Consider the following 576,716-nt stretch of genomic DNA (forward strand, 5'->3'; position numbering starts at 1 on the left):
AGAGCCTGTTGTTGAGAACAGTGCTGCCTGTGGAGGTGTAGACTTGAAGTGTCAGGTCTGAAAGAGCAGGAACAGGTAGACTCCTGGGAGTCACAAGCCAGATAGCCTAACCTATTGGTAATTTCCAAGCAGTGAGATGGCCTAGATAGATTACATCTGAAGAACAATATCTGGCTTTCATGTACACACATACACACAACTATACCCCTTGCACACACATGAACATGTGCACATACCATACATATATACCTACATACGTACATACATACATACATACATACATACATACATACATACATACATACAATGACCTTTGAGCTCATTCTATATTCTTTATTCTTGAGCATCCCTGTAGCTCTTGCAGACAATATCTAAACAATATTTGAAGAAGCCTCTGTTTTAGGATTCATTATAAGTGAACAATGGCCAGATTTTCTAAAATGACAGCTTTCCCCATGTTTTCCTATTCCCTCTTACCCTCACACTTCAAAGCAGAGACTGAAGCCACACTTGCTCATTTCTCATTTTGTGCGCCTTCTCCAGCTCTTCCCCAGTGAGGTTTCTTTACTTCCTTATATTCCTAATACTGACATTTCTTTTCAGACTAAAACTTCCTTAAGTCACGTGGGAATTGTGTAATCATGGACTTGAGTTGAACAGAATGAATTGCTGCAAAAACCTGACAAAATAATCTCAGCAAAGTAGCTCAAGGGACTGTCAACACCTAAGGGAAGGGAGGTGCAAGCTTGATATTCTGGGAAGCCTGCCTTAGCTCCTTAGCTCCTTTTGGAGGACATCTTTCATTATTATTAAACTTCATCTCAGGGAGTGCAAGGACTCTATTGATGATTGCCAGTCAAAATCTATAAAATAGTTGGAGTATAGAATACCTTAGAACAGAGGATCTTATATTGAACACCAGTAAACAGTCAATGTGTACTTGGTGACATGGCTATCAAGCTAAACAGCATTCAGCTGGAATAGTACCAGGTTGTAACTTAATTTATTCATAACAAATGGTATTGCTTTGGTGGTTTTTGCACTCATTCTCACAAGATTTTCTCAGCTACACTGTTGGATTGCTATCACCAAACTGTTAAAGCACATATCCAAAAAAGCACAGGGGTATGGAGGGTTGTAGCTCAGAGGCAGAGCACAGGCTTAAGGTGTGATCCAGATCCTGGACCAAACCACAACATTTGCCCTCAAAAAGCAGACCATCCAGAATCTGTGTCTTGTCCAATGGGATTGATATAAAATGTTAAGCAAAAGTGAGAATTTCTTTTTTCCTTTATGGAAAACAGATTTTATTTTCATATAATACATCCTGATTATACCTCTACTCAAAGTCCTCCCATACTTCCCCTCCCATCCAGATACATCCCTGGGGTAGTTCCAATGTAATTGGTCCCCATAATCTCATAAGGAGTGGCACTATTATGAAGTGTGGCTTTCTTGGATTGGGTGTTGCCTTATTGAAAGAAATGTGTCACTGTGGAGGTTGGTTTTGAGGTTTCCTATGCTCAGGGTGCTGTACAGTGTCTTGGCTGACTTCCTGTTGTCTGCAAGATGTTGCACTCTCAGTTGTGACTCCAGCACCAAGTCTACCTGCACATTGCCATGCCCCCACCATGGTGACAATGGACTGAACCACTGAAACTGTGAGCAATCCCCCTCAATTAAATCTTTCTTTATAAGAGTTGTCATGATCATGGTGTCTTTGCACAGCAATACAAACCCTAATTAAGACAACCCTGTTTCTACCTCTCATTGGAAAACAAAAAGGCTTTAAGAGGGAAAATAAGATTAAAGAGCAAATACATAGCAATAGGACAAAACAAACACAAGTAAGATCCCAAGAAAAGGCTCATGAAACACATGCAGATGCAGACTCCCTCTCTCACAGAGCCTGTGCATGTGCCTCAGTCTGAGTTCATAAGTGTGTCAGTCCTGTGCATGCTGTCTCAGTCTGTGAGTTCATGTGTGTGTCAGTCCTGAGCACACTGTCTCAGTCTGTGAGTTCATGTGTGTGTCAATCCTGTGAGTTCATATGTGTCTCAGTCTGTGAGTTCATGTGTGTGTCAGTCCTGTGCACGCTGTCTCAGTCTGTGAGTTCATATGTGTGTCAGTCCTGTTATGTTTAGAAGGCATTGTTTGCTTGGTGTCCCAAACCCCTCTGGCTCTTACACTCTTCCTACCTGTTCTTTCTTCCAGAGGCTTCCCTGAGGTCTGTGGAGGGATTTGATGAAGACATTCCAGTTAGGATTGAGTGTTACAAGGCCTCTCATTCTCTGCATATTGTCCGCATGTAGGTCTTTGTACTGCATCCCTGATGTGGGAGGAAGCTTTTCTGATGGTGGCTCAGCAAGGTTTTTATCTATGAGTATAGAAAAACGTCATTAGTAGTCATTTTATGACTATGTTCCTTTAGTAGAATAGTAGTATTTGGTTTTATTTTATGTCTCTGGACTGTCTAGTCTCAGGTTCTTGGTCACTCAAGCAGTATCAGGTATGGGCTCCATCTTGTGATCCAATCATATATTGATTGGTTACTTCCACAAACTTTGTGCCTCCTTTGTATAACCGTATCTTACAAGCAGGACATTATTGTTGATCTGAGGGACTGTGGCTGTGTTGGTGTTTATGTTTCTCCTTTGGGCATGTGCAGAGTACCTTCTATCAAGAACACAAGCCCTGGGGGTGATGCTTTACATAGTCACCAGCTCAACACTGTGTTCAATGACTTGTGTAGGTGTTGTCTTCAACAATAGGCCTTTGCTATCAGTTTGTGGATTGCAAGCTATAGCCATGGCAACATCTTGGATTGTTTTGGGGGGGTTCCAGTGGGACCCATTTGGGCAAAAACTTAACTAGATAAAACCCATTCTCAGTATTGGAAACTTCATTTGTTAACAAGATATGTCCAGTTGGAGTTCTGTTGTAGGATATTTGATCACACTGTGAGAAGATGTGTCTCTGTCCCTTTTGATTGCCTAAAGAACCTTCTAATTGGCTTAATAAAGAATTGAATGGCCAATATCTAGGCAAGAGAGGATAGGTGGGACTCCCAGGCAGAAATCTGAACTCTGGGAGGAATCAGAGGCATGGGGGATTCTTTAGCCAGACCTGGAGGAAGGTTGGATAAAAGGTACTGAGGAGAGGTAAGGAGCCTCATGGCAGAACATAGATTCATTTAATGGGTTAATTTAAGTTTTAAGAACTGGTTGGGAACAAGCCTAAGCTAAGTAAATCTTTCTTACTTAATAAAAAGTCTTGATGTCATTATTCGGGCACTGATGGTCCAAAGAAAGACTGGCTACAGAGCTCCATCTCCCCATTATTTGGCAATTCCATTTAGATCACCTTCATATATATATATAAAATTTAGGTGCTTCTACTGTTTTAGGTTTCCATATTTCTTCTCAAATGGCCTTAGCTGTCTCCCCCATATTCCCTCCTTCTGTCCCTCTTACTTCCCCATTTCCTACTATTCTCCTATACCAGTCCCGCCCATCCACCTCTAACTATTCTCTTTTGCTGTCCTAGGGAGATCTATTTGCTCCTTCAGGGTACTCTATACCTAACTACTGTCTTTCTACGGATTGTCGTTACCAATGATGTAATAACTAATATCAAGCCATTGCTTGTGTTATTGATCATAGCCATTCTGACAACTGTAAGATGAAATCTCAAAGTAATTTTGATTTGCATTTCCCTGATGGCTAAGGATACTGAACATTTCTTTGTGTCTCAGCCATTTGAGTTTCTTCTTTTGAGAATTCTATTTAGATCTATACCCCATATTTAATTAGGTTATTTATTTTCTTGATATACAGTTTCTTTTAGCTCTTTATATATTTTGGATATTAGTCCTCTATCAGATGTGTAGTTTGTAAAAATGTTTCCCCATTACATAGGCTACTGCTTTGTTTGAATTTTGGTGTCCTTTGCTGTGCTCATCAGTTTCATGAGGTTCCATTTATTGGTTGTTTGTCTTAGTGTCTGTGTTACTAGTGTTCTGTTCACAAAGTCTGTGCCAACAAGCTCAAGGCTATTCCCCACTTACTTTTCCATTAGTTTCAGGGAATGTGGTTTTATCTTGAGGTCGTTATTCATTTGTAGTTGAGTTTTGTGTAGGGTGCTGAATATGCATCTATTTGGATTCTTCTACATTCATTCATCAAGTTTGACCAGCATCATTGTTGAAGATTCAGTAGTGAGTTGTTCAGTTTCTGTGAGTTTGTAAGTTTTCTGTTGTTTCTGTTGCTGATATCCATCTTTAATTTGTGATGGTCAGATAGAATGCAAAATGTTGTTACAATTTTCTTGTATCTGTTGAGACTTGCTCTGTGTTCAAGTGTGTGGTCAATTTTGGAGAAAGTTTCATGTGGTGCTGAGAAGGCATATTCTTTTGTGCTTGGGTGAAATGTTCTGTACATATCTGTTAGATCCATTTAGTTTATAACTTCCATTAGCTCCAGTATTTCCCTGTCTAGATGTCCTATCTATTGGCAAGAGAGGAGTTTTAGAATTACCGCTATCAGTGTGTGAGGGTCAAAATGTGATTTAAGCTGTTGTAGTCTTTCTTATATGCACTTGGGGGCCCTTGCATGTGGAGCATAGATGTTAAGAATTGCAACGTCATCTTTTTGGAAATTTCCTTTGATGAATATGTAGTGTCCTCCAACTTTTCTGATTAGCTTTGATTTGAAGTTTATGTTTTCTGATATTAAATGGTACACCAGCCTGATTCTTAGGTCCATTTGCTTGGAATATCTTTTTTCATCCTTTTAATATGAAGTGATGTCTATCCTTGACCACTGATGTTGAAAGGTATCAATAAGCAGTGTTTGTTGACTCCTGTTCTTTGTTTTTGTGGGTTGTATGTTTTTCTCACCTCTCTTGACTTGCTGGGATTATTTATTCCTTGTGTTTTCTTGAGTATTGTTAACCTTTACATATAGTGGGAAATTACCAATACAGAGTCAGGTAGAAATATAAGGGTATTTAATAGGGAAAAGCCTTACTTACAGTGCGACCTAGCCAGCCGGTGTGGCAGCAGCCTGTACGGCAAGTACCAAAGTGAAAGTGAAAGAGCAAACGCAGTCACCCTACGTCCCCCTGACCACGCCCTCGCAAGCTTGTGAGGGTGTGGTCAGGCACACCTGTAGCCAGCCCCTAAGTAGGTGTGGCTACTGCTTCCCCTACAATTCCCCTTTTAGTCTAAAAGAGAATTAAAACTTAACAGTTTAAAGTATCCAAAATTAACAATCATAAAGGTAAAATATACGAAGATACAACAATCTACTTATGTCACATCCTAACTATCTATTTTAACTAAACCCTAAAGTCATCATGCCCTCATTTACAGACTCAAGTTTTTATTCTACTGCCTTCTGAAGAGCTGGAGTCATAGATGTGTATGGTTTATCATGGTATGTCTTTTTTTCTCCATCTATTGTGATTCAAAGTCTTGATGCATGTATAATGCTCTGGGATGGCATCCGTGGTCTCTTATAGTCTATAGAACACCTGTCCTGGCCTTTCTGGCTTTTAGAGGCTCTATTGAGAAGTCAGATGCAATTCTAATAGGCCTGCCTTTATATGTTACTTAAACCTTTTCCCTTTAAGCATTTAATATTTTTTCTTTGTTCTATGTGTTTTTATTACTATATGCTGAGGGGAGTTTCTTTTCTGATCTAGTCTATTTGGTGTTCTGTAAGCTTCTTGAGCCTTGATAGGCATGTTCTTTAGGTTAGAAAAATTTTTTATGATTTTGTTAAAAATATTTTCTGAACCTTTGAGCTGTGTTCCTTCATGTTATTAATAAATTTGTTTTTTCATAGTTGTGATAACTTGCTTATACAAATTAAGCCTGTCTGAAAATCAGAGAATAGAGCTTGCCACTAGCTAACCATAGAGGCCTAGCGTATCTGACAGACATCATTGTGAAGCAGGATATTCTGAAGGACTGAACCGCCTTGTCTTGGCAAGGTTTGCAGTTACTCTTTTTGGTGCTCTATGGTTAGCTAGTGGCAAGCTCCATTCTCTGATCTTCAGACAGACTTTATTTGTACAAGCAAGATATTGCTACACATAGTGTTCCAGGTTTTCTGGATGTTTTAGATCTAACATTTATTCACTTTTTCTATCTTATCTTCAATGCCTAAGATTCTCTCTTCTATCTCTTATATTCTGTTGGTGAGGCCTCAGAAGTTTCTATCCAAGTTCCTAAATTTTTTATTTTCAGGTTTTGAATTTTCTATATTGAATCAAGTCTTGAACTTTTTTATTCATTCCCTTCCACTGTTTGTGTTTTCATTAAGTGATTTATTCATTTCTACTTTAAGGACCTCTATCATATTCATAAAGACTTTTTACTGTCTTTATCCTGTGCTTAAGCTATGCTGTGTACCATATAGTAGGGCTGTTGGGCTCTAGTGGAGACATATTGTTCTGCTTTTTATTGATTGTGGTTTTATGCTGGTGTCTAAGCATCTTGGTTTGGGATTGTTGTAGTGCTAGGTACTGATAACTGTTCTTGTCTTTGTCGGTTATCTGTTTTTTTCATTGGCTTCAATCCTGTCAAAAACAACCAGTTCTTGTCATATCTTCAGTAATGTGACCTATGTTTTGCCACGCCAATGGAAATACATTTTAAATAAATGCAAGAAAAATAATTTTCTGTCTAATAGACCCTAAGCAAGGAGTTGTGTGCAACCATGCTGCTGGCTGCCACGGTAACCCAAAAACTTTTGTTCTATGAGATAATACATTTTATTATTGCTTAAGTCAGGTTGATAACATCCTAATTGATATTAGTAAGGAAATAAGTGGAAATAATGAATTTATAAGATCTTTCCTAGTTCAAGGGCATTGTATAGATATACATTATTGGAAAGAATACTTACTAGGAAAATTGTCTCAGTGTATCTATAAAAGCGTGTACAATGTTCCTATTTGGGGTTCAAGTTTTTGCTGGTTAGGTTTTTTTTTTTCCCCAATTTGACACAAGCTAGAGTCATATGAGATGAGGGAATCTAAATTATGAAAATGGTTCTATCTGGTTGCCTATAGGTAATCTATAGTACATTTTATTGATTCAAGATTTTTGTAGGAGGGCCCAGCCCACTGCATGAGATACCACCCCTGGGCTTGGAATCCTGAGTCACTTAAAAAAAAGAAAGCAAACCAAGAAATTCATGGGGAACAAGCCAGTAAGCAATGTCTCTCCATGTTCTCTGCTTTAGGTCCTGCCTTGAGGCACTCCCCTAATTTCCCTTCATGATGACTATGTAAATCAAACAAACTCTTTGTTCCCCAAGTTGACTTCGGTCAGTGTTATCAAAGAAACAGAAACTTAACTAAGCCAAATTTCTTAGGCTTGATTGAAGGGCCTTGTAGCAGATATAAAATTTCTGAATTGGGTAGTTGATATCTTTCAATTGACTTCCACAAACACCTGTCCTTAAAACTTTACTTCCCCTTGATTAGAACTATACTTTTAACCAGGGGCTCAGTGCAGCTCAGTGGTAGAGTACTTTCCTAGCATACCCAAGCAAGGCTTTGGATTTGATCCCCCACCACAAAAACAAGTCAGCAAAGGTTATTAAGTAAAACTGTGACAGAAAACTGTTAATAAAACCAGATCAAGATCACTTTCATTTAATGTCCATTGGTGTGGAATTATATTCTCAAGGATCTCTGTTTATTTCTGCAGAAGAGTTGCAAGCCTATTAGTTTAATTCCATATTGTGATCTTTATGTTACCTTCCGCCATGAAATAACTGAATTAGAATGTGAAGACTGATGATAATTGATCAACTTACACTTCAAATTGATAATATTGTAAAGTTTTCAGAAAGGAGGTAAGAGGTGTCCAGAAAAGAAAATTTGGTATTTATTCACAAAAGTACACTCCCCCCCCCCACACAAGACAGGGTTTCTCTGTACAACTTTGGCTGTCCTGGAACTCCAGGCTGGCCTCAAACTCATAGAGATCTGCCTGCCTCTGTCTCCTGAGTACTGGGATTAAAGGAATGTGCCACCACTACCCGGATTGCATTTGATTTTAAATGACATTCTAGAACAAATTAATAAAAGCACACTTTGGATCATTTGCATCTTATAATTAAAACTGGATCACAGCTCCACAGCCTGAGTTGTGTTCCTGCTTCCAATAGAGTTGATACCAAGAGATACTTCTTGAGTTGCTGCCAGGCAATGAGAAAAGAACACTGGTAGGCGTGACACACTAAGGACTTCTTACCAAGGAAGGCCAAATGTCCTCTCACCAGGCTCTGTGAACTGGGTGTCCCAATAGTCTAAATAGGGAAAACGAAAAGATAATTGAGTCATCAAGTTGTATCATTCCAAACTCAATCAGTTCCATATTGATGTTGCATATGAGACTTAATTTTTTTTTAATTTTGCTATCATTTCTTTTTTTTCTCTTTATTATTATTATTATTATTATTATTATTATTATTAATTCAAGTTATGGAACAGGCTTGTTTCACATGTAATTCCCCTCTCCCTCTCCCTCCCCTCACCCCCATTCCTTCTCCCCCACCTCCAACCTACCCCCCACCCCATCCACCCACCACTCCCCAGGCAGGGTAGGGCCCCCAACCAGGGCTCCACCAAGTCCACCAAATCTTCCTGTGCTGGGCCTAGGTCCCTCCCTATGTGTTCAGAGACAGAGTGCATCCCTTCAAGTGGGCTGGGCTCTCAAAGTCCCCCCACACACACCAGGGCAAAACGCCAGTCCACCTCCGGAGGCTCCCAGGAGTGCAGAGGCCTCCCATTGACATCCATGATCAGGGGGCTGCATTAGTCCCATACTGGCCTCCCAAAGAGCGTCTGGGGTTGATATGCTTTCCCTTTTTCAGGCCAACTGTTTCTGTGGGTTTCTCCAACCTGGTACCGACCCCTTCGTTATTCATTCCTCCCTCTCTTCAACTAGGTTCCAGATTTCAGCTCAGTGTATTTCTGTGGATGTCTGTCTCTGCTTCCATCAGCCACTGGATGAGGACTCTAGGATAGCATAGAGAGTAGTCATCAATCTCATTCTAGGGGAAGGGCTTCTAGGCCATCCTCTCCTCCACTGCCCAGACTGTCAGATCGTGTCATCCTTGTAGGTCTCTGGAGATCTTCCTAGTTCCAGATCTCTTCTCGGACCTATAGTGGCTCCCTCTGATATGGTATCTCTCATCCTGCTCTCTCTCCTCTATTCTTCCCCCAACTCAATATATCTGCTCCTCCATTTCTTCTCCTCTACTCTTCATCTTGTGCTCTTATTGTGGCAGCACCCATTCCCCTACCCTCATGCTCTCAATTAGCTCGGGAGTTCATGCCACTTCCCATTCCTGGGGTCCATTTATCCTTTAGAGTCATTCATGATTTCTAGTTTCTTTGGGGAAGAGGATTATAGGCTGGTAAACCTTTGCTCTATGTCTAAAAATCATATATGAATGACTACATACCATGTTTGTCTTTTTGTGATTGGGTTACCTCACACAGGATGGTTTCTTCTAGTTCCACCCATTTGCCTGCGAATTTCAAGATTCCATTGCGTTTTTCTTCTGAGTAGTACTCCATTGTATAAATGTACCACGTTTTCTCTTTCCATTCTTCAGTTGAGGGGCATCTAGGTTGCTTCCAGGTTCTGGCTATTACAAACAATGCTGCTATGAACATGGTTGAACATATGTCCTTGTTGTATGGACATGCAGTATTTGGGTATATACCCAAGAGAGGAATGGCTGGATCTTGAGGTAGATTGATTCCCATTTTTCTGAGCAACCGCCATACTAATTTCCAAAGTGGTCTTACAAGTTCACACTCCCAGCAATGGAGGAGTGTTCCTTCTTCTCCGAAACCTCTCCATCATAGGTTGTCATTGGTATTTTTGATTTTAGCCATTCTGACAGGTGTGAGGTGGTATCTCAGAGTTGTTTTGAGTTGCATTTCTCTGATGGCCAAGGATTTTGAGCATTTTCTTAAGTGTCTTTTAGCCATTTCAGATTCCTCTGTTGAAAAATCTGTTTAGTTCTGCACCCCACTTTTTAATTTCATTGTATGGTGTTTTGGTGGCTAGCTTCTTGAGCTCCTTGTATGTTTTGGAAATCAGTCCTCTGTCAGATGTGGGGCTGGTGAAGATCTTTTCCCATTCTGTGGGTGGTCGTTTTGTCTTACTGACTGTGTCCTTTGCCTTACAGAAGCTTCTCAGTTTCAGGAGGTCCCATTTATTGATTGCAGACCTCAGTGTCTGTGCTTCTGACGTGATGTTCAGGAATCGTTCTCCTGTGCCAATTTGTTCAAGGGTTATTCCCACTTTCTCTTCTAGAAGATTCAGTGTGGCTGGATTTATGGAGAGATCTTTGATCCATTTGCACTTAAGTTTCATGCATGGTGACAGGTATGGATCAATCTGCAATTTTCTGCATGTCCGAATCCAATTGTGCCAGCACCATTTGTTGAAGATGCTATCTTTTTTCCATTGTATGGATTTAGCACCTTTGTCAAAAATAAGGTGTTCGTAGGTGCGTGGGTTAATATCTGGGTCTTCAATTCGATTCCATTGGTCTATCTGTCTATTCTTGTGCCAATACCAAGCTGTTTTCAGAACTATGGCTCTATAGTAGAGCTTGAAGTCAGGGATGGTGATGCCTCCAGAAGATCTTTTATTGTAAAGAGTTGTTTTGGCTATCCTGGGTTTTTTATTTTTCCATATAAAGTTGAGTATTGTTCTTTCAATGTCTGTGAAAAACTGTGTTGGGATTTTGATGGGGATTGCGTTGAATCTGTAGATTGCTTTTGGTAGGATTGCCATTTTTACTATGTTAATTCTGCCTATCCAAGAGCATGGGAGATCTTTCCATTTTCTGGTATCTTCTTTAATTTCTTTCTTTAAAGTCTCAAAGTTCTTATTGTACAGGTCTTTCACTTTTTTGGTTAGTGTTACCCCCAGATATTTTATGTTGCTTGTGGATATTGTGAAAGGTGATGTTTCCATGATTTCTTTCTCATTGAGTTTATCATCTGTATACAGTAGGGCTACAGATTTTTTTGAGTTAATTTTGTATCCTGCTACCTTGCTGAAGGTGTTTATCAGCTGTAGGAGTTTCCTGGTAGAGTTTTTCGGGTCACTTATGTAGACTATCATGTCATCTGCAAATAGTGAAAGTTTGACTTCGTCCTTTCCAATTTGTATCCCTTTGATCCCCTGTTCTTGTCTTATTGCTCTAGCTAGAACTTCAAGTACAATATTGAAGAGGTATGGAGAGAGTGGACATCCTTGTCTTGTTCCTGATTTTAGAGGAAAAGCTTCGAGTTTCTCTCCATTTAGTTTGATGTTGGCTATTGGTTTGGTGTATATTGTGTTTATCATGTTTAGATATGTTCCTGTTATTCCTGTTCTCTCCAAGATCTTTATCATGAAGGGATGTTGGATTTTGTCAAAGGCTTTTTCAGCATCTAGTGAGATGATCATGTGGTTTTTCTTTTTCAGTTTGTTTATATGGTGGATTACATTGATGGTTTTTCGTATGTTGAACCATCCTTGCATCCCTGGGATGAAGCCTACTTGATCATGGTGGATGATTTTTCTGATATGTTCTTGGATTCGATTAGCCAATATTTTATTGAGTATTTTAGCATCGATGTTCATGAGGGATATCGGTCTGTAGTTCTCTTTCTTAGTCTTATCTTTGTGTGGCTTGGGTATCAAAGTGATTGTAGCCTCTAGAAAGAGTTTGGCAATATCCCATCTGCTTCTATTGTGCGGAACAGTTTGAGGAGTACTGGTATCAGCTCTTGTTTGAATTTCTGGTAGAATTCTGCAGTGAAGCCATCTGGTCCTGGGCTTTTTTTGGTTGGGAGGCTTTTGATGACTGCTTCTATTTCATTAGGGGTTATGGGTCGATTTAAACTGTTTATCTGATCTTGATTTAATTTTGGTAAGTGATATTTATCCAGGAAACTGTCCATTCCAGGTTTTGGAATTTTGTGGAGTACAGATTTTCAAAGTATGACCTAAAGATTCTCTGGATTTCCACAGTGTCTGTTGTTATATCCCCCTTTTCGTTTCTGATTTTGTTAATTAGTGTGCTCTCTCTCTGCCTTTTGGTTAGTTTGGCTAGAGGTTTGTCTATCTTGTTGATCTTCTCAAAGAACCAACTCTTTGTTTCATTGATTCTTTGTAATGTTTTCCTAGTTTCTACTTTATTGATTTCAGCTCTCAGGTTGATTATTTCCTGGTGTCTACTCCTCCTTGGTGAGTTTGCTTCTTTTTGCTCTAGTGCTTTCAGTTGTTCTGTCAGTTCTCTAATGTGACTTTTCTCTAGTTTCTTCAAGTGCGCACTTAGTGCTATGAACTTCCCTCTTAGCACTGCTTTCAGAGTGTTCCATAAGTTTGGTTATGTTGTGTCTGCATTCTCATTAGATTCTAGGAAGTCTTTAATTTGTTTTTTTTTTTTATTTCTTCCTCAACCCAGGAATGGTGCAATTGGGTGTTATTCATTTTCCAAAAGTTTGCAGGTTTTCTGTCATTTGTATTGTTGCTGAATTCTAGCTTTAATGCATGGTGGTCTGATGAGATACAAGGGGGTATTTCAATTCTTTTGTATCTATGGAGGTTTGCTTTGTTGCCTACTATGTGGTCAATTTTAGAGAAGGTGCCATGTGGTGCTGAGAAGAAGGTATATTCTTTTGAGTTTGGATGGAATGCTCTATAGATATCTGTTAACCCCAGTTGGGTCATAACTTCTTTCAGGTCCTTTGTTTCTTTGTTAAGTTTCTGTCTGGTGGTCCTGTCTAGTGGCATAAGGGGGGTGTTGAAGTCTCCTACTATAAGTGTGTGTGGTTTTATGTGTGGTTTGAGCCTTAGTAATGTTTCTTTCACAAATGTGGGTGCCTTCGTATTTGGAGCATAGATGTTCAGGATTGAGATTTCATCTTGATGGACTTTTCCTGTGATGAGTATGAAATGCCCTTCTTCATCTCTTAAGTCCAATTTGTTAGATATTAGGATTGCTACACCGGCTTGTTTCTTGAGGCCATTTGATTGGAAAATCTTTTCCCATCCTTTTACTCTGAGGTATCGCCTGTCTTTGAAGTTGAGGTGTGTTTCTTGTAAACAGCAGAAGGATGGATTCTGTCTTCGTATCCATTCTGTTAGCCTATATCTTTTTATGGGTAAGTTAAGACCATTGACATTTGGGGATATTAATGTCCATTGTTCGTTGGTTCTTGTTTGTTTTGCATTTATTGTTGGTTGTGTCATTGTGTATGGATTTTGTCCTCCTGCTTCTTTTTGTGTTTGGCAAAATTAGATTATCTATTGCCTGTGTTTTTGTGCATGTAGTTATTATGTTCCTTGGGTTGGAGTTTTCCTTCCAGGACCTTCTGTAGTGCTGGATTTGTGGATATGTATTGTTTAAATCTGTTTTTGTCATGGAATATCTTGTTTTCTCCATCTATAGTGATTGAAAGTTTTGCTGGGTACAGTAGTCTGGGTTGACATCCATGCTCCCTTAGTGCTTGTAGGGTATCTATCCAAGACCTTCTGGCTTTCAGAGTTTCCATTGAGAAGTCAGGTGTGATTCTAATTGGTTTGCCTTTATATGTTACTTGGCCTTTTTCCTTTGCAGCTCTTAATATTTTCTCTTTATTCTGTAGATTTGGAGTTTTGATTATTATGTGTCGGGGGGACTTCTTTTTGTGGTCCAGTCTGTTTGGTGTCCTATAAGCTTCTTGTACTTTCATAGGCATATCTTTCTGTAGGTTGGGGAAGTTTTCTTCTATGATTTTGTTGAATATGTTTTCTGTACCTTTGAGCAGTGTTTCTTCACCTTCTTCTACACCTATTATTCTTAGGTTTGGTCTTTTCACGGTGTCCCATATTTCCTGGATATTTTGTGTTAGGGATTTGTTGGACTTGAGGTTTTCTTTGGTTGATGAATGTATATCCTCTAGCGAGTCTTCAATAGCTGAGATTCTCTCTTCTGTCTCTTGGATTCTATTAGTTATACTCACGTCTTTAGATCCTGATCGTTTATCCAGTCTTTCCATTTCCAGCATCGCCTCATTCTGTGTTTTCTTTATTGTGTCTAATTCAGCTTTCATGCTTTGAACTGTTTCAAGAGCTTCCTTCACTTGTTTGGTTGTTTTATCTTGGGTTTCTTTAGCTTCTTTAAGAGATTTGTTTATTTCTTGAATTCTTTGGTTTGTCTTTTCCTCCATTTCGTGTAATTTTTTGCTTGCTTTTTCTTCTATTTCTTTAAGGGATTTTCTTGTTTCCTCTTTGAAGGTCTCTATCATCTTGCTGAGATAATTTTTGAGGTCCATCTCTTCTTCATGCACTATGTTGGGCTTTTCAGGTCTTGCTGGAGTGGAGTCCCTAGATTTTGGTGGTGTCATATTGGTCTTTCTGTTATTGAGCGAGTTCTTATTCTGTCTTCTTCCCATATCTTTTTCCAGTGAGTGCAGGTAGGATCTCTCTATCTGAGTGCAGGTAGGATCTCTCTATCTGAGACTTAATTTTAAACAACACAATTCATTGTATAAAATTAGGGCATCAGCTTGGCTTGTTTTTGCAGCTTTGTTTATGCTTAATACAATATACTCATCTGAAATAGATGAATATATAAAAGATTTACACATCTTAGTATTTATTTATTTAAGTATACATTTAATAACATCTCAGCTTTATTCATCACCAGCAACAAGTTACATGTCTCTTTGTTCCCTGGTTTCTAAATTAAAGGAAATAATCATGTTATGAGCTTCAGTAGACATTGTGATGATTAAATAATTTAATGTATGGAGTACACTCAGAAAAGCCCTCAGAATTATAGTAAGTACCCAGGATTATATCTACTTCTATACTTTTACTAGTTTTATAAATAAAGTTTAGGTCAACCTTCAAGGTTCATGGGGATGTTTTTCCTTTGAAGGGTACAGTAGTGCTGGATGTAGTTCTTGAGCCTCTCAAAATCAAGGGTCCAGGTATTATAAGGAGTCTTTTGGGGCTTACTTTTGTCATTACTATGCCCTTAAACCACATTTTTCTTTCTTCTTTGTTCGTACCCTTAACTTAAAATTTTTTGTTCAATTTTATGTGTTTTTATTACTACCCCAAGTCCATTTGGGAACAGAGGAATTATACATAAAAATCAACCAAAGTACATGCTCCATTTTGGTCTGTATGAAAGCAAGGCATTTAAAAGACAACAAGGCTGATTGGGCATGTTACCACACATGGGGGAATCTCAGAACTCATTTCCTGGACCACAGTATATTCTCTCAGGGATAGAAGTGTAATATCATTGATGACAGCTAGTTCTGCCAATTTTAGAAATACTGTAGCGTTTGCTTAAGTTCTGTTAAACAAAATCATCACCACAGTGTAGTACTTTCAGTAATGTGAATGTTTCTGGTCTGGCTATGCCCTGCTGCTGCTTCAGCCCCCAAATAACAGATGACACACTATATTAATTACATATTTGTTGGCTGTTGACTAGGGCTTCTCATTGTGTAGCTCTGTATAAATTATGAACCCATTTCTAATAATGTAAGTATTTCCACATGATCTTCTCTTACCGGAGAAAGGGTCCAGACCTGTTACTCCTCTTACATCCTACATGGTGACTGACTGTGCCTACGTTTCCCAGAATCCTCCACCTCTCCTAGTCCCACCTATCTTGCTTCCCTATTGGCCAACAGTGCTTTATTCATCAACCAATAAGACAAACATATACACAGAAGAACATACCCCATCAACTTTCTTCATGTTTCAAAAAATCAATTGGATAACTAATTCATTTATCAGACATGATATTTGTCTCTTTTAATTTTAAATTTCAAAGTTTCTGACAGTTTACTTTTCAACAGAAGAAGGGGCATGGAAAAGAGTTCTGTTATCCTTGTTCAGAGAACTGAATAATATTTGTGATGAAAACTACATAATTTCTGTTTCCTGCTCCATTTTCTGGGCCAGGTTTCTACCTCAAGCATTTTATGCCAAGAGAAATGAATTCTCTGCAGGAGAGTTGCTGCTGCCTATTAGGATCTGTTAAGTGAGATGAGAAATAGCATGATTCATCAGGTGTTGAAATTTTCTACTTATAGTCCCTGGAAAAATACCTATCTGTGTATTCAGAATTCTTACTTTTAAAGCAATTAGCACTTCACATTAGAGGTTGAGATGAGAGAGAGAAAGGAAGTGATAACTCCACCTACAGCCTCATCCATATCCATAAGAATCATTAATCTCCAATTATAATTTCCTATCAACCAGACCTTCAACTTACATCAATTTTTTCCCTACCAGCTGTATTTCTTTAATGTACACTTATTAAGAGAAAAATAGGACCTCCCTATAATTACTTTTATTTTTACTGGTTCATAGTTATAATTTCTATTTTAGTTTTTAAAATTTTACTTTAAATTGTAATTATACCATTCCCCTTCTATGCCCTCCCCCACCCTCCCTTATACCCCCAGCACACTTTTAATTATGTATCGTGTGTGCATGTGGACGCACTTGTCCAGGAGAATGCTGAGAGTGAGAGAAGAAGCCTTCTACAGGGAAGAGCACCACCCGTTGGCTATCCAATACCACATGGTCAGCCTTTCTATCATACACATTCAAATAGCATTATGCAGACCAAGCAGATCATATCTGCATGATAACTTACATTGTTATGGCTTTGACAGGGTCTTTAACTAGTTATCTGCCTCACTCCACATCTGTAGGGAGCCGTCCCTGCATTCTCCATTACAAGATGGCGCCTGCATCCGGCAGGCACCAAATGTAAACAAGTTATTGCGCAGGCGCTGGGTAACTTTCCATTCCTTGATCTCTGCCTCTTCCGTGGCGTCATATGGTCCGATGAGCTACAGCCAATCATGGGGTAACACGTCCGAGGCGGCGGTTGCCAGCCTTTATTAGGGGACGGGACTCTTGGCTCGGGGTCTCCGCTTTTGTAAGCTTATGCTCTCTCTCTCAAGACACATTAAAGCTTTACTACAGAAGGATCCGAGTGTCCTGTGTTGTTCTTGCTGGCAAGACGATCGTGCGGGACACACATCCCCTACTGAAATGACATGCCTGCCTTACAGGTGTTTCTTGTGCTCTTACCCATCCAGGCAGTTCAGATATTATAGCATTGGCTTTTTATAAGTGAATGATTTCTCCTTTTATTAATTTTTGGGATCTCTACCTGCTGATTTGGCTATCATCTATCAGTGTAGCATTTATCCTTATCATCCTAGCGTGTGTGGCTTTGTGTGACCAAGGTCTACCTTCCGCATTAGTGTACAGTTAGATGGGTACAAACAGCTTTTCACAGTACAGTACTTTTCCAAGACACTTACTAACACTAAATTTCTTGGAGACTGGCATATAATAATTTTGGCATATCAAAATTTGAACTGGGGGCTGGGACAATGACTCCATAATTAATGAGAACTTGGGGAGGCCTCAGAAATCTATGGGGCCTCTTGTAGTAGATCAGTACTTATCCCTAACATAGGAATGGACTTTGGGAGCCCATTTCACATAGAGAAATACTCCCTCAGCCTAGACACATAGGGGAGGGCCTAGGCCCTATCCCAAAGGATATGACAGACTCTAAAGACCCCCCCAAGGAAGACCTCACTCTCCCTGGGGTGCAGAATTGGTATGGGATAGGTAGGATGGTAGTGGGGGGCAGGGGAGGAGGGGAGGGAGATGGAACTGGGATTGACATGTAAAAGAATCTTGTTTCCAATATAAATTTAAAAAATGGAGAAAAAAATTAATGAGCACTTGCAGTTCTGGCAGAGGACCTAGGCTTTGTTTCCAACATCCACATGGTAGCTTACAGCAGTCCTTAACTCCAGTCCTAGGGGATCCAGTGCCCTCTTATGGCCTCTACAGGCACCAGACACACACTCAATTAACACACATACAATAGGCACTGTCTTAGTTAGGGTGTCTATTGCTGTGAAGAGACAATATGACCATGGCAACTCTTATAAAGGAAAATATTTATTTGGGGTGGCTCACTTACTGTTCAGAGGTACGGGCACACATGCAGTGCACATCACACAGGCACACACACAGTGCATATGCATACATACAGGCACACATGCATACACATATTTAAAAAGTCTTTATAAACAAGTCTTTGTTGGCCAGATGAGATGGTGAAGGCATTTACCACCAAGCCTTATGGCCTGTTTTGGTTTCTCCACACTCACATGGTAGAGGGAAAGGACTTATTCCCACAATTTGCCCTCTCACTCCCATGTGCCTGGGGCACACTTGCACACACACATTTCCCCCATCCTTGAATCTCCCTAATATAAAATGCCATGTACTGAGTTGACCCAGATAATATTAATAGAGGTATCTGATGTGTTTTCTAACATCTTCCCTCCATTATTTGCTAGATTAATATCCCCGTACCACATATGCCGTTGGAAGCAAAGCTTTTAAATCCAGAACTGAAATTCTCTAAGAGAGATAGATAGCATTTGAAAAGCATGAGGCAGGCAGACCAAGTTAACAGGGCCATGTGGCTTCTTTTGAGAAGACTCTCTTTCTACCCAGATAATGTGTTTTAAAAAGATTGGCTCTTCCCAGAAAAGTGCAGAATCATTCACCAGAGCTTATTTTTTTCTCCTTAAAATGTGACACAAAGCTTTAAAGCACTAGACTAAGTTTTTCCAGATTTAAAATCCATATCCTGTTCAAAAAACATTGCAAGCCCAGCACTCAGGAAGCAGAGGCAGGTAGATCTTTGTGAGTTCAAGGCCAGCATGGTCTACAGAGTGAGTTCTAGGACAGGCAGAGCTGTATAGAGAAATTCTGCCTCTGAGCTTCCCTCTTCCCAGGTGGCTCTGGTTTGGCAAGTTGTGAGGAGTTGGCAAAGCCTTTGCCTATATTTTCATACCATCCCCTAAGATGTTTAAACCCTTACATAAAACAGATATTGCATATTTTGACCACTGATATTGTATATTGGGATTTACATAATCACAAATTATTTAGTTAATATACACTCTCCTAAAATGCAAAAAAAAATGAAAAAATTCAAAGCAGAACAAAATAAAGGGATATAAAAATTTTTCCTTCTGCCCTTACTCAATATCCTTTATATATTTGGGGGATTACGTATCTCCCAAAAATGTTCTTTGCATGCAAACATTTACTTGCAGTTCAATGTTTTCAGACAGGATACTCTATGTCTGTCTATCTGCCTATAGCCAGGTAGGCAGGACAGGTCTTTCCCAATATCCAACCCTGCTTTATTTCATTTCCAGAGTAAACCAATATCAATCAATATTAATAGCCTTTCAATGTTCTAATTAAGACAAAACTATCTTTTCCTGAATTTTTAAAATGGGAGGAGATCCTATGCTTTTATTCTTTTCTACACAATATATGGACCTCTCAAAAATGCAAACTATGAATCTTACTCTTTTTTTTCTTCTGAACAACTAATTATTACACTGAATAGATATAATAATAATAATAATAATAATAATAATAATAATAATAATAATAATATAATAATTTCTACTAAAGTAACATATTATTTCTTGCAATATTGTGACAAATACTCTTGGCGTAAAATTTACATTTCTGTAGTTTTACTTTAAGAGCTTGTAAAAGATGGTGTACTCTTTGCTCTCTGAATTTCCTAACATCAGACTGTTAGACAAAAGGGTACATGCCTGTTATATCTTCAGCAAGATGACTAACGCATCTGCAGATTGCCTCTAGTGGCATGTAAATGTAGTAATTTCACATGTCTTTGAAAACAATCAAATTTGGCATTGATTGTAATTTTTGTGCTGCTTTTATTTGTACTTTCCTAGCAAGGTAAACTTTTGGTTATGAGTATTGGCTCTAACAATCATTGCTGGATTTCATCTCCTGGGAATCAGCTGTCTGTATCATCTCTTGATGTTTAATTGGCTGCTTGTCTTTTATTGCTCAATTATTGCCAATAGTCTATACGAGCACTGCATCTTGGTGGCCATAATTGTTATGTATACATTTTCATACTCAATGGATTATCTGAGTAGTGATTTGGTTTAATGGCCAGTTGTGGATCAGACCGTCTAGATTCCAATTCCAAGTTTATTTATTTGTGTGTAATCTTGGGCTGTATACTCATCATGTGAAATAGGTTGAAAACAATACCTATCTCATACGACAGGATGGACATATAAGTCATGAGGAATATCATTTATCACAGAACAAGCCTATATTTTTATTTGATATCATTATGTTTGTAATATATTTTGCTGCAAAAGTCTTTCAAATTGTTATATAGAATCTGCTTATTAGTTTACTTAATGGCTTCTAAAGATTGCCTCTATTTGTGATTATGCAAACAAATGGATTTTTAAATTAAATCATATTTATTTCCGCATATTTATTGAAGAAATGAAGTTCATAGTTTTCTCTCTGTGGCTAGCTTGCTGTACTTGTATTGCATATATTAAATAAATGCTGCCATCATCTACCATCTACCAGACTACTTGGTTTTCATTTCACTCTCTGTGTAATTCCATTACTTTCTTGCCTATTCTTATTGTTTAACGTTTGATAGGCTAGTCCCATATCAAGATTCCTTAATCAATAAGGTCTTGTTAGTAGTTCTCAAATACTTCAAATTATCCTTTCAAATGTTATTCAGCATATATCACTAAATTATGTTTACCACTAATTTGTTCATAAATATTTTATGCACTTGAATGTGTGTCTATATGCATGTGTGTGCAGGTGTGTAAGGGTAAGTGTGTGTGCATGCCTGTGTATGTATATTTGTGTGTGAGCATGTGGAAACCAGAAGACATAAATATCTTTAATAACAACCATAATGCTAAGAATATTAATATTGATATTGGGTGACCTCCTCAGTAATGTCATCCACCTCCTTTCAGACAGAGAGATAAATTGCCTGGTCAGAGAGCCCTGAGTATCCTCATGTCATCACATCTGTAGTCTGTAGTCCTGGCATTGATTACAAGGGCAGACGAGCATAGTTGACTTTTTCTTTGCATGGGTTCTGAAGATTGAACCCAGGTCTTCATGTATAATGTCACGATCTTTTCCAACAGAGCAGTCTCCCAGCCATTTCTCAATAATATCTATGTTCCCTTCCATATGTGTGGCCAGGTATTGCTTTTTTAGAACATCATATTTGACTTTTTTTTTTTTTTTTACTTTAATTAGGCTTCTTCCTCTTCTTCATTTCTCTTCTCCTTCGTCATCTTTTTATTCAGAACAGCTTGTTTCTGGTAGCTTTTCTGGTAGACATGTACACAGGTGAAAAGGTGAGGTACAGAGGGAAAGGCTGGCTTGCTTTTATCCCGCCTCACAGTTTGTCCATGCTTAATACTTCAGGGTTTAGATAAAGTCAGTTGTTTTCTAGCTAACATCACCAAGGGCATGCTGGCACAGTGCTAGAATGCTAAGACTACATGCCAGTTCTCATAGATGGAAGCTGTTGCCTGTTTCTCTTTGTTAAGATTCTGAAAACAACATTTTTTTGACAGTAGATTTAATTATTAGATTTGAGTTCAGTTTTGGCTGTTATTTACTAGCTGTCTCTGGCACATCCTAGGCGCTCAACTAGTAATTACTCAAATGAACCTCTATTGAGTCCTTTTTAAGTTCACTGAGCCTGACCATCTGTATCTATAGAATGGAACAGTAATAACGGCTCTGTGCATTTACTGTGAAGAAGAAAGGAAATGAGTGCCTTTGCATACAAATGTTTTCTCAGAAACAGAATTCTACAACAATGTAGAGTATAACATGAAACTAAAAATTTGACCACTGAACTGCAAAGCAATCTATTGAACACTCAGTGTGCTTCTGTTTCCCTGGCTTTTGTTTCTCTGTTTTGTTTCCTTCTTTAATAGTTTAATATTAAATACTCACTGGGTGAGAGATGTCATTCACTGGGCTTTGGGCAGCACATGGGATTTGTCTGAACACAGTGAAATATGGCCTCAGGGTTTCCTCGGTCCTCCAACGTCAATTTTGTATATACATTTCCTAACTTAGTGGTCAGGTCAAGTACCATATCTGGCCATAAGATTATGTTTGAAATCTTAAAGTTTCATCAGCAATCAGGGTGCTGTGGTACTGTTACACCTAGCTCAAGATGTGCCCCAGGGAAGGAGAGACACAGCATTTATGAGTTCCAAAGCTTTTAATGATCCACCACATAAGTGGATCACTGATAAGCAGGGCTGCAGGACAAAGACTCAGGAGCCTATTCCTCCTAACTGCCCCAAGCAGGGGCAGAAGTAGGGTTTAACAGTAAACATTTATTGCCAAGTTACAGTTAAAATTTTCACCAATCAGGATTTAGAGATTAGGGGCCTCTTTGAGTGTTCCATCATGGTCAACCAATATACAATGCAAACCTTTCAGTCCAACAAATTAGATTCATTTGTTCTTTCTGTTGTTAGGAACAGCCACAATGTTTCTAGAGAACTAAAGATGCAGAAAGACTATTTCCATGGTTTATGGAGGAGGTTGGTCAGCCATTGGAAGGTTCCCAGCTGCCCCAGGGTCCGGGAAACTGAACTTCGTTTCACCCTACAAGTAAAATGGAGTCTGAAGTCAAAATGGGGATACTTAGGACACTGTGCTTTTGCCTGCTCCCTTCTGTGCACATGGGAAGCAGAACGGGTGCATTTCTATGAGTTTGAGGCCAGCCTGGTCTAGACAGTGAGCTCCAAGCCAGTCAGTCTACATAGTGAAAACTATCTTAGAGAATCATTTGCTAGGTTAGTAATGGCTATTCTGATTATTAGATCTTCAAAATATGATTTTCTTCTCCCTTAAGTTCAAATTTTCTTGTTTATAACTAAGTTGACCAAGACTAGACCCTAACATTTTGTCTTTAAGCTCCTCAAACTGCCAGCAAATGATGTCAAAAATACCTGCACTATACCTTAAATGCCCTCTCCTAATAGTGAGATTGATGACTAATTCATATGCCATTCTATAGCCTTCATCCAGCAGCTGGTGGAAGTAGAAGCCGACACCCACAGCTAAACCTTGAACTGAACTTAAATCCAGTTGCAGAGAAGGAGGACTGATGAGCAAAGGGGTCCAGACCAGGCTGGTGAAACCCACAGCTGACCTGAACAAGGGAGAGTTCTTGGTCCCCAGACTGATAGCTAGGAAACCAGCATGGGAGTGAACCAGATCCCCTGAATGTGGGTGTCAGTGAGGCGACCTTGGAAATCTCTGGGGCCTCTTGTAGTGGATCAGTACTTATCTCTAACATAGGAATAGACTTTGGGAGCCCATCCCACATGGAGGGATGCTCACTGAGCCTAGACACAAGGGGGTTGGCCTAGGCCCTATCCCAAAGGCTATGACAGACTCTGAAGACCCACCTATGGAAGGCCTCACCCTCACTGGGGACCAGAAAGGGTATGGAATAGGTAGGATGTTAGTTGGGGGGGCAGGGGAGGAGGGAAGGGAGAGGGACCTGGGATTGACTTGTAAAATATTTTTTTCTAATTAAAATAAACTAAATAAATTGTAACAGATCAACAAATCCTGTCTGTTATAATCAGTAGTAAATATAAGATGATGCAATCACTAAGCCACAGTCTTCACTATATTTCAGGGTTTATATTTGAGTTACTATCTTAAAGAATATGCCTTATATGTGCTCTTTAACTCTCTGTGAACAAATTGTGAGGTATCTATCTATCTATCTATCTATCTATCTATCCATCCATTCAGAGAGAACACATATATGCATAGAAAGAGATTAGGACAATTACTTGTTGCAATAAAATGCATATTTATATAAAATATTAACAAAACTCAAAATATGGTGGAAAAGGGTAGCAGATATGTTAGACGAGAAAGTATAGAGATCTAACATAAAACATAAGGACTACAGGCAATAAGAATGTTGTACATGCTGTATGGGATTCATACTAGTATATATAGTTTTCAACCCTCCACCCCTGCCTTCTCAAACAAAACATAATGGATAACTGCACAGGCTGAAATATACTTTAACCTGCCTCACTATGGCAACCTTTAATATCTATATGCATCCCACAATAGCATATTGTATACCTAAACAACAGTTATTTTTTTAATAACGATACAACTTACTTGGTGAAAGACAAAGCTCCATATTACTTTTCCTGTTTGATTTTGGGGTTGGGAGTGTGGCTCAGTGAAGAGAATGCTTGTCTGTCATACCTGAAGTCCTGGGTTTGAACACCAGCTCCTTATAAAGTGAGCATAGTGGTGCATATCTGGAGCGCAAACATCCAGAGAATCAGAGAATTCAACGTTAGTCTCAGCTATATAGAGAGTTGGAGGCCATCTTGGAATGGAATACATGACATCCTAATGAGAGAGAGAGAGAGAGAGAGAGAGAGAGAGAGAGAGAGAGAGAGACAGAGACAGAGAGAGACAGAGACAGAGACAGAGACAGAGACAGACTTAAGCCTACGCTTAGTTTATCCTTCAGCTGGAGCAATAGTGTACTGAAGGTCACTTTGAGGTCAGTAACATTTTTCAGTGTTGACACCTTTCACAGCCCTTCCTTCTGTTGGCAGTTGTCATTTCCTCTTCTTTCTTTCCTTTTCCTTTGACCTGGAAATCACAGGGCAGGCCATGGTGCCACACCTTTATCAGTGCCCCACTGGTGACTCACTCTGAAATTCAGTGAGAAATGTTGTCACACAAGCCCAGTACTCACTTCCCAGAAAGCACTGCTTAGTGACATACAAAATTTAGGGTTTGTCTCGAAAGCAAAGCTCCTGCCCCTACATAATCCACTACCCTGTCAGTCATGGATCAACTTGTCCACCCAGGTCAAAGGGCTGGATCACTGGATAGAGGGGTGTGGTTCCTTCACTGGGAAATTTTGGTCCCTAAGCCTTCTAACTGGGAAGCATTTCTCACTTCATGTGGAGTTCAAACTGTAATCCTCTCCATGGTGCCTGCATGGCTCCTAAAGGAACTGCAGTTCACCTACCAAGGGCTTCTGTGAAAGATGCTGAGTGGCTAGACTATGTTCTCATGAAGAGAAAACAAGTAGACACCCTTTTTATGAGATGGACATTTAACTGTAAGAGTATTTCTGAGTACTATTTGAGAACTATGTATTAGAAGACCATGAAACATGTAGTCCCTTTGCCAGCTTTCATAACTTTCATAACTTATGACAACTCAAAGGCCTAAGATTACTCACACTGAGCAGAAAACTACTATAAATACCTTTAACTTGAATTCCACATTTGCTAAAAAGATAAGCAGTTAACAATTTACATCACTGTGTATGTGTTAAATTATATATTATGTTTTAAATGAAAGGGTTTTTTTGTGATTGGCAGTATTTCAGAAACCCTATTGAGTAAGGCTGTGTAGACTCAATATTCCCAGTTGAATTAGTAAATTGTGAAGAACTTGCAGGCAGTAGCTGTGTGAATTAAATTAGGGAATTTCCCAGAAAGGAGAAGCAATGCCATAAATAACTGTGAGTTTCATTAGAAATGAATTTAATGTAAAAGTCCATTGACAAAAATCTAGATGGTACTTGAGAAAGTTGATGCTTTAATGGTTGCAAAACTGGTCTCAGCAAGGACAGAGTTTTATGCTTTTGCTGTTTATGTCACATGTTCTTGTGAAAAGTAGTAATAGTGACAATTTTAAAGGCTTCAATTTATCAGAACTACCATTTGTATAATTCATAAAGTTAGTACTAGTGTTCATCGTATTTTCAAATAAATTATAACTGTTATTTCCTATAATTAACTTACATTTGTTAGATTCATGAATTGTGTTAAGACCATATTATTGAATTTTGCACTTATGAATTCTCATGAAACAAAACTCCAAAGTGCTTTAAGTAGTCTGAACCAATGAGGGCTAACTCTGCATGCAGAGACCTGGGTTTTAATAGAAGGTTGGATACAATGCAAAACCTGGATGCCATACGCAAACCATTTGTACCACTTAATTATTTATAAAACCACCTGGCTTTCAACACATTCAACCACAGACTCAAGTTCATTTACATAGCTTCATACTGAAGTTCTAGTATTAGCAATATTAATAGCCTTCTTTAGCATTTTGACGTTAAACTTGATATATTTAGCATATTCCTATGAGTTATATTAATTGGCTAACTTGAAGCTTTAAAAATTACTTCTTGAAATAGTCCCTGTGATGTTGGCAGGAAATGTTTAGCTTTGTGTGTTAATAGTGACCAGTTTTATAGAAGGATCAATGTTATATTTCTCTTGATTTTTAGGTAAACTTTGTAAATGGCCTTTTGCATATTAAATTCTTTAATGTTAATGAATTTCTCATCAATCGATTTGGAAAAAAAGAAATATGATACCAGATCATGTAATTCTAGAAGCTTGTCTTTGATAGGACTGTCATATTTGCCCATGATTTCCAGTCATGTCCATATTATTAACTAAAAAATAAAGACAAAAATGTACCATTGTATCTACTATGTGAAAAAACAAAATCTCGTAATATCGTAGGCATGGAAGTTGCTTATTATTTCACATTTGGTACTTTGTTTGAAACTGACCCATGACCCTTTTAAGATCAAAGTTCATGCAACTGGCAAGTAATGGTGGCTTTATTGTGTGTCTCTGACGTGTGAAATGCACAAAAACGGAATTCATAGAGATAAATTGTTTGGAATGAAATAGTTCCCTCTAATCCTTAAAGACGTTCTCAAATTCAAATGAAGACAAAGAATGAGAAAAATAAATTACTAGAGGTAGCCAATTTTATGCCACCCCACTAAAAAAGGGCACAAATTCCCAGTTTTGAACAGTTTTATGCCTTTCAGGGTGAGTTTCATGGTCTAAGACCCACACATTCACTAAATGTGACAGACTTTTATCAGTGTGCTAAATAGGCCTCTATGGCCAGGCTTAAACCTTAACTATGATATGCTGTATTTGGAAGAAAGGGCAGTAATTCATAATCAGAAAGCAACATTTCCTGCAAACTTGCATAGGTAAATCACTTCCATGCACACCTGTGTACCACATATAGGTCAAACCTGTGATGAGGGCAGCAAGTCGGATGCTTTACAATATGAACTCAAAAGGGAAGCTCACGTTGGAAAAAGAAAAGCCATTTATCTACACACATTTCCTTATCTCTTTCCTTTCCAGGGTAGGGGATGAAACAGGCAGACAGGACAGAAGTTTTCTTCTCTCTTCAGTACTTCTCCCCAGAAGAAGAAAGAATTTCTTCACATGACCTCCAGGAGCCAAGGGAGAGCTGCCCAGGCCTTTTGTTGTTGGAATCAGCATGGTTAGGAAGATTGAATGTATAGGTTATTTACTTAGTAGGGACCTTGGAAAAGTTGCCTGTGTAAGGGTTTTGAGTTGTATTGGAACACAGCCACACACATGTACCTATTCCAGCCTCTGGGACAGTTGCAATGAAAGCTGTGTCAGGTGGTTGCTGGGCTTTGAAAGTTTTTGCCCCTCCATGTTCATGTTGTCAATAGTTTCATCTCCAGTGCAACTGTGTTCAGGTGGGACCTAACAGAGAGTTTAGGTCATAAGGGCAGAGAGCCCAGGAATGGATCAGTGACCTTATAAATAAATGGGATTGTGGGAATGGGTTTGCCATCTCCACTCTCTGCTGTGTGAGGAACATATTCCATGTCCACAGGGCACAGCATTCAAGGCACAATCTAGGGAGTGAAAACCAGGACCTCCCAAGCACCACAAACCAGTGCTTTGAGCTTGAATTTGTCAGTCCACATAGACACCTGTTATTAATTATATGGTTATATAAAGTCTTTGTATAGTTATATAAATCAGATTAAATTGGTAAAACCCAAAATACCATCTGGCCCTTTATAAGGAAAGTTTCCTGGGTCCTAACCTAATGTCTAGCCTACAGCCATCTCAAGGAAAATAACCTACTAGACTGTTTTGAGACAAAATTCACTGTAATTTCATGAATAAAACCTCAGTGAATATGTGACATAATTTCTCTGTAGGCACTTTCCCCAGGTGTGCGAGAGCTTCCGGCATCTTTAGCTGTAACGCCTCATTGATGTAAGCTTGTTTTAGTTGGCTGGACACCCTGCTTGCAGAGTCCTCTCTTTATGAGGGTTTGGTTGTCCTTTCCTCCCCTACTCTACTCTCATGTCCCTGTGGGAGTCCTCCCATTGAGACAGCCCAAGTCTCCTCTCAGACATTTCTTACTCACTGAGATGTTTCCTAGCATCACTGTCACTGCATCTGACCATGTTTTCCAGTTCATGCTCCTCCCAGTGCCACAATACATGACATTCATGTCGTCAAGGTATTTATCACACCAAAGTCACATGTTTCTTCTACTCAGTTATAACTCGATCATTTTGAATCACCATGACTTGGTGTGATACTTGGCCTACTATAGCTGAACTATATTTAATGAATTAATTACATTCAGCGTAACTGATCATAAGCAGAACTCAGAACACCTATTCAATCAGATGAAATTTTATAAGGAAATATCTCAGAAGATTTCTTTTGACAAAGTGGGCAGATCTCTCCAATTCTCTCTCTCTCTCTCTCTCTCTCTCTCTCTCTCTCTCTCTCTCTCTCCCTCCTTCTCTCCCTCTCTCTCTCCCTCCCTCTCTCCCTTTCTCTTTCTCTCTCTCCCTTCCTCCCTCTCTCCCTTTCTCTTTCTCTCTCTCTCTTTCTGTGTTACAGAAAACTTACTTTCTAAGCACTACTAATCAGCAATTGGATTCCAAAATAATTCATTTGTAGTGAAAAGTCAGCAACTAGGTTATGGGTGCTGAGAGTGTCTATCGTGTTTTCTATAATCTCAGGTGTAGTAAGACATTGATAATGTGGGTAATATTTCCTCAGAGAGAAATGGTACTGAATAATTTTCCCATTATATCAGTATACACAGCATTGAGTCCAACAATATTAAACAAATCCTTCTTTTTTATTTAACTATACTAGAAAGCTTTTGGTAAAATATATTCTTCATATATAATTTCATTATGGAAGTAGCAAGATGAGGATCCAGACAGAAAACACTATTAATGCTGTTTTAGAGGGCATGAAAATCCTGCCTTCTGCTTTACGGTGGTCCAGACCTTTTATTAAATGAAATTAAAATTCATTAGGCTGAGTATATTGTTCAGGGACAGAGTGCCTGTTTATAATTTACCCTGGGTTTGTTCACCACCAAATAATAATAGTAATAACCAAAAGCATATTAAAATTTACCTTGCCTCGAATGTCGTTTGTGAAAATAAGCCTTTCTCAGCACTCACCAGTGCTGCCAGATGTTGGCAGATACACTGTGTTAACGAGATGACACGGCATAGCATGAATTTCTAGCGGGAGTCCAGGGAAGGACATGTGCACCCTCAGTTGACAACATGGGCATTTGCTTCTCATTGCCACCTTTCTTTTGGTACACTTCCCTCATGAGGCCACCTTCCTCCTTCCTGATTCAGATACATCCATCTCTGCACTGGGCTCTAAGGGAAATGCCCCAGACCGGGACAACCACACTTCATCACAGCAGCTGGTTTGAGGCTTGACATGTGACTCCTGGTCAGCCCAATCTGATTCAATCCTCTAATGATAAAACAAGCCTGGACTAGCCAGGGGCTACCATGTTCCCAGGGTCCACCCAAGACCTATGTCATTCTAGGAAAGAAAATTAAAAAGCAGGGATGAGAGTCCAGCTGCATTATTTCAGCCATGTACATGGCTAAAACTTGCCCTGAGCTTATCAGTATTCATAATCAGTAAACTGCCTTTTGATTAAACTAAACTGAGTTAAGGTCTGTGTAGTTATAACCAAAAGGTTTTGTGAGTTCTAAAATACTGTACAGAATTTTTAAAAATTACCTGGAAACATTGTCTGTGAAAATTCCAAATGAGCTTAAGTTGATAGAAAAGTTAAAGAAAACATAAAGAGAATTAATTTAGAGATATTGAATATCTCTAAAAGGATTTGAAGGCAGGTTTAAAATTTAACCAAACCACCATGGGAAAATTTAACTTATTTAAGATATGAGAGATGACATCATATTTCTCTTTCTACTTTTAATTCCACAATTTGACTATTGTATAGTATTGCAGACATGTTCATTAACATTTTGAATATATATTTGACACTTAAATGGGAATATTTTTCATTACACAATTTAAGAGTTAGTTCATTATGGTAATTTCTTATGAAACAGTATATATGTATGGAAATGTGTTAGAAACATTGCATGTATAATACAATACATAAAACAACATACAACAGCAAACACCAGTGGACCTACCCATCTAACCAATAAAACATGTAGTGATACAATATATATTTAAATTTCCTGTACCTTTCCTTAAAATGTCTCTTTCTCTTTCCTACCTGTAATTCTCATTCTGAGTTTGTTATCCGCATACATTTCCCTACTCCACTGTGAGTACCTAAATAACAAGTAGTATTATTTGGTGTCAATCTAAGCTTGATGCAGGAGTACACTTTCTTATGTTTTAGTTATAGGTGCAGCCTTTTAAGGATGAGCCATCTCTTCAGCCCAATAGGGATATATTTTCTTATACTGAGCTTGCTTTTTGGGCTAAATGCTAAGTTTGTGAGAATAGTTCATTTGAACAGCTCTTCACTCACATTCACTACAGCAGAATGTTCTATTTCAAGTTCTTCACATTTGTTTCTGTTTCGAATGAGGACATCATTAGTATATCACAGCATTTTAACATGTTGACAATATCCACATTTCAATATTTCTTTCCCTTGAATCTTAAATATTTTTTAAAAGTCATTAAATATATCTAAGGATTAACCTAAGAAGAGCCCCATGGACCTCATCAGTCTGCCAAGGAAGCTCCATGGACGTATTCCCGGCAGCGTCACTCATCATCACAGGGACACGGATGATAAAGGGTGCATTAGGATACCGCTTTAGCAACGAAGGAAACCTGATCTTCAGATGTGGTTCGGTGCTCAAAAACTTGCATACTCTTGCATACATGTGTGAGGCCATGTGTTTTATCTTTAGCATCCCAAAACATGCAAACTAAAACCCCCAAATTAACTACTGACACACTCTACAACATGAATGAATGTCAAAAATTGTGCTAAGCAAAAGAAGATACATATAAACCTAAACTGTTAAACTGTTATGATTCTGTTTATATGAAATGTTCAGAAAAGTCATTGCTCCCCGTCATATAAAATGTCGTGAAATGATGCCCAATAATGGTGTGTCTATTGTCCTACCAATGGATATGTTGAGAAATTTGTCACCTGAATTTTTCCTTTAATTTTTATTACATTGTTAGCAATCTTGTGAGCCATTTTGTCTGGACCTCTCGGGCACTCATAACAATGTGTGTCACAGCACAGTGTGTGTGACTCAGGAGTTCAGGGTCATGAAACAGGAGGCTTCACTGTATTAACTGATAACAGTGAGAATACAGTTTTGTGACTTCATTTTATTATACAAGCAATTCTGCTTGAGTTAAATTACATATATTTTAGGTCACATATATACCAGTAACTTAAAAACCCATTATTTCCTTTATTTCTCACAGAAGAGAACTAACATCTTGAAATACTTCTGCTGTTGTTACTGGTTTTTGACAATTGCCATGATTCCTATGTCCTGGAACTCTCTATGTGGCTGAGGCTGTCCTGGATCCTACTATGTTATCCTCTGAGATAGCTAGAGTTATGGGAATTTGTCACAATGTTCAACTGAATGACATTTGGAAGTCTACAGGAAGATACATGTGATGGAGGAATCATGAAAAATAGAAAGGGTAGTATTATCAAAATGTCCGAATTATTTTTCCAATTTTCTAAAGCCTATTACCATGTGACTGATTTCTAGGTTCTGAGATCCTTGGAAGAGGCTTATGAATGTAGGTCTGTGGGAAGATATGGTCTCATTTTACTGTTTTATGTAGTTAAACACTAGTCTCAGAACATGTATTGAAAAGGCCACTATTCTCTTCTTTTTATCTGCAGGGCTGACTGCCATGTACTGACTTCCCACATGTTTGGGAAGTCCCTGTGTATACTGTTCTGGCTTTCCCTCACGTGGTTCCAATAAATACTTCAGTGACTTAAAAGGAACTGATTTCCTACACTCAGACGCAGACCTGCATATTTTGCACACGATATTGCAAAGTATGCATCCAGGAGTTTCCTAATCTCTCGGTGATTTCCTTTACTTTCTTTAAATATCCCTACAAATTTACATTTTAGGCTGGATCTATGTGAAAAGATAGTAGCCCATCCTATCAGAGGCAAATGTCTGTTATGATGCTTTTTCACTTTGAGAATACCTGGTCATTCCTGATGGTCCCTTTTTCTTAGTTACGTTTTTGAAATGTTATTTTTTTCTAACTTATTTTCTTATATCGATAGTTGATAATTCCAATACCAGAGGCCTTTGTGGACATGATTCAGGTCATCTGTTGCATCTCTCACTGGGTTCTGCTCTCCCCAGTGTTGGTGGTTTTCCATGTAAACAGTGTTTCATGACTGGTGGAACTTTTTGAAGCCTGACTTGGAGTTTCTGCTCCTTTCCCTTCTTAGAGACACTTCAGACTCATTTCTGCTAAGTGTGTAGGGACACTTCAAACAGAGGACACACAGTCTTGGCTTGAGATCTTTCAAGTGAAATGAAAGTGTGAATTGGCAACAGAATTTCTCAAACCATAGTTTGAGATGGTTCCCTTGAGCTCACTACCCCCTACTGAGGTTAAAACCAACATGAAAGACTTTGTTTTCCAGTTCACTCTTCCACCCAGAGTCTGGAGATTTGGGGATGGGCCAGAGCTTTGGGCATGCATCCCCTATGGTGCCTTGTCAGCCTTTTGTACCATCATAGTCAGACGCTCCATAAAGTACAAACACAGAGCACCACTTGGGAGTTATGTGAGTTTCTAATACCTCATTTCTGTCCATATCTCCGGGCCAGCACTGGACTGTGTGGGCTGATCTGCAAGGCCACTTTGAGTAGCAAAGACCTATCATTCTCTCCACCTGGGGCCTGAGCTTTATCTCTTGTCCCATGCCCTACACGGCCACCAAAGAGGAAGTCCAAGGACTGCTGAAATGGGCAGATGTATCTAAGAGCTGGGTGGGCTGCATACTTGGTTATCTATGGACTCTGGATTTTTTACTTTACATTTGACATGCAAGAACTTCTCTTTAGTTTTTACAGGTTCTGCTGAACTAGCATTTTGAAATAGGTTCCTTCAGCAATAGTCCATCTCTCCCTCTCTTATCTGGAATGGGTATTATGTTTCACCAAAAGATATATGGAAGAGTATTTTAAATCTCAGTGTTTATAGTTGAACAATAGTGAAAACTTAAATATATTTCGCAGATGAAAATAACTCAAAATCCTATTAATGGTGAGTGGTGATTTTGTTTGTGAAATATATTCATAAAAGTGAATAATCTTTTGTCACATGCACCAACACAGATATTCTCACAACCATGATTTTTGAGCCAGAGGAGCCAGATAAAAAATCAATCATAATATATGCCATTTATATAAAATTTAAAAACAGGCAAAAGAAAAAAAATCATCCTGAACACCCTGCTGGAAGTCCACTCCATGCCTCGGGAAAGAGTAATTGTTCAAAGGGTCAAGGAGACTTTTGCCTAATGCTGTGTGGATTTGTTTACCCAGAATATTCCATGACACTGTGTTCTGCACTTAAAAATAATTATTTATTCATATGTATGGACGTCTTTATCTGTGTTTATGTACTATGTGCATTCCTGGGACCTGAAAGACTTGAGTTAAGCCAGATATGAAGATCGTGTAGGTGCTGGGAACTGAGCTCTAGTCCTCTGGAAGAGCAGCTAGGGCTCTTAGGCACTGAGCTTCTCTCCAGGTTGAATGAGCTGGTCACATTTATACTTATGATTCCTTTACACTTTATTAATATGTTTACTTTTCTCTTTATTCACTTAAATAAAAAAGAAAGACTTAAAAAATAGCTTCCCTTTGGCCGGGCGTTGGTGGCGCATGCCTTTAATCCCAGCACTTGGGAGGCAGAGGCAGGCAGATCTCTGTGAGTTCGAGGCCAGCCTGGTCTCCAGAGTGAGTGCCAGGATTGGCTCCAAAGCTACACAGAGAAACCCTGTCTCAGAAAACAAACAAATAAACAAAATCAAACAAACAAAAAATAGCTTCCCTAACTGCCACAATTTGCCAAGGGGTAAAAGCCTGACTATTATCAGTGATCACTAACTTATCTGTACCTGTTATTTGTCTCCAATCCATCACCCAATCTGTTCTCTGCGAATGGTGGACTTTCTCACTCTGGTTACAGTCTAGTCTCTCCTTGGCATCTGCTGTATGATGAGGATGATCTGTTAGGTGCTTACATATGATGCAATAGGTACTGCCAGGCCATTGTTTGAGGATAGAGACCACAACCTTCAGTGAGCCATGGCTACTGCAGCCCCACCTGATACTTGTCCGCCAGGAGCTCATGTTTTCCCTTCCATCAGGGTTTTTTTCTGGTACAAAAGATGCTTTGGCCTGAGAGATATTTTCTTCTTTCTGAAGTCAGCTCCTTATAGATCCTAGTGTTAACCCCTTCCTCAGTTAAGTCAATGCTGCCCTCTTTCTTCCTATCACTTTTTACTTCCCAATCAATTTTTGTGACTCCATAATTGATCAGAGTAATTGGTATATGTCTTTCCCACTGAAACACGGGGCAGGAACCTCATTTCCCCTAAGCCTAACAGAAGGCTTTGTATACCATAGTTTTCAATTATGTGTTGAACTAATGAATGAGTCAATGTACTTTTATTTTATGTTAGAAATGGTTTTTTAAATTAGAGCGAAGCATTTACTTCTAAAAACTGGTGAGAAGCCAGAAACCTTTCTAACTCTTTGGCATTCAGCATTCTGTCCTTCACTGGTTATGATCACATGACCCCTGGCCCTGAGTCCCCAGCACTAGATGCTCTGATCTGCTGCTTCAGCCCTCACCATCCTTCCTGTTTCTTGCTGTTTTTCCTGAGCCTCCACTCTCCAAGCACAGTGCTGCTTCAGGGCCTTTGGACTCTGGTTTCCTGGCCTTACCGTTCTTCCCACATGTTCACACGGTCCTTCCACAGGCAAAGGTTCCACCAACCCTTCACACGTTCAGAGAAGTTTCTCTGTTTCCTTTTGCCTGACACTTAATCCTGTCAGAAGTAACTTTGTCCACGGCTCTAATTTACTCTCTCTCCCAATCCTAGATTGAGAGTTCCATGTGGTCTGGCTCCTAACTTTGCTGCTCCGAGCATGGCGTCCAGCGCTTTGGTAAACATTTGGCAAACATAATTGAATGACTGGACTGAACATTCGCTTTTCTCTTTCAGATATGACAGTCCACAAGTATGCTCTAATTCAATGCGTGCTAGCCACGTGCAGCTGTGGGTTACTTAAAATGTGCTTAATATGACTGAAGAATTCAAAATTTAATTTAGGCAGCTACTGTAAAATCAACCATAATGGCAGCTGCAGCTTTAGCGACAGAATCTGGGTTGGAGGAACAGGAAGTTCTCTTACAGACCTGGCCTTGCTTTCCTCTCCAGCGAAGGCTGTAGACAGTTGCAGGCCAGGAGCCCTTGGGGTCAGCTTTCCCCTGATTTGGGACAAACTATGAACAATTCTGATTTCTCCCTTATGAAATGGAGCCAACTTTGCTTTTTCCAGTGGTGGGGCGATGGTGGTAGGACTACGTTAGGGTAAAGAGCTACAGCCTGTAGCCTGCATGGCACAGAGTTCCAGTCTAGTAAGTATTATTAGTTGTGTGTGTGTGTGTGTGTGTGTGTGTGTGTGTGTGTGTGTGTGTGTGTGTGTGTGTGTGTGTGTGTGTGTGTGTGACACAGCTGTTGAACATCAGGGGATTTGAAGTAATGGAGACCAACAGGCAGTTAGACCTATGTGCTTGCATATGAGGAAGATAAAACATCCTTCTGACACCCCTCTCCCAAACTCAGGCTTGACTGCCCTTTCGGACATTACAGTTTCCAGCTTTCTGTCCAAGCAGGCTGGCTTATCCCGGCTTGGTGGCGAGCCCGGGGACGGTGGGCAATGCATTATAACCTGGCAGCTCCGTTCTCGCGTTTCTGGATGCCGCAGGGCTCCTGCCAGCCGTGCTTCGTTAAAAACGGGCTTCTGGATGATTTCACTTCTCTGCAGTCCTGCGTGCGACAGACAGCTCATTACCACCGGCTCCATCGCTGCTGCCAGCCGCTCCTCCGCAAGCTTTCCCCTCCCCCACCCTAGGGACAGCGGTCACACAAGACAAGTAAAGACACAAACTCGGACTTAAAATTTACTACCCCCAGCGCCGCCCTCAGAGCCCAGTAGCAAAGCATAACCACGGACTCTGGCGAAGCGCGCCTGTCGGGTCCCCACGGCCGAACACCCCAACAATGTGGCCCCGCACCGCTCCAGGTGGCAATGCCACTGTCACCCGGCCTCCCTTTCTGTCTGGCTGCAGATGCGGACCCGGGCGGGGGCAGCGGCTGGGCTTCGAGGCCTCGCTGGGAAGGGCGCGCGGGGCACCGTGGCGGGCGGTTCTGGGCCACTGGCGGGCGGGCCACCGGGACAAGCGCTGGCCGCCGAGGCTGCGTGGCGGGGGCCTCGAGGGGCGCGGGGAGCAAGCAGCGCAGACAAAGAACGGCGCGGTGCCCGCGGCCCTCGGCTTCCCCGCGCATCCTCGCAGAAGGGGCAGCCGCGGGCCCCCGGCTTCGCCTCCCCGGTCAGCCTGTGCGTCCGTGGTGGCCGGTCGGTTTGCGGCGACAGGGCAGCCCTGTCCTTCCGGGCCGAGCGGGAGGGACGTGGGAAGGGGACGCGTGTGCTTCGGGCGCTGCCCGAGGTGCGAGCCGAGCCGGAGGGGCGGGGACGGGGACGGGCGAGCGGGCGGGAGCGGGCGGGGGCGCGGCTGGGACACGTGTGGCGGCGACGGGGGAGGGGGCGGCGCCCGGGGCTTTAGAAGGTGTGGGGCGGGCGCGTTCCCAGGCCCGGCCGAGGGGCGTTGCGCACACACAGGCGGCGGCGCTCGGGGGGCGGACGGCAAGCTCACGGCGCTCGCCCGCACTCCCGCACGCCCGCCCGCGGCTCCGGCCCCGCGCTCTCGCTCCCGCCGCCCAAAGTAACTTCGGGAGCCGCGGTCTCCCGCCAACTTCCCCGCAGGCTCGGGAGCTCGGAGCCGCTCGGCTCGAGCCCGCGGCCGGCTCGCCCTCCCTGCGCGTGGCTCTTCCGTGCGGGTGGCTCCAAAACTGAATGAGCGAGCGAGCGGCGGCCAGGAGCGCGGCGGCATGGAGCGCGGCTGCTGGACGCCGCGGACTCTGGTCCTGGCCGTGCTGCTGGTGGCGACGCTGAGGGCTCGCGCGGCCACCGGCTACTACCCGCGCTTCTCGCCCTTCTTTTTCCTGTGCACCCACCACGGGGAGCTGGAAGGGGACGGGGAGCAGGGCGAGGTGCTCATTTCCCTGCACGTTGCGGGCAACCCCACCTACTACGTACCGGGACAGGAATACCATGGTAGGTACCACAGCATCCCTACGCGCCACCGTGGCCCGCGAACGCATCTTTCTATTCTATCCCTTCTTCCCAGGGGCCAGCCAGCCGGGGACCGGGCAAGCCCCTTCCACAACGGGGTGCGCTGCGCGGGGAGAGAGAACGAAGTTAGTGGAGAATGGAGTCCTGACTCGGGATTTCAACAGTCCCCTAACACATCCCAGAATGGACTGGCGCTTGTGTGACAGTCCAGACAAACCCTGGGCATCGCTGCCTTCCCTCACTCCCAGTTCCTGCAGCTGCCGAACCCGCGCATCTTGTTTTCTTAACTCCAGTGCTTGGATAGGAGACTTTTGTCCCGTTCTGGGTCCCCGCTCGTGGGTCCCCAGGTGGAGCTGGGGTTGTCATTGGGCTTTTCAGGCCAGCTGTCCACAGATTGGAGCTCTCTGGTCGATGGCTGCCCATGCTCCCCAATAGCCCAAAAGTTCCCGCTGATCTGCAGCCAGGAGTCCCTAGCGATCCACTGAGTGTCAGGCAGTCCTCCAGAAACACAGCAACTGTTTTCAGCCCTTTATTCTTTTAAAGGGTCGTTTAAAATACTAGAAACTGATAATTTCCCCCATTCCCTCCCTGCCTTTAGCTTTGGTGCTTGCTGTGTTGTTAGCATTGTCTGGGTGATGCTTACTAAGACTGGTGTCTGCACAGCTTTAACCCCCTGGTAGGAGCTGCATGCCACTCACCAAAAGCAGGTCCCTCTCCAAAGGGATCGTTATGCAGTCCTTCATCGAGGTTAAACATTATTCAAAAATAAAATTTAGCTACAAGAAGAGTAATTTGATGTAGTGCATATATTTTTTAAATCAAGTGGAGTGTGTGGGGAAAATATGGGCTACTTTCAGTATTCATAGTGGGACTTCTTAAATAATGATAGAAACTATTAAATTGGAAGATTTCCACAAAATATTTATACTTAATGAATAGTAACTATTGTTGAGTGAACACATGTCATGCATAGATGCTGTCTCTAATGGGCTACAGGTGTTGACATAGCCGAAGGTGATCTCCAGGCAGCTGGCATTTCACATAGATCTGCATGTGAGAAATTGTAAGAATATGCCAGAATTTTTTGTTTCAACGAAACCTTCTTATCTGCCCCCTAAACACTTAGTCTGAGTAAGTTCACCCTAGATATTTAAAACAGTGCTTTCACAACTTTCCTGTGGTGTGGTGGCAGCCTTGACTGTGGAATTTTATGATTAACTTTAGAAAATTAATTTCTGTAACTAGTCTCTTTAATAAATGGGCTCTCCCTTCTGAAAATGTCTGGTGAATTTTCCGAGATCGTGGAAATCTTTGAAGGAGAAGGAACAGCCAATAGGATAACAACCCAGACCTGACCCACAGACTGATTGAGACTGTTGTCACTGGGTGTGACCCTCAGCAGAGGTGATAGCTAAGACAGTGGTAGGTCAGCGAAGGAAGGCTGGCAGAAAAGGTGCCTCTGTCAAGCTGTGATGGGAGCCTCCGATGACAAAGCAGTATTATCTTGCGCTACACAGATCCTTTGTACAGTACCAGTCAAGAAAGCATAAATAAAAATAAGAATATGCCATCTATAGCCTTTTGCTAACAAGTTAGCAGATGAACCTGAGCTTGACTGTGATCACATCACGAACCCTGGAAAGGGGTGAATGTAGGGAACAGGTCCCCAATACCTTTTCTATAACACCAAAAAAGGTGGAGAGATTTTATTATATAACTTGAAAGGTCAAATCACTATAGAGAATAATGTCATTTTACATTCCCATTAAATATTGTATCAAAGTTTTAGATTTGGGCTCCAGGCCTTCTAAGCATCTTTCCTATAAAATGCTCTACAGGTAGGAGAAATGCTTAAAACTGAAGTAATACTTATATATGTCTTTTCAATTTTAAACTTTTGGAAATGAAAAAAATTATAGCACCTGAAAGATGTGACTCACCGTAAGAAAGCATAATACGTTTGTGGTTGACTCATTTTGATGCATGTTGAAAACAGAAGGTCATTTGGCCAAAATGCCGCCTTCTGTGAAGAAATCTGTAAAATACTGGCTTGAGAATTTCTTTCTAGTCTTCTAAATCTTTTAAATGCAGCACTTACATCAGGAAAAAAATGAGTTTGTTATGGGTTTCCACTGAGATCAGCAATTTGGATGAATGGCATTTGGAGGGAGAGCTGGTAGTTGTGAGGTTTTTCCCCTAAAGACTTCATTAGGACAGAGCTGATGTGTAGAGCAGTACCCATCACACACCATTAATGGAGATTTCAGCTGTACTCTGAGACTTGTACTGTGTGACAGTGTACAATACAAGTGGCCCACAATGATACATTCTTGTATGAAGTATATTTATTTAAAGATTCTGTTGAAAATTTTTGATGAGACAAGGCAGTGATACAGTGCTGGAGAAGTTGAAGCCTGTAGCAGGCTTTACTGTAGCAGGCTCTAACACTAAGTAGTAAACATGTCTGTCTGTTTGAAGTAATGGCAGCTTAGTTCTTGAGTTTCCATCTCATAACACACAGGTGGCATTCAGAATCTCCTTTCTCATCTTCCTATATATTTTTAAATTCTGTTGTCTGAGACTCTTGATGGCATTGTTAGTCATGGTGAATTATGATGTCTTCTCATGAATATGCCACAATGGTTTAGCAAAAAGGCAGCACCATGGACTTCATGTTGGATTAGAAAGCTCTCAGAATTAGAATGCTTTTGTTTTCTAGAATTTATTTTTTGGGAGAGTACAAGTTGCAAAATATGGCCAGTTTCCCAATGGGATTTCCAGACTTCAAAATCTGTGATTTTTTTTTTTTCTGTAGAAATCTGCAAGCAAATAGAAAAGGAAATGGGAACCTAGGTGGTCTAGTTACATCACCTCTTCTGTTCCCTGCCACGCCCAGTGATGCTCTGTTTCTTTTAGGGAGCAGCTCAGTTCTGTGAGGTGTGTGAAGGCTGAGTTGAATTCTGAACCCTTCTCCCACTTGGTAATACCTCTTCCTCACAAACACCCTTAGGCGCATAGTTACCATGTGTCGGTAACACCTCTCCCTACTGTCCAGTCAGTTAATAGAGAACTGTAAATGTTAAATTCTCCCAGTTTTACTTAAGGCGTCAGAAAGCTAGTTTCTTTCTTTTTGTTTGGGACAACTAATATCTCTGGAAAATAGAAAATATGCTTCAGGAGAGAAAGCCTTTTAGACACATGTGAATTGATGTCAAACAAGAACCTGCCCACCATATAACTGATATTACTCAACCACCATTGGGAAGAGGCCAGGCATTTTATAACAACATTGCATAGCAAAGGCAAGCATAAGTAAAGGCCATTCCAGAAGGCCATTTACCAGGATATGCAAATAGACTAGAATCCCTGCTATTTCGGTAGCATAGAGCAGAGGAAGTATTTCATCATCCCTGGGAAATAGGCTCAGAAATACAGACGGAAGGGAAAACAACAATGAGAACTTACCTACAGTAGAATCAAATTGGTGATGTGGCTGGTGGTGAAATGGAAAGGGAGAATTATATTGCATTTTCTTGGCCCAGAAACACTATCAGTAGATTTGTGATTCCATATTTTTACTCCATCATTTTTCACAAGTGATATTGTGGGGAAGGCAGCAGAATCAATTTCCTAATGCCCAACCCAAGCGTTCCCTTTAGAAGGTCTAATCAGGATGAAGTGTTAAGGATACTTTGTTGTTATAATTACAGTTACTCCTCTTGTGGATATATGTGCTCTGCAATCAACTGGTTGCTATTTAAAAATTTCCCTTCAAAGAAAGCATAATGTAGTGATCTTTCAAATACAGACATATATGTTGAAAACACACCCCAGTCTTAATTCTTTTTAAGGGAATGATTTTATTATGTGAATGGAAGCAGTTGTGGTTGCTAATGTAACTGCTATTGATCGATGTATTTTTCTTGGCGTGTTTTAACTGTTAAGCTCATTCATCACGTGCAGTTTCTAGGTGAAATACACCTGTGTCCTGTGCACAGACGTCTGAAACTTGGGCATTTTAGAGCATTCTCCTCCGCCTGTCACATATTTTATCTTATTCGCCACAATTTATTCCACACCTTTTATTGCTATAATTCAGATTTTTAAATGAAATTGTGTAAATCTTACTTTGTGAAATTATATACTAATGTATTTTGATTCCAATCTTAAAATTAAAAAAAAAACAGGTGTTTGGAATGCTAATCTAAAAACATCCCATTTGGGCAGAACTCTAATTTGTTCATAACACCAGAGTACTAGAAATTATTAGAATAATTCCCTTTATTTTTGTGAATGTTTATTTTGAATGACTATTTCATTTAGATGTTAAAAATAAAATTTGGTTCAACTGCCTCACTCCAATAAAATTTTTCTTTTTAAAAATATGGTTTATATTAACAGGTATCTAAAGCAACTATGAGTGGATTCCAAAGTTTTCATTGATTGATTCAGTTAAAAGAAAACATTTAAAAGTGATTTTTATATTCTTTTCACACTCTTGAGTTGACTTCATAGGATAGTCTGTGAGCCTCATTAGTTATGTAGGAAAGATTACACATTAGGCTATAATTTTATTCTGATAATTTATAATGCTACTTTGAGCAATTATTAATTATAATCAATTGTATTCATTGTGTCTTCAGTCTTTCCAAGTACAACTCTTTCCTTCAGAGAAGCGTCACATCTGAAATTCATGACCCAAGCAGCCTGTACTTTGTGAACATTTAATTTAAAACATTTGTACAGCCCCTCATGTCTTGTAGAAGCAGAGCAATTGGCCTTCTGTATACTCAGGAGAAGAATGAGGTGTGCACCGGCTGGATATGGTAAGGCCACTTTGAGCAGAGAGAAAAGGCTTAGGCTTATGCCACAATACTGATATAGAGCATACTAAAAAGAGGAATAAATGTATCTAAATTTTAATTTAAATGGAAACATTAATCCATCGTCACCTGATTTTAGAGTCATTAATGAAGTAACCAAACCAAAATATAATTTCAGTCTCATCCACTTTAAGAAAAAATTGTAGAACACTTTTTCAGAAATTGGGGTTGAATTTTAAATTCCAAAGTCCTGCTCAGAAGTTAAGTGCAGACTGCTCTTGCAAAGAACCTGTGTTCAGTTCTCAGCACCCACATCTGGGGGCTCACAACCTCCAGGAACTCCAGCTCTGGGGCCCTTGACATCCCTGGTGTCTGGAAGCACCTGTATACACTCACACAGAGACACATAATTTAAAATAAAATACTTTTAAAAACAAAGATCCTGCATGATTAAAGAAAATCTACTTGTCAAACATTCCCCATGAAGTCATCTGTCTTTGGGAAACAGCTTGGGGAATAGTCTTTTACTCTAGGTACCCACCGTGCCTAGATCATTGAAGATGTTGACTGCTATCAATACTGGTTGATTATTCTTTAAAATTTGTGCTTCTTGTAAACTGCATACATAATTTTTCCTTTAAGATCAAAATCTGGTAGGATTCAACCCTAGAAAATAGCTTGAGGGTTATATGCATTAAAAGTACAGCTGGGCGGTGGTGGCTGGTGGTGCACACCTTTAATCCCAACACTTGGGAGGCAGAGGCAGGCAGAACTCTGTGAGTTCGAGGACAGCCTGGTCTCCAGAGCGAGTGCCAGGATAGGCTCCAAAGCTATAGAAAAACCCCCTCTGGAAAAACCAAAAGAATTGTTGTTCTGATATACAAAGTTCAGCATAGAGAACATTTAAAACTTTAGTGCAAATCAGCTTTCTAAACAAACAAGGCTTTATTTGAACAAAAATCCTGTTGATTAAAGCACTGTTTTTAATCTGCTAAGATGACAGAGATTTGAAGTATCACTGATCATCGATGGAGACTGATGTCCACAGGTTGAAGGACCTGGAGTCACACAACTTGTGGATAAGTGCCCTGTCCTCTGTCCTATCTGGCTCTGGTTAGCCTCCCCCTGGTTTCTCTTCACAGCTGTCACTTGCTGTTCTCTTTCCCCTTCTATACCCTCCTGCTTTCCCTTTCTTCCTTCTTTTTTCTCCTTCATAATGTTTTTAAAACTCTCTTTGTCTTTTGCCCCTTCAAATTTCCCGTTATGACTGCTCCTTTTGCATGCTCTAAGTATGATGTGAAAGATGTCATGACATTTACATCATATGTTGTAGTCCCTGACTATTTGCGATAACTGAATTGGGTATGTAGCTTTATATAATGCTACATTAGAATGTCACGTTTATATTTTCATGACATTCACTTGCCCATTATGACACAATGTTTTAAACTGTAGGTTATTTATTCCCAGGAGAAAAGTAACTCTCTCTCTCTCTCTCTCTCTCTCTCTCTCTCTCTCTCTCTCTCACGACAAAAATCTCTCTGAGTTTGCAAGCCTATAGTTAGGTAATTCTGCGTTCCTGCTCTCCTCACTCTGGTCAACCTGCGGAATCAAAAGGGAAGGCAGACACCCTAGTACTGACTTACACCCCAGCCCTACCATGCTTCTCATCTAGGAGTAAGCCTAGTCATACCAGAATGGCAGTCATTTTAATAAAGGTGTAGCAAGACTCTGACACAAGGTAGGTATAACTGACAGCAGTTTTGTCATCGACATGATTCCCTTACATGAGATAAGGACAACATATGTTAATAGGTTGTTCACCCATGCCTGTCCAATTTTGTTTTGCCAGTGTGTGGTACCCCTTAAAGGAAATTCTGGATTGAGCATATTGAGGGTAGTCACAAAAGTCAAAAGGAAATCTACTCTTCACCAAATATATATGATGGGAAAGTGCTTCCTGTCCCAGAGTAATACATGACTTCCCTATGACTATAAGGAAACTAATAGTGTAGCTGTGATCCAACCAGAACTTTTTGTTGGTTTAGCCAGTTCCTAACTAAAACCTTACTATTCCTGAATTACCTTTGTTATTAGTTATAGTAACACTCCAAAAATGTATATGTTGCTTTGTGGTAGTCTAGGAAAGATGATAGCATAAATACATCAGTTTAATGTGTTTTTATCAAATTCTGTTTTATAACATTGTATAAAATAATTAAAAAATGTTTCTGCTGAATTGGAATGGAAAGATACTGATTTTGATAGTGGATCCAGAGTTGTTAGGTCAAAGACTGACTGGAGAAACAAGTTCACCGAGGTCTGGAGGTAAATTGGATGTTTACAGTTAAGAAAATATACTATTCAGGGAGGCATCGGCTCTTCAGTGTATTCTAACTTCACTGCAGCAAGCCTGACTTGGATAACAAGTGACTATTGGGTGGTAGGGAAGTATGGGGTTAGGCGGTCTCAGTGGCAGATTACATAATTTACCAGTCTCTTAACCCAGATCCTGTCAGGAGCTCTAGGTGATATCGACATCTCTGGACTGTATTGGAGGAAGGGAGCCCTGATCTTAGATGCTGTAGCCCTCATTTGGTGATACACAGTTATTGTTTTTCTAGAACTCCCTTTCATGTTGTTCAGGTGAACTTTGTGTCCAGTCAAATTTGTTTTCCAAGCCTCTCTGTAGCATCGTCTAGTTCACTGATATGAAACAGAAGTGCTTGATAGAGCTGGTGAAGGAAGTCTTTAACATGACTCAACCTGTTTCTCCTATCTTGCATGACAGCCCTGAAGTAATGTTTAGATTTCTCGTGTTGTAGAGATTCTTCTTCTTTTATGTGAGCTGGGCTTCTTGAATGGCCTGATCCTCCCTTCCAATTACTTTCAGTAACTTAATGGAACAACATGCTTTCAGAATATCCCCTAAACTACGCTATTTCTGCGGGTTTCAAAGACTACATTATATATATAATAGTCACTTATATTTTGGGAAAGTAACCTCTGCTTGACCCCCAACTTCTGAAATTTCTTATATGCCAACACTTTATGTTGTTAGTTTCTTTCACTAGTCTGTTTCCTGACATTCCTATCTCCCTAAAGTGCAGTGTCACCATGTGTAAATCCTGTTGACATTTAAAACACTAGAGGTATGACATGGGTTGTAAATGTGAGTTCTGCCCCAACTTTAACCTTGTTTGTTATGGCTGACTCGGCCTCTAGGACCGAATCCAAGCCTGTCATTTCTCTAGCTTGTTCCATATTGACAGAGGAAACAGAAACGCCTGCCCTACCTTCAGGAACACGCAGTCTCCCATTTGGTTCAGGCACCTTTGTAGTGTGTGCTGACATGTCCTACAATCAGATTCAGTTCTTTTTACACTTCCTTTTCCTGCATAAACACTTCCTGCATTTTCATCCTGCAAAACATGATCTATGTTGTGTCCCCTAGCTGTGTTGGGAACTATAAGGAAACTAGTTGGTTCTCAGTTCCTAGAAACAATAAAACAGGATTGTGGGGCTGAAGAGATGGCTCAGCAATGAAGAGCACTGTGCTCACAGCAGATAGGAGTTCAGCTTTCATCACTTACATCTTAACTGCTCAAAACTGAATGTGATCCAGGCTCCAGGGGACAGCACACTTCTGGTCTCTGTGGTCACACATACTCTTAACTTGTGTACATATACCCACACAAGAAACACTTAACACATATACACAATTAAAAATAAAATCAATATTTAAAACAGAAAAGTGATTTCTGTTCCTATTCCAGGCACTGATACTTTCTGGAAAAACAACAACAACAAAAAAGAACTCAAACTTTTGAATAATTAACAACACTAATAATAACAGAACTTGTAATAACAACATTAATAATATAATATAATATAATATAATATAATAGTTCTTAGTATATTCTGCCATAGAACCTACACCTTTATGCATTTAATCTTAGAAGTGGTGTTTATTTTATGAAAAGAAAAATAACATAAGTGATTAAAATCATTTCAAGAAAGAGAAAACAAAGAATTGGAAACAAAGTTTGTTACTTTGAAGTTAATGAATAAAGATTGCAAAATTAAAGCAGGAAACTGATGTCCTTGTTAAACAGGCTGCAAAGAAATTTATCTTCCAGGACAGCACAAGGAAAGATGCCGCTGGTCCATGTGACCCAAAGAGTTAACAGGCCTGCAAAATGTACTGATTCAGGTTTTGTTTAAAGTTATTTTTAACACTTTGGAAATGTAACTTTTAGTGAGACTTTTAATAAGTAAGATTCTTTCTTTTTTTTTTTTTTTGCTTTACTAATAGGATCTAAAAATCTAAAGAATATTAAAAATCTAGATAGAGACAGACATTTAAGGGATTTTGGTTGAAATTTATCTGTGGTATAGTCCTTTCTTTAGGAAACTGTGTTATGTGTTTCTACCTGTAACGGACTGAGTGGCATGCCATGCATTGGAGTCCTGGTTCTACAGTGACAGCCTTTCATTCAAAGTCCAGATCACAGAGAGACAGAAAAAGCAGTGACATTTGTTTTGTACTTAACTTTGTAGTTATTTCTCATACACAAATCTCTTTATCCTTGCCTCTAAAAGTTTCCCCTCCTGACATGAAGGCAGAGTTCAACCCCAGACTTGGGAGTTGGGACAGGGGAGGGGGGACCACAAGGCTGTCTGTCTGGTGACCAGAATCTGCCCCCTGTCTCAGACTTCTATTAGTATGCAAATGACCTGCTTACCATTGCTAGCAGCTTCTCTCAAGGTTTGACATCAGACTTGGGCTGGGTCAAAGGGTGGAGCCTTGGTTCTGTCCCTGGATTCCTCTTGTGGAACACAAAGGTTGTCAGAGGGCCTGGGGTCCATTCCTGTGTTCCCCAGGAGAGAAAAAATTACCTCATTCAACTTCAACACCTCTGTAATAGCCTTTATTAAAATGCCATAAAACATGGAAATGTTCTATGTATAGGTGTTTTTTCTCAAGCCTGACAAATTAGTTATGTCTCCTTCTGGCATTTTCTGATGACTCTCTCTGAGCTGCAGCTCAGTAAGTCAGTCTATTGGCTTCCTGGTAGGAGAGGAAGGAAGTTCCAGCAAGGCTTCAAATAAGATTGGCTTATTCCAGACTGTTGACACATTCTCAGACAGACACTTTGTTGTGAAATGAGCTACAGGAGATGAAACATTCAAAATTGGTATCACTAATGAGTACCCAGAGGGTTAGCTACCTGTATTTGTGGAAACAAAATACCAATACAGCTGACAGCAAACTCCTCACAATGGTTAAAATACTCAGTGCCCCTAGAATTGATCTGCCCAACTTAGTTTTGCTCTCCTCTGCTCATTCTACCCCAGCCAACCAGTCATTCCCAACTGTTTCTACAGCATGATGAGCAGCATGGAAGCCCTGCCAACATGTGGGAGCAGGAAATGTTGAATAAGGTGCAGGATCTGTTGGCAACTTGTAGAAACAACCAGCAATGGAAAATTATCTAGTTGTTTATAATGTTAGAAGCCCTGGAGGACATTATGCTAATTGGAACAAACTGGGGGACAAATGTGGGATTCAAAATGCAAAACCCAGAAGTAGAATGTCACTGGGGTTACCCGAGGCTGGGGCGTGGCTCAGCTGACATAGGAATAAGTTCAGGAGATCTGCTTATATCGACAGGCAAGATGACACACACCTGTAATCTGGTGGTGGGGAACTGGGCACAAAACAGAGGGAGGAGGGTTGAATGTTGAAAATCACCATGGGCTACATAGTAAGACCATATTCAAAAGAAATAAACAAGATTTACTGCACACATAATTACCATAGCCATGTAGTACACAGTCCATGGAGTTTAAAACATGTCAACGGCTGAGACTGTAGCTTGGTGAGTGCACTTGCCACAGATGTGTAGGCCCTGAGCTTGGTTGCCGACCTGCACAACAAACAGCCTTCACAAAAAAAGTCCCAGAAAGGGCCTTCATTATTTAGGCTAATTTGAGATAAATAACTGTTTTCAGTAAGCAAAAAGAACCTGAAAGAGTTACCACAAGAATGCACAGGCTTTGGTATTCAGCATTTTTTTTTTGCCAATATGATAATGTATCTAAACTTTTCTTGTGAAACTAGCCTAACTTAAAAACTTTGTGACTTTTATCAGCTACCACAGGGAGGAAAGGATGCCAGACTGGTCTGCCAGAAGCAGAGATCAACTATGGCTAATGTGAACTAAAATTAACAAACAGGTGGTAGACGGTGTTTGGAAGGAAAACAAATGCCAGACTTGCAAATCATGAAGTTGTCTCAGATCAGGTAGGGAGCACTGCTGAAGGCCTCCCTCTGACGGGACAGCAGTGAGCAGGGCAGACTTCACAGTTGATATGAATCTTTTCCACCCTTTCATCTGCCATTGAATTTTACATTCAGATTCCTCGGATCACAAATCATAGTGGCTTCCCTGGGGCAGGGCTGAGGTGTCCTCTTGTCATACCTATGGATCTAGCCTAAAGGTAATTTAGCTGCCCACAGGATCCTGGCTTCCTTCTGCTGACTGGTTTTCACTAGACCACCAGGGGTCTTGCTCTCATGTTCCCCCGGGAGTATAAAAGCATGTGAGAATGCACATGTCTCTGCCTTCAGCATCACAATCAACATCACCTGCATTCACTTGGAAACGTCAAAAGGCTTCTTTCAGGACCAAACTAGTCATCAGCAGAACTAGTCATCGTGCCCCCCGCCCCCACTTTCTCAAATGGATTTCTGAGATGACATAGGCTCTAACTTTCTTCCCGCCTACCTGACTGTAGTGTCAGGGACCAGGATTCTCTCTTCTGCTTTCTCTTTTTATCAACCCATTCTCCCCAGGGATGTCATCATCTGCCCTTGTGCAATAAGTGCCATCCACACACTGTTAACTCCAAACAAGTCCTCTGCCTACTGTTTGTTAACTTGGACTTAATGTCTGCACTTGGCTGTCTGCCAGAGCTTCCTGCACCTCTCTGCTGTGACGTGACATCCCTTCACAGGATCCTTCTGGAGTCTCCCCAACTCTCCAGATGTCAGCTTGCTCTCTGGAAATTCTCAGACCCCCCAATCATTGTCTAATGCCCCACATCTGACCCCTCCCCCAAGGCCATCCAGCTGTATATTGCAACCCTCTGAGTCTGCCCTTACTCTGCGGCCTCACTGGGCCACCACAGCCAGCTTCTTCTCACCCTCCTTGCCTCTGGCCTGTGCTTAACTGGGCATCTAGCTAGCACCAGGCTGTGCTGTTCTCTGCTGTATACTGTCTACCAGTTTGCCTCTGACAGCCCTATGCCTTGCCCTCTTACCCAGCATCCCACTCTGTCATTTTCACTAGCAAAATTGCCAGAATTTGAATAATAAATTGTAAGGTAATTTTATGTGTGTCTTTTGTTCCTCCTGTCTCCTAGAGAATAAGATAAGAAGTCCTCTCCATGACATGAACTACAGGACTCCCAGTTCTGTTTACCGTGCACATCCCAGGATAACCTCATGTCTGTTCTTTGTAATTCCAGTCTAGTCAGCTATCACCCTGGTGAGACCTCCCCTGACCGCACTACTTAAAGCTGGAGTCCCCTTCTTCCCAGTACCCATGTTCCCACTGGCAGCTTTATTTTTCCTTGTATAGTGCCAGACATGTTGGTGAACAAAAGTCACATGTGGGTTTCCTTTAAGAGCTATAATCGCCAGTGATAATTCCAACAAAGTAATTTAAAAGATGTCTTGCGAAGATGGACTTGGATGTCCAGTTTCTGATTTGGCTGTCTGAAGGGGCGGTAACAATGTTTAACACATTTGAAAAGCTCATTTCCACTTTCCCACCCTCCGTACTAGGAAGTTCTCATGACTTCCGTGAAACTATGCAAGGCTATTTATAGTAGGTTTTGGATTGGCTTCACTTTAACTATATGTTATCATATCCCAAAAGTTCTCATAGCAATTAGTATCTATAATTATTAATAGAAACTATAATGGATTTTAAGTCCCTGTTCCCAGAAGCTTCTCAGAACTGTGCCATAAATAAATCTGAAGCGATCTTGATGAATGGGTAGATAGTTTTTATTTAAATTTTCATCTGAATGGGAATAAATAATGGGAAGCAGACTGAAATAGTTTCAACAGATATGCAGCAACCTTATATAAAACTCAAAAAATAACAACCTGGAAGTTGTACCAAAGACTCATCTTCTAAGAAAAATCTTCTTGACTAGAGATAATTGACTAGAGTGAAGCAGCTGAGACGGGTGTGCTCTGTGCTTTTGTGTCAATGAATTAACGCCTTAGTCCCTAAGCTATGTGGCTTTGGGCCAGTGACCTTTGCTGTATCTATTAAATCCTTTGCTTGTTTTTCATTTTAAGAAATTGTTTGACAGTTTCATACATTTCCATGATGAATTTTAGCTGATTTCACCTCTCTCTTTTTCCATTCTACTCCCATGAAACCTTTCTATCTAACAGGTCTCCCTCCAGCTTTGATCTCCCCTATTGTGTGTGTATGTATGTGTGAGAGAGACAGAGGTAGATAGAGACAGACAGAGACACACATGCACATGGAGACAGACAGACATACACAGAGGGAGACAGACAGAGAGAGATAAAGACAGAGACAGAGTCACTGAGCTTAGTTTCTTGCTCTAATGTGGGTGGGAGGTTATTTTCTGGAAAATGTCACCCCTCCCCCAGCAGTCATTATTATCTGCTTCAGGGATGGGGATGAGGCCTTACGAGCTTCTCTTCCACCATACTTTTAAGTATTGATTTTAATAACTTGCTGGTAATATTAATAATCCTTTTGTAATGTATTCTGTATTTCTCCAGTTTTCCTATATGGATTTATTTTTATATAATAAAGGAACATGGATTTGTCTTATATATGTTGCTGCTTAGACAGGATAATAGATGTCTATTGTTGATTCATAAATCTTGGACTCATAGTCAAAGGCACAGTGACTCAGCCCGAATGTGCTGTCTCTGTAATGTATCACTGCCTTGCTGTTCTTAGAACACAGCACTGTCTTAGGAGGCCAATTACACATTGAAATCATCAAAGAGTCCCCCAGGAGAAAAGTGGTAACAAACAGATTGTGAAAAGGATACTTGTTTACTGTTTTATAATCTTTACAACATTGATGGCAGAATCCTTCTGTTTACTGTGTTGGAAATGAATGTTCTGTGTATTGCACAAAGAAGCACCTAAACAAAACAAAAGGCAACACAGTCGCCCTCTGCAAAAAGGGTGTGCTGCTGCCCACACATAGCTAGCAGGCACCCTGGGGCAGGAAGTTCACTTAGGTTTTCTTCTAACCCAGGTGGTGGTTGGATCTCCCACTGATGGGAGTTGGACCTCAGTCTCTCATTTGGCTACCTAGTAATTGCTGTGAAGGAAATAAAGGAAAGGGAAGGGGCCTGGCCATCCAATTTGGGGAATGCAGCAGGACCTTTGAATAAACAAAGCTTTACCAAGTTTGAGGGGGAGGAGCTGAAAGACTTAAGTGTCTTTACATAAAAGTTTTTTAAGGTAGGGGAGATAATGGAATATTGGCCCTCGGCAGGCCAGCCACCTTTGGTAGATAAAAGCCTAGGAGAATGAGAAGGGGAGAAGAGGAGGGGTGAGGAGGACATGAGGGAGCTGAAAGGTTGAGTTGGGGAAGAATAGAAAAAAACAAGGTAAGAGAAACCATAATAGAGGGAGACATTTTAGGTTTAAAGAGAAATCAGGCACTAGGGAAATGTCTGGAGATCTACAAAGATGACACCAACTAACAATCTAAGCAACAGAGGAGAGGCTATCTTAAATGCCCTCCCCTGATAATGAGATTGATGACTGTCTTATATGCCACCCTAGAGCCTTCATCCAGCAACTGGCGGAAGTAGAAACAGACACCCATAGCTAAACACTGTACTGAACTGGAATCCCGTTGCAGAGAAGGAGGAGTGATGAGCAAAGTGGACAAGACCAGGCTGGTGAAACCCACAGAAACAGCTGACCTGAACAGTTCGGAGCTCTTGGTTCCCAGACTGATAGCTGGGAAACCAGCATGGGATTGATCCAGACCCCAGGAACGCAGGTGTCAGTGAGGAGACCTTGGAAATCCATGGGGCCTCTTGTAGTGGATCAGTACTTATCACTAGCATAGGAATAGACTTTGGGAGCCCAATCCACATAGAGGGATACTCCTTGAGTTTAGACACAAGGGGGTTGGCCTAGGCCCTATCCCAAAAGATATGACAGACTTTGAAGACCCCCTATGGAAGGCCTCTCCCTCCCTGGGGAGCAGAAAGGGCATGAACTAGGTAGGGTGTTAGTTGGAGGGGCAAGGGAGGAGAGGAGGGAGAGGAAACTGGGATTGACATGTAAAACAATCTTATTTCTAATTCAAATCAAAAAAATGGAAAAGAAAAAAAGGAAGAGGCAGCTTTATTTGACCTCAGTTGGGAATGTATGTGTTGGGACCCCAACTTCATTTTGCTCACAGATGACTTAAAAAGGACCATGGGATTTGATCTTGGAATTTTAAGCAAATTTACAAACTAGGAGATTGTTCATAAGAATGGACTCTACATACCATTGGGGAAATTACATAGCCCTTCATTTCAAGTGACAACCTCTCCTAGTCCTCCTCCTTTATATGTGAAGTGTTACGGTGAGATAGTGACAAATGAGGTCATGTGGAAAAAGGAGTTTTTAATTGGTCCAAATAATAACCCCGAGTCAGATATAGAGGAAAATGCGGAGAGATCAGAGAGAAGAAGGAGCTAGCTAGCTACAGCCACACCTTACCTCCTTAGCATCTCAGCAGACAAGAGAGCGGGTTCCTGTTTCTTCCCGCTTATCTCCTCTCTACCCAGCCACCTCACTTTCTATCTGTGCCCAGCCAGATCACTTCCTGTCTGTCTGTACAGACCTCCAGGCCTCTATGGTTAGCTAGTGGCAAGCTCCATTCTCTGATCTTCAGGTAGGCTTTATTTGTACAAATAAGATTATTACTATAGTCATGTGTATTGTAGTGACTTCATTTTGGTCTTGTGTTACTGACTTCAGTTTTATGAAGACTACCAAAAGGTTCTCATATCCTTTCTCCTAATTTTCAGAGGCCCTAACTTAGTAGCATATAAATATAAAAATTTTTAAAACCAATAAAATAGAATAAATATATTTTATTAACATGAATTATACATATAAAGGGGTTCTTTGTAGTTTCATACATGTATATAATGGGTAATGTGTTTGGACCTTAGTTACCTTTTCTTGTCCCCTTCTCTCCCACTGATCTTTGTTCTCCCAATTAGTCCTTCTTTTATTTTCATGTGTATGGTCTTTTGAGACAGGATTTCGGTATGTAACACCCTGGCTGTCCTGGAACTCACTCTGCTCCCTCTGTGGAACAGGCTGACCTAGAACTCACAGAAATCCACCTGCCTCTGCTTCCCAAGTGCTGGGATTAAAGGCATGAGCCACCACTGCCTGGATGGCTCTTACATTCTTTTGTAAAATTCATTTGTTTTCATATGTATGGGTGTTTTGTGAATGTATGAGCACCACTTGCCTGCAGTGCTCATGGTGGCCAGAAGAGGACTTCAGAGCTCCTAGGCCTGGAATTACAGATGGTTGTGAGCCTGGGAATTGAATATGGGTCATTGGCTGAGCATCCAGTGCTGTTAACCACTGAGCCTTCTCTCCAGCACCTGGTTCTTACAGTCTTTCTGTCTATGATGTCCTTGAGTAACGAGGGTTGGTATAGGTGTCCATTAGGGATGAGTGCGCATCAGTCACACAGTCAACACCGAGCACTGCACACTACAGGGCAGGCTTCTCTGACCAGAGCTGAAAGCAGTTCTAATCCACACAGAAAATAAATTCCCAGAAGGCAGTTTGAGGGCACACATCTGTCTAGCCAAACAACAGTAGTAGCTCCTCACTAAGTCTTCATGCTGTGAGTAGCAGGAGCCACTGACAGTCTGTTTGCTGGAGAACTGTTTCCTGAAAAACCTGTTTTTAGTTTCTCACTGAAGAAAAGTCCTGGTCCATCTTAGGAGGCTGATGGGTAAAGCGAGTAGAATTGCCTTAGAAGGTTCAGGGAAGTGGAAGCTTGCATCTCTACATAATGCCTCCCTCGGGTTCCATGGGAAGGGACTACTCTATACGGGTGCCCTGGGGTGATGAGACCTAAAGAAAAAGAGCAGAACCTAGAGTACTACTCACAGCATGGGAGGTGGCTGTTTAAGAGAAGGCTTTGCACTTGGTCCAGATGTGCTGGGATTCTGCTCTTTCACACTGTGCCTGTCTATCTGTGAGCAGCGACATCTCTTACCACGAGTGGAGGATTTCATTTTGCATGTACCTGCTCAATAAATGGGAACTGTTACCAGAACACTGCCAACAAGATAGCCTTGACACTGCCGGACACGACATTGATTTGGGTTTGGTTTCTTAGGTGTGGGGATAGATAAGACTCCAGGTAGAAGTAGTGGCACTTTAGAGGAACAACAGTTGTAGAAACACATGAAGGTTCCCGCGTGGGAAGGTTTTGGTTTCATTGCTGTATTATTTTCCTGGGGGAAAGATGTGTAAGTTGCCATAGGACAACCAGTTAAAATGGGTGGCTTCTTTTGTTCACTTAATGCCTGCGTTTAGGAAATAAAGGATGCTGAGGAACCTGGACATTTACAGTTGCCAGTACTTTTCCAGTACATTTGCCTCTAATCCTGGCTAATTGGCTTGGTAGTATAAAACACAACCATGACATCCTAGCCATTCATCTGGGTGGTACAAAACAACCGCTGTACCCTAGCCATTCAGCATAAAGCACCATAGTGCCTTCTTAAAGTATATTTTATATCCTTGATGTTATAGTCTGTGCAAAGATTAGTTTTTCTTCATAAGTTCTCAGTGTAAGACTTTAAGGTGATGGAAATAATTCAAATTCTAAGACTAGGAAAAGAACAAAGAATTTGGCTTGGCTAAGTTCTTACTACACCCTTATTTAAACAGTTTAGAATTTTAATTTAGGGGTATAAAATAAAATCTTTTCCAAATACAAAACACTGTTGACACAAATGCTCTAGATTTCCAGATTTAATTGAAACAAAAGACTTTACTGACTCGGGGATTGCAATGATCCAAGTAGCTAATCATGGAAACACATAAATAAATTGGTTATCACTATTGATATTGACATTAGTTTTCTGTGCCCAATGGCCTTCTTAGAATAGTCTCTTAGCTTCTAAGATACAAAGGTTCCAAGGACTCAAATGCATCACACACATTAAAAATACAAAAATGATGGTTTTATTATACTGTTTCCCTTGGAAAACCCTGGTTTTATGAGTGTGATGCTATAACATCCTGACTTATTTATTCAAATTGTCACTTTAAAAGGCCACACAGTAATGTATTTTCTACCATGTATGTTGATGAAATTGCTCAGGGCAACCATTTCCTTCTTGAGGACAAAGGCACTTCATTTGTTTTGATTCTGAGTTAAGATGTATTAATGCAGTCCCTTTCTTTGGTGTGCTTGTTCTATGGATGGATTATGAGCACCACTTTTTAAAATCTGTATTATTTTGATTTAAAAATACATGTCATAATGTTTGAAAAATCTTGGCTCCAAGGTATATAAAAGAAACAAAGGTTCTCTAGCCCCAAGTTTATTTAGCACAATGAATTCCCATGAAAATGTGTTTGGAGCAACACTTCTTTATATAATATGGTGTCATGTAGTTTTAAAGTATTGTTTTATAGAAATTATTTTATTTGTTATTCATGAATGTATAAGATAGCAATAATACCTGTGCACCTATGTATACGTGAGGTGTGTGTGTGTGTGGTGTTTGTGTCTCTGTGTGTGGTGTGTGTGTGTGTGTGGTGTGTGTGTGTGTCTGTGTGTGATGTATGACTGTGTGTATGTTCTTGTGTGTGGTTATGTAGGTGGAAGCCAGAGAACATTGGGTGTCTTCCTTTATTGCTCTCCTCCTTACATCTTGAGATAGGTTCTCTTACTAAACTGGGAGGATGAGCCTAAGACTTACAGATTTCACTAGATTGTCTGAGGATCCTGTCTCTATTCTCATGGCACCAAGATCATGGGCTCTCACCACTGATCCTGCATGAGTTCTGGGGATGCAAATTCAGGTTCTCTTCCATGAGTAGCAAACATTAACCCACTGAACCATCTCCTTTGTCCCAAGATGATACTCTAATATAGATATTATATGCAGAACACAGTGTGAAGAAGTGACTCTCCCAAGGTCACGGTGCTAAGCAAAACTCAAAGCAGAGGAGCCTCAGTTACGGTGATGTGATGCTGAATTATGGTGGTGTGTTAGCCTCAAACAAGCAAACAAAGAATGTGTCAGCAGCAGCATATCATGTTTATATTTCTTTGCCTTTGAGCTTCTGAGACTGCGTGAGTCATCCGGTGAACCATGCCTTTTCTTTTCTTTTTGGCATTTTCTTACCAATTTCTTTTTGTTTATTAGCTGCCACAATAAATAAATAATTGAAAATGGGGTCAGAGGACCTGAGTCCATCAGCCTTTTGATTTCTATGCTCCGAGTTAGTTGCTCCACATATAAAGCGGAAACAGATCAGCTTCTCTCTGGGATGGTCAGTGGCCAACCAAAACCTAAAAATTGGTTTTGAGTTTCTTAAACTTTAAAGCTTGCAAAAAAAGAGATAGAGTTTGAGGAGAAAAGCTTATTTTCATTAGGACCTTAAAAAACAATTGTGCTGTTTTTTTTTTTTCTCTCGGTTGTCATTGCTTACTGAAGCCTAAGAGGGGTTCATTTTCTGACTTGGGTTTTAAACCCCTGTTCATTAGCACTCACTGAACACATTATCTATAGCCTTAGAGGAATAGCATGGTCTTTGTGCCGATTTCAGAGTTCTGTGAGTCCAAGAGGTCAGACTGGTGTAGTGGAGCAGAATTGTCGTTTACTGCAGGGACAAACTGCCAGGAAAAAGGGTGTAAAAGGGCAATCAGGACATATACTAAAAATCCTGCCTGTAACTCTTATTCAATCCTGGGCCAAACCTTCAAAAGATTCGTAAAGTCTTAGCACAGAAGTTGGTGACCTGGAAGCTGGAGCGTGCTCTGACCTGGGAGTCTCTCAGGTGACTGCATCCTGGGATAAGAGAACACGGGGTGAATGTGAGTGCACTATGGACCTTTAGTATGTACCATTGTGCCTTAGTGGATACTGTGTGAGCACTGCAATGGGGACAGCGTTGCCAAGACCCTCAGCCCCTTAGGCTTTGTCGATAGGGTGCCAGAGTGAGGAGTTGGTCATCAGCAGCTCTTCAGAGCCTCATACTCAAGTTCATCCTATGAACACATGTATTCCTAGTGTAGAGGTGATGGGAGGCAGATTCGGGAGAGGCAGGCTCACATCCAGTAGTCTGAAGTCTCTGGTTGACTCTGGAGGACGCCGCCCTCCTGCTTCTAGTACTCAGGGATGACAGTGCCTTGTGTTACCATCCTCCAGGCCACCACTAATGCTTTTTGAAATCTTCTATTAAGGTATTTATTGTGCTCTTATGAGGATTTTCTGTAGATTTAATGTGTTTCCTGTGTCACATACACAGACATGTGACCATTATTTAGCCAACAATCCATGAAGATTTGAATTCTAAAAATACCCATCTGAAAATGTCCAAATACACATAGTAGAGAGGCTACCTTAAGTGCCCTCCCCTGATAATGAGATTGATGACTAACTTATATGCCATCCTAGAGCCTTCATCCAGCAGCTGGTGGAAGTAGAAGCAGACACCCACAGCTAAACACTGAACTGAACTGGAATCCCGTTGCAGAGAAGGAGGAGTGATGAGCAAAGTGGACAAGACCAGGCTGGTGAAACCCACAGAAACAGCTGACCTGAACAAGGGGAGCTCTTGGTCCCCAGACTGATAGCTGGGAAACCAGCATGGGACTGATCCAGACCCCATGAATGTGGGTGTCAGTGAGGAGGCCTCGGAAATCTATGGGGCCTCTTGTAGTGGATCAGTACTTATCCCTAGCATAGGAATGGACTTTGGGAGCCCATTTCACATAAAGGGATACTCCCTTATTCTAGACACAAGGGGGTGGGCCTAGGCCCTATCCCAAAAGATATGACAGACTCTGAAGACCTCCCATGAAAGGCCTCACCCTCCCTGGGGAGCAGAAATGGTATGGGATGGTAGGGTGTTAGTGGAGGACAAGGGAGGAGAAGAGGGAGAGGGAACTGGGATTGACGTGTAAAACAATCTTGTTTCTAATTTAAATAAAAAAGAATTGTACTACAAATACATATAAACCTAATACAGGTGTGTATGCATGTGTGTGGTGGGGGCAGTCAAAGGCATTTGGAGGACTGGGGACTGGACACCCCAAATGGAGATATGCAGAAGTCACTGCCAGGTCCTGCTGTCTGTGTGTGTGTGTGTGTGTGTGTGTGTGTGTGTGTGTGTGTGTGTGTGTGTGTGTGCGCGCGCGCGCGCGCTCATGCATGTGTGTGAGAGATTGAGATTCAGTTCAGACAGACAGACTCCATCAAGTAATTTGAGCTCCCTGCAAGTATCCCTGCTTTCATTTATTACAGTCATGCAATGCACCTTAATTAGACACACAATGGTATTTTATGATTGGTACATATTAGTTAATAAAACAAAACCTTCTTACTGTGATTGAGCTAGCCCATTAGAATTAGTTAACACTTTATTGTAGTTAAAAATCAGAGAGCATACTTTAGCTTCAACCCCATGGGTAAGTGTTATGACACCAGACATTTTTGTTCAGCAAACTGTATCTCAAAAGAGTAACTTGTCCATGAGCTCCCACTTGCTCAGGTCAGCTGTTTCTGTGGGTTTCCCCAGCATGGTCTTGACCCCTTTGCTCATCACTCCTCCCTCTCTACAACTAGACTCCAGGAGTTCAGCTCAGTGCTTAGCTGTGGATCTCTGCTGCCTAACTTTCCCTGGAGAGTGGGTGGGGAGTTCGAGGGGGTTCATGGGGGGCATGGGAGGATTGGGGGGAGAGGGAACTGGGATTGTTTCTAAATTAAACAATACAAAAGAATAGCTTGTCTTCCTTCACAGGTTCTTTCTTTCCTGGAGTTTGAGACAAGTAGGACAGTCTTCTCTGACTGGAGACAGACTTCAGCTGTAGTTTTATGAAGTTTGTTTTCAGCTGTGGTGTAGTGAGCACGAGCAGCAAGCACTCAGCTCACAGTGTGGCAGCACCTGCCCTTTGTCCTTCCTGTATCGCCTCCATGTTCCTCTGCCTCATGGTGACAGTTTCCTGTGCGGGTATATTATTTATGATTTCTTAAAGCCTGCCTGAGGATTCAGAAAGCAAAGTCAGCCACAGGCTATAGAAGCCAGAAGCTAGGAGTTGGTGGCACACACCCTTAGCCCTTGGATTAAGAGGTAGATGGATCTCTCCGAGTTCAAGGCCACTCAAGGATGCAGGAGATTGAATCTGTTGAAAGGAGTAACACACCACAGGCCTTTGATCCCAGCAGGGTCTTTAGTAGAGTAGGAGGCATTCATTCTCCAGCCACACTGAAGAGAGGAGACAGCCCTTTCAGCCTGAAGTAGTGGTAAGAGCTAGTGGCCGGCTACTTTCCCTTCCGAATCCTCAGGCAAGCTTTAGTACATCATAAATAATATATCAGCACAGTTTCCTCTTACCCAGGCCCATACTTCTGATTCCAAATATGAAAGGATAATTTTTGTTTGGCTTAGAGAATCCCAAGACACCAAAGCACCCTTTCAGACCCAACCTTCCTCTTGTTTTCTCCGACTGTCATTTTAAGCACACGTTGTGGAATTGCCAGCATGTTCTTTGTACCATTCCAATGGCTCCATTCTTCATCTTTCTGGGACAACAGACATCTTTAACCTGGCCACCTTCTTTTCCAGGCTGCATTGAGATCCTAGCACCCCTAAAGCCTTTATAAACCAGTGCTAACAGCCCCTTAGGGGAGAAGACATAAGCATGGATTTTTTTTAAGTTATAATGTACTTTCATATCATAACTATACTTCTATCCAAAGATCATAGTTTGTCAGTGTGATTCCTAATTTAAAAGCTTGATCCACTCTCTCTCTGTCTCTCTCTCTCTGTCTCTCTCTGTCTCTCTGTCTCTCTCTCTGTCTCTCTGTCTCTCTGTCTCTCTCTCTCTCTCTGTCTCTCTCTCTCTCTCTCTCTCTCTCTCTCTCTCGATCTTGTAAATGAGCCCTTCTGTGTCACAGTGACTGGAACACCTATTTTTCTGGTCAGATTATTTTTAAAAAAATTGTATTTTCTTTTTTATGCTTTTCTCATACATCACATCCTGTTATCAGTTTCCTTTCCCTCCATCCTCCCAGTCCTCCCCCTCCTGTCTCACCCAGATCCAATCCTCTTCCATTTCTCTTAAAAACAAAAGGGATATTCGCCGAACTTGGCATAACAGAATATAGTATGACCAAGCACAGACTCTCCTATTAAGTGTGGACAAGGCAACCCAGTAGGAGGAAAAGAGTCCCAAGCTTAGGCAAACAAATCAGAGATACGCCCACTCCCACTGATAGGAGCCCCCAAGAACACCCAGTTACACAACCATAGGTCTATGCAGAGGATGTAGCTTGGACCCATGCAGGCTCCATGGTTGCTGCTTCAGTCTCTGTGAGCTCCATGAGCCCTGTTACATGATTCTATGGGCTGTGTTTATTTGGTGTCCTCTACCCCACTGGATCCTACAATCCGTCCTCCCCTTCTTCTGCAGGGTTCCCCTGGCTCTGGCTAGTGTTTGGCTGTGGGTCTCTGCATCTGTTTCCATCTGTTGTTGGGTAATGCCTCTCTGATGACAATTGGGATGACAATTGGGCTAAGCACCTATGTATTAGTATAGCAGAATATCAATAGGAATCATTTCATTGACTTTTTTTTTTTTTTTTTTTTTGCCGGTAATGTTTGGTTCTATTTTGAGTCTCTGTGCTATCCAGCCTCCCATCCAGATAGTATCACAGGTGAGTTCCCTGTCATGGCATGGGCCTCAGGTTGGACCAGTCATGGGTTGGCCACTCCCACAAGTTCTGTGCTAGCACAGCCCCAGCACATGTTGGTGGCAGTACACATTGTAGGCAGAAGGTTTTGTGTCTGGGTTTGTGTCCCAGCCCCACTGCTGGAAGCATTTCCTAGTTATAGAAGATGTAGAGTTTGGGCTCCATATCCCCCACTGGGGAGACTTCATTAGGGTCCCTCTCATAGATTCCAGAGAGTTTCCACTGCACTACGTTTCTACGTCATCCCCAAATTGCACCCACCCTTTCATTCCAGTTGTCTCTCACTGTACATTCTTCCATCCATCCATCCACCTGGGTCTGCACCCTCCTGTCCCATCCCCACCCACCTCTAGTCTGCCAGCAAAATCAATTCCATTTCCCCTCCCCAGGGAGATCCTTGAGTGCTCCCTTTCTCTTAGAGCCATTATTTTTACTTAGCCTTGCTATTGAGTCTATGTATTGTAGCATGATTATCCTTTACTTAAAGTTAATGTCCACATATAAGTGAATACATATCATGTTTGTGTTTCTGGGTCTGGGTTACTTCAGTCAGGATGACTTTTTTCTAGTTCCACCTACTTGCCTGAAATTTTCATAATGTCATTTTTTAATAGCTGAGTGATACTTCATTGTGTAAATGTTCCACGTTTTCTTTATCCATTTTCAGTTGGGTGACATCTAGGTTGTTTCCAGTTTCTGGCTATTATGAATAAAGCCTCAACGAACATGGGTGAGCAAGTGTCCTTGTGGTATATGCCTTTGGGTATATGCCCAGGAGTGGGGTAGTTGGGTCTTGAGATAGAGTCCCAATTTTCTGAGAAACCATCATGTTGATTTCCAATGTCACTGTATGAGTTGGCACTCCCACCAGCAATGGAGTGGTCCCCTTACCTCACATCCTCTCCAGCATAAACTGTCATTGGTGTTCTTGATCTTAGTCATTCTGACAGGTGATCTCAGTGTCATTTTTATTTACATTTCCCTGATAGCTAAAGATGTTGAACATTTCATTAAGTAATTTTCAGCCACTTAAAATTCCTCTGTTGAAAATTCTGTTTAGATTCGCACTCCGTTTTTAAATTGGATTATTTGGCTTGTTGATATCTAGTTTCTTGAGTTCTTATATATTTTGGAGATCAGCTCTCTGTTGGATGTGGGGTTGGTGAAGATAGTTTCCCATTCTGTAGGATGCTGTTTTGTCTTATTGACAGTGTCCTTTGCTTTTCAGTCTGTGCTATTGGTGTCTGTTCAGGAAGTTGTCTACTTTGCCAATGTGTTCAAGGCTGTTCTCCACGTTGTTTTCTATCATCTTCAGTGTATCAGGTTTTATGTTGGGGTCTATGATCCACTTGGACTTGAGTTTTGTGCAGGCTGAAAGATATGGATCTATTTGTATTCTACATGCTGACTTCCAGTTAGACCAGCATTATTTGTTAAAGATGCCTTCTTTTTTGCATTGTATATTTCTGGCTTCTTTATAAAAACAGGTGTCCATAGATGTGTGAATTTATGTCTGGTTCTCAGATTTAATTCCATTGGTCAACCGATCTGTTTTTATGGCAATATCATGTTGTTTTTATTACATGTAGTTTAGCTTGAAATCAGGGATGGTGAACCCCTGAATGATTTTTTAATTGCATGGGATTTTTTAAATTATTTTTTAAATTTAAATTAAAAACAATCTTATTTCACCAAATCCCAGTTCCCTCTCCATACTGTCCTCCAACTCCCCCCGTCATCTCCCCATCCCACCCTCTATCCACTTCCCATGGAGAGGGGGCCTCCCATGGGGAATCATCAAAGTCTGTCACATCATTTGGGGCAGGACCTAGGCCCTCCCCCATGTATCTAGGCTGAGAGAGTATCCCTCCACAGGGAATGGGCTCCCAAAGCTCATCCATGCACTAGGGATTAATACTGGTTCCACTGCCAGAGGCCCCAATGGACTTCCCAAACCACCCAACTGACACACACATTCAGGGGGCCTAGTTTGGTAGTATGTAGGTTCCCCAGCTGTCAGTCTGGAGTCAGTGAACTTTCACTTGTTCAGGTCAGCTGTTTCTGTGGGTTTCCCCAACATGGTCATGAACCCTTTGCTCATCACTCCTCCCTCTACTGTGCAGGATTGTTTTGCTGTCTGGAGTTTTTTGCTTTTCCATATAAAGTTGAGTATTGTCCTTTCAAAGTCTGTGAAGAATTATGCTGTGATTTTGATGGGGATTGTGTTAAATCTGTAGATTGTGTTTGGTAAGATTATCATTTTTACTATATCAATCCTATAGATCCATTAGCATGGAAGATCTTTCCATCTTCTTTAATCTTTTGCTTTCAAAGACTTCAATTTCTTGTCATATAGGTCTTTGAATTGCTTTGTTAGAGTTATCTCAAGATATTTTATATTATTAATGGCTACTGAAGGGTGTTGTTCCCCTGATTTCTTTCTCAGCCAGTTTGTCATTTGTGTATAGGAGGGCTACTGATTTTTTTTAAATTAATCTTGTGTCTAGCCACCTGAATAATGGTGTTTATCTGCTGGAGGAGTTCCTGGTAGAATTTTTGGGGTTGCTTATGTATGCTAGCCTATCATCTGCAAATAAAGGTACTTTGACTTCTCCCTTTACAATTTGTATCTTGATCTCCCCCAGTTGTCTTACTGCTGCAGCTAGAACTTCAATTAGTGTATTGAATAGGTATGGAGAGAGTGGACAATCTTGTCTTGTTCCTTATTTTAGTGGAATTTCTTTGAGTTTCTCTTCATTTAATTTGATGTTTGCTATCAGCTTGTTGAAAGTTGCTTTCATTGTGTTTAGGTATGTCCCTTGTATGCCTGTTCTCTCTACTTTTATCCTAAAGGGGTGTTGAATTTTGTCAAAGGCTTTTTCATCTTCTAATGAGATGATCATGTGGGTTTTCTTTCAATTTGTTTATATGATGGATTATATTGTCAGATTTTCATATATTGAACTATCTTGCATCCCTGGGATGAAGTCTACTTGATCAGGGTGGATAATCTTTTGATGTGTTCTTGGATTCAGTTTTTGAGTGTTTTTGCATCTATGTTCATGAGGGAAATTGGTCTGTAATTCTCTTTCTTTGTGTAGTTTGGGTATCAGGGTTACTGTAGTCTCATAAAATAAATTTGGCAATGTTCCTTCTGTTTCATTGGTCTTAGCTTTTCTTTGAAAGTCTAGTAGACTTCTGACATAAAACCATCTGCCCTTAGTTTTTGTTATTTTTTTTTTGAGTGTGGAGGGGGACTTTTAATGACTGCTTCTATTTCCTTAAGGGTTATAGGTCTATTTAAATTGTTTATCTCATTTTGATTTATTTTTGGTAATTGATATCTATTGAGAAAATTACCCATTTCTTTTAGATTTCCTAATTTTGTAGTTTACGGGTTTTTAAAGTATTACATAATGATTCTTTGGATTTCCTCAGTGTCTGTTGTTACATTTCCTTTTTGTTTCTGATTTTGTTAATTTGGATATTCAATCTGTGTCTTTTAGGTAGTTTGGATAAGGGTCTATCTTGTTTCTTTTGTTGATTTTCTCAAAGAACCAAGGCTGTGTTTCATTGATTCTTTGTTTTATTCCTTTTGTTTCAATTTTATTTTATTTCAGCCTTAAGTTTGATTTGTCCTGTTGCCTACTCCTCTTGGGTGACCTTGCTTCTTTTTGTTCCAGAGCTTTCAGGTGTCCTGTTGCTCGTAAGAGATCTCTACAATTTCTTTAAGTGCTATGAACTTAAAGTACCACTTTCATTGTGTCCCACTTTCATTGTTGAATCCATGGTGATCGGATAGGATACAGGGGGTTATTTCACTTTTTTTTGTATGTTGAGACTTGCTTTATGACCAAGTACTTGGTCATTTTTGGAGAAGGTTCCATGAGCTGATGAGAAGGTATATTCTTTTCTATTTGGGTGGAATGTTCTATAGATACATATTAGATCTGTTTGGTTTATAATGTCTGTTAGCTCCAGTATTTCTCTGTTTAGGTTTTGTATGGATGACCTGTTCATTGGTGAGAATGGGCTATTAAAGTCTCCCACTATCAATGTGTGAGCATTGATGTGTGACATAAGCTTTAGTAGTGTTTCCTTTACAAACATGGGTGCCCTGGTGTTTGGGGCATTGGTGTTAAGAATTCAAAATTTGTCTTGGTGGATTTTTCATTTGTTGAGTATTAAATGTTCTTCCCCATTTTGTTTTTTTTTATTTTGGTTTGAAGTCTATTTTGATAGATATTAGGATGTATACAGCAGCTAGTTTCTTAGGTTCGTTTACTTGGGAATTTTTTTCCTAACCATTTACTCTGAGGTAATATCTATCTTTGATGTTTAGGTATGCAGCAGAAGGATGGATCTGTTTTTTGCATCCATTCTGTTAGCCTGTGTCTTTTTATTGGGGAATTGGGTCTATTGATAATTGATTTCTGCTATTTTGTTGGTTGTGGTAGTGCGTTTGTGTGTCCCTTCTTTTTGGTTTTGCTGGTGTGAGATTATTTCCTGTGTTTTCATGTGTATATTTGACCTCTTTAGGTTGGATTTTTCCTTCTAGTAACTTCTGTAGGGATGGGTTTTTGTATAGATATTGTTCAAATTTGACTTTATCATGGAATAATATGGTGTTTGAAAGTTTTGCTGGGTATTAGGCTGGCATCTGTGGTCTCTCAGAGTCTGCAGCACATCTGTCCGGGTCCTTCTGGTTTTTAGAATCTCCATGGAGAAGTTGGATGTAATTCTTCTTCTTTTTTTAATTTAACATAATTTCTTCATTGAATCTTTGAGAGTGTCACATCATGCACTGACCACCTCCCAGTCTCTCTGTATCTCCCCCTATTCCTGATTTTAAAATAATCAAAACAAAATAAGCAAACAAAAACAAAAGAAAACAAACAATAATGAAACAAAACAAAACAACCTTTTCACTCCCCCATCTTTCCTGCCTCTCTAACACCTCCTCACTCATCCTGGTGGCATTGGGAGCTGCAGTGCATCACACAGTGTACCCCTTTATCCAATCAGCTTTGCTAGCAAATGTTCATTACACTAAGTCACTCATTGATCTGGTTCAAGGCCTCTAGTTTGTGGTACACCATTATCACCGAATCCTTGCCAAAACCCCTCTCAGATATCCTGCAGCCACCCTGACTCAAGGAGATCCTTTGGATATAGTTCTATAGGACCAGTCCCTTCACCAGCTGGGTGTTGTCGGCATCTGCTTTTAATCCCAGCCCTTGAGAGGCAGAAATGCTATCATCTCTGAGTTTGAGGACAACCTGGTCTAAAGAATGAGTTCCAGGGAAGAGAGAAGCCCTTGTCTCAAAAAAACAAACAGAAAAAAATGGGCCAGATGTAATTATAGTATGTCAGCTTGTGTATGTTACTTGGCTTTTTCCTTGCAGCTTTTAATAGTCTCTCCTTCTTCTGTACGTTTAGGCTTTTGATTATTGTATGGCAAGAGGACTTTCTTTTATGGTCCAATCTATTTGGTGTTCTGTGAACTTCTTGTACCTTTATAGGCATGTCCTTCTTTAGGCTGAGGAAATTTTCTTCTATAATTTTGTTGAAAATATTTTTCTGAGCCTTTGAGCTGGGTTTCTTCTCCTTCCTCTATTCCTATTATTCTTAGGTTTGGTCTTTCCATATTGTCCCAGATTTCTTGCATGTTTTGTGTCAGGATTTTTTTTAGATGTAAGGTTTTCTTTGACTGATGAATCTACTTCTAGAGTATCTTCAACACCTGAGATTCTTTCTTCCAAAGATGTTTGAGCCTGTAGTTCAGAATTCCCTCCATTTGTGTTTTCTTTATTGCTTCTATTTTTGTTTTCAGGTCTTGAGCAGTTTTATTCATTTCCTTTAACTTTGTTTGGGGGGGCTTTCCTTTAGGCGTATATTTATTACCTCAATTTTTTTTGTTTGTTTTTTCCTTGATTTCTTTAAGGGATTTATTCATTTCCTCTTTAAGGACCTCTATCATCTTCATAAAGTTGGTTTCAAGGTTGTTTTCTTGGATTCCAGCTGCTTTGGGAATATTCAGGGCTCTCTGTTGTAGGATTGCTGGGCTCTGGCCTTGACCCTGCTAAATAGACCTTGCTGTAATTGATTGTATTCTCTTCCTGGAGTTTAGGCATCTGGGTTTGGAGTGATTATAGGCCTAGGTGCTGATTTCTAAGTTTGTCTTTGTTGTTTGGGTGTTTTGGTTTTTGGTTTTTGTTTCCTCCCTTATCTTCTGGCCCAAGAGACCTGTGGTTAAGAAGAGGGTCTCCATCCGAGTTGGTGGATCGAGTTGATGTGTCAGGGAGGGTTGGGGTGAATGGGGGCAGGCTGGGTGGGCAGTGAGTGAGGACAGTATTCAGAGGGCAGTTTTGGTGGCCAGTGTGACCGCTGGTCAAGCAGGGGGCATCAATCAGAGCTGGGGGACAGACTATGAAGAAGGAGGAGAGGGGCAGTTAGGAGTAGAGTGGGTGAGAACTGAGAACATGGGGGCAGTTCACCTCTGGGAGGCCTACTTGGAGTTATGTTGTATGCTGGAGTGGGGGCTGCTGGGATATGGTGATGAGGAGGGGAGTGCAGGTTAAGGGTGGTCTTCTGACAGAGGTGAGGATTACCTTGGGTTCTGGCTGTGGGTATGGCCTCTGGTGGAGTGGTGAGCCTCTGAGCAGATTTTTTTTTTTTTTTTTTGGTTTTTCAAGACAGGGTTTCTCTGTGTAGCTTTGGAGCCTATCCTGGCACTCGCTCTGGAGACCTCACAGAGATCCGCCTGCCTCTGCCTCCTGAGTGCTGGGATTAAAAGGGTTCGCCACCAACCCCTGACTTCCTCAGTTGGTTTTTATCATGGCTTTTTCTTTCTCCTATGGGAGATCAGTTCAGCAACATTGTTACTTTATTTTCCTCAAACACGTTTTACATTTAAATCAGTTTCACTTTGGGGTAGCTGTGTTTGACAGTGTGTTTTCTACAACACAGGCAAACTCTGATGATTGATACAGGCTCAAAGAGTAGAGCTGACATTGCAAGTGTATATTGGTATGTGCCTGAATGATCACACACAAAGTAGTACTTTGTGGTCCTTGAGGAATGTAGATGGTAGGTAGTAAGCAGTGGATGAACTAACCTGATCAAACCCTGAACCAACCCCAAACATATCACAGGATAAACTTTGTACAAAATAGCCTAAAAAGTGAATAGTTGAACTAAAAAAAATGAATTAAAGGAAATCTTTAGGAGAGAGGAGAGAGGAGAGAGAGAGAGAGAGAGAGAGAGAGAGAGAGAGAGAGAGAGAGAGAGAGAGAGAGAGAGAGAGGCAGAGAGAGACAGAGAGAAAGAGAGAGAGGGGGGAAGGGTAGCACAAAGCTTGCAGCAGCATAGGGGCTTTCTTGTCTCTGCATGAGAAACTGAAAGTCTCTACTTTTCAAATTTGCTTGCCATATGAAAATATGGATATTCTTTTCTTTGTTCTTAGACTGGAAAAATACCTGAGAGACAGAGGCTACATTGTTACGTGTAGGGATTTGATATCATTGCCAGGGCTACATTGTTACATTCAGGAGCGTGAGGAAGCCTTGCTCATCATCACCACCACCAGCAATGACAGACCCTGCATTGACCTGGAGTCCCAGAAGAAAGAGAGTAGTGACTAGGCCAAATTAAACCTCCTTTCCTTAGGTTTCCATGGCCAGGTACGTTATTAAAGCATCGAGGACAGGAATTAATACAGTATGGACTCACCATGAGCCATCAAGGCAAGTCCATTCTTCTGCTGCTGGAGAAAATAGTTCTGAGTTAGAAATTGATTTGATTAGTTTGCTTATTTTAGCTTTCTAGAGAACAAAATCTAATAAGTGCTCATAGTGCCGTATTAAGATGTCTCATGGAGGTGCCACAGGGTCATGAGAGGCTTCAAGCTAGTAAACATTTTGTATCTCCATTGAACCTTCCCGGTTACAATTAATTAAAATGAAGCTTAGAAAATTGGTTATGTTACTCAGTGTCTCATCTAGGAATATATAAGATCGGTATCCAGGCTTCTTGCCAAATAGTTATTTAACACTGAATTAAATAATAAGCTACTCAAAAAGTGTAAGCAGCTTATTCCATCTGAATCTACTTCTGTGACTTTCCAAATGCCAGGTCGGAACTTCCTTTTCTGTTTTCCATGAGAAGGTGATGTGACATGGCTAAGCTCTTGGCATTATCTTTAATTGGGGAAACTTTAAATACATTGTATTACTCTTATTGTATTTCTGATGTTCCCTGAATTACATTTCTTTTAAAAACTGGGTATACATTGTTTATAGTAGTTCAAGCCTGGAATCTCTGATACTCAGAAGGATTGCAAGTTCCAGCCTCCCCTGACCTGAAACATATTGAAACTATCTCCAAATCCATGTAAAAAGAGGATATACAGCTCTGTCGTAGTCTTTACCTAGCATGTACAAGACCTCCTATTGAACCCCTAATACCACGCGCGCACACACACACACACACACACACACACACACACACACACACACACACACACACACTCGAGATACAGGGGAAACATTTACTTTTTTCCATGTGTTTACAATTTTGAAATTAACCTGTACCGAGATTGGTAATTTCCTGTTTTATTGCCCATAACACAAAAGCTATTATCAAGACTTAGTCACTTTGATAATGCAACGATAAAACCAGTGTTCAATGTTTTAATTTTATGTCCAAAGTTCATCTAATAAACTCCATGGTAGAGCACGGTGTCATTAGTATTGGTCATTTTTATTTTTCATGTGTATTTTTCTGCAGCAATATCACTAAGGTCTCATTTGGAGGGTCAACAATGGAAGGATGGCTAGAAAGGACATCTGAGGAGAAGCCCTGAAGTTATTTTCCAATAATGAAAGATGGGAGTAAATTCTCTCCCCTCCCCCTTTCCTTCTCACAGGCTCTCATGCTACTCCCTTCCAAAGGGTTCGGTCTTGTCCCCATAGCATAGCTGCCAGCTGTATTTAACCAGTAGAGAAGGTGGGGCAGGTATGAAGTAAAGCTGGTGAGTTTTGATGGTTTGTTTTAGCCAAACATTCCACCACAAACTGCTAGCTGAGATTACATTCCCACTTGGGATCTAGATTGGCATATTTAATATTCTTTGTATAAAAGTGCATGTGTGTATTTCCCATAACAGTTTCCTCAAAACTTTTTAAGAGCACACCTGACTGTTTTTAGTGACTCCATGGAGAAAAATTAAGTTTGCAAGTAACTGAATTACATTTTCTAAAGTTGCTCTAGTCCTCTTGTACTAGAGTGCAGTGTGTTGATGGCATGGATCGTAGTTATTATGAAGAGTTGTAGATGGGGCAATATGTTAGCCTTTTCAATAAACTGTTTAGGATCCAATCAAGAATTTGTCTCCAGAAACATATTTTTGGCATTATGTTCATCCCAGTTGGTTCCAGTATCGGAACAAACCCCTTTCTAATCAGCAGGAGTCTTGGAACTTGGAGCATCCCACAAGACAGGAAAAAAGGGGAGAGTCTGGCATGGATAATTGTCCTCACCAGGCAGCAATGGGAGTGAAGGCAATGGCAGCTCTGACACCAACTTCACCATAAAGGGCTATGGTTCTGTAGCAGAACAAACCAAAAACAAACCTTGTGATAATATCAGAGATCATTAATATGTCAAATACTATTTATCCAGTTGATGGAATTAAGAACAAAATGCAAGAAGCATGTTATTAGAATATCCCTTCTATCCTTCTACATCAGAGATACAGAGGGGAGTAGTTGGCTCTTCATGTTTAAACACTCTAATGACGTAACGATCAACAGAAGAGGTTGCCAAACTTCTGACGATGCACAGCTGCCACAGTGCTTCAGTGCCTGTCTCCCTTTTGCTTTTGATGGGCAACGCTGAGATACTAGCTCTTCAAACCTACACTGATTTCTAATGCGCTTGAAAAGAAATTCTAGTGGCATATTCCAACTTCCCTATAGTGTCAAGTTTCTAAGGAGAGAGACAGAGATGAGAATTTGTATGAATACATCAATAGAAATACATTTTAGTTGAAAACTGGAAATTAACATCATTAGTTCATGATTAAGTACCAGAGACAGTAACATTTAAAAATTAATTTAAGTACATTTATTTGAAACTATCATACAGTACATCTTCACATCTCCAAATTAACAATTACAGGGAGGTCTAGGAGTAGTGCCACATGCTGATGGCCTATAGTCTGCAATTCCAGAGCATATGAGGCCAAGGCAGCAAAATAACTGGAGTTCAAGCCAGCTGGGACCTTATAGTAAGACCTGGTCTCAATAAACAACAAGGCCACCAAACCAAAACAAAAAGAACCAGAATTGCTGATATACGTCATTTTCCTGTTTAACATCCTGAAAGGTGATACTAAGGGTAAGACGTAAGGTGCTCACTGATTCTTTTCTATTTGTTTTTCTGAAGCAGGATCTTATTCTGTAGCCCAGGATGGCTCAGAATGCACCATGGGTACTCCTGTCTCAGTGTCTTAGTTTCACTTCAGTTGCCGTGATAAAGTACTCTGGCAAAAACAAGTTAGGGGAGAAGGGGTTGATTTGAGCTCAGAGTCCAGATTACAGCCTGTCATTTCGGGGAAGTCAACAGGGACTTGAAACAGCCCCTATCACGTCCACACTAAGAGCAAAGGTAGTGACTGAACTGAACTCATGCTCATGCCCAGATTACTGTTCCCACTCTGATATAGTTCAGGAGTTTTTTGGCCAAGGTAATGATACCACCCACAGTGGGAAAGTCTTTCCACCGTAACTCAGTTAATCAGTATGCCCTCACAGACATGCCTATGTGCCATCTTGATCTAGACAGTTCTCCCTTCAGACTGTCTTCCCAGATGACTCTAGATTGTCGAGTTGGCAATTAAAGCAGTCACACCCAAGTACTGTGATTATGGACTTGGATAAGCTCACCTTCCCCTCACTGGTTGTTGCAGTTTTCTTCCTTAAATTTCATCAGATAATGTAAAAACAACAACAACAAAAAAGATCAAAACAAAATCACTGGTATTGAACAAGCCCTAAAAAGCAATAAATATCAACAGCATTCAACAAAATTACTGTGCTGAGAATTAACTTGACGAAAGTCACAATGAAAACATCGATTGCTCATATCAAAACTATCTGGATATGTGGATATAAGTCCCTTAGACTTTAAAAATATGATTTATTAATTCTTTGAGAATTTCATATATGTATATAATTTATCTTGACCATGTTTATCCCCACCCCTTAATCATCCCAGATCCATTCTTTGATTCCCCATCTACCCCCAACTTCATATCCTCTTTTACAAAAAGAATTCACTGACTTCTATATTCATGGGTATGGGGCCACACACTGGAGCAAGCTTGACCTACCAGAGGACATAACACCTGACTGTCTCTCCCCCAGAAGCCATAAGTTGTCAGTAGCTCTGAAGTTATAGATGGAGACTCAAGGACCCTTCCAGGCTCGAATGTTGACTGGTTTGATGTACCAGTCTTGTGCAGACAGCCACAGGTGCTATAGTGACTCCTGAGTCCTTCTGCTTTGGAAGCTTATATATATATATATATATATATATATATATATATATATATATTACATATAAAATATATCTTTAAGTCAGGGGCTTTGAAGTCAAGAAGGCCTCAAAATAGAAACTTCTGAGAGTTGAATCATATAAACAAAAATGTAGTAAGGACTATGTTTACATATCAAAGGGTTTGATTTAATAAGAGAAGAATTAATAAAAATTTGGGGCACCAAATGTCAGTGTGTGGGAGAAGGAGCTGCTCAGCAGGCTCCTGTAGGAGAGTTGGGGGTAACTTGACCATTTAGCCAAGTACTTCTCAGTAAGGCTGTGATTTATAGATGCTTGTAATATCTGATGTTATCATTTCATAAAGACAAGAGAATTACAAGATTTAAAATGAACACAGCACTTGTTTTCCTTCAGAAACATGTTTACTTTCTAAACTATTATTCCTAATCTGTAATTTTACTTAGGATTTAACATCAATATACTAATATTTATGCCATTGGATTACAGTTAAAGATGGCTGCTTTTCGTTATATCAGTAGAATCCAGTGGTGTAAGTGATGGGGGATGTCCTTCTGTATGTATGTTTCTCTTATTGGTTGATGAATAAAACACTGTTTGGCCAATAGCCAATAGAGGCAGGAAGATCGGCGGGACTAGGAGACAAGAAGAATTATGGGAGATGTAGGCAGAGAGAGCCCTCAGAAAGATGACATGTAGGGACAGGGAGGACAAGATGCACCAGACGGTTTTTTTTTTTTTTTTTTTTGGTAAGATAAGGCCATGTAGAAATACATAGATTAGTAGTTATGGGTTAATAATTAAGACAGAGCTAACCAATAAGAAGCCCTAGCCATTGGCCAACAGTTTAATAATTAATATAAGTCTTTGTGTGCTTATTTGGGGCTGAGAAGGGTGGTGGGACCTAGTGGGACAAGAAAGTAACTACCACAACATGTAAATAGATTGCTGCTGCTGAACTTCAAAGACAATTGAGGAATCCGTTAATTAAAAAATAACAACAAAACAGCTATAGTTACATTGATAATCTTCTTGTGATATTATTTTGATATATGTACACTGAGTATTTTTAGTGACATTTTTGTATTCTTTTTGCTATAGGAAGGAGACTAGATTATAATATAGTATACATTACCACAAAGTCAGTGTTTCATCACAGAGAATCTTGAGCTGGCTGTGGTAGAGCACAGATGTATCTCATCACTTAGGAACTTATGGCAGGATCAGAAGTCCTGGGTGTGGCTGCATAGCTGAACCCTGTGTCAGCAAAACAAACTCCTCCAAATAAGTTTTTAAAAGACTCAGAAGATGCAGGTTTTTTTTTTTTTTTTTTTTGCTATCAGGAAATATTAGGAAACATCGTAGTTGGATCTGGTAGCAACTGCTAGTAATCCCATAATAGGAAGGCAGAGGTAGGAAGATGTTGGGAGCTTGCTGGCTAACCAGTTTAGCCAATTAGAGATTTCCAAGTTAAAAAAGAGAATCTGTTGCAAAGAATAAGATGGAGAGTGATTTAGGAAGATACCCTATGCAAACCTCTTGTCTATACACACACACACACACACACACACACACACACACACACACACACCACCAACAACAACCACTAGCACCAACACCAACACCACTCCATCCTACCTCCACCTCTACCCCCACATCCTAAAATGAAAAGAAAAAACAACCTCTAATCAGTGAATGTGATCTTTGGAGGTGAACCTCAGGGATTAGGCCAGAAAGGGAGGACCCACCTGAATGAGGCCATTATCTACTGTCCTTTAAAAAGAGACTAGCAGTGTCATTTTCTTCTATTTTACTCCTCAGCAGAGATTGTGACACCTTCTGGAGACTTCTAAGTCTCCAGAACTAAAAGAATAAAGCATTTAAGTTATATAGACTGATGATTTGTTCTAACTCACTAAAATGATCAGACACCATTCACATATGAGGAAGAAGAATAAGAATGACCTGGAAGATAACCCTCCCGTTATTAGTGCACAGAATAAATGGTTTGATATGTTCCTAACATACATTCAAAGGCATTTCAATTTCCTGCTCTGTACTTCTCACACACCCTGTGTTTAGTGTTTAGCTCTACATTGCATGGCTGATGCCCAGAACTTTGCATTTGTATGTTGGTGCCACAGTACCGAACATAGCAACTTCTTATGACTCTCTGAGCTCATATGCTTTAGGGAAACCCACATCCACCCAGACAGCTGCAGAACACCATAAGCAAATACAAACAGCAGAAAACCACCCTACAGTTGTGAAGACTGTGACTCGTAAGAGCAGACTCACTGTCTGGGAAGTGCCCCAGATGGTGTCTCCTCATTGCATGTGCACATGGTGGAAGCTAGCTGGCCAAGGTTTCTTTCATATGGGCAATAATCCTGCTCATGAGAGCTGAGAGAAAAAGCATATAGAACAGTAAATCTATGAATGTTGTATAAAATGGCCTCAGAGAATTCATCCATATTTATGCAAATGCTTAAGCTTTTAAAATAAATGCTAAACACTTTTAGGCACCAGGCAAATGTGTGATTTTTACCATCCCCTCTATCAAGTTATCCAAAGGTATTTCCCAACACTTCCAACTACCAGGAGAGAATTATAGAACGTATGAAATGTGGTACTATCAATATTCTTGCAAAGCACTGCATTAAATATTAAACATTTAAATGAAGAAACACTGATTAATTCATAGTATTCTGAGTAGCTTATAAATGTTTAATACTCATATTTTGCCTTGATTGGATATTATTTAACTGAAACCATGGTCACTGTAAAACTATTCTGTTATTATTTATAATTACAAGCTGACTTTATAAAAAGATTTTATGGTGGACATTGTTCTAAACCTCATGCTGCCTTTGGTTAATTATTTCCTATGCTAGAGCAAAATGAAAAATTATCAACAATGTCCATGAAGCATTTTGAACCCTTGTCTCAGTAGTTGAGGGTTAAGTTTGCATAACCTCAGCAAAGTGAAAGTGCCTTCGTGTTGAGTTGGTCCTGTTTTTAGTTTTGGGTGGTCTGTTATTTATTCAGTAGAGACTGTTTAGCATCAATTATGTACATGGCCCTGAAGAAACAGTAATAGCAAACAAGGGATTAGAGTCACTGTCCCACAGTGTTCTGAAGGCCTATCGGATTTAGAGGTTGAATAAATCTAAGTTATTTTTCTCATTTATGATCAGTGCTAAGCAGGGGTGCAAGTTTCAGATATCCAGTGACCTTTATTTTGACATGGTTGAGGAGTGGGAAGGAAAATGTCCCAAGAAAAGGATGTTATGGTGTGTCTTACAGACTGAGTGACTATAGGCCAGAAACAGGAAGTACATTCTGGGCAGAAAGGACTGCACTAGGCTTTGAGGCCTGTCAATCCAAAAGGTTTGAAGTCAAAATGACATTCCAGATGAGAGGTGGTGTTCACGCTACAGTTGGATTAGCCCTTGGCAAGTGTCCCAGAATCCCAGAATGGTATAACCTCACTATAAAAACAGACTAAGGAATTTCACACTTTGTGTAAAGATTTCCATGCCATGTGGCTGCTTTCCTACCATGTGGCTGACTTCCACACTGGCTTAACTCAAAGGTCAGGGCCCTCCTAAGCTCCCACCTGTGAATCAATAATAAACTTATTTTGAAAACAAAACAAAACAAACCAACCACTCAAAACAAACAAACCAAAAAAAACTGTAGCAGAAAAGGACACTTCTGATAAAGTATTTTAGGGTGCTTTTTTATTTTTTTAAAGATTTCTTTTTCAGTTTCCCATGTCTATTTTGTTTGGAGGGGTGGAAGGATTTCATTCCATGAGGCACACCTAGAGGTCAGAGGACAACTGGGTAGAGTTGGTTTTCTTTCACTATGTTATTTTTGGGGATCAAACACTGAAAAAGCCCAACAGCAGAGAAAATACACTTAGGTTCTGGTCCACATGGGAAACAAAACCACAGAAGAGAAGAAAAGGCAAGAGATATGTTTTTCTGCATCAGGATACAGTATGGTGGGCATCTAGTAGGGACTAAACTATGGGGGAGGGGCTCTGGGAAGGAAAACTACACTATTAATAAGAGATAATTATTCCTTCTGCTTCTTCATCTTGGCTTTTCTGAGAGAGGAACTCCCTTGCCCTGGTGATTTACTGGCCCAACCAGATTAACTCTTAAGGGAGTAGACACTGTCAGGTCTCTCTAACTAGAGTTCTAACTACAATTCTCCAATGAATCTCAAAGGGTCTCTTCTGTAAGTGCTACTCTCGTCAATAGGTACACTGTGGGTGTCCTACCGCCTCTGTAATCTCTGAAAAGTGTCTGGTGAGCAGGCTGTAAGTACAAAAACTTCTAATTTCCTAAACATCAATGATCTTGATTGTTATTTAATTTCATCTGGCTTTTTACTTTATTTTACATACCAATCCCAGTTCCCTCTCCCTCCCAACCTCCCACTCCCCCCACTAAACCCCCTGCTAGGAGGAGTGGGAAGGAGGGGGTCCATGTATGTCCTCCTCTTTCCTAGCTTCTCTGGTGTTGTGGACTGCAGTCTGGTTATCCTTTGCTCTATGTCTAATATCCACTTATGAGTGAGTACATACCATGTTTTTCTTTCTGTGTCTGGGTTACCTCATTCAGCCTGGTTTCTTCTAGTTCCAGCCATTTGCCTTCACATTTCAAGACGTTATTGTTTTTTTGTTTTTTGTTTTTTTGTCTTCTGATGAGTAGTACTCCATTGTGTAAATAAATGTACCACATTTTCTTTATCTATTGTTTGGTTGAGGGGCAACTAGGCTGCTTCCAGGTTCTGGCTATTACAAATAATGCTGCTATGAACATAGTTGAACAGATGTTCTTGTTGTATGAATGTGCATTCTTTGGGTATATGCCTGATTTTGTTAATTGGCATATTCTCTCTCTGCCTTTTGGTTAGTTTGGACAAAGTTTTGTCTATCTGGTTGATTTTCTCGAAGAATCAACTCTTTGTTTTATTGATTCTTTATGTTATTTTCTTCTTTTCTGCTTTATTGATTTCAGCCCTCAATTTGATTATTTGCTGGTGTCTACTTCTCCTGGGTGAGCTTGCTTCTTTTTGTTCTAGAGATTTCAGGTGTGTTGTTAAGTCTCTAGTGTGACTATTCTTCATTTCTTTATTTAGGCAATTAGTGCTATGAAATTTCCTCTTAGCACTGCTTTCAAAGTGTCCCATAGGTTTGGGTATGTTGTGCCTTCATTTTTGTTGAATTCTAGGAAGTGTTTAATTTCTTTCTTTATTTCTTCCTTGACCCAGGAGTGATGCCACTGAGCATTATTCAACTTCCATGAGTTCATAGGATTTCTGCAATTTGTGTTGTTGTTGAATTCTAACTTTAAACTCTGGTGATCCGATAAGATACAGGGGGTTATTCCATTTGTTTGTATATGTTGAAGTTTGCTTTGTTGCCAAGTATGTGGTTGGTTTTAGAGAAGGTTCCATGTGGTGCTGAGAAGAAGGTATATTCTTTTGTGTTTGGATGGAATTTCTGTTAGACCCAATTGAGTTATAGCATCTGTTAGTTCCTTTATTTCTTTGTTAAGTTTCTGTCTGGTAGTCCTGTCCAGAGGTGAGAGTGGGGTGTTGAAGTTTCCCACTATAAGTGTGTGGGATTTAATGTTTCCTTTTTGAATGTGGGTTCCTTTATATTTGTGGCATAAATGTTCAGAATTGAGACTTCATCTTGATGGGCTTTTCCTGTGATAAAATGACCTTCTTCATCTCTTCTGATTAATTTTAGTTTTAAGTCTAATATTTTAGATATTAGGATAGCTACACCAGCTTGTTTCTTAGATCCATTTAATTGGAAAATGTGTTTCTTGTATGCAGCAGAAGGATGGATTCTGTCTTCATATCCATTCTGTAAGCCTGTGTCTTTTTATAGGCAAATTAATACCATTAAGGATATTAATGACCATTAATTGTTGGTTCTTGTTAGTTTTGGATTTTTTATTGTTGTTGGTATTGTGTGTCCCCCCCCTTTTTTTTTGCTTTTGGTAATGTGAGATTATCTATTGCCTATGTGAGTATAACTAACTACCTTGGGTTGGAGTTTTCCTCCCATTACTTTTTGTAGGGCTGGATTTGTAGATATATATTGTTTAAATTTTGTTTTCTCATGGAATATCTTGTTTTCTCCATCTATAGTGATTTGCTGGCTATAGTAGTCTGGGCTGGCATCTGTGATCTCTTAGTGTTTGTAGAACGTCTATCTAGGACCTTCTGGTTTTCAGAGTTCCCATCAAGAAGTTGGTATAATTCTGATAGGCCAGCCTTTATATGTTACTTGGCCTTTTTCCTTCGCAGCTCTTAATATTCTTTCTTTATTCTGTATGTTTGGTGTTTTGATTATTATGTGGAGAGGGGACTTTTTTTTGGTTCAGTCTATTTGTTGTTCAGGAAGCTTCTTGTACTTTCATAAGCATGCCTTTCTTTAGTTTGGGAAAGTTTTCTTCTATGATTTTATTGAATATATTTTCTGCATCTTTGAGCTGGGCTTTTTCTTCTTTTTCTATACTTATTATTCTTAGATTTGGTCTTTTCATGGTGTCCCATATTTCCTGGATATTTTGTGTTAAGGATTTATTGGACTTAACATTTTCTTTGGTGGATGAATCTATTTCCTCTAGTTTATCTTCCGTGTCCGAGATTCTGTCTTCCATCTCTTGTATTCTGTTGGTTATGCTTGCATCTGTGGTTCCTGATTGTTTACTCAGCTTTTCTACTTCCAGCATTCCCTCAGTTTGTGTTTTCTTTATTGCCTCTATTTCAGTTTTCAAGTCTTGAACTGTTTGAATTGTTTCCTTCTCCTATTTGATTGTTTTTTCCTTGGCTTTCCTTGCTTTCTTTAAGAGATTTGTTGATTTCTTGCTTTTTTTTTGGTTAGTCTTTTCCTACATTTCTTCCATTTGCTTAATGGAGTTTCTCATTTCCTCTTTAAGGGCCTCTATCATCTTCATAAAGTTATTTTTAAGGTCATTCTCTTCTGCTTCATCTGCTTTGGGGTGTTCAGGTCGTGCTGGTGTAGAACTCCTAGTCTCTGGTAGTCATATTAATCTTTATGTTGTTGAATGTGTTCTTATACTATCATCTACCTGTCTCTTCCTCCAGTGGGTGCAGGTGAAGCCTGTGATTCAGGGGATTTCTTTTTCTCCAATTGGTGTAAGTGGGGCCTGTGGCTTAGGTGGTTGATCTTCCTTTCCCAGTGGAAGTGGGGCCAAGGCTCCAGTGATACTACCTGCAGTGCTGGATGGTTTGGGGTGTGAGGAGGGTGCCCCAATATCTCTGGACTTTCCCTCCTGGTTGGGGCATGGTGAAAGCTCCAGTGATGGCAGTGCTGGAGTGTTTAGGCTGCCCTCAGGTCTCTCCTTTTTATTTTATTTTTTGCAACTTCTTTCAATAGGGGAAAATTAGGTTAGAATTGATGGGGTGTTTTCAAGAGATTTGTTTGTTTGTTTGTTTGTTTGTTTTTTGAGACAAGATTTTACTGTCTGGTCAAGACAGACCTGGAGCCACTGTTTAGTCCATGCTGGCTGGAATTTATGAACTCCTTCCTTCCGTGTCCCAAAAGCTGGGGTTACAGGCATGTGCCACCCATGCCTGGCTTTGGTCTTCTCACTCTGTCATATATTACATATCATAATCTCTTTAGAAGAAAGTCATTGTGACCAATGAGTATATTAAGGGTACATTTACTGCCACTCCATCTGCACCATGAAACTAAAAGTAGAAGTGTGTTTGGTCTTTGAGTCTTCAAGTAATTGCCTTTGCATTTCTGTAAATGAAGACACCAAGTAGTGGTTCTCCAACACGGATTATTCGGAACTCCTGTTAAACGTTCTGATTTCATGGATCTGCTTTCCTGACACTCCCACTTCTTGCCTTCAAATTCTCTTTTCTTAGAGGGGTGGTAATGTTGGAAACCCATAGTCTCTAAATGTCCTGGTGGTTCCTGTGAACTAGACTTTGAAGGTCATGGGTTTAGGAGATGTGGCTTTCATTATACTAAGTGAAACATTCCAGACATGGGAAGATGAATATCACTGAATCTTACTCATGGGTGACAAATCCCAGGGCCAGTGGGAGATACTGGACAAAGAGTGCAGAGTCACTTCAAGAGTCACTGCCTTCCTGGTGGCGGTCTGGGACATTATTAACACACTGCTTTGAGTCTAGCATTTTAGATTTAAGAGATTATGTACTCTCCTTTTTAATGTTAATATATCTGTAGCAATTTTTCAAACGTGTTTTGATTATGCTCTTTCCTTCCCCCCAAGCCATCCTACCTCCCTGTACATCCATGTTTTTCTGTTTCTCTCAACAAAAGAAGAAAAATGAAAATAAAAAAGCTTTAAAAAAATAAGACAAAAATAATACAACAAAGGTGAACAAAAAACAGAGTCCATTTTGTGTTAGCCAACTACTCCTCAACATGGGGTGTGCCCTAAGTATACGTCATATACCCAGTGACACTCAACTGGAGACAACTGATTTTCCCTTTCCTAAAAGGTATTGATTGCTGTAGGGTCTTTGTTTACCAGGGAAGTTGTAGATGAACATCTTACGCATATGCCTTAAACAAAATGTTGAGTGTGGGGATTATGGATGATGCTATTTCAGATATTTTAATCTTTTTGTTAAAAAAGATTAGTTGAATGAAAAGGTACCACATTTATAATTGAAATTTCTAATTTAGTTTCAATGAGAACTAATTTTTATATGGCTAGGTAATGTTAGAGATTCAGACTGAATGAAATGAATAACATGAAATCTAAATATGTAGATACACTATAGAGAAAGAAATAGCTCTAGAGAGAAGTTAGGCATTTGAATGAAGGGTGGAAGGTACCCAGCTTCTTTTTAAAGGAAAGAAAGCTCTGCCTTTGGACAGATGAATGGCCGGCCTGTGTGTCTTAGTCACTGTTCTGTTGCTGTGAGGACACCACTGACAATGGCAACTCTTATAAAGGAAAACATTTAATTGGGGCTTGCTTGCAGTTTCAGAAGCTTAGCCCATTATCATCATGGATGTATGGGGTTGGGGAGCAGCACAGCATGCAGGCAGATGCTGGAGTAATAGCTGAGAGCTAAGTCTTATCAGTAGGCAGCAGAAAGAAAGACTCTGCCCCCAGTGACACACTTCCTCCAATAAGGCCACACTTTCTTTTTTTATTTTAAGAAAATTTTTTATTAGTTCAAATGAGAAACAAGCCTGCTTCACATGTCAATCCCTTCTCCCTCTCCCTCCCCTACATCCCCACCCCATCCCTTCTCTGCTCCCCAGGGAGGGTAAGGCCCTCCATAGGGGATCCCTAAAGTCTGTCATATCATCCTGGGCAGGGCCTAGGCCCTCCCCGATGTGTCCAGGCTGAGAGAGCATTCCTCCATGTGGAATGGACCCCCAGCATCCTTTCTTACACCAGGGATAAATACTGATCCACTACCAGAGGCCCCAAAGAGGGCAGAGGCCTCCGCACTGACATCCACATTGAGGGGTCTGGATCAGTCCCATGCTGGCCTCCCAGACATCAGTCTGGGGTCCATGTGCTCCCCCTTGTTCAGAGCAGCTGTTTCTGTGGGTTTCACCAGTCTGGTCTTGCTCATCACTCCTCCCTCTCTGTAACTAGATTCCAGAGTTCAGTTCAGTGTATAGCTGTGAGTGTCTGCCTCTGCTTCCATCAACTACTGGATGAAGGTTCTAGGATGGCATATAAGGTAGTCATCAGTCTCATTATAGGGAAAGATAGGGTAGCCTCTCCACTTTCTAATCCCTCTAATACTTTCAAACAGTTCCACTCCCTGGTGACTAAGCACTCAAATATATGAGCCTATGGGGGATAGAATTCTTATTCAAATCACCACCCTCCTTCCGTCCCTCCCACCGTCCCTCCCTCCCTTCTTCCCTTCCTATTTCCTTTTTTTGGTTTTCAAGATAGGGTTTCTCTGTGTAGCCTTGACTGGAACTGGCTCTGTAGACTAGGCTAGCCTCAAGCTCAAGAGATTGCCTGTTCTGCCTCCCGAGAAATAGGATTAAGGGCATGTGGCACTACTGCCCGGTCCCACCACACTATCTTAACAAGTTAGAGTTTATGTAAATTGCTTTTGTTACCGTTTAGAGGAAAGGAGGGCTGGAATTTTTAGCCATAAGAAATCAGTATCTTTTCTTTAGTTTCTTTAGTGACATGGAAGTTCTCCTAAGGTAAAAGTTGTCTCTTCTGAGGGAATGGTATGCGTTTAAAAAAATTCCATCAATGTACTTTGGGGCTGATAACATCAGGGCAGGATATCAAGAAAAGTGGCCAAGGGGCCCGTGTTATCCATTAAGGAAGAATGGGCCCACTAATGCTTATTGAGTAGAAGCCAACTCAGTTCTTCCTTGGCATTTTGAAAAAGGAGGTTATTATTCAATTAAAAGTTTCTTTCCCTAGATTGAATCGAGAGTGTTCTTCCTGTGTTAGATAATAGGTAGAGTTCATTGTTAACAAAAGTGCCCACAACTGAAATCCTAGACACTGACTTCAGTAACAAAACCAACTAGAAATTCCCTGTTTCAGAACTTGTTTCTGATTCATTCATCAGTTTCTCCCTCCAGTTAGCAGAAGATATACTCTGCTGAGTCTGGAAGCAGTTGTTTTAAGGAACAATTTTGTTATCAAAGGGCAAGATTTGGTTATCTTCTCAGAAATCGGAGTTCATTTCATAAGAGATGTCTAGACTAACCCTCAAACTCCGTAGAATGCTATGAGGAATGAGAGATTAGGGCCCACATCAAGACAGAAATGTGGAAATTAGAGCTGGTGAATAAATACTGGTAATTAGGGCTCAGAGAAGGTACACTAGTATTCTATTCTCAAATTTGTTCTTTTGTTGATGGTTCCTAACAACCTCACTTTAAGTAAGAATTGAAGTCCTCTCCATTGGTAACTTTAAAATTTGATAACAGATTGAACATAAAACACACACCAGAAGATAATCTGAAATAATGTATGCATTTTTAAAATTTTATCTAATTGCTAAATCATTATATCCTTTGCCAAGGAGGGGAATAAAATTCAAAGAGTTTGTGGCATTCTAAATGGCATATCCAGTAGAGAGTAGTGGGTCTTGAAGCATGGCATTCTAGATGACACAGCCAATGGAGAGCTGCTGGGCCTTGAAGCATTCTTGCCTTCTATATAGTCTCTCCTCTGCTTTAGTAATTTATGAGATAATTTCTTTTGAGTGGGTTTCTACACAATTGACCCTTAAATGTTTAATTTATGTAGTCCATATACATGAAAATCATATAAATATACAGTTTGCTGAGTGATCACAAACTGAACACATCTGTGTAACAATAAATACACCTTTTAAGTTTTTGATTCAATTGCTAGCTATGAAGAGTTTTCTTCTTGCTCTTCTCATTTAACATCATTGTCAAGTGTTGCTCATGTTTATATATATACTCCTCAAAAATGCTTTTCAATGACTGCCTGATAGATCCTCAAGTGGGTATGCAATAACCTGTGTAAATTTTCACTGGACATTCAACATTTAGGGTTTTATAGTTTCTCATTTTTATAAATAGTATGGAGGTTATAGTATGGGGCATAATCTCTGGCTGTGTTTTGTTTCCTTAGGATACATTTCTGAATGGTTCAAAAAACATGAATATTTTAAAGCTTTTAACACAGATTAACAAATTATTCTAGACAGTTCTATCATCCACCAGTGTCCTTGAGTCTGTATATCCCTATGCTGGAGCTTCATGGCCGAGACACACACATACACACACACACACACACACACAGAGACAGAGAGAGAGAGAGAGAGAGAGAGAGAGAGAGAGAGAGAGAGAGAGAGAGAGAGGGAGAGAGAGAGAGAGAGAGAGAGAAAGAGAGAGAGAGAGAGGGGAGAGAGACAGAGGTGTCTTTTCAACTTCTATGGGGTTACCTACTGTTTTTGTCTTAAATTATTAGCAAGGTTGACATTCTTCATGTTTATTGGGCATGCTAATGTATTTTTCTATTTTATATATAAATTAATATAGAACCACAAAATTATTCACTATTTTCTCAGGAAGATAAAACTTCATGAAGATGTCATTTTAGCTCAGAAAAATTGTAGATAGTTATACATAATCTTTCCCTTCACAGTTACCTTTTCAAAGTGTTTGTGGTTGACAAGGATGTGTTCCATTTCCTCAGCACTGCTTAGGAAGAGTGAGATGATATTCGAGTCTTGACATGCTTCTTTATGAACACATTCCAAGTGACTGTCTCAGAGCTCTCTGAGGTCCTATGCAAACACTTACTTCTGGAAAAGTCTTGTACTACTTTTATTGCATATAAAAACCATTATGTTGGAAGATGGTATTTAAATAGTTGAAACAACACATCCGTATTGCCTGATTATGACTAGGAGTTCTTACAGTTTCTTTATACAGAATAAAACTAGACTACCTTTTGAAGAGTTTTCACTTTTTGAGAAATAAAAAATGTGAAATTTAAGGAGGATTACACATAAAATTAAAAATTTTATATTCCAAAACATTTACAATTGGCTTTCAGTTCATGGAGAAGTTTTGATGTTAGGGATAACTTTAAGGTTTTAAAGATTTATTGCATTTTTGCAAGTATGAGAGAAATAAACTATAAGAGGTTTTAAGAACTTTAGGAGCTACTTTTTCTTCCTTAAGTAGCTTTTGTTTGAAGGTGGTGAATTTTAATATGATAACAAAGAATTCATTCACAGAACCGGGGGCCTGTGGGATGGAGTGGGAGTTCTGTAGCTTCGAGCCAAATGTCTCTCCATGAGCCTCCATCCTGAACCTGGTTGCCCAGCAGCAGCTGGAGGACTGGCAGATTGTCCTGGGTTTCATATAATGTGGACAAATAACCTACAGTTCTGAGTCTATTGGGACTAGAGCATTTTAACATATTTATTTTAATCCCTAAGATAGGATTCTGATCTCCAGCTGTTATAAGCATTAAGTGATTCTTTCCTCTTTGGGAAATAAATTTACCAGAATAGTCCCTGTAGCTTAGAGTCTTAGATCCAAACTTGGAGATTTAGCTGTTCTTAGTCTTTGCTCTACATTATGATGTCTCCTAAATCCAGTTCTTACTAGTTATTTCTTATGAATAACTATTTCCCATGAAGTAAAGCCATGAATGAGTCTTACAGTTGAAAAGAACCTTGGAGATATGTAGCCTTCAATTCCTCCTAATCAAGTGCCAGCAATACCAATGCCAAGTGCCTGGGACAAATGGTAGAAGTGTTAGGGGACACACAGACTGGAGGGATAAGCCCCACCTAAAGGCGTGTGTTTAAAAATTCACCCAGCAAACACTGTGCTGGGCTAATGAAGCATATTTTTAGGCCATATATGACTGGTAGGCCTATTTATGATCTCTTTTATATTAAAAATAAATTGACCTTCTGGGCAAAGTTAGTAGGATAAAAGATCAAGTTTTCTGACTTCCAATTAATTTATTAACTACTTATTGAGTGCTTATTTCCATTTCACATTTTTCTTCTTTTGAGATAGTTTTTTCCATATAATATATACTGATGATGGTTCTTCTACTTCTAACCCCCCCAGTTCCTCTCCACTTCCCCTCCTGTCAAGATCCACTCCCCTTTTGCTTTTCAAAAAAAGGAGACTTCTAAGGAGTAATAATAAAATAAAGTATAAGAGGTGAAAACAAAACCAAGCACATCAGAATGGGATAGAACAACAAGGAAAAAAACCCAAGAAAAGGCACAGACACAGATGCAGAGACCCCTTGCTCACATATTAAGGAATCCCATAAAAACACAAAACTGGAAGACATGAAGCATACACAACAGACTTGTGGGGTAAACAAGGAGAGAAACAATAAATAAATGAATAAAGAATAATTATAAAATTAGGAACCTCCAAATATGCCATTACACTTCCTTTCTGTTGGCCGTCTACTGAGGAGCAGGCAGCCTACCCTTAAGTGTTGTTTGTTTACCCAGTGAGACACCTTTGGAGAGAACTAAGTTCTCATTTGCCAGTGGTTATAAACTGGAGACAGCTTCTGAGTTAGGGATGGAGGCAGTGCCCACTTCTCCTTTCAGCTCTAGGACCCCCATCTGGTCTAGGAACAAACAAGCCCTGGGTATGCTGCCCCAGTCTCTGTGAGTTCACATGTGTGTTGATTCTGTTGCTTTTAGAAGTTCTTGGTGTGCTCCATTCCTTCTAGCTATTACACTCTTTCTGCCTCCCCTCTCTTAGGGTTCCCTGAGCCCTGAGGGGAGGGACTTGATGGAGACTAAGTATTCCAAGGTCTCTCACTCTCTGCCTATTGACTGTCTGTGGGTCTCTGTATTTATTCCTATCTTCTGCAGGAGGATGCTTCTCTGATGATGGGTGAGCAACACACTGACCTATAAGTCCAGCAGAATATCATCAGAAGTCATTTTCTTGCTATGTTCCTAAGTCCCTGGACTATCTACTCATAGGTTCTAGGTCACCTAAGCAGTGTCAGGTGTGAGCTCCATCACATGGAATAGCTTATCTTGCAGGCAGGTCACCATTTTAGATCAAAACGTTTCCAGATGGATTGGTGTTTATGTTTCTCCTTTGGTAGCAGAGTACCTTCCTATAGCAACAATGCTAAAATGCAGGGGTGAAAGCTTTATGTAGGCACCCACTCAACTTCTGTATACATATTGAATTGTATGACATATGAATTGTATGAATTGTATGACATATGAATTGTATACATATTGTCTTCAACAGTGGGGCCTTGCTGTCAGTTTATGGAGAGCAATCTACAGTCTTGACAACAGCCTGGGTTGTCTGGAGAGTCCTCATGTGACCACTTTGGCTCAATTAGATGTAACCCTTTTCCGGTACTGGAAGCTTCATTTGGTTACAAGAGATGTTCAATTGGGGATCTGTCTCCCCCATTATTTTGTGATTTCATTTAGATTGCCTTAATATATGTATATTTTAGGACACTTCTACTCTATTAGGTTCCCATGCTACCCTTCAAATTGCCATTAATTGTAGCTGTTTCTCCCTGTATTTCCCCCTTGTCCCCTTCTTTCCTCTCCCTCCCCACTTGATCCTGCCATTCCAGTAACCCCTCCCATCTATAACTGTTGATTCTATCTCCTTTCCTAGTGAGATATCTCTACTGATCCCCAACCCCAAGTCCCTTACTCTGTACCTAACCTCTGTGTTTCTGTAGATCATAGCTTGGTTATCAGCTTAACAGAAAATGTCCATATGTAAGCAAATATATAATATATTTGTCTTTCTGGGTCTGGGTTACCTCTCTCAAGATGATGTTTCTAGTTCCACCCATTCACCTGCAAATTTCATTCTTTTAATGGCTGAGTGATACTCCATTGTGTACATGTACCACATTTTCTTTATTCATTCATCTGTTGAGGAACATCTAGGTTGTTTTGAATAAGCGGAAATGAACATGATTGAGCAAGTGTCTCTGTGGTAGGATGAAGCATCCTTTGGGTATGTAGCCAAGAGTGATATAGCTGGATATTGAGTTAGATTGATTCCCATCTTCCCCAGGAACCACCACACTGATTTTCAGTAGAAGTTTGCATTCCCACCAACCATGGATGAGTGTTTCCCTTACTCTACATCCTTGATAGCATGAGCTGACATTTGTGTTATTGAGCTTATTGATCTGGCAACTGTAAGATGAAATTTCAAAGTAGTTTTGATTCACATGTCCCTGATCGCTAAGGATGTAGAACATTTCTTTAAGTGTTTCTCAGTCATTTGAGTTTCCTGCCTTGAGAATTCTGTTTAGATCTGCACCCCATTTTAAAATTGTGTTGTTCTCTTGACATGCAGGTTTTTGAGTTCTTTATATACTTTGCCTATTGGTCCTCTGTTGGATGTGTAGTTGATAAAAAACTTTTTCCATTCTGTAGATGTAGACTTCTTTGTCCTAATGACAGTGTCCTTTGCTGTGCAGAAGGTTTTCAGCTTCCTAAAGTGCCATTAATTAATTGTTGATCTTAGTGCCTGTATGAACAGTGTTCTGTTGGGAAAGACTTTCCCTATGCCACTGATTTCAAGGCCATTCCCCACTTTTTCTTCTATCAGGTTCAGTGTATCTGGTTTTATGGTAAGGTCTTTGGTCCATTTGTAGTTCAGTTTTTGCAGAGAGATAGGTATGGATCTATTTGCATTCTACATGCAGCTATCCAGTTCTACCAGCACCATTTGTTGAAGATGCTGTCCATTTTTTGGTGTGTATATCTGGCTTCTTTATCAAAAATCAGGTGTCCATACTAGTATGGGTCTTGAATTTTATCCCACTGATCAAACTGTTCACATTTTTAGATTGCTTTTATTATGTGTATGCCATCTCTTTGCAAAGGTAGGTTATGTCTAAAGGCAACAAATACATATAAAGATATGTCCATAAGGAAGATAAAATAATAAAGATGAAATCGATGTAGGAAACCACAATATAAAATGAAAAAATCTTATAAGCAGCTTGTGATAGAGCATAGAGCATAGGAGTCAAATTATTAAAAATTGAAATGTAAGATTGTTAAAGACTGAAGTAACTGATTAGTTAGCAGCCATTTTTGTAATTTAAAGCAAGAATATAGTTATAAACAGAATGAACAGAGACTTAGAGAAACCTATGTGAGAATTTTATTAGGAAGAGGTAAGGTAGGTGTGTGGTATGTTTGTGTGTGTGTGTGTGTGTGTGTGTGTGTGTGTGAGAGAGAGAGAGAGAGAGAGAGAGAGAGAGAGAGAGAGAGAGACAGACAGACAGACAGACAGACAGACAGACAGACAGACAGAGACAGACAGAGATAAAGGCAGTGACAGAGAGACAGAGGAGAGGGAGGAAGGGAGGGAGAGTGTGAGAATGTTCTCAGTAATTGAGACCTCTATTTAGCTGGTCTCAATTCTGTGATGGGAAGAAAATAATGTTTGGTCAGATCAGACATTGAGGCAATGTGTTGCTCAAAGATAGGGTAAACAGAGGTCTAGAGTTTGGGGCCATTTTTTGTAATTTTTCTGTATCCCAATAATAAAGAGAAGTAATAAGAGATTTTTCAATTGAGTGGAGAGGGAATATAGTGAAAGAGAGTGCTGATCAATGCATGGGGAGACAGAGGAGAGTGAATGCTTAGAGACCAGTTACAAAAATGTAGAAGCAATTCATGGGAGGGAGATAGTAGGAGAAAGACACAGATTTGAGGTATGGGAAGAATTTATGTCTACTTAAGAGAAAAAAATGGCAATGTTGGGGATGGATATGGCAGAAGGAAAAGGACAGTGAGAGAAGAGAAATGTTCTTGTCTAGTTCTAAGAACTAGAACTAGAGTTCTAAGACCTAGTTCTAAGAATCTAGTTCTGAGAATTTTTACCTGTTTGTTGGCTACACCATTTGGGGATAGGGGAAATAACATTGAGAAAGTATCATATTATAAATGGGATAATAGAGTTTTTTATGCTCCATGAAGTCATAGGAAGTCTCATACATTTTTTCAATCTGGCACATTGTAGGAACTCAGAAATAATTGTTCTAGAAATAAATTGTTATTTACTTTTTAAAAGTGTGTTTGGATGTCTTTGAGATATTCACACAGTCAAGTAGAACTTTAGAAGAGAAACATTGGGGATCAATATATGTGTAGTTAATTCAAGACGTTGGAATTGCCAGGTAGCAATAGTAAAGAAGTACATGTATTTATTGTATGCATGTAAGAAAATGTCATAATAAATATATGCCAATTAAAAATCCCCAAGTACTAAAGGCCTAGGACAGAGCCTTAACTGAATAAGAGATTGTGGAGGGGTTGTCCAAAAAGGATGAGAAGGCATTTTTCATTATGTAGGAGAAAACAAAAGCTGAGTCTCAGAGATACAGGCTAAAGGAAGGGGGATTAGAGTGATACATGAGAGCCAGTAAGATTACATAAGGAAGCAACAATGGATTTGAAAGCTAAGTTCCTCATGAATTTAGTGAGAATTGTACTGTGGACTTGTCTAAGCTAGAAACTATATTATATTGACTTGGATAGTGGAGAAGAAGTGAAGAAAGAAAGAAAATGATTGACCTAGAAGCAAATGCTGTGTACAGTTAGACTAACCAAAAGTGCAAAAAATTCAGGAAACCAAAGCATACTTTAGCATAACAAAGTAAGATGCAGAGGAAATTCAGTGGCTTATTTCAGGTGTTTACAAAACACATTTTAATGCTAAAGAAGTAACATCTAGATGGCTTTTAATGTATGCAATCACTGATCAAAGACATCTGCAGCTCTGCATTTGAGCTACAGACTGCTGAATATGTTAAAAACTTAAGTCAATATATAGATGTAACTTCTGTTCCATGTTGGGTCCTTCCCAGTGTAGTTGCTTCTTTAGAGACTGTTGTCCTGTCTAGGAGCAGATAAGGGGAACATGGTTTTTTCACAGCTACCTGGAGAATGTACACTTTGATTAATGGACTTCCTAAATCACTGGTGTGTACTTTTTCTGCTTCTTTTGGTTATCCTGAATCCAGAGCCACCGTATATGCGCTGCCTCCACCACCAAGTGGAATAATAGGAGCAAAAACTACCCATAATTGCTGTTGCCTAGCAACAGGGGGATGCTGATTATCTGTCAAGTTTTGGCTACAGTGTAGTATAGCTTCCAGGGGCTTGAGCATAGTGGCTCCATGGACGTTTGCCATCATCAGTGATCAGTTTGATTGTGAGGTTGTGGGTCTGGATGTCATTTGGAAGACAGACTTTGAAGAGAAGAGGTAGGATATAGGATATGATCATCTGGATACCTGGATAAGGATTGAAAAAGATGGGATTTGAGGTTTTGGCTACACCTTAAGCTTCAAGAATAATGGGCTTCTGGCAAAGGATAAAGGACAAAATAGATCCCATGAAGACAAGAAGTAATTGCTTGGAAGAAATGTGGTACCAAGAAGATGAGGAAGTGGGGGACAAATGCCAGATAATCTTCAGAAGGAAAGATTAGGCAGAGAACACACTGTGTGAAGTATATAAGGAACCACAGAGGGAAAGATACAAGGATAAACATGGAATTTTAATATAAGACAAAATTTTATTTCCTAGCTCCTACGGATACTTGAAGGTGTTGTGCAAGGTAAATCAGGCTATGATTGTCAACTGTCCTAGATGATTTAAGACAAATTCTGCAATGTCATGGGATGGGTAAACTAACAGGTGACATTAGAAATGCTTAGAGATCAAGAAACAATGTAGGTTTTTAGGGTCTCTCATCATCCCCACAGAGAAGTGGGCAGGGACCAGGCTGTAGAGCCTTAGGTGTGAGTCTTAGCTCCCTTGTGGGGCCATCTTCTCCCCTGCAGTTCTCTCTCTCCACAGAGCAAGTAGGAAAGACAACCCAGTGTCAATAAGTAGGGAAACAATGCAGCTAAGTTGGGACTGGTTGTCAGAAAGTGGGGCTCATGGTCACCCCCATTGGAAAAGGAATACTCTTCGACTCCGGGAAGCAGAACTTAGGTGCACCTCCTGCTGCAAGGAGGAGGGTCTACTTTGAGCCAGCTCCAGGCAAACTCAGCTCATGGGGAATTGTGTTTGTCTCAGAGGTAGGATAGCCTGTGGTTGAAGGAGGGTGTTTTGGCTACATTAGAGCGTCCCCATATTCAGTCTGCCCATTACAGTTTCAGGAACTTTGCAAACCAGTTGTTTAAAAGTGAGTATTAAAATTTAAAGCATGAAAATTCATATTAAATTATGTTAAAAACAAAGGTAATACATGCAAATGGCTCCTAAGTTGCTAGTTTTTTTCTCTAGTTCATATTGCTTATGCTTTCTGTGTGGTAGGAGGACTACTCCAGGGTGGGTTAATGGGGCTGCTGTGCTTCTTCCTAGGGGAGTGTCCAGTGAGGTGACGGTCAGAAGCTTGAGATCAGCCACAGTAGGAGTTGGTAGTGTTTATAAATACCACAAACCAGAGTCTTGTGCCCAGAAAGGCAGCTGTTACACAAAACCAGTGTGCCCCTGCCCAGGCCCCAACAGCCTTGCCTTTTTATTGTGCTCCAACCTGCTTTCCTCTGCCAGTGTCTGCATCTCTGTGCCAGGGGACATTTCCTGGGAAGCCACTCTATTGCTCCTGCTTTCTGCAAACTTGAATTAGCCTCTTCTAGGAGCTTCCTCAAGCAGGGAGGTGGATATGTATGCCCCAGATTTCTTGATTGTTGAGTGGGATGGTTGTGTTTTACACCTTTTTCTTGATGTTTGTTCACGAGGTGGCACTTCTGCCTGCCTGCCTGCCTGCCATGATGTCCCTTGATGGCTGTCCTTCATTGTTTCACTTTCTCTGCTTCTAGAGAGTTGTGTAAATGGCCACAGAGCTGTGAGATCGATGACCTGTTTTGTTTCAGCCTTCAGGTGAATCATTGTCTTTTTCTAAGCTTAGAGTGACACATTTTCACATTTTTGTGCTTTTCCGTGACTTCTCGTGTACAAATGGCCATCAGATGTAGTGTCAAAGGCTGTGGTGTACATTGTGAAGAATGCACAGTTGCTAGATGGTTATGTTCAGGCATTGGCTGTGGTGTTTTTATTCTGTTTTCAGTGTTAGTGAGCCGCCATATGGTAAATCATGTCTTTAAACTGAAATCTGTATAAACCAAGGTTCTGTGCTGACAAATGAATGAGAGTATCACCTGAAGCCAGCTCGAAACAAATCCCAGATGTCAGTCAGACACTTAGGTGGCCATAGCAGAATTCTCCAGAAAGCAAGGGAGCAAACATTTACAATGCTTCAGCGTCAAAAGATTCATTCCATCATGATGGGGAGGCTGTGGTCCAGTAGGTGAAGAAAGTTCTATAGGATCTGCCAGTGATCTGTGCCCTGCTGTCTTTTACCATCCTCCATCAGGGCCAGGCCTAGGCCCTTCCCCATGTATCCAGGTCAAGAGAGCATCCCTTCACAAGGGATGGGCTCTCAAAATCCCTTCTTTTTTTTAAAGACCTTACATATTTAATACAGTGCATTACCCCTGTACAAATGGAAAAAATTAAGTTCAACATTTCTAGAACAATATGGCTGTTAATTTTTGTACAATGCCAACTCAACACGGTAAACACGGGATACTTTTTTCCAAAGTTGACAGCACAACTAAAGTTTCCAAAAATTCCAATTTATATGTATATATATATTTATATTTATATAAAAAGACCAATAATGGCAGTATGTTATGCATCAATAGCAGCAACAGCTTTTCCAGGTTCTGCAGTCATTTGAACAAAATTATAGAGACATCCAGCACTCTCCATTTAAAAACAAAGTAAAAAACAAAATCCCAGATAAACAGCATACTTCTGTTACTCTTGTGGTACTTGGCACCATTTTTTTTTTTTAAATTAGATTCTCAATCATCATCTGGAAGGAAACCACCCTGAGCAACATCATTAAAAACATCTCTGATAAAGCACGGTCACTACTTTGTATCATAAAGCAGGTCCACATATGAATGAGTACATACCATGTTTGTCTTTTTGTGATTGGGTTATCTTGCTCAGAATGGTTTCTTCTAGAGCCATCCATTTTCCTGCAAATTTCAAGATTCCATTGTTTTTTTCTGCCGAGTAGTACTCCATTGTATAAATGTACCACATTTTCTCCATCCATTCTTCAGTTACTCAACTTTATTATAGAAAAATGTGTAAATAAAAACACCAGGCACTAAAGCTAAGCAGATCCAAAGTCCATATATATCTCAGTGAACTACTATAGTTTATTTGCATGCTTTTATAGTAAAGTTGATATGAAAAATAAGCAACAACAAAAGAGAAAGTTGTTTGAGGTGAGACATGCAGTGAGTACAATGTGGAGAGAAGTAAACTCCGCTGTGTGCTGCATCCTCCTGCCGTGGTGCTGCAGTGTTTACTGTTCCTGGAGCATAAAGGCCCCATTTCACAGGTAACACATGTGTTATGAGAAAGCTTCCCAGTAATTACACGCTAATTTGTTTTGTTTTTAAGATAAAGTCTTATACAAACCTAGGCTACTTCAAACTTGAATTCCTGATCTTTCTGCCTCTGCTTCCCAAATGCTGGGATTCCAGGGATGTAATCCTCCACACCTGCTACCATAGACTGTTTCATTTGATGTTCTAATAGTAAGCCCTAGAAATTCGAGAGATCCACTAGTCAACAGAAAAGAGAGCTACAGCTGGCATTTCGGCAAGAAAGCTCCACATGACACGCTAACTTAGCTTCATTTTTTCATTTTTGTTACACAGCACAGAGTAGTTTTCTTCATGGTGTACCAGATTCAGGAAATATTTAGCTCTTTTTTATGTTAGTAATTTCAAGACGTACAGTTATCTCCTGTAGGAAGGACGTCACCACAGGGCTCTGTCATTGCCCTGGAGTGTTCATCCCCAAATCCTTTGCAACGGTGGCTTCTCTCCCTCATTCTGAATTTGTTCAGTCCTGTCAGTCAGAGAAGGCATATGAGAGGGCTCTTAAGAACAGGCATCCCGTTACATCCTCATCTTCTTAAGGGTTCTTGTGTAGTTTGCACTAGAATGCAACTGCAATATAATAAAAGGGAAGGTGGCATTTTACTGGAACAAATTTCTTAATTTAGCTTCAGTTCAATCCTGTTATGACTTCTAGTCCCATAGATAGTTGGCATTAGAAATTGTTTCCCATGAGCTGTCATTCCAGCCTTTTCAGATCTCTGTAACTGCTCTACCCGAGACCACCTGCCTGACTCTTGTCTGGATGCACATTGTTGAAACATGCAGATTCCTTGGTCTTATTCCAATTATACAGAATCCTGGGGGAGTGGAATTGTGATCATCAGGCTTCTCAATTAATGGGAGGTTTGAGTTATGAAAGTAAGTTTGTCTTTGGAAGACTTTAGCTTTCGAATGTTTTTTTTTCTTTCTTTTTTTCTTTTTTCTTTTCCAAATTCTCATTGTTTGGCTACAAAATGTTTTCATTTGTCAGGTTGGCAAATATCGAATAAGTCCATCTTATAGTTAAACCATATTTACAAAGATATTTAGAACTCCATTTTAAGCCTTTATGTTTACAAATAGTTATAATCAATGCATCTATATGTAAAATTGTATTTTCTACATTGGTGTGCCTTTCATCTAACTCTGATTTTCTATGCTAAGTCTTTAACTCAAAATTTAGGTCAGTTTTTTTCAAGAAAAATTAAAAGTTAAAACCAAATATGTGCTGAGGCTAGATTGGATTTCCTTAGAAATCCCGCACCAGAACCAAGGTTAACCACATTTTGAGGAGCCATCTTCCAGTCCTTGGCACAGATCTTTGCTTTAGTCAGTCTTTGATAATGGATCACTTTCCACCTTCCTAGACTCCTCAGCCCAAAACATTTCTGGATTATTCACACTTGGAATTTTTCTTTACTCTTATCCTTGAAAAAAATAGATCATAGCTATATTGAAGATGCAAATTGGTATCTAGCTGCAAGAGATTTGTTGTTTTTTAAGAGAGATTTTAAAGACTCATCAGACTAAGTGATGTGTCGTAACACACAAAGTACAGCGTTTTTCATTTTACCCATGTTATGTGTAATTACAGTTTAATGTTATACAAATTTATCTGTGCATTTATTTCTACTTCTGAAAATTACTAAATAACTCTCAGAGGCTGTCTATCAATGTGTCATGTAAATGATTTTTAATTTAAAAATTTTGAAAAGCATTTACTTGTAGTTATTAAAAGTGCAACTAGCCATGTACTAATATTGAAACATTCTCTTTTATATCATTTGTTTAACATTATTCTGTTAATTTCAGCATTAGCAAATATAAATTTGGGATTTTACTAAGTGAGTTTTGAAACATGGAAATAGGGATTCTACTAACAATGGGATAGAGAATGACTTAGATGTGTCTTTTGGAAATGTGCAGGTGGCTATTTGCACCCTGCTGCCAAGAGTGTCACTTTACAAATATTTGTTTAACGAATGAGTTGAGCAACACACACAATCTGATTATAAAGTAAGTGGGATGCTTTTAAAATTTGCCTTATACAACAAATCAGTCACGGTTCCGAGTTCTAGAATAAATTTAATTTTCTGTATGTCACATGCATTATTTACTTAGTAAATAGTAAACGCCTTCCTTGGTCTTTAGTTCATAATTAGCTCAAGTACATTAAATAAACCAAGAAAGAATATTAGAGAAAAACCTTTAATAAAACTTTGTAATAGTTTCTAGCTACATTCATTTGAATTATGAATTATATCAATCATTGGTTATTAATACCACTCAGTCATTTTATGCTGTAATTAGTGTGGGGAACACACTGCAGAACCAGCAGTATCACTTCACATATTCTTGAGTAAGTGCACAGTTGTTGCAAACATGAAAAGACCTTAACTATTAGAAGTGGTGCAAACATATGTTGAGCGAGAATGAAAAGCTAATGTATGTTTTGAGTACATTGCAGTAACAGGAATGGCTTTGTGAGTTTTAATTCTCTTCAGTTATCTTTGTTCAAAACCACATTCAGAGGGATAGAAGAGATGCTTCGTATTAAAAGAACATTTCCTAAGAAAACAGAGTGAAAATGAATAGTTACCCCTTTAGACTGTTGGCAGAGCTTTAAACATCTGGTCATAGAAAAATATCGGATTTGGAAAACTACAGTAACACATGTATTTGTTCTCTATTGGTACAACCTCTACACTTACCTGCACATTGCTTAAGAGATTGCTGGATTTATTTTTCTCAGCCTGGAACAGCTTGATTGACATCAGTGACTCAAAAGAAATACATGCCTAGAACTTCTATTGGGAGACTGGGGGCAGTAAATCTCCCCCAATGTTTTCCTTTAAGGCAAAATCTTTGCTTAAATTTACTAAGTCATGATGCGTTAAAGACAAGAATTTCTTTGCCTTAAAAAAAAGCAAGAACAAAAGGATAAAAAATGCTGAAAACCTGAATGCCACATTCCTATTCACAAGACTTTAATAATTTATTGAGTGCAGGGCCAACAATATGAAATTTTCATGTATGAGCATCAACCATGAAAAATAAGGTCAGAGATAAATCACAAATACCAGTGATTCTTAGCTACATTTTTTTTTAAATTATAGGTAAAAGTGTTATTTATAAAGCAAAAGTACTTTTATTTCTAGAAACTAAACAATGTTATCATTGTTTTTAGAATTTAAAAAAATTTTAAAAATAAAAATTGTAAAAGCCAAATATAAATATCAACCATAAAATCATTTCTGCTCTGCTTTAGGTACATGTAATAGACATATTTCTTCTTTATATTTGAGGTCTAGTGATCTCAAATCTAGTGATTAAGGAATTAGGGTTTAGGATAGACTGCATAATCTGTAGATTTCAAAAATACTGTTTGGGTAGACAGTGCATGTCCTTCATTCCGGAGTCTATCTCCCTGTCTGCATGTGGAATCTCATTGGAGTAACTTACCCCAAGGTTAAGTTACTGTTTTGAGAAAGTGTGTGTGTGTGTGTGTGTGTGTGTGTGTGTGTGTGTGTGTGTGTGTGTGTGTGTGTGTGTGTAGGACGGGAGGGGGGAGTAGGAGGATTTCCAGACACATTTGACTGTACCCCCTTTTCAGCTTCTAGAAACAACTTAAAGGAGGGGAAAATCTTTCTTATTGGTAGTCCTAGAAGACGAGATACTCAGAGAACACATAGTTCAGGTGAATCACTGGGTCTGAAATAAATGCATCACACTAGGCCTCCCAGAGATGCTGGCTCCCTTTTCCAGCCTGTAAAGGTCAAGCCCCTTGCCCTACAAAGCATTTTGATTTGTCATTAAGTGTTGCAGATGACAGGTCTTATCACCTGCCACAATTCCTGGCTCATGTCTGCCTTACCTTCTTTCTGGTGGAGACATACACGCGCGCGAGCGCGCACAGGGCTTTTGCCAAGGCATTGTTCCTCTCCAGGTTGGAAGCACACTGCTCCAGAGCTCTTTGACTTTATTGCTTTGGTCCTCAGTGTAACCCTCCATCTTGCTGCACTTACTGCTCCCCAAGGGCATTCCTTTGTTCCCCAAGGAACAGTACAGATCTATCTGAAATGAAAACCAGGAGTCATAATAGTAATAACAGATGGCCATAATAACTATAACTGGTGTAGCAGGTATGGGGGGAAGTGCATTCTGAGGACCAGCTTTTTGGGCATACTGTTGGATATGCACTCGTGTGCTCGGGGTCTGGGAGCACTGCTGCCCTGCCTTCTAAGGAAGATCAAGTCAGTCACATGGGAAATGGGCTGCTGTGTTTATCTTCAAAGAAGGGAGGCGTGGCTTCCACTTCTGAAAGATTCCTCTCCTATGACAGCTAAAGCATTCTCCTCAGCTCACTCACCCACTCACTCCATGTCAGCTCTCTCATTGGTAAAATAATAGTACATATCTCAAGGGACATTGAGATTTTGCTTAGAATCGTACTTAGCATACAAGTCTACAAATACAATTTAGCTGTTGTTATTATTAAGGAAGTAACTACCAAATGTGAATACAATCCCACCTTAAGAGATGGCCTAGGTTATCGGTGTGTTAGACAATGGAAGGAGGAAATAGTGGGTGTGGCACACTTTAGCGGTGCTTCTCCAAGGAGGGACAGAGAAGAGGTTGCTCTAGATAGTCCGTCTATCTTCACTGCGCCCCTTTCATTGGTGTTGGAATTAGTGGGTCAGACAGGACTCATTTCACTCTGTTTTTCACATAAGCTGACCAGAGATCATTTCCTCTTGGTTCATTATTTAGTTTTTGAATTGATTTTTAAAAGATGTGTATAGGTGTTTTTTCCTGCGTGTATGTCTGTGTACCACATGCATACCTGGTGTCTCAGGAGCCCAGTGGAGGGCATCAGTTCCTTTGGAACTGGAGTTAACAGCTGGTTGTGCCCCACCCTTGAGTGACAAAGAGCAATCCAGGTCCTCTGGAATAAAAGCCAGTGCTTTTAACTGTTGAGCCACGTCTTCAGCCCCTGGTTCCTTACTCAGGATCCCTGTGTCCAGTTCATTCCTGTGAATTCCCAGCTTCCCTCAGTGAACTAGTTTACTGCTATTGTTAATTTATGCAATTTTGTAGTATATTACTGTTTAATGCTGTTAGGTTGGAAATGCTATTGAAACGACTGACTTAATGGGAGGAAGCTTTGTGAAAAAATGGAATTATAGGAAGCAGTTCCAGGGTCATGTTCTTACAGAGCTTTCAAATGGTAGTTACATTTGATCTTAGATGTCCTGATGCCCAGGTCTGGTGTCACTTTAAAGAGAAATCAGTCATTGAACACAAAATATTGATGATGTTTTGCAGCAAATAAACTCAGTTCATTTCATTTTCAGAGAAATATGTTTGTTCCCCAGGCTACTTAATCTGTTCTGTATTCAAAAGGCAAACAAGGCTCTGTTCCTAGACAAAATGCTGCAGTGATAATTTTTAATATTGACAATATTGCATTCTGCTGGTGTTTTCTGGCTTTGAAATATAAAAAAATCTAAAATAAAATAAGAACTCTTAGTCATCAGTGCATCACTGCTAATTTTTAAATATTAATTTCAACATTTTTGCAATTTTCATCCTTTGATGTTTGCCATCTTGAAAAAAAGCAAAAACATCACCACAAATATTGTATGCTTCTTTACTGCCCACATTAAAGGTCTTTTGTATAGTGTGGTAATGGAGTATGCTTGAAATGATCAGGGTTTAATGAACTATAGAACATTTGTGGCCCAGAAGCTTTGGTATAACATGCAAACTACGGGCTTTATCTGAATTTATGGTCTTGAAGACCTCCATCTCACAGTGATTTTTCTGCAAGAATGGTATTAGGTTCTCATTAGGAATATTTAATAGAAGCTATAATAGATAATAACTGACTCTATAATTAGTCATTTTGAGACAGAGCCTCTGAGCCGCTGATAAGGACTGAATTGTGTCGATACATCGTGTTTTCATTTTCCTGCCACAGCTCAGCATCCACATTCATAGTCTCCTGGCGCTAAGCTCATTGGCAGTGTGACACAGATGTGGACGAGGTGCATAGAACCTCCTGAGGCTTTGGATCCTGTCTGATTTTCATCTGAGGAAACAGCACGAAAGCTTCAGGTTGAAGGAAATGGTATAAGATACCTTAGAGACAAAATTATCACAAGATTAGTGTGGCACGTACATAAAATAGGTAACTATGTTCACATACAAGGTACTTGTGAAATAAGAAATACTCCCCATGATTAATGTTAACTTCTACTGAAATTTTCTCAGATACTTTTGAGTATTGTGATTAATTGCTAAATTATGTTTTTCATGAAAAAACCCTTTAAGCCTTGATATTTCATATATTTATATGAATAATACTCCTTTTTTCCCAAAGAAGTTAGATTTTCAATTCCAGTTACTCCTGCTACATTTTTCCTTTATTCTGCCAATGTATTTTCTGTTGTGACATATGTCTCTTTATGAATCCAGCAAAACTGTGTTGACGCTCCCTTTTGGCCTGGCCTCTGGGCAGCATGGAGCATAGATCACCTGGTTTGTAGTTTCTGGGATCTCAAGGTCCCCAGGGAGGCAGAGAAAGCTTTCCCCAGGAAATCAGGCAAACTTTCTGAGGCAGATGGCTTCTGAGCTCACACCTAAAGAATGAATGTGGTTTGAACAAAAGGCTACAGGAAAATCAGTCTAGGTGAGAGTGCCCTTTGGTAATATTAAAGACAGTGAGTGCAGAGCCCATTCTGGTGAGATTGAATCCAAGGGTGATTCCACTGAAGTAGAGAAATTTCCCTGGTGGTACTGGTTATGGCGGTCACCTGGAGGTCACAGTTCAAATATAGGGTTCTAATTCTGGATAACAGGAAGCTCACGGTGTGGAACCAAGGGCAATGCCATCTAAGGTGTGTTTGCTTTCTGATTATGGATGATAATACACACATTATTTCAACCTTAAAAATACTAACAAGTTTAAAATTCTACCTAAAATCCATAGTATGGTTAAATTCACAATGTCTCAATGCTATAAAAAATACAAACATTGGCTGCAAGGAGATAAATATTTCCTAGGAAACAATTTCCCAATTTTTATCATGAAAATCTGTAAGGCTGCAAGTAGCAAGAGGTCCTGTGGCAAAGTGCATTAAGCAGGTAGGTACTTAAAGCCATGAATTGTTACTGAAGCTTTTTTTTTTTATCAACTCTAATGTCTGAAATGGATAATGGGCAGTGTCCTATCTCGTAGTGTGTTTAGTTAGGTATCCATTAGATATTTGTAGTCTGACAATTGTTTATTGTAAATATAATCCAGATATTGTGGTAGAATCTTTCCCTATATTAATGTGCCCTAAGTTGTATCTCGGAATTATTACATCTACTTATACAAAGATGTTTCATTATAAATAATTTTAAAGAAAAGATTTTGAAATAATAATGCTCATGGAACATTTTAAACTTTGTAACTTGGGATGATAACATTCTAAATCAGTATCAGGAAATTAGCAAAATTTCTCTACTGGTTATTGTCTTTTGTTTTCTGAAACTGGATTATCTGTATCTACACAGCATACATACACTCGAATTGATTCATGCATAGTTTTTTATTCATTTACTGTTTTTTAAAACAGTAAATATTTATTTCTACCTTGTGTTAATCATCTTCATCAGTGGGTCAAGTATTATGGGATATATGACTACTATAAATTTTTGTGTTAGCTCACAGAGACTGAGATAGATTTTCATTCACAAATGGTAGCCTCCATTTTTTCTCTCACAAGCCATAGCAACACTCCATATTGTTTCACTTGTTTAGTTAGTGGCAGGTGTGGCTGTAGATGATGAGCAAAGACTAAAGAAATGAAAATCCATCATGAGGGCATCATCCCAGAAAATTCAGACAGAGTAAAGTCCAGTGAGAGTGTGTATGGAAGCAAGAATATGATTTAAACAGAGCAGAGCCAGCAGGATTGGCTGGAGGACTGTTGAGGGTCTGGGAGAAGCCTGATGCCCAAGGGCCTGAGATGTTTTAGGTCTGAATAACGAGAGGCCCCATGTTGCTGACAACTGAGTAGTGGGGAGAGGTAGGTGTTGAATGTTGGTTAATGGAGGGTGAGGCCTTGAGCTGCCTCTTGGATATCCAAGTAGGGATCCCAAGAAGCAGCTTGTTGGGTATCTAGAGCTGAGAAAGAGGCCTTAACTGGGCATAGAAATTTGGCAGTAGTCAGCTTATCGATGGAATTTAAAACCAAAGGACAGGACCTTCTGTTTCTCAATAACTCCATTTCATTCGCTTGGTTTTTATAAGTGATTTCTTCAATTCAAAGACACCTAGAAGTGCAAAATAGTGGGTATTTGCCAGATCCCAGCATGGATAGGGACTTGGACCTTGACTGCGTTGGTAAAGGGATGAAGAAAAAGATAGCAAAGTGGATGAGGCAGCCACTGTACCCTGGAAGCTCAGCGTGTTTATTATGTACAGCTGACCAGGGAGGCTATACTATTGTGTACAGTTGGACATGGAGGTGGGGTAATCACATACAGATAGATAAGGAAGGAGAACAGGTTCACGGTGTGCAGCTGGATCAAGGAGCTGGGCTTAGCTAACCTATGTAGGAGCAGCCTGTAAGGGAGCAGTCCCCAGGCTGTAAACATGCTGGGGAAGAATGCTATGGAGGACCTTGTCTGCAAACACTAGGAATATTTGCACCTGGTTCCTGGAGGAATGCATTGTTATCCCTTTGAGCTTTGCATGAGGACGGTGTTTTCCCATGGGCCCTTGGCAAGACCTTATCCATGTGAACAACTCAGGACTCCACTCACTCGGGGCTCCTTCCACTCTCCCTACAGGTATCCTCCACATCTCTACCAGAAAAATAAGACAAATGAATCCCAAACTGTCCAGGCAGGTCAAAGATGCTGTAAAGGACTATGCAATATATGAAGCTGTCAATGCATTGAATTCATTGCCTGCCACCATGGGCAGGGGGTTTTGTTTTTCTGGATGGACACATCCATTTGGGACCAGTGCTAAATTTCTGAGGACAAGAGAGGAAAGAACTGTCACTTGTGGTTCTTGTGCTCAGCCTTTCTCCGGGAGCGTTTTCACGTTTGTGTTCCACCAGCACTGAGTAGAGAGTGAAAGACTCATGGAGGAGCCGGGCATTGGTGGCACACGTCTTTAATCCCAGCACTGGGAAGGCAGAGGCAGAGGCAGGTGGATCTCTGTGAGTTCAAGGCCAGCCTGGTCTCCAGAGAGAGTGCCAGGATAGGCTCCAAAGCTACACAGAGAAACCCTGCCTCGCAAAAGCAAAAAAAAAAAAGAAAGACTCATGGAGGGAAGGCAGACATTTAAGCAGGAGATGCTGTTTGCCTCGAGTTCACTAGCTCACAGCCCTGACTCGGTGGGAATGTCCAGAGATGGAGCAGTGGTGGGAGGGAGACAGAGGGTCCTTCTGGGCCATGGGACATTGATGTGGACTATGGATGTTTGTGGGCTTTGGGAAATGTAGATGCCCAGGAGTGTTGTGCAGGATTCTGTTTTTATTGAGGAAGAGTAAGTCCGTGTTCAGGGCTTGGCAGAGGGAAGGGGAAATGAACCAATATGTGACTATCAATGTATGCAAAGAATTGTGTTTAGAAGATAGAGCTCCATAGTAGATACAGTAGCTTTGAATTCTTCCAGCATACTTCACAGTGTCTTCCCTTTCATAAATGAGGAGTCAAAGACACCCCACTCCAGTCACTTACTTACAGTGTGATGAGAGCTGAAGTTCAAATTCAGGTTTGCCTGCAGTAGCGAGCAAACACCCTCATAGTTTCAGTGTCTTGGATATAGCAATCGGAGCTGACGTGTAACACAGCAGAGAAGAGCACACAGCAGCCAGGTGGTGACACATTAGCACTTCACTACTGCCTCCCTCTCTACCCAGTGCAGTGAAGTGCAGTGCGGGCAATGGGCAAATAAGGGTCCTAGGAGTCATTGCACGCTAGGTGTCATTTGCTGTGAAGGAGGGCTTAGGACACAATGGTAAAAGCTGATGGGGAATAAGGACATCTTAACAGGAAGGAACCCCCCCCCCCACCTCATAAAGCCAGGGGACATAGAAGCAATTGAAAAAAGTTAATCTTAGTCAAGACAGCCGAGTCTATAATCTCAGCTCTGGGAAGGTGAGGGAGCATCACAAGTTCATGGACAGTCTGGGAACCTTAATGCGATTCTGTGTCAGAATGTAAACAGAAGGCTGGGACACAGATTGGTGCTTTGAAGAGTACACACCTAACATGCTGGAGGACCCAGTTTCAGCCTCCAGACTGTGTCTGTCTGTCTCTGTCTCTGTCTCTGTCTCTGTCTCTGTCTCTGTCTCTGTCTCTGTGTCTGTCCTTTTCTGTCTCGATCCCTGTCTCTGTCTCTGTATCTGTCTGTGTCTCTCTCTGTCTCAATTTCTGTCTGTGTCTGTGTGTCTGTCTCCATCTCTGTCTCAATCTCTGTTTCTTTCTCTGTCTCTGTCTCTCTCTTTCTCTGTCTTCCCCTCTCCCCCTTGCTGAGTTCACTGATACAGAGGAAATCGGCTTTAGCAGAGTCAACCCTGGGGTTAGGAGATTATTCTGCAGATGAGGAAATTCAGACACAGAGAGATGAAGTGGGCCTCCTAAGCCCATTCAGGCATCTGGTAGCAGAGGGCTGCATACCCAGGCCTCATCCTGGATACCTGGGCTTCATCCCTTACCTCCCTTTGCCCCTCTGTAGCCTTCTGCTCTTTCAATAACAACAGTGCCGCTTGACTGCTGAGGATTTTGCTTTATTTTTCTGGTCAGTGTGCCACTTTGGGATCTGAAGGAAACAAACAAACAAAAAAGGAGAGAAACCAAATAAATAGTGCTGTGTTAATTTCCACTCTCAACACAACCTAGAATTGTGTGGGAAGAAATATCTCAATTGAAGAATGGTTGTCTTGATAGTGGATCTAATCCATTGTGTGGTGCCCTGAATTGTACAAGATTGAAGAAAGCTAGGTGGACAGGGGCACAGACAGGCAGGTAACATGGATACATTTCCATCTTAGCTCCCACTTGTGGGTGTGATGTGACCAACTACTTGAGTTCCTGTCTTGCCTACCCCAAAATGATGGGTTGTAACTTGCCAGATGTAGTCTTGGTTTTCCCATGTTGCTTCTTTTCAGGATATCCTGTCCCAGCGATAGAAGTATAAGTAGATTAAGAATCAGAAACATTTGGGTGCTAGCTTCATCTATTGCTCACTTTTATGCTGGGATAATAATAGCCCCCCCTCACATACATGCTTTGACAGTTAAATGAGATGCATGTAGATTGCCAAGCTCGGAGCCCAGATGACTGATTTATATTCCAGCACTGAAGCATACTATTATTTTTTATTAGGAGATGGAAAGGTGATGTATTGAACACCCAGTGCCATTTGGGAGATGGCGTGATGTGAGGCAATTTTATTATCCACGTGTCTTGTTTGATGCTGTATGATATGAAATGTTTCAGACCATTTAGTTCTGCTCACTGGATGTCCTGGAGTTTCATTTAAACCACCTCATCAGAGTTAATGTGACTGACCATTCTCCTTATTGCCATCCAGTGGAATGACAGCCTTGATCTGTGCACTACCAAAATAATGTCATTTCTTTCCTCTGCTGCTTCCTCCAAATGGCATCATCTTTATCTTACCACAGCCAGGCAAGAAAGCGCTGTCATAGCAAGGAGGAGGTCATGATCTGTTTCTAGGCTGGGCAATAAGACACCATTTTAAGAGGCCTAACACAGAGATTGTGGCAAACAGACTTTTTAATCTGGCCTTGGGAGGAATGCTCAGCTTTGTGGCCATGAAACCATGTGGATCCCTCTTGAAGACTTTGCTCTGAAACATAAAGCACACAGTAGTCCCTTTCTTGGTCACAAGAGGAACAGGCTGACTCCCTCGGATTAGTGTGCATTGTTGAGAAACTCCAGGGGCCCACGACAAGCAGCATAGTATAGTGCATTTCTCTGCTCTTCATTCAGCCAACAAGAGATCGTTCCCCGCAGTATGGAGTAATGTTTTTAAAAAGTGTTTTTGTCATAATGCCAGAACTCCAGCCATGCTTTGAAAGCCTTCAGGGGTGTGAATGGAGATGGGGGAGGAGGTCTATTAGATGGTAAATTATTTTCAGATTTTTAATGTGGCTAGGAAATATGCTAACAAATGCAAAAGGTAGACTATGTACTAAATTTAGTACCAGCAATTATAAAATTATAAACATTGAAGTTCTGAAGTTTTTGTTTCCTCTGCAATGTGTGTGTGTGTGTGTGTGTGTGTGCGTGCATGCACATATGTACTTATACACTACAGATAGAGCAAAAATAACTGGTTAATCGGCCAATGGCTGCACTGAAGACTCCAGAGTGTATCTGATCACCCTCAGAGTACTAACTGAAGTTTCCTTCCCCTCCTGTGTTTCAGTTACGATTTCAACAAGCACCTTCTTCGACGGCTTGCTGGTGACAGGACTCTATACCTCTACAAGTGTCCAGTCTTCTCAGAGCGTTGGAGGCTCCAGCGCCTTTGGATTTGGTAAGCTATCCTGCTAGAAGGAACCAGTAACTGTCAAGATTTTTTACAGTATGTTGTCTTTGTTGTATCAGTTTTAAAAGTACTCAGCGCACGAGCGCATGTGTGTGCGTGCGCGCGCGCGCGCGCGCGCGTGTGTGTGTGTGTGTGTGTGTGTGTGTGTGTGTGTGTGTTTGAAATCAGATGTGTCAAACTGTTGTGTACATACTCAGCTAACCATGGTCTTGGTTGAGAGTCTCCCTCCCTCTCCCTCCCTCCCTCCCTCCCTCCCTCCCTCCCTTCCTCCCTCCCCCTCCCCCCTCCCTCTCTCCCTCCCTCCCTTCCTCCCTCCCTCCCTCTCTTGCATACATGGCTTCTTCATGTGTGTTTATTATACTTTATTCTCCTCCATCATTGTTCTTCCTTGTGCCCCTCTGGTCTTCTAGTATGTTCCTCTTCTTCTCATCCATTTAGTTCTCCCTTCTGATTTCTTATTGTACATTGCATTATTGTCTATTTCCAACTTCCCTTACACCTCATGATCTACTTTCTAGTTTCATGGCCTATAAATCAACACACAATTTTAAATCTAGGTTCTGCATATTTGAGCAAACATACTGTTATTTTTTTTAAACCTGACTTGTTTCACTAAACATAATGCCTTTTAGTTGCATCCATTTTCCTAGATAGGTCATGATTTCATTTTATGACTGAGTAAAATGGCACTGTGTGTGTGTATTACCCTTTATGTTTTCATTCAGCTATTAATGGGCATCTAGACTGGTTCTGTTTCCTGTGTTGTGAATAGTACAGCCATCACCATGGATGCACACGTTTCTCTGTGGTGTGCTGACCCAGAGCTGTTCTGGGATCTACCCAAGTGAATATATAACAACCCTGTTTCAGGGTCTCTAGGGACCTCCATGCTAATTTCTATAGTGTCTTCATATGCTTCCATCCCTGCTAGCATCAAATGATGGTTACCATTTCCTAACATCCTCACCAGGGAATGGCAGCCTGTCTGTCCCCCTCTCTATCTTCTACCATCATTCTTGGTCCTGTGGGGTTTGTGTACATTTTTGAGTTTTCCATTCAGTTTGATGGAATTTACTTTGATACCCATGCACTGTACAGTTTTCATACACCTGTTTTCACACATAGCTAATCCAATCTGGTGGTAAGTGAAAAGTTCCACACTGTTTAGTAAGGAAACATTGCATAAATTGAACTCAGCAGTATTTGTTAAAATAACTTAATCCTATGGGTATTTATAAGAGAATGTCACTTAATACTTAAATTACTTGTGGTAAGGCAGAAGGCCACAGGAGGGTCACTAATCACAGAGGATTCTCAATTTGGGAATCTTAGATTTGCCCTATGCTGCTGTCATGTCAACCTGGGATTAAATAGACTCTACAAGGCATCAAAATTGCACATGGGATTAAATAGACTCTACAAGGCATCAAAAATGCACATGGGATATCTGTTTATGTAAGACCAAAAGTCATTGATCTTATGCTAAAACTGTAAAGCTGTAAAGTGCTTCCTCCACTGGTGTGGCAAAGGTAGAGCTGCATTATCAGAAGCCACCGAGTGCTCACATTATCTGTTACATGAACACTTTCCCCTGCAGAAGCTCATGTTCAGAGCTCCACAGCTAGGGCTCCATCGATGGTTTGCCTGCCCAAGATAAGGTCTTTGCCTTGGAGTTAAAGAACCAGAAGGCACTTCACTGTCATGCTAGGTTGTTTGACATTGGGATTGATCCCATGGGAAAATTTAATCTGCTGATATCTACTTCTAAGTCTAAAGCTTGGGAGGAAACATTCCTCTTAGGTATAAATAGTCCACTTATTTGGCCCTACCCTTGTAGGAGATGAAGGGTCTAGCTACAGTCAAATCTATATTTGTGCCTAAATGTTACTGTTTTATTATAGCAGAACTGAAACATGTGGCTGCCAAATTTAGCCAATAAATATTTAAGACATCCAGTTCAATGCAGAATTTTAGATTAATTTTAAAGTATGCAGTGTTTCTTTTCTAGGCTCTACCACAATACTGTCATTTTCAAGGCTCTGGAGTTATGGTCTTGTAATTTTTAAAGCTCCTTAAATGGTTCTTATTATATTTCAAATTAATTAATGAAAATGTTTTTGTAGTCCCAGTTAGCTTTCTTAGTTGTCCTGTCGCTGTGATAAAATACCCTCACAAAGGCAACTCAAGGGAGAAAGGGTTGATTCTGGCTTATAAGTGAAGGGTTCAGTCCATCATGGAGGAAGTTCTAGTGGCAGGAGCCTGAGGTACCTGGACATTGCATCAATATTAAGGAACAAAGAATGAGGAAGTGTGTGTGCTCAGCTAGCACTCTCCTTTCAATGTAGCCTAAGACCCTACCCCAGGAATGTGCTGCCCACTTCAGGGTGGCCCTTCTGACTCCGTTTTCCTAATCAGGATGGTGCCTCACAGCTGTGTCCATCCAGAGGCTTGTTTCTGAGGATGCTGAGTTCCATCAAGTTGATAAAATTAAGCATCACAGTCACCCTGGTTGCTTTTGAGTCCTGACAGTGCTCCTGTCTCAGCTTCCCAAGTGCCGGGAGTGCAGTGTGAGTCACTAAGCTGGCCTCTTGTGACTTTATCCAGGACTGAGACACTGCTGGATCTTCTGCTATTCAGCGTAAGCGTCACCTACATCTGCACAGTTCTAGGATAGCTCCAGATAGGGTGACTCAGACAATGGGGTGGAGATGGACAGGAGAACCCAGTAGTCATTTTAAAAAACAAATGCTCTGGGTGACTTGATGACTGTTGCCACCAGTGCCATGGAAATATAGACAGTGGTTAAATGGCTTTATATAAATGTAACAGCACGTAGAAGAAACTGATAGAATATGAAATTTAAGAGAATTTCTGCTTTAGAGTAATTTAGTGGTTATGATGGGATGAGGCCAGAGTGACACGGTTCATTCTTTGATGCAGAACAAAAGACTTACTGAATACATAATTTGTCATTAGTCTCTGGCTGTTTTGATGGAATGTTAAGCATGGTTTGCTTGGCATCTCCAATGTATATATAGGATTAGCCTGTGATATGTTTAACTGGCTGTGACAAATGAGGCAAACGAAAGCATACAGTTGAGTTTAAATCAATTTTGAACATTCCTTTTCCTACTTAGAGTTAATTTTAATTGTATAAATTACACTAAAGTTGCAGCTACTCTCCTGAATATCAGATGCATGTAAGAACAACCCAAGTAAAGCCATAATTATTATTCAGATACCGCTGTAAAAACATAATTCTACTAACAGAACTATAGCCTTTTTATGCAAAACCAGAATTCCTTAAATAAAATGCATGCCTTGCTGACCAAAAATAGACAAATGCCTAATAGCCAGAAATACATTAAAACAATAGCTCTGCAAAGATGGCATTGTGCACAGCGATGCCTGGTTTGAAATGCCTCATTTTGCTTGTCAGTGTAAGAAAACACTCTGCCCTGAGGAAGTGTGATGCTTAATTATGGATTTCTCTTTGTGTATCCCAGGGAAAAAAAATAAGAAAAGTGCCTTCCCCTTGTCTTTGGCTTTGAATTTTATCTAGCTCAATCATGTAAATCTTCAAGGCTTATTGAGGTTGCTCAATGAAGGGGGATTTGAATATCCTTTCATATAAAATTGTTCCTTTGCCAGAGCTGAAATTCATTTGACTCAATATTTAATATTCTGGCTCTAAAAGCTAGAGATTCTACTCCATTTGATATTCTGGCTCTTGGATCTGAGACTCAGGGTGCCAGCTGATGCATAGTGACTACACTTGCAGTTAAGCCCCCTATAAACTTATCTGATCTGATGCACTAGCAGTTGTTTGAGCAAATGTTTAGAGTCCCTTTCATTCCTCTTTTTTTTGGGGGGGGAGTACTAATTAGACATCTAGTCATTTAAGTTATAAACTTTTAAAATGGTAAGATTTGATGAAATCCAACTGTGGGGGCTTTACTGAACAGATCCCGAAGTATGTTCTTTTCAGTTTTTTTCTCTTAAGTATTCTTCGAATCATACTTTAATGGGCTATCAATAGGTGGTTATATATTAGCTACAATACTACCTTTAAAATAGTAACATTAAAAGATTTTAGCTGCATTGTTGGGTTTTTGTAAATATTATTTGACACCAAGGCATATTTACAAGACAAAATACCTGTTTTAAGACAGACTTTGGGTATATTAATGTATGGGTCTCTGGTTCAAAAAAATACGTGTTTTATCAGTAGATTTAGATTTCATGCCAAGGTTTCATTACTGTGATGCAAATTTTGTTACTGCTTTGTTTTATTGACACTAAAAATAAAGACATAAGGGCCTGTTAAGTCATATTTTGGTTATGCTTCATAATAGGACTAAGTAGAACTGTTACAACTTTGCAAATTTTCACTTGGAAGCTCTTGTTCCCCCAACCCTTTGATGAAGTCAGTCAGTCAGTCAGTCCTAGCTGTTCAGTCTGGGTCTGTGAGCCATACATGTTGTGGCTATAGACACATATTTAGGGCTTATTAGACACATATTTAGTACTATAAAAACAAAACAGCCACTAGCAATCTCATTAGGTAGGTCCCCATGTGGTGGGCAACTCATTTGCTAGCCTCAATTAAGGTAATATTTTATATCAAAAGATCTGGTTAAATTTATTTTGTCTGTGTTTTTATAAAGCAATGTGAAATAAGTATAATATAAACATCATTGTATAATTCAAAGCATGACCTTTCATTGGATATGGTAAATGATCTGTAATTAACAAGAAAATTCTAAGTTAATTAAACAAATTACTCTAGTCAGTGGGACAAGGCGCGGAACTGACAAGAGATGGTTCCATCATTAATTTTTCCTTCTTGCTGGGTATTAATCCAAGCATGGCTTTATTTATTACATTTGGGTATGCTAGTGGCTATTACCATCATCAAGAAAAATCTTATCTGGTTAGTATTTAACATATTACAAAGAATTCAGAGATACTTCATGATTCCTAAGTAACTTGAAAATTACTTGCTATAGAGCAGGTGTGATAAGTTTAAAGTGGAGCAATTCATCAATGAATTGCCAGTGTAAATGAGTAAGGTCGTGAGGACTTATTAGTGGCCCTTCAGTCCCCAGAGATTAAAATTAATTAGCATGTCTGAAGACTGACCTGAAAACAATTAAACTTACAAGACTTGTTTATCATCTGCCCTGCCCTCCTCCCATTTGTTAGGCTATTGTAGTATGTTTCCACCTGAGCCCTGTGGCCTCAGTGCGCACGAGGGATACACAAGCCAGGCTGGGCTAATCAACCTTATCATCACAGGGATTTGAACCTGAGATCATTGCACAGTGCAGCTCTTCATGAGCTGGATACAAGTGGCATGCTCACTGGATGAATACCCTTCCTCTCCTCTGACTTCTATTGTTGCCTCCAACAGTACCTAGGGTTTCCTTATGTAAAACTGACTGGGGCTTGGGACCTGGTGCAGTCAGTACAATGCTTACCTTGTAAACACGAGGACCCCAGTTCCATCTCCAGAACCCAAATTAAAAAGCTAGGTGCGGTGGTACAAGATTGTCACCCCAGTGCTGGGGAGCTGGAGATGGCAGGATCATTGGGTCTTGCTGGTCAGCCCGGCTAGCCCACTTGGCAAACTGAAGGACAGCAGGAGACCCATCTCAAAAAATAAAGTCAACAGTTCCTGGGGAACAATACCCAAAGTTGTCTCCTGGCTACCTTGCACACATGAGTCAGCACAGCTTTCAGGAGTCAAGGAGATGCTCTAGTCACGAGTAAATATGCAGAGGCATGCAGGATGGAGAGGGAGGGAAGTCACTGTCTTTAAGTTTCAGAGATTTCTAATTCTGCATAGAAACATATGTGTACATGGGTGTGCACACAGCTACAACTACACAGGTATGTAACTCATCACCTGCCCGGCTGCCGCTGTACCCTTTCCCTCTCTACCCTAGAGATGGCGGGCAGCAGCGCTTTCAGGTCCAATGGGTGGTTGTCATTGTAGAAGGAAAAGGATACAATGAACTTCCTGAGACCTTCAGTCCAGCCTCATCTCTTGGGATAGGCCAGATCAGTGTTGCATTGCACTTAAATCCTCACTTCATCCCTTATCGTCTTTCGAGAAATGACAACTCTGTGGTTCTTTTGAAATCTATTCTAAATATTTTAAATTGTGTGTACATGTATGTGGGTTTGATGTGTGCAATGTGTATGGGTGTAGGCCACAGTGCAGGCATGGAGGGCAGGGGACATCCTAGGGTGTTGGCCCTTGGTTTCCACCTTTTTTGAGGCAGGGTCTCTTTGTTGTTTGCTGCTGTGCATACCAGGCCAGAGCGTGCCTTGGGGTCTCTTGACTCTGCCTTCCATATCCCTCTAGTTCACTGGGATTACAGTCCTGCATCTTCACACTTATCTCCCTAGGGACACTGGGATTACAGTCCTGAATTATCATGTTGTAGAGTCTAGGGGTTAAACCTCAGATTCTCGTGCCCAACAAGCACTTTAACTACCAAGCCATCTCCACAGCCTCTTATTCTAAGATTAAAATAAGTGGGGTGACAAAGGAACATTTTTCATATAAAGGTACAGTTCCTGGCTTTAACTTCAGCACCTTTCCCATGTCTTGGCTCATATAGTTGATACTGCAAATGTTAACAAGTAAGACACTTCTTTTAGGCAAAACGTTGTGGATTTATCTATTTACTGATTATTAATGGTTTGGATATTTTATTGTTATTCATATCTATTAATTCCTATAGACTCTTACAATCACTGGAGGAATGTTAAAATGTAGCCCTGTATACGGGCTGGTTTTGTGTGTCAACTTGACACAAGCTAGAGTCATCAGAGAGGAAGGAGCCTCAGCTGAGGACATGCCTCCATGAGATCCAGATGTAAGGAATTTCTCAATTAGTATTAATGGGAGTAGGCCCAGCCCATGGTGGGTGATGCCATCCCTGGGTTGCTGGTCCTGAGTTCTGTAAGAAAGTAGGCTGAGGAAGCCATGGAAGCAAGCCAGTAAGCAGCTCCCCTCCATGGCCTCTGCATCAGCTCCTGCCTCTAGGATCCTGCCCTGTTTGAGTTCCTTTCTTGACTTCCTTCAGTGATAAGCAGCATTGTGGAAGTGTAAAGCCAATTAAACCCTTTCCTTCCCAACTTGCTTTGTGGTCATGGCGTTTCAACACAGCATTAGAAACCTTCACTAAGATACCCTGAGATGAATAACTCTTCTAGGTCTTTATTTCTGCTCAAATAAATATGCTCAGTATTGGAGTGAATTGATTTCTTATGAATAGAACCAAGAAATATACATTTTACAGTAGGTTAAGGTAGAAGTTGCCACTATGTAAGTTATGATTTTTATATTTTAATTGTGTCTACTAGTGTTAAAATTTTGTGAATTATGTCTTTCTCTTGGCATGTTAATCCCTGGTTTCTGTTAAAAACCCCACTTTCTTTTTCTTTTTAAATCATTTTTTTATTTGAATTAGAAACAAGATTGTTTAACATGACAATCCCAGTTCCCTTCTCCCTTCCTTCCTCCCCTACCACCCCCTCCCCCAACTAAAACCCTACCTATCACATATCCTTTCTTCTATTCTTCCCCTGACTCAACCTTTCTGCTCCCTGATGACCTCTGCATCATTTCTCTTCTTCCCTTCTCATTCTCGTAGCTCCCTCCCGCTCTTCCCATGCTCTCAATTTGCTCAGGGGATCTTGACCCTTTCCCGTTCTCCAGGGGACCATGCATGTCTCTCTTAGTGTCCTCCTTGTCTACTAGCTTCTCTGGCAGTGTGGATTGTAGGTTGGTAATTCCTTACTCTATGTCTAAAATCCACATATGAGTGAGTACATACCATGTTTGTCTTTTTGTGATTGGGTTACCTCACTCAGAATGGTTTCTTCTAGTTCCATCCATTTGCCTGCAAATTTCAAGATTTCGTTGTTTTTTCTTTTTTTTTCCCACTGAGTAGTACTCCATTGTGTAAATGTACCACATTTTCTCTATCCATTCTTCAGTCGAGGGGCATCTAGGCTGCTTCCAATTTCTGGCTATTACAAATAGTGCTGCTATGAACAATGTTGAACAGATGTCCTTGTTGTATGAATGTGCTTCTTTTGGGTATATGCCTAAGAGTGGAATTGCTAGATCTTGTGGTAGACTGATTCCCATTTTCTTGAGGAGTCACCATACTGATTTCCAAAGTGGCTGTACAAGTTGGCACTCGCACCAGCAATGGAGGAGTGTTCTCCACATCCTTTCCATCATAAACTATCATTGGTGTTTTTGATTTTGGCCATTCTGACAGGAGTAAGATAGTATCTCAGAGTTGTTTTGATTTGCATTTCCCTGATGGCTAAGGATGTTGAACACTTTCTTATGTGTCTTTCAGCCATTTTAGATTCCTCTATTGAGAATTGTCTATTTAGTTCTGTACCCCACTTTTTAATTGGATTGTTTGGTGTTTTGGAGACTAGCTTCTTGAGTTCTTTGTATATTTTGGAGATAAGCTCTCTGTCTGATTTGGGGTTGGTGAATATGTTTTTCCCAGTCTGATGTGGGGCTGCTGAAAAACCCCACTTTCAAGGCCCCTTGATGATACAGGACAGACAAGAGAAGGACAGTGTCCTGGGGTGCCTCCTCATGTGCAAACATTTTTAAGAAGAATTATGAAAAGTAAATTTCAGGAAAATTAAATATTATTCCTCATATGAAAGGAAAATTGATATATTTTTTTCTGAAATAATAATTAGTTAAAACACCAAAGGATCTTGGTATTTGATAATAAAAGCAGCTTATTTCCACAGAAGTGTGCCAAACTGTCATTCTGATGGAAGACAGGCTCTAAGTATGAACTTCAGGGGACAGACTGAAAGGGCTGACTTGCTGCCATGTCTCACCTGTAATGTAGCATTTGCTCTTCAAATTACCTCCTCCCTGGTAAATGGGTTTGTGTTCTTTGTTAACAGTAAATTGTTAACTGCTCCAGTTGATGGTGAAACCTGTGTGAATGGAGCCTAAAAATGAGGCAGACTAAAGTTTCATGCAATAGCCAACTTTATTCAGAGCATCAGACAATTTATACTCTGAGGGTTAAGAATCACGTGAGTAAGGTGTTCAATCACAAGCACAAGCCGCATATGGCACACACATGCTTTTCCACCGAGGCACACAAACACTTAATTGAATCCATTACACCTGTGAGGAGCACAAAACCACATTCCAATAATAATTCTGTGTTTTGAAGAAACTGATGTCACCAGACTTTTGTGTTGTTTTCTTGACGTTTTCTCATTATATGACACTAGGAATTCTCCTCTTAAGAGTTCTCTTGGATAAATTTGACTGCGTCTTTCCTGGCAGTTAAGTCTAAGAAAAGTAGAAGATTTTACAATGCTATTAATTCCTATAAATAATTCTAGAACTGTCTTTGAAATAAATATGGGGGTGTATTAAAGTAAAACCCTGGCATCAACCAGGGAATATTTCTGGATGCGATCAAAATGGACAGAGGTGTAATAAAGTCACCCCTCCATATGAGGTGCTCCCTGCCCTCTCTCCTGTGGGAGTTTTGTATTCATCTCTTCTGTCCTGTATCTTGCATTTAGCCAAACAGAATAGACATGTAGGCTGTTCTCTGAGGAGAACACACAGCTAAATTACTGTTTTCGGGACTTGGAGTGTCTAAGTGGAAAGATGCTTGTTAATGTGGGAGTTGCCATTTTGGAAAACAGAATAGCAGAGATTGTTAATGTCTTGGTTAAAGTTCAGATGGTGCTGCCCTGCCTCCTCGTCTTCCTACATGTTTTCATACATCAGAGTCATGTTGTTGCTATTATCTTGTTAGTTGTGCTATTTCTGGTTTTCTTGCAGCAAGGTTTCTCTCCATATAAACTCTGGTAAATAGCAAATTAAAGGTGAAATAAATATGCCTATCGGAGATGGCATCCAGAAAGGTGTTTCTTTGATCCTTTGCTATCTTCATTATAAAATAATTATTTGCATGATGAGAAGAATCTTTTTAATTCTGAATGACCCACTGGCATTTCTAACAGTAACAACAAAGGTAGAAAAATTTGTTACTAATAAAAGAAGAATTCATCTGGGTCTTTGGTTTTCTCTCTGGAGAAAAGGGCTAGTGGCCGGGTCTAGAAAAAATGTGAGACTGATGAAGTTGACCCCATGCCTGGCCCTGTTCCTTTTCTTCTTGCCTCCTCTTCAATAAGACACTGATGTCTGCCAGATCTTAGGATGGACTTTAAACTGTTGCATAAACAGTAGCTTTTCCCATGTGGTGCTTCTTTCAACATCGATGTCTTGTTATATATTCATAGGTCCTATGTGGAAGAAAGGTAATTACTGATCTTAAATGCCTGGGATATTCTAGTTTAATAACTTAAGCAGTATTCCTTTAATGTGTTTTTGTCTTGAGAAATAATCTCATAAAGTGAAATTCACTGTTCTGTATCCAACTGACTGATTCTCGACATAGTCATCGCTATGCAATCATCACCACACATTTAGAAATATTACAGTCACTCTAGAAGAAGTCCTATGTCCACTAAGAGATAATTCTTCAGAGCCACAGTCTCCAGTCCTTGGAAACCATTAATCTACTTTCTGTGTCTGAACTTGCTTAATCTAGACAGTCATGTAAATTCTTGCAGATGTGATTTCCAAGGATCATCTACATTGACCCTTATTTAGATGCTTCTTTTTTACTTATGACTGAATGACACTCCATTCCCAGGTATTCCATATTTATCTACCCAGTTTGTTAATGGATAATTTAGCTTTTATGGATAATATTCCCGTGAACCTTCATGCACAAGTATTTGCTATGTGAACATACATTTTGAATTTTCTTGGATATATGGCTGGGATTGAACTGCTGGGTCATAAGGTAATTCTGGTTTATTTTAAAGAACTTTACAGCAGTTTTTTATATTAACTACATCTTGCTTATTTTTTTAAAAAAGGAAATGTCCCATTGTTGTCTATAGCAACTGCATCTCCTTACATTTCCACCAGCAGTGTGTGCGTGCAAGTTGCAGCTTGCTCACATCCTTGCAAGCACTTGCTATTTTCTGAGTTGTGTTTGACTTATGTTTTACTGACTACTGTCTTTGTAGGTATGAGATATTTGTTGTGGGGAGTACTCTTGAATGAGTTGGCACAGGAGACCACTTCCTGAACATAACATCAGTAGCACAGACAGAGATTGACAATTAATAAATGGGACCTCCTGAAACTGAGAAGTTTCTGTAAGGCAAAGGACGCAGTCAACAAGACAAATCCCACAGGATAGGAAAAGATCTTCACTAACCCCACATCTGACAGAGGGCTGATCTCCAAAATATACAAAGAACTCAAGAAGCTAGTCACCAAAACACCAAATAATCCAATTTAAAAATGGAGTACAGATCTAAATAGAGAATTCTCAATAGAGGTACCTCAAATGGCTGAAAGGCACTTAAGAAATGGCTCAACATCCTTAGACATCAGGGAAATGCAAATTTCCTAGATACCATCTTACACCTGTCAGTATGACTAAAATCAAAAACACCAATGATAGTTTATGCTGGAGACTACTCCTCCATTGCTGGTGGGAATGCAAACTTGTACAGCCACTTTGGAAATCAGTATGGCAATTCCTCAGGAAAAATGGGAATCAGCCTACCACAAGATCCAGCAATTCCAATCTTAGGCATATATCCAAAAGATGCACATTCATACAACAAGGACATCTGTTCAACTATGTTCATAGCAGCATTATTTGTAATAGCCAGAACCTGGAAGCTACCTAGATGCCCCTCAACTGAAGAATGGATAGAGAAAATGTGGTACATTTACACAATGGAGTACTACTCAACAGAAAAAACAAAAAACAAAAAACAATGAAATCTTGAAATTTGCAGGCAAATGGATGGAACTAGAAGAAACCATCCTCAGTGAGGTAACCCAGTCACAGAAAGAAAAACATGGTATGTACTCTCTCATAAGTAGATATTATATGTAGAGCAAAGGATAACCAAGTTATAATCTACAACTCCAGAGAAGCTAGGAAACAAGGAGGAACCTAAGAGAGACATACATTACCCCCCCCCACACACACACTGATGAGAAGGGGAAAGGGACAAGACCTCCTGAGTAAATTGGGAGCATGGGGGAGGAGGGAGGGAGGAAAGAGAAAGAGGAGGGAGAAAGGTATGGGGAGGAGAACATGAGGGATCAGGAAGGTCCAGTTGGGGGAAGAACAGAGAAAGGAGATACCTTAATAGAGGGAGTCATTGTGGACTTAACAAGAAATCTAGCACTAGGGAAATATCCAGAAATCTGCAAGGATGACCCCAACTAAGAATCTAAGCTATAGTGGAGAGGGTGCCTTAAAATGCCCTTCCCCATAATGAGATTGATGACAACCTTAAAATGCCATCATAGAGCCTTCATCCAGTAGCTGATGGAAGCAGAAGCAGAGATTCACAGCTAAGCCCTGAGTGGAACTCCTGGAATCCAGTTGTAGAGAGGGAGGAGTGATGAACAAGGGTCAAGACCATGCTGGGGAAACCCACAGAAACAGATGACCTGAGCAAGTGGGAACTCAGGGACCCCAAACTGACAGCTGGGGTCAGCATAAGACTGAACCAGGCCCCCTGAATGTGAGTGTCTGTTTGGGGGGCCTGGGAAGTCTATGGGGGCCTCCAGCAGTGGAATCAGTATTCATTCCCAGTGCACAAATAGGCTTTGGGAGCCCATTCCATATGGAGAGATACCCTCTTGGTCTAGACACAGGGGGAGGGCCTGCGCCCTGCCCCAAATGATGTCACAGACTTTGATGGTCCCCCAGGGCATCCCTCACCCTCCCTGAGGAGTGGATGGGGATGGGATGGGGTATTGGTGGGGGCATGGGAGGATGGGAGGAAGAGGGAACTGGGATTGATATTTAACATAAGATTGCTTTTTAAATTTAAATAAAAATTAATTTTTAAAAAGAGGAAAAAAGAAAAGAAGCCATTAGACTTTTACTCTAAAATAGCTGTATCTGTCTACATTCACTAACATTGTGTGAGAATTGTGCTTGTTCTGAGTTTGGTATTGCTAGTGTTTTAAACTTGGTCACTTTGGCAGGCAGATGTTGGTAGTGAGAATTCCTTCCTGTCAGAGAAACAGCTGCCTTCTCCATTCAAGGCCACAACAACAAACCCACAATCCCACAAAGCCTAACTTGGGGAACCAGTGAGTTTTTAGGATTTACTTACAGAAGTTGGGTGAGAGGCTACTTATAGGGACATGTGAGGGCCTAAAGCAGCATCACCAGAGTCTTTACCCAGCATGGGTGATGGACTTCCCACTGCCACATAGATGATACTTTCTTCACTTTTCCTCCCTAACCTGCATACTGTGTACACACGAGCACTGCTTGAGCCTACATGCAGTAGGGGAAGCATTGGAAAAACATGGCTTCAGGAGCATCTGGAATCTCAACTGAGAGTCTGATGAACCCATTCACTCCTTGTCTGAGGGAAAATCAACAGCCAACAGGTTCATATTTGCCCCCCTGCCCTCTTGTGATGGGCCCCTCCTCTTCCCAAATAGTCTTCCTTCTACTTCCATGGATTTTTTTTTTTTAAAGATTTAGATTCCACATAAGAAAGAAAACATGGTGTTTTTCTTACTGGGTCTATTATACTTAAAATGGTGATGTCCAAATTCACCCATGTTCCTGCAAACTATAAAGTGGAATTTTGCTTTATGCCTACATAATTCTCCATTTTATTTACCCATTCATCCGTGATTACCACTAAGTTCTAGTTTAAAAAATATGTAGTGCTTTTGACCATTGAGTTTCAGTATTTTTAGTATACCCTGGTGTCCTGGTTGGCTTCAGCTGTCAAATGACACAAATCTGGAGTCACCTGGAAAGAGGACTCTTAAATAGAAGAATTGCTGCAACCAGATTGGCCTGTGGTCATGTCTGTGAGGCATTTTCTTAATTGCTAATTGATGTAGGAGGACCTAGGCTTCTGTGAGTGGTGCCATCCTGGTAGATGGGCCTGGGTTGTATAAGAAAGGAGTGGCTGAACATATGCCAGCAACCAGCATCTTTTTCTATCATTTCTGCTTCAGCTTACTGCCTTGAGTTCCTGCTGGGGCTTCCCTGGATTATGAACTGTAACCTGTAAAGTGAAAGAAATCCCTCCTCTGTAAATTGATTTTTATTTTGGTGTTTAACATGGTAACAGAAACCAAACTAGAGCAATTGGGTACTGGTCTAGTATGTGCTCCGTTTCAATGCATTTTCCTACTTATGTTTGCCTATCCTTTGTCTCAACAGTGTCTTAAGATTCGTAGATGTTTTACTATTTTCAAGTTCTAACCTCCCAGTTTCTTTCATAGTTATTGCTGTGTGTGTCCTGCCCATGAAACCATTGCCTATCTCAGTGTAAATCATTTTTGTTATCAGCACATGCCCTGGATGGTGTGGCCTGACTGCTGCAATGTAGTTAACTTCAGATATCACAAATTTGGGGTGAGGAAAAAAAAAAACAGGAACCAGGACTCACATGTAGTATTGCTATAGGTTTTCCTTTAAGCATGCCTGTTTTTTTTTTTAATATGCAATCCATCGCCCTTATCATTCTATGGCATTAGGTGTTTACATTTCAAAGTTTTTCGCCCCACATGTCAAAGCTTCTAACTTCAGTGCCACTTTATAAACTGAAATTGCTTCAGACCCCAGGACTACTCTGTGGTGAGCCAAATGGGCTTCAGGACACTTGCTTCACACCAGAGCCACATGCCAGAAGCCAAACAGATGGTGAACTAGGCAGAGATGACCCTCAGCACGCTCATTAGAGCAGTTGGGGAGATTTTAATGGGCCCCCATTTGCCTTGTGCTGTATTTGATACCCGTTGAACTGCCATTCCCCTCCCCGGCCCATTACAAGTCAACAGCCACCATGTATATCTGAATAGGGATTATCAAACACAATTTGCCCAGAAGATGTACAGCCCTCTAATGCTAATTAGCCAAGTTTAAATAATTACAGAGTCCTGCTATAATTGGAAAGAAACACTGTTTTCCTTGCCAGTGCATAATCACTAATTAACAAGAAGATAAAATATCCATGCAGTAGTCATATCTAGAAGGCTCTGTTAACAGTTAATTAACGGATGAGCTGGTGCCAAGTTGATACTGGTCAGGAAGTTCACAGATGAAGTTCTGTTACATAAATATATAAATATGCACACTTTGTGAAGATGATGCTGTTGATCCAGAGCAGAGCATGGGTGGGGTCAGCCTTCGTGGTTTTGGCTTAGCCTTCCTATGGTTAAGGCCATGGTCATTATATTAAAGAAACAGTACTTATTTGCTTCTCTGTACTTCAGACAACTGCTGGTTGCTGCACTGTTGTTTACATACAAGATTTGAAGCTTCCTTAATTTGCTTTTCTCTTGATCCTAATAATTGTCTGGGCTTTCTTAGCCTTAAACTTTCCCCCATGATATTGGGCTGTGCCCTCTGCATTTTTCTGTTTATTATAATCTGGCTCGAGTGCATAAAATGGACTCAGGAAGCCATAGAGGAGAATGGGAAAACCTGGTTTTTTTTTGTTTGTTTGTTTTGTTTTTCCAAAAAAGCATACATTAAGCCCTTGTTTCTAAAACAACGAGTCTCACATAGCCCAGGCTGGCCTCAACCCTGCTGTGATGCTGAAGATTTCCTCACACCTCTGATTCTTTGGCTTCCACCACTCAAGTGATGGGATAACAAATCTGTACCACCACAGCCTGTACAAGACATTTTAAAAAGTTAATATTGTAACTAAAATCTCTTTAACTTTCTACTTATGCTAATGGATGAATTCACATTATTATATACTGTTTGAACATATGAGACTTTTAGAGTTGCCTTGGTTAAGGAGTCTTTTAGTTGCTAAGCAAAAACTAAAACTTCAATGATTTCTATACTGTTTATTTGTTCAAGATGTGTACTGTAGTGAATAATACTTTACAGGTCTAAACTGTTGTGGATTTCAAAGCTTTAGAATAGTACACTGCTGAGCTGCTTAGGAGAGAAGATGAAGAATACATGGAAGACTGTAGTTTTGTTGACTGGTTTAGGAGTGAACATGCTTATCAATTTCTTTTGAAATAAAGGACAATGCACAAGGAAAAGGTTGTAGATGGAATACTTTGATAATTATAAACACATTTAGCACATGGATAGTTCCAGAAGAATTATTGAGCAATGGTGTTAGTAAATCATAATGTATTCTTTTATAATCAGTTCTCAATGGTGTCTGAAGGTAGTTTTTTGTTTTGTTAATTATAAGATGGTCAGGGGACAACAATAGGATGTTGGTTCCCCACTTCTACCAGATGGGTTCAGGGGGATTGAACTCAGGCAGTCAGGCTTAGCAGAAAGTGCCTCCCCCCTCCCCCCCCCAGCCATCTCACAAGACCCTGCATATAGTTTCTTGGTTTTAGAGGACAGTGTATTTTCTGTCATCACTGCTTAAACACATCAGGCATTGTTTCATGAACTTTGTGGCTTATGTGAGTGTGTTTTTGTGGGCCCTGCTCTGCACACTGACATTAAAAGTCCTTTTGTCATCAGATCCTTCTAACAGTGAGTATTTGTGTACACTGGAGTGCATTCATGTTCAGATATCTGTGTGTATCAGATCTTGGTCATATGAGATTTTGCCTTCCTCTAGAACAAGTCATGCATTAATTTATTTGGCTGCAGCACAGATCGCACTAAAGCACAGTTCTAGCTCCATGTCCTAGAACAGCTTTGCGTTCACTAGCTGATCCAATGCAGCTAGGGGGTATGAGCACTAAGAAGGGTAGCTCACTGGCTAAATGGTAGACCTGGAGAAGGACACAAAAGGGTGAAGCACCTCAGACTGGATGCCCAGATTCCCGGAATTCTAACCCTCTGGGTTCAGCTTAGGCGTTCTGTATCTTTTCGGGATCCCACAGCAGGTTCTGGCTGCATGTTGCATCCGTATAGTCCATCTTCCTGTAGGGGAATAGAAAGCAGACACCTTAATTTCTTTCTCTGTTCCCCTGGTGGTATCTTTTTCTCCTTTCTTTGTCCATGAATGGGTTGTACCCTGAGTTCCTTCTGATGTGTCTTCCCCCACCACCCCAACTCCTGTGTATGACTGACCAGTCACAGAAGCCTGTCCCCAGCTGTCTCTTCTCTTCCAAAGTTCTTGTTGGGTTCTGAACTAAAGATGCCTTTGCCCAAGCCTCACATCCTTGTTATCTGTCTAAATACAGGTTTCTGACTGCTCACAAGGCTGCTCTGAAATGCATTATTTCCTATGAGCCTACACTTCTAGAAGTGGCAGTGCCATAGGACGATGCAGTCATTTAATTTTAAACTAGATGCCACCTAGTTTATATGCCTGTTCATGAAAAACAACACAAGCGAAACAAATTATGAAAATTTGGGGGTTCTGACATTTTATTTTGCTTGAAACAAGGTCTCACTTTGTACCTGTGCTGGCCTTGATCTGAGATTCTTCTACCTTAACCTACCAAATGCTGGCCCTGAACTAGTCCTGAGCAGCTGTGGTTTGAAACGATCTGATCAAGTTTTTTTGTGTTTATTATTTGTTATTATTAATGATTGTGTGTGTCTGCACATGTACCATGGAGTTTGTGTAGAGGCCACAGGAAAGTGTGGGGGTTGCATTTCTCTATCTGCATGGCATTGTGATTAAGCTCAGATCATCAGGCTTGACTGGCAGCAAGTGACTTTACCTGCTGAGCCATCTTGCTAACTTCTTGAAATAATTTTTGAAAATAATAATATGTAATCTAACCTAACTTTTAAAAAGTTTGGTTCCAGACGGGCGTTGGTGGCGCACACCTTTAATTGAAGCACTTGGGAGGCAGAGGCAGGTGGATCTCTGTGAGTTTGAAGCCAGCCTGGTCTACAGAGTGAGATCCAGGACAGGTTCCAAAGCAATACAGAGAAACCCTGTCTGGAAAAACAAAAAAAACAACCAAACAAAAAAAGAAAAAAATTGGTTCCAGAAATCTAAAAAACTTCTAATAATAAATTCCATCATGAATAACAGAAATATGTTAATGCAATTTTAGTATAGGAAAAAAGATTATTTCTGAGGTGGAAATACTTCTCCCCAGAGTCTGAGCATTAGGCAACTTCTTAGAATGGAAGGAGACACTGGTCAGCAAGGAGGAACTGGTGTAAGTGGTTCTCTGTTCACAGGGAAGTTAGAGGGGTATTTGCAGAGTCCTTATGGAGATGAATTTCCTGTCTCATGTGGAACATCTGTAACATATGTAATCAAAAAAAAAGGAAGGCATCAGCTTGACAGTGGGAGCATAGACAGGGGCTGGGGAATGGGAGGAAAGGGAAGGGGAGTGATATAATTCTATTTCAATAAAAAACAGTAAGAAATAAAAATTTAAAAGTATAAATAAAAAAACCCTCAAATAACCCTAGCAGGAGTTGGTTTGATCCTCTCAGCGTTAGTTATTCTGTTGTCCTCAGACACATCTGGAAAACTGGACTTATTGATCCAGATGCACAGATGGGGAGATACCACCTGCTAAGGGTACACGGGCAGAGGGGAGGCGTTTATTGTCAGCACCCACTGCATGCTGGGTACTTTATCCTCCATGATTCACCCAGTTATCATAGGCCTCCGGTGCAGCAGAGGGATCCAAGAGCCAGTGGACCACACAAGAAGTCAGAAGACAAGAAGGAGGGGCAGACAGTGAGGGCTCAAAGAATAGGACCACGTGGTCAGTGTTGGGAAGGAGAAGCCAGTGCTTCAGGGTGTGAACTCTAGGTGAAGAGCTGGCCACCCTCTCCTCTGAAGGATTGAGAAGGAGCTGAGGAAAACGTAGCAGAAGCACTATCATCTAGCTGTGACACGCACTTACATATGATTTGAGTTGGATGAGCCAAGGTGGAGTCTGTGCACCTACTGGAGATTGAGGAGCATGAAGTACCGCCATCAGCTTGGGAGACAAGGACCGCATCCTAACCAGCACAGTTGTGTGATGCGCTAGAATTCCACTTCATGCAAGCTGTACAGTATCTAAATGGCACACGGTCTTGTTTTCAAGCCAAGTGGGTATGTGTTCCAGCTCAAGTGTAATGGCTGAGGAAGACTCTAGGAGACAAGTAGATGCTTTCATTAGATATTGGCTATAACTTTCTTCTTTAGCAAATTGACTTGGAAGAATTCTATGTGCAATTGCAACTATCTGCTTTTTGACTCAAAAACAATGGGGCACAAGAGTCATATTGTGTTTTATATTGTTCAGTTCCCTAAATATAGGCGTTGATTGTTCAAATGCTGCAAGGGCCTTGGTGTCTCCCTGTGATAGCCTAGCAGGATATAGAACATACCAAGGACAGCCATTTTCTGTTTGATAGACACATTGTTTTAGAAGTAGAGTGGAAAACAGCAGTCTTACTTAACTCGATAGAGCAGTTAACATAGTTGTCAGAGTTGGAGAGATGGCTCAGTGGTTAAGAGCACTGTTTGCCCTTGCAGAGGATGCTGGTTTAATTCCCAGCATCCACATGGTGGCTCACAACCATCTGTAATACAATTTTGGGGGGGGGGGATCCTAAGCCCTCTTCTGACTCGTGCAGACACCAGGCACGAATGTAGTACACATACATATTGCAGGCAACACACTAATGTACATAAAGTAAAAATGAAACAGTTCTCGGTACTTGAGCAGAGCCACAACACAGGTGTACTACAATACTGACAGAGACCTGAGGTACATGAGCAACAGAGTGTGGAATCCTTTGTTCCACAAGAAGGACGGAAGTTAGAGAAACATTACAGAGCAGAGGAATGACAAATTGTCACAGAGCTGAAGAAAGAATTGCACTAGCAGAGACTGTTTGGCCAGAACTCAGTCTAAACTCCAGCTAACTTAGCACTGGACTACCCTATTTTTAGACAGCTCAAACTATACTGTGCTACCTGCTTGGAGGAGACTGGGGAGATGTTTGTAGTACCCTCCTGCAGACTAGGTTTACCAGGGTTGCGTGTTTCTCTCTAAAATGAAGTGTGTGGGTCTTTGTAATTAGCCACAGGATGCCTGCCATGTGACAGAATCCTTGCTATTCTCATTGGTAGTTTCATTCCCTTCTCCCCTTCCCTTCTTTTTTTTTCTTTTGGTTTTTTTCGAGACAGGGTTTCTCTGTGGCTTTGGCGGCTGTCCTGGAACTAGCTCTTGTAGACCAGACTGGTCTCGAACTCACAGAGATCCATCTGCCTCTGTCTCCAGAGTGCTGGGATTAAAGGCGTGCGCCACCAACGCCCAGCTTCCCGTTCCCTTCTTAATGGAAAGAATAATACACAAAGCTTGAGAGGCTGTTCTGCCTCCACCTGTGCCTGGCTCCATCAGCAGTGACAGACATAAGCAGCATCTCTCTAGTACTGCAATAGCCTTTCCTCACTAAACCCTCTGGACCTTGGATGTGTGACATTTTACAGAGCCTTTTAAACACTTCCTAGGAGTCTTGTACTTTACCTCTCAGCTCCACATTATGTCCATGATAGCATGCTCAGGTGAGGGTAGCAGAGTTGCAGTCTTCTGCTGGTGTTCTATGGGTTGACCTGGCTCTTCTAGCTATGACCATTCCATGCGCTGAAGTGTGGCTGGCCAAGCTGATCTCCTAAAGGTGTTAGATCAGAGAGGGTTTTACATGTTTGAGTTTGGATTGTTTACCTTCTAAAGCACTGTGGGACTGTAATCTGAGGACAGTTTAAAGATAGTGGGAACTTCCCAGGCCCTGACTTTAGCACCCAGGATAAAGAGAAACTTGTATAATTGGCCGGTTCAGCCTCTGTCTTTTCTCTTGAAGGAGACAGAGCTGGATGATAAGATGTCTTGGCAAGGGCCCATAGCTCCCTCATACTTGGTATGCTAGGGTTATAGATTAAAGGTCTATGGCCAGTAGGAAAATGGGGTGTCAGGACACTCCCAGGATCTGAGGAAGCCAGGATGAGGATGGTGGGTCAATAGGACAACTTACAGCTACGCAGACTGGACTTACACAAAGCCTCTGCTGGAATGAGGTCCTGTCTACCCTCCTGCCTCTGTGCTTTTGTGCAGGACTGTTTGCTGGGAGATTTCAGGGATTTCCCAGCTATAGGGCTGTAGGACTTCATCATTCCTGAGTATAGTGGGCTCAACAGAAGCCAACAATAGACTGATAGGCTGGTGGCTCTAAGGATATCCTTTTTTTTTTCTTTCAAGAAGTTGACTACACTTTGAAGCCATCTACTTAGCAAGATGTTAAATAAATTGTCAAATCATGTTCAAAAACATGTTAAATACCTGGATGGAATTAGGTAATGCTAAAGGTTATTTTAAGTATTTGACCGTCAAGGAAATGGAAAGGCTAAGATAGTTGTGTTTCAGCTTTGGGGGTTTTCTGTGGTTTTCAGTAGCCAGGCTCAGGTTCTTGGTCTCAGCGCCATCAATAGGTAGAGACTGATGAAAATGTCTGGGCAGGCAAGAGCCCTTGACACCTGTCTATCTTTAATTCATGCGTGTGTGCATGTGTGTATGTGTGTGTGTGCATGTATGCATATGTGTGTGTATGTGTGTTGTGTATGTATGCATATGTGTGTATGTGTGTGTGTGCACGTATGTCAGGGTATGTGCACATATGCATGTACATCTGGAGGGTAACATAGAGAGTCTTCCTCAATTGCTCTTCATTGTATTTTAAAAACATATTTTACCCTTATTTATTTATTGTTGTGAGTATGAGTTTTGTGGTGCACACATGGAGGTCAGAGGATAACTTGCAGGAGTCAGTTCTTTCTTCCTCCATGTGGGTCCCATGGCTTGAACTCTTGTTCCCAGGCTTGGCAGCAAGTGTTCTACTGGCTCAACCATCTCTCTGGCCCTGTTATATTTTCTTTTGTTTTGTTGGGGCAGGATCTCTCAACCATCTCACTGGCCCTGTTATATTTTTTGTTTGGTTGGGGCAGGATCTCTCACTGAATCTGGAGCATGAAGATTTGGCAAGGCTAGCTGGCCAATTGACCCCAGCACTGTGGTTACACTACAAACTGTTTGTGGTTTTACCAAGTCTCTAGGTGTTCACACTCAGGTGCTTATGCTTGTACAGCAAGAGAGCACTTTACCAATGGAGCAGCATCTCAGCTTGTGTGTGTATTCTTCAGTGATTGGGTAGTCCACGTGCCAGTTGCATAGTTTGGGGAAAGAACGGGTAGTAGAACTGACACGATGTCCCGGATACCTGGATGCAGTAGAGGACCCAAGGAACAGGAGAAGAATACTGAAAATCTTGGCTGTTAATGACTAGTGACTGTTTCCTGATAACCTTTGGGGCATAAAAATAATTGATACATGCCCTGCCGAGTTTTTCCTAGAGCCATTGGGCTAGTTAACTTCTACTTATTCTTCCATTTGTGTGTAATGAAAGTGAGCATAGTTTTCCTAGAATGCTGCTGAAGATATCAAAGGTGAAGAGCTAGATGAGCCTTCATAGTTCTTCATGGTTCTCCTCTTCATACTTGTCAGTAAATCTAGCCACCCACTTCCCTTCCCACCAAAGACATGACAACATATTCTAATTAAAGCAAGCATAGACTACCTCTTCCTGACTGACACTCCTTGGATGTCCTTGTCTAGACTGTGTTGCTCTTATGTCTGACCACAGAGTCCCTTATTCAGCCAACATCCAGCTCTTTGTGTTCCATCCTTCTGCCCATCCCATCTTTCCAGCCAGAGTAGACCACAAAGCCTGACTGGCCACACCCACCATTCATTTCCCTTTTCACTTTCTGTTGCACAGGAGCCTCAGTTTTCTCGTAGCATTTTGGATGGTCATTATGTATAATTTCTCTTCTGCATTTCTCCTTTGGATTTGATATTGTGCATTGTACCAGGAACATGCTCTGTTCTCTACCCTTTAGATTGTCTTAGTCTGTTTTGGTTGCCCAACAACTACCTGGTTTGGAGATTGACAAGGAAGGAGGTTAGTTCATTAGTTCTGGAGACTGGAAAACCCAAGGGCAGCTGCTGACATCCTTTTGACTCTTGGAAGGGGTCTCATGATTGTTCAGTTCAGAGCAGAAAGCTGAAGAGCTAGGGGCAGATAATAAGAGAGGGCTGCGACACGGCATTACCAGAGGTGGCTGACTGCAAAGGAATCAGTTTCCTCTTGGTTGTTTCTTGCCCACTTATCTCATGTTGATCTTGACACAGCATGCTAGCCCTCCAGGATACCTTTATAACAGAGTGTTCTCACAGGAACCAGTGAAGACCAGCAGGAAAGAGAGCTTACTTCCTCTCTGAGTTCCATCACATCTCAGATTTGACAGTGGAAACCGAATCTTAATATGCTGTTTGGTTCTGAGAAACCATATTCAAACTTTAGCATAGCTGTGATGTCCAGGCAGATGGTGTCTGTTGCCCTAGGTGAGTCAGCACAGGCTAGCCCACCAATCCCTACTCCTTAGGACTTGTGTAAAGGGCCAGGCATGGGGTGCCAAGTGCTGAAGGTGAAAGGAAGTGGATCCTCAATTCCTTTGGCTTCATCCCAGCTCTTCAGCAGCTGCCTGGTATTGGTGGCCTGCTTTCTCTTTAACACCAAATTGCTAACTTTGACCCAGGAATGTGAATAGCTCCAGAGGTTCTGGAGCAGCCATTCTCTACATTATTAAAGACTCCTAGGCAGTACTCTGGATCTATTTGAACAAAGTGGAAAACCACCCTGGGCTGGTCCCTGTATTTCCTTCTGGATGTTTTGCGTTTATTCGTGTATTTTATTTGTATTCAGTTTCATGAGTTTATTGGTTCCTATATCCAATTCCCCTGTCCACTTTATATTTCCAGTAGATTGCTAGCAAACAAGTTCAAAGGTTGGAGCTGCCTAACATTATAGTCTCCATAGTACCTAATATGGAGGCAGACATATGGTGGGTGTAGGATTATCAGTGGTATACATACATCCTTACACAGGCTGAAAAATTATGATGTTTCATTAGGGACTGGTGAGTCTTTGGTGACCTTAATTGTTATCACAATTGTTAGTTCACAAACAGCTATGCTTATCTCATAGCTGTTTCCTAGATAAGATTGTAACATTATGGGATTTGCCTAATTAGAATTACTTTTTCTGGTCTGAATATCAAAATGACTTTCATGTTTCACAAAACAAATAAGTCACCACAGCTTAAAAATCAAGATGTGCATTAATTTGTACATGAAAGATAATCCCCCAATTGAAAAAGGCTAATTGGGGTTAGCTTCTGTTAGCATAGAATCATGAATGGCTTTGATAGATTTTTTAGCATATGGATAAATCCTTTTTTCAAACTTCCCATGATGGAGACTGTCTGTAGCCGATATCCTTTCAAGAATTTGACAAATAGCAGAGAAATTTTATCAGGCCTAAATGTTTGTTCATTTCCTTATGATATGGATAATGAGTTTCCTTGTCCATTAGAGAAGGTGGAATGCATGCAGACCACAGAAGCAGTTTGGACTTACTGTTTCTTCCCTTCTTTCCCCTTCCCCTCTTATTTCTTATAGGTTTTAAGAGTACACAAAGAGAAACTGCTTTCTACTTGCAGTCATCATCTTCCACCTTTTCTTTTAGTGCTGCGCATGAATAAAACTCACCAAGTAACAGGCTCTAATATTTAGGCACTTCCCAGAATTCATTTTAACATTTATCTCCTTTCACCTTTAGAAATACAGTTTCTTTATTGAAAAGAACAATGACCATTGAAACAATCAGTCTTTTCTTTTTGTTTAAAGGCCTGGTTAGTATGACATTGCGTCTTTTATTGAAAAAACCCTCAGCGGAGTTTGAGTTGAATGAATTATAATGTGGGTATGTAACTATATGGTTCTCAAAGTAACATATTAATCTAAGACATTTAGAAAGCTGTTATAATAATACAGAAACATGAGTAACAAAACCTGGAATTAAGATGAAGACAGGAACAGTTTAAAGAAGCGAATTCAGAAACAATCATCAAACCAGTCAGGGGGAGCCAGAGAAGATGGGGAAGAGGGATAACAGAGATTGAAAATGACCAGTAATGTTAACAGAGTAATCATATCAGGGCTTGACTCAGAGTAAATGTGCAATGAGGGGTAATAGAAGTGGGCACATTTAAAAGAAAACACTGTGGTAGGTTGGAAAGGCAAAGGCTGTGGACAGACACAGATCAGAAGTAAAGATTTAGGTTGAGAGGCCCTCAGGGTCATTGCCAACAGATAAGGCCTTTTAAATATGTTTCCCTTAATTCCATTTTTGGAGTTCTCTGTTGTGGGATATTTGTACGCTGTGTGAAAATGTATTGCTGTGATTGGTGTAATAGAAAGCTGGCTGGCCAATAGCCAGGCAGGAGAGAGAACTCCAGGAGAAGGCAGTACGGAGAAATGAGGTAAGGAACCATGTGACAGATAAAGATTAGTAGAAATGGATTGATTTAAGTTATAAGAGCTAGTGGGGAAAGCCCAAGCAATAGTCCAGCTTTTATAATTAATAATAAATCTCTGTGTCATTATTTGGGAGCTAGCTGTCAGGACAGAGAAAGACTTGTTATAGTTCTCTGTTTCCGTTCATAGGAAAGTATTTAGTTAAAATAAAGCAAAGAGTTTATTTAGAGATCCATTGTTGATGAACTGGATGATTGGATGGTTCATTGATTTATTCACTAATTTATTTGTGAGATCATCACAAAAAAGGGAATGTGTTGCTTTAAATCCAATATTCTGTAACATGGTTATGTCTTTATAAGTTCAACATCCTGATGTGAGAATTTACAAAAGTCTTTATTACGGGGATTCAACAGGAAACACAGACTTACGAATATAGGTCAAGGTGGAAGCCACTGAAGATCCAGGTGTCGGGTCCTGTCATTCTGCCTGGGGGAGTTTTGAACAACTGCAAGGCTTGCTTCTTCTCCAAACTCCCAAGAGATTGAGCAAGACTCCTACTCTTCCTTATAACAGATCACATCCACATACAGAAGTCTCTCCCAGGGCCAGTACCCCCCAAACTACTGACAGAATGAATTCCCACAATACTTCCCCTTTTGTCTAAAGAAGAAGGTTCTAAATCTAGTACAAACTATATATAATAAGAACAAATATCATATATTGTCCAAGAGGAAGAAAATCTGTAGCTTTTCCTTATATCCTGCTTGTCCTGTTTGGACAATGTGCATACTGTCAGCAAGGGCAAGGGCAGTTCTTTGCCCCAAAAGCTAGTTATGCCAAGAAGAAAACAAGCATCCACAAAGAAAGAAGTACAACCAACAGGAACATCAAGCAAGAGAAACAAACATGTACTAAATGTTCAGGCTATAGGTAATTGGCAAATAACAGAGATTATTCCAATAGCTGTCCTATCCTGAAGAGTCTAAGTCTTGAACTTAAAATGTCTTAACTAAGATATGAGGGGATAGTAATCATGACTATCTAGTCTTCAATCCCATCAAAGACCGGAGAAGGAAAATAATATTATTTGAGCAAGCAGGAAGTACAGGCAAGTGACTTCCAAAAGGAGCAAGAAATGACAGAAACAACTGGTTACCTGGACAGTCACCCAAAGTCTCTTAGCAACACTGGGGCAACCAACTTTATCTATAGGCCTAAAATATCTGAGAGACCATTTTCAGAAGCAGGAAAATTTGAAAAGACTGGCTTACGCTGTCTTGGCAAGGTTCAGCAGTAGCTTTTCCTTGTATCCTGCTTGTCCTGTTTGGACAATGTGCATACTGTCAGCAAGGGCAGTTCTTTGCCCCAAAAGCTAGTTATGCCAAGAAGAAAGCAAGCTCCATATGGAGTGTCTTCAGTGCCCAACGTCTTCTCAGGAATGGATTAGTGCTGCCAGGAGCAGATATATACAAAATATCTAAAGCAGATATAGAAACATACATACAGAATGACAAAAATAATTTTACATTTGTGTTAACAGAACACTGTAAACAGAAAAGGGACATACACTGAATGACAAATATAATTTTGAATTTGTATCAATATACAAATTATACAGGAATACAAAAATAATTTTAAATGTGTATGAATATGTCTATAGCAATGTAAATTGTCTATAATTAATAGTTGCTAAATAGTTTTCAAGTAGATACAGTATCTACCTTATTATCCTAGCCAATCTATTCCCCATTTTTCTATATCAAATGAGATTCCTAAGTCTATTATTTTTATGCCCCCAACCCTATAATAAATTATAACCAACCCTGATAAAAACCAAAAACCATGCATCTCAACTGTCGGAAGAAGGGGCACCATTTTCTTAGAATTACTTATAGCTGTCCTGGGGGGGGGTGATGGTATCTCTATGGGATCCTGAAAAAAAAAAACAACAACAAACTTAAAACAAACTTAAAACAATGGTTAAGTTTCAAGAGGACTAGCTGGAACATTTGTAGCTGGTCTCTGAGTAGCTGGGAAGGCTTATCTGAAGTTCTTATCTGAAGTTCTGACTAGAGTGTGGACCATCTCAGCTAGCCAATTTGGAATTGTATTGAGCAGTTTTAGTCCAATTCCAATCCTTGAGTGGTATTTATTGCCTGGATGGCATTATTATGAACCAGGTGTAATTGTTGTTGTCGGGCCCCATCTTCGTTCTGGAGACTTCAGGGATTGCTGTTAGGAAAATTTATTGTTCACTGTGGAAAACTTAAACATTATTAATATCAAAACAGAAAGGTTAAATTTTGATAGATATGCATTCAAAGAAAGGTACCATAGAGATGAAAATAAGTATGGAGAAGAGTAGATTTTTGGGGAGATAGCAGAGTTTTGAAAAAATAGTCCCTAAATTTTTGGTTTTCTTCTGTCCCACACCAGGTGGCTCTTCTGATATGAGACAGAATCTCTGAATTTTTCTTTTAACAACATACTTGGTTTTAGAGAAGGAGAGAGCCATGTTCCAACTCCAAAGCCAGCTTTGATTATTAAATGAATCAGGGCTACCACTAGCTGAAAATTAAAGAGATATACATATTCAGATAGTGAGACTTTACCCTACAGAGAATATTGGTACCATAGGTCAGTTTTCTCTTTGTTTGGTGATTGTTTCTGGGTTTCTTTCTTTTCTTTTTTAGGTGTCTACATCTTCAAGGCCTTTTGATTTCTTTGATATGGGTACTTTTATTCTCCTGTAAAGACAAAAACAGAACCCTGCCTTGACCCTCTTCTAATAAAGTATTAATTAATTTTGATGGTATCCATAGCTTTTCTTCTACTGTGGAAACAAAAACCAAACACACATTCCCCAATGTAGCACATATCCTGGCTTTCATTCTGAGGTCAACAAATCTTTGACGTACACAGGTTGATTTAACTCAGAAGGTTTTTCTATTGTCAAATATCTCTCTGCAGCTAATGTTCCTTTCTCATTAGTACTAAGAAAATTCAAGGTTAATAGGGCATTATGCAATAAATCTCTTGGGGTCTTTTTTTCTCCCCAACTGTTTATTAAGCATATCTTTTAGAGTGTGATTAGATCTCTCAACAACAGTTTGTCCTGTAGGATTGTGTGGTATACCTATAATATGTTTCATCTTACTAGAGACATATTTTAATTTGTTCTGGTATACCCATGATGGCCATAACTCAAAGCAGTTGTCCATTGAAATCCTGAAAACCTGTCTATTATATGGTGTGCATATTTTAATTTTTCAAATTCTGCAGAATGAAACACACTCATTTGCCAAATTTCATTTCTTTGCATACCTTTTAGAATTATTTCCTGAAAGAAAAGGAATTTGGTTATAGAAGGAACAAGTAGGACATTTTTTTTTTTTTTACAATTTCCTTGGCTTGTTGCCAAGTGATGGAAAAAATCCTTTTTTAAACCTTTGCTATTGAGCTGGTGTTTCTTTGTTTTGTTTTCTTTTATGAAATTTTGAGGCCTCCAGCACATTTCTTATTAATGACCAATCAATTTCATCATTGCCTTGTGCTAGAGGACCTGGAAGACCTGTATGGGATCTGATGTGTGAATATATATATATATATATATATATATATATATATATATATTCCTAATTATTTACTCCAATTGTATAAATAATGAAGTTAATTCTGGCTGGGCGTTGGTGGTGCACGCCTTTAATCCCAGCATTCGGGAGGCAGAGGGCAGCCTGGTCTCCAGAGCGAATGGCAGGATAGGTTCCAAAGCTACACAGAGAAACCCTGTCTTAAAAACAAAAAAAAAAAAAAAGAAGAAGTTAATTCTGTATCATCAGGAATATATTCAGCAGTTTCAATGTGTAAAACAACACTGCATATTGAGAGTCGGTAACTATATTGAGAGGCTCTTTCTGTAAGATCCATTAGTACCATGAGAAAGCCATACATTTCTGACTTTTGCACAAAGTTATAAGGGCTTTGAACCACTTTACTTAAATTTTTTTGCATCAGTGTAGAACACAGGAGATTGGTCTTTTCCTTACAATGTGTGCGAGGACCAAAATGGTACTTTTTATGAATTTAATTCTCTCACTTTTGGGATAATTGTTGCTAATCTTTCAAAAAAAAAAGTACTGCAAGCTCTTTGCCAATATTTGTTTTCTTCCCATAAAGAGAAAATTTCCTCATTAGACAAAGGTACTATAATTTCTGCTTGGTCCATTCCTGTCAATTGGAAAAGTCTTAATTTTCCTTGTAAAATCAAATCAGAAATCTTTTCCACACATGTCTTTAATTTCTTATTCTGTTTATGTGGTAGAAATATCCATTCCAATATAAGATCTTCCCTATTCAGTAGGTCATGGGACTCTTAATCTCATGGTCATGAATTTGTGTCCCACATTGTAAGCCAGGTGATGTGAGAATTTACAAAAGTCTGTATTACAGGGATTCAATGGGAAACACAGACTCACAAACATAGGACAAGGTAGAATCTACCGTGGATCAGCTGCCATGTCCTGCCATTCTGTCCAGGGGAGATGTAAACAACTGCAAGCCTTGCTTCTGCTCTGACCTCCCAAGAGAGTGAGGGAGACCCTTCCCCTTCCTTGTAAGAGATCATGTCCACACATAAAAGCATGTGCCCCCCAAACTGGCAGAATGAATTCCTACAACAATATCCAGTACATCAGAGAATGCCAGCATATCTGTTGCTGTCTAACAAACCACTGAAAAGTTGAATAAAACAGTATTGATTATTTAAGTGACCATGCTCTATAATTTGCCATGGTTTCATGAGAAAGCTTATCTCTATTCGATGATGCATTTGCTAAGGAGAAATATCAAGAGGACTTATTTACTCATATGCCTCTGCTGGGATAGCTGGTGCCTAGCTGATGCTTGAACTGAATTCTGAAGGACAAAACAGATGACAAGTAGGTGGGGGGGAGAAGGAACAGAGAAGAGTGTCCCCAGAAGGCTAAGACACAGGATATGACATGACATATTTCAGGGATATGGAGTATGTCAGTGGCATTCTGAGTCAAGGAGGAGAGGGACAGAAGTAGAAGTATGTGATTAGAAGCATGTGACTAATTGCAGGAATGATGTTTATTGAAAGAATTAGGATCCAGGGCACAAAGGGTCATGTTTACTGATTCAGAAAGTACCCGAAGCCCCCCTGCCTTTTGAATTAGTTTTTCACAGCTAAGGATGTTGAGAAGGAAAGTTTATAAGAAATGAGAAGATCAGATATTGGAAAAACAAAAATCAGGAGATAGGGTTACCACAGCAATCAAAGGTCTGGAGCTAGTTCTAAGTAGTGCAAGAGCAACAGGGCTCAATAGTTTTGAGGTGAGGAAAGAAAGTGGTCTGTTAGGTTTGCTGTGAGGATTGATAAGTAATAACCTTGGTAAGACCAGTGTAAATAAAAGCAGGGACCAATTGATCGTGAATTGAACACGATAAGAAATGACACATTAGGAGAAAGAAAGGGGAACTGTTGGTAGGATATTGAGGCAAACTTGTTGATTTGTTCATGGTGGAGTTAAAATAGCCAGTAGACAGAAGTCCATATGTTCTCAATACTAAGGAATAATAAGTTTCTGAAATGACAGATATTCCAATTACTCTGATATGGTCATTACATGTATTGGAATGCCACATTGTCATCCATAAATATATAAAGCTACTGTGTATTACAAATTAGAATAGAAGCCAAGACTAACACATGCAAGCCTGATAACCTATAATCTCAGCATTTGTGGGGTAGAAACTGGAGGATTAGAAGTTCAGGGTCATCGTTGGCTAAGAGGTGAGTGTAAGGCCAGCCAGGGACATATGGAATAAATATAAATAAAGAAATAATACATTTTAAAAATAAATGATAAATAATTAGCAAAGCATGTTCACCATTGTAGTGGTTTAAAATAAAATGACTCCCAAATGGAGTGGCACTATTAGGATGTGTGGCTTTGTTAGAGTAGGTATCACCTCATTGGAGGACACAGTGTGTCACTGTGGGGGTCAGCTTTGAGGTCTCTTGTATGCTCAAGTCATGCCTAGTGTCTCAGACCACTTCCTGTTGCCTGTGATTCAAGACGTAAGAAATCTCAGCTCCTTCTTGGCACCATGTCTGTCTGCACGCCGCCCTGCTTCCTGCCACGATGATAACAGACTGAACATCTGAACTGTAAGCCAGCCCCCCCCAATTCAATGTTTTCCTTTATAAGAGTTGCCATGGTCATGGTGTCTCTACACAGCAATAACAGCCCTAAGACAACCATGTATTATATTCCAGGGTGGATAGATGGAAGCCTAGGAAGTTAGTGTCTTGTCTCAGGTCATAAGTTTAAGGAACAAAGCCTTAAACTTAGGGCCACATCAGCCAGAACTCATGCTCTCTCTTGAACACTGTGTGGGCTGCTAATGATAACTATAACAATCAAGAGAATTTTCCTTAATGAAGTGGATACTAGGTGTACATAGCCTATAATTACCACTGCCCTGCTTTTAGTACATTTTATATCAATTGCATTGTGGGAGTGAGTCATAATATCTATCACAGATTAGCTTAAAAAGGCATAGCTAAAAATAGTTTTACAAATATCTAAGTTACTCTTCAGGTTTAAAAGTCTAGTCTGTGTTTTAGCCCTTTTACAAGTCTAATGGTTACAGATTACACTTAAAGGTGCAACTTTTCCTACCAGAACATGTTATCCCACCTTTATGGTGTGAGGACAGATGTTAAAGCCACCTATTTATTTTTAAGTCAGCGGTCTGTCTAGCAGAAGCACAGATGAAGACAAATGGTCTCAGCCTTGGTTATCATTAGGAAAAAATATCTTTACGTTTCTGTAGCTTTTCCTTGCAGCAAAGTGGGATAGGGATGTCTCATTTAAACACACCATAGTATTAGATTCAGCCATGGAAAAGTGCTTACAAAGTGATTTTATGTTCTTTTTCTTTCCTTTTTTATCCTCCTAAACATTGCAATAATATGTAGGTGAGAAAAATGGCTCAGGAGAAAGGGAATTAATGCCTAGGATGGAGCCACCAGTGTGATTAAATGTGGAGAGGGTAGGTTTTTAGAAAGATGTTTCATTTTTCTACCCATGTCAAATACTGAACATTAGAAACACATCCAAAATAAAACTGGCCCATGGGAAAGACAGCAGTCAAGACAGCAGTCAAGGTTATCAAAACATCAGAAAATAGTGAGTTATCCTGCCCAGGCTCAGCACCTATGAGAAGCTGTAAAATGATGAAAAAGCCCATGTTGCCAGCTAGGCCATCTGTTCAAGCTGTTGCCAGCCTGGTCAGTGTTGGGAAGAGAGACACCTGTTATATGAATTCATGTGTTACAGGGAGCATAGTTGTTGGTGTTTGGCAGGTCATACACTTCTCAAAATCAAAATAAGACAAGTGTTTTGGCACTGGATGGAACTTTTAGGGGATAGTAGCAGTGTGCTTGGGTTCTGTCACTGTGGTGGACAGTCTCAGTGACACTCGATGAACACATCAGAGCATAAAGAACTAAGATGCTTTCCTCACCTTTACTAACTGCAGTTGCCCCTGCCTAGTGTGTAAAATTTAAGTGAAAGCAATAGTAACAATATCACTGGAGGCAGCGAACACTGATATTTACCTGTTTTAAGGTACTTGTGCGTGTTGTCTATATCCTATAAAACATATGTCCAAAAGAAATACCTTCATTTCTATGGAAATTAAAATGGATTATTTGAGTGACTTACCCCACATCTCACAGGCAGTTTTTCATCTCATCATCCCAAGAGAGCCATCTTCACTTCCGAGAAGATGTTGTTTGATAGTGTTTTGTAGATTCCTTAAGTTCAAGGTTATTTAGACATCATTACCTGCATTCCTAGTGAACATTTAGATCACCGCCTCAGGTGTATTTTGTCAGTAAAAGCCTGCATTTTGTCTGGATTTCAAATCTAATGTCTGGAATTTAAACTAAAATAGAAACAACCCCTGGACCATGTGTCTGTTTGCTGGTAAAGAGAAATAATAGAAAATCAATCTTGAATTGATCTGCAGTCAGAAGCATACATTATGTTAGGAGACAAAAATTGACATATTTTTAAAAAGGACTTTGGGGATTTACTGTACTTGAAGACAGGAAAACAAATTTGATCATATTTATCTGTTGAATGCTAGTGTTTAAATACCTCATTTGTATCCTGAGCACAAATGACTGCATTCTTTTGATATATGTATTAGAACTGAGTTTTTCTTCTTTTGAGGTTGGGGGTGGAATTGAGATAGATTTTGCTATGTAGCCCAGGCTGGCATCAAACAGGTAAACTTCTACTCCAGCCTCCCAGCTGCTGGGATTATAGATTTATCACAACACCCAAAGAACCAACATTTTAAAGCAAGACATGGCATTTAGTCTATGAGTTTGCCAAAGCCTGCAGTGGGAGGTGCCCCTTACACCTACTTCTAGGCAACACCTTAGCTGGGGATCTTGGGTAGAAGCCACTTAATCAGTGACTGTTATATTACTGGGTATCACTTCTCAGGAACAAGTATGGGGTATGTGTACCTGGAAGCTGGGAGAAGGATTCAATACCAATAATTGACATGTACCTAAAAGTTATTAAATTTATCAAAGTAGACACCAAAGACACAATATTGAAGAAATACAAAGGACACTTATGAGCGGGGTGGAGTTTGTGAGCTAAGGCAGGAAAGATGCTGATTTGTAGTGGTGAAATTTGGAGTCCAGAAAAGACGGTTCCTTCAGAGAGGAACCAGCATGTGGCAGGGCTATAGGCAGAGGATGGTGTGATGTATTTCAGTAAACAAAAGAAGTTTAACATATCTAGAGAAGAGACCAAATATGGGATCCTAAAAAGAGGGCTGGGATCAGCTCTTAGAGGTTTCCCATGCTGTGATGGGAGTTGCGGTTTGAGATCATTTTAACTGGGAAGTCACATAATCAAACTACAATTATAACTACCCTTCTGGGGTTATTCCCTCAGAATATAGGGAAAGAAGGAGGTTTGAATAGAGGAGATCAGGAATGGAAGAGGACTAGACAAGAATCTAGGGAGAAATACCAAAGGTACCAAGGTAATGATTGAGAGACTAGAGAGAACTGCATATTTGAAACATCAAATTTACAAGTTGTCAGTTGTAGTCCAGGGAAGATGATTGCTGAAAGATGTAGGTTTCAGCCCCGAGTGTAAGATCCTCACACTGACAGGGAGGACCTTGGGAATAATAATCAAGTTAGGATCCTCACATGGACATGTCTGGTGTGCAACAGGACGTATTTCAGAAGATTTGTGGCTTGAGACACATCTAGGAATGAGCTGTTGAAGCCTGGGAGTTAATGAGATCACCCTGCAGGGAAAAGGAGAAGAGAAGCTTACTGATACCCAGGGGAGCAGACGGATTTGCAAATGACTCTGAGAAGAGGCAAGGGAAAGAGAGGGGGCCCTGTGTGAATGGGCATCCCAGAGCAAGGGAAGAAGACATCTCTGAAAGGGCAGTTAGCAAGTTGAAGAGGTGGGGAGATTGGAACAAATGAACTCTGAAAAGTGCTTCTAGGATTTAGCAACCTGAATCTTGTTGATATCCTAGTTAGATAATCCACCTAGAAAACAATAAGTGGAACTAACTAATTTTTAAATTAAAATTTAAAGCCTGAAATAATACATTTTAACTAAAAATATAGCCTGAGTTCTAATATGTGATTTATTTTTCAGATTTTGAGTAAATTTTCAAAAAGCATTAGCATCATATGGTTCGAATTTGAAAATGGCTTATAGTTGAACATTTCAGATGAAGATTAGTAGGTCCATATTCATATAGTGAAAATAAAACCAGCCATGCATCAGGCTGTATCCTATTAGCACTCCATGCAATTATAATATGAAGGATTACTAATGTCAATAGAAGGTACAAAAGGAGTAAGACCTTAATGATTGCAATAACTTATATTTGATAGCATTTTCTACTTCTATGTACATTCAAAGATGAACAAAACCATACAATTTGATAAATACTTTTGGAGGGAAAGGTAGTAACAGTGACTACTAGGGAAGAGATTGCTGTATGTACTTGGTGTTCAGAGTTTTAAAAACATAGTAAATCCTAAGTAACAGTGTGTCTCTATCCTCTGAGTTTTCCATTGTGTAGAGCTTTTCACACCCCACACATACCTTGGTTGTTTTGTTTGTTTGCTTGTTTGTTTGTTAGGGTAAAGCAAATATATTTGGAAGTTTAAAATGGCATAACAACTTAAAATCCATTTGACTGATGAAATGCATTTCTTCCCTTATTTCTGTATGTTAGTCCTAGAGATTCCAGTAATGGTCAGTTGCCAGGCAAAGCGATGAAGAAGAGCCATCAGTCCCCTAGGAGTCCATACTCAGAGAGCAGCATGACCACTGCGGGGATTCATTTGCTGTTTTCTTTTGAATGCTGCCTCAAGGATATGTGCTAGAAAGTGGCTTTTATGTGATATTGCATTGACTCTTGCGGCTTGTCTCTCCTATGTACTTAAAATATGAATTATGCCCCAAGTCTCTTGAATCTCTTTGGAATCATCCTACTCCAAGGAAATTTCATTTAGCAAGTCCTGGAGTGATTTTGTTCATCAATTATGGAAGAGATATTCAGGGTTTTAAGTTTTAACTGGTTGCAATTTTTGACATTTCCAGACTATGAGTGGAAGAAATCCCAAGTCTTCTCTATATTCTTTTCAGAGATGGTCAGTTAGTGAGTCAATCTTGGGTTTATAGCTGTTCTGTAGCTTTATCAAGGCATTTTAAGTTTGCTTAGGTTCTGATTTACAGCTAGCATCTTTTTGGTGTGATAACATGAAATCTTTGTACTAACCCATATTCAGTGCTGCAACAGTATTTCAAATGCAGTCTGCTGAGACACTTAGAATTTGTTGTTAAAATGTATTTACTTACCACAGTCAGAGCATCAGTGATGGTGTGAGTAATCAGTATTACCTGTTATTAGTCTAAATTTCTAATAATAGAAAAAGGGCTGAATATACCATTTCCTTCTCAAAAGGAAATGGAGCTATATTGTTCATGATAGTAAGTGCCAATATGTTTACTTTTCCCATTGTCTTCTCAGTCACATTAATTCTGAGATTGGTTTGTTCATGATTAGGAGATGATTCCAGTGTCCTAAAATTACTTGCATATCCAACTAAGATATCAAGAAATCCAGAAAGACTTTACCTTGAGAAGAAACACCTAGCTTTGAAGGTCTTTGATAGAATAGGATGGTAGTTTGGATGTTGAATCTGGCCCTAGTCTACTCTATTGGCTTTGTACAGATATGTTTTAAAAACATCTTTTAAGACAAATGTTATAGAAGTTTAAGGTGATCAGTCAGTAGTTGAATTGCCTGGAAGGCAGAAAATAATCAAAATGCTTCAGAGGAAGTAAAACAATGCAGATCCTGCATTTTATAGTCAAGATGACAAATACAATGTAACGGAACCTATGGTCAAAAAGTTGTCAATAGAAACCCATTGGAAATGGCCCAGGCACTGGATTTAACAACGATATTAAAGCATCTGCTATGAATACACACACAGATCCAAAGAAAAATCTGTTCAAAGCATTAAATTAAAATACTATCAAGAGAGTTTAATACAGGGAGCTATAATAACAGAGGCAGGACCAAGGAGAAAGCATGGTCCTGCCCAGCGCGATGACGACTGATTGCTACCCAGAGCCATGGTGATGTCTAGGCCTGGGCTTCTGCTGGGCCCATGTCTGGGTTCCCGGCCCTGACGCAGCTGCATCTGTATTGACGTCTGCAACTCCTGAAAAGGCCAAGAGGATAAGGCTGTACAGAGTTAGCTCAGCCTCTTCACCAGCTGCAACACTAGGCAGAATGGCCCTGACTCTCACTGAAGCACTCAGGAGAGAGGATCCTACGCCTCAGCTGGGAAGCACAACAGAGCTGACCCTGTTTGCAGCAACATGAGCGAGCTGGCCATGAGGGCCTGATACTGGGAGAGCAAGTAGAGCCTGCCATGTGGTGTAAGGGAAACCTGCCTCCCCTTGCCCCTTGTCACTTTCAGCATGTGGGGGACCTGACCCAGCCTCTCAGGAGAACAGGCTCCTGAGGGTGTGAGAAGGGCATAAATGGTGCCAGACCCTTCATCCGGTGTGTAGTGGTGGAGCTAAGGGAAAGATGTTCTCTGCTCTTGTCCCTACCATCTCCAGTCAATGAGGGAGCTGAGCCTGTTGACCTGTTGACAGAGTGGGGGTGAGCCAGCCTGAGAACATGAGCATGAGAGATCTGGTCCTACCCCTCATCTACCATATGGTGGTGTTTGGGGGGAGCAGGAAGATGCCCTTCCGCCTCGCTGCCTGTGGCAGGTGGGAGAGCTGGCCCTGAGGTTATAAGAGAGGGAGAGCTGGTCCTGCTCCTCACCAGCTGCAGCACTCAGGAGAGTGGCCCCTACTGTCACCTGGGCAGCTCAATAGAGCTGGCCCTGATGGTGTAGGTGTGGGAAAGCAGACCCTGAGGGCACCGCCACTTGTTCATTGCAGTAAGGGCTGAACTAGCTGTGACAATGCAGGAGAGCTCACCCTGGTGGGGAGGACAGGGGCAGCTGGCATGCTGACCAACCCTGCAACTACCCAAGTCCAGAACTAGGGCATGAGTTGGCCCACCTTCATCCACACCATCTGTGATCTACAGGAGCACGTGAAGGGGCCAGTCCTGTAGACCCAAAGCTTCAGGATGTCCAAGAGGAGTCCCATGAGGGCCCAGCATCGATAGTGTAGCAGAAACCAGAGGCCTTGAACCAGACCAATGACTCTTTGCAATGAACACTTACAAGTAAAGATAAAAGGGTTTACTGTGAAACGCACTGTGACACGCTACAGCGTCCATGATGAGATTTTTCCTTTTTTTCTTTTATTCTCTTAAATTTTATTATATTTGGGAGGGGGTGTTTGCAAGGGCAGATACGAAGGGATGGGGAAATGAATGGAACTGAGATGCATGATGTGAAAGAATAAATAAATAAAAAGAAAGTTAAAAACTAAATAAAGGAGGCAGATGGAATTCCACAGCCAAAATGTGTGACAGCTGATGGGAATGTTTCACTGGGAACTATCCTAGAAACAACATAAGAAATCACCAGTAAACTTTAGGACAGAAAAAAATAAGAGTTATATAATTTGCAGACTAAATAGCACATAGTTTGAGGAAAATCTTAAGTGGTCTGAGGGAAAATGGTGGATGACAAGAAAAGATAAAGAGTTAGACATAAATTTCTTTTTAAAAAAAAAATAATGGGCATGGTGGTACTTTAATCTCAGCACTCAGGAGGAAGAGGCAGACAGATCTGAGTTTGAAGCCAGCCTTATCTACAGAGCAAGTTCTAGGACAGCCAGGGCTACACAGAGAAACCCCATCTTGAAAAGCCATAATAATAATAATAATAATAATAATAATAATAATAATAATAATAATAATAGACCCTAAATTCCCCCAATTTAATGCAAATCATTAATTTGTTAACCCAAAAAGCTTAGCAGATGGCAAGCTAAGGACGTTTACACATAGACATACTGTGCTTGTCTAGGAACCAAAGGCAAAGTAGATCCTCAAAGTGGCTAGCAGGAAACGCATCCATGTAAAATACAGCTGTATCTTTCTTGTCAGAAACAATGGAGGACAGTAGAGCCCATGATGTCTCTAAAAAGGGGGGAACTTTTGCAAGCAGCATCTACATCCAGAATAATTGGCTTCAAAATGTAATTTGGAAGATACTTTTAGATAAAAGATAGCTGAAACCAATGATCATTGTTACACCTGTATTCCAGGGGGTTCTGAGCTGGAAATCTTGGCCTATATGAGGAAGGTCTAAGGAAACACACAGGGGCGGCTGGAGCTCAGTGGCAGTGCTTGGCATGGAAAAAGAAACCTGGAAGTTCAGTAGTCTGTGTTGGAGGTGGGCAGCAGAGAAGAAAAGGAAGGGAGAAAGGGAAGGAGGTGGCAAAAAAATCATGAATATGCTATAAAAGCAAATGAATGTAAAATTTGGTCCTGGGTTGCAAGAAAACCTTATGCACATACAGTTAATTCACCATGCAGTTATAGGATATATAGATAAAATTTTAAATAAATAAATGTTAGTGCCCTGATCAAAGTTCACCACATAACAAACTAGATATGTCTATTGATATGTATGTATAAAGAAGAAAACAAAAATATATAATATAAGCTTAAATTATTTATTGTGCCACATTGTACCTAGCTGTTCACACTTCTTGATTTACAACTTGAAGGTCTATACTCTACACATCTCAAAATATATAGTGCTATTAGTACTTCCAAACCTCTCTACATAGAAAGGGCAAGTAAAAAGTAGTTAACTTAAACCCAACTGTATAAAAATCACATTAAATATAAATACTTTAACTACTCACATTAAAAAGGCAGAGATTAAGCCGGGTAGTAGTGGCGCATGCCTTTAATCCCAGCACTCAGGAGGCAGAGGCAGGTGGATTTCTGTGAGTTTGAGACCAGTATGGTCTACAGATCGAGTTCCAGGACAGCCTCCAAAGCCACAGAGAAACCCTGTCTCAAAAAACCACAAAAAGGTAGAGATTATTAGGATAATCTAAAAATCAAGACCTAAATATATTCTGTCACAAGAGGTACAATTACACAAAGGAAAAGAGGCTGTAAGTACAGGATGAGAAAAGGCATACCATGTAAGTAACATGCATAAGAAGCTAACGAGAGTATATTAATATGACAAAATGTCAAGGCAAAGATAATGACGGTAGATAGACAGGAAAGCTGAATGAGCAGGACATGAGCAAATCAGAAGTATTGATCACAGGAACATTATGGACTACTCTGCAGAACCTCAAAATTCATAGAGAAAAACCTACAACAAAAGACTCAAAAACCTCAGCAAGGAATTTTGAGTGTAACTGAGTTCCATCATCCATCAGACAAATGTGGAACCGTTGTTAATGCTCTGTGTTTTCAGGGTAAGGCAGTCAGGCTTTTTCTGAAAATATAAGGACAGTGATTTAGAAACAGGCTTTGGTCTGGTTTCTGTACATTTTTAGTTACAAATTTAGTGCAATCTGTTTGGTTCATTTTGATGTGAAGGTAGGTTTAGGATAGAATTATGTTGTCTTTTGCATATACTCAACTGGTTTGTGAATTATAAAAATAGCAACATGGACCTTAAACCTTTCTGTGGATAGCCAATGATTCCACCAAGGATATAGTTTGACCGGTTTGAGGGTGACTTTTCAATTGTTGACTGATTTCTACTTTGCTGATTAGAAAGAGCTTCATGTGCTTCAGGCTTCAGATGCAGGCGGTGTCTCCCTGCTCCCTATGTTGTAGGCTCTGCTCCTTGTTTGTGTCCCCCGTGGGGCTCCATCCACTTATGCGTAAAGGTGGCCTCAGGGTGCCTTTGGGGAGGGCCTTTTTTTTTTTTTTTCTCAAAACAGAGCTTTGAATTCTGTCCGGCACTTGGACAGAGCGGGAGGGCACTTGGCGCCAGGAGGAAAAAAGGCTTTGAAAGGGGAGGAGGGGGAACATAGCAGATGGATTTGGCTGACTTCACAGTTTTGCCCAGGGTTGACTCTGGTTTAGAATATGAATTAGGCAGCTGGTGATTGGCATACATTTGGGTAGATAGTTTCCCCCTTTTCTCACTTCTCTGTGAAATCAAATCACAAGTGTATCCACTTCTTTGTTGTTAAATATACATTGTAGCTGCCTCATGCCAAGGGGGACACTGAATTCCAGGATGACACAGAGGGACATATCCCAACTCAGGAACACCGCGAAGAGTGGCTTTATATATAACATTAACAGGTAAGAAATTGTAAGCTGCAAAGTTACCTGAGTGTTTCAATTGAAGAAATAATGATATCCCTTATAGGGTTTTGGGGGTATTCCTAGTTAAATTTTTATTCTTTCCTTATTTAATTATAGTAGTTGCATAGTCAGCTCAGAACATGGATCTAGCACATTTTAAATGGCTTATAATATATATTCAAAAACAAAAAGTAGCACAGAGTCTTCATATTTTCTCACCCAGAGGACACATAACAAACCTGTGTGTGAGTTTGTTCTTTTTCAGCAAGGCAATATAATGAACAAATCTTTCTCTTAAGGGCTGACATTTTGGGGGGACTATTACCAAACTGGGAAATAGAAACTCTCTGACTTACTGAGTTTCTCTTTTTAAATGAAGGCAATGCCTCACCGTTTAAACCACTGTGTGCCATACTGAGAGCACATAAATAACATTTATTTCCTAACAAGATCCACATCACCTGCTCTGTGAAGCTGCTTCAGGTGAACATCGGCTGCCATGTCTTCAGCTGCTGGCGCTGTTTAGTAACACCTATTCAGTCCGGGTCCTCAGTCTGACGCAGTTTCATGTTGTCCTTATAGGGTCCCATTGTTCTATACACTTTGTTTTAAGCCAGTATATCTTATGTATCTCCTAGTTTTACTTGACTCAGGACATTGACATACTAGGGCAAATTAGGCCCTGCTAAGAATTCCCTCTCTAGATAATTAGAAGCATCCTCTGGTTCTTTGCTCAGGAGGATGTGTTGGGGGTTGGATGAGTCCATATAGACATCACAGGAAGCAGACAAAATGATCCATAGGAATTATATAAGTCCTGTCCTTCCAAGACTGCCTTATTTTGCTCAGCTTAATGTCTTCCAGGTAGGTATACCTGTATTGTAGCAGGAGATGGGGGACACATAAAACAGTGTGACTCTATTCACTCCCACACTTCACATAATAATTGGATGGCTACACATTGTAATTAAATAAAAGCTTAAGTACCTTGAGTCCTTAGGGAGCACAGTGTAGAAGTATTAATGTATTTGCTTTTCACAGAATGCATGATGGGATGAATATTAAGTGTTTTGCAAGTTTAGTATAAAGTGATTGGGAGGGTTTTTCTAGTTTTGTCATCATTAATTGCCTACTGCTATTGCTAGAAACATCTGGAGAATATTAAATTTTCCACTTATAGTTATGATATAATGAATGACATATGCCCGATTCAGTTTGTCACAGCTAGGCATGCATATTGAAAGCCAATAAAACAAGTGATTGCACGAATGCCTTTGGAGGATGGAGTTTAATAGTTTATTTATGTAGATTTGGTATTTTGTTCATGGGAATTTGAGGAATGTTTACTGCCATCATTATACACATTTAAAAACTTCAAGTACTCTCAGCCTCTTTGCTGGTATCCAGCCCTCAGTGTGATACCTCTATAATCTGTCTTTATTGTGTGAGCTAACAATCCCTGAAACCTCTGCCACTGTGCCTCTGACACTTTGAGAAGTGTCCTACATATTTGATAGAATAGCAATGTTATGAATATTGCTCTAGGTTTTATGAACAGTTTACATTACTTCATTGTGGGACATGGAAAGTGAATGGGTGCCATTTGTTTAAACAAATATATAGTCAACCTGAATTATAATCATGTGATCAAATGTGACATGTATGGAGATTCCATATGAGCAGAGCAAACTCGTGAAGAAACTGACCCCAGTCCTGCAGTGTGCAAAGTGTGCATCATTTACTCATGAAAGCAACAATTTAATATAGGTAATCTTCTCTACTTAAAAAACAGTTTTAAATGGAACAAGAATTTCCTGCATTTTCAATGCCTGTCCAACAATCATGAAAAGTTGAAAATATCAAAAGGAAGTACTTTGCCTCTCGTCACTTTTCTGTATCCTCTGAGGAAGCCTGTGTTCAGCTTCCTCAATATACTTCCTCAATATACTTCATTGTATATAATAGAAAGTATAAAGCTCCTCTCCATCTGGGGCTGTCATTCATTGCTAAGGCCAGTTAGCTACCACACCATTATTTATTAGTAAACAAGTTGTTCAACCCATTACCATGATCTGCTGTGATAAAGCATAATAGCTACCAGGGTACTGTTGCCCTAGTGTCTCATATATTCCAGTGGCTTATAGCCATAGTGATTAAACAAGGTGTACTGCCAATGGCTCTGATGCAGGGGAAGGCAAGACCTACTATGCCAATTATATATATGTATACATATATAATGACAAGCTGTTATCACATGCATATATACATATATATAGACAAGCCAGTCATCATATGCCAATGATATGTATGACAAGCCAGTCATCACTTATCAATATTATATATATTTATAGTGACATGTGATGCTATATGATCTATATCATTATACATGTAATGATATATGTATATAATGATATATATAATGAAAAACCAGTAATATTCCAATATTATATATATATATATATTATGAGAAGCCCCATCATCATATGCCAATTTTATATATATATATAAGTACTGATCTACTACAAAAGGCCCCATAGATTTCATTGGTCTCTCTCTCTATATATATATATAGAGAGAGAGAGAGAGAGAGAGAGAAGCCAGTCATCATATGCCAATACTAGATAGATAGATAGATAGATAGATAGATAGATAGATAGATAGATAGATAGAGATAAGAGATACCATAATGCAGGGGGTCATTATAGGTTTACAGAGAAATCAAGCAGTAGGGAAATGTCTGTCGATCTACAAGAATGACACTGAATAACAATCTAAGCAACAGAGGAAAGGCTACCTTAAATGCCCTCCCCTGATAATGAGATTGATGACTGACTTATATGCCATCCTATAGCCTTCACCCAGTAGCTGGTGGAAGTGTAAGCAGACACCCACAACTAAACACTGTACTGAACTGGAATCCAGTTGCAGAGAAGGAGGAGTGATGAGCAAAGGGGTCCAGACCAGTCTGGTGAAATCACAGAAACAGCTGACCTGAACAATGGGGAGCTCTTGGTTCCCAGACTGATAGCTGGGAAACCAGTATGGGACTGATCCAGACCCCATGAACATGGTATCAGTGAGGAGACCAATGAAATCTATGGGGCCTTTTGTAGTAGATCAGTACTTATCCCTAGCATAGGAATGGACTTTGGGAGCCCATTGCACATAGGAGGATACTCCCTGAACCTAGACACAAGGGGGTGGGCCTAGGCCCTATCCCAAAGGATATGACAGACTGTGAAGACCCCCCTATGGAAGACCTCACCCTCCCTGGGGAGCAGAAAGGGCATGGGATAGGTAGGGTGTTAGTTGTGGGGGGCAGGGGAGAGGGGGAGGCAGAGAGAACTGGATTGACATGTAAAACAATCTTGTTTCTAATTTAAGTAAAAAAATAGAGAGAAAAAGATAGATAGATAGATAGATAGATAGATAGATAGATAGATAGATAGATAGATAGGTAGGTAGGTAGGTAGGTAGGTAGGTAGATAGATAGATAGATAGATAGATAGACAGATAGATCAAAGCCAATTATCATATGCTATATTACTGATGCTTGGGATTTGTGACTAAACAGTTTGAACTCCTCACCAAAGCAAACTTTCCAATACCCCTGTGAAAATGTTGCAGGTCTAGAGAATCTAAATACCCATGCCAAGGTCACTCAGCCATGAAAAGAGTCAGAGACAGAGACTACCAAGGTCCCAGTCCAGTTGTGCACTCTATAGACGATATTGAAAACCAACCAGGCACATACATAATGCATATTATCACAAGTTAATGATGGGTGTCATGGAAGGGTGTTCGAGGAGTTGCAAAAAGACCACTGACAATAGCAGTCAGGTCAAGTGTTACTTCATTGTCAGTATGTTACAAATGTCACTGGAGTTGTTGCTAGAGATAAATGTAAACCATTAAATAAAGAGCTCAGGGAAGCCCTAAAGAAGTTGCTTTCCTCTCTTTGTCCCCTGGTGCCTGGCTAAAGCAGAACAAATGGCTATTATATCTTCTTCCTCTTGGTACTTCAACGCCTGTTTTCCACCTCTGGATCTGCCTGATGGGTGTGCTGTTTAGTGTTCTGCTTGTGGGCTCTCTAAAGAGCTCTGACACCAGTCATAAATCATCCACTCAGTGTTCTGGCAGTGTGGCCATACCTCCTACCTGTGCATATGGATACATGCATGTGGGAAGTGTGCCTGTCTGTCCATATGCTACCCAGAATCAACCTTAGGTGACATTTCTCAGGCACTATCTACCTTGTCTTTTGTACTTCCTTCAAAACATGTCTCCAAATTTGTACAATAGTTTATTAAACTCATAAAATAGTTTGTACTTCTTTCATGATGCTTACAGTTGCATGCTTTGGCCTCTTTATTATCTCTGTGTTAACTAGCCTCCCATTGTCTTAAAAGACATCATTAATTCTTGTTGGCAGAAATCCAGCACCCCATCCAGCCAGACCAACCTGTAACTCACTTGGCCAGTTTCAGACACCTCCTGGCACTTTCTCTGACCCGCCCTGGAAAGGTATAGTGGAGAACTCTGGTCAGAGCCTTTAGTCTCTTACTTTCCATCATTGTTATCCTTTCTATCTCCTTATTGACCCTGGAGGATAAACGGAGGACCTGACAGTTCTGTCATGAAATCTCTTAATCCCTTAATTCATCTCTAGCCTGCTGAAGACCTTCAGGTAGCTGTGGCCACACATTTTCCTTAACTGTGTTCCTCTGTTAGTAACATTTCTTCTCAGGGAGCTTAGCAGGTTCTATTTATTTTTATTTTTTTGTTTGCTTGTGATGCTTGTAAAATTATGTTTTATTTTGTCTTTCTAAACTGACTGATAAAGCTAAATGTATTAGAGTTTCTGATCATGTACATTTCTCTTTAGGAAATACTTGGATACTGTGGGTCTGCAAAATGTGAAAACACTGAAAAATGAATGAAGTACATTTTTAAATCAAGCTTCATTCATTGTTATTGATTTCTCGCTCAGTTCTAGGATTGAACCCAGGGCTGTCTGTCGATGCTAGACAAGTGTTCAGCCATGACCTGTATCCCCAGCCCTGCTAACACATTCTTCTGGTACATAATCTGCTACAATGGTGTATAATTCTAGGTACCTACAGTAAACTTTATTATAATACACATTTTAAACTATACTTCTTAGTTTTATATATGATCTAATCTAATATTCTTTAATTTATCTGTAATTCTATATGAAAATAAAGATAAGGTACTAAATGAAGTGCTTTCATCAGAAAAAAAATGATTTCCTAGGTCATTAGGAAATTGATAGGAATATTGGTTCCTGAAAATAATGTTAATGCTGTAATAGTCATCCAACATTTATGTAACATTTTTTTCTTCTTTTTCTTATTTTGTTTTTTGAGACAGGGTTCCTCTGTATTGCTTTGGAGGCTGTTCTGGAACTCCCTCTGTAGACCAGGCTGGCCTCAAACTCACAGAAATCTACCTGCCTTTGTCTCCCAAGTGCTGGTATTAAAGGCGTGTGCCACCAATGCCTGGCTTTATGTAGCATTTACTGCATACTAGGCATTGTTCTAAACACTTTATGCATGCTAACTTTGTACCCAATTAAGCAGGTAATGTTGCTTTACATACTTTACATGCAAATTTCCTGAAACACATAATTACTATACATTTTAGCAAAGACACAGTGTATAAAAAAGAGAAATGCAATCATGGATGTTCGGCTTTAGAATCTTGTAACTGATTAGTTCTGTGCATTTTATCCTTATTTCCATTCCCCTTTGACTGCTCTAAAGTAGATGGGTCTTTCTGTGAACACGTAACACAATGAAGAAAACAAAAACAGACTACAAAAAGTTTGGTAATTCACTTACCAAATAATGAACGACTGGTGGTGTTCAAAATCATTTCTCTTAAAAACCAACATAGCAAGGGACTTAACTGTGGTAGAATTTGTATTTGAAAGATGCTATAGCCAGATATATCTGATTTTGCTGTTGTAGCAAATGAGCCTGAATCTCATCTTGGCTTGAATGTCATGTGAACCAGATGATACTAGGTGAGGTTGTTTCCAGCTGTGGCCATCCTTGTCTCAGCATTGTCATGAAAACCAAAGAAGAAAGGAATATAGAAGTCACTCATCTTCTGCTCCTTGCTTTATCTAGGAAGTAGTGCACTGCAGTTGTGCTCAGATTCTGTTGATGAATGGTTGCACCTGCAAAGAGATAGAACATGTGGAGAGCATATTAGATGAGCTGTAATGCCTGGAACAAAGGCATGCACAGTTAATTGGAGCAGAATGAGAGTTGGGAGAGCATTGTTTCAGAGCCCACATGAAAACTGACTAAATATGAAAGTTTTGATGATTCTTCTGTAATGTAGACCTTTCTCATCAGGTTCTGCGTACCCAGCAGGAAAGAGTTTCAGTACCATGGAGAGTTACTATTGTCATATTGCCTTGACATCATGTGATATAAGTTCTAATAGTCTTTCAGAAGTGACTTATCTCATAAATATGCTATGCACTTACAATAGATTTTGTGGGCAGAGGAATTCAGAATACATAATCAGTGAGGGAAAACAGTTACATGTAATATGAAGAGTAGATTCCAAAGGAAGTCCTGAAGAAAGCCTCTTGGACATGATTTATGGTCTAATATGTATAGTGAGTGATAATGGCTTAGCCACACCTAAGGAAGAAAGTAAAATTTTGGCCAGGGATGGGACAACTTTGTCAAACAGTAAATATTTTAGGTTTCTCAAAATGTGTACATCTCCTTTCTTTGGTCTTCTTCCAAGAAACTCTCTTGACTCTTCCCCTCAGCTTAGAGATTTCAAGAAATCAAATATAGTCCAGATTTAATGTTGAAGTTGTATCTTGCCAACCTCTTATCCAATCAGAGAGAACAAGAAATAAGGCAGTCATGCAGAAGGTAGGAACGAAAAAAGGATAGTTGTAAAACATCTTGAAGGACTTGATGACTGATTAACTGGGTAGTCAATAGTTAATAAAGATGACTGCCTGTAATACAGGGCCCCATACAAAAGTACCACTTTTCCAAAGTTTAACCCCATTCTTCCTTCCTTTCTAAGGTGGAGACATGTAACCTTGTTTCCCTCTCTCAGACTCTCCTCATGAGAACTGGATAGTGAAGTATGCAGTATGAGGGAGACCTGGGGCGTGGGTGTCAATATGCTTTAAACACAGCAGTAAGAGATCCTCATTCTGGGTAAGAGCTGGTGGAGGTTCTGCTACTTACATGTTTGGGCAGCCACTGGTGTTGATTTTACATTGACTCTTTCCAGTGGTTTGTTGCATCATTTTGTCTCTCCTACATTGTATTCAAGTTTATCTGGCCCTTCTAGAGTTATCCAGCCCTTTTGAAGTAGCTGTATCCTGTTTATAGGATTTCTTCAATTAGATTGAGTTCTGTGGTTCATAATTGAGAGTGTCAGTAAAATGTACACAGGGCTTTGTTTAGATAACATATTTTATACAAAATTTCATAGGAATACTCAGAAAAGAATGTTTTTAAAAGCTTCTTGATTGCTTCACAGCCTTTTGGCTAAAATCAAGTGTAAAAAGCTTCTTGAGGGACTGAACTTACACAAAGGAGGACAAAGTGTGAAGGACACAGCACACTTCGTAGGCATTGCAGTGGCAACATGCTGGTCACAACAGGAGAAGAGAGAAGGAGTTGGACATTTAACGATGGATTGCCGTCACCATGGGGTTATTTGCTTTAACAAAGATAAAATGTTTGATAAAACAGTTTGTTGTAGAGCTGTTCCTATGTGGCAGCAGTTAAAGGTTATTTAGCATTAGCCTTGCTAGGGACACTTTTAGGCCTGCCTGTCTGAAGGCACAGTTAAGATAACCAAATCCTGTTTCCACATGGGGAGTCTTTCTGGGTCCAACAATGGTTACGCTGCCTCTTATTTACCATCTTGGCTCAGGAATCATGCTTAGCTTGAGTGACCTGCAGCTTATTTAAAGGGCGTTTTATGTGAGTCTAATGGAAAGGAAGACTGACATACGGTTTTGTAATAAAGTTTCAACCCTTCTTGAACACTAGCCTAATGACTTTATACGTAACTTGGCATATAAAAATGAGAATTGTTTCATGTAATCATGTCTATATTTCACTGATAAGATCTTATTATGCATTTATGTAACTTGCTTAAGGTCATTCCACCAAAAGGTGACAGGGCAAAAGTCAATCAAACAGTGAACCGATGTGAATGGGAACAAAGATAGCATTCTCAGGGCTTCCCATGAACAAATGAGGTAGGCTTTGTAAAAAGAGTGGAAGGGAAGAACTTTGTATCCTTAAGAATTAAGCAAGTGTTAACTGCTACTGTTTTTCAGATGATCCCACCTTTTCCTCATTGAAGGACTTGATGACTGATTAAGTTGGTAGGGTCAATAGTTAATAAAGATGACTGCCGGAGATACAGGGCCGCATACAAAAGTACCACTTTGAAATTAGGAAGTGCCGAGATATGAGCATGTCAGATAGTAGGTGTTGTATTGCTGAAAGCTCCCCATGGACCAAATGGGGACTCCCTTAGTAGTGAAGAGGGCAGACTTGAGATGGTTGAAAGAGGCTCCTTGGACTTGGTGTTGCTCCAACATGGCAGCACTCTTGAGTTTGTTGCTCTGTTTTAAAAAAAGAAAGCCTCTGGAAGCTCTTTCCAGCCTTCAATCTAGTTTGGGTTTATAGCTCAGAACACCTCATCTTTTTTATTTCTCTGGCCTATACTATCAAACATAACTCTCTTTACTTATGTAAAATGCAACTTCTTTTTTAAATTAATTTTATTTAAATTAAAAACAATATTATTTTGCATACTAATCCTTGTTCCTTCTCCCTTCCATCCTCCTATTTCCCCCACCATTTCCTCATCCCACATCCCATCCACTCTCCAGGGAGAGTGAGGCCTCCCATGGGGACTCAAAGTCTGTCATCATTTGGGGCCAGACCTAGGCCCTCCTCCATGTATCTAGGCTGAGAGAGTATCCCTCTATAGGGAATGGGCTCCCACAGTCCATTCGTACACTAGGGATAAGTACTGGTTCCACTGCCAGAGGCCCCATAGACTTCCCAAGCCCCGCAACTGACACCCACATTCCAGGGGCCTGGTTTGATCCTGTGCTGGTTCCCCTGCTGGTTATGTTGTAAATCAAACAGAAATAACATGAGATCCGAGGGTTAAGGCACCGAGCATGAGGCACCGGGTAGTAAGATTAAGCATTATTCTGGACAGGTAGCTAGTGTACTGTGGTTAGAGTAATGCCTTCTGGGCAGGCAGCACATTCTAGCTGTCTGCCAGCATGCAGCTGCTCAGGAAACAGCCCGTTTGGTATCAGGAAAGAAGGCAGCAGAGACCCGTGTTGGTCCAGTAAAGATGGTGCACACTCCACAGCTCTTTGGAAAGGATGCTGATCTGTAAACTCAGTAGCTTTAAACATCTGAGTGTAACTCATTGGCTCTGCTCCACAGGGGAGCAACTGTGACTTAAAGCTGTCACAGACTGGGATCTGTGACGAGGCACTACCATATAAGCATGTAGAAAGGAAGCCAACAGACAATGTAAGAAGGAAGCTGAACCCATCCATATTCAGGTGCCCTTTACTAGCTCTGCCGTTCTTGACAAGTCACTTAGGCTCACTGTGTCGTGGCTGCTGAGTCTCTAAGATGGAAATTATAGTAACAGCTAGCATACATAGCAGTATGAGCCAGCCAGTCATCTCACCTGCACAGCCATCCTGTTATTCTTCTCCCCATTTTCTTGATGAAGAACAAAGAGACCGAATGACCCTCCCAAGAGTCCCTGGTTCCTCGGTAGTGGAGCACAGGTCTGTATAGGAGCAGTTGCCTCCAGGATCTGTGTACTCATCTTGACTTTTTATCCACTTAGTGTAATAATATGTGTTGAAAGACACAGTGAAGACAGTAGCTGGTGGTGCTGGGAGGAGCAGAGACTCAACTTAGTGACCCTGATGAATGAGGAAAAGACCAAAGAGACTGAAATAATTGACAAATGGTGTGGGACAGGTGTCTGGGACAGGTTTATCGTCAGACAACTCCAGCGTGATCTTATAATTTATAACTTTGTTTCCTTGGGCTGAAATGTGAAAGCAAAAGCCTTCACTGCTTTAGAAAATGAACAGAGTGCACATGTGTGAGTGCACGTGTGTACTGCTCACCCCCTTCCAACCTGCTGATTCACACATAAAAAATTGGCAGCAAAGATTTCAAACAAGTCAAAGTCTGTAAGCGACCAGCATTGAGTCTCGGGCTAATGGGTGATAAAATGACTGGAGGGAACTCCATAACTCATTTTCTCTTTCCTTTCAAGAGAGGACTAACTTCCCAAACAAGGTTTTCAGAGCACTATTTCATTAGGTGATGAAACCTACAGAATGAACACAGGATGCAAACAAAGGGGAAATAGAAATGATCAACTTACATATTCAGACAGTCTAGCCTTGGAGTTCTTAAGTGGTTGTAGGACAATAACTCTACTGAACTTTCTGACAAAACATTCTAACAAGTGTTCGTAAAGTCTTAGAAATAGCAAAAATAACACTTTCAGTATTTTATCAGTTTGATTGGCAGCTAAATTTTCATATATGATTCTGGAACTTTAATACATTTGCCCTTTGTTTCATGATTCCCATGTACAGAAGTTCTCATTTGAAATGCACAAAAAGTGAACCAGGACATGTCCCTGGCTCTTGATGCTTACCATGGAAACTAAACAGACTTGAGCAACCCATATTTTTAATCCATGAAGCCTAACATGAGTTTAATTTTTCTCACAAGATTGCTATTTTGGGTACTAAAATCTCCAGTGTGGTTTTTGGAAGGGAATAAGCTGTATCTTATGAAACTATGCACATTTGATTTTAGACATGGGGGCTCATAGAACTCCTAGTTACAGTTTTGAGGACCCCACAGTATGCACACTAAAAGATAGAAAAGTGTTCCTCGGGGAAAATGGGTTCATACAAGGTTTAGTCACAAACTTAAAATAACTGAAGACATGTCAGGGAAAATGACATCCCGGAAGGCAGAGAAATGTGTGTCAGTGTCTTAAAAGGGATCATGGAGGAAAGCTTAGAATAATTAAAGACATAATGAGATGATCCTTGCAAAGGTATGATATGGATAAAGAAAACGATTATGGTTACTTGCCTACTACAACTGTCACAAGAAGACAAATACTGGTGAATAATAAACTAGCAATCTAATGGTTTGTCTGAAAATGAACTGAAACACCCACAATCCATAAAAGTTCTATTGGTTGCTGATATAAAAATTATAAATAGTCTGTAAATATTCTGTTTTCCAGATATGTGTACAAAACATCTGAAAATAAAGGGTTTTAATGTCATAGAGAAGTCAAGAATTTTAGAACTTGTAAACTAGTGTCCTTGTACCATGTCAAATCAGGAGACACACATGTTTACTTTTGCTAAGAATGAGTTCTCATCAGAGTATTTACTCAACGGGAGAAATTCTATGTGAAATATTTTGTATGACAGTTTCTATAAAACTGCAACAATGAGTATAAGAATCACTTATTAAATACATGACACACATTTGTGCTTTATTTTCTCCCATTTCCTTAAGAAAGACAGCATAATTAGATCCTTCTATTTTAGATCTTTTCCCTTTACAAGTATGATTAAAAACTCAACATGCCATGTTTTCCTGCATGTAGCAGGGGGAAAACTGTAAATTTAGATATATTACCATATTCAGATTTCAGATATCTCAAGAATAAGATTGCAACTTATATACATGAATTATGTCAATTGTGACTCAGAGGCATTGATGAGATCATGGTCCATACAGTGAACTGTTTTGTGGTACAATGAAGCCATTCTGATTGCTGTCATTCCCTTCTTGTCATTTTCTAGGTGCACCCTGATCATTAGGTCTTTGTGCAAAATCTTCTTATCTTTCTATTCATTCAAGTTTGCTGGGAACAATCTGGAGCCAAAGGTGGTCTCAGTGCTCAGGACCAGCCTTTCACAGATGTCAGAATGAAGCTGGCCAGGGGGCACACCTGGCAATGGCCTCACATCTGTGTATACAAAGCTGATAGACTCTTTTGTATCCTTAAAGCTTATGTAAGAAAGGGAAATTGCAGCTTTCCCCTCAAGACTCAGAAATACTGTCTCTGAGTGGGCAGCAAATGCTCTGGTTGGATTCCAGACTCCTCTGCTTATTGTCCTATGGCCATGAACAAGTTTTCTCAGTATCCTAACTGGTAAAATAGTATGTCAGTATCTTGGTCCCAGGTCATAGGAAGTATTTCTGCAGACATACATTTTCACTACTGTATTTGCAAGTATGAATTACATTTATAATTTGAATTTGAATTTGAATATTTATTAGTACCATCCTGTTAGCATATACTTATTTTCTAGATGGTTCAGTCATAATGTTAGTCCCTCAACTCATTTCATGATAGAGTCACTTTCATTTATTTTACTTTTTATGGTTTAACACACATACACAGACACCAGGGTCCAGAAAATATGTGTGGGATCACTGTAGGAGTAGTGTACCAGAATATAGGATACTTTACATCACTACAAGGCCATTTTGTAAGACTCTATTGAAAATTTGATGATTTGAATAGTTTTAACCCTAAGCTTAGAATTCTAGATTATATTGACAGCAATAATATTAATATTATAATTATTGTATGTAATTATGTTTACCAATATTATAATTTGTGACGATATATAATTATAGCATACTATAATTACTGAATAATACTTAATAATGTTAATAATAACTTTCAGTACAAGTTATTGACTACAAATAATAATTGATAGGTGAGCTTTTAAAAATCCCTGTACTCAGGTTAGAGGTAACACTGAGTAGTCAGGTTGGAGGACTACTGTCCTGGACAGCTGGATTGTGAGAACATCACTCTGTAGAATCTTCACCTAGGACAGCCAGCTTGTTAACTTCAGCCAAGCAGTATGCAATCTAGACACTGACTCACTGTCTAAGAGCTTGGAGGAATGAGGAGACACTTGACCATGAATCCTATTACCAAGGCTTTCAACTCTCAGCCATTCCATTCATTTCCTCTCCCACAAGATTATAGCTGAAACTCTTATTTTACTCTGTGGCCAGACTGACTCTTGCAGATGTGTCTTTTCCTCACATTGGGTTCCTGCTTCATGCCTGACTGGGAGTGGAGTGGCAATTCCTGAGTCATGGATGGCTCTGGGACTCCCATCTCCCTGGGAGTCTCATATTCTCTCTAACCTTGTGGTTTCTCTGGCTTGATGAATTTTGTCCAAGATTCACCTTTAAACAATTGAAATGAGAAAAGAACATCATTTTTATATTGCAAAACTTGCCTGATTCTTCTATTTCTTAGATCAATTGTAACCTATTCTGATCAGCTGTCTACTGAGAAGATTGTTTCACTTGTTAAAGAAATGCATGTTGGGCTGGAGAGACGGCTTAGCTATTAAAGCCTAGGCTTACAACCAAAAATGCATGATATGCCTTCTACAGTCTTCCATGGTGAAGTTATTTGAATATTTAAACAGAAAATACTTCTTGAATATCTGCAGTGACCAGATACTGTACTTGGATACAAAGATTAAGATGGAGTCTCTCAATGGACTATGTGGGGAGAAAGTCACTTGCTATGGTGTAAGAACAGGTGGATTTGTGTATCATGTAATAAAGGCACCTACCCAAACATGGGGCCGGATCAGTGTGTGAAGAGGGAAGTCTTCAAGGTCGAGGGTGGTTGATGCATCATTAAGTCTTCCATGCTGACTTCTCTTCTAGTGTTAAGCTGGATAGACCTCTCCCTTGAAGAGGACATAGGAAGGAGAATGTGTCCTTCTATGTGTGGTGACCGTCATTCAGAGCTCAGACCGAGTGGACACTTCAGGGATAGTGAGAGGCTGGATTGTGCTGAACTCAAAACAGATGCTGAGAAACTCAATTTCTCTGGAGTCTGATAGGAGACTGAAAGGAAAGTGAGCAGGAGATTGACACAATCAGGTGTACCTTTCTGAGAACTCATTTGGTAGAATAGGGAACGAGATGGGGCAGAAGAACCTGTAAGGAGCTGTTGTGGACTCCCAGGAAGAAACAGTGACACCTAGAACAATTTAGCAATGAGCACATCACACAAGAAAATAAAGCATAGAATCTGTAATTGGGAAGATGAATTAATAGGAAGAAATGTGTATTTGTTTTTAATCTCAAGAGTTGAGAAACTTTTTAAAGCATGACCAAAGTAAAATAAATAAAAGATTTAATGGAAGAATATGGATTAGTAGATCTGATTTTTTTTAAGGAATGGAAGATGTAGTGAAGGATAAGAAGCAGAACATTCCAGATGCCTTGTAGTATGCTGGGATTGCGTCAAAGGCTCTGCAGAAACCTGCAGAGGAACACTCTGGGTTTTCTTGAAGATGAAAAGGCTACTACATCCTGATGTAGGATTTGCGAGGTGACAGAGAACAGTTGGATATGGTTATTAGAGGGCATAGTTTGTGTTAACACACTGGAGGCAACCACTTGATATTTGAGGTATGCAACCTGAAAAGGGATGAGGAAGACTTAGAGACTGGCAGTGCTGAAGGTGAACTTGAGAGAGAAACAGAGGGGGCAGAGAGGGAGGAAGAAGGAAGGGAGGGAGGGAGGGAGGGAGGGAGGAGGGAGGAGGGAGGGAGGGAGGGAGGGAGGGAGGGAGGGAGGGAGGACAGGTTGATCCAAAGGAGCTGAATTTTGTCCTGTGCATCAGCCTTGTTAGCACTTGTAACACAATTAGTTCAACTGGAGAACTGACTTCTTTATTTTATCTACTTTTAATTAAGTTACATTAATAAGCCACTTTAGATGGCACAGGTATAGACAATGTGGATAGAATGAGATCCTTGTGGGGAAATACCTAGAACTTTATTTATGAAGTTACTCTGGTAGGCAGGAAGAAAATGGGTATTTACCATGAGCACGTCAGCTAGCTGCAGCATGAGGCATTGTCTTACATGTTGCTTGTTGTGAGAATTAAACACTTCATGTTTTACATATGAAATCTAAACTTTTATGTCCAGTTACGTCCATGGATTGTGAGCTCCCCAATCCTGGATTCTTGGCTATATTTACAGCATCACATATGTTTCCTCCTGTCTCATAACAAATTTAGAGAATTTATTATATAGGGGCCAGAATTTCCTTCTTTTAAAATTTGATTTGAGAGATTTGCTCAAATACACAAATCCAATAAATAAGAGAGTTTCCTAGTCTTAGCAATGTTTTAGTTTTTCAGTTAATATGTATTATTTTAGGCAAATTTAAATTCATAGGAAAATTGAATTTAAAAATACTCATATAGTCCTTGCCTCCACATGTGACAAAACCCTCTATTGCTGACATCCTGCCCCACAGTGGTACATTTGTCAGAATCAATGACCCGGCACTTGACACATCATTATCACCCAGAGTCCATGGCTTTTATTAGGCTGTACTCTGAGTATTTTATGTCCTATGAGTTTTGAGCATTTACATAACAACGTGGGTCCATTATTGAAGCACTATGTAGAGTTGACCCCCGGTTCTGCCTTCTTCTTCCTTATTCAGGCCCTGGCGAGCACTAACCTTTGAACTGTTTCTGTAGTTTGCCTTTTTCTAATGTGGTGTCCAGCTGGAATCAAATCACCTTTTGAGATTATACTATTCATATTTCAGTTTTCTTATATACTTGCATAGCGTATTCATTGTTTTCCCATTTTTTGCTGAATCAGGCTAGTGCCTGGACAGATCATAGTTAATTTACTCACCCATCTCTTGAAAGACCTTCTACTTATTTCTGAGAGTTAGAAGTTATTAACACAACTGCGTTAAATGTGTTTTGTGTGTGCGTGCGTGCGTGCGTGTGTGTGTGTGTGTGTGTGTGTGTGTGTGTGTGTGTGTGTGTGAATGCAAGTTTTCATTTCACGTGGGTGAGTGACAAGAAAAACCATTGCTATGTGTTGTGGTAATAGCATTTTCAGGTCTATAGGAAAATTGTCCTCTAAAGGGGCTGAAGAGTTCTGTGTCCGCACTATCAACAGGAGAAATCAGTGCATATCTGCTCCAGCTGGTGGTAATGTCCATGTTTGGGATTCAGGCTGTTCTGACAACAGATAGTAGCTGTGTTGTTGTTTTGATTTGCAATTTGCAGTGGTGTATGGTGTTGAACATTTTTGTATGTTAATTGCCATATGTATTTTCTTTGGTACAGAATCTTTTCAGGTATTTTGTCTATTTTCTAAATAAGTTGTTTCCATGTTTTTTAGTTTTTCATCAATTTTTTTAATCTGTGATAAAATAATTGTTTTATTAAGAACCAAAGGCAAGCCCTGCTATCTCAGGTAGGTGACATGCTTGCAGATATGCCACAGTGTTCTTGTAGTGAACATAAGCAAGTTCACAGACCCATCCGAGTGATAGTCACTCTGGGTAGTCCTGACACACATACAAGCTGGCTCACGATACATACTACAAACTGACTAGTGCTTCTTTCTGTTATGCCAATCATTAACTTGGCCCCACTCTGTCCTCATACCACCAACATGAAATTAAGATAATAATAAGTTTGTAAGAGCTCTATTCTAAAAGTCAAACCATCTTTCCCTGAGATTGCACTAGGCCTGTGGTCGTATTCCCCAGATTGCAAGCTTTCCAGTTCGAAAATGATGGCATTGCCAGACAAATGTGGTCACTTCAGAAACAGCCTAATAGAAGCCCAGATACTGTCTGTACCATCTGAGCTTCTCCCTGCTGAGACTTCCAGTGCACTATGCTACATGATCCAAGAAACCCAGACTCATTGGTGCATGTTGGTCCTGATGGGATTTGATGATCAGTAGATAAACCAACAAAAGCAAAGCACATTTCTTTAGTGATGTTTTTTGTGGGTCATTTAATGATAATGTGTTTTAAAGGATTAATTTACCTCTGTCAAGAAAAAGAGAAAATTGCACAACTTACAACTTAGTTTAACAAACCTTAATATAAAATGAAAATGCTCATAAAATGTCATTATGCCTTGGTGTGTTAGGAAGGACTATTTCATTTTGTTTTCTTTGTAACATCTCTCCCTTTCTGTTTCACAGGGATCATGTCTGACCACCAATTTGGAAACCAGTTTATGTGCAGTGTGGTGGCCTCTCATGTAAGTCACCTGCCTACAACCAACCTCAGCTTTGTCTGGATTGCTCCACCAGCTGGCACGGGCTGTGTGAATTTCATGTGAGTACCTAAGGTGTATGTGACGAATATGGGAGGCAAATGCTGCCTTTAATGGGATTATACAGAGGAACTATTTCGTTATATCATGGCAGTTGCTTTGCCTTTAACTAAAATCATTAATTGTAGTGTTTAAGGAAGCTATAGATGGTTTTTAAAGTAGTCAATTTTCAATTTAATTTTTTCCTTTGTTTTTGATTTTGGAGGCAAGGTTTCTCTGTGTAATAGCTCTGTCTGTCCTGGAACTTACTTTGTAGATCAGGCTGGCCTTGAACTCACAGAGATCTGCCTGTCTGTGCCTCCCAACTGCTGGGATTAAAGGCGTGTGCTACCAACACCCAGCATTTCAACTAAAATTTGATTTTGCATATTTATTTATAAGCTCCATATTTATTCAATTCCAGATGGCAACAATGCTTAAAAAACCAGAGGTAAATGATCAGATAGGAAGTGAGTTTATGATCTGACAAAGTTTGCCTGAAGATCAGAGTGCAAAGCTAGCCACAACCCTAGAGGCCAGGCAGTGGTGATATATACCTTTAATCCTAGCAGGCACACTAGTTGGCCATAGAGAGCAGGCAGTGGTGGTGCACGACTTTAATCCCAGCACTGGAGAGGGATATAAAGCGGGGGACAGGAGCTGAGAGTCTGAGGTTTGGTGAAGAGCTGTGGAGTCTAAGGTTCGGTGGATCGCCTCTTTGGTCTGAGCATTGGTAGAGGTGAGAACTCTCCAGTGGCTGGCCACTTTGCTTCTCTAACCTTCCAAATATCCATCCCTGGGTTCTTATTATTAACACAAATTAGAATTAGTGCTCCAAGGAAGAGGAGGGGAATCGGGAGGAATTATGAAATGGCGCGAGTGCTGCTGCATGGTGCAGGGTTGCAGCAGTGTGAGAAGCTTCGCTAATGTGCTTCCTGTGGTCCCAAGGAGTGCAGCTCAATGAGAGACTGTACAGCTTGTCGTGGGGGGTGGAGTAAGGGAGACTCTGGGAGCTAACGAGAATATGAGAATGAATGAATGTCCTTCAAGTCATGCCCGTAACCCACTTTCTTTAGCTAGCTTCTACCTCCTAAAGTTCGTACAACCTTCCTACATAGTGCCGCCTTCTGGGGACCATGTCTTCAACACATCAGCCCATATGAGACATTTTAAATGAAAATCACAACTTTAAGACACTATGTCTTAAATACTGTCATTATTAAACATAAGTGTATGGACTGGGTATGGTGTTACATGCCTTATCTCTATGAGCCTGATGTCAGGTAGTCTACATAGTGACTTCCACGACAGCTGGAGCTATGTAGAGAGACCCTGCATATATATATATATATATATATATATATATATATATATATATATATATATATATATCACCATTTAGTCATTCTATATCATAAAACATAGCAAAACCAAGTTGCACCCCAATATACATACAGTTACTATTTGCCAATCTAGAAGCAAAAATAAAGGACGAGTGATGCCCCTGCACTGTAGGTGCAGGAATTGTGCTGTAGATGCATCTTTTGGGGATGGTACCCCATGATGGATTGATCTCTGCATTTTGACCAGTTGTAGTTTCATGTAGTAGTTTCCATCTATTGCTAAGAGAAGCACCTTCAATGAGAGAATAACTACACTCTTTGCGGGTATAAGGGTCATTTTAAGGTGTGTTTTGGAGTTAATGATAGCTTCGTAAAGTGGTAGTAGTATGATTTCCTGTATGATCCATGGCCTCATTAGCCCTGTTCCTAGTAGTATGGTTTCCTGTATGATCTGTGCCTCATTGGCCCTGTTAGTTTCCTGGGCTTATAGTACCAGGCATGACTTCCTTCCTGCTGAGTGGGCTTAAAGTCCACTTTGACAGCTGTTGGTTGAAGCCAAGATATGCATGCCACTATTGCACCTTTAGGCATATCTTGCCATGTTGATCACTGTTGTGGTTCCTAAACATCACAGTTAGATAGGACTATTGATTGATTCCTTCCCTTAGAAGTTTACACAAGTCTAGATGGGGTGGAAAGATTGTAAGAGCCAGAGGAACAGGAAGTGTGTTGTGAGATTGTTTCTCCTAGAAATGACAGGGAAACTTAACCCCATGATACCTCAATAGTGTGGCTGTGTAGATAAGATCTGAACAATGACAATATGAATAGATACGCTAAAATGGAAAAGTAAAAACACCACAGGTCCCTGCACATAGACAACATCTAAGCAATAGGAAAGGGGGTGCTAGAAAATAAAATGAAAGCAGATATAAAAAATTTCTTTCAGAAACAGCTGACCTGAGCAAATGGGAACTCAAGGACCCTAGTTTGACAGCTGAGGAACCAGCATAGGACCAAATCAGGCCCCCTGAACTTGGGTGTCATTTGGGAGGCCTGGGAAGTCTATGGGGTGTCTTGACCGTGGAACCAGTATTTTATCCCTAGTTCATGAATGGGCTTTGGGAACCCAATCCCTATGAAGGGATACTCTGTCAGCCTGGATACATGGGGGAGGGCCTAGGCCCTGCCCCAAATGATGTGACAGACTTTGATGATTCCCCCATGGGAGGCCTCACCCTCCCTGAAGAGTGGATAAGGGATGGGATGGGGGTTGGTGGGGACATGGGAGGTTGGGAGAGAGAGGGAACTGGGATTGGTATGAAGATTTTCAGAGAGGAAGGAGAAAATGTGACCAGTAGGTGATTTGTGGCAGTGGTGGCTCGGGTACACCTTTGGACCTAAGATTTTCTCATGGGCTTTCACTAAGAGGAGACTGGGAGACAGAGTGAATGTTCTTGACAACAGGACACACACCACACTGTACCCTTTGACATCTCTCAACATGGACTGTGCCTCCTCCCCTACCCAGCAGCCACCATTCCTCATCCTTCCTATCTGGTTTTTACTCATGTCCCTCGTTACATTTTGTTTTTATTTCTAACTTATGTTCTTGTTCATTTAATAATCCTTTTACCACTAAAATTCAAGTTCCTTGGAGGCAAGAATCTTTGTTTTTTTAGTCATCTGCTTCAACAGTCCAGGATAGTTCTTGGCACACAGTAGTCACTCACTGAATTTTTGGCAAATGTAACTCAGAAACAGAAACAGCTGTTCACTAAGCATTCAGGCAAAACAGAGGTAAAAGAAATCCTTAATGTTTCTACTGTAACCTCATGCTCAGGCCAAAAAAAAAAAATCCTAAAACTAATTCTTTTCACCCAACAGCATTCAGGTCAGTGTCAGGGTCTCCTGTGGTCACCCCAGCACTGGCTACTACACACTCTGCCTGCTACTCTGTTCTGTGTGACCCAGATGACAATGCCACAATATCGAATAGAGTTGGTTGACATTTAATCCCATTGCCTTCTTCCTTGGGAAGCTTTTGTATTTGATCCTTTTTCTGCAGTACCTCCTCAGATCACTGCTGGAGTTTCATGCCTGGTCACCCACTTCTACCCACTCCATCCTACACAGAGGTGTCTAGCCACTCTGAGGCATGGTGATAACTCTTTCAGGGTTTGGAGAAGCCTGCATTGCTCTTCTGAAGCCAGGCCTTTGGCAAGGCAGGGACCTGCAGCCCTGTCTCAGGTTTGCTTTTGCTGTCTTCTTCCTGGACTCTAGATGAGCACAGAGTAGGAGAGCATCCTAAGCATTCTGATTTTCTTCCTGCTTTTCTCTCCCTGGGATGCTTTCCCCCAAGTCTAATTGCCTCACATTCTTCAAGACTTGATCAAAAACGTTTGATCAAGCGGGGGGGGGGGGTGGGATGAGGGGGTGTTGTTATTTTGTTGTTTACATCTGTGTATATGGTAGTTGGTACAGTGTCTCAGTTATGTGATCTCAAGGTATATGTTCTCCAGTGTCACAGTTTATCTCAGTAACGATCCCTGCCTCTTGCATCATGCATATATATAACTTCCTACCTCAAAATAAGAAATCCTTTATAAAAAGGCAAGTCATACAGTAATAGAAACAGTGTAAAGCTGTCTACTTCAAACCAACTTAGGTTTTCTTCTTTTATTTTTTTTCATAGTGAGGCTTGAACCTCACTCAGTCTTGACCATGCTATCCAGTTCTCTACTATGAGTTATAATAAATCCCAATTTAAGTTTTAATTGAATCTAATAAATACATTAAAATATGATTTTTGAATGTTTTGTCACTGTGACCAAATACTTGACACAAAAGGAATGTATGCCAGAAAGATTTATTTTGGCTCAAAACATAGAGAGTAGTGCCATCATGGCATAGAATGCCCATCATGGTGAGGATGTACCAGTCATGGAAGGGAAGGGTTGGTAAAGTGCATGGCATCAGGAACTGGCTGAATCAGGAACCAGAGAAAGGGAATGTAAGTGCTCACTGGCATAGCCCCTTTCCGTTTTCATCCATCCCAGCCATGCCATGGTATGGAAATTCTCCAGAAACTCTCTCAAAGACTTGCCAAAATGTGGCTCCTATGTGATTCCAACTCCAGCCAGTTTGGCATTGAAGATTGTACATCACAAATGTTTTATGATCTCACTGTTTCTAGAATGAATGAATGAATGAATCCTGTTTCTTCTGAGTGTTTTCAGTCTTATCTCTGGTGTGTTCTTAGCGGTCAGTCAGAAAAATTCCATTTGTTCAGAATAAATTTTTTGACTGAAAGGAAATGCAATCACTCTCAATTTTTTTATAGTTTCAAGTAAAATTTGATTATATAGTTTGCACTTTCTAGAATTCTTTTTCTTTCCTCGTCCTCCTCCTCCTCCTCCTCCTCCTCCTCTTCTTCTTCTTCTTCTTCTTCTTCTTCTTCTTCGTTTTTTGAGACAGGCTTTCTCTGTGTAGCTTTGGAGCCTAGCCTGGCACTCGCTCTGTAGACCAGGCTGGTCTCAAACTCACAGAGATCCGTCTGCCTCTGCCTCTGGAGTTCTTGGATTAAAGGCGTGAGACACCAATGCCAGGCACTTTCTAGGATTCTTGATAAGCAGTTATGTCATATAATATCTGTCCTTTGTGGGTAAGATTCTTTCATTGATCTCTTTCCCTATTACTTGTGAGAAACACAGGAGAGGGAGACTGAACATGGACTACTGAAGCAATCTATTGGCACTTTCCTACCTATATTCTACAGTATCTATATATGCATCAATATATGCATCAATATTATGCATCAATAATTAGTAGCCTTCCAGCAGTACTTGAAGATTGTTAATATTAAATATTGACAATATTTGATATTTTGAGTATCAAACAACACTAAAATAGTACAATAACCTACAGTATTTGAAGGGTAGTGCACTCTATTCTCTTTTCCAGTTAGCCTTGAAATTAGAGCTTTGATTGTGAGCGTGGGAGAGTTCTTTTTCTGCTTTTTACTTCTTAGTTGATATACAATGTCAATACTTCTTTGTAGGATGCAGTTATAATTCAGTTACATGTATATAAATGTAAAGATCAAACCAAAGTAGTTAACAACTGTATCCTCCAAGATTTCTTTTCTCCTGTTTTCGTATTTTGCCTATTCCTGACTTCTTGTGTCTATCTAAACCTATACGTAAAAGTGTGTGTGTGTGTGTGTGTGTGTGTGTGTGTGTGTGTGTGTGTGTGTGTGTGTTGTATATGAGGAAGCCAACCTCCAGTTTCATTCACTATGTCCACATTGTTTTGTGAGACATTGTGTTCACTGGAACCTGAGACTCATCATTTAGTCCAGGCTAGCTAATGGATAAGCCCCAAGGAACTACCTGTATTTGCCTTCCCAGGGTTGGGATTTCAAACCAGCATAACCATGCCTTAGTTTTTACAACTTTTCAAACCTTGGTCCTGGTACTCGTGTGGTAAGCACTTCCACAACAGCCATGTCACCATGCCTGACTTCTTTTAAATACATTTTATTAGTCACCTATATATCATTGCTATGTCAGTTTGAGGGTTTTTAAAAATATCTGTTTAAAAATTATATTTATGCATTGGCAGGAGCAGTGGGGGCATGCTCAGGCCACACCCCATGTGTGGAGTCAGAGAATAATTTGTAGTTGTACTCTGCTTCCACTATGTGGGTTCTGGGCTTGGAACTCAGATCATCATGCTGGGTGTCAAGCATCTTTGCTCACTAAGCCATCTTGCCAGCCCTAAATATGTTTTCAGATATTTAAAGTCCTAGGTCCCCATTCTACTTTCTTCCTTTTGTGATCTTATAACAGAAGGAATGCTGGCTTTGAAGACGTTCAGTGACTAGTATCTAACTTAGCATGTGTGTGGTCTTTGTAGACTGTGTGAGTTGATAGTACACTCAATTTTTAATCTCAGCACAGCACTCTGAGGATAAGGGGTCAGCTGTACTGATGCATAGAGACATAAAGGGCTACCGTTAGTATTACTGTTTGTCACCTCTTGATGACACTGTATAAGTGATGTTACCTCATATTTTCCTCATATTCATGTGTTATGACTGCACTGTTTACCTCTAATTTTATACTGAATTATAGTCTTCAGTGAATAGCAAGCCTCAAGTAAAAAGAGAGAGCAAGAGAGGGAGGAGAAGAGAGGGCTAAAACAGGTAGAGACAGAAAGGAAAGGTGCAAGGACTAAGAGAGAAAGCCAAGGAGGGAGGGAAGAGGCAAAGAAGAAACCTTCAAGCCATTTAACCTTAGAGATATTGAAAAAGACACCAGGGAAGTAATGATGTTTAATTTACCTTACGCATGCCATTCATCTAAGTGGTTTTTATATTTTAATCCAGTAATTCTCATAACAATAGAGCCCACTTTAGAGAATTACTGTCTCAATTTATAGATGAGAACACTGAAGTACGGAAATGTTGAATAACTAGCCTTAAGTAACTCCGTGAGCAAAATAGTCTGAGATAAAAGTGATTTTCCCACTTTTCATGCATTTGAAATGATCACTTTTCTATTTTATTGTAGACAAAAATTATACTTACACCATTGAAGTCAGATAGAGTTTTCGGCATAGCAACATCATCTTCCCCACATGGCCAGCAGGTGTTTCCCACTCTGAAATGTGTGCTGATAAGATGAGCAGCACAATCCCCCAGTTCATCCAAATACCAAGAAACACAAAAACTGAAAACAAAATGAACCAGATATTTTCTATTTAAGATAAACTTGGGTCAGCAAAGAGGGACCTGGGAGGGACCATACGTGAACATTGATTTCCAAAGAAATAACTTCTAGAGGGGTTGCTTTTAAAGTACTCTAAGAAAAAAGCAGAAAGCTCATTTGAAAAATTGAAGACACTGGCAGTTTCTGAATGCCTGTCAGGATTCAGGTAGAATGGACGCAGAGGTCTGGAGGGCTGCCTTGAATGGAGCCCTGATGCTTTTAATTTTTGATGGGAGCCATTCCAGCCTGCCTGCAGAATCCCATGAGAAAAGCAGTAGTAGTTGGTTGTCCATTTATTTCCACCCATCAAAAGGAAATCCCACAATTATTTGCTTTGTTACTTAAACACCTGAAATAAGACAAGGACCCTGCATTTCTTTGTTTGTGCCACAAACAAGATTGTCAGCAGTTTCTACATACATATTCTACTTAAATCTCAAGACTGCATACCGTTTGGTGCAAAAATAAATTACTTCTCCTGTAAGTTGGAAATGATTGTATCCCTATTGTGAAATAAATCTAGATATGTTGTTTTCTGAATAAGGAATTTCATCTGTAAATCACAATTCTCTTTTTCCCTCCGATGGTCTGATTTTCTTTTGTTTTTTATACATATCCTTCAATTTGATACAATTATTTTAGTGCTACTCAAAAATGTACTGTGAATGACAGGATAAAAGTATATTATTCATCCGTGGAGGGAAATGTTGGAAGCCTGGCTATAGTTCGCACCTCCCGCCAGCCCCTGCTTTTTATCAGATTTACACAGCCAATTAGGCTGGAGGAGGTGACAGTCTGACATGCTCTCAGAGGTCAGGGTGCTTCTTGGGGATTTAATTTTTAATTGAGAGGAGTATGGCTGAGATAAAATATATACATCAAACTCCAAGAAGGATTGAAGAAACCAATTGTTAGACTAATTATGTGCCATATTTTTGAAGTTTAACAAATACTTAAAAGTGAAAACAACTGTCTTCACTTTTCTGTCCTTTGTTTCTTCTTACTTCCTTAAAAAATTCTCAAGCCTTGTTGATTCTATTAGGATAATCTCCCGGGATCTCCTCAGGGCCACCTTCTCTGCATCACTCGTAAGACCACCAGAGAAGTAGCGCTGCCTCTCATTGTGGGAGACGGACTATTGCTGTGAATTTTACCCCAGGCTGAATGGCTGTGCTAGAGAATTTGTTCCTTCCTGAAAACACCTGCTTTTCAGACAGCTGGGGAAACCAATGGCAAAGCAGCATCTTCCCCTTGCTTGGTTTCACTTGTTGGGGTGAGGATGTTGAGAGCATTTAGAAGGGCTTAGGATTTGGAGCCAGAGATGCCCCTCTCTTCAGGCCCTATGGCTAAGGTGGGACACCCGAACTTGACACATGTTACTTAGAACCACATGGAATGTTTGTGAAAGACCTAAGTCTACAGTCTTCCCACGTTACAGTGAGACATGCATCTGATTCTGCTGGAAATGCCTGCCTTATGGGATGTTTGTGGGGAGGCTTGGTTATTTCTCTATTTGGAATTTATTTAACCAGTTTTAGAAAGCCCTAGTGAGTTTTCACCCCAGATTTTAACACATTTAAAATTAACAATGACAGTGATGTTGGAGAAACAGGTAAATGAACTTTCCCCATGGCACCAGCTACTCATGACTTGTCAGTGTCAGGATATGGGTAATATTGGCAAGCACCAGAGTCACTTTTGAAGTCTACTTTTAGTCCAATATCAGAATATTAAGTCATGGGTGCAAATGGCAAATAAAAATTTTAATCCTTTCAAATAAAAATTGAAACAGTTGATTTTGTCTGGCATAACTTACTTGCATATGTACATATTAGTATATGTTTATAATACACACACAACCGTATGTACATACATATATTCTAAGACTTGTTTGGAATTGTAGTTTCTAGCAAGTAACTACAAGCCATGTGCAACTGTTTGAATTAGATTAATTAAAATTGAATACAATTTAAGTTGTAGTTCCAGCGACATGTCAAGTCTTCACCATTTTAGCCCTTGAAGAAAGTTCCCCTGTCTGTAACAGGGTTACAGAGTTTGCCCGGTTATCCTCCCCTCTGGTATGACCTTGACGTTTTCTGAAAGTAACCATGCATGTCAAAGCAAGGTAAGAGAATGGCTCAGCCTGTGCTTACGAGGTGTGAACTAGGCAATCAAGTGAACTGCATCAGGTTCACTCTTGTGAACTTGACTTGCCATGGGTTTGAACCTCACTGATCGGGATGTTTTTTCCTGAGAATCTCGTTAACCTGACTGTTCATTTTAGATTCATTTGCCGGGTGCAGCACTCTCCATGGTCTTAAACATAACTGTGTCAGGTAGCTGTGTGTGATGGGTGAGCATTGCCTTGGGTTACCCTACTCCTCTTACATCTTTCTTACCCCTGCTCCCATCCTGCCAATCCTGTCCTACCTCTGCCATATGTTCTATGCTCTACACTTTCTAGAATGTGGAAACTTGTTCTCATGGGCCCATTGTTTAAAATTAGCTCATCTAGTAGGCTAATCATTGTGAATACTGGGGTTTAGCATGCCATTTGATGCTGATGCTTGTGAAGACAGCAGTGGTATTGTATTAACAGTAAAACTCCATCTTCCATGTGCTGGCATGTGCTTGCCAGGCATCCTAAGCTCCCCCATGCTTTCCAAGCAGGATTTCCTAAAGGGACTGCACAATAAATTTGGCTCAAATTTTGACCTTTCACCTACCATCATATGCTACCATCCTATGGCACATTGAAAATGGGATTCATGAAGACAGCACAGTAACCGGGGAGATGCTTGGAATGCAGAGTGAAGAAAGCCTAGAGAAATGTGTTGCTGTGATTAATTTCCAACACATTACAGTTGTCTGGCATCATGGAAGACCAAACTGACCCAGGCAGAATTTTCCTGCTAAAATCATGTAGAAATTGGAGCTAAGACAGCAAGCTTTAAGATCTGTGAGTATGACAACAGCAGGTTCGAGGAGAAAGGAGAAATGGCTAGGTTGACTTAAGAGGCAGAAGCTGAAGCTGTCATGTCCTACAGACATTGAAAACCAGACCAAGGCCCCAAGTTTGGCTTTCTGACCTGTGTAGACTGGAATGGTGAGAGACCCTTCACAAATAGTAGAAGGTGAGAAAGAGGGGAGGGCTGCGAGTAGGCCCACTATATAAAGCATCCATTTTCTGGAAACACAAAAATGTTTGTTATCTGCCTGGAGTCATCCATAAATATAAGTTACTTATATTTATTTATACTCAACATGTGAAGAGTTGCTCTGGCCATCCCCAACAATGACATGGAGACTTATTAATTATGAAAGCTCAGTCAGTAGCTTAGGCTTTTTTCTAACTAGTTCTGACAACTAAATTAACCCATTCCTTTTTATCTGTGTGCTGCCACATGGCTCATGGATTTTACCTCTTCTCCTGAATGTATGTTCCCCCTGAGTCAGGCAGGCAACTCTGCCTTTCTTCTTCCCAGAGTCCCCTGTACCTGGAAATCCTGCCTAGCTATTGGCATTTTGGCTTTTTATTAAACCAATTGGAGTGACACATCTTCACCGTGCACAAAAATATTATTCCACAACAAATTGCTTTAATTTCAAAGCAATGCAAAATCAAACTAAAATGCAATATAGTCTTCGAATTTGAAGAAGGAAGAAAATAAAGTATTTTAATACCCTCAAATTAGCTTGCAAAATTATAGCCTTAGTTAAATAGTTAAAGTTAAAAATGGATATGAAATTAGAACTTTCACAGCAGGAAGGAGATTGGGAAAGGATTAAACATCATTTAAAAATCATGGAAGTATAAAATGTAGTGGACTCCTGAACGAGTCTAAGCCTGTCAATAACTACAACAACCATAAACAGGTGAAAATTTCCATTTGAAAATAACTTTCAGAATGTCATTTCAAAATTGCAGAAATATGTAGCTTCTGAAAGTCAAACCTATGCACAAGCTACAAAAACAGAGATAAAAGAGGCATACTGGGCAAGTGCTATACAAAAGCAATTAAGCTTTGCTACATTAACCAGAGAATTGTAAAAAGGTGTTATTAAGGCTAAAGATAACTGCTTAAGAACAAGATGGTTTTCAGGTGAACAGAGCTGAAGCCAACATTTAAAACTGAAAATTACCTTTTATGTGGCAGAATGCTGAGTACATGTTTCCAATATTTAAATTGCAAAAAGCATTATAAAATTATTTGGAACATGCTTGTTGAAAAGATGAAAGATAAAAAGTGTTGGAGAAGACACAGACAAAAGGGAAGTCTTATAAATGCCTGATGGGAATTTAATTACCAACTATTGTGGAAAATATATTGGAGATTCCTTAAAAACACTAAGAGGAGAACTAGCATAAGCCTCAGCAGACTTGTGTTTGCATAGTCACAGGTAATAAAATCAATATGTTAAAGCAATGTCTGCGTGCTCATGTTTATTATAGCATTATTCACAATTTCCAAGATGTGGAAATAATTTATATCCACCAACAGATTAAACCATGTGTACCCATGCACATTGGACTGCTATCCGGTCTCACAGGGGGGTCTGTCATTTGTGACCTGGGTGGATATGGAGGAAAACATTCTAAATGCAGCAAGTCAGGCTCAGACACAGGCATCATGTGATCTCACTTCTGTGTGGAGTCTAAAAGGTTGAACTCTGAATCGCTGAGGATGTACAGATTGCTACCAGACAGCGGAGGTGGGCTTGATGGGGAGGGAAGAGAGCTTTTGATCAACGCACCAAAAATTTCAGATAAAAGGAATAGGTTCTGTGATCTATTGTACAGCAAGGCGGATAAACACAGATAATAATATCATACACTTCAGGATAACTGAATTTCCATTGCTTCACCATAGAACCTAATTATTGACTCAGTTGATTGAATCATGCAGCATCGTATGCATACATCAAAACATCACACTATGTCACACAAGTGAATATAATGTAGTTTATCAATCCAATGGAATATTAATTGGAGATTAATAAATATTCATTGAATGGGTGTGTGAATGCATTGTATATCAGAAGATGATGCCAAAGAATTAGAGTCTGTACTCAAGGTTTTCCCTCCAGACATATACTGGTAACAGCAGGCTATCTAATATGTTAACTGTTTGGGGAAATATCAATTTGGTCATCTAATAAAAATCTTTCAGCAGTTTAAATTTTCTGGTCTATGGTTTTTCTCTAACAATTCCAGGGACATTACATAAATTATTCTAATTATTAATTCTGATATTTAAACATTCTAGAATATGACTATTGTTTGGTAAACTGAACTATATTTGAATGCTACTTAGACTAATGCAAAATTTAAACATTAATATTATTGACTGTATTTTTAAATTGAACAGTCCAAGTCCATGGAAAGGATTATTACAGAATTGTATTGCTTATTGCTTTATTGGAGACTTATTTTTGAAAATTTTGGGGAACTATATATGTAAAACACAATGTTTAAACATATTTAAACTATTATTAAGTCAGTGTATGTTTAAAGTCCTTTTATTTATGAAGTAAACATCAAACAAAAACCACCTCATAATACTAATGTGGTTTTAGTCACTGAAGCTTGTAAGTTCTAAGCTGGAGTCAAGTGCAAGGGAGAACATCCCCATTAGTGTTTATGGATGGGATTGTGAGGAATGCATTCATTTTCTGGGCTGCGTATTCTAAAGAACAACATTCCATTCCGAGTTTCGTAGGAAAGACAGATGGTGAAAAGGCTTCTAATTAAAAACGTACCCTGTAGTTGCAAGGTAGCTAAAATGGTCGTCCCTTAATCAGACCCTTGTTTTAACTTAGGCAAATATGTTGAAAGTGTCTTTAAAGCTAAGCCACATAAGCCCTTCTTCTAAATCCGCCTGCAGGCGCTAATGCTCAGATTGGAGAAGGCATCCTATTTGCTAAGTGCAGAGATGGTTATAAAAGAGCTTTTCTCACTCTAAGGATAAAAGCCAGAGTATACTTTAATTTTGGTGACTGGCTGGCTCATCTCAGCACCATAATAGTGATTTGGCTCAAACCCAAAAAGTAGCAAGTCAGTACTTACATGTCTATGGATCAAAATTAGATGAAAAATTGCTGTTTCTCATCTCCAAAGCTATTTGCTGCACATTTTATAACCCTCAAGATGCCTTTTGTAATATGTGATAACAGAGCCAACCACAGCATCTGCCTAGAAAGAGATTACTTTAATTATGGACTCAATGTCCTATTTTCTGCAAGTGATCCCTAGAGACAGGCTTCCCGCCGAAGGAGAGGTGCAAGGGTACACATTAAAGCCTCACGTCAGCCCCGAAGACTTGGCTAACATGCGACAAGGGCACCCATAAACTGCCTTCATTTCCTAGTCTGCACTGCGATAGAGGAGTCCAGAGTGATAGGTTTTTAATTATTCTAGCATCTGCTGCTTTGACTCCGCATAGTAAAGGCAAGGTGAGCTTATCAGGGAACAAAACCTCACAGGGGTCTGCACAGGAAATGGACTATATTAAACAGCGTTGGCAAAAAAGCACTCTTATTTTTATGTGATTTTTTCTTAACAAAGAAACAAAGCACTTTAATTTCCAATAATTCTTAAATTAAAAAGTTGGATAGAACATACTATCCTTTCATGTTTTCTTTCCAAGCTGAAAAATATTTATTTTATTAGGTAAGTGGATTGCCTGTCAGTCCAGTTCTGGTTAACATATTAAATGCCTTGTTGTGGAGACTTCTTTGCCATCCAGAATAATGAGTTTTATGTAGAATCAATATGGATAGCTAGTGTCTGTCCATGAAAATTCTTAATAACATTCACTGACTCAACATTATGAATGGTAGCTAAAAGAAAATTGTTGCCTTATTTTTTCTTCCCAAAGGAACATGTTCCTGGGTGCATGTTCCTCATGGAGTCTTCAAAAGTGGAGTCCACACAACACACATGCAGCTTCCATGGGATCCCATCTGACTTCTCAAAAAGTATAACTGAAAAAGTGTGTATTTGACATTTTCTAAAGCTTGAAGGTTATAGAGGACTGACTATGGGAATTAAGTTTAAACCTAAAAAAAAAAGCATTTGACATGGAATAATTTTGTGGATTTTGTGTGTAGGAGAGAAATCCACCCCCCCCCCAAAAAAAAACTGTACCGACAATCACCTTAGGTAAAAACATCTAATCTTTAAAGATGTTTTATGGTGACATTATTTTCTGGTTTAGAAATGAGATACTATTTGTATTTTATACTTCAATAAGGAAAGTGAAATCAATATAAGGGAACTTTAAATGTAGTCTAAAGCACTGAAATAAATATTTGTACTTTTCTTTTCTAGAATATATGCTCCATATACAGGAGAACGATGTTGAACAGATAGTTAGACATAATTTTTGTACTGCATAAACTTTGTAGATGGACAATTGGATCTGCATTATCTATATGTCAGTGCTTCTAAGGAGGAGAAAGACTCAACATCCATTTCCGTTTAGCTCATGTGTGTTAGGAATGAAAGTAGTGCAGATCTATTGGAGACAACCGCCAGCGTCATCAGCCACAGTAAAATAACCCAGAATTCTTTCATGTTATTGCTGGCTTTGAAAATATATATTTCTCTACTTTGTGTGGCAGACCCCAGATTTGCTGTGCAGTAAGTACTCCACACTAAATGGGGGACTGCAGCATGAAGCTTTCACTCCTTAAGGAGCAAAGGAAAACATTGTCTCTGAGTGTTTAATTCTATACTACTCTCGGTAGCTTCCAATTAAACTTTTAAATTAAGTTTTTAACAGTTATATTTGGAATATAGACTCTGCTGTTTTCAGACATTGTGTCTGAGTCTTTTAAACTATTAAGTTATTATTACTTTTTGACTTTCTGTCATTTTTGAGTTGAATAAAAAAATACCTTGAGTTTTAATTAAAAAGAATAGAAATGAGCAAATATTTTTCAAAACACAGATTTTTTTTCATATTTATGCTTGACAATAAATATTACCTCCTTAAAACATTTTAAGATATTTTCTGATTATGAAAACAATCCTTGCATATGTTAAAATATTACTTGGTCAGTCCCTCCATGTATACAGACACACATTTCTACTGTCTCAGAAATTAGAACAGTGCCTCAGGGTGTACTTCTCCAGATACACATATGTGCTCAATTGTAGTTTTAGCAAATTTGGAGTTCTTCCATCCATTTTATTTTCTAATCTAGATTTTTTTAGGAGAAAGAAAATGTTTACATTATGAATGTTTTCACGATAACCATCCATCCCATCCAGATAGCATCCCGTTAGTCATCTACACGGAACTGTGTTTAGTCACCTCTCATCTGTCTACATTGTACGTGCTTCTGATGGGTTATTCTCAATGTAATTTTGTGATGGACCACCTTGTAGCTAATATTTTTGCATACTTCTAATTGAAAATATATTATTCTTATATTAAAGTTAACTATGAATTCATTCTGATAAAACAAAAAACTAAGACATGTATAAACCTGCATTTTCATTGTTAGCTGAGGCACACAAAGATAGCATTAATAATTATTTCCAAGATAAATGTCACTGTCCTAATTATTGTTGTAATGCTCTAGTCACCACTTCAACAACATTTAATCATTGTGTAGTGTTTTCTGTTCCTTTATTGAATTTCAATAAACATTTATGTTTGCTTTCATCTGAAGGCAAACATTCTGTTTCCAAAGCCCCAGGGAATGCACAACAATTTAGTTGACATGCCAATAGAATGAGATGCTTAATCTGACACACACACACACACACACACACACACACACACACACACACACACACACACACTCATTATGTGTACATATATACACAGGTTTAAATATGTTTGTTACTTTATTGTTTTATAAGATAGCCCTTTATATAATAAATTATAAACCCATTAGTAAATGGGATTTTGCTTTATTACATTATACAAATATTGAACTGTACATAATTCATCCCCAAGTAATTGTAAGCTCCTGTTAGGACCTTTAAAAATATCACTAATTTATTAATACTTCTATGACAACATTATTTTCATCTTTCTTTACTTCCATATCCTGTTTTTTCTTCCCTTTCTTTTTTATTTTTCTTGAGACAGAGTTTCTAGGTGTAAAAGCTCTGGCCATCCTAGAATTCACTTTGTAGACCAGGCTGGCCTTGAACTCAAAGAGACCCACATGCCTCTGACTCCTGATTGGTGGGTTAAAGGTGTGCACCACTACTCCCAGCTTCAAAGTAAATTCTTTTATTTTTTGGAGATTTTTTTATTTGAATTAGAAACAAGATTGTTTTACATGTCAATCCCAGTTCCCTCCTCCTCCCCCCTCCCCTACCACCCCCCAACTAAAACCCTACATATCACATAACCTTTCTGCTCCCCCTGGATGGTGAGGCCTTCCATGGGGGGGGGGGGTTCAATCAGAGTCTATCATATCCTTTGGGATAGAGCCTAGGCCCACCCCCGTGTGTCTTGGCTCATGGAGTATTCCTCTATGTGGAATGGGCTCCCAAAGTCTACATCTATGCTAGGGATAAGTACTGATCTACTACAGGAGGTCCCATGGAATTCCAAGGTCTCCTCACTGACACCCATGTTCCTGGGGTCTGGATCAGTCCCATGCTAGTTTCCCAGCTATCACTCTGGGGACCAAGAGTTCCCCAATGTTCAGGTCAGCTGTTTCTGTGGGTTTCACCAGCCTGGTCTGGACCCCTTTACTCATCACTCATTCTTCTCTGCAAATGGATTCCAGTTCAGGTCAGTGATTAGCTGTGGGTGTCTGCTTCTATTTCCACCAGCTGCTGAATGAAGGTTCTAGGATGGCATATAAGTGAGTCATCAATCTCATTATCAAGGAGGGCATTTAAGGTAGACTCTCCTCTGTTGCTTAGATTGTTAGTTGGTGTCATCTTTGTAGATCTCCAGACATTTCCCTAGTGCCTGATTTCTCTTTAAACCTAAAATGTCTCCCTCTATTATGGTATCTCCTTTCTTGTTTTCTTCTATTCTTCCCCTGACTCAACCTTTCTGCTCCCTCATGTCCTCCTCACCCCTCCTCTTCTCTTCTCATTATCCTAGCTCCCTCCTCTCTCCTCCCATGCTCCCAATTTGCTCAGGAGATCTTGTCCCTTTCCCCTTCTCCAGGGGACCATGTATGTCTCTCTTAGGGTCCTCCTTGTTTACCAGCCTCTCCTGCAGCCTGGACTGCAGGCTGGCAATCCTTTACTCTATGTCTAAAGTCCACATATGAATGAGTATATACAATGCCTGTCTTTTTGTGACTGAGTTACCTCCCTCAGAATGTTTTCTTCTAGTTCCATCCATTTGCCTGCAAATTTCAAGATTCCATTGCCTTTTTTCCCGCTGAGTAGTACTCCATTTTGTAAATGTACCACATTTTCTCTATCCATTCTTCAGTTGAGGGGCATCTAGGTTGCTTCCAGGTTCTGGCTATTACAAATAGTGCTGCTATAAACATCTATAAACATTGTTGAACAGATGTCCTTGTTGTATGAATGTGCTTCTTTTGGGTATATTCCTAAGAGTGGAATTGCTGGATCTTGTGGTAGACTGATTCTCATTTTCCTGAGGAGTCGCCATACTGATTTCCAAAGTGGCTGTACAAGTTGGCACTCCCACGAGCAGTGGAGGAGTGTTCCACTTTCTCCACATCCTCTCCAGCCTAAAATGTCACTGGTGTTTTTGATTTTAGCCATTCTGACAGGAGTAAGATTGTATCTCAGAGTTGTTTTGATTTGCATTTCCCTGATGACTAAAGATGTTGAACACTTTCTTATGTGTCTTTCAGCCATTTTAGATTCCTCTATTGAGAATTGTCTATTTAGTTCTGTACCCCACTTTTTAATTGGATTGTTTGGTGTTTTGGAGACTAGCTTCTTGAGTTCTTTGTATATTTTTATATTTTGGAAATCAGCCCTCTGTCAGATGTGAGGTTGGTGAATATCTTTTCCCAGTCTTGCTGACTGTGTCCTTTGGGAAAAGATATTCACCAACCCCACATCTGACAGAGGGCTGAATTCCAGCAAGTCAAAGTAAATTCTTAATATTGACATCTTTAAGCTTTTTCCCAAAAGAAATCCTACAATTGTATTCTGGGACATTATAGTTATGAAAACACAAACATGGCCATAGTTAATACCAACCATTTTTTTCTGTTTCTAAGAATATTTACACTAAACTTTCTCATCCATGTAGTAATGGTTTCCATTTTGTTGAATTTAAAGCATAATATTCCCAGAGAGGAGAAGAAAGCTGTTGGTGTGCTTGCATCTCTGATTATCTAGCTGCCCTTGCTCTCAGCTTGCTGGTCCATAAATCTCCCAGAAGCAAGAATCCACAGTGAAATATTCAATTTCATTAGTTCCTTTAGACTTTCCTAGAAGTAAAATGCTAACTTGCTGTGAATACACAGATCAACCGTAGATATCAGTGTCAACAAGAAAATAAAACAATGTAAGCAAGGGAAATCTGAGCTGTATCCCACAGTGATGCTCTCTGTCACTGCACCAACAGCAGGATTGGTGGTGAAGGATTGATCTCCAAGAATACTCAGTGCTCCGTTCTCAACAGCTCTTTAAAGGCCGCTAAACAGAGAGTGGTGGCTTCACCGGCAGCTGTCATGGAATTAGGGATAGTATTAGCTAAAATAATTTCATTGGTAAAGAAAACCTTTGAAAGTGTGTTGTGCGGGGGTGGGCCTAGGCCCTATCCCAAAGGATATGATAGACTCTGATGACACCCTATGGAAGGCCTCACCATCCAGGGGGAGCAGAAAGGATATGTGATAGGTAGGGTTTTAGTTGGGGGATGGTAGGGGAGGACAGGAGGGAGAAGGGAACTGGGATTGTCATGTAAATCAATCTTGTTTCTAATTCAAATAAAAAAAATTGAAAAAACAAAACAAACAAACAAAAAACTGGGGCCATATTGTAGTGGCTATGGCCCAGAAACACAAAATTAAAAAAAAAAAAGAGTGTGTGTGTGTGTGTGTGTGTGTGTGTGTGTGTGTGTGTGTGTGAGTGTGTGTGTGGCCAGAGAAAGACAGCTAGTGCAATCCACTGTAAAGTGTGACATAGCTTTGGGGACATAGCTTTCTGTATTTTGAACTTTTCACAATTTATGCAAATTAAAAGGTGATTCTTTTTAAATGTAAGGAACCTTAACACTATCCTACCTTTCTGCTGAATCTACATAGAGAAAATGAAATTTCTGGAATACACTAAAGTGTGTTTTCCCTAGTTTCAAAAACCACTTAGCAGCTTAACTTAAGACTTCTGGAACTGAAAGTGTAAGTGCTTTTATGGAAGAGTTAACGGGAGGGTTTAAATATCAACTACCTTTGAAATTTGTTTTTGTTGTTTTGTGCCCATTTTTACAGAACTTTCTAGAATGGAAGTGGTGAGGACAGATTAGCCTTGAATAATTAATTTGTGTAAGAAGTTGCTAAACTGGTAGTTCACACCTAAACTTCGGAAACAGAAGGACTACTGTGGGTTCAAGGCCAGCCAATGATACCTCAGAGAATAAAAGCAAAAGACCAAAAGGAATTTTAAAATGCTTCTCATGGAGATTTTCAAAGTAACATACTCCAGTAGGCACCCATTTAAATGTTTGAATATAAACATTTGACTTTTAGCCTTTGGCGTAACTGCCAGTCTTCAGGAATGACTTTCCACAATCCATTTTGCTCAAATACACACTTTGTTTTTCAAAATAAGATTGTCATAATAGCCAATAATAGCATTGAATGAAAAAGCAGTGCCTGTGAATCACTAGAAACTTAAAGCTTAAGCTAGCAATGCTGTGGGACACACAGTACTGGTAACATTTACATCGTCATAGGTAACTTACTCTCTGCTTGGTATGTCGAGCCACATTTAGGACCCTACCTTAAATATGAGGAAATCATATCCTAAGGTCGTTCACCCAACTGCCCACCTTAGAAGCCACAACACATGAAAATTTAATTTTATTTTTCTAGAAAGAATAAAACTATTATCTGTCATTATGTGTAAAATATTACAAGGACAAGTATCAGCGAAAATACACTTACACAGCTGAGAGCTGAGAATTTCTCAAATATATGAAAATGGGGAAAAATCATAACCAAACTGATAGATTGTTTTGTAACTTTTATTAGCCATCTCCATGTCTGTAAATTTGGTCATTTTCATGAGCAAACACTTTCGGTATATAAAGTTGTTCCAATGACAGCTTAACAATTGAAAGTTAACAATGGAACTCATTCAGTAGAACATCCCGCTGCCTCTGAATCACCTTGGGGATTGGTTATTTCTTCATATATTTTCCCATCCCTAGTTGCAAATTAAAGATGTCTAACTTGGAAAACGCTACTGATTTAGGACCATCGTCGATTCAGTTTATTGATGTGAGCCAAGTTGGCCTATCCCGTTGTTGGGCTTATGTGATAAACAGAAAGGCCTAACATGAAAACAAAGAAACTGACTCTAGAGAGGAGAGCTCAGCATCATGAGCTCCATGGCAACCCTTCCAAGCACAGCTCAGGCCTCTCTTTTCTTGCTCACCACCCTGGCCTCTGCTCCCCAGGTTCTTACTATTTCTGGGCAGCAGGCTGAACCCATATGTTAGAAACAATCAAAACCACATTGTCACTGACTGATACCAGATAACTGATTAAGACAGTGGCGTTTCACTTGGATTTTTTTACTGTACCGTGACCTTGTACTCTGGGTTTTCTGCAACAAATTCAAATTGAAGTAACTGTATTTTCCTGTTAGGGTATTACTTGTACATTATGTTTGTGATTTCTTTCTGTGCCGATAGGTAAACTTTGGTTTTTCTGTACTCATCTAGAAAATTGACTCATCTAGAAAATCCCAGTAAGGAAGCACTATCGTACATAACCATACTGACTTTAAAAATAGTAAGTATCCCTCCCTCAAAGTCAGGTGATGCAGAAATGGTCTCCCCGAGGTTGACTCGCTCTGCCTCTTCTCGTCTGAAGATACAGCTGCTTTTATCTAACCTTTTTGTTAAGTACACTCCTGGATGTATTTTCTCAATTCTCATTCAATTTATTACAAGACTTCAAATTGGCAAGATTGTGGGTATTATTGGCTAATAGGGATGAAAGATTGCCTGAGGATCACAAGAGAAAATGCACTGTTTGTAGTAGAAGCATTTCCAGTCGCCTTCCAGGAAAACCACTGTCACATACATTCATGTCTTCATCACTGACCTGAAGCAGAGGGAAGAACACATTAATTGATTTCTCAGGAGATGTTAAATGGAAAGATGTGTGTTACACAGTATTAATGAGGAATCACACACAATTCAAAGGGTCCCTGGAGACTGTTAGAAGGGATAGGAAATAAAAATGTAAGCAAATGTGAGATGAAGCAATTTGAAACAGTGATATTAGATAAGCTGGAGTTAGAGAGCAATAACAGTAAAGGAGGTATAAGGTGATAGATAGTAAGAAGGACATTGGATATACGCTTGAAATGTAATAGAGTTCAAACACTACTGTATGTAGGACCTTTGTATTCGGGTCCCATAGAAGGAATAAGATAAACAGCTTGCTGAAAAAAAAAAAAAAACTCATTTGTAGTTCCTTGATTACATATCAGTTTAGACAGGGCAAATCCTAATAAAGCAAATGGAAAGAAAAAGAAAAGATTATCCTTTGTCATATGTATGCAAATATCATACACCCCAGGAATCAGGCACCAGCTATCTCCAACCTTCAGTAAAGGCCAGTTCCCATCATCTCGTCTCCCTGGCCTGTCTGAAGCAGAGCTTTTGAGTTTAGTCACTTCTCTAATGGTTCATTGGTCCTCCAAGGGGAAAGGGGAGGGATAAGTGGCATGGGACCTGGGCAGTGTCAAAAGAACACAAAGGGGACAGGTGATGACATCCTGGGCCACATTAAGGGCCTCTGTCCCAAGGGCCCCTACATAAAATTGTTTGGGACTGCTGACTTGGAAGGGGAAGCAAGTGAAAGTCACGTGAAGGAAACTGTCCTCTTAGTCATGGAAGAAAGCAACTTAAATGTGGTACCCTTTCTGTATATCCTGTGACTACAACCAGGCAAAACCATTTGAATACCCAGCTCCATTTCTAACAGTGTATTCTTCACAAAAGTGCCATTAGCCTTTTCAAGAGCTTTATGGCAGGCCATTATCTTGCTTTTTTGGTTGGATTCATAAGTTGGACACTAAAAAAAAAGGTCCATATCATTTTCTACCTGGTATGTGTTTTACTCTGAAAGAAGTTTTGTGGGTACATTAATCAAAGTCTATGTTAGTTTATACTTGCCGAGGGAAATCCATAATGAATTAATTCAGCTCAATGAAATTTTGTTCTTATAAAGTGTTTCAGAACCAAATGTTGCCTGTTTCAAATACTTTAGCAGGGATGTTTATTTACAATCTGGTACATACGTAGTTTGAGCTTCTTAGCATAAGTTACAGGGAATTAATGACTTGTTATTTATTGCTCAGCCACTCAGCAGAAGTGATTTATAGGTCTGTGCTATGCACTGGTGGTTACTCTGCATCTCGATGCAGGCTGTCTCATCAATATCATTAAATGAATTCGCCGTGACACAGCTCTGCTACTGTAGTTTTTGATATGAGGGATAACCGAACATAAATCAGGACTTATGTTTAATTCATAAGATGTACCAATCTCTCTTGGAGGCGTGAGTTAGGTGGGAGATGTCACAAATGTGTTTTACAGTACCTCTATGATTACACCCAGGCCCTCCTGTGTGACTTCATCCACCAGGTAAAAATAATAGGTCACGTTGCACTTGGCCACTTTTCAGATAAATGCATTTTCTTTTTCTTTATGGATGGTTGGATACTATTATTGTCCCACAAAAAGGACATATTTGGCAAATAACAGAAATACAATGGAAACCAGCTACCTCAAGTTCACAACTTTCATAACTTCTTTAAGTAAATATGGCTAATAATGACTTTCTAAAAAATCTTGTTTGTGTATGATTTTAAAAACTAGAACAATTGGATACTAACACTGAGTCAAAAAGAGTTGTTATTTTTGAGCTTAAAATTTAAGCGATAACTTTTTTTAATGCTCCAGTTACCTATTGGAGAATGGACCTGCTATTTCTCCTTGCCAGGTCAATCTATGAAGCAAAATATTATAGCTAAAACATGCCAACAGAATGAGTTTCTTGCTTGTTTGGAAGTAAACAATTATAAAAGGATGGGAATTAAGATTCACTTATACACTGGCTTCTCAAGAAAAGGGCAGGAAAATAAAGTCTTCTGGAGAGGAACCTCACTGGCATTGTTATCAGTACTGCAGTAACCAGGATTTATTCTTCCAACTAAACACTGCCTGAATAGTCTGTAATCCATGCAGAAGAGGTGATTTTTCCTGGAGGGAGGGATAATCTGCCTCCAGCAGAGCTGCCACAAGGGATGTTGGGATAATAGTGAGATTGCCAGGTTGTCGGGCCTCCTCACTGGCCCACTGCATAGTCCTGTGATCTGATCTGCTGACTGTCACAAAAAGGACTGTGACATGTTATTGCCATAGAAAGTAATTCTAGCATATGAAGAAACTGACAAATGTCTTTTCCTCCTTCCTCTGGTTCCAGTTGATTAGAGCAAGCTTAGGGTGGTGATGGTTTTAAGACCCAGTTATTCAGGCCTTGCAAGGAAAGGAAGATGGATGAGCTATTGCTTTCATGGCTGGAGTGACAAAGAGATGAGAGGAAATGACATTACTTAGTGGTGTAATAAGTAATTGATTTCATAACGCTTGGGGCAGAGGGCACAGTGAATGTGTGTGAGAGAAAGCAGAGCCCCCCTCCCCAGGCATGTCAGCAGAAGGAGGGAGACCGGGAAATGATTGTTGCGGGAATAGGGTGCCTTGAAGGGGAAAATTACTGAGAAGGATGATAGTCACAGCATGACTGAAGGAGTTCCTTTTCATAAAATTGTGAGCTTAACTAGAAGTAGGTAATATATTAAAAATAGAGGCATTCCATTGATAAACTTATCATTCAAAAACATGCTTCCTGGAATTTGTATCTAGAAGATTCTACAACATGAAAGATGAAAACCTGACTTTTAGTGTCTTAGAAAAGTAAAAGCCTGTCTTTGTTCACCTGGGAGTCAGAGATGTCCATGTTCCCTATTGCGTGTGTTTCTGACTCACCCAGACACAACAGGGCTCCTCTTTGAGCTCACTGATTCAGAATTTTCTTCCCTACTCTAAAGAATGATGGTGAAATTCTTGGGTTTTCTAGTTTAGGTATCATTTGATGTTCAACATACAAACAAAAGACAATTGAAAGTTTCTTCTGCAGTTTTGGTTGGATCCAGGTTAATGGTCTGCCGTGTCCATTGTGTAAGTGCCATTCTCAGCACGTCACTGCTTGCCCTACAGTTTCTTTGTCTCCCACCTCCAGGTTTTGTTTTCCCTGGAATTGTTAGTTCCTATTCCTTCCATTTGCTCTGTTTACAAAGAATTTCTCTCCTTTCTCTCAACTCGTTCATGTCCCTTAGGTTCTCAAGTGTTTAAGCCTTGAGGTGAACCCCACTAAAGGATTTGGTTGGTTTCTCCTGCTTCCCCTGCTCTCCAGACTGGCAGGAGGTTTCTGCTTTGGCATCCTATTTCTGTGGTTTGAGATTTTTCTCTTTCTTGATGTACTTCCTACTCCTCCCTATTTTGCAATCACTGCTTGGAAGAGAACATCCTACAGGACCTCTTGAGTAGACAGAAAAGTTGTGATGCTCCATTTGTATGCAAATACAATTCTTGGCCTTGAATGATAAATTGGATATTTACAGAATTCAGATTTGTGGTCAGCCCTGAATTTATATACATACAGTATTATTATACATGATAAGCAAATCATCATATCTATACATTTAGGACACTACAGTTTTCTCACCTCGTGTCAAGGTGCTGTTTTCCAAGCTGGGTGAAAAGTATTGTTTTGAATCTTCGATTTCCTTTTAGGAGCTTAAACCCCACAGATTGCTTCCTTTAACCACAGTGAGTTAGTATTTGTCCCAATGAATTGCCTTGTAGGGAAGGCCCCCAGTGGTTCTAGCTTCTTAGTTCTTACCTAGCATTTGTCAAGACATCACTGTGACCAAATTCCAAATGAACCTTAAGGAAAAGCCAGCCTTTGGACCTTACTTATATTTAATTTTAGATTGACTGTGTGACCAATTAAAGCACAGTTCAGTTTTCGTTTTTCTTCAGATATAGTATTTCACTGTGTAACCCAAGTGAGCCTCTTTTTTATATGTAATTTCAATTTTTATTGAAAATAGTCTTTTTCATAGAATGTATTCTGATCAAGGTTTTCCCTCTCAACTCCTCCCAGATCTTCCTCACTTCTGTCCACCCAAAGCCACACCCTTTCTTTCCTCTCAAATTAAAAACAGATAGGCAACTGGAAACATAGAAACTGGAAGGGGACAAAACAAACAGAAGAAAAAGAGCCAAAGAAAAAGCTAAGAAACACATCTAGATGCAGAAACATACATAGAGAAATTCTTTTGAAATAACAACATGAAGCAGAAACAATTATATATGTAGGCAAAGGGGGGCCTGTAAGATAAAAGTAAATAAATAAAAAACCCCAACAAAGCATTTTGAAGGAAAGAACTTCAAAAATTCCATTTTTGTTTTGTATTGCCAAATATCAATCTATTGCTGGGCATGGGGCCTGGCCTTATGAGTGGTTTATATACCCAGTGCAACTTCATTGGAACAAAGTTTCCCTTTTGAGTAGTTCTCAATTGGAGATGGCTTGTGGGTTAGGGATGGGGACTCAGTTTTGAAACTCCATCTGGCTTAGAACTGTGCATGTACTGTGCATGCTGCTATAGTCTCTGTGAGTTCGTATGCTTGCCAACCCTGTTGTGCTGGGAAACCCTGTTTCCTTGGTGTCCTCCATCTCCCTGGCTCTTAGAATCTTTCCAGCTCTTCTTCTGCAAAGTTCCCTGGTCTCTGAGGGGAGGGATTTGATGGAGATGGAGGCATCCCATTTGGGATTAAGTGTTGCAGGGTCTCTGGCTCTATGAACATTGTCCAGTTATGGGTCTCTGTTTCCATCTACTGCTTATCTTATTGGAATATAAGTGTACAATACCATGCGTGATATCGGGAAAACAGTAAAAGTCTTCCATACCTGCAAGTGACGACTGGGCCAAAGGGTAATATAGCAGAAGAACCCTTTGATTAAATCCCAAGTAGCTGGAATTTGGCTGGACTATTCAAAAATATTTTGGAACAAACTCATGCCTTTTTAAATACACACTCTAGTACACTGTTTCAAATATTCAGACTAGAGGATAATAATGTGGAAAATTGGAATGGAGTTCAAGTACTCACTATTGCTGATTATTCAGCTCTAGAAGTTAGCAACACATGTAGTTGTCATTTGGATGCTTTTATGCATGTGTCCTCCTGTACCACGTACAACCAGATGCCTAAAGACGGTTACAAGAGTTCTGGAGAAATTACATATTAATTCTTTACACACTTCTTTTTCTATTTATAAAGGACTTTTGTATCTGTTGTCATATTTGCTGCTCTTTATAGAAACCTGTGAAGTAGGAAAACCAGCTATTGTCCAACTTCATTTATTCCAGTTTGTTGATGGAAAAAGAGATTGCTCTAAGTTTACTTTCACTTGATCCGGCCATTTTCATATAATCTGAAGGGGAAAGTGACTGTCTGTTCATATAATATATCAAATTTGGGTTAGATATTTAAATATGTCATGAAAAGCAATTCCTAGTAGACCTCCTGATCAAATTAAAGATCATTCACTCACGATTAATGTGTCCACTCCTTCCTATATATTGTGATGTTCAGTAAAAGAATATAGAGAAAAATGCATCACAAAAAGCTAACTCAAACTTGACACCAGACAAATTGTTTTCCAATTCACTTTTTGCAGCTCATACTTAAGATTTAGGAGTTTAATTTGTTACCAGCAAATAACCTATTGCTGTCTTCTGCCCAATTTCTTGTGAAGACATACATTAGTGCATTAGATCTGTCTAAAGGACCTTGCTTCCTAGTTCTTAGACGTAATTTGTGGAAGCCTATATGATGCAGAAACAGGCTCAATGTTACTACACATTATTTATTCCCATATTAAGAACATATTCCAACCTGGAAGCTGTGTAGTTTTCACATTTACATAGCTAATGTATGCATTGTCGCTGGTATGTGGAGTGAATTGCTTACCTGACAGCCTGTGACCCGCACAGTGTAACAGGCATTATTTCTAATTTGTCAAGCATTCAGAGCATAAATGATAGGTTTCTTTTCAGACCACTATTTAGTGTCATTCTATTTGAAACAGGAAAGCTTTCCAGCAACTTCAGACAAAATTTCAGATTTCTGCTCATTAATATTTTGGCTTTGTTATCAATCACCCAGGCAAGTTAGACATAATTCACAGAATTCTTGTATCTCTTAACCTCAAACTGAGTCAACTTTTAAATTTTAGTCACTAAATACAACTCCCAAAGATAAGGATATGAATAATTAAGCAATGCCAATGATAAGAAGTTCCCCCTCTATAAGATGTGGAAATAAAAGGATCTGATCGGGGCTGCATCTCCATGAGATCATGAAGGTTAAGCTAATTATGCAAAGGAGATCTTCCAATTACACAGCGTTTGGGGATCTTAAACATAGAACTTGAAGATTTCTTGGTGGTTTTCATAACCTTGAGATATTTTTGGGTATAATTTTCACCCTTTATAAAATTTTCCACCTTTTAAGATAGCTGGCGAACCCCACTTTCTGAAGCTTTCCCTGTAATTGCGTCTGTTGCTAGGAGAAGAGCAAATGGCAGCATCCTGAGATCTGTCACCCTGCTGATTCCTGTTGTTCTGGGAATGTCGTCGTCAAGGTTGTCACCCAGGCTCATAATGATCTTCACCCATTATAATTTGCAGGAGTGCCTGGAAAATTCTGTAAGCCTTTAACTTCCCTGTAGCCTTGGATGCTGGACACCTTCTGCAGTCTCTAAGCAATTTGATAACAGGGTTCAGGTACCTGTCCCCCACTGAGCTTAGCATAAAGCCTTATACTTAGAAGGTGTCAAAGAGCACATGTTGAATCAATCATTGGAGCAGTAGGCAGAGTCATGGAGTTAGTGTCAGAATTTTCAATTATTATCACTCCTGTCAGATGTCTTTTAGCCAATATTATGTTAATCACCTGGTTACTGACTGCTATGAGTTTATTATATATGCAAAGAACACTGAGTGTATTGAAGACATTAAACATATATAGGATGACAGCGGTGAACTGAGAAGTTAAAATGCATTAAAAGCCCTAGATATGTTAAGACATTTTAATCATTTGCATTGTGATTACATTAATGTGAGTGCCTGAAGAGCATTCATAGGTAGAAAGTAATTGTAAACAATAGTATGTTCATTCATTGGTGCTTGCATGACAATAGAGATGGACTGTTTTAGCATTGTGACTACAAAGCTGATAAGGCTTTTCAAAGAGAAGTGAGATTATTCTTGGCCCCAAACAAAAGGCTTACTATATATACATTTCATATGGAAGGTGTATATCCCACAGCCTGCTTGAGCATTCCGGCTTCCATTGTGAGCCTATTCCTGAAACCACTTTGAATTAAACTGGTCTTCTGACTGTGTAAGAAGGTGTGCAGGTCTTCTGCTTCAGATGTCCAGTTTATTTTCTCGGGGATTAAATGCACAATGCTGATATTACACTTTGATACTAAAGAAAACCCTTGTGAAATTTCCACACATAGGTGTCTTGGGTATATATGACTCCCACAGCACTGTTCTCTTTAGAGCAATTCAGTGGTCTTTTCAGTGTATAAAAACACAAGTTCATAGAAAAAGACCCACTAGAGTTGTGATTTTATTTACTTTTATTTATTTAAATTAGAAACAACCTTGTTTTACATGTCAATCCCAGTTCCATCTACCTCCCCTCCTCCCTGCCCCCCCACCCCCCGCCCACTAACTCACTATCCCATCCCCTTTCTGCTCCCCAGGGAGGGTGAGGCCTTCCATGGGGATCTTCAAAGTCTGTCATATCATTTGGGTCAGGGCCTAGGCCCTCCCCCCTATGTCTAGGCTGAGAGAGTATCTCTCTATGTAGAATGGGCTCCCAAAGTCCATTCTTTAGCTAGGGATAAATACTGATCTACTACCAGAGACCCCATAGATTGCCGAGGCCTCCTCACTGACACCCATGTTCAGGGGTTCTAGATCAGCCCTACCCTGGTTTTCCAGCTCTCAGTCTGGGGTCCATAAGCTCCCTCTTGTTCAGGTCAGCTGTTTCTGTGAGTTTAACCAGCCTGGTCTTTACCCTTTACTCATCACTCCTCCCTCTCTGAAACTGGGTTCCAGGACTTCAGTTCAGTATTTAGCTGTGGTTGTCTACTTCTGCTTCCATCAGCTACTGGATGCACGCTCTAGGATGGCATATAAGGTAGTCATCAATTTCATTATTGGGGAAGGGCATTTAAAGTAGCCTCTACACTATTGCTTAGATTCTTAGTTGGGGTCATCCTTATAGATCTCTAGACATTTCCCTATTGCCAGATTTATCTTTAAACCTATAATGTCTCCCTCTATTATGGTATCTATATTCTTCCCCTGATTCAACCTTCCTGCTCCCTCATGTCCTCCTCTCCCCCCTTCTTCTCCCCTTTTCCTTCTCCTAGCTCCCTCTTCCCTCCCCCATGCTCCCAATTTGCTCAGGAGATCTTGTCTCTTTCCTCTTCTCTGGGATACCATGTATGTCTCTCTTAAGGTCCTCCTTATTTCCTAGATTCTCTGGCAGTGTGAATTGTAGGCTGGTAATCCTTTTCTCTAGGTCTAAAATCCATATATGAGTGAGTACATATCATGTTTTTCTTTTTGTGATTGGGTTACCTCACTCAGGATAGTTTCTTCTAGTGCCATCCATTTGCCTGCAAATTTCAAGATTCCATTGTTTTGTTTTGTTTTTTTCTGCCGAGTAGTACTCCATTGTGTAAATGTACCACATGCTCCATTCTTCAGTTGAGGGGCATCTAGGTTGCTTCCAGGTTCTGGATATTACAAATAATGCTTCTATGAACATAGTTGAACAGATGTCTTTGTTGTATGAATGTGCATCTTTTGGGTATATGCCTAAGAGTAGAATTTCTCTCACTCCTCCCTCTCTGAAACTGGGTTCCAGGACTTTTGGAATCTTGAGGTAGATTGATTCCCATTTTCCTGAGGAATCTCCATACTGATTTTCAAAGTGGCTTTACAAGTTGACACCCCCACCAGCAGTGGAGGAGTGTTTCCCTTTCTCCACATCCTCTCTAGCATAAGCTGTCATTGATATTTTTTATCTTAGCCATACTGATTGGTGTACAGTGGAATCTCAGAGTGGTTTTGAGTTGCATTTCTCTGATGACTAAGGATGTTGAGCACTTTCTTAAGTGTCTATCAGCCATTTTAGATTCCTCTATTGAGAATTCTTTATTAGTTCTATACCCCACTTTTTAATTGGATTATTTGTTGTTTTGGAGATTAGTTTCTTGAGTTCTTTGTAAATTTTGGCGATCAGCCCTCTATCAGATGTGGGGTTAGTGAATATCTTTTCCCATTCTGTGGGCTGCCATTTTGCCTTGTTGACTGTGTCCTTTGTCTTACAGAAGCTTCTCAGTTTCAGGAGGTCCCATTTATTAATTGTCAATCTCAGCATCTGTGCTACTGGTGTTATGTTCAGGAAGTGATCTCCTGCACCTATGTTTTCAAATGTATTTCCCACTTTCTCTTCTATGAGGTTCAGTGTGGCTGGATTTATGTTGAGGTCTTTGACTTAAGTTTTTAGACTTAAGTTTTGTGCATGGAAATGGATATGGATCTATCTGCAGTCTTCTCCACACCAGCATCCAGTTATGCCAGCACCATTTGTTGCAGATTCTTTTTTCCATTTTATAACTTGAGCTTCTTTGTCAAAAATCAGGTGTTCATAGGTGTGTGGGTTAATATCAGGGTTTTCAATTTGAATCCATTGGTCTAGCTGTCATTTTTGTGTCAATACCAAGCTGTTTTCAGAACTATGGCTCTGTAATAGAGCTTGAAGTATAGGATGGTGATGCCTCCAGAAGTTCCTTTATTGTACAAGGTTGTTTTGGCTATCCTGAGTCTTTTGTTTTTTCATATAAAGTAGATTATTGTTCTTTCAAGGTATGTGAAGAATTGTGCTGGGATTTTGATGGGGATTGCATTGAATCTGTAGATTGCTTTTGGCAAGATTGCCATTTTTATTATGTTGATCCTACCTATCCAAGAGCATAGGAGATCTTTCCATTTTCTGGTATCTTCTTTAATTTCTTTCTTTAAAGACTCAAAGTTCTTGCTATACAGGTCTTTCACTTGTTTTGTTAGTGTTACCCCAAGATATTTTATGTTGTTTGTGGCTATTGTAAAGGGTGAAGTTTCTCTGATTTCTTTCTCAGCCCATTTATTTTCTGTATATAGTAGGGCTACTGATTTTTTTAATTAATCTTATATGCTACCACTTTGCTGAAAGTATTTACCAGCTGTAGTAGTTCTCTGGTAGAATTTTTCAGGTCACTTATGTAAACTATCATTTCATCTGCAAATAGTGAAAGTTTGACTTCTTCCTTTCCAATTTGTATCTCCTTGATTTCCCTTTGTTGTTTTATTGCTTTAGCTAGAACTTCAAGTACAATATTGAAGAGATATGAAGAGAGTGGACAGCCTTGTCTTGTTCCTGATTTTAGAGGAATCGCTTTGAGTTTCTCTCCATTTAGTTTGATGTTGGCTGTTGGTTTACTGTATACTGCCTAGAATTCAAGGAGAATGAAGATACAACATACCTGAACTTATGGGACACTCTGAAAGCAGTGCTAAGAGGAAAGTTCATAGCACTAGGTGCACGCATGAAAAAACTGGAGAATAGTCACACTAGAGAATTAACAGCACAACTGAAAGCTCTAGAACAAAAAAAGCAAACTCACCCCTGAGGAGTAGATGCCAGGAAATAATCAAATCAATGGTTGAAATCAATAAAGTAGAAACAAAGGAAACAATACAAAGAATCAATGAAACAAAGAGATGGTTCTTTGAGAAAAGAACAAGATAGACAAACCTTTATCCAAACTAACCAAAAGGCAGAGAGAGAGAGCATGCTAATTAACAAAATCAGAAATGAAAAGGGGGACATAACAACGGACACTGAGGAAATCCAGAGAAACACCCACAAAATTTGAAAATTTAAAGGAAATGAACAATTTTCTGGATAGATATCACTTACCAAAATTAAATCAAGGACAAATAAGCAACTTAAACAGACCTATAACCTCTAAGGAAATAGAATCAGTCATCAAAAGTCTCCCAACCAAAAAAAAACAAACAAAAAAAGAACCCAGGGCTAGATGGTTTCAGTGCAGAATTCTACCAAAAATTCAAAGAAGAGCTAATACCAGTACTCCTCAAACTGTTCCACACAATAGAAACAGAAGGATCATTGGCATACTCTTTTTACAAGGCTACAATTACCTTGGTACCCAAGCCACACACAGACACAACTAAGAAAGAGAACTATAGACCAATATCCTTCATGAACATTGATACAAAAATATTCAGTAAAATACTGGCAAATAGAATCCAAATAGAATCAGAGAAATCATCTACCATGATCAAGTAGGCTTCATTTCAGGGATGCAGGGATGATTCATGAAAATCCATCATTGAAATCCACCATATAAACAAACTGCAAAAGAAAACCACATGATCATCTCACTAGATCCTGAAAAAGCCTTTGACAAAATCCAACACCCCTTCATGATAAAGGTCCTAGAGAGACCAGGGATAACAGGAACATACCTGGACATAATGGAGTTGTGATTTTAAATAGTCATTCTTTTAATTCCCACTCATCATTTGTTTAGCCACCAGTACTCCTACTGACTATCTTAATTCCCTAAAATACTTTTTTGTGAGTATGTACAGTATGTTGAATGAGGCAAATGTCTATTTTTACCCAGGTCTTTGGGTGCCAAATTTAAGTTATATTTTGTTACTAAAAATAATGTTTAGCACTTGAAAATGCTTGATTCTTTTTAAAGAGTTTTTCAAGAACATGTAGCAAGATTTTGGGTCTTTATAATGTTACCACATTTTCTACCTGAATGATGAAAAGTTTCCATGTTTCATGTTTTCTTGCCTTTGTTTTCTTCACTCTATGGGTGAACATGACTCTCTCACCTGAACAGGAAACCTGAACTGACAGGAACCCTAATTTGTATTTGTTTTCTTCTTTGTTGATTAAGGAAATACTTTCTGATCATGTGGCATGGGTAATGCCAACCCTAGAAATTCAAGAATTAATTGATCATTCCTACATTACTCTTATTGTGGCTGACAGTTGCTGAGCAGCAGTCTCTGCATGCCAGGATAAGTACTTTATGTGGAGTTATTTTAAGCCTTGACTATAACCCTGTGAGGTGGGGGTAACAGTTGGGGAGGATAGAGAAGTGTATCATTTATTCATGTGCTTTATCACAAGAAACACCCACATCAGACTCAGGCTCTAAGGTCCCAGAGCCTGTGCTTTAGACAGCTCAACTCTGCCTTACACAAGTGAAAAACTCATCACAATAGTGATAGACTATCTCTTAGTCAGGGTTTCTATTGCTGTGAAGAGACACCATGACCACAGAAACTCTTACAAAGGAAACATTTAATTAGGGCTGGCTTACAGTTCTGGGGTTTAGTACATTATCATCATGGCAGGAAGCATGGCAGCATGCAGGCAGACATGGTGCTGGAGAAAGAACCAAGATTTCTACATCTGAATCTGCAGGCAGTGGGAAGAGACAGTGACACACTGGCCTGGCCTGAGCATCTGAGACCTCAATGTTCATCGCCAGTGACACACTTCTCCGACAATGCCACACCTACTCCAGTAAGGCCACACTTCCTAATGTTGCCATTCTCTATGGGCCTATGAAGTCCATTTTTATTCAAATCACAACAGACTTCGTGAAGAAAAAGTTAAAAAAATATTTGATGATGATAATAAGGAATTGGATTTAGTGTAGGAGAGAAAAGGGGCCTCTTTGGAAAAGACATAATAGATGAACCCCAGGGTTACTTGGAGTTGGCCTGGGAGAAGGATTGGATTTGCCTGAAGATAATTGTTTAGTGCAAGTCAGTGTTCTGAGGTAGGAAGTCTTTAGGTACTTAGGAACTGAGTCACTACACTGTGACTATGAGGAGACAGAGGAATGAGGAGAGCAGGCAGGGAAGGAACAGTTCATTGGACAGTGTAACTTTGCCATGATTTTAATAAAAGGGAAATCTGCTTAGCTACTATCTATCTAAACTGCAGATTACTTAGTACTGTGGATAACAGATAGCTTGAAACTAACCAGCCCATTTTTTATGGAGTGGAAGGTGTTTGCACAGACTCTCAAAAGTAGACAAGGTTCGGAATATATGCCTGTGGGGTGCTCAGCCATAAATGGGTTGTCTGTGTCACACCCTCACTGCTCCACAAGGTTCAGAGACTACAATGAAAAAGGAGATGTTGTAGGTGGACTTTTCTTTCCTACCTGTCAGTTTCCAAATAATCAGCACACATACTTAATAGTAATTATAAATGCTCAGTTGATAGCTCAGGCTTATTACTAACTAGCTCTCACAACTTAAATTAACCCATTTCTATTAATCTATGTGCTGCCTGCCACATGACTCATAGCTTTACCTGTCCTGCATCATGTCTTTCTCCCTCTGTGTCTCTTGGTGACTCCCTGACTCTGCCCTCCTTCCAAGAATTCTCCTTGTCTGGCTCTCCTGCCCAATCTCTTCCTGCCCAGCTATAGACCAGTCAACTCTTTATTAACCAATGAGAGTAATTGAGAGTAATACATATTTACAGTGTACAAAGATTATTCCACAGCAAGGTGTAAAGGTCATAAGAACCAGAGCTTGGGGAGCATCAGAGCCAAACAGTTTCTTCTCTCCATGGCAGAACCGCTGTACTCATGGACTCAACAGCAGCTGTGGGTGCTTGCACAAGAGTTGGACAAGGTCAATCCTTGATCTTGTCAGTATCTGCACTGAAGGTAGGGGGATCATGAGTCCCCATCCCTAGCTACGGAGCTATTGGTGACAGCTGATGGGTTCTAGGGGAGTGAGAGTCAGTTTTAAGTGTGTGGCCCCTGGTTGGTTGACCACACTCCAGTGTATGGTTCCATATGCATGAACATCACAAATTGGATTCAGTGGGTTAGCCACATGTTTAAAAATAGAGGATATGAAATGAGGAAGGATGGGAGATGGAAGTGGATCTGGAAGAGATGGGGGAGGAGACAGCCAGGATGAAAATACACCGTATACATATATGAAGTTTTCAAAGAATTAATAAATATGTATTTTAAAACTAGCTATAACAGCAAGCCAAAGATGTACAGACATAAACTATTTGATCCCACAAGCCCATTTTTTTCCTGATGCTTCTTTTTAATCAGAAGGTCTCAGTGTCATCCAGGCTGGTCTGAAGTTTGCTGCCCTCCTACTTCAGCTCCAGGAGTGGTGGGGTTTTAAGTGTGTGCTATTGTGCTAAAATAGTTAATGTGTTTTAGCATTTCAACTTCTTATTAACATGAAGGCTGGAGCTCCATGAATGTTTTATTGTGGTTGCACATTGTCGAACTCTTATTAGATAAGGGTAATCATGGGAAGCGTGAAGATGGCCCCCTAGATCCCACACTAGAGAAGGCTGGCAAATGCTGAACCCTCCCAGATGCCAGGGTTGAAGAACTTCTCTTCCTCCTTGTATTTGGGGTTGCTTTGTGTTGGCCTTTCTGTGCCATCCATACCTGTATCAAGCATATTGTCACAAGAATCCATTCATCTAGTCTTTACAGAAATAAGTAAACCCCATCTACAAGGAACAAAGTGAAGCTTGAAAGCAGCATTTGCTTGTCTAAGATCATGATCTAAAATGCACAACTGTGCTTTTTATTGCATTTTATGTTTTTCACTGTAGTACTTAGAGATCCCAAAATTTCATTACAGGCTGCAGTCATGGTTTAGCAGTTAGAATTTCTTCCTGCTGTGACAGAGGGACTGGGTTTGGTTCCCAGCACTCATATGGCAGTTTACAGTTGTCTATAACTCCAGTTCTAGGGGATCCAATGCCCTCTTCTGATCTCGGAGGGCACCAGGTACACATTGGATAGTATGCATACATTTTACATAAATAAATCTAAACAACAGAAAACAGTAATGCCCTTGTTACTGTCAGATCAAGAGCAGCTAAGGAGGAGGAATACCAGAAGGCATAACTGTTCCAGATTTGCTCAGCACTGGCTGGACCTTGTGTCCAGGGCTGCAAAATCAGAGATGCCATCACAGGCCATTACTCTCACAAGTGAACTGTGAAGAGTGCACAAGCAGAACATTGGCTGACCCAGGGCAAGAATCACAGTGCATGTAGGACCAGTATACAAAGATTTTAATCCATGACTTATTAGCATAATTAATGACTTGTTGTTTTCTCTCAAATGAAAACAGGTTTGTCAGATGTAGTAATTAAGGGAGCTAATTACACGTAGTGGCAAAGGCCTGCCCCAGGCAGAACTGGGCATCTTTGGGCTTTGCTTTGCAGTCTCCTTTCTTGGCAGCACTTCCATCCCTTTATAACCCCCATCTAGACCCCCACATGCCCAGATTTTCATGCTGCCCTTATCATTCCCTTGCAGAAGAAAAAAGATCAATGTATGAATGAGTTCACAGTAGGGCTGGTTGGTGATTTAATAAATTTCATGGCCTGGAAATTTTTGCATTTACAAAAGGGATTTCACTAACTATGATGTGGTACCCTGGACTGGAACTGAGGAGGAGGGGCATCATCAGAAAGGCTGGCAATATTGGATGATGATTCTTGGTGTTAAATGAACCGTGGTTATGTTCGTGGTTATATTAGAGTCTGAATGAATGGAATATGAGACTCTCTAGTCCAGTCTTGGTAACTTTTCTATACATCTAAAAAAACTAAAATAAAACAATGTGTAGTATGGTTCTTAAAGATGCCAAGTAATGTTCAGAAACAAATTATGAAATTTGAGACATAGAAATCATACTACAGAAGGTAAGGCCATTTCTACAGGCTTTTTACCTATTTACTTGCTAAAAACTTTTTACGGAATAGCAATGTGGTGGGCCATCAGTATTCTTTCTTGGACACGATTTAAAGGGATAAGTGCTTGGGCATGCATATTCAGCCCAACAACCATAAGAATTTCCTGTATATAACTCCAAGGATGTTAAAATTAGGTGAGTATTGAAAAGTCACAATTTTCCTCTAGGAATAGATTAGCCAGTTAGCATCTTGTCAGATAAGACTTAATAGAAGCTTGTTCTATTATTTATATGAATTGATTGGCTTGGCAGTTACTACAGCAATGAGCCACAATGAACTACAGGAAATGAATGTGATTCTTTTAACATTAGACAAAAGAAATAGGATATTTACAGGAAGGCAAAGAGTAACATTACAAGAGCTCAAGTTGTATCATGCAGTCTTCCTTGTAGAAAGTAGTTGAAATAGTATGTGTTCACTGGGACACAATTAATGTCAGGTCTTTATTTTCTTACTAGCTGTCCCCAGCTGGAGCTCATAATAATAAAAGAATTTAAAATAAAATTTTCTACTCCTTAACTTTTGTGTGTATGTATGTGTTATGTATTATGTACTTGCTCATGTGTGCATGGGTATATTGGCATGTACAGCAAAGTGCTCCAGTGTGTGTGTGGAGAGACCAACTTTGTGTGTCTTCCTCATTCTCTTCATCATCACTATCATCATTGTTTATGTTGCTTTCATTTGAGACAGGGTCTTTCAGTGAACCTGGAATTCACCTTTTGAGACAGACTAGCTGGCCAGTGAGCTCCAGGGATCTTCTTGTGTCTGCCTCCCAGTGCTGGGATTACAGGTGTGCACCAGCACTCCTGGCTTTTTCCATAACTGCTGGGCATCTGAACGCAGCCCATCTTGCTCGTACAGCCATTTGAGCCGTCTTCCAGCTCCTGCATCTTTCCATTGGACCATATTGCCACCTGCTTTTGTTTATAGTGAAGGACTGGTTTTGACTAAGGAGAAAGATTCCTGACAGCAGGTGACTAGGTGTTTGTTGGAACAGCGTCCAGAAATGGAGTTGTACAAGGGAATTCTGAGTGAGAGGAGAAAACATGAGTCTCGTGACCTTACTTTCTTCAAAACCATGGAACTGTTCTTGGAATGTGCTGTTGGCCCCCCTCCCAGGGGTAGCAGATAGAAGTGAGTTTAGTTTATTCAGTAAAACTGGCTATCATTATTTGTTTATATGCTCCTATGAAAATCATAGTTTTGGGATTTTGTTGTTGTTTTGGTTTTGTTTGTTCGTTTGTTTTGCCATGTGTGGCTTGTCCTTGTGTCACTCATGTGACTCTTCTTACCCTCAGAGAATAAACCGTTTAAGGCTCTGAATCAAGTTAGCTACTGCATGGGACTTTAGTTCACCTCATTTTTAGGCTCCATTCTCCCTGGTTCTGCTGCTTTTAGAGTGGCAAACAGGTATTCATACCTTCCTGCAAAAGGGAAACCTTCAGTGGTTATGGACCTTTAGTCTTCATTTTCTGATCAGTTGACTCTCTCTTTAGACTGTGGCTTTGATTTGAGGTTCGGCAGCTTACCTTCCATCTCTGCCAACTCCCATTTAGTCACACTAGGCTTTCTTTAATAATATTCTGTTCCATTCCAAGAAAGACCCTTCAAATGGAAAATACTATATACTTCAACTTCCACTACCCCAACAGCTATGTTAGCCACACAGAAGAAATATTCACAGAACGTGTTGTTCTGACAAACTTCTCCAAAGCTGAGACTTTAGAGCAGTGAGAGCAGTTATACATGACTCAAACCATGCTTGTCCTCTTTGCCCAAAGCAATTAGGAAGCTGTGTTTAAAATAAGTATTCTTTAGGAATTCTCAGCTTTTTGGCTTAAGATCAGGTATATAAGTTGATTTCATTAGTAAAGCTAATTGGCCTTATGTGGTATTATTTATAATTAAGTGTTTAGACATGAACTAAAATTGAAATATTTCTTAATAGTAGAAATGTCAAAATGTTTAGTACTCAGTTTTATAACTAGTAGGTTCAATCTCAGTGCTATAGTTTTGGTATGGGATGAGTCATATATCTATATATTTGTGGCTTTTAACCTCAGGAATTTGATGCTGTCTGGACCAGTTTTTGTTAGCATACCTGGTATGTAGTAGTAAAAGACAAGAGAACTACTTAGTGGCCATGGGTGGCCAGGGAGAGCGTCCTACAGCAAGAGATTAGCTCAATCATTGTCAGTAGCGCTAATGTTGAGAAGTTGCTTCTATACCAGCCTGTAATAAATGTCTCTCCCAAGGACTCTTTGAAAAAATGTACTTCAGGTACTCTTATGTAGGTGAACTTTTCTGTTCTGCCGTCCAGTTCCCAAATAACCATGCAGAGACTTATCATTAATTATAAATGCTCAGCCACTAGTTTCAGGTGTGTTACTAGCTACCTCTTCTAATTTAAATTCTTGTCTATCCTGTGCCACTTGATAGCACCTTTTCAACACGGCACATTCATCTTGCTTCTTTCTGTGTCTTTCTCAAGACTCCCCTGACCCCTCCCTTTTTCTTCCCAGCATCCTATGTGTCTGGCTGTCCTGCCTGTACCTCCTGCCTAACTAATGGCTATTTACTGTTTAGCTTTTTATTTAACCAATCAGAAGGTGCCTTGTCAAAGACACATCTCCACAGTGTACAAAAAGATTATTCCACAACATTCTTAGACTTTCCAAAGAATCCCACTTCCTTAAAAAGCTGTTCTTGAGCTGGTTAGGTGGCTCAGCTGGTAGAGGCACTTGTGCCAAGCCTAGCAACCTAAATTCAGTCCCCAAAACTCACATGGCGGATTGCAGCAAATTTTCTTCTGACTTCCACATACCTTACAACATCCATTTTCCTTTCTGCCCCTCCCCCACTACACATGCCAATAGATAAATGTAAAACATGTTAAACTATATATACCTAAAAGTCACATATACCAAAAAAAAAAGTGAAAATTTGAAGTAAATGGGCCCACGGAGATCTGTTTTACCCTTTGGTGAGGGAAATGATAAAATTATTAGGGATTGGCATTAATGATTGCTTCAAGAACTTAGGATGTTACTGAAGGGACAACAGTATACTTCTGGCTTGGAATAATTACAGTAGTTGACTTCTTAGGGTACAGATGGCAAATGTATAGCACTTAACTTTGAAAATAGTATGTTCAGTGTAGGTACTGTAGTTTTGGTATGGGTTGAGTTCTTAACAAAACACTAGTTTTCTAGCCATGCTATAAGGATTATCAAGTACACCATATCTCAATGAGGGTGGGCTTGTTTGTTTATCTCTACATTTAAATAGATTTCCATTTCTGGGATTACTAGTCTAGTTTATTTAGTCTTAAGATATGCTATTAAACATGAAAAACTACTTCTGTCTAGCAACTGTTGACTTACGTCACCGCAGTGACCATCCTCACTCTTACTGGCCCTTCCAACCTCCAGTGCTCAAAGCTTTCCCTGCAATGCATGTGGCCTGGAATGGCCCTTAAGGAATTTCATATTTTCTCCCAGGAGCAACTCTCTGTTTTGCATTAGGTTATGTTCTTAGTGTTTCTATTGCTGTGATGAAACTCCATGACCAAAAAGCAAGTTGGAGGGAAAAAGTTTGTTTGGCTTACACTTACGTATTGCTGTTCATCACTGAAAGAAGACAGGACAGTAACTCAAACAGGGCAGGAAGCAGGAGGCAGGAGCATATGCAGAGACCATGAAGGGGTGCTGCTTACTGGATTACCTCACATGGCTTGCTCAGCCTGCTTTCTTATAGAAGCCAGGATCACCAGCCCAGAGATGGCACTACTAACCATGGACTGGCCCTGCCCAGTGAACATTTAAATGAAAAAATATCTTACAGCTGGATCTCATGGAGGAATTTCCTCAACTGAGGCTCCTTCCTCTTTGATGATTCTAGCTGGTGTCAAGTTGACCCAAACCAGCCAGTACCAGTCTTGTGCTGACACTTGGATTGTTCCAAATCAGGCTGTCCAAGAGTGGAGCCAGTGATGTCGTTTCCACATTCTACCCATATGGCAGCCCTGTGGCTTGCTTGAAGCAGTGAGAAGCCTGAGTTTGTTCTGTTTCTGTGTAGACCTAAGTAAGAGTATTTGTGGGAGAAAAACAGACAAAAAAAGTCGGCCTTCGTCCAGAAACACATCTTAAGCATTCCTCTTGGTTAATTCAGTGTTATAATTTATGAAAAACAGTACATCCAACTGCTCTCGGGTATACTTGGAAGAGTTGTAATCTTGCCTGAGCAGGGCTAAAGTTCTTCTCTTCTATGCTGGCTAATTTAAGGGGACTTTCAATTCATCATTACTTCAATAATTTAACATGTTTTGTTTCATCTAAATGTGTCCTGAGGCAGGTACAAGACAACTCATACATTTTAAGAAGAAAGAGTTCTTTCTTCCAGTGCTCAAAGTTGCATACGATCTGCAGAAATTAAACTTTAGTTTAATTGAAATTTGGTTGTAATTTGAGGCTTTATAGCTTCCTTGGGCCACCTGCTGCAAATTTTAATGAACCAATGAAGGATTACAGCATTTACAAATTACCAAGTTAGCTCTGTTCTCTGAGGCTGCAAACATCAACACTTCTTTTTGTTTAATGTTGACCTCACAAAGTTGTAGACACATTCCCCCAGACATACCTGTCCATCTTCCGGAATGTTTGTACTCTGATGTTTTTTATTTGTTAATGTTTATATGTACACACTGGAGAGGCATGGTGCACTTGGTGATGTATGAGCACAAAGGCCAGAGGAGGATGGAGCCTGGGGTTAGGCTGGTGGCCATCAATCTCTGGTGATCCTCCCGTGGCCACCCTCCCCTCCCAGGCTGCGTTTTAGGCTTGTGTGCAGCCATACCTGGCTGTTTCCCATAGGTGCTGGGATGTGTACTCAGGCTTTTGTTTTTAATAACAACTTTATTTAGATATAATAAACATACCACAATGCCAGCCTTTTAACAAATGATTAAGCTGTTTTTACTATAACCATAAAGTTATGTAGTCTTTATTAAAAATTTCAAAATACCTTTCTCACCCCCAAAAGATGCCTTGTATACATTAGCAGTCACATTCCATTCTCTGTCTCCAAATTTGCTGGCCTCCTGTCTGTGCCTATTCTGTACATTTCATATAAATGACATCACACAATATTTAGCCTTTAATAACTAACTTTCTCCATTCAGCATATGTTCATGGTCCCTCAAATTATAACATGAAAACTAAGTGCTTCATTCCTATTTATGTTTGAATAATATTCCACTTTATGGATATGCCACATTTCATTTAGCCATTCATCTGTTAGTGGACATTTGTTCCTACATTTGTCAATTGTTTGTGATGCTCCTCAGAATATTTATGTACAAACTTTTTTGTCTGAACATAACAGTTTTCAGTTGTTATGTGTGTGTGTGTCCCAAAACATGTGTTTATATGTGCTCATGGAGGCTAGAGGTTAATGATAGGTAGCACCATTTATCCCTGTCTACCTTATTTTTTAAGACAGAATCCACGTGGAGCTAAAAAGAAGGTATATTCTTTTGTGTTCGATAGAAAGTTCTATAGATGTCTGTTAATCCCAATTGGTTCATAACTTCTGTTAGTTCCTATGTCTCTTTGTTAAGTTTCTGTCTGGTGGTCCTGTCCAGTGGTGAGAATTGGGTGTTGAAGTCTCCCACTATAACTGTGTGAGGTCTTATTTGTGATCTGAGTTTTAATAATATTTCTTTGACGAATGTTGATGTCTTTGTATTTAGGGCATAAATGTTTAGAATTGAGACTTCTTCCTGATGGACTTTTTCTGTGGTGAATATGAAATGACCTTCTTTATCTCTTTTGATTGATTTTTGTTTGAAGTTTAACTTGTTAGATACTAGGATAGCTACCAGAGCTCATTTCTTGGGTCCATTTGATTGGAATATCTTATCCCAACCCTTTGCTCTGAGTTAATGTCTGTCTTTGAATTAGAGGTGTGTTTCTTGTATGCAGCAGAAGGATGGATTCTGTCTCATATCCAGTCTGTTAGCCTGTGTCTTTTTATAGGCTAGTTAAGACCATTAATATTGAGGGAAATTAAGGTCCAATGAGTGTTTATTCTTGTTTGTTTTTGATTTGTTGTTGGTGCTGGTATTGTATGTGGATTTACCCTGCCTTTTATTTTGTGTTTTTGTAGAGTGGAATTATCTATTGCTTATGTTTATGTGAGTATAGTTAATTTCCTTAGGTTGGAGTTTTCCTTCCAGTAATTTCTGTAGGGCTGGATTAGTGGTTACATATTGTTTAAATCTGGTTTTGTTGTGGAATATCTTGTTTTCTCCATTTATAGTGATTGAAAGCTTTTCTGGGTATAATCCGTGTTCTCTCAGAGTTGGTAGAATATCTATCCAGGTCCTTCTGACTTTCAGAGTTTCCACGGAGAAGTCTGGTGTAATTCTGATAGGTTTGCCTTTATATGATACTTGGCCTTTTTCCTTTGCTGCTCTTAATATTTTTTCTTTATTCTGTACATTTGGTGTTTTAATTATTATGTGATGAGGGGACTTTCTTTTGTGGCCCACTCTATTTAGTGTTCTGTAGGCTTCTTGTACTTTCATTGGCATGTCTTTCTTTAGGTTGGGAAAGTTTTCTTCTATGATTTTGTTGAATATGTTTTCTGCACCTTTGAGTTGGGTTTCTTCACCTTCTTCTATACCTATTATCCTTAGGTTTGGTCTTTTCACGGTGTCCCAAATTTCCTGGATTTTTGTGTTAAGGATTTGTTGGACTTCAGATTTTCTTTGCTTGATGAGTTTATTTCCTCTAGTTTGTCTTCAGCGTCTGAGATTCTGTCTTCCATCTCTTGTATTCTATTGGTTATGCTTGCATCTGTGGTTCCTGATTGTTTACTCAGCTTTTCCACTTCCAGCATTCCCTCAGTTTGTGTTTTCTTTTATTGTATCTAATTCAGTTTTCAGGTCCTGAACTGTTTCCTTCAGCTGTTTAATTATATTTTCTTGGCTTTTTTGGCTTTCCTTGATTTCTTGCATCTTTTGGTTTGTCTTTTCTTCCATTTCTCTGAAGGATTTTCTGATTTCTTCTCTTAGGTTCTCTATCATCTGCATGAAGTTGTTTTTAAGGTTGCTCTCTTCTGCTTCTTCTGTGTTGGGATGTTCATGTCTTGTTAGTGTAGAGTCCCTAGACTCTGGTGGTATCATATTGGTTTTCCTGTTGTTGGATGTGTTCTTATATTGTCGTCTTCCCATTTCTTCTTCCAGTGGGTACAGGTGGTGTCTCTTCCTTCCTGATGTGTATGGGTCCCATGTTCTCTTCAGGTGGGTGCAATTGGCTCTGATACTCTGATGCGTCTCAAGTTGGGTGCAGGCAGGTCTGAGGTGGCTCTCCAGGTGGGTGAGAGCAGGACTGGCACAGTGATGTCAGCAGACTCTGGGTTGCTTGGTCCTCAGGGGTCCAGTCGCCCTGTCTGCAGACCCTTGGGCAGGAGTTCCCAGAGTGGACAGGCAGAAGTTGGGCTCAAGGCAGGGGCTGAAGCAGCTCACCTCTGCACTCTCTGCATTCTGTGGGGACCGGAATAGCCCAGCAATCTCAGCAGAGTCAGGGTCCCAGGATCCTCAGGGACCGATTCTGTTTGCCTGCAGACCCCGAGACGGGATTTCCCAGGGTGGGCAGGTGGAAGTTGGGCCGGAATAGCCCATCGATCTTAGCAGAGACAGGGTCCCAGCTCTTTTGTTTTGTTTTTGGTTTACAGTTTGAGAGCATAATCCTTTGTGGTAGAGAAGGCATAGTGGCAGGAACATGGGCTAGCAGGACTATGATGCAGTCCTGAAGAAAGCTACAGGCATGGGTGGATCCACTCTGAAAGGGGCTATGTGTGCTACCAGTGGCAGAGCCCAATGAGCCATGTAAACAATTTGGAATCCAGATAAATCCATCACAAGTCCTAGATCCCAAACATGTTATTGTAGGATTTGCTGTTTACTCTGCTGGGCTACAGTCTTGCTTTGCTTTTATTTTTATGCCCTCATTCCTTCCTTTGGGAATGGGAATGTTTATTCTATGATTTTTATAGAGACTCACTGTCAAAGAGATTGTCCTGAGTCGAAGAAATGTCTTTAGACCTTTTACCATTGTCCAGGCTGGTAAAGACCATAGGGACTTCCAAGATAGACTAATGAATTTTACATTATGAGCTGGAAATGAGGCCTTAGGGGAAAGGAGGGTGATGTTATAATTTAAAGTGATGTGTTTGAGTGTCAAGTTGACTTGTAATTTGACTGAATTTGGAATCACCATGGAAAGACACCTCTTGGCATGTCTGTGAGAACATTTCTAAAATAAATGTTTAACTGAAGAGGGAGAACCCATGTATTATGGCAGGGTTTCTGTCCAAGAATCCAATGTTCTAATTTGTTATGATTAACAAGGCTAGAACTTGCAGTCTTTATTAGAACTTCCATTGGCTTTGGCCTTGTCATAAGACATTTAACAGTCTTCCCTTTTTACCCTTTTAATATCCAAAATAGATTTGCTGTGTTGAGTATGTTTTTTTTAATTCTCTTTCAACTTAGTACCACTGTTTTCTGAAATAACCAGTTAGAATATCATTACCATAATTCCTTATATTTTTACTGACATTTTCACAGGGTTGATCCCCCCTGAAGAATAAGCGATATGTGCTTTTCACACTTGTATCACAAAACAAACACTTGAGTAAGATCAACACAACCCTTTACCCATGGCACAAATCCCTGTCTTCTTGTTACAAATCTGCTGTTTAAAATTTAGAAACTATCCAGCTTGGGCTGGAGGTGCAGCTCAAGTGGAGTATGTGCTCTCCTAGTGTTAACATAGCCTGCATTCCATCCCAGCACTGCCTGAAGAATGGTGGCAGTGCCTGTTACCTCAGTGGTTTCCAGGTACAGACTGGAGGACAAGAATTTCAAATCCATCCTCACTACTGAGTTTAATTCCAGGACAAGATCCTGTCCATTTATTTTGTAGATTAAGAAAAGGAGATCAGCCAGGCTGTGATGGTGTATACCTTTAATCCCAGCACAGGCAGGTGGATTTCTGTGAGTTCAAGGCCAGCCTGGTCTACAGAAAGAATTCTAGGACAGCCAGGGATACAGAGAAACCCTGTTTATAAAAACAAGCAAACAAAAAAACAAACTAAAAGGAGACAAACAGAAGCTAAGTGGCAGGACCTGGATCATGAAAATAATGAACAGGAGACCTAGAATAAAATCTGTGCTTCCTGTGTGAAGCTGATACTCTTTCTCTTTATTATGCTTGGAGGAGAGAACGCAATACTTGGAATGGCTGTTTCAACACAAATTATCTTTTGTTTTATGTACTTAAATTAGCAATAATTTAATTATTAAAATATCTATATTTAGTATGTACTTGAATTATTCATTCTTTATCTTGCTAACAAAATTATATCCTAACGAAAACAGGACATGTGGTAATCTGTAAGGGTGGACAGACACTGTGATCACATAATAATTGTGAGGGTCCTTGAGGTGTCATATAGGGAAATGAACCCTGATATGGGATGGGAATGAAAACCAGGTTCAGATAGATCATTGCTTATATAAGTGACCCTAAAAACTCCACCAGGAAATTCTCTTTAAATTTTTCATTAATTTATTTTTTACATTTCAATACCAGTTTCCCCTCTCATTCCCTCCACTCCTCCTCCTCCCATCTGCTCCACAGAGAGGGTGAGGCCTCTCCTAGGAAGCCTAAGTCTCCCCCATCATCTCACTGAGGCAGGACCAAAGCACCTCCCCACACCCACACCTGTGTCTAGGCTGAGCAAGGTATCTCTCCACATAGAATGGACTCCGCTAAGTCAGTTTGTGCATTAGTGTTAGATCTTGGACCCACTGTCAGTGGCCTCATATATTGTCCCAGTTACACCATTGTCACCTATGTTAAGGAAGCCTAGTTTGGTCTTATGCAGGTTCCCCATTTGTCAGATTGGAGTCACTGATCTCTCACTAGCTCTGGTCATCTGATTCTGTGGGTTTCCCCATAATGGTCTTGACTCCTTTGTTCATAATATTGATTCTCCCTCACTTCGATTGTACTCTGGGAGCTTGGCCCATTGGTTAGTTGTGGATTTCTGCATCTGCTTCCATCTGTTTCTGAAGAGGGTTCTAGTCTTCTCTGGGGTTATGGATTGTAGGCTGGATCTTTTGCTTTATGTCTGGTATCCACTTATGAGTGAGTATGTTTATCTTTCTGGGTTTGGGTTACTGCACTCAGGATGTTTTTGTTTTTTTCTAGTTCTGCAAATTTGCCTGCAAATTTTAGGATGTCATTGTTTCTCACCACTGAATAGTACTCCATTATGTAAATGTACCACATTTTCTAAATCCATTCTTCAGTTGAGGAGCATCTAGGTTGTTTCCAAGATCTGGCTATTACAAACAATGTTGCTATGAACATCATTGAGCAGATGTCCTTGTGGTGTGAATGTGCCTCCTCCAGGTATATGCCCAACAGTGGTATTGCAAGCCTTCAGGTAGGTTGGTCCCTAATTTTATGAGAAATATCCATGCTGATTTCTACAGCAGCTGTACAAGTTTGTATTCCCACCAACCATGGAGGAGTGTTCCCCTTTCTCCACATCCTCTCTAGCATAAGCTGTCATTGCTGTTTTTGATCTTAGCCATTCTAATCAGTGTAAGATGGAATCTCAGAGTGGTTTTGATTTGCATTTCCCTGATGACTAAGGACGTTGAGCATTTCCTTAGGTGTCCTTTGGCCATTTGAGATTGTTCTGTTAAGAATTCTGTTTAAATCTGTACCCCATTTTTTATTTGGATTAATTGGTAGTATGATTTCTAGTTTCTTGAGTTCTTGGTATATTTTGGAGATCAGCCCTCTGTCAGATGTGAGGTTGGTGAAGGTCTTTTCCCATTCTGTAGGGAACCGTTTTGTCTTGTTGACTGTGTTCTTTGCTTTACGGAAGCTTCTCAGTTTCAAGAAGTCCCATTTATTAATTGTTGGTTTTAGTGTCTGTTCTTCTGGTGTTCTATTTAGAAAGTGATCTCCTTGCGTATGTGTTCAAATGTATTTCCCACTTTCTCTTCTATGAAGTTCAGTGTGGCTGGATTTATATTGAGGTCTTTGATCCATTTGGACTTAAGTTTTGTGCATGCCTATAGATAAGGATCTATACTGCAGCCATCTACTTGTTGGCAGCCAGTTATACCAGCACCATTTGTTGAAGATGCTTTCTTTTTTCCACTTTATAATTTTAAGCTCTTTATCAAAAATCAAGTGTTCATAGGTGTGTGGGTTGATATCAGGGTCTTCTATTTGATTCCATTGGTCCACCTGTCTGTTTTTATGCCAATACCAAGCTTTTTTCATTACTATGGCTCTGTAGTAGAGCTTGAAGTCAGAGAGATGGTGATGCCCCAGATGATCCTTTATTGTACAGGGTTGTTTTGGCTATCCTGGGATTTTTGTTTTTCCAAATGAAGTTGAGTATCGTTCTTTCAAGGTCTGTGATGAATTGTGCTGGGATTTTGATGGAGATTGGATTGAATCTGTAGATTACTTTTGGTAGGATTGCCATATTTACTATGTTGATCCTACCTATGCAAGAGCATGGGAGATCTTTCCATTTCATAATATCTTCTTTAATTTCTTTCTTTAAAGAGTTGAAGTTCTTGTCATACAGGTCTTTCACTTGTTTGGTTAGAGTTACCCCCAAGATATTTTTTTGTTATTTGTGGCTATTGTGAAAGGTGATGTTTCTCTGATTTCCTTCTCAGCCCATTTGTCATCTGTATATAGGAGGGCTACTGATGTTTTCTTAGTTAATCTTGTATCCAATTGTAGGAGTTCTCTGATAGAATTTTTGAGGTCACTTGTGTGTATTATCGTATACATAATACTCAAATATCATATACATCATCAGCAAATAACAAGAGTTTGACTTCTTTTCCAATTTGTATCCCTTTGATCTTCCTTTGTTGTCTTATTGCTCCAGCTAGAACTTCAAGTACTATGTTGCATAGATATGGAGAGTGTGGACAGCCTTGTCTTGTTCCGGATTTCAGTGGGATTTCTCTTGAGTTTCTCTCCATTTAGCTTAATGTTGGCTCTTGGGTTACTGTGTGTTGTTTTTATTATGTTTCCGTATGTTCCTTGTATCCCTATTCTCTGCAAGACCTTTATCATGAAGGGGTGTTGAATTTTGTTGAAGGCTTTTTCAGCATTTAGTGGGATAATCATGTGGTTTTTTTTTTTTCAGTATGTTTATATGGTGGATTACATTGATGGATTTTTGTATGTTGAACCACCCCTGCATCTCTGGGATAAATCTTACTTGGTCGTGGTGAATGATTTTTTTGATATGTTCTTGAATTCGGTTTGCTAGTATTTTATTGAGTATTTTGCATTTATGTTCATGATGGAACTTGGTCAGTAGTTCTCTTTCTTGGTTGTTTTTTTTTTAATGTAACTTGGGTATCAGGGTAACTGAAGCCTCATAAAAAGAGTTTGTCAATGTTCCTCTGTTTCTATTGTGTGGAATAATTTGAGGAGTATTGTTATTAGATCTTCTTTGAACATCTGGTAGAAATCTGCACTGAATCCACTTAGGCCTGGGGGTTTTTTGTTGTTGTTGTTGTTGTTTTGGTTGGGAGACCATTGATAACTGTTTCTATTTCCTTGGGGGTTATAGGTATATTTAAGTTATTTATCTATTCTTGATTTAATTTTGGTATGTGAAACTTACCTAGAAAATTGTTCATCTACTTAAAGTTTTCCAATTTTGTGGAGTACAGATTTTTGAAGTAAGACCTGATGATTCTTTGGATTTCCTCAGTGTCTGTTGTTATTTTCATTTCTGATTTTGTTAATTTGGATATTCTTTCTCTGACTTTGGTTAGTTTGCATAAAGGTTTGTCTATTTTGTTGAATTTCTCAAAGAACCAACTCTTTGACTCATTGATTCTTTGCTTTGTTTTCTTTGTTTCTATTTTATTGATCTCAGCCCTCAAGTTTACTATTTCTTGCCGTCTGCTCCTTCTGGGTGAGTTTGCTTCTTTTTATTCTAGAGCTTTCAGTTCTAGTGTGGTATTATTCCAGCTTCTTTATGTAGGTATTTAGTGCTATGAACTTTCCTCTCAGCACTGCTAGTTTAGGTATGTTTTACAGTTATTTTCATTAAATTTTAGGAAGTCTTTTATTTCTTTCTTTATTTCTTTCTTGACCCAGTGGTGGTTCAGTTGAACATTGTTCAATTTCCATGTGTTTTTAGGCTTTCTGAAATTAATATTGCTGTTGAATTTTAACTTTAGGTTGTGCTGATGTGATAGGGTACAGGAGTTTATTCCAATTTTTTGTATCTGTTGAGGTTTGCTTTGTTACTGAATATGTGGTCGATTTTTGAGAAGGTTCCATGAGGTGCTGAAAAGAAAGTATATTCTTTTGTGCTTGGATGGAATTTTCTATAGATGTCTGTTAAGTCCATTTGAGTTATAACCTCTGTTAGTTCCCTTATTTCTCTGTTAAGCTTTTGTATGGCATACCTGTGCAGTGGTGAGAGTGGGGTGTTGAAGTCTCCCACTATTAGTGTGTGGGGCTTGGTTTGTGATTTAAGTTTTAGTAATGTTTCTTTTACAAATTCAGGAGCCTTTGTGTTTGGGCCATAGATGTTCAGAATTGAGATTTCCTCTTATTGGATTTTTTCTATGATGAATATGAAATGCCATTCTTTATCTTTTTTGGTTGATTTTAGTTTGAAGTCTATTTTTTCAAATATTAGGCTAGCTACACCAGCTTGTTTCTTAGGTCCATTTGATTGGAAATTTTTTTTCCATTGTGAGTTTGAGTTGTGTTTCTCCTTTGCAGCAGAAGGATGGATTCTGTTTTCATATCCAATCTGTTAGCCTGTGTCTTTTTATAGGTGAATTGATAGGGATGGGTTTGTGGATAGGTATTGTTTAAATTTGGTTTTATCATGGAATATCTTGTTTTCTCCATCTGTGGTTATTGAAAGTTTTGCTGGATAAAGTAGTCTGGGATGGTATCTGTTGTCCCTTAGTGTCTGCATAACCTCTGACCAGGACCTTCTGGATTTGTTTCTTTTGAGAAGTTAGGTGTAATTCTGATAGGTCTGCTTTTATATGTTATCTGGCCTTTCTCCTTTTCAGCTCTTAATATTCTTTCTTTATCCTATATGTTTATTGTATTGATTATTATGTGGACAGAGAACATTTTTTGGTCCAGTCTATTTGGTGTTCTGTAAGCCTCTTGTATTTTCATAGGTATGCCCTTCTTTAGGTTGGGAAAGTTTTCTTCTATGATTTTGTTGAATGTATTTTCTCTTACTTTGAGTTGGACTTCTTCTTCTATCCCTATTATTCTTAGGTTTGGTCTTTTCAGGGTGTCCCAGATTTCCTGCATGTTTTGTGTTAAGGATTTGTTGGGTTTAAAATTTTCTTTGACCAATGAATCTATTTCCTCCAAATTATCTTCAATGCCTGAAATTCTCTCTTCCATCTCTTGTATTCTGTTGTTTATGCTGGCATTTGTGGTTCCTGATCATTTACACAGATTTTCCATTTCCAGAATTCCCTCAGTTTGTGTTTTCTTTACTGCCTCTATTTCAGATTTCATGTCTTAAATTATCTCCTTCATTTGTTTGATTGCTTTTTCTTGGTTTTCTTTCAGAGATTTGCTGATATCTTCCAATTTTTTGTTTGTCTTTTCCTCCGTTTCTTTAAGAGAATTTTTTATTTCCTCTTTAAGGGCCTCAATCATCCTCATTAAGTTATTTTTAGGTCATTTTCTTCAACTTCATCTGTGTCCAGATGTTTAGGTCTTGCTGTTGTAGCACTACTATTTTCTAATGGTGCTGTATTGCTCTTTATATTGTTGAGTGTTTTCTTACCTTGTTGTTTACCATATCTTTCTCTAGTTGGTGTAGGTGGAGCTTGTGCTTCAGGGGTTCTCTCTTTCTCCAACTGGTATAATTGGGGGACTGTGACTCTGTTGACTGCTCCTTCAGGCACAAGTAGAGCAGAGCTTCCGGCGAATGATCCTCCTGGTAGAAGTGGACCCAGTGTTCATGTGGTCACTCCTTTGAGTACAGGTGGGGCTACAGCTCCAGTGGATGCTCCTCCAGTTGGAGGTGTAGATGGGGCTGAGTCCATATAGTAGCGGGGTACCTCCCACCGAGAAATGGCAGTTTATGCTGGCTGGGACACAGGTGATCTTTCCCAGAGAACTTTTTGCAATATTTTCTGGAAGCTACTGCTAGAAATTGCTGCTGTTTCTTTACCCGGTGATCACTCCTTCCTCCTGGGCCTGCAGCTAAGGCCTCCCTCTGATGCTGCTCCCTGGTCTGAGGCTCTTGGCTCCCTTGATGCTGTTCTGGGCCTAAAAGCTCTGGTCTTCCACTAATGCTGCTTCTAGGCTGGGATTCTGGCCTTTCCTGAAACTGCTCCAGGCCTGAAGCTCCAGCCTCTGTCTCTGAAGTAGCTCTTATTGTTCTTCATGTTCATGTGTGCAAGTTGGTTCATTTCATATATAAACAATCATATGTAAGTATGACTTATTTCACAAACCATATTAAATCTCCTTTGCATTCCTTCCTTGGTAATTGTTGGATGGTAATAATGTATATAGAAAGCTAATTTTGAACTGAAATATAGTTTTGACTTCTTCTATGTTCAAGTCATTGTGACTGGCTTCTGGGGGAGTGTATTTTTTTTTTTTAGTTAGTGATTCCCCTGTTCCAGAAACTAGAACTCTATTGAGAGACTGAAGTATCTAAAAAGTGAATATTAATATCTTTAAGTGGCAGTAGTTATTTCAAGTTATCTCTCTCTTCACACAGGGAGTATGAGAGCTAGAACACTTAAAGAAGTTGCCCAGCATCTGCTATCACATACTTGGCAGCATGTGGGGTTTAACTAGTCCTTCTTGATGCAGACAGAGTCTCAGCCCTGGACCACAGCAAAATGCACACAGTTAATACTCAAGTGTCTTGGCCAGCAGCTACTCTAGGCGTTCAGTTAGGATGATAGTATCTCAAATAACTGCACAAGCTATTTTTAAAAACTGAATGTGGTGATTATAATGAACTTCATTTGGAGGATCTATAGAATTTGTCAAATGATAAAACTGAACAGCCAAACATGATTTTAAATTGCTTATTTAATAATGACTCTTGTTGGCAGGCTTGCTTTACAGATCTGTGTGTCTTGTGAGAATGTAAGTACTCATTAGAAACATTTTGAGAAAATTGGTCTACACTCTAGAACACTGAACAAGAAGGATATTTTCTGATCTCTTCTGAAAAAGAATTACTGCTAATTATAGAAAATTAAGTGCAAATAGTACCAACATAGTTATTAGCACCAAAGATTTGATGAGCTTTCCTCCAAAAGGAACTATAAATTATATAAAATAACAATTATGATAATGAATAAGGCTTGTCACTGTATCCCATGGGTATCTACTCTTAAAATATGGGGTATATATTCCTAAAAATATATTGTGGGTTAAAAATTGGAGATCTGTGTAGGCAAGTGTTAATGTTAGTGTCGGTTTTTTGTTGTTGTTGTTTCTGAGGCAAGCTCTCACTGTGTAGCCCAGGTTAGCCTCCAACTCCCTGTGTAACTCAGGGTTGCCTGGTTCTTGCCACATTCACATGCTTTGGCTTTCTGAGTGCTAGGACCACAAGTATATGATGCCACACACAGAACTGGTGTTTTAAATGATAGTATTGTTCTGTTGTTGCTGGTTTTGTGGCCAAGATTCTAACTAGTACCAGAATGTAAGTTGGTTAATCCAGAAGATTAAATTGAAGGTCCTAAAGGGTTGAAGTACAGCCCAAGCTGGAGCAGATATGACTTCAGGTTAGTCTCTGAAAGCTGCTTCCACAGCAAGAGATGGAAAGCTATCATGTTGTCATTTGAGTCAGGTTGGTGAAAATGTAATACAGTTCTTGAAAGAGGGGCTCACTGCTCATACAGCCTGGGCTTGAATTCTGACATCGTCTCCAGTTTTGTGACATTTGCAATCACACACTGGTTCCATGTCTCAGGAAAATGAGAAGGATGGTACAGTCTTCACAGAATTCTTGTCAGGATTGAGGTGATTGATGTAGAGCCCAACAACAGTGCTTAGCAGGCTGCAAATTGTTATTGGATGTGACAACAATGACCATGGTCTTGAGAGCTACACAATTATTGCTATGGCTGTTGCTTTCCTAAGTAAAGAATGTAGGATAATTTCATGACACATATGGCATGCAGTGCTCCTCAAGGCAGTTTCTAATTACTGAGTCATTTCCTCAGACAATGACTACTGAGAACATACTCAGTCCAAGTACCAGCAGAACCGAGAGCACTTCCTGCTGCCTCTCCCCACTGTGGCTCCCAGGGAGAGCCTAGAACGGGCTGTGTGACCTGTAGTAGGCCTTCAGGTTCCTTATTTATGTGCTGTTGAGAGCTAGAATAGCCCAGTGGCTTTCCAGATGCTTCAAGAAGACAGGGAATGGACTATGCAGGGCACATGGAATGAGGGCTAATTCCTCAAAATTAGGACTTCAAGTTTTCTATCTTGGAATTCCATATGCATGTGATAAAGGAGAACCAATGCTAAATAAATTTTGGCTTCTTGGGGGGTAAATACCCAGGAGATATAGCTGGGTCATGTGTCTGCTTTTAGTTGTTTTGAGAAATATCTACACAAGTAGGGTATACACCATACTGTCTACAACCTCATCAGATTTATCATCCTGTGTCCTGGCCTGCAGGACATCAACCTGGGGCAAGAGAGTCAGGGATAGGGAATGGGGACAAGAGATGCAAAAAGAACGACCACAAGACAGGATTCTGATCAAGTGGCAAACTTTGCTTTTCTCGGGACAGCTTATATAGTCAGGATATGGGGAGGGGCAAAATGGGTTGTTTGTGCACCAGGTGTTAGTATAGGCAGGATATTAGGAAGCCACAAGGAGGATGTTTGGCAGGGTAAAGAGTTCATGAGTAAGAGGTCCAGGAAGGGGTTGTTTAGGTGACTGAGCCTGTGGGTAGAGGACTGGATCAGGTTGTTTCTTTTCTTGAGCTGAGGTTCTAAGGAGCTGCTATGTAAAGGTTAACTATGTGGCCTGCCAAGCATGGTCTAGAATCTCATGCCAAGCCCTGAGATTCGGCTCCCAACAATCCTGGACTGGGTTTAGATGGAATCACAGTATAGTTTTCACTTGCATTTCTCTGGCCAGGGGTACTGAATGCTTTTTTTATATTTCTTGGTTATTTGTATTTTTAAGAGCTGTCCATCCATTTCATTGGGCTGTCTGTTGCCTGACTTAAGTCATTGAGGGAGGTGCTTATGTATGTTCTTTATATCACAGAGACCCTGTAATTGAGGGGGTGCTTGTGTGTTCTTTATATCACAGAGACTCTGTAATTGAGAGGGGTGCTTGGGGCTTCTTTATATCACAGAGATCCTTGCAGATCAATGTTTTATTCACAGTTTCATTCATGAGGCACTATTCACAGTCGCTAAGCTATGAAACCAACTTAGGTGTCCATCAACAGAGGAACGGCTATGGAAGATACCATTTATAAACACAATGGAATTCTTCCCACACATAGAAAAGAGTGACATTATGAAAAGCAGACATGATATCCACACTAAATGAACTAAGTCTCAGAAAATAAAAAAAAAAATTACTTCATCTTTTCTCTTAATTTTGGGTCGTAGACTGTGGACAAATGAAACCATATATGTGCAGAGTACATTGGAGCAGAAGCAAAAGTGTCTGGTGGGAAAGAGGAGACCAGTGGGGGCGGGGCCAAGGAAGAGGAGGGCAGAGGGTCTAGGAGGAACATGCCTAAAACACCTTATATTCTTGCAGGGAAATTGCCTTGGTAAACAATGTTTTGTTTTGTTTTGTTTTTTATATCCTGGCTGTGGTTTAACAAGCCTTTTAAAGGTACATTATGTTCTTTAAAAAAATAGAAGTTTTGCCTAGATGAACTCAAGGGTTCCCTCAACTGCAGTTACTCCATATGTACTGAGATGTTTCATTCAGAAATAAACCTGTGGATAACGACATGAAATTCCAGGCCTGAGGATGGTGGGTAGCTGGAAGGAGAGTGTGGAGTAGCAGGGCACTGTGCGTTTCCATACTTGAAACAGAGATAAGGTGCCTCCCTTACAGGCATCTCGTCTCAGTGCTTTGACGCATCCGTTTATGGAGAGCACAAATGGCCTGATGCTGACTAACTCTGTAGACAAGAAGCACGTTGCCTGCTCACATAACAGTTCTCACAAGCACTGTCTGCTATAGCTTTTCTCTTGCTGGTTAGTGGTTTCTGCAAATATCCTTCTCAAATTAATTGTTTACTATTAGGATGCAGTGTTAGAAGTAGATGGGAAATTGACCTCGGAAGCACGTGTTTCAAATGATTTGAAGAATGGGTGAGGTGAAGAAAGGCACCAGTTTCTTTCTGGATGGAAAACCTGTACTGATTAAAGAATGAATCTATAGGATATGTTTATAACTTAGAATAACCTATTGTTTAGGCCTCATTCCAACTTTCTGAAAACAAAGAAAACATGTATGTTTATAAAAACAAATACATACACAAATACCCAGAGAAGAGTGACGTCTCCTAATATGTTTTGATAATGATTAATATATAACGAGAGCTTGCCTCCTTTTGTCAGCTTCACATGCCCTGTGAGTTGAAGACTCCCCATGAGTTTCCTCATCGTGGCTGCCTCCTGTGTGTTAATTAAGGCACACCTTACATAGTTGCCCTGCTGTAGTACGTTAGCATGGAGCCATATCACCTATTAACACTCCAGCATGGACTATTTCCATCATTATTTTCAGATAGTTGGAACTTGATTAGTGACATTAGGGCACAGGAAAAATTCCACAGGGAACATAAATGAGACGGGCCGACAGCATGAAGTGAAGAGGTTCATCCACATGGAGCCAAAGTGGGGAGTGTCAGGAACCAGGCGGTCCTATTGAATCCAGCATAGATTGAGATATTGACCAAAGGGTGTCCTATGGAGGGGTAATGAGAAGACCAGGGTTTGCCCTCTCAGGAGCTACCCAGTGTGTTGTCTGTAATCCATGTGAGGCAGATGTCGGCAGAATCAAATTACTTTTGTCTTAGGGTGATTTTGGCCAATAATAAAGATTTAATGTTAATATGGTTTTAGATAGATAGTAAATGTATTTTGTATGGCTTATTTTCTAAAATCAAGTTGTTCAAGGAAAAATGATTTTCCATTCTAATTTCATTTAAATAATATATTTCACTTCAAAATAATTCTTTTGAAGGGAAAACAGTTCACATATAGAGAACAAGTAATTGTTCCTTTAATAAGACATTTCCAATTATAGCCCTGGAATAACAAATCTGCTTTGAGAATCCTGGCTTTTTCAGAGTTCCATATGTATAACTCTGATTAGGAGGGGTAGATGCATATCTCCTACAAATGGTGAATTACACCCAGTGGGTGGGGGAAAGGTGTATTTTATTCTGACAGCTTTTTTTTTTAAATTATAAAAGCTCTGAATAGCCCTCATTTTGGGAAAACATTCTTTTAAAAATAATTTTTGCATTAATTCTCCCTTCTACAATGATGTGATCATTATCTCAAAAATATAAAATTACTTTAAGAGAATCTAACTCCCACACTGATACAAAACATTTTGCATCAATGTCTGGAGAACTTAATAAGCATCCTTCCCATACTTCCGCCCCATTCTGCTCACACCTGCTGTTTCCAAACTAAGCCTGCAGGTATTATAATGTCTTCATAAAGTAAAACCTGCAGATAGCAGTTGGCCCAGGGGACTTGGTTTACACCTTCATCCTGTTGTTTACTTGCACTTTTAGTTTCAAAGTTATATCTGAAGATTTCAACTTATTTTTTAAGAATACTTCAATAGCAAATATATTACAGTATTGAAATTAACCTTTTCCTACTCAATTTCTAGGGCGACTGCGACACACAGGGGCCAGGTGATTTTCAAGGATGCGTTAGCCCAGCAGCTGTGTGAACAAGGAGGTAAGAGCACACCTGCCTTGTTTATGTTAGTGGTGTCTACATTATTCATGGCAGGTCCTATGTCTTCTGCTCGAAGCTGCCTTTTCATTGATGTTACTTTACTATGATGTTTGAAAATTGAATTGTTGACCACTTCATATCCCTGCTAATTATTTGTTAACTAGATATTGGTAAAGATTGCCTTCTGAAAGTATTTACTGCCACCAAGTAAAAGAAAATTTATCCTGTTTTCATAATATTTTCTCCAGAGTCATTTGTAGTTGTCCTAAAAGTGACAAATTTTAAGAGTAATTGCAAAATAGTACAAAAATTCATCCCCTTAACTTGGCACTAAGTTTCTAGTCAAATGTGTTTCTTACACTCTAATATCTAACACCTATGACCTTGATTCAATTGGTCTTATCATGAGTTGCTCATTATATTGTATCATAGAAATATATTTTGATAGACATAATCAGTTTGATTTTACCTAAGTAATGTGATGTTTGATAAATTGTTACTGTCAAACTTATAATTATTTGCTTACAAATTCTTCACTTAGAAAACTCCCCTCCATAATTTCAAAACCCTGTTGTCAGTATTGTTTGGTCAGAAATTGACTTTTCTTCTATGACTTTCAAGAATGAAGACATTAAAAACATGCCTTAATAGGCAAACTCAAGAATTCTATTATAATGTAAATATTTTCCCATATTATGAAAATATTTATGGAAACAGAATACCATAAATCAGGGAATATTAACATTGTGAAAAATATATAATGTTTAAAAAGGTAAGTCCAATTCACATTTACCAGCCCCTAAAGATTAAATTATCTTAAGCTGTACAAGTTTAAATCTGTTATATTATCATTGGGCTGAACTATTTAAAATAAAATAAAAAGCTAAGTAAATTAATGGGAAAAAGTCTCAATGAACGAGGGCAAACTCATCTTATATCACAGTACTATACATGTGTTGTTGAAAACAGAGCTCAGGACCAGAAGGACAGCACAGAAATTGCATTGGTGTAATCAGCATAGGGCAAGAGCCTAAGGAGAGTGAGGCTTCCTGCACTCAGGAAAATAGCTGGTGCTGTAAACCAAGTATTTATTTTGGTTCTTTCTACTTTTAATCAAAACATTATTTCCTCAAATAAAAATAACATAATTTTACATGTAATGATTTTCTATGCATTACACAAAGAATGCCTAATATATTTATGAAAGGAAAAAATACCTTTCCCTATATACCCCAGCACAGGGCCTTTCATCTATGATGTATTTTAGTTTGTTGGTCCTAATTAAATTAAGCAATTCAAACAAAGCAAATTTTTGTTTTGTGGAGCTTGGGACCAGGAACATTTTAAGATCATATTGTGAGCTTGAAATATTGAGAAAGTAGAAGTATCTAATAACAGGATGGCAGGCAGCTTAGCAGCCTTGGTCCCTTTCCTTGGAAGACTGTCCTGCTAATGCAGTCCCAGAAGCAGCCCCAGGGCTCCCTGGGCTTACAGTCCCTTAGTTTGCATCCCTACCTACCTCACTTACCCTCCTCAGTCTTACCTTAAAACCACCTGAAGGAGCCTCACTCTATAAGCCCTTTCTCCTTGCCTGAATTAACCTTTTATGTCTTTTTTCCTGGCTGACTCAGGCTTTCAGATACACATGAAAAACCAAAACAAAACAAAAGGAAAAAAGAAAACATTATGAGTTGGCAGTAACAGAGTTGTGGTGTTTCTATTTCCATCCATTGTGGTCACAGACTGACCTTGTGTGAAGCTGATGCCTGTAAGGTTGTTTATGCTGCACAAGGGAACACCAAGGCCTGGCTGTGAGGGCTAGACCAGCTGCTAGACATCAGTGCTGTGCTCTCTCAAGGCTGGGGAGAGAAAGTGAGCGAGCAATCATTTACTTATGGGTTTTGGGCTCTATACATCTTTTGCAATCAGGGAGGTGTGGTTGGAACTATGCCACAGAGCCACTGTGACCTTCCTCTTTTGGGGAGGCCCTTGCTGCAGCCAAGGCTGAAGCAAGGTCAGCAGACAAGATAACAAGCAGGAGCTATTGTAAGGTGGAAGGGGAGTGACCCTTTTCTTCTGAAGCTTGTCTGTGTTTTCTAAAATCCTACAATAAAATTATGTTATCTGAGTTATAAGAAAATAGCACAAATTCTGTCTACCCTCAGATTCAAAGATGAGGTTTCCCCTTTGAAGAGGGAAGGGCACTTCTGCTGAGCAAGAGAACTAAATTATTTCTCAAGAACTGAAGAGAAATACAGAATGCCCGTGTCACTCCTGTAAGATGGCTGCCCTGACTCTTAATAAGGCCTGTCCCCATGTGTCCTAATTACCTGAGAGTTCATTTCCCCCACCTGGAAGCCTTTGGAAAGAGGACTCATGCCTTGGTTTCTTTTCCTTTAATACATAATATGCTGTCTTAAGGCACACACTTAATAAATGGTGAAGGCCTCTCCTGACAAGCCTTTCCTGTCAAGCACTGTGGGGCAGGCTGGCTATCACAAAACAGTGCTTCTTACACCGTTGCAAAATGTAGGATCTGTCTATTAGAAATCTGTAAGTTGGGACTGTGAGTCAGTAATGTGCCTGCCCCGTAAGCATGTGGACCTGAGTTCAGATCCCAGCACTCAGAAAATAAAGCAGGCATGGCATGCACCTGCAACTCCAGCACTGGGCCACAGAGGACAGACAGGTAACCTCTAGAGTTAACTGGCCAGCCAGCCTAGCAAATCAGTCAGCCTCAAGTTCAGAGAGAAACCCTGCCTCAAAAACAAGGTGGAGTGTGATTCAAAACAACAACAACAACGCCTGACATTGGCTTCTGGCCACTATTCCCATGTATACACATGTGCATGCATGCCCATGTACATGTATGTTCACAGGCATGTGCACATACTCACATGAACACACACATGTACATATATATATATAACACACTCATCATACGTACAAATAAATCTGAAAATTGTTCGCACATTTTCATTTCAACTCCAATGAATTGCCTTAGATCACACCGTAGTATTTTTATATCATCTTAAATTCTAAAGTTCTAGAAGAAACAGTAAACACTCTGCAGATGGGTTCTTCTGACAATCATGGTCCAGAGAACAGGCTAGAGTATCCTCATCTTTACCCTGGAGATGCTGTTGTGCTGTCACTGCTGTCTGGGGTGGGGGAGTGGTGTGTGTGTGTGTGTGTGTGTGTGTGTGTGTGTGTGTGTGTGTGTGTGTGTGTGTGTTTTAAAGTAGAAGGTGCCATGTTCATTCACTAGCAATAAAAAAGAACAGAAATGTCTAACAGTCCTCTCCAAGGATTATTGGATGGCTACCATGGGTGCCAGCTTTGCTAGGTTAGGTCATGAGGTGTGTCAAGGAACAGAACATAGCTGCGTAGGAGGCAAGGGAAAGGGTGACTCCAGATTTACAGGGGTGGCTCCAGATCAGGAGGGTCTCATGAGAAGGTAGTACCCAAGCAGGAAGAAAGGAGTTAGCATGTGCCTTTCCCAGAGACTACCCGAAATGTCACCAAGGCTTTAAAGACAAAAATGGTGGTGAAGTACTCAAAGTAAAGCAGAAACTTCAGAATGAGCTAAAAAAAAAAAGTGGAAGGAAGTGGAGGAGACCAGTCCTCCACACAAATTATTATTGGACAGTTGAGAAAGGGATGGAATCATAAAATATTGTGAATCACATAAAATTCCCACTTGCCTAGGGTATCCTTAAGCTTGCCCGATCCCCCTGCTTTCACCATCCAAGTGTGTCTACAGGCTTATGCCACTACATCTAGTTTCAAGAAGATTTTGATTTAAAAAAATTAAATCTTGAAAATTCACATGAATTACATGAGCCTCAATAAAAAAAAATCACCATTGCCAAAATCCTCTGAAAACTCAAGGAAAAATTCCTATTCTTTAGAGGCTTGTAAATCAAGTGTCCAGCCTAAAACTGGAGTGAGTAGGTCAGCATGGCTGTCGCTGGACCAGTCACGCACACAAACCATGGCCAAGGATGGACCAGGGAGAATAACAGTGTGTGTGGGGGTCCACTGGCCTCTGGGCTTTTTGGCATACCTTCTTCAAACACATTGAATTTTTAGCAAGGCCAGATGTCAGGGTTAGCAGTCTGACCACAGTCATGCCCTGTAGTGCCCCCAAAGTGGGTATGCCATTTATATACATGCTGGGATCCTCCCTCTGTAATTGGCTTGATTGCAGTGGCTAAAACTGAACATGCTTACAGCTGATGCAGAGAAACTCCAGCAGCCCTGCTTTCCAGGGCCCTCAAAACTGGGTGGTAGACTGTGTGGAGGTGCATTGAGGATTGTGAAAATGGAAACTGAGACAGAAAGAATATAGAAGTTGAATAATCAAACCCGTAAAGTAAGTGGGGGCATTAAATTTAGGTGTTTTTTCTTAAAAACTTCAGATGTACCTGTTGGGATGGGTTGTTTCTTAGTGGTAGCACTAATTATGATGGCCAGTATATTTCACTGGTTCAGTTCAGGCATCAATGCACCAGTCAGTCAGTGATAGTTTCAATATCATTTGTAGGTCATATCTACCAGGATACCCTTGTTATTCAAGAGCTTAAGTTAAAAAGCTTTTTTTCCAATAACCTAAAATGCAAATCTTTATTAAACCAGTCTTCTTTCACATCATTAGAATTGTCTTTCACCCTACCTCCTTTCACCATTGAAAGGAAAACTTGAATGTTCCGAGGTTAAAGATTTGCTTGTCAAAGACATCTATCTTGTTTCCCCATGGCTGTTATGCAGCTTGAATTTCACCTTAGCAGCTACAACTTCTGTTCCTGGCATCCCCAGGCTTATGATTTACACACAAAGAGAGCTGCATAGGAGGCTGGGGAAGCCATCCAGAAGCAGCAGTCTTGCTTCAAGGTCTGAGAAAGGTCCAATAGAGGAAAGAACTGAGGCCCTCCTGGGGCTCTGACAGATACAGTGTCCCTGAGTGATCCAAGACTGGCAAGATTAAGAGGAATGGCAGAGCTGGCTCATATGGTCACAGTAAAACTTCTTGCTAGTGTCCCTGGGTGGGTCCAGCTACTTTTTATGTTCCCTAGAAAGGGATATTTTAGACAGATGCTATTTTTTTCAAGGTGATTGAACAAGGGTGTAAACAGCCTTTTTTGCAATTCTGGGGGCTGTATCCATCCCCACTTGACAGCTTTATCTGGTCTAAAGTCAAAACACCAAGATTTATGTTTGAAAGGAACTTGACATTGGTTGCCTCTGAATGCCCATAGAGCCGGCTTTCTGCTCAGAGTGCTATATAATCTACTTGACTTCCTCATATTTTAAAGGACAGAACCTAGATTTGAGCACATATAATTACTTGGGAGTAAAATTTCTGTCAACATACATCAATCATAGTTTCATTTTTCCATTTGAAATATTATTTCATACAGCTTGTTAACTCATTCTTGTTTTGATGTATGTATAAAAATGCACTTTCGCCATATAACAAATTAATATAGGTTTCCATAGGTTTTTAAGCATTGGAATGTATTTACGTTAATTAGCATATAATTGTGCTCTATCCTCAGTAAGCATGTGCACCACACCCAAGGGAGCTGTGTGGCAAGATGAAACAGTCATACCCTGTTCTTAAATGGTTTGTAATATATATACTTATATATATTACAAAAGGTTTATATATATAAACAATCAGTGGAATGCTGTCCCCCAGTCTCCTTGAGGCCATTGCTTAACTGTTCGGCTTTCTTACAGCTTCCATGTCTCGATTTTCAAGAGTTCCCTCCTTGGTGGTATTTAGAATACCGAGTCTGTCGTTATGTGGGACAGGAATTTCATCTTTTCGTTCATGCCTCTGACAGTGTTTCTCCCTCACACTTCAGCTTCCTGAAAGAATGCTATGTGTCCTCAGCATCCACTCCTGTCCCTAGTTTCTTCATGATTTCTCCAGTGCATAGTGTTCGTGCTGGGGTGGCAGGGGGTCCCATTCCTGAACTTACCACACTTGGCGTGACCTCACACCTCTGATTTTCATATCTGGAACATGGCATATTTGTTCAGGGCTGACTCAGAGCCCATAAGACAAGGTGGTTGAGAGCGTGGACTGTGCATTGCTCTCTGCGTTTGAATTACTATTAGCTACTGTGTAACTAGGGAACTTTTCTGAGTCCCGATGCCTTTGTCAGTTAAGTGGGAAGAATGATAGTACTGTTTTCCAGGCCATCCCGTCTCACCCCTGGTCTTCTGGGTTTTATTCAAAAGGAATAGGGTGAAGGGGTTTAAATGCCATTGAGGTCTGTATGGCGGCATAATGGCTGGCATCTTAGTGAGTGTTAGTTGTCATAAGCATGTTTTAGTCACTTTTCTTGTTACTGTAACAAAAGAGCTGACAAAAGAATCTTAGGGAAGAAGGTCCTTAGTTTTGCTCACAGTTTGAGGTTATAGACCATTGTGCTGGGGAAAGGACAGCAGCAGGGATATGAAGCAGCTGTTCACATTATATCCACAATAGAAAAGCAGAGAGAGATGAATGCCCAGTGCCCAGCTCACTTTCACTTTTATGTAGTCTAGGGACTATAGCCTATGGGCCTGTGCTGCCTGCAGTAAGCATTTTCTCACTTACACTAATCCAGTTGACAAGCTCCTTCACAGAGGTACCCAGAAATGAAGAGTCCATGGATTCTGTCTCATCGAGCTGACAGTCACCAAGAGCCGTCATACAGGATGGACATTTAGATGCCATTTTAGAACCTTCAGCTCGGTTCTAACCCAGACTTTACTTTCTTGGACTCTGCAGTCTGTGTTTTAGTAATCACTGCAGACACTAAACAGAAGCCTAGGGAACATCTTTTACTCACTCCTGTCTGTCTTCCATGCTTTTACCACTGTGTTTGAGGTCAACTTATCCAATCTTAGTATTTCTTAAAGCAGCCTTTGTTGTCTTGTAACTACCACCACATTTTTGATTCATTTATTCCTTGACACAAACTGTGTTTGTCATGTAAGTGACCCCAGTTGCCCAGCTTAGTCTGGCTTTCCAGACCCTCTGCACATTGCCCCGCCTCTCTACCCCCCCTTCCTGCAGCCTCCTTCCCCTCCACTCCCTCCCATTCTTGCTGGCTTTCTCCTGGTTGTTCCAATCTAAGAATGGTTTAAATCCTGATCACATGTTCTCAGCTTTAGGCTAACTTACTACTGATTTTTTTCTGTTCCGGGAATGGACTGTATTTTTTGAGTTTTCAAAGGACTAGATTTTTTTTTTCAAATTACACAATATTTTTATATAATTTACCAGCAACTCCTATGGCATATTACTTTATATTCTTATTTGTAAATCAAAAATTTATTCATGTCATGACCAATTTTTTGAAGACTATATGACTGCTTTTCCACAAATATGTGTGCATGAGCATGGTAGAGCGGACAATGACTCACAGGGTTTAGCCACTGAGGCCCTGTTATTGATAGCTCATGAAAGAATCCGTTTTACCTGAAAGAGTTCCCTAAGTCATAGAGATATGTTTTTGGTCTGATCCTATTCAATTTATTTTAGGATGTGAACGAGGATGAACTGCTGTGACACACAAATCAAATTGAAGTGGGGGGTGAGAGAGGGAAGGAAGAGAAAAATAATTGCTAATACTGCTGGATTTTGTGTATAATTTAGCTGCTTTAAATATTAAGTAATCTTTTATATTGACCATAACTATTTCCTGAATACAGGGAGAACTATTTTCATTCTAAATTTATAACATTTTTGGAAGTTTAATTATCATACTTGAAGGTCAAATGGCGCTTTATTGCAATAAAATACAAAAAGTAATAAAGAAATTATTCCTGGGGAGATGAAAGTCTCAGATCATAGCTCATTAAATACTAACTTCACAGACCATGTCTAATTTGTCATATTTAGCTTTGGAAATTTAATACATTAGACTTTCAAATTAGGTGAAAAGATACATGAGACAAAACTACCTAGGGCCTTTGAATTCCAAAATGATTTAGGAGGTAAAGTTCTGGTAGCCTAATGCCTATATTTGTGTGAATTACCTGTGTGTGTGTGTGTGTGTGTGTGTGTGTGTGTGTGTGTGTTTGTGTGTGTGTGTGTGTGTGTGTGTGTGTAAATGTATATTGCCTATCTGATTCAAAGATGGTCTTAAGCACTCAGTAATAGTAACAGACAGCCCAATTTCAGATACCCTTTTTTTCTTTTCAAAGAATCGAAGTCTTCATTGTATTGAGTACTTTGCTCAGTAAATTGGCTGAAATTTATTTGTGCTACAGTCTTTTGGGTCACATGTTGACTTAATAGCTTTCTTCTAAAACAAGCCATTGAAAGGGAACAGAGTTTTCAAGAGATTAAATATAATCTCATTTTCCCTAATATGCCTCGGCTGCTGTGATTGTGTGAGGTTAAGGTAGGCCCATGCTTTGAAAGAGTATGAACACACATCAATTCTTGATTTTCACTCTGCATCAAGTGGCTCGGTTTCCTTTCCCACCTTTTGAAGGGCAATAATTCCCTAATAGATACCTAGGACCGTCCTAACTCTAATTCAGCCTTATCCAATGAAAATATAATGTGAGTCCTATGTGTACTTTTAAATCTACAGTGGCCACATGTAAGAAATAAAAATAACTTAGTTAATTTACCTATTTAACAGACTATGTAATATATTAAACATTTCAATATAATAGACTATATAAAATTGTAAGACATTTTACCTTATTTTTTCTTGTGTTAAGACTTGAAAATATGGTATATATTACATATGCAGAGTGCATTTAAGTATTAGAATATCTAACTTGTTTAAGATTTTATAAATTTGCAGTTAGAGGTAGCATCAAATGCCTATCTGTCCTTAGCCTCTTAAAAGTCTTCAAAAACTGAATTGAGTATCCAAAAAGCTTATTTTCTTTATATTCACATATTGACAAAATGTGCTCAATTTTTAGGAGAGTTTGTGTAATGTTAATGCAAAGCATGTGTATATGCGAAAACTATATGCAAATAAACCAACCCAAGTATTGTTAACATGCAGCTTACAAGGATGCAGCAGAAGAGGAAAAGCAACTGTAGTATTATGTAATGTAACAGGAAGAAGCTATGATTGATATCTAAGGTTTTGCAGACAGTTTAGATAACACTGGGACTTACAAGGCCAAATATAACATTACTCACATAAGGAAATGTATGACATCAATACATTTCTAGTTTACTTTTGTGCATGCCTGGTGGTGTTTTCATGGATGAGGAGGTCAGACACTCACTATGGTGGTCTTGCTTCATCACTCTTCACTCTTCAAACTCGCTCTTCACTCTTCACTCTTCACTCTTCAAACTCGCTGTTTGAGTGCAGTGAGGACCAGGGGTCTGCCCATCTCTGTCTTCTAGTGCTGGGAGTACAGATGTCCACCACAACTTTTGCCTTTATATATGGTGCCAGGGAGCCTAACTCAGATCCCCAGGCTTGTTCAGCAAGCACTTGACCCACTGAGCCATCTTCCTAGGCCTCTACATTTCTAGTTTTGAAGTTCTAAGTCAAGCCTGTTACCATAGCCCATACCTGTAACCCCAGCATTTGATCACTGTATGTTTGAGGCCAGAGAGGATTCTGTAGTGAGCTCCAGGCCACCTGGGACTCTAGACCACCAGAAATCAATTCAGTTTCAACTCAGATTCTTTCACTTCTCTAGCCAGCTTGCAAATCAGCTCTCCCTTACCTGGAAGCCTCCTGTTCGGCTTATTCAGTTGCAGTGTGACAGGAGGACATGAGTCACTGTGCCATAGCTGTCTTTCATCTGTGGATGTTTGGCAAAATTTACTTTTGTTTGAAGAAAACCTTCATTAAGAGTTAATAATTCAGCCGGGCGTTGGTGGCGCACACCTTTAATCCCAGCACTCGTCTACAAGAGCTAGTTCCAGGACACCCTCCAAAGCCACAGAGAAACCCTGTCTTGAAAAACCAAAAAAAAAAAAAAAAAAAAAAAAAAAAGAGTTAATAATTCAGTGAGCCACCGTGGAACATCTACAACTTGATCAATAAGTATCAACACAAAACACAAAACCTTTAAATGTATTATCTTCCGTTTTGTAAGAGTTCCACAAATGGCTTTAATAAACTTAATCATGGCACTCTTCATAGAATCTGGTGTGTGGGTGTGTGGGTGTGTGTGTGTGGGTGTGTGTGCTCTGTGTGTGTGTATGTGTGTGTGTGTGTGCTCTGTGTGTGTATATGTGTTTGTGTTTATGTGTGTGTGTGTGTGTATGTGTCTGCTCTGTGTGTGTTTGTGTGTGTGTGTAATTTTTCAGGACAGGGTGTCACTGTGTAGCCCTGACTGTCCTGGAACTTGCTTTGTAGGCCAGGCTGACCTCGAGCTCACAGAGATCTGCCTGCCTCTGCCTCCCAGTGCTGGGATTAAAGGGTGTGTCACCATGCCCGGCTTAGAATCTACTCAATAAAAACCCCCACAAATATCTTCAGAGTACCTTAAATGTTAAGCTGAAACAATATGACACACACCAGTCTCATTTCAAAATACTGTTAAGTCTGAATTCTTAGTCTGGCATAACTGAGCTACTGCCCATTATGGGAGAAATCAGTTTTTCATATCTAGTTTCTTTGAAAGCTAGAAAAGACTTTCAAGTGTTTGTGTCATGAACTCTCACATTTAGATAATGAACTGACATTTCCTTAAATTTGGAGATCATTGTGGGACAGGGTGGAAATGACTGTCAGCAATGTGAACTGGGTGGGGTCCTACGAGACAGGGTTTCTTTGTGTAGCCTTGGCTGTCTGTCCTGGCACTCGATCTGTAGACCAGGCTGGCCTCAAACTCACAGAGATCCTCCTTCTCTGCCTCCCGGTGCTGGAATTAAAGGTGAGGGCCACCATACCTGGATTAGCATTTTTTTCTTCATCCTGCAGAGTAAACGTCCCTAGCTGTGGGATGTATTTCATGTGAACTAAGTTCTGCGTTTGTCATTGCTTCCATCACAAATTAGTGATCATTCTCTGTTCTTCTTTCGTTCCAGCTCCCACAGAAGCCAGTGCTCAGTCTCACCTTGGTAAGTGTGTAAGACTCTGGTGCCATTTATCTTAGGACTTGCTCATCTTCCCACCCAACCCTTCTGGTTCTGTGGGCACATGCTGTGGAGTGGAAGTCCAGCTCTCTGGTTCCCTGACCTTCACTGGAGCAGGGCCTCCTGGGAAGCTGCCCCTCAAGAACTTCCATAAGTCAGCACCCTCACTCTTAGAGTCCTGTTCAGTCCCGTCTTATGGCTGAGTGTCTAAAGGGCAAGTTTCTTCAGAGCCCTTCCCATCAGAGTGCAGAGGCCAAGCCGTGGGTGTGAACAAACTGAGCTCATTTTAAATGTACGATTTCTGCTCGAATTCTTAAGGTCAGTCTTTGTTTCTGACATTACAGAAATCTGTTAAGTGATTATTTACTTTAAAAAAGGTACCCATGATTTCCTAACAGTGCCATATATTCTGAGGCCCCAACTCTTCAAGGCAAGGCAGTGAGTTAGTTAAAAGCACGAATTCTGGAGCCAAATGCTCATCTTGTCTTCACCCTTTGCTATAAGTTGTGACATCAATCAAGTAACCTGTCTGTCTGTGCCCACATGTAAAATAGAATCAATAACAGTATCTACCTCACTGAGTTGGTATGTAGATTAAGTGAAATTTCAAATTATATAGTAAAAGGCATTATATTATCCAGTGATAAATAAATATAAAATGTGTTTATTCAGTGAAGCTAACCTAGAGGGTTGTCTCTAGAAACAAGTAACCATTAAGAGTTAAATTTGTCATGTTGTGTCAGTGAAGACTTATTTTAAAAAGCAATTTCCTCCCTTTGTAATTTCATAAGAGTGAAAGGAGACATTTTAGCTGGTCCCAATCCTTCCAGGGGTCTCTTACTATGGGGCCTCAGATAGGTCCATTATTTGTCTCTTGGGCTTTTTCTTTCAACCTACAAACCCAATTAATTTATTTTTCTCTTTGGAAAATTTGCCTTGAGACACTCTGCTTTTATGTATGGCTACAGCTTGGGGCTCCTCTTGGCAGCTGAACCTAACTGCTGAGAAGCATACCTTCTGGCAGCCACGACAGGCTGGTGACCCGCAGTGGTGCAGTGGAGTCTTGGCCAAGCTGTGACCTGAGAGAGCTGTACCCTGTAGGCACATCAGATACTGTATCCAAGAGCTCAGAGGGGTCGTTAACCCACCCCCATGCTCACAGCCCATCACTGAGTTCTCTCCAGTGTATAGCCACTTCTCCCTGTTCTCACGCCTCAGGCTTCGAGGAAGAACAGCCAGTATTCCTAAGTACATGCTGATTTGCTGGTTTCCATGGCTTCATTATATGCTTGCCTGCTGGCATACCTGGTATTCTGGGGGTACGGACTGCCATAGGTAGGATGTCACCAAAGAGAATTTGAAATTATCTTCCCGGATATTTGGAAGAGATTTTAATTACCCAGTGAGTTCAGAGAACTCTGTGACTGAGCCCCTAAAAGCAGAAAATATCAACTTTGAAAAATATAAAAATTGTTGGGGTCTCTGTTAGTCATGTGCTATGATTTTAATTTTTCTGAAAATTAACTAGAGCAAATAAATTTGTAAGGAAAAGATCCAGAGGAAGTTACCCAAAACTTCCTGCACACACCCTGAAAATCTGATAGGAACATTGTTAAAGCAGTAATTAATTTCTGCTTTTGCACTCTGAGCACACTTTACATCGTAGCTGGCCATGAAATCGTTTTTTTTGTGTTTGCCCACCCTGTTTTCAGAGCTAGCAGGCTTGCTACAGTGTATGAAGATGTTTTCCAGCATGCCCCAAATCCTAATGCTTAAAAATAGGTGTTGAATACAGCTGTAAGGTAGTGGCTACTATATTTACTGCCATGGCTGGCATCCTAGCACTCTCCCTGATTTTTAAACTGACTCTATAGATAGAGATTGTTATATTATAGATAAAATTTTTCTGTGCAATTCTTGTGGTTAGTAATTCAGCTGTTAGCAGTTCAGAACTAAATGGGTAATGAGTGAATGAGGAATTTTAAAGATTAAGCCAGGGCAGGTGGGTTGATTGGATGGCCAAGAACAAATGGGTCAGGGGACTAAACGGTAGCTATTTTGGCTGCAGAAAATAGCCAAAATACTCCATCCCATTCTTCCCTGCCTTAGAGGGCAGAGACAGGTTTGCCCAGGCTGTGTCTTAGCAGACATGATATGGGTCAGGAATGAGTGACAAGTCCTGTGTAGCCTCGTTCATGTTGGCCTGCTTGCCAGAGTGGCCTGCCTGCCACTCAGTAGTTTCTTTTGGGGACCCTGGGTTTCAGACTTGAAGAATGCTAAACAGAAAACCCTTCACCTTCAGCATTTACAGACAGAGCAATTGCAACAAACTGCTTATTTAAAAGTCAGTTAACTTAAAATATGACTATTCTTCATAAATGCAGCATGTTAACACTTACAGCTAAGTCCCCCTCTACAGTGTAATTCTCTAAATACTTTCTTCCTTTCTTAGCTGAAATACACAGTGACAGTGTGATCCTACGGGATGACTTTGACTCCTACCACCAACTGGAATTAAATCCCAATATATGGTAAGTTACAGAATGTGTTGCAATTTGAATTATGAAATGATGCTAAATTTCTTTAATGAAAAAGTTTTCTCCCTGAAGGATCAATTACTGAAGATTCAACTCTTCTTGAGTACTAATGTTTTGATGAGAATGGTTAATGATGGAATATCCTTGTATACCAGCTGTTTCTTCTTCAAAATTGAATGTAGGTGTTCTTCAAATCCCTGAGTGTGATTGGATATATATTTAGTTTTATAAGATTTTCATATTTTATTCTAGTTTACTTTTCTGTTGCAGTGATAAACACCATGATCAAAAGCAAGTTGGAGGAAGAGTTTATTTAAGCTTACACTTCCAGGTTCATCATTGAGGGAACTCAGGTCAGGAACCTGGAGGTGGGACCTGAAGCAGAAACCATGCAGGAATACTACTTATAGGCTTGATTCCATGTTCATGTTCAGCTGCCTTATATAGTGAGGCCACCTGTCAGCCCAACAGTGGCCTAGGCTCTTGTACATCAGTTAGTAATCAAAAATGCCCACAGGTCATTCTTCAGCTAAAGTTCCCTCTTTCCAGCTGTGTCAAGTTGACAAGACTGGCCATCACATATCTAAAATATCATGCTAGAATGCAACTAATAATTATTCTGAGTGGGAGAAGGGAAATGTCTTACCTGAAATGACAAACGGCTTCATCATAAATTAAAATCATTTCTCCTGTTAGCTCCCCTCATTATCTACACTCCAGACTTTCTTTAAAAGGCGTTTAAGTATAAATTCCATGGAGTTTTTGAGGACAACAAAATAATGAACTCACATTGAGTCTTTAGAAACTTTTGTAGATAGCTTGAAATCTAAACATGTTGGCAGTGTGTTGCATTTTTGCTGACCCTAGAATAGGTCTGTGAACCCAGACCTTTTTGGAAGACTATCTGAATTTTGGGCTTTTTGTAATATTGTATATGGTTGTGCAGATAAAGTCAAGTTCAAAAGATGCCTACCTTTGAACCTGAAAACTCAAGCAATGGCAGTACTCAAGATTAGAAATTGAATGACCCTGTTACCCCTGAATGTCAGCATATGACTTTTTTTTTTTACTATTTTAATAAATATTTTAAACTTCAGTGGCACAATCACTTAGCATATTGTACTCACACAGATATTTAGTAGCGATTGTTTTTGGTGAGATTATTTTAGAAATTGTGTTTCTCTCCAGTAGTTAGTAGTTTGGTGGTGATGTGGAGACACGTCATTGAGAAGTTGGGAATATTGGACAGAGATCCTTAAATGTAATAGTATGGGACCCAAAAGAAGAATGAGGCCCCCAGTAGGATTTTCTTGGAGAAAGCAGCCCTTGGACTGAAAGTTGAAGATGACAAATAGACAGTGTTGGGGCTTCAATAGTAGCGAGGAGTCTTTTATGTCTTCTCTAGAAAGTTAATGATTCTGAATTATGTCAGAATAAAATTTACTAACCCAGACAAACTCACAGTGGCTCATAACTTACATGATATTTAAGAAACAATGAAACACAGGACAATTCTTCTCTGGGAAAAAAATCCAAATATAAATGTCTTGAAATAAATTGAAATTTGTTTTAAGGAAAGGCCAAAAAATTTAAGTACTATGTCTGACCAAGAAAAACTCTTCCTTTTCTCTCGACATTTATCTCTCTGCATTCCATTAATATAGATGTTAGCAGATGATTTGTTTATTTCAAGGAAAGTTCATCTCTGTCAAGTTAACTCATCATCTTCAGTTTTCTTGACAAATACAAAATGTGACTTTTATGTGATTCAAAATCTGTTGGTTTTTTTTTTTTTTTTGAATCAATGAAATGTGATTGATTTTACTTCAACCATTTTCATGATTGATTGGGTATGATTGTTCCTGGCCAAAATTATGGATTTTATGTCTCTTTTACTCATGCTATCATTTTTCCACTCTTTTTGACACTTCCCTCTTTTTTAACCCTGCAGAACCAGCACCTCTACCAAAAGAGGTTACTTCTGCTTGCTATTGCAACCCTTTCACTTAGCTCTTTAAGACTACTTCCTTTTTTCTTTTTTTAAAGAAATCAGAGGCTATGACACTCATATTTACAAAGGCATTTTGTTACACTAGAAATGACACAGTCTCTGAGATCAAGCCAATCTGATTTAACTTCTGAGCATGTAGCTTGCTAACTGGACACCCTGAGGAAAATGAAGAGCTCCCTTCTTTCCATGACCCTCATTTCTTGCAGCAAAAATGAAGCATTGAGAAGTGAGTGAGTGTTGCTACCACACCTAGGCATGACAGGTGCTCATAAAGTTCCATTCCTCTCCCAATTCATGTCCCTCTCCTCTTTCTTCTTCTTCTCCTCGCTTTCCTCCTCCATCTGTCTCCCTCCCCACCACACTCCTTCCTCTCTTTCTGTGGTAGTCTTTATACAATGGGATATATTTCTTCTTACCCAGACAGAGTTTTTAAAATGATCTTAATCCATTTGCCTTCGTCTTTCAGTCTTCTGTATCACATTTGCATAAAAACAAACATCAAATTAAAATAATGTAAATGCAATGAAGACAGAGTGGGATATGCAGAATCACCGGGAAGGACAAAGAGCATTGTCAGGCAGCTGGAACCCTCAACATAAACAAAAGCTCCATAAGCTTGGAACCAACACCCAGTAAATCCAGATATTCCAGCCAGTTTCTGTGTGTACGTGTGTGTGTGTGAGTGTGTGTGTGAGTGTGTGTGTGTGTGTGTGTGTGTGTGTGTGTGTAATGAGAGTGTGTATGTGTGTGAAGGTCAGGACAACCTTGGATGTTGGTGTTATTCTTTTGTTTAAAAAGAAGAAAAGAGAAATGCTGAGACATGAGACATGTTGACTATAAGTTTATTATAAGGCCTGGCAGAGTAGGGAGACTAAGAGAAGAGGAACAGGGATAATGGCTGACCGCCATGGCTGGTCGCTATAGAGAGACAGAGCGAGCGCATAGGTGAGAGAGAGAGTAGAGAGGAAGCAGAGAGGAAACAGAGAGCGTAAATGGGCAGGGACCTGTCTTTTAAAGGGGTCCTCTGCACCTGTGTGCAGACTTAGTTCCCATGGAACCGTGGGCTGACCAGGGTACTGCCTGTTCTACCAGGTAACAGGGGCAGGCCAGCATAATGCCTGAACCTTTCAGTTGGTACTCGCTTTCTGTCTTGAGACAGGGTCTCTGTTGTTTTCTGAGGAGTGTGCCAGCATATCTAGCTTGTGAGCTTTAGCAGGCCCTGCTGTTTGCTCAGACCTTGCTGTAAACATACTAGTTGCAGATATGCACCACTGTGCCCTGCTTTAGATGGGTTCTGGGGATTTGAACTCCGGTCCTCATGCTTGCTGGACAAGTGCTTTACCCGCTGAGTCACCTCACCAGTGCTCCCAGTTTAGTTATTTTTAAGAATATGGCAAAGCCTCACCTAGATTGAAAACTTCTTGATAGTTTTCACTCTCCTGAAATCTGTTTTCTCGGCACACATCTGTCATGATTTTGTCCTTTATAATACTGTCTTTGAGTCTCTGTGTGTGTCACAAAAGTAATCAAAAGGATCGTCTCTCGTGTACCTCTGTGTCTCTGTGCCCATGCCACATACCACCAGAGAGGAGTAAAGCGCAGGTCATGGTACTTAGGACCACATTCCCACAACTAAACACCTCACCAAATAATCCTCCAAAAAAGAAAGATGTGATACTTTCAGTAAGATATGTCAGTGTGGCCCCCAATCATTCTAGAAGCTTCATGAACGTTGTTCAGTTTGTAATTCCTATGGACAATCATAGCAATTCAGAAAAAATCAGAAATAAACTATAGTTTTAGCTACATAATTTGTATGGACATTCAAAAAAGAAGAAACAAAGAAATCACATTTATCCATTTTAAAGTTCAATCATTCACTTATTTGCTTCTATTAATTTCTTCTAATGTCCATTTTTAATTCTGCTTCATGCAGTTTTTACTGTCTTTGTTGTCTTATTATAGATAACTTCAGATGAAACACAAGCAGCATCCCTATTGTCACAAATAAAGGAACAGTGATGTGGTCTGCCAAGGCTTTGACGGCAATAGTGTGGATTCAGGAAACTTTTGTATGTGGACATCATAGTGAATGAACTCCACACTGAGCAGTTTAAAGATTTCACTTAAGAAGTGGTCATTTTCTTTGGTGAAAGGATCAATGAATAAAAGAATATAAACAATAGTAAGGCCTTTCCTTCTCTATTAGAATTATAGTCTTTCCCTGGAGGTGCTGACTGTGGTTGTAGTTTCTCTGTTCTTTCTAGAAATTATTTATGAAAACACTTGTGTAGATTTGAATTTCATTCACAAACTTAGATATCAGGAAGGCAGTTTTCTTTGTTTTCTGTAGCCCACTTAATTATTTTTTTAACCCATTAAACCTTAATTTCATTCAGTTCTGGTTTGCCCTCTCCCATTTGTCTAGATTTTAGCTGAGTTTCAGGAGTTATATTAGTGAGATGGCATGTGATGAGTAGGGATGCCCCTGGTGCCCAAACGTGTTTCTGTAGATGTCCCCCAATCCTCCGTGATCAGCTCTAATCCTTGAAGACTCCACACCCACAGAGAGCTTTTGTTCCTGCCCGAAAGGCTCCTACAGGGCAGTTGCTGCTTTTGTTTCTGCATAAGGCTTGAGAACTGCTCCTTGCTTCTAGACTAGGGAAGAGGAGGCAATGTACCTCCGGGATACCCTCCTGCACTCAGATCTGCTGATATGTAGCTGTTGTCCTTCTGCCCCCCTGGGGTGCATTGCTTCTTTTTTTTTTTTTCTGTCCCTTGACTTTTTCTTGGTCCTTTATCTTTCCCCTTCCTATGCACTTCTGGTTGCTTTGTTTGAGAGTTAAGTTAGGAACAAAGAGAGTAAACAGGCCAATAGCTCAGACTTCAGAGATTCCCACTAGCTTGGCCTGGATGGTGGGCCACATGCAGGCCTACTTCTGAAGGACAGCAAATGTCCTCAGCAATTCTCAGTCACCGAACCTGAATGAATGACAGGCAATGCTGATGGAGCAACAGGACTCCATGAATGCTGCTGACAGTCTCCAGTCAGCAAGTGTGCTCAGTATAGCTGGTGATAGAGGGATCCACAATGCCCTCATGGGGCAGAAGCAACCCTCTGAACCCCACAAGGGTGGGAATTTCATATGACTAAATATAAACTTAGAGGGAGATTAGAAACCACAAATCCGAGGGGCTGTGGAGTAGCACTTACTTAGCATGCACAAGGGTATAAATTTGAATCCCAGGATCCCCAGAAACCAGAGTGTGCTTCATCTCATTAGCACTTAACTTGGGTAACTAAGACTTTACATTGGTACGTGTAGAGTTCTTTTTGGATGAATTAAACTAATGTAACATCATTGTTATGAAGCAATGATGATCTTGAGAAAGTGTATGTGGCAGCGATGTGCATATTTGTTAAATAGAGATATATGCATTTCAGTTGTATAAGTTATCCCAATGTAAAAAAAATCGTCAAGCTTTGACAAGATGGCTCAGCAGGTAACAGTGACTGCCATGCAAGCCTGGCAACCTGCATCTTCTCCCTGGGACCCATAAGGGTGGAAGAGAATGACTGCAGACTTGTTTCTATACTTGACTGTGGCATGGACACCTAAACATGATAATAATAAAATAAGAACAGAAGACAGCAAAGGAAAAGTAATAAATAAAGTATATTTCTAATTTACAGTGAGAAAGAACAGAGGGAGAGAAACAAAAATAAATGAATTTTTAAAAATGGTTAAGTTAGAAATGCCTTTTTCCCCAGACAATTTTAAGTCAAGGAGGGAGTTTTGTTTTGATAAAGGTATCCCTTTAATGCTTGTTTTCTAAAGATTGCAGAAGGCATCTGGGCTGCAATACCCTGATGCTCTGGTGGGAAGTACAGGGCTGCTAAAGAACACGATGATAGATTGCGGCCAGAGGACAGCAGATGTTTCCCCTCCAGCACAGCGACAGAACAATAATACCAAAACGTGTCCTGCAGCCCAGATAGAATCAAAAGCCACTCCTCCAAAGAAGCCTCTCTGATGATTGTGTTGTGACACCCACAGGCATGTGGGGCATTTAGAAGAAAGATAGAAGGTTCTCTCAAACCCTACCATGTGATAAGGCCTCTGTCAGCTGTTATGATTCAGAAAATCCCAAAATGTACAGCTAAAAGATCCCAGACTCTGCTGTGTCTGCCTTCTCTTAAACTTGCTAATTTGTCAAAACAATTAATATCAAGTAGAACAAAAATGGTAATTTGGCATAGGATTGTATTTTTCCACTGAGAAAGCTGTTGTCATGATAAAGACTATAAAAACACCGATCTTAGAATGAGACGAGCCCTTCTAGTGGGAGCTGTGTCAGAAGGCACTTAGGCACATGGGCACACCACTGTTTAGTAGGAGACCCAATCACTCCAGAAAAACAAAATGACAAGTCTCTGCCAATCAATGAGCAGTATGAGATCTGCAATACAAGTGGAGTTGAAAGATAATCAGAAAAAAGGGGTGTGTGTGTGACATTATCTTATTCAGGTTTGCTTGACAGAATTTGCTCTAGCATCTAGCAGTCCCAATGGCAATGAGGTCAGAAGACAGTGGGGCTTGTGGGGGAGAATAAACCCTATCCATAGCTTTTACAGAAAGTTGACTCACAGATTGTGAACAGAAGAGAAACAGGCAGAAAGTATATTCTACATTGACACACCCTCACCAGAACCTCTGTTGTCCTTTAATGTTGAAGAATTATAATTTTATTTTTTGGCACTAAATGTACAATATTTCTGCTCTTATATGAATCTCTTGAGCTTTTCCTGTTATTTCCTCTCTTGATTTCTTCTTACTGTTGTTGTCAGTTTCCATTTTTTCATGAATAACCTTTTCTTTTATTATAAAACTTCTCTGTGTCTTTTCTTGCGGTTAATCCCTTCCCCTTATTTTTACTGTGACATAATTGCTCAGGACAGTCTTTATCTACAGTAGGAAGGTGAACCAGAAGGAACCCACTAATGCAATAAGGTATAAATCTGGAGACTCTTATTTCCCTCTTTAATCTGTATTTGAGTTGACAGAAACAAGAGCTCACTCAATGGAATTAAATGTCAAGTACATGCGAAGAAAGTGAGAAAATATTTCTTCAAGCGGTATGTCGTAGAATTCACCATAGTAGGAAATGAGAACACTGTGTGCCATAGTAGGATTCTAGAGAGCTATTTTTAACCTATTTGTCACTGTGCCTGTTAATGAAGAAGAGATCAGATTTTTCAACTCCCTGGTGAAATCAGAAGACTTCTCTTACCTTCCATAGTGAGAAGTAATGAGAAAGAATGAGCTATAAATGGAGTTTGTCATTTTCACATTTGAGGCATGTTAGCTCCTTAGAAAAAAAGGCATGACATACTTGAAGGTGAGATTATTCTTAGAGAATGAATGTCCCTTTCTGTTTTTCTAAAACCATTCTACATTCTCAAAGAAAATTGAATTTTTTTTGAAACTTAAAAATTTTGATTTTTAATTACTTCAAAAATGGTTGCATAAATAACTCCCCCCAAAAATGGCCATACTCTCTTCAGTACAAAACATCGCTTTGTTACAAAATAAAGTTTCATGTGGTGGCATATGCCTGTAATTAATTCAAGCACTTGGGAGGGAGGTTGAGGTAAAAGGATTGCCATAAGTTCAAGCCCAGTCCAGCCTGAGCTACGTAGTGAGTACAAGGCCCATGAGAGATACAAAGCAAGACCCTGTCTCAAGTAAAACAAAACAAATAAAGAAATGAAATACAACAAAATAAAATATGGCCAAAGGCTGTGTAGGCTTGTGGGGAAGGCCCAGGAGCACTGGATCTGATGAGCTCAGCTGATTGCTTAGCAGCAGCAGGCCGCCCGCAGAATTTCATTTTCTCTTGTTTGTTTAAGGCCCTTGATTTGAGAAATCACACATCAGCTTCTCTCAGCACAGTGTGATCTACACTGGGGCAGAGATGAATTATCTTTAGGTCAAAGGGTTATAAGAGTAATTTTCTTTTCCAGTTTTAAAGAACTTTATGAACAAGACATATATTAAAATTATTTTAACATCTCTGTACAAAAATGCTGGCAAATAAACAATTCTGGCCCATTGAATTCTGGCACACTACTTCCTGTGGGGAGAGTGTAGGATTGACCTCTTCAGAAGTAATACATTATGGACAGATAATTCGATGTCCTAGGTCTTAGGGACCAAGGCCATGTATCTCAAATGAGAATCTGACAATAAGTGATTGTCACTGAGTTTCCAGGTGACTAACTCGTTTCAGAAGAATACTGACTAAAGGCTGGTTGATTTCACCCTGACCCAATAGAGGAATGAGTCATGTCATTTGACAACTCAAGGAAATAATATTTCAATTATTTATTTATTGTTATCGGGATGATGTCACCACCCACCATTCATAAATCTGCAATTGTGAAAAGAACTCATTAATCCTCCCCCTCTTTCCTGTGTCCCAAGGGCCTGCAAGTCACTGCAGTCTGTGAGTCTCTGTCTCCAGAGCCACATGGCACTCCTGATTCTCCGGGCCTGCTGCCCGAGTGGCTGGGTGTGTTGTCATGCCTAATAATTTTAAAATCAGAATAAATGGCATGACATACCTTTAGAAGTGTGGCCTCCACTCAAATGCACACCATATGAAATTCTTTGTTTTAAGATAAAAACATAAACATCTAAAATGATAGAGAATAGCAAGCTTAGATGCCACAGGGTTGATTACAGTGAAAGAAAACCCCAGCCAAGAACTTTCTCACCTTTCATCGTCATGGTTTGAGCCTACATAGTTTAGTTTAAAAGCCTTCATAGTTACTGATTGTTAGAAGGGAGAGGAGGGAGAAGGACATGAAAATATAAACATAAAGTATGTTTTCATTAGTTATTCAAGGGTATCCAGCAGCCAAAGCTCATTGAACTAAATTCTTACCTACACCAGTCCTGTGAATTCACTCAGGGTTTCTCCATGAAATCCATTTCCTTGTGTTATTGTTGTAGGATTTTATCAGGAAATCAGATCTCTTTATCTTGTAAATAAAAAATAATTTTAAGAACAGTCATTACAGAATTTCAAAGCAAGCTATGGCAGTAAAAAATATATGACAAGCATTCTTTAGGGTCGACAGTGGCAACATGGATTCTGGTCCTGTTTTATTGTTTATCAAATGCAGGGGTAATGAGATGCAGTGATGTTGCAGGTCCCTCAAAAGTGATGATCTGTGAACTCCAGTAATAGAAGAGGCTCATGTGGAACCTAAGCATGTAATAAATAGGCCCAGAGAGGGTTTAATAAATTCCAGTCTCACATGATCGTTGAAAATTGCATGTATTTCCATTAAAATGTGTTTTAGTCATATTGTTCATGATGGGTATATTTTGATGTGAACAGTTCATATAATGCCCCACAGTGTCAGTTCAATTCTTATGTACAGCTTTTTCAAACTGGACAAATAGGAAAAAGGAGAAAGTGTCTCTTGAATTAGAGAAATATTCCATAGTTTTGCCATTAGAGAGAATTTATTTCTAATCCTTAGCCCGGGAGGTCACATTCCTTCTTAAATTGAGAAACAAAAGCCTGTTTAACTGGGATTATGTAAAACTTCCTCCTTCCCACACATGTGGGAGACTGTGCTGCCTAACTCTACAAAGCCCGATTTTCCTCAGAAAGAGCTCAGAGGAAGAAACCAGTTATGAGGCCATAGATTCAAACGTCACACAACAGCACCTTTTATTTCCCTCTATGAACCTCAATGAAGTTAAACCACTCATCACCAAACTTAAACCCCAGTTCTTGGAAACTGGCTGAACTATTCCACAAAAGAAGAAAATTCCAGGCATCCAGAAGTTTTTATACTTTTGAGAAAAGGGGCTAGAAGGAAGGGACACATATCACTCAGGAATTATTTTGAAATCCTTAGTTAGCCAGGAGTTATTTACCTCTGTAGAGTTTTAAAACCCACCTTGTCCCTGAGACATGGATCACAGTTATCTTCTGAGAAAGTCTGAAGTTTGCTTTGTTCTCTTCTGTCTGGTTTCCCTCAGAATTGTTCCCTGGTCTTGAACTGGTGGCTTTTCTTGCCCTTTGTGGTAACAGGCTAACTATGTGGAGCTGTTCAATGTTTAATCTTCGTGATAGAAAAGACATGTTAGAAAGGTTATATGATACCTTCTCTATCAGGAATTTCACACTGACTGGCTACATGGGGGTAGTTAGGACCAATTAGGGAAAGAAACCCCACTGCCAAAAAACACAGAAATTTTAAGGAGTTAGGCTTGAGGGAAGTTATGCTGTTGTGCCCAGATTCTGAACCCCCCCAAACCACCACAAGACCAGATCCGATACAAAAACAAAGAGTCTTTATAATTAACAAGTTAGCTGGAATTAACTCAGGTCGTCCCCGGTCCTCCGTTGTCCGTCTGACACAGTGGGTAGAACAAGAGGGATTTCGAGCAGCTGTGGGGCAGGGAATATATTGGGGTAGAGCAAGGGGAGTGTCTGGGGGTCCACTAGTTGCATAGCAACAGTCTCAGGATTGGTGCATCTCCCAGCTTGGGCAACCTGTCCTGTGTTGATTGGTCAGCTGCAGCTGCAGGAAGGTTGCTACACCTAGGGGCCCTCCCAGGGCAGTTGCTACACTCTGCATTCCACTGTTATAGGTAGAACTCAGCCAGAGCCCTCCAGCCAACTTCTATCAGATTGGTTCCTTGCCACATGGAGGGTGTCTGGTGGTTGCTTCCTAGTGATTAGGGCAAGGTCGGCTCAGCACATGTTGCTGAGTCAGGGGCCTATATCTCCCTCGGTCTTTTCTGTAGCCTGTCATGGCTGCCAAAGCAGGGAGCTGGATGAGGACTGGGCCCTTCAATGCTGAAGGGCACAACCAGACTTGGGATAACTGAAGTGCTCCCCAGGGATACAGTTTCAGACCTCCTCTTCCTTGTGTGTATACCCTTCCTAGACCTCCTACCCCTAAAAATATATACATATGACTTCATCCAGATCCTAAGCTGTCATTTCTGGAAGTCTGGCTTGTCATCTTCAATTGTCACAGCAGCAGAGAACATTAGGTTCCAGTGTAGTCAGTCCCTCCGTGTGTGCTGTTCAATCAGAGAGGCAGTAGTCACACAGCATTTGAAATATGGCTAGTCTGAATTAAGATATAAATTACAACTTGAGAGCTATTATGAAAAAAAGACTATTAGCTGTGCCATTAATAATTTCTATGTTAATTACATGTGAAAATATAATTTGAATATACTAAGTCAAATAAAACATCATGAAAATTAATTTCTTTGTTTCTTTAATTTGGGCCTTTCTTCTTGTTTGTTTTCTGGTTTTTTCCAAGCTGGGAATTGCATCTAGGACCTTGAACTTTCCAGGCAAATTCCCAGATACCAAGCTACCCTCCATGCCCTATTGCTTTAGTTTGTAATGTAGCTATTATGAAGTTGAAAATTGTGTTCATTTTTTTATGAGGGTAGAAAGCATACTGAGGCATACATGTGGAGTAAAGGACAAGTTACATGAGCAGGTCCTCTCCTTCCATCATGTGGACCCCAGAGATCACACCTCGGCTTGGTGGCAGGAGCCTTTCCCATCTTTGCCCTTGGCCCACAAGCTGGAAGTCCGTAATATGGCTCCTGCATCTTGAGATACATTAGCAGACCTAGTCATTTGGGCCTCTACTCCATAGTCTGTACAGTGATTTTCCTGAAAGTTGGATTTTCCTCTTGGCTTTGACTTTGTAAACAGAATAGTGAGTGTCTGAACATAGCTCTGTAAATTACTAGTTATGTTACCTTGGACAACAGTGTCTCTAAACTCCAGACTTAGCACCTCTAAATAAGAATAGAAAAATTAGAAGAAAATAGTTTTATGTGAATGAGGGTTTGTTTATAGACTCCCTAGAACAGTGCCTGTCAGTCACCCAGGGAAGGAAGGATTTTGTGAAACCCTTTACTTTCTAAACCTGTGATTTGCAATCTTTCTGAGTGTGCCAGAATGATTCCAGCCACACTAACCCTCTGAACTAAAAAGTGCACTTTATGGATCATAAGTTCTGCACCTTCTAGTCCCTTTCTTGCTTGCTTAATTTGTAGTTCTCACTTGCTCAGTTTTGAAGTGGCCCTACCACAGGCAGTGTATTTTAAGGACAGAGTAACAGTGGAAAATGTTGAGATCCTTTGGTCGAGATTGCAACTTTCAACTTGATAGCTGTATAAACTTGAAAGAATGTTCTTTCCTCTCTGAATGTCATTGTTCTTATTAGTAAAAATGGAGACAACAACCTGCAACCTCCAAGAGAGTGTCTTCGTCTACTTCCATCTGCTGCTGGATGAAATTTCTAGGATGGCATATAAGTCAGTCATCAATCTCATTATCAGGGGAGGGCATTTAAGGTAGCCTCTCCACTGTCACTTAGATGGCTAGTTGGTGTCATCCTTGTAGATCTCTGGACATTTCCCTAGTGCCTGATTCTTCTTTAAACCTATACTGGCTCCCTCTCTGATGGTATCTCTTATTCTCCTCAATTCTTCTCCCTACACAAACTTCCTGCTCCCTTATGTCCTCCTCACCCCTCCTCTTCTCCCCTTCTCATTCTCCTAGCTCCTTCTCCCCTCCCCCCATGCTCCCAATTCGCTCTGGAGATCTTGTCCCTTTTTCCTTTGACAGGGGACCATGTATGTCTCTCTTAGGTCCTCCTTGTTGCCTAACTTCTCTGGAGGTGTGGATTATAGGCTGGTAATCCTTTACTCTATGTTTAAAATCCATATGTGAGTGAGTACATACCATGTTTGTAGGACACTAGACCACATGAAACAATGCAACAACTAGCTACCGTTGCATGGATACCCTCTATTGGAACTGTTTGTTTCCTTTTCTGCCTTTCCATCTACAGTGAAAACTGCTGGAAGAAGTAATATTGTGTTAGTCAGCCACTGTACTGCTAAAGCTAAGCACAGTGTGTTAAGCTAAGAACCATAAGTCCTGTGTATGGTGGTATTAAACAGAAGAATGCTGTAATAAATGATAAAAGAATAAACACCACTTGCAGCTGAGAGAAGGGTTAGAACTGACCACCTAGAGGAATAGGCATTCAGGGTAAATTAAAATAAATTATGTTGACAAACGCAGTCAGATTGTGAGAAAATCAAGCAAAGGACATTTAAAAGACTGGCAGGAAGCCCACTGATTTATCCCATCAGTCCTTGGGGAAACCTTTGTTCCTTCAGGTAGCAACACTGTGAGTGGCAGCTGGCACTTGGAAATCTTCAAGCATCTAAACAGGGTAGCACGCCTGCCTTTAATATATTTTTTGAGTTCTGGAGATATGGAACACAGTGTTGGACAGGACAGCTCAGAAGAGCAGTGAGCTGTTCGGGGAGAAGGGCGGCTCCTTGACGGTTCCTCTTGTCCTGTGCTCGTTTTATTACTCTATAAAGTAGAACTGGTCCTCCAGAGGCTTCACACCTCCTGTTTTTCTAACTCCAGACTGTCAGGCTGTCTGCATCGGCATTGCCTTTGAACAGTATACTGCTGTGCAGATTCTGCCCAATACCTACTTAATCACACATAGAGGAGGAGGCCTATAATGCATGCTGTATTCAGATATTATCTTCTTTATATATGGTTGATTAGGAAGTCCTGGTGAACACATAGAGCTAAAATAGTCACTACAGAAATTCAATTAGCCAACCTCAGATTCATATAAATAAGGATATCTTTAGTGTTGGTACTAGAGCAGGGATTCTCAACCTGTGGGTCTCGACCCCTCTGGGGAATCAAATAACCCTTTCACAGGAGTCACCTAAGACCATCAGAGGTATCCGTTGTTTACATCACAATTCATAACAGTAGCAAAATTATGATTACAAAATAGCCAAAAAGGAACTATACTAAAGGGTCCCAGCATTAGAAAGGTTGAGAACCATTGCCTTAGAGCTGATGGCAGATAGCTATTATAAGTTTTGAATATTCTCTTATTTTTTTCTCTGTAAAGTTTGATGTTTCTCTCAAGCTATTTCATAATATTGAATATTAAATAATCCTCATCTGTCACTAATATAAGAAGTCTATTAATTCCATATCAATGAAAATATATTAATATAACTTTTTAATTATATATATTATAATATATATATATACATATATATATATATATATATATATATATATATATAAAATGAATGCTTTGTCTGATGTTGTCTGTGCACCACATGTGTTCCAGGTGACCACGGACATCAAAGACAATGTCAGATCCCTTGGTACTGCAACTAAGGATGACCATGACGTTCGTGTGTGTGTGTGTGTGTGTGTGTGTGTGTGTGTGTGTGTGTGCTCTTAACTGATGAGTCATCTTTCCAGCCCCTCCTCCAATCTAGTTTTTATGCTACATCTTTTAATTAGAAAAACAACAGGAAGAAATTCATATGACATACCCTGTACCAGGGAGAAGGGAATCAGATATACCAGTTTTGTAGCAAACAAAAAGGGTAGAAATTCACAAGAAATTAGTAGTAGTAATAATTTCATTACTATTAATAAGGTTACCTCATGCATGGTATGTGCCTAACAGTATTATGAGGTTTTGTTCTTAGGACTTCTGACCTTAAGAATAATTCTGTTTATGAAATTGTATTACACTCAGTTATTCATTCAACCAAGATTTATTAGTACTACATACAATAAATGAACATGCCGAAAATGAACACAAGTTTGGTTCTTTGCCAAAGCTATCGTCTTCCTTCTACTGTCAAGGACATTTTATTTGACTCTTGTAGCACAGTAATCAAGAAATGATTCCAACTTCCTGCTAAGATTTATGATACAATGAACTACACTGTAAATCCGTATCAGAAATTCTTTGAAAAACATTTAAAGATAATTGGCATTGCTGATCTTCTAGTGTGAGCACAGGTGGAAAGGTTGGTGTAGCAGACATTTGCTCTAGACAACAAAATGAGTAAGAAGCACGAAGGTCCATTTGCCAACTTTATACAGTGCTCCTACCTCACACCCTCAGGGGCTGCCAGGTCTCTCTTCACTGTGTCTTCTATCTTCTGTCTGGATGGGAGTTGCTGCCCCCTCCCTGAATGCATAAACAATAGAATGGTCCACCAAGCAAAGAGCACAATGCCCTTTGCACAGAATTTGACACCTGGAATGTGACGGCCTTTGAAAATACTCTTTCTTCATCAAATAAAGCTGCCATGTGTTTTGAGGTCCAGACGGGAAATCTAGATCTTTCTTCCTACATGTTAGATGTGTAATGATTGTAGATGGAAATGTCACAGTGAAGAGCAGTATGGATGTAACTGAACATACCCCCAGTCAAATACATTCAGTTTACTAGAGAGACATGAAAAATGTACTTTGATCCTGTCTTACATTTTTATTAAGCACCTCAGTTTGTAGAAATAAAATAGAAGATCAAATTCTTTTCAAGGTTAACATAAGTCAGTATCCGAAACTTAGCTCTATTAGAACCTGTGTATAATATCCCTTAGTCATATATAGATTGCATTTGATTTCATCATTTTTAGCATTGTGGAATGGAAAATGTAAGTTTGCTTGAGAATAGTAATTTGAAACATTTATATTGCCCACAATGCAAACTGTGTGTTTGGGAGACACAATTCCATTTTAGAGATGTAGATTTTTAGTTGATTATGTAAGTGAATGTTTAACACTTGAAACTGTTCTTGTATTGGGTCTATTGGGTTTCAATATCTTATATGTAATTATTTGTAATGTCATTATCTTATATGTAATTATTTGTAATGTCATATTCCATTATTAAGGCCTGCTATGGGACTGCTTCTGCCCTATCAGTTTCTAGATACTATCTCATTTAATTGTCACATGGCTAGTTGAGACTTGGGTCAGTATTGTCATCCTCATTTTACTGATGAAGAAATTGAAACTTTGGGAGATTTAAGAGATTTCTCACCACTACAAGTTACTGAAAGAACTAAAATTTACTCTCAGCTCTTTCTGGCTTTGTGTCGTCCGAGCTTGTCGGAAGCCAGTGTACCATGACTGCCTGTGCAGTGGCCATCGGAGCCAAGTAACAAGTATCCCGCATTTCCTTATCGGAGCAAGAAACTGACTTGTACTGCTTAGTTCTCAGACTGAGAATGTGCTCTGTGTCCCTACAGGGCTGAGTGTAGCAACTGTGAGACAGGAGAGCAGTGCGGTACCATCATGCATGGCAATGCGGTCACCTTCTGTGAACCATATGGCCCTCGAGAGTTGGTAAGTCGGTGCTACTGAAGAACGGTCACTTCATTACAGTGATTATCCTGCTTTGTCAACAGAAGTTTCTCTTATGCAGTAGGAGTTCAGATGACAATTTCAAGTGTGATTTGTACTACTAGTGATGTCTCAAAATCGGGAGAGGTAGTTTTATGATCATTTTCAAATGTAAAAATGAGGGTTTCTGTGGTAAAACTGGCAGCATTGGTGTCTCTTATTAAACATTCATCTCTAAAATAGATTGAAATACAGATATGATATGCATGTCACATGTACACAATACATCTAATATTTAAACAAAGTGTGACTAAGCTCTCATATAAAGCCTTCTCTTATCATTATTAGTTTCTCTTTGCAAGTCAACCCTTTAAAACTTTAGTTCCTAACAACAGATGAACTTCGATGGATTTCTTTTTTATTTTTTTGTTTTGTTTTTGTTTTGTTTTGTTTTGTTTTTGAGACAGGGTTTCTCTGTGGCTTTGGAGGCTGTCCTGGAACTAGCTCTTGTAAACCAGGCTGGTCTCGAACTCACAGAGATCTGCCTGCCTCTGCCTCCCAAGTGCTGGAACTAAAGGCATGCACCATCACCACCACTGGATTTCTTTTTTAAAGAATGTACTGAATAACTGGGTTCCTTTTTAATGTCATCCACGCCAAACAACTCCTGAGTCAGTTACTCTCATTTAGTTCCAGAGTTAGCCATTGCTTGAGAAGGTAAATCTGGGATTATATGTGCAATGAGCATTCTAAATTAAAAACAGTGCAACCACTGATCATCAGCATATGGCTAGTGGGCCTTTTATTTTGACTGGGTCTTCCTTTCGGACATGATGACTGCATTCAGTTTGCATCCCTGAAAAGGGTATCATGACATTGTTACATTAGGTCCTGGCTGGGCCACTCTGCCAATGACATGTTCCTTGTGCTACCTGGTGCCTGGCTTTTCTGCTCCCCAACAGCCCCTCTTCCTTTTCCTCCCATGGCTTCCTTTCCACTCTCTGTCACACATTGTGTTTCAAAGTCATTAACTTGAGAAGTTGCCAAAAAGATTAGATTCCATAGTAAAGAGGGAGAGAAACCCTATGAATATAAGCAACTAAAAGGCGCAGTTATCAAGATGTGGAAGCCGATTGACTTTGCAATGTGTTCTCACTTTCTTCTGCTTGAATGCCCTTTGTGTGGTAATAGACATATTTAGCCTATTAAGGATGTGAGTTTCAGAACATTGACAAATTGAGTTTTCAATTCAAACTAGATAACAAACAGAATTAATTAGATGCAAATTAAAATAATAGGTGCTTATAATTCAAGTCTCACAAGATGTTATAGTACCTGCAGACAAGTGTGACTCTGGTAAGTGAAATTCTCTCTGAAAAATAAAACAAATTTGCTAGTGCACTTTAAATAATATATCATGATTGCATTAATTAGCCATAAACCTTAAAATAAAATTAGTTTTATTATAGTTAATTAGAGCTGAGAATAAATGCCTATTTGAGGAGATGGTCCATCCTGTAATATTTCTGAAAACATTGGCATTGGGAAATAAAAGTATCTTGCCATATTATGCCAGAATTCCATTTCTGCAAATTCCTATATTCAGTGAAAACTGAAATATCTAGTTTATTTGCTCACACATGAATTTAATCCTGATTGTTTCTCTGTGGTCCACTGTGCTTATTATTAGATGTTACATCCTGGTTGGTCAGTTTTGAGTTGCATATGGGAGATTAATCTTAACTCACCTATCAACCTTGTGATCTCAGCACAAGGAAGACAGGCAGCGGGATGGTGAGCTCGAGGCCAGCCTATTTCAAAATGTCTAAATAATAACAATCTTATAAGATATAGGAGTGGCATACAGTTTTGTATTCCCATCATAAGTATTTCTTGAAAATGAACATGTTCTGTAGGTCCAAAGAAATAGAAATTACAGTAACAACTTCTATGTTTTCAGTAAGTTTTATACTGCATTAGTCTCCTAGAGGCCCAAGTAGTGTCCGTGTGGTGCTTATGGAGCACAGTCCAATCAAATGAAAAGTGACAGATGCAGTTGTCAGTTAATACTGTATTTACTAAAATCTGCACATTTCTTGGAACTCTGAAACTGAATCCAGTAGGAGCTGCAGTACATGAGAACGGGTAAACTATGTGAGCCCTGAAACACTGCTTATTAAACACCAAGCCTGCTCATTTTTCATAATCCAGTTCCTATGGATGTGTGAAATGAAGAGCCACAAGCCAAGAGTCTTGATCAGTTAAGGCTTTCACTTTGAATCTACTAAAAGAGACACCTGTGTTCTGGAAGTCCTAGTCTGGGGTCTGGATCTGAGGTTCCGGGACTGGGTCAGGCTGCCCTACCCAAGGAGGAACCCAGCATCGGAACACAGGTGGTGGAGAGTCAGGGAAGGCATTTGCTTCAACACCTCTAATACAGGCAAGATGTCTAGTGCCCTAAGAACTGCTTTTGGGGCTGGCAATTGCTCCAGGATCCTAAAGGAGATTACAGCAGAGTGTAGCTGATAGCCTTAGGCATCTGTAATGTGGGTCATCTTGATCTCAGGTGTGGGGGTATGGGTTCCACTGGCACTGAGGGAACTGTAATGTCTTCCCTCAAAGCCATTTTGATCCTGTTAAAAATGATTGCCTGCAAAGTTCCTTGCTCCTGGTATTTGAGATAGAAAAAAAAATTTTTAATGGAACAAACAAAAACAACCCAAAGGAGCAAAATCGAGTTCCTTAGGACAGTAAGTAGGGCTCCTTCAAGAGGCTGAAAGGAGAGAGCAAAAGACAGTCCTTTGACCTGCTCTTAAACTTATATTCTTTAGACTTAAATCGTTATTTCATGTCACTGGGAAATGGTGTCTGTGCTCATCTCTGCATTCAGAGAGCTTCTGTCTCCATCACTAAGTTCTATGGGGTCCTCAGACATTTTGTTAGCTTCTGTCTCCATCACTAAGTTCATGGGGTCCTCAGACATTTTGTTACCTATTAAAGTCTCTAGATTTTAGGTGGCAATGTTGAACTTCATTTATTTTGCCAATATAAATGACGATAAAGAGAAATATATTCTCAGAACTTGAAATGAGTTATGTTACTCAGTTTTTAAGAGATTTTATTTACTTGAAGTGCTGTAGGATCAGAAGCAGGGCCTCCCACATGCTGGGCATAACTCTAGTGAGTTACAGGTCCATTCCTATTGCTTCTTTGAAAAAAGAATTCTTCTCATACAATTGAAGATGTGTTTTAGTAACAATGGTAAGCTGAACAAAAAGACAATGAAATTCAGTAAAATGCAAGGGTGGAGGGCCTAATAAACAGCCCTAGCCTACAGTGAATTATCAAGGTTTATTTAAATTGTCATTCTGTTTGTTACAGTTTGAACCTTGCTTGATTGTTTAAGGTCACTGAGACAAAACAATTCTTATAAGACATTCATAATTACTATATTATTTATCTATGAGAGGCCCTTTTGTTTCTGTAATGTTGGTAGATTTAAAGGCTTAATAATGGAAAAATTATGCATTTGAAATCACTATTAATATCTTACAAAACCCAATTACAAATATAGATGAGTGGGTTTTGTATCTAGTTTTCTTGTCTTCATCGTCTTACGGTTTTGTGTTCTGTAGTGTTTGTGTATGCACACATACATGTGAGCGCTCACACACATGTGTGTATGTATGTGTCTGTGAAGGCCAGAAGTCAGTTTGGGTCATCTTCCTCAATTGTTCTCCACCTTATTTTTTGAGACATGGTGTCTCACTGATCCGGGAGCTCACAATGCACGTAAATGGGCTGGCTGGTGAGCTCTAGGAATCTACTTGACTCTGCCCTGCCCCCTCCACCCCCTGCATGCAGGTTCTTTTAAATGGTCCTGGGGATCTGAACTTGGATTCTCATGCCTGTACAGCAAATGCTTATTAACCTTGCTTATCTCCAAGGCCCTCCTATTATTTTGGGGGCTGACAGTTTTACTAATATTATGAGGTAGAGTAATGAAACAAGCATCAAATATCACAGGAATCCTCAGTCTCCCTTGTGAAGGAAAGATAGAATCAATGACTAATCAAAAGCTAGGGTCACCTCATTAGCCCTTGAAACTTAGCAGTGTTGCCTGCAGTAACTTGCTACTTGGTACAAAGGTCACAGCTGTGTGACTTGGACAGACAGGTGACCCAGCATCGTTTTTGGTGTCACCAGGAAAAGTGTTGTGGATTCTCTAGGATGCTCTGTGCACCAGCAGCAGCAATGACCATCGTGCTTTTCATTTACATAAAATCACTATTTCAAAGAGGCGGCTTCGTGACTCACCTGGGAATCTACTCAGTTACATCAAATCATTCAATTTTTATGTGGAATTAAAAGAAAATTTCTCTGTTGGTAGTATGCCTCTTTAGATTTTCATATGAAATTATCTGGGTGGAAACCCATGAGGGCAGATAGTTAAACTTATTTTAAAAGCTATAGGGGAAAAGCAGATTTCTTTTCAAAGTATTTTATTGTTCATATTTCTCTGATATCTCTGCTGGGAGGAAGCCAACAGGAGCCAGAGGTCTGCACGTGATAGGTGTGCTCACATTAAAGACAGCTAGAATTCCCTTTGTCAGTGGTTTGTGTTTGGCATAAAGTAGGACTCCTACTGACTAGTGGCTGACGCCATTATGAAGTATCCCTTGCCATTCCCTCTCACCTTTGCTGCCTGCCCACAGGATTTGACAGTCACATGTTTAATGGGGTGTTTAAAGGTATCAGGTCTTAAAAGAAGCAGAAGTAAGACCACATGCTTCCTGAGCCTGCTGTACTGAGCATGCACTCACACACTTGCTGTTTCAGGGAGTAGAGGCTTGTGAGGCATCCAAACCTCCGTGCATGGTGCTCAGGAGCCCAGCACAGTGAGAGCTTAGATTTCATCTCATTAGAGCTGTATGCCTACTCCAAAGAATGAATAAATAACTTTGTACACAATCATGTTCATGTCATTCCTCTTTCCAAAGTGGAGAAGCTTGTTAGTAAGATCTCTGTGACACTAAAATTTTAATGGAATGTGGGGAGGCTCTTCCCAGGCCTTTATTCATAGCATTTCCCCCTCTCCCTCCCTCTCTCCCTCCCTCTCTCCCTCCCTCCCTCCCTCCCTCCCTCCTCCCTCCCTCTCTCCCTCCCTCCCTCCCTCCTTCTCCCTTCCCCTCTTCCCTCTACCTCACCCCTCCTGCTCTCATTTTAAGAAATAGCCATAGGTTCTGCAATTCTTTTACAAAGTTGTAGTCAGTTTTAGAATATCTTATCCCCCTCCCCAAGATTATGGCATTTAAATTAGCTATTTTAGTTCTATTGACTTAAAAAAAACACACTTATGATTACATGTGTTTGCTTTGTGTGTATAGGGATAGAGTATAGGGGTGCCACAGCATACACACGAAGCCAATGGACAACTTGCTAGAATTGTTTCTCATGCTTCCATCAACAAGGTCCCTACGCTTGAACTCAGGCTCAGGTTACCAAGTGTCTTTAACCACTGAGATGTATCACTGCCCCTCTATTTACTTCAAAAACTAATCTCTTGTAGCCCTTTAATTTATCTCCTAGTTTTTGTTTGATCGTCTTTTTACAAACTCTGGCTCCCAGGCCAGTGGGGAGGTAGTGGGAAGTGATAGGTTACATGCAGTTCTATCAAAACCCTTTGCAGGGTGGCCTGTAAAGTTGTTTTGGTAGACTCTGAGGATCTTCCCACCCAAGCACAAGCCAGGGTGTCACACAGTTTGCTCTCCAGTGAGGAAGAAGGAATGTGTCAATGCTCCCAGCACAGTGCTGAGAGGACAGCTAGGAAAGTGCAACCTTTGTGGATGATCTTTCTTGCTCCCAAAGCTTTCTCCCCTCAAGCTTGTCTTCCTCTCATATTCCTTGTCTGATTTTTTTTTGTATTTTCTTTCTAGACCACCACATGCCTAAACACAACAACAGCGTCTGTCCTCCAGTTTTCCATTGGTGAGTGTGTCTTAGCAATTGTAGCAATTTTACTTAGAAATGCTTGTTTTTAATCAGAGTATACACTGTGCCAGATGCTTTTAGGATTGGGAAAGAGTAAGTCTCTGTAGCAAACAATTTAAAAAGTGAAATTAAATATTTCACAATATGACACTTCATTCCCACTCATTGCCAGTAATGAGTGGTATTAAAGGTGCTACGGATAATCTGTTACATTTCAAAGCCTTTTTTTTAATTACATCGCATTTATTTATGGTGTGTGTGTGTGTGTGTGTGTGTGTGTGTGTGTGTGTGTGTAAACATATACACGTGTGTGTGCTTCATGGCTTCATGTGGAGGTCAGAGGACAACTTGATGACGTTGATTTTCTTTTTTCACCATGTGGATTTTGGGAATCCAACTCAATTTTTAGGATTTGACAGTATCACCTTTACCCCTGAATGAATTTCACAGCCCTGAAATATTTTTATAAGAGATTTACATATGAATTTTGAATGCATTGGGTTACTCTATTGTGTCAGAAATGCCTTCCTAGTTATGTTTGCTTATATCAAGATAGAAATGTGGTCAATTTTCTGAGCTCTGATGGGTAGTGGAAAAGATGATTATTAGTGGCTAAAAACTAAGATTTTATGTTTGTCATAGGTAACCTATGTTTAATTTTGACGTAGCTAATGAAAAAGATACTGTGTCTGAAAATATTTCTTCTAAGGGCTTCTGTATGAAAAGTGAAAGTTCTACCCAAATTTTCAGTAACATTCTGCCTTTGAATAAAATGGTAGCTGTTTTGCTATCTATTCCATTATTTTTAAAATTTTATAAGTATGTATATATGTGTGTATCAATAAGCAACTTGAATACATCTCCAAAAAGACTATTCTAGAGAATGAGTCTGTCTTCTAAATGAGACCTAGGTTTATCTTGGAGCTGCTGCAGAGCTTGGTGACATCTGGTAGCCATGCCCTAGGCAGTGTTCTCTAGTCTCCCCCATCTGGACTGTCCACCTTTGGAGATCAACCACAGGTAAAAGACCCTCTTCCTCAGCAGCTGTCATTCCACAGTGCATTGCAGTGTCAAGAGCCGGGAGCCCTCTGCTTTTCTAGTGTGGTTTTCTAGTCATATACGTGTTACTCTTTCATCAGCAAGCCTCATCTCACCTTGTGTAGGTGTGTAAAACTGCCTGGTTATAGTTTGGGTGAATTCTCACATTAACAGTATAAGCCACAGCATGTTATCGACAAATGAAAAGTGCATATTTATTAAGAAAAGTGCTAGCAAAGAGAAGGAATGATGAATTTTTAAATGGTTTTTTCAATCTCTTAGCATGCCCATCTTAACTTTCATTATCAGGATGAAATATAGTTCTTTTTATGTGTGTAGTGAACAATAACAAATTTTTTAAATTATAGCCTGACAGGCAACTTCCTGGATCTTAACTAGAATTAATGTGTTCTATTTATTAAACCACTGAAAATTCAAAATAAAGAGAAATAACGGTTTCTAGTTTATCTATATTGGGGGTATATTAGTTAGGGTTCTCTGGAGTCACATAATTTATAAAATTATATTATATATATATATATATATATATATATATATATATATATATATGGAGAATTTATTGAAATGACTTACAGGTTTCAGCCCAGCTCACCCCAAAAAGGCTAGCTGTGAATGAAAGTTCACAACTTCTAGTAGTTACTCAGTCCCACTAGTCTGGTGTCTTAGCTGGTCTTCTGTATATGCTGGAGAACCCCAAAGAAGTGGGCTCTATGCCAGTGAAGGGGTGGATTGCCAGCAAGGTGAGGGCGAGCAGGTGAAAAAGGAACCCTCCTCCTTCCATTGTCCTTATATGGCTTCCCACAGAAGGTGTGGCCTTTCCACCTCAAACTCTGGGTCAAAGTTGTGTGTCTTTCAGCTCTAAGGCCCAGATCAAAGGCATAATATCTACGTCTTCCCACCTCAAAGGCCTATACTAGAGATGGATTTACCCACTTCAAACCAAGAAGAAAATCTCCCAGGTGTGCTCTCCATTTCTGGATTGTCATTCATTCCAGATTTAGTCAAGCTAACAACCAAAAATAGCCATCACATGGGGTATTCTTTTTGTTAAAAATAAACGTTATTTTGAAATATTGTATTTAGACAATGAAGAACCATATTTGAATTCATAATTCCAGTAGACATTTCACTTTAATCAAGGGAGAATTGATCTAGCATCAATTCATTTATTCTTTATTATAGGAAGGAAAAAAGTTTACTTTGTGAATTACAAATATGATGTCAATTCTCTGTTTCCTTACCTTTTCAGTCAGACCAATTGCAGTATCCATTTAGTAGAACTGATGAAAAGGGACCAAGAGCTAGGGAGTTGGCTAGAGAATGCAAATAACTTCCAGGCCAAGGTCTTTGGGTAGACCTAGTATCTGACTTAGCTCAAACTTTTATTTTCCTACATGTTTACAGACAAGCTTGTATAATTTAGAGCACAAATTTGAATCCTGGCTCCTGTATTAAAGGATACAAAGAGTAACAGAACCAGAGAGAAATGTGACCAGAGAGAAAGAAAGAGATACAGACTCATTAAAGTTTACAACCTACAGTACGTTTTTAAAATCTTTCTGGGTGACAGTTTTAAAATAAAAAATGAAACTGTAATGTAGCGCTAGGACCCATATATCTAGTTAGAGAAATTTTAGGGTTTTTTTGCCTAGAAACTTCATTGGGAAATTTATTTACTACATTTTGAGACTAGAAGTTTTCAGGTATACAAAAAGGGTTAAAACAATGCAATAATAGACCATTACCTACATGTATATGATGTTGTATGGTGAAAACAAACATTATAGTTGGAATGATTTCCAGAAATGGTTTTATGTTTCTCATGGCCATTCACTTTTGTGGATGTTTATGCAGTAGAAGGCAGTGACACTTTTCTGTTGACAGGGCTGGTGTGAGGGCTGCATCTAAGCGTGCACATGAATCCTAAGTGTGTCATAAGTGGTTTCATCTCTGACTTTAAAGCCCGTAGTAATGAAATAGCAAAATAGCAACTGCAATTTGGTAACTATTTCATCTAACACACATACACACACAAAATAAAAGATCTATTTCATCTATGTATACCTCAAAAGTTATGCAGAATCAGTTGTGTGTTGTGAGCCCAGCATTTGCATTTCTTTATATGCCTCTCCAAATCCATACTATTAATGTGATTATTGTCAGTTTCAGTAGCATGTTCGGTGTTTATTATATAGAATAGTTCAGATGATATGTAGATACTTTCTAAAGAATTTCATTATTATTTATGAGCTCAATAGTGAATTATATTCATAATTAGCAATATTTTCATATTGTCCTTGTAAACATTTCCAGTTATGCTACAAATATAATCCAAAGGAGTCCCAGGTACCTCAGAGATCTGTGTACAGAAATTGCTTCTATTACTAAGGAGTGTCTTAAAGTTCCTTCAAATGTGTAATGTGGACAAATATTACATGCATCCTTAAAGTAGAATATGTATATCTGCATATAAATAAATATGTACATAGATGAAGAGAAATGCTCTCTTACACAGGAGATTCTGAAGGCCAAGTTTTGCAAGCTGCAATTTGTCAGGCTATCAATAGCTCAGCCATCTTAAAAGGTGTCCTGAAGTAGTCTAAGAACTTTTCATTTTGCCATTCTAGTGAAAGATCTTGTTCCCATTTCTGTGCCGGGGCTTCGATTTGCTGCCGTGCTTACTTGATTTAATAGATTCACCTTGTGGAATTTATGGTCATAGCCTTAGGGCATTTCATTTAGATTTCCTCTGGGACGGGAAGAAAAATTCAAGCTGGTGCCCCTTGCGAACCATTCTCTTACAGATATCTTCAAACTATTTTCCCAGACAGAATTCTGCTTCCAAGGGAAACACTGGTGGCTCTTTGTATCTGTTATTCATTTAATAGAGTTTTCCTGAATATTTGCCCCTCATTGTCTTGAGCTAACTTTAGCTATAGTAAGAGAAAAAGTGAGAAGACAATATTTTTTTACAGGAGTCAACAAGTAGGAGGCACTTGATTTGCAACAAGAACTCTCTAATGCTAAGTTGTTGCATTAGTGGGTGACAATGCCAGGCTGTTGCATTAGTGAGTCTCACAATTTCAGGTTATTACAGTAGTTGGTGACGATGCCAGGTTGTCACAGTAGTGAGTATGTATAGTTCTCAGGGTGTCAGGGCCCAGTCGGTCCTGATGATGGCATAATTAATTAAAAGGCAGGGAGTGTGGGGAGCTTCCTAACTAGAAATGTCTTGAGATCTGACAACCAGTGTTCCTTACCAGGCCAGAATGAGGCTTTGCAGAATCAGTGATGAAATAAACACAAGCAGGGCGAGAAACAAGAATGCCTCCAAAACTAGGACTGGCCTGGGCAGATATGAGCAATGTCAGGTGAATTTGGGTATATCCAAAGAGCTAGTACATATAGGCTGCACATCTCAGTATTTATTAGAGGGCTAGATGAGAATTTTTGTGTGTGTGTATGAGTGTGTGTGTGTGTGTGTGTGTGTGTGTGTGTGTTTTCATTTGAATTAGAAACAAGATTGTTTTACATGACAATCCCAGTTCCATTGTCCCTCCTGTCCTCCCCTACTACCCCCCACTCAAATAAAACCCTACCTATCACATATCCTTTCTGCTTCCCCTGGGTGGTGAGGCCTTCCATAGGGTGTCATCAGAGTCTATCATATCCTTTGAGATAGGGCCTAGGCCCACCCCCGTGTGTCTTGGCTCAGGGAGTATTCCTCTATGTGGAATGGGCACCCAAAGTCCACACCTGTGCTAGGAATAAGTACTGAACAACTACAGGAGGTCTCATAGATTTCCGAGGTTTCCTCACTGAAATCCATGTTCCTGGGGTCTGGATCAGCTCCATGCTGGTATCCCAGCTATCAGTCTGGGGAGCAAAAGTTCCTCGATGTTCAGGTCAGCTGTTTCTGTGGGTTTCACCAGGCTGGTCTGGACTCGTTTGCTCTTCACTCGTCCTTCTCTGCATCAGGATTTCAGTTCAGTTCAGTGATTAGTTATAGGTGTCTGCTTCTACTTCCACTGCTGGATGAGGGCTAGCTAAATGAGAATTTTAATCAGTTAATTGAATTTATTTAAAATGGCATAATTCCAGCACTTGGGAAGCTAAAGCATGAGGATCGAGAGTTTAGGCAGGCTAGCACATAGAACAATCCAAGGCCAGCCTGTGCCACATAGCCAGACCCTATCTCAATGAAAACAATTAATTTTTCTAATGGCATAGTTTTAACAGAGGTCTACAAAAGGACCTCTTAAACAATAAAATATAATTGTTCTGGTTAGCTTCAGCTGTCAACTTGACACAACCCTGGGTCATCTGAGGGAGTCTCAATTTGGGGATTGCCCCACTAAGATTTGCTTATGGTATGCCTGTGGGTCGTTTTCTTGATTTGGGTTCTGTAGGAAAATTTGTAGTTCTGTGGGCTGTACCATCATCCCTTGATGGTACCTAGGCTGTCTAAGAAACTAGCTGAGCAGAACCCAGAGAGCAAGTGCTTTGGTGAGCAGAGCAGCTTCTCCCCGGCTCCTGCTGCATTTCCCACCTGACCTCCTCACTGATGGATTGTGACCCCGAAGTGGAAGCCAAATAAACCCTTTCCTCCCCACATGACATCTGGCCATGATAATTATCACAACAGAAATCGAACAAGGACAATATTGAAGCTAGTTCTTTAAGAAATTTGTTTTTATATTTGTATGAAGACTGAATGTAGCACTTGGCTTAATAGAAACTTGCATTGAGCCCCTCTCTAAGAATGTGCTTATTCACTTTTACCCAGCTATTTCTTTATATGAAGAGGAATCATTTGCCAAATAAGGACTGAAGGTGACAGACACCCTAAAGAACAACTAGTGTGGGCTGGGAAGGTAGCTGGCTCAGTGGTAATTGGCTCACTTGCCATCTAAGTGTAAGGACCAGGCTTGTATTTAAAAAGCTGAACAGCATGGCAGCCACTTGTAATCCCAATACTCAGAGGCAGAGGTAGGTGATCCCCATGGCTAGCTGGCCACCTAGACTTGCAGGAATCAGTGCACTCCAGGTCCATAAATACAGTGAAAAGCAAACATGGAAGACACTGGGCATCAACTTCAAGTCTCCACATATGCATTCACCTTCATATATGTGAACACACACACACACACCCATACACATACCCATACATACACACACACATATACACACACACATACACACACACACACATACACACACATACATACACACACACACACACACACACACACACACACACACACACACACACACACACACACACACGTACATGTGTGCACACATACACCAGAAAACAAAAGCAAAAAACAAACAAAAAAACAAAACTGATGGTGGGACTCGGGCAAATCTGTCATAGCACTGTGACATTTTTAGTTCCAGAGCAAAGACTAACAAATAGAGACTTAACCCCAGAGTGACAAGTAATTATTCCAGTGACATCAAGGTAAGGGCTAAATAGGTGTGATGTGTACTTTCATGACCAAAGTGGTTTCAGAGAAATGATCTGAGGATGTCAATCAATGGAGATGATCCTGAAGAAAACTAAGACTCATCAATAAATTTTGCTTCTAGTAACAGATATAGGCAGAAATGTATACTCATGTGCTTAGCAGAATGGAATTATTGAGCTCTTTTAGAATATATTGTTTGTTGATTACTAATAAAATTATTACCTTTTTGAATTTGGCTTTATTTATAGATGTATGGGACTTTTGTTTGTTTTTATTGGATATTTGTGTGTCTGTAGGTTATTTTTTTTTATATTGGAGAATTGTGCATGTGTTTCATATTAGGAGTATTGTGTGTGTGTGTGTATGTGTGTGTGTGTTTATATTAGGGGGTTATTTGTATGTTTGTGTTTTGTATACTGGAGGGATGTGAGTCTCAGTGTTTTTATTGCTTTTTTGTTCGCTTTTTTAATAATATCAAAGCAGTGGAGAATCATTAGATCATATATGCTTTATATTTAAATATTAAGATATGAAAAATTGAGCTTGAATTTATTTCTTTCTGTACTATACATGCCAAATGGTCTTTGAGATAAGCCAGAACTTCCTGCTTTGTGTGAACATACTTTGAAAACTAGCTACTGGAATAATCCAAAGTTTGAGGTACTCTTAGCTGAATTGGAATTTTATGAAAAAGAAAAGAGATGTGGCTTCATTTTTTTATTAAATAAAGACATAAAATGCCACTTATGTGAGATTATAGTTCATGTGGCATAGAGAAGCTGTTCATGTTTCCCTCGTGCCCAATTCATAAACATCTTAATTACTCAGAACTTGATTCAGTGGCTAAATTTTCTCAGTTCTTTCAGAGAAGATAATTCAGAGGGAAGAGAAATAGAGCCCTCCATACTTCTGTATGAATTACTGCTCATTTCCTCCATGAACTTACTGAAATTATATACTATATTTAAAACTAGAATCTTGTGCTTGCAAGAATTGCTCTCCTTGCTAAGTAAGACCTTCAAGAAGTTATTATTGAATAGTAAAACCTCATCTGAAACCAAAAATCTATGTCATAACAAAAAAAAATCTCTGGTGACATAAGCTCAAAACAAATATAAATGAATTGTGGAATTTTAGAAAATTCTAATGGCAAAATTAATTTAATGCTCAATACATGTTTTGTTTGATTATAAAATTCTTGGGTATAAAATATTTTAAAATTACATTTGGGAGTTGATTTTCATGCCTCCAAAGATCTATGTAAATATGTATATAGAATGTGTCTATAACTGAATCAATAACTGCGTGAAGCTGATTTTGACCCAGGATATCCTACCCTTCATCTCAGGAGTGGCCTGTGCCTCTGTAGGGCATAAATGTCTCAAAAGTCAATTGAAGTTAAAAACAGACATGGTTTATTTTGAAGTATACTAACATTTTTTAATCCTTTTCACACCTAAGAATTAAAAGCTGATTTTAAAAGAAACTGTTTTATCAGTTTAAATACGGCAGTAAAATTACACTAAGCATAAGTTTCTGGAAATATTTTTAGATTAATTTTTAATTACTAAAGCCAGTAACTAAATAAAAGATGAACTTCATATAAATTAAAATACACTGCTGCAAAGTAAAGATGTGTTCTTTATCTTGAAATACTCACTTTGTCACTCCCCAGTACCACACTGAAAACTCATTCTGCTGCCCCAGCCTCATGGCTCTGCACCTTCAAGTCCTCTAAGTTTCGTTGGTGGTATCTGCTTCACTCTGCTTTGACTGGCCATTTCTGGACATCTGCTCTAACCCTCGCTTAGATCATCACAAAGGACTAGGGAATGCACAGTCTTTAGATACACATGAACTAGATTGAGCTTAATTCATAGCTGTGGAAAGTGACTTAGTGGAGTTCCACATTTGTGCTTAGTATTGTACACAATCCCAACATCTGTGGCAATGGAAGAGGCTGAGGGAAATCCATGAACAATTCAGATTTTGATGTGAACCAGCAATTTCCAGTTATTTATTCAAGGGTACTCACAGAGGGAGGCTTCTCAGGAAGTTTGCTGTCTATGATATACGACACCTGAAATCACCTGGGAAATGCAAAACCTGTGATAAATAAGAAAATTATCAAATCAAATATATGATTCAAACCATCCCATACTACCCCTTAAATATGTATAGCTATGTTAGCAAAACAGAAAACTTTTTAAAAAGTTGACTACCAAATAGTTTGGGCAAGGAGTTTCTTTGTGAAAAGAAAATGAGTTGGACAGTAGACCCAATAATGGTGAAACGGCTTGGAGCTGAAGAAAGTTAAAGAGGCCTGCCTGGCAGGAAGTCTTGGCAAACCTGACCCATTTTGTCCAAACTCTTGTCCATGAGTTTCCTCAACACTGTCTCTGGCAAACACTCTCTTCTCTTCTCCGGGCATAGAAGGGAACTGGGAAAGAGTTGGTACCTGGAAGAAGTCACATCATTTGTCACATATACAAATTGCAAGAGGATCAGTGTGTCTCTTTTTTATGATAGGTGTGGCAGTGGCAATGAGGAAACTAAGGATAGGGCTGAAAGGGAGAAAGGCACAAAAGGGGAGGACAGCTGTTCACTGTGTGTCCTGTGGTCACTGTCCATCTGCTGTAAACTGGAAGGGGTCCCCTAATGAGACTTCAGCCAGAAAGATGGCAAAGGATAGAGAGATGAGTAAGTCAGGCACTGACACGTTTCTTTGCGGAGTCCACAGATCCTGTTCACTGGTAGATTCAACCCCAAGCAGAAATCATTGCTCTGTGGAGCCCTCATTTAAAAAATAAACAGATCCACGGTATTCCCACACTTGGGGCTGAAGGAAGCATGCTTTAACGCCTACAGAGTGTTTTTCAGGTGTCACTAATTTAAACATTTCACTTTGATTTCCCCTAATCGCTAATATTTGTTTGAGTAAATGCTTAAAATGAATCTTATTGTATATACTGATCCTTCCTGCAATATTATGTTTCCTCAATTATAAATATAACTGCTATAAATTATAAATATGCCATTTCCCCCAGGTGTATTTTTAGTGAGCAAATCATAATGTGGACATTAAACCCTAGATTCTCATGCTTAAATAATTATTAATTGATAAGGCAGTGCTCACCAAATATTGTGGACACATTCATTTCTCTAAATTGACAACTTCCATTAATAAAATAATGTTTTATCAAATTTACTAATTTTGGCTGTCCTATTTTACCAGAACTGAGTTCATTTGCTCTTGACAGGTCCAAGAGTAAATTCCAGGGTTTGCCTCTGTATGGAATGGAACAATCTTTAATTAAAGTGATTATCCGTGGGGTCCTTTCAGCCACGATTCCCATCTATGTCATTTGGAACCTAGAAGCCCCAGGACACTTCCTGCCTGGGCTGCCACAAAGCATTATCTGATAGAGTAAGCATTCTTCCCTGCTCAGATGCTGCCACTGTGGCCCCAGCCCCTGAACCTAAGCTGCCAACTTTTCACTCAGGCACAGCGTGAGGAGAGCAGGGCTGCAGTCCTGCATTTGAGTGTGTGTAACCCCATCACACGTGTGATCTGCAGCTAAGACCATGCCTACTGGAAACTAGGTAGACTCCAGCTCAGTAAGGGTCATCCTCCTCCTTTGCATAGATTTAAACTCATGATCTGAGAATCTGGTAAAATGATGTGCTTAAGACAAAACTCTCATCTTTCCTGGTAGGTTTTCCTACTTGCCTGAAACATTGCATTCATTCTGTGGTAGCTGATATGCAGTAAGATAATAAGAATAATAAAAAACAATTCACTTTGATATCAGACAAGAAGCCAGATTGCTACGAGAAAAGCTAATTATATCTTTATTTAATTTATAAGTGATGTAAATTGTATCAATATGTAACATTATAATAGTATAGGTTTTATGTAGTAAGAGAGGAAAAAAATAACATGAAAACTAAGAAATATTAAACTGACCTGAAAATGACAATATTTTATGTTTAAAACTGTAGGTTAATACTTCTAGACTTGATATTAAGATATCACTTCTGTAGTAATAGTAGCTTAGTTTGATATGCTAACAAATGAACATGTGCTCCTAGAACATTTCTCAAAGCCTCTGTGAAGATGAAAATAAAACTTTAGTATAAGATAGTCATTTTTATACTATTATTGTTAAAGGATAAATAAGCATGCACAGCTGCCTCCAATGAAATAGCTAAACAGACATTCATGGCATTATCAAAAAAATGGATCTTGTACCTAATGGTAGTCTTGATTGGGCAGAATTATCTTAAAGAAAAAATCATGAAGTAGCAAATAAGCTCTTACTATTTTCTTTGATACCTTGGGAGTACCATGATAGTATTGCCCCACAGTGAATCATTAAGAAAACTCACTCATAGCAAAGAAAAAAAAAGAAAAAACATAAAACTGATAATTACCGTTGTAATTATTTTACCAATAGGTTTATGTTGTCCATCACATTGACCAATTTCAGTTTAGAGTGAGGTAAGTCTATTTCTTAACCGCTGCAGCACAGGGAAGTAGGTGACTCCTAGAGGTGGCGCTGTCTAGCCTTTTAAAAGCTTTCGTCCAAGTTGCTCATTCATCTCGTTCTCCTCATCCTCAAGCTAATGGTCTTGTCCTCCATTTACCCTTCTTGAAAGATAAAGGGCATGTTGATCCTGCTAAGATTTACACTAATCATAGCAAGGAGCCCTAAACAGCCAGACTGCACGCGTTCCATAGCTTTATGATGTTTTTATATCTAATGTTGTTATTTACATGCAGCGCCTAGAGCCTGCTCGTCTCAGAGGCTGAGGTATGAGTGATGGCAGCAGTAGTGCTTGTGCCACAAGAGTCTTCCACAGGGCCCTGTTCAGACACTCATCGAGCCTGCCGTATTTATGGCCCCTCTGTTATCCACCGGCATGATTTCTGCCAGTGTTCTTCCCATCTATCAAGTCTGTGAGATGGGTCCTCTCCTCCTTCTGAGGCTCTATGCTGCATTTTAAAAGGCAGATTGTTTTTAAAGTAGAACTTTGGCGGGCAGGAGGCTGCTCTTTGCAACCACTACCAGTCCCCAAGAGGACAATAGCTCCTTCTATTGTGTTCTGCTCTGATCTGATTTTCTTTGGAAAGTCCTGGGATTAGTGGGAAAGGACATAACCATGTAAAAAAAAAAAAAAAAAACTACCCAGGCCTTGAGAGACGGAATGCAATTGATTTATCCGGTTACTATAAAAGGGAAAAGAAATAGAGAGAGCTGCCAGAGATACAAGCTCACAATCCCTAATCTACAATTTCACATTATGAAAAAAGAAAATGACAGCAAAAACGCAAGCCAGGTTTGTTTTTTAATATATGTGGTGGCAAACCTGGTATGACCTGAATTCATTTACCAGCAAGACTTGACTTGAGTGATTGAAAGCTATTTATAGCCTTTATCTCCACTGCTTAAGTGAATACTCACACATTTCACTGCAGAAATATTAATGTACTTGATTATAAAATATTGCATCAACTTTACTTGGGGTGTGGCTTACTATATGGTATATGTACCATATTTCCTTTCTGACAACTGTAAATTTAATAAATACACTATTTGAAATCTTTTTTCTACTAAACCTTGTAGGATTAAGAACCTATATAGCTATATTTCCAGGGAAGGAGTAACACATCAATGTTCACCAGAGGTTACTAACAGTTCTGTCTTTAGATGGCCTTGATGTTATGCCAAAAGCTTATAAAAGTTGTTTCTTTTATGTCAGCTGCCAAGACAGAAAGAAATGAAAGTTTTTTATTAATAGTTTATTAATATTTTTAATTATATATATTATATAATTTTTATTAATATTTTGTTAATAGTTCCTGGCCACAGGAGATATTTACAGTCTTCACGTGTATACAGAATGGTAAATAAGCTACTGCACAGTGAGCAAGCCTGTGACATGCTTCAGATGGGCTTTACTTGACTCACACTTATACTTGCTATTTGTTCATGTGCTAGTGTAGTCTTGGGAATATCAACTCTCTAGTAGCTCTATGGAGTCCCCAGTGGATCAGATGGCACAGAAGCACTCCAGTGAGCAGATCCTGGGAACTGCTGGTCCTCTTCAGCTTGTCTTGAACTTCTGGGGCTCATGAGAATTTATTGAGGTTCAACTCCAAAACCGAATATTTCTCATGTAAGCAAACAACTGCTTTAGAGTAATTTCTTTAATCACAACCCAGTGGTAATGGGATCCATCTCCTTACCAGAATATTTTAATTCAGTAATAGAGGAAAGAATTTCAGAAATTCTAAGTTATTTTTCATTCTTCAAAACATTTTATATGCTTATTTATTTTAATATGCATTTGCTATATATAACATATTGTTTTGAAGTATCTACACAGCAGGCATAGTAGTACACACCTTAATCCCAACACTTGGTAGACAGAGGCAAATGGATCTCAGTGAGTTCTAGGACATCCAGAACTACTGCTCCCCTGCCCCCCAAAAATCAAACAAACAAAATATCCACAGTGCAGATTCTTCACATTCCAGCATAATTCTCTTCCTGTTGTTAAAATAAAGGCTTCACTGGACTGCACCATGCTCAGAAAAGTAGAAGATAAAGTTGGGGATGTTGATTGCTCTTCTCTGGTATTAGGGCTCTTGGATACACATGAAACTCAGGAATAAACATGCTGTGTTTGTTCTCTGCAGATGTGGTTCACAGTTTGTACATGGCCAAGAGTTTCTCTAAGGAAAAAATATAAAATTGTAGAATTAAAATCTGGTACAAATACAATTATTTATTTAAAATGAAAAATTACAACCACTTTTATAATTTTAGAAACTGACAATTCTACAGACATTACAAAATCAAGAACTAAAACCTCTTGAATAATTTTTTTGGTGACTCTATAATGTTGACTCATGTTCTTAAGATATTTTATTATATAACAAACATTTTTGCAGTACTTTCTATCAAGAGCCCATAGAGGTAATCTTGTCTCTAGCTTTTGATGTTTAATATTTTATCATACCTATTGCTTTCTAATAATGCCATTTAAACTTGGGAATAACTATTAAACAGGAAAAAGTGTCATTTAGACTTCAGGACATTTTTAACTTTCTCTGTGCAGTGACTAATCTTAAACTAACATTTGAATTGACGTCATTCATTAACTAATGTGTCATCATTGTCTTTGAGTCATGGTGCTTTGTGCGTCAGCACAGTGGGATGGAGAAGTTCCTGGTAGCTCTTTTCATACTGGGAATAACTATATTCTAAAATAGATGCAAGCTACAGAAGGACGTCAGAGCAACCCACGATAAATGTCTCTTCAAATCTGTTTTTCCTTACGTAAATTCCCAATGCAACCATGGTTGCTGTCACCACTGGCTGCTGTGAGGGTACTAGGAGAGAGTAGCAAGACTGGAGACAGCAAGTACTTTAAAACATTGTCATGCAGCACATTGCTCGAGCCCCCAGAAGGGCCTTGGAAGGTGCCAGTACTTGCATTAAGTCAGCTTAATGGTAAATGCATTTCTGTCCATACTAAACATGTTAGAATTAAGTACTGTACTTCTATATGTTGCATTAACTCATGTGTCTATGTTTGCATTTTGAGAAACCATTTCACTTCCTTTTACTTTCCTGCCAGTTGCCTCTGTTTTCCTTTTTAGTTTCCTTTGCATTTCAAGACACTTCTTTCTATTCTATTGCTTTCGCCTATATCACAGTCATCTACAGGAACCGTGAAGATCTCCATATCCTGCTGCATTTTGTAATCTGATTCCTAATAACTGGTACACATTAATGTAGGTTTTGAAGCCAAGGTTCTATTTTGTACATTCAGAGTATTTCACAGCATGATACTTTATAACACAGAGAAACCCTGTCTCGAAAATCCAAAAAAAAAAAAAAATGTAGAATTCTGAGTTCACACATAGTCCTGACATTAGTGCTTGCTTTTTATAGTTTGTTGAGTGACTGAGTGATTTGAGTGAAGGATTGTTTATACTTGTGGCCTGGCTTCCAAATGGAAGGCAGAATGGCAGAAAATTATGTGTCCATTTCTTCTAAATTATAATAGGGACAATACTGTTTATACAGGACCAGGGCTCACAATGAATTTTAGTTACAACTTTAACTGAGTAAAGTAATTTAGACCAAGTTTACTATAAAATGGTTTTTCTTAGAATTACAGTGATATGGAGTTGGAGTGTAGCTCAGTGATAGACTTTCACCATTAGAATTCATTCATTAGACTACAAGTACCATTAACCTAAAATCTGACATCTAAGTTTGAGTCAGTATCATACCCAGTTATTATCTTTTTAAAGTTATTTCTTTCAGTTTTGACAATATTATTATATCATTTCCCCTCCCTTTTCTCCCTCCAAACCCTCCCATATTCCCTCCTTGCTCTTTTTCAAATTCATGGCCCATTTTTCCATCAATTGTTGTTACTTGGGAGGGGGCAGTATTCCTAAATACATAAGGACAACCTGCTCAGTGTGTATAATGATACCTGTATGTATTTTTGAGGACTGACCACTTGGTATTGGATAAATAATTGGTGTGCTCTCTCTGAGGAAGACTGTTTCTCCTGTTCTCAGCATTCATTCGATGCCTACAGTTCTTTGTATGGAGTGAGACAGCACGGGCTTTTCTCCATCTACATTAGCATGTCTATTGCTGTTGTCCTTGTCTGGCTCACTTTTCCCATAATTAAATGATCTAAGTTGGGAGCTGGGGAGATTGCTCGGTGGAGAAAGTGCTCGCCAAGTTCTTATACAATTTCTAGCCATGGAGTATACCTGGGGCACACCTACCGTTCCCTGAGATGGCGAAGGCACTTGAAGCTTCAAGATGAAGGTATAGCCCAAGTTAACGCAAACCAAAGGAACTGTTTCCAATACTGGGAAACAAGCTACGACCATGTTAGTCCTCACCTACAAGCATTCAGAACTGTCCCAGTGTCAACCTATATGGGACAAGCCTTGTGTTTCAGTTTCCATCATCTCCAGCTGTGGTACCAGCCTTAGTGCATCCCTGAACTGGTACAAACCTCTAGTTGTGAGACTTGAGAGTGACTAGTCAGTGACCAAGGATCTGTCTTCATTAGCCCCAACACTGGACAGCATGGAGTGGCGCATGACTATTCCTTGGGAGTAGGGATGGACAGGCAGAGGAAGAGTTTGCTCTAGAACACAGTTTCTGGATGATGAGATTTAACATTGAACCAGTTTCTATTATCAAGTTAAATTGTTATCATTTCAAAACAACTTGTTACAATCAAAATTTGTTCTTTGCCAGCTTCACAGTCAACACAAAGCAAAGATTCCTATTAGCCTAACATAATAAGCAAGAAATCAAAGCAGCCTCCAGAGTAATTCACCCAACCACAGGAAACTGTACAAGCCAGAGGCAGAAACTGTAGGGGGAATGAACTATGATTCTTTTATAAAATGTAACTAAATTTAATTTTTATCTCAGGAACAGATATGATTAGGTATTTGTTCCTTTTCCTAGAATAAATGAATTTTTGAAATGGAGTCTTAAGATACTGAATTACTGATTCAGAACTCAAGTACTGTAGACTGAGAATAGCTTCCTGGATGCCCGTGAGCTACCTCCTCAGCCTTCACAGCAGTTCTGTGAAATGGGTTGCCATTATTTCTCCCAGTTTTCAAAAATGGAAACCAGGACACAGAGGTATCAAGTGTCTTGCCTGAGGTCACACAGCAGGGAGGTGTGAAAGTAGAGATTATAAACGTGACAACCTGACTCAACCACCTGCTCTCCTAACCCTACACATGACAACTTGCAGAAGATCCATCAGAGGCAATTTCACTTTAAAAAAGTGGAAAACCAATGCTTCTTTTTTGATCTACTAAATATTAGATGTCTGCTGGAGATGGCTAGTAGCCCCTGGATCTCTTAAGTACAAATCTCTTGGGAGACATAAAGCTAGATATAGGAGTCATTTTTCTCATTGCTATAAAAATAATACCTGACAAAAGCAGTTTAGGGCAGAGTTTGCTCTGCCTTATGGTCTGAAAGAGCATGGTGGCAGGAGTGTGAAGCCGCTGCTTATGGCGTGCCCACCTCAGGGCCAGAGAGGCCCCCTCACCCACTTCCTCTTGTTTATTCAGTCAGCAGCCTCCACTCATGCAATGGTGTCACCACTTTACTTAACCCAATCTAGAAACCCTCCCAGATGTGCCCAGAGGTCTGCCTCCTGGTGATTCTAGATCCTGCCTGTCCAAGTGACAGAGCATTAACCATCGCCCTGGGTCCTTATGTTATAGATTTGAATAAAGGCCTGCAAAGTAGGTAATAGAAGCAAATGTAGAGAAGAGAAAGGGTTAAAGCAGTTTGGGTCTACTAGGAAATTGAACGGCCGTCACCAAATCACCAAACCTGAGTGGGAGGACGGTGGGCAAGGTAAAGAAAGACGCTAAGCAAAGGGTACAGTTTCAGTTTAAAAAAAAATAGCACATGACAACAGGAGAAATGCAGAAAATATGAATACATAAGACAACGTGGAATATAGACTTGTGTGGGGAAAAGAAGACATTGCCATACACATTTTCTGTTTGTCTCAATGTATTTCCTTCGTTGTTATCAACATGATCTGAGGACAGGATTTAAAATTTAAATACTGAGAAGTTGTAAAGACAACCCAGTGTTCTTGTACATAGCTTGAGGGTTTTTTTTTTTTTTTAATAGCACAGATTCAAAGACACAATTTGATGGCACACCTCAGGCATCTAGATGAAGAGTAAAGGGCTGCTTCTTGCTGGACAGGTTCAAGGTGGTATCTGGCACTTTTAGCACAAAGAAGAGATGACTTGTATTATGCTGCAGTGCAATGTGTCCTCAGTCAGAAGTGAAGTACTGTAAGATGTCTGTCATTATACACTACACTTGTGAGTACTCACTAATAGTGTAATCGACAGTTGCTGTCTGTCTTTACCACCTATTATCTTACCAATTTCAAATTAACAACTAGGCAGCTAGGCAGAGGATTAGCAAAGTCTCTTTACATAAAATATGTGGTCCTCCCTCCAACAGTGGGCTTGGAGATCATCTACAGCACTGTGTGGTAGCCAAATTTCTTGGGTTCTGTGTGGCATCCTCAGTAAATGTGAGAAGTTCATTCATTTTGTTTATTGACTCTAAACATCATCACTTTGTAACGTTGAGCTTTAAAAGGAAAGTAACAGACTTCTTTTCATAGGCTGGCAGGAACCAGAGAACATGCTTGAAGTTGTTGTTTCTGAGACAAGGTCTCTCTCTATGTGGCCCTGGCCCTGGCAATCCTAGAGCTCTCCATATAGACCAAGGTAGCCTCTGTCTCTGCTTTCTGAGTGCTAGGATTAAGGGCATGTGCCTGCCTAGTCTTTGAACTTTAGACCCATTTTAAGTACAGTATTGTCTCTTACACCATAGTTGTTATCACGGTTTTCAGCAGTCTTCCTCCCACTACCCCATTGTTAAGTTCTTACACTTTGCTATTTTAGAGTGATCGAATTAAGAGTGGTCTGCTTAGGAGAGATGGATCTGCAAATGAGGAGATTTTGCTGTATTTGACACCTACTGTCTGGTCTCAGAGTGTCAGTTTGATGTCTTTGATGTGAGAGGGAAATAAAGGGGGTACCTGTTTCAGGTACCTGAGCCCTGAGCTTTGCAGAAACAATCACTCTGCATATCACTTTGGGTACAGAAAGTAGGAAGTAGCATTAGGCACCAGAGTATGCAAGAATGCAGTGAAGTGTTACCAACTCCTCTTCTCCCACACCAGGGCTAAGCCACTCTCTTGAGTCTGGAAAAAAACAAATCTCCCAATACTGACTGTAATGTATGTGATAAGGGGAAGGAACTTCAGTCTCAAGGTGGTTTATGTGAAGAATGGGTTTTATCCAGGTAGCAGCTTCACTCTGATTGGGTGTGGGACCTGATTCCTCCACTGGACTGGTGCCACTTGGAAGGGTGACTCAGGAATAGCTTCTGAGTAGGGCAGATCTCCAAAGATGAACAATTTTCCAGAAGGTGCTCCCAACAGTTGCCATCTCAGTTCCCTATCAAGCCATTGTCATGGTCTCCCAGGTGTCCATCCTCCATTAGAGCCCTCTGCAATCGCCCTGGTGCAATTCTTCTCTTCGGAGTACCCATTTGGTTTCTTGACTTGGCTGAAGATGTGCTGAAAGGGCTGGGGAGTTAGTGAATATTGTAAACCAGGGCATAGGAGAACCCATTCACTTACAGAAAGAATTCTAGTGCAGATGAGGGCAGGTGAGGCTGGAGGTGGGACGGTGAGCTAATCACAACTACAGAAACCTGGAGAGAGCTACTGAGGACCCCTTGACAGTGGTGACATGGGAATGCATTAAAGAACTCATTTTAGAGAGCAGAGAATTTCAGGATCCAGTGGCTGAGGGAAAGTGAGCTACCTGCCATAGTCAAAAGTCAAGTGTCTCTGTTTCATTGGCATGCCATAAGTTTAATCTCAAAACATTGAAATGGTAGTGCAAAAAAACTGATAGAAATAATGATTGCTATCAGGCTGCCTGCCTGGCATGTCTATGTGGCAACATTCTTTCTATGCTTGCTTTATGAACAGTTTGCAAGACTTTGTGTTCTGAGTGTAACTTTTGTGTTATTATCCTGTCCCCTCGAGGATCCACCCCACTCATTGATGCTGAAGCAGTAGGGCAGGCACAGCACAAAGGAAGCCTGAAGATAGAATCTAAATCGTCAGGCTAGTCTGCACTTCTCCCGAGTACCATTCTCTGCCAGACCTCATTCCTGTTTGTGCTAAAGTTGGTCCCACGAGTTCTGGCACCTTCCATTTCCAGCTGAACAGTATGATATTTATTTTAATCAGCTGCTCATGAAAGGTAGAATTTAGCAACAATTACAATGACATAAGGCAGATTTCCGAGGAGATCAGAGCCATCGGGTGGCTTTCTTTTATCTGTCTTCACCTACATTTCAGCTGTGAGAATAAATCTAAGAAAACTGCTGTTTGGCCTTTTAGCACATTGCCAGCTTTGGCAATTGCAAACTAACTGGTTTTGTACTAAACACCACGAAATGAAATAAATTGGTCTGACGAAAGCTTGGCACCCCTGACTACTACAAATATAAAACCACCAGCAGATGCTATTTGCTGAGATGGAGGCTCTTCTAACAGATGGATGAAAGTTAAACACAAATTGCACTGTTTCTTTCCTTTTGGTTCATTTGTTTTTATTGCAATATAAAAAAATCTGCTATATTAGTTACAGTAAACTTGTAGCAAATGCTTCATGACTGTTTTGGGTTTCCTGAGAACTTTGAAATTACACTCAGACCAGTCTTCATTATGTGAACTCATTGAGAATGGAGAATCAAATTCTTTGTCAATTCTAAAACTTCCTTTGGTATTCATGATCCAGTGTTGAAAATAATGAGAAGTAAGCACCAAATATTCACAGTAGGATGTTATGTCTCTGTCATAGATATCAAGTGCTTGACCATAATCCAGTAACACCCAGCACATCTCCAATAGTCACTACACATTTAGAACTAGAAAGTTTTTACAGTATTTTATTTCCTTATACACTGTTTCATCGTCGAGATAGCCTGTAAACAAAGAGAGTTGTGACTCTGTTCCCCAATTCAATGACTCATATACCATTTAAAGTGATCACTCTCAATTGCTATTAACTTTCAAAAGCAATAATGGCATTATTAATCACTCTATAATTTAAATATTTCTTGCGACAGAACTATTTGTTTTAATCTAAATTAAATAGTTAATATTCTATAGAGTAATCTGAAATTTATCATTTGTACCTTCTTCCTCGTTCCAAAGATTATTTATTAAATCACATTTTTGATAATAGAACACAAGAAATTTCAACATAGTAGGAAAAGTGGAATAAACAAAAATATTTTTAAGGAATGAAAATAAAGGGAAGGATCATCTATAATTACATTGTTTTTAAATCTTCAGGTTAATTATTATTCTTATTTACAGGGTCAGGATCGTGCCGATTTAGTTATTCTGACCCCAGCATCATTGTGTCATACACCAAGAACAACACTGCCGACTGGATACAGCTTGAGAAAATTAGGTTTGTTACCATTTAAAGTATTTTCATCCAGTATGTTGTGAGTAGACACTATTTCCCTATTTCCTTCACTCTACCCTGACCTTTTCTTCATGGTGAAAGTGCTTTGGTTATTCATTACTCAAGTCATGAGAACACATATTATGTCTGGTCCTACTTGAGGGACATGTTGCTAGAAATGCCATTTTCCCATTCTTAACTTCCTACTGTCAAGACTTCTTATACCAAACAGTTTTGGATTACAGCACATTTGGGATTATAACTGTTGAGAGAGAATCCTTTGCCATATAGTGTTGCCAACTGTGGCAGGTAGGAAGTGAGCTGACTTTAGCCTGTGATACAGACCTGAGAGTATGACCAGTCACTGACTGCCTGCATCTATTCCTGTCCACGGTGTTAGGGTTCACAGGCCTCCTGCATCTCATCTGCAATTCTGTCACTTAACCTCTGATGCCCCTCAAGCCCATCTCCACATCTGTATTTTCCTTACTTCAAGAGTTCCCCAATAAGAAAATGAGGTGGAAGGAACGTTCTGATGTTGGAAAGATTTGATGGTGTTAGAAGGTCCCAAATCATGTTTACCACCGCTGCAGAGTTTAAACCATGGAATAAACTTCAAGGCAGATGATTAATTACAGGAATAATATGCAAAGGAAAACTACGAGACTGACACACTACCTGTTGCGCTCAGGGCCATAGCTCCACACTGGTTTTTAAGTGGTTATGATGACTAGAGAGTTCTTAAATTGGAAAAAAAAAAAGAAGTAGAATATTTTCCATCAGTTTTGAGATATTTGTTTTCCAAAAGCTCTTTTTTTATATTAAAAGGACAATGATCTGTTTAGGGAGTCAAAAGAAATAATAGGTTGATAATCTAATACTAACCAATTTGTACAAGGCTTCTACAAGTATATTTAAAAAACAAAACTCATAAAACTAAGTTCTAGTCTAACAAAAAACGAGGAAGGTAATTCTGTAAGGATTTTAATAAATTATTTCCTCTATGACTGAATAAAATGTAATTTTGGGCAGTTACTGCATACTGAGTTCTATCATGCTGTGTCAACTTTCTGATAACATTTGCTATCCTTTCCAATTTGTAGAATTTTTGAAAATGTATTCATGTTGGATACTTAGGCATCTAAATGAATGTAAGCAACATACATATAGAAATTTCACCTCTATCCCTACAATTTTCCTTCTACTGCATTATATCAAGACATAAGTAAGTTGTAATGTATGTTTGTTGCTTCTGAAGTGATAAATTGAAGCTACACATTTGATTGCACATATAAAGATCACATTCATCTGAGTACCTTAAATTGTTTTCATGAAGCAGCACTTTCAGTTTTGGACTGTGTCTCAAAAAACCATACTCCAGAATGCAAATCCCCCTTTCCATTTGTGAGCAGCATGAAAGTTTTTCCTAAACACTATCTGAAACGGAAGTATATTCTCTTCATGAGTTTAAATTATTTGAAGCTTAAAAAATACTTACCATGAAATATTGTAAAAGAGAAGGAAATGTATTACCCCCAAAGGTGAGATCCACCATCTATAACCCACTGACAATTCTGAAGATACCTATGTGCTCCACTGGTGACTGAAAAATATGGCTTTTCCTCCAGCCCTTCCCAAACTGATTTATAGCAAGTCCAGCCTACCACTAGTTTGCATTTTAGCACCATTTTTAATCTCAGCTAAAAATGACCATTTTTACAGCAGCAGATTTTTACTTGGTAGAATATGATGACTAGTAAAACTTTTATTATAAAGCAGAAAGAGCTAGATTCTAATAGATGTGATATAAAAAGCATATTGGATTGTCCTTTTCAAAGATTGATCTGAATACAATGGTAAATAATTATAAGTGAATATAGTCATCAGATATTAAAAAATATATCTGATGACTCAAAAATAAATATTATGTAAAGACTAATCTCCTGTATATATGTATATATATTTAAACATATCATATACAGTGACCTCTAATCAATGCATGATTTCAAAGAATCAATATTAATTTCTATTTTTTCTTATCAGGTGAGTGATTTTAAATAGAATGTCTACCACGTTCCAAAACTCTTCTACATACAATTTGCCTCTTTTTGTAAAATCATAGCAGCTGTTGCCACTTTCACTTCCATTGTTTCCTGGCTTATTTGAACACACTTCGTACCTGCTTTGTGTCAAATACAAAGTCCCCAAAGACCTTAACTATATCATCCATTGTCACCCAATAGGAAGGGCATAACAAGCAGCAGATGCTTAAGGTTGGACCATGGGCTTGTATTTAATCTACGACGAGCATTGCGTGTTCGAAGTGAGGCTGGGATCTTAACTATGTGCTCGACCTCCCCTTCTCACCACATTCTCCAGAGCCCCTTCCAATGTCAGCACGATTATCCACATCCTGTACCTTCCTGAGGACGCCAAAGGGGAGAGCGTGCAGTTCCAGTGGAAGCAAGAGAGCCTGCGTGTAGGAGAGGTGTATGAAGCCTGCTGGGCCCTGGATAACATCCTGGTCATCAATTCAGCTCACAGACAAGTCATTCTGGAAGACAATCTCGACCCAGTGGACACAGGCAACTGGCTCTTCTTCCCTGGAGCAACAGTCAAGGTTTGAGCTCTTCCATTCCCTCTTTCTCTCAAAACCAAGGCTCACTGAACTGGTCATTTCAAGATAACTTTTCCCAAGACAACTCTGGGTATTAATCAACATTCTTCGATCCCATTTATTATCATTTAAGGGTATGATATCACTGTTTTAAAAATCATTTGTTTACTGATTCATTTAGCAATTGTTTCAGAACTCAGATTGAGCTGAACCCTGAGAACATAATTGTGAAAAGGCAACTATATTTCTTCCCTTTTTTGTGGCTGTTAATTTAGTAGAAGCAGACAGACACATAGCTGTGCAAATACAGAACAGCCCAGTTGTCATTTTCTGGGAAATGACAGTATCAAATCTAGGCGTGGGGCTCTAGAAAAGCTATCTGGAAAATGGGGAGTATGAGCAGATACTGAAGGGTGGTTGGAAGGTGGTCAGGTTGGAGGACACCTGGAATTCTAGGAATTGGAGATCTCATATGTAGAGGTTTGAACTGTTTTTGTCTTCCATATTCATGTGTTACAATAATATCATATTGGGCTAGAAAGTAGAGCCTTTGTGAGGTCATTCTCTAATAAGAATTAAACCAGCAATAAAAGAATGTATAGGAACTTATGAAGTCTTCCAGAGCTTTGATCATAGACTCTGACTCCAAAAACTAATTTTCCAGACTACAATGTTCTCTAGCAGCAGCACCAAACTAAGACAGAGTCTAGATCAGTGGTTTTCAATCTGTGGGTCACAACCCCGTTGGAGGTCTCATATCAGATATCCTGCATATCAGTTACTTATATTAGGATTCATAACAATAATGAATAATAAAAAATAACAGTTATGAAGTAGCTCAAAATAATTTTCTGGTTGGGGGTCACCACAACATGAGGAACTGTATTAAAAGGTTGCAGCATTAGGAAGGTTGAGAACCACTGTGTAGGTGGTGATGCATAAAGCAAACACCCTTAAATGGAGTTCGAAATAGTTCTCCAGTATTTTTGAGACATGTGGTAAGTAATTCTGGTGTATGGCAAGTGAGAATACCTTGAAGGTCTGCTAGCTACTATAGTATTGGAACTCTATCTGAAGGTTTTGTCCACTGGAGTCCTTTACATCAGAGCCAATCCCATTTGGGACTTGAAATTGCTCTTCTAAGAGACAACACTCAATGAAAGGAACACAAGGAGAGCCCCAAGAGGCTGCCTACAAGTGGTTCAATGAGAGCTCTTGTTAGGCAGGATAAGAGGGGATAGGATGGAGAAATGTGGGCATATCACAGATTTTGTAGCAAGGGAATAGAGGATGTTAGAACTGATAAAGAGAATAAAGGATGCTAGGCGTGAAGGGCAGGTTTGGGCAGCTAGATTGCCAAGGGTGCTATTCACTGAAACAGGTCTAGGAGGAGGAACAGGTTCACAGGAAGGTGAAAGGTGGCTTTACTTCGGACACATAACTCTTGATGTTTTTAGGGACAAGCAGTGAGTGGTTGGCAAGAGATCAGAGGCATGGGTCCAAAGTTAGGAAGATGCAGTTTTTGGCAGTTGTCACCGGTGAGTGAGGATAGCAATTATGAGCTTGCCTGATGAGGGACTGTGATAAATTCTACTAGGCCTTAAGCTGGATCTCTGTGTGTCTCTAGTATGTGGAAATAAATTGCAAATTGAGTTTACAGATTTTTTTTTTAACGATCACTTACTGATGCAAAACAATCCTGTGCTACATAGGTGTGAGATCACAAGAAGAGAAACTAAGAAAATACAAAGATTTAAAAGATTCTACTTTTTTGTGTACATAATATGGGAAATTAACCTAGGACCTTATACATGTTAGGCAAGCATTCTACCACTAAGCTACATCCAAACCCCATTCTCACTATTCGGGGTCGGGGTGCAAGGTCTCACCAAGAGGCCCAGGTTGGCCTTGAACTTACCATATAGTCCTTATAGGTCTCAAACTTATGGTGCCAGTGCCTTCTGCCCTCTGCCCTCTGCCTCTTCGGGATCTAGAATTAGATGCCTGTGTCACAAGTACAGCTTGCTTGCCGACTTTTAATAATTTATTTCAGGTAACTGAGCCTCAGTCTTTTGCCTTAGACCGCCCTGCCTGATATTTATTTCAGTGGAACAATACACTGAGTATTGAAATAGTCATAAGCTGACTGTTTTGTCAGTTTTTTAAAATATTCTTGTTATGGCTTTTAAGGCATAGAAACCAAATAGCACCATTATTTGATAATTACCATATTTGAAACACGAGTCATTCTTTGTAGAAGCATTTGTTTTTAAGCATCTACCCAAAGGAATCTGACCTCAATGAATAAATATTCACTATCAAAAATTTTTAAAAAATAGCTTATTTCAGTACTGTACAAGAAAAAGGATTACAAATTATTTAGTGAAGTCCCAACACAGAACTTATAGTCATTGTGGCTCAAGGTACTGAGGTTACAGCTGGTCTTGGAAGCAGGCATCCCCTCTGCTCAGTTCAGGAAAGCATCCCACAAGACCTCTTAATAAAAAATTCCTAACACAGTCCAAAGCTGTGGCTCCCTTAGAAAGAGTCTTCAGAGTCCTTCTGCACAGACAGCCTTTGTCATTATACTTCATGTGATGTCTTCTTGCCACTGTACTGAAGAGGGCTCTCTGCTGTCTTTCTCTGTACTAACAAGCAGGTACGGAACCCTTTTCCAGATCATTATTATATCTGACTCTCATACTCTCTACTACATAGATGTGCATTTCTGCCTCGTATTACAAGCTACTACACTAATCTAATTAGCTTCTTGCCTTCTTAATACCATACTTTGCTTCCAACATGATAGAAATGCATGAAGTCTGCTTCTGCTTCATTAAAAACACTTTTAACTAAATTAAAACTTTGGGTATAAAATAAAAGCTTTTTTTCTTTTTTGGTTTTTTGTCCCACTCATAAGCTTAGTAACTACACAACTGAGAATTTCCAAGAAGCCTTGGTCTACTAAGAAAAAAATGTCACCATGGTAATGATTTATTACATTGTCTTTAAGTCACCTGCAGACAGAAGCTCTTCTTGATGTCTCTTTTGAAACTTGGAGTAAATGTCATAGTCAAATCTAATATTTGTCCTTTTAACTTATTTGAATGACCATTCTTTTTATTTTTGTTTGAAATATCTCAAAATGAAAACTTTTTCATTGGCCAGGTAATCCAGAATTCTAAAATAAAGGTTTTTTTAACTATATAAAATTTATTTGTCAAGTATTAATTCTCTCCTTAGTGGCCTCTGCGATGAATGCTGAATCCAACACAACTACTTAGAAAACATCTCCTGTCCCTGTGGGTTAAATGTTTTAAAGTTTTAATTTTTTGTTTTAAATGTTTGTTGTTTAATTTTAATGTTTGAAATGCTGCTTTATTTTGGACTTTAATTGTAGGGATTACATGTGTTTGCTCGACCTACTTTGTCTTTTTATGTTTATTAAATGTTACATGTTAACTAAGTCCAAAAGAGAAACCGTCCATGGTCAAAGAGAGAGAGAGAGAGAGAGAGAGAGAGAGAGAGAGAGAGAGAGAGAGAGAGGAGAAAGGGTGTGTGTGTGTGTGTGTGTGTGTGTGTGTGTGTGTGTGTGTGTGGATTGAACCTGTGTGTGAGGCAAGCAGGCACTCTACTACTGAGCTGCATCCCCAACTTTTTGTTGTAGTTTTGATTTGGTAAACTGAAGAAAGTGATAAGAGGTTTCCAGGTAGCAATAAATGTTGTCTTCCATCCTTCTGTGCCCACAGCCCTGCCTGCCTCATCTCCCAGGTTTTTCCAGAAAACATTCCCACATTAAAGGAAAGGTGTGCCCTGTTCTATTGTGCTTCTAATTACCATCATTACTTTTCATTCCCCACAACTCCGGATGCAGCCCTTTGCTCACTACCGAGTGTGTGCAGCTTTAAATGCCTGTAAATACACAGGTACATGGGCTAATGCCCCTCTGAGGGCCACCTCCTTAGCAACCCCAGTGCAACAACAGATCATGCACTAAGCACTGGGAGAACCTGAAAGCCATTCATTGTTAAATCACCTGTTTCATCTGCTGGCATCGGTGACTCTGCCTTTCTTCACAGCGTGAGACTTTCAACTTCTAGAAGCGTAGTAAGTTAGCATCAGTTTATATTATTTTAAAGTGGGTTCATCAATGCAATTGTTAGGATGGGCCTCTGTCTGGCAGCTGTGGTTGGTCAAGTGAGGCATACAAGCGTCAGAGACACCACCTTCCCACCCGGTGAGGGAGAATGAGTAATCTCCAGGCAACTCCTGTGCACCAGCTGTGAGTGAGTTTGGTTTAATCAAGGATTAGGGGGTATCAGCAGAATATTTTGGCTCTTCCCATTTAAGACTTCCCATCAAGTTCCAGCATTTCATGCTGGGTAAGGTTCTCACACTCAGGAATGATTCTTGCAGTCTCGTGAAAACTGCATGGATCTGACAATAATGGATGAAAATAACAATGGCAGCAAAGATGTAGCTATGATAAATAATTACAATCGGTAGCATTGCAGGAAGGCTTGTAACTACAGGCGCTGTGAAGAAGACCTGGCCATCAGCTTTGCACCAGTGCTAGTCCCTGGGAGACTGAAAGCATTGACAGCTGTGTTCAGTTTTGGTTACCCATTCCTGAAATGTCTCAGCAAATTCATCAGGCTCATCTACTTCTACTTTTCACATATGCATCTTGCAATTGGAGAAGATTCTAAATTTCTGGCTCAAAGGAAGAGTCTTGTAAGTCTGGAAGCTGGACCAGGGCTGCTGCAGTCACCTGCTTTCTGTCATTGTGCCATCAAAGAGGAGGGTTGTAAGTGTCAGTCAATTGCTCCTGGGAGAACCAGGGATAAATGAGCTAGGAAGAGCTATGTCCCAGCCAGAAATTTTTTCCATTCTCCCTCATTCTTTAATAGAACCCCATGAAGTAGAATCCTGAATGAATCATCAATATGCCATGGACATGTATTGGTCAAGCCTCTGTTTCACTTTATCTGTTTATCACACCTTTGATGACAGGCACAACTTTTATCTTGAAAGTATAAATCATCCATGACTCCTTGCTGTCTCCTGTTTTTGCGTGTGTGCGTGCGTGCATGTGTGTGTGTGTAAAAGACAAGTAGAAAGAACTCACTATCCATTATGAGTGTTTCTCTCTGCTCAGTGAGCCTGGCTCCCCTGAGCTTCCAAGGGCATAAATCACTGGTTTCTGTCAATGCTAGAACTGACCTACAGATTAAAAGCAGGCCCTGTGACATAGGTGCTGTTCCATGTGCCTCTCATGTTTAGAAACCTTCCCATTCTGATTGCCCTACCTGCTTATCTTTTTCTATTTATTACCCAGTTGCCTAGAGTTCTAGATCAGCCCTTGTACGTGTTTATGCCAAGTTGTGTTGAGAAGTAAATCAGGCCTAACTGCCACTGCAGTTTTAGAAGGATTGCCCTTGGGGATAGCTAGGATTTGAACATGTGTCCTTGAGAAGAAACTCTTTTAAGAAGCAGTTTATTGGAATTTGCGAGTTCATACCAAGGATTTGGAGTCGTTGAGTTGCAAGCTTTGGAAGGACTTGTCATTGTCTCTTCTGTCATTTGACTTCCCTTGCTTCTTTGCCACTCACCTTTGATAATAAGGCAATGGGGACTGTTGTATTAGTACAGCAAACACCAAAAGGCCCTAATGAAGACAAAAGCTATTAGGTAAGTCAACAGACCATTGAAGGAAACCATTAAATCAGAACAAGAGAGTTATTCATTTTCTTACTGCTCTTATACATAGTGAATCTAACAAACTTGTTTGTTGCTCCATTGGACAGAACACAAGTCTCAAGCCCCAAATCAGAATTGTAGCTTCATTCCCAGTTTCTGCCATCACCCTTCTACTGCTGATAATTGTCACAAATAGCTGAATCATCAGTGGAGAAGAAAAAACATATTCAAATTAAGAAAAAATGTAAATGAATTTGGCTGAAAATTTTTAAATCTTAAATGAGGCATGTGAAAAAAATTAAGTCTTTGACAGTGATGAAAGGGAAAATCAAGGAGGAGCCAAATCATTTTTGACCCTGCCTTTTGGGAGTAACCACCTGAAGAGCAAGGCCTGCAGGATTAGGGCCTGATGCAGGTTCCCAGTTTGTCTTCCATGTAATGTTCACTCAGTACCCTGGAAGAAGTGCACAACAGCTCACTTCACAATTCTGTTTTCTTACAAAGTAAAAGGACAAATAGGGAGCAATCGGATTCACTTGGCAAAAATATACTTTGCAGGTCGCTGCACTTCAAACTGTCAGACATGGGGGCTGTGGGACTTGTGTACCACGTTTCTAATGAGGACAAACCTGAGTGCAGTAAGACTCATGGCCAGCCATGTTCCCATGTCTTCTTCCATTAGGCGTCTGAATGATAACTGTGATTTCCTGGCTAGATTCCAGCTTGGCTAATTGCATGCTGTCTACTCAGATTCCCTCTGCTTGGGGTATGTTTCATCTGGATTGTTCTGCTCTTATTATTGTGTTTTCCCCAAGAGGTGGGTGCATATTACAAAATGCGCCAGAATATAATTTGTTAAGCTAATAAGAGTACTTTGGGGATGAAGGGTTAAATGTGGAAGTGTGCTTTTCACAATCTCCCCCCAGTGAGGTCTATTTGTATAGTAATTAACATGGAATAGCATCAGTGAAATATGGACATGAGCCAGGTCACTATTAACAAAACTGACAATAACATAGGAACAACTAATTTTGATAAATTCTACAGAAGATAAACATTCAGACAAATCCCCAGAGCCCAAAGTACCTTTTGGTTTTGTCTTTGATTGAAACTGATAATCTTAACCTCTGATTAAGTTAGCACAGTATTCAGTAAGTAAAATTTATTTTTTTCTGTGTGGTAACATTTCCATCATCTTTGTGAGTGTTACAGCTCCTAACAAAATAGCTTGCATGGTAGCATTCTTCAAAGTGAGGTTTCTTAAGCAAATGATTAAAGATATGGAACAAAAATAAAGGGAAGAGTAGCCATTTCTGGACTCCTTTTATTGCTATCTTTACACATATTTCCCGTGGCCTCTTGTCTATTCCTCACCCCCATTTCAAAGACAGAAAGCAGAGGCTGCAACCTGTCAAAAGGCTTTCCATTTTGAAGCCGAATCTGTTTTATTGTGAAACTTGCCTCTTCCATGCCAAGCTATGCTGTACCTGTCCGTGTTATGCCTAGCATATTTGGCCTTAATTTGAGAAGGCAAGTATGAAAACCTAACCCTGAAAAGCAAGTTGATCACCAAGATCAAGGCTAACAACTGTCCTATGGAGTTTCACGTTGTGATTCCTGCTCTCGTTGCTCCAGTTCCAATCTGTCACTATTTCCATTTCAGAGCTGATACAATTGTGAAGTAATTATACACTTGTCACAAAACATACCATAAATTGGGATCTTTGTAAATCGAACTACAGTGGGGTTCAAATGTGAATGTTTAATAATCCCAGAAAATAATGAGAAAACCCCACTCTTTGGGCTCCTTAAAATCCACTCACCATGGTTGAATCTATTGTGTTGATTACAGAAAATTCACAGCAGCCCTCCTGCACCTGGCCTGCATTCACAGCCAAGTTTTCAGGTTTGGCCCTGGCATTAAATTACCTAGAAATTGAATGTGCAGAAAATAATAGAAATTTATTTTGTCTCAAGAGAAAACTGTTCTCTTCCTATTAGGGGGTTTCTTTTTATTTTTATAGGAGGATGTCTGTACCTTTCCAGACCACAGCACCGGATGTGGGAAATCTGTGACAAGAGACCTAGCATATCCACTGTATGCGGGCTAGCGGCCACCACTTCCAGCCGCTACCCAGCACATCTTACTTTCTTGGGAAGTTCACATGCCAATATATTTTATTTCCAGCCAGCACTGGCTAATTTATGGCTCTGCCAACAATGCCATTTTAATTAATTTTATTCATCTTACTTCTCTTTCCTCTGCTCCTCATATCTCATCTGTTTGCATTGCCTAAATTTTAATTAAAAATCTTCTCCTCTCTAAGGAGTAATCTGAAGTGGCAAAAATAATCACTTAAAATATTACAGTCATTAAAAAGTTGGCTGTGGTGGAAGCCATGCATTTTCAATTTTCCTACAAATGATGTTTTAGCTTCCTTTTAAAGTGCACTTTGTATCTGAATTGTCTGCCACCAGCCAGCTTGGCTATCAAAAGTGGTCTTCCAGCTGGGTGGGCTGAGTGACAACTCCTTAATGGAAGAAATGGATGACTCTCAGCTCACGTGGAGGGAACAGTACACTGGGCAGATTTCTTTCCATCTGCCACTAGCCTTCTACAAGCTGGCATTGCCCAAATGCCCAGTGTACACCTTTCAGCAAAAACGCTATCATCAAGAAGTAGATTGTGAGGCTGTAGAGCCTTAAAAGAACCATCAGGGTCGCAAGGCCCTAGAGAGATAAAGAGTCTCTCTGCGCTCCTCTTTCTGAAAGCCTAATTAAACAGTGGTAAAGGTGATGTAAGTGCTTTTTACAAGTACAGAGGTGAAGTCATTAACATTCACAGCAGAGTAGAGGGAGCAAGCTTAGCAATGCTAGCCTGAATTGTGGCCAAGGACGTGTTCTATTAAGGAATTTGCACTGAAGTTTCCTGTTGATGCATTTTTGAGTGGCAAATTTTTGTCACTTAGTTACACTGTGTTCTGCTTGTCAAATAAAGGAAATCCATGTAGCAGCAAAACAGAGAAATAACTTGGGGGGGCTGAGAGGAGCCCATAAAGACATAGGAATATCAAAATTAGAGATTCATTGCTACTTAAGTATGCATGGTTTTCCAATGCTGAAATAATAAAACAAGTAATTAATGTGGTAATTGAATGACACTTATGAATGTCTAGAACAACTAGAACTAGTCATGGATTTTATGCCTTATTTAGCCCAAATAAATGGGCTAATATATTATTACTTATTAAATGTCAGCTCAGCTACATGACTTTTTTGTTGAAGTTGTTTACATTTGTAATTGTTAATGCATATAAGTGAAATGAGTTTTAATTGATGCTGACCAAACATCAACTGGCTATTAAAATGGAGAGCAATTTTCTAAAAGTCTTCATAGTTTCAGTACACGTTTCTCTTGGGATTTTAGTATACTAGATTTTTATGTCATTCAATGCAAGTTCACCTGTGGTTAAGAAAAGTGGTGTTGGTCGTGTCATATTCTTGAGTTTTCATCTCTTAGGAGAATATTTGGCAATCTTCCAAAATGTGGAAGACGTTTAAACTCTAACTGATGGTTTTATCTGCTCTAACAATATGTGAATGTTGCAGTATTTTTTACTATATTTTTAATTTTCTAAAGATTTTAATTTGATCTGAGAAATTTTAATAATTATGAGAAATGTATTTAAATATTCTATTTCTCTATCAGCTACTACTAAGACTATAAAATATAATAGTACATATCTTTAAAAGTATGTATTCAGAAATAGGTATTATTGGCACTTAGAAATTTAAAAAGAACTGCTCCACTTCTCTGAGCTTCTCACACATATCAAGAGAGCAGAAATTACTGACTTCATTCTTCACCCTGAGAAGCTGAGACCTATGGGGCAAAATGGCTTGTGCCAGCCCTCAGCCATCGGGTAGAAGAAATGGGCTCATTCATGCCTTCCTATCCCAACCTCCAGAATCCGAGGGTGGATGTAGTACCTGGGTTTCCATGCTTTCTCCTCTTGATTGCTTTTGGCTTCCAGTGATATGTCTTTCCCAGCTTTGATTCCCTTACTCTTGTGAGTGTTTCATTGACTGAGTCAAATTGGAGGCAGAAGTTCCCACAGCCTCTAAGCAAGCAGACCTTGGACTCTCCTGCACAGGATGAGGATCCCATGGGAAGCCCAGGGACTCCTGTGGGCTGCATCTAGACTTCCCTTATCAGTTTGGAGAATTTCTAAGGAACCAGGGTAATTTCAAAACATTGAGCCCCCGGCACACAAACTCTTCCTGTAATCAATTTCAAGATCCTTGCATGAGAGCACAACATTAGCCTGGTAACCTACCCAGGACTCATCATACAAGGCCTGTTTATGACTAACTTCTTAGAGAGAAGGGGACTCAATAGGTCTGTTATTCTCCACTAGGGAATTCACCTCTTTGTACAACCACAAGGACATTGGGCTCACTTGAGAGGGTAATCGGGTAACTGTTTAAACCTGACAGGGCATTTCCAAAGCCAAGCCTATAAGCTGGTGTACAGAGCTCTCCCATGTCTATGTGAACTGAGCTCAGGTATTGAGTATTGGCTACCCGGTGTGAATTGGAACTCTAAAGATATTCTAAAACTGTATAACAAAGACATCCTTCTGTCTCTCACAGAAACTTCTTGAAGACAAACTAGATTAGTTGTACAGCCTACTAATATGAATATTGGTTGATAATCATTTAAGTGAATATTAATTTATTCACGGTGTAGTTTTCATTCTTGTCATAGTGAATATTAGTTGTGTTTCACATGGTGGCAAAAGTGTGCTTACAGTGATAAAGTGTAACTTGATTAACTTGCAATAGTTAATGGCATGTAAATAGTTAATGCGATAGTTAATAACAACTGTAAATGACATGTTCAGCTACTGATAAACCTTTGGAATGTGCTTTAATTTTTTGAGTATGCCAGTTTATTTTGTGAAAGTAGTTAGCAATAAACTACCAAATTTTCAAATGACTTTATGTTTTACATAAAATCTGTCTCAAGTTAGCTTCAAATGTGCATCAAATATATTAATAGGGTTTAGAAGGGCAGAAACAAATTACATAGTTTTAAAATATTAACAAAAATGTATGAAGTAAATGAAACCAACAGTTAAATAATTAAATGAATGTCTAGCCAGAAATGACAAAGGCAATTAGGTGAGCCATTCTTTAATTACACAAACATCCCATTCCAATCGTTTTCTTCTTGCATGTGCAGGTATTTGGTGTGTGCATTTCCTTGGGTAGTGCCATTCCTGCTGCTGTCTGAGGCTGGGTTTTAGTTTCAGATACCCATAGGCCACAGCTGATCAGGGTTCTGACTGTGAGGAAAATTATGAAGGCCCAGACCTAGGACTCAGTGGGTAATTTTAGGGAAATAACCTTAGCTGTTTTTATTAACATTGGTTCTCTTTTCGGGTGGGCATGATGGAGAAATCCTTAAAATGTATCTTCATTTGACAGTTTCTATTTACTGTGAAATGAGCTGAATTCTACCTTTTGATCGACATGTCTGTGCTAAGGATTGCATAAATGAGCTCAGTTTGCCATCCATGAGTAATCTGTGTTCATTACCCGTGGGAGCCCCAAGCAGTCCGTGCTTGCCACATCTAAGCCTTAGCTTAAATGATGGCAGGGCCCAGACGACATGCACATGTCTCAGTGTTATGAAACGACTACCTCAAGAGCATATGCTGCTGCTCTCTTGAACTTCTGAAGACTATTTACTATTCCAATTCAGTAACCCATCGACTACAACCCTGTTGGTTTTACCAGCTAGAGCCAGTTTGGATTCTAGAAGACCACTGACAAAACAATCGTGTCAAGGTTCCTGGTGCAGCTGTCTATGACCTTGGTAGCCAGGCTCCAGTCTGCAGACTGGGCCAACATAACATTTTTGTGTTCTTTTGGTTGTTTTTTTGGTTTTGGGTTTTTAATTTTTTTAAAATTAAAATATAATGGCATCTTTTTCCCCTTCTCTCCCTCCAGCCCTTCCATATAATATCCTCTACCTTCCCTCAAATATTCATGACTTCTTTTTCTCTAATTATGTTTTACTTGGGTGGGCGAGAGACAGAAAGAGAGAGAGAGAGAGAGACAGAGACAGAGACAGAGACAGAGACAGAGACACAGAGAGAGAGTCCTACATATAAACACAATAGGCTCAGCCCATATAATATTGCTATGTTGTTTATTGTTTATATGTAAATGATTTCAGGGTGTTGGATAAGTACCTGGAGGCTTCTTTCCTAGGAATTTCCCCCACTCTGGGAATTCCTTAGTTGCCGGTAGTTCTTTGTCTGGGTTTGGGGTCCTGTGTGATTTTCCCCTTCCAATAACTTGACTGTTGGTATGGTCCTTGTTCAGGTCTTGGTTATGCAGCTGTGTTGTTGAGATTCCATGTGTGTAGCTTCCCTATCTCTTCTAGGAGACACAGTCTCACAATGGACATCTGGTTCTGGCTTTTACAGTCTTTCCATCCTTTCTTTCAAGTTGCTCCCTAAGCCTTAGATGCAGAAGTTGTGTTGTAGATAGATCATTTGGGGCTGGGCACCAAACAATTGCTTGTTCTCTGCATCTTGATCAGCTGTGGTTTTCTGTGATGGTCTCTATCTGCTACAAAGAGAAGTTTCTCTGACAAAGGGGGACAGCTACACTTGTCTGTGGGTCTAAGTATACATATTTAGAATACTGTTCAGAATTACGCTGGTGTAGTAAATGGTGATTATGTCTTTGTTTTTTATGTATATATTTGTAATCCAACATAGATCTCTGTCTCTTCTTTTGAAGCAGATGGAGACCTGCTCATCTGTAAAGTCTGCTTGTCTCGGTAATTCTAGAAGTGATTCTGAACAGCTTTTACATACATACACTAATATCCTACCTACCACTGGGCCCTATATCTGATATTTATTATTTCCCAACTAAAATAGGATTATTTTTGTTGTTATTGTTATTTGTGCTGAGAATGGAACCAAATTTCTCACATGTGGCTGGTTAACTATTCTATTAAAAGTCCTATCTCTAGTGATTTGTATGAATATGAATTTAACACACACATACACATATATCACACACATATACATCACACACACATATCACACACATACATCACACACATACAGTACACACACATACATTCACACACACATCACACACACATACATCACACACATACAGAACACACATACATCACACACACATACATCACACACATACATCACACACATATAGAACACACATACATCACACACATACAGTACACACACATACATTCACACAAACATACATTCACACACACACATCACACACATATAGTACACACACATACATTCACACACACATATACATCACAATACATACATCACAAACACTATATATCACACAAACATACATCATACACACATATCACACACACATCACATATACATACATCACACACATACATCACACACATAATCACACAAACATACATCATGCACACATATACATCATACACACACACACACACACACACACACACACACACACACACACACAAATAAAATAGTTTTAAAGTAGAAAGTCATAGCCATGACATTACTTCTTTCACACATTAATGTTCAACATGTTTTTGCCTACTGTGCCAGGCTCTATGTTGTAATCTGGTGAAACGTCCCCGCTCCATGGAGTCATTGACATAATGAGTATTTTTGTCCAATTGATCTTCTGCATCTCTACCTCATTTCAAGAGTATTAAAACTTAAATGAATGTTTGCTCTTAAATATGTTAGCATTTCCCTTTATGATTTATTGCCAAACAGCTGTAAGTAAAGTTTCTAATATTGAGAAGGAGACATTCAGTTTATTTAGCTCTAGATTTTCATCTGGTCTTTGTCCATTCACATCAGGCTGAAAAACATTTGCTGAAGAATAAGTCACAAGAAATTCTCTTTTCTTTTACAAGGGTTCTGTCAGAGAGTTTGTGATTTCCAAGCCTCTCAGTAGAAACATCATGCACTTCTCCGTTCTGGTCAGAAACTTTTGCTGGAAATATGGCTGTGACCTTTTCAGTATCCCATGTTTTGATTAGCTGGCCGTTCCACTCACACTTCATTTATAGACAAATTGTGAAAGACTTGAATGGCAAGCCAGAACTATATGGAATTTTGAAAAGGTCACTGTGATTTAGCCTATAGCCACAGAATTGAAAATACATGACAAGTCATTATCAGACTTAATTCTCACAACAAGGGCTGTGGTAAAGATGGGATATTATTCCAATTAACATATTCCTGTCTCATACTAAAGGCTGAAATGGCAAAGCTCAAATGCCCTCTTGACTCCTTTTGTGTGATGACTTAATAAGTCAGAAGGAAATTATAATTGAATTAAGCAAGGAAAAGGGAGGTAACAAGCCCTTTTGATTTGCGAGTCCATCGTAGAGGGAGTAATGTAATGACTTTCCTGAAAACTCTAATTATACATGAGTAAAACATACAAAACCAATTCAACAGCCACCCCATGCTCTCTTTTTTTATCTATAGCATAGCTGTCAGTCAGATGGGAACTCCATTTATTTCCATGGAAATGAAGGCAGCGAGTTCAATTTTGCCACCACCCGGGATGTAGATCTTTCTACAGAGGATATTCAAGAGCAATGGTCAGAAGAATTTGAGAGCCAGCCCACAGGGTGAGTAATTGTTATCTCCCATGCTGTGTGCACCACCTCCCTTACTCCAGCAGGCACATTTTAAGTGAATATCATTGAATAGCAGAAGCATGCTTAAATCGACACTGATTTTTATTGCAGACGAGCCAAGAGGGGGACACTTACCCTAAATGTCTTTTATTAAGTAACGAGGTGCTTTTATGCACATTTAAAAAATTGTTACAAATGCCTCATAACTTCATATATATCTCATATTATTTAGCTTTTACTTGGAAAAAATTTCAATATTAGAATTGCAGTCTTTCTAGCACAATTATATTGAGATTTTCAGTTCTCCTCCTGGGGACTGAGATTTATGGAACCTACTACCCAATTTTCATTGAAATGTGGTTTTGATCCATAAAAAGCTATTTAGGAGATATAGTTTATCTTTGGGAGATACGTAAAGAGTTATTTGCAACTGAGGTTCAAGGATGGGAGACCAGAATCACTAAGGTTTTCTTGATGTTTTGTGTGATCTGCCTTCCTCTGGGAACTTCACACCTAATATCACTGATTAGGTGGGTGGAGCTTTCAGAAGTTCCAGTTTGTCTGGACATTCAGCTCAGTAGATAAAAATGTTTATCGTGGAAGTATGAGGACCTGAGTTCAGAGCCCCAGAAACACACAAAGCCACCCATATAGGGTGAGCTTGTGGGAGCCAGGGCTTTGGGAGAATGGGGAAAGCCTGGAAGCTTGCCTGTTGAGGGAAGACATCTATTACATTAGAACATGTAATAATCCAAAGACAGATGAAGCATTTCACTCTAATAAAATACTAATGTTGTAAGAGGGTTTTGGCTAAAACCAAAATCATCATCATCACAAATAAAAGAACTGAAAGTCCACTTATGAGTAAGTTGTGAGGTGTGAGAGGATCATGAGGACACAGGGTGAAAACCCTGCTTTAATGGACTATCAGAAGTTGTTTTATTGGTCTATCAAAGAATGCTGATAAAATTATTTTAGCAGAGCTTCAGAAAAGAAAACTTTTTCCGAAGTCAAATTGATGTGTGGAGCCTGGGTACACAGGACAAGGGATGGCAAACAAAAGCATTAGGTTATGTTCCTTGTCTGCCAAGTTTACTTCCTGTTTATTTGTCTTCCTGTCAATCACCACTATCCAGAAACACAACTTGCCATCAGGAGATCACCTGCTAGGGATAACAGGCAGATTGCAAGTCCTCCGTGTTCCAGGGTAACCAATTGAATTCGTTGTGTTCTGAGGTATTAGGAAAATCCTAATTAAATATTTAGTGTAGATACACATTCCTTTTACCTGTTTTCCTTCCATAAGAATTAATAGAGAGTAAAAAAAAATGCGCCCCTAAAAAATAGTAAGTTTTAATTATTTTGTGTGAATAGCCAGGGTGGAAAGAAAATGCAAGTCATTGTGGCAATGTTTTTGGAAACAATTTCCCAGTTACCCAGTTTTCTACTATAGAATCTAAGCATTTGAACTCACTTGCATGGCTGTGATCAGGGGCTTGCACATCCCTGGGCTGTCCCAGCACTGACCGGCATTTTTTGAGTAGAATGTTAAAGCTTTGTTGTTTCTAAAGAAGACACATCTGTTACTTCAGGAGGGGGATGCTTCAGTAGATACACTGATAATTTATGTGCATCTTTCTGAACTTTGCCTTAACCTTCCAGACACATCATTTAATTAACAACTACAGTATCTCACCTAGCTAAGGCTGCCTGTAGGTGGGAAAGGGCTTGGTAGAATGACACATTGCTACAAAATGGAATTTTTATATATGCTTTGTATCCTTGTGTGTTTGTACTATTTAAATATCTTTTGAAGACATTTTATTTTGTTGCCAGTATGTCCAAGACATAGTAAAATCTGAAAATTAATCACTACCAAAATTTTAATAAGTATAGCATTTTACCACCTGCCCCAAATCCTTGCTCCAAGTCCTTAAAAATTACAGGAAATGAGTAAATGAATCTCCGATAAATGAAATAAATGATAAAACAAGATAAATGATAAATAATTAAAACAAGAAGGTATCCCACTATGTAGCCAGAATTTTCAAAAGAAACTCGGGGAAGAGAGGCTGTGGGGATGGTCATGAACTAGGATCTGAGAAGGGAGGGTAGGAGGGAACTATAGTCCAAGATGCTCATTGAATAAGACACCATTCATACATCTCAGCTTTGTTCCAGGTGTGGGTACTGGATTGGGACGGAGCTCTGAGTCACTGCTGTAGGGACTGTTGAATGACTTCAAATGCAGGCTCCTGCCTCCAGGAAGGAGCAATGAATGTGGGTGTCTGGAAATGAGCTTCAGAGCCGTGCGTGCCCATGGTCATCCTCACCCATGGTGCCTTACCTGCCAACCAGCTCCATGGTCATCCTCACCCATGGTGCCTTACCTGCCAACCAGCTCCATGGTCATCCCCACCCATGGTGCCTTACCTGCCAACCAGCTCCATAGTCATCCTCACCCATGGTGCCTTACCTGCCAACCAGCTCCATGGTCATCCTCACCCATGGTGCCTTACCTGCCAACCAGCTCCATGGTCATCCTCATCCATGGTCCCTTGCCTATCAACCAGCTCCCTGGTAATCCTCACCTATGGTGCCTTACCTGCCAACCAGCTCCATGGTAATCCTCACCCATGGTCCCTTGCCTATCAACCAGCTCCATGGTCATCCTCACCCATGGTGCCTTACCTGCCAACCAGCTCCCTGGTAATCCTCACCCATGGTCCCTTGCCTGCCAACCATCTCCATGGTCATCCTCATCCATGGTCCCTTGCCTATCAACCAGCTCCATGGTCATCCTCACCCATGGTGCCTTACCTGCCAACCATCTCCATGGTAATCCTCATTCATGGTCCCTTACCTACCAACCAGCTCCATGGTAATACTCATCCATGGTAACTTACCTGGCATTTTACACTGACAATTAAAGTGTGGAAAGCAATTCCAACAAATGATCTCGTTCAGTAGTTCTCAACTGTGGATCATGTCCCCTTTGGGGATTGATTGAGCCTTTTATAGAGATGGCCTAAGACTATCAGAAAACACAGATATTTATGTTATAAATCATAACAGTAGCGAAATTACAGTTAAGTAGAAACAAAAGTAATTTTATAGTTAGGGATCACCCAACATGCAGAACTATATTAAAGGGCTGTGGCATTAGGAAGGTTGAGAACCACTGATCTAGGATATCCAAATATGATTTTTAAAAAGTCAATTTTAAGTAAAAGCATCCATCTAAAGAGCTAATAGTTGAGTAAACAAAATAATAGAATGAACAAATACAGCCTGTCTCAGAAGCAGACCTGTTATCCTCACAGGGGTGAGGGAATATATGACATTTGTGAAACCAGAACAGATTTATAAGGAAAAAATTAGAGATGAGAAAAACAAAAAATACATTGGTTGAAACAAGTTTACTAGATTTCTCCCAATTATAAATATATGCCTAATTAAAAAATAAATTAGTAAGCTGAATATTTTAATCTTGAGTCCTTGTATTGGATATAAGACAAAGGAATTTAGGGTTTGGGGAGATTGCTCAGTTGATGGGATACTTGCCAAACATGCATGAGTGTCTGAAGTTGATCCACAATGCCCATATTAAAAAGCCAGGCATGGTGCCATGCACTTGGAATCTCAGTGTTGGGAGGGAAGGGCGGGAGACAGTGGGATCACTGAACCTGGATGACCAGTCTCCCTCATCCAGTCTTCAAGCTCCAGATCTCAGGAAAACAAGATGAATGTCTCCTGAGGAGCCGCACCCAAGTTTGACCCAGCCTCCACGTAGGCATGTGCCTACACAGGTGCGTGTGTGTACGTGCAGACACAGGAGCATGGGGAGTCATATGTCATGTATGGAGAAAATGGTATTTTTAACCTTAAAACATTAATACTTAGAATGCAGTTTAACAACATGACTATTGAACAGAACAACACCAGTAGTCTCCCCCAGCACCAGGCCTATGAATTCCATAACCATGGATTTTAATCATGTTTTCAATATGGCATAGATTCTTCATATGCAGCATGCCTTAAATCTAATCAGGATAGCTGTTGGTTACACCCATACAGTGTTGCCAGTCCTGTATCAGTGTGGCAGGCTGGTATTGTGGGGCTTGGGGGCTAGCACTGGCTTAGATCATTGATATCCTAGCACTGTAAAAGTGAGCCAGCAGGTAGAAAGTGTCTTGGTCAGTTTGAGACTTATTTCTCTATGCCCTGCAACCAAAGTGTGTGGTGTCATCAGCAGTCATTGTACCATCCAATTACTGTAATCAACCAAGAGAAACTGCAGTACATGATGCATAAACAATTGAACATGTTAAAATTTAGTTGTCATTCACCCATACTTACTGTCATTAATATATTGCCAAAACAATGCTCAAGAGAAAATTATAATAAGATATGAAATGAGGACAAAGGTAAATAGACCAATAAATTGAGTCTCTCTCAAAATATACAAGTAGAATATGTCCCTGAGGAAAAAAATACTTACTATGTCTGATGAAATGACTCAGCAAATAAAGATCCTTCATGCTAAACTTGGTCAGTGGAGTCCCACCCCCAAAACAGTGGAACACCCTCGCCATGGGCTGTCCTTTGACCCCAGCACATGTGCATGTCACAACACACACACATATAAATGCATACACACACACATGTGCATACATGTAAAAATTTAATTAGTTTAAATGATAGTTGGGTTCGTGTTGAAGACATACAAGAGCCTCAGAGAGTTTCGGTTGACCAGTTACAGGCTGCTAAAGCGCATTGCTTCCCCTCTCTTAACTTTCTTTTGATCTACATTAACATATTGTTTTCTTAACAATAGAATGGTTTTTATAGTAAAGAATTACCAAACAATACTTTTAAATTGTTAAATAAATATGCTAAAACCCATTCTTCATATAAATTCTAAGGCCTACAGAAGACCTACAAAAAGATAAAACATGGATTTTCTTTCCGTTAAGCATCTCCTCATTTGACGGTTGTTTAAGTAATAATATGCTGTATACCGTATCAACCAAACTGATAAGTCTAGTTTAAAAAAAAAGAATAAAACATTCATTGTAGTTTTTAAAGTCTTTTGAGCTGGATGATATCCTGTCTCAAAGCAAAACAAACAAAATGGTGCTCCGTTTATAGAAGTATAAAATGAAGCTGATTTCCTGGGACGGACTCGGGAATGCCCAGCCAGTGCTTGCTTTTCTCTAAGCAGCCTCCAGTCTGGGCCGGGTTATTGCTGTATAATGAGAAAACTCCGTGTCTTCTCACCATTGTGGAACCAGCTTTCCAAATTAGTGCTATTCCAGTCAGGTATGCTTAAACATGATGCATGGGCTGGAAACCAGGGACAGAACTGGATGTGAGTAAAATGAGGGAAGCGGTTGCAGAGGAGAATCTTTGAAATGCAGGGCATGCTGGGAAGCCTTCTTCTAGGGCTCATCACTTTTTCTCTCCTGTGATGTAATGATAGAGGGAAAAATCCATCAATGCAGCAAAGGAAGAGAAGCCTCACTGAAGCCTCAGCACACACCTTGCTAGACTCCAGAGGACCCTCCCGGAGATAAACCTCATGAATATAAATTAATGTGCAAGGGTCTCCACCAGTGTCACTTCCCTTATTAAATATCAGAGACTAGATCCAAAATAGGGCCTTACCAACGAAATGAACTTTTCAATCTCAGAAAATTCATGCGAGGTCTGAAAAATAGGTAAGTTTGGTGACTATAGACGCAGCCAGCCTTTGTTTTGTGTCCTAGTTCACACCTAACATTTCTAACCTTTAGGTGCTTTAGTGTATCCTGAAGAATATACTAAAACAAGTTTTCACACATAATATGAAATGTTCCATTCCTTTAGTGCCTTGTATGTCAGGGTTGGTGGAGAAATAGCTGACTAACATGTTAACCTTCCATGTATCAGCCTATAATGAAACCATCTGGTTTTCATTCGGAGTTTAAAACCAACCAATGCTTTTTCCTTTCCTTTGGTTTCTCTGAAAAGTTTGCTAAAGAAGACATGTGACATCAAAATCCAAAGTCCCTTCACATGGATCCCCACTCCATGTAGTTAAAACCTTGGCAACACTCATCAGCAATTGTCCCCCTCACATACTAAAAGGCACCATGTGAACCACATTCCCCTGTTACATCTCAACTCTAACTAAAAAAAAAAAAAAAAAATACTGATTCATTATAAAAGTTTGTTTGTCAGTTACTATATTATTAATCATTTCAAAAAATGTCTACCAATCCTCCTGCTGATAGACAAGGAATACAGTAACAAGTGTCCTTGTGTATTTATTTATTTATAATAAATTCCTAAAATATAAAAGAAAAATTAAAGATTCAGATATATATGAGTACGTGTGTGTGTGTGTGTGTGTGTGTGTGTGTGTGTGTGTGTGTTGTATAATTTCAGTTGACAAATTTCCCTCTAGAGACTATATCATTGTGGATATTACTGAGCTATGAGCTGATTAAAAGACAGTTGATCCAAACAAAGCATCCTCAGTCAGCTTCTCCTTCCCAATAAGAAACCTCTTCAGACTGCTTCTGCTTACTAGACTATGTGTCTTTGTGACACACAAAAGGTAGTCTTATTTTAAAGTTATGAATTAAATATTATTGTGACCTTAGTATTTCTGAAGAACAGAGTTGCCTTAGGGCATCTTATTGATTTGAAAACTTTTTTCTTTCCTCCAACATCACCTCTCTCTATTTGTAATAAATAATAGATTCAAATGTATTTATAATAAATAAGATGGGGCTTTTTATTTTATAATTAGTCATAAAGGGGTAAATATAAATTGGATGTTGAAGAGAGTTCACCCCTAGGCAGATGTTCCTTCAGCTGCAGTTCACTGGAACAGAGCTGCATTTCCTCAGGGAGAGTCATTTAAAGCACAGAGAATCAATACTACCATTGAGGGAAATCGTCATGCCATCCAAGAAGCAGCTAAAACTGTACAGCACCTCAGGTAGCCACTGCAGGGCTCACAGATTTGATTACTGTTTCATTTTATAAGAGAAAATCAGGGCTGTGTCAATTTTTTAATGGAAATGACCGCAGTTTGGGGACCAAGTCCTTTGAGCCAACACTTGATCCTTGAAGGTAGTGGTAGCTCTGCAGCCCGTTATGAGCACTTTGCCTCCAAATACCCTTGAGCCGGTTTGTACAAATTCATAAAAGAATGAACTTGTGCTCTGCCAGGCTCCTACTGAATTTTTAATAAATGTACAATAGCTTATTCTAAGCATTAAGACTTTTATAAAAGCTGTAATTTGTAAAGCTTAAGCAAAACACATTGCCTTCGTCTTTCTGTTTGAAGTAGACTGAATAGTTTGTGCCATTTGATTATAAATATTTGCGTATCAAAAGAGATTGGTTTCACATTGCTTACAACTAACTGTTTTAGTAAAAGAAATAAAAACTAATTTATAGTAAGTTGGGGAAGATTGGGTTTAAACTAAGAATTGAATACATATACTATGTGAATTATAGCATTGTCTGTGGTCAAAGTTGTGAAAATAACTCGTAGATTATCTTAGAAAAGTAATTTACAGCAAATAACTAAGGGAAAGTAGCTACTGAACACATCTCTTATACTAATAGTAAGGTCTTTTAGTCTATGACAATTCCATCTTTTTCAATTCAGCTTTTCATTTAAAACTGCTCTAAAGCAGACAGTATATCTAAACAGTTGTCATCTGCATCATTTATGACTTAAACTCACTGTGTGGATCATCAGGCTGAGTGGTTTAATTGAGATAAATGGAGCAAGTAAAAGACCAATGAACCAGTGTGGAGTCTTCATGTATACATCACAAGAGGCTCCTGGTTAATTTACAAATGAACCGTTGCAAAAAGTTTCTTGTGCTCCTTGAATGGTTGACATAATCTTTTAACACACACACACACACACATACACACACACACACACACACACACACAGAGAGAGAGAGAGAGAGAGAGAGAGAGAGAGAGAGAGAGAGAGAGAGAGAGAGAGATTTCATAAGATTTAAGTCTGTTATAAAATTGAATGAGGCCAGTAAGATGGCTCCCCATCACTTGCTGCCAAAGCTGGCCACCTGAGTTTGATCTCTAGAGAGCCCACATGATAACTTTCTTTTGACTTCCACATATGCACCATGACATGCATGTGCACACAATTGGTCAATAAATAACCCTGAAGAGTCCCATGAATCATCCTGGCAGAGTTAGAAGTAACCACAAACTGAGAAGCAAACTCAGTTTCAGAACCAGACAGTTAGCCTGCAGCAAACTGCTTAACATGTATATCCTGTCTTTCAGTTTGGAGACAAGTTATTATATGAATAATAAGTAAGTACTAGAGAAATGAGCATTTAAATAACTCAATGAATATTTAAAGTCATTCACAATTATAAGAGATTAAGCTTCTCATAAAATAAGCTGTAAAATTACATGTGTAATTATACACAATGTTCTGTTGTTGCTTGATGTTTTTTTATGCAAGTCTCACTACATAGCCAGGGCTAGCTTAGAATTCACCATGTAACCCAGGCTGGCCTCACAGTCAGAGTCATCTTGCCTTAGACTCCCAGTTTTGGGACTGCAAGCATGTGCTCCCTTGCCAAGTGATCTAATAGTTCAAATCTTACTTTAAAAGTCTGTTGCCCATGTGTAGGCTGTGTTTGCTTGATGTTAGTGAAGTCACTTCTCTGAGTAGTCTTTGCTTCGGAAAGAGTGAAGCAGTCAGTTATACTTGAGGAACTTTTGAAAGGAATTGAGGTAGCATATTCTCAACTAGTGTGCTTCAACACTTTACCTGAAATGACTATCCTTCCGTTTACATCTGTGGATTTCTAGCAGTTTCTTTACCTAGTAAAACTGAATAGAACTGGTGTCCCTCTGTGGAGAAATGAAGTTGCCACTGAAGTACATTGCTTAGAGATGGTTTTCAACGTTTTACAAGTGTTGGTGGGAGAAATTATGGCAGATAATCGTTAGAATTTCCTAGAAGGAAACATGTCATGTCTTAGGAGAGCAGTTAATATTCAACAACTAATAAGTTTTGCTTTTTGATTTACAAAATTGCCTCCTTTTAATAATATTATCAGTTTAGTTTTGACAGGGATAGACATTTAAACTAATGGCACCAGAGCCCAGTAGAAACTCACACACAGAAGAGAGTACTATGTGACTAAGTGGCATTTTATTCATTTTAGAACAGAATTGTTAATGGTGCCAGAACAGCTTGTTATCTATATATGAAAAGTAAAGTTGGATCTCAACTTTATTCCTCACCTTCAAATCAATTTCAAATAAATTAAATTTATGTAAATGTGAAAAGTACAATTTTAAACTTTAAAAAGGAAGTATTAAGGGAATACCTCTATAACCTCAGGGCGAGGATTTATTAAATAGAACAAAAGACACAGCTGAAATAAAAGATGAATTCTGCCATTAAAACTTTTTCAAATGATATATGTGTGTGCTATGTTTATGTGTGGGGACACATGTTTAGAACATATGTGTGGAAGCCAGAGGCTAACTTCAGGTTGCTCTCCACTTTTTTCCGGGATCAAAGTCTCTTACTGAACCCAGAGATCTCCGGTTAGCAAGTCCATATAGCCAGCTTGCCCTTGGGAGCGCCTCTCTGCACCTCCAAGCACTATAGTTGCAGGTGGCCATCCACACCTGCCAAGCTTTTCTGTGGGCAGTGGGTCCTCGTGCATCGGAACACAGATCTCACACTTACGTGGCAGTTGCTTTAGCCATGGATCTATGTTCCCAAGCCTGTCTATTAAAACTTTTTATAAGCAAGATGACACAAGGAAAATAAAAGGTAAAATACATATATATATCCAAGAAAAATTACAGTCTAAAAATAATAAAGATTTCAGATCACAAGGAAGTGAGTGAAGAGTGAGACTGTAGAAAATGGAAAATAGACAAAGGAGAGGAGCAACTTCAGCTGGATAGTTATAAATATGAAAATATGAAAATATCCAACCTCATTAGTAGTCATGGAAGTGCAAAAGTAAGATAAAAAAAAAATCTCCTCCATCTACCAGGCTAAAATTTAAAAGCTTAACAAAACCAAATGATGACACAGCTTGTTTAGAAATAGGAATCTTACATCTTCCTGATGGCAATGTAACTTTTTCCAGCTAGTTTGAAGATGGGTTAAGTATCAACCATTCTACTTACACTCACACGCACACACCTGCGTTCAGACTTTTTCTCAGCAGAAAGTTTTGTGAACGCTCAGAACACAGACAATTCTTAGAGCTGCTGCTTTCTTGAGTATCTTAAGGTGTACAAAGGTTATGCATTACAGGTGCAAAAGAGCAAACACCAATGTGCTAATGCGGTGTGTAGCATATTGGATTGGACCCATACCTCTCACAGACACCAGTAAGGGAAGGCTGCTAGAGGAGGTCTGTCCATGTGTGTGAGAACATTAATACAGGACCTTCCACTCAGTATCTCTAGTAATAACCAGAAAAGTGGAAATGACCTAAATGTTTAAAAGTTTTTGGTCATTCTCCTAAAAAGTTTCTTGACTTCTGTTACAGCCAAAAATACATTGTGAGGTTTCTGATTAAGACCTGCAAGGAGAAAGTTAGAGGAGAGGCATTTGGGAGGAGAGAGGTACAAATGCTAAATCAGCCTCCTCAATTAAGCCCGTGAATCTTGAGGACATGAAGCCCTCACCAAGAGTCGAGGTTGATGGAGAAGCTATTCCCAGCTGGTCATGCAGGGGTGGGTCTGAATCGACAGGTGGTTTACTGAAGGTCTTCTGCAGAAAGCAGAACCGTCAGTCTTCAAACTTAAAAGAGGAAGTGGTCCTCAAATCAGTCATTGTGGTACCAGGCTTTAAGATGAGACAGAGGGAATTTGTGAATGACAGAACAGAACAGTAATCTGAAAGTAGGAATGAGAGAGGCCAAGGTCAGGAGAGACAGAAGGGAGGATAGATTGTCTCACGTGATGGGGCAAAGACAAGGCTATCAGAGGCAGAGGAAAGTGAAGATGGCCCAGGAGAGGCACTGAGGTGTGCTGCATACACTCTTGATATTGAATTCTTTATCATTATTGGGCCTCTGCTGTACATTAGGCCCTGAGTTAGATTAAGAATGTAGAAGTAAGGCAGCTGCCTAGGAGTTAGCATGCCAGGGATGCAGAGGAGCATATAAAGACATAATCCAAACATACATATAAGAAATGGTATCACAAAAGTTCAAATATGAGATGTGATGAGGCTGTCTGTGGGAAGCTAGGCAGTGAGTGAGCCTAGGAAATGCTCTGTAGGGGACACGTTGGAGAATGACTCAGTTTGTTCAGCCGTGAGTAAAGGCATGGAGGCTTGGCAGAGATGATTGCAGCAACTTTAAAGTCCTGTTATATAGCCAAGACTTTTGGCACAAGACAGGAAGAGACATGCAACACCCACAGAGGTAAGGCCAGAAATGTGTTCGGCATTAAGGAGTTTGAGATAGATCCAGACAGCCCTGGGGAGCCACTAGATGAGCTTAAGCAAAGCAGAGACATAATCACATTTTCATATTTGAAAAAGTTACCCTGAATGTCTATAGAATAGAATCTGCCATCATCTTTCTGAACCCTCTGTTCCAGGGAATTATTCAGGTGCATCTTCTACTCCTCCCAACACACACCTTTATGAAGACCTGGTGGTACCTGTAGTGTTGACAGTGCCAATGCTATACCCAGTTCTCAGCCTATACTGACACGATTCATCAATCCCGGAACTAATCTATTACTAAAGTAAGAGATAAGCTCTGGGGTCCAACTATAGCATTGCATATAGTGCCTACCCATTGTTGGCTGTTCTTAACATCTCTATGTCTCAGGTCCACTTAAAATCAGGATATCTGCCAGGCATTTTTGGTGCACACCTTTAGTCCCAGCACTCGGGAGGCAGAGGCAGGCCGATCTCTGTGAGTTCGAGGCCAACCTGATCTCCAGATCAAGTTCCATGACAGCCTCCAAAACAAAACAGAGAAACCATCCCCCCAAAAAAACAGGAAAAAAATCAGGATGTCCTTGTTGTCTTAGAGTTTCTGTGAGGATGGAATTAGGTTAGTATGTGATGCCCTAGGAAAGGATCTACCACATTAGTTAGAACTCAATAGAAGTTAGGTGTTTTGATATTCTTCTGCACTCCAAGCACCTGCTCGGCAAGACTCCACTTAAACCTTATCTCCTTACTGAAAGCTCGCTGGACTTTTCCCAGCACATACAGCTTTTCATTCAAGTATACACATGTAATAATCACATATAATACATATATAATTACATATAACACATATATATTCTTAATATACAGACACCATACACCATACAAGCATTTGTGATTCAGTTCAAGAGTGAACTGTCTTCTCTGGTTCACCCTTGCCTTAGTGTTAATTTGACTCTTTAACTCAACTGTAAGAACTTTAAGAATAAAGACTTTGTGTGGGGGATAGGGAACCAATTGAAACAGAAAGAAGAGGGTCTATTTGATCAATATGCATTACATTGATGTATAAAAATTTCAAACCACTAAAAAAGGATAAAGAATAAATACTTTCTTGTTCTAGAAAATGACTCAAGTTACAGGAAAGTAAGTACTCTGTTGATTGAAGTCAATAAATAGAAGTGTAACTGAACACATGTGGTTAAGGTTTATCCATTGCCCGAAGTCTGTAGTATCATGTCTTTATTCAGAATTATCCATCACTAAATAAAAGTTTCTATGTAAAGTTGGATTTGGTATTCTCACTCTCAATGATTCTTCCTTTTTGCTTTTTTTTCCTTTAGATGGGACATCATGGGAGCTGTTGTTGGTACAGAATGTGGAACCATAGAATCAGGTCTATCACTGGTGTTCCTCAAAGATGGAGAGAGGAAACTATGCACTCCTTATATGGATACAACGAGTTATGGGAACCTGAGGTTCTATTTTGTTATGGGTAGGTACAGCCTTTTCCTACAGAAATAGTGTTGCTTATTATTTAGCATATAATATGAAAATTAGTGGAATCTGAGCTCCCCTGATAAAATAAAGACCTGTGATATTTACTCTGAGATAGTTTGTACATTTAAATATCTAGACCTCATTTCCTTTAATCAATATTCAAACTGTCTCTCACTTTATTAAAAGTAATTTCTAGAAAACATGAGTAAAACAAAGGTATAGTAAATATTTAATAACCACTCTAGTTTGTTTTTCTATCTTTACCCTCCTGATAAAACGTATTTGAAATTAGAATTTCAATAGTAAATTAACCTGTCTTGTTGGTGCCCTCTTGTAGAGAAAGGCATCCTTGATATGCCTAGGCCTAACAACAAAATGCCATAGTGCCTTCCCTCACCTCCCTTTCTTGGTCTCAGGAACAATGGTGCATGCAATAACAATTAGTGACAAGGAGCCCATGAATTTGAAGGAGAGTGAAGAGGGGTATGGCGGAGGGTTTGGGGTGAGGAAATGGAAGGCAGAAATATTTTCATTATAATCTCAAGAATAAAGATTCATGTTTTTAAAAAGACAATGGGAAGGCAGCAAAGGACAGGTTAGCCCCTTTGTCAACAGCCAGTAACCTCACCACTCATCAAGGTGAGTCATTTATTTCAATGGATATCTTGCTATTACCCAACTCTGCTGTTCTGGGAAAGAGAGGGGAAAGTGGTTTATCGTACTCTATCACTTTTTTATGATACTCTCTATTTTTCAATAAGTTTTAAAGCACATAAAATGTTCATAAAACATACTCAAATGCACTATAGATAGAACAAGTACATAAAGTTGGAAAAATACACATAGGTAAGTTAGGGGCTTGAAATTTGTGCCCTGCCAAATTTGTCCTACTAGTCAACATTGGCACAGTGACAAATTCTTTCATTGATGTCATTCCTATCACATGCCTTCTTTGTAGAATGGAAAATCATGAGCAACATCCAGAAACAAAACAGGAAATAAACACTATCTACCTTTGAACTTAACAGCAAAGTTGTCAGTTCATCAGGACAAGATGTCCTGAGCCCAGAACTGAAAGTTGTCTCACTCAGCTTCCTGACAGTTGTACAGCTGTTGGGAGCTGAATGAGCTAGAGCTCAGAGTTGCATGAAATATACACTAAGACCATCATAATTGTAAGCATTTTGTCCGTGTGATGCTTCCAACAATTACTTTGTCCACAAAAACAAGTCATAGGTCTATAGTGATGTAATCTCAACGTTTAGAGCATCCTCACTCTAAAATAGTTTATGCATTTGAATATCTAGACCTCATTTCTTCTAAATAATATTCAAACTCTCTCATACTTTATTAAAAGTAATTTCTAGAAAACAGTAAAACATAAAGTTTTATTATTTAATATGTCACTCAAAGTTTGTTTTTCTCTTTACCCTCCTATAAAATGTATTTGAAATTAGACTTTCAATAGTAAATGAACCCATCTGCATACATCTATTAAAGATTAAGTCATCATTGTTTTTATTCCTTTATATAGAGACCATGAATGGGATTAATTCTTTCTGTAACAAAATTGATTACTAACTAATGAATTAAAATAGTATTGACTATGTAGGAAAATTTAATTTTAGTAAGCCCAAAAACCATACCATCCTAAATTTAAAGGAACTCCATTTAGTAAAAAGTAAGACATGCATATTGAATAGAGTTCTAGAGGTAGGACATAGAGACAGTGGAGAGCAGTGCTACCTCAGCCACAGTTGCTGGTCAAATGAGTTAACACATAAAAACATTCAAAATATTGTCTCACAAACTCAACTGTCTGTGCCCACTACTGCTTTGGAAGTGACCCAGATAGTGCCTGTGACCACAAGTGACATTTAGCTGTGTGTGGGGAGAAGGCAACAGGCTTTGATGGAGCAATGTGCTGTGAAAGGGCAGAGAACGCTGAGGATGCTACCATGGAAGGAAGGGGGAGGCTTCATAGAGGGTAGGCATTGGACCGGTCCTTAAAGGCCAGCCAGGATTTCCTTTCAAGAAAGAATTTCAGAGTAACATTCCGAACAAAGGACATTTAAAAAAATCAAAGCATGTGACACATATGCAGCTGACTAAATTTCCCAAGAAATTAATAGACACATGTAAGATGACCTAAGTAGTGCTTTTCTCAGTCCCGTTTGAGCTTAGCTCTTTCTCTTGCTGATGCGTCAAAAGATTCTTACTAGGGATGCATTGCCTGTTTTTTAGTGAGATAATTCTACCAAGAGTATGAAGGAAAGACTGAAGTAATCAGAAACCAGGAGACAAGACACTAGCTAGACCAGTGGAGTCAGTTAAACTTGTAGTAGTGTTCCACGTTTATAATGAACAATAATATTTTAAACAATAACTAATTGTTCCGTATAGCGTATTTTATCTGGCAACTCTGTTAAGTGTCTAATGTTCTCATGGAAGCAAAGAATGAGTCAGTGCTAAGTGACAATGGGAAGGAAGGAACCAAGGCAGAACACCTGCAGAGACAAACAATATGGATTTCTCTTCTGGGTGACTGGGGGAATGGTACCATTTCCTACAATGGCCCCTGGTTTTAAAAGAGGCAGGTAGCCTTTAATCTCAGCACTCAGGAGGCAGAGGCAGGCGGATCTCTGTGAGTTTGAGGCCAGCCTGGGCTCCAGAGCGAGTGCCAGGATAGGCTCCAAAGCTACAGAGAAACCCTGTCTCGAAAAAACAATAAATAAATAAATAAATAAATAGATAGATAAATAAATAAATAAAAGAGGTAGGTATGCAGAAGAGTTTAGTATCAAGCGTGTTAAACTGGGATTTGTAGAATACCACAAAGATTCTGCTCACAGTTTAGAGCACATTTGAAAACCATTCATATACTGCTCCTCAATGAATGAGTGCTGGATGCACGAATTGATGAGGAAAGGAAACAGGCTTTTGGCTCAACTTCGAATGTTTAACTACTTTGCCAATACAGGATAGACAACAATAAGACAGGTAGGGTGAATCAGGGATGGAGAGGAGAAAGCTGGACCTACAGAAGGGAGTCCCCAAATATGGCAGCTGGGAAGAAATAAAAGCAATATGAGAAGCACATGGATGAGTTTGCAAGTAAGCCCTCTCTCCGTGCGGTGCTCTAGGTCCCACTTGCTCTCAAGCACAGCTTATGATATGTCCAATTCTTGGTTCACACCAGTTTTTGTGACTACCATTTGTGTAAAACCTGCACAACTTTCAGAATTCAGTTAAAACCCCTTTTCCCAACCGGGAAGTGGTGATGCACACCTTTAATCCCAGCACTCAGGAGGCAGAGGCAGGTGGATCTCTGTGAGTTCGAGGCCAGCCTGGTCTATAGAGCGTGTTCCAGGAAAGGCTCCAAAGCTACACAGAGAAACCCTGTCTCAAAAAAAAGAAAAAAACCATTTTCCCTTATTTATCTGTTCACTTATCCAACAAACATTATTGAGGAGCAGGATTCAGTACAGTGTTTAGAGCCAAATTTCAGTTAACAACACAAAAATAAAAAATAATCTAATCAATACCATTCATGTTACTCTTCTTATTGCTCCTCTAAAAATGTGAACTACACATTTAGTTTGTTCTCAGATCTTTTTGTTCATACCATCTCTTTTCTCTGGATTTTTTACTACAATATATCATCACAATGCCATTAGAGCTAGTTATTCTTTGTTATGAGGATTCTCCCATATGCTGTGGCATCTGTGGGTGCCTGAAACCATGGGTCCTAATGTGCCCTTTCTATATGCTGTGTTTTCTTCTATACACACATACATACATATTAATATGATGAAGTCTGACAAGTAGATTATAGGTTAGGCATAGTAAAAGTCTAACCAGAAGAATTAATGATGACATGAAGCATGGGCTGGGGAGATGGCTTGGGGGTAAAGTACTTTCCCTTGAAGGCATAAGAATTTGAGTTTGAATCCCCACTGCCATGTTAAAAACTGAGTGCAGCATTGAGCTCGAGCAACTGGCACTGGTGACGGAGATGAAGGATCCCCAGGGCTTGTTGAGCAGCTAGTCTAGCTAATGGGCAAGCTCCAGCTTTAGGCAGAGACCCTGCCTCAAAAAATAAGGTGAAGAGCAGTAGACAAATACACCCAGCATGCATGTTTGGCCTTGGAAATAGGAGTGTATGTGCACGCACACACCCACCCCACCCTCCACCTCCCCCCAACAATTATAATAACAAATTGTTCTAAAAGTGAAGTTTCTGATGAATATTCGTAATTTCATGCCATGCTTGACCATGGGTAACACACATTATATAAAGAAAAGCCTGGGATAGTAGCCACTACTGTGTATTTGCCTTGATTTTTTTTTCTCACTAAATGATAAGCTGAAGTCAAGGTGTATTTCCCCTCCTAGCACAGAACTCTGACATAGTAAAATTCAGCAAAATCAGTTTCTTCACACAAATGTGTGTCAATAAAGCTGTTTAAAGCACTATTTGAGTGTTCTAAAACTGACCATCCAACCAGCGTTTATTGAAATCTTTCTGTGCTTTAATTGCTCTACAAGATGCCTCCTGAGTCCTTCTCTCCAGCACGCATCAAAGCTTCATAAGCTGAGCAGGATTCTGTTTCTTCCTGCAGGAGTTGCTGTCACTGAACTTCACGGGACTGACAGAATGCCCTCAGAGGGGTCTTTCAGACAAACTGTCATCATCTTAACATCCTGGCTCCTCTCAGATTTTCTTTTCCATTCTGTGCTGTGTGGGTGTCCCACGTGCATTTCTCTCAGAGCAGCAGCTGCTGTGCACTTTTGCTCTTCAGAGAGCAGAGACGAGGCCAGGCACCAGTTAACCAAGCTGCACAAAACTGATGGTATCTTTAGATGTGGGACACTAAAAAATCACACAATGTGGCCTAACACAGTTTTAGTTTCTTCTTGGTAATTTTTAAATATGTAACCAATGTTTTGGCAGAAAAAATTATTTTTCTAAAGGAGAATTTTGTTTCCATATTGATCCCCCCCAGGCACCACCACTTACAATAACTTTAGTACAATAACTGCTTTATTACACTGATATAATAAAATGCTAAAAAGAATTATACTGGTTTCAAAATCATAATATTCTCTACAGGTTGTTGGCCCCGAATGATGAACATCATTGGAAAGAGGTCTACATTATATGTCTACCTTCCTTATTTCAGTTCAGATTAGATAATTCAGTATATAATAATTGTGGGATAATTTTAAAATGCACAGCAGATGTAGCATGTCAGATCCCAAGGCTTTACAAATACAAGCATCCACAGTTTCTATGCATGATGTTTTGCAGGATCAAAGTCAAAGAGAATAGCACCAGATATAGCTTTAATTGAGGCTATTGTAGAACCTTTCCTAGCCTCGGTCCCATCAGCAAAGTGATAAATGTACTTAATCCTTCTTCAAAGCTGTTGTTATCTATTGGAGACACATAATACTTGTGTATTTTTAATTTTCCTGATACATAACATGTAGTAAGCACTGAATTAAATGCAGGTATTATTGCTCTTATTCATTCTCTAGTTGTCTAGCTAAAGATAAAACCAGTGCAAATAGTGTCCACACCATTTGAAACCTCAATACTTCATAAAACTAAAAAGTTATAGATTTCCTTGTCAAGAAAAGTAATTACCAGACAGATTTCTTTCTTCACTAGTGGCTGAAGTATAACTTCGGTGTCTAAAGCTAGAATATATGGTGCACTCCCTAAAACTGTTCAATCAACATGGACACCGATTTCCTACAGCACCGTTGTCTAACTCAGTGAAATCGCTTATGCCCAGAGGAGCTCTAGGGACACAGCAGAAGGACAAGGGCATATACTAAACTTCCTCTTCCCTGGCTTAGCTGGGGACTCCAGCAGCACGCTCATTCATAGAAGCTCCCAGTCCTCTGCAGTTTGTCTTCTCAATTAGCAAACCAACTTCTTGGGTTGCTTCTACCAGTGTTGCTCAAACATGTCAAATGGCTTACAGAATAAACTTAGGAGACTTAGGGTTTGCACTGCATAATTATAAAGCCAAACATTTGTCTGTTAAGGTGTTTGTTCAGGATTTTGAAAGAAGTTGCACTTAGGAAGATGGGAGAACGATGTTTAATAAATAATATAGCTTACTCATCAGGATGGGCTTTGCATGCGGCCTTAATAGAGTGACTACAATCAACGGTTGATATTTGTAGATTCATATAACCAGTTTCCTTACAGGCCTAAAAAGGGATCTTGGGGACTTAGATAAGGCTTATGGGCCAGTCATAATTCTCATTGATGGGCTATGAAAATGTAATTGCTGAGCTTGAAGGCATAGTCAATGTTCACAGCATCAGATCAATATTTTCATGTTGTCATTTCATAGCAACAGTTCTAGAACTGTGGACACTGGTGTTCCCTCCTTCAGACATTTTGCTGAGTGAATCCCCAAGACATGCATTGGTCATGTACCCTTCTATTCCTGTATATTGTCTAAGTCTTTCTCTATAGCTTTTTTTGGCTAATAGTCCTTTAGCTATGAATTTTTTTGTACTAATTAGATCCCATCTAGCTTTCTTGGCTTTACATGTTAGACAGTTTCTTCCAGAGGGCAGACCCCATTATCCAAATTGAATCAAGCAGACATTTGTAAACACTGACACCTTGATTGCTTATTTAAAGGTGGTGTCTCAAACATTATTTGTTGATTTCAATAAATTCCCAAAAGGTAATCTTATTCTAGAGTTTGAGAATTACCAAATTACCTTACTGGCACCATGGAGTATCAGCAATAGCAGTTACCTATAAATAGAATTAACATCCGTGCTGGTTGATTTTGGAACAGAAGGAATTCTTAGAAGTATAGCAATAAGAGAAAAGGTTAGTGTGATGAACTTCAAAAACACTTCTGCATGTCTTTACTCTTATGTGGCTGGAGCTGTTATGAATGGCAGTGTGTGGGGCTTCTAGTAAGCCATGTCTGTCTTTAAAATAAGATGAGGCGGACAGTTGATAGAAGCCAGAAAGACCTCGGATTATTGATAGTGTGTAATAGAGAAGAAAAGACAGAACATGTACTCAGGCTGTTCAGCAGCAGCCTCTCACCTCCCTTTCCATTCTAATGGTATATCCCCTTGTGTGGTCATAAGGTAGCGTGGCAGAGAGCAAATGATACTATATACCTTCACTAGTCAAACGAAGCACCAAATATAAATGTAAAAAGTAAAGTATACATACTTAAAATACAAACACATCTGCTAAAATACCATCAGTGTTACTTGAAGCATCTTCATAACACCATTTCAGAAATATTTGATACAGGGAGTCACCAAACTTATTTTCATATGAATGGTCTTAAAGACAAAAATCACTTGATCATCTCAAAAACAAAGAAAAGGCTCTTGACAAAATCCAGCATGGTAAAAGTCCTAGAGAGTAGGACTAGAGAAAACATATCACGACATAATAATAAAGGCTATGTGTGGCACACCCACATCCAACGTCATCCTAAATGGAGGAAAACTTGAAGTGTCACTATTAAAATCAGGAATAGGACAGTGCTGTCCAATATCCCCAATGTGTTTCAAGATGGTACTCAAAGTGCCAACTGGAGCTAAAGGTCAAGAGGAGGAAACTAAAGGGATACAAATTGGAAAAGAAGAGGTCAAATTATTTCTATTTACAGATGATCTGATATTATACATAAATACCCCCAAATTTCTACCAGAAAACTATAGGCAATCAACAATTTCAGCAAAGAGACAGGGAACAAAATCAACTTACAAAGTCAGTCGCCTTTCTGTCCACCACCAACAAACACACTGACAAAGATCATGGACACACTCACACTTACAGTGGCCTCAAAGACAGTAAAAGTCTTAGAATAAATGCTACCTCTGCACTGCAACTTCAAATCTGTGAAGAATAGGTTAAGGAAGACATTAGAAATGGAAAGACTTTTGTGATCAAAGATTGGTAGAATTAATATTAAAAAAAACTATCATTCTACCAAAGGCCCATTACAGCGTCAATGCAATCTCAATCAAAATGCTCAGAGCATTCTTCACAAAAACAGAAAAAAATATTTGGAACCAAAAAATTTTTACAAACCCTCTCATAGCCAGTACAATCCTAAACAAAAAGAACAATGCTAGGAGGATTACCATTCCAAATTTCAAGATATATTATAGGGCCATACTAATAAAACAGTATGATAATGGCACACAACAGACTTGTGGACAAGTGGAACAAAATAGAAGACCCAAACACGAGCATATGGAAAACAGCCGTTTAAAGGCCGTGCTAAACATGATAAACATTTCGATCCCAGACATGACGATTCTGTAATCCCAGCACTGTTGAGGTAGAGATGGACAGATCCTTGAGACTTGCAAGTCAGCTGCCTTAGTCTATGTGGTGAGGTGCAAGCCAATGAAAGACCCTATCCCAGCAAAAGGTGACACATAAGATTGCCCTCTGGCTTGTACACACAAGAACAACAACACCTACACACACATACCCACACACCAAAAAGGCACATATGTACATGTGCTCACACACACACACACACACACACACACACACACACACACACACACACACACACACACACACATCTTTTTAACTGGGTTGAATCATGGCCATGTAGTCACTGATCGACACACACTGTTATTTGAGCAATCCCATTAAACAAAAGAGTAATATTGGCCTTTACATGCCAAGGCTTTGATCTGGAACATGGCTCTTCTGAGCTATCTTCAATTAATTCCTTGGGTCCCCTTATCTTTATGTAAAAGTATCCTTGAGTGAAATATAATGCTGTAATTGTTTCTTGCTCTGATTTGTAACACTGTTTGATGTTTCAGCGGCAAGTTGGTTCTAACACCATGAAATTTTGTTTAATACAGGAGGAGTCTGTGATCCAGGAGATTCTCATGAGAACGATGTCATCTTGTATGCAAAGATTGAAGGAAGAAAAGAGCACTTCACACTAGATACCCTTTCCTATTCCTCCTATAAGGTATGGGTGCCAATCCTTATGCCAGATGACTTCCTCAGAACTCTCAGACCAGAGCCACATCCACAAGGAACATGCTGAGCACAGAGGAGTCATCTTTTTGTTTGCCTCCCCAGGAAATCGTTAGATTATTTTTTAAGTGGCTTGGGAATTTTAACATTCATTTTTATTCCTGATACAAATGAAAACTCAGATTTTGTCAGGAAGAAGAAATTACAGAAACAATAACTCAAAACCCAAACCTCTGACTGACAGTTATCCCTGTCCCTGAGAAAGCAGTAATAGTGACTCTAATTATGCAGCTTCACAGCCTTGCTTTTAGACATAATGAGTAGAGTCCCGCATTGGAAATTTTCTAGACAGAAGGCATCACAGGAGTTCAGAACACTGTAACCCTAACATTTTTCTTTGCTAATGAGAGCTACAGCATTGCTCTTTTCCCTTTACTCTCTGGATATAGGACGGGTTATTTACAAACTGTTTCTGGTTATTTACAAACATCTTGAAAATCAGGTGAGATGCTTGTCCGTGGGTGTGAGAATTTTTCATTATATCAATATGTTCTAATCTCGCAGCACATTCATTAATCATTTTCTCTGGACAGTGATAACACTTTGGGTGTGGTACAGAACTTGGGGGCTGTGAGAAGCCTTTGTCAGTAAAGTTCTTGCTCTGTAAGCAGTAGAGCCTAAGTTTGGACCCCAGAACCCAAGTTACAAGTTGGGCATGGTGGTGCACCCCGGCAGTCTCAATGCCGGGGAGGTGGAACCGGGATCTCTGGAGCCTGACCAGCCAGTCTAACTGAATTAACAAGCTCCAGGTTCAGTGAGTGATGCTGTCTCTAAGGTGGAAAAGGTGGAGAGCAATTGTTTAGGAAGACACCTGACTTGAACCCTGGCCTCATGTATGAATTTGCATACTCACCTATATAAACACATAAACACAAAATAAAGAATTAAAAAGAGTCAACATAGGGAGCAATCAGAAAAATATCCAGAAAGTTCAATATTCAATTGTAACCCAATTGATTGCTCCCGCAATATCATTGTGGACTACTTTTCTAGCACTTAGTTGGTAGGATTTGCCTGCTCTGGTCTTGCGAATCCTTCACACCAAATCATAGATATAAATATTGATCTACTATTTATGAGTCTTATTTTCAAAATCCCTAGCTGAGAAAAACATTAATATTACATAAAACTGCTTTTCAAAGCACCAATTATAAAGTCAAACAATTATTCAGTGGCCTTAGTTCTGTGCTGAGGTGGATAAAATGGATACACACTTGGTCAGTCACACACAAGCCCCACTGTTCTCACAGGAGGAATTTTAAGTGATTGAAATGAGCTGTCCTTGAAGACAGAGTCTTCCACATGAAATAACAAGCATAGCACAAAGGTCATCAATAAATGGCAGTTATGTATTCAATGATTGCCCAATATAATTTAAGAGAATTCACATCGACTAAATGTAAATAATTTGAGTTTCTTTTTTCTGGAAGGTTCCGTCTTTGCTTTCTGTGGTCATCAATCCTGAAATCCAGACACCTGCCACCAAATTTTGTCTCAGGCAAAAGAGCCACCAAGGGCCCAATCGGAATGTCTGGGCTGTAGACTTCTTCCACGTGCTGCCTGTTCTGCCTTCTACAATGTCTCACATGATACAGTTTTCTATCAATCTGGGATGTGGGACACATCAGCCTGGAAACAGGTAGGAAGCACACCCACGGGTGTCCTAGCCCAGTGGGAAATTAGCATGCATGCACTTGGCCGTTGAATTAGAATTTGTCAGTAGATTTCTGCATGGGTTAATAAAATACCTATTAACAAAATACAAATTCCTCCCCCTCATTAAAAAGTTCTTTGACTAATAAATAGGAGGGATATGACTGGGAAGATTTTTCTATGAGAATAGCTTCATTCTGAGAGCTTGATATAAGCTATCAGAGGTGCTCACACCTGCCGTCGCAGCATCCATTATAACAGACTGATGAGAGAGAAAGAGTAACTGAAGACAAGATTGACCTCTCATTGGCTAGTGACCCCCTAATAATAGGTATGGAAGTCAATTAGCGCTTCAAGGGCTGTGACTTCTCTGCTCACATGCATTAGTGTTTCTCAGATCATCTATAAGGGTTTTCTGGTCTCACATTCACAGGACGAAGTGGCAGTGTGAGACACGGTAATTGCCTTGCTATCTATCAAATTCACGGACACAAACCCAGGTCACTGTGTGTTGTCCTTCAAACACGGATTTTATGGCAGCCATCCAACCACTTGCCTTTTGAAGGCTGGTCAGACTCAAGTGAGAGATGGCACAGTCATTTAGGAAACATCTTAGGGGTATCTCACACTCGTCACCTTATTTAAGGTGTTTAGCCAGAAATAAAAAGAAGCATTTGATGTCTTAACCCCCTTTTTGTTGTGATTGCTCTGCTATTATTAGCGTCAGCTTGGAGTTTTCTACTAACCATGGACGTTCCTGGTCCCTACTCCACACTGAGTGCTTGCCTGAGATCTGTGCGGGCCCCCACCTCCCACACAGCACTGTCTACTCCTCTGAAAACTACAGTGGGTAAGTAAATATGCTCATAGGGTCAATTAAAAGATCAAATCCATGTGTGGAGCTAAAAAAACAGTGAGTAACTTGGAGACTAGACATTTTAAATAATAGTTAAGTAAACTGACTTCTCCTAAGAGTGGTATTATGAAAATAAATGCACACTTATTTTGGCTAAAGCCTAGAATGACAACACTTTATGAGGTCATTTATGTATGATAGTTGTGTTTATGGTTATTACTTTTTAAAAGAAATTGTATTGCCAAATACAGACTTAGAACAACAGTAGAAGAAAGATAACTTTTTAAGTTAGACCTGGTCAGATCTCACTCTGCCATCTACTATGTGGTCAGCCTAACCTCCCACATAAATTGAGGTTCACTTCACAACCTTTTGTGGACTAGTAAAAAATTCAAAATGACTCTGTAAAACTTTACCAGCTTATAGAATAAAATTAAGATCCACACTCCACAGGTAAATACTTCATTAATTTAGGTGTCATTGCAAGCACACGAAAATAGGAACTTCACAAGCATGGTAAGTTAACCCAGAATATGGGAACATAGTTGAGAGGCTGATGTCATGCTACATTTCCTGCAGGTGGAACCGAGTCACCATTCCCCTCCCTAACGCAGCACTCACTCGAGACACCAGGATTCGCTGGAGACAAACCGGAGCAATCCTCGGGAACATGTGGGCAATTGATAACGGTTAGTGTTTATGCCTGTCACAATCACAGACCATTGATGTAGGCTCTTTCTGTATTTTTGTTAGTCAGCACGCACATCACATTTCTAAGTCATGGTCTTGCGATTCATTAACCATCCTTTCTTCCTTTTCTCCTTTGCATTCTGTTAGAAGCCCAGGGGTGCACAATCAGAAAAATAGACTGTGTCGTCAGCAATATTAGATGCTGAAGTGTTTCTACATACATAATTCCTAAAATTCAAATTCACAGTTGTGACAAAGAATAGCCTAACATTTTCTTGAATTTTATGCAAAATTAACATAAGCACCATACTGCATATATTAAAATGAGACCAGTTCTTAGTAACTTTCATAACATCTGGGTTGCTTATCTTCTAGTTGCAGACACTACAGAGATAGGGACACATCATCACTAAGATACTCATGAAACCTAGCCTGTTTTCGAAAAATGGCATGAAAGGAATATTTGAATATCCATAAAAAGTGTTGACTGGATTGTTGATAATTTCTGCATAATTTCAAAGCCAGTGTCCCTCTGCTACAGTGTAGACTTACGTGTACAATAAGAGACAATATTTTAAGCCATTAAGTTACATGACTTTTTTATTGTTATTAAACACCAATGCTGTTTGTTTATCTTAATTTCTAGATAGATTTGTAAAACATACAAATTTGAGTAACAGTTTTTACTCAAGGAAGAAGAAGGGCCATGGAGAGGAGACACATAGGAATAGAGGAAAGGACAAAATGTCAGTACTTAAGCAATTCAGCATCCCCTCTGACTTGGTTTATCCTATTTTATAAACCATATTTAATGCTGATTTTCCATGTACTAATCTCTTTTTTGAATAATCTTTAAAATAATTTATTTATCTTTACTTTATTTGCATTTGTTTTTGCCTCCATGTATGTCTTTGTGAGACATCTCACAAAGATCTATTTAAACTATGAGAAACTAATTGTATAAGGTTCTTAGATTTTGAAGATAACTTCAGACAAGGTAGTTTACCCATATCCAATATGAAATCTATGTGAGATATATATATATATATATATATATATATATATATGTGTGTGTGTGTGTGTGTGTGTGTGTGTGTGTGTGTGTGTGTGTGTGTGATATATGTGTGTGTGTGTGTGTGTGTGTGTGTGTGTGTGTGTGTGTGTGTGTGTGTGTATGTCCATGATACTAAACCTGGTGTATAAACTAAACTATCTAAGGTTTAATTTGTTAAAATAAAGTTTTTCCACTTGTAGAATATCTGCATGGCATTTTAATTACCACAGCTGTTAATGGGCTCCAGGGTATGTACCCACTGGGCAGTAGGATATGATTAGATTTTTCCTAGTGTCATTCTGTTTAAGAGTTCTATAAAGAATTTTTATTACTTTTAAGAATCACAAAAAAGTGTAAAAACTAGTAATAAAGTGAAGTTCAAGTATGAGGAAATTCAGAGTATATTGAAATATATATATGTCTATGTACAGGTTGTCCCAGTTTTCTAAAGAAAGCAATGACAGCATGGTTTGGGGTGAGGGAGTGTTGACTGCACACTGCTGACTGCCGTTTGAGTCTCACAGGAAAAGCTTAAGTCCCAGAACATACGCATGGTTCATGGTGGTTGCAATGGGAAAGGATCCCTTCAGGTTTGCCTGTCTTGTGTGAGAGGCTCCAGTCCCTTGTCTGTTCACAGGGTAGGAAGACATGAAGGCTTAGTCTGGATAAATCATTTACCCAAAGTTTTCTAGGCAGAGCCAGACTGTAAACCCACGATTAGCTGGTGCCTGAAGCCAACATTTTTAACCAAGCAGTGTACCATCTAATCACTTCCAACTAGGCAGTTTCCTTCACCATGAGATTTTGCATTGTGATGACTCCTTAGATTTTTCTGCCTCTACTCATTGGGCACAGGGATTAGGTGCTCAGGGAAGTTCAGCTCACAGCAAAGTTTATTTTAAAATAAATTGTTGGGTATTTTGATATGGTTACAGGACAGAGAAGAAAGTGATAATGCATGGGTAACTTTCTTATGCCCAAAATTGAGTATTGTAGACTCTTGGTAACCACTGCATCTCTGGTTTTCTTCCCTGTTAGACTATTGATTATTAATTAGGCTCATTATAAAATTCTTACATCTTTTACTTATATTAGAGTTTTACTACCTCAGATACAACCCTTTTAGGCTTTTCAGCATGCTGAAAATTATAATTTAAGTTTATACCATCATGCCATTCCAGCATGTAGTGGGAAAACTATACATTATGCAGAAGTCTTTACACTCAATGACAAATTCTTAATATTGTTCCATATTTCCAGGGAGGAAGAAGTAATATTTAGACATATATGTAGTGCTCATCCATAGTATTGTAAGTTTCCTCTCAGGTAAGAAAAGGAATTATAATTGTGACCTCTCCACTTTGTGATGTATCAGAAAGATTCTTTATTTCTCCCCAAAGAATATGTGCATTCCAGGACATCTGAAACACAAGCATTAGTAATCTGTCTGTAATTGTTGGGGCAGAAAACATCGCAGTAAGGAATATAAATCATACAGCCCTGTTCCTGTGAGTGCAAGCAGTAAAATTTTGAAAGAATTACTTATGGAAATTAAAACAGATCCAGCATATTTATGACAAAGTGCTCACACTGACTTCTAGCTCCCTGCATGTGACCTCAAATACACACAACAGGCCGCGTTTCATGGGCATTGCTTTCTAAAATTATATTGGTGATGTTCCGGGTTTTTTCAATTATGTTGTCACTTTTTACATGACTTCTTTCTCCCTATAGTTTACATAGGTCCATCGTGTCTCAAATTCTGTTCTGGCAGAGGACAATGCACTCGACATGGTTGCAAGTAAGCATTTGAAACTAATATATATTATATAATATATGTAATAATATATATAATATATATGCAATATATTGCATATTGAGACCATGAGCCATTTAAATGTATTTAATATTCTCTTTTACTATTTCAGATATTTTTTAAAAGTCCAAATCAGAATACTTGATGTGGAATCATTGTGTGTGTGTGTCTATATGTGAGTATGATGTATGTGTGAAGTGTATGTATGTGCGTGTCTGAGCAAGGCAGGATATGCAAAAGCCAGAGGAGGACATAGAATGTCTTCATTCTCTTACTCCCTGTCTTATTCCTTTGAGACAGGGTCTCTCACTGAACCTAGGACTAGGCTAGCAGCTAACGAGCCTCAGGACCCTTCTGTGTCTTCCTTCCCCATCACCTAGTTTGTAGTCATGCATCGGCCATACCTGGCTCCCTGCATGTGCTCCAGCAATTGGACTCAGGTCCCCATGTTTGCACAATCAGCACGCTTACCCATTGGTCCGTCTTCACAATCCTCAAAATGGCATTTAACTGTAACTTAAGTACAATTTGGAAGTAAAATTAATTAATAAATTTATAATGGACTAAATTATAAATGCTGTAATATCCTCATATAAATTTGTACTAAATTAAAATCCCTTATAGCTGGATAGTTAGATTTTCTGTGCATTTTATAGAACAATGGTGCTGACTATGAAGTCTGAAATAATATACTAATAAGGTAATATCCAGTTGCCACCAATGAATTGTGTTATATTAATACCGAGACCAGATAGTCACATTTATTATGTCATTCCTGTATTAATATTTAATTCTGGATCTCTTGTGAATTCCTGAAACCACAGACCATCTTTGTCATAGAGATAAGTTTTCAACACTTCAAACAAAAAGTAATTAATTGGGTAACTAGTTAATGAATAGACAATTTACAAAAGAGCTTTAAACCTGCTTGTATAGAAATTATGAAACAATTGTAAACACTGAGATTTGTGTGTCAGGTGAATTCTTAAAACTTAATTTTATTGAATTTAATTAACAAAGAGATCACTCTGTACAATTAAATATTTATGATGTATGTGAGGAATTGAAAAGTTTCTGTTTATACTTTAAAACTAAATATGAGCATCCATGTTTTATTGGGGGGGTCATGTGAACACTGAGATGTGTGTGAGTTTTCAATTGTGTGTGTGTTGCGCACATGTGTGCATGTAGAAGTCAAAGGACATATTGGGTTGTCATTCCTTAGGAGCCATTCATTTTGGTTTTTGAAAACACATATCTCTCCCTCATCTCTCTCTCTCTCTCTCTCTCTCTCTCTCTCTCTCTCCTCTCTCTCTCTCTCTCTCTCTCTCTCCTCTGTGTGTGCATCTGTCTGCTTCTGTGTGTGTTTGTCTCTGTAATTCTCTCTCTCTCTCTCTCTCTCTCTCTCTCTCTCTCTCTCTCTCTCTCTCTCTCTCTCTCTCTCTCGGGTTTGGGACTTCCCAGTTAGGCTACATATGCTGATCAACAAGCCCCATGGGTCCTCCTGGTTCTGTCTCCCCAAGACTTGGATTTAAAATGAGCACCATGATGCCCAGTTTTTACACAGGTACTGGGGACTAAGCTCGGCTTCCCCATGGTCATGGAGCAGGCACTTTACCAAGTGAACTGTCTCTCTTAACTTTTAAGATAAACTCCTGCCCCAAAGTTGCTCATTAACTCTTTGAAACACCACTTATGTCTTTCTCAAATTGCTGCCTCTGTCTATTATCAATAACAAGGCCATCTACTTTTTAAAATGAATTTCAAATAAAATTAACACAAAAGAAATTTGAATTGTAGGTCTATGCTTTTAGGAACTTTTTTAACATCAAAAATTGTCGGGAACAAACATCACCTTCTCTTTCTGAAGTTTTAGTGAATAGTTTGACAATTGGAAATTTTCTACTCTCCATATCCTGGCGATATTTTATATAATAGTGATTACCTTTGTTCTTTTGTGGGTAGGCTAAATTTAACTACTACCTCTTTTTCTGGGAATATATAGTTTATTGAGTTGTAACAAAAATTACACAGAAAAGAAATTTATGTTCAATATCACTTATTCTTTGTAAGTAAATCTTAAGCTTGGAACTTCCCCACTTTGCCCTCGTCATTATCATTATTTTCTACCAGGACTCCAACCCTTCCTTCCCCGTAACACTTTCTGGCTTGTGTGCACCTTGAGACTGAACTTCTAAACTGAAGTTCACTTACCTATTGAGCCTAACCCTGTTGCAGATCCTAACGAGAAGGGAATGTGAGGACAGACACTTCAGGGTGTCACCCATGTCTCTCAACAGTGGGAGTTTTTCCTGAGGCCATGTTAGGAGTCGGATATTTTCCTGTCATTCTTAAGTCACCAATGTGATTGCTGGAAGGCACAGGCTGCAAGGAATCTATTATCTTGTCTTTAAACACAAGTGGAGTCTCTATTAGGATTCTACCCCAATTAGATAATCTTTATTAAAAGTAGACTTTCAGACCATTTCATGAGAAGAAACTTCAATGTGCTCTGTGTCTAAATGGCCACCTCTTTCTTCCAATCTAGTTCTAAGAGAACATACTTGAGATTGACAGAAGCATATTTACCCTGAAATGTACTCTGCTAGGCTTATTGGGAAACAAACTCCAGTTGCTTGCCATGGTAAAGCACACTTACACTCACAGTGTGTCCAAGTTAGCTGATGTTTTCTTACCTGTTTGGAAACTGCTTGGTGTCTCATGGGATGACTGTATCCATGAAATAACCTGTGGAAGTCAAGGTGCCTTAGCATGATCAGCAGCCTATATCCATGAAATAACATGTGTGGGACCAAGGCTCCTTAGTATGATCAGCAGAGAGTCATTTTCTGTCCTTCATTTTTCCCTAAAGCTGTTTTTTTTTTTAATGAGATAACATTTCTTCTAAAAAAAAAACTTTGAAATAAAACATAAAATGTTGCTACATCTAGCAATCTTGATCCTGGAAACCCGACTGACACAGCTGGGCCATAAGAGACTGAAGAAAGGATGAGCACATATACGGGGTAGGGAAGAGTTGGACTTGGGTAGGCTCTCTCTGATGGAGTAGCACTAACCACGACAACCCTGAGCCTCTGTGTTCATGACACAGCACAAGAAGGAGTGGTTAGCTAGTCTCTATGGGTGGTCTGTTTTGCAGCACAGTTTCAAGTTGTGAGCATCCAGAAGGGGTAAGCTGTCTGGGATGCTTTCTGTCCACTCTGTTAACATTCAAAATGGAGCAGAGGGAGGCTTGAGCAATTCTCATGGCTCTGAGATATGGGTCCTTGACAATAAAACATATTCACTCAAGACTTCATCTTCTCCTTACACATTTATTCAAGACTTCCTCCACACCCCACAAGATATAATACTATACATGGAGAGCATGTATTTAAATAATATAGCAAATAATTGGATATATTTAATTGTACAGTATCATGTTCGTGCAGAATGTAATGAGTAGTATAATAGTATTTTGACTAGGTGCCCTAAAGCTGTTTTCGTTGCCAAGAAAACCATGGAACCTCAGGCTGTATTAGTTCTCTTCATTTTAGGAACTAACTTCTTTGTTAACCCGATAAAAATGTAATATACATCAAATTTGACTTTTTATTTCCACTTGATCTCATATTCCATACATAGACCCTGTAGAAGGCCATTGCAGGCCTTGGTTTCAGAAACACTACCAGAGGCCATGCTCTGAGTTGAGCCATGTCATCCGCTCATTTGGTACACTACTGTGTGAAAAGGTTGTTCAGACTCCAGGAAGTTTAAAGGCTTCAGTAAAAAATGTTCCTGTACCAAAGATGCTGGTTTCATTTTATAATTTGAAACTGTACTGTAAAAACTATCTAAACTGTAAAAAGTTTCTTACATTCAAGTAGTTATTCAACTATGATGAGATTTACTCATTGCTAAAAGATAGAAGGGATTCAGCAGATGAGGGGGGTCATTGCAGGTGCCATATGGGGAAACAATCCCATGAAGAGATGAGAATGAAAACCTGGTGCAGATAGATCAACCTGGATCAGACTCCTAGGAGTCTAATGCCAGGCAGTTAATTGTCAGCATATTTAAGCACAGTGCAATTTGGGAAAAGGTTTCCAGGCAACAGACAGTCCAATTCTAAGTGCACAGTAAAGTTTAAGGTGTGACTACTGAGAAACTCTTTTACAAAGTATGCATGACCATGAGGGTGGGTTCTATAGCTAAAGGGCCTAGAATCTAGTATAGTCTCTGACCAATAGCATAGAGGTCAGCAGGCCATAAAGTGCCTGCGAAATCTCCCTAAGGATGGGTAGTGGTCTAGGAAGGGAGAGTCTGGGATAATCATTCTGGGGATTTCGGGTGGGGTCTGTCTCTATAGCATAAGGTGGGTGGGGTCTGTCTCTATAGCAGAAGGTGGGTGAGGTCTGCCTCCACAGATAAAAGAAAGGTCATCAGGTCATTAATAAAATCTACCCCCAGCCTTCTAGGCAGGAAAACAGGTATTTTATCTCCTCCATTGAGAAGAGGACTCTGTGTGCTTGGCATTCCTGGTTTCCCTTAATGCTTCTCTGTGAGTACCAGGACCTCTGTGCCCCCAGCAGGCCAACTGACATAAACAGCAGTCTCATTGAGCAGTCAGGCACTGGAGAGAAAGTTGCTTTTTCTTGAAACATTACTAAATTGGGGGCCACTGACAAGCAACAGTTCTGCTGAGGAATTGCATCTAGGTCAGAGGTGTGTGGTTTCCCTTTATAATGCTTAGGTGTGAAATGCTTAAAGAAATACTTGTTTTCAAAGCCTCAAATATGTAAAATAATTCATTTATTCTCAGAGTAAACTTATCCTAGATACCTTGTTAGACGTGTTTTATGTTGTTTTATAAAGTTTATGAACATTATGAATAAAATCATATGTACTTACAAGGATTGCAAGTTGTCAATGTGTGCAGATTTTAGCTCATTTTAGCTAAGTGCTAACGGTGGTCAAAGGTAAATGCTGAACTGTTTTAATCGAAGCTTTTTACAGTAGGGCCCTTTAGAGATTAAATTCTCCTGAATATGTACAGTCAATTGGCCATTATCAAAATTTCAGATTCAGTATTCTCCAAAGACCATAGAGGCTCATTTTCCTTTCACTCAATTCCCCGGTCTCTGGCCCTTCAGGCACAGCAGAATAAGCTTGGGTGTGTACAAAGGATGGACTGCCCAGCTCAGCAGGCTCTGAAGGGCTCACAGCTTGAGACTCACTTCCAGTTCATTTCTTTCAGGTGTGACCCGGGATTTTCTGGCCCAGCTTGTGAGATGGCATCCCAGACGTTTCCAATGTTTATTTCAGAAAGCTTTGGCAGCTCCAGGCTTTCCTCTTACCATAACTTTTACTCTATCCGTGGTGCTGAAGTCAGCTTTGGTTGTGGTGTCCTAGCCAGCGGTAAGGCCCTGGTTTTCAACAAAGATGGGAGGAGACAGCTAATCACCTCCTTTCTGGACAGCTCCCAGTCCAGGTGAGTGCCGGTGGCGTACTAGAACATATACAGAAAGTCTGTGGGTGAGTTTAGATCAGTTTTCAGTTGTACTCTTTTTCCTTCTACCTAATGAATATATCTTCTAATCTTTAAATAGGCTGGAAGGATGCTTAGTGTATTTAGAATTAATTTGCTCTAGTTTTTAATAAACTAGAAGACTCACCAATGACTTTGAGCTACTAATGACTGACAGTTTTTTTTTTTTTTTTAAATATGAGATGTTCGCATCAAAACTGTGTTCTTAAGCCAAAGGCTGGTTAATTATTCATGTAGTTTATTTATTTGACAGCTTGCAGGGACTGATTAGATTTACTCGGCATCATCCCTTCCCCCAGTGCCTGCCTGATAAATAATGCAGGAACAAGGGTGATAGGCATTTTAAGTGTGTATACACAAGTATGTAAATAGGCATGAAAGTAGTTTTATTTTATGGATATGTCTCTATATAAACTACATGCACGTCTTCTACACTTATTAATTCACTTGCATTTTATGAAATAGTGACTGTAAACCTACAGCTTTTGAGAAGTTTATTTAAAAGTGTTTTGAAGTTTATCAATAAGAATGTGAATGCGTTGACCAATTATGAATGGCTTATGTCTAGGTTTCTCCAGTTCACACTGCGGCTGGGGAGCAGGTCTGTTCTGAGCTCATGCAGGGCCCCTGACCAGCCTGGGGAGGGCGTTTTACTGCATTATTCTTATGACAATGGAATAACGTGGAAACTCCTGGAGCACTATTCATATCTCAGCTATCATGAGCCCAGGTATGTCAGAGCACATTGACAAAGATGGGTAGTGTAGTGTTTCCTTCCTGGGGTGAATCACAATTTAATTTTACAATTTTGCAGAGGCCCAAATTGTATAAGATTCTATATATTCTTCTATTGTCATGAACAATTGATAAACAATATGTTTTAATCTGTGTGTACCACTGATTTTGATACTTTAAAGAAATGTGTTTTTATATTTTGAAATGTGCATCTAAGGAAAACTACTTTGACGTTTAGGAAAGGAATGTGGCCACTACTGTTAACTATAGTGGAAACTGCTAGAGATAATTTTACATGACACTTATTTACAAATACTATTAAAATATTTGAAACATTGTTATAATAAGTTACATATAAAATTATAATTTAATTTAATTCATTTAATTAATAAATTCATTTAATCTGATAACCAATGTGTTTTAAGTTTTTCACACAGCAAAATTAAGTATTAAGCACAAATAATTTTTTCTGGCATGTACAATAGGGTACAATTTATGAAGATATAAATAAAGTCCTTTCCTCCAGCCACTTCTATTCCATCCTTCAGCATTGACAAAATGGTATCCACAGATGTTTCAGAGACACTCTGCCCTAGTAGAACACACATGAGCTCCTTTGTGAAAATCCCTTTTAAAAAAAAAAGGAGAGAAGGAAGGAAGATGTCAAAATAAGGTATCAACCATCAGAGGTGAGAGCACTGTGTCTTCACCCACAGTCATGTTTGGAGAGCTCACACTGCCTCCCTTCCAGGAAGTCCCTTTATCCTGGGAAAAGAGTAGATGAGCTTCTGTCTTCAGGGTTTCCCTGGCACCATAGACAGATAATGAATGTTACATGCTTTACAATTTTTCTGGGGACAACTCCCTATTTTAATCATTTGCAAATAGGAGAACTTTGTACATAAAATGAAGTAGCATGTAACAGAGTCAATCACTCACTAATTTGACCTACACTTTATACACAATAACAAATTTTAAATGCCTCAGCTGTTGATACTTTCTTTGTACATGTAAAAGTATAAGGCTACAGTCTCTTTATCCCACAGAGATACACAAGTCTTATAGAAATGTTCTAGAGACTCTCCATAGTTAATATGAACAACAAATTAAAGTAAAAACAACATGTTGAAATCATGAAGAAAATATTATCATCCTAAATGAACTTGGCTATTGCCTAACTTATTTCTGACAAGGGTGGACAGCTTCAAAATTCAGTAATCAATCTATATAATGAAATGTCATTAATCTTTGTTGATGTGAAAAAGGATGTATTCAATATGCTACTTCGAAGGTGTGTTTAATATTGTCTACCATTGTTAGCAATGTGTATTGTTTGAACAATTGAGATCAGAGTAAACGTTTTCTTTTTTTCAGAAGAATGTGGTAGTTCCAGCAAAACACTCATTTTCCACATACACACATCTGACCATAGACACTTTCTCCCTCTTTTTCTCCCTCTCCTTCTCCCTCACAGACTGTAATAAAAGCTGGCATGGCAGGAGTAGAATTTGATATATTTCAGGTGCTAAATTATATTCTTTGTAATAAATAATAGAAACCCATGGAAAATTTTCATGGAATTAAATATATCTTGATGCCTTTAGCCATTTTGTCTGTTTTATTCAGTATAAATCGTTCCTGTAAAGTGCTTTGAATTCTATATTATTTCTTAATGCCACAGTTGTTCAGAAATAAAGTATGAGCCACATGTATCTTCTAGCTGGGTCACCACTGTTGGCAAAGGGCAGTTTCAAAAACTTTTTGATTCATTCAAAAATAAAAGAACTGTGTTCATGTTAAATTTGTTTCACCTTTTTATTTATAAGTGTTTCTATATTCTATAATTACTTAAAAATCAAATCTTGGTAAATTTTTATGCCTTGATTATTTATTGTGTTTAATCCCTTATTTCAAGTTACCCAATTCTGTAATATATATAATTATCAACCTTAAAAAAATAATTTTATGGTCAGGCAGTGATGGTATATGCCTTTTATCCCAGCTCTCGGGAGGCATTGGCAGGATTATCTCTGTGAATTAAAGGCCAGATTGGTCTATGGAGCAAGTTCCAAGGTATCCAAGGCTACAGAGAGTAACCCTGTCTCGAAAAACCAAAAAAAAAAAAAATCATGACAGAGGCAGCTCAGTGGATACAAGTTTGAGTTACCCAAACTCACAGAAAAGCTGGTTAACTATGGCAGATGACTGTAATTCCAGTGCTTGCAAGGCAAGGCTGAGAATACCTGGATCAGTCTGACTAGCTAGACTAGCAGAACTCAATTTCAGGTTCAGCTAGAGATGAACTCAACAAATAAAATGACAATTGATCAATCAAGTAGGATGCCCAACACACACACACACACACACACACACACACACACACACACACACACACACACACGCCAAAAAGAAAGGAAAAAATGATAAAAGACCTACCCACAAAGGAATGATTGAAACAAAAGTTTAACTTATGTCTCTGTATTCTCACCAAGTAGTATTCCAATCAAAGTTTCCACAGTTATTCCAACCAGCCAGCCACTCTAATACATAAAGAGCCAGGATGTCATTAAAACCTCCCGCCCTCTTGGCAGATGCCATGTAAGCAGAAGGCCAAGGATCAAGAACCAAGGTTTCTAGATCTGCCAGTGATTTAACTTCCTAACCCCACAAGGGATGACTGGCCTCGCTCTACCTGTATGTTCACGTCTCTGTAAGCATTCCCTGGGGACGCGTTGTGCACCAGGGGTTTGTGTTGTCACCATGTGTAACAACTGCTTTACATACTGACATACAGATTAGCCCTTGCCATGAGATGTTTTTATCCTAAATTCACATGTGCAGATGCTGCAACACACAAGGCACATAAAGCAGCAGCTTTCCCTTTGGTTGCAAAGTCACCAGTCATCAGGTAACAGCACAAGGACCCTGACCCAAGAGTCTGACTACAGACCAGGAGTCGTAGCTCCTCTGTTATAAAAACAGTCATCTCTTTAATGACTGTTACATGCATATACATAAGATATTCTATTTTAAGCTATTTTAAACTCATATTTCTGTTCATCAGAGAGATTAACTGTACTTTAAATCATTAGAATAGAAATTATAATTTTCTAATTATATGATGGTAATCATGATATTTGCATTATTGAACCAGTTATAATACTGTTCAATTGCTTAGTTTCATTATACATATTATGAAAAATATTCAGGCCCATATAATGATATTATTAGAAAAATGAAAGTGAAAACTATCAAAAATGCTTAACTATCTACTTATATTAACTGTCATCTAATTAATTCTATTAATAAGAAGTTTATCAGATCACGGAAATTTTTTAAAACCATAAATATATTTAGGAATGTCTTTCTAGTTTCAATTTTATAAATAAATGTTTTCTTAAATTTATACTTCGTGTTTCCATATTGAATTTTCATTATTTTTAAGATGTGTTTTCTTGTGTTTTAGACAACTCCTCAGTTGTGACTGTTTATATAATAAGTGGTGGTTCTCATACTCCTCTCTCCATATATTCCTATACAAGCTGTTAAGGGAAAATAGGCACTAACTTTCAGTAGATAAATAACATTTCTAAGCTATAGTTTTAACATTTTTTTGCATGAAAAGCAGTCTAATTTCTCAGTAAAGCTAGTCTTGGACAATGAAATTTTAAATACTTCAAGTTATCCATATAGTCACTTAGCCTAAAAGTGAGTGAAGATTTTCTTTCTCTTTCTCTTCACTCACCGAAAAGCAAACCTCAGAGCCTCCGGCATACATTCCCTGACAGCAGTCCCCGGAGTTGAGCAGCACTGATGGAGACGAATGTCCCTTTGCTGTTCCTTTCACTTCTCACCTTGTGTGTGGATGTGAGCAGCATGGCTCTGTGATTTATGGAGCTTTCACAGCGATGTCATTGCAGAGGCAATTAAAGTGTGTTCCTGCTGCTGTGAGCAATAATTGCTCCTTGAAATTAGATATTATTCTTAATTTTCTTCAATTGTCAGATGCAGGTTGGGACACAGCTACTGACCAGTGTCCACGATGTTAAACTCGGGGGACCAAGAGAGCACCATGCTCCCCTCTGTCTCACATCTATAATGTGTAAAAAACTACTCATAATCACCACTTTGCCTCTTTGACAACAGTGTTTTATTGAGTTAGCTTCATTGAGAGCCCATGAATGAAAACACAAAATCACATTTCTGATATGTTTAGAAGACATTGTTGGAGAGGTACAGCAAACCAGACATCTCACAAGAATGTATATAATAGAATCATTTTTAGTACCATATTTCAGGGAAGGGGGGCAACTATACTGACTAATTTTTTAGTATATCCAATCTTGGATGTCAGAGTTTTAAATAACTGAATTTAGTCAACTACTGACTTGCCTTGGGAGTGAGATTTGTAGTATAACTATTTATATTTTAAGACAGCAAGGTATCTGAATTTTTAACTTCCTCTTCCTTTTAGAATAATCTCTGTAGAACTGCCAGATGATGCCAGACAGTTTGGAATCCAGTTCAGATGGTGGCAGCCATACCATTCTTCCCAAGGAGAAGATGTATGGGCTATTGATGAGATTGTCATGACCTCTGTCCTGTTCAACAGCATTAGTCTTGACTTCACCAATCTTGTGGAAGTCACTCAGTCTCTGGGATTCTACCTTGGGAATGTTCAGCCCTACTGTGGCCATGACTGGACGCTTTGGTAAGGAACCCTGTTACAGTTTGCATTCGTAAGCATAATGCATGGAAGAACTTTTACTCCACTCTGCGCTTAGTCTATTGAAAAATATTGACTGAGTATGGTACATTTAAAAGGTGGTACCAGTGCTGGGGAGATGGTTTAGAGGTGAAGAGCACTAGCTGCTCTTCCAGAGGTCCTGAGTTCAATTCCCAGCACCCACATGGTGGCTCACAACCATCTGTAATGAGATCTGGTGCCCTCTTCTAGTAGTGTGCGGATATACATTATAGACAGAGCACTCATATACATAAAATACATAAATAAATCTTTTATCTAAAGTTGCTACTATATTTATGCCATCAGAATGAGGGAAAAACAAAATAGTCACATCTTTGAATAAATATAAAATTTCATATAAATTCATTTAAGATCTTTGTCCCCAAGGATTGTATCTAAAGACACTCTTCAAAACATACTAATAATTAAAGTGATCACCATATTATCCCTTCATTGAAGACTGTGTGAAATTATAATAGTGACTGGTTTATTAAAAATTTTACAAGGAGTTCTGTTTTCATGCTGTCATATGAAAAGTTCGAGAAGCTTGTCATCCCTGATTTATTAATTTACATGTCCTTTTTAATCCCTTTTCTCAAACAATATTGGCTCATCTAATTAGTGATACCAGCGGAGGTCCAATTTTAGGGTATATCTTCATCAAAATAGTTGTTGTTTTTAGATTCTCCTTCCAGTGGTCACTTATAGATTTAATTATATAACAAACAGTAAGGAAATAGTTTTTCGTGTAATTGGTGCTTTATTAACATCACTAAAGATGATCCAGTTGTGACTAACAAGTGTAAGGAGCTGGTGGCCTGACCGGGAACCCCACTGGCCCTCAGAAGAGACTAGAGCATGTCAAAGCAGCACGTGACTGAAACCCTGGTACCTGAGAGGGGGAGCATGGGGATCAAGTTCAAGATCATCCTCAGCTGTCCGAGAAGTTTCAGGCCAGCCTACACCACTTACATAAGATGGGGGCAGGAGGTTCGGAGACAGAGACAGATTACCTTCGGGAGTTTGAGAAGGTGGACATCTCACTGACTGGAAAGTGGGAAAAGAAGGAAATCCCAGCCATGTGGGAATCCACAGGGAGAGAAATCCAGCTATGGGAAATTCTGTGGGAAAGTGTGCCAAGACAAGCATGACTGGGGCATGCTCAAGGATCAGAAGGAGGGGCAGTGGGGGTGGAACCCACATGTTGAGAAGGTGAACACGTGTCAAGAATGGAAGCCAAGATATGTTTAGAGACATTATAGTGTCTTCTAGACCCAAAAGATTCCAAGATCAAGACTTGGGTCTAAATAATCCCACAGCCTTCACCATTGTGCTTACTGTCCCTCTCTAGATTCTTTTTAAACTATGAGCATGACCAAGGAATAACTTCCTACAAGACTTTTAATTTCTATTGAGTCATGATCAGACCCATTTAATGTCTTCCAAATGAGTCATGCTGAAAGCTAATCATTGCTGTTGCCTCCAGAGCGTGTATCATAAATGACCCATCAGGAACCTTATCATAATTGGAGGTAAATTTTACACACCATTGCACAGAAAATTACCTATGATTGAAACTGTGCATGCACAGTCACATCTCACACACAGCAGGCTAAAATTCTAGCATTGAAATGACAGCTAATGGGAAGGAAATACAGCTGGTCACTTTTGCTACAAGCGTGACAGACTAGACACAATGAAATTTCTCCTCAAACAACTAGAAACCGTTAAACCACATGTTCTATTCGATAGCCTCTGATTTGTGTGTGTGTGTGTGTGTGTGTGTGTGTGTGTGTGTGTGTGTGTGTGTGTGTGTGTGTTTCTCATTCCTAAGCCTATAACTCCAAAAACTCAACTAACGTAAAAGAGGAAAAGTAAACAAGAAGATATGAGATACAGACTAAAATGAGATTTATTAGAATTTTATGCTTCTGAATTGAGTGAGTGGCCTGAATTAGCAGTAATTCAGACTGGTCATATGCCATAAACCACATCCCACAAGACTGTATAGTAAGATTTTTTCAGCCCTTAGCTATAACAAAGAGTCATTTCATGAATGCAGATCCTGTGACATGTTTCTTTTCATAAATAGTTAACATCTGCTCAAACTCCAAAGTTGCTGAGCATTTTAACTTAACATGTGAGTTGAACACAAGATAGCTACAGTTTACTTTTTGTGCTTTGATCAAATCCTGTGAACAATACCTTGCACACAAGTCTGATGAATATTCTTAACTCACAACTGCTTTAATTTGTGGAGATTCATTTACTTTATGAAAATACAATCACAGTAATTCTAGAAAACCAGAAGAAAATATAAATAACTGTGCTATCCCTGGGGGCACCCTGAGCAGCCCTGTAGGAGCTTCATTCACAGCAGCATGTGAGCAATCCAACTTGACATCCTGATCTGCTCTAGAACAAACAGGAGTTGTCTTGGTCATGGGACATCAGAGGAGACACTCTGGCAGTTGCTCTAGAACAAACAGGAGTTGTCTTGGTCATTAGACATCAGAGGAGACACTCTGGCAGTGATAATGAGACTAGAGAAACACATTAACCATCTCTAAAAGGACGTGAATACTGCTTACTGCTCATTAGATTGAAGCAACATGGAAGGTTTCAAACTGCTCTCATTTTCCTAGTCAGTGAGTTAGAATAAAACTCTTTTTAATGACACTGTTTCTCTCTTCTGCAATGAGGAAGACATTGTCTAAAATTGGATGCAAACTTGTCTGGCAGTGTTCTTCAGAAACAAATGTATGGAAAGATGATATTGTAAACTATGTATTATCCTCCCCCACCCAGTCCTTAACAGGAGCCATCATTTTTTTCATGTAGCATCTTTTGAGCATGTTACCTTCTTAAGTAAAAATTTCTCTAAATATATGTGTAAGCATGGCCTCTATCCCACAGTGACCTTGTTTCTCTCTAGGGAAATGTAGACAGAGTCTGTATTAAAAGACCGGTGTTAAATTAATGATTGTTGGCTCTTCCCAGCTGTGTGTTCATTTGGTTCTCATTTTAGACTCGTGGCTTTCCATGAGCATGAATTGTTGTTACCAAGGCTATTCTCCAGGGAAAGCTTGGACATTTGCTTTTTCATTAGAACTATAGTTAATATGCTGTAACTCACTTAGAGCATGCTGTTCTAAAGAACTTTTATTTTTTTGATAGGGAAAGTAATTGTTTCTAATTCTTGGCAATGCTTTTCTGCTATTCATTAAATCAGAATCCGTATGTGCTTTAGTTTTTAAAAGAAAGTTTTAAATCTCTTTTACATGTTTTAAAAAAATGTCTTCAATTGAAATAGAATCACATCACTTTCACCCTTCCCAGCCCCTCCCAGCTACCCTCTCAAACCCTTCTCATGACCTTGTTGAAGTTGAAAGCCTCTTTATTATTATTATTGTTACTTACATTCATGCATGTATGCCTATGAAAAATATATAAATATAGACATATATGTGCATATGTATATAGTTTCAAGGCTAACCACTCTACATTGAACAAACAATAAAGGGGCTCATCCCTGGAAAAGCTAATTCTCCTCTCCCAGGAGTCATTGGTTGCCTGGAGATTTTTGTTTAAGAGGACACCCCATGAAAATTTACCCTACCACATTAGCATTTCCATCAATATTACCATTGTTCTGGTCCTGTTTATGTCGACATTCCTAGGGGAGGCTGCTACACAGCAGACTTCCTGGTGTTCTAGTTCTTACAATCCTCTGTCCCCTGTGCTGCAGATGCAGGAGCTGGAGATGTGTCTGTGGGAGCTGGGCTCCCCATGATCTGTTGATCTCTGCATTGTGTGTAGTTGTAGTTCTCCATGATAGTCTCCATTTGCTGTGAAGGCGTCTTTGATGAATGGTGCTCACTCCACTTATCTTTGGGTGTGAGGATTTAGACTTAGGATACAGCAAGGAATTATTGCACTCTAGCAAAGTGATGGTAATAGATTCTTTTCTAAAGTCCATAACCTCACTAGTCCCAAAACGCTGGCTAGGTTTCTAGTCCCAGGCATAATTTTCCTCCTGTTGAGTGGGTCTTAAATCCAACTAGACAGCTGTTGATTGCCACTGACATTTGATTGGCACTCATTGCAATTTTATGTATATCTTACCATCTGGTCATTTCTGTGGTCACTAGGTGTTGCAGCTGGGCAGAACTGTTTGTTTCCATCCTTTTGCAGCTTGAATATTATTTTCTGGAACCATGATAGTTAGAAAACAGAAAAAAAAACCTTTAGGTCAGATCCAACTTGAGTCATCTGAGGCCTGTGTCACAGGGACACACCCTCAGCTGCTGAGAAGCAACCAAGACCTACATACTTAATCTATGCTGTTAGAGGAGTCTCATAAACCACCCTGACAAACCGTATTAAGGGAGGTGGTTATGTGATACTGCAGTTTTTGTTATGCTGTGGTTCTTGTGGGGAACACTGTGCACGCACACACACACACACACACACACACACACACACACACACACACACACAGTATGTATATATAAATACGATTCCTTGTGGCTTTATCAAATGACCTTGCCCCCCTTTCGTTCTGTACTGACTTCCCTCCCCACTTTGAACCCCCCTTCATTCCGTTCCCCACTTCATATTGCCTGCACCCTACTGTTCCCCTCCTAAGGCCCCAGCTATAGTCCCTTTATACTTGACTGTTCTCCGTGGTTATTCCATGTTATATATTCACATCTGAGGATTCACAGCTAGGAACCACAGATGGGAGAGACCATGCAGCATTTGTCTTTCTAAGTCTGGGTTACCTCGTCAATATGCGCATCTTTGGGTCACAGTGGAATTAGCTGAGGTTTGCAAAGACTGCACCTCACTAATACAATTATTAATATTATCAAAGGCTATTAGCACCCCTTTGTCCTGTCCGATGAACTGACTAGATAGAGTGAGTGTAAAGACATTGCTCAAATATAGCTTTAGGTTTAGACATGTACGGTTGTGATTGAATGGTTGTTATAGCATATTGGAGTTGGTATAACAGAAGTAGAGGCTTTGAGGTATGTGTGAATTCAGATCCTAACACGGATGCTTGGACATTTGGAAACTCAAAGCAGAAAGGTTTTTAGCTAATGAGGAATTTCGAAAAGTCTATTTTGGTTGAACATTCATTTAAGAAGGCTTTACTGAAGCAACTCATGAAAATTAGGAATAATTGAGTCTTACCATGAAGTATGTAAAAACAGACATTTCCAACTTCTTACCATGTCTTTGCCCTTCAGCAATCCATAACCTAATGGATTGCTAACCTAATCCTCTAACCCCAGCACTGACTATCACCTGGCCTCATTCCAGTAGGGACCCTTAATGATAAATTAGGAATCAAGCATAGAATGAGATCACCCATGGGCACATTCTAATGAACTTTCTAGAAGGTGGCATTTTATTTGTTTAACCTTTCTTTTTAAATTTTTTATTTGAATTAGAAACAGTTTGTTTTACATGTCAATTCCAGTTCCCTCTCCCTCCCCTCCTCCCCTGTCCCCCCAACTAACACTCTACCTATCCCATCCCTTTTCTGCTCCCCAGGGAGGGTGAGGCCTTCCGTAGGGGGTCTTACCAGTCTGTCATATCCTTTGGGATAGGGCCTAGGCCCATCCAGTGTGTCTAGGTTCAGGAAGTATCCCTCTATGTGGGATGGGCTCTCAAAATCCATTCCTATGCTAGGGATACTACAAGGGGCCCCATAGATTTCTGAGGTCTCTTCACTGACATCCACGTTCGTGGGATCTGGAGCAGTCCCATGCTGATTTCCCAGCTATCAGTCTGGGGACCAAGACCTCTCCCTTGTTCAGGTTAGCTGTTTCTGTGGGTTTCACCAGCCTGGTCTGGACTCCTTTGCTCATCACTCCTCCTTCTCTGCAACTGGATTACAGTTCAGTTCAGTGTTTAGCTGTGGGTGTCTGCTTCTACTTCCATCTGCTGTATGGAGGTTATAGGATGGGATATAAGTTAATCTTCAATCTCATTGTCAGGGGAGGGCATTTAAGGTAGCATCTCCTCTGTTGCTTAGATTGTTAGTTGGTGTCATCTTTGTAGATCTCCAGACATTTCCCTAGTGCCTGAATTCTCTTTAAACCTATAATGTCTCCCTCTTTTGTGGTATCTTTTATCATGCTCTCTTCTATTCTTTCCCCAACTCAACCTTCCTGCTCCCTCCTGTCCTCCTCACCCCTCCTCTTCTCCCCTTCTCATTCTCCTAGCTCCCTTTCCCCTCCTCGAGTGCTCCCAATTTGCTCAGGAGATCTTGTCCCTGTATGTCTCTTTTAGACTGAAGGTGGCATTTTAATAGTCTCATTTTTATATCACCAAAAATAATCCCCACATCAAAACAGTAATATCAGAAATTCAGAGACTACGTTTAGTTTTTCTGAACTTCAATATTTCAACTATAAAATGAGAGCAATACTATCTACTTGCAAGATGGCTGTGAAGACTAGGTGGGACCACAGACAGAAAGTTCCTGCCACCTTCTGTCATTGTCTGAGAATTCTCATCAGTGTCTGACTGAATGGAGGAACTCCATCTGTACTGCTGTGCTCATGTCCAGAGTGAGAAGCATTCTTGAATTTCAAAGATAAATAGACATAATTTTGCCTGGTTAATGTGAGCAAGCATGTCAGCAAGATATCAAAGTAAATTATTAAAAATTTTTCGTATTTAAAGTAGATTAGGTCTGAAATGGGAGAAGTATACAAAAGAAAGGTTAGTGACTATACTTACTATTCTCAGTAGTGTTATATCAATTATCTCTCTCACTGGTGGCATGTTCCTAACAGTGCCGTGTGTGTTATCAAGTGCTGACTGCTTAGGTTACTAGGAACCCAGACTTAGCTCACCGTAACTGAAAACAAGACATCTGCAGTTCAAAGATGGAGAAAGTACTGTGACTGATAATAATTAAAGCAAAAGTGAACATGAGATAAGAAAATCTGCCACTTGCAGATCATTAATGGCACTTTAAGAAAAGTAGATTTAATTAAAAGAAGAATTAAGACTCTGTGTGACTTCCAGAAATGTTGAAACAGACACTTTATTGGCTTTAAAGATCCAAGTGCACTCATTCTTCATTGTGACTAATTTTATTTATTTTTAGTTAAAGCTTTCTTTTTCTTTATATGAGTAAGTCATGAACTCTTGTCATGTTAGGTTTATATTTTAGAAAGAGAAAAATTTTAATTTATTTAATTTAGAAACAATCTTATTTTATATATCAATCCCAGTTCCCTCTCCCTCCCATCCTACCATATCCCCCACCAACCCCCCATTCCACCCCCATCCACTCCCCAGGGATGGTGGGGACTCCCATGAGGGATCATCAACATCTGTCACATCATTTGGGGGAGGGCCTAGGCCCTCCTCTGTGTATCTGGGCTGAGAGTAACCCTCCATGAGGAATGGGCTCCCAAAGTCCATTTGTGCACTAGGGATTAATACTGGTTCCACTTTCAGAGGTCTCATAGATTGCTCAGGCCTTCTAACTGGCACTCACATTCAGAGGGCTTGGTTTGTCCCAATGTTGGTTCCCCAGCTATCAGACTGGGGTCCATGTGCTCCCACTTGCTCAAGTGAGCTGCTTCTGTGGGTTTCTCCAGCACAGTCTTGACCCATTTGCTCATCACTCCTCCCTCTCTACACCTGATTCCAATTTTAAAGTTTGGCATGAAAGTAAAAGAGAAAGTAAAAAACATTTTCATTATTTTTTAAATGTGTTTAGTGACAGTTGAGTTTTTTACACAGATAGATTTTCATTCCTTTATTCCATTGTATTGGTCTATATAAAACTTGTCAGAGAGGTGGCTTTGTCCCACTAAGGTCCCACTTTCCTCTCCTGTAACGCAGGAGAGGAAACACTAATGTTGTTGGCAAACATGGAGGAAAAAGAGATTACATTAGTACTTAGATGAAATTTTAGGCATCCCTAATTCTTTAGGTTATAAGGAATTATTATTATAAATTATTATATGTAAGTTATATAATTATTACTGAGAGTGCTTTGTAAATTAACTGATAAATAAAAGAATAGTAGCCAAGTGAAATTCTTTAGGATTGTTTTTAATTAAACATCAACCTATAACTTATATAGAAATTTCATTATTCACAATTTGTAAGCATGTCTATTAAAAAGGGCATTGAGTCAGCCAAAATTACTGATGAAAGGAAACAGTCGGGATGAGGCAGCTCCAGAGAGCTGTGGGGACTACTGCTTCATGGTAAATGGTGAGTCTAAGAATTGTAATGGATAGACCAAGGTAAATGCGCTGAAAGTCGTTTCCTGTTATTCTCAACAGCAATGAAGAATACTCTCGGTACATAAGACTTTAAGTACCTCTAGAAATTGTTAATAGAAACCAGTATGACCCTAATATATTTATAGGAGATTCCCTAAACTGAAACCTATTTATTGGACCTTTTCACTCTAAAGATTTCAGTACATGAAGTTTTCCGTTTATTTATAGACTAATTTTATACATTGAACTGTTTATTGATGGCATCATGGCACTGTTACTACAGAAGTGTAACAGTCAGCATGAATGATGAAGATAGAAAAGCCCTTTGTTTGTGCAGCTTCCATTCTGGGGGAAACGGCCACAGAGAACAAGTAACACCTGTGAGAGTGTTCTAGGTGATAATGAGGCTGAGAAGGAAAGGGAGTGAGTTCTGGGATACAGGAGAGGAAAGTGGATCTGTTCAGAAGGACAGTGAGGAGAGCCCTCTGGGGAAGGGTAGCATCCAGAGTAGTGCTGGAGACCATGATACCAATCTGGAAGAAGAGGGCGACGGAGGGAATCAAAAAGAAAGACTATGGGACAAGCAGGGAGCTTTGTTGTACTGGGATTGTCCAGCTGCTATCAGAATCCAGCAAATAGTTTGGAGCAGAGGTGAATCATGGTCTTACTTAAACTACAGTGATGGCTGAGGTGTGGAAAGTGGCCAACAGAGGTGACAGGAGAAGCAGAGGAGTTCAGCCAGGAGATTACCAGCGCCGTCTGCATGTGCGTGGTGGGCCTGGGGGTGTGATGGTGGCCATAGAGTATATGTAGATGATCAGGATCTGCCTAGGGACACATATGGTGGCTCTATCATGAGATTAAGGCCCTGTTGATGTCAACAGGATTGATCTTTTTGAAATCACTCATTTCTCCAAACTGAGATTGTCCTAAATCTCTTCCTTTGTACTGAAAATCTGAGGATGATTTCCACTCAAGAAGCTAACCACCAACCAAATTAATGGTTGAGAAAAGTTTACATTTGATGGATTGGGTCTGTGGTTATGACTGGTTTGTGGGAATGGAAATTCAGGAAGCTGATACATTTTTTTTCTGTGCACAGTGGTTTACAACATCCCTTGGTAGACCCTGGGTCATATGGCTGGTCCAGGTTGTACAGCCTCCAGCTCTGCTGACGCCTCTACTCAGTCAGTCCAATGCTTCTTCATCCTGCCAAGCTCTTTCCTCCCTCAGCACATCTGCATGGCCATTTTGGGCCCAGCGCCCGGCCACCAAGCTTTGCCAAGTCTGGCAAAATATCTACCACCTCTAAAACAAACTGCAAAAATGAAATGTCTATAAACACATTGTGCCAACTTCATTAATTTCTAAACTTAATAAGATTTTGTGATATTGGAAATAATGTTACAGGATGGACTCATGAATATGCAGAGAAATTATAGCTAAATGTCTACTAAATTACCCGTAGCCAAAGAAAATTCAAAAGCAAAATTATAAAAATAAACCTGAAGACGCTTTGCAACTAGAAGTGTTTCTTTAATGTGAGATGTGTATACTTTTTAATATGGCTGCTATGGCATGGGATTGAACAGGCACAATTAAAGGCATCAGAATGTCTCATAAATGACTTTATTGAGCACGCTCACCCAGGGAAGACAGACCAGGGCATTCCTTTCTGAAATGAAGTACACGGAAACAGGGCAGAACTGGGAGGAAGTGGTGACAAAGGGTTAAATGTGGACCCAGAAAGTTCATGTCTATGCAAACTGACTCTCAGATGATGTGGGGATAATAGTCAGAGGATTCTGGACATGAGTCAAAGGCCTGGGCAGAAGCTGTAGGAGCTGGAAATAACCAAAGCTGCTTGATCACTTTCATTCATCAAATGTCAAGGAAATGCAGCAGCTGAAAGGGAATTCATATACACACACTCATACACACTCACACAGTCATTCTCTCTCTCTCTCCATCTCTCTCTCTCTCTCTCTCTCTCTCTCTCTCTCTCTCTCTCTCTCTTCTCTCACACACACACACACACACACACACACACACACACACACACACACACACACAAACAGGTTCATTGAGGGTTAGAAGGAACTACCTGCCCTCTGTCCCTCAGACATCTCCTGTCTGGGAACACAATCTGTCACTCCAACTGCTAAACATTTCCTTCAGAAAATGCTATGAGATACGGGGGAGGGGGGGGGAAGCCTCACAAACTAAAACTTGACCATGGACTTCAAAACCAACAAGTGTTTGTAGCTTTTAAAGTGACTGAGATCATCTGCTGGCATCTAGAAGTTGGGTGAATTGTCCTCGGGACACAGGAAGGTGACTGGGCTGCCAAAGGAACAATTAATTAGAGGGCACAGGAAGAGCCGCTCCTTGTGCTCCAGTCAATCTTCCCTTACCTGTACATCCTCAGTGTCTGCTGTAAGTTCCTATAACCTGGTTATAACAAGAGTGTTCATGTGACCATAGCCACTGTTTACACCGACTGACAGCCTCTCTCTGGAGTCCCATCCCCCAGCCTTCTGTCTTCTGTAATCTGAGATTACCCAGTCCTTCCGGGGAAAGAGGTAACTGCTAAATTTTATGCTCTGCTTTGTTTTTCTTTAGAGAAGTCCCTCTCCATCAAAAACAGCAGCCAAGTAGCTTGAGCTATGCTTTTTATTGTCCAAAGAGTGTGTCTAGCTTAGTGTAACATTCTGTTCCTGACTTCAAGAACTATATAGAAATTTCTACACTAAGAAAATGATCATAGGAATGAAGAAACTACAGAATAGAAATTTTATTTACTTCATTTTGGAATAGTAAAGATAAGAAAAGAAAAGCAGGTGGTAGGGACAAAAGCCCTAAAAGCAGCCTGAAGCAGGTGCTAAGAACACATGCACCCAAAAATAGCTTTAATTGCCAACATAACCCTGAAATCTCAACTAGATAAACAAGGAGGGGGAGTTAGCCATGGAGAAACCCACAGGCTTCCCAAACAGCCCACTGAATAAGTGTGTGACAAAATGCATCTTGTGAAGAAATTCCAGGTTTGCTCTAATGAAATCTGCTTTTTAAAATGTCAAACATGAATATGATACTCAGAAATATCCTGCTTAGATAGCAAGCCTGGTGGAGTGATCGTGGTGAAGAAACCAGAAGAATTAACAAACCTGCTAATTGTATGAATCTGGTATCTTCAGCCAACATGTTTGACACTCGATGTTGTAAGTAACATTGCAAAAGATGCTGCACCACTTTGGGAGCCTTTAACACAAGTGAACTGTGAACTTCTCAAGGAAATGATGTGTTGATTAGAGCTGAGAGAGAGCAGAACCTTCGCAACCCTTATGCCATGGTCTTCATAGAGGCCAGAGATGTAACAGAGGCACCTCAGTGGGAAGAGGGAAACCCACCAGAAAATAAAGACAGAAAGGTCACCACACAGCATGGACCACAGAGAGATGGGTGTAATGCAAAACTTCTCAGATTTACAAAGGAAATTTACCATTTCCACATTTCAGCGTGGTTTTAATGCCAATGCTTTGCTTTCTTACTCAAAGTCACACACACACACACACACACACACACACACACACACAGATGAGGACCTAGATAAAATATAAAGAGGTGATGAACAGGCAAAGTTTTTGAAAATTACATTCTACAAATAAAAAGTGTGCCTGTTTCAAGTGCTCTTTGGGCATTTGTAAAAGCTGATTATGAACTGGGATCAGAGGCAATCTCAACAAACACCAGTAATACATGACACAAGAAGCAGAAACCATGGGATCTAATGTTCTGCTGCTTAAAATATTTATACTTATGTTTAGAGGAGAAAAACAAAAGCTGCACATCAAAACTAATAATAACAAGCTAGAAGCAGAGCGGTACTGCTAACATATCTGTCCTACCATACATCCTCAGTGTGTGGTAGAAGCTAATATATCTGTAACATATCTGTATCATAACAGTAACATATGATAACATACCATACATCCTCAGTGTGTGGAGAACTCTTTCAAATCAATAAGGAAAAGTGTAACTCTACTTCTGACACATGGCAACGTACACAAAACTACTGTGCCCCCTACAAAAATACAGATATCTTTTTAATGTCCTTAATAATCAAAGCTACAGAGAGACAACAGACATTAAGTAGCTATAATGCAAACTATTGTCAATCCTATGATTGTACAATCACCACCAATCATTACTAATGGAGGACAGCCTGGAAGTATGAGTTGCTTTAGAACAAGGTTCTCATTATAAGGATTTATCCTGGGGAACTATGGACAAGTACACAAAGACCCACACAAATGTATTGTTTATAATGGTTATAATTGGTTATAATTGTTTATAATTGGTTATAATTATAACCAATATAGCATTGGTTATAATGGTGAAAATGGAAGTGCTTCCCCAAAATTCCATCCATAGATGCTGGGTGTCTTCCCTGGCAATGCCTTGCTGTGTTTTTTCAATATAGGAGGATGATAATAGCATCATTGTAAAAAGGAAAAGTCAAATCTATTTAAAAAGTAAGTGCATGGTTGTGTGTATAAGTCTAAGGCAAAAAAATGTCTGGAAATATGTATGTCAAAATATAAACAGTGGCTGGGCAGTGGTGGCACATGCTTTTAATCCCAGCACTCGGGGGCAGAGGCAGGAGGATCTCTGTGAGTTCGAGACCAGCCTGGTCTACAAGAGCTAGTTCCAGGACAGCCTCCAAAGCCACAGAGAAACCCTGTCTTGAAAAACCAAAAAAAATAAATAAATAAACAGTGGTCACCTCAATACCACAGGATTGCAGACACTAAAACATGAGTACATCTGCTTTGCTGTAATAAAGTACAGATGACATGGGAGATCAAATTCAAATGCCACCTTTAATCCCAAAATATCAACAAGGTTTTCTATCAAATCGAATAGACATCTCTTTGCTGATTATACGAACAGAACCAAAAGTAGGGTGGTACCCAAGATTAATTCACTTACTTCTCCTGCAGCGGACTGAAATGTCTGACAAGAATCCAAAAAAAAAAAAAAAAAAAGGAGAGCCTGTGGCACTTTCTCATTTCCCTGCAAGAGAATTCTGCAGAGCTCTTCCTTCCTGTGAAACCCTTGAGAAAAAAAAAGAACAGAGTATTGTCTATGTGTCTAAGACATTTAAATAATGTTTCCATCTTCCCTCATGATATAGTAATGGGAGTTCAGCCATATTGACTTTGTAAACAAAACGATGTCCTCAGCCAGCTCAGTCCTTGGGTGACTCAGCTGCTCAGCATAGATTTGTTTCTCCCTTACTTTGGCTGATGCATTTACATTTCAGATCTCCCACCCCCAGAAATGGGAAATACACTCTGAAAATAAACAAAATGACTTTATTCAAAACTCACCAAAACCCTGTCTGAGTTCTCAGGTTATGAATTTAAATAAGGTAGTTTTGCAAAGCCTTCCTATTCACATATGACATCCTCATTCTCACACAGGCATGACATGGAGGGAAGAGCTTAGAGTAGCTGGGCTTTCTTTAGGACTTCTGCTAACTTATCAACTGTGGATAAGTTGGGCAACTTGACCTCTCAGTTCTTCCCAGTTAAGGTTCCCAGATGGTCTTGACTCAAAGGTCAAATGAGATCATCTGGCACTTAGAAACCCAAAGCGTCCCGCACAGATTGCTTTTGTGAGCTTCCAGAACACCTGTGCATCTTTAGGGGCTAGTTAGTGAGTAAGATATGAGCTCCTTCCTACCATGTGGAAAAGTCTTCCAATCTGATCCTGAAGACAGGTCCCCAGCTATCCCCAAGAGGCAAGGTGAGCAGAGGCCCAGGAGCTCTACCACAGAGAAAGTGTTGACCTGTAGTGAGTCAAGTTACATTACAGTATTATCCACTTGACAAGGATTACAGAGCACCTGCAAGTCTTCCTGGCTGTGGAAATGAAAGAGAGATAACACTGTCCAGTGGAAGGAGATATCCCCATTCTCTCATTAAATCTTCTAAGTAGATGCAGTCACTTCTGAAAGGGCGTTTATTTTGACCAACATAATGAATGAAGCCTCCTGGTTCCCAGTGCATTCTGTCTCCAGAATTTCTCCCAAAAATACTGATGTGGGCTATTCTTTACATTTCAGTGCTTCAATAGAAGCAGTTCAGTTCAGTTTTGCTTTCATAAACAAATCTTGACTTTGGCATGCAGCAAAAAGGAGCTGTACTACAGATTAAAGGACTCAGCCCATCAAATTCTCTTCTTCCCAAACCCCAGCTGAATAAGAACACTGGGTGGGGAGGGGGGACAGCAAACCTCTAACCCTGGCTTTCCACCCATCCATGCAACTATGGATGGGCTAGTGTTTAAAGGGTTCCTATCTATGCTTTTCTCCTGTTGTTTTGTTTCCAATTGAGGCATCAGGATAGATACCATTCAGTACTGTGAAGTATGGCAGGTGTGTCGGTTAGAAATGCATTCTGTTCTAGGTTAGAACAAAAACAAGACTGACCGTTGCATAAAAAAAAAAGTAAAGACATTGATTTGTCCTTTAGAGCAAATAGTCCTGGGGTAGACAGCCTAGACTGGGGAGCATGCGAGGTGCACAAGGCTGCCCGAGTTGGGTCAACCTTTACCTTTGTGTGGTACAGTTCCATCAGGAAGGATTCCATCCACTATGTGGCCTCATGGTTTCCAGAGAGGAAGTCTGCAAGAGTAACAGGCAAAGGGTGTGGCAGCCAGCTCCATCTCTGGGAGGAGTTGAGGAAGAGGAAACCATGATCAGAATATATTACAGGAAAAACGTTTTTAATTAAAAAAAAAAAAAAAGCTTGAAAGCCTAGTAAGTAGATCTACCCTAAAACCTTCTACTTGCATCTAACGGATAAGGACACAGTGGTGCACACAGTGTGACCATCGCTGAAGAGGGTTAGCAGGAAAAGGAGAGTGGCTGGCAGCTGCATCCACCCGCCCACAAAGATCCGCCACCAGCCACTCAGGATACCTACTTAACAGCTGATAGATGGAGGTGCTAAGCAAGAATTTCGTTGTCAGTGCTTAATTATATACTTTTTAGCGTGTTTCTTTCTTGGTATCTTAGCAACTTCGAAATCTCTGTCAGGTGTGTTTTACTCTTGACTAAGCCGAGTTCACCGTTACCTTTGTAACAATGCACAGGGGAGGTACAGACAGGGTTTGTAAATCGCATGCATTTCCTCCTGTTTGTGCATGAAATGAAGACACTGAGCCTTCTCAGAAGGGAAGATCATGAAAATGGTCTGAACTGCTCTCAGAAATGATGGGGTCGGGAGATATGTGCACATAGCAAAAGGGAGGTTTCCGGCCGGGCGTTGGTGGCGCACGCCTTTAATCCCAGCACTCGGGAGGTAGAGGCAGCCTCGTCTCCAGAGTGAGTGCCAGGATAGGCTCCAAAGCTACACAGAGAAACCCTGTCTCAAAAAACCAAAAAGAAAAAAAAGGGGGCGGGAGATTTCAGAGGCTGTCACCTGTAGACTCTCGGGGTCCTGTGTGGCATTGCACATGGGTTTTCTCTGAAGAGGTCCAGAAGACAAGGTATCTTTTTAAACACAAAAACAATTTAAATGAAGCCTCATTGTCTGTCTAATAACCTCCAACCTTAATGCTAATACAAAAACAACCCGTAAAGCTAAAACAGTACTTAATTTTCGCAGAAGAAAAAAAATTAAGTTGGAAAATCTTTATGATAACTAAAAGACCATGGGAGTGATATGGATAAGTTGTACCTATATGGCTCATTACTGTTTTTGTTCTGTCTTTTATTTTACCAGTATTACTAAAAACTTAAATTGGATATTTACACTTTCAGGATTGTGTGTTATATCTTCTGACATGTGAAGATGTCATGGTTTTATGTTTTTCACATGACAATATCACTGTATAATAACTGAAAGCTCATGGTTTATAAAATGGCTGTAAGAAAATTTCTAACTGCAATGCCTCCCACAATCTTAGAATAATAGAAAAGCCAGGGCTTTTGAGCCCAGCAATGCTGATTTCTCATTGAGACTTTACCAATTGCTGTCATTTACCATTTACCTTGCTTCCTTATCCATTGAAAGAAATAATGTTCCCACTCCACAGCATTACTGTAAGCTTGCATCTAAGGACGATAATCTGGGCATTGTGCACAGCCCAGTTTTAGGACTTGACTCAGACTCAACATAAGATAAGCACCATTGTTAATGATGAGCAAGTTGTAGCATTTTCTGTTTCTTAGCGACATTTACAAGGCCATCAGGAGAGACTATGACTTCCACTGAGCATTCTACTAAACAAGAGATTGAGCCTTTTCTGCTTTCTTTCCACAGTCTTCTTTCAAGTGAGAAGGCTTAAAATAAAACTGACAAACAGTAATAATTCATTGTTGGAAAAAATTTATATTTTATAACCTTGATTCTAAGTCCATTATAAACTTACAGATGGGCAATAGTCTCCTTATTAAATAATGCCTTTGGAGGAGGTGGACACATATTCATGTGTGCATGTGTAGACCAAGGCAGAGGTCAACCTCAGCCATCATTCCTCCAGAGCCATCCACCTTGAATTTTGAGGCAAGGTCTCGCTGAGATCTGGGCCCACTGATTAGGCTAGGATGGCTAGCCAAGGAACCCGAGACCTATCTGTTCCCCACCTCCGCCACACACCACCACACCTGCTTTGTATGTGAGTGCTAGAGGTCACACTTAGGCCCTCAAACTTGTATAGCAAGCACTTACTTCATCCTAAATGATCACCCTAGGACCCCATTTTAAAATAACATTTTAGTCTCTATTAGGATCAAGTCACAGTAGTGACTGCATGTTTCTTGCATTCCATAGAAGTTCATTATGAAGTATACTAAATGAACCGGATATTTCACAGAACTTCACATTAGTGCCTTTGGACACATCAACTATTCCTGTCACTACTTGAGAGGACTGTTGAGTGGTACCGGGGCTGCTTCCGAAAGTGTGCTCATGGGTAATCTGGGTGCAATTGACACTAGCATGACTTACAGTGACCCATGAAACTGAAGTGCAAAAGTGTCCATAGTTTAATCCTGGATTACAAATCCCTTGAGGTTTTTTTTTTTTTTTTTTTTTTTTTTTTTCTAAAAATGGAAACGCTTTTGTCTACTTCTAAGCTTATTGCCTCTAGAGTTACAGAGTACTCTCACCTGAGGTCCGAAGAGAGAATTTGACACAAAGACTACAAATGTGTACAACATTTTCAGTATTGAATTTATGAGCATTAAAATACTTTGAAAATAAGCAAAGCAAAAAATTAGTAAATTGTCAAATTTTCCACCACGACAAACATTCTACTCAGTGCCTTTATCTAGTATTTTGTGGATAGTATTGAAACCTGATCATAATAAGCATTTTAATTTATTTGTATCATCTTCATCAGGATCTGAAATATAGATGGTGTTCTGCCAAGTGCTATTCCAGGTTACTTAAACTTTCCCAATTCCCTCTAATTAGGCTCTGAGATTGCTAACAACTAGTAATAATATAAGTAATTAATATTCACCATGTTTTATAAAGTTGTCTTTGCATTTAGAATTGTTTCATTGAGATAGATTCCAGCTGCCAAAATTAATGAGTAATATATGAGTTCTCAATTTCAGATACAACTGGCAAACTGTATGTATTAACATTTTTAAGGGTTGTCTTTGTTTTAAATTGAATTTGTTAGACTTACTGAAATCTCTTCTACAACTTGGTAAAGTTTAAATAAGTGAATGAGTTTGGGAATACAGAATGACAACTCAGCCCTCTGATACATCGCTCTATAGAGGTATCTAATTTCCACCTTGTTTCTTTCAGTTTTACGGGAGACTCTAAGCTTGCCTCGAGCATGCGCTATGTGGAAACACAGTCCATGCAGATTGGAGCATCTTACATGATTCAGTTCAGCCTGGTGATGGGGTGTGGCCACCAGTACACACCTCACATGGACAACCAGGTGAAGCTGGAGTACTCAGCCAACCATGGCCTTACATGGCACCTTGTACAAGAAGTACGTGAGTTTTCCCTAACTCTCACAATTGCTACCTTCTTTCTTTAGTTGAAAAAAAAAAAAAAAACCGCAACAGTATCATACAACATGGAACTGACATTGAGTCAGAACCATCACAAAGAGAAGCCTCCCTGTGCCCCCCACCCAGTATCAGATACCAGAGAGCAACTGAAATGAAAGAAATAAGCATAGCCCTGAGACTGGATACTCTTGGATAGTATTTTGAGTATTATTTCTCTGGCTCCCTTCCTCCGAAAACACGACTCTTCTTCCCCTGTGGCATGTTTTGATCTCTTCTTTTCCCAACCACAAGGAGACTAGGTAAGAAATGCAGTGCCTTCTGGCCTTAGAAACAAACAAATAAGAGCTATAATCTAATTTTGTAATAAATTTACCTTACAAATGACACACACATACCCCAATAATCTGATAGTGCCATAAATGCAAAAATATAATGCAGGATAAGTTTTATAAATGCTAATGATAATAATCAAAATTAATCCTCATCCACTTCTACTTGTGGTGAGAACTGAAAGATGTTTAGTTGATGTTTGATATGATGATCTCTTAGTTATAATTATTTCTGAAATGCTTTTAATGTCACAGAAGGAAAAATCATGGGTTTGGTGCCTACTGCCAACAACTAAGATTGTGGCTTTAGCTTTATCTGAGGTCGTTTTCTCTTGTGGTAGGAGATGAAACATCTCAAGTAAGCAAAGGGAAGTTGAGCTTACTTTCTGCCTCTCTTTCAGGAATGCCTTCCCAGTATGCCAAGTTGCCAGGAATTTACATCTGCCAGCATTTACCATGCCAGTGAGTTCACACAATGGAGGAGAGTCATTGTTCTTCTTCCACAGAAAACCTGGTGAGCAATGATGTCCTAAACAAGGCGGTTCCTTCCATTTTTGCCCTGTTATCATGACTTGAGTGTAAAGATAACCTCAGCAGAATAGTAAGATTATTTTCTCTCCATTCAGAGTCCAATCTTACTTTTATACTCAGGACTGTGGAAAATGGAATTAATGAGAAGTATGAAAATGTCTTTTTCCCTGTGATCCAGGCCTCTCTTCTTGTCCCAAAATTTTGCTTTTGTGGAAAAGCTCAATGAGTCTACTTCTTTATGTTTAACATTCAAAATGAACTGATAAAAGGAATCTAGAAATCAAGTAGTTTGGATTGCAAATTTATTTTCCCATTGCAAAACCCAATTTCTTATATCTAAAGCTTAAAACACATTCTTTTTCTAGTCATATTTTTTAGTAACAATAGAAACCATCCCTTGGGAAGAAGAGGCCTCCATAAACAAGGCAGAAAAAATTATCCAGAAGAGAGAAGAAAAACTCATGATAGATTTTTGCAGACGTTACATTTTTTCATCTTAGTCTGATCAGTCAAAACACTGCAATATCAGTGCCGTTTTCACTTAGTGCTATGGACAATATTTAAGGCCTCTTGTCAGCATCAGCTTGTTTAAAGAAAAAGCCTTGGACTGCAAGCTGGGTCTGAATTCTCTATATAGTTCCACCAGTGATCAACCAGACACAAAGTGATCCTTACTGTCACCACCCACCTCTTCACAACAGAACCCTGTGAATGCATGCACTGTTTTAATTAGTTTATCTTAAAGGTTCCTCTCCACCCTGGACTTTTAGAATTCTGGGATATGTGTAGAAGAAAAAGCATAAACAACACAAGCATTGTATTTTCCTGAGGCATATTCCTTCAATGCACTTTTTATTAAGAGAAAATGACTAAACAAATCTTTCTCCAATTGTTTTCTATATAAAAGTTAGGCACCTCACAAAGGCAATGGGCAGGTGACAACCAGAATTGCTTTATAACTTCTGTTGATGACTGAATGACTACACTGTGTAAGAATGGTTCCTTGATTGTGTTTTAGAGTGCATCATTATGTCAATTAGAATAAAATGCGTGAAATTTGATTTCCACTGTTTTTTTTATATCCCACTGAGAGCCATTTCCAAGATACTTTATTGATGCTTTGTATAATAAGTCCTTGCTTTCTTTAATTTTCTACTCTTTCGTGTCTACTGCTGGGAATGTAATCAAGATTTTTATTTAATTTCAATGATATTCCAAGCATGTATTTCAATGAAAGCATACGGAAAACAACACCTCAAACAATTGAAACACTGATCACTCTGAGTACAAGCTCCTGAGGGCTTTCAGCCTTTGTTACTGAATAATTAAATTTATTTCTCTCATTATTAAGAAAAACATCAAGTGATTTTAGTCATTGCATATGTGGTTCAATTACAAAATGACAATCTTAAGATAATATTGATAGTGCATTGTAAAGATGTCTTTTTATCCTAGAAATATTCTAAGCCATCATTCTTTTTTAAATTGTTATGTGTATGAGTATTTGTGATATATGTATGTGTGTGTGTGTGTGTCTGGTGTCCTCAGAGGCCAGAAGATGGCATTATGCCTCCTGAATCTGGAGTTACTGATGGTGGGCACTGGGAATCAAACCCAGGTCCTCTGGAAGAGCAACCAGTGCTCTTAATCTCTGAGCCATCGCCAGGTCTGAGTCAGAAAAGGCTACTCTTCATCAGTGTTAACTTGACACTTGAAGGGAAATGCTGTGACCCTTAAACTCTGTACACTCATTAGAGTGTGTGTCCTCTAGTGGGGTGTTAGAAAATTAAATAGAAGTTTGATTCAAATTGCATCAGTGTGCTAAAGAGATGGTGGACTGTAAGACATATATTTATCTATATGACATGAAAGCAGAAAGGAACCTCATTGGGGTCAGGAATGGGTCTAGCAGGAGGAACAAAGAGGAAAAGGGAGGGTATAAGATGGCAAATATGAGGAAAATGCAATGATATGTGTCTATGAAAATGTCATAAGGAAACTTTGTTTGGCAACTAAAAAAATTTAAATATGTTATTTTTAAACAAAAGGAACTCTTATTCTTGTTGCCCTGTGCCTTTAAGCACATGTACTCTGTAATCAAATTCTGCTTTCCCAATTTCCTCTAGACTCCTTGAGAGAAAAAAGTGAAATATTATTTTAAAAAACAAACACCCTAGTATAGTATTTATTTTACTCTTCCTTTTGACTTATAGTTGATCTAAACAGTATTGCTACATGAAAAAAATCTTTAAGCTGATTATAGCCATTGTTTCTGAGTATCTAATGCTTAAAATCTCTACCATAAAAAATTAAACTTATTTAGTCTCCTCAGAATCCTTGGTAATTTTTAAATTACATTTATTTCACTTTTTGCAAGTAGTATTCCACTTGGGAAATAGGCAGTTTGGTTTAAAGCAGTGTTATTTCTCTGACCAAGTCATTGTTCTGCTGTTTTGATTCAAGCATGCATGCAAATATAAATTGAATGCATTAAAGCAAGCTTGATCCTTGCATTATTCTAGATATGTTAACTTTAGAAAATGTGCTGGATTAGATAACTGTTGAGTGGAAATAGCTACTAGATACACCTGCTCAGAGAAATTACACTGTATACAAACTGAACATTTGTTACCCAATGAAAATTAATTTCATTTTTATGAGGGACATTTACATAAGAACAGGGCCTAATGAGACCCAAACAGCTGTCAGTTGCTGACTTCATAAACAAATCAACACCTAATGACTGAATGAGTTTCAGAATAATTGGGCAAATGTAATTACAGGAACTCTTAAGGTGGAAAATACAATTTAGTCAGCCTTCCTTTACCTTGATTCTTCAGGTTGCATAAGTGTGGAAAAATCAGTGGATGTCAGTATACTTGAAGTTTATGGGAAGAGATATTACCTCAAATTTTGTTGCTTTTAGAAATCCATAAAGTTTGAAATTTGGATTTTAAATGCAAGTCGATGGTATTGGATGACCTCTTCTAAGATGATGGATGGATGGTTGGACAGATGGATGATGGATGGATGGATGGATGGATGGACGGACAGATGGATGATGGATGGATGGATGGATGGATGGATGGATGGATGGATGATGGATGTATGGACAGATAGATGATGGATGATGGATGGATGGATGGATGGACAGATGGATGATGGATGGATGGATGATGGATGGATGGATGGATGGATGGACAGATGGATGATGGATGCATGGATGGATGGACAGATGGATGGATGGATGGATGGACAGATGGATGATGGATGGATGGATGGATGGACAGATGGATGATGGATGGATGGATGGATGGACAGTTAGATGATGGATGGATGATGGATGGATGGATGGATGATGGATGGATGGATGATGGATGGATGGACAGATAGATGATGGATGGATGGACAGATGGATGATGGATGGATGGATGGACAGATGGATGATGGATGGATGGATGGATGGATGGACAGTTAGATGATGGATGGATGATGGATGGATGGATGGATGGATGGACAGATGGATGATGGATGGGCAGATGGATGGATGATGGATGGATGGATGGATGGACAGTTAGATGATGGATGGATGGATGATGGATGGATGGACAGATAGATGATGGATGGATGGACAGATGGATGATGGATGGATGGATGGACAGATGGATGATGGATGGATGGATGGATGATGGATGGATGGACAGATAGATTATGGATGGATAATGGATGGATGGATGGATGGATAGATGGACAGAAGGATGATGGATAGATGATGGATAATGGATGGATGGACAGATGATGGATGAATGGAAAGATGGAGGATGGATGGATGGATGAACGGACAGATGGGCAGGAAGATGGATAGGCAGAAAGGTGGTAAATGGATTGGCAGGTGAAGTAGTTGTGTTGAGGACTGCATTGAGCAATGGTGGACCTGTGAATCAGAGTGATCACACCTCATCTTCCCTCACGTGATCAGCTGGAGATGGCTCTCACAACTAATTTTTTCTCACTAAAAATGAATACAATATTCAATCTCTTTTTCCTGGCTTTTCTCTTAGTTGACATCAATATGTAGAGTATGTTTAAGTGAAATAACCTTAAACTTTCTATGTTGAAGACATATCTCTTCAGGGGTTCATGAGCATAGGAATCAGTTCCTTAGGGAAAGACCTTCGGATGCACATGTGGCTATAAGAATATAAACTAGGGCTGGAGAGATGGCCCAGCTGTTAAAGGCTAGGCTCACAACCAAAAATATAAGAATATAAACTGGAAACCTATGAGGGGTTTCTCAACACCTCCCACCATTTTAGTACTGAAAGTAATACTCAATATAATATTTTTCATCAGTACTGTAAAGGCATCTCACTGTGAGAATAATAATGTCCCACTTCAGAGTCAGAGACTTCAAGGGATCCTAAAAATCAATTTGTCCAAACCCTTCATTTGAGCAATGAGGGACTAAAAGCCTCTGACAGTTTGGATTTCTCACTGAAGCTTACACAGCTACTGGACTTCAGAGCTAGAGACAAAGGAGTCGCATCCCCTACTCCTGTGCAGTCTTCAGTCTACTACCTTTGGAAGTTAGAAGCAGACTCCTCTTCTAGCCTGTCTGACTCATTTTAGAATACTGTTTTTGAGCACCTACTTTATTCTGTCCCTGTACAAACTACCTCAATGAGAGCTTTGCTTATCTCCAGAAGACCACGGATCTTTGGACATGACTCAGAGTATAATCAATTTTAAAAGGATAGAGCATTTCTCCTTTCCATGATGACAGTGGCCCATGAGTTTTATTTGGTTCAATTCTATAGGGCACTATCTTTGTCTTAGTCAGTGTTCTGTTGCTGTGATGAGAAACCATGTATCTCAGCAACACTTATAAAAGAAGCCATCAATTGGGGCTGGCTTACAGCTTCAGAGGTTTAGCGAATTATCGTCATGGTGGGGAGCATGGTGGCATGCAGCATACAAGGTGCTGGAGCAGTAGCTGAGAACCTCAAAGCCCATCCCCAGTGATACAAGGCAGGACCTCCTAATCCTTCTTGAGTAGTACCACTCCCTGATAGCCAAGCATTCAAATATATGAGCCTATGGGAGCCATTCTTATTCAATGGAATCTACACAGAACGATGAAAATCAGGATGGCTGCTAAATTACAAACATAAGCCTACTACCATAGAGATGCCTCTGTCTTATGTCCCATTAGAGGTACTGATATGCAAATAAACCCTTGTCTACTGGTGTCCCTTAATGCACCCTAGAATTATCCTGCTCCAGATGAAAACACAAGCTATTAGCAACAGATCATTGACAAAATAAACAAATAAAAGCTTAGTCTGAGTTTTAGCAGTGTGCTGTGTACTTATGGTGTGAGTAATATGTGTAATTGGTACAGATGATTAGGGATCATTCAGAGGCAGAGCAAGTGTGTCTATAGCATATGCTAAGGGAGATTGTAATTGGCAGAACTAAGACTAGAAAGAATTCATCACAGATATCTGAAAATTCCTACAGGTGAAATTTTTTCTAAAATTAAAAAATGTTTTCAAGTAGTCACTGATTTAAGCCTTTTTTATATGACTCCCAAAATATCTTCTTTAGACTCTGACATCAGTGAACCAAGACAACAAGTATTGTGTTTAATGATTCATCCCTAAGGTCAACTGGCCTGTGAAACGTTAAGTCTGTGCTTCAGAAATGAGTATATCCTCACCCATAGTCATCAAAGTCTTCCTAAATACAACTCTTAAGTGTGTCTTCTCAACCCCAAATTGCACTCTCAAGTTTTTGTTTTATATTCTGAACCAAATTGAAGTTTTCCAATAATGACTGGTGTGCCTGTTCTGAGAAATTGTATTACTTGGAGTAAAATATTTCATATTCACATCTGTGAAAGACACATTTCATTTAGTAGGTAGCTTTTACTTTTGAGTGTTCTTTCTTTATTTATTTCTAGAATCAAATTTTTGAGTAACAACAGAAAATCTGGCGCTGTATTTTTCTTTAAAATGCTTCAACTAAATTAAGATTAAGACATAAGGCAGTCTCTTCTTCAACTTTCTTTCCTAATAGAAATGTTGAATTGCAAAATAATTGACTGGAAATTTAAATAGAAATTCTGGAGGGTTTGTTATCAGAAAGGTGCTGAACTCTGGTATTCTTAGTGAGAAACACCATAGGTCAACTGATACTGCCTGCTTTATTCCTAGGTCCAGTGCCACCCGCTTCCGCTGGAGTCAGAGCTATTACACAGCCCAGGATGAGTGGGCATTAGACAGCATTTACATTGGGCAGCAATGCCCTAGCATGTGCAATGGGCATGGTTCATGTGACCACGGCATGTGCAGGTATGTGCTCCTGAGAGTATGACCCTCTCCTGAGTCTCAGGGTTTGTGTCTGTGGGTTCACCCCAGCAGTTATTTTCCCAGTCAGTGCAGAGTCACGAATAACAAAATAGCCGAAAGAGAGTGAGTCTTCTTTTACATGTAAAGATATGTAAGTTGCATTAATGTAAAGCCATATATATTCTAAACCTCTAAATCTAAAGTCAGGACAAGGCCTGCTGGGTTAATTTGAAAGTCTTGCTGTTATTTCCCGCCCACCCCTCATCATGCTCAGTTAGTCAAACATTGCCACTCTCTATCCTACACCACTTCACCCGAAGCTCAGCATTGTATGCATGGGAAGAAAGTGACTACACTTGAATACTAAAAGACCCCAAGATATGTGATTTAATCAGAACTATAAAATACCACCAGACTGACATGTTAATTGAATAAATGAACCCACATATATGACATTTTAAAGCAATGGGGAGATCCCAGTCTCTCTTGCACAAACATAAGCCGATGTGTCAATACTTCTTAATGTCAAATTCCACAATTTTAACATAGTATCTGTAACTAAAGATTCTACCCATTTTGAGGAATGTGAAAAACTGAAGGTAGTGCCAAATCATATACACATTGATGCTATAGAAAAATCTACTGTAATGCTGAGACCTGGGGAACATGAATTGTAGGAATATCTTCAGTAGGAGAGCCATTGTATTGCAAATGACTTGGTTATTTTGCACTGTTCTTGTAGGTGTGACCAGGGATACCAAGGGACTGAATGCCACCCAGAAGCTACACTTCCTTCCACAATTATGTCAGATTTTGAGAACCCAAATGGTTGGGAATCTGACTGGCAAGAAGTTATTGGGGGAGAAATTGTAAAGCCGGAGCAAGGCTGTGGGGTCGTTTCTTCTGGATCATCTCTATACTTCAGCAAGGTATGTCCAGGCATTGGGATGGGCCCTCAGGGCAGTGGCGGGCTTAACATGAGACTTGTTCACAGGCATGCTGAATTTCACAGGTACAAACATGAAATGGTTTTAGTATTCCTTGTGCCTTTGCTTTTGCTTGTGGGCTTAGCCATGTACCTGTCCCTTTGTGACATTGGGAAACCCGATTTATTGTTGATTTGGGTTACTGCAAATACAGGTTAAGCCAGTTCCTCCTACTCATGTTCTATTCTGTGCAGTACTAGAGACTGAAGTGATGGGCTCTGACATGGTAGGCAGGCATCCTGCACGGAGTGACATCCCATCCGCTCACCTGCCAAGGCTCTTTCAATTCATTTAAATCCCATTGCTTCCCTATACTCCCTGCTGTGCTGGCTTGTGCCTGGAGGGCTGTTGACTAGAGCAGGCTTTTAATCTGTCTTCATCCTGCCCTTTTAGACCATGTGAGAGGACCAGCCTAAGGTGAGAGAGGATCGGGAGAGGGATGGGAGAGCCTAGAGGTTAGCGAGGCAATTCTACCTGTGTATGTGTGGTTCAGTCTGATTCTGCCACTTCCTAGCTATGGGACTTTAGGCACTTTGCTTAATCCTCTTTTCACTTTGCCTCCCCATCCATGAAGTGGGGACCAAGAGAGTCCTCTTCATTGGAGTCGTGTAGATGGAGTTAGTGAGAGTCAAACATGTAGAAGAGCTTATGAATTTGTGGTTATTGGATGTGTCATCCCAGGAACCTCAGGGCTATAGTTGGAGGAAGGAAGTGATGATAGGAAGGAAGTGTGTACAGAACTTTTCTGCTGGGAGGGGCTGAGCAGCTATCTGTGTTGAGCAAACATCTCAGGGGCTATTCTGCCTTAGTTTGGCAATGCCGGTAGATCCTACTGCTATGTGGAATGCCTTGTAAAACTTGTCCCTGAAATGCTCATCTTCCTAGTTGTAGCACCCAATCAGGCATACAAATTGGTAATCATCAACAAGGGGCCCAGAGGCCAGGCACAGGAAGAACTACAAGAACTGATTCTCTTTGAACACCCCCAATCCACACTGATTTGTTGAGGGTGAGAGGAGAAGCTCCTTCCTCTCCTCCCATGCTATCCTTCAGGCAGACCATTCTTATCACTCTGCTCTTCTTCATCTCCTGTAAAAGCAGAAAAGACATAGAGCAGGCTCCAACCTGAGTGACATGGTTAGTCCCAGTTATTGGCAGCTGTCTTTAGGATGTGATATGCTTAATACCATTTCTTTATGGAAGGGATTACAGCCACCAATTCTGAGAGAATTAGAAATGTCTTGCCTTATTTACATCCTATAGCAAGTAGACAGGTGTGGATGATATACCACAAGGCTGGTACATTGCAGAATTTGTTTTGGCAGAAACCCAAGAAAAGTTAATTCATGTAAGTGCAAAAATAGGTTCAGGTTTTGTTTTGATGCAGGTGCAAAACAAAGACTCCTCAAGAAAACAAGACAGAGGAGGATAAAAATCAGGATGGAGCCACTCAACATTTCCTGGCCATTGACCCTGAAACTCCTACCATCAACGTCTTTAGAGATAATAGTCAATAAGTAACCAAAGCACAGTGGAAAGATGGATCTGCAGAATAGGAGGCTGTGGCTGCTGTCAACATGTTTTAAAATAAGATTATAAGGGCTGGAGAGATGGCGCAGCCATTCAAGGCTAGGCTCACAACCAAAATATAAAATAAGATTATAAATCTTTCACTGGTAAATGTGTGTGTGTGTGTGTGTGTGTGTGTGTGTGTATTCACACATGGAGATTTTAAACATAAAAAAAAAAGTCCTGGGCTATAGATCAGTATTCCATGCACTTAATTCAAAATTGTCTTTTCCAAAGTCAGACTGTCTGGGAATGCTGCATTCTAGAGCTCATGTACTGGTTCTCCTTGTGGAGTTATTTCTCTGTATTTCAGTATTCTTCTCTATAAAGCAGAATATTGGAAGTAATGAGTAAGCTAGAACAAATAAAGAACAAAGAGTCATGTTGGGCACAGTAAGCATTAGTCATCACTGTTATTTTATAAGAGTAAATTGTAAAATGGTATCATTGAATTTCTCCAAATATATGCCCTTCTACTTAAAAAATCATCATTTCAAAAGTAAAATTTTCCCCTTCATCTCTCACTCCAGCCTTCCCCTCTGGACTTCTGTAAAAAATATCTCAGGGCCTTTTATTTTTCCCCCTTTTTTCTCTAGTAGCATCTATCTGTTTAGAATTCTAAGTGGAAGAAATTCTCTCAAACTAAAAGAGTAGAAAATTGGGTCCATGCAATCAAAATAAGGAAGTTAGGTGGCCCTGCCTCAGGGAAAGCCACTCCTCAAACTCACAGACTGCCTTTCTATTGCTGTGTCAGGTTGACCGTCACAAAGGGAAAGCAGGAGGAGTGGTATAGAGAACCCTGACTGCAGCCACCGGGCTGTGTGCACACGAGTTTGGCAGAGATGAAACAAGTAGTTGGGCATTCCCCAATGTAGAGCATTGTGAAATGATGAGAGGAACAGTTCTAGGTCATGTGCCCACCCCACCCCCCTAAGTTAATGCTTGTAAAACCCTCCACCAGGCTGTGTCTGGTTCCCTGCCTCTGCTCTGGCTCCATTGCCTGCCACCTGCCGGGCCATGCCGCTGACAGGTTGCTGTTTCCATACAGCTTGCTGAAGCTATGACAAACTGTCCCAGACACCCACCTTATTCTTAGAGTCTCCCTGACTTGATGTAACTGCTGCGCTCTTCTGATTGTCTGATGGTACTGGGCAGAATGCAGTCACACTAGCTGAGCTGAGCTCTAGATAAAGTGACAGGTCCAAAATGCTTGTTAGGGTCTAGGCGTCATATCAGTAAATACTCAAAGGACTTCGTAGGTCTGGAATTACGACATGCCCAGGTGACTAAAGGTGGGTCTGCAACCACAACTCTTACATGGTGTCTGCCACAAGTATATGGCTTCTTTTCATGGTGTTTTGTGTAACACAGTTATTATAGAATTAGTCAGTTTAAGTAAGAAGGAGAAATTCTAAAGAAAGGGTTACTTTCAAGTAAGTGTAATAGAAGTTTGTCTCTTGTGGCATTTTGAATAAAGAAAACTAATGAGATGCAAAAGGTGAAAATTCCCAGCTCTTTAGAGGTTTTGTTGTCAGTTCTGTTACCTCCTACCTGATAAGATTTTATTTATTTTACCTGAACACTTAAAGTAGGAAGCCATTTAACCTCTAGTTTATTTATTTATTTTTTTTACAAACCATTCCTCCTGTACAGACTCTGAGGTCTGAAAATACTAGAATGTCTGAGGTGTTTCTCACAGTATTTCAAATCAGCTGTAGGATAGTTCCCCCAGTCTGGGAATGGAAACATACCCACTTAGCCTGTCCAACACATGTATACAGACACACATCACATGTGCATGAGTCTACACATAATACATGAGTCCACAGATCACAGCAAAGTAGGAAAACGTCAAAGCTATAATTACTTCATATTCTAAATTCTGACAAAAATTTTTATCATGAGCCTTTTTTCTCTTCATTCCTTTGAAACAATGTTCAACATTTCAGGTCCCTGGACAAAAGAAATGATGTGTGCTATTTCTCTATGAAAACACACTTTCAGTGCCAAACTAAACATGTGTGTAATACTTCCCACCATTTCTAAATCCTCCAGAAGTAGTTTCCAAATCCCTATGGACTAGCCTGTCACCTGGGAGAACAAGCCTGCGCTGTAGGCTCACAACAGAACCTTGTTCCAAACAGCTAATTGTGATAATTGGATTTGTAGAATTCTCACCTTAGAGCCGTATCCTTCTGGCTCATTTCCACATGCTGTGTTTTTCATAGATTTTTGCTAGATTAAAATCAACTGCTAACTCTTGGAGTTTTTCTCCCAAACAGTGCTCTGCCTGCAGTGGCCCGTGGGGTATGAAAGAACTAGATGTTCCTCATTTACTGCATTTCAAACAAACAGTTTAAAACAATGCAAAGCACATACAACATGAGTCCCTCAAATACATGCTGGGCAAAGAAAGGTTTAAAGAATGAGCCCTGCATTGGAGCCAGCTTCAGTTGTCATTTGCAGGCAGGCATCCTGGTTTCCTTTGGTCTCTTAATTGGTTTTAGAGCTCTCAATAGCAGCATACTCTATTAATTATTCCACCGATATTTACCCCTGTTAGTTCCTGTGACAGAAGAAATCGCTCTTGGTGAAGGGTTCAATGTGAGGGTGAGGGGCTTTCATTCTAGTTTGTATCATCTCAGTTTCCTTCCAACTCTAGTGGAGCTCGTATGTGCCCTCCAAGACCAGAAAAGTCTACTGATTAACATTGGCAAAACCTAGCTAGGTGGGACGCTCTCAGAATCAACATTCTTGTACCTCCTTACTTGAAGCCATTACACAGAACAAGAGTGACAACCTCTTGTCAACCTGCGTCTGACACTTCTCAGCATACAGTAAGAGAAGGAAGTGAGCTACTGGATTTCAGGAAATTTTTAACACTTTAAGACATAAGAGACTGTTGAATGGTTTAGAAGCTTACTTAGATGGTACCTCCCAACTCATCTACTTGAGGGTGAGCAGAGCAGATGGAGAAATGGGAAGACTTCCTTTATGTCAAGAAGTTTCTGCCTTGCCCACTTGGCTGTAACTTGCTCTGGAGATAAGGGCTGTGAGTAGGTCTCTATGGAAAATATACCTTCAGAAGTGCATGTAGTATGCCAGACATCTTACACACGTCACATGTTGTTTAATCAATTGTCACAACTCTCTAAGGAAGGCATTATCACCCACCTTTGAAGAAAATAGAAGCTCAGAAAGAATAGAATAAAGAAAAGGCTGAGAGTCAGACCCGGCTCCAACTGATTCACAAGCGAGTCATTGTATCAGGCTCAGTCAGGAATGTTTGCCTTTTAAGCACAGGGACCTGGGTTCAATCCCCAAAACCCACATGAAAAATAAAATTCAAAACAAGCTTGCCAGCACTCAGGAGGTAGAGACATGTTGAAGCCACAGTGGTCTACATAGCGAGTTTCAGGACAGCCAACTCTGCATAGTGAGATTCTGTCATAATAATAATATTTTTTTGAAACATAATAATAATAAAATAAATGATAAAATTAATTAATTAAAATAAGAGCAGACAGGGTGATATATACTTGCACTCTCTGTACTGGGGAAGTAGAGACAGGCATATCCTTGGAGCTCACTGACCAACCTGCCTAGCTTAGTTGGCAAGTTCCAAGCTAATGAGAGATACTGCCTAAAACTAAACAAACAAGCAAACAAACATGGTGTTGTCTGAGCACTGGTACCCAGGGTTGTCTTCAGGCCTTTATATTCATAAGCACACCTGTGCTCATGAACAAACACACATGCACCAAGTCCATGGTCTTAAAGAAGAAGATTTCTTCTTCATTACTCTGCCATTAGAAGATTTCCAAAGCAAGGACTGAACGTGTTTTGAGTAATTTCGCTCTTTTCTTAGTACTCTTTGGTATAGTAGAAAATTCTCAAGGTTCTCTCATCTGGGTCTGGGTGTCAGTGATGGAGAGATGAAGTGGCTGTGTCCAGGAGCAGGAACCACAGCCACAGCAGAGACAGCAGAAGAATATAGCTCACTCTTCTCAGGATTAACTGGGAGCAAAACTGTCATCTGTAGTGCAAGGTGCTCATGTGGACTTGAAACCAAGCTGAAAAAGGCAGAGCTCCCAGATAACTGACGAGGGTTTTTCTGTCCTTTGCAAAGGCTGGGAAAAGGCAACTGGTGAGCTGGGATCTGGACACATCTTGGGTGGACTTTGTCCAGTTCTACATCCAGATAGGCGGAGAGAGCGCTGCATGCAACAAGCCAGACAGCAGAGAGGAGGGTGTCCTCCTCCAATACAGCAACAATGGGGGCATCCAGTGGCACTTGCTGGCAGAGATGTACTTCTCCGACTTCAGCAAACCCAGGTAACCCACACTAGTGGGCCTTCCAGTGTGTTCCAGGAAGCACATATTCAATTGTTATTGAAATGTCTCTAAAATGTGACAGTTCCCAAAACAGGAAAATCAATAAAGATTTGAATTTTCACCTAAGTCATTAAACAAAAAAATACATGTACTCATATTTAATCTTTTAGAGCTGTTAATTGGATATAGTGACACAAGCCAGGAACCAAAGCACTTAGGAACTAAGACAGGAGTTCCCAAGACAGTCAAGGCTACTACTGAGAGCTCTTATCTAAAAAACAAAAAATCCTTTCTAAAAATGTTTTTTTTTTTAGTGATTTAGGAAAATTTTTGACTGCGAGAAAATTACTAACTATTGATACCCAAAGACATGGGGCTACAGCAAAGTTCTGTACCCACTTCACTTTTGGGAATTTTGCTTCCATTTGTGTGCACACAGCATATGCTCATCTGTTACAGTTAAGTGAAATGGAGATTTTTTTGTTCTGGGTTTTCACGTGACTGTACCCTGGGATGGTCGTAGACAGTGTGTGACCAGGTCTTTAGAGTTCAGATTTGTAAAGCCTTCTAGTTCCCTATTCAGGCTTTGATTTTGATAACTAGAGAATATATGGAGTGAAACGGCATTATTAACAGTAATACTTATACCGGGCAAACAGCACACTTTTATGTACTTAAACTTGGTTCTTTTGGTTATGTAGTGTTTATAATTCTGTTTAATTTTATATTTCATATGAACATAACTTAAAACTACTCAAGAATACCATTTTAGAGCATGTATTTTTATAAACTCTTATTTCTACTTTAATGTAGATATAAATTCTTTATAAATTAGCCACCAGTCATTATTAACTTATTTTAATGTCCTGTTTTACATATTATAACTAAGTTCTGGGTTGAAAACTATTGAAAAAAATACATATCTAATTCTTACAAATCAAATTAATTTTGCAGCTTAAATTTTACATATTTTGTAGATTGAGAGTATATAAGTTTGGTGATTTTAAAAACTGGGGCTCTTAAAGATAACGTAACTTTCCACAGAATCCTACCCCAAATACTGTCTTAGTCACTGTTCTGTTGCTGTGGAGAGACACCATGACCATGGTAACTCTTATAAATGAAACATTTATTTGGAGCTGGCTCACAGTCTCAGAGGTTTATTTAGTCCACTATCATCATGGTGGGAAGCATGGCAGTGTGCAGCCATACATGGTAGCTGAGAGTTCTACATCTCAGGTCCCATGCAGCAGAAGAAGAGGGAGACTCTGGGCTTGCCATGGGTTTCTAAAACCTGAGCTCACCCCCCAGTGACACTTCCTCCAACAAAGCCACATCTCCTAATCCTTTCACATAGTGCCACTCCCTCATGACCAAGCATTCAAATCAGTGAGTGAGCATGTGAATCTTGCATTTCATCAGGCATGGTGGCATGCACCTATAAATCCTACTGTTGGGAAGGCTTCAGCAAAAGGAACACAGCCTGGGCTATATAGTAAGTTCTGGGAGAAGCTGTAAAATCAGTCTTTTTAAAAAGACTATATTGTTGAGGACAGGGTAGTTTCTAAGAATCTGAGCTTGGGTTCCTAGGACCCATAAGAAAAGACAGGCATAGTGGTGATGCTTGTGTCCCCAGTAATAGCAAGATGGAAGACAAGGACAGGAGGCCCTAGAGTTCAGTGACCAGGCAGCCTATCCCACTTAGCAAAATTCCAGGCCAGCAAAAGACCCTGTCTCAAACAAAAGTTTGAAGGTACCCAGAACCAACACCTGAACTTGTCCTCTGTCCTACACATGCACACACATACCTATATACACACTCAGTGATCACATACCAATGCACAGAGGCACACATAAACACACACCAATGCACAGAGACACACATGCACACACACATGGCATACACACACCAATGCACAGACACACATGCACACACACATGGCATACACACACCAATGCACAGACACACATGCACACACACATGACATACACCACCAATGCACAGACACACATGCACACATACCTGATATATACACACCAATGCATAGAAACACACATGCCCACATACCTGATATATACACACCAATGCATAGAAACACACATGCCCACATACCTGATATATACACACCAATACATAGAGACACACATGCATGCACAAACAAAAAGAAAAATATTTTCTTTGTGGAAATTTTTATGGAAGGCTAAAATTATTGACCAGATTCAGATTTCAGATGACACTAAACTGGTTAAGAAACTTTGAGCTAGAAGATATGAGAAAAGACTGACTGTTCATGGCAGCAAATAAGTAAGGAAATATAAGAAACGGCTTTGATGGGCAATACTGAATATATCTGTGAAGAAAATGACAAACTGCAAAAATTCCTGCAGATGTTAAAAGACAACAAATAAATGGGAAATGGTATAGAATCCATGAAGAGGAAAACTGAAAATTACTGTATGAAGATACCTTTCTATTTATGTCTAATTCATCCTACTGTTAGATTTTGTCAAGAAATAGAAGCTAACAAAATAGCTTAAATTTGAAGAAAATAAATTTAACATATCATATATTAATGAGCCTAAAATTAAAAGATGCTGGATGAACAATGAAGCCAAATAGATGACCCAGAAATTTACTACAGTATGTAAGAACTTAAGTGTGGGTGCCAGAGGTAGCTCAATGAGTAAAGGGCTTGCTATACAAACATAACAGCCAGAGTCTGATCCCCGAAACCCAATAAAAAAGCCAGGTGTAGTGGAGAAGCAGAGACAAGACACTCACTGCCAGGCCAGACTGATCAAATCAGTGAGTTCCAACCCCAGAGAGAGGCCGTGCCTCAACATGGATGGCATCCATGTTGGTTTTTGAGGCAGAAAGATATCTGAGGTTGTCCTCTGGGCTCGACAAGCACATGCACAGCTACACACCAATATGCACCTGCACACACATGAGTACATACAGACACATACGAGAATCTCTGTGTGAGAAGGAACATGTCAACCATCAATGAACTAAAGGACTAATCAGGCCATGGTAGATGCAATAGATGCTTGGAGATAGAAATGTTTAGATTGTCACTTTATATCTTCAAAAGCTATGAAACTGATTTAGGATTTCTTCATGCAAGTAACAGGTCACATTCTACTCCTGGGAAAGCAGCTAAACAGAATACAAACTCAATAGGAAAATAACAAAGAAAAGAACTGCTCACATGGAGATTTACTGCATGCAAATGTAAAACTGCTTTTGTACGTATGCAATTGTAAAGTCGAGACATTTCCAACAAATATAAGAAATAAGGATTCTTGTCCCCATAAAGAGTTTATACAAGTTACCATTTAAGCACTAAAACCTCATTTTTAATATGAATACAAAGATAAGCATAGGGGATAAAATAGATATTCATTAAGATGTGGGTAGTATGAAGATTCCATTGCATAAAATTTCTGTTTTGAAAAGACTGCACACCACTTTTAATGAAGTTCTCTCTCAACATGAACAATAAGCCTCTCTCACACCATCTGGAAACTGTTACCAACCTTCTAGGAAGGACTTTAGAAAGTGGAAATCTTCAATGTCAGTAATTTACATGACCCGGTAATTTCATGTCTAAGAATCTTACCTAAAATCTTATCTAACCCAAGAATCAAAGGCCAAGCGCTTTATGCATAGGATTTATTACAGAATTATGCATAGTATGGAAGATTATGAAAAATTATACAGAGTTATGAAATAAGCAGTAGTGTGCCCATAGAATGAAAGTTATATAAACATTAAAATGATCTGAAATAATTTTATATACATTGTTTTAAAATGTAAAGAACTATAGTATACATATAGTCATGTATATAATATATTATAAACTGATAAGACACATTAAAATTTTAATAGAGCCCAACCTTATATAATTTATTGATGATTATATCTTGTCTTAAATTCACAATTTATATATTTCACCATGAGTAAGGATTACTTTGAAACTTTAAAACACACTATTTTAATGTAGTAACACAATAGAAGAACAGGTTTCCTTCACATTTCTTGTCTTTGGGCACATTGTTAATTAGTGTGCATACATATGAGCAATTGGAAGTCACAGTTCAGTTTCAGAAGTTAGTTCCCTCCTCCCACATGGATCCAGGAGATCAAACAGATCATCAGACTTGGCAGTAGGAACCTTTACCTACTGAGCTATCTCAACAACTCAAGATATTTTCTTTAAAAGTTATGGCCATATAATGTTGCTTGCTATACATATATACATATACACATACACTTAGGCAAAACATTCATACACATAAAATAAACAGATCATTTAAAAGTTATGACCATTACACCGAGAAGCCAGCAAGACAGTCTGTTGACACACTATTACACATGAAATGGACAAAATAATGACTAAGCTTTCCTACTGCACAAGCCTCCTGTGTGATCTGTCCACATGCAGAGACTTCTGAAGTCCCAGGGGATCAAATAAAACTAAAGCTTCTCTTGTTTCTGCCTTTGTTACTTCACCAGCTTTTAAGAACAACACAGCTTTTGCTTTCCCAGCCATGAAGGATTTGTTTTTATGCAGATTTGTCTATCTGGAGCTCCCTGCAGCTGCGAAGACACCTTGTACCAGGTTCCGCTGGTGGCAACCTGTGTTCTCAGGGGAGGACTACGATCAGTGGGCAGTCGATGACATCATCATTCTGTCAGAGAAGCAGAAGCAGGTCATCCCAGTTGTCAACCCGACTTTGCCCCAGGTATGTCTCACGTCAGAACACCAAGGTGCAGACAGTTGGCATGGTGGATCAGAGAAAGAACAATTAAATGGCTTCTTTAAGGACCTAAGATCTGACAGGATTAGGTAATGTATTTTTTGTTGTTGTTGTTGCTGCTGCTCTCTTCTGTAGTAAGAAACTTCAGTCCTGGGCTGCTAGTTCACAGACTGTTCAAATGTGAGAAAGATGTGAAATCTAGACATCAGAAAAATTGTTAGTGTGTTTAAAATAATTAGATACATCATGGCAAAATAGTTTTGGTTGTTAAATCATCAAGAGGAAACGTTTGTGTGTTTTTTAATTTAGTTCTGGAGTTTTGGAGGCATGTGAATGGTACATGGCCCACATGTCATGAACTGAACGTTTCTTCCTTGTTTGCAGAGGGATCAGACTCTCTTCCTGTTTTGTTTGTGTTGTTCCCATTAGAACTTTTATGAGAAGCCAGCTTTTGATTACCCTATAAATCAAATGAGTGTGTGGCTGATGTTGGCTAATGAAGGCATGGCTAAAAATGACAGTTTCTGCGCTGCCACACCTTCCGCAATGGTGTTTGGAAAGTCAGATGGAGACCGATTTGCAGTGACTCGAGATCTGGCGTTGAAACCTGGATATGTGCTCCAGTTCAAGGTATTTATGCAAGACGGCTCTTCCCAGAGTGGTGAAGGAGTGAAAGAACTCTAAGTTTACGTGCAAAGTTCCCAAAGGACACATGTCTTTCATATTCTCTTAAAGAGGGGTCACACTTGAGTAAAGGCTCTGCATTCTTAGAATGGCGAAGCTTTTCAGTTTTGCTCATAAGAGAAACAGTTGACTGGTTTTCAAGGAGCTCCCAGAAGTTGTACCTATAGCATTATGTTGTTCATGAAACTCTTCCATAACGGAAAGCAAAATTGATAGAGTATTTCAATCTGAGATGATGGAGTGAACCCCTTGCTTTCAGATCATTCTAGGTACATCCTGTCTGTCTCATGCAGCTTGGGGCTTATGTTTTAATTGTGTATTAGTGATCAGGCCTGTGAGTTTGCATACAGTAACTGGGCTCCAACCCCACCCTGTATCATATGCATTTACTATAGCATTTTCAATTTCCCTCCCTGTAATGTGGTGAATTTTTACTCTGCCTTTCATTACTTTCCTTAAAGTATATTGTTTTTCATGTTGGACAACAAAGCCACAAAAACAGTGACAATTTACCTTGATAAACTCTTGCCTCAGAACTTTATCAAAATTTCATTGTGTTTGTTCATAATAAAATCTCATTGGTGAATTCTGGAGTGGAAAGCAATGCAGTTTTAATGAGCTATCACAACTACGTGCTCCTTACATAGTGACAGGATACAGACACTAAATAATTTACAAGTGGAATTGTTAAAGAGATCAGATGTGTATGTGTGGCTCTTCAATAGAATTTATATAGCCCTGTACACAAGGCAGTTAGACATAAATAGGGACAATTTATTTCCCAACAACAGCTAGGAAGTGGTAATCTGCCTTTGTTCATATTTTGATATTAAACTACAATGTCAAAGTATCAATAACAGTACATATGTCTATATGCCTTGCTGGTGACACTTGATATTAATATAAAATATGTTCATAAAGTACTATACCGTTTCTCATCCAATACCCCGTCAATTTAATTAATCCCAAATATCATGGTAATATAGACCTTAGATTCTTCATGGTGATATTCCAAAGTTGAAAAAAGCTAAGCAAGGCCCGACCGACTGGGAAGAGGTAGCAGCTGCATTAGCTGGACCAGGCAGGCCTTGACCAACCCTGGTGAGCAGAAGAAGGCTCATGAGCTGGGCTGGGATGGCCCTGGCTGACTGGAGAGCAGAAAGAGGTGCAGGAGCCAGGCAGCCTAGAAACATCAACAGCAGCGGCTGCCAAAAACTCTACCAAGAAGCTCCCCTGGGAAAGAGCATCTGTGTCCCAGCCAGCCTCCAGTGCCATGCCCTGTACGTGACACCAGAAGCATCAATGACCTCTGGAACATCAGAACTGCCTGCACCTAGAGGTATGGTTCACCAGAGAGCACCGATCAACAGAGCCACAGCTCCCAACTACACCAACTGGAGAAGGAGGGACCCCCTGAAGCACAGGCTCCAGCTGTACTGATTGGAGGAAGAGACGGGTAGACAAGAGTGTAAAAACACACTCAACAACATAAAGAGCAATACGGCACCCCCAGAAACTAGTGGCTCTACAACAGCAAGACCTGGACATCCCAAAGCAGGTGAAGCAGAAGAAAATGACCTTAAAAATAGCTTTATGAAGATGATTGAGGCCCTCAAAAAGGAAATGCCAAACTCCCCTAAAGAAATGGAGGAAAAGACAAAAAATTGGAAGATATCAACAAATCCCTAAAAGAAAACCAAGAAAAAACAATAAAACAGGTAAAGGTAATGATTCAAGACTTTAAAAAATGTAGAGGCAATAAAGAAAACACAAACCTAGGAAATTCTATAAATGGAAAATCTGGGTAAATGATCAGGAACTACAGATATATAAGATGGAAGAGAGAATCTCAGGTGTTGAAGACACAATAGACGTAATAGATTGATTGGCCAAAGAAAATGTTAAAATCCAATAAATTTTTAAAACAAAATATCCAGGAAATCTGGGGCACCATGAAAAGACCAAACCTAAGAATAATAGGGATAGAAGAAGGAAAATATATACAACTCAACAGCACAGAAGATATATTCAACAGAATCATAGAAGAAAACTTTCCTAACCTAACTGACATGCCTATGAAAGTATAAGAAGCTTACAGACCACCAAATAGACTGGACCAAAAAAAAAAGAGTTCCCTGTCCACATAATAATTAAAACATTAAACATACAGAATAAAGAGAGAATATTAAGAGCCTCAAAGGAAAATGGCCAAGTAACATATAAAGGCAGACCTATCAGAATCACACCTGACTTCTCAATGGAAACTTTGAAAGTCAGAAGGTCCTGGATAGATGTCCTACAAACACTAAGGGAACATGGATGCCAATCCATCCTTCTGCTGCATACAAGAAACACATCTCAAATCCGAAGACAGACATTACCTTAAAGTAAAGTGTTGGGAAAATATTTTTCAGTCAAATAGACCTAAGAATCAAGCTGGTATAGCTATCCTAATATCTAGCAGAGTAGACGTCAAACTAAAAGTAGTTAAAAGAGATGAAGAAGGGCATTTCATATTCGTCACAGTAAAAAATCCATCAAGATGAACTCTCGATTCTGAGAGTGTCCAAATACAAGGACACCCACATTGTAAAAGAGGTATCACTAAAGCTTAAAACACACATCAATCCCCACACACTAATAGTGAGAGACTTCAACATCCCACTACTGGACAGGTCTACCAAACAGAAACCTAACAGAGAAACAAAGGAATTAACAGATATTATGATTCAAATGGGCTTAACAGACATCTATAGAATAGTCCACCCAAACACAAAAGAACACACCTTCTTCTCAGCACCTTATGGAACCTTCTCTAAAATTGACCACATACTCAGTAACAAAACAAATCTCAACAGATACAAAAAAAAAAAAAAAGAATAACCCTCTGTATCTTATCAGATCACCGATGACCTGAACATCCAGGAACTCTTGCTCCCCAGACTGATAGCTGGAATACCAACATGGGACTGATCCAGACCCCAGGAACATGGGTTTCAGTGAGGAAACCTCAGAAATCTACGGGACCTCCTGTAGAAGTTCAGTACTTATCCCTAGCATAGGTGTGGACTTTGGGAGCCCATTCCATATAGAGGAATACTCCCTGAGCCAAGACACACGGGGGTGGACCTAGGCCCTATCCCAAAGGATACAATAGACTCTGATGACACCCTATGGAAGGCCTCACCATCCAAGGGGAGCAGAAAGGATATGTGATAGATAAGTTTTTAGTTGGGGGAGGGTGATAGGGGAGGACAGGTCAGAGAAGGGAACTGGGATTGTCATGTAAAACAATCCTGTTTCTAATTCAAATAAAAAACAGTGAAATAAAATTTAAAAAAAAAGAAAAAAACAAGATAAATAAATAAATAAGAGGTAAAAATAAATAAATAAAGTTAGAATTCAACAACAGCACAAATTGCAGAAACGCTACAAACTCACAGAAATTGAACAGTACTCAATTACATCACTCAAGGGTCAAGGAAGACATAAAGAAAGAAATTGAAGACTTCCTAGAATTCAATGAAAATGAAGGCACAATATACCCAAACTTATGGGACACTTTCAAAGCAGTGCTAAGAGGAAATTTCATAGCACTAAGTGCCTACATAAAGAAACTGGAGAATAGAGACTTAACAACACACCTGAAAGCTCTAGAACAAAAAGAAACAATTTCCCCGGGTGTTTAATCCTAGCACTCGGGAGGCAGAAGCAGGTGGATCTTTGTAAATTGGAGGTCAGCCTGGTCTACAGAGCAAGTTCCAGGACAATCTCCAAAGCAATACAGAGAAACTCTGTCTTGAAAAACCAAAACAGGAGGAGGAGGAGGAGAAGGAAAAGAAGAAGGAGAAGAGGAGGAGGAGGAGGAGGAGGAGGAGGAGGAGGAGGAGGAGGAGGAGGAGGAGAAGGAGGAGGAGGAAGAGGAGGAGGAGGAGGAGAAGAAAAGAAGAAGAAGAAGAAGAAGAAGAAGAAGAAGAAGAAGAAGAAGAAGAAGAAGAAGAAGAAGAAGATGATGATGATGATGATTCACCCAGGAGGAGTAGAAGCCAGCTACAGTAATAAAAATAGCTTGGTATTGGCATAAAAACAGACAGGTGGACCAATGGAATTTAATCAAAAACCCTAATATCAAACCACACACCTATGAACACCTGATTTTTAACAAAGAAGCTAAAAACTATAAAATGGAAAAAAGAAAGCATCTTCAACAAATGGTGCTGGCATAACTGGATGTCAACATGTAGAAGAATACGAGAGATCCTTATCTATCACCATACACAAAACTCAAGTCCAAATGGATCAAAGATCTCAACATAAAACCAACCACCTCATAGAAAAGAAAGTGGGAAGTAGCCTTGAACTCACTGGCACATGAGACCACTTCCTAAATATAACATCAGTAGCAAAGACACTGAGAGAAACAATGAATAAATGGGACTTCCTGAAACTGAGAAGCTTCCAGAAAGCAAAGGACATGGCCAACAAGACAAAACAGCAGGCTACAGAATGGGAAAAGATCTTTACCAACCCCACATCTGACAAAGGAATGATCTCCAAAATATACAAAGAACTCAAGAAACTAAGCATAAAAAAAAAACAAATAATCCAATTTACAAATGGGGTGCAGATCTAAACAGAGAAGTATCAACAGAACAATATCAAATGGTGGAAAGACACTTAAGGAAATATCCAACATCCTTGATCATCAGAGAAATACAAATCAGAACAACTCTGAGATACCATCTTACAACTGTCGTAATGGCCAAGATCAAAACCACCAATGACAGATTATACTGGAGAGGATAGGGAGGAGTAAGGGGAACACTCCTCCACTGCTGGTGGTAAATGCAAACTTGTACAGCCACTTTGGAAATTGGTATGGCAGTCTCTCAGAAAACTGCAATCAATCTGCCACAAGACCCAGCAATACCCAAAGGATGCATATTCACACCACAAGGTCATTTGCTCAATTGTGTTCATAGCAGAATTATTCAAACAACGTAGATGCCCCTCAATTGAAGAATGGGTAAAGAAAATGTGGTACATTTACACAGTGGAGTACTACTCAGTGGAATAAACAATGACACCTTGAGATTTGCAGGCAAATGGATGGACTAGAAAAAAACATCCTGAGTGATGTAGCCCAGACCCAGAAAGATAATCACAGATTGTACTCACTCATAAGTGGATATTGGACATAAAGCAAAGGATAATCAGCCTACAGGCCACAACCCTGGAAACCTAGGTAACAAAGAGGACCCTGAGAGAGACACACATGGGTCTACCTAGTAAGGGGGGTAGACAAGATCTCCTGAGTAAATTGCGAGTGTGGGGATCAGGGGGAGGCTGGAAAGGAAGAGGGGAGGAGGGAAGGTGAGTGGGGAAATGTACAGTTCAATAGAAACAATTTCAAAAAATAGAGATAAAGCTAAGTAAGAAAAACATAGTGGATTTTTCAGGTATTCAAAGGGGCAACAATACTTAGGAATATCCAAATTTTCACATTTCATTACATACCTAGTAATTTGTGCTCAATAGTTAGTGATAGGTGTTAATTATGGATCATACATGGATTGATAGTCAATATATACTAGAAATCCTTAAAATATCATTTGGCATCGTTTGTATAAAAATATAGTTCTGGTGCGTTCCTGGTAACTGCTTGCCATGTGACAAATAGCAGGTTGCTAGGAATATAGAAAACAAACCATGGCCCTAGTCCTCAAGGAGATCAAAAACTAGAGAGTAAGCGTTCTAGTAGAATAGGTCCCAGACACTGTGACAGAGCCCTCACAGTGCATGACGGCACCAACTAAATAACTAGGGAAATGTGTGACAGTAATAGTTACCCAGCAAATGAACTAAACAGTATTAAAGTTCATTCATACCCTAATTTAGAAAAATACTGTCTTAAACTGTAATACCAAACCTAGTACTGTGCTAGAAGGATGCGTTCAGAAAAAAAAATTAATATTTCGAAGTGTTTTCAGATTTCTGACTCCAAAATGCCATTCCCGAGACCTCTGTGGTGGGAGCCACACATGGCAAGAACTGGGTGGTACACTTTGCAGTGCACCATGTAATAAGAAAACTGTCTGATATAGGAAGTGGGAGGGGACTTCTTTTTTCTCTTTTAATTATTAGTGATTCTTTGCATTTTTCATTATGTATCCCCATCCCACCCATTTTCCCGTGCCCATCCTCACACACACACACTCATTCACCCTCTGCCTTTGCAACCCCCCCCAAGACATAACAAAATTTAGCAAAACCAAAAATCAAACCAAAAAAGAAAAGGAAAAGAATCTCATTGTGGAAGCTGTAGTGTGGTCCTGTGAGCCACAGAGTTCACCCTTTAGGTTCGAGTCCTCTGACCTATGCAGAACCATCAATAACGGGCTCTCAGTGGGGCTCCTCCTGGATATCCTGCTGTTGCCCTGTGTCACGAAGATCAGCTGTTTTGGATCTGTAGGTCCATCCTCTTCACATGTTCCAACAGTGCACAGATTCATTGGATGTTGGGGTGAGCCAACTCATATCCCTGGTTCTAGGTCTGGGTGGTAGCTGGGCTGGTCAGCCTGCCAGCTTTTCCAGAGAGAGCTGCTTAATTTGTAATAATTTCAAATATATGGCCAGAATATATGCCTCTAAAGGGCAGAAACCCAAAATAGCTGTGCTAGGGCAGTGGCTATTGCATATTTTACAAGTTTTAAACAATGTCACTTTATGTTTATAGTCATTTGACTTGGGCAAAACATCTCTGTGTGTGTTCCTTAATTGAAATTGATGCTACCATAGAAACTCACCTCTTTTGACACTGGATCTTTTTTTACTGATCTTGGACAAAACATATATACATACATACATACATACATACATACATACATACATACATGCGTGCGTGCGTGCATACATGTGCATGGCTCTTGTCCCACAGCCAACAGAGGCAGCCCTCCCTCTGGGCAGCCATATTCTGAAGGACAGCTGCTTCTCAGACTTCTCACCTGTTTGTGTCCTCTGGGGAGGAGAATGAAAACACTTCCTGACTCCAGAAACCCTCAGGATGAGATCTTGTCCAGCTCTCTATTGAAGTGAACCTTCCAGAATTTATAGAGGGTCTGGGTTGAGTCTTAACTGTATCCTGCTTATCACTTAAATGTCATGCCTACTCGGGAGCAGGGGCCTTGGCTGCCATTGCTCCTAATTTGATGAACAGTATCTTTGAAGGAAAGCCTTGTCTAATTCTGCCCCCTCCCTAACAGCTAAACATAGGGTGTGCCAGTCAGTTCAGCAGCACGGCCCCCGTTCTCCTTCAGTATTCACACGATGCTGGCATGTCCTGGTTTCTGGTGAAGGAAGGATGCTTTCCAACTTCAGTTGGCAAAGGATGTGAAGGGAACACCCGAGAACTGAGTGAGCCCACCGTCTATTATACTGGGGACTTTGAAGAATGGACAAGAATCACCATTATCATTCCAAGGCCCCTCGCATCCAGGTAAAGCAAGGTTTCTAGTTCTGTGCCATTGCTTCATAGAGTGTGGCTGTTACTACCCAAATAGTTACTTGAGGCAAAAATAAAAATAAAAACTGAAATAGAATCACCAAAATAGTATAAGGAGATGGGGAACACTATTTACTCACTCACCTATTAATTCATTCAGTAACTATTTGTTCATTATCGCCTGACTATGCTAAGTACAGTTCTGGGCCCTGGTATAGAACAGTGAACAAAAGATGTTAAGGGTTCAAAGAACCACATGACCTTACAGCAAGCTCTTGCCATGCATAGATTTTATTTATTTGATGCCTCCTTACATAGAAATGTTGAAGAATCTTGCAGTGTAAATGACCATTTAAATAGACTACTAAAACAAATAATAACTGACAAAATTTAAAATTCAGTGAAGGATAAGATAAATGGAATAAAAATTCGAAGTGAATCAGTTAATTTAGCTCTCAGCTACTTGGCAGCTAAGAAATACAGGGTCTTTCACCCCTGGAAAATTAAAAAAAATAGAAATAGAAGAACAAAAGCAGATAAGTTCTGATTTTTTTGTAAAGACATGTTTTTCCAGGTCCAATATTCTAGATTAAATTTATAGCGTTTTGTATCAGATATAGTAGGTAAAAAAGAGATCGTTATTTTTCACTCTATCATTTTAGAAAAGATAAAGAAACATTCTTCAAGTAGACACTTTTTAATTAAATTCTAGAGTGTAACATTAAGTGTGCCTCAGCCAAGGCCTTTGACTTCAGAACTGAAATGATACAAGAAACTGTTTATATTGCTTCTTGATGGTATAACATACAGAGTCATTCAGCGATATCCAAGAATCTTTATTTCTTAGATAAGGCAGGCTGATGCCCGAATTCTTCAAAATTTGACAGGGCCTAATAAAATGTGAACGGATGAAGCACTTGTCTTTCTAGAACCCAGATGCACAACCTGTGCTACATGCAGTGACCTAAAACATGCACCAGCCTCAGGCTCTAAGTGCAATAAGCAGATTCTCTGCCTACCTATGCTAGATACATAAACTAAGTAAGAAACAAACTTGCATTGGAATAATTCACGAGATTTGGAGTTGTTTGTTGCCAGGGATAACCTACCCTGCCCTCTGGCAGGGTGGCAGTGGAGGCAGCATATTCACACAGCTGCTAAGCACTGTTCTTGCTGTCACGTTTTTCACCTAATCGATCACAGATTTACTGAGCCTGATCTAGCTACTGAAGCTAATTGTGTTGTCTGCCTCCATCATTAGTTAAGTGTGTAACATGCACTATAGCTGTTGGTGGGCAAGTGTCTAGAATGCTTATTTGATCAAAGATGTAAAATTCTGTGTGAGCCTGGTGAACCTTGAAGCAAAACGGTTAACTGTCAGCTGTTTCAAAAACTAGGCACTAAACCGTTTCAGTCATCCGATCCATGTCGAGTTACAGGTAAATTCTTTGTCTTTAGATGTCAGTGTTGTTTTCTAGTTTAGCAGAGATGAACAAAAGAGAGGGAACAAGAAGAAATGGGAGTCGGTTACCTGGCTATAGGAACACTGAATGTCACCAAGCTTGTTAATTCAGTTTCCTTTATCCAAGCAACGTCTAGGACAAGCATTTCCTTCTCTAAGGCAGGTCTCCCTGAGAGCAATCCTGTCCATTGTGCTCGGCTCCTGGTTTCTGCCCTGCACCCCCCCCCCTCTCTCTCTCTCTCTCTCTCTCTCTCTCTGAGGAATCATTCAACTCCATAAGACGCTGTCTAATGTTTGCCGTCTGTGACAGCCATGTCCTCTTACCTCCCATTTTTCTGAAGCTGTCTCTATCAGTGTAGCCCTGTTTTGTGTGTTCTTCTCACCTCAACTACTCCCTTCATAATTTATGAAACCATGGCCCCCAAACAGCTCCTCCAAATACACAAGCGTAGAGTGGACCCCTTTGCTGCAATGAATAGAGTATCAGGGTGATGAAACAAAATCACTATAAAAACAGAAGTATCATCAGGAGTCAAAGAACACAAATCTGTAAAATGTGGCTCAATCTGTAAAATTACAGTTTCTTCACTAGCGGTAGAGGCATCTAGCTGGTCAAACCACAAAAGAGATTTGGGAAGCTTGGCCTTCACATCAGTAAGTAGGCCAAGATTTTGAGGCTCTCAGTATTTGAATATTTTCTTGGATTTCAGCTTTTGGGAAAAAAGAAATCTTCTCCATTAGAATCCAGCTTCCTGATTAATTTGGATCCCACCCAGCTTACTTACTGATGGCATTTGTGGTGAAGAGCCCTCTGCTAAAGAGTAATAAATATGTTTCTGCTTATCCCAAGTAAATGAGCTATTGGTTTACTTTCTGCAATATGTTAAGCCCAGGAAGCTCCAAATGCAGTGTTCAAAAGCCGAGAGTCAAAGTGTTAAAACTTGGAGCTATCTTGCCAGGAAGCAGCATGCTTCCAATCATTACTAGAGCCTGGCTCCTTCAGAAAGAAACTACGAGGAATTTCCAAAGGAGCATTTTGTGCTCCTGAATTCACCCAGTTCTTACCTACAGAAGACAGACACTGGCAGTGGAAAATATCTGTCTGTGTGTATGCCACTCCCAACTCTCAGGGGCGTCCCCACTGAGACCCAAGAAATCTGCAAATGACACTTATTGCCCAGGCTGACTCCCCTACATATTAATGTGAATCTAGACATTATTTTTTGGCTAATCCTTTGGAATGTCTGACTAGTTCATCATCACCATCATTGTTATAATAAACATTTTAATTATTTTTTTATTTTTAGTTTTTTATTTTTGAGATTGTAATATAATTACATCATTTTTCTCTTCTCTTTCCTTCCTCCAAATCTTCCCTCCTTACTCTCTCAAATGCATGGGTTCTTTTCTCACTAATTGCTGTTGTGTATGGGTGTGTGGGTGTGTGTGTGTTCCTAAACATGTAGGTACAGCCTGCTCAGTCAGTATAATGTTACTTGTATATATGTATTGGATAACTAATTAGTATTCTCTTCTTTGGACAAGACTATTTTTCCTTAGTTGTGTACAGTGCTTTGTATAGGGTGGAGGCTTCCTGGACTCTGAGCTTTTCCCTTGCATATTAGTGTGTCTGTTGTCCTTGTTCAGCTCCTGTATAGGTAGATATGTTGGTGAATTTTATAGATGTGCTTCTCACATTCCTAAGAGACACAATCTCACAGCAAGCTCCCTGTTCTCCAGCTCTTATACTCTTTCAGACATGATCGCTGAGCCTTGGGTGTAGGAGTTGGGTTTTAGAAGTTATCACTTGGGGCTGGGCTCCACAACTTGGCATTTTGATCAGTTGTGGCTTTCTGTAATTGTCTCTGTAGCAAAGAGAAGCTCCCTTGATGAGGGGTGAGGACTGCACTTATCTGTGGGTATGAGGGTTAACATTCAGAATGCACTTAGAAACCCACAACACCACTTTAATGAACATTTTCTTAAACTATTGTGTCTGTATCTCAAATAGTTATTGTGTTGAAGGGTTATGGACTTCATGAAAACACTTGTGGTCAGGTGCATCAACAGATTTTTGTGATGGTATTTTGTTTGTGGTCTAACAAACAAAGCTTGCCTGAAGAGCATAGTGTGGAGCTAGCCACTAGTTAACCATAGAGGCCAGGCAGTGGTGGTGCACACCTTTAATTCCAGCACTCAGGGGCCAGAGGCAGGCAGATCTCTGTGAGTTCAAGACCACCCTGGGCTACACGAGATTGATTCAGTCTAAAAGAGAAACAGAGCCAGGTGGTGGTAGCTCACACCTTTAATCCTAGTACTTGGGAGTCACACACCTTTAATCCCAGCACTAGGGAGGTGGAGACAGGAGTGATGTGGGTGGGCAGAGAGAGGAATGTAAGGCGGGAGGAGACAGGAGCTCAGAGCATTCAGTGTGAGGATTCATAGAGACAGGATCACGCATTGGGTCTGAGGATTCAGTAGAGGTAAGAACTAGTGACCGGCTGCTCTGCTTCTCTGACCTTTCAGTATTGACCCCTATAATCTGACTCTGTGTTTTTATTATTAAGACCAATTAGAATTCATGCTGTAGATTTCAAATGTGTGCTTTCTTCTTTCATGCCTTTCCTTCCCAAATGGCCCATGTTCAGCATCTATAACTTACCCACTACTCTCCGGGCACCGCATGGTCACACACCCATTGCTCTCTTAATTCTTTTTTTTTTCATTGTTTTATTTTAATTAGAAAGAAGATGATTTTACATGTTAATCCCAGGTCTCTCTCCCTCCCCTGCCCCCCCACAACTAACACCCTACCCACCTCATGCCCCTTCTGCTCCCCAGGGAGGATGAGGCCTTCTGTAGGGGGTCTTCATAGTCAGTCTTATCCTTTGGAATAGGGCCTAGGCCAACCCCCTGTGTCTAGGCTCAGGGAGTATCCCTCCATGTGGGATGGGCTCCTAAAGTCCATTCCTATGCTAGGGATAAGTACTGATCCACTACAAGAGCCCCCATAGATTTCCAAAGTGTCCTCACTGACACCCACATTCAGGGGGTCTGGATCAGTTCCATGCAGGTTTCCCAGCTATCAGTCTGGGGACCAAGAGCTCCCCCTTATTCAGGTCAGCTGTTTCTGTGGGTTTCACCAGCCTGGTCTTGTCCATTTTGCTCATTACTCCTCCTTCTCTGCAACTGGATTTCAGTTCAGTTCAGTGTTTAGCTGTGGTGTCTGCTTCTACTTCCACCAGCTACTGGATGAAGGCTATACGATGGCATATGAATTAATCATCAATCTCATTATCAGGAGAGGTCATTTAAGGTAGCCTCTCCTCTGTTGCTTAGATTGTTAGCTGGTGTCATCTTTGTAGCTCTCCAGACATTTCCCTAGTGCCTGATTTCTCTTAATTCTTTACCAGCTCTTCCTATTACAGCAACTTCGGCGGTACCAACTTACTTGTGTACAAATCCAGTCTTGTATCACTGAGACAAGAAACAGGCATCAGGTGCTAGGTGCAATGTAGAGAAACGCCAGCAAGGGCACCGTTTTGGAGACTTGGTAGTTGGCACTCCACACTCATGGCAGTAAAGGCCAATTTTCTTTGTCCATTCACAGTTAGCATTGCTGAGAGGCATCCCATCTGGTTACTAAGAAATCACAGAATAAGCATCTTAGAGATTTAAAGGTGACATGAGGAGAAAAGGGAGTCACGGATGGCAGGTGACTGTAGAGCTGTCTAACAAGCTCTTGCCTTCCCTTGTCAATACCAAATAGACAGAGTCTCTTTACATTCCCCAACAAAAAACATTCTCAAAAACCTGCCAAATAACTTACTGGAGAAAAGGGGGTCCAGAGGGAGCAGGGGGGAGATAAGAGAGCATTATGGCCAATAAACATAATCAAAATACATTATAATCATGCATGAAATTGTCAAATTATAAATAAATTTACATTTTTAAAATAGTTTCTCTAAAACTATCCATAAAACTAACATGATGGAAGTGTAAAGATTAACTAAAAAGGATAACCTCTGGTTATTCTTAAAGATCATGGGGTGAGAAAATACATAAACAAAATCCTATGATACAGCTGAAATAAAGATCCTCTGTAGGAAAAAAAAAGTAAGACTATTGTGTCTAATCCCTCCTTGACATTAAACTATTGATGATGAAGAAGAAATTGGGCAGATCTGAGAAAGATTTGAGGGACACCATATGGGCGTCAGAGTGTATCATACACCATGGGAATGAGGCTTTCTGGGCCTTTCTGCAATACTTTGGTGAGATGTGACTGTAATAGACCTGTTTCCCCCAACAGCAAGACCAGATTCCGATGGATCCAAGAGAGCAGTTCTCAGAAGAACGTGCCCCCCTTTGGCTTGGATGGAGTGTACATATCTGAGCCTTGTCCCAGTTACTGCAGTGGTCATGGAGACTGCATCTCGGGTGTGTGTTTCTGTGACTTGGGATACACAGGTAAGGCCAATATGTGTCTCTGACAATTTGCTGGTAAAAGTTCACTCTTACACAGAAAACAGATTCTGTGTTTATCATTTTCTCTGTCTAAGAATTCTAGAACTTTGCCATCCAGGCACTGAGATGCTAAGTGTTCTATAGTTTCAAGCTACCTAGAAAGAATACAGGTTTAGTGTCACTCCCTATAGGGAATCTGTTTGTTAATAATTGCAATCATAATGAACATTACCTAGGGCCCTGCATCATGCCAAACATTATAATAAATACCTTTTATTTTATCTCATTTGATTCTAAGAATAACTGTTCCATAGTACCGCTGATCCTGTTTACATTGGGGAAACTGAGGCAGAGAATGGATTTTTATTTTAACAATTCTCCTTGGGTCCCATAGCTAGACATTACTAGAAAAGAGCCCTGGTTCATGTAGTTACTCTCCAAAACCCAACCCAAGTTCTTAATTGCATGCTTTCAGGGTCTCCCTAAGCTCTCATATGCTCAACATTTAAAATTAAAATGCAAACATAAAATACTAAGCCCAAGACTGTCGAAGGAGAGCTTTATAAGAGAAATGCTTTTTTGTTTTTTCATTGTTTTTTTTTTTAAATATTCACCTTTGGGTGTTGCTATAGCAAAAGTTTTGAGAGAGCTGAGATTAAAGCATAAAATTGGAGAAAATATCTTAAGCCACAAAATCCTGCTTCTAAAGTTTTTCTGGCAGCAACATCAAAAGGCCCCTTCCCAGCATGTTGATACTCAGGCCTTCATCTGGCAAGAAACCAAAAACAGACTGGTCGATCTTGCAAACCTCCTATGTCATGTAGAGTTTCGAGGACAGCATTTTTTAAAAATTCTGTGCTGACTCTCCTTGTGAACCTCTCAATATGGAGACAATGAACAAACGACTTTATTGTGGACAGGACCTCTGCTCACACAAGCCCTCTAGATAGGAACATTGTGGAGAACCAACATTTCCCATACCAGTCTTCCTGTAAAAATAAATACATATTAAGGGCTGGAAAGATGGCTCAGTGGATAAGAGCTCACACTGCTCTTTCGGGGACCTGAGTTTAATTCCCAGCACCCACAACAGGTGGCTCACAGCCAGCCATCTATATCTGTAACTCCTGGGGATTCTAATGCCTCCAACTTCCACAAGTACCTGCACTTACTTGTACAGGCATGTATGTGTGCAAGGAAACACACATACAAATGTTTTTATAAGTAAGAAAATTTTTAAAAAGTTAAAAAGTTAAAGACAAAAATGACAAATTTCACTGATTTCTTTTTGTGTCTTTGTGAGAGAAGTCTTGTGTAGCCCTGACTCTGAACTCACTAGGTGGCCAGGAACAGCCTTGAACTTCTGATTCTTCTGCTTCTGTCTCCCAGCTGCTGGGATTTCGGGCACACGGCACATGCCTAGCAATAATATGTCTGTTAGTAATAATGGCTGTTAGTAATTATTATGTTAGTAATAAGTTAGGGAGACAGTTGCACAATGTGAACTCTTCCTTGCCCTGTATCAAGTGCATCTTGTAATACTCAGTGATTTCAACAACATGTCTATGTTTCTTTTCCCTGAAGCTACCCAAGGGAGCTGTGTGTCTAACATCCCTAATCACAGCGAGATGTTCGATAGGTTTGAAGGGAAGCTAAGCCCACTGTGGTACAAGATAACAGGAGGGCAGGTTGGGACTGGCTGTGGGACACTCAACGATGGCAGGTCCCTCTACTTCAATGGCCTTGGGAAACGGGAAGCCAGGACTGTCCCACTAGACACCAGGAATATCAGGCAAGTTATTGATTGGAATATTTCTTCTGAACATTGACCATTGCTGGGTATCTTGTATAATACTTCTACCTATGGATTATAATGTGTAAAAATGAAGCTTAACTTAGGCTGTATAATAAAATAGATAGGGAATAAAATAAAATAAAATAAAATCACACCGGAGTCTGTTAATCAGCACACACTTATTGTCAAGGTCTCTATGTCTCAGTTTACAAAATGTCTGTGTTATCCTGTAAACTCTTACACCTTCTTAGTGTAAATTGATGAAGTAAATCTATTTTCAACTTTGAATTTGATGTCTGAAAATGATTCCACCATGCATTTAGGTGGTCCATTAGTGGTCACTAAAAAACTGCCTCCCCCTCCCAAATCTAAATGCCTACCCTGCCACCTACCGGTGAAACCAACAACTGTTTGGCTAAGGGGTCAAATGAACAAGCAGCACACCTAAAATGAAGCTGTGCTTTTCACATCGATTGAATTACCTGGAAATTAGAAGGAAGAAAATGAGAAACATAAGTTTTAGGCATGCTCTTTACTAAAAATCCAGTGTTGCCTATCATACTTTTTCTGCTGTTAGTCTGTTCCAAGTTCCTCCAGCATCCTGTCCTCACAGATCTGCCTGCCCCATAGAGTTCACTGGTTGCCATGGGCAGAGGCACAGTCTGCATCACCACCGAGTGTCAGGTGTGAGAAATTTAGCCAGCTCACTCTAAGTCTGTATTGGGCAAATGACTGTTTGCCCTTCTAAATCTTTAACGTCTCAGTGGGGAGTATTCTTTCCCTCATCTTAAGTTTCTAAGATTGCATTATCTAGATTTTTTTTTAATTTGTCATGAAATCACATCAGCTGTCACAATGAAATGAGTACAATTGTTTTTTTTTTTTTGGATCATTATACAAAATAAGGTCATTGTTCATATCAATTAACTCCTTAAATGTTTGCCAAATTAACTTACTATTACCTATATCTTTCTGCCCCTCATCTATCCCTGTGACTTTAGAAGTGGCACTTGACAATGATAGGAGTCGTCTTTTTTTTTTCCTTTTGTTTGTAAGCAAACTAAAGTCTGTATTGTGTTTGCTTCCTCCCAGACTTGTTCAGTTCTATGTTCAAATCGGAAGTAAAACATCAGGTATCTCATGCATCAAGCCACGGGCCAGAAATGAGGGTAAGCTGAAACAATTGTTGCGGTTTTGTAAATAGTTTTAGCATTTTATGTGCAGAGGTGTCTATGCAATTGTGTCTGTGTGCATGTGTGTGCCAGGTCTGAGCCACCATGTGGGTGCTGGGAATTGAACCCAGGTCCTCTGGCAGAGCAGCCATTGAGTTCTTCACTGCTGAACCATATCCCCAATCCCAAGCTAACTATATTTTTATAGAAATTATAACAGCTTTGCTGATTAGCTTTTTTTTTCCTCCCAAAGTCTGGTGTGGATTTCATAAACGGGAAAATCATTCCTGCCCCCTGTTCTGCTTCATAGAAAGAGTTGCTGTGTGAACCACAGACCCCAAGATTCTCCTTGAGACTGCCCTGGGTCTAGGCAGAATCAAATGACATTTGTTTTTGGTGAATTCTATTTCTTTGTAACTCTCCACAGAGAGGGAAAAAGAATAGGAGAGATTTTTTTGCATTCAGTGTGAGGACTAAACTTGTTTGCCCAGAGAATTATTGAATTACATATCAAATTCTACTTCTGCCCTTAGACATTCTGGAGGGAACAAAATCCTTGTATAATTAAAGGTTGACTTTTCTGAGTACCTATTTGCCATGCATACTGTCTTAGAACTGTTTAACAGGTATGGAGAGTGAGGCATGGTGTGGCCCAGGAACTTGTACACAGTCATATGGATAGTAAGTAGGCAAACAAGGATTTGAACCAACTCCAGGATGTATGCATTTGGCATGATGTGACCCTCCCTTCTCTTGACCTAAGCTCCATTCTCAGTAGGCTCCCACTCTTTCTGCCCCCAAATTTACAAGGTGCTGAAAGAAACACAACAGCCTTGAGATACAAGTGTCTAGGATTCTTTTAGGAACCCTGATGTAACTAGTTCTTCGCACAAAATCCACAGGCTTCTCTCATGAATCTTCCTCCAAACTTCAATCTTAAAACAGCCTTGGGTTTTACATCATTACCACCTAAATTTGTTACTGTGTCAGATTGTGGCTGCATGTGATACACTAGACCAAACAGTACCTGCTAGTCAGCAGACTTCGAGAGCTCTGGTCAACACTGGTCATCTCCATGACATCCCTGTCTGGAGATTTAAATGGTTAATACTTTTGCTCTAACAAGTATTCCAATCATCCTTTTGCTAAGGAAGCTGTCTAGAAACTTCCATTGGCTATGTTGCATTCTTTCATCTCTTCTACAGATGTATATGGAGTCTATTTTAAATCGGATACTTTGTGGACACTGCAGACAGATACAATGTTACTACAAAGTCACCACAGATGTATCAGCTAGTTTATGCTGAAGTAACAAATAATCCCTTCAAAATAGAAATAAAAGGTTTTCCCCATTGTGTTACATTTTCTTCATGGATTATCAGATGTCCTTATTCCAGCACTCAGAATACTCAATGTCTGCTGGATGGGAGCTGGGTGTTACCAGCCATGTGGCAGAGAGAAAGAGGAAGTGTCCTGAAGGTGACAAGAAGCACAAGGCCACCATGTGCACAATGGGAAGCAGCCAGGATGGCATGAATGGCCACCTGACAGGCATCTCTAGTAAAAGAAGTCAGGCAGTAAGCAATAAAGAAAAACTAAAAAAAAAAGTTTGGATTGCAAGAGGAAAACAGAAGCAACTAAACTGTGGAGATGGAGAGTAAGCACACAGGGGGCTACTGATTTTAACACAACAGGCTGGCTACCAGTTCGCCACGCAAATGGCAGTTGTTAATTTTAATCGGACAGAACCTTCCATGCCTGAGTCTTGTGAAAAAAATCCATATTTGTATTCCCTATTTGTATATAAGATTTAAAAAGACTTTGTGGGAAGCATATGCTTTGTCATTGACACTCTATATATTATTACTGATGCTGTTTGCACTGTGGGGCTAGTTTCCCTTGGGATCCTTTTAGGAACAAGCAATTTGTTCTCAGCTAGTCTTGAACCATCATGTTAGCCATATAATTCACATCCCATAGGCATTTCTCCTTTTATTGAAGATTGGTCGTTAACATGTAAATCTGACTAAATCCTTGAACAAATCTCTCCTGATGATGAAAGTGAGAATTCCTTACTACTCAAGCTGAAACACCAATTTACATATTTGGAATTAAACCCAAAATTAGGCCGTCTTCAGTAAGACTAAGCAGGATGCAGATGGAGTTGTGGTTTAAACAGAGAAATGTCTTCCATGCTTTAAACATTCAGTAGATGGGCTAAAATGATTTGGCTTATTCAAACGTACAATGTGTTAGATGACACAGTAATGGGGCTAAACAACTGACATAAACTGGATATCAACCCTTTCCTCCTGACATTCCTCCACTCTCTACTTGTCTGGGAGCTCCTACCTCATCATACTTCAGAATTAAGGTTTCATCTCTGCAGACTTCATTGCTGCATATAGGTAGCCAAGACGCTCCTGAAAAAGCTAATGAGGAGACAGGTAGAAAGCAAGCACCAAATGAAGGGCACACCTCCTGAGCCATGCCTGAGCCTCCTGAGATTTTTATTTTGATAAAGGTCTTCCAGAATTTGCATTTACTAACATGCAAATTCTGATGCAGGGACAATGGAATGGTATGTTGCATAGCAAGCTATCATAAAGACCAAGTGGCTGAAAGCAACAAATGTGTTTTCCTATGGTTCCTGCAAGGCAGGAAAGCAGGAGCAGACACTGTTTAGCTGAAGGCCTCTGGGTCAGGCTCTCACAAGGCTGCAGTCAAGACAGTGCTAGGAAACTCTACAGAGGGATAGATGAACTGTTTCGAGAACAGACCAAAGGCTTCGGCCAGAGCAACTTCTCTCCATGCAGACCTGTCCACAGGCTGTCAGAATATCTTACTACATGTACATCAGCTTCTACAGAGAGCGAGAATGAACCCCCAAAGCCTTCCATATTTCTTTTTAGTGGTGCTAAGAAGGGCTAGTGTGTTATTGATCAAGCACTGTACTGCTCGGTGTCATTCCAGGCCAATTATAATGCCTTTAATGGCCTAATTCCAAAAATCACCTTGGCTCCTACCACATTCTGTTAGGAGCAAGTTATTAATTCCTCCTGAACTCAGACCGAGACTTTTTAAGGAGAGCAGCATCAAGGAGCTTGTGAACGTACTTCTAAAGATATCACAGATAAAAAGCCCATTTTCAGATGATTCAGGCTACCGGTCTTGGGCTGTAGTTTGAAGAAGCCAGAATGGATCAGGGAGATTTTGATTCCCATGATATTTCATTTCTAGGACGTTACTTCTAATGTGTCTGCCACGAGTCAACTCCCCCCCACTTCTTCTCGCCTTTGTACTCCAGTCTCTTTTCCATCACTTAACTGGATATAAATTACATTAATTCAAATCAATAGAAACAAAATAATGAAAGTTTTGGAGTGTCTACACTCTCAGACATCCAACATCACCCTTAAAAAGTAATGGGACATATTTAAATATTCAGAGTTACTGAGTAGTGCCAGCACTGAGGGCCAAACATCTCCCTGTTTGGCTCAATGACAACTAGAAACCCTAAATTTCATTTTCTTCATGGAATTATGTGACTCTCAGCTTTCCTGACATGCAGGTGTGCCCTCAACCCATGATACCTTTAATTCTCCATCCCTGTATGCAACACACTGAACACAGACTCTGTTCTCCAAGTGTCTTTTACTCTCTCATTCAACCTGACAGCTTCCTCAGTTGTAAACATATTAAACTGAATTCTCTGCAGATTTCTAGCTTTTAGCATCTTTCTCATTATTGTTCCTGGCATTGCCACTTGTCGGATGCAGTGCTTGTAATTTTATATGCTGTCAATTTGCACTGAACAGCTTTCTCTTTTATCATAAAATTTCTCAAAACTTTATGCTAATTAACTCTTTATTATCTAGTATTACAATGGATTAAGGAGTTGTAATTACACAATATGTATATTTTCAAGAGTTAAAATTTAATTTAAAATTATAGCAGATAAAATTTTACTGGACATAATTTCTACAAATGCTTAAGAAGTAGAAGCAGTGTCCCCAACTATTATTATGAATATTCAGTACCATTTTCCCAACTTTTTTTTATTCTTTGTGGAATTCACATCATGCATCTTGATCCCACTCATCTCCCTGTCCCTTCCCATCTGCCCTGTGCCCTTGCAACCTTCCTCCTCCCAAGATAAAAATACATAAACTTTGAAGGAAAAGAGGAGGGAAAAAAAGAAGAGAAAAATCTCATTGTAGAAGCTATGGTATGATGCAGGGAATCACACAGTAAACTATTTAGCCCATATATCATTACTTGTAAGTGTTTATTGCAAAGAGTCATTGGTCTGGTTTGAAGCCTCTGCTTTCTGCTACACTATCAGTACTAGGCCCTCACTGGGACTCCTCTCGGACATCCTGTTGTTGCCCTGTATCATGGAGATCCTGCAGCTTTGGGTCTGCAGGACTGGCTCCTTCACATGCTCCAGCAGATCATAGATGGAGTGGATGATGGAAGGGCCAACTCTTAACCCTGGTTCTGGGTCTGGGTGGTTGCTGGGTTGGTCAGATGGATAGCTCTCCCTCTTCCTCACCACCAGGGCGAGCTCTCCAGCACTGGCTAGTTCACATATGTAGTAAGCAGCAAGGGGCGGGGCCATTTCTCATGCCCCAAGGTCCTCAGGGCCAGATGGCCCATACCTACACCACTGGGGCCAGCCCCACCGTATTGCCCAGGGGAGTTGAAAAGTCCTCTTTATCTAGTGCTATGGCTGATGAGAGTCAGGGACAACTCTCTCTCCCTCATGACCTCAGGGACTGCCACCTGCCACAGGCCTCAAGAAGCATGGGAAGGTGTGTGTGTGTGGGGGGGGGTTAGGGTTAGGGTATTGCCTACACCACCATATGGTAGATGCAGGACAGAGCCAGATCTCTCACACTCCCATTCTCGGGGGGACTCAGTTGAGACCCCGTCAACAGTGCCAGCTCTACTGTGTTACCTAGGCAAGGTTCAGGGCCTGCTCTCCCGAATGCTGCATCTACTGAGAGGCAAGGTCAGCTCTCTTGTCCACCACAGGTGGCAAGGGGCAAAGGGGGGGCATCTTTCCCTCACCCTCACCCTCACCACCACATGGCAGATGAGAGGTGCAGGGCCAGCTTTCCGACCCTCACAACCTCAGGGAAGGCTCACCCATGCCCTGCCTTCAGGGTCAGCACTACTGTGGTGTCCAGGTGAGGTGCAGGGCCTGCTCTACTGAGTGCTGTAGCATCAGTACCAATTTTATGAATAATTGTGGAATAAGCCATCAGATAATACCCTCTGCTTTCTCCCACAGATAAATATTCCTGTGACCATTACTGATTGTGTGTGTGTGTGTGTGTGTGTGTGTGTGTGTGTGTGCGTGTGTGTGTGTGTGTGTGTGTACATATAGTCCCACAATCTTATCCATAGCAGGTTTGCCTTTGTTAGTCATTACCCTTCCCTGTGTCCTCTTTTAAAAGACATTTCTGAGAGAAGCATCAGGGATAGATAGCACATGAGGTCCCTGGCCCTATAATATGTAGCTCCCCAGATCTTGTCACCTTGTGGCAGGTGGAGCGGTAGAGGCCGATGGAATAAACTCAAGGAGAAGTGGCACAGAGACCATGAAGGAAAACTGACCATGGAGAACATGAGTCTTCCTGCTTTACTCTTGAATGATTGGGCCTTATTCAGGTTTCTCTCTGTATAAGGTCTGTCTGAATATGAAGTGCTGGTTAAAGTCTACCCAACGGGATTCCCAACTGAGCACACTTAGCCCTGGTGCTTCAGCAGGAAGCAGTGCAACTCATCTTGTACCAGGGAAGCTAAGATATTTCTTCTGAGTGTATGATGATGAACTTAGACTTTGGAATGCTTGGGATAGACTCTAAATCGCAACTACATGATCTGCAGCAGGTTTATGTTTCCCTAACCAGCCCACTCATCACTCTTCCAAGGCTGAGTGGTCTTTAAAGTGTATTTCTAGTCTCCATTTACTGCCAGTCAGTGCATTAGAAGCTGTCAGGAAACTGATGGACCTCTGGGTCCACTAGTTCACGCCTTGGAAGTTAGATGATGAGTGTTCCTTCTCTGAGACACAGTTTGGAGTTGCTGCAGTTTTGCTGTTTAAAAAATACTATTCCTTGCCTCTAAGAAAGCTGTCCTCATCCCTGAATTTATGTCTTGTACCTCAGGGCTTGTTGTTCAGTATTCAAATGACAACGGGATACTCTGGCATTTGCTTCGGGAGTTGGATTTCCTGTCGTTTCTGGAGCCACAAATCATTTCCATTGACCTACCACGGGAAGCAAAGACACCCGCCACGGCTTTCCGGTGGTGGCAGCCACAGCACGGTCAGTCACTGCATGTATATGTGTGTTAATTCACTGTCAATTTCCAGACAATTTGATTTAAAGTCATGGTCACAAAGATTTTCCTATTGCTGTGTAATGAACCTTCTCCGACTGCTGCTATTCATCTGATTGCAGGGAAACATTCAGCACAGTGGGCTTTGGATGATGTCCTTATAGGAGTGAATGACAGCTCTCAAACTGGATTTCAAGATAAATTTGATGGCTCTATAGACTTGCAAGCCAATTGGTATCGAATCCAAGGAGGCCAAGTTGACATTGACTGTCTCTCTATGGACACTGCCCTGATATTCACTGAAAACATAGGTATATATTGCCACCACATAACAGAAGGATATTTGATTAACTACAGGACTAAATTAACTAAAACTCAAAAGGAGTTTTCTGCTATAAAATTATGAGCTTAACTTCCTTTGATGAAAGAGGCTGGGTATGAGGGCAGGGTATATATTGTCCTCTAGAATAGCCTGGTGACCGGTGCCTGCTGGAACTTTCTTTCATGAAACATGAAAAGGAGAAGATGTCTTAAAGGCAGAAAGATATCTACCAGAGGACATCCCTATGTTTTGCAGTTTGCAAAATTGAGAGTTATGACTGTGAGTCCCTCTTAACAGCCTGCCATGTTTCTGATTCTAAGGTAACTATCTAAAAAACAATAGATGTGAGAAGGAAAGTCAGTGTGAATCTGAGACACAGGCACAAACCATTATTTGGGTTGCCGTAGGAACTGTTGATAGTACGCATAAGCATCAGAAGAAAAGAGCTTCGTTCTGTGCTGCTCTTAAACCTGTGCTGTTTTGTCTCTGCTAGGAAAGCCTCGGTATGCGGAGACCTGGGACTTTCACGTGTCAGCACCAAGCTTCTTGCAGTTTGAAATGAGCATGGGCTGCAGCAAGCCGTTCAGCAGCTCCCATAGCGTGCAGCTCCAATATTCTCTGAACAACGGCAAGGACTGGCATCTTGTCACCGAAGAGTGTGTCCCTCCAACCATTGGCTGTCTGTATTACACAGAAAGTTCAGTTTACACCTCAGAACGGTTCCAGAACTGGAGGCGGGTCACAGTCTACCTTCCACTCTCCACCAAGTGAGGCTCGTCATTTGACTGCATGCTAGGTTTCTGTCACCTAATTTGAAAATAATGGTGATTCTGCTCAGGAATAGTGCTCTTCAGAGTAATTGTGCAAGGAACTTCTTAGGAAGAAGTATAGGACACGGTGTCTCGGATTGCTGTTTTTACATCTAACTAGACAGTTCCCCAAGTTGTAGTAACTGCTTCTCACAAAGACTTCCTCATTGTGCATCCAGTAGCCTTCATATACAGTTTTTCTGTGTTAAGTACATAGAGAAATATTTATTTTCTTGGTACAATTCAGATAAGACATGCAACCAAAAGATGGGGGAAAGGATAAGACACTGAGGTGTGTTATTTGGTTTGAAATAGTTTTCCATGGACCCCTAAAGCTTAAAACTCTGCCTGCCTATAGTTCATTTACTAATTTTGGACAAAATAGCTGTTGAATACCTAATTGTATTTTTAGTGCTCTGGTACCCAGTGGATAAGCTGATGCCAGGACCCCACCACATGATTTAGGATAACACACAGCTAATCATGTTTATCGTGTGAAATGATGATAGAGACGGTAGGAGATCCTAGACAATCTGCCTAGAGATCTGCCGAGGGTCCCTGGAGAAGCCCATACCTCTGCTGAGCAAGACTGAGTAGGGCTTATCCAGGAGAAGAGGAACATGGACGATAGAGGCCAGAAAAAGCAAGAGCTGGTGGGGCAAGTCGAGGATTTGGTGATGCCAAACATAATTGTGAAGCAAGCCGTTGGGATAGACAGGCTGGCCCTGAAGACGAGGGCAGATAGTGGAAGAGCTGCACCCATCACAGGTGTCTTGGTCTTGATAGTGCACACGATGAGTAACCACAGTAGTGTGTCACTGGATTTCCATTCTAAAGCCACCATGCTCCTCACTGCCTCGGGTTGAAGGGGAACCTGTGTGGAGAAACAGTGGTACGTGAGATGGTACTACTGGGAGTCAACCTTTGGGAGAATGTGTTCTGTATTCCAAATTACAAGTCTTTTCCCACACAGCCTGTTCCTCAGCAGCCACTGTTACTGTGTGATAAGGCTGCCTCTGCTTCTGGAGAAAGCGCTCTTATGACCCAGTGCATTATTTACCTTTCTCACTGAGGTGACAAAATACCTACAAAAGCAGTTTAAGGAAGAAGGGTTTATTTTGAGTCCCAGTTCCGAGGTGAAGTACACCCTAGCAGAGAAGTTACAGCAGCAGGAGTGTGAGGCAGCCAGCCGGTCACACGGCAGCTACAGTCCAGAGCCAACAGAAATGGATGCCCAGGCTGCACTTTCTCCTTATTCAGGCCCTTCCTCACCCGTAGCATGGCTCATGTTCACTTGTGTGCTCTGCTTTCTCCTTTTTCAGGGTCCTTCCCCACCCATCGCCCTGCCCGTGTGCAGGGCAGAGCTTCCCTCTTCAGTTAAATCCTCCTGGATACACCCTCATAGATTCACCAAAAGGTGTGTCTCCAGGGTGATTTTAAATCCAGCGAAGTTGACAATGAAGATTAGCCATCGTGCTTAATATATTCCAAATAGCAGACAAAAACACACTAGAAAATAGGGAGCTGTATCCAGTTCTTGGCTTTGGAAACAGCATGTTGAGGAACAACATAGAAAACACAAATATGGTAGGATCCCATACACTCTGAGAAACCATTAGGGTCAGTGAAATGGGGTCCTCACTGCCAAAACAAAGAAGTTCCCAGTTTCTTCCTTTGTTGAGCCTTTGCTCTTTCCCTAGTGCCCATTAGCATCGGAACACTGAAATCAAACACCAAAATTCTCTGCCAATTTCCGGAACATCAATCAAGATTTCCAGATAACTTTTCTATGTCACACACGTTGACTTTCCTATGAGAGAAGCGGTGAAATGTTTGGATAGCATGCCTCCTGCTCTCTTTGTGAGTCAAGAGGAAAGAGCATTTAGCATGTAGTATGAAAATAGAAGGATCTCAAAGGACAGGAAACTGGACTGTAGGAGAGGGAAAGGGGAAATAAAATAGCTCTCTATGTTCATGCTTTCAAAATTGTCTATCAGGCCAGCTGTGTTTTGTGGTTTGTTTTGTTTGATTGTTTTTGTTTTTTTTTTTTTTCTTTCTCTCTCTTTTTTTCTTTTAGTTCTCCCAGGACACGGTTCAGATGGATCCAGGCCAACTACAGCACAGGAGCAGATTCCTGGGCTATTGATAATGTTGTACTGGCCTCAGGGTGTCCTTGGATGTGCTCAGGACGAGGGATTTGTGATGCTGGACGCTGTGTGTAAGTTAGTAAAACACACGGTTTCCTGCTTTGCACAATGACACTGGCTTGTTGCAGTCATAATAAAGGCTGCCTTTTCTCCTCTCATTTTCTCCGTAGGTGTGATCGGGGATTTGGTGGCCCCCACTGTGTTCCTGTTGGTCCTCTCCCCTCCATTCTGAAAGATGATTTCAATGGGAATCTGCATCCTGACCTTTGGCCTGAAGTATATGGTGCAGAGAGGGGGAATCTGAACGGTGAGACCATCAAATCTGGAACATCTCTGATCTTTAAAGGGGTGAGTGAGGTTCTGTGTGCCCCTCTATCATCCCTGAGCCTTCCTTGCTGTCTACACAAATGCATGTCTGGTCCCTTCGGCGTCTGTTACTTCTCACTCAGTTGCTAACTTCTCATGCAAACCCCATTGCCTTCTACTAAGTGCATTTGCTTTTCCTTTTTTTTTTTTTCTTGCTCCCTCGCCTCCCCATTTCCATCTTGCCTCTGAGGTAAGTCTTGCTGTGTCTGCTACATTCATTTTCATCGTCCTTTGGACACAGCATCTTCCCTCTGCTTGGAGATCAGGTTCTTCTTACTTTCTGCTGGAATATATTAGAATTTGGTTACTAGAAGGTAGCATTTCATATTACTGAATATTTATCTTATAGTATTCATAAGTGATTTTATGACATCTTTCCCTTTCTTTAAAAAAACAAAAACAAAACAAAACAAAACAAAAAACACTTCTTCCTACCAGTAGTCTAATCCTTCCTTACAGGTGACTGACTAAAAGAAGACAAGGGTATTAAGTCACATGAACTAGCACTCACAGACCTTGTAATGTTCTTTTGAATCCCACCCTAGATGTCTAGTTAGAGAGATGCTAAGCAGTGGCGCTCAGCTGGCACCTCTCGGTGTGTGAATGCGTGCCACATCCCGTCCCTCTCAGCAGGGAGAAGTGGACTAATCTAGGTGTGCAAATGAAGTCCTTGACAAAAGTCTGCATGGGTTTCTATACAACTTAATGAGTCAGACTGAGCACTAAGAAAATTAGACACCCTGGAACTTTTTCAATTATACCTAATAGATGCCAGTTAGTATACTTGCTTGAATCCAAATCCTCTCGAGTTTTACAGGAATAAAGAGAAAACTGTATTGACCTGAGAGATTTGTAAGTCCCCAAGAGTGCTGATGGCCCAGAGACACTGAGACAGCATGTTCACGATGGAAACCTCTGGTGTCCTTAGTCTCATCTAAGGTCATAGAGCCTATTACCTCCAACTAACTTCTGCCCCAATCCATGCAGCACACTAAACCAAAGAGCAGAAGCCCTGCAACTTCCGGTGTTCCAAAGGTCTTCTTTGCCTGATAAATTTCCAAGCAATAGAGTTAACCTAGTCTTTAAGACTTATGAGTAAGAAAGGCATGTAGGCTCTGTTTTCCCTTTAGCCATTCAAATGCAAGAGCAGCCAAGCATTGTGTGTAACATGTATTATCCATCAGCTCTGCAAGATGTAGACAGCTCAGTGTGTGCCATTCAGTAGGTTGCAGTTTGACCTACAAAGGCATTCTTTCATGAAAAGAGGAAATGATCGTCTTTCTTAGTTGAGTGCTCTCCACTCCTAAAACAGCTTGTTGGAGACAAAAGAACTTTTCCTATTCAGTACAGATGGATCCAAACCAAGGAATGAAAGGGAAACATATCTGTACAAACCAGACTCTGAGCAATGAGAGCAGACAGTTCCACCACATAAAAGTCAGTATCATCCAATGGTGGCACTCACTTTTAATGCCAGCACTCAGGAGGCAGAGGCAGGTGGATCTCTCTGAGTTTGAGACCAGCCTGGTCTACAGAGTGAGTTCTAGGACAGTCGAGGCTACACAAAGAAACCCTGTCTCATAAAGAAGGAGAAAGGGAGGCAGAGGGAGAGAGAGAGAGAGGCCAGTATCAAGTGCTGAGCTAGAATATTGCCAGCATATGAGGAGCCCGTCATGCCCGCAGTCTCCTAGAGAAAACAGTGTAGCATGTCTCCTTACACAGTGGCTAGGCTTACCCTTGGGAACAGTTTCGTGTTTACATTCCATAGCCAAGGCGGAAGAGTAATAATCCAGCATCTTGGCATAAGCAAAGGATACTATTAGCTGAATCACTGAGCTGTCTGAGGGTGCCACCTCAACCCCCGTTTCTTTGTAACCCTGAGCTAGAAAAGAACTCACAGCATTATGCCTGCAGGTGCTGACGGGAGAGCAGAAACACGCCAAGTAAGGCATGAAGGATGGGCATTGATTAAGCACTGTGACAAGGTCCTGAATTGTTAGACATGAAAGAAAACCAAAAATTATTGAAACATGGCATTTCATAGCAACTTTCAAACCCAGAAGTTTATGAACATGGTATATAAAGTTGTGGGAATAAATGAGGTGGCATTTTTCATTACATTACCCAAATACCTCTTAGATTCCAAATTCAAAATGATATGATTTCTTCTTTCTATCCAAATGAAAAGATGAGCTAATAGACTCAACAATGTGTGCTCTCTAATATTTTCTCTCTCTCTTTCTCTCTCTCTCTCTCTTCTCTCTCTCTCTCTCGCTCCAACATAAGAATGATCTCTGTCTTAGAAATACTTACTAAAGTATCTATTAAAGCCTGTAGCCCAGAGTCGGATATCGGGGTAAATGCTGAAAGGTCAGAGAAGTAAAAGGTGGCATTCAATCTGGGACAGGGACACCCCTTTAGTCTGAGGATTCAGTAGAGATAGAGGTCTGTCTTGTGGCTGACTCCTTTACTTCTCTGACCTTTCAGCCTTTACCCCAATATCTGATGCCTGGCTTTTATTATGAAGACCAATTAGAATTTGCACTACAAAACCCAGCACATTAAAGGCACTATATATATTTGCTATTTCAGCTATTAGTGACAGTGGTCTGTAATAAACATGAAGTAGAGAAAAAATACTTTTCCTGGCTAACACGGCATTTGGCCTTTGCTAGTTGATAATTAGGAAATCCGTTTGTACTGTCACAGCCACAGACTACTGAAGAGTCACTTCACTCAGCAGGCTCAGTTGAGAAACTAAAAGCCTGTTTGGACCTTGGGATCTTTGCACAGCTAAATGTACTGGCTGTCACCACAATCCTCTATATACACGAACAAAACAACCTTCTGAGATGTCAATCCCAGGCAACCAGAAATAGTTAATTAGCAGAAAAAATTACTAAAGCTAATGTGATCGTTTTCATCGTTGTGTGGTTTCTCTGCATGAGTGGTTGCAGTCTAGGCATGGGGACCTGCCTTCATTCTGCCTTATTTAACTCGGCCAACTGGGGTGTTGTGTCAGCCTGAATGAGAACCTCCTGGGGCTGGCAGAGCAGGCAAAGCAGTTCTGAGTTCCCAAGACTCCTAGGAGCCCTGGAAAAGTTAGCTATTAGTTCTTGGCCTCCAGCAGGAACACTTGGCACATTTGTCTTCCTTTTCCTCCTCACTTCTCCACAGCACGCTGTGATCAAAGGAGACTTTTTCAAATGCCAGGAATGGACAGTGCTATCATTTTTGCACCACAAAAAGTATGAATTAGAGGTGGGATAATAAAGTTTTGTTGCTTAAACACAGGAAATGAGGGACATTAGGGAAGGATATCTCATCCTTTTGACCTTTTAAGCTAGACAAAACACTGCTGCTTATCATGTGGAACTACCCTTATATCTCTGTAGCTATCACCTAGGCAATTAATGCAAGGTGAGTATATACAATAAAAGTAATTCTGCAAATGGCCTAAGGTTCCTTTATTTTTTGTTTTCAGGAGGGATTAAGAATGCTTATTTCAAGAGATCTAGATTGCACCAATACTATGTATGTCCAGTTTTCACTCAGATTTATAGCAAAAGGTAAGCTAATCCCATGGTGTGCATCATTTTCCTTCAAGAAAATTGTCCTGTGCATAATCTTCCCCCATAAAAAAGGAAGCCCCGTTAAACATCCTTAAAGTTCACTGTTCACACATAAGCTTTATACAAGTTCCTTTCACCACAGTGGTGCGGTAACTGCTGTTCTAAACAGTTTAATACAGATGTGGTTACCATGCTAGCTGGCAAACTGGCCATCATGTCCTTGAATCATCCATCACTGCTTTCTACCTATCAGAATTTTAAATTAAAAATTAATAATTTATGAGCATTTGGGGTTTATTTTACAGATGTGACTCCTCCCAAAACACTACTTAGTCTTTCTCATGTTTCATATTCAAATAAATAAATTTCTTTTAAAATAATATCACTATGGATATAGGACTTTTTCAAGTGATTTTTTATTTATATTCCCTTGATTTAAATGTTTCAATATTTGCAAAACTGTGATGTCAGAAGAATGATAAATTTTAATTTGCTATCTCTTAGATATAGGACAGAGAGAAAGAGGGGAAGGAAGGAAGGAGGGAGGGAGGAAGTTATGGAGGAAGGGAGGGAGAGAGCAGGCACACGTGAACATGTGTGTCATGTGCGTGTCTAAGAGAAAGGATGCCTACATGTGGTGTATTTTTTAAAATATATTCATTTCCAAGCCCTGTTTACAGTCACTTTCAGTTGCCACTGAAGTGTTTGGAGGGAAAGTCTGTGTGAATATAAACAGGCCCATGTGCTGATACCCGAAGCACCAGCTCAGAGAGACTATGCCCCCATCCGGTGTGCTTTATGCCTGTGCTGTCTCCTGCCCAGGGACTCCTGAGAGGTCTCACTCCATCCTGTTACAGTTCTCTGTCAACGGAGGGATCATCTGGCACCTGATGGATGAGTTCTACTTCCCCCAAACGACCAGTATACTTTTCATCAACGTTCCCTTGCCACAGAGCGCCCAGACCAACGCTACAAGATTCAGACTCTGGCAGCCATATAGCAATGGTAAAAACGCACACATTCTATTGTGATCAAAATGGATGGCTGGGTGTTAATTTCCTTCTTCCTAAGACATGGAGAAAGGGCTGCCTGAGAGGTACACTGACTGTGCACACCTATATTTTACATGCTTCCCCTTTGACCATCTCCAATAGATATTCAACTTTATGTATTTCGTCACCACCAGTCATAACTGACTGATACATTCTTGTTTTAGTTTGTCTTCATTTGGTTTGGGCTGAGACATCTTCCCCTCTCCTCACAGGCTGTCCCAGAACTACTGTGTATATATAGCTCAGGGCAGTTTTGGTTTCAAGATCCTCTTGCCTCAGCCCCCAAGTTGCCAGGATTATAGTGTAGTTCACAGAGCTTAGGCGCTTTGTTTTGCTATGTTTTTTAATAATCCGGCTTTACCTTTAATTGCTCACCAATAGCAACTATGTTTTTGTTGAATTCATTTGGAACGTACCCGTCTTCTGAATGGCATTTCATTAGTGGAACCGATTAGTAGAAAAAAGTGAAAGGAACTTAGACCAAGCGGTCTCTTATGTCCCTGTCATATTCACTTGCTTCTGTATTACACCAGACAAAAACAACACTTAACAGAATTTCACATTTAAACAAGATTTTTTAAATTTCTAACTTTGACTACTTCATATGATTCTATTAATACTGAATCTAAAGGGACAGATTTTGCCAAAACATGCAAGTAACTGCCTAAATAAGTACAATTGACTGTAATAGGCAGAAGTAACAGAAATGGGTAGGAAAAATGTACTTCTATCTCTAAAATTTAACCTGTATATTTCTCTTATAACTAATAAGATAAAAAAATAAAATAAAGTTCCAATATGTTGTAAGAGATAAAATCACGGTAGATTTTTGTTTAGATGGATTCATATGTATGAGATGACAAAGTCCATATGAAATCATATATAGTGTATATGTTATGAAATATAATGGATGTTTTCACCAGATATTTTATATGCATTAATCTTACTTAAGGATCAAACAAAACTCTGAAAAAAATATACCCAGTTTCAAAATCCAGAAGATGATGGGCTTCATTGTTATATCTGAAATGCTCAGTTTATTTTTTTATCATGTTCATCAAACACTTTCAAACCAAGAAAATGAAAGAAAGCTACTAGAAGTAGAGCCATGATAGGAGTGAAGAGAGACAGAGGTGGATGGTTTCATTAAGGAAATATGGCACTGCTCTGACTGGAAGGACAGTGTGTGCAGACTGCTCATTGGCTCTCCCTGAGATTAGGGCGGCTGCCCTGGGCTCTGTCATTTACTATGGCTGCAAGATCCGTTTTCTTCACACTTTGATGGCTGTGAATGAGCTGCCATGTGGCTTGTGAGTTTTGTCTAGAGAGCATATGTTGAGGCTGTTGTCACTGAGTTCCTGCTGCTATTTGCAAATTTGGTTTTCTTCTTTGGAAAAAAATGTATTTATTATCCAAAACTGTCTCAGGTAAGAAAGAAGAAATCTGGATTGTGGATGACTTCGTTGTCGATGGGAATAATTTGAACAACCCTGTGCTGCTTCTGGATACGTTTGACTTTGGGCCCCGAGAAGACAATTGGTTTTTCTACCCAGGTGGCAACATCGGCCTTTACTGCCCTTACTCTTCGAAGGGAGCTCCGTAAGTGTTTAGCTGAAAAGCCAGAGGTAAAACCGTTGCTCCATATGAATCAGGAGGAATGTTTACCTAAACCCTCTCCTTTTGCTTTCTTGATAACCAGTGAGGAAGATTCAGCCATGGTGTTTGTTTCGAATGAAGTTGGTGAGCATTCCATCACCACCCGTGACCTCAGTGTGAATGAGAACACCATCATTCAGTTCGAGGTATTGACTCTGTTCTATTAGAAATACTTTAAACTGTGTCTTGAACAAAGCCTCAGTGAGAAGAGGGAAGTCTTAGCTAACTCCCTGGTTTTGTATAAGGTCATAAAAGGTTTGTGTGTCATAACTTACTTTTATTATCAGACCAATTTATTATACTAATTTTGTTTCAGAAATAGTTGCTTGTAGCATCGAATCCCTCCTACCTACTATACAAGTGTTGAAATTAGTTACTTTAAAATTATAAAATGTAAAAGAATGCCATTGTGGCCTTGTTATGTTTCACAGTTGTTACATAAAATTAGAATTTCTTAGGCCCTAGGTCAATCTAAGTGCAGTCTATACTGTACCAGTGGACTCGTGGACTGTCTGTCATGATCCTATGAATTTTACATATAAAACAGTCTCACACTGTTTTATAGTATTAAATATACTTACTGTGTGTAGAACATTTCATGCATTCATTATATTTGTTAAGAAAGTAAATCCATAATTGAGACATTTATTCATTTAAAACACTTGAGTTAAATAGAACGAAAGGTTTGTTGTGCCAGTGTTCTGGTGGTGAGTGACATTACTCTGATATCTATGGGTTAAATATTAAGAACAAGTAGCCCTTTAGTCTCTTTTAGGAATTTAGGTAGAAATTAGTGCCTGTAGTTGAAAAGTTCATCAAATCCCAATTGTTTATCCTTCAGGAGATAAAGGGATAGCCATCCTCCCTTCTGTGTTTCCCCCCTCAGCCCTCACTCACTGTGTATTAATAACGAGTTACTATATATAATGGCATGATAATAAGAAGATGGGAAGATGAGGTCTGGCACAGAAAGAGTCACATGCAGAAAGGGGCTTATCAGGAGGGAGGGAGGGACGGACGGAGGGAGGGAGGGAGGAAAGCAAAGAAGGAAAAGGAAAGGTCAAAGGTTACAAATATGCCCTTGGATTGAAGGAAGAATCTAGATATCCAGGGTTAGACTTTTAGGTACTGTGACACGTGCTGGAAATTACAAAGCAGATTTTAGGTCCTCTGACCACACACCAGGCACATGTGTGTATAAGAACGCATGCACAGAGTAACTACAGAAGTGGGTAGATTGATTTTCCTGAGTGTAATTGTCATTTCACCACATATACTATCTCAAAATGCTGTCTATCTTGAATATTTACAATTTCTGAAAATCTTTCCTGGAGTCAATGAAAACTAACAATGATTGTATTCTATTTTGTTTTTATATTGAATGTGTGTTGAAGTTCAAAGTTTCGGAATTATTTATAAGGTGTAATGAGAAGGAAAATAAAAGGTTACTGCCTAGTGACCTGATGAGGAAGCTAACAGTGAGGCAGGAAACACTCTTTCGTATTACTTTCTTGACTTGATGATGATTAAAAAAAAAAAAAAAAAATGGGCCAAAGGTAAAATTTGGGGTTATCCCTTGTCCATTTTCTATTTCTTATAACATGAGAGAAAATGCTTTTTATGAGACCTTTTTTAAGAAACTGTAATTTAAAGGTAATGGATTAAATGGGCTCTAGGAAATATGGCTGCTGTCATGGCTTGTTACTCTGAGATAATCAGTGTCACTTTTCTTTCATCCCAAGATCAATGTTGGATGCTCCACTGACAGCTCCTCTGCTGATCCGGTCAGACTGGAATTTTCAAGGGACTTTGGAGCCACCTGGCACCTGCTGCTGCCCCTCTGCTACCACAGCAGCAGCCACGTCAGCTCCTTATGCTCCACTGAGCACCACCCCAGCAGCACCTACTACGCAGGGACCACCCAGGGCTGGAGGAGGGAGGTTGTGCACTTCGGGAAGCTGCACCTTTGCGGGTGAGGGTCTGATGCCTGGTGCCACGTTTGTTTCCATTTGACGATCTGTCCTTCTAGGGAGCATTCACTTGCCAGAATCAGGAAGCAAATTCTACTTTGCATTTCTTTTCAGCTCTCACTTGAAATAGGTCAATAGACATTTAAAGCAGGAAAAGGAGATAATATGACTACTCATGCATAGTTTGAGGATAGGCTGGAGAATGTGCTGTGGATAGCTTGCGATCCATTTCCCATGAGTCTTTAACAAATCAAAAAGAAGCAAGATACCGCCTTTTCCCCACGGAACCTCACCTCACACTATAAACACAGTAAAAATGCAATGCGTTCGTGTACATCCCTATGGGCATGTGTAGGAGATGGAAGCCCACAGCCAACTCTGGTGTCTCATAAAAGGCATGAGCACTTTTCACCCCCGTGAGCATTTTCACTTTTTCAACCTCTCTCAGCATTCTTGCAACACTATACTTGTCTCTTCTGTTGAAAAGCTTTTGGAGATAAGGGCTTCAACTCTCATAGATAGGAAATAAAGATGATAATCTTAGAAAATAAACCTTATAACATGGGAAAGGGAACAGAGAGAGGATAGCAACAAAGCAGGCAGCCTATGAATTATTTTCTTTTCTTTTACAACAGTGGTTCTTAACCTACCTAATGCTGTGACCCTTTAATAGTTCCTCATGTTGTGGTGACCCCAGCCATAAAATTATTTTGTTACTACTTCATAACTGTAGCCTTGATAGTGTTATGAATTATAATATAAATATCTGTGCTTTTGTGATGGTCTTGGGCCACCCCTGTACAGGGGTCATTCTGCCACCAAAGGGGTCATGACCCACAGGTTGGGAATGACTGCTTTAAAATAATATTCTTTCAGAGTAGGTCAAAAAGAAGAAAGTACTACTTTTGTACCTTCGAGATGGAGACAGATGTTTAACCCTTGTGTTGAGCTAGGTGTAATTAGAACTCTCCCATCTATAAGCAAAACTATCAGTCAATACTCTTCCCAAAGAGTGAAAGTACGTTTTTAGAGTTAGATTGTCTTGGAGCATAATCCACCCACTCTTCATCATCTCTCTAGAGCGGTTTTCATAACTTGATTATTAAGAGCTTAAATACTTTCTGTTGCTGACTGTGTCACTTGTTACAGCATGAGGACAGTATACTCATAGAACACCCAGTGTTTTCTTCACATACAAGTATCGCTAAACAGAAAAACCTCTAGACACTTAGCTCAAAGTCAGAGTGGGCAAGGAGAATGTCTGGAGGTCACAGAAATGTAGAACACCACCCAGCTTGCTGCTGAGCTCCTATTGGTTAACAGAGCTGTTCGTGGAAGAAATAGACAGGGGACAATGTCTCAACAAAAAGAAAGTCTGTCTAAAGTCAGTAATTTTTCACTTAGAACATGGAAGAATTTATGAAAAGACGCCAAGGAGTTTGTGACTCTTGTTTTTATTATCCTGCCATCAGCAGGAATTGTTGATTCTAAATCCCCCCCAAAAAAAAAACTCTGAATACTCACTTATGGCCAAAAGTTCAGACACCACTCAGAACAGACTAGCCATAGGAAGACGTGGCAACCAACCACTTAGGCTCTCTTATGGTCTGACTGTGGTGTCACCCCGAAATTCACATGGTGAAATCCTAGCCCCTGAGGTCATGTCATTAGGAAGTATGACCTTAGGGGAGATCATTGGGCCATAAATGGGATAACAGACCTCATAAGGGAGGTCCCTTTGCCTCTTGTACAAACAAAGACACAACTCAGCCAGAAGACAAGTATGAACTATGAAGTAAGCCTTTAGCAGACCCTGTGTGAACTTCTCGGTCTTGGACTTCAGCTTCTGCAGTGATTAGAAAAAAATAAATGTCATCATTTATAAGCTACCTAATTCATGTTATATTTTTATAGCCATTAAACCAGAGTGAAACAGACACTTTTGACCAAAGTAGTCCCTCAACTCCATCATGCGGGTGCTGAGAAGTACCCAGTCTCCTCTTTGGTAGATTTCTGCTTTTCTCTGACTTCCTAGTTAAGAACAGACCCTAAGATAGGTTGCAGCCACCTCCCTTTCCACCGACCTGATCCAGAACGAGAGCCCTCATCCAGTGGCTGATGGAAGCAGAGACAGACATCCACAGATATACACTGAGCTGAAATCTGGAATTTAGTTGAAGAGAGGGAGGAATGAAGATCGAAGGGGTCTGTACCAGGTTGGAGAAACCCACAGGAACAATTGGCCTGAACAAGGGGGAGCACATCGACCCCAGATGCTGTCTGGGAGGCCAGTACCAGACTGATCCAGACCCCTGAACATGGGTGTCAATAAGGAGGCCTCTGCACTCCAGGGAGCCTCTGGTAGTGGATTAGTATTTTTTCCCTGGTGTAAAAAGGGACTTTGAGAGCCCATCCCAAGTGAAGGGATACACTCTGGCCCTAGACACATGGGGAAGGGCCAGGCCCAGCACAGGAAGATTTGGTGGACTTTGCAGAGTCCTTGTTGAGGGCCCTACCCTGCCTAGGGAGTGGTGGGTGGATGGGGTGGGGGAGGTAGGTTGGGTGGGGGAGAAGGGATGGGAGTGAGGGGAGGGAGAGGGAGAAGGGACTTACATGTGAAACAAGCTTGTTCCCTAACTTGAACTAATAAAAAAAAAATTAAAAAAAAGATAGGTTGCAGCCATGATTATGGTGTGTCACTTAAGACATGCTTCAGCAAGTTCCCACAGGCAAGTAATCTTACCTGAAATGCTTGAAGCAAGCCAAGAGACCCTGTGGGTGAAAGACAGGGCAGGGCTACCCACACCAAGACGACCAAGCCGCACGCAGGGCCACACTTAATGGAGTAACAGCCTCCAGGCCAGCCTCACATGTGAAGAATAGTAGCATATCTTGGAAATATAACAAAGGAAATATAGATATCTCTTTCACCTACTGGAGGAAATCCATTAAAAAAAAGACCTTCATAATGTAAAGAATTGAGACTGGTGTGTTGCTTGTATTCCGTGTCATTTTATTTCTATGAAAAGGAATTAAATTGGCTAAGAGTCATGCCCACACTCCAAATTGTAGCAACCCAAACTATTTTCAACCATATCTGAGGAGGCAAGAATTTGTCTTCATAATACTGCCTCATCCTTGTCTCAAGAAAAGAATTTATCTTGTTCTTAGAACCCACACAGGCATGAATTGCCAGAAGGCAAAAGTGAAAATTTCTCCAACTCAGTGAACCATTCCTTGGTTTGTATTCAACATGGGACAAAATAATAGCACAAATGCTAGCTGCTAAAGTGTGTGTGTGTGTGTGTGTGTGTGTGTGTGTGTGTGTGTGTGTGTGATGCTAAATTACCATTTTCTGTGACAATGGACACTGGATACACACATGAGCGCACGTATAAACAAATATATACTGCTTTGTTTTCAGTGCCATTTTTACATTTTAATTTAAATGTAATTGTATCTCTTGTCCTTTCTCCTCCCTCTAGCCCCTTCCATGCCCCCACTCTCAAACTGACAGTCCCTAAATACTGTTTACATTCCAAACCTACGCGTTGGATTGCCACCTAATTTTATTCACATCCCTGTTGTGTCCTTTCAGTCTGGAGTCTTTTTGTCTTGAAAATGTCCTAATTGGTTTTGCTTTATGCAGGTTTATAGTGAGTCAACCCAAGTGCCTATTGATGGAGACAGTGTGATGTGCTCAAAATTCTAAGTGTATGTTTTAAAAAGCAGATGCTTTGAACAGTGCTGGCTTGAGAGCAGGAGCTGACATTTACAAGGGGGATGGCAGTGAGAATTTTTCAAAATGAGATTTCAGCCGAAGGGAACCACAGCAGAACCAGGCTCTTTAGCTCATTCGTCATAGCATTTGCAGTCTCTGTGCCAAGGTGGTGAACACTAATAAATGCCCAACCAAGGTGCTTCATTTGTATTCAGAATATTTGAATAAATAAGTTCAAAAATCCATGTAGGTTTTCATTAAAAGGAAAACCCAAGCATTTCCCTCCGCTCAGCAGTCTGAAAGTTCAAAAGGTAAGAAGTGCATTTGCCAAGACTAAACTCTGACAAGCATAGGAGAATCTGGTTTAATTGTGTCCTAGCATCTCAGGGGCAGCTTTTGGTTCGTGATACAAACAATGAACCTGTCTATGAGAACTTGACTTGTCTGCTACACAGAAGCTTAATAAACTCCCTTCTCCTCACCCATTCCCAACCCTAGTACTCCCGCTTCTAAATTGTTTCTCAAATTAAAAATATTCAGAATTTAGCTTGTGTGGTAACTAGAAGATAGATAACTTCATGGGACACAAAAATAAGTCCCCATGGCTTATTTAATGCCTAACTCCTCTAAAATAATTCCATCTTCTTTGAACTAAGTTTTATACATGTTTTTTGAAAAATGCTATTTCTGAAGTTCTACTTAAATATATAGATTATTCCCAGTGACATGATTGTCACTTGAGATAACCCACTTGCTAATTTTGGTGATGGTGATGATTTGGGGGCTGGGGGCAGGGCAGTGGTTGGTTGGTTGGTTAGTTGGGTTAGTTTTGCGATTTTCATTTTTTAAAAACAAGGTCAGTCTTGGCCTAGAACTCTTTGTATATCCAGGCTGGCCTCAAACTCTTGGGAGTCCTTCTATCTCCATCCTTCAGGTGCTGAGATTACAGATGTGAGCCACCAAACCAGGTGTATTTGCTTACTTACAAAAAAAAATGGGCGTAAGAACCAGCAAACCAAAAACAAATCTTATTTTCTTACCTTTTTCTTTTAAAATTTATTGAGCAACTACTGTGTCAAAAACACTATATTGGGCACCATGAAAGGGTATAACAAAGGAAGCATAAGCATTAGTTGCTACAAGCCCTCTGCTAATAGATGAAATAGGCATGGTTTAAGTAATTCCAGCTGTAGCACTGTAATAATGGAAATGCCATCGCAATTGTGGGAAAGGCTGACCGTGTACCCTAAGGCCCAGCAATTCTACTACCATCCTGCCCAGAACTGAAAATAGGTACTTAAACAAATACTAGTATATATATATATATATAATATATATATATATATATATATATATATATATATATGCTCACAGCAGCGCTGTTTTCAACAGCCAAAAGGTGGAAACAATCAAACCAATGAATGAGGAAAGCTGATAAATACCCGTGATGGAGCATTAGGAGGTACAAAGTCCGGTTCTTGCTAGAAGTGAATAGACTTGAAAACATTAATGCTGAGGAATATAGCTGGACACAAGCCATATGTTGCAGTGGCATACTCAGAATGGGTAAATTCACAGAGACAGAAGGGCTGGCGGTTGCTGGGAAGAGGAAATATGGAAGGGCTCCTGGGGTTCCCTCTCAGGGTACTGGGATGCCTTAGAACTGGATAAAGGGAGACAACATCGTTGGTGTATAAATATCACAGAATTGCACATTTTAAATGGCTCATGGTTGGTTTTATGTTTCATGGGTTTTACATCAGGTTTTTTATGAGATTAGTTATGCAGAGTGTTGACAGTAGAGAGACGTCTCCATAAAGAGAGCTTGTGTTGGAAGGGTAGGCAGATGAGGTGCAGTTTTCAATAACTGGTTAAGTTCAGAAGTTTCTAGAAAAACAGTGACCCAACTATCAAAAGATAAATGGCCTTTTCCTGAAATGGCAAGTCTCATTTTCCTCCGTTTTCTTTAAGTTGTATTTTCTTCCCCTTGAGTTGATACATAAGTAGTAATTTCCCATTGTTTATGGACCAAATTGCTAAAGATGTATTGTTCCGTTTAATAGCTTTGAGACTCTTGTTCCTTGTTTTCCAGGTCTGTTCGTTTCCGATGGTACCAGGGGTTTTACCCTGCTGGCTCGCAGCCAGTCACATGGGCCATTGACAACGTCTACATTGGTCCCCAGTGCGAAGACATGTGCAGTGGCCACGGTAGCTGTATCAACGGAACCAAGTGCATCTGTGACCCAGGCTATTCTGGGCCGACCTGTAAAATAAGTACCAAAAACCCTGATTTTCTCAAAGACGATTTTGAAGGTGAGCTTCTCTCACAAATTCTGTGTAGTTTTTTGAAGAATTTACATGTAAGCATAGCCCGTGATGGTGAATTAACTGCTCATGGACATTCTAATAGTTATTGTCACAAATGCAAATACACAAAAATCCACTTCTTTTAAAATTTTATAGGAGTACACTTTGAAACAGTGGTTAGTAAAGGAGAATAAGACTTTAATTGATAAATTAAAGGTTATTTTTACTACCCTTTTGTAAAATTTATTTTATTTTCAATATATATGTTGGATCATTAATATCCTGATACTAATGATGGAATAAATTATACATCTGAGAATTTATAAGAAAAATCAAACTAATTTCTTTAATTAATTAGATTTAAATATATTCAAATAATTATATTTCACTTTTAAAATATATTTTAATAGCTCCTTGAGAGTTTTGCTCATTTATGTATTTTTTAAAGTATCAGTGCTCTGTCTGCATGTATCCCTGCAGGCCAGAAGAGGGTATCAGATCTCATTACAGATGGTTGTGAGCCACCATGTGGTTGCTGGGAATTGAACTCAGGACCTCCAGATGAGCAGCCGGTGCTCTTAACCTCTAAGCCATCTCTCCAGTCCCTCTTAGAGAGTTTTGTACAACTCGTTTTGATCATATTCACCCTCCCTCCTCTAACTCTCCCTAGATTCACTGACCCATCTCTTCCCTTCCCACACAGCTTCGAGTCCTTTTATTCCCAAGTTTCTACTGCTGGGACATTCTTGGATGTGGGTCCTTCCACTGGGGACAGTCTTATCAGAAGCTGTACTCTATAGAGAAACCTGCTCTCCCACTCTCCATAGCTGGCAACTGCAGTAGTTCCTTGACTAGGGTGGGCGTTCATGACCTACTCACTTCTTCATGCTGACAAGTGGCTGGCTGGGCATGTTCGGGTCTTGTGCACGCCATCACAACTACTATATTTGCACCAATTTTTATACTACACCTAACTTCTGGCAAATGGCAATTGAGAGAATATGTCTAAAGAATAAGCGTGGATGTAAGAGCCAATTTTTCAGAAATCTTGGTTCCATCAACTCTTGAGGCTTCCCCCCTCCTCCTCCTCCTCTTCCACACCTTCATTTTAAAGCTAGAATTTGACGTCACTACATGTGACGATAGTGTCACAACAGAGGAGAATGTGTATTATATACCAGTGATTGTGGAGGAGCATCTAAATTGCAGAAGCACTGTTGCAAAGGTTGTATTAGATATCTTCATGTGGTGGTCAAGTACACCAGCTACCTATGTTAATGTAATCAACCCAAAGACTTTGTGCTCCTCCATTTTCTGTAAGACTTTTAATATATTCATGGTTTTATAATACATTTTAAAACTAGATTTAGGTACAACCATATGGTGAAAAATTACACTGCCATAAAATATTTGAACTATTGATATATGCTACAATGTATATGAACCTTGGAAATAATACAATAAGTAAAAGAAACCAGACCAAAAAACCATCCTTTGAATATGCTGTTTATGTGAAACATCCCAAATAAGCCGAGCTTGGAGGAAGAAAACAGACTAACTGGTTGTAGGGATGCAGAAGAAAAGTCAGTGACTGCCTTGTGGATCCAGGCTTCTTGCAGGGATGAAAACCTTCAAAGTAGTTACTAGCGAAGGCTTCACATCAGGAATGGCCTACATACCAGTGGATTATTCACTTCTGAAGTGTTAGGACAGTAAACATGCTTTGTGTACTTCACCACATGAAAAAACAAACTAGCTCTAAGGTACATATCTGAGTAGATTTGAGGACTGGGTTTGAAATACATTTAACAGAAACTATTAAATTATATCTAAATTTCTTTGATAAAAGAATTCTTCCCTGACACTGCCCTCACATTAGAAAGGACACAGTGAAGACATTGGGGGTGGGGTGCACACTCCCAGGCTCTCTTCTGGCCTCATTCAGTTCTCTTTCCTTTGACATAGAGGGGCTTGCCTGGGTGAGCCACAGATACCTGGGGAAAGACCCTCCTCTGACATGTGAACCTTTGTATTAGTCAAGGCCAAAAACTCTGAAGGTCATATTATTAAGAGTCCTTTAATCCCAAAATGCATTTCAGTGTTTATGGCTTTGCATTTTGAAACTACATGACACACTGGTCATGTTTCTTTGAAAATATAATACAGACACACTTATGGTCACAGGTAAACCACATTTTCCACTTTCTCAGGTCAACTGGAATCTGATAGATTCTTATTAATGAGTGGTGGGAAGCCTTCTCGGAAGTGCGGGGTCCTCTCCAGTGGGAACAACCTCTTTTTCAATGAAGATGGCTTGCGCATGCTGGTGACACGGGACCTGGATTTGTCACATGCTAGGTAATTGTAGCATACAATTGTGGACATCATCAAAGCAGAAGCAGAGACCTCTCCAGGGCAGTACCTGCCATGCCATGTTAGACTTCTCTTTGCTCAAAGCCCCTAACAAGACACAGTTCACATAATTTCTAGTTCAAAACAGACATTATTTTCAATACCTACATTAGACACGAAACACAGCTAAACAAAAACAAAAACAAAACCCTAGTATTTGTTACTGTGTAATCCTTAGGCAGCAAAATGGCAATATTTAATTTACTCTGCCTTAAAGAAAATAATATTGCTTCTTCTTTGTCCACCTCCTACTGACTACTTTCATCAGCTCTTGACTCTGAAAAAAAAAATGTACATTTATTATACCATCTTAATAAGAAGCTCAGTTGAAATGCAATACATCTTTAAGTTATTCATGATTAATTTTATCTTCCCTAGCAAATTTAGTTGAGCATATTTGAAGTGCAGCCTTAGCCTTCATAAGTCCAACGCTTCACTGGCATTATAAGAAGTCATTCTCTAAATTGAGCATAGTCACTCAGAAAAAAAACATTTTAAACTGGCTCAGAGGATTATGTCCTGTCACAATGTATATCCCTTGATCACTTGATGAGCCAAAACCTTCACAGCAAAATATAAGATACAGCTTAACGTGTGTAAAATGAAACCCTGACCTATTTTTAAATGAACAAGGAAATCATGTTTATTTTTAAAACATTTCACAATATTTCAAAATGTATCCTAAAAGTTCATCTTTCTCTTGACTCTCTCAGTTATTGATTATAAATAATACAATTCACTGAAAATACAATTCTATCTAAAATAATTTTAGTTAATGAAAGCAAAATTTTTACTCTGTCCCATTCTAAGGCACATAGTCTAATTTGATATTCTTTATGTCAGGTTCTTCCATTGCAGCCAAGTCCTCTAATTTAGAAGTTAAGTCTTTATAAATAAGTAATCCTGATAGAACTTTCTAAGTAGTAATTTGGTGTTTCTATCACTAAATTAATGTAAACAGCTTTCCAATATAAGTAGATATTATTCCTAGTTTTTCCTCGGTAAATACTATCCTTATTCATGTAAACATCACTAGGCACTAACAATGCACGTTTTCATTAATCAAATGTTAAAGGCTGCATTACAGAACTCATCCAGTTGCATGCTGTGTGGGATTTGCATATATTGACCTTAAAATGTTCACTGTAAGATCTCAGTGTTTTCAGAGCCATGACATAAATAAATAAGAGTTGGGAGAATTGTGAGGAATGAATGGCTCTGTGTATGAGACTGATAACATTTATTATCAGTCCTGTTATATTATTGAGTATGTATGTTGAATTTGACATGAAATTTATTTTACCAGCTACAATAGTGGCCAGACCAGGCACCAGCAGCTTGCCTGCCAAAGATAACATGTGAACCAGTTTTCACTGGCACTCCAGCTGCTTACTGCCACTCCATCCACCTCCCTGCCAGCTAGGAAAGCTGCCACTGGCTGGCTGCCACAGTTCTCAGTGGCCAGCATCATCCGTATCCAGACCAACAGTCAGAGTCTGGCGCAGCCCACCGCCACCAACAACCCACACTCACACTTCCCCTTCCCCTGGCACAACAGATAGAAAAGAGGCCCAGGCTTAACACATCTCTTCCAAAAGTGGCCTGGTCTCTTGGAAAGAGGAGCTACCACTGTTGAATTTAAATGTGTCTCCTAAAACCAGTGATACAAGATGTACAAAGCTACTGGTCGTAGTGAGAATGGATGATGTTGCCAGTAACATATCATCTGCATAATGTATATTCTGCTAGTTTCAAATACTGAGCACTGAAATCCAGTTGTCTTCACTAGACAACAATGCACTCTTCAGACTTGATCAGCCTTTGGATCTCTCCCAGCATCTTATAAAGTAGCCAAGGGATGCGATGACACTCAACTCACTTTCCTCAGGCTCCTTGGAAAAGAGATTCAAGATACAAACATGATCCAGAATTGCCATTTTTCACACTTCACATTTAATTAACTCTCATTCCCATTAGAAAGGAAAATTAAGCTCTGAAGTGATTATTTGAGAACAATCATGTTTATTAAAGCCATCCATTGCCCCACACTGCCCTGTGCTTGCCTTTGGTAATGATGCAGATTTCTCTTTGAAGTTGAAATCTACAGTAAAGTGTTCTGGTGTCAGATTCGTGCAGTTCTTCATGAGACTGGGATGTGGTAAAGGTGTTCCAGACCCGAGGAGCCAGCCCGTGCTCCTACAGTATTCTCTCAATGGCGGTCTCTCCTGGAGCCTTCTTCAAGAGTTCCTTTTCAGCAACTCCAGCAATGTGGGCAGGTACATTGCCCTGGAAATGCCTCTGAAAGCCCGTTCAGGTTCTACACGCCTCCGCTGGTGGCAGCCATCTGAAAATGGGCACTTCTATAGCCCCTGGGTGATCGATCAGGTCAGTCTCTTCACAAGTATCTACTCTAACTTTTATGACCTTAGAAAACACGTTAGTCCAACTCCGTGCTGGTGGAAGTCCAGACAGATAGTTGAATGACTTGCCCAAGGGCACACAGCTAGATTAGATATGGTGTTTAACTTTCCTTTCATTCTCTATTCCCCCAATTGCCTATGCCTATAAAAATAAACGGCACAACAGAAGGCCTAGGTCGTGCTCGGAGAGGATGCTGCCATATGGATAGAGGGGCTTTATCAAGCGTGATACAAGGTTATAATTCTCTGAAAAGGAAAGCATGCAAATTAGCATTGGAGCCACATGCAGTTGTTCTCAAATCCTCTTTTCCAGCCTTTGATGAAAAATAAATAAATAAACCTCCCCCAACATCTTTCTGGACTGCTGTAAAGGATCTCCATACATAATACAGCGTATCAAACAGAATACAGAGAACCTGTTCACAAACACTAGAGTTCATGCAAAGAATTGGAGCTGAAGTGCCTCAGGGCAGGACGTCCCTAAATAGAAATTTTACATGGAAAATAGTCACAGGCAAGCCAAATTTTGTTCTCCCAGCTTGGGACATGTGCTTTCCAAAGGCACAATTTGGCCCACAAATGGCTGTGAATGGTTTTGTCAGTCCTTTGATTTGTTTTCTGCAGCTCCTTTCCAGATGGGCAAGCAGACCACAGAAACTCTGAAAGGCCCCCAACACTAGGCAGGCAGCACCAGTTCCGAGGCGGCTGACAGACCAAAACAAACAAACAAAAACAACTGTTTAACTGTGCGTTAAAACCAAAATTTGGGATGTTTTTAAAATGCATTTCAGATTCTTATCGGAGGAAATATCTCTGGTAACACAGTCTTGGAAGATGATTTCTCAACTCTGGACAGCAGGAAGTGGCTGCTTCATCCAGGAGGCACGAAAATGCCTGTGTGTGGCTCCACAGGTGATGCCCTGGTCTTCATTGAAAAGGCCAGCACCCGCTACGTGGTCACCACAGACATTGCTGTAAATGAGGACTCATTCCTACAGATAGATTTTGCTGCCTCCTGCTCAGTCACAGACTCTTGCTATGGTAAGTGTTGCACATCCAAGGGGACAGAAGCCTGAGTGCCCACAGCTGTGGGTTCTGTTCAGAACTTCTGTCACCAGGTTAAGAAGATGACTCAGTAAAATGCTTCCTGAGCAAGCATGGGAACCTGAGTTTAGCTTCCCTCCACCCACATAAAAGGCCAAGCATGGTCACCTAGTCCTGTAATTCTACACTGGGAAGGCAAAGACATTCAGATCATGAGAGCTCAGGGCAGATCACTGAAGCTCCCTGGCCAGCCAGTTGGATCAATCGGTGAGCTTTAAGCTCAGTGACAGTCCCCATCTCAAAAAGTAAGTTGGAGAAGTAATTAAGGAAAACACTCAGTGTCAACTTCCAGCTTACACACATGCATACAAATACATACATACATACATACATACATACATACATACATAAACACACACACAAAGTTAAGTACCAAGTGATAGTGTTAAAGTACACAAATGGTCACAGTATATTTTATGTTCTTGGAATATTCCTGAAACTTCAACAACATTATGGTGTAGATAGGGTATATTTTTTTAAAACATTGTGGATAGATTGCATTTTAGAAACTTATTTTCTACCTGGGATGTAGCTCAGTGGGAAGATTGCTTGCATAGCATACACGAAGCGAGTTCTCCCCAGAACTATATAAACTGTGCATAGTAGTGCATGCCTGTCATCTGAGCACTCAGATAGAATCAGGAGGAGAACACAAACTGCCATCATTGCACTTTTGACCCTTTACCTGAATTTATAGACCCCTCAGGATTACTGAGGAGCCACAGTCCAATGCCATCTTACAAAAGACACTTCTAAGTTGATATAGACCCTTGTTCATTCTTAGGCCCTAGGGAGTGCACATTTGGGGAGCATCATTACTTTCAAGTTTCAATGTAACAAGATTTCCCTATTCCTATGATTTTTAACTTAGGAAGAATCCCAGAAGTACTCTCTGTACTTCAAACACAGTTAGTTGACACTAGTGGGGGGTGGTGGACAAGCAGAAGGTGCATACTCTATATTTGGTAGGTACATTCTGCTTGAACAGATGCCTCAAAAACTTAGAATCCAGTTGGTGACTGAAGCAGAGTGTTCTATGGAATGAAACTGATGTAAGATGTAATGCAAATTCAGGGGAGGGAGAGATGATGAATAGTTGTCCCTTCCAAGGAGGATAACATTTGACGAAGAGCCAAGTCTCCACTGGATCTTCATGGCTGGAGTGGCTTCTAAGGGTACATAGATTGGAAAAGCCATCTCAAACTGGCTTGGCTAGGCTTGACTTCAGCTGAAGTAGAGGAGCAGGAAAGAAAGCCCCCCCCCAACCCTGCACACAGGAAACCTGTGGAGAACAAAGCACACTGGCCCTAAAAGCAGGGATATGCTTGCTATTCCAGAGTCCTAATCTTCCAGTAACTTACAGAGCCAATGAAAAGGACAAAGGAAGCTATAGCAGCACCAGGACTAGATGTGGCCCTCATAAGCCAGTTGTGCTTCTGCCAGAGGTAGGCCCAGCCTCCTGGGAGAGGTTCAGTGAGGAAGAAACAGAAGAACAAAGTGACCAAGTAGGGCTAATCACAAGTTTCAAAGGACCTTAAAGAGCAGATATAGAAATTTGTGCTTGACACAGTCATGGACAGTGGATGGCAAGTATAGAGGGGTTTTGCCCTAGTTTCAGCTCTGTTGCTATGATAACACCCTAACGAAAATCAGCTTAGGGGAGAAAGAAGGTTTTTATTTCATCTCACAGTCCCAGGTTACGGCTCATCACTGTGGGGAAAGCAAGACAGGACCATCAAATAGCTATCGACATCACAGCTACAGACTAGAGCACAGAGAAACAAATGCACAAATGCTTGTTTGATTGTTTGCTTGATCAGTGCCATTTCTCCTGCCCAGGGAATGGTACTGTCCACAGTTGTCTGGTTCTTCCTCCATCAACTGCTTTACAGACAGTCCCCACAAGCCAAGCTATTATAGACAATTCCTCACTGAAACTTTTTACCAGGTGATTCTAGACCATGCCAGGTTGGCAATGAAAGCTAATTGTCATAGGACTTGTGATGTGTTTTAGGGGAGATCGGCTCTGTGTGAAGGTAGGTAGAAAGTATCCTAGTAAATAAGGTATAGCAGTGAGCTCTGATGGGGACATAGGGAGGACAACGATTGAGGGTAGTAGTAGTATGAAGGAAATAGGAAGGGACGAAGGTGACATGAGACAATGCAAACAACCAAACAGCAGCAGCTACCAGAACTAGGCAGTAGGCTCAAAACAGGGAACACAGAAGAGAGGAGTCCAATTTTGTAAATGATGTCTAAATTTTAAACCCAGAGAACTAATGTCATGGACAAAGCTTTGTGGTTAATAAAATTTGTTTGTTTATGTCGTTTTCTTGGTTCTGGAAACAGGGTTTCTTGGTCATGTAAGGAGAACCTGTCTAGACTTCACACAGTCTTCAGCATCAGTGCAGGGTCAGAGTCAGCAACCACTGGCTGAATGAGTGAAGTCAGCTTTGACACATAAACTGGCAGATGCAGCTGCAGCCTTAGTATGTATGTGTGGAACAGGAAGCCAGAAAGACATCTGGAAGGATGCACAAAGGCTCCCCTAGTAGGCAAGAGTCAGAGTGAAACAAGATAGGAGGCCTGGAATAATGATCTCAAAGAAAGAATCAGAAAGCAATCAGTAATGTCTGAGACCACACAGAGGACACAGACAACGAAGGCAGAGCCATTGTTTATACCTATGCAGCTTTAAGGAGCACATGGCCTCATGCTGGCCACACAGAATTACCTGGGCTGCTTCAGAAGCACTAACCCCAGGACCAGGGCCCAGAAGATTTGGGTAAAGACTCTGGCCGTGAAATGTAAGTTCAAGAATTTCTCAAGGTACCCAGTGCAAGGAGGGAGTGGGGGGTTTCAGTGTGCAGCCAAGACTGAAAACCTTAGAGAAGGCAGTTCAGCAGGGAAGTGGGAACTGAGGCAGCTTACGAAGCATTCAGTAGCCAGAAGAAGAGCGGTGAAGATGGGGAGAGGTTGAGTGTTTAGAGGAAGGAAAGGAAAAGAAAGAGATCTTTCTATAGACCCCTGTCTGACTGCTTGCATTCACACAAATTCCATGACTTTCAGATATCTCCTCATGCTTCTCTGATTCCCCAGTGTGTCCCTTTTCATAGTAGAGCAAAATATATAAGAAAAAGAGATTGTATGGTTTCTAAGAAGTGTCATTTATAATGAGAGCAAAGTTGACATAATCGGCCAGAATTTTTGTAGGGTGATCAAAATTTAAAAGACTGGGTCAGAGATATGGATCAGTGGTTAAGAGAACTTGCTGTTCTTACAAAAGACTAAGGTTTGGTTCCCCACACCCACATTGGGTGGCTCACAAATGCCTGTACCTCAGAAGAGGAGAGACCTCTATGGGCACCCATCCAAACACACACACACACACACACACACACACACACACACACACACACACACACACACACACACACCACAATAATTATGTCTTAAAATTTTGAAAAGACTGCTGAAATGCTTTACGTATTTAAAGGGGATCGTTAACTATATCATGTAAGCAGAAGATACCCTTACACGGGATATGGATATTGTTGGTTACATTTATTGAGGTGAAATCACTTACATGAGAAACCGATAGCCCAGGTTAGCGATCTGAGCATCCAGTCTGAGGAGCTCTCTGAGACCTCACCAAGAGAGGAGGAGGGCCCCTCTCCTTAGGCCTTTATCCCCGCAAGCCCACAGGCACCTGTGGCCACGCCCAAATGGGCGTGGTCAGCGCCACAAGTACCTAGAGATCTCTCCCTACAATATCATTGACAAAAAAAAGACATGAAATTAAGTGGGGTCTTGTTGAGAAGGGCTTCCATGGGAGAAGGAGGGTAGGATAGAGTATTGGGTGCACAAGACTAACGTTCATAGTGTATATTGTAAGATACATTGTTACTTGTCTACTATTAGCAGTATAGGAAGCAATAATAACTTGGTTGTAAATTTTCTGTAAGGTTCTCCTTATAATGAATGATTTGGAAAAGTAACTTTATTTTACTTGATCATATCTCCTTAAAAGGAATTTAGCCCAGTATTATTTATTAAAATTATTAATAATGGCCAGGCATTGTGGCCCACATCTTTAATTCCAGCACTCAGAGCTCTGTGCGTTTGAGGCCAGCCTGGTTTACATAGTGAGTTCCAGGAGACCCTGTCTCTTAAAAAAAAAAAAAAAAAAGTAGCAATAATGTACAGAGAGAGAGAAAAAACAAACTAGCAAACGTTTCAAAGTAGGAAGCATAAACATAGGGGCAAAGTCAAACTGTTTCATTATATCTAAATCTATCTATGCACAGTAAATTCTATAGTTCCTGGGTCTGCAGAAATGGGCTTACGTTAAGAGTGCTACTTCCTGTTTCAGCTATTGAACTGGAATACTCGGTGGATCTTGGGCTGGCGTGGCACCCGTTGCTGAGAGACTGCCTGCCCACCAATGTTGAGTGCAGTCGCTATCACCTGCAGCGGATCCTGGTGTCAGATACTTTCAACAAATGGACCAGAATCACTCTGCCCCTCCCTCCTTACACCAGGTATCGCTGCTCCTGCATGTATGGCCCCAGTGTGATCGGCTTGGATATGTCAGGTGTTAGCAGGACAACGTTTAAATGAGATGCATGAGGATTTGTTACCTATTTAACTATAAATTAAGGCTAAGTTACTAAGAAGAGTGGGAGTCAGTTTTTATGGTGAAGTTGTTATTTTTCCCTACATCCAGGTTTTTCCTGACTTTTAATACTAATAATTTTTCTTGAATAATGGCTTTACAAGAAAACACTGGCTGCAACATAACAGCTTCTCCAATTTAATTTAGAGGTGCCAAGAACCAGCCATTTAAAATAAGACCATTGGATGCAAAAATAGATTTACATGGAATCTTTTTCTGCCATTTAAACCTCTGTCAATACAGTGGATCATGATTTCATATAAATAGTATAGCAAACAAATGTGTCCTAACATTAGCCTCTGCTTCTCAAATTTTATTTTGAACATTACTTTGGAATTTATCACCTGGAGAAATGTCTGTGAAAAGGAGCTGTTAAGTGCTCCATCCACTACACCAATTCAAAGTAATTTGGTTTGGCAAAAGTGCCTGGTAAATGATAGTGAAGACTCTAAATTACATGTGCATTTATACTCGGGTGTGAGGAAAGTTTAGGACTGACTTTCCCAGGGGAATGGTGTTCTATGATTCCTTCGCCATCTGAAGCAGTGCTAAGCACAGGAAAGCCTTAAGATCGTGATTGGAACTCCTGTTCCCTCTGAAGAAACCTGGCCCAGTGCTGCCATTAACAGGGAGTGAAAGCAACGGGCAAGTGTAGAACAAGAGTTACAGTTTAGGCTCATTATTGTCCTGTCACCTCCCTATAAATGAAGAATGAATAAATCCTCCTAGCAAACCACCATAAAATGCAACCATTCATCTAGTACGTAACTTTTCCTGGGATTATCATAAATGGAGTGGCTTCTGCCCTAACAGCCTACGGCTGCTTTACAATTGCTGGCCCAGAGGCAGGGGACTATATTAACTGAGCAGAGCTGCCAAGTTTAAATGAGATACGTGAGGTTTTGTTGCTCGTTAAAGGTATTGCTGTACATGAATTATTAAGGTGATCTTAATAAGTAACAGAGAAAAAAACTCCATTAAGTCAGCCGTCTTTTAAGTCTTTATGAATTCTATGAATTATTACCTAGCTACTTGGCAGCATTTTGCAAATAAGTGACATTCTAAGATTTACTTCAGCTAGTCATTATACCCTTGAGATGTCTACTGGAGAAAAGTAATTATTCCTCATATTTTAATCTGTCTTTTAATTGTCTCTTGCACGTACTCACAAGAATTTTGACCCTTTGAATGATACATGAAAAATCAAATAAGCGTCTATTTCCCCCTGTTATCATATTGAAAATACAGTTTGTTTCCTATATTTCCCCTCAGGGCTCATTGTTGTACAATGGTCTTAAAGGTGACTCTGCCTGACAACACACCCCTCTGAGTAATTCAGACAGAAATGTGCATAGATGAAGCCCAAGCTAGACACACTTCTTCGCATGCTTTGTCATATGCCAAAGAAGCACACCAAAGTGTCAGAGCACTGCCTCAAACACATTCTACAATCTCTCCTGCGTCCATTCTCACCCTGTAACTTTTTAAATGTGTTCTGCCCTGTTTTAAGTTAAACTGACTCAGTGGTAGAACACCTGTGCTTGCCATGCAGGCAGGCAGGCAGGCAGACACACAGACAGACAAGAAGTTAAGCTATGAAGTCTGGGAATCTGCTGGACCTGAGTTTGTAGCCCTTTGCTATAAGCAAGATGGTATTTACAGCTTACAGATGCATATGAGGTAGGGGCTAGCACTGACCATGACCACAAGACAACTGAAACTTTTCTACTGGCTTATGATATGGCTATAAGGCTAAGTATTGTTGATAATGGGAGTAAATGGAAGATGATTGCCCACAAATTGTCATCAAACATTTCACCATACAGAAATAGCCAGTGCTCACCAGTAGCAATTGTTCATCCATTTAGTCATATGCTTTGTTTTTTTAATCATTTTTATTTGAATTAGAAACAAGATTTTTTACATGACAATCCCAGTTCCCTTCTCCCTCCCTTCCTCCCCTAACACCCCCCCAACTAAAACCCTACCTATCACATACCCTTTCTTCTATTCTTCCCCTGACTCAACCTTTCTGCTCCCTCATGAGTTTTTTTTTTTTTTAATGTTTTTAAGTACTTAATTGTTTGCTAATCTTTAGTCCATTTTGGGTTTATCCCTACCTGGAAGAGCTTTCAGTTCAGTGGAAAACAAGCATTCACCGGAAATCACCCCGGAACTCAGAATTTCTAACTGTAGAATCCACTTGTGGTGTGATGGAGTACTGGAAGGTGGTGTTGTAAGATTGCCTATCACAAGAAAATATGAGTTGATCTGTAAGGTACAGAATACTTTCTTGAGAAAGGAATACGTTAAGTAAGATCTGAAGGTGGACTGGGTAAGGAGAAAGAGCAAGAATGTTCCAGGCAAGGAGAACACCCTGTAGTAGCAGGAAGTCGGTGTGTCTAGGTTCAGACAGAGAGAAGGGAAGAAAGTGAGATAGGAGATGGGAGATGGGATCGAACCATGAAGAGCAGGATATGTTAATTATGAGGCTTTTTTATAGGAATCTTACAGGTCCATTGAAGTGTGCAGGAATCAGAGGACTCATTGTAACTCAAGAACAAATAGGGAGGGTAAGAGTCTCAGAGAGAGAGAGGGCGGGGCAGACCAAGATGGGTAGGATGGTTAAAGTGTTTTCAGTGGACATAGAGAGAAATGCAGACTTCGCACTGGGTGAGCCTGAGGATGAAGAGGACAGTGTACATTGAAGGAAAGGGCAGCGTTGAAGATGCTCCTGCTCTCTGGCCGATAGTGTCAATTGGGTGCCGATGCTTCTTCCTGACAAGGAATACTGAGACTAAACACAAGCTATACCATACTCTGCTCCACACATTGCTGTGTTGAAATCTAAGAACTTGGCATCATTTTTTACCTTCATTCCTTGCCATATTCAGTGGTAGAGTTAGGTCTTCCTGGAAAACCATCCATAATATCAAACTGAATGAAAAGCATTAGCGTAGCCTAACAAGAATGAGCCCAGAGGAATGGTACAACCCTGTCTTAACCTCCCTTCCTGGAGAGTTGGAGGAACTGAAAATGATTCATGCCATCTATAACTTAAAGCTTTGCTGGGGAACAGTCTAAAAAAAAAAAAAAAACTGGGAATTTGTATTGGAAGTCAGAATTAGAGAGGGTTTTGTGTAGAGATGGGCCCTGGCTTGAGGAATTCAGTGAGTAAAGGGAAGAACATTCTAAATGAGGGGATCTGGTGAAAAAGATAGGGACACACAGACCTGAGCCCCAAAGTTACTGTTTAACACAGAAAAAGCATGGGAGGTAATGACGAGTGGAGATGGCTTTATTTACAAAAGGTGTTGAAGTAAGTCAAGAGAGTAAGACTCGTGAAAATGAGACTATGGGGATAACACAGCTGGCAGAGAGTCTCCTGCTATGAAGTCATGAGGTCATGAGTTTGAGCCTCAGAACCAAGGCCAGGAAACCAGACATGGCACAGAATTGGTATCTCAGCACTGGTGTGAAAGACAAGCAGATTTAGGTTTCTGGATTCACTGGACCATCAGTCACTAGCCTACTTAGCTAGCTCCAGGCCAAGAAGAGACTCTGTCTCAAAAAAGAAGCCTGGGAACTCCTAAGAACTGGGTGCAAAGTTGTTCTCTGACCTATACACACACACACACACACACACACACACACACACACACACACACACACACACACACACCTACATGAATGTATAAACATACTGCTATAATGAATTACATATATGTTTGAATATATATTGAAGACTTGGAAAATGAATCATGGGATATTCCGAACTTGGACTATTCTTGTAAGAAAAATTGGCAAAGCAGACTCAGAGATGGTGGTAAACCCACTGTGAAAAGAATCGGGACTGCAGTTAAGAGATAAGAATGAAGCACTTATTACAGAAAATCTCAAAGAAATGATCCTGAAACAGACTTACTAAATTCTTCTTGAATGTAAAGAGAAGACTCGGCTTTGAAGATGGAAGTCTAGGACGATGCTGTAACTACACCCGCTCACCATAGAGGTCGGACAAGGGAAGTGGCTTTCGAAGGAAGCAAGAAGATGCAAGAGTCAGAGTAGCACACTGTCCACAAGCCAAGTGAGATGTGATTACCATGCAGGAAAAGATCAGTGACTTCTGCCACAGGAAAGAAGAAAAAGGTGTCCAAAAATTTCAGGGTTTTTTTTTTTCTTCAATTTTTAGTGTATTTGAAAGAATAGTTTTAGAGCTACTGAGGATAGTTTGTCTGGCCCAAGAACCAGTGGACTCAATCACTGTATCACTGTACCTTTATCAGTTGCCTACAAGTTATGGTCCTAGGAAAATGGATTAGAAGAATGCTGTGAGTTATTGAGAAGGGCTGAATGAAAGATAGGATGATGTCGAAATCAATTTCATACCCCGATCTGAATCTGCCTTCTTCTTCATTCCTAACAAGACTTAAAAATAGCAGGTAGTTCAGGTAGCATAAGGTTCTTGAAATGTTAGTCAAGAACCAGGGTGAGTCACTGGAAGAGCAAGTAACTCAAATCCACTGAGAAAGGGCAGAAGGGAGTGGCCACAGTAGGCTCAGGTGAGACTTGGCTATTTTCAGCCAAGCTGAAAAAGATCCACTCCTACTGGCCCTAATGACCCAGCTGGTGCCATCCTCTTTAAAGATTGGCTGCAACACATTGGAAGCCAGGTGTTCTAGCCACAGAAGGGAAGTGACTACAAATCTGTGGGAAGTTAAAAGGAAAAAACGAGAAGCACAAGAAAGGACAGGTGTGTGGAAGGACAGGGATGATGGTGAAGGGGCAAAAGCAAAATAATTGAGAAGGGAATGCTACTTTTCAATGACATCCCTACATCCAACTTTGAGTAAAGAAAACAGACCCAACCAGGAAGTTTAACATTTGCTGTGTTCTTCAGATATCCCAGAGAGTCATGAGTTCATTTTGTTAACAAGATTCCTTGCAGCTGCCTGGATACTCCATATTTGGGTCTCTTGTCATTCCAGGATAACGCTGTTTTCAGAGACTTCATTGGCAAGCATTCGTGTAACTGAACAGCATATTCAAAATGTTAAAACTAGCCAGAGAAACACTGTACCACCCTCTCCTGTGCCATTTGGTACTTTGAGCATTGCTGCTATGCTTCTACCACTGTTTGTTGGGGTCCACAAAACATAGTGATTTGGTAAAGCCACAGCACCACTGAATTCCCCATACTGAATATGTGGCAATACTAGATTTCATGTTAAACAGGTTAAACCTGTGACCATTTATTCTACAATAGAGACACAGCTGCGTCTGAGTCATATGGATTGCCAACTTATTACCAAGTTTTTATCAGAGAATTTGATATTTGACTGGTCTTGTACCTATATGTAAATTTCACAGCTAAATATAAACCATCCTCCATAGAGAAGATGTGTTGTAAACCATATGAAATCTCTTGGTTTTGATGACCATTCCAGTAAGGCTCTCTGTGGGTTTATTCTGAATATTATAGTTTGTATTATTGCTTTCTGTGATTTTTAGCACAATTGATTTTTTAAAAAGTTATTTTGCTGAAAGATGAGAGCCATTCCTTTTTTATTTCTAATTCTGAAATAAAAAAATTTCCTGTGCTTTTAAAGGGATTTTTGTTGGCTTAGACTTTTCTTTATTTAAAAGGCAAATGTGCAAAGTTAAATAGAATCACATACCCAACTCCCATGTGCTTATTAGCTAGTTTCAGTGCACAACCAACATTGAGCAGCCCCACTTACTCCTAACCCCATGCTGATTTGAAACAAATTCTAGATTTTGTAGCATTTCAACTTCAGCTCTCACAGTGCACATCACTGGAAGAGAAGAAGATATTAGACAGGTATGCTGCAATTTCTTGTTTAGAAGTTCTCCAATAGCCATTACTCAGATTTCTTCATCTCACAAAGTGTGTCACAAAGTTTTTGCAAGTCAGTGTACAAATCAGGACAGTTAGTCGGACTGTCTCCTAAGCCTCCTTTAGCCTCTGGCTCTCTTCCTGTTTTTGTAGGCAAGGCTGGGCACAGCAAGGTCGTTTGCTTTTCCCAGTGTCATATAGCCAGTGGTTGGTTGTAATACAACGAAGTTCACCGTTTGTTTCCTCTCAAGAGAAAAGAAAAGCCTAGTGCAGTAGCTCATGCGAATTCTCCTTTGCTAACTGATTTTTTTTTATGGGTTTGGATAAATTTTTAAAAGATTTACTTAATAGAAATTTAAAATATTCCTGGAGGCCAGATAAAAACTATGTAATAATACTCTAAGTTAGGAAATCCTTGCCTCATCCTACTGCTTTGCTAGTGAATGGATGTGTGACCCCTGGGCCTCACCATCTTCATCAGCAGAGGGAAAGTTAGCATGAGTTCCTGGTGTGTCTCTTTGAGAATATAGGGAATGTCACTGAGAGAGGAGAGGCTGAGGTGACTGGCCACAGCTTCTTTTGAAGGAGTTCTCATCTTGATGATGACAGGAAGTCTTCCTACGTGAATGGAGTCTTCCTGCAGAACTAAGAGTATGAAATGTGTACTGAAACCTGTTAAAAGGCATAGCCACCTCATGGGGGAGGCACACAGAATGTAATGCATCGAAACTGTTGTCTGCAGTAATGTGTTAACTGTTGAGCAGTGGATAGTTACTAACCTCCATTTTCGAAGCATTTTCAATGTGTTGATGGGGAGGGAGTGCTATAAATTTAGAAAATAATCAAAAGGGGAGATTTCAAGGGTATGTGAAAATAAGAAATTTGCTCTGGGGCCGTTTATCCTCCAACTCCAAGAAGCGGCAGCTGGTAGCGGCTATCATTATAAGGGACCTTCAGGATAAGCTATGACACCTGCCGAGGGACATGCCAAAGCACTCATAGGTCTTGGTAAACATGAACTAATTAATTTTCACAACACCCTTGTGAGTCAGAAGCAGCATATTCTGAGCTTTACAGATGGGAAGGTGTCAGCGTGTAGACCTAAGTGATTTGGCCCCTCTCACAGTGAGGCCAGGCAGGGCTGGGAATACTTCGTTTTATTGGAAAGACTTAGAGGCTGATTTCAGCTCCAGTCTTCTCACTCTGAACTGTTATTGCACTTCTTCCATTTAATGAAAGTGCTTTTTCTTCCTGAAAAATAATAATGGATGATAAGGCACCTCTGCCTATAAGTATGTAGTTACTAGATATTGCTTTTCCTAAGAATATAAAACCATTGCATTTCAAATGTGGGACTAAGAAATCATCAAATTTGACCTCCGTGTTGTGTGTAAACATACTTGCTTACCATGAACATAGTACTCACTGGAGCCAGAATACAAATTAGAGCACTCACTTATCTTTAGACTCATTAGCCAGCTCTAGTTTTAGTGCAGACTTCACATGGTCTCCTTCTGATGCTTTTCTGTGAAACTCCAGAGAATGAGCGGCATAGACTGAAAACGGTGGGGCTGGAAGTCCGGACAAAGGCTGTCACCTCCAGCAATTCATCTGGCTCTTAAGTCCCCTGCTCAGTCTTTCTGTTCAGAAGCTGTCCAGACTGTGACTGAACAAAACCAGAGATCAGAAAGCCACCACCTGCTAGGCAGCCTGTGCTGCCTCTCAGCTCTTATCCTCCAATAGCCATCAAACTACTGCTCCACACGACTACCCTCAGTTCCTCCCCCTACACCCTGCAAGGTGTCTTTTGTTTGCTTTTTCCAGGAATCTTTATTGCTGTGACTTAATAGTCTTTCAGTAGATGTTTGTGAAATCCCATTTGTAAGTGCCACAGACAGTGAAATGATTAATGGCGAGAGTAATCTAACAAAAGAAACTGCTGTAAAATACAAGGTGGCAAAGGCTTTAGTGAAACATGTATATGACATTAAGAGAATGGGGAAAGTTTATTACTTATTATTATCTATGAACACTGAGACCAGATAGCATTTCAGAAAACATGTAATCAAAAATCAAAAACAGACCAAATATGTGCACATTGGCTACATATCAGTTATGGGCTGTGAAAATGTGATGCTCTACTGTGACAAAATGTTGCTGTATAGAAGCAGAAATAGTAACAAGGCCAGTCATTTAAAAAAAACAGAGCCACTGAGTTGCACAACACTGGGAGGGGGGGGGCATCAATACAACATTGCTCCCTGTGAAAACAGTGGCCCCGAGCATCAGCTCCCTGTCCCTGTACAGTGCCACTCAGTATGAGCAATTATGACTTAATTAATGTTCCGGGAAGGAACTGTGTCTCCCTGAAACATATTCCCATGCATGCATGATGGTGCTAAATTGTGTTAAATGCCACAAAGAACAGACTGCAGAGGGTCGGAATGAGACAAGTGCCACTTTTAAAAGGGTCAGGAAGAAAATGTCTGAGGACTAACACTTCCTGAGAGACCCTGAAGGACGATTGGGGTAGGCCAAGCAGAGAGAGAGAGAGAGAGAGAGAGAGAGAGAGAGAGAGAGAGAGAGAGAGAGAGAGAGCTCTCTTGGGGAAATGCAATTACAGAAAGGTGGGAGTAAGTTTGGTGTGTCTGGAAGTTGGGGAGAGTGACTCTTTGTGATGAAGGCCAGAAGAAGGGAGGAGAGGAGAGGCCTCCACTCAGGCCCAACCCTGTGGGCCAAGGAGAGGGCTAGGGGCTTGACTTCAATGCAATGGGAAGTGATAGGTGCTTCTGCTGGGGGTGTGGAAGCTGGAGAGCAAGAGCTGGAGAATCAGTTTGTGCCAAGATTCTCAGGACACGAGGACTGAGCTGTTTCCCAGAATGAAAATCTTAGAAAATCTTAGTTCTAGTCTGTTGTTCTTTTTTTTTTTTATTTCCTAAACTTTATATAAGTATTTCCCCTTAGAAAACATAAGACTCTTGCTGTTATTTTATCTTTTTCCCTTCCTAAAACAAATATTCTCCCATCAAAATATTAAGTCTTTTAGTATAAAATATGCATGGCTCAATAAACAAAAATTATTTCCTCCACGAGTTTCTGACGGTTGCATGAGCACCGGGTATTGTTTGGATTTTGCTGCCATCTAGTGCCTCGGAACACGTTTGTTTATGCTGCTGAACAAATGCTCCCCGAATGTGAAGGAGAAACTACACCTCTGCTTCTGATTGGTCTGCCTTGAAGAACATCTGAGTTACTTTTATTTATTTCACCTTTTCATCCACATGAACTAAGCCTGGCTTTATTTATTACCCCCTCTCTTCTCCACATACAATTACCTGGGGTTTTACCCATCTCTGTTTTGTTTATCTGTCCCCTAAAGCGTCTATTAGGAGAATTCCTCAGGGGTGCTAAGTGAGATGGCCGCGTGTCCAGTGCACTTTTTACTTTGCCCTAGAGCGCAGGGAAGAGCAGGAACAACAGCCCACTTTCTGTTCTAAAGTTGAAGGCAGAAGGGTCGGTCACACCTGCTCAAGGCCAGGCACCTTCCTCCCAGCACAACAGCCCTGGTGTCTGCACAATGGCTGCCATGCAAAACCCAGACCTTATCGTTCCCTCGAGGCTTCTGCTTTTAGGATTAGATCTTGCCTCTGGTGGAGTTGTCTTTTACAAGACCCAGAAAGATCCCTAGGGCAAAATTCATGGTGAATCTGTTTGTTTGGCTTAGTTTTGTCAGCTAGAGATTAGCATGGTCTATTGCAATAATGAACGTTCTTTTCAAGATAGGAATGTAATGTGTGCTTTTGTGTTCCCCTCTTAAAGCTTAGCAGAATACATTTTCTTTCCCACTGCGTTCTTCACGGTAAATCTCTTCTTCCAAGGTCTCAAGCCACGCGTTTCCGCTGGCACCAACCAGCCCCTTTCGACAAGCAGCAGACATGGGCGATAGACAATGTCTACATTGGGGATGGCTGTCTAGACATGTGCAGTGGGCACGGGAGGTGCATCCAGGGAAGCTGTGTGTAAGTTGGCATATTTCTTCTGTCTAAATATCCTGATTCACATTCCATCCAGGAGGGTTCTAAAACTGGGTTTTTCATTACTCCCAAGTTACCTTAGCATTTGAATTTTCCTGAAATATAATATTGAGCTAACAGAGGAACTGATGGCTATTATAACTACACTTTTACTTAGTGATTAGCATCTAACAACAGGTACATTGTCACGAGAAAGCTGAATTATAATTGAGTATATTCACTTTTCTTCTGTTTTTGTGATTTGAGCCTTGAAAAGATGATAGAAAACTGTAGGGGTTCATTATATTCTCACCAAAAAAATAACATTAAGTCTGGAAGTAAGGACATGCATTAGTTGAGGTTTAGTTGATAATTCTCATGCTGTTTGCATAATAAAGTATAAACATGTCTGGTCAGTTTATCAGGCATTTTTGACAGAGAGCCTGCTCTGTCATTATCATAGATCTTTAGCATCCTTGGGAGAATCTACCTTTAAGGCATTTGGATGGACATGTGTTCATGTACACACCAGTGCGCACTGCAGTCTTTTGTGCTTGGGCTTCTAAGATTGTACTGTTTGATTGCTTAGTGTAGAGAATTCATATACTCCTCTCCACTCATCTCCATATACATGGGCAATCTGGCCTTTGATTAATGATTGTATCCCATATCTAGGAGAACTCTGAAGAGCCCTGGCAGCCTCCCAGTCCTGTCCTGAACAGAGAGCTGAGAACTCTGTTCAGACATGGCAGTGATTATCCAAAGCATCCTCTGCTATTTAGCACACAGCCACTCAGTCCTTAAATGGCTGGACGCTTCTGTTTAAAAGGCCAATTTTGCCAGGCGTTGGTGGTGCACGCCTTTAATCCCAGCACTCGGGAGGCAGAGGCAGGTCTATCTCTGTGAGTTCGGAGTGCCAGGATAGGTTCCAAAGCTACACAGATAAACCCTGTCTCGAAAACCTAAATAAATAAATGCCAATTTCATATATTATTATCACCCAGCAATTTGGTTTGGCAGCTGCATGCAGTCCTATGGGCTATCCAATGCTGTTTCATGGGAGATAGGACTTCAGTACATTGTTTAAAGTTGATTCTTTCTTCCACCTGCACCACCAGTCATTTATGAAAGCCTGGGGGTTGGAGTAGTTCACAGCCTGTCTTTGACCTCTGCATTGTTTAAAAAAAAAAAAAAAAAAAAAAAAAAAAAAAAAAGCTCTGTGACTCTGGGAAGAGCAGTAAGGTTGCTTCATCCTGGCCTAATGTTCAACTGCTCACAGGGCCTTTGTGTGGTGTTGACTCTGCCTCTCTCTCTCTCTCCACACCCAGCTGTGATGAGCACTGGGGAGGCCTCTACTGTGATGAGCCTGAGATCTCCCTCCCAACCCAGCTCAAAGACAACTTCAACCGAGCTCCCTCCAACCAGAACTGGCTGGCCGTGAATGGGGGGAAGCTGAGTACAGTGTGTGGGGCTGTGGCTTCCGGGCTGGCTCTGCACTTCAGTGGGGTAAGACTTGGGTTGGGGCTTGCTCAGTTCCCCACCCTCTGAGTCCCTGAGTCTCTTTTGAAACAGGCGAATTAAGATGCAGTTGTCCTTAATGCCTAGTAATGATCGGAACTTTCAACAGCGCTGAGTGTTCCCAGAGGTTTCCTGCTGAAAGCTTGTGTTGAGGTTATTAAAGACTCAGCTGGTGTCAGCACAGGGAAGATTTAAGAACACATCTTTAAAGGACTTACCTAGATTTTCACCCTGAGAAAGGGGCACCTATACAATGTGTGTGTTGGGGGTAGGGGACTCCGCCTGGATGAAGCCATAATTGAAAACTCCTGAGTTCACAGCACATTTGAGATTAAAGAGTAAAAAACCTGAGAAATGGGTGTCAGTGCTTCAACAACTAATTGTTTACAGATCATCCCAAAGAACGTATAGGGTCTGTAATTACTGCACATTTGTTATAGCATATTATTTTGTGAGAGGCAGAAGCAGTATTGGAAAGTTTTCCTCAGAAAAAATTTTATAATCATTCTATTTTGCTGCCAAATTTTAACTTTTTAAATGTATAATTTCTCAAGCATCATAATTAGATAGGCAAATTAATTTAAAAAAATAACCAGTTCACACTCAACTCCTTTTTTTACTGCACCCTATCATAGAGTTTATATTGATGCCAATGAACTATTTATTATTTATATCCAATATTTTACCAAGGAGTAAGGAAAGTATATGTATCATATTGATTTTTCATATTGACAATACTAAGAATGTATATTCAAGATACTCTTCTACCTCACGTAGAAATGGAAATGCCCAAGATTTCCACATAAGTTCAACTAGCTGATCCCTACCTATCAAGATTAATATATTGATAATTGATAATTAATATAGATGACTTTAAATCATCTATGAATATTTAAATAAATGCCATTTGGGACTGAGGAGACATGTCTCAGTCAGTAAGTGTAAAGACTTGGATCCCCACCATCCATGTAAAAAATCAGGCATGGTATTACCCTAGTGTGGGGAGTGGGAAGGGGGAAAGGGTGGGAGGTAGAAACAGCCATCTCCTCAGAGCTCATTGGACAACAAGTCTAGCCAATCAGTGAACTCCAGATTCAGTAAGAAATCCTCTTTTAAAAGTAAGGTGGGATGTCATGGAGGAAGATAACCAACATCAACCTCTGGCCTGTACAAGCACATGAACATGTGTGAACATGCACACATGTGAACATGTAACCCATGCTCCCATGTGCAATATGCTCACACAAAACAACCACAGACATACACACACATTTAAATAAATAAAATTCAAGACATTTTAAAAGGACATTGCAACTATCTCACTATAACTAAATTATATAATTTTTTCAGTTGTAGTCATTTTAAATTTTCTGACTAAAAATAGTTACATAAGGGGGCTGGGAAAATTGCCTTAGGGATTAAGAGCACTTACTCTCTTCCAGAGGACCTGGGTTCAAGTCCCAACACCCACATGGCGGTCACAACTGCTGGTAATGATAGTTCCAGGCAATTCAACACTTATACGCACACAGACACTCTTACACACGTGTAAATGAAATTTTAAAAATAGTTATGTCAAAATGTTACTTTGCTAGTAACTGGTGCTTTTAGCAAATGCTAATAATTAAAAACAAATTAATAAAAACTTTGGATAGTTAATTTAATTCCTTTTGCTTTGCTTAAAAAAAATAGTAAACAGAAACCTCCTTAGAATATATGATACTTGGTTAAAGAAGTCTCAAATACTGAAATTTGAAAATTTAACAAACATGAGCTGCCTACCAAGCTGGAAGCTAGTGTAAGAGAAATAATAGCACACAGTGGCAAAACCAGAAAAAAGCTGTAATCTGTGATCTGCAATCAAGATTTCTTATTGCTGCTTTTTCCCTATTGTTCCTTTTTCTTAGGGTTGTAGCCGGTTGCTAGTCACTGTGGATCTGAACCTCACTAGTGCCGAATTTATCCAATTCTACTTCATGTACGGATGCCTCATCACACCAAGCAACCGTAACCAAGGGGTCCTCTTGGAGTACTCCACCAATGGGGGCATCACCTGGAACTTGCTGATGGAGATTTTCTATGACCAGTACAGCAAACCTGGGTTTGTGTCTGTCTTAACTGCAATACCTAGGCATCAAGCTTGGGAAGGCTCCCAGTAACCAGTCGTCAGGGACTGAGGGGACCTCCAACTTACTCCTCAGTAAAGAATAGACAGGGAGAGCTTCCTGGGGTGCATAATAGCTAATCAGAGTTTTTATTTTAACAACAATTAGCTTGCCAGGTGGTGGTGGCACACACCTTTAATCCCAGCACTCAGGAGGTAGAGGCAGAGGCAGGTGGATCTCTGTGAGTTCTAGGCCAGCCTGGTCTACAGAATGAGTTCCAGGACAGCCAGAACTACACAGAGAAACCCTGTCTCAAAAAACCAAGAAAAAAAAAAAAAAAAAACAGAACAGTTAGCTTTTGCATCCCAGAATAAGATTAGTTACTAGATCACAATACCAACAGTAAATAAACAGTGTAAAACAAACAAACAAAAACACTTGGGGTTGAGTATATGATAATTTCAAAAATGTTTGGAGAAACAACATTTGTCTATAAAGTATCTGCCATATATATGGAAACAGTAAATGACAGTATCCTTAAGGTGCCTAGAACCTATGGCATCCTTCTTTCAAAACACTGAGCTATCATATGGACCTTTAAAAGTATTCCAGAAAGACCAAAGGCAGTCAATGTATACAATTAGAAAAGCCAAGGAGGAGCCATATGTGATGGTGCCTGTCTGTAGTCTCCATGACTCTGCTGCCTGAGGCAGAAGGATTAGTAGAGATTATACATTGAAGACCAGGCTGGACAGCATAGTGAGATTCCCCATCTCAACAACAGAAAAGGGGAAATGGAATAAAAGAAAATTGTTGAATCAGGAGTTACACCCCTCCCCTCAAGGCTCAGGAATTCATGGAGATGATGGGGAGGAAGGAAGGATCGGATAGTAAGACCCGGAGGTAATGTGTGACTTCAAGAAAACAGCATTTTCCAGACACAATAGGGCCGATGCACAGTCCAAACTCAGAGAGAAAAAGACAGCACGCAAAAGACCTGCTCAAGCTTCAAACAGACTGCATCCCAGGTTGGGGGAGGGGAGGTGGGCACCAAATCCCACCTCATACCCAAGGAGCTATTGGCATTTGATTACTTCTGGGTGAGGGAACAACAGTTTTCATCAATGGACAAAAACCTGGTAATATTGAACACACTCCAGGGCAGGCCCTGGACTCTGAATAGAACTGAACGAGGAGTTGGGTCTGAAGGGAGGTAGGGAAAGGAATGAACATGATTAGAATATATCTTGTGAAATTCTCAAGAATAAAAAAAAAAAGGAAGTTAGGGTAAACTAACTGAAGTGTTCCTGTTCAAGGGAATGAGGCAGAGAGAGAACAGGACACCCTCCGTCATCCTCTGGCCTCCACAATGCATGCATGCATGGAACACATGCACACACACACACACACACACACACACACACACACACACACTTTTAGATAATGTCCTCAATTCACTGCCCTGGGACATTCACTTTCTTACAGCTGTTTTACATCTCCTCATATGAAATATTTAACTGGCATTTTCCCCCACCCCCTTCATTTCCTGTTAGATTCGTGAATATCCTCCTCCCTCCGGACGCTAAAGAGATCGCTACCCGATTCCGCTGGTGGCAGCCACGACATGATGGCCTAGACCAGAATGACTGGGCCATTGACAATGTCCTCATCTCGGGGTCTGCAGACCAGAGGACAGTCATGCTGGACACATTCAGCAGCGCCCCAGTGCCCCAGCATGAACGCTCCCCTGCAGACGCTGGCCCTGTTGGGAGAATCGCCTTTGACATGTTCATGGAGGACAAAACCTCAGGTGATCTGTTTGCTAATGCTGAACTAAAGTACACTGACGTGCAGTTGTGGGTGGGCGGGTGGGTGGGGGAGGGGTAATCACAAGGAAAATTGGGTCCTTTCTAGGTGTTCAGATAAGGTACAGAGACAAGAACATCATTCTTTTGTCCCTGTCAGTCTTCCCATTAAACATCATATGTCATCTTTACTGTCATGTTCTAATAAATAGCAGTTTATTAATAGAATAATATGGGGGGTATTTTCATCATTTATGTTTCCTATTTTCTATTTTGGATGAAAAAAATTTCCTGGTCTCTTGTGGCTGTCTGTGGTGATGGTATTTGGGTCAGGGCCTTACTCTAGTTCAAGCCGTCCTAGAACTCACCAGGAAGCTCCTGCTGACCTCAGACTCACAGTGCTCCTGCCTCATTCTCCTGGTTCCTTTATTAACATCTAAGGGCAGCATGTCGTGTTTTTTGTGACTTAGGCACATTTGCAATGGAGTGTCATGTTTCAGATCTTGTCTCGTGTTCCGTTTGCTGTGGGTCTTGCTTCTCGGCCTGCATCCTCAGCAGGGATCACTGATCACTGAGTGGTGCTGGAAAGAATCGCATGTGCATGTCATTCTCCTCTGAATGCTTGCCACTTTATATAATGCTTAGTAAGTTTAAGGTGCCACCTCATATTAAGTTACCCCATGAGCATTGGTTGTATTACATAAAACGCAGTGTGGCCAGATGTGTAGCTGGTGTTTAAGGGTCTATCTCTGCCTCACACTGTAAGTCTACCCATCAGTTGGAGCAGTCGTTTAGACAGTAAGGCCCTATGTCCCCTGCTTAGCTCCACCATCTTGAACAAAAAGAGATCGTATGGCCAGTGTAATAAGGAGAACATTCCAGAGAAAGGGCTTACCTCAGGGAAAATTTAATGTAAGAAATTTTAATAACTTAAAATACTGAATTAGTAATATTTCATTGTAAAAGTAATAAATTGTGTTCAAGTCGTGAAATTGAGAAAATCATGAGGATGAAAATTAGAATCACCAGCAGATAACCAATATCAGTATCTTTAATATTATCAATGTTTTGTATGCCTTTAAGAAAAAGTTTTACAAAGCTATAATCTAAAATTACAAGTGTTACTGTGGAGGGCCTAGGCCTTGCTCTAAATGATATGACAGACTTTGAAGATCCTCCATGGAAGGCCTCACCCTCCCTGGGGAGCAGAAAGGGGCTGGGATAGGGGGTCAGTGGAGGGAAGGGGAGGAGGGGAGGGAGAGGAAACTGAGATTGACATGTGAAAGAAACTTGTTTCTAATTTAAATTTAAAAGAGGAAAAAAAGAAAAAATTACAAGTGTTTTGTAGCTTTTTTTTTTCTTTGAAATTGAATCCTGTGATTTTTGTTGCTATTGTTGTTTTTGGTTTTTGGTGTGTTTTTTTGCCTTAGAAGATAAATTTTTACTGGTTTTAAGTGTCATTTTACTTTATAATTTGCTATTGGTGAATATATAGGCTAGCTAACTTTATTTCACTTATTGGGATATTATGTGACACTAGTATATCATGTGATATCATGTACAACTGCAAACAATGATCAAATCCACCCTGGCAAATGGAAAAGTCTTGAAGCATCCTCATCTTTACCAAGTGTTCTTATTCCCTGAGGTTCCTAAGGGAGCTGGCCAAGGTGGTAGACAGCTGAAATCCTTGCACTCAGGAAGCTGGGGCAGAAGGGTCGTAGTGTGAGCTGGGTCTAAGAGACAAAGAGACACTCTGCTTCAAAACCAAAACAACAGAAAGGGAGGGAAGAGGGAGGAAGAAGGAAGGAGAAGAAAGGTGAGGTTGAAGAGGAAGTGGGGGAGAAGAAACCAGAGGAGGAAGAAAGGGAGGGAAAGGGTGTTGTTACTGAGATTTGCTTACATAGATCTGATTCAGAACTTTGCCAAGTTACTCATCCGTTTTTTTTTCCCCTGTGTAGTAATTTATGTAAGTTTACAGTCAGAATAATTTAAACTTTACTTTTGTATTAACAAAAGCCAATACAAGCCAATTTTAGGTACCTGATATTTTTGTTCATCTAATTTGGCCCTGAGTGGTGATAAATGATTGAAGAAACACATGCCCTAGCACCTGCCCATGTTGCAGGGAAACATTTCTAGACACTGGAACATTTACTTGCAGAATCAGCTTCTGATGATGCCCAGGAGGCTGGCAGGTTTGCTAATGAACTTCCACAGGGACTGCAGCACTATAGCATCCAATAAAAGTCACCCTTTAGACAAACTGACTTTGGATCCCTCTGGAATTTGAGTGTTGGTTCACATTGATTCTGGGCCCTATGTCTGTGACTCCAAATCCCTCAGAATGAAGGTACAGATAATAGAATGGTGCCATTGAGCCATGTGGGTGCCATCAAGAAGTTGCTCTGTAGACACATGCTCAGACCAAAGCAGACTCACTATAGGTGAAGCCTGAATTACAGGAAAATTGCTTGGTCTCGTTGGGTCTCTGGGGCTGTCTGCTTCTGCTGCTTGCGTGCCTGCTCCAAGCCTCTAGTCATGCCTGTTTGTCTCCACTGTAGATACGGAGCTGGATAGGGAGCTTAGAAAGTTGGACCCATGAGATCAAAGTACATCATTGACTAGATGCAATTTACATATTATGTTTTGTATATTTTCATTTCTAACTTTACTGGTTAACAAATACAAAATCACCCCTTACCACTGGGCCTAATAACACAGTCCTGTAATCACAACACTCAGCAGGCTTAGGCTAGAAGAGCTCAAGCTCAAAACTAGCCTGAGCTACATAAAGAACTCCCAGCTGGCAATACTAAATAGAGGAAGGAAGGAAGGAAGGAAGGAAGGAAGGAAGGAAGGAAGGAAGGAAGAAAGGAAAAAAGAAAGGAGGGAGGGAGCTGAGTGTCTATGTATGTATTATGTATGTATTATGTATTTGTGTGTCCATATGTATGTTTGGGGGGAAGATGGAAGCTCAACTCAGAAGATGAATTCTGCACTAATAATTCATAATCCTGCTACTTAAAGAATATTGCAATTTTATCCCATCTTTAGATGTATGTTTCCTCAAAGAGTTACTATTGATCTTCTTTAGAAAGGTTGAAAATAGGGATTGGCATGTAAAATAATCTTTCTAATACAAATAAAAAAAGTAAGAAAAGAAAAAAAGAAAGGTTGAAAATAATTTTTAAAATACTTTTCCAGAATACATAAATATCCATGCCTAAATATTCAAGTATAAAGAACAACAGTGAGGCAAACTTAACGTTTTAGAGATAGTTTCTTTCTTGCTGACGTTTGTAATTAGTCACCTATTACAATCGAACTTGTAGTCACATTAGGTATGTTTTCAAGGTCAAACAGAGATATGTTTTAAGTAGATAGATCATCTTCAGCACTTCAGAGATCTACAGAATATGGCATTTAAGATGTTTTAATAACATAGGTTCTTTTTTTTTATGACAATGAAACATGTCTGCTCCTGGCAGCACCAATTCTACTTCATGGAGTTTGCTTTATTTGTGGCAAAAGTAAGACACTGGGCAAGAAAGTGCCCTTGCCTCAACTGCTGACAGTATGCTGTCCAATTGGACAAGCAGGAAACAAAAGGGAGTGACTACCAAACCTTGCCAAGACAAGGCAGAACAGTCCTTCAAAAAAATCCTGCTTCATAGAAACCCCTATTGAATATGCTAGGCCTGTAGGCCAAAGATGAATGCCCCAGTATTGCAGAGGAACCTTGGGTGACTGTCCAGCCAGCTGTTTTTCTGTTATTTCCCACATTTTTTGGAAGTATCTTGTTCAAGCTTCCTGCTTACTCAGTTAATACTATTTCCTTCTTGGGTCTCTGAAGGAATTGAAGACTAGATAGTTATAGTTTTTCTTGTTTACCAGATGCAGAAAAGAAACTCACTAAAGAGATGTGAAGTGTATAAGGTTGAGAGATATCAAAAGATAGTTTTAGACGGTAATACAAGTTATGATAGAAAGTAAATTAGGTACAAGACTTTGAACTCACCAAGATAGGAAAGATAATGGAAAGTTTTCTCTAAATTTATCAAATGCAAATGGACTAGACATTGTCGATGCACTTATTGCCTGTACATATTATATGTAGTTATTGTACTTTTGTATATACTTTTTCTTATGTTAGTTATAGCCTTTTTATTTTAGACAAAAAAAGGAAAATGTAGTGATATTTTGTTTGTAACCTAACAAATAAAGCTTGCCTGAAGATCAGAGTGCAGAACTAAACCACTAGTTAACCACACACCTAGTTAAGAGCTAAGCCACTAGTTAGCCACACACACACACTAAGTCACTAGTTAGTCACACACACTAAGCCACTAGTTACTCACAGAAGACAAGCAGTGGTGGCCACACCTTTAATCCCAGCACTGGGGAGACAGAGGCAGATGGATCTCTGAGAGTTCAAGCCACCCTGGGCTACATGAGAGTAAGTCAGTCTAAAAGAAAAACAGAGCTCCCACCTTTGATCCCAGCAGTTGGGATGACACGCCTTTAATCCCAGCACTAGAGAAGAATATAAGGCAGGAGTTCAGTGCAGTCTCAGCAGTCTGAGGCTTGGTGGAGACAGATGCAGTCTGCAGTCACTCTGAGGACAAGATCGCCCATGACCCTTTGGTCTGAGCCTTGGTAGAGGTAAGAACTCTCTAGTGGCTGGCTTCTTTGCTTTTCTGATCTTCAGTTTAAACCCCAATATCTGTCTCTGGGGTTTTATAATTCATGCTACAGATACTGATTTTTGTTGTTGAAGCAGTCTTACATAGTCCAAACTGCTCAAACTTGCTATGTAGCTGAAGTTAGCCTTAACTCCTGATCCTCCTGCATCCACCTCCTAGGCCCTTGTATACATGTATACATGTATTACAGGTATACATGACCATGCCCATCTTAATCTGGGTTTCTTAAATAATCTCATTATATTGTACCTTAATTTTTTCAGGTTGAGTACAACTTAACAATTTAAGACTCAAAAGTAGTCTTTATGACAAACTACACAATGCAAAGTTCAATTTTTCTCAAAAACTGATTATTTGTTCATCCAATTAGAGTGGCTTCCAGGATCTGGCAAAGAAGGAAACAGGGAATCACTTGCAATAGTTCTGTTGTGTGTGTGTAATAAACTCTAAAGATCCTTTGATAACACAGTGCCTATAGTTAACAACAGACTATTGAGCTGGACATGGTAACTTCCCCCTGTAATCTCAACACTCAGGGGGCAAAGATAGGAAGATCACCATGAATTGAGGCCACCCTGGGCTACATAGTTCATTCCAGGATAGACTGGGCTGTATAATGAAACCCTGCCTCCAAAATACAATGGATGGATGGATGGATGGATGGATGGATGGACAGGTACTTGGGTACTTGGGTAGGTGGATGGATACACGCTTTATTTCAAAATACATTGAGGAGCTGGGCATGGTAATAATATATAACCCTCAAAAGCCTGAAGTGGGAGGATCAATCCTGAATTTGAAGCCAGCCTGAGCTGTATAGTGAGACCTTGTTTTAACCATCCCACCCCTTAAAATTGCACTGTGTATGTCCATTATTCTAATATCCACAGTTGCAAAATGATGTTTATATTAGTGTTAATTTTATGTGATACATTATATGTAAAAGAGATTTCTACTTAATTCTAGGACTTGGTTAAAGTGAATATTTACTTTAAGGTCTTCCTAAATCTGTCGCCCATTTTTTTGTCTTTTTTTAAGTGAATGAGAATTGGCTATTCCATGATGACTGTACAGTGGAAAGATTCTGTGACTCCCCTGATGGCGTCATGATCTGTGGCAGCCATGATGGACGAGAGGTATATGCAGTGACCCACGACCTGACTCCCACTGAAGACTGGATCATGCAATTCAAGGTGAAATTATCATGGTCTCAGTTTCATAAACAACCATACACTAACAACCTAACTAATCTGAAACATCATAAAGATAAAGGTCATCTAATATTTCATTGACTTGATATGTACTTTGAAAGGAAAATTTGATATTAAGGCAACATACAACTCACCTAAATAATGCTTAATGATTAAAAATATTGTACTTCTATACTATTTCATGATAAAATCTCAGACTGCATAAAAGCAAATATTTACAATCAGAATTATATGCTTATAGAACAGAAATATTGGTTTAAAAAATTCAAGATGCTTTAATTTATGAAATTAAATCACTATATAAAATGTAAGTTGGCATGGGGAAGGGCCTAGGCCTGGCCCAGGATGATGTGATAGACTTTGGGGAGCCCCTTTTGAGGGCCTTCCCTGCCTGGGGAGTGGAGGGGGGATGGCTAGGGGCAGGTGGGATGTTGGGGGTGAGGGGGAGGGAGAGAGAGAAGGGATTGACATCTGAAGCAAGCTTGTTCCTAATTTGAACTAATAAAATAAAATTAAAATTAAAAAAATGTAAGTTGGCTAGAGAGAGATGGCTCAGTGATTAAGAACACCAACTCTTCTTCCAGATGTCCTTAGTGCAATTCCCAGCAACAACATGGTGACCCACAACCATCTATAACATGTTCTGATGCCCTCTTCTCTCTGAGACCCTCTCTGTCGTACAGGCACACATGCAAATAGAGCACTCATATACATAAAATACATGAAGAAATAGATCTTTTTAAAAAATAGTAAGTTGGCTGGGTGTGGTGGTGCCAGCTTATATCCAAGCACCCAGGAGGTAGAGCCAGGTGGCTCTGTAAATTCAAGGCTAGCATGGTCTGCAGAGTGAGTTCCAGGCCAGCTAGGGCTATATAGTGAAGGCAAATTGTTTCTGTACAAGACTAAAGCTATAATGGTTATTTATACTTTTTCTAGAAGTTATTATGATGTTTCTGTGGAACAGAAATTATAGACTGTAACAGTATGGTTAGAATTCATGCCAAGAACAGCTTTGGAGAGCATTTTGGCCAGCATTTCTTCTGCTATGCTCTATCTATCTGAGTTCCTCTGTGTTTGCAGACTTGACACATTGTGGCTGTTGCCATATTAGAGGCATTTTGCTTCTCTTATCACTTCACTGCATCTTGCTTGCAGGTGAAAGTGATTTATAGAGAGTTATAAATTGTATGACAAAATAGTAAAATTGGTAAGGCTGATAGCAATTCTTCTTGGTCAGGTATTCTACCAGACACAGGTGCCAGACCATTAACAAAACAATTTGTAAGTGTGGGCCCAGGCCTTCCCGGGAAACCAGCCAGCATGGCAGAGGCACAGCTTTCAGCTTCTCTCCCAAATCCCTACACAAAATACTTGGCGCATGCTACACTTTGTCACCTTGACTAACCATGCCAATGTCCCCTGTCCATCAATAAAATAATGAACTTGAAAATACAAGGTGGTAGCAAGGGATCTGTGCCTTTTTTTACTGCCAATTCTTTGGAAATGAAACATGTAATATTGTTTTAATGCCTTGACAATCTTCATTTTCTGTTTATTAGATCTCCGTTGGATGCAAAGTGTCTGAAAAAATTGCCCAGAATCAAATTCATGTGCAGTACTCTACTGACTTTGGTGTGAGCTGGAACTATCTAGTCCCTCAGTGCTTACCTGCTGATCCAAAATGCTCTGGAAGTGTTTCACAGCCATCTGTGTTCTTTCCAACTAAAGGGTGGAAAAGGATCACCTACCCACTTCCTGAAAGCTTAGTGGGAAAGTAAGTGGAAAATTAAAATAAAACATGGCTGCAAACATCCAGGAGGCAAACATGGGGACTGCTAGCCAATCTCAAAATTATATGTCATTGTGTGTCAAGTGATTTATTTTGCCCTAACTCTAAAGTCCCTGATGGTGACTACCACAATGATCACGCTTCATATTGTAATCCTCAGACTTGAGGATTTGGTCCTCAGTAAATGGCCCTGTTGTGTCCTCTCTTCTAAACCTCAGTGCCATCAAGTAGGATTAGAACAAATTATTGCCTTGGAACCAAGTTAGACAAATATTAGCTACCTTACTGGCCTTTTAGACTACAGTCCAACATAAAGATGTTTTTCAAATCCTCGATAGAGCAAGGAGCGAATCTCAGCTCACACTAGTTGCACAGGTCCTGATTTCAGGCCATTTGTGTATGACGCCTCATGGGCTTTGACTTTCTCTTATCACAAAGCATTGCATTCTGCATCTGCAGTGAAATGTAATTAGCCTGAAGCAGCGGCAACCATGGCAACCAAACCATGCTCTGGAAAGTCTGTAGTAAGTTAATTTAAGGAGATTCCAAAGATTCCCCATGCACTGTAAAATTAAGAAAAGAGGTATATTAAGCAAAATGACAGGCATGCCTCTACAAAATTAATCACAGAGTCTGGCTAAGTAAAAAGGCTGCTGCTGAAACATATCATGATTTATGAGCAGGACTGAGCATCTGAACAGGGCAGCTATGCACAGCCTGTCCCGCCCTATAGACAACACCATCAGTTTCCTGGAATGGATCAGAAGAGCTCACACAGTTCAGATGCCAGGAGGTTAAACTGTGATGCTTTTAGCCACAGCTTACAAAATCCCAACCTGCAGTGGCTCAATTAAAAATGAAGTATGAAGTATCCGGTGTTTGAGAGACCCAAGTTTGGTTCCCAGCACCCACATTGGATAGCTCACAATTCCTGTAGCTCCAGATGCAGAGGAGCTGATACCGATTCTAGCCTCCACTAACACTGCACTCATCTGTGAAAACTCCACACACAAACGTGCATATACTCATAATGAAAATTAAAATTTTTAAAACACATCATATCTATAACAAAAAAGATACAAAGATGTTAATCCCAGCACTCGGGAGGTAGAGGCAGGTGGATCTCTGTGAGTTCGAGGCCAGCCTGGTCTACAAGAGCTAGTTCCAGGACAGACTCCAAAGCCACAGACAAACCCTGTCTCAAAAAAAATTTAAAAAAAGATACAAAGATGAATAGACTCTGGCACTGGTTGGTTTGCATATTTAATAATAGCTTTAAGGTTCAATGAAATGGCCCAGTAGGTAAAGACTCTTTATGTCAAAACTAATGACCAGGGTTAGATCCCTGGCATGCACACCTGCACACGCATACACACAAATAATTATGATAGTAATAGACTATGTATTTTTTAATGATTTCAAGGACACCATTGTCTTGCTCTCTTGTCTCTCTGCTAGTAGCACTGATGTTCTCAGCTTGAAGAGGGTCCCCCTGTAGAATATAAGATGGCTGCCAGGAAACTGGATCAGAGTGCTTACTTATTTATGTCCAGTAGGAGAGAGAGAAGGTTGTTTTTCTTTCTTTGAGAACCAGAACAACAACCTTCTTGAATCCCATTGGTACAAATCAGCCCATTCCTAAACCACTTAGTAATTTGTGGGATCATATTAAGATGATCATCCTTCAGTGAGTCACCTGGGGCGAGATGCATGCTGGGGAACCACCACTACAGACTCATTTATACCTCCTATGTGCTCTCTTTCATATCTCTCCTTCTGTCTCCCTGTTTCTGTCTCTGTGCATCCCTCATACATGTGTGCTTTATCATATAATGTATATAGTGTACAAACAGAGCACTTGCTCAAATGAAGGACTTTCATTGTTATGTAACCAATGTACCTACCACATAAAATGAGAGGCAGAACATTTATATTGCCCTAGAAAGTTCTTTAATGCACTTTATTTTAATATAAGGTTAATTAGAGCCTTTTTACCCAGAAGACAGAGAAGAACAATGATGAAATTAAAAATCTCTGGGAAATTGTCCTTTAATATAACCCTTTCAAAATTGTTTTCTAATTACCACAGTTACTTTGAGAGTATTGATAATCTTCAGGGAATTGAGAAGTTACTGTTTCCTAAATGCCCGAAGGCTGTGTTTATGCTAACAAGACTGTCATAGACTTCACTCACCTTCTGTACAGTTCCAGAAATGTAATTAGTCAATCTAAATGCTCCCACAATCACTGAAGTTCAGTTCTCTTGTTCAATCAGTCAATAAATGGGCCAATGAACTGAACAGATTAATTCTCAAAAGAAGAAATGCAAACACAAATGGCCAATAAATACTTGAAAAAAGTGTTCAACATCCTTAGCCATCAGGAAAATATAAATAAAGACTGCTTTGAGACTCCACATCACCTCAGTCAATGGCATTGAGACAGGAAATGAGATTAAGTAAGGTGGCTCATGAATAAATATGCTTGCCACCAAGCCTGAGGCTCAGAATTTTATCCTGGGAACCCACATTCTCTCTCTCTCTCTCTCTCTCTCTCTCTCTCTCTCTCTCTCTCTCTCTCTCTCTCTCTCTCTCTCACACACACACACACACACACACACACACACACACACCCTTGGATGGATGGATGGATGGATGGATGGATGGATGGATGGATGGATACCACTCTAGGCCCTATAATAAAAGGATGCTACAACAACATACCACAGAGGCCCTTGCAAATCCTTGTTTGTAGATTCCTTTTTCATAATATACAAGAAGCAGAACCAAGAAAGATACGGTACAGGGTTGGAGAGACAGCTCAACAATTAAGAATACTGGGTGCTCTTCCAGAGGACCCAAGTGCGATTCCCAGCAACCACTGTATCTCCAATGTCCTCTTCTGGCCTCTCCAGGCAGTGCATATACATAGTGTGCAGACATATGTGTGTGCAAAACACCTATACACATAAAATGATGAATAAGTATTTTAATGTGGTACAGACACATGATGAAATTTTATGCAGCTACAAAGAAAAATGAAATCATGACATTTGAAAGTGATGCAACTGGAAACCATTACGATAAGCAGAATAAACCAAATATTGTGGAACCTAGATTTAAAACTTTGGTACCTGCACTGTGGGGAGGTCACAGAGAGGTCACAGAAAGGAGGTCAGGATATGGGGCGGGGCAAGGAAAGTGGGATGTTGAAGGTAGTGGAACACATATACTAATACAGCAGAATTTGGAAGTAACTAGAAGAAGAAAAGGAGCTAGCCAGAGGAGAGAGAGAGAGAGCGGGGTGGGGAGTGGGGGTCAGCCAAGGAGGAAGATGGCTGAGAACCAAGTGTGTGATGGTGCCATGATAAGACACATCACTTTGTGTACAAACCCTACATTTTAATTTTAAAAACAAGAAAAGGGAATCTGGCTTATGACTGTAGATGACACTGTAAAATACTCCTTTGCTTGAAAGCCCCCCCCCCCCGCTGGCTTTCTTTTTTGTCTTGCAAGTTTCTACAGAACTGAGCTGAAAGCAGCTGTGCAGTCCCAGTGCTAGAAACTGGAAGTGGTCAGAAAGAAAAGGTTTTATTGCCTCATATCATCCATTGAGAATACCTTAAGTGTTTTTTTTTTTCTCAAAGCACTGAGTATATATGTAGTAAAATAGCTCTGAATGAAGTTAACTTTTGTTTTTCATTCCCTTGCTTCTGCCAATAGTCCTGTAAGATTTAGGTTCTACCAAAAGTACTCGGATATGCAGTGGGCAATTGACAATTTCTACCTTGGCCCTGGATGCTTGGACAACTGCCAAGGCCACGGAGACTGCCTAAAGGAACAGTGCATCTGTGATCCAGGGTACTCAGGGCCAAACTGCTACCTAACTCACACACTAAAGGTACTGTTGAACCCCCTGCTGGTGGCCTGTCTATGACCAGTTTTCATATATGAGACTAGTAATCTGTAGCATGGGTGTGTGTCTGTTTCTGCCCTTCCCCCTGCTGCACCTGGGTTGTCTGTCTCACTCTGGAGCCCTGGCTGGCCTAAACTGGCTGTGTACCAGGCTGGCCTCAAACTCATAGAGATCTGCCCCACTTTGTTTCTTGAGTGCTGGGATTAAAGGCAGGTGCCACTATGCCTGACTTGTTTCTTTAAAAAGCATTCAGTTTAAAGAAGTATTTAGCCTTTCTTTTTTTTTGGGGGGGGGTTTCACCTTTGAAATTTTTTATTTTTACAAAATTATAATTTCACATGTCAATCCTTTCTCCCTCTCCTCCCTCCTCCCAACTCCCCACCAGCCCCTCCCCCTCCCCCCTCCGCTCCCCTCCACGGGGGCTCCCCAAATTCTACAACATCATCCTGGGCCTGGCCTAGGCCCTCCCCCATGTATCTGGGCCAAGAGAGCATCACATGGGATGGGCTCTCAAAGTCCCTTCTTACACCAGGGAAAAATACTGATCCACTACCAGAGGCCCCATAGGGTGCTGAGGCCTCCTCCTTGACATCCACTTTCTGGGGTCTAGATCAGTCTCATGATGGCCTCCAGACAGCAGACTGGGGGCCATGTGCTCCCCCTTGTTCAGGTCAGCTGTTTTTGTGGGATTTACCAGCCTGGTCCCGACCCCCTTGGTCTTCATTCCTCCCTCTCTGTAACTGGATTCCAGTTCAGTTCAGTGTATGGCTGTGGGTGTCTGCCTCTGCTTCCATCAGCCACTGGATGAGGGCTCTAGGATGGCATATAAGGTAGTCATCAATCTCATTGTAGGGGAAGGGCATTTAGGGTAGCCTCTCCACCATTGCCTAGATTGTCAGTTGGTGTCATCCTTGTAGATCTCTGGAAATCTCCCTAGTGCCAGATCTCTCCTCGGACCTATAATGGCTCCCTCTGTTATGATATCTCTCATCCTGCTCTCCTCTATTCTCCCCCCAACTCAACCTTTCTGCTCCTCCATTTCCTCCTCTCCCCTCCTCTTCTCCCCCTCACATTCTGCTAGCTCCCTCTCCCCTACCCTCATGCTCCGAATTATTAGCTTATGAGATCCTGGCCCTTCCCATTCTCCAGGGACCATGCATTTTTCTCTTAGAGTCCTTCTTGATTCCTAGTTCCTTTGGTGAAGAGGATTGTAGGCTGGTAATTCCTTGTTCTATGTCTAAAATTCATATATGAGTGAGTACATACCATGTTTGTCTTTTTGTGACTACGTTACCTCACTCAGGATGGTTTGTTCTAGTTCTAACCATTTGCCTATGAATTTCAAGATTCCATTGCTTTTTTCTGCTGAGTAGTACTCCATTGTGTAAATATACCACAGTTTCTCTATCCATTCATCAGTTGAGGGGCATATAGTTTGCTTCCAGGTTCTGGCTATTACAAACAGTGCTGCTATGAACATGGTTGAACATATGTCCTTGTTGTATGAACGTGCAATTTGGAGGTATATGCCCAAGAGAGGAATTGCTGGATCTTTCTCTATCTTTTTTTTTTTTTTTTTTTTTTTTTTTTTTTTTTTTTTATTAGTTCAAGTTAGGGAACAAGCTTGTTTCACATGTAAGTCCCTTCTCCCTCTCCCTCCCCTCACTCCCATCCCTCCTCCCCCACCTCCAACCTACCCCCCACCCCATCCACCCACCACTCCCCAGGCAGGGTAGGGCCCTCAACAGGGGCTCTGCAAAGTCCACCAAATCTTCCTGTGCTGGTTCTGGGCCCTTCCCCATGTGTCCAGGGCCAGAGTGTATCCCTTCACGTGGGACGGGCTCTCAAAATCCCTTCTTACACCAGAGAAAAATAATTGCTGGATCTTGAAGTAGACTGATTCCCATTTTACTGAGCAACCGCCATACTGATTTCCAGAGTGGTCTTACAAGTTTGTACTCCCACCAGCAATGGAGGAATGTCCTATTTCTCCACATCCTCTCCAGCATAGATTGTCATTGGTGTTTTTGATTGTAGCCACTTTGGCTGGTGTAAGATGGTATTTGAGTTGCATTTCTCTGATGGCTAAGGATTTTGAACACTTTCTTAAATGCCTTTCAGCCATTTTAGATTCTTCTTTATGTTGAGATCGTTGATCCATTTGCACTTAAGTTTTGTGCATGGTGACAGATATGGATCTGTCTGAAGTCCTCTGCATGTCCGAATCCAGTTGTGCCAGCACCATTTGCTGAAGATGCTTTCTTTTTTCCATTGTATAGATTTAGCATCCTTGTCGAAAATCAGGTGTTCATAGGTGTGTGGGTTAATATCAGGGTTTTCAATTCAATTCCATTGGTCTATTTGTCTATTTTTGTGCCAATACAAAGCTGTTTTGAGGACTATGGCTCTATAATAATGCTTGAAGTCAGGGATGGTAATGCCTCCAGAGGTTCCTTTATTGTACTGGGTTGTTTTGGCTATCCTGGGTTTTTTGTTTTTCCATATAAAGTTGAGTATTGTTCTTTCAAAGTCTGTAAAGAACTGTGCTGGGATTTTGATGGGGATTGCATTGAATCTATAGATTGCTTTTGGCAAGATTGCCATTTTTACTGTGTTGATTCTACCTATCCAAGAGCATGGGAGATCTTTCCATTTTCTGGTATCTTCTTTAATTTCTTTCTTTAAAGACTCAAAGTTCTTGCTGTACAGGTCTTTCACTTTTTTGGTTAGTGTTACCCCAAGATATTTTATGTTGATTGTGGATATTGTGAAGGGTGATGCTTCTCTGATTTCTTTCTCATTCTGTTTATCATCTGTATATAATAGGGCTACTGAATTTTTTTTTTAGTTAATTTTGTATCCTGCTACTTTGCTGTAGGTGTTTATCAGCTGTAGGAGTTCCCTGGTAGAGTTTTTCAGGTCACTAATGTAGACTATCATATCATCAGCAAACAGTGAATGTTTGACTTCTTCCTTTCCAATTTGTATCCCTTGATCTCCTTTTGTTGTCTTATTGCTCTAGCTAGGACTTCAAGTACAATATTGAAGAGATGTGGAGAGAGTGGACAGCCTTGTCTTGTTCCTGATTTTAGAGGAATCGCTTTGAGTTTCTCTCCATTTAGTTTGATGTTGGCTGTTGGTTTGCTTTTATTTTATTGCTTTTATCGTATTTAGATATGTTCCTGTTAATCCTATTCTCTCCAAGATCTTTATCCTGAAGGGATGCTGGATTTTGTCAAAAGCTTTTTCAGCATCTAGTGAGATTATCATGTGGTTTCTCTTTTTCAGTTTGTTTATATGGTGGATTACATTGATGGATTTTCCTATGTTGAACCATCCCTGCATCCTTGGGATGAAGCCGACTTGATCATGGTGGATGATTTTTCTGATGTGTTCTTGGATTCGATTCGCCAATATTTTGTTGAGTATTTTTGCATCGATGTTCATGAGGGATATTGGTCTGTAGTTCTCTTTTTTAGTTGTATCTTGGTGTGGCTTGGGTATCAAAATAATTGTAGCCTCGTAAAAAGAGTTTGGCAATGTCCCTCCTGCTTCTATTGTGTGGAACAATTTGAGGAGTACTGGTATTAGCTCTTGTTTGAATTTCTGGTAGAATTCTACAGTGAAGCCATCTGGTCCTGGGCTTTTTTTAGTTGGAAGGCTATTGATAACTGCTTCTATTTCATTAGAGGTTATAGGTCGATTTAAACTGCTTATCTGTTCTTGGTTTAATTTTGGTAAGTGATATATATCCAGAAAATTGTCCATTTCTTTTAGATTTTCGAATTTTTTGGAATATAGGTTTTCAAAGTATGACCTGAAGATTCTCTGGATTTCCTCAGTGTCTGTTGTTATGTCCCCCTTTTCATTTCTGATTTTGTTAACTAGCATGCTCTCTCTCTGCCTTTTGGTTAGTTTGGGTAGAGGTTTGTCTATCTTGTTGATCTTCTCAAAGAACCAACTCTTTGTTTAATTGATTCTTTGTAATGTTTTCCTAGTTTCTACTTTATTAATTTCAGCCCTCAGTTTGATTATTTCCTGGCATCTACTCCTCTGTGTTGAGTTTGCTTCTTTTTGTTCTAAAGCTTTCAGTTGTTCTGTCAATTCTCTTGTGTGACTATTCTCCAGTTTCTTTATGTGGGCACTTAGTGCTATGAACTATCCTCTTAGCACTGCTTTCAGAGTGTCCCATAAGTTTGGGTATGTTATGTCTACATTCTCATTAAATTCTAGGAAAACTTTAATTTCACTTTTTATTTCTTCCTTGACCCAGGAATGGTGCAATTGGGTATTATTCAATTTCCATGAGTTTGTAGGTTTTCTGCAATTTGCATTGCTGTTGAATTCTAATCTTAAAGCATGGTGGTCTGATAAGATACAAGGGGTTATTTCAATTTTTTGTATCTGTTGAGGTTTGCTATGTAGCCAAGTATGTGGTCAATTTTAAAGAAGGTTCCATGTGGCGCTGAGAAGAAGGTATATTCTTTTGTGTTTGGATGGAATGGTCTATAGATGTCTGTTAATCCCAATCGGGTCATAACTTCTGTTAGATCCTTTGTTTCTTGCTTAAGTTTCTGTCTGGTGGCCTGGTGGTCCTGTCTAGTGCTAAAAGAGAGTTATTGAAGTCTCTTACTATAAGTGTGTGTGGTTTTATGTGTGGTTTGAGCATTAGTAATGTTTCTTTTACAAATGTGGGTGCCTTCGTATTTGGTGCATAGATGTTTAGGATTGAGACTTCATCTTAATGGACTTTTTCTGTGATGAGTATGAAATGCCCTTCTTCATCTCTTTTGATGGATTTTAGTTTAAAGTCTAATTTGTTAGATATTAGGATTGCTACACCAGCTTGTTTCTTGGGTCCATTTGATTGGAAAATCTTTTCCCAACCCTTTACTCTGAGGTAACACCTGTCTCTGAAGTTGAGGTGTGTTTCTTGTATACAGCAGAAGGATGGATTCTGTCTTTGTATCCATTCAGTTAGACTGTATCTTTTTATAGGCAGGTTAAGACCACTGACATTGAGGGATATTAATGTCCATTGATTGTTTGTTCTTGTTTGTTTTGGATTTATTGTTTGTGGTGTCATTGTGTGTGGATTTCGCCCTCCTGTTTCTTTTCCTGTTTGGTAAAGTTGGATTATCTATTACCTATGTTTTTGTGAGTGTAATTATCTTTGTTGGGTTGGAGTTTTCCCTCTAGGACTTTCTGTAGTGCTGGATTTGTGGATATGTATTGTTTAAATCTGGTTTTGTCATGGGAATATCTTGTTTTCTCCATCTATAGTGATTAAAAGCTTTGCTGGGTATAGTAGCCTGGGTTGGCATCCATGTTCCCTTAGTGTTTGTAGGACATCTATCCAGGACCTTCTGGCTTTCAAAGTTTTCATTGAGAAGTCAGGTGTGATTCTGATAGGTCTGCCTTTATATGTTACTTGACCTTTTTCCTTTGCTGCTCTTAATATTTTCTCTTTATTCTGTAAGTTATGGTGTTTTGGTGGCAAGGGGAGTTCTTTTTGTGGTCCAGTCTATTTGGTGTTCTGTAAGCTTCTTGTACTTTCATAGGCATATCCTTCTATAGGTTGGGGAAGTTTTCTTCTATGATTCTGTTGAGCTTCTATGAGCTGTATTTCTTCACCTTCTTCTATACCTATTATTCTTAGATCCGGCCTTTTCATGGTGTCCCATATTTCCTGGATATTTTGTGTTAGGGATTTGTTGGACTTGAGATTTTCCTTGGTCAATGACCGTATATCCTCTAGCGAGTCTTCAACAACTGAGATTCTCTCTTCCATCTTTTGTATTCTATTGGTTATTCTCACATACTTAGATCCTGATCGTTTATCCAGCCTTTATATTTCCAGCATCCCTCATTCTGTGTTTTCTTTATTGTTTCTATTTTAGCTTTCATGCCTTGAACTGTTTCCAGTGCTTGCTTCACTTGTTTGGTTGTTTTTTCTTTAGATTCTTTAAGAGAATTACTTATTTCCTGAATTTTTTTGTTTGTTTTTTCTTCTATTTCTTTAAGAGATTTTCTTGTTTCCTCTTTAAGGGTCTGGAACATCTTCAGAAAGTAGTTTTTAGGTAGGTCTCTTCTTCCTCTGTGTTATGCTTTTCAGATCTTATTGGTGTGGAGTTCCTAGATTCTGGTGGTGTCATATTGTTCTTTCTGTTGAGTGTGTTCTTATTCTGCCTTCTTCCCATCTCTTCTTCCAGTGGGTGCAGGTGGGGTCTCTCTATCTCCTCTTGTCACCCGGTGGTGTGTGTGGGCCAAGACTTCAATGTCTGCAGATATGGATGGTCCTGCCTCTCCTGGTAGTCTCCTCACTCAGGAAAGGTTGTAGCCACAGAGGGGGAAGGAAGAGTGAGTTATTTCCAGACTCAAGGTCTGGGCGGGTCCACTCTATGCAGGTGGTTCGCTCTCTGCAGCTACTGGCCCAGAGAGATCCTGTGGTGATGCGGACCTTGGGCAGAAGCAGGGATCAGGAGAGGTCAGGGTGGCCGAGGGGGAAGGAAGAGTCATAACTAGCCTTTCTTAAAGATCCTACTTTTTAAATTGATATAAAGAAGGAAGATACTATCATTCTTATCAAATGAAGCAAATATTTTAGATAGCCCCACAGACCAAATTTTCAAGCATGCTTAAACACTGCTTGAACTTTTTTTCCAGAAAATTCTATGGTCTAATTTATTAACTACTGAAATGTCACTGCATATTAATGATAGGATTACCATTTTTGACACATTAGCTGTTATATTCAATATGTAAAGTAAATGCAGTTTCTGAACACAGTTGCCAAATGTGCTTTATTTCTGTAAACAAATAGAGCATACACATCATTTTAATAACACAGAAATGCCTCAGCTGGAGCAGTGTAACTGCCAGACATAGTGGCTCCCACCTGTGATCCTGGACTATACAGTGAGTTCCAGGCCAGCCTGAATGATAACAGGAGAGCCCATCTCAAAAAAAGGGACACATAATTAAAACCTAGCAAATATTGAAAATAAAATGTGAAGCCATTGCTCATTTATGTGACTTGCTGTGAACATTCAGGTTTCATTAGTATCTCTCAGATAAGAAATCATGCAACCCTGCTTTGTGACCTCTAGTTCAGGCCTCTAATGAGAGCATGTGCATTCCTAGCTCCTGTTCTCACACATGAACATTCATTTATAAAAGTCGTGCTCATTTTCTCACCATTAGTGGAGTGAAGTGAGACTGGCTTGTGTTTGCATGCCTTTAATTATAGCGCTTGATTGTTACAAGCTTTATTGAAATCATTTAACCACACAAGATAAGAACTCTCCTAAGGAACTGGGGGAATGAGACAGAGATGCATATACAGATTGTTTTTACTGCAGTTGTAACTCTGTGTCCCCTAATTATAAGATAAAATTATGTCGCTTCCCTTCTCTAGATAGTATAAATTTTCAGGACTTGAAGGTCAATGCATAAAAAAATAGTATTTATGTGTTTGGTTTTAGGTATTATGTTTCTAGGATAGCTGGATTATTTCATTTCTTGGAACAGAAAAGTAATGTCTCATGATTCTAGCCATTAATTAAGTTACTCTGATTTTGCATTTATTAACATTATATTAAAAAGATAAAGACACATTGGACCTTGAGTCTACATTTTAATGTGTATTTGAATAAAAGTTTACATTTTATAGTTTAAAAAAATAGAAGTCTTAAATTTTACTTAATCAGTTTAAATTATCTTCAATATATGGTAGAAAGTAAACTTATGAACATAACCTATTGGCTTTCAAACATATATTCAAGAAAACTCTCAAATCTATTCTATTCTTTTTAAGTCCAAGCAAGTTTATTAGGTACATTACCATCATTTACACCTGAAATTGTCATCTTTAACCCCACCCCACTAAACCTCCCCAGACTTTCCTGAAGGAGCGCTTTGACAGTGAAGAAATCAAACCTGACTTATGGATGTCCTTAGAAGGTGGAAGCACTTGTACCGAGTGCGGGATTCTCGCCGAGGACACTGCACTCTATTTTGGGGGATCTACTGTAAGACAAGCCATTACTCAAGACTTAGATCTCAGAGGCGCAAAGTAAGTCACATTTTCTCATTTCTATCCCAACTTCACAGGTTGACAGCAGAGGGATGGACACATGTAGACATTGTTATTCAGGACTTGAGTGGCACCTTTGCTTTAGTCCATCATTCTGACAAAGATTGTGTCCTTCACTTAGATTCTTACAATACTGGGGACGTATTGGCAGTGAGAACAACATGACCTCTTGCCATCGGCCCATCTGCCGGAAGGAAGGCGTACTGCTGGACTACTCCAAGGATGGAGGTGTGTCTCATGGGTGACAGCTATGCCTCGGAGTGTGTGCCCACGCTCCATCCAACACCCTCAGAAACATCTCAGCAGAGCTTTGCTGACAGTGACAATCATGAAGACCTAGAAGAAGGAGCAACATGTCTTGCTGTGTCACATGTCCCATTCATAGGACTGCTTTTAGGCAAAATCCACCCTCTCACGAGGGATTGAGAGAGATACCCCATTCAAAATAAAAGGGTCTTAATAAATCCTTTGAAATAGGGGTATATAGTGTGTCTTTATCATATCCACAACCTATCTCTCCCCAACCAGCTTCCCCCACATGCTTTCTAATGCACCTTTCTCCAGGTAACTTCATGTCCTCTTTTGAAATAGAATTTTTGTAAAAAAATAAAAATAACAAATTTTGAATGACTCTCAAGTAAAATATGACTTCAAAAGAATCCTAGGGATGACAAAGTGGTATGCTTTTTTAATTCCAGCACTTGAGAGGCAGAGGCAGGCAGAGGTATGTGAGTTTGAGGACAACCTAATCTACATAGTGAGTTCTAAGACAAGAGGTACATAGTGAGACCCTGTATCAAAGAAAACAAAATTCTAAAACACTTTTGTGTCAACATAGCATAAATACCACAGGGACAAGAAAACCTCACCAAAGAAAATATTCTGAATTCATGAAACTATGTTAATAAGATCTGGTTTTTTTATTGTTGTTTTTTGTTTTTTGTTTGTTTTTCGAGACAAGGTTTCTCTGGGTAGCTTTGGAGCCTATCCTGGCACTCACTCTGGAGACGAGGCTGGCCTCGAACTCACAGAGATCCTCCTGCCTCTGCCTCCCAAGTGCTGGGATTAAAGGCGTGCGCCACCACTACCCGGCCCTTTCCAAATTCAATTTTCTCTGCCTGGATAAAGATCTCTTTGGGAAGCTGATAGAAATTGCAATATGCTGGTTTGTGGGTTGTTTCCAGATGTTACTGTGCTGATAATTTTGTTTTTATAGGAATTACTTGGACTTTGCTTCATGAGATGGATTTCCAGAAATACATTTCTGTGAGACATGACTACATTCTGCTTCCTGAGGATGCCCTCACCAATACAACTCGACTTCGTTGGTGGCAGCCTTTTGTGATCAGCAACGGGATTGTGGTTTCCGGGGTGGAGCGTGCACAGTGGGCACTGGACAACATTCTAATTGGTGGAGCAGAAATCAATCCAAGCCAACTGGTGGACACATTTGATGATGGTAAGAAGAAACCTCTGAACAGCATCCTCTATGGCAGCTGTCTGTGCAGGTGTCAGATGGTGATTCCATAGTGAGCACGGGCAGGTGTCAGGTGGTCATTGCATAGTGAGCATGGGGGGTACAGTACACACTGCTCAACCTGTGTCTGCTGTTGCCGGGCCCTGCAGTTTATGTCTCCAAAGCTGGTCACTTGATGAATTGTCAATTCAGAATTTAATGAATATTGATAAATACAAAATGTTTTTATTATAATTTGGGATTGCAATACCCTGAATATTTTAGTCCTTTTAGTAATTTCTATACCAAAGAATGCACACTGCAGATGCCTAGGAGGAAGAAGAATTTCTACCCAGAAAAACAAATCCCCTTTTATAGCAAAGTAATCTTCTAACAGCCTTCAGTAGTTTTGCCCTAAGCTTGGGCTCTCACCTGGGATTTATATATTAAGACAGTTGGATAAAATATATAACTGCACTCAGTAGTAAACACAAAAGTAATTGAACATTGAACATCTTAGTGGGAGAAAAATAACACTCACCATTTTTCTCACTTATTTAACAGAAGGCTCTTCGCATGAAGAAAACTGGAGTTTTTACCCTAATGCAGTAAGGACAGCAGGATTCTGTGGAAACCCATCTTTCCACCTCTACTGGCCAAATAAAAAGAAGGACAAGACCCATAATGCTCTCTCCTCCCGCGAGCTCATCATACAGCCAGGATACATGATGCAATTTAAAGTAAGGAAAAGTGATACAGAAAGCAGCAACTTCTGTATGGACTGTAGGAGAAGGGATTTATTCTGACAACTACAGACAAATGATTGATTTCATCTGTTAAAAGATACTGTAACTCGTGGTAACATTTTACAATGGCCGTTCTTCAAGTATGGTTATTTGAGCATAGATAAAAATCTGTGGAGATGCTAGGATACAGCAAGAAATATAGCTATGTTATAGCTCCTATATTCATCTGCCAAGATGAAAAGCTGAAGCCAGTGCCTGGAACCCTCTGCAACTCTCCCGAAACACACTGCTCCTCTTCCCTGTTGCCTTCATTGTCAATTTGTTTCTCAATGTTCCTTTATCTCCAACTTCGCAAACCTGTACATTCACCCAGATGCAGCTCCCGAAGCCTCAAAGAATTAGACAGTTTTTAAATCCTTTATCCTGCATAGGTTAGGAAGGAAAACATAGGCAAGCAATTAGTAGACACTCATGAGAATGATAAAGCCATAGCAATTGCGCTCTCTCTCTGTCACTGTCTCTCTCTCTCTCTGTCTGTCTCTCTGTCTCTCTCTGTCTCTCTGTCTCTCTCTCTGTCTGTCTCTCCTCTCTCTCTCTCTCTCTCTCTCTCTCTCTCTCTCTCTCTCTCTCTCTCTCTCTCTCTGATGCCAAACACACTTTGTAAAGGTATTACAGAAATGCATTTAGTTATTAGATCATTTTATAAACATCAGTTATTCTAAATGACCTTGTTCTAAAAGATGGGCTAGCGACCTTATTAGTGAAAATTAAAGTGTTTCTGCTTTTTTCTTGGCTCTATGCTAGACCCCCTTCAGGGATGAACCAGCCTTTCCAATGCCACCACACCCTGAGAAATGATCTGCTTGCATGACATGAAGGGTCATATCTCAAGGTCATATCTAGTGGCATTCTGCAGCAGCATGATTCCAAGCCATGTCCTGTGAGCGTCCAACTTTTCCATTCTTGGTTCGTTACATTTGGTCACTCTGAATTTTATACAATCTTCTGGCTTTGAACACACCTTGAAAAACAAGTCTCAAATCTGGACATCTAACTAATCTCGACTGGCTCACTGACAACTCCACCTTATATTTTAAGTTACATTATTCATTTAATGGATGCACATGTGTGCGCATGTGTCTGTGTATGGGCACAAGCATGCCGTGGTGCCCCTGTGGAGGCCAATAGACCTGAAAGAGTCAGTTCTCTGTCTCCACCGTGTGGACCCCAGGGATCAAGTTCAGGTCATCAGGCTTAACTACCAGTCCCCTTACGTCCTGAGCCATACCACTATATTTTCAATAGTTTCTACACATTTCTGGCTTGCACCTGAGCACTTCTTTGTGTCACGATGAAGTCAGCATCCTCCATCCTACACCAACTCTTTCTGATTGCCCCATCTCTGTTGACAGCACCACCTGCACTAAATAGCTTTAATGTCTTAAATGTTCACTTTCCACATGTCATCACTTCCTTGCCCTCTAGCTCTGCTTCCCCGTGTTCTTCTCCCACACCTTAGTTCTTCTCTGCACAGTTTCGTCCATTCATATCCACTCCGCACAGCCATATCACTTCCTGTCTATCTGCACGGACCTCCAGACCTCTATGGTTAACCAGGGGCTAATTCTGCCCTCTGATCTTCAGGCAGGCTTTCTTTGTTAGAGTACAAACAAGATGTCACCACAGACTACCCAGCCCCTCTCCATTCCTAACTTGGATATCAGAGTCAATGAGCTTTATGTAGCATAGCTCTCTGTCCACAGTTCCATTCCTCAGGCCTTCAGGGGCACTCTGTTCTTAGCAAGTTAAAGTCAAATACTTGTTTATCTGTATCACAGCCTGTGGAGCTCCACTCAGCACTCCAGCATCACCTCCCCACCCCCAACTCCGCTTGCATCCAGTCTTGATCCCTGTACGCAGAGCTCTGGATCCCTGTAGGCAGAGCTCTGGATCCCTCCCTTCTAACCAGCTTTCTGCCTTCAGATGCTCTGTCTGTCTTCAGGGTCAACTCCCATGCAACTAATGGATGGATGATTTCCCTATCCATCTAATGGGCTGTGTGTGTCTTTTAGATTCCCACTACTATTACTGGCCCACACCTCTTATTCTAACATTAAGTTTTAATTGGCTCATTTCTGAGTATTGTGTCTGAAAGTTTTAGCATTAACCTCTACCAGCAGTGAAATAAGACTTGTTCATTAAATCAACAATTAGAACTTATATTTGAGTCACCAAATTTTACAGCATTTGTGCATTATTAATGGTTCAAGCATTTAATTGCAGATGATACTGAAAAGGAGAAACAGCAATATGAATAGCTATTAAAGTAATTAAATTTGTTATTTTCACTTCCAAATAAAAACTGAATGGCAGCATCGGAGAAGGGGAGATGTCAATGGGCATGTTTTGCATTAGATACTTTCAATTTCTCTCCATAAATTCTCCTCATAATATTTTTAGCCAATTTAACTTATCTAAATTTATGTAATATGATATATTAGTTAAATTATTAGAGATAATACATTAAAATTCTCAGCATCTTTGAAAGCTGCTTGTCTTAACAGCTCTGAGAATGAGTTCTTCATGCACTGGCAGGCTGTCTGTAAAACCTGCTCTGAGTATCTGATTCCCATTAGAGTCCTGATGTTGAGAGGCAGGATTTCTGATTAGTCACATTGGATATCGTTTAGTCTAGCTCGGATATTGATTGCTTCTGTCTGTTTTAGATTGTGGTAGGCTGTGAAGCCACCTCATGTGGTGACCTTCATTCTGTAATGTTGGAGTACACCAAGGATGCAAGGTTAGTGAAATTATTTCACATTTCTTCCAAACTTGAAAGCATAATTCAAATATGTGTCTAATGTTTAGGTAGTTACTTGCAAAGAAGAAATTTTGTGTATTGAAAGTGCATTGAAAACAATTTTGTATACTGAAAGTTTTTAGGGGATTAGGGTTCCTGTAACCCCAGGACTAGGTAGACTGAGGCAGCCTGACACACCTAGGGAGGCCCTTTCAGTCCCTGTGTATGTTCATATAAACTTCACTAGCATAAAATTTATCTATATGTCTTCAAACTTTTCTTTCAAACTAAAGTAAAAATCAGTTTTTATACTGGAAGCTGCTAAGAAACATTACATTTAAAAATAAGTAAGATACGTGTTGTTCTTGTAGAAGTACAGTGTTCACGTCGCTCATTGTTATCCAATGAGCCCTCAGAAAAATTGACTCCTGAAACACATCAGCAGTGGGGAATGGAGCCTGACATGGGACTTTTAAAAATTAATTATATTATGCTGTCAATTGTTTCTAAGTATTCATTCCTATACATGTTATGATTTTGTTTTGTTGTCTGTGAATGCATTAATGTAGTTTTAAAGAGTTAACACATATCTAATGAGAAGTTATTTTTATTATTTTTGTTTTATTTATGCTATGAGAATTTCACACCTATGTGCAAGCTATTTTTTATCATTCCCACCCACTTTGCCCTTCCAGCTTCTTCCATGACACAGCCCCTACAGCCCTTCCCAAATTCATATTCTCTTCTTTTTCTTTTTTTATAACCCCCTCATTCCTATAGGAGCTGTTCATATGTGCGTGAGTGTAGGGCTTCCACTGGAGTATAGCTAACCTATAAGAGCTGGGGGATAGCATTTTTATATATAATGTATTTTTAATTAGAATATAATGACATCATTTCTCCCATTCCATTTCCTCCTTCCCATCCCTCACTCCTCTTAAATTCATGGCCTCTTTGCTTTAATTGTTACTATTACAGACATGTATAAGTGCATAGCTATACAAATAAAACATGCTGAGTTCATTTAGTGTCAATCGTATGTGTATAACTTTAGGGTTATTTTTAAATTATTTTCAAAGATTCCGTGGTCTGTAAATATTGACCACGTGTTCCTGTTGACTCGTCTGACACACTGATCACATGTTCCTCTGACCTGCCTGACATATTGACCACACGTCTGATACACCCCTTTTCGTTGCTGCAGGTCTGACTCCTGGCAGCTCGTGCAGACCCAGTGCTTGCCCTCCTCTTCCAACAGCATTGGCTGCTCCCCCTTCCAGTTCCATGAAGCCACCATTTATAATGCTGTGAACAGCTCAAGCTGGAGGCGGGTCACCATCCAGCTGCCAGACCATGTCTCCTCAAGGTGGGTTGCCTGTAGAGGTCAGCTAGTGGGGCTCTCAGGCGGCCCCTACAGCAGGGGTTCCCAGCCTCCCTAATGTTTCATATGGTTCCTCATGTTGTGGTCCCTCCAACCATAAAAGCATTTTAATTGCTACTTCCTACCTATAAATCTGCTACTCGTATGAACTGTAAATGTCTATGTTTTTGATGGTCTTAGGCAATCCCTGGGAAGGGTCATTCAACCCCCACAGGGGTCATGACCCACAGACTGAGAATCACTCTTCTACAGTCATGCAGAAAAATGGGAACAGAGTTTTAGCTGCAGCCTGAGGACGCTTTCCTCTTCTTGCTATCCCATGTCCTAAGGGAGGGGGAGGGAACATATTTATAAATTATTCATAGAGCTCAGGTTTTCTTTTGACTACATATCATACATATGCAACACTCACCCACACATCCTGAATGGTAGATCCTACAGAGTCTAGAGTTGGGGCCGGTTCTGCCCTAGCATTCTGCCCTGCCAAAGGCTGTGCTGCTCCTGCAGACATGCATGCCTCCTGGTTGCCAGGTTATAGAAAGCTGAAGATAATGAGGATAGTGTGTGATCTTCCCAGAGTGGCAGTCATTTCACTGAACGATTTAGAAAATGACACACTGTGTGTGTGTGTGTGTGTGTGTGTGTGTGTGTGTGTGTGTGTGTGTGTGTGTGTTTATATCTGTGTGTATACATTTATATACATACATATATATGAAAATTCTCACAAAAAATGAATAAATTGAACAACATTCAAGATTGACTGCTGGCTTCCACACACATTGCATACAAACACACACATGCATTTGTTTTTTGGGTTTTGGTATTTTTTGGTATTTTTTCGAGACAGGGTTTCTCTGTGTAGCTTTGGAGCCTATCCTGGCACTCGCTCTGGAGACCAGGCTGGCCTCGAACTCACAGAGATCTGCCTGCCTCTGCCTCCCAAGTGCTGGGATTAAAGGCGTGCACCACCAACTCCCGGATCACACATGCATTTGTACCTACATACGTGGTGCACATGTATATAATAGGCAAGAGAAGAGAGAACCTTAGAGAAGACACAGCTTTCAGAAAGGCATGTGAGGATGAACACCCAACTCTGGAGGAGTCAACACTGCCTTTGGGGTGCTTTGGGTAGAAATCCAAACTCTTTCCTCAGCTCCTGTTCCTACAGGCAGAGGCTGGACAAGATAGGCACAGTAACATCCCATTGACTCTCTTTGTTCTCCTTGGGTTTCTCAGTGCCACGCAGTTCCGCTGGATCCAGAAAGGGGAAGAGACTGAGAAGCAAAGCTGGGCTATCGACCATGTGTACATTGGAGAAGCCTGTCCAAAGCTCTGCAGTGGACATGGCTACTGCACCACCGGGGCTGTCTGCATCTGTGATGAAAGCTTCCAAGGTCTGAACCCTGGGCTGCTCCTGAAGCAGCCCGCTGTGGGCTCCTTGTCTTAAATACACAGGGAATACACTAGGAAGCGGTGGACAAGCCAGGCTCAGAGGTGTGAGCTTGACAACCTTTGACTACTGAGTTACTATCTTTGGAATGAACTCTCAGGCTTGAGCTGTGTTCCTGGAAGCATTTTTAAATGATGTTTTAGCTGGTTTACAAACACTGGTTCTCGTTATGGTATTTACACATATTGTCCCCTTCCTCCTCCCAAATAGGTCCCATCTGCTTCCTGAAACTCATTTTTAAAAGTAGACTGAGGCCTTGGGAGGACAACTCAGGCAGTAAAGCACTTGGTTTACATGCTCAAGGACCTGAACTCAATCCCCAGAACCCAAGTAAAAATGTCAGCCATGGCATTACACCCTTGTCATATAAGCACGGGAGGGGGGGGGGTAGAGACCAGCCATGGTGTTACACACTTGTCATGTAGCACAGGGGACTGACACCAGCCATGATGTTACACACTTATCATATAAGCACAGGGGGTACAGAGACCAGCCATGGTGTTACACACTTGTCATGTAGCTCAGGGGACTGACACCAGCCATGACGTTACACACTTGTCATATAAGCACAGGGGGTACAGAGACCAGCCATGGTGTTACACGCTTGTCATGTAGCGCTGGGGACAGACACCAGCCACGGTGTTGCACACTTTTTGTGTAAGCACAAGGACAGAGACAGAAGGCTCCTTGGGGCTAAGTTAACTCAAAGGAGGTGGATGACATTGCCAATGATGACATCTAAGATTGTCCCCAGCCACGTGCTTGCACACTCATCTACCTGCATTATACATATATTCAAAGATGCCTGACATACATGCATTCGATAAAAGACTGAAATCAACTTGATAAATTCTGTACATAATGACTTACATTCCTAAGTAAATGAGATAGAATGAATCTATTCAGAACATCCCGTGGTGCCTTGTATTCAGTCTTTTACATTAGCTTCCTGTCCCAGCCAGTCTCCAGCCTTGTCTTGTTGTCTCTCTTTAAATACTTCACTAGTGTCTATTAGACTCCACCTCCCAGGATCCAGCTTCCGTGCTCCCACAGGTATAGCTGATGACCTGAGTGTCCTGCTTCTCACATCACTGGGCCACTAAAGAAAAAAAAAAAAGAAAGAAAGAAAGAAAAAGCTCAATCACACAACCAAACTAATTTCTACTGTTTGGGCTCCAGCTGCTGAATGTATTTGGGCCAGGGTGTCTGCTCAGCATCTCAAATGCCTGCAAGTGAAATTTTCTCCCCCTCAAACTTTCCAACGGGTTCCAGCCTGTGCTATTGTGTGCTTATTCTGTCCTAGCAATTGCCACTCAGCAGAGCTGAGAAATCCTGGGTCTCTATATGGTCTTGATTTTATTGTTTGCGTAGACTGTCCCCATTCACTAGAGTCACATAGAATTCATGATAGCCCTGTCAGTGACTTTTGGTCAACATGACTGATACCACTCAATAAATAAGAAAACTAAGACTCAGAAGTTAAGAGATTCATCAAAAATCACAGAGCTGGTAAAGATGACCAGCTCCTGGATTTTTCCTCCCAATCAACCCCATCAATTCTCATGGCTGATTTATCTAAAGATCAGAATTATACAACTTCCCCCAAGAATATTATATATATATGAATTCTGCATTGGGATCCATTTAAATTTCCTGGCTGGTGCTATGTCTTCACTTCCAGATGAAATGGATGCAATAAATGTAGGCACCTGCACATCTCTCATGTTAAAAACTACTTAGCCACTTCCTTCTTCCCCTGTTATCGCTGCTGCTGAGACCAACCGAGTCTGTCTGGGTATTAGCTGAAGAATTTTAACTTTGGGCAAATTAACAAATCAAATGTCTCATGAGAAGGCCCAGCTGTCTGGAATTTTCCCTCTTCCCTGATCCAACAAAAGTAGGGCCCTTTGATTTTGAACTATTGCGGGCATTTAGAACATGTGTGCAGTTCAAATCAAGGAGAAATGTAAACACACACACATTCACTCATTTAATGTCTCAGTGGCTTCTGAGAGACATTTCCAGTTTACTTATTGTTCATTTATTTACCCCAACATCGTTGTTGAATACTATGTCCAATAAGGAATCAAGAACACAGCATATCTAGTTTCTACAAAATTGTGCTGGGGAAAAAAAGATAAAAAAAGATTGGCCTCCTATGCCAGGGTGAGAACTCCCTGCTGAGCCCCAACACTGGTAAACACACTGGCCTGGCCAGATGCTGGAGCATGTAAACAATAGACTAAGTATATTCACATGGACATATTTTAATAAAAACTGACTTAAAAGTAATGGGACTTTTCTCAGCATAAGCCAACAGTTACCTAAATACCCGAGAAATGGCTGCTCCTGGGAGGCTGAGTCAGCCTGGTACTCACTTCTCTGTTCTTATAGTAAGAGTGGCTCAAACCTGAAGTGGAATATTGCCTTACTCTTGGAGGGTTATGTTTATCCCAGCTGATTGTGGTCCCTGTTAATTATTACTTTTCCCCAGGTGATGATTGCTCTGTTTTCAGTCACGAGCTTCCTAGTTACATTAAAGATAATTTTGAATCAGCAAGAGTCACTGAAGCCAACTGGGAAACAATTCAGGGTGGCGTCATCGGAAGTGGCTGTGGGCAGCTGGCACCCTATGCCCACGGGGACTCGCTCTACTTTAATGGGTGTCAGATAAGACAAGCTGCTACCAAGCCACTGGATCTCACTCGAGCAAGGTGAGCAAACCCTGTGCTATTTTCAAGACACAGACATGATCACAAGCCCAGATCTGAGCACGAACTTCATGAAACAATGTCCACTAAGCCAGGGAGCCTTAATATCAAAGAACCATTGTGTTTCAACAACTCAAAACTATCATTGTATAAGTTTATCATAGGATGTCTTTGTTCTTTCTTCCCACACATACTAACTAAGCAGTGATGCTCCAGCAGAGAGAATGGATAAGGAGAGTCTGCATAGATAACCTAATGTTAGCACAGCGAGGTATGTAAATATAATATGAAAATGTGTATACATGCAGATGTATACTATGTTTAGCATCTGTATGTTCAGTAGATAGAAATAAAAGATTATATCTTTAATTATTCACATTGGCTATCTATTAATGCAGAACAGAGTGAGCAGAAACTGAATGAATTGTAGAAGTGGCATAGGGGAGCCCTGGAGATTCTTCACCATTTCCCTTCATCAGCCATTTTCCCAAAGCCAGAGTGTGGGTAAAGAGGCCAACATTTTAAAGAGCTGTAGTGCTCTAACTAGAATTCCTGCTGAATGGCGGAAAGTAACCTTATGGGAATATGTTTCTGTGTTTAAAAATTCCTGTCTCGGGGCTGAGAAGTTAGCTCAGTGGATAAAGAGGCTGCCGTGCAAGCATGAGGACCTGAGTTTGGATCCCCAGGACCTACATAAAGCCAAGTGTAGAAGCGAGACAAAGCGAGATAGTCAAGCTAACTGAGTCAGTGAGCCCCAGATTCAGGGAGAGACCCTGAAGACAGCTGACATTGACCTCTCGCCTCCACACACATGGGTGCACATGCACCATACAGCTGCATACAAACACATACACCACACAGGCATGTGCGCACATGCACACACGCACACACAGAGCTGTGTTTTCTAAGGATAAGGGTGTCTGGGGAAAGGTATCTAACAGAGCAGATGTAAGCTTGAGCCTGCATGCTGTACTTCAGCCTTCCTTCATCTGATCCAGAAACCCTAAAATATACATGGTGACTTGTCCTTGTCCAGATGCTGTTCAGTGTGGAGCTATGTGTAAAAAGCACACAGCACACATATTGTTCCATGTCCTCAGCTGCTTGGCCTTTGTTACTATTTAGAGAACAGAGGTAAGGGGGGACATATTCTAAACAAATTTCCAGCATCACAAAAATGGACACATCTTTGAAAGTCAGAGCTGTGTATTCATGTCTATTTTTATTATGCAGTCACCCCTTAGTAAACAGGAAAGATTAGTTCCAGAGCCCCCATGGATGCTCAAGTCCCTCTTGCCCTTAGCCTATGCTGACACTCCTGTGTGAGTCACATCACCCCGAATTATATACAGTGTCCAGTACACTGTACAAGCTATGCAGGTGGGTGATACACTCTCTTGCTTGAGGGATCTAAAGGTGGTAAAGGCTGCACATATTCAGCAACAGGTTTTTTTTTTCCCATAATATCTTCTGTGTGTGATTGGTTGAATCTTCAGATGTGGAACCCTAATACAGAGACCCAACTGTATTATGAACTCAGGAATTACAGACTTTAGGAAAAAAATTGAGAACTTCCTCCTTTAATGTTTCCAACTTTCATCTAGAGTGGATTTCCCTGTATTTTTTTTTTCAGCAAAATTATGTTTGTCTTACAAATTGGGAGCACGTCACAGACAGACAGTTGCAACAGTGACCTCACTGGCCCCCATGCGGTGGACAAGGCTGTACTGCTGCAGTACAGTGTCAACAATGGCATCACCTGGCATGTCATCGCTCAGCACCAGCCAAAGGACTTTACACAAGCTCAGCGGGTGTCTTACAATGTCCCTCTGTAAGTGGCCTGAAGGGAAATGCATGATCCCCTGCCCGTTTCCTGTGGATTGTTGAACTTGACATGGGAGATAGATGGTTCCTGGGTCAATGCCATGAACCCGGGCAGTGGCAGAGCCAAGACATCCCAGAAAACCAACACTGTGCTGCTGTTTTCCAGTAGGGCCAGAGGCAGATAACTAATTGAAATAGAAGGGCAGGAGGGAATGAATGGAGAACTAAATGCAGAGACACTATGTGTATTTCTCTTCCTTGAAACAGTATTTCTAACCCTTTGGAAAACAGCAACCTTGAGTTTCTGTTTAGAGTGATCCTGAAGAAGTCTGGAGAACATGCAGTCATACCAGCTTTGCTCAGCTTTGTTCACCCAGCTTCTAGCAGAGCCAGTCACAGAAAGCATCTCATGTTTGGGGATAACATGTTGCTTTTCCAGATACTGTTAGAACAGAGGGAAGGAGGGAGAAAGATAGACCACTGTCACTAGCCTTTAAGCTGCTAATAAAATTCCATACTGCTAGAAGAGTACTGGGCACTAAGCAAATCCAGATTCTATGTGCAACATGTTCTTGACTTAGGTGAACCCACTAAAGCATCTGAAATCAGTAGATCACCTACCAGAAGAAAGGTCTTAAACATTCTGCCTCTGTGTCCTTCTGTTTGTGACCCAGGGAGGCACGGATGAAAGGAGTTTTACTGCGCTGGTGGCAACCACGTCACAATGGAACAGGTCATGATCAATGGGCTTTGGACCATGTGGAGGTCGTCCTGTGAGTATCTGCTACTTAGCATCCGGTGTCCATTTCAGAAAGGTTTGAAGTTCCTTTGGCCTGGCATGCTCCTTGATTCAGTAAGAAGTAGACCTGATGAGAAGGTCCCCACAGGGCCACTTCAGCAACTGCAGGATAGTTCAAGCCAACAGTGAAGTAGAATAAAACCTTGAGTGTAGTTTAGTGGGCTTGAGAAAGCTTTGATAAGTAAATGTTTGTTGAAGGATTGACAGGATTGATCAAATTCAATACAACAGAAGTCTCTGGGTAAATGGGAAATGATGTCTTATGCTTGATCTGGGTTGCCTTACAAAATAGAATGACCTCCCCAAAGAATGATCTGTCCCAGCCTATATACAGAATGCTCATGGTGGATGAGCCCATGATGAAGACTATATCATCCCCAGAGGCGTTCTACATTTGAGGATTTGGTTGTAACTAGAACAGAGAGTCTGTGGTCTCACATTCCTTCTGACAGTCCTATTACCCAAGAGTTAAGGGCGCCCCCCTTGTCTGTCCCAGGTAGAGGCGCTTCCACCACTCTCCTCTGGCTGGGTTGACTGTTCCCTTGCAAAGAGATGACTTGCTTTTTCTCTAACAATCTAGTTCCTGTAAAACTGGGATGCTTATGTCTCGACGAGTTCGAACTGGTGGCTCCAAGTTGTTGACAAGGAGAGGCGAATCTTCTCGGTAGATAGGTTCAAATGTTCATTCTGCTTACCAGATCCAAAATGAAATCAGTCATGTGGCTGATTTCAGTCATTTTGAAAGCAAATTTCAATCATTAATTGGTAGGAAAACTACCAGATTTGTTTTCTTTCAATCATAGCCATAAGCTGAATTCTCCAGTCTTGAGCTAGCCCTTGTTTTAGCTGTCACTGAGGCACCTGCTTGCATGGCATCCACATCAATCCCAATTCCAAGAGCAACCCAGTCCCCACACAAGCTCCCACTGTGCGCGCTGCTGCTTTTGGACCACTTGCTGGGCTCTGCCTCCACAAGACAAAATCTAAGTTTACAGTAACAGTCAGACCCTTGAGTCTAAATATGAGGCTGGTGTTTTACTAACCTTTGATTTCCTGCAACTACATTATTCTGAGAGAGTAGAACAGCTTGGACTCTTAAAGACTGTAAACAATCCCATAAATGCACGCATACAATGAGGGGTAGACCAGAATCCAATCCTAGAGCCACCATGCCCTGAGCTCTCTCCTTAAGGCAGAGACTCAATCTGATGAAAGCGCAGAATCCCGGGGAAGTTGGCTGGCCTTCCCCTGAGGGATTTGCCTCTTCTGCACTAAAACCTGAGCATCATTTTCTAAAGCACCTTGATGCTTCTTGTGAATTGCCTCCATCAGCAATCACATGTCTTTCAAGACTTCTGCTACAATAGCCTGTGTCGACAGAGCTTCTGGCACCTGACAAAGCATTACCAACTCCCCTGGAAACTTCAGAACTTTCCGATTCTCAACAGAAAGCTGACGGGTGCGAGAATTCTCAAAACACCATATATTTGAATAGATATTTTCCACTCCCACCCAGACAAGCCACTGCCATCATCTAGAATGTACTAGCTTGGTGTGGTGTAACCCTTTCACAACTAGAAAACAAAACTCAGTTCCCTGTTGACCTGCTGCCTCAGAGGTTCTCAGAGTTCCATCAGGAAGCCTGCCCACCTGCCCCCAACAGAAGCTTCTGGAATACCTGGTGTTGGTATTAGTTTTTGTAAGCAACCACCAGCATCATGAATCTGACATAAGACTAAAATTCTGATTATATTCTGGAACTGTGGTCTGTATGATAAGACTTCATTTTCATTCAGTCCCAGAGTTTTAAGACTTTAAAATCTTTTCACTCACCAGGCACCTGCCTACTCTGACCATAGACTTGGAGCTTCAGGGCACAAGGAGAGCACCAGAATGTGTACATGGTGTTGCATAGCTCATGTCACTCCAAGTCATCTTTCAGTGACTCATTCAGAATTTATAAGTTTACACTTTTACCACATAATGAGAGTCCAAATAATTTTAGAAATGTGATTTATCTTTAATGACATCTCAAAATTGTTAAAATTATAGAAATACTGTATCTCCCTTGTTTTAGAAAAATTCATAAAGCTCAATTCAATAAATGAATCTTAATAGATATATTCCTAAAAAATTCTATTTTAGAACTATGTATTTGGTATTTTTATCTGCTCTTAAGATATGGTTTTATGCTACTATAACATTTCAAAGTACTTCCTTTTTGTAAGAATCACAAAAGTTTTAAGACAATCACTAATATGTACTTGGTAGCTTTGCAATACAGTTTATTCATTTGATGAGTACATGATACAAAGTTCCAGATAACTCAGGAAAACAAGGTTTAACAGCCCTGTCATCCTTCAACACTGCAAGATACACAGAATCTAGCTGAGGCTAATGTTATTCACAAACACTACAAATTTTACCATGGAAAATATGTTTATTTAAGAAGTAGAGTAGAATGTGTCCATAAAGCCTACTAATGAAATGTTTTCTTACTTGGCTATGCTTGCCTAGCTGAATGAGCTAATGATGTTTATTACTCCCCCCATGGGGAAGGAAGAGTCACCTGGAGCACACACATGGGTAGACAATCTAGTATAGCATGTAGACAGCACTGTTAGTATGTTTTTGCAACATACATTTCAGTTAAATAACTTTTAGAATGTGTTTTCTTTTGCAAGTGATGATTGCTTTAATGTAGCTTTAATGTCATAGTTTTGCTTGTGTAGATATGTACCACAGACACATACTAATAACCTCTAGGAAGAAAAGCTGTGGCCTGCATGGTATCTTACATTGAGTAATGTCCACATTGCCCATATTAACCAAGGACATGTGAGTTGGATGAGAACAAATTCAACACCTCTGAAAACAGCTCAGGGTACAGGAGCGCTTCCTAAATGAACGTGACACATAATATATTCTTAACTTAATGGTTTAATCGTAAAAGAACATATGTGGAAAGACTCGAGCATCTTCAGCAAAAAGAATGACCAGCCTCAAACTATAAAGATAGCAACCTCCCTTTTAGCACTCATTAAACCAAGTCCTTGCGCTTACTTGAGAGTGTAATCCTCCCTCTCATTTGCCAATGAGACTTGCATATGGAAGCCTTTGTGATGGCTAGCACCTGCTAATCTGTCTGCATTGAACTGGCAGATTTTTTTTCCAGCCTCACTAGTTTACAGAAAGACCTCACCCATAAAATCCAAATGATACAGCATAACGCAATCATCACCAACCGGGTGAAAGCGAATTACTCGGAACTCGCTTGCTAGCATAGGATATTTGTTTCTCAGTAAATGTTTATGAAAACACTTGGGCAGATCCCTCACAAGATCCATGCTGGGAGGGTGCTTCTTAGGGTAAAAGAGGATTTGGTGTCTCAACTCCTTTTGTTGGGCACTTGGGCTTCTATCCTAAGAATCTTCCTCAGCCAACTATGCATTCCATTAACACATCACATTTCCTGTGTGTGTGTCTCAGTCACAACATGTCATGTGTATAATGAATTGGGCCAATTTCTGCATGTATACCTTGAAAGCAAATCACCAAGTAAAAAGTTGGCCTTTGTGGATTGATTTAATAACAAGCAAGTTGTTGCCACATTTATTGAAAATTGAAAACTAATATGTTGCTAACTTTGGCTCTAAACAAATTTATCAGATTTTAATATAAATTCCATCATGACCATCCCCTCTTGCTATTCATCATCAAGATACTGTCACATTTTTGGCACAAATGATTTATGAAGATGAGCATATTACATTTGTTGCAAAGCATATTTTCCTTTATTAAATTTTACTGTGTTATCTGATGTAGAAAAATGTTTCCATTCCTTAATCTCCTTGGGTATTAACAGAACCTAAAATATAAATGATTGAAAACTCAGATAAAATTTACAGTAGATATTAAATACTTAATATTTATACCTTGTATGTAACATTTATGCCAAATGTAATGTTATAGCTACATGGACCTTGACATATGGTTATGAGCAAATATTGCATGTTGCATTACATTAAAAAGTTAAGCGTATCTATTAGGTATAGAAGGATAAGAAATAACGTGTTGAATTTTTATTTTCAAAAGAGACGAAAAATCCTATATTGCACCTAAACCTGATCAGACTTTTATGACTAATCACAGTGCTGCATGCGTTGAGAGGCATTTTTTAACTTGTATTATATTTCATTATTTGCTCTCACTGGTTTTCTACTAGAGTAAGGTAAGTCATCCTCACTACATGTGGAGAACTGTTTACTGTTCACTCCTTCAGTTTTACCAAAGCTAGCTGAGAATTTCTGTAGAAGACCCTTTACAAGTAAAAATTTTCTAGAAATGCAGTTTTAGATGATATTGGGATACACTGGTAATCAGCACTATCTCACTGAAGTGCTCGCATTGAATAAACTCCTTATGAGGAGTGGAACTAGGAATATATGCAAAAGATCTCTAGTCTGTTGTTAATGTCTTTCTAAAGATCCGTTTGGCAGAGGATTTGCATGAAGGTGCCTTGACATACCAATTTTAAGTTAATAATCGATAGAGTGGGGTGGCTTTACTCTTAACCCTTGTGAGCTCGGGATGGTGCCCATTGATAACATGTGCCACCTTCTATTTGTCCTCTGATTCACAAACTTCAAGACTTGGGAGTAAAATGGCTCTAAGTACTGGACATCTGCATATGGTGTTAGGGTTTTTTCATTAATCCTGATAGTTCCCTAAGGTATGTGGTCAAATATCATCCTCATTTCCATTTGGCAGAAGAGAAATCTGAAACTCTTATTTGCAACTCCACTTATTGGTGTGGACCTTTCTGGAAGTACGTGACCTTGAGATCTGGTGCACAACTTCCAGTGTCCAGGGGTTAGTTTGAATGGCAGCATCCATCCTAAACTCACACAGATTTCTCCGAAAGATACAGCTATAGTCACTGGACTCTTATTTCTGCCTTCATATAAATTGTCGTTGTACATATGCTAAAGATAACAAATTACTGATGGATAAAATGCCTAAATTTCTATAAGCTCAAATCCTTCAAGTCTTCCTGTCCTTTAGAATTCATCTTCAAAATCAGATTAAATTGTTTTCATAATAAGTGAACTAATGGTCAAAAGTAATGGTTCAAACGAATACAGAATCACAAATTCCTTAATGATCCTACAATATTTTCTATGCATAATCCGGGATGCATTTTTCTAATTCCATATACTGAGTCTTCAAAATCCCTGAAACAATGGAAATTTCAGTCAGCGTTTATAAGAAGGCTACTCAGGAAAACTCTCCCTTCTTTCAGTGGCTTGCACTTGAATAATTATTTAAAGGACCTAGTTCTAGCTCCCTCCAAAGCAGATTGTCATGTCCAATGCCGCAGTGTACCACAGGATGAGCGTCACTGGTTAAACTGAACTTACAATGAAAACTACTTTCCCCTGTAGTTGCAATGAAAACCTGAATCTCAAGAACTCAGTTGCACCTACTATGACATGATGCAAAGCATACGTCTATATGTATCAGAAGCAAAAATAAGTTCACTCAAAGCAGACCCATATAAGATGTATAAGATGTTTAAAAGTGTTAAAACTCCTATGGAACTGGGATTGTCATGCAAATCAATCTTGTTTCTAATTCAAATAAAAAATGATAAAAAAATAAAAATAAAAAAATAAAACTGCTCGTGTAAGTAGAACATTTTAGAAGACAAAATAGCTGCTTAACGTTCACTTTGGACTACTAAATGGGCCTAGAATCAGATGACACTGTGTTACCAGCATTCCCCGTGGTACATGAACAGGCTTATGAACTGTAAAATTCCACCTCATTAGACTTCAATGGAAATGACTTATAACCAAATTACCAGTTAGCTACAAGCATGCTTTGAAAGTGTGGCTGCTTAAATACAATTACATAAACTCCAGACATCTGAAGCAGACTCACTTCCATGTACGCATGACAATTCGTGGGAATCCACAGATATATAACAGGAACCGACTCAAAGTTAGTATGTCCAATGAATTAGAATATGCCCTAAATTAGTTGTAAGCCTCTTTATTTTTTTCCTTTTTTTATTAGAAAGAAAATTATTTTACATGTCAATCCCAGGTCCCTCTCCCTCCCCTCCTCCCCTGACCCCCCAACTAATGCCCTACCTATCCCATTCCCTTTCTGCTCCCAAGGGAGGGTGAGGCCTTCCATAGGGAGTCTTCAGAGTCTGTCATATTCTTAAGGATAGGGCCTAGGCCAACCCCCTTGTGTCTAGACTCAGGGAGTATCCCTCCATGTGGGATGGGCTCCTAAAGTCCATTCCTATGCTAACCAAAAAAAGTGAAAGACCTGTATCATAAGAATTTTGAGTCTTTAAAGTAAGCCTCTTTAAAAACCTACAGCCTGCTAATATTTTTCTTACACCTAAAAATGGAAGTTTTAAAACAGTTCTATAATAAAATGACTTCATGTAGAATTTTCTTTGACACTATTAACAACTTCAGTTAAAGTTAAGTATGTCTTTATTCTCATATATACAGGATCAATGCCACATTAATCTAAGTTACAATAACTAAGTATCTTGCTTGTTTGGGCTTTTATGTAAAATATTTAACCGTTTTAAATTTTCTTTGAATACGTTGTCTTTGAACATGTTTTGACAGAATAATTTCATTGCTTTAACTCTGCAATTATTCCTTATAGTTAAAGAGTAATGATTTACACCAGGAATCCAATCAGTAAGTCAACAAAGGTCTAGTAGCATGCCTTGACCACCAGGGGTCAAGCAAGAGGTGCAGTGCTGTGGTTGGGGGTGGAGAGAGCTGGACAGACGGCCCCCATATTATCAGAAGCTCACTTGTGGGGAGCCACGATAGGCATACAAATTCCACTCAGCAGGAAATGGGAGTTCAAAAGAAAACAAAACAAAACAAAAATCACTGCTGAGGAGGTGCTGTGAACACAAAAGTAAATACACTGAAACAGCAAATAGGAACGGAGGACCTGATGCTAGAGTAAGGCCAGCACGGCTGGTAGGGATAGACAGTAGAGGCAGCTTTGCATACAGTAGCCCGAGTGGATCCAAAGAACCGATCTGAAAACAGGATTAATCCTGAAGAGGACATGCGAGGCATGGCGTCACTAGCATAGAATGTTAACAGGTGTAAGAGTTACAGGTAGTTTTTTTAATGAAACAAAGCCAACCTCTGAAGGAAAGCTTCCTGAGAGTGGTGTGTGAATTCATTGTATGTGTGTGTGTGTGAGGCCTAGTACACATGCATACAGTCTTACAGCTATCTTAAGAGTAAACTGTATGTTTCATGGCATTTCGGTGGAGAATAGAGATACAGAGGTTGGTTTAGGGACCATTGTGATAGTGCAGACCTCAGATGCTGACAGGAAGACTGCAAGGGCCAGTCCCAAGATGTAGTGAACACTTTCTCTGCTTGACTAGCTCAGTGCACTAGGTCACTGTCCATTTGCAAGACTGGACTTTATGTCAACAGCAGTTACTGCTCACGACTGCTAATAAACCCGGGGTGCACCTCCTTCATCCTTCTACTGTGACATCGAAACTGATCAACTTAGTAGTGTGCTTGTCACGATCCCATCAAGTACAGTGGGTGTGAAGGCTACCAGAACACAAAATCTAACTTCTTTTCTCTTTTTCTCCAAAATGTCTCTAGTGAGTATTCATTTTTGGCTTTGTAGTCCCTAACATTTTGATAACACGGAAGTTCTAAGTGGGCAGGTATTAGCACTTTACTTTTGTAAACTGTGCCTCAGTTTCACATCTGTCTTGGGCCAGGCCCTGCTGCTTGAGAGCTGATATGTGTTTCCCTCAAGATTCTCACTGTAAATCTACTCTAGTGATCAGATGTCACTGCATACAATGTTCTCGTTTTAAAGTCTTTCACATTTTTATAGCTAAGGTTAGTGCCTAGGAGATATTATTAAAAAGCATCATTTTTACCTTGCTAATATGATGATTATTAATAAAATTTATTCTTTCCCTGTACCCTAATTCAAGTTCCTTTTATGCTGCCCATGGTGGTAGAACCACAGCACTGACAGCATCTCTCTCTATGTGTATTTCAGATTGTGTATAGTGGGAAATTACCAATACGGAGTCAGGTAGAAATATAAGGGTATTTAATAGAGAAAAGCCTTACTTACAGAGCAACCTAGCCAGCCGGCGTGGCAGTGGTCTGTCAGCAAGCCCAAAAGTGAAACTGAAAGTGAGCACGCAGTCCCATCCCAGTATCGCTCTATGTCACCCTGACCATGCCCACGCAAGCGTGGTCAGGCACACCTGTAGCCAGCCCCTAAGTAGGCGTGGCTACAGCTTCCCCTACAATCGTGCATTCGAGAAAATTGATATGTTTGTACTCAAACCACACACTAATGCCACATATAAATATATTGCCCTGTGGATCAGTGTGTGAAAGTACAATTCTTACCTCAGTGGTGTTATCAATCATGAATTTTAAAAAAAAAATTAGGTGAGAGCCGGGGTGCAGGCCTCTAATCTCAACACTCTGGAGGCTGAGGCAGAAGAATCGTCAGTTTGCAGCCAACCTGGGCAGCATAGTAAAACCCTGTCTGAAAAATGGAAAATACCATGCCAAAAGTTAACAGCTGTCACCAAAACTGTTACTTAATTTCCTAAGAGACCTGATACCAATTTTCAGTATATTAATCAGCTTCACGAATGGTCTATGTAGGAAGGTGTGTGGTGGGGACAGAATATAAATGCACACATATATGGTTATACATTCAGTTATACTTCCTTAGTATTTTTATGATCATCTTTTAGCACCCTGTCTCTTTCACCAAGACATGATTATCGAATACAACCCCAGGCAGTGGAGCCCAACATTGCTTCTTCATCGTGTGCCCTGAGACTGTACAAACTAGGAAAGTCTATCTCATGCTGCTAACAAATCTTTTGTTTTTATTTAGCTTTTTAAGCTTGAAATGAAAATGTTAACTAAAGTAACCAAATCACTTTTGCTAATGGCTAAAGACATGTGTAATAAGGCAATGAGTACCGTGCGTACCTCCTGGAATGGAGTCCATCAGGGAGATGTTTTCAGGTTCTGAAAAGAAAGGGCCTTCAGGGTCAAAGGCAGGGAGCCAGGTGCCAGCCTTTACTTACTCTGTCCCTAGGTGGTGAAGTCAGCATGATTTTTGAACTCCCTTGGGACCTTAGAGTAGATCATACATTCAATGACGGGATTTACATGTTCTTTCTCCTCTCCCTCCCCACCTGTGCCCTTCTTGTGATTTTTAACAGCACTCGAAAACAAAATTACATGATGAATTTTTCACGGCAACATGGGCTCAGACACTTCTACAGCAGAAGACGAAGGTCACTTAGGCCATACCCATGAAGAGTCAAAGTCAATTTTCCCTTCCAACATGCAATGTGTTACTCACCATTCCTTTGAAACACATCTTACCGCGTCCAGGATCAGGAAACATCTATAAAGGACTTGGATAACAGAAAGCCCTTCAAAGCCAAGTGTACACCACTTCCCACACTGTGAACTAATGATGAGTTGCTTCTCTGTGTATAAGTAAATGTTCCATGTCGGCGCATCCGTGGAAATTGTGATCTGTTGTAATATCAGTTACAGTGTCAGTATTAAGAATAAGAAATAGTTTAACAGGAAAAGAAGTTTAAGCACAAAGTTTTAAATATTTTATGTTTAAAATGGCATTTTAGCACAGTATTTAACATTTCTTGGTCACCAAGCTATTTAAGTAGACTATATTTCAGCTTTGTAAACCTTGTCTCGTATGATCAAGTTATCGCTGTTTGTCCTGTGTATTCTCCTCAACAGTGTAACACATTGAAACCATATCTACTTGCTATGTTGCAGTGATTTGCTGCTGGACTATGACCTACTTGTATTCTGCAGGAAGTTCATTCAAATACCTGTTCAAGTCGATAGCTGTAAAGACACTGTAATCTCCTGTAATATGCTCTTTAACATGTATGTTGATTTAGCATCATTCTGTGCATAGTAAAAATCTTTGACCTTCAAATATTTTCTACTTAAAAATTGTGGATGAACACCCTATGTCCCTCCCACAATGACGCTCTAATTACCTTGTGTAAAACCATTTTTCAAGTGTTCTGTGGCTGTCTACTAATGGTGACTGCCATTTTGTGTCTGTGATAACAAAGTGATTTGTAACATGGTAGATGTTCTTCTCATTGTGTTCTCTTCATGGGTTGTTTTCCCTGTGGGTCCTATTCTTACCTTCTGGTGAAGCTGAGCCACCCCAGCACCCTGTAGCCCCAGACTATTCATGAGGCAGAAGGCTGCACTCCAGGGTAAGCCATGCTAAAAGCCCATGCTCAAATAAAAATTATGTCCAAAATCCATCTGCGGCTCACTGGTATTCATTCCACTTTTACTGTGTGAGAGGGTGTGATTGTAGAGGTCATGGGACAACTTACAGTGTCACTGCTCTGCTTTCTTCTTGTTTGAGCCAGGATCTCTTGTTGCTGCTAACTATACAAGCCAGTCTAGCTGGCCTGTGAGCCTCTAGGGACTGTCCTGTCTCCACCTTCCACTTTACTGTAAACACAGAGAGATTACAGGTCCCTGATGCCTCACTGGCTTTGATATGGTTCTCGGGGTCCTAGTGCAGGTTCTCACTTTTGCACGGCAAGCACTTAATCCACAGAGCCATCTTCATGCATTTCTAACAAATGTGTACATAGAAAATGTGAGTCAAATAATGTTCGGGAAAGATATCAGATATCCCTTCTCGTTTTTTGTTTCATCACTGATAACAACAGTATGAAGCTACACTTTCAATTTAACCATGTTTCTTGTGTGTGTGTCTGCGGCATGGATATCTGCATGCCTGTGTGACACAGGTCATATGTCAGGTGCCTTCCTCACCCTCCCTCCCCCGATTTTCCAGACAGTCTTTGATTGGCCAGTGAGCTCCACGGGGCTGCCTGTCCCCACCCCTCCCCCATCGTCAGGGTGACCCCCGGGTCACTACAGTCAGCTTTCACATAGGTGCTTTTGCAGCAATCACTTTACCGCTCTGAGCCATCATTCCGGCCCCAACCATTTTTTTCTTTATTCAGCTTTTCTTTCTACTTATCTTCTTTTGTAATAGAGAATTTTGAAAATAACCTAGGTCCCAAAAACTTCTGTTAAGTGCTAATTCGTGGCTCACAAGAGGTATCCTGCACCCACTCAGCAATTGTTTATCCTGTGCTAGGCGCTGTCTAACTGTGGAGGCTACAATGGTGATTCAGATAGTACCCCTGCTTGCTTTTAACATATGCCATTAAAAAAATATTCATGCTACTGAGGATATTTTCAAAAGGATGTTGTTCAATCTTGGGAAACATTTTAAGTTTAGATGATTCAGCAATAGTAAACTTTCCCATCATCTTGGACATCTCTAATGTTGAACTTCATTACATACACAATGTAGAATTCCTAACATACTGAAAACAGAATACATGCCTTGGCTATCAGTATGTTTTTAAACACTTAAATGTGAAATATAAGATTAAATAGTTCCACGGGATCTGATACGTTCACCCCAATGCACATAAAATAAAGGTTAGATATTTTTTAAAAAAGACTAAGTAGTGCAATAGCTAGAGATGAGACTCTTAAATGTGAGCTAGAACTTTGACTTCACGATCATTTTGTTAATGAATTTATTTATCTATTGGCATTTACCTGTGGTTATCTGCGGGAGGAGTGATAGATAGCGCATAGCATCTCTTAAGAAAATTGGTCCACCAGCCAGTTCTCCCCTGTCCTCACCACCAGGGGGAGCTCTCCAGCACTGCCTGGCTAATTCACCTCTTGCAGCACTGAGCAAGGGGCAGGGCCGGTTCACTCCCTTCAGGCCCTCAGGGTCGGCTCTCTTGTGTTGTCCTGGTGAGGTGCAGGGTCCACTCCTGTGAGTGCTGCAGCTGGTGAACGGTCAGGACAGCCCTCCTGCTCTTACGGTCCCAAGGCTCCTCCCACCTGTCTGCGGCATTGATGGGGGGGGCGCGGGGGCGCAATCTCCCCTACAGCTGCCCAGGTCCAGAACCAGGCTTACGAATTGGCCCAGGCCGGCATCCACCCCATCTGTGATCTGCTGAAGCACGTGAAGGGACCTGCCCATCACTGTGTCACGCTGCAGCTGTGTGGACAAAGGGCTAGTGCTGAGTCACTGTCTCACACTGCAGCTTCCATGAGATTTTAAATTTCCTCCATCTTTTCTTTCTTTTCTCTTAAATTTTGTTTTATTTGTGGGTGGGGGCTGGGGCGAGGGGTGAATGCAAAAATATGGGGGGAAATGGAATCAAGATACATGATGTAAAAGGTGCATAGAATAAATAGAAAGAAAGACATTGGTAAAATAGACTTCTTAACAACTCTAAAAGAAATTTTACAAAGAAAGAAAAGAAAACTCAGCCATGTAACAGGCAGGTGGTCACTCCAGCCACCTGGGCTTGCCTGGCTCTCCAGAACCTACACACCTTTTGACTGAGTTTTCTCTACATGAGCATGAAGCCTCTGGCTTCCATTCTCCACTGGAAACCACTGTGCCACCCTGAGTTGTACTCCTTCTGACTCCACATTAGGTGATATTTTTAAGTCACAAATAGGAAATAGGAAGTCTGAATTTTATGAGTTAAGAGCTACATAAATGGAGAAATATACTCTTCTCATGTGTAGGAATTCTCATTAAGATTTCAACTCTCCCTAAACTTATCTCAATATTCAATGCATCTTAGCCAAAATTCCCACAGGCATTCCTACAAACATTAGCAAACTGATACTGAAATCTGCAGAGAACTCCAAAAGAACTAGAAGAGCCATATCACTGTGAAAGAAAACCCAAACACTACACAACTTACTGGAAAGCTTATAGTCAAGACAATGTGGTACTGGCATCAAAACTAATAGCACAATGAGTCAGAATGGAGGGCCGGGAAGATGGCTTAGTAAGAGCTCTTTTCCTGCAAGCATGAAGACATAAGTTCTAATCTCTAACAACCATGCTTTTTAAAAAAGAGCCGAAAATGGTTTTGTATGCCCATAACCGCAATAGAATTAGGAGAAAAAGAAAACAAGCAAAGAATCCCAATAGCTTATTGGCCAGCCACTCTAGCCAAAACCAGTAAATGTCACAGTTCCGTGACAGACCTTGTCTCAGAGTAATGAAGTAGAGAGTAAAAAAGTAAGACACTCACCACCCTGCTCCAGCCTTCACATGCAACACACATAGGCTAATGAAAATTTCACCGACAGATGCAGACTTAGATGGAGATATACATATACTTATATGTATATATGTACACTCAGATATACAAAGTCAATTGACTGACAGAGTGAGGGCAAATGGAATTAGCACAACTGGATAGCCAGGTGGAAAGTGAAATTATATCAATAACTTATACCATATACAAAAGAAAAAACTAAAACTACAAATGGATCATAGTCCTAAATATAAAACCTAAAATTGTAAGATTCTAGAAGAAAGCAAAGCATAAAAATTCTGAATTGGTCAATGACCGATTCACATGTAACATTCACGTTAAATGTGTTACATAAAGAGATAAGTTATCAAAATTACACTTTTCCACTTTTTTAACTTTTCCACTTTTTAAAGTGTTGCTACTATAAGTAAAATATAAGCTACAGACTGAGGGGAAATAGCTACAAAACACATTTAGTAAAAGATTTTTCATCTAGAAGGTACCAAGTATTCTCAACACTCATAGATTTTTAAGAACACAGCCCAATAAGCAAAATTAGGCAACAAAGATGTTGCCACTTTAACAGTGTGTATGAGAATAAAATTAACATGAGAATGCATTCAATAATGTTGATAAAATTAAAACCACAATGTTGTATCACTGAGCATTAATAGAGTTGATAAAATTAGAGAATACCTTCATACCAAATGTTAACCAAAGACAAAAAGCCTGGAGATTTTTCTCTTATGCTGATGTAAGGAGAATGTAAAATCATGAATTCATCTGTGAAAGCAGTTGTTCAGTGACTTAAAAAGCTAAGCATACCCCTTGTATGACTCGCCTGGTCCACACACAGTATTTACTCAAGAGAAGTAGAAACTCTGGTTTATAATGAGTATGAATGGTTTTGAGATGACTCATCATTCAAAGGAAAATTTTAAGCTATGTCCCTTGTTTAAATATAGACCATTTCAGCAAAACCCAAAAGAAAATATATTAACAGAGACCTGGGGAAGGGATAAAAACATTACACAAAACATACTTATCACTGAGGGGTATTACCCACACTTCATGTTTTGATCAACTGTTTTGATCACTAGTTTTGATCAAACTAGTGGCACTGTTTGGGGCTGTTCTGCTAACTTAGAGGGGCATACCTAGCTGAAACCTAGCTGAAAGAAACAGACCGTGACAGGGAAGGACCTGGGGAGTCTATTATCCCTGACCACTTTCTGTCACTCTCTGCTCCCTGGCCCACGGTAACACACTATGTTGCTTCTCCACATCACCGTGATAGACTGAGCCCTCTAAAGGAGTGAGCAGAAATTGGTCCTTCCTTCTAGTTCCTGTGGAGTCACTCTGGTCACAGCAATGAAGAGGTAACTAGCACAGAAAATTAGTTATCAGTAACGGGACCATCACTTTGAGTCAACACGGCAAAGCTGAAGGCATCACAATACCTGACCTCAGACTGTACTACAAAGCCACAGTGACAGCAGAACCAACACACTACTGGCACAGAAACAGACAGATATTAAAAAGTGGGGTACAGATCTAAATAGAGAATTCTCAATACAGGAATCTAAAATGGCTGATAAACACATAAGAAAGTGTTCAACATCCTTAGCCATCAGGGAAATGCAAATCAAAACAACTCTGAGATACCATCTTACTCCTGTCAGAATGGCTAAAATCAAAAACACCAATGACAGTTTATGCTGGAGAGGATGTGGAGAAAGGGAACACTCCTCCACTGCTGGTGGGAGTGCCAACTCATCTAGCCACTTTGGAAATCAGTATGGTGACTCCTCAAGAAAATGGGAATCAGTCTACCACAAGATCCAGCAATTCCACTCTTAGGCATATACCCCCCAAAATGCACATTCATACAACAAGGACATCTGTTCAACCATGTTCATAGCAGCATTATTTGTAATAGCCCGAACCTGGAAGCAACCTATATGCTCCTCAGCTGAAGAATGGATAGAGAAAATGTGGTACATTGACACAGTGGAGTACTACTCAGCAGAAAAAAAAAAAACAAATGGAATCTTGAAATTCGAAGGCAAACGGATGGAACTAGAAAGAAACCAACCTGAACGAGGTAACCCAGTCACAAAAAGACAAACATTGTATGTACTACTCATATATGGCTTTTAGACATAGAGCAAAGGATTACCAGCCTACAATCCACACCACCAGAGAAGCTAGGAAACAAGGAGGACCCTAAGAGAGACATACATGGTCCCCCAGAGAAGAGGAAAGGGACAAGATCCCCTGAGCTAATTGGGAGCATGGGAGAAAGGAGAGAGAGTTAGGAGAAAGAGAAGGGGAGAAGAGGAGGGAAGAGGAGGACATGAGGGAGCAGGAAGACTGAGTCAGGGGAAAAATAGAGGAGACCAAGAAAAGAGATACCATAATAGAGGGAGCTATCATAGGTTTAAAGAGAAAGCTGGCACTAGCGAAATGTCCAGATATCTACAAAGATGACACCAACTAACAATCTAAGCAATAGTGGTGAGGCTGCCCCTATAATGAGATTGATGACTATCTTATATATCATCCAGTAGCTGATGGAAGCAGAAGCAGAGATCCACAGCTAAATACTGAACTGAACTTCTGGAATCCAGTTGCAGAGAGGGAGGAGTGATGAGCAAAGGGGTCAAGACCAGGCTGGAGAAACCCACAGAAACAGCTGACCTATACAAGGGGGAGCTCATGGACCCCAGACTGATAGCTGGGAAACCAGCCTAGGACCAACCCAGACCCCCTGAGTGAGGATGTCAGTTTGGAGGTCTGGGAAAGCTGGCAGTGGATCAGTATTTAACCCTAGTGTACGAGTGGATTTTGGGAGCCCATTCCACATAGAGGGATACTCTCTCAGCCTAGACACAGGGGAAGGGCCTAGGCCCTGCTCCAAATGATATGACAGACTTTGAAGATCCCCAATGGAAGGTCTCAGCCTCCCTGGGGAGCCGAAAGGGGTTGGGATAGGGGGTTGGTGGAGGGCAGGGAAGGAGGGGAGGGAAAGGGAACTGGGATTGACATGTAAAACAATCTTGTTTCTATCTGAGGGGAAAAAAAAAGAAAATGTGTCTTCAACAGGTGGTGCTGCAAGAATTAGACATTCACATGTAAAAGAATGAAACCATTCTGTCAACTTTCCTTCACACTAGCTTCTGAGTCTCTCTCTCCCATGCCATAAGAATGTAGTCTCTGGGACATCATGCAGGGAAGCGACTGTCAGAACAGAGCCCAGCAATCTGAATTCTCATCAGGAAGCCCAGGCTGAAGGCCAACTTCAACATCCAGGAAGACTCCAACCCTAGTTCCAGCCAGGAAGGACTCAAGCACTTCCAAGCCAGTCCAGAAGCCAACTGGGGTACTCAGCCCTGTGCCCAGTCAGGGGGCAAGGCAGCAAGTAAAGGTGTGGAGGAGAGGCACAGGCTGCTACAGAATAAGTGGAAGGAGCCAGCTGAGGACCCAGCCCCATGGGCAGCTGCCTCAAGACATTTCCTTGCAAACTGTTTAAGGAGGGTACCTGTCAGCAAGGGGCCCAGTGCTGTGTCACACAGCCCCGAAGCTCCTGTGGCCTCTGCTGATACCTCCCTCACACAGACCATCCAGAGACCACCACCAGGATCTCCCCTGGACCAGAGGCTCCTGATGGGGGCACTGCTGGGCCAGGTCTGAACTGAGACAATAAAGAGATGTCACCTGCAGAAAAAAATCAGAGTGAAAAGATAAGGGCTGCTGAAGTAGTTGAAGTTCCTGGGTTTGCTACCCCCCCCCCAAAAAAAGAAAACAAAAACAGATTCATAAAATAAAAACTAATTTTTAAGGAGTATGAGATAGTTGGAAAAGGCTGGTGAGATGGGTTAAAACCACTTGCTAACAGACCTGATGACCTGAGTTTGATCTCCAGGATCTGCATGGTAGAAGGAGTAAACCAGTTCCCACAGCTGTCCTGTACTGGTTATGTATTCTCTCACATATATAGGAAATAAATAAATGGAATATTTTTAAAAAGGAGTTGGATAAAAATAAAGAATGAAACCAGATACCTGCAGTTCAAAATAGATCAAAAGCCCTAATGTAAGACGTGAAACTCCAAAAATGCCAGAAGAAAACATACAAGGAAGACATTTCTGCAAAGGACTCCAGTAGCTCAGGAAATAACCCGAAGAACCAACAGATAGGGCTGTTGAAGTCCAAAAGCTTGTACACAGAAGAGAAAACTGTCACCAGGCTGGAGTCAGCATACAGCATGGGATAAAACTCTACAAACTGTACATCTGACAAGAGGTTAATGTTCTAGAATCTAGAACAAAAATATCAGCTTATTAGAAAATGGGCTAATAGCCTAAATAGACAGTTCTAAAAGGAAGAAATAGAATGATCAATAAATATTTGAAAAAGTATTCAACATCCTTAATGGTCAAGGAAAATACAAATTAAAATTACATTTTCAGCTGAGCATAGTGGCACACACCATTAATCCCAGCACTTGGGAGGTAGAAACAGGTGGATCTCTGTGAGTTTGGGGACAGCCTGATCTACATAGTGAATTTCAGGGCAGCCAGGGCTACATATTGAGTCCCTGATTCCTTTATACATCTCTGGGGTGGGGTCGCTTAAAAGGGAAAGGGAGCAGTTTTGAACTGCTCCATGTGGTTTCTGCATACAGACTCCTTGCACAGCCCCTTAACACATGAACATAGCCACGAAATCTTTAAGCTGTCACCATAATGCCAGGATACCAACAAGGAACATGGCGAGGAGCCATCACCCAGAGAAGAGCAATCCCGGGGCTGGGAGAGAACCCAAGGATTAGAGAGGCCAGAAAAGGTTCCCTAAGGAGAAGGCATATGCTCAGGAGAGGGCTGGCGCAGAGTGACAGGTGGGTGCTGAGGAGAAACTACCTGGGCGGGAGAAGGAGAGGAGTCGGGAGCAGGAACAGGGAGAGGGAGAAGTCAGGTTATCAACAGCTGGTACTTGATAACTTTGAGCTCCTGGAACAACACATTCAGTGCCAATCTAAGAGCCTCCCCTGCCCAATGCTGCCCTGATGAGTGAGCATCCATCACCAAGAGAGTGGACCCTATTCTCCATGAAAAGAGATAACCATCTAAGTGAGAGATAGTTAGATACATTGTGATTTTCCATTGTAAGGACTTTATCTCAACCTCTTATGACCTCCTGGGCTGGGTAGGATTAGGGCAGATCAGGTCTTGTGACTCTCTCTAGTTTATACAACTCAATATACTTCCTTTTAGAAAAAGAATAAAATTAAGGACAGAAGAACTTGTTTTAAATGAGAAGTGAAACCATAACCTACTATAAATTTATGAACTTTTAAAAACTGATAAATGTCAAATTATATGAACTACCAGATTTCCTCAAGAATAGATGAAACAGAAGCACGAAGATGCCATATAGTGCATTAGTAAACAAAGCAGGAAGATTTACCAACCGAGGAGCTCTGTATTTATTTGAAAAACTACTTTTCAATTTAGTGATGTCTGTAAGATCACAGATGGAAAGTATAGCTAACATCAGGCTGAACAGAAAACCACTCTCAGACACATAATTGAAATTTCAGAAAACCTGTCACTGAGCGCCGAGGTTTTACACTGTCCTGCAAACTAGCAAGAAGCCTGCCGCCATCCACGTGTCCTGGGTGGGAGACAAACACTGAAGTTCCAACACAGAAGGCAACATATGCTTCGTGTCTAAGCTGCTCACCCTGCTTCTTTGGTGGGCGCAAAAGGCTGCCACAAAGGGAGGGGGCAGAGCAGATACTCTACCCAGCTGATTTGTGTCACAACTGAGGATCCCTGAGCTTAAGAAACGTGTCTTTTAAAGGGGTTACTAGCACACCTGCCTAACCTCTGCTCTAGAATTTGCATTCTCTCTCTCATTTGGAGTGAAAAACACTATGTTCTGAAGAGAGACACTATCTCATCCTTCTAAATCCACAAGAATCCCTGAAAAGGTAATCCAGAGCAAAGCTGTCACATAGGTGCAGAGATGTGCAGGATCCATGCAGTACTGCCTCCCAAAACTTCTGTGTAGTCAGCTTCCACACACTGGTCCCTAGTCCATCTGCAACAGAATAACTGTCCTCAGCGCCGCACACCTCCATCAAAACCAGGATTGTGGTAATTCACGAGTGCTCTCCCCTCAACCTATGCCTTCTCAGCGTTCTCTGATTTCAATTCTGTCTCTCTGTCAGTCTATCAAACACTGTTCTTTTTAAATTATTTTTTCTATCTTTTAATATCCTTACCACAGTTTCTCCTCCAAGTCCCTCCTACAAAGGCAATGAGAACAATTCACCACCGTAGCCTCCATGGCTTCCACATGGTATTTGAAATATTGACAGTTGTTAGAATAACAAATGAGTTTTAGGCAGAGTTTTTCTGTCCTGCCAGCCAGCTCCCCAAATAACCACACAGAGACTTATTATCAATTATAAATGTGTGGCCAATAGCTTAAGCTTGTTCCTAACCAGCTCTTACATCTTAAATTAACCCATTTCTGTTAACTGACTTGCTGCCACATGCTCAAGTCAGGTTACCTCATCTTGTACACATCCCTCTTCCTCTGCATCTGGCTGGTGACTCCCTGACTCCATCCTTCTTCTTCCCAGCATTCTCTCTGCCCCCAAAATCCTGCCTAGCTGCATCCTAGCCAGTTTTTTATTAACAATGAGAGCAACACCTCTGCACAGTATGCAGAAGGACTATGACACAGCAATGAATGTGTAAGTACCTCCAAAACAAATTTAAGCTATCCATAAGCCTTACAACCTTAGACAGATCATTTAATAGTAGTCTTTTGTAATTTAGGAGTAACAGCATCTACTTATAAAAGCAATTGTGAGGATTAACTGCCCCCTGGCTTTTTACATGTGTGCTGAATTTGGTCTTCATGTTTGTGCAGCAAGTACTCTTTCTCACCAAGCCACCTCTCCAGCTCCAAAGTAAATACTCACAGTTCCTACAAAAAAAAAAAAAAAAAAAAAAAAAAAAAAAAAAAAAAAAAAAAAAACTCTCTAAATTCAAAGTACAAATGATTATTGGGAAAATATCTTTGGTACACTTACCACAGAGAAAAAACTAATAACCCTAACATGTTAAGATCTTCTACAATTGAAGGCAAAAATATCAGAATGAATGTTAGGGGAATAACACTTTTTGAATTAAGGCCCACTCCAGGAGATGGAACCCATTCCCGACACTGTTAATGAGGGCAAGAACTTGGGAGCTGTAGGTCATGCGCCTTAGGGGAAAGCATTACTTTTCTTCTGCTAAGTAAATACACCAGTAAATAAATATAGCAATAAGCGACTCCGAACAACATATTGCTATACCCATAGATCAGTGCTCGCCTCAAGCCCCGTCAGAGAAACCTCTTCTTGCAGGAATTAACAGAGACCCACTACTGAACAACATGCAGAGAGTGAGGCTTTGAAGGGCTCAGCTCTGAATGGCATTTATCATGCTCATTCCCTCAAGGTTCAGGGACATATGAGGAACAGAGAGTGGAAAGACTTGTAAGCGCCACAGCTGACTTCAAGGCCCAACAGGGGGCAGGGCAGATGCAATGTGAACTCTAAAGATTGTGACAACTGAATGAGACCTACACAAATCCAGGCAAAGCCCCAGTATGGAGAAGGGGAGAAGGCACAAAACCCCACCCCCTAACCAAGAAGTGCTGGGAGAGGGAACATCCATTTCCTTCAAGGAAGTGACATTGGGCATATCAACCACATTCCAGGGTAGGCCCCATGCTCAGGAGTAGCTGGGTTTTGTTTTCGTCTTTTCTTTTACATTTGGTTTTGGTTTTAGGCAGCCCTGGATACTAATACCCACATAGGAAGAAGTACTGGATATCATGTACCCCAAAGAGAAGAAGTCCAAAATACGCATGTGCCCACATGGTAAGGATTCTGAGTATCACATGTCTTCATGGGAAGCAGTGTGTACAAGCTGTGAAGTCCTGTATAGAGGGTGAAATGTCACTGTGCTCCCAGGTGAGCACTGGAGAAGCCAGGAAAAGTTAAACACCTAGCTTATCTCTTCAAAGGAAGAAGATAGTAGCTGTTCTCCCAGAATTCTAGGGAAGAACGCTAGTTTATAACTTGGTTATGCTTTGCTATCTGCTGACTCTGTCTGTATCCCCAGAATTTGTTTTGCTTGTCCCAGACCCTTTCCACCTAAATCTTCAGCATTGCCTCTAGGCCATAAACCATCCTTATGAGAGAGGTCACTTGTGCTTTTCAACAGCCTAAGTGACTTTTATGTTATCTTAGGGCCAGGCCAATCCTGACACCCACTGGCCTTATGTTTACCTCAGTCATTCTCCCTAGATTCTAAATCTTGGGCACTGTCTCTGAGTCAACAGTACACATCTTTACAAAAGAAGTCGGGTATATGTTGTAAAGAGTTTCAATGTAAACATGTCTTAAATTTGTTGTACACTTGGAACTGACTTAATTGCTATCAAAACAATTTTCCAAATTTGTGCCATGCTTAAATATGGCTAAAATAAAAGAACTGATAGACTCTCAAAATTTGAACCAGAGACAGTTGGCTAAAAGAGAGAGAGAAGAAGAGAGAACATGAAGGTTGAGGGTGGAGAGATATGGGAAGAGTTAGAGAAGAGGAGAGAATATGATCAAAATATATTGTATTAAATTTTCAAAGAAAATAAAAATAAAAAATTAAAGGCAAAAATGGATAATAAATGAGGAATAAACAAAATACATGAATGAATAACTAATGAAAACATTTGAAATGGCTTTTAAATAGGTGAAAATATATTCAGCTTCACTAGAAATGCAAATTAAACCTCAGTGAGATACTAGTCATACCCATCAGGTTGCAAAATTCAAAAGAGAGCAATAAAACTTGGAGGGGCTGTTCTGCATAGACCTCTTCCTTCCTGGCTACTGAAAAAGCAAAATGACAAAAGTCCTAACTTACAGGCACACCCAACCTTTGGACATCACCACAGGGCATTGTAAGGAGCCTTGTAACCAGGCAGGCAAAGGCCTGGCAGGAGGGAGATTAGGACAGAGGCTACAACCAGGCAGGCAAAGACCTGGCTGAAGAAAGATTAAAGGAAAGAGCGTAGGCCCACTATGCAGCCCAGCCCTTGTAGATAAGAGTGAAAATGTGTGAAGTGTGGCAAAGTGTGATTAGCACGATTTAGCGAATTATTTAAGGACCAGCTCAGAACTGGGAATTTTAGAGTGTACCATGACTCTATGTCCTGGAGCTCTCTTCTGCTACCTAAGACAACCAGTCCATCAAACTGAGTGCTGCGTCCGTTCCACGACACCGGGCTCTCAGGAGACTTCGCTGGCCTGAATCCAGAGGAGCAGAAGTCCCGAGCCTGAACCCGCCAGCCGCTGCAGGAGAGGTACCCCTTTGTTGTGAGCCTATTGTCTGTGGTTCTTTGGGGTATATGCCTAAGAGTGGAATTGCTGCAGCTTGTGGTAGACTCATTCCCATTTTTTTGAGGAGTCACCATACTGATTTCCAAAATGGCTGTACAAGTTGGCACTCCCACCAGCAATGGAGAAGTGTTCCCCTTTCTCCACATCCTCTCCAACATGAACTGTCATTGGTGTTTTTGATTTTGGCCATTCTTTGTCTGTGGTTCATAGGATTGTTTGCTGATGTTTGTGTGTTGCTTTGACATAAATGTGAAGTAAAACTTATATACTCAAAACCAACTCGCTGAGTTTCTCATTCCTCCCAGGTCAAAACCTGGTAAGGGCTCAAGACAGGCATCTACAGAATCACTGCTGTCCAGAACTGCTCAACCAAGTGACAAAACTAATCACACACACACACACACACACACACACACACACACACACACACACACAGAGGCACACACAGACACACAGACAGACAGACAGACAGACAGACAGACACACACACACACACACACACACACACACTCAAACCTCAAAATGGCTTAAGTTTGCAATTTTGTGTTAAGCCATAGTCATAGTGTCCTCAGTCACCTGCAGCAGCATGCTGCCCACAGACCAGGACACAGTGGACACACCTACAAGGAGAGGAGTACGGTAGTAGTTTTTAAAAACTGCATGTAGATTTGATCTGGTAACTCAGTAAATATTTAGAAGCACTTTCAAACACACGAAGTTCTACATGCACAGATTCCCGATTACAGCATCATTTGTAACTGCAAAATGTCCAAACACAGATGTTATTTGAATACTTGGTGTCACACACACACTATGGAATGTGTACACAATGAGGCATGTAGCTGTAAAAGAGAAGGAGGCAGATCTCTGTGAAGTGACATGGAGTGACTTCACTCAGGCCTGGATATGTGAAAGATGTTACTCACATAAGAGCCTTGCACAAAGAAACACGGGGAATAAGGCAGAGTCCTGAGGTTGTTTATGCAGAGCACAGGTAGAATGATGGATGGCAGGAAAGGAGGGCCAGGGTGCACTTTCACTGCTGGAATCGTGTTGATGTTCTACAAGTTCAAAGAATACAAGTATGGACTGGAGAAGTGCTCAGAGAAGGTCCCCGTTCATTTCTCTGGACCCAAGGCAGAAAGTCCAGACTGCCTCTGATTCTAGTTCCAGGGGGTCGATGCCCTCTTCTGGCCCTCATAAGCATATGCATACACATGGCATGCAGACACGTGTGCATATCCTTAAATAAAAGTTAAAAAAAATCAAGTCCTCAAAGATTAGAGGGAACAGCGCCTTCAACTAACTACAAATGCCTCTGAACCAAGTAAGCACTCACATTATGGTGAATGCTATCATTATTGTTAATGATTATTTTAGGTTCCTGGGTGCTGCTCCCAGAAGTAATTTTTTTTTCCAAGACAAGGTTTCTGGGTGTAACAATAGTCCTGGCTGTCCTAGAACTCGCTTTGTAGACCAGGCTAGCTCAAACTCAATGAGATCTGCCTGCCTCTGCCTTCTGAGGGCTGGAATTAAAGGTGTGGGCCACTGCGGACCCCAGAAGTAATTTTAACCTATCCATCTACAACAGTACTACACAAATTTGGCTGACAGTCTAGATGCATCAGGTGGGGTGGCGTGGGGTGGGGTGGGCTGTAGACATGTTCCCCTGGCGCTCCACTCCAGACCTACTGAATCCAACTCATCTTCTTAACTAGGTCCAAAGGCGTTGCCTTGTGCTTACAGTTTGTGAAGCATTAAGCTACAGAGAAGATGAGTAACAAAGCAAACTCCAAATGACAGGCCAAAATTCCAAACAATTGACAGCAAAAATGAATGGCCCAACAGCCAATTTCTCCATGGAAAACTTCTCCACAAGGACTTGTGGAGAAGGTGGCCAAAAGCCTGAGAGAAAAAACCTGTTCTACAACTTCCCAGGTGCCAGGAGCCCCACTAGCTAGCGGCTGTCGCCCTGGTGAGTTTGAAGTGCCCGCCCACCCAGTCCTTCCTCTGATGCAGGATCCCAGCCTCCCACCGCCCAGGCCTCGGCGGGGCTTCCTGGTGTCCTTGGAAGCTGGAAATGGGGTTTCAGAGTGCTCTTTCCGGCTTTAAAACAGCTGCCAGACCGTTGGCTGGTCAAATGCGTGCGAGCGCAGAAACGCACAAATCAAAAGCGAAGTGTTCCTGAGGAACCACGGAAGCAAAGCGAGCTGTGTGTAGCCAGCGTTTCCTCCCCTCGCTGTGTTGGATGCTGGCATTGGAGCTCGCGAATCCTAGCTGTGGGGAATTAAACAGACTGCTTACTTCTCCCTCCTGTCTCTTTCGTTCCTCCTTTCTCTTCGCCCTTTCTTTACAGCAGATAGCATGGTTAATCTGCTCCGAACATAACAGCTGGTTTGCAAATTCTAACACCAGTGCCTACAGAAGAACCACCGGCCGCCCGGCACACAGTAAAGTGTTCATCAAAGGCAGCTCAGAAAAACGCCTTCAGTTGTCATTCAGCGTCCCCTAAAATTTAGAACGGTCCAATGCCCGAGTCAGTAAATGAATATACTTTTTTTCACTTAGCAGTACCAAGCCATGTGTTCTATCCTTTGCTACTGCAGCCTCCTCAAAGCCTTCACTGACAAACGCGCCGCGTCCACCCAGAAACCGTGTGCTTGCGGGTAATTTTACCCAGGTCTAAGTCTCCCAGCCTATCTTAGAAAGTTCTAGGTGTTCACGAGGAGACCTGTGGAGACCAGGGAAGCCCGGATCCCAGGCTCCGAGGCGGGGCGAGCTCGGGTTACGGCTGCACTACCGTCGGGGCCCCGCGCCTCCTCAGAGAGCTCGCACCGAGGCGGCCAGCAGTGGACACGGCAGTGGCAGCTCCGCCCAGCGCAGTCCCGGGCAGCGCCGGTGAGTACGGGGTGGCCAGGGTCCTGGGCGCTCTGGAGGAGACCTCCCTCGTACCCACCAGACCCGGGCTCTGCCTGCTAACGCCACTCCTCCATGTCTGTCCCTTTGCCTGACTCTTGTTCTTTTTTCCCAATAATGGCCAGTGCATCTGACTTGCCTGTGTGCCTCACGTTCTCAAACCCTGCAGGGCAAAATTGTCAAGAAGCGCTCTTATCTACAAACCTCCCTGAGACCCCCCCTTTCCTGTGAAAGTTGCTTCGGGATGATTCCTCTTGAGGCCTCTTTTAACGTTCACCTTGTCATTTCCAGGACACCCCTGAGCTGCCCTTGTTTTGTGCTTGCCTCCCTGAAGCCAGCATCCAGCGACCCTCTTAGCTTTAGCCTGTTTGTATCCACATAAAACCTAACAAAACAAAGTCTCTGGAGACCAGCTACCTCTATTTGAGTCTAGTGGACTCGGCTAGCAGCTGCCTGTTCTGGGCCCCTGGTTTCCAGGAGAGGGACCTCTGCTAGGCACTAAATAAAGCATGAACCTCTGTCTTCCACTTCCCAGTCAGTGAAGTGGGATGCTATGAGCTTTCCTGCCCTGAAATATAATGTTGGTCTCCTGACCAAAAATCCTATGCTCACCAAATCATTTAGTTGGCAGGTGCTCTACTGTAGTGGCTTGGTAGTGTTTGTAGTTGGTAGGAACCCTTAGGGTAAAACAGACTTTACTGGTACTATGTTCCTTTACCTTGCCCTTGGGCCCAACTCTCCAGGACACAAGCTGGACATTCTTGGTGAATTTAGCATGCTAAGATAGAAAATCAGCCAGGATCTGCTGTCCCAGGTCTTGTGGTACCACAGGAACCAGAACTAAGCAGTAATAACAATGGAGAGTCAACAACAACCAAAAATGGAAATTTTGGGGGAGATTCTGTTGTTTCCTATTGGAAAACTGGGGGTTTTATGCATTGGATATCAATGTATTATCCAACAGGAGTGTCCAACACTTTGACTTTATGATATGACATTGACATCTGCAAATGGGCTGGGCATTATCATTGCTGTCCTGGGATGCATGAGGCCCATGGGCCTGTAGATTAAATGCACTGGATAGGCACTAACAGGACATGGAAATGGAGGAGACTCTGAAATATGCAATAGTCTACGCATCTAGAAAATTTGAATTTGTGGGGGAGGAGGAGGGCTCCTAATCTCAGGCCCTGGCACAAGCAAGCCCCCACACTGAGCTGTAGCCATGACTAAAATATAGTTCTGCCAGCCCGGCCTTCTAATTATGGGAGCTGAGAATTGCCTAGTGTCAGAAGACCTTAGCAAGTGGAGGAAATGAATTACAGGTAAAGGGTTCCTGGGTAAGGTTGCCCTGGCTGATAGCTTAAGTGCTCTTCTGGACAGCTTTCCAGGTTGTTAAATAACACCAGGAGCCCCACTCTTTCACACAGCGCTGCCTTGTTCTCTCTTTAACTACTCTGAAACTAGACAGGGTTTCACGGTCCTCATTAATTTATGAGTGATACCAAAGAATTGACTCAATCCAAGTGTTTCAGTGTTTTCTGTGTATAGGTGCTTTGCTAAGAGCTTAGCATAAATCCTGGGGAACTATCTTCCCAGCTGAGTAGGAAGGTGTAGATGCAAGTTTGCAGTCTATTTGATTGACAATCCAAATCACTTTCTAGATCATTTGCAATACCTTCTGGGTATTCTGATGTGCCTTGGAATATCTTCTTTGCTCTTGCCCATATCAGTGAGTCCAAAGAAAACAAACCCTGATGCTTACATTGTCATTAACACAGCTAAAAATCAATGGGAAAGGTGAGGAAATTATGCTTTTGCTTTGCTTTGCTTTCCAGGCAGTGAACTCTTGAAGCAAAATCAAAATGGATACATTTAATCTTCCAGGGTCTTCACACTCTATTTTGTCTAAGTCCCAATTTCATGAGATGTTTTATTTGATTTTATTTTGTTTTTGAGACACAGTTGAGTGTAGCCCAGACTGGTTTCCAACTAATTAGCCAGGAGTCACCTGCTTCTACTTTCCAAATGCTGAAATTAAAGGGGTACAACACCATGCCCAGCTTATGCAACTTTGGGAATTGAACCCAGAACTTCCTGTATGCTAAACAGTCACTGTATTGAGTATGACCTCAGCCCCTACTGAATTCTTTTCAGCCTTTTGAACATAAAATCTTTCATTATGGACACTAACAGTCACCAGAGTCACTGCTGAAAACCAGTGGTGACAAGCACTTTAAAAATCTGGCAATACTCAGGGTTTCATCTCTAGGAAACTGGGAATGCATTCAAAGTATTACATACCTTTCAGAAATTTCCCAGTGCCCAGGCTATTGAACATCAAACAAGGCAGATACATGAAGGGAGATAGACATGAAGCCAGGATGTAGGTAAAATCCCACAACTGAATGGATACAAGTTAAGGTACTACCAGAGAGAATAACTGGCCTTTGGAGTCTCATTTGTGAGACCATGAAGGCTGACTAATTTTGTAATTGAGCAAGATCACATATTATGTTAAAAATATCCCACCCCCACTGGATCAATGTATCCTGGGCTAGCCTTGAATTCACTATGTAACTGAGGCAGGCCTTGAAATGATTGCCCCTCACCCCCTCCAGTGTGAACCACAACAACCAACTCTCATATCCTTCGATTTTTCTTGCTTTCCTCAAGAAAAAAGAAGAGAAATGTTTCCTAAGAGTCCTGATGAGTATGAGAATGACTGAGTTCCAAAAATTGAACTTCAGCCTGGAAGCTGAGACAAAAGTATCACTAGTCTAAGGCTAGCCTAAGAGATCCCATTTTAAAATAACTAAGGGAAAAGAACTAGGGATGTAAGTAAGTGTGTGATACAGTATTTCTCTAATCAATATAAAGCTCTGGATTTGATGCACAATAACACACGAGAGAGAGAGAGAGAGAGAGAGAGAGAGAGAGAGAGAGAGAGAGAGAGAGAGAGAGAGAAAGAGAGAGAAGAGAACTTTGTCTCTCACACCCTCACAGTTTCTCTTTAAGAAAAATATTTATGTTTTTGTTTTGTTTTGTTTTTTCGAGACAGGGTTTCTCTGTATTGTTTTGGAGCCTATCCTGGAACTCTCTCTGTAGACCAGGCTGGCCTTGAACTCACAGAGATCCACCTGCCTCTGCCTCCCAAGTGCTGGGATTAAAACCATGAGCCACCAACGCCCAGCTTATGTTAGTTTTTTATATCATTAAGTATTCTATGCCATATAAACCACTGTGATAACAGTAACTATGTCTTGGAAGGAAATGGGTTAATTATGAATGTATAGAGCTGAGGAGGTGGCAAGTAAAGATATCGCCACCAAGCCTGCTAGCCAAATTTGATCCCTGGAACTCACATGGTAGAGAGAGAGAACAATTCCCTCAAGCTGCCCTCTGACTTCCAGGTGTATACTATAGCATGACCCCACACACACACACACACACACACACACACACACACACACACACACACACACACACACACAAGAAACAAATAAATTTTAAAACAAACAAATAATAGTTTAAGAAAAAGGATAGATAAAAAGAGGATATAGTTTCCTTCATAGAACAAGCTGGAGAATGCTGGGTTAATTTTCCCTTCTTTGCATAGGGGATGGTGTACTGTCCCTTTCCAGCCCTTAGATAGAACCACAGTTTATTGTCCTATGCCTGGAGCTCCCAGCTGGATTCTCATACCCTGCTCCATGTGTATACTTTGGATCTGAGTGAGGAAAAGGCCCCTGGGAAATACCTACAAGCAGGATATAGGTAGCAACAGATTGTGCCTGAACTAAAGGAATCCTTAAATTTGCTGGAGGCCAGGACCACACACCACTGTTTGGAAGGAAAGTGTGAGAGCATGCCAGAGCTCACTCTCACTTTTTAACTAATCTAAGTTAAAAAGGATCAGCAGGATCAGGCTTTGACTTAATCTTTATGGCAGGTAAATGGCTAATGGCCAACCCTAGCATATTATAGCTGGAAGTCACTGGATGAGCAAATCTATGGAGGTCATGGCTTTAATCTACTAACTAGGCATATGCCTTTGGATAAGTCACAATGCTGTATGGAATAGAGTAGTATATAAGACCAGTGACTCTCAAACACTTATGTAGAATTCTATTGTGCTTGGATTGCCTAAGAGTTTAATTTAAAATACTATTCTTTTAAAAAAAAATACTCTGATTTCATTGGCCTGATAGCCCAGGCATCTCTAGGTTTCTAAAGTTCCTTGAAGAAATACTAATGTCCAGTCAAGACAGATCACCAAAAACTGACCTGAGATCCTGTCCTTGTTGTATAGAAAGAAACGAGCCCTCAAAATCCCTATCTTACACAGCCTGCACCAGCACCACACATGCCAAGTGCTCACCAAGCATACACACGCATTTCACAGCAGTGGACCAAGCCAGGCTTCAGTGTATCAAGGCACAAGGCTACATCTTCTCTCTTCTTTACTCCCACAATGCTTTACTGAGTTCTCAGCTCCCCATCTCTTTTGATGGGTGAAACTGCCTATCTGTGTTGATCAGCTGTTCTGAAAGGCCCCAGGGATGATAAAATCTCTTCTCTGGGTATCCATGCCAGTGTTTAATAGCCTCTTGAAATTGCCTAGAAGTGATCTGCCATTGTGGGGTAGGGAAGGAAGGTGTCAGCAAGGAATAAAGATGATCACCTTGATTGTAGCTGAAATGTGAGTTTCTGTGGCCAAGCGGAGATAAAAAGTGATCCTCACACCTTTCTCAAGTAGCCAGAGACTATTGTTTTACCAGGAGAGGAAAAGAAGACCACATCACTTACCTCACCCCACTCTCTTCTTGGGACGTGATCTTCCTGCGGTTGCATTCTATTTCTTGCAATTTTCACACTTGAAAAGTTATTCTTTGATTTACAGATGACTTATTACAGGGTGATCCATCATCATCTATCCTTCTCTTCATTCTCCTTTACTGCTTTCTTTATATCCTAAATTATGTAGAGTTCAAAAGAAAAATGCATATATAAGACTGTCAGAGTGTCGAGGAGGAAAGAGAACCCAAGTAAGAGGCAGGCAAGTGGCAAGGAACTACATTTAGTTCCTTTCCCCATCCTGCCCCCCTTTGGTTTGTTCTACAGTTTCCCACCCAACCTGTGTTGGTACAGGTGGGCTTAAGATTCATGATTCTGGTTTGTTCCCTGTGGGCTTCCATACACAGTGTGTGGAGTGGAGCTCCATGAAAAAAATGGCAGCTCAGGGATACCTGACCTGGCCCAGATAGCCAATATTAGAGTCTTATCTAATTCTTGAGAATATCTTGGGTTAGAGGATTTATTTTCGGGAGTGGGAATTTACATGCACTTGAATTCCTTAACTGACGCTGGAAACCTAAGGCCTACAGCATCAGCTCTCCCACCTCTGCAGCCAACATAAAAGACAAGCCCAGGATCACTACTCATCAGATGTGATACTGCTGGGAATAGGCTGTTTCTCTATTTCATAATTGGTTCTTTGCCAGCTGCTTACGGTGAATCCAGGGAAGAAGAAAGGCACTAGGAATAGATGGATTTGTCACCATAACTTCAGTGGAAAACCTATGGTTATTGAACTCAAAAGCATATTCATATGGCTGTCTACAAGCTTTTGTGCTCCCATACAACTAATGTGTTTAAGATTGTGTGAACAATGTGGTTGTCTTGGTTCTTAAGATTATTTTTACTTTTTAATATTTTATTCAAAATAATGAAATGCTGTAAAATAATTAGAAATGATAAAATTTCTCAACTACTCCCTATTTAAATTGAATATATATATATGTTGAATTAAATATGATTATACCACTTGCCCCCTTCCCTTTCCTCATCCACCCCTCCCTCCAACTCCTTCCATGTCTTTTAATGTCAGTCTCCAAAAGTAGCAATGTTTTTTATTTCTTCCTCCTTAATTCACTTAGTTGTTTAACAGACATCCAATGAATACCTGTTATACACTCATCCTCATGTAGCTATATTTTCAAGAAGGAAAAAAGAAAAAAGAAAAGAAAACAAAGTATGATGTAGACTAGATGGCAATAAGTGCTACAGAGGGGAAGTAGCTGGAGAGAACACAGTAAGGGAGTTGTACGGTTTCTAAAATAAGGTGGTCCAAAGAAAACCTTCCCATAGTGGGCAAGAGTTTGGGAAGGTGCTGAGGAGCACAGAACGCCTGCTCTGCCCATTTTTGCAGGATTCTTTAAGGTGATATGAAGGTGGATGTTCCTATGGTCAAATCCAAGTCACAGCATCCTCATGTTTCTTTGTCTGACTTCCCAGGGGAGACTCTTCTCATTTTCTTTTGGACCCTTTCTCCCTAAGGCTGACTGTGCAGTGGGCTTCAATCTTCCTTCCGGGCTGCCCAGAAAATAAAGGGGGTTCTCCAGATTTATTTTGCTAATTTGGCTTTGCTTTTGACATAGTGTCTCAGTAATCCACACAGGCTCACTAAGTCACCCAGGTTGGCCTCAAACTCTGTCTCCTCCAGTCTCAGCCCCCCAAGTACTAAGATCACAGTCTGTACCAGGAAAACAAGCATGGCCCCTCATAGTTCAGGAAATGTGCTAACTGGTGAATAACAAAAACCATCAGTCAGACAGAGCCAATGGTCATAAGAGTAATCTTAACCAATTTGAACAAAACGTACTAGTAGTTTATGCTGTAGACTAGACAAAAAGTGACTGTGCTTCTACTGGGTAAGCTGAGTCTTTGTGTTTTATTGGGTCTGTACATCGACTCATTTTTAAACATTAATGTTCACTTTGAAAATATAAAATTAAGAAAGTACTTGTAAAAATGTAGCTTCACGTTCTCTTTAAAAATGCAAAGTTCTATAATATTTGAGAATGGGCATAAAAGTAATACTTTAGAGTGACAGAAACCAGAACCGAGGTTGCCAGATGTGACAGGGATTGGTAAGGGAAATTCCTAGAAAGCAAGTTTTGATTTAGATATAATAAAACTCATTAATGTCACCCTATACAGTTCACTAAATAAGAGTGGAGCATAAAGAGTGATTTATTTTTTAAATTAAGATTTAGTTGACAAATAAAATTATACCCACTGTGATGTTCTGATGTGTGTCTACATTGTGAATGGCTATATCAGGCTAACGAACAGCTATTTTCTTGTCTATGATTTTTATGCTGAAGCATTTTATACTTACTTTAAAAAAAATACAGACTGCTGCTGGCAGTAGTCATCCTGCTGTACAATGCATCTTGGCCTTTTAAGTAAAACCTACCTCTTGATCAACCATTCACCACTCCCCTCCACCCTCCCCACGGCCTCCGGTAGCTGTCCTATGAGTTGAACTTTTTTATAGCCCACATCTAACCAAAATCATGCAGCATTTGCTTTTCTGCACTGGATTATTTTATCTAGTTTAATGTCCTCCCAAGTAATCCACATTGTCACTAGTGACAAGACTTCCTTCTTTTCTAATAGTAACATTCCATCAGGTATACATACCATATTTTCTTTGTCCATTCATCTGTTAATGGATATTGGGTTGTTTCCATTTCTTGGCTGTTAATACTACAATGACATGATCCAAGTTGCTTTGGGTAATTATATAAGTAGAACTATTAGAGCAAATGGCAGTTCTACTTATGGTTTTTGGAGAGGCCTTTATACTGCTCCCTCTAATGCCCTAAGTTACTTTCCCACCAACAGTATACATGATTTCCCTGGCCTTCACATTCTCACCAATTCTTCCTTCCCTTTCTGAAAGTCTTCTGGAAGGTAAAGCAGCTCACCTGCATCCCCACTGCCCATTTGTTGTATCAAGAAATCTTGGCATCCTCAGTAGTCTCTGTATGTAACTCCTGCATTTGATGTCAGATACCGCCAGACTCCTGTATTTGCAGACTTCTCTGGAAAGAAAACAGAAGGCACCTGTTGCTCCTGTCCTAGCACTTCATACCTGTTTAACTAACAATAGTGTCTACTATGGAAGAGCTAGAAGACACAGATAAACAGAAATAAAAGCATGGCCCTCCTTGCCATTTTATGGAAATACTTTCCAATCCTTCCTATATGTGCAAATATTTTATGATGATAATAATTGATATTAACAAATTATTAATTAACAGTTGGTTGATTATTAATTATTAAACAATTAGTATTAATAAGCTGTAATAATATTTGATGTTTTAGCATATTTCTGCTCATATTGCAAAACAGACCATAATAAATCAAAGGCTAATGGCCATAGAGTAAACACAGGCACTTGGTTTTTTTCTCTCTCAGAACTCCATTTAAATGGCTATAAAGTTATGCACAAAGGGAAATCTTTTAAGGGAATTACATGGAAAATGTAATGATAAAACAGAACCAATCATTAGTATGATAGGTTGGGAGGACTAGGGCAGAACTGTGTCCCCTGAACACAACTGAACCAATTTATTCATGAACTCACAGTAACTGTGCTTGGCCGCATGAGATCATGCCAGTCAGCATGACTGGAGAAAGGGGTCATAAGAGCCTACCCCTAGCTAGAGGAAGGAGAGGTTTTTTTTTTTTTTAAAGTATGGCCTCTGGAGGGTCAACTGTGAGTGGTCTCACACGTAACAGGCAAAATCATCATAAACTGGGCACAGGGAATTATTAGACAGATGGATGGTAGATGGATGGATGGATAGATAGATAGATAGATAGATAGATAGATAGATCACACAGGGTGAAAGGATACAAAGTTAGAAGGATTGGGTATAGGGTGGATCCAAAAGGAGTGATGAGTAGGAATGGGGGTGAATATTATCAAAATATAATGTATTCATGCACAAAATATCAAAGATTTTAAGATGTATTATTTTATGTGTATGTGTGTTTTATCTGCATGTATGTCTATGCACCATGGTTGTGAGCCACCATGTAGGTTGCTGGGAATGGAACCCAGGTATTCTGCAAGAGCAGTCAATGCTCTTAACTGCTGAGCCATCTTCTTTACCCCAGACTAAAGATAGTTTTAAAAATAAGTAATATAAAGACGACCGCAAAGAAGCCAGTGATTCTCAAGGAAAACACACACACACACACACACACACACACACACACACACACACACATGCACAATGAGAACGTAAGGCTCACAACCACCTGTAACTCCACTTCCAAGAGATCTAAGACCCTCCACAGGCATATACCTGGTGCATAGACATACATACACCCATCAGAGATGGGAAACATGCATGAGTTGGGGTGTCTGAAAGCAAAGAGATGTATCAAAGTCTTTATGGATCAGTTGCAATGAGCTACTGTTTCTCATGAGGGTGTGGACACTGCAGGGTACAACCAGCCCTCAGCATTCATGGAGAGTATATCTAGTACCAAAATCCACAGACACCTGGTATTTATGCAAGATGATATATTATTTGTATATGATCTAAGCAATCCTCTAGTATACCTTAAGTATTCATCTATAAATTATTTGTAATATATAAAATAACATTAATGTTATTTAGAAAGTTATTTGGTGAAAATGGTAAGAAAAAGGCCTTCCTATTCAGGATGGACACAGTTGTCATTCACATATGTTCCATCTGTGGTTGGTTGAATCTGTTGAGATAGAACTCTCAGATACAAAGAGTCAATTACATATCATTTCTTTCTGACATTCAAGAAGAGGGTTAGCCCTGTCCTGGAGGCTGGCGCTTGCTCCTTACCCTAAAGTGAAGCTATCTACCCACAATGGAAACCTAATTCTAGAATATGCATAGATACAACAGTGGAGAAGGCAGGACAAATAAAGCAAAAATTTTTTTGAAGTTCTTAACTTATAAAGAAAATATAGAACTATTCAGTCATTGGTGGTACACACCTTTGATCCCAGCACTCAGGAAGCAGAGGCAGTCGGATCTCTGAGTTCAAGGTCAGCTTGGTCTACAGAGCAAGTTCCAGGCCAGGCTCCAAAGCAATACAAAGAAACCCTGTCTCGAAAAACAAGACGAAAAAAAGAAAGAAAAGAAAATATAGAACCAAGAAGAGCTGGTGTATACTGAAGCATGAAAATGACACATCAAAACAAATAATGCTATTGCCAGAGGAGAGAGAATTCAAAGGAAAGAAAATAATTTTTTAAAAAAATCTGGGTACCATTAGAATAATTAGAAAGATATTATTTACAAACAATAAAACAAAATACTATTAAGGAGAAATTTTAAAATGAACTAAAAACATTACAAGAAATGTATACATATTAATAAAAATAACATTTTATACCCCTCCTCAACATTGCAAGACCACATTTAAAAGTAGTAATAATAAATATTTCTTAGGCTAAAAAGTAAAGTCTTTAAAAGTATTCATTGTTATTTATTTTGTATGTGTATGTGTGTGCACATATATGTGTGCTATGGTACCTTTGGAGGACTAAATTAATATGCAGGAGTTGATTCCATCTTTTTAACTATGTGGGTTCAAGGAATCAAACCCTGGTCCTTGGGCTTATCAGCAAGTGTCTTTACCATCTGCACCATCTCTCCAACCAAAATAAAAAATCTCAGTCTCACATGGGGAAGGGCCTAAGCCTGGCCCAGGATGATGTGGTAGACTTTGGGGAGCCCCTTTTGAGGGCCTTACCCTGCCTGGGGAGTGGAGGGGAGATGGCTAGGGGCAGGTGGAATGTTGGGGGGGAGGGGAGGGAGAGGAAGAAGGGATTGACATGTGAAACAAGTTTGTTCCTAATTTGAACTAATAAAAGAATAAAAAAAAACTAAGTCTCCCAGTTGCCTAGCAAAGAGATGGAGAATATGCCAAGAGTGAAAACAATTCAATCTACTAGAACTTCAGAAGGAGAAAAGAAATAAAGGGGAAGATGTTGACTAAGAAATTATGGGGGAAAATTCCTATAGTAAAATGGAGTTAGCAGGATGTATGTATGTATGTATGTAGATAGATGATAGATGATTGATAGATGATAGATAATAGATAAATGATAGATGATAGACAGATAGATGATAGATTATAGATAGATGATATAGATAGATAGGCAGACAGACAGATGAAAAAGAGGCCATCAATTTAAGAGGGAATGGGAAATATCCAAGGGATGGATGGAGGGAGAAAATGGAAGGAGAAGTGATATAATATTTTAATTTAGAATTTGATTGTAAACAGGGTTCTATAAAATGAATAAACATCCAGACATAGAAAGTTTCAAAGTCAAGGGCACAGACTCTGGGAGCCTTCTCTAGGGAAAGGCAAGTGTGTCTACTGAAGACTGGCAGAAGGCTTCTCAGAAGTGATTTAGATACTGTGAGAGTAATTCTGTCACCACTGTTGGGAAGCGTGATTTCCCACATGGACATCTATTGCCAGTAAGATCACCATGTATATGTAAAGGTACAATGGAGATGTCTTCAGACCTTCAGAGGCAGCTTATCCACTTCCAGCAGCACTTCTGAAACAGTTGCAAAATGAGGGCAAAAGCAAGGGGAGGATATGAAGTTTAAAATGGTAGAACTAACCCCCAAATACAATGAAAGTATATCCCGTAGTGACATTTCCCCAGGCTCAGGTGTTAGACTCTGTGGTACACATCAGGAATCTCAACTACTCAAGAGGCTAGAGCAAGAGGATTCAATTCAGGTCCAGCTAAGGCAGAATAGCCAGATCCTACCTCAAAGTCAAACTAGTGAATACCTGGCTTAGGAAAAATCATAGCAGGTAGCCTGTAAACTGCAAAATGAATGATTGGGAATTATGTAAATCACGTTTAATAGATAGAACTAGTAATGGACAGTAATCACAGTCATAGTAATGGGACTGCTAGGAGAATCAAGGGCTAGGCTGATTCCTTTAGCTTCCCCATCCCATAAAAACACACAAAAAAGATGACATATAGAAAAGTATTTAAATAATCTTGGAATATGTGATGTTAGAAAAATGCAGAAAACTGTATGAAAAGAACAGTAAGTACAAGGCCACACTCAGCACCTCCCAGAGGGGTCTTTCTGGGATACGGAGTGTTGCGAGGTGAGCATACACACAGCAGACACGGAAGCAGAAGACTGTGGCAGCCTGTATTCCAGTGACCTACATAGTCCATTACCAGAGAACTAGGAAATGGAGCAAGGAAGGCCGAGAGTGAAACTTGAAAACAGTCACTCTTGAGCAAGCATACCAGGACTGTGCTGCACACAAAGTTGACTTCAAAATGACACCCTTGCTATGGTTCAGAAACCTCAAACAATAGTGCTAAGTGGCAACAGAATTGTAGAGGCCCAGTATCAACTGTCTTAGATTGGAACCATTATGACGAATAATTAAGAGAAACCATTTAAAGGAAGATTTATTCATGCCAGCTCTCTGTTGCTGAGCATTTGGTTCATGGTCACTTGGTTCTGTTGCTCCTGGTGAGGCAGAACATACACAGAGTAATGAGGCTCACCCTGTAGCAGACAGAAAGTAGAGGGAAAGTAACAGCGTTCCAGGATAAGACAAAGCCCCCAAAGACATGCCTCAGTAATTCACTTCCTTCTATCACCCCCCAAAAGGTTCCAACATCTCCACTAACACTCTCAAGTTATTAATCTAGCAGCATATTAATCCACTGATTAAGGCAGTACCTACAAGTCCTGATGTTTGGAGCCACAAATCAGACAACCAGCCCTTCAAAACATGAGCCTTTTTTAGAGGAAATACTGCTGTTCTTTTGTTTCAGTTATGAGTAGATGGAACAGGAAACCAGTTATGAGTAGATGAAAACATGAACCATGAGACTCAACTAACCCATGTGGAGTTTATGAAGGGAAAGGGGAGAAAAAAGTGGGGAAGGGGGAAAGAGAGAAAGAAGCCGAGAAGGGGCAAATGGAGAGAGAGAGAGAGAGAGAGAGAGAGAGAGAGAGAGAGAGAGAGAGAGAGAGAGAGAGAAGACGTGGAGGAACTTGCTTAAAAGGGGAAGCTTGCACATGCGTACTGAATCCTTAGGTGGCCCCATAATGCATGACGTGGCCATGAAACACAGGGCCCTTTGAGCTGCCTAAGTATCTGCCTGAATGCCAGTATGCATGTCCCGCCCATTGTCAGGGGACGGGGTCAGCATAATGCTGGTTCCAACAATCCCACCTCTTCTTACTATTAAAAAGGTGGGGAGTTAGGCATGGCAGGTCAGGGAATAAGGGCATCGAGTTCTTCAAGACTACTTCTTGCTGACCTGGGAGGGGTGTCAACCGTTTTGGAGGAAGCTGGGATACCGCCACGTCCTGGGATAACTAGTTGTTGCATTGTAGTCCTGGCTGTATGGAACTCTGGCAATTCTTTAGACCTGGCAAGATGTTGGCAGAGCAGAGGACAAGGTTAAGTTTAGGGAAAAAAATGTTTTGCTTAGGTCCTGGTGCTTGAGGAGAGGAGGAGATGAAGGAGGGGTTCCTGGGGGGATCCCAAGATGAGGGAAGGGAGTCCCAGGAAAATATTTATTTGGAGTGAATCTGACCTGTTTGGATGGGTTCAATTCTGCTCCCTGGAACTTAAAAGAATTCTTTGAGTATGTGAAATCACAAATTTTAGACACATTAGCAATATACTCATGTCAAAAAAGATTGGTTGAAAGCATTAACACTCTTAAAACTGTCATATCTTTAGCACAATGAAAAGCACCTTAATTTTAACCTTGCAGTTATCGTATAGTGGTACAGATGTTGTTTAATACCCTGTCAGAGTTGGATTAATAGCTTATCAGAACTTTATTGATTAATGTTAAGATATGAACAGTAGCATAATGAGAGAGAAATCTGATAACTTGTATTTGTGTACCTTAAGTTAATTTGTTATACCTTAAAATATTTTTTATACTTTATTTAACCTTTATTTTATGTGCATTGGGGTGAAGAGATCAGATCCTCTGGAACTAGAGTAACAGACAGTTGTAAGCTGCTACGTGGGTGCTGGGAATTGAACCTGGGTCTTCTGGAAAAACAGTCAGTGCTCTTAACTGCTGAGCCCAAAACATTTTTTTAAACAAAAGAATGGTAAGAAGTTATACTGAAACCTACCAGCCATCAAACTGCATGAGAGTTCTTGAAAAGAGTAAAATTTTACCTGAATAATGATTAAAGAGTGACAGAGACTTACTAGCTGGCTGCATGGACAGTCAGCCCCAGGTCCTACACAGTTGTTGAGGTCAGAGGCTTTAAGGATAAACATCTTCTGCTGATAGAGTGAGATCTGTGGATTAGGAGCCCTAGGAAGACTTGTCTACTGTTGGCCCAAGCAATATAAAGAATGTCGATTCCACTGTCCTCTTGTCCATGGTCCAAAGAGTCCTTTGCAACAGTTGAAGTGAAAGGCAGGATGCTCAGTGGCTAGCGTTAACATATATATATATATAATATATATATATATACATATATATATATGTTATATATATATATATGTTATATATATATGCAGTATGTTATGCATCAATAGCAGCAACAGCTTTTCCAGGTTCTGCAGACATTTAAACAAAATTGTAGAGACATCCAGCACTCTCCATTAAAAAAAAAAAGTAAAAAACAAAATCCCAGAAAAACAACACAGTTCTGTTACCCTTGTGGTACCTGGCACCATTGTTTTTTTTTTTTTTAATTAGCTTCTCAATCATCATCTGGAAGGAAATCATTCTGAGTAACATCATTAAAAACAGCTCTGATAAAGCACGGTTACTACTATGTATCATAAAATAGGTCCACATATGAGTGAGTACATATCATGTTTGTCTTTTTATGATTGGGTTACCTCACTCAGAATGGTTTCTTCAAGTTCCATCCATTTTCCTGCAAATTTCAAGATTCCATTGTTTTTTATGCTGAGTAGTACTCCATTGTGTAAATGTACCATATTTTCTGTATCCATTCTTCAGTTGAGGGGCATCTAGTTTCTGGCTAGATGCTTCCAGTTTCTGGCTATTACAAACAATGCTGCTATGAACATGGTTGAACAGATGTCCTTGTTATATGAATGTGCTTCTTTTGGGTATATGCCTAGGAGTGGAATTGCTGGATCTTGTGGTATACTGATTTCCACAGTGGCTGTACAAGTTGGCACTCCCACCAGCAGTGGAGGAGTGTTCCCCTTTCTCCACATCCTCTCCAGCATGAACTGTCATTGGTGTTTTTGATTTTAGCCATTCTGACAGGAGTAAGATGGTATCTCAGAGTTGTTTTGATTTGCATTTCCCTGATAGCTAAGGATGTTGAACACTTTCTTGTGTGTCTTTCAGCCATTTTAGATTCCTCTATTGAGAATTGTCTATTTAGTTCTGTACCCCATTTTTTAATTGGATTGTTTGGTGTTTTCAAAAATAGCTTCATGAGTTCTTTGAATATTTTGGAGATCAGCCCTCTGTCAGATGTGGGGTTGGTGAATATCTTTTCCCAGTCTGTGGGCTGTCGTTTTTGTCTTGCTGACTGTGTCCTTTGTCTTACAGAAGCTTCTCAGTTTCAGGAGGTCCCATTTATTAATTGTTGATCGCAGTGTCTGTGTTACTGGTGTTATGTTCAGGAAGCGGTCTCCTGTACCGATTAATTCAAGAGTATTTCCCATTTTATCTTCTAGTAGGTTCAGTGTGGCTGGGTTTATGTTGAGGTCTTTGATCCATTTTGACTTAAGTTTTGTGCAGGGTGAAAGGCTTGGGTCTATCTGTAGTCTTCTACATGTTTGCATCCAGTTATGCCAGCACCATTTGTTGAAGTCGTTCTCTTTGTTCCAGCATATATATTTGGATTATTTGTCAAAAATCAGGTGTTTGTATGTGTGTGGGTTAATTCCAGGGTTTTCAACTCTATTCCATTGGTCTATCTGTCTATTTTTGTGCCAATACCAAGCTGTTTTCTGGACTATAGCTCTGTAATAGAGCTTAAAGTTAGGGATGGTGATGCCTCCAGAAGTTCCTCTATTGTACAGGGTTGTTTTGGCTATCCTGGGTCTTTTGTTTCTCCACATAAAGTTGAGAATTGTTCTTTCAAGGTCAGTGAAGAAATGTGTTGGGATTTTGATGGGGATTGCATTGAATTTGTAGATTGCTTTTGGCAAGATTGCCATTTTTACTATGTTGATCCTGCCCATCCAAGAGCATGGGAGATCTTTCCATTTTCGGGAATCTTCTTTAATTTCTTTCTTTAGAGACTCAAAATTCTTACGGTACAGGTCTTTCACTTTTTTGGTTAGTGTTACTCCAAGGTATTTTATTGTTTGTGGCAATTGTAAAGGGCGATGCTTCTCTGATTTCTTTCTCCAACAATGCGTCATCCATATATAGTAGGGCTACAGATTTTTTGAGTTAATCTTGTATCCTGCCACTTTGCTGAAGGTGTTTAATCAGCTGTAGGAGTTCTCTGGTTGAGTTTTTCGGGTCACTTATGTAGACTATCATATCATCTGCAAATAGTGAGAGTTTGACTTCTTCCTTTCCGATTTGTATTCCCTTGATCTCCTTTTGTTGTCTTATTGCTCTAGCTAGAACTTCAAGGACAATATTGAAGAGGTATGGAGAGAGTGGACAGCCTTGTCTTGTCCCCGATTTTAGAGGAATTGCATTGAGTTTATCTCCATTTAATTTGATGTTGGCTGTTGGCTTGCTGTATATTGCTTTAGGTTTAATCCCAGGGATGCAAGGATGGTTCAATATATGAAAATCCATCAATGTAATCCACCATATAAACAGACTGAGGAAAAAAATCACATGATCATCTCACTAGATGCCGAAAAAGCCTTTAACAAAATCCAACATCCCTTCATGATAAAGGTCCTGGAGAAATTAGGGATAACAGGAACATACCTCAACATAATAAAAGCAATATACAGCAAGCCAATAGCATTACCATTTTTATGAGTGGAGTTTCTTCAGTGTTCAGTCTTCTTGGAGGAAATGAGCTGATGCCAGCAGCTGGTCTGTCTCTCTGTTGTAAAAAGCTTTTTAATAAAACATTTTAAAGTCATATTCTCTAGATCTCTGAACATTTGAGGGCTGTCTGTCTGTTTAGTCTAGCTCAGCAGACAAAAGTTGTCTTTAGTTACTTGCCTTAAGCACAAAGCTGGCTAGGTAAGGCTTTATCCCTGTAATTAATTAATGTGTACTTAGTGTGGCTACAAAGACATTAGTGTAGGATCTGTCTGGAGAACTGGGTTGAAGCTGAGAGGCTGTGCAGGGATGTTTTACTCAGAGCCCTCCAGCCTGACTATAACTGATTTTAACTTAGTAGGTTAGATTTGTGCCTGTAAAGGACAAAGTAGTAGAGAAAAATCCCCATTTATAATAGAAGCTTAACCTTTATAAACAGTAGGAAGGACTGGGTGGTATAAATATTTTGTTAATTTGAAGTAGATCTTTATAACCTTAAATGTTTACCATCATTTAAAGATACATAACAATTTAGAAATATTTAAGACAGCACAGTTGAATTTAAGTTTTTCAAATTGTGAACACATGTAAGAAAGGGATCTTCACAGCCTTAGGACCAGCAATTAACAGACATAGGAATTTTGACCCAAGTGGTAGAGGGTCACCTCCCCTTCTCTGAGATCAGGGCTCAGGCACCAGCCATGGCATTCCCAGTCATTAGAAGTTCCCTTTTCAGGGCCTAAGTTTATAAACTTTTACTAATTTTAATTTCTGGTCCTTTAACACTACATTAAAGACAGTGTGGATCCGTACACACCCATTCACACCATGCCAGATACCAGAGAAAAATGCCAGCAACAAACGTATAAAGACACAGCAGTAGCAAGAGACATTCTGGGGCTGAAACCCTTGCCTTGCCTTGCCTTGCCTTGCCTTGCCTATCCAAGATTCCCCATTGCATTCAGGTGGGCTGACCTCCCAAAGTCAGTTGCCACCTGCTGCTCTTCTGACATGGCAACCTGCAGAAAAGAAAAGTTAACATTGGAAAGGCTTTAATTCCATCCCTCAGGAGACTAAGGAGGAGTATTAAGAGTTCTAGGCCAGCCTGAGACACATAACAATACAAAGGGCTGTGATGTAGCTCTTTCTAAGGTGTGTGAAGCCATGGGTTTGCACCCAACACGACATAAAGCTGGTATAGCATGCACACCTGTATTCCCAGCATTTGACAGGTAGAGGCAAGAAGATCATAACTTCAGGTCCTCCAGGGAGTTCAAGGCCTACCTGGACTACAGAATCCTTCTCTCAAGAAGAAAAAAAAATGGAAATACAAAAATAAAATGGGAAGTATGTTAAAAATATTGAGTTGATAAAAAAGCCAGGCATGGGGGAGGTGCCTTTAAGTTCAAGACTAGCTGATCTATATAAATGGGTTCTAGGACAAACAGAGCTACATAGAGAGACCTTGTCTTAAAAAAAATAAAATAAAGACCAGGTGGTGGTGGCACATGCCTTTAGTCCCAGCACTCGGGAGGCAAAGGGAGGCAGATCTCTCTGAGTTCGAGACCAATCTGGTCTACAAGAGCTAGTTCCAAAGCCACAGAGAAACCCTGCTTTGGAAAGTCCAAAAAAATAAAATAAAATAGCAAGGAAATCATATATCATGAAAACTAAATAAGCCTCTTTCAAGAAGTTATAACAATGAAAATATATAAACTTAATTTAAAATATTTAAACTTTATCATTATGGTGGGATGCTAGGAGCATGCATGCCACACCACATATTGAAGTCAAAGGATAGCTTTCTGAAATCTGTTCTTTCTTTCTGCTGTGAGTTGCAGGATCAAACCCAGGCTATGCAGACAAATACCTTTACCTATTAAGCCATCTTGCTGGCCCTGGGGTGTTTTAATTAATGTAGTATTTAAATAACAGATTATAGCCAAAGGTATATCAGTGAAATGGAAGCTGAATCTGAGAAAGCTAACTGGAATCAACTCAACGACATAAAAAGCTGGAACTGTGAAAGATACAAAGACACAGTGAAGAGCTAGGGAGATGACTCACTGGGAAAGAACACTGACTTTGCAAGCATGGAGACATGATTTTGGATTCCTCCCTGGCACCCACACCAAAAAGCTGTAGCCCCAAAATTAGGGCTCAGAGACAGGAGGAAACAGTACCCACTGGTCAGCCAGCCCAAGGAAAATGGAGGAGAGCTTGTGGTTCAGTGAGACACTCGGCCTCTAAGCAATAAGGTGGGGGGGGCAATTTTGCTGTTTAGAGCAATTGTCCTTGATTCTAGAGTTGGTTTTCTGAAATAAAGTCTCACTGTATTGTCTGGGCTGGCCCCCACTTCCTAGGCTCAAAGGATCTCCTGCTGACCCTCCCAACTAATTGGAACTATTAGGTGCGCCATCACATCCAGCTGTAGAGATCTGGAAGTCAGTCATAGTAGTTGAGCAGCAAGTTCTAATAAGATGTACCATCAAGGACATAGAGCATGGAAAGTGTTGTAGCTCAATTGGAGAGTGCTTGCCTAGCAAACATGAAGCCCTGAGTTTGGTTCCCCAGCAACAAATACACCAGGCATAATGCCTTTTATTTTTCTCAGCACTTGGGGGGGTGGGGTGAGGTGAAGACATGAGGCTAAGAAATCAAGGTCATCCTTGCTATATAGAGGAAGTTTGAGGCCAACCTGGGCTACAATCTATCTTCAAGAAGAAGAAAGAGGAGAGAACTACACATAGAACTGATGAGGGAGGTCCTTCTGTGTATATGTTTGTCTTATTGGTTGATAAATAAAGTACTGTTGGCGAATAGGGAGGCAAGTTATGCGGGACTAGTAGTTGAAGATTCTGGGAAATGTACTAAAAAGAAGTCTTGTGATTCAGGCAGGAAGTGACATAGCAGGCAAACTCAGAATATAAGCAGGGACAAGCAGGAAGTCGCTCTCTTCCTCTTTCTCCTCCTGTATCCTCTACAGTCACCATGTAAGCCTGGGAAGGCAGGACACTTACCACTGGTGTCCTCAATAAGATTAGGATTAATCTATAAAACACATAGATTAGTTGTTATGGGTGATACTTAAGACAGACCTAGCAAACAAGAAATCTTAGTCATTGGCCAGCAGCATTTGTACCTAATATTAATCTCTGTGTGTTATGTTGGGCGCCCACATGGCGATGAAGCTTGGGCCGCTCGGCGGAAAGATTTATCCTTACACAGAACCACCTCACCTATAACCCACCCTATGTACCAAAAACCAACCTACAGAGACCTGCCTGGTAATGAGGGCCAATTGGGAAGCTGAGGTAGAGAGATCAGAAATTCAAGGCCAGCCTGGGCAATATAGATAGATCTGGCCTCAAAATAAAAGGCAAAGCCAGACAGAGATGGTGCATGCCTTTAATCCCAGCATGCCAGAGGCAGAGGCAGTTGGGTCTCTGGATTTGAGGCCGACCTAGTCAACAGAAGTGAGTTCCAGGACAGCCAGAGTTATACAAAGAAATCCTGTGTGGAAAAAAAAAATGGAAAATAAAAAGCATGTACAAAGCCCAAGGTTCAACCACAAATAAGAGTAAAAATAAACCAATCAGAAAATAGTAAATAAAATGGTTACCTCAGGAACAACAGCTGTGGAGTAGTTTGCTATTTTTATCCTTAGCTTTCAGATTTATCGAGTCTATATTATTTTGACTAAGTGTTATTTTAGTGGGAGAAATGATTGGGTTAGCCAGTAGAGTCTCCTTCCATTTTCACTTGAAAAGCTCATTAACGTATCTGACATTCAAATTCCAGCTTGTTTGAATCATTGGCCTTCCTGCAAAGATTCTGGAAGCCATGTTCTTAAGATTAATGATGCTTCAAACATTCTTGGCTGGAGATAAATCTTTAGATCTGTCAACTTACATGGTTGTAGCTAATCTTTGCTTGAAGGGATTCACTTTCTTTAATTAAGTGAGTCATTTCTCCATGGCAGAGTGGTTTTAGCCAGGAGTTGCCACTGCAGCTGAGGAGGACAAAGGAGGATGGTGTGTGGAGAAATGGCAAGAGCTTATGGTTGCAGACTGGAACTTGCCTCTTAGACCCTCTAAGACCTGACCGTCCTCACCTGGTCTCCTTTTCTGTAGCCACCCAAGCATGGTTTCTACCAGTGTCTTCAGCAGATATTTCATGAGCACCTCTTCTTCATACTTACCTTCACCATCTTGGGTGGATTCCCACACCCACCCCTCTGCACTATATGTTGCTAAAGAATCCCTTAAAACCCAATCCTTTCTGAAGTTTTCCTTGAGCCTGGCTTCTAATTTTGGCTTAAACCACTTTTCTTTATAAACAGTGACTCTTGACAAGTGGTAATATATGCCCATAATTAATATAACTTAAGCATTGTCATAGTCAATCTAACACATGCTCAATGAGGCAGCTAGAGTAAGAACACGGGGCAAACCTAATTCAATCCCAGCTGTCATGGTTCCTTCAGAGCCTGAGGCACTTCATCCGGCTGTGTGGACAGTTCTACCGACATTAGTCAAAGGGAACACTGCGTCTGCTGCACACAGTACCACATTAACTTAGCATCACACATCCATAATGTTATGAAGAAGGTAGAGCTAATTAAGTGTTCTTGTCACATAATAGCAAAGAGGGGAGAGAAGCTCTTGGTGTGTGTCTGGTGTCGATTGTAAGGAGATTTTCATAGGTATATACTTATCCCTAAATTCAAGATTTTTAACTGTATACAGTATTTGTATGTCAATCATACCTTAACAAAGTGATTTTAAAGTAAATGTAAAGGTGGAGAACGAGACCCATGGGAGCAAGTTATTTTGCATGTGGATTCAGCAAGCATTTCTGAGCCTAAGGTCTAGACACCAAAGACCAACAGAGTGGATTCTGTTCTAGTTGTTGTCTGTTGTTGTGATAAACCTCATGCCCCAAAGCAACTTGAAGGAAAGGGTAAAGTTCAGCTTAAGTTTACAGTCCAATCCTCAAGAAAAGTCAGGGCTGGAGATGGAAGCTGGAACCTAGAGGTGGGAACTAAGGCAGAGAGACCATGGAGGGACACTGCTTATCGTCTGACTCCAGATCTGCATCCAGCAACCTTTCTTCTACAGCCCAGGCCCACCTACATCAACTAGTAATCAGACATGGCCATGGGTCACTTTGATGGAGGCAGTTCTTCAGTTGAGGGTTCTTCTCCCTGGGTGTGTCAGGCTGACCTATCGTGAAGCTCAGCCTTTTTGCCAACATGGTTCTCTCTCCATGAACTTTAAAAATAGCAAATTCCAGGACTTGAGAAGATATCTCTGTTGGCAAAGCACTGGCCACATAAACATGAAGACCTGGATGTAATCCCCAGCACCCAGGTAAAAAGCCAGGCATTGCTCCTGTAATCCTAGTGCTGGACAAATAGATGCCCAGAGCTCATTGGCCAGCCAGACTAGTCTAACTGGTGAGGTCCAAGTCCCAGTAATAGACCAAGATGGACAGCTCATTAGAGACAACTCCTGGGTTTGTCCTCCGCTGTTTTCCCCACACTCTTAAATGTACTTGTGCACACACACACACACACACACACACACACACACACACACACACAGAGAGAGAGAGAGAGAGAGAGAGAGAGAGAGAGAGAGAGAGAGAGAGAGAGATTCCAAAACTGGTAAGCTAAAACAGGCAATGTTAGGAGTTGATGCTCACGTGACCCGGCTAGGAACACTCAGGTCCAGATAGCACTTTGTACTTACAGAACAAGTTGCTTAGATGCCCAGAGCAGAAGCAGGACTGGACCCCAATTCCAAGGCCCACTGCTGAGCATCATCCACAAACCAAACCAAATCTCAGTTGTACAACAATTAACTTCAGCTTTTAACTGAAAGCTAATAATTTTGAGACAACTTTTATTTACAAAGATCTGTGTCTTTAAAACTTGATGACTTTGAATAGGAAACAGTTTGTGTTTTTAAATGTTTTTGGATAAGTCACTTGCCCAAATGAGCTTAGTGAATTCATTTTCTCACCTAGGAAAGTTACAGTGAACAATCTCCAAGGCTGTTTCAGATCTAAAAAATCTGGAATAAAAGTTATTATTCTAAATTTTTTGGCTACATAGTTGTTGAAAATGGAACTTGAACCTAAGCCAAGTATTTCTTTTGTAATTTGCATTAAATATTTGGAAGACAGAAGAAGAGAGAACTACAATGTATTTGCATAACTTGTTTACATCCTACTCAGATGTTTCCTTTTTTATTTTTGGATAAGACGGGTAGACAGGTGGTGGATAGATACATGGGTGGGCAGATAGGCAAGTGGGTGGGTAGATAGTAGGTGGGTAGGTAGTCAGGCCGATAGGTAGATAGTAAGTCTTTGTTTTGCTGTCTCCTAGTCAATGCTTTTGTGTTAGTTTTGTTGTCACTGTTTGTTTTCTGATATAAGTTCTCACTCTGTAGCCCAGTCGTCCTCAGCCTCCCACCTGCTGAGATTATTTGTATGAGCCTTCACGCCCAGCTTAAGTCAATGGTTTTCCATCTTGGCCGATTGTACAGTAGAACACCCGAGAGAGCTTTTAAAACTCTCCATCCCTGCCTGGTTTCCAGAGCAATTAAATCAGAATCTGTGGTGATGGAGTCAGGTATCAAGTATAGTTAAAACTGCCCTGGTGACTCCGAGTACACAGGGCCAATATGAAAATGGCAAGTTCAGAAAGGTGTTTACTACTAACAGGTATCCTTTCTGTATCTGAAATTCCCCAACACTGGTTTAGCAATCATGTTATTTTATACAGTATTATATTGGTTATATTGTATGATACACTAAAAATAAGCTTCTCTGGCTTTAAGTTTAATTATTAATTACCTAAAAGTCTAGAATTGTTCCTAATAGGTTTCCCCCACCACATTCGTTCTCCACTAACGCAGTAAGCCAGATCAAGCTGAATTGAACAAGTGGAACAGGTTTATTGAGGTCAAAGCAACTCCTGGGCAGGTTCACTGGTCTCGGAGATGGAGGCCAGAGAAGCTGTGCACCCAGGCTAAGGCAGGGAGGTTTTATAGATTGTAGGAGGGAGTGATGATGTGTCCACTATAAGCTGGGTTTGTGCCCAAGTAGCACTTAGGTAGAGAACTGAGTGGCTGGCAACTTCAGGAAAGAAAGCTGCAATAGTCTCCAAGAATGCATAGCTGGGCTTTTTGACAACTTTCCTTTGTTCACAGACTCTCTGAGTGGACGGGGTTGGAGGGGCCTTCTGGACTGAACAGTGGTCCTTACAGATTTCCCTGTGAAAATCCTCCTTTGCTAGAGTTTTTCTTCCTGCTTTGGCTCATTTGTGCTGCTATAACAAAACACCATGAACCGTGGCCTCAGGGACAGATGGCATAAGAAGAGGCAAATCCCTTCCATCAAGGGACACCAAATCCCATCCATGAGGGTAGAATCCTGTAACTAACCACCCATAACAGCCACACATCCAAGTGTTCTTGAATGGACAATTACATTTCAGCATGAACCCTGAAAGCAACAAGACATTCCAAAATTCCAGGGTATTTTCCTATCACCCTGGTTGTAGTCATGCTTTCTACCAACATTCCATTTTATTCTAGGCTGTTGAAATCTCAGTCTCCTTAAACATGTTTGTCTTTGTTTGATGGTTTAAGTACACCCCCTCATTGGAAGTGATTGCAGTTTCATAAAAGCTAAAAGCCTGACTTCTCTTCATGAGGGGGCTGTGTTAACCAAAATTATCAAGTTACAATCCCAGAGCTGTCCACATGTGACCATGTACTACTTACTTAACCCCCACTTAACTCACCTGGGGAACACTAGGTTTAGTTTTGTGTGCTTAACTTTCTGTAACAGTGTATATGATCCAAATGTAAAAACAAGTACTAAAACTCAGGTAACAAGCCCCACTGTTACAGTTTGAACAGGAGGTGTCTCCCATAGGTTCATGTGTTGAATACTTGATCCCCACTGGAAACTCCCGGAAGTTGGGCCTGGCTGGAAGAAGCAGGTCCCTAGGGACATGCCTTGGAGATTTCAAAGAGCTCCGTTTCTCTCTCCCTCCCCCCACAGCACTCTTTTTCTCTTCTTCCTGGCTACCATAAGGCAAGCAGCTGTCTCACCCTGCCCTTCTGCTAAAATGGACTGAAACTATAAAATTTAAAAACAATTCCTCCTTAAGTTATTTTGCTCAGAGATTTGATCACAGTGACAAAGTCTGGCTGACACAGCCTTACTACCAAGTGTTACTGGACTCACCCACTCTTTCTCACATCCTAAAACATGGCACATGCAGTTTGTTTAAAAACTCACAATAGCCTTTTCCACTTTTACTCACCTTCTTTCCACCCTGGTCTTTGTGATTATTGTTTTATCATTGTTATAAATAGTTCTAGGCTTTTTTAAAGGTGGGATTGCTCTGTGCAGCCCAGGCTAGACTGATACTTACTATGTAGCCCAAGCTAGACTTGAGTTTTCAATTTTTCTGCATCAGCGGCTCAGCCCCTGCAATCTTTTCACTTTTATTATATATATAAATGCCCATTTGTGTCTCAATTCTCATTAAAAAAATTAAGCCCTTGAGATTTATTGATGATGATGTGTATATAGTTACTTTATTTCTTTTAGCTATTATATATTGTTCCATTAATGTGTAAAACGTGTGTTTTTATTACATACAAGTCAGTTGCTATTGTAGTTCTCTCATGAGTATTCTTCTATATGCCTCCATAGTGTACAACCATGGCGGGTTTTTAGTTTGCAAATAATTTAACTTATATAAGTAATTTTCAGTATGTATCAAGGGACAAGGTGGCAACCCACTACAGTATTCCAAATATAGCCAACTTTAAAATGGCATCATAGTGTACGGATGCTTTTAACCAGGCACTACTGCGAAAGTCATCAAGGGGGTACAAGTTTCAGCCCTGAACAGAGTAGCAAGTATTAATGAAACACAGACTTAAGAAAGACAGTAAAATACCTTCCCAGTGCGTGTGGCCAGCGTAAGGACCAACCTTACCACCTTTTCCATTTGTTTGACCCACAGCAGGCCAGAGTTCACCTGATTCCCACTTCCACTGATATGGCACCAGAGGCTATGGGCTGCAGGACAGTCACTAAGCTTAACATGAACATTTGTTGAACATTTACATAGTACCTATTTAATAATAAATAAGTAATAAATAAATAGGGTTTATGGGTTTTTAAATTTATTTTTTTTGCTATATATATTAGTGCCTACTCTACACAACATCATGGGTAGTGTTGTGGGATTCTGAGAGGTCCTCAGAGCCTAGAACACCCCAGGGAACAGATGGCTTTTACCATATACAATGGGTTTTTATTTCTCCCTTAGTGGCCATCCAGAAATGCTTGTCTCCTGCTGTCGGTGAATAACTACAGACCATGGATCATGCTGAGGAAAATGAAATCCCTGCAGCAACCCAGAAGTACTACGTGGAAAGGCCTATCTTTAGTCATCCTGTCCTCCAGGAGAGGCTGCATGTCAAGGACAAGGTCTCAGATTCCATCGGAGATAAGTTGAAACAGGCATTCACGTACGTCTAATCCATTTCCCCTTCTGTAGCATTCTGCTATAAGAGCTCAAGGTCACAGGCATAAAGGGGATCTTTCTGGTGACTGGAGGAAGAATGAATGGTGGGCACTCCCAGTCTGCAGAGCCACCCCTGGTCTCAGCCTTTTGATTGGTCACATGAATACCACATGCCTTAGTTTCATTTCTGTTGCTATGACAATGCAGCCTGACAAAAAGCAACATAGGGAGGAAGGATTTATTTAGCTCACAGTTCCATCATTGCAGTCAGGCAAGGTAAGAACCTGAATCATCACGGCCACAGTCAAGAGCCTGGAAGAATACACAGGGGAATCCTTGATGGCTCTCTCCTCTCTTATCCTAGTCAGGACCCCTGCTTGGTGAATGATGCCACAGTAGACAGGGTTATTCTACAATTAGCAATCAAGACAATTCCCCACAGACATACCATAGACCAATTTGTTCTAGACAACCCTCATTAAGACTCTCCACCCCCCCCCCCACAAAAGACTCTCTTCCCGGGTGACTAAGTTATGTTGGTTTAATTAAACCAACCAGCTCACCATGTCTATTGGCTTTCTACTCTGCTTTACATCTATAAAAAGGTTTGCATATCTGTTATCAAATTGTCCATATAGCTCTAGAACATCTACCTCCCCCATTGTCCCCAGAGATGGTCCAGCCTCTCTGTCTTGGTTCCCATGTGTCTCCCACCCTGGTCAGCAGCATCTTAATCAGCGATTGTGGGTTGCTCCTTACTACTCATGGAACTGAATGATAGAGAACATCCCAGCATGGTTCTACAGAGACATTCCTCACGTACAGCCTTGTCTGTGTCTTTGTCTTCTTAGATGTACTCCTAAAAAAATAAGAAACATCATTTACATGTTCCTGCCCATCACTAAGTGGTTGCCAGCATACAAATTCAAGGAGTATGTTTTGGGTGACTTGGTCTCAGGCATAAGCACTGGGGTGCTTCAGCTTCCCCAAGGTTAGTGCAATACCTCTCTCTCTCTCTCTTTCTCTCTCTCTTTCGCTCTGTGTGTGTGTGTCTGTGTGTGTGTGTCTGGGTGTGTGTGAGCACGCGCGCGCGCCTGAGCACGCGCGTGCACATGGTATGTCTTTCATTGTCTGTTTCCCTTGCTTCCATCCCCTCAAAAAATTGTTTAACCTGTAATCTTCACAGTTGCAGGTTCATGGGGTTATTTTTGTTGTTTGTTTGTTTGTTTGTTTGGTCATATTGTCCTAGTAACTTTTCCCTTTCTAAACCAGAAGCCTTGGGACTACTCAGAGTAGAAAGTGGTGGTACTGATTTGAAGATCAGTCAGTTGCTCAGTCAACAATTTGGTGTAGTCGTGGTAAATTTCTTGGTCCCATGACATAACTAAAAGGGGTTATGATGTACTGAATTTTCTTTTCAACTCTGTGGTCTTACCTGTAATATAAGAACATTAGAAAATACCAATCTGTGAGCCAGGTATGATGGCACACACCCTTAATCCTAAAACAGATGGAACACTGTGATTTCAAAGCCAACTTGGTCCAAATATCAAGTTCTGGGACATCCAGGGCTACATAGTGAAAAAACCCTGCCTCAAAAAAAAAAAAAAAAAAAAAAAAAAAAAAGAAGAAGAAGAAGAAGAAGAAGAAGAAGAAGAAGAAGAAGAAGAAGAAGAAGAAGAAGAAGAAGAAAAACCCAAAAACCTCAGTCTGTTCATCCTAACCAATACATACTCATCAAGCGTATGTCTGGTTCCCCTTTCCCTAGAAAGCTAAGTAACTGTTCAATTTGGGACCGAGACAAGAAACAAATAAAGGTACATACACATTTTTTGTTTTGTTTTTCGAGACAGGGTTCTCTATGTAGCCCTAGCTGTCCTGGAACTCTCTGTAGACCAGGCTGGCCTCTAACTCATATAGATCCACCTGCCTCTGCCTCTGCCTCCCGAGTGCTGGGATTAAAAGCATGTGCCACCACCACCCAGCTACATACACATTTTTAAGGTATAAACACTATAAAGGAAAAGACAGGACACTGAGACATTGTTATCAGCTATTTTAGGTAAAGAAGCAATGAAAATTTCTTTGGAAAATGGATTCAGCATGCATTGGTACAAGCAACTGTAATGAAACTCAGTGGTTCACACAAGAAAAAGGAAGACATCAAAGTGGGTAGGGGCTGCTATACAGAGGACTGGAAAAGGAGACGGGGTGAGGGAGTAAGAGAAGGAGAAAGTGACCCAAAAAAGTCAAGAGTTTTTAAAAGTCCATGTGAGCTGAGACCTCAGGTGGTGAAAACAGGGGGAAAGCACTTCAGACAGAAGGAACAGCATGAGTTAAGGTGTGGTCCGTGAAAGAGCTGAGTGTAGTTAAAGGGTTAAGAGGAAGGCAGTGTGCCAGGAGCACAGGCACCAGACAGTGACAACTGAAAGTCCTCTAGTGAAGATGCTGGCTGGGCACAGAGTTGCCCTAGAATAAAACTCACCAACCAATGAAGTGATATTTCTCATGAAGCTTTAATAAAGACAAAGGTTAGCCTGGCCTGGGGACTAGGCCTGTAACCCTTGCTATTCAGAGGCTGAGGCAGGAGGGTTACATGATCATAGCCTCCCTAGGCTACAGAGAAGCCTCAATTCAGCCTGAGAAACAGCAAGCTCCTGTCTGAAAATAAAAAGTAAAAGTGAGCTTGGTGGTAGAGCACAGCAAAGCCCTAGGTTCAATCCCCAGGTGAGAGAAGAGAAAGCAGAAAAGGGAGACAACCCAGAAGAATAAACTAGGGCCGGCAGGATGGTTTGGTGGATAAAGACACTAACTGCGACAGCCTGGTGACCTGCATAGGGAGGAGGGAGACCTGAGGGGATGGAGTTATCCCCTGGACTATGTGTGTGCACCATGGCACAAGTATGCACACAGGAACACGCATCTGCACAACACACACGCACTTACAATATAAAACAAACATTTTATGGAAACAAAGAATGAACTTATCAGAAACAAATAACAGAGAGGTAAATCTTTAAAGAGTCAAGAAAATCCCGCTGCATATATGAAATACTCATGAGTTGTTGTTATTAAAATAACCATTGGAGAATCGGTCAGAGCTCACCAAAACCAGACCTGAGATGGTTCCCAGAATAACATTTGGTAGAGGGTTGGAAATTAAAGTAGAGGAAATCTTCGGGAAACATAAATAAATCAGTAGCTAGAAAAAGAAGATTAACACCAGTCAGAGGGAGGCCGGAGCTTCAGGACCAGAGCAGCAGCCTCAGAGAGAGGCCAGAGCTTCAGAACTAGGAGCAGCGTCAGTGAGAGGCCTGAATCCCAGCCCAGAAGCAGCCTCAGAGGAGGGCCCAAGCTTCAAAACTGGAGCAGCAGCGTCAGAGGGAGGCCCCATCCTCAGGCCCAGAAGGGAGGAGTGATCACTGGGTGAAGCAACAGCAGCGCTTTCCAGCAGTAGCTTCCAGAAACTATTGCAAAAAGTTCCTCTGGGAGACAGCACCTGTGTCCCAGCAAGCATCCACTGCCATTTATCAATGGGAGATACCCCACTACTACATCGACTACTGGACCCTTAGCCCTATCTACATCTCCAACGGGAGGAGCGTCCACCGGCACCTCAAGGACTGACTGAAAGGTTCAGGCATTATGCTGGCCTGCCCCTGTTACCTGGTGGAACAGGCAGTACCCTGGTCAGCCCAAGGTTCCATGGGAACTAAGTCTGCATGCAGGTGCAGAGGACCCCTTTAAAAAGACAGACCCCTGCCCATTTACTCTCTCTGCTTCCTCTCTGCTTCCTCTCTACTCTTCCTCACCTACCCGCTCTCCCTGCCTCTCTATGGCGACCGGCCATGGCAGTCAGCCATTTACCCCTGTTCCTCTTCTCTTAAGTCTCCCTACTCTGCCGGGCCTTATAATAAACCAATCAACATCTCTTAAGTCTCAGCATTTCTCTTTTCTTCTTTTTAAATAAAAGAATAACACTGACCACCTGAGCATTGGGCCGACTTATACCAGGAGGAGCATTCACCGGAAGCTCTGCTCTACTTGTGCCTGAAGGAGCCACAGACCAAACTATACCAATCGAAGAGAGAGAGAACCCCTGAAGCTCCACCTATACCAATTAGAGGAAAAGATGCATAGCATAGACATAGGTAAGAACACATTCAACAATATAAAGAGTAATAAGGCACCACCAGAAACTAGTGGTGCTACAACAGCAAGACCTGAACATCCCAACACAGATGAAGTAGAAGAAAATGACTTAAAAAAAATAACTTAAGAGGATGATTGAGGCCCTTAAACAGGAAATGAAAAATTCCCTTAAAGAAATAGAGGAAAAGACAAACAAAAAATTGGAAGATAGAAACAAATCCCTTAAAGAAAACTAAGAAAAAATAATCAAACAAGTGAAGGAAACGATTCAAGACATGAAATCTGAAATAGAAGCAATAAAGAAAACACAAACTGAGGGAATTCTGGAAATGGAAAAACTAGATAAATGATCAGGAACCACAAATGCACAAGTATAAACAACAGAATATAAGAGACGGAAGAGAGAATCTCAGGCATTGAAAATAATTTGGAGGAAATAGATTAATCAGCCAAAGAAAAGATTAAATCCTTAACAAATCCTTAACACAAAACATGCAAGAAATCCTGGACACCATGAAAAGACTGAACCTAAGAATAATAGGGATAGCAGAAGAAGAAGTCCAACTCAAAGGCACAGGAAATATATTCAGCAAAAGCATAGAAGAAAATTTTCCCAACCTAAAGAAGGACATGCCTATGAAGATCCAAGAGGCTTACAGAACACCAAATAGACTGGACCGTCTCTTCACCACATAATAATCAAAACAATAAACATACAAAATAAAGAAATAATATTAAGAGCCAAAAAGGAAAAAGGCCAGGTAACATAAAAAGGCAAACCTATCAGAATTACACCTGACTTCTCAACAGAAACAGTGAGAGCCAGAAGGTCCTGGTGAGAGGTTATGCAGACACTAAGGGACCATGGATGCCAGCCCAGACTACTTTACCCAGCAAAACATTCAATAACCAGAGATGGATATTGAATTCCATATCCATATGGATACCCACAAGATATTCCATAATAAAACCAAATTTAAATAATACCTATCCAGAAACCCAGACCTACAGAAAGTACTAGAAGGAAAATTCGATCCCAAGAAAATACCTATACCCACAAGAACACAGGAAATAAGATGAGTTTATAGCAGCAAACCCCAAAGAAGGGAATGGAACACACAATGCCATGTCCAACAACAAAAACAAAAATAGCAGGAACTAGCAATCACTGGTCACTAATATCCATTAATATAAATGATCTAATTTTCCTATAAAAAATACAGACTAACAGATTGGATATGAAAACAGAATCCATCCTTCTAGTGCATACAAGAAACACACCTCAAACTCACAGACAGACATTACCTCAGAGTAATGGGGAAAAAAATTCCAATCAAATGGACCTAAGAAACAAGCTGGTGTAGCTAGCCTAGTATCTAACAAAATAGACTTCAAACTAAAATCAATCAAAAAAGATAAAGAAGGGCATTGCATATTCATCACAGGAAAAATCCAAATGACAGCTTATGCTGGAGAGGATGTGGAGAAAGGAGAACACTCCTCCATGGCTGGTGGGAGTGCAAACTTTACAGCCACTGTGGACATCAGTATGGCAATTTCTCAGAAAATTAAGGATCAACCTATCCCAAGACCCAGCAATACCACTGTTGGGCATATACTCAAAGGAGGCACATTCACACCACAACAACATTTGCTCAACTATGTTCATAGCAACATTGTTTATAATAGCCAGATCCTGGAAACAACCTAGATGCCCCTCAAGTGAAGAATGGATTTAAAAATATGTGGTATATTTACACAATGGAGTACTACTCAGCAGTAAGAAACAATGACATCCTAAAATTCTCAGGCAAATAGACAGAACTAGAAAAAAAAAAAGCATTCTGAGTGCAGTAACCCCAAACCAGAAAGACAAATACAGCAAGTACTTATTCATAAGTGGATACCAGACATTAAGCAAAACATATCCAGTCTATAATCCATAATCCCAGAGAAGCTTGAACCCTCTTCCAGAAACAGATGGAAGCAGAGGCAGAAATCCACAACTAACCAATGCGCCAAGCTTCTGGAGTACAATCGAAGTGAGGGAAGAGCAATAATATGAACAAAGACGCCAAGACCATGATGGGGAAACCCACAGAATCAGCTGACCCGAGCTAGTGAGATATCACTGACTCTGGTCTGACAAATGGGGAACCTGCATAAGACCAAACTATACTCCCTTAATAGTGGTGACAATGGTGTGACTGGGACAATATATGAGGCCACTGGCAGTGGGTCCAAGATCTAACTCTAATGCACAAACTGACAATTCTATATGGAGAGATACCTTGCCCAGCCTAGACACAGGGGCGTGGGGGTGGAGAGGTGCCTTGGTCCTGCCTCAATCAGATGATGGAACAGACTTAGTTGACTTCCTATGGGAGACCTTACCCTCTCTGAGGAGCAGATGAAAAGGGGGGAGTATGGGGAGTGGGAGGAGAGGAGGAAGGGAGAACTGAGATTGGAATGTAAAAAATAAATTAATAAAGAAAAGAAAAAATAACACCAATGATCAGTCTCCATGTGCCATAATTCATCTAGTCAGGCTTCCAGAAGGAAGAGTATGAACAGAGAAGAGCTGTCCAGGAGAAATTCTGCAAGAAATCAGCCTAAATGGAAAACAAAGCAAGACAGGAGTAGTAAACCATGTGAATACCAGGGAAACAACATTTAGTGGCAATGAAAAAGGCCTGTCATTGTAGAAGGAGAAGCTGAAATACCTGAAAGTCTATGGTTTCTATTCAAAATTGTTAAGTTAGGAATTGAAAGCCACAACAGACACCCTGCAGGATACTGAACTATGGCACTAAGTCTCTCAGCCCCGTGCCATTTCCATTGTTGAGGGACAGCCATGTGCTGTAGGATGCTAGCAGCTTCCTGACCTCTGATCCCAGCTGGCAAGAGCACTGCTGTCATGGTAAAAAATGTCTCTAGAGTGGAGCAAAATTGCTGTCTGTTGAGAAGCCCTGGTTTAAGAAAATGGAGAGAAGAGAGCAGCATGAGGCAGAGGACTGCTGATCCCCAGCCAGGGCCTTGGAATAACACTCTGGCTCTCCAAACAGTGCATGAGATTTTTTTGCTAGAATAACTTTTTTAGAGGGTGATAGATACCAGAGTGACTCCATCACTGCATATGAAGCAGGGACACTTTCCAACTCTTCATTTGCTGTTTTCCTTCAGAGCATTAAAATGCAGTAGATGCATTTTCCAGGTGTCCCAGAAATTTTGCTGAGATCTCAAAGCTGAGGACACACTGCTTATCATTTACATATTTCAGGGATGCCAAATCCAATGCACAGCGGTGGGTGACAACCATGTGTCACTCCCACAGAATTCGAGGGAAGAGGAGACAGATGCACAACATGGAATAAGAACTTTCTAGAAAGAAGTGACACCTTATGCATTCCTTTCCACTTAAAACGAGTAAGCAGGGTGCAAGAGCCCAGGCCACCCCTGGAGTCGGTAGAGACCACCACCTAACTCTTGAGTGAAAAACAGCCTAACAGCTCTAAAAACCAGACTCTTTTTTGTTTTTGTTTGTTTGTTTGTTTGTTGTTTTGTTTTGTTTTTGTTTTTGTTTTTTCAAGACAGGGATTCTCTGTATTGCTTTAGAGCCTGTCCTGGAACTTGCTTTGTAGACCAGGCTGGTCTCGAACTCACAGAGTTCTGCCTGTCTCTGCCTCCCGAGCACTGGGACTAGAGGCGTGCACCATCAATGCCCAGCCAGACTCTTTTTTATATTTTTTTTATTTAATTTAGATACAATCTTATTTTACATATCAATTCCAGTTCCCTCTCCCTCCCACCCTCCCATGCCCCCCCATTGGCCTCCCACCCTATCCTCCATCCACGCCCCAGTAAGAGTGAGGCCTTCCATGGAGGATCATCAAAATCTGTCACATCATTTGGAGCAGGGCCCAGGCCCTCCCCCATGTATCTAGGCTGAGAGAGTATCCCTCCATAGGGAATGGGCTCCCAAAATCCATTCATATACTAGGGATAAATACTGGTTCCACTGACAGAGGCCCCATAGCCTGCCCAGGCCTCCTAACTGACACCCACGTTCAGGGGGCCTGGTTCGAGCCTATACTGATTCTGCAGCTATCAGTTTGGGATCCATGAGTTCCCACTTGCTCAGGCCAGTGTTTCTGTGGGTTTCCTCAGCCTGGTCTTCACCCCTTTGCTCATCCCTCCTTCCTCTCTCTGCAACTGGATTCCAGGAGTTTGGCTTGGTGCTTAGCTGTGGATCTCTGCTTCTGCCTCCATCAGCTACTGGATGAAGGCTCTAGGATGGCATTTAAAGTAGTCATCAATCTCATTATAGGGGAAGAGCATTTAAGGTAGCCTCTCCACTATTTCTTAGATTGTTAGTTGATGTCATCCTTGTAGATCTCTGTACATTTCCCTAGTGCCAGATTTCTCCTTAAACCTATAATGGCTCCCTCTATTATGGTATCTCTTTTCTTGCTCTCCTCTATTCTTCCCCTGACTCAACCTTCCTGCTCTCTCGTGTCTTCCTCTCTGCTCCTCTTCTCCCCCCTTTCTCCCAGCTCCCTCTCGCTCCCCCCCCCACTCCATACTCCTAATTTGCTCAGGAGATCTTGTCCCTTTCCCCTTCACTGGGGGACCATGTATGTCTCTCTTAGAGTCCTCCTTGTTTCCTTGTTTCTCTGGAGGTGTGGATTGATTGTAGGCTGGTAATCCTTTGCTCTATGTCTAATATCCATATATGAGTATATGAGTGAATACATACTATGTTTGTCTTTTTGTGACTGGGTTACCTCACTCAGTATGAAACACAAAACTGTTTTTAAAAAGGAAGGAAGGGTGGGAGAGAGAAAGGAAGGAGGGAAGAGAAAGAAAGAAAGAAAGAAAGAAAGAAAGAAAGAAAGAAAGGCTTCAAGTAAATCCTCAAGGGATGTTTCTAGCAGCCTTATTCATAATGGCCAATCCTTGGAAGCAAGATGTCTTTGAATAGGTAATAAATTAAAAAACAAACAAGCAACAACAACAACAACAAAACTATGGTTTGTATCCAGAAGATGAACCACTCCTCATCATTAAAAGGAAATGAGCTCTAGGCTGGGGATGTAGCTCAACGGTAGAGTACTTGCCTAGCAAGCTCAAGGCCCTGGGTTCGGTCCTCAGCTTTGGGGGAAAAGGAGAGAGAAAAGAAGAGAGCTTTTCAAGCCCTGGAAAGACATAGGAGAAACATGATCAAATATTTCTAAGTAAAAGATGTGGACCTGGAAGGGCTAAGTGGTATGTGATTCCCAATTATGTGATGCTCTGAAAAAGGCAATCTTTGGAGACAGTAAAAAGATCAGTGGTGACTAGAGATTTGTGAGAAATGACAGACAAGGAAGTTTAGAGGATCGGGGGCCAAAGAGAACTATTTGGTAAGAGGTGACATCACGGACATTTACAGAGGACACACAACACCAAATTGAGCCCAAACATAAACTTTGGGAGATGATGACTCAGTGTGGTGATATCTTTCTTGCACAAATAAAGCCTGTCTAGGGGTCAGAGAAGACAGCGATTTCCTGTTTCTCCCTCCTTATACCCTGTTTCTGCCCAGCTATGTCACTTCCTGTCTGTCTGTATAGACCTCCAGAACTCTATGGTTAGCTAGTGGCAAGCTCCAATCTCTGACCCCCAGACAGGGTTTTATGTGCAAGAAAGATATCACCACACTTCAGTGCAGGCTCATCATTTGTAGCAAATGTTCCACTGTGAGGTGAGGAGCCTTGAGAGTGGGGAAAACATGTGAGGGGCCGGGAAGAACATGAGAACTATACAATCTAGTCAATGTATTGTGAGCCTAAAACATCTCAGGAAAAATAAAAAGGTCTATTTTTAAAAATTAGGGGATGTTGACAGGCAAAGTGTGATGCAAAGACTGACATAAACTGTCTGGGACTGAATGAAAAGAATGATAAAAGGCCCCCATTGTGTAGGACTATCTTCTGGCCAAACTGTAACCATCTTCTGGAATCCAGTTAAGCCTACATGCCAAAGACCATCCCAGCAGGGCTTGCTCCAGGTGTTCCTCCTGGAAGGAGGGGCAGGGAGCCTCACCTATGCATCCAACTGTCCCTCCCGCCAAGCTGTGTGCAGTTCTCCCCTCAGAGCACCCGGGTCCAGAGTCCCTGGGAGAGATTAGAGCAGCCGTTCTCAATGTGTGGTTAGTGACCCCTTCAGGAGTTGCCTATCAGATATTTACATTACAATTCATAACTATAGCAAAATTATACTTATGAAGTAGCAACAAAATAGTGTTATAGTTGGGTCACTACAACATGAGGAAATCTATGAAAGGCTTGAGAACCACTGGGCTAGAAGTCAGACGAGGGGAAGGGATTCCATCCACAGAGCCATGGGGAAGCCTTCATCCCTGCTGGGCACAGAGCTTCCAGCGTGGCTGCCTTAAGGTGGTCCGTGCTCCAGCCTGTAGCCTGTCACCCATTACTCTGTAGGTGTCTCTGAGTGTGCTTTGGTTGAATGGCACCTCTCTGTTGTTGGGACCTTAGGAGGAAGTAGATGCTATTCATGTCACTCCCCAAGGGAAGGAATTTTAGCAGCACCCTCTAAAGGCTGTGACCTCTACTGTAAAAGTCTCAGAAAAAAAAATCTCAAGTGTTCTGGTTGGAAAAGTGCAAATCTAGAAGTGAACCAGGCTTGACCTACTTGGAAGATACCTGTCCAAGAAGACTGTCTACAAAATGAGCATATGGCAACAGAGAAGCTCAGGAGAGCACAACTTCTGATGAGAGACAAGCAGTGGAGTCTGGGAGTCAGGTGGAAGGGCGGGGTGGAGGGGCCAGTGGAGGATGCTGGTACCAAAGGAGTCTCTGGAGAACCCTCCAGCATCCCATTCCAGAGAGCATCATCTGTATGGATCATTTACCGTACCAGTCAAGAGACATTTTTCTACTCTGATCTGTGACAGGAGGCCGAAAACTCCACCCACTCGCAAAAGGGAGATGACAAAACAAACTGCCTGTGTTAGTTACTCGCCTCACTATTGTGACAGAATATGGGACGAAAGTAACTCACAGGCTTCCTTTGTAATCAGTTCTAGGATACAGTCATCATGTGAGGAAGACAGAGTAGCAGAGTACCAGAGTTTGAGGTGGCTGGTCACATTGCATCTGCAGTCAAGAAGCAGCAAGAGATGAACAATGCTGCTTAGCTTGCTTGCTCCTTCTAAACCAGTCCAGGACTTAACCCCAGGGAGTGATGAAACCCACATCTAGAATGGTTTTCCCACCTCCATTAACCTTATCCCTCACAGCCCAGCCCAGAGGCTTCTCTTCAGTGATTCTAGGTCTGTCAAGTTTACCGTCAGGATTAGGCGACACAATGCTGTAGTCAGGACCATGTGGACACAAGATTGCTCATGGGGTTAGGGCAGAAGAGGTTATCACCTGTTCACCAGAGAACAAGAGGTGAAAAGGGACACTCCCTGCTGTTGGCTAACCATTACCCATCTGTGCCTTCTGACCCTGCAGGCTTAGCCTTTGCGATGCTGGCAGCTGTGCCTCCAGTGTTTGGCCTGTATTCTTCATTTTACCCTGTTATCATGTACTGTTTCTTTGGAACCTCCAGACACATATCAATAGGTAAAAATTTACAACTTTTTTCCAAGCTTTGCAATATGCTTGTTATTCCTGCTTAGTAAAACTTTTGTGACTGCACACTCATTACTTGCTTTAAAAATGCTTCTGCCCCCTAGTACATCAATAGTTGAGCACTGAAACCCTGGTTCATTCCCCAGCAGTGGGAAAACACGTGTGTGTTCCTTCTTCTTCCTCCTCCTCCTCCCCCTTCTCCAAGATTTCTAAAATTAATAGCTTTCTAATAATTTTGGGTTAATTAAATGGGCAATTTTCTTGCATAAAGAGCAATTGTTTAAAGCTTTAAATTGAGATTAATGCTTTATTTCCCAATATACTTTGCTTGAGTCTAGTTTTCCTTCTTATTTATTTTAGTAGTGATACTCAGGGCTCCTAATCACCTTGCACACATCTGCATTTCATCATACTTTAAGCTCTGAACTATACACGTCCTCTCTTCAGTGCATTTAGGAGCAGATGCATGGAATTTAATTATAATGCTAGAGCTTTGTGAGGCCGCCAGCTGCAAACAAACTCAGACAGCGTTTTAGATATCTATGGCTTGGTAACAAATGCCACCCAACTTAGCAGCTCATGTTGTATATAACTTTTAAAAATAAATTTTAAAAAATAGGATTACTGAAAAACAATCATTTTACTATCTCTCCCAGTCCTTGGAGATCGGCATCTCAGGAGGACTCACCTAGGTAACTACCTTTCTTCCGGCTTCCGCCTTTCTTCCCATCTCCCCTTCATCTCTCATCTATTGTGGTCTCAGAGCTTGCCCCCATGGTCCTGCTGGAGCTTCCTCACACATGGTGACCCAAGCTCCAGCAGAAGTTTGCAAGCCCTTGAACTGGTAAGATGGCCCAGCCAGTAAAGGAGCCTGCCTCCAAGACTGACGACCTGAGTTCAATCCCTGGGACCCACTAGAGGCAAAGAACTGACTCCCATAAGTTGTCCTGTGATTATCACAATGAGCTATGAAGTAAAATGCCCACCTCTTTCTCCACATGTTGACGTGTGCGTGTGTGTGTGTTTGTGTTTGTGCGTGTGCGTGTGCGTGTGCGTGTGCGTGTGTGTGTGTGTGTGTGTGTGTATGAATGCACATGTATATGAATGCACATGTATGCACGTGCACAGTATGTGAAGGCCAGAGGTGAACGACAGGTGTCTTCTGCTATTATTCTCCACCTCATAGCTTGAGGGGAAGTCTCTCACTGAACCCAGAGTTCACGCTTGGCTAGACTGGTTGACAAGTGAGCTGTAAGGATCCACTTCTCCATTCCACCTCCTCCCTCAGCACTTGAGTTACATGCACACTACCACACCAGATGTTACGCAGGCGCTAGAGATCCTAACTCAGGTCCTCAAGCTTACAAAGTGGGCAATTCACCAACAGAGCTATTCCCCAGCCCTGAGGTATCTCTGTGGAGATCCCCACAAACGCCACAAGCTTGCTGGGAAAGGATCCACATGAGGTGAGAGGGAAATCCAGTTCAGCATGGCTTAGTTAGCCGGTACTGGTTCAAATTTCTAAAGTCTAACTCCAGGAAATTTATTTCAGACATATTTAAGTATAGTGCAATTTTGGTAACAATTATCTCAATCCCGTGTGCACAGTGACGCTTAAGGTATGACTATATCCAAACTCCTTTGCAAAGTACATGCGGCCTCTACCGTGAAGATGGGTTTTATAGCTTAAGGGCCTAGGATCTGGCATGTTCTCGGTCATATAGATAACATAGAGGTCATCAGGCCTCAAAGTATGTGTAACATCTCCTCTAACTATTGATTAAGAAACAATGCTAAAGATAAAGGTCACTGGGAGAAGAATTTGGGATAAATATAATCGCCTGGAGGATTGAGGGGTTGTCTGTCCCCACAGATAGTACAGGTCACCAGGCTATTAACTACATTCACACCAGACTTTTGGGTAGAAAGCAGGCACACAATCCTTCTGTTGAAGAGACAAGCTGACCTGTGAGCATAGGAACCTCAGAAGTCACTCAGGGCCCCTGCTGTTCATTAAAATGACCCAGGGTCATTTTTTTGGTTAAAACGAAGTTCTAAGGCCCTGAGCAGGGTTCATTTATGGTCATCACAGCAGAGTACTGGATTAGCTTCTCCAGCTCCTGCACAGTGCTCATCCATGCCACTCTGTTCCAGGCCCTTTTGCTGTTATTAGCTTGATGATTGGTGGTGTGGCAGTTCGGTTAGTACCAGACGATATAGTCATCCCAGGAGGAGTAAATGCAACCAATGGTACTGAAGCCAGAGATGCGTTAAGAGTGAAAGTCGCCATGTCTGTGACCTTACTTTCAGGGATCATTCAGGTGAGACTCCAGTATGGGGAGATAGACTTTGGTTTGTTCATCTATGAAATGCCTAGTGAATTCTCTTAGCTGGTCTCACTATGTGTGCGCAGAGTCAGACAGCAAAACTCCAAAGCTAGGAGCTCCAGGTCCTTAACCACGAAGAATGACCAGCAAACTCCCCTTTGTTCCAGATATATCCCAAAAGCAAAACAAGTTTGATTGACGGGGTGGTAGTTTGGGGAAGAGGCCTCCATTATGAGCTTGGGGCGGGGGGAATGGCATTGTGTATGGGCTGCATGAATGAGCCCCTCACAGGCAGAGTGGAAGCGTGGCCAAGATTCTGAGGGACTCCAGTGATCAGTTAGCGGCCACAGGTACAAGTCTATAGGCTTAGGAAGTGACCTAGTAAAAACATCGCAAGTGCTCTGTTGATTGTCATTTCCTAACTCACCGTGCTATTTGTTTGTTTCTTTGTCATTTTAAAAACTGTAGTTTTGTCTAGGCGTCTGTAGGTTTGGATTTGTGGCCATCTACCTCACGGAGCCTCTGGTGCGAGGGTTTACCACGGCGGCCGCTGTGCACGTGTTCACCTCCATGTTAAAATACCTGTTTGGGGTTAAAACAAAGCGGTACAGTGGGATCTTTTCAGTGGTGTATGTAAGTAAGCCACTCCTGACTCGCTGCTACTGGCCCCCACACCCTACTGCTGTCTGCTTCTGTTCATCCTTCACCTTCAGTGCTTTAACTGGGGGGAAGACCCAGTTACTCTCAGGAGAAGGGAGCTACAACAATGGTTAAGCCCTGAAGCCCGTGATGCAAATATGGGATTCTCCCTGCTTCAGAAGGAGTTTGTTCTTGGGACTTTGGGACTAATTGCACCGTTCACTCTAATTAGCCTTTAAAAGCAAATTAGGGTGGGAGTTGTGTTTGCTTTTTGTTTTTGTTTTTGTTTTGTTTTGGTTTGGTTTGGTTTTTCCCAGACACTATAGCACTTTAGAGGCAGAAACAGGGAGAGCTCTATGAGTTTGAGGCCAGCCTGGTCTACAGAGTGAGTTTCAGGCCAGCCAGGGTTATATAGTGAGACCCTGTCTCAAAAAACAAATAAATAAAAGATATAATAGGAAAGACATCTCTCTTAAAGGCTGCTTATTCAAGCAGGATAAAAAAAAGCTGTAAATGGTTTAACTAACAAGTAATCAGCTTAATATAGTAAAACCTGTATAGACTATATACAATAGAGAAAGTAAAAATTGTTTGCAAGTGCATAGTAAAAATAACTGACCAGGTCAAAATTGATTATATGACGTTGATGACAAATCCTAAACATTAAACATTTTTTTCACAGAACACAATGTAGCTAGAAACCATTAGCAATATATCTTCCCAGATCCTGAATGGGGACTGGAGAGATGTCTCAGCTGTTAAGAGGTCTTGCTACCGTTGTGGGGTGCAGTTTATACTTGCCTGTGTCTCCAGCTCCTGGTGATTCAGCACCCTGTCTGGCTTCACTGGGCACAGACACACACGAACACACACACACACACACACACACACACACACACACACACACACACACACAATATTTAAAAACAAAACAATGATTACAAAACCTGCATGTTTAGAGTCCAACAACAAAGAGGAAAAAAAAAGCATTTCTAAATGGGCCCTGAAGTAATTATAGCCAATTGACAGTGAAATAGTAGGGAGGACATTTTAGCTCCTTGGCTGTAGCCTTTGCAGGTGTTTCTTTGCCAGGCCTTCACTAGGCACTGAGTTGAGTGATGAGCTGAGCAGATAGATACAGCCTTGACTTGGGGCTGATAGTCATGGCGAGCCATGATTGTACAAGTGTACATTACAAACTATGTTAAGTGCTATAAGGGGGCAACGGTGTGGACACCTTTAGATTAGGGTTCTTGGAGAGTCATTTTGAAGATGTGGCATTTACATTTGAACCCTCAATTGATAATACTGGAATTAAACTGTAAGGGTAGCCTACAAGTTATTGATTTCTTGTGATAGCTGAAAATAGACCTCATTCTCTGAGACCTTCTTAAATTGATGTGTCACAGAGAAAATGCAGTCTGCACCCCCGTGGGCCCTGGACTGTGCAGCTCTGCTTTGATGGGTTTCAGATGAAATGATTATATTTGGGATATCCAGACCATAGCCCTAACATAAGTGGCTTTCTTCTCTAGCTCTCCAGGGCTTCTAAACATCATTCTCCTGGCTCCAAAGCCTGCCTGGCTTCGCTGTCACCTTCTCACAACAATCACTAAGTCCCATTTTAAAGCTTCACTGTATATTGACCTCTGCAGTTTTCTGGGGGGGTGTCCCTGATTCTTTCATAACATTTGCAACTCAGCCCCAGGGGTATTCTTCTGAATTCTATATGACCTATATTCCCCTATCAGCATATCAAAAGTACCAGAAGCCTTGTGTAGTAGAGCATGCTAGTACTAACACTCCAGAGGAACTTGAGTTCAAGATCAGCCTGAACTCCATGAGAGCCTGTCTGAAGCGAAATAAAACAACAGCAAACCTATAATGTTGTTGGATTAGAATTCTGAGTATAAAGTTTGTGAGACCCCCCCCCCCGGGAAAAACTCAGGTATAGGGGGTCCCAGGCCACAACCTCGGTCACCCCAATCACCAGGCAGATTCGAGAGCTTGATGCAAACTGCATGAGGCTTTATTGTTTTTTAATGAGCTAACCCCATGCTAGCTCGGGTCTTTCACCCACCCGCCATGGCGGATGGCTAGAAACGATACCTCTAACTGGCTGCAGAAAGATCTTGTAGGGCAGCGTAAGGGGAGTGTCTAGGGGTACGCACAGGATTGGTGTGCCTCCAGGCTTAGAGGGCTTGGGCCTGTGTTGATTGGCCAATTGGTTGTTATGCCCCATAGGCCCTCCCAGGGTGGTTGCTATGCTCTGCGTGTCATTGCTGTGCACTTGTCCGTAAAGCACACCCAGAGCCATAAAGCATAGTGCCACCAGCTAACTTCTGACTGGTTCCTTGCCACAAGGCAGGCACCTAACCTCTTAGAGACCAAGGCAAGGTCATAGCGAGCACGTGTTACTGTCATGGCTGCCGAAATGGGGGGCTGGTCCCTTCATTCCCTCGAATGGTTAGGTTAAAGAAAATGCTTCCTAACAGAGAGAAATGCTTCAGCCTAAAACTTCTCAGTTTGTGTGCGGAGGGTTGAGCCCAGGGCCTGAAGCAGGCTGCATACATACCCCACCACGGAATTTTACACTAGCTTCCCCGGCACCTCTCTTTAAGTTTAGGCTCAGATGAATTTTTTAGAGACTTTTTTTACTGTGATAAAATACACTGGACAAGAGGCCTGGCTGCAGAGGCAGCTCAGCAGTGAGAGTGTTTGCTGCCCTTGCAGAAGACCTGGGTTTCTCCTAGCACCTATGTGGTGGCTCACACACTGTCTGTAATTGCCTGTAACTCCAGTTCCAGGGCACCTGATACCTTCTGATCTTTGTGGGCTCCTGTATGCATGTTGCTCAAATACATATGCCCAGGCACACATGCAGACTTATCAAAAATAAACACATATTTTAAAAATACATAGCACGGCGTATCTCACGGTTCACATAATTTCCCAATGCACATTGCTGTGGAATTAAGTGCATCTACTTTGCCATGCAGCTATGTCACCCTCCGTTTCTAGACCCTTTCCAGCAGCCCAGATGGAGGCTTCCCACACATCCCGTGGTCTCTCCCCATCCCCCACTCAGCTCTGCTCACCTGTGTCCCACTTGTCTCTGTGAACTGCCTGTCTAGGCGTCTCCTGTGTGTTGAGTTACACAGTACGGGAGCTGCTGCTTGATGTAACCCTCCAGTGTTCACTGTGTTGCAGAGTACAGTTGCTGTGTTGCAGAATGTTAAAAACCTCAACGTGTGTTCCCTAGGCGTCGGCCTGATGGTTTTTGGTTTGCTGTTGGGTGGCAAGGAGTTTAATGAGAGATTTAAAGAGAAATTGCCAGCACCCATTCCTCTAGAGTTCTTTGCTGTAAGTACATGCAAGATGGCGGCCTGTTCAGCCCCTGTGACTGCATGCACCTGTCCCTGCAAAGGATTCTGAAGAGGATGATAGAGGGACAGGGAGCCAGAGGGTCCTCCCCCTACTCTGCAGAACAACTAACAAAATAGTAAAAATAAAAATGCATTAAAACATAGACATAGATGACTTTAAAAACCTAAGGGAAGATGTAAATGCAAATTTTAACATTGGTTGTCTATGAGAGTTGGGATTTGGAGCGATTTGTTTTCCTTAAGTTTTTTCCATTATCTGTTGTAGTGGTGACGCTCACCTTTAATCCCAGCACTAGGGAGGCAGAGACAGGCCTGGTTTACAGAGAGAGAGCTCCCCAAGATAGCAAGGGCTACACACAGAGAAACCCTGTCTCAAAAAAAAAGTTACTTTAATAGTCCATAATAACTTCAATAGTTTTACTTACCTTAGTAAAGTGGCTTCTATTTTGAAAAGACAAAATTTCCCCAACTTTCTTTGTTTTCTGGTACTTCTAAGCTGAGAGAAATACCTTACAGTCTCATATAAGTCAAGCCCAAATGTCTCACAGCATATTTTATTAGTAAAAGCAGACATGCATATTGATATAAACAATACTATGTTCTTATCCCTGTACACATCCATAAATTACTTATACATGGAGTGGGGATTGCAGAACCTTCAGCCTTGGAGTCAGAGTGAACACTACCTCCTCACACCTCTTCACAGAGAGCAACCACAGAACCCCCAGCTTTTTCCAAAGATGAGACATAGTCAGAAGGACATGGTCCGAACTGATGTTCACAGCGTGAACTACCTCCAACGAGAAGTCTGCACAGCCACACTGTTTCCACAACCCAGTGGATTCCCAAGTAGAAAGTTTGGGCCTCACAAAGATTTATTTTTCAAAAAATAGTAGGTGTCAGCCATAGGTACCTGTGATCCCAGCCCTGGGATGCCTACTCAGAAGGGTCATGATTTCAAGGCCAGTCTGGGGTATGTGGGGAGAACTTGAGTTTTTTTTTTTTTTTTTTTAATGTTTTTTCAAGATAGGGTTTCTCTATGTAGCAGCCCTGGTTGTCCTGGAACTCACTTTGTAGACCAGGCTGACCTCAAAGTCACAGAGATCTGTCTGTCTCTGTCTCTGTCTCTGTCTCTGCCTCCCAAGTGCTGGGATTAAAGGTGTGTACTACCACTGCCTGACAAGAGAACTTGTTTTTTTAAAAGAAAAAAAAAAGAAGAGAAAAACTAATGTGAATTTGATCCAAATTTAGAAGAGGGAAGCTCCAGCCACAAAGCACTGTCTAGTGAGCGCAGAGAGCTTGACCTCTCTCATCCTCTTCCTTGCGTTAGTCTCCGAAACAACCAACCAGTTATTTTTTCTTTTCCAATCATTCTGTGTTTGGCATCTGACTGGGGGCTTCCAATCTGATTGCTAGGAAGGAGTGTGTCTGCCCCTGAGCCACGTGCTGGTCCTTTCTTGGATTTGAAAAGGCAAAAGAGACGATCTCTAGCAATTTCAGAACCTCTTCTCTAGCTGGGATTGGGTGCAGAGTTCCAGTTTCTGCTTGGAACAGCAAGAGGTGCAGGGCACCTTTGCTGGGCAAAGGGCAGCAGTGCCTGTAGAGGGAGCAGGAAATGATGCACCCGGCCTTCCTGCCTCAAACGCCAGTTCGGCCCACTGCCCAGATTCCCTTTAAAGTTCCCCTCATGTTTCCCCGGGGAGTGGTTCTCCACAACTATCATTGAAATTACAGGCTTTCAGTAATACCTCCACCATGTGCTTTTTAAACCTCTTGCCTGGGCAGCGAGATGGCCCAGTGGATAAGGATACTTACTGACGATCTGAATTCCATTCCCAGGACCCATGTAGTGGAAGGAGAAAACCGACTCCCAAAAGTTGTCCTCTGACCTCTACATGCACAGTGTGGCATGCACTTGGGCACAGACACACACACTCAATTATCAATAAAATGTAACCCCACACCCACCCACCCATCCAAAATTAGGCAAATAAACTTCTTGCCTGTACATTGCACAGAGAAAAGAAAACATTCTTCTGAAGTTTGAGGACAGGGTCTCCATGACTTCTTTTAAGCATGATTTTTTTTTTTTTTTTTTTTTTTTGGTTTTCGAGACAGGGTTTCTCTGTGGCTTTAGAGGCTTTTCCTGGAACTAGCTCTTGTAGACCAGGATGGTCTCACAGAGATCCGCCTGCCTCTGCCTCCCGAGTGCTGGGATTAAAGGCGTAAGCCACCAATGCCCGGCAGCATGATTTTTTATTATTAATATTAAATGTGTTTTGAGTTTTGCAGTCTGTGATACATCTCTTCACGACAATAGGAAACAACAGCTCAGTTATTAGTCCCCACCACATAAAATTGAGCCTCCAGGTACTTAAACCATATTTGTTTTGTGAGTTTAAATATTCTAGGCATTCCTCCAGTTTGAGACACATAACACTGAAGTCAGCAGACGTAGCTGCCACAAACATCACAGTCATTTCACTGAAGGGAGACACTGACACTGGCCTGAGTCTGCTGTGGCTGATAGCAGACTGACGTTACTAGCAGTTATGCAGAGGCCACTGCTGTGGGAGCTGCCTTCCTTCTCCCCTGGATAGCCCATTCCAAAGGATCTGGAGGCAGCAGCTCTGGGGATGTGGCGAGTAGCTGTCACCCCTCTGTCATGCTCCTCTGATCGGAGAGTTGTGCTTTGTACCTCACAAAAATCTAGGCCTTGGGAATGCCACTCTGGGTTACGTGCTCAAGAAGACTGTGTACGTCTCCAGGAGGATTCTGGTCATGTTGATGCTGCCATCCTGGAGACAGGGACAGCAGTATCAGGATTCTAAAGCCAAATGTGTGTTCATGGAGACAGGCTGACGCTATCAGCCTCACCACACACATGCTGTGGTCTACACTCTTTCTACCTGCCCCAAACTCAAGGTCAACCCCAGTGATTCACTCCTTCTGTGGCAGCTGACTAACCAGACACCTCAGCTGGGAACAGAAAAGAAAGGAAAGAAACTGACTCAGGCCTCAGGCCGTAGGGCTCTTTGTGTGGTAAAGTCACTGAGAGAGGTTGGATGGCAGCTGAAGATCCCCCTTCTAACCCTGAGAAGAGAGAATAGATTCCTGATCCACAGGTTCTCAGAGCCTTGATTTTGTGCTGTGTCAGCACTTGGCTCTAAGGTGCATTTGTTTTTCTGTCTGCTGTAGGTGGTGATGGGAACTGGCATTTCCGCAGGGTTTAACTTGCAAGAGTCCTACAGCGTGGATGTGGTTGGAACTCTTCCTCTAGGGTAAGAAAATAGTTTATTTAAGAAGAGTGATTGAATATTCAAGGGATCTACTTTCTCTAAATCTGCATGAAAACAATCATCTTTTCTACATATCAAATAGCTGAAGATTTTAAAGGTTTGAGTGTGTGTGTGTGTGTGTGTGTGTGTATGTGTGTGTGTGTATGTGTGTGTTGGTTAAAAACATATAGCAACTGGATGTGGTGGTGTTCACCTTTAATCCCAGAATTTAGGAAGCAGAGGCAGGCAGATCTCTGTTAGTTTCCAGGCCATCCTGGTCTACATAGCAGGTTCCAGGAAGGCAGAACTATACAGTGAGACCCTGTCTAGTGGGAGAGGTGTGGACATAGCAGGAAAAAAATGTAAAGATTTTATTTATTTATTTATTTATTTATTTATTTATTTATTTATTTATTGTGTGTGTATGTGCATGTGTACATGTTCAGGTGTCAATTGAGGCCAGAAGCGGTCCTGGAGCCAATGTTGCAGGACTGTGAGCCGCTTGACACGGTTCTGTAGTTGAGGGAAGGGAGACCCAGGACTAGGAAAAAGGGAAGATCCCACCCTGAGGAATAAGTGGAATAGGCAGGCAGGAAACCACTTGTTGATTGACAGGAGTACTTATCTGGAGCCGGTTTGACCTGTGAGAGTTGGATTCAAGCCTGTTCCCTGAAGCTTACAAGAATATTTTAAGATTACAACAAGAGATAACTTTTAGATGTGTTAGCATTCCCACTGTTTATAATCTGTACTGAAATCCACATTATAGAAAAGATAGTAGACTCACACCTTTGACTCATAATAGAAGCTTGGGAACCCAAAATGATTCTGGGTTAAGATCATAAACACTCTTCTGAGAGTGCTGGATCTATAAATTAGACAGATTTTTTTTTTTAGCACAATGAGAAGCACCTTTATGTCTAGAAGACAACCAAAGGAAATTTAGAATCTTGAGCTTCTGACTATGATAATAGTAGTCAGTGCTTAGCAGAGCTACATTAATAGCTTGTCACAACTCCATTAATTAATGTTAGAAATCTGAACTTTTGAAGTCTTAGTATAGCAGTGGTATACAGAGGGAAAGAAATCTGAAACTTTTTGTTTGTCTGTTTACTTGGTTTGGATTTTGGTTTTTTGAGACAAGGTTTCTTTGTGTAGCCCTGGCTGTCCTGAAACTCACTCTGTAGTCCAGGCTGGCCTTGAACTCAGAGATCCACCTGCCTCTGCCTCCAGAGTGCTGGGATTAAAGGTGTCCGCCACCTCGCCTCGCTTCAATTTTTTAATACCTTAAATCACCTTCTTATCAGGACTTTTGATCTCAGACCATTAGAACTTGCATTTACACACTTTAAAACACCATCTTACACCCTAAAGCGTCTTTTGTAGATCCTCACAACTTAAGCTTTCATGTCCTCAAACATCACATAAACTTTACACCTTTTTCTGTCCACAAGGCACCACAAGGCACAGGTGACTGATTAATAAGAGAATCACTATAAAGTGAGTTTCTTTAAATAAAGGAATAGGAAAACACTATCTAGAAATCTTTTTTGTGAGTTTATCTCTACTTTGAGGTCTTGTAGCAAGGTAAATTGTGTCTAGACCTAATTGTTGCTCTAGGAAAGTGAGGCTTGTGGTGGGTTTTACACATGGAGAAAACTGAAGAGGCAGCTGAGGCCTTGGTTGCCGCTGTGATGCTGACAAAGCTGTCACTAGCCTGGTCGTCAGTGCCATCAGAGATATGAGAAGGATAAATTTTACGGGAGTAAGCAGGAAGTACAGACCAAGCAGCTTCGGAATCTATTAGAAATGACAGAGTAGAAAGTAGAGGATGTGTAGATTGGAGCGAGTTCAGATATAAGAGATTTGGGGATCCTTTGTCTGTACAGTAGCGGTTGTAACGATTTGTAAGAATGTGGAGATCAAGTTTGCCAATTTTTTGGCCATTGATCTGTACTGAGGCCAAGTTGTTGTAATAAAGCAAGTCCATGGAGGAAGAGAGAAAGGGAGTGCAAAAGCCAAACACTGTTTGGGTATGTATGTTCCTATAAGCTCCAAAGTGGATGCAGGCTGAAGCCAGAGAAAGGAGAGAACCAGAGGTGTCCATGTGGGCACAGAAGGCTGCAGGAGTCAGAGCCATGTGAAGAGCACATGGGATTGGGGGAGCAGCAGCTGAAAAATCAGACTCTAGAATCTGGAATCAAATTCATAAACAAAATGACCAGTACATCCCTTAGGAGAGTTAGAGCAGCAGCTTGGTTTGGAGCTGCGGCTGCAGGGGAGAGCAGGTGTGTGCACTTGCAGCTGGCCTGCTCCTTTGCTTTTCCCCCTGTTCTCGCTCCGGCTCTAGCTCCCACTTCTGAAACAAACCACTTGTTAGTAGAATTTAAAAATCAGACATTTACACAGTTGAGGGGGTGAATCAATAGGGCTTGGAATGAAGAAAAAAGAAATAGGGAATGAGGAATTCTTTTCCATCCCCCAATTGCTTGGGCTAAGGGGTACTGAGGCCAGATTTGACTGGAAAAACAGATAAGTTTAGAGGCCTTGAAGTTGGATGCTAGGTGGAGCCATCGGAGGTTCTTCAGGAGAATCCCAAAGGGGAGCCAGGAGGTACAGATGACGCAGTCCTCATCGATGTGGGAGGCACGGGGAGTCCGAGGACTCGGGAGGACCGAATGGAGACGTCACAGCTGTATAGTGGGTCATCACCTCACCTTATGGGGGCCAAGGAAAGACTTGGCACCTGGCACCAGAACTTTTAAATGAAGCTGGAAACCAGAAACCAAGCTCAAAAATGAAGCCTCACTCTAGGGAAATGGTTAGAGGTGAGTTCAGCGAGACAGGGGTACCTCCTCTTGCAGAGGGGTGCCCGATGCTCAACTGTCGCTTCCTCAGATTCAGAGAAGCATTTCCAACCATAAGGGAAAACTTACCAGTTATTGGTTTGGGATGTCAGTGATCAGTAAGCTAGAAAGTGAGTCTGTTGCAGGTGGACTGTGGGATAAGAGACACAGTCCCAGTGTGGCTTAGACCCCCTAAAGGGGGAGTGTGCAGGCACCAGGAGAGCCTACTGAGTCAGCAACACTAATGTTAGGGTTGTACTAACATATATACATATGCAGTAAAGATCACACCACACAACAGATCTCATGCAAGAGATTTATTGGGTGGGGACATGACAGGGGGTGGAGGAGAGGAGAGAGATGATGGACAAGAGTAAGGGAACAAGAGAGTGGGCTGGGATAGCAGGGGGGCCCTTTAAAGGGTTTGGCAGTTGGTGATGACATGGCTACTTTGTTAAGTAGCTGGAGGCAGGCTGCAGGAGCTCCTGATTTCTAACAGTGGGGAGTGGGTATCTTCTTTTCTTTAAACCTTTTTTAAAATCTCTCCTTGAGTGACACAGGAATTACAAAAACAAAAGGCTGGAGAGATAGCTGAGAGGTTAAGAACACCAACTGCTCTTCCAGGGATCTTCAGTTCAATTCCTAACACCCACATGATGGCTCACAACCATCTATAATGAGATCTGGTGCCCTCTTCTGGCCTAAACACTGTATGCATAATAAATATATTTTAAAAAAGGCAAAAACAAAACAAAACAAAACAAAACAAAACAAAAAAACGTGACTTCTAGCCTGAGCCTTTTAGTTGTGTATCTTTGAGCAGATGGCTTCTCCTCTCGGAGCCCCATGCTTCCCATCGACTTTGTGAGTGTGGTAGCCCACACTTGTTCCTGCTATGGCTGTGACACTGCAGGAGACAACACCAGGAGGGCTGGGGTGACAGCGTGTACAGCAGGCGTCCAGGGCAGGCCAGCTAGAAAGTCCAGGGCTCATCCCAGTGGGTTTTCCAGTTTTAGTTTATATACTGGCTGCTTCTTTGCTTCCTCTATGTTACCCAATTCCATGTTTTAACATGAATTATTGCATTTACATTTAATGGAAAAGAGTGACCAACCACCTCTGCCTGACCCTTCCTGAGCCTGGCCAATCTTCTCTGGCCATCTCTCTCACTGTGTGTCTCTTTATTTCTATATTTACAGTAATATTCCTCTCTCTCTCTCTCTTCCTCTCTCTCTCTGTCTCCACCCTCTCTTCTCCAAAACAACTGAGCCAGACATCTGCCCAGATGTTGGGCACTGGGGGAAGCTGTCTTGTTCCGTCAGGCTGTGCCCAGCCAGGATTCTCCAGGGAGGCAGAGAGGCACAGACTGCTCTCACATGGGAACCACCCGCCACTGAGCCAGTACTTTAGGCAAAGTTTCCAATTGTAAACATCAGAACAGAAAATCAGTTTCATGAGCATGTTTTTTAAAAATAATGACTCAGGACAAAACCATAACAAGGCAATAATTTCATTTTCAATTTAGACTGAGAATTTGTAAAAATACTTCATATCCACTATCCAATACCCCAGTTGAGGTTTGTAGTAACCCTATTAACAGTGTGTGTGTGTGTGTGTGTGTGTGTGTGTGTGTGTGTGTATTATCCCTGTTTTTTGTAAAGCTATCCTCATTTATTCAGTAGTTGTTTACTGAATGCCTACCATGTGTCTGGGACATGGCAGTTACAAACAAAACAAACACATAAACAAAAATGCTCTTGCCCTCTGAGAGCTTTGTGACCTGCAGGACACCAAAAGCCAACCAGCAAAGACAGGTTGTGAGAGAGTAGAAAGACTGCAGGCTGCTGTGTCAGGAAGGGTTCCAGGGAACCCTTCCAGGTCTCAGAGACTTAAGTGAGCTGCCCCAGGGACTAGCCCCGGAGTTGGTCCTCTGACACGAATTTTGTATTCTTTCCATTACCTCATACTGACTCTCTAACAGTGAGTCCTGTGATAAACATTAGTCTTTGATTAGAGTCAACAGATAAAGCTATTTGGTTACTCTTTACAAATAATTAAATGAGAAAGAGTAACGTAGATTTCTCCATGTTTATTTTAACAAAACAAAAATATGCTGGTAGGTTAACATCCGTGCCCCTGAAACTCCTCCTTGAAGCCTCCTCTTCCCTACGGCACTGTCCAAGGGTGGGCTGTCCTCCTTCCACCTATGGGAGTTAAACTTTAAAAGGAAGACAGTAATTTTACCTTCTGAAGCTTGGCTACCTGGAAAACTTATCCTCTTGAAACTTACTCAAAAGCAAGCAGCAGTTCAAACGTGGTGTCATGCACACATACTCGAAGCATGTGGGAGGCTGCGGTAGAGGGAAGACAAGCGTGAGGCCAGCCTGGGCTACACAGTGAGCTGGAGCCAGCCTGGACTAACAGCTGGGGGCGGGCTGACATCTTTCCTCATGGCATCTCCAGCAGAACAGCCAACTCCTTATACATGATTTACTCAGAGGGGAAGAAGAGGATTTCCCAAGCCATGTTAGGCCTCAAGTGCATCACTTATTCTACATTCTGTCAGTCAAATGTGTAACTTCTTTTGGAGCGCTATGACCAAAGTACCTAATAGGTGAAAAAGAACCAGAAACAGAAATAAAGCAGTGCTGGTCCGTGTTGCTCAGTTTCAGAGAGATTTGGTCATCCTAGCAGGGAAGGCAAGGTGGAGGACCCGCACTGTCATGGTAGCAGGAGAATGCATTAACTCAACCCGGAAGCCGAGAGCCAGGGGTACAGATGACCTTCAAGGTCCTTCCCCTATTAACCTGTTCCTCTATCCAGGCCAACCTCATAAAGGCTCATGGCCTTCCAAGAAGTGCCAGGAACTGGGGACCAAGGTTTCAAAACATGTGCTATGGAGACATTGCATAGTCAAACCATCACAGTTTCTTGCACGGTCTCCTGCAGGGAAACCGACCTGGCTACACATTGCTTGGTATCACAAGGTTTCCTCTAGAATTTTAGTGGAAGCCCCATTGATCAGTCACTATTGTATTCTGGATGTCCATAAAACCAGCACCATATGCTTAACACCAAACGGTGCTGCAGGCCTTAAGTAATAGCTAGGGTTGGATGACCCATAGCAGCAGTGGCCTGTGAGTGCCTGTACAGCTGGACTTGTAAAACATTTTCCCAGACAGCCTTTTTCTGAAGGGCACCCCTTCATCTTTCCCTTGGAAATGGAAGTTTCAAATAAATTTGTATTCTTACACTCGGAGCCTCCAGGGAAAGGGGTCTCACTCTCAAGGCAGCTTTCCTATTGTCCCGCCTCATGGTCCCTGGCTTCTATTTAATGGCGAGAATCTCTTTACCAACATGCTTTATCCGGAACATCCCTAAACATGCTCTCTGTCTTTTCCTGGCCAGCCTGCTCATTTGTTTATCTAAATTCTCACTACCTGGCTGAAAGAAGCAAGTAGTAGCCACACCACAGTTGAAAAGTTACACTGTCTTGAAGTTTCCTCCACCAAATCAACTAGCCCATTGCTTTTTCCTTCCTCCTCACTTATATTTTCAGGACATGGACCCAAGTGTCCAGTTTCTTTGCCAAACATAACACAAACCACCTGTAGCCTGACTCTCATTAAAGATCTTGTTCCCATCTGAGTGCGGTCTTCATCTTCACATTTCTGTCTACATTTTGGACTTCCAAACTTCCAGAAGAACCAACCAAGAAACTCTTGTTAGTGTTCTAGGGTTATCACACCCACATCTTTAAACTCTTCCATATTCCTCCTCAAAGTCAGTTCTAAGGACCTGAGAAGTACAGAATCAGGTCTGTCACAGTGACAACCCCATTTCTTGCATACTTTATAACTATGACCAAATTACCTGGAAGAAACAATGTAAGGAAGCAGAGAATTGTTTTGTTCCTTTCAGTTCATCATAGTGGGACAGGTATGGCAAACTGGCTCCATCCACAGCAGCAGGAACATGAGACAGTAGCGTCTAACACCATGGATGAGGAAGCAGAGAGCCCCGGCCAGAACCTGGAGTGGAGATAGCTTTCAAAGGCCTGTCCCTACTGACCTACCTCTGTTGACCAGGCCTCACTCCTAAAGGCTCCATATCTTTCAAAATAGTGCCACAAATGGGGCATGAGTGTTCAGAACACGTGCCTGTGGGAGACATTACATATACAAGTCAAAAGAGCAGATCTGAAGGCCAGCCTGGATTCGGTAAGAGACACATCTAGATGGATAAAGCAATTGTACCTGCAAGTGTGAGAGAGATAGCTGGCAGCTGAGTCTGAAGCTAACTACTCTGCTTATCAACATGTACTCATAAATAAATAGACCTTGAAGGGCTCAGAAAGTGGCAGTTGACTGGTAAAATATCCCAGGGTCACTTTCTTGAACTCATTTCAAAACATATTCTGCGCTGGTATCCTGTATTCCAAGCCTAAATCAGCTGCTAGGCTGTCTGTCTTTGTAGTCAGACCTCTAGGTTTGTCTTTCTGGTCTACCTTGGAAAAAAATCACTTCACATCTGAAAGTATCCTTTTTTTAACCTATAATTTGGAATATTGGTGGCACATCTGAAATAGTCCTGTTGAAAGGAAGGAGAGAGAGGGTTTATGTAAAAATTAACCTAGCCTTAACAGGCATCATGTCCCCTCCCCTTCCTTCCATCTCTTTCCTTACCCTAGGATTTGAAATGTCCTTCTGACCTTGTGTCATTTCCAGAAATGAAGACATTTCTGGAAAAAGACAAGTTATTCATGCTCTTGTATTCTTGATGGAAGAACTGATTGGACTTACACAGTTGTGACCCTGTGCCTTGTCTGTGAAGTCGGGGCTGTAGTGGTGCCTCATTCACAGTCCATGAAAAATGGTTAAGTCAGCATAGAACCCAGCAGAGAGGAACACACACACACACACACACACACACACACACACACACACACACACACGAGACAACATAATAATCGGCTTATATAGCAAGTAAGTGAACACTACGCTACAATTACTTAGCCCAGTGCCTTGAATTGAGCAAGATGCCTCTGCAAACCCCCACTGTCACTTCCCTATAACACTGTAGGGACTCCCTACCGAGTTACTTTTAGGACAGGTATTCCAAACTACAAGCTGAAAGGTTCCAGAAGTCACACCTTGGCTTCTCCAGTTTCATGCGAGGCCCAAGGAGTAGTTTCTTCTCTTTTCCATGTTAGATCTGGACTGAAGGGACAGTGACACAGGACGAGCAGAGGGGAGAAGTGAGTATGTTGCCAGGCCAGCAGTTCTCCACAGAAGCAGGGCTCATCCGAAACTCTCGGCACCACAAGCCTGGTCAGATGTCTGTGGCATCTGAACACTCCACCAACATGGCTTCATCCTAATCTCACATACACCAGCCGCCAGGTATGAGGGTACTCTGCTATAAATTCCTCACTTAGCACCTGATCTATACAGATAACCCATCCCATAGAAAGCCAGTACAGACCAGGAAAGAACTTGGGCAGCAGGAGGACCCTTCTTATTGCCACATAAGAACCAACAAGTACCTGAGCACTGGTCACCTCTTTTGCAGATAATGCCACTCCCATGCTCTGCTCCACTCTGCATGTTTACCCCCCAGTGCTCACAGCTCTTGAGTTAAAGTCACTTCCGCTTTTCAGACTACTTCCTCCCGCCAACCCGGACACCAGCCTCTTCCACCTCGTGTATGTGGACGCCATTGCCATAGCCATCGTTGGATTTTCAGTGACCATCTCCATGGCCAAAACCTTGGCAAATAAGCATGGCTACCAGGTTGATGGCAACCAGGTAAAAATCATCTGTTTCTATGGATATTTCACTGGGGTGCAAGCACCAAGCTCTGCTGGAGACGGCAAAGGGACTAGCTTAGTAGAAAAGCCTTTATTCCAGGGATGGACATAATTGAAGCATCTATTTATCTGACACTGCAATATACTCCTCTCTTTCCTCCATCCCTTCCTCTCTCCCTCCCTCCCTCCCGCCCTCCCTCCCCCTTTTTCTTCTTTCTCTCTTTCTTCCACCGCTGTTGCACACAAGTTCTCACACTGAAGCTAACCTGGAATTCTTTATGTGGTCCAGGATGGCCTCAAACTCACAATTCTCCTGCTCTGCTTTTCTCTTTGCTGCCTTCTTTCATAATTGGGTAAATTGGGTATTGAATCCAAGCTGAAATTGGGTATTGAATCCAAACACTGCAATCTTGCTATAGTGTCTATTTTAACGCAGTGCATTTTTTCACATTTTATGGCAGATTCTTCTCATATATCACAAAATAACAAATCTTAGCATAGAATGAGAATCCTTTCTGAGGAAGTCAAGCAAATACGTCTCTTTTTTATTTATTTAATTTTTTGAAACAGAGTCTCATTATGTGTCTCTGGCTTGCCTGGAACTCTCTGTAGACCAAGTTAGCCTCAAACTCAGAGATCCACTTGCCTCTGCCCGCCCCCCCAGTGCTGGGATTAAGGGTGTGTACCACTACACCCAGCTAGCAGATACTTTCTCTTTACACAATGGCATACTGATTAGAAGCATGGTCTCTCTGTGTAGCTAGCCTCAGCCTCTAGAGTGCTGGGGTTACAGGGCATGGACCACTCCCTTGTACCTGTATGTGTCTATAAAGGAACCAGATGTTCCACACTTATATAAAATCAACCTAGAAATTCCAAAGTAGCACTTAGAGCAGGACTCACAGGTCCTAAGAAGGCACTGGCATGCATTCCTTCATGAGCAACAGGCCAGACATCTAAAAGATGGCAATAATCATGCATCTAGAACTTTCTCTTTTGAAAAGTGTTTTCTCAGTTTTTGCAGCCTTTTTTAAAAGCACTGCTTGTGTAGAAAGAGGGTTTAGGAAACAGGGAGCAGGTAGGAATCACAGCATTTATCTCCAACATAGTTAAAATCCAGTTTTCCTCCCACTATACAATATGCCCTAATTCCAACTTTGAACCGATGCAAAGTAAGGGGATTGACAGCCTGCACCACAGAAGGTATGTATCTAACACACACTGTGCTCCTCCCTAAGAGTGATCTCGCTGACACCTTTGCTTTGTTCCCACATGGAAAAGGAGCTCATCGCCTTGGGGATCTGCAACTCCATCGGATCTCTCTTCCAGACCTTCTCAATTTCATGCTCCTTGTCTCGGAGCCTTGTTCAGGAGGGGACAGGAGGGAAGACACAGGTGTGTGCCCAACAGTCCTCTAAGAACTGGTGAGCTGGGTGCTGATTAGATGTCAATCTCTTGATTCTGTTCTGATTCCAAATAAAGCTACTCTGCCTGCAGATACATGCTTCAGTGAGCTGTGTCTCAGTGAAAGGCATGATTGGTGGAAGCCAATCACACACACACACACACACACACACACACACACACACACAGAGAGAGAGAGAATCTATAGAAAAGAGGTATATTCTCCGGTTAAATTGGAAGTTATATTGCTACCGTGCACCTTAAATATTCAGACACGAGCTTTTTCTGCAAGCCCTGGACTGAGTGTGGCCATGAGGCTAGCTCCATCCCTTAGAATGTTGACACAATGATGGAAGTGCCTTTCATTTTCAGTTTTAAAAACCGAAATCATGGCATGTAGCTACCATATTGGACAGCAAATGCTAGTCCCAACTCTTCTGTTCCTGGGTCTCAGGTTGGCAACCAATACCAATGTCATTCTCCACCTCTGACAAGAGCATTTGGCCAGTTCAGTTCTGCTTAAAAGCTGTAAGAGGAGGGGGCAAGAGGTATAGGTCAGAGGTGATGAGCTAGTGTTGTAAGTCCATGTAATGTTTTAGAAGACTTCTTTAAATCAGTATATTCTTGATTTTCCCATGGTGAAAATAGCCAAGAGTACGTCATCCTGTGCCTACTTTTGACTCTGGTCTAAACGCCCCTTCCATGTGTCCTCTCTCACCCAGCTTGCAGGTTGTCTGGCCTCGTTAATGATTCTACTGGTCATATTAGCCACAGGATTCCTCTTTGAGTCACTGCCCCAGGTGTGTAGTGTGGGCTTGATGGGAGGGGTTTCATTCTATTCTGCTCATGTTTTTGTGACTATCTTGGAGGGTTGTTTTTGTTGTTGATGTTGTTTTTTGTTTGTTTGTTTGTTTTTCTGTAACTTCATCAGGGTGGTATGGGAAAGGGCCATGGAGAGGACCAGATCCTGTCCATCACCTACTGATAGTTGAATAGTCTTGACTTTCTGGTCAGTTTCCTTATCTGCAAAGGAACTTTTGGCTTGACTGACCCTGGCCCCCCCAGACACCTTCTTTGACCTTCCATTTTCATTAAAATTCTGAGACCTACAGAAGGACATTTACTTGCTGATTGCATTTAATCTAAGAGAAATCAGGAAAACATGAAGTAATATGGTGAGAGACCATAGATGAAATAATTCTTGTAGTCACAAATTTTATTCTGGGCCTCTTGGCTGCCATGCAGACTTCCTGATAGGACATATACCTGAGTTTCCTGGGCCAATTTTAAATGAGCAAATGCTGGAAGTCCTGGTGCCCATGGCTTCAAAGGTGCCCTGAGTGCCCCATAAAGATAGGTAGGTCAATGGGGTGGGAACGGCAGGAGAAGCCAGTGAGGCCAGCAGAGAAGGCCCTGTGGCCATGGCTGAAGATGCATGAGTGACTGTACCGTGTTGCAGGCTGTGCTCTCCGCCATTGTGATCGTCAACTTGAAAGGAATGTTTATGCAGTTCTCAGATCTGCCCTTCTTCTGGAGAACCAGCAAAATAGAGCTGGTAAGTAAATACAGCTGCCAGTTACAGGTCAGCAGCTCCAGTGGTGTGAGTAAAACGTGAGAAAGATATTAATGCACGTAAATGCTGTGTTAGTCTGGCGAGGCGTGCATGTGTGTGCATGTATGTGTGCATCCCTCATGGAACTGTTAACATGGTTCTCCAGAAGCATTTCAACTTCTCTTTAGACCATCTGGCTCACCACCTTCGTGTCTTCCCTATTCCTGGGGCTGGACTATGGGCTGATTACTGCCGTGATCATTGCCCTGCTGACTGTGATCTACAGAACACAGAGGTGAGTGTCTGGCTGAAATTATAATGTGACCGGAAGGAGAACCTCATGGTAGGATACATATTGGGCATGTTCAAGGCCCTGAATTCAAGCCCCAACACTTGAAAGGGGTGGGGGGATAAAAACAACCCCACACTGTTGTGTCAGATGCTCTGCTACATCACAGCTAAAGAAGATCCAGCAACGGTCCGTCGTGTTCTCAGAGTATGCTTCCCACCCTCATTCCTGCTGGGCCCGACACAGGCAGGCATTGGCTTGTTTGCCCTCTTTTGAGTTAATCACAGTAGAGCAACAACAGGGTGCAAACAGACACTTAGTTTCACAGGTTTCTAGCTGCCCTCCACTTTGAGCCACTGAGCCCTGTTATCCCTTCTTCCTGGTGGGAAACTGAGTCCATTGAGGAAGGTATAAAATAACCTTTCAAAACAAGAATTTTACATCATGAGAATAAGGGGTGCAGTGATGTAGGCACACTCCAATGGTACCACTGGCTCAGTTTAGGGCAGCACCCTTCCCATCTGTAATACAAAGGTCAGTCTACCTGTAGTTACAAGTCACATAGTGGTCCTTTGGGTCTGAGAGGCCCCTTGGGTGGGAGGATTGAGGGATGTTAACCCTTCACCTGCAGAATACCGGATGCTCCTGATCTCTAGGTAGGAAGTGAACATTTCCATTGTTGAAATGACATAAAAGAAAGATGCTAAGAACACATGGTCTAATTTGGGAGTGGAATTAACTACTTGTATTAACAAATTTTAACACTGTTGTCCATTTTTCTCTTTTTACATTTTATGTGTAGAAGTATTTTTGTCTGCATGTATATGTGTGCACTGTGTGCATGCCCAGTGCCTATGGAGATCAGAGAAGGGTGTTGGATCCCTTGGAATTGGAATTGTAGACAGTTGTGAGCTGACTTGTAGGTTCTGGGAATTGAACCTGGGTCCTCTAGAGAGAAGCTAGTGCTCTTAACCACTGAGCATCTCCGGTGCCCCATTGTCCATTTTTCTTAACAAAGTTTTCCCCCCACTGTTATACAGTCTCTTATTAGAATACAGAGGAATTCTCTGTTTCTCGGAGCTCTCGTAAATGATGTGCTTAAAGATACCTAAGGATCTCAGGGTGTAGCTCAGGGGTGGGGCATGACCCAGCCCAGTCCTCAGCTCCAAAACTAACAAGATCCATGTCCTCCGACAAACAGAGGAATAGAGTCTGAAATGTAGAGGTTTTTGTGATTTCTTATCAAGGTTGTTCTTTAATGATATACTCTGTCTCCCTCAAATAACTAGACTTGAGTTTATGTCCCATCCTTTCTGGTTTTCCTGGAATTTTGCAGGTTGGCATTTGGGAGCCCGTCACTCAAAACACCTGTTTGTTCTCAGTTGCTTCTTATTCTATAACTAGGGCACACTTCCATGGGTCAGCTACTAGGCATCAGTGCCTGTGTTGTCTTAGCCAGGATTTCTATTGCTGTGATGAAGCACCATGACCATAAAGCAAGTTGGGGAGGAAAGGGTTTATTTGGCTTACACTTCTTCACTGTAGTCCATCAATGAAGGAAGTCAGGACAGGAACTCACACCGGGCAAGAACCTGGGGGCAAGAGTTGATGCAGAGACTATGGAGGGGTGCTGCTTACTGATTTGATCACCATGGCTTGCTCAGCCTGCTTTCCTCTAGGACCCAGGACCACCAGCCCAGGGATGGTCCTGCCCACAATGGGCTGGGCCCTCTCCAACTTATCACTAATTAAGAAAATGACTTACCTACAGCGTGATCTCACGGAGGCATTTTCTCAATTGCTGTCCTCTCCTTTCGGATGACTCTGAAAGGACGTAAGACTATCAGGTTGACATAAAACTATCCAGAGCGGGTATGCTCCCAGCACTCAGGTTCCCTCAGAGCACCGCCCAGAAGAGAAATCATTCAACAAACTACCCCTAAGCATCTTTTCCATGAACTGCAGGTACTATTGATGCAATGGAGTCTTCCCTTCACCCTTCACAGGCTCATAGTTGAGTCGGCTTTGTAAATCGTGATAAGTAATTATAGTCTTCCTTGAGCTGATACTTGTTAAGAGTTTGCTGTGCTACCACAGACAAACTAGGCTCTCAAGCTGGTGTAGTCAATAAGACACTGTCCTTCCCTTCTATGTGTTGGTCTCCTGAGGGTGATAGACATGTAATGGTGGAAATACTAATGTGGACAATGATACTGAAATAGGAGTGGCAGTAAGTGATTATAGTTATGATACTTACAAGTCTAGCACATTGTAGAGATCAATGCTTTATGTCGTTCCATCCATACAGCCCAATGACTGTTAGCATCCCCATCCGGCACATGTAGAAATTTAGTCCTGGGGTGACTGAGGAACTTACACAAGTCACAGCATGGGATGAGGAAATGATTTAAATATGTTTTTTCAGGGATCTAGAGGCTGGATCTTTTTGTTTGTTTTGTTTTGTTTATGGTTTTTGAGACAGGGTTTCTCTATGTGTAGCCCTGGCTGTTCTGGGACTCACTTTGCAGACCAGGCTGGCCTTGAACTCACAGAGATCTGCCTGCCTCTGCCTCCTGAGTGAGTGCTGCATACCACCACCCAGCTTTAGAGGCTGGTTCTTAGGAATTTTATCATCTTCATAAAATTAGAACATAAAGTTATGCAGGCTGCAGTAGGTCTATCAGGCTGTGATAATCAGCAAATAAAACATATATAGCCTTGTTCCTGGCCTCCAGTGATCTCTGTTGGAATCTCGAGAATCTAAGCCTGCATAGAAAGAGTGTCCAAGCACTCTGGGGGTCAGGGTTACCCTTTCCTCATTTGCCTGTTGAACTGCTTGTTCCTTCTCTCTACAGTCCGAGCTACAAAGTCCTGGGGCAGCTCCCTGACACGGATGTGTACATTGACATAGATGCATATGAGGAGGTAGGACCTTTTTCTAATACCTTGGATGAGTGTGAGCATGTGATGGAAGTGGCTGAGTAACGTTTCCACCCGTGGTGAAGGAGAGAAGGGAAGGGAGGCCTAGTGAGTGATGTGAAAGCACAGCTTCCATTCACTGTTTGGACTCAGTTTTGTACTTTATTAATACCTAGCGTACCTAGGGCATATTAATTCATTCAAGAGCACCTTACTTCCTGGTGCTCACTTTTAATGAGGATGGGTATATAGAGTACCCCTTATAAAAACACTGAAGTTGATGATGCTTTGTATGCAAATGGCTTTCTCTTGGTGAGTTTAAACCAATGGACAAATACCAGTTTTAATCATGTTAAGATCTAGGTGGTGGGATAACGGCATTCTCCCACTTCATCTTTAACAGTTAAAATTATAGCCTCAGAGCTCCTTGATTTTAATGTTTTTTGTCATCTATAGGATCTCAAAGGCTTTACAAAATCTTTGAAAACCATTTCATTTGTTTTCTGCTTGGGGGAAAAAAAAACTGAGATTCACTATAACGTGTTGGTAAATGAGTGTGGTGTTAGGATAGATATTTTTCTGCTAAATCACTAAACTCTAAATAGCAATGTTGGGTTCCATGACTTCCTGAGAAAATATTCACTCTGCTTTATTTGAGTTGAATTGTGGCTCAAACCAGGTGTTCACCTCATTTGCCTGCAGTTTCTGCCTGGCAATTCTCGCTTTCTTTTCTCTTTTGGGTGGTTTTTTTTTTTTTTTTTTTTTTCAGCTCTTCCTTGTGGTTAATGTGTTTTTTGTTTTGTTTTGTTTTGTTTTGTTTTGTTTTTTGTGAATCAAAGACTATCTTGTAAAGTAAGTAGCAGGCTGTGTTTTCTAAGTTTTCATGTGAGGTGTGGCCATCAGTGCTGTGGTCCCTGGCCCCTGGTGAGGAATATAATTTTATCTAAACATGGTGAGAGGCCCTTCACACTTTGTGTTCATCTTCATGTTGGAGGAGGGAGCTGACTGCAATGTTGATTCTGAAATATACCCAGTGTTAAAATCATCATTGTTTTACCTCTCAGGTGAAAGAAATTCCTGGAATAAAAATATTCCAAATAAATGCCCCAATTTACTATGCAAACAGTGACTTGTATAGCAACGCATTAAAAAGAAAGGTGAGCTTTTTGTTTATTCATTAAGAGCAATAAATAAAAATAAAAACAGTTAATTAACATTTGATTCTTTCTGAGGAGGGCATTGTGGGTTGAAAGAGATTAAAGGGTCACTCCTCCACCTCAGTATACCTGAAATACACAGAAAATTTACTATTTAAATGTTTGTTTTCTTTCTTTCTGATTTTTATTTTTGTTTTTCAAGACAGGGTTTCTTTATGTTACCCTGAATATCCTGGAACTCACTCTGTAGACCTCTTGAACTCAAGAGATCTACCTGCCTCTGTCTCCCCAGTGCTGGGATTAAAAGTGTGCGCCACCACCGCCTGGTTATTTTAAACATTTGTAAAGTACCATCCAGTGTCTGGCATTGAGTACATTCCCATGGCATCCAGTGTCTGGCATTAAGAACACTCCCATGGTTAAGCAATCATTACTGCTATTCATTACTTTGTCATATGTAATCATTACCTTTTTAAAGAAAGGAAAAGGCAATCTTACTTTAAGGCCCCTGTGGGTCATGACTAAAACTTAATCTCCAGTACCCAAAAAGACAAGTTTAAGAATCTAAGAATTTTATATTTGGTAAATACCACTGTATAGTTTTTTTCAGTTCTTTAATGTCCACTAGTCTTTTTTCCCCTCCCTTTTGGTTTTTCAAGACAGGTTTTCTCTGTAGCTTTGGAGCTTGTCCTGGAGCTTACTCTGTAGACCAGGCTGGCCTTGAACTCACAGAGATCCACCTGTCTCTGCCTCCCAAGTACTGGGAATAAAGGCAGGTTCCACCACCACCCAGCAGTGTCTGCTGGTCTTGAATAAAGAGTCTGACCAAGACAAACAACTAGTGGTTGTAACTCAGTTCAGGGCATCTGAGGGAAAGGAAGAACAAAGGTTGGGGTGATAACGTGGCACGGAAGACAGTTGGCCAGGGGAGAGCTGAAGATGTAGTGGCATTTGGGTGGGTCCTTGGGAGCTATGCAATGATGCTGCGTACATTGTCTTTGTAAAGACTGGAGTGAATCCAGCACTCATAATGGGAGCAAGACGGAAGGCCATGAGGAAGTATGCGAAGGAAGTTGGAAATGCCAATGTGGCCAATGCGACTGTTGTCAAAGTGGTAAATGAGCTTGTCATTTCTCTTTTTCTCTTGATCTGCATGTCCTGTATCTTCCCGAGTCCATGGGTAAGGCACTAGGTTTCCTCTGTGTGTTCTGAGTCTGTGACAAAGCTGGGTGTGCTGGGTCATGTCAGGAGGCAGAGGCCAGCCTACGATGAATGAGACCCTGTCTCAAAGACAAAGCAAACAAGATTGTGATAAAGTCAGTTATGAGGATGCTCAAGACAGAAGCAGTGAAAGCATTGTCTACGAAATTAAAACAACACAGTACCTTAACAAATCCGACGACCACCATACTTCGTAAGTCAGCTCAGAGTTAAAAACTCAAAGGCTAGTTTTTGCTGTTTAGACTTCTGGTAACTTGTGGCCTGTCATGCTGAAGTTAATTTAGGAGAAAAGTGGGGACAATGACTAGCAAGTATAAAGACTGCTGGACTAAAATTAAGGGGAGAGGGTATATGCCTGGAGAAACTTAGCTAAATCTAACTAAATATACATATTGTTTTTTGAGAACACATGAGCATATTTTCCATTCTAAATCTTTCTCATAGAAAAAAAAAAAGTGAGTTGTTTAAAAAATCATGGCTAAATGGTGCTGGAGAGGTGGCTCAGCAGTTAAAAGCATTAGCTGCTCTTCCAGATAACCTGAGTTCAACCCCAGCACCCACATGGTGACTCGTGACTTTAACCCCAGTCCTAAGGAATCTAATGCCTTCCTCTGGCCCCCACGGGCACTACATGGATGTGGTGCCCAGACATACATACAGACACATCACTCATGCACACAAAATAAATAAAATTAATTTTAAAACAGAAAAGAAAAAACTTGTGGTCTCATTTTTGACATAGGATGCAGAAATAGATGGAGAAGATGTTAAGAAGCCTGAAGAAGAAGATGAGGAAGTAAAATATCCCCCAATAGTCATCAAAACAACATTTCCTGAAGAGATGCAGAGATTTATGCCCCAGGAAAATGTTCACACTGTCATTCTTGACTTTACACAAGTCAATTTTATTGATTCTGTTGGAGTGAAAACTCTGGCTGGGGTAAGTATTGCCGGGAGCAAGTCATTCAGTGTCTGTACACACAGCATTGCTACCAGTCTCTTCCGGGACAGGGACCAGGGTCCCTTGTCAATTTTTACTTTGTCATTGCTTTTGAAACTTTTGGTTATGGGCATTCTTTAATATAGAGTCTAGGATATGCTCATGTAACAGCCCTCACTCAGCTTCTGTAATTAACAATTTATGGCCAGTCTGACTTCATGAATTCCCAACACTACTTTCTCTTATTGTGAAGCATGTCCTAGATGTCACATTATCTGTACATATCTTAGTATCTATCATTATCATAATATCTTTATTACACCAAAATAAAATTTAATAATGTTTTGATACTCTTAGTTGTCATTGTCTGCATGAAAACCAAGTAAGTTCAAAATTACTTTTAGCTTATTAGCTTAAAGGTGCATAATTGCTAAAGCTAAGTAGAATGAGTAAATGAATTTGAGTGTCTTATATCTTTAATACATATTGGTAGAAAATGACTTGCAAGAAAAGTTAAACTTTGTTTTACTATTGTTGCAGATTGTGAAGGAATACGGAGATGTTGGTATTTATGTGTACTTAGCCGGATGCAGCCGTGAGTACATCCTTAGGATGGGAAACCCTTTTATATTAGATTTATTCATTTTATGTGTATTTGTGTTTTGCCGGGTGTCTTGCAGGGGTAAGAAGAGGGGTCAGAACCACTACAAGTGGAATTATGAATTGTTGTGAACCACTGTACTGAGGTTGGGATACAAACCTGGGTGCCCCTGCCCGAGGGGTTCCGGTAATTCGTGAGTCCAAGGTGGATTAAGCCTGAAAATGATGGGTGGGAGAGAAAGAGCCAGACCAAGCAGGATTGTTGTCAAGGTCTAACTTTATTGAAACCAAGGGGCTTTTTAAAGAGAAAGGAGGAAGCAGAGAAAAAGGAGGTGGGGGGAGGAATGAGTGTTAATTGCTCTCAGGCAGGTAACCGGAATCTCCTGTGTAGGGGAAGGAATAGGTGTTAGTTGCTTCTCAGGCCAGGTCCTGGAACCTGAGGGGTGGGATGCTAGATTATCTGGCGGCTAGCTAGGCATGGGGGGTCGCCAAGGCTGGCTTCAGACATCTCCCCTTACTAAGTATAATGAAATGGAGCGTCTGGCTTAGGCTACGTGATAGGCACCCGCATCCAGGACCCTATGTTTTATGATATTGTCATTTATATGACAGTGAGGGGTAGTGCCTCTGTCTTAGGTTATGTGAGATGCATCTGCCCCCAGCACTCCGATGGCCCTTCATAAGGCTAGCAGCTCGGGAGTGCTTTGGAGTGGGCATCTGGGAGTCAGTCTCACGCTAAACCCGTCATGGAGGACGCTACAGCTATTGGGAAGGGTTGGCATCTGGCTTGCGGCACCACGATATTCCAGTCACGGACGGCTCCAAGGCCAAGGAAATCGGGAGGTTCAATGTTCAAGGCCTGAAAAATCCAATCCTTTAGGACTGTGGGGGGGTTTTATTGTCGTCAGGCAGCTCAGAATCTAATGCCTCCAGGTGATGGTAATGGACCAAAACCGGTTTTTCGAGGATGGCATCAATCTGAGACTTAATGAATCTGGTTAGTTTTTGAAAAGGTAAAGGTGAAAGTATAAGTAGTCAATCCAGTAGAACAGGCAAAGTAGGAATTAAGTGCCTGCAATTCCCTGATAAAGGGGAGGGGTGGAAGAATAACAGACCCAACTGTCCTCTATAAGGGAGTGGTTGGCTTGATGAGGGGCCTGAACAGTAGGGTTAATTAAGGAGAGAGTGAGGTCAGCGGAGGAGGGAGGTCCTGGGGGGAAAAATGGTCAGGGGTTCCCTAGTCTGGAGAGGCCCCTAAGACTAAAGCACATAAGTCAACTATCAGGGGGGAATAGGAGGGAGTGGTTGCAATAGTTGTGGAAGCATTGGCAGCATCACTGGCTCGGTTGACGATCATCCAGGTGTAGTTGTAGATCTGATAAGGGCTTGCAGCGGCAAGGGCAATTGAAGGTGGGAACACACAAGTAGCCAAAAAGACAGCATCTTTTATCTAGAATTAAGCAGAATTAGAAGGCTTCTCAGGGGCTTCCCCTGGGTGGATTATATAGTTTTAAAAGGCATTTAGACAACCATCTAGCATTATTGGCCTGAGTACCAAAAATACATGCATGTCCTTTTTCCCAAATGAGGACCAGATCTGGTCCGTGCTATTTGTAAGTTAGGGAATCTTTCCATAAGGCTTGAGCATAATTTTGAGCCATTGATGGATGCCAGAGGCGATCCGAGGCTGATTTTCCTGTAGCATCATACGTGAGGAAATTTAGCACAATGTATGGTATAGAACTCCTCCTCCTTAGGCAACCTGGTGGTTGCCCGCTCTTTTGAGGTCACCATATTGATGCTGAATTTAGTGCAGACAACCGATCGGCATAGCGCACTACAGCCCAGGACTCCTGGACTCAAGCGATCCTCCTGTCTCAGCCTCCGGAGTATCTGGGACGACAGGCGTGCGCCATCGCGCCCGTGCGTCCCCGCCAGCTCAAGAACCACTGCTGCCGAGATGTGGGCTTGCCTCATGTCTCGCTATAAAAGCTTGGAGGCAGGCGCTTTACTCCCCCAAGTCAGCAGCATGCTGCATGCCCAAAGGCCCAAAGGCCCAGGGGTCCCCGCCTCTAGCCCGGGCTCGGCAGGCAGGTCCACCCGCTGGGCGGGTCCTCTGCAAAAGTAACAAATGCTCTTAGCTGCTGAGCTGTCTCTCCAGCCCCTGGACAGGGAAAGTTTTAATATTCTAGTCTTTTGGATTTTTTGTTTTGTTTTGTTTTTAGAATTAACTGTACTTGTAATTTTTCCCTGTAATTTAAACTTTTTTATAGAATAAAAAATTACTCTGAAAAATCACTGTAAAACCAGTTTTGAAATCAGCTAGTTACAGGCATTGAGATGGCCTTCTGGTCTAGAGTTGAAGGGCAGGAGTTGGTCAGAGTTTACTGTTTCAGTAGCTACTACACAAGGCATAATTCTATAAATCACTCCACTTGTTAGGGTTTATATCCAATGGAATAGCTTTTCCGCTACTTTTATTTTATGTTATATTTTGGTTAAGATGGGGCTTAAAAACAAAATCCACATAATGACATTTGTGAAAACCAAAGGCTAGGAGCACATTTCAAAGGCACCTGGGAAAGAATAGGTCCTCACAGATGAGACAGTGGGTTTGGAAAATGGAGAAGATCCTATGGAGAGCAAACAGACAATAGCTTTCAAAGTCACAAATTCAGCAAATTGGAATCTTACTGCATACATACAAAATGACACATGTTATTTGACCATTATATCACATTCTACAGAAACAAAAGCCTTTAGAAAAATCTTAAGTGTCAAAAGAAAAGGAACCCAAGGGGGTTGGGCATGATAGTATCTCTTTAATCCCAGCCCTCAGGAGGCAGAGGCAAGGGGATCTCTGTGAGTTTGAGGCCAGCTTGGTCTATAGAGTGAGTTTCAGGACAGCCAGAGGTACATAAATAGCCCATTATAAAAAGGGGGAATGGGACCCAATGAATAAATAAAAGAACAGCTATATACTAGACTATCAGGCAACGATAAATAAGTAGATCTGGAGATAGAGCTCAGTTGGTAGAGTGTTTGCCTGGCATGCTTAAGGGACTGGGTTCAGTCACCAGCAGAAATGAAAGACTATACTAGAAAGAAAGAACATCATTTCCTGAGGCAGAATAAGACTTGCATAGCATTTGAATATCTAAAACTAGGTGATGGGTAGGGTGTAGTTGTTCACACCTTTAATCCCAGCACTCGAGCGACAAAAGCAGGCAGATTTCTGTAATTTTGAGGATAGCCTGGTCTACATATAGGTTCTAGGCTAGCCAGGTAAATATGTATGCATACATACATACATACATACATACATACATACATACATACATACACACACACACATACACACACATACATACATATATACATACATAAATATAAAGTGCTGGTGTAAACCCCAGCACTTGGGAAGGGAAGGCAAGTGAATCAAGAATTCAAGGTCAGCCTAGGTTATATATGAGAACCTGTCTCTAAATTAACAAATTAATTTTTTAGACTATGAACAAATTACTTCTTTCAATGTTTGAGATCAAAACATGGAATGTGAAAATGTTTCTTTTCTTTGTATAGCACAAGTTGTGAATGACCTCACCCGCAACCGGTTTTTTGAAAATCCCGCCTTAAAAGAGCTTCTGTTCCACAGTATCCATGATGCTGTCTTAGGCAGCCAGGTCCGAGAAGCGATGGCCGAGCAAGAAACTTCAGCTCTCTCTCCCCAGGACGACATGGAGCCCAATGCCACACCCACGCCTGAGGCATAAAGGACCCATGGGGGTTGTGTGAGTCTCCTGAATTGTAAACTTACACACATTAAGTACAAGACTGTAGGCTCTCTCTCCTCCCCACCCCAGGAAATGTTAGTAGTTAAGGCTTGACTTAGAGGGTGAATGATGCATAGCAAGGTGTATCTCATACTTGTGTTGTTTTAATTGGATGTTTCAAAGATGAACTGGCCTTTTGCACTTATACAGTGACATTTCTATTACACCTTAGTGCTATCTTTGTTTTGGTTTTCCTTCTCACTTCTGATTGTCTAACCTTTAGAAACTAATCACACAAAACTACAAAATTAGCAAATACCTTGAAATCTGTATAGAAAACATCAATAACCTCGAATTTCAAAATCTCATTTACTCAATCTTTAAAAAGAGGGACAGAGAGAAGAGAAATGGCTCCAAAGCTAGTCTGACACCATTCTTTACAAAGGACGACTGTTCCTTCCAACTGCAGGGGCACGTCCACCAACACACCAATCTCAAAACATTTCATTGTCTTGGTCATGCACATTTCCAAGATGCAATTTTATATTTTGCTCCTACAGTTCCTGGTTCTGGTACTCTCCTTTACTAAGGGAGTTTGGTCCAGCTGGCATTGCCATGCCACCTCCAATATTCTTCATCCTCATCTTTGCTTCTGGAGGCATTTCTTCTGGTTCACGGTTGCCATCTTCACTGAAAGCTGCTGCAGCTGAAAGGGTTTTTGGAACAAAGTTGGAACTGTTTCCTTAGGCTTATTTGATGGAGATGGCTGACGAGTCCTTTGTCTTCTGACCACCTAGGGCAAATCCAAACTTGGAAATCTTGGTGATTTTTGTTGGGAGGACTGCCGAGGCAGCTTCTTCAGATATTGCTTTTCAGCACTGCAATTGGAACTTTCCCCTCCATTACTGGAAGAACGGTTTTTCACGTGTTTTTCTGTTTCTTCGGGTCCTCCAGTGGCTCCAGCTTGCTGTGGCTTGTCAGGCTTCTCTCACCTTCCTCTCCACCATCTTCTCCACTGCTCTCTCACCCCTTAGTGTTATCTTTGTAAGATGAGCACTCAAACATTTTTAAGTATTTTACTTAGAACATACTGTCACCAGATGGTTAGTGGTTCCTTAGTTTTGTACTTGTTTGGGAACAGACTGTCTATAACCAGTTTTCTTACAGAAGAGGAAATCTAAAATGTTCTACCTTTAGAATATTTTAAAAATAATTTATTATTACAGAATTGATGTAAGTGCATTATGGATAAGTGGAGAAATAGACAAAGAAAACAAACATCATCTCCCCACTCAGAGGTGACCACCACTGGAACTTTAATGAGTCTCTCTCCAGGGGTTTACCTGTGTATATACATATATCTTAACAAAAATAAGCTCAGGTATGCTCAGTTGGCATTCTCCACTTTCTTATTTCAGAGTATTTCGTCACGCAGTATTCAGGTTTCCTCTTGTTCTCTAATTCACTGTTAATTTGTCTAAAGTATTAATTCTACATGTGCCTTATGTCTGTTTCAATTTATATAGTTGTCTTTTGACAAATACATACACGACTTGGACAGCTGTATTTAAGAATCCTATTTTGTGAATGTTTCTAGTTGCTTCTCCCAGTGTTGTTGGGCTTGCTCTGCTATTCCCCACATTATCTACCATCCAGAAGTCATAATTCAAGATACATGGGTATGAGTTAAGCATTTTATGCTAGTATAGACCAAATGCATGCTTCATATTGCGCCACTCAGAAAACCCAGAATGTCTAGGCTGCCTATCATTTACAGTGTGCAGATAAACTAGCCAATCAATATGGCAGTCTGATTCTTAAACTGGTTTTCTGCTTTGTGTATTATCCATATGCTTCTTTGACATTAGATGTCATTGCTCATTAGCCATTGAACCAGAAATTGTAACACTGGTGACAGTCCTTACTGAAGTGAATGATTTTAATAGTTTGTTCATTTCTGCCTAGCTCTTTCATTTCTCTTGCACTTATTAGCTGGTCAATCCATATAAACTAGTTTTCCCTCCTCAGCTTGAACAATTTGGTCACCTTAAACATAGCTGAATGTTCCATGTCCACTTAACTATCAACTTCAAAATAGACTTGGTAATTTTTGTAATTTTAACGTGCTTCACAACATTGTATTCCTTGTGATGCTCCAAGTGTCACAGTTGTGGCCAACAGGTTTCAATACGAATTTTGCTTTTGCTGTTGATTGTGGAATTGCATTAAAAACCTTTAAGGTCTTTGAAAGGTAACACCCTAGGGATAGTTGGTTATCTTCCCTCAGAAGCCTGTAAGTTATGTTAATGATTGATTACACAGCCTATGAGTACACAACTTATCTCACATTCTTTATAGTTAACTTTTGGAAGCTAAGGGGAGCCTTTAAGCCGATTTCATCTTGGTTTTTGTTGTTAGAACCTCAAACTCACTATATAGCCAAGGTTGGCTTTAAACTCATAATCCTCCTCCTTTGGCCCTCATGACCACTGGAGTTCTAAGTATATGCCATCATACCTAGCTTTTTCTTACACTTCTGTCTAACATCAGTTTATTCTCAGTAAATCAAAGCATAGGCCAACCTGTGAAGTTCTTTCTGTTTAAGAGTTGTTGGGGTTTTGTTTGTTGTGTGTTTTGTTTTTAGATGGGTCTCCAGAACTCACTGTGTAGCTGAAGATGACCTTGAACTCATGATCCTCCTGCTTAAGTAGTGCTAGAATTAGAGGCCTGGGCCACCATACCCAGCTAAGAGTTGCCGTTAAGAATTTGTGATTTTTAACTTTGTTGTTGTTTGCCACACTTTCTTATTGTCACTTTATGTTGGTGTTCATGAAGATACTGCTAGAAGGAAAGTGGTCAGATCTCGTTAGTAGTGTATTGATATAGGATGTTCAGTCTCTCAGTGACTTCACTAACCACCAAATGTAGGCCGCTTCCTTCTAGGCCTTTGCCCCACACCGGCCTGCACAAAACAGATTCACAGCCAGGTATTTCTTTGCAGGCATCACACACAAGATCTGATACATCTGCATTCTGACAGACTGCCTTCTGAAAGAGCACATAGCTACAGAACTGAAGCTTATAGTAGAAGCCTTTATGTAAGGACCTACATCATTCTGGCCATTTAGGTAGAATCTAAAGCTTTAAATATTACAAAACAGTTAACTGTGTATTCCTTAGCACCATTCTGAAGTCCTAGTGGCCGATAAGAAAGTAATGTTCACCAAAGAACATTTTATCTACATTTCACCTGCTTCTGTTTTACTCCAGTTCTTCCATTTGTAACTTTTTAAACATAGAATCCTATGTACATAAAGAACATTTTCCCCCCAAGGTTGGAAAATATAGTTTTGTTTTATTATGCATCTGAAAATGTTAAATGTTTCATTCCATCTATATGTAAATACATCCAGGTATTTTACTCAGAATTGTTTCACATGTAAGTTTTGACTTTATTCTTTACCTTTACCTCTTCCCTCTCTTCCAGGAAGTCAATAGATAAGCCTGCCTGTTCTCTGTAGCCTTAGTGCCCACTCCTGCATCTCTTACTGGGCTTTCCATCCTTACTCAAGTCATCCACATTATAAAGCTGGCAGTGGCTCAGTGAGTAAGGTATAAGCCAAACCTGATGACCGAAGTTCAATCCCCAGGACCAGCTTCCCCCAAGGGGTCCTCTGGCCCATACATGTACACACATCACCAGTTCACTCGCACATGCGAACACACACACACACAAAACAGAACAAAACAAGAAACAAAAAAACACAACTTTTAAAATAGTAAAAATGGGGACTGGAGAGATGTCTCAGTGGTTAAAAGCACTGGCTACTCTTCTAGAGGAACCAAGTTCAATTCCCAGCACACACATGGCAGCTCACAACTATCTACAACCCCAGTTCCAGAGGACCTGAAATCATCATACTTGTAAGCAAAACACTAATGCACATGAAATAATTTTTAATGTAAAAATAATGGGTGTTATAGGCAATGACAAATACAGGACTTAAGACTTCAACCAGCCTCATTTTATGGCAGTACAGGAAGGCTGTTTTCAGGAAGCTCTCACAGAGAAATTGCTGCACTCAAATCCTATATTAGTATACACACATGGAGGGAATGCATTTTTTAAAACCAAACACTGAATCTGTATAAACCTGTAGCAGCTGACAGTGGGATCTCAACTGCCAATGTCATATGGAGAACAACCCAGAAAAACAGTTGATGGGTACGGATCCTCTTCAAGGCCTGGGAGATGCTCTTTTTGTAGTTTTCAGTATCTAAAATGTCTATTCCATGTGAACATGCTTACCTGTTTAGTGGAGAAAGGAGGCACTTGCCTCCAAGTGAGTACTCTGAGGAAGTGAGTCTGACCTCTTGTGTGCAGGAAGGGTAGCAAACCCAGAGTCTTCCCTGGAAGGATCAAGGTGTACTTTCTATGTGATTCTGGTGGTGGTGGGGGATGCCCTTAGGTGGGCATCAGAGAGGGAAAGCTCTTTGGAAGATGGGGAAGTTCTTAACTACTGCCTTCCTCTTTAAAGATAGCAAATCAATTTAAATTCTAAAATGAAACAACTTCCTTGAGCCTGTATGCTTCCATGAATGCAAAATGCTGCTGTCTTTTTTTTAGTGTTTCAAAAATACTTTTATAGGATTCAGTATATTGAGCTTCTAGACAATGTTTTGAATGTTGATAAAAGTTGGAGAACTGATAATGTATTATTTAATTCTCTAAATATATTGCCAACTTAAAAGAAACACCTCAAACCCCACCAACAAAACTGTCCAAAGTCAGCATTGCACCATGCTCTACACTGACTTGGACTGAATCAAGTATGAACATGCTAATGGCACACATCTCCAATCACTGACTTGAGTTAACTTTCCTGTGCACCTAACTTCAGAATGGTTTGCTGTTTCATAACTCAAGCAAGGCTACAGCAGGATTATAAAGAATACTTTTTCTAGTTAATATCAAGGAAAAGGCCACAGTGATTGTATTTTATGAATGAAAGGCCCTTTCTACTTGGAAACTTTCATAAGGTTAAAATTTCAGTTAACACAGCCACTTTTCTCTGGTCTCAACTTCCGACTTAAAAATGCACACAGCTTTTGCTGGTTTGCAATTTACTTGTGAATATTACTCTTCAATAAAAGTGCTGTTTATTGTGTTTATGCTTCAGTATTTAGGAGGTAAGACTTGGGGGCTGGGGAGACAGCTCACTCCACAAAGCATTTCCTGTGTAGGCATGAGGACCCCAATCTGATCCACAGACTCCATTTTAAAGATCTGGGACCTCCCTGATGAGAACTATGTCCCACTAACAAAGTCAAACAGGGCCCACTCCAGAGGTCAACCTCTGGCCTCCACACACACATGCACCTGAGCACACACATAAAAAACATTGCTGGGAGTTATATAAGAAGTCATTTTAAAGAAAGCTGTTAAGGATACCAACATACCTTTGTTTTAAAAGTAACCCAGAGTTAGGCCTGGAGGTCCAAGACCTTTAATGTCGGCACTCAGGAGGCAGAGGCAGAGGAGCAGGCAGATCTGAGTTCAAGACCAGCCTGATCTACACAGTGAGTTCCAAGACAGTCAGGGCTCAGAGTTACCCTGCCTCAAAATAAATAAACAAACAAACAAACAAACAAGTAAAAATAAAAACAACTCACCACAGACAAGGAGTTTAATCAGTTTTATCAACTCTCAACCACTAAAAAATATTCTTCTATAAATTGGCCCCAGCTCTGGAGTTCCTAAACCCTCACTTTACCTGCTACCATTTCACCCTTCATTAAAATCACCTGTTCGTGACTGGTTTGAAACTGGTCAAATGGTAGTGGAAAATGCATTAAATGCTTCTTTCACTTTAAAAACATTTGGTCCAAGCTGGGGGCATATAGTTCAGTGGTAGTGTTTGCCTAGCATTCAAAAACCCAGTACTCAGTATCATCAAAGAAACAAAACCAATTTGGCCAAAACCTTAATACACAAAACCCTTACAATGGGTGAAAGCCATCATCTTGTACCTATACAAACTATTTTGATGATGGCTGAAGAGTTCAAGAGCTTAACACACTTGGACTTTCTACACCTCAGACAATGAAGTTCATACATGCACCACACCAGCCAGCACAAGCAGAG

General features: G+C 40.5%; 2 protein-coding genes, 1 long non-coding RNA gene and 1 pseudogene across 7 annotated transcripts; 2 read left to right on the plus strand and 2 right to left on the minus strand.

Moving 5' to 3' along the window:
- The first annotated feature begins 37,360 nt into the window (after positions 1 to 37,360).
- Reln (reelin) lies at positions 37,361 to 484,223 on the plus strand. Of its 2 annotated transcripts, XM_027393422.2 has the most exons (65): positions 37,361 to 37,586; positions 107,517 to 107,627; positions 166,100 to 166,235; positions 224,551 to 224,621; positions 235,645 to 235,677; positions 238,145 to 238,223; positions 254,415 to 254,511; positions 260,445 to 260,496; positions 281,046 to 281,142; positions 283,519 to 283,759; positions 298,009 to 298,154; positions 310,980 to 311,131; positions 320,029 to 320,141; positions 321,640 to 321,848; positions 322,584 to 322,712; positions 323,298 to 323,407; positions 326,197 to 326,263; positions 331,536 to 331,769; positions 332,395 to 332,556; positions 337,036 to 337,272; positions 355,406 to 355,598; positions 356,351 to 356,463; positions 362,696 to 362,833; positions 363,573 to 363,759; positions 369,515 to 369,720; positions 374,298 to 374,469; positions 374,914 to 375,114; positions 382,431 to 382,663; positions 388,444 to 388,601; positions 390,183 to 390,390; positions 391,486 to 391,562; positions 397,742 to 397,900; positions 398,036 to 398,224; positions 398,729 to 399,002; positions 401,122 to 401,262; positions 401,362 to 401,539; positions 405,042 to 405,126; positions 405,952 to 406,134; positions 407,609 to 407,780; positions 407,881 to 407,983; positions 409,580 to 409,809; positions 415,621 to 415,841; positions 418,046 to 418,193; positions 420,374 to 420,632; positions 421,459 to 421,708; positions 426,144 to 426,312; positions 436,182 to 436,322; positions 437,645 to 437,822; positions 439,742 to 439,935; positions 441,493 to 441,749; positions 447,489 to 447,643; positions 449,221 to 449,435; positions 453,173 to 453,350; positions 461,264 to 461,439; positions 461,582 to 461,688; positions 462,677 to 462,919; positions 463,481 to 463,656; positions 466,389 to 466,462; positions 467,667 to 467,828; positions 469,083 to 469,240; positions 471,791 to 472,010; positions 473,641 to 473,838; positions 474,506 to 474,604; positions 478,856 to 478,861; positions 483,917 to 484,223. In XM_027393422.2, the coding sequence occupies exons 1-65, from the start codon at positions 37,361 to 37,363 to the stop codon at positions 484,011 to 484,013; spliced, it is 10,383 nt and encodes a 3,460-aa protein (XP_027249223.1). In that variant the 3' UTR covers positions 484,014 to 484,223. The 2 variants fall into 2 exon arrangements, with proteins under 2 accessions (XP_027249223.1, XP_027249224.1); XM_027393423.2 differs by lacking the exon at positions 478,856 to 478,861.
- Positions 463,570 to 482,833, minus strand: LOC113833155. The gene is made up of 3 exons (XR_003480708.2): positions 482,797 to 482,833; positions 470,167 to 470,395; positions 463,570 to 464,085 (listed from the first exon to the last, which is right to left on the minus strand). It is a non-coding gene; the product is annotated as an uncharacterized LOC113833155 (long non-coding RNA).
- Positions 484,224 to 526,494: 42,271 nt separating the features above from the next.
- Positions 526,495 to 570,571, plus strand: Slc26a5 (solute carrier family 26 member 5). Of its 4 annotated transcripts, none has more exons than XM_035451799.1 (18): positions 526,495 to 526,646; positions 527,494 to 527,633; positions 538,312 to 538,422; positions 540,586 to 540,752; positions 541,227 to 541,391; positions 544,608 to 544,760; positions 547,982 to 548,064; positions 556,567 to 556,714; positions 557,998 to 558,111; positions 558,843 to 558,920; positions 559,580 to 559,675; positions 559,861 to 559,967; positions 562,817 to 562,886; positions 563,945 to 564,037; positions 565,044 to 565,163; positions 566,001 to 566,198; positions 566,739 to 566,793; positions 570,381 to 570,571. In XM_035451799.1, exons 1-18 carry the CDS (start codon positions 526,495 to 526,497, stop codon positions 570,569 to 570,571), a joined length of 2,241 nt encoding a protein of 746 aa, XP_035307690.1. The 4 variants fall into 4 exon arrangements, with proteins under 4 accessions (XP_035307690.1, XP_035307691.1, XP_035307692.1 ...); XM_035451800.1 differs by having other exon boundaries at positions 565,044 to 565,151; XM_035451801.1 differs by lacking the exon at positions 559,580 to 559,675 and having other exon boundaries at positions 565,044 to 565,151.
- LOC100757880 lies at positions 570,242 to 572,641 on the minus strand (annotated as a pseudogene).
- Positions 572,642 to 576,716: the final 4,075 nt, after the last annotated feature.

The sequence above is a fragment of the Cricetulus griseus genome, assembly GCF_003668045.3.
Source record: "Cricetulus griseus strain 17A/GY chromosome 1 unlocalized genomic scaffold, alternate assembly CriGri-PICRH-1.0 chr1_0, whole genome shotgun sequence".
NCBI lineage: Eukaryota > Metazoa > Chordata > Mammalia > Rodentia > Cricetidae > Cricetulus > Cricetulus griseus.

Coding starts and splice junctions, on each gene's coding strand:
- Reln (XM_027393422.2), top strand. CDS start 37,361: ATGGAGCGCGGCTGCTGGACGCCGCGGACTCTGGTCCTGGCCGTGCTG. Junction 337,273..355,405: donor GGCCATGACTGGACGCTTTG/GTAAGGAACCCT, acceptor TGTTTCTTTCAG/TTTTACGGGAGACTCTAAGC. Junction 447,644..449,220: donor ACTGGATCATGCAATTCAAG/GTGAAATTATCA, acceptor TCTGTTTATTAG/ATCTCCGTTGGATGCAAAGT.
- Slc26a5 (XM_035451799.1), top strand. CDS start 526,495: ATGGATCATGCTGAGGAAAATGAAATCCCTGCAGCAACCCAGAAGTAC. Junction 541,392..544,607: donor GGATCTTTTCAGTGGTGTAT/GTAAGTAAGCCA, acceptor ACTGTGTTGCAG/AGTACAGTTGCTGTGTTGCA. Junction 566,794..570,380: donor GTACTTAGCCGGATGCAGCC/GTGAGTACATCC, acceptor TTCTTTGTATAG/CACAAGTTGTGAATGACCTC.